This window comes from Sitophilus oryzae, unplaced genomic scaffold (assembly GCF_002938485.1).
Source record: "Sitophilus oryzae breed Bouriz unplaced genomic scaffold, Soryzae_2.0 scaffold_1063_pilon_pilon, whole genome shotgun sequence".
NCBI classification, from domain to species: domain Eukaryota; kingdom Metazoa; phylum Arthropoda; class Insecta; order Coleoptera; family Curculionidae; genus Sitophilus; species Sitophilus oryzae.
The window spans coordinates 1,747,957-2,265,794 of NW_022145686.1; the positions used below are offsets into that span (position 1 = coordinate 1,747,957).

Sequence of the window (517,838 nt, forward strand, 5' to 3'; positions counted from 1 at the left end):
CATTAACTACACATGTGTTTCAGAATTTACAACCCGAGATCTTGTTCCTATCATGGTTCAGCTTAATATCGAGGATTGCAGTAAAAACATCGTGATTGCCTCTGCTTACTTTCCGGGTGACGGGGAGGCACCGCCTCCGGAGGTACGGGAGCTCGTGCGATTCTGCAGCCAACGGCGACTACCTCTGCTAATGGGATGCGACTCCAATACACACAATGAGGTATGGGGAAGCACTAACACTAACACTAGAGGTGAGTGTTTACTTGAATTCCTCTTAGCATGCAATCTTGAAGTTCTCAATGGGAACAGCCCCACGTTTGTGACAAAACGCGGGCAGAAGTATTAGATTTAACAATCGGGAGTGCTAGTGTAATCAGTTACGTGAAACACTGGAGGGTCTCAACGGAACTCTCCCTATCAGATCACAGAATCATCGAGTTCAAATTAGGAGAAATCACACTCCAAACAGAAACTCGAAGGAATCCAAGAAAAACAGACTGGGACATATATAACACCAATCTCGTAGACAACCTAAACCGTATAGATGCAAGTAGGGCCAGAAACCATCTGCATCTAGAATGGTACGAAAGGGAAGTCAGCGGTGCAATATTGGATGCATACGAATCTAGTTGCCCCGCAAGTAAAGGCATACAAAAAAGTAACAACAAGCCCTGGTGGAACAAGAAGTTGGCCAATCTTAGATCGGAGGTCCGCCGACTCTTTAATAGAGCTAAATCCAGTGCCGAATGGCAGCTCTACAGCGAGAAATTAACTGAGTATAATGAGATAAGAAGAGCAAAGCGGTCTGACTTTAGATCCTTTTGCGAAAACATCACTTCTACTCCTGATGCAGCTAGATTACATAAAGCTATGGCCAAGAGTGGATCTATCCTCAACATGGCACTTAAGAAATCTGACGGAAGCTACACGGAGGGAGAGGAAGAGAGAGCAAATCTCCTACTTTATATACACTTTCCAGGTAGCATACCTATTGATACTCATGTAGCTCCCACTGAACCCCACAATCCTTGCAGGGAAGATTGGGAAGTGGCCAAGCTAGTAATAACAGAACAAAAACTGAAATGGGCGATCGACACCTTTCAGCCCTATAAAGCAGCAGGAGTAGATGGGACCTTTCCTGCCCTTCTAAAGGAAGGTCAGCAAATAGCTACTCACCATCTACTAAGCATTACAAGAAGCAGTCTAGCGATGGGATATATACCAACCACATGGAGAAGAGCAAAAGTAATCTTCATACCCAAAATAGACAAAACTGACTGGACAAATCCCAAGTCATTTAGGCCTATTAGTCTCACATCGTTCATACTAAAAACGCTGGAGAAAGTAGTTGACAACCAATTGGAGAAAATCATCTAAAGGTTAAACCACTGCATGATAGTCAGCATGCATATAGAACGGGCAGATCCACAGAAACTGCTCTGTACCAATTAACGGAGCTAATACAGACAAGTCTGGATAGCAAAGAAACAGCAATTTGTGCCTTCTTGGATATTGCGGGGGCGTTTGACAATATACCACATAAGGTGGTCAGGCGATCTCTAGAAACAAGAGGGGTGAACAGAACTATTATTCGCTGGTTTTGGGAAATGCTGTCAACACGAACAGCAGAGGCTCAGATGGGCACCAAAACTGTAGCTGTTAAAACAACGCAAGGAACTCCACAAGGTGGAGTAACCTCCCCTTTGCTGTGGAGCTTGGTGGTGGATGAACTACTAGATGAATTAACTCTAGCGGGAATACACTGCATTGGGTATGCAGATGACATAGTCATGATCGCTCGGGGGAAACATGAAGGCACCTTGTGTGATATTATCCAAAGAGGACTCCGTATCACTGAGAGATGGTGTAGGACTGTCGGGCTGAGTATCAACTCAGACAAAACCGCGATAGTGCCATTCACCAGAAGGCGAAGTCTGAAAAACTTGAAAAGAATCCAACTAGATGGAAAGGAAATACTGCCAACACAGGAAGTTAAATACCTGGGAATAACCCTGGACAGTAAACTCCTGTGGAACAGGCATATTAAGAACACTACCAGCAAAGCCATAAAGGCTCTCATGATATGCAGAAGACTGGCCGGAAATAGATGGGGCTGCTCCCCTAACATTTTGCGCTGGATGTATACCATGATAGTAAGACCCATGATTACTTATGGAGCAGTTGCCTGGTACACAAAACTGAGCAACGGACGGCAAGGCTAAACCTATGCAAAGTCCAGAGACTAGCATGTGTGTGCATCACAGGAGCCATGAGAACCTGTCCAACAGCAGCAATGGAGGTCATTCTAGATCTAACACCACTGCACATTGTCATTGGTAGATATGCCAATGCGACAATGATTAGAATGGTCACTAACGGAATTAGTACTGGGAGAATTGTCAGATCAGGGGCTTGGAACACCTCTCAAAAAGGAAATACCACTTCTGCAACTCCCAATGGACGATATGCCAAGAACGTACAACTTTGACAAACATGTCAATGTAGTATTGAGCAATAAGAAGGATTGGAAGAGCGAAACGCTTGCCCAGCAGTTAAAAGACCATACCATAACTTGGTATACTGATGCTTCCAAAACCAATACGGGAACAGGGATCGGAGTGTTTGCGCCGAGAGCTAATTACTCCGAACCAATGGGCACTTACCCTAGTATCCTACAGGCAGAAATCTACGCTATCGAGAGATGCGTACAACTTATCTTAGATAGGAACTATCGGAAACAAGAAATAGCCATCTTATCTGATAGTCAAGCAGCGTTAAAGGCGATCAACTCAGTATCAATCGATTTGAAATTGGTCAAAGAATGCATAGAGAAGCTGAATAAATTAGGCAAAGAAAACAAAGTCCTCCTACACTGGGTGCCTGCTCACCAAGGGATAGAAGGCAATGAAAAAGCAAATAATCTAGCTAGGAAAGGAGCGAACACTCCACTAACTGGACCAGAACCGTTCTGCTTTCCAGTGGTAACCAACTCAAGGCGGAACTCAAGAACTTGGAAGATTCCATCCGCAACCTGGAATGGAAATCTTGCAATGGTCTAGGACACTCGAAGAAGTTTCTGAGGGCTTATGATCAAGAAAAATCACAGATCTTTCTGAGTAAGAACAATCTTCGGATTGTCACGGGGTTTTTAACAGGACACTGTCTCCTCAATGGACACCTCAGTAGATTGAAACTAAGAAGAAACGGCGAATGCAGATTCTGTGGGAAAGATGGGGAAACACCAGTACACCTCATCACTGAGTGCGCCGAGACGACAACCATTCGTGCCATGAATTTTGGTACGACTGATATTGGAGATGGAGAACTACCCTCTATAAAACCGTCCCAGATACTGGCTTTTGTCAAAGCCCTGGGACTGTATGATGAGTTATGATTCAAGAAAGGGGGACACAATGGATCTGTAAGGTCGAAGTGATTAACCCCCCTCCCACTCATTCTAATTCTAATTCTACTTAAACTTGTCTTATTAAAGTTGTATTACGTTGTATGATAGAATGTTTTATTATGTTAAACTACGGTGCTGTATACAACACTAGTTATATAGCCTTATATGATAAAATTGTGATTAACAAAATAAATTCGCTGTAATATCTGCATTATAAAACTGGTAATGTATAATATAACCTCATTTTAAATTAAATGGTATACCTAGTTATTTATTTTGTTATTGTTGTTGCAAAAGTAATATCTACGTACGAGTATAATCAATCACAGCTATTATGAATTCTGGACAAAGTTGGAAAAAAGTTAACAAACGCAGTGGTAGTTATAAAGAGCATGAGAATTCCCTGGGTTCCCAAAAGCAAATCTCTCGGGTTGTCTGGCTTCTTCAAAGCATTGTTGCCACGTTGATGTAAAAGTTTTACTGTAGTAATGTTTGTATTGTTTTATTGTTGTTTTTCCAAGTCCTTAGGTTGCCGCTCACTCGTCGGGCATGCATGAAATGCGTTGCGTGCATGAACCAATGAAAACCTGATCATGCTTGTTAGTTTAAATACTAATCAAATGAGATTTGGTAACATCTATTTGTCACTAATCTCAATATGTCAAAAATAGTTCTATAGTGCCTGGAAATTCTGCGTAATGATAGATATTTATCCTATACCGTTTTATTTTACAACAAAGACTTATTTAAGGGATTCATTTATAATAAAACGGGTTTCTTTATAATTCGCCATGTTTAAGGCAGAATTTTTGTATGGCCTATGGCCGCCATTATATGAAGCAAAATTAAAAACATCAAAATAAATTGTAAAATGTTATTTTTGAGAACTATTTTGTGATAAGATTCCCACATAACAGTAATAAACTGTTTAATTAAATTAAAAACAAGAATTTTTGAAAATTTTATTTTATTTTATTGTTTAAATTTATACGTAAACCTTAATCGAAATTAAAGCGCTTTAATTTTTTGCCAAATACATACCTATAATCTACCAGTAAAATTTTCGGCGCAACAACAATTGTCCCTACTTTTCAAACCCTATTAATGATTTTTTATATTACATATTTGTTGTACCTTCTGGCTCTACCCGCCATTTTCACCGTCGAGTAAAGTCTCCTTTTTAACAACCCCCATCCTCTAGATTAATTTTACGACACGCTTAAAATATAATTTGCTCCTAATATTCTTCGGTAAAAAATAAAATACGCTTTTACCTCGCTAAATGATCAGATATTTTTATTGTTCTGTTTCTTAGATGTGACCACGTAATTACACAATAAAACTAGTTTTATAATAGTTATATAACTGTGTAAAGCTGTGTGTAAGTTGTATAAGCTGTGTAAAATAGTTGCATAAGAGTTGTATACCCTTTTTATAGCACTTCTATACTATTAAACGGTTGTATAAAAATGTGCCTTTTTTGGTTGTAAAGCTATCATATTACGGTCTTATAGCACGTTATATGAATTGAGGTATCCTATAAAAATGATCACTTAGCTGTTTATACAGCCTTTATAAAATAAAATTTGTTACTTGGGATTTAAATAAGAAACAATCAAATATACAGAGTGGTCTGAACTGTATTCCGGAAATTTCGGCAGCATATTCTGCAGTAAGTCCATATAAATGTATGTCCCCAAATGCTTAGTTTCGGGGATACAGGGTGTAGAAGTCTCATTTTTATTTCGATTTCAAAATAATTTATGAAATAACGTCAATATTTGGATGAAAACTCGTATCTGGGAGTTTTTTGGCATGAGAAATTTGATTTTGTTGTCAATATGACTCCTACTTGAAGGGGGCGCCACCTACATATTTTTTAACAGGATTGAAGGGTAATAACTTTTCGTCCGTACCTGTATAAAACTACTGAGTAAAAAAATATACATTTACGATGTTTTTTACGTAAAAAGGATCTCTTGGTAAAAATTGCTACCGTGTAATGGTTCTTGAGATATTTGGAATCGAAATTATCCATACCTGTAATTACTGATATAAATTAAACACATGTTGACTAAATAGTTATTAGACTGAAATCATAAATTTGAAATGTTTTTATGCCAAAAGTACAACAAAAACTGTTTTGTCATCATTTTTTTTGTAGAAAAATTTATGATTAATTTAAAAAAATAAAAACTTCTTAAATTTACTATTTCAGTCATATAACTATATCTACCCAACGTTTTTGTCAATAATGACATGTATTGACTATTTCCATTCTAAATATCTCGAAAACGGTTGCTCGTGGCGATTTTTACCAAGAAACATTTTTTACGTAAAAAGTCACGGAAATGTACATTTTTTCACTCGGTTGTTTTATACAGGTACGGACAAAAAGTTATTACTCTTCAAAATAGTTAAAACACATGTAGGTGGCGCCCCCTACAAATAGGAGTCATATTGACATCAAAATCAAATTTCTCATGTCAAAAAACTCCCAGACGCCAATTTTCATCTAAATGTCGACGTTTCTTCAAAAATTATTTGGAAAAAATCGAAATAAAAATGAAATTTCTACACCCTGTATCTCCGAAACTAAGCATTTTAGGACATATATATATATATACGAACTTTTTTACTTATTTCTATCTGCAGAATATGTTGCTGGTGTTTCCAGAATACAGTTCGGACCACCCTGTATACAGGGTGTCCCAGAAATAAGTGCAAGTATTTTAACTGGTAGTATAGTTCAACCCCAGAAACACGCCTATGAGGTTTTTTTCGCGACAAAAACAATTTTGAAAATTCGATTTGGGGATTTTTTTTACTTTTTGGTTAAAAAACATAATTTCTTGATAATATGGCAACATAATACCTATGTGATAAATTACTATGATTAAACTATGATTAAATTTACAAGAAAGAAAATCCAGAAATGGTTCTGAAAATTTTCAAAGTAAAATAGTTTCGTTATTTTGGACTTTTTGAAAAACGATAAAGAGAAAATATGTTTCTTTTGTCGAGATCTACCACCCCTTAAAATACTTGCACTTATTTCTGGGACACACTGTATAATAGAAAAGCAAATAGAAAAGTCTGTAAACTGAGAATAAATCAATAAAACAGCTGGAGGTGGAACCTTCGTTTTTACAACAGCAAAATAAAACACTTGTTCATCACAATACACCAGAACATCTTAAACACTGAACCAGCGTTTTGCTAACTATATTAGCATCATTAAAAGATGATTAAAACGCATCTTCTGTCTGCTGATGATATACAATAACGTATTAAATGCCGTTATTGTCAACTATAGTTTCCAAATTTATAGGTATGTTCTATATATATAATCCCTATTCTCTTCTCATTATTTTACTCCAAAGAATTTCATGACGATCCAAGCTTAAAGAAGTAAGAAATAACATTATTTGGAGCAGAATGAATATTGACAAAATGTTACAGGCTTGATTAATTATTATTAAAAATAAACAACTAATATAATCCGTAAAGACTGAATTTTAAAAACATCCCTCGTAGAAATTTGATGACTAATTTTATTTTCCTTTCGACTTTCACGGTCGACAATTTCATTCGGGATTTTAAGAATCGTTGGATGGACAGGAAATCGTCAAGGATTTGGAAGTGAAGATTCATGTATTTTGGTTGTCCACTTTTTGGTTAATTACCAAAGTTGTTTTCAAATTACCATTATCTTTTAAACAAGAAGAATACAATAAACATAAAGTTAAATATGTGTTGTCTTTAATTATTATTGATTTAATGGATTAATGTATCAATTAAATCTTTAGAACATGTAAATATTCTAATTTTACTTATTGATGCTTAAATAATTTAAATATTATACTTTCGAAAAGGTTCTCCGTTGATGACTGCGCTCTAGTTGCGAAAACGTTACTGAAACTACAAGAAATTCGTAACACGTGTCCGGGCATACGAGGCTTTGTGTCTTAGGCTGAACATCAATAAAACTAAAATCATGTGCACTCTCCCGGAAAATAACAACAATGCTATAAAAATCGGAGAAGAACTATTGGAATATGTAGCGGAATTCAGTTACCTAGAGAGTTTGATTTCGGAAAAGGCCAATATCGACTCTGCAATGCAGCACAGAATTAGAGCGCCTCAAGAGCATTCTGGAAATTAAAAGACAGGGTTTTCTACAATCACGACTTGAGCAGAAAAACGAAACTTGCAGTGTACCGAGCAATAATAACCCTCACCATGTTATATGGAAGCGAAACCTGGATGCCGTACACCCAGCGCATAAACGCATTAAACAAGTTGCAACAGAGACACCTTAAGACAACTGTTAAGAATCAAAAAAATCCTTCTTCCGGTGACCTTGTAGACGGTAAGAAGAAACCGAACAGACAACTCAAAAAAGGTACAAGAATATTTTCCATGAAAACTTAAGGGGGATAAGCATCCAGAATCACTAGGAGGAAGCAACGCACAATACGCAGTGGAGAAGAATTGTAAACTCAGTTAACAACAGATGTCAGAGTTTCTTTACAGTCACCCATATCCTTGTGGAATGTGGACACGGGAAAATTTTTATTTTTTCCTTGTGTTATTTGCCTTTTTGAAGAAAACTGCATATTACCACAAAATTGAACGGTAATAAAGAAGAATTAAATACTAACTAAAACAGGGAATATGCTTCCAAATAACTAGTGATGCAGATGCGACTTCAACCTAAAATTCTTCTTCTTCTAAATTTGTCACACCTCTATAAATGAGTCACTTTGTCTACGCCTAAGATCAATTTAAACATCTATATTCAAAAAATATTCTTCGGTTTTTCCACCCAGTTCAAAGACTAATCACCCATAAATTTGAATTTATTATTTCTTATTTTTGGCTTAGCTTTTGTCCTCGTATTCATTCTTTTCTTTCGAGGCCTTGTCTATTCCAAAATTAATTCTAGAAAATTTGTCTGAGACGAGACGGTATGTGTAGGAATCTAAGAATAAAGCCCATACGTTTGCCTATTATCATCAGAAATAGTAAAAAAAGGTTAATTAAAGATCTGTGATGGACCCAACACCGCCCATCAGTTTTTAACATTAGAAGAACTCAAATAATGGTGTTTGGTTTCCTGTTTTGGTCTAATTGACGAATCCATTTTCATAGACCAAAGAATCATTGTTGTTTTGTCACTGAACAATAGAAGGCCTGTCATATTTCTTTATTAGAGAAGGTTTTTTTTCTCTTAGAATAGTGGGTGGTATCTTGTATAGGTTTGAAATAAAATATTTAATGAGATAGACATGTATTTGTATAGGTATGTGCCTAAATGTTGTGGTATGATGGTCGTTAAAAGAGGCGTCAATGTTTATTATACTGATACACTATTATAATATACAGGGTATCCCAGATTGTGTACCCACATAATTTGAAAGGTTATTCCTTTCAGCGCCGTCTCATTTTTGGAGTTTTTGTCGCATTTGGTGGAACCAGCCTGAAAAATAAACTTTTCATAAATTGATGATGCTTTGATTTGGTTAATTGTACAATGTACAGGAATCGAAATGGGGTCTAAAATATGATATTTAGATGAAATCAACAAGATTTTGCTTAATGAATAATACACAAAAAGTAGTACCCTGCTTTGAAACAAATGTGACGATTTACTGTTCCGTAGATGAAAAATGTACATTCATCTGAAAAGCACATGTTGAAAAGAAGACGTGTACTAGCCAATAAGAAACAAAAATGTAAATAAGTTTTTGGTAGGTAAAAAATTGTTTTTATTAATATCTTATCTTCTTTTGAGGCAGTACTGCTAAATCTTTTTCATCTTGTCATTCAGTTTGGAAGTATTCTTAATATTTTGTACGGCTTACTGTTCTCAGCACTATCGTAAGAGTATTTATAGTATTAGTGTGACTGGACGTGATGGTTTATTCTTTATCTATGAAGGATGTGGCAATAGAACGGCACAGTTATTTAATGACCGATATCCAGATAAACATGTTAATAGAAAGTACGTGCTGGAATTAGTAGCTAAATTTAGAGAAACTGGAAGTGTTTTTACAAAGAAGCGAGGAGTTCCACTTGGTTTAGTTAACAATGAGGCGATGCAAATAGTAGTTCTGGGACAAATCCATGCGTACAAAAAAATGCTTAACGTTTCGGAAAGTTTGTCGTCGGAAGCAAAAAAATACAAAGAATAAAAAAAAACTATTTAAACTCAACTATTCGAGAACACTTTAGTTTTTTTTAAACAGATACGATAAATAATAATTATAGATAAACTTTCCGAATAATTTAAAGCTGCGTTCACACCGGATGCGCAGCTCCGCGCCGCGCAAATCATTTTTTTAACATATACTTTTCTGCGCGCTAAAAAAGTACAGAGGGCGCAGCCGGAGTAAACGCACCTTAACAGATAAACTTTCCGAAACGTTAAGCATTTTTTTGTTCGTTAGGCAATTTGTTCATCAGTAAACTTAACTGCTGACAAGTAGTTTCCCTTGCATTAACGCTGCAGTGTTTACAAAAAATAACTATTTTATTTTGTATATTTTCTTGCAGTGGCGAAATACCCGTATAGGATTTTTACTATAATAGCGCTTTCAGATGGAGCAGAGCGTCCGCGACGGACCGTCCGGCGTCCGCGAGTTCGAGCAAGTACCATGAGTTTATATGAACAATTTCACATGGGTCGCGTATGCTCCGTCCGAACGTGCTATGTTAAAAAATCATCCGCGCGGACGGTCCGCTCCATCTGAAAGCGCTGTAATATTGTAAAATCCTAAAATTAAGAAATTGGCGCTTATCAAGTTATTCCCTTGGACCCTTCAATTTCAAGGGCATTTTTACTCTCTTTGTAAGACTTAAAAACCGTTTTATATATTTTTAATCCCTGTGTATGACTTTATGACAAACTTGGTATATAATTTTTGATTGTACATTTTCTCACTCTGAAATTAATCAAAATCAAAGAATTTTAAATAAGTTCAATTTTCGCCCAACAATGTCTATGAATTATTTATTATGATTTATTCTATATTCTTCCATTGACTGAAACTACTGATGTATGGTTGGATAGAGTGGATGACATACCAAGAATTTACAACTTTGAGAAACACATCACTGTTGTACTGAGCAATAAAAAGGATTGGAAGAGAGAAACGTTTCCTCAGCATGTAAAAGACCATAATATAACTTGGTATACTGATGCATTCAAAACCAAAGCAGACGCAGAAGCAGACAAAGCAGAAACTAAACTCCAGCATCCTTTAGGCAAAAATCTACGCTATGGAAAGATGCATACAATGGATATCTTAGATAGGAACTATAGAAAACAGGAAATATCCATCTTATCCGAGAGTCAAGCAGCACTAAAAGCGATCAACTCAGTAACCATCAATTCGAAGTTGGTCAAAGAATGCCTAAAGAAGCTGAACAAATTAGGTAAAAAATAAGGTCCTCCTACTCTGCCCACTCACCAAGAGATAGAAAGCAATGAAAAAGCAAACAATCTAGCTAGAAAAGGAGCGAACACTCCACGAACTGGACCAGAACCGTTCTGCTTCCCAAGCGGAAGCCAACTTAAAGCGGAACTTAAGAACCTGGAAGACTTCATCCGTAACCTGGAATGGGAATCCTGCAACGGTCTAAGACACTCGAAAAAGATCCTTAGAACTTACGACCGAGAAAAATCACAGATTTTCCTTGATTTAAGTAAAAAACAATCTTCGGATTGTGACGGAGTTTCTATCAGGACACTGTCTACTCAACGAACACCTCAATAGGCTGAAGCTGAGAAACAACGGTGAGTGCAGATTCTGTGGGGAAAATGGAAAAATACCAAAACACCTTATCACTGAGTGCGCCAAGACGACAACCGTTCGTGCTATAAATTTTGGTACGGGTGATGTCGACGATGGAGAGCTGGCCTCTGTGGAGCCATCTTAAATACTGGCATTTGTCATTGTATCAAAGATTTAATAAAACTGATTTTTCTATGTATGGCTTCCGCAAAGCTAAATTTGAAATAAATGATAATACATTTAAAATAAGCCTTTAATATTGTCGTTCGCCATCCAAGATCTAAGGCACATAAGGCTCCTAACAGCATTGTCGCCTAATCGGTTTCGGGTATTTGTGACAGGCGGCTCTAGAAAACTGTCTTTCAACAGGAGCTAACGACGCTGGTGTGGCTAAAAAATCCCTGACCCTGGTAGCTAAATATGGAAAAACATTTTCGTCTCTTCGCCCACCACTTTAAAATATCCCCAGAACTGTCAGCTCTTAATACCATCAATGATTTTATGTTATAAGTACTTGATTTGACTGGCTTTATTATTTATACTTGGCTTATTAGACATATAAAGCTTAATTACTTTAGATGGATATGAAGAGTATAAATATGGCAAACCCGTGATGTCATGAGACTTAGACGTCATGACATACGTTGACATAGAAGACGGGGCCACGTCTCTATTCGTTTTGCCCGTGAATAAATTAAATTGTTATAGAGGCACACTAAAGTTCCCTAATTTATTGTTGGAAACTAGAAACTAAATTGAAACCTAACCTTGAATTTTGAAATGTTTTTTTTGTCTTTTGCCGGTGGCTTGCCACAGTATGAAATGGCAAAAAATTAGGGTATTTATATAGTTGAACCAATACAACTTTGGGAATACGTGATTTTTTAAAAGTGAAGTTTGACAAACGCCCATCAGTTTTAAATTCGCGTTTTAAAATAGTGGCGCCAAATTCAAATTTTTGTGCATTAAGCGTGTAAGCAAAAGCCTCATCCTGTAGTCACTTGTTCCCAAGGTTGTGTTGATTCAACTATAAAGGCAAAATTAAACCATTTTTGTATGCAAATAGTTTTGAGATTTCATATTAGTATCACTTAATTTACAAATATCACTTTGAATTTGCTGATACGTCGTTTTTTAAAAAGCAAGGAAACCGTATCAAAAGGTGGATTATGAGTCAAAGAGGAGGTCAAGTGCTTTATCTACATATAGTTAGGCCATATGATAGGGATTTTGGACACACTTCACAGTTGTAACTTTTACGCCGTTAAAGGGCCAATTATTTAATTTTTATTAGTGTCCATTGATGTTTTAAAACATCGATATTTTTCAACCGATGTTGTATCAGCATCCATAATATTAAGTGATATTATCATCGAAGGATTAGAAGAAGTAGAGGAAGAAGAAATAGAGGAAGAATGAATAGAAGAAGTAGAGGAAGACCCCAGATGAGATGGGCGGACGATCTGAGGAAACATGCAGGCACAAGATGGATGAGCATGGCGACAGAGAGGGAAGAGTGAAAGAGATTGGGGGAGGCCTATATTCAACGATGGACCGAAGAGGCTGAATAGATAGATAGATAGATCATCGATGTTAGATGACCGTTGTCCAATCACTATTATAGAATGCGCAGTGCGTCAAGATGCAATCAAGTAATATCAAGTAACCTGAAGCTGCTTGATGTCAAGTCAAGTAGTAACGATAAAAAATCAAGTCAAGTCAAGTAGTGAGATTCTAAAATACTTGTTTTTTTTTAAGTCAAGTCAAGTAGTTTCTAAAAACATCAACCTACTTAATGAATCCCTAAATAGCCCTCCTAAACATTCCACATTCTACTTTTTACATTTGCTAATCACTATTACTAACCGTGTTTGAAATTGTGTAACAATAATAGTAAATATATAATTAACTATACCTCTAATCATATCCAATCATCAACGCTTTATTAAAAAACGCTTTATCTTCGCGCAACTATAAGTTAAAGAATGTTGTTGAAGACTTTATTTGAACTAGAACAATTAGCAGAACACGGTACCCAACAGCGAAGAACATAAAAACTAATACGTTAGACCCCTAAGTTTTTTAATGACATCACCATATCCGGGTGCAAAAATTTATCCTAAGATAATACAGTCATTAGAGCATGATGTTTTATTTCTAATTTATTTGGCTTCAGGAAATTAGAATTAGATCATCATTATATTTCAGGTACTGATACAAAAAAGAGATAAATACAAACGCGAAGATTGACTTGTAATTATAGATATGTGTTGATAGACTTCTGCAATTACCCATCTTTTAAAAATATATATATACGAGTCTTATTTTTTTTCTATTAATTGCATTTCGCTGTTTAAATGACTGGGAGAACAATAAGTATAAATCAAAAGTGAAAAAATTAGATAATGGTCAAGAATAGTTGCTTGTAACATTGTTTTCCTTTCAATTCAAAACCACGCTTGAAGATGCATATTTAAACTAAATAATAGTGGTCAAAAAGAAGGCATCAGAGCTATAAATAACTCAAAAGAATGAGCAGTTTTAAACGAGGAAGAATTTCCTTTCGAAAATCTATAAGAAATATACCGTATAATCAAAACTACTAAATAAAAAATATAATATAATATAATTTGTTGGTATTCTATACTTTTTATTCGCCATATTTTCCTCAAACTGAAGAACACCTTTGTATAAGTTTTATATTTTTGCCCGTAATTTTTTATATTTATATTCTGATATACGTTATAATTTTAACATTATTAAGATAATTAAACATTTTTAAGATAATTATATTTTTCTATCTTTTTTTCTTAAAATCTGCTTACTGTAGAAATAGTTCAACACTAAAATGTAACATAATTTGAATCATTATTCGAGATACCTACGCCTATGTTTAATTAATAATTTATTAGCCTATGCTAATTTTTTCATCTACGGGTATGTTTTTATCTACGTATATTCCTTATTGGTGGAAAAGTTAGAAGTAAAATGTCAGATATCAAAATTAAATCAGTCTTACCACAAACTAATGTCTTACTTTATTCCCGTGCGTTAGGAAGACGTAATTCTCTTTCTTTGCAGACTATACGTATAACTCTGGGATTATATTTTTAACCAATTAAAAGTAGCTTTACAAATTTCCTTTTTTTTGGGTCATATTTCTTCTTTGTTTTTTTTTCTTATTTTTGTAAAAGTGTTTATTTGTAACTATCTAATGTACTTTTTAATTTATTATCAATCAAAAATGCCTAGTACCTAGACCTACAGGAAATCGTGATTTCGAAAGTAACTTAACGACTGTAATTGGAGCATCAACGCCAACAGCGACCGACCAAAGCGCGACAGACGAAAACTCGACCCTACGAGTGCTCCAGCAGTCGCGCGACTACTGACACTGGAGCGAAATACGTCGCGGTGTAGGTCGTTACCAGTTACATCTCTTCGCTACAAACGAAACCACGACTCTAGGAGCGCGAGGGCTGGAGCGAAATAAGTCGCGGTCGAGATCGCACGACGCTACGTACTTGCCAGGTCCAGTTACTACTCTTCGCGACCCTACGAGCGCGATGGCTGATGCGAAACACGGCGCTATGCAGTTACTGCGGTTCGCGCTAACTCCAAGAGCGATTATAAATAATTTATTTACAAATTATAAATAATATAGTTTTAGTTTCGTCGTTAATATGCTCGTCGTTCTTCAGTAACAGGTTCCTGATTTGTTGTGGAGCGCGACACGACGTTACAAAAAAATACCGCTCCAAAATCGCGTTACTGAAATACCGCACATCACTAGTACACGTTGCACTATACTTAACAGTAATCTTTAAAGGATACAAATAATTAATTAATATCTTAAAATATTGCTAATAAAAATATCAGTGGTAAAATATGTCTTTTTGCGGACGAGACTAGCTTCACTTGGAGCAACAAGAACGTCACGGCACTTCATAGGATTATATCAAATGACTTAATCACGATTAAATCTTGGTGCGATTCAAATCTCCTGAGTCTCAACATTTCTAAAACTAAAGCTTTGTCTTAAAAAAACTCGCTGCAGCCTTTTGTACTTAACAACACCACCATTGACGTCGTAAAATCTGTAAAATTCTTAGGGATTGTTGTAGACAATTCTCTAAAATTAGACATGCATATCGACGCTTTATCGAAAAAATTAAGCTCTGCCTGTTTTGCATTAAGATCTGTTTCTAAGAACCTTGTCAGTGGCTAGAACTGTTTATTATGCACTTTTTGAGTCGCACCTCAGGTATGCCCTTCCATTCTGGGGTACGTGTTGTGCGACTCAATTTGATCGTATTTTCAAGCTCCAGAAGAGAGCTGTTCGATATTCACTGGGACTAAACAGCAGAACTCATTGCCAGGACGACCATTTATGACTTTTTTAAAAAATCAAAAATATTAACTCTGCCTTCCTTATTATATTATATTTGAATTTGAAATATATATTATATTTGAATCCGCTTGCCTAATACGTAAGCATGTATCAGCTTCTCAAAAAAGACCATCTCACACTTATCCACTCAGGAACGCGGAGCAAGATCTTTATCTACCTACCCCACGCTCATAGTTAGTTAAAAGTTCAATATTATACAACTCGAAAAAAATGCACAATCACTTGCCATTTGAAATAAAATCCATAACATCATTTTCTTCGTTTCGCAAAGCATTGAAATCTTATTTACTAGAGAAGGCTTTCTACGACGTAAATGACTTATATTTTGATAATCGAATTTGATCTTGTAAACACTGGTCTAATATTTGCTATTACTATATTTACTATAAACTTACTAAATATTTTTGAATCCTATTTTTATTTTTTTATTCTTTGACATTGTAAACATTTATAAATGTTTATTTTAAACAATAAGACTGACAATGAAATTTGTATAATTGTTTTGTATTCTCTTTTGTTTGTTTACTTGTTTTGTTACTTTGTTTGTATTTTATGTAGGTACTTTACCTTTTATCTACAAATTGTAAAATTTTTTGACAATAAAAGCATTTATTTTTTTATCTTAAGAAATGTATTTTTTTTAATATTTGATGTCCTCTAACGGACAAACGAAACACTTTTGTATAGAAGTAAATTTTGTTCAATGAACTTATTTTGATTCCAAAAATAAGCGATAGTTCTATGCCCACGGAATATTGAGACACCCTGTATAAGAGTTACCTATTTAAATCAAGCTCAGTAATAATAGGTAGGTACCTACATTTTATATACAATGGGTTGTTATAAATTAATAATTAATTGCTGTATTGCCAATTAGCAAAGTTTTCAAACTGAAGGGCCAAAATCACTTAAGCAATTTTCATTTACCTAATGGTAAAAAACGTTGATTACGGATTGAACATTTTTATAGTTTTGCAATTTTAAATCAATTAATTATTTGTGGAATGGCGCCGCATAAAATATTTATATCAGAAGTTACTTGTTTACTGCCGGTAGGTTTATTGCCAATTAATTGGCCATAAGTAATTGCCGTTCTTAGATGTAGCCTGACTCGTTAATGGAATACAAGAATAAGCTTTACTAACAACTGTAATCAGTTACTGTATTAAAGGCAAGAGGATTTTAAGTTTTATTATCTGGATTCTTTCAGAAGATAAATCGAGTATTAACAAATTTTATTGAGAATATTTTTTAGTTAAAAAAAGTTTATGTTTTAGTTAAAAACAATAATTTTATAGCCGTTCGTCGTAGGCACAGTGGAAATAAGATTTGAGTAGATATTTCGAAAGAGGGATTTATAATCTACTGGCAGACCCAGCCACGGAGTTGCTGGGACTAGGGTCATTGATATTTATGTAAATTTGTAAATACTAAATACCCAAGTTTTTGCACCCGGTATATACCCAAAGGGTCAATAAATGGTATATTAAATTTATGTAAATACCATTATACCAGGTATATACCCAATCATACTCACGTTTTTAATTTAAGTTATTCTGACAATTTTTAAAACCAATTTGTTGTTAAATTAAAATTATTGAATTACTAATATCGCTATTAAAAAGTAGGGGTTAATGGTAGAAAGGTGTAAATTTGAGGTTGTATGTATTTTTTAATGCCACATCATAAAAAAATAATTTTGTCCAAAAAAGAAAAAAAAAATGGGGTGGACCACCCTTATCATTTAGCGGTATAAAATATACAGGGTGTTTCAAAATAAATTGGAAAAACTTCAGGGAACGATTCCTTGTTCAAAATAAAGGGTAGTTTGCTTCATAAACGTTGGGTCAAAAGTCAACCATTAGGGAGATATCGCGGTACAAAGCTGGCGGAAAAATAATGTTTTTTATTTTTTATCTTGAAAACGAAAAGAGATAGACTAATGAAATTTTATGGAAGTATTGGTGTTATGAAAACACACTTTCTGGTAATTTTTTCACTTTTTTAAAATGAGTGGAAGGGGTTGAAATAAACTACCCCTATCATTCTTGTTATCGAAATTTAAAGAAAAATCTTATCAAACACATGAAAAAAAATAAATTGGATAGCTTGGTTTGTTTAGAAACTTTTTTATCTCTTGTGTTTTTTTGATAAAACTCACCGATTTGAAATTAAAAAATAAAATGTAAAGCATTACATGTCAGGACAAAAGACATTTTTAGATAAAGAATCTAGTGGGCTCCTCTAATTTTTTTAGGAAAAAATCTAGTGGGCCGCTGTCACTTTTTAGAATAATTTTCTAATATTATTTTATTGACATTACTCTACTGCAATACGTTATTATCTAGATTCTTATTATTAGCGTTATTATCACTAGATTCTTTATCTAAAAATGTTTTTTATCCTAACATGTAATGCTTTACATTTTATTTTTTAATTTCAAATCGGCGAGTTTTATCAAAGAAATACAAGAGATAAAAAGGTATCTAAACAAACCAAGCTATCCAAATTAATTTTTTTGCATGTGTTTGATAAGATTTTTTTAAATTTTGTTAGCAAGAATGATAGGGGTAGTTTATTTCAACCCCTTCCACTCATTTTAAAAAAGTGAGAAAATTACCAGAAAGTATGTTTTCATAACAGTAATGCTTCCATAAAATTTCATTATTCAATAATTTTTCGTTTTCATGATAAAAAATAAAAACATTATTTTTCCGCCATCTTTGTACCGCGATATCTCCCTAATGGTTGACTTTTGACCCAACGTTTATAAAGCAAACTACCCTTTATTTTGAACAAGGAATCATCCCCTGAAATTTTTCGCATTTGTTTTGAAACACCCTAACTAAATATATATGTATATAAAATTTCATCAAAATCGGTCAAGCCATTGCGGAGGAGTATGGTAACTAAAACCTGTGCTAAAACATGGCTAAAACTGTGACACGAGAATTTTATACCGGGTGCGTCTCAAAAGTGGTTCACCCCCTATTATTTTTTTTTATTTTTTCAGATAAAAAAACGAGTTGGTATATGACATAAATTAGTTGGAGTTATTATATGACATAAATAATCGAATGACAGATAATTTGTCATCTTTTGACATTCTCACTTAAAAAAAAGTTGTATTTTAAATTTCAATCTAGAGTGCGATGGCTGTGTTAAAATCGCTAATTTTTAATCAAGTAGCCTTGGAAAAATAGAATTGATTGTCTAATGTTTTTAGTATCTTGTCCTGGCTAGTTAGAAGATATCCAAATCGTATTTTTAATCACATCTCAATTTGTCAAATGGAACGAGGGTGAAATATTAGCATATTTGGAAAAAAAAAAGAAAACTGCCATAAGACTGCCAATGACTGCCAAGAAAATGTACATGTAATTCCAATAGTGAGACACTCCTCAGGTAGGGGGATTAAGATCGGCAAAAAAAAAGTTTTTTTAATTTCACTCAAAATGAGTTATTTGGGTCATAAATGACCTAAATACAAAATATTTTCTGTCTGTCTATACAAGGTGTCCCAAAAATAAGTGCAAATATTTTAACTGGTAGTATATTTCGGCCTTAAAAACACGTCCATGGGGTATTTTTTGCAAAAATTTTTTTTGAAAATTTGGAATTTTTTGAAAAAAAAATTTGAATTTTTTTTAATTTTAAGTTAAAAAGCATAATTTCTTGATAATATGGCAACATAGGTAGTAGCTTAAATTTACATGAAAGAAAATCCAGAACAGATCCAGTGGTTCTCAAAACTTTAGCAAAAAATGATTTTATTTGGAAATTTTCAAAGTAAAATAACTCGGTTATTTTGGTCTTATTTGAAAAACGGTAAAGAGAAAAAATGTTTCTTTTGACCAGATCTACCATCCCTTAAAATATTTGCACATATTTCTGTGACACCCTGTATAGGGTGGTCCGAATTGTATTCCGGAAACTTCGACAGCATATTCTGCAGATAAAAATAAGTAGAAAAGTTCTTATAAATGTATGTTCTAAAATGCTTAGTTTCGGAGTTACAGGGTGTGGAAGTTTAATTTTTATTTCGATATTTTCCAAATAATTTCTGAAGTAACGTCAATATTTGGATGAAATTTGGTGTCTGGGTGTTTTTTGATATGAGAAATTTGATTTGATGTCAATATGACCCCTACTTATAGAGGGCGCCATCTACATATATTTAATTGGTTTGAAGAGTCATAACTTTTCGTCCGTACCTGTATAACACTACTAAGTAAAAAATTTACTTTTACGACGTTTTTAACGTAAAAAAGGTCTCTTAATAAAAGTCGCCACGAAATACTTTTCGAGATATTTGAAATCGCAATTATCAATACATGCCATCATTAGCATAAATTAAACATGTTGACTAAATAGTTAATAGACTGAAATCATAAATTTGAAATGTTTTTGTGCCAAATCATCATCAATCATCAAATTTTCGAATAAAATTTTATGATTAATTTAAAAAATAAAAATTTCCCAAAATTATCATTTCAGTGAAATAACTATCTACTAAAATATTGTTAATTTTTTGTCAATAATGACATGTATTGACTAGTTCCCTTGTAAATATCTCGAGAAGGGTTGCTCCTAACGATTTTTACCAAGAGACACTTTTTACGTAGAAAATTACGAAAATGTATATTTTATTATTTAGTAATTCTATACAGGTACGGACAAAAAGTTATTACTCCTTAAAACTAGAAATAGGAGTCATAATGACATCAAAATCAAATTTCTCATGTCAAAAAACTACCAGATACCAATTTTGATCCAAATATTGACGTTACTTTAGAAATTATTTGGAAAAAATCGAAATAAAAATTAAACTTCCACACCCTGTATCTCCAAAACTCAGCATTTTAGAACATACATTTATACGAACTTTTTTACTTATTTTTATCTACAGAATATGCCGCCGAAGTTTCCGGAATACAGTTCGGACCACCCTGTATATGTCTGTCTGTCTGTCTGTCCGTCTGTCTGTAACACGATAACTCGAAAACCGCTAAATTGATTTTAACCAAATTTCGCACAAAAATACAGTGGCACCTGAGAGTCTGGCCATTAGTTTTTGATGGGGGTGGGGGGGTTGGTAAGGGGGTATGGGAGGGGGTTAAAAATTTTAAAAAATCGTAACTCCAAAATTACAGTAGTTAGCGAAACGCGGTTTTCAATTTAAGATTAGGAATAATATTTGCAACAAATTTTGTAATAACATCAAAATCAGTCAAAGTCGCAGTTTTTGAGAAAAAAAAATTGAAAAAGTTTCTTTACTTTGAAACTGAAAGAACTGCCTCCCAACTTTTTATTAACATATTTTAGTATGGGCGGCTATACGTGCCTCCCGGCGCCAATTTCTTTCGATCGTATCGTATTTCAATAATTAATCTTTTATTGTAGCTTACATATTTCCAAATAATTTAGTATTAAAAATTGAAATTAATTTATATCCCACAACCTATAGCGTGTAGGTTTTAAATTTTCTATCCTTTAAAGGAAATTAAATAATTGCATTTTATCATATTTTTGTTGCGAAGCTTTAAAATTAAAACATTTAAAAAAATTACAGTCTTTTACACAGATGCAACTGGAGGACACTGATAATAATGAATTAGAATATAATAACAAAATGTGATTTGTGTTTGTACTGATGAAAACCAGATGTACTATACAGTGAATCAAAACGTGATATAATTTTCTCAATTATTTTATTGGATTGGCAGCTGATTTTTTATCTACCTACATGTTCAATGCAATACTGCATTTCTGTTTTACTACTATACCGAAGAATATTATTAATACCCCAACTAGGGGGGTTGGCAAATATAGTTCCCAGTCCTTTTTAAAATGTCACTGCCCCTAAAGTATAGTTCCTAGGCCCACTCTGTCACTTAAAATGTTACTCTATAAGTCACTTTGAAGTATATTTCGAGAGTGACCGGTTAGTCCCTACCTACCATAAAAGTGGAAAATAAACACCCCGATTGCAAGTCGCAAACATGTAATTTAAAAAAGTGGCTGGAACTACCCGAATCTTCGAATATGACACCATAAAAAAAACAAAAACTTTAGAGTAACTTTTTAAAGTAGGGGTTACCAACAAGTGCTACCATAATGCCTCCATTACGTTTTTGTTACTTTATAGTAACAATTTAAGTTACGGGGTAGTCGCGGCCACGACACCTAGTTACTTCTAATTTATAGTAACATTGAAAGTAGCAAAATGGTTATTGCTACCTTCCTAGGTCACTATAAAGTAGCCGTCGCTCATCCAGTTTGCTGCTCTGTTTTAGTGTTTTCTTTTGCTTGCTTTTAAGCTTTATTAAAATGTTGTAAAATCCCTAAGGTGAATAAAAAGAAATTTAGATATTCTAATACTTTCTACCGAAGAATTAAACAAAATGAATCACTGCGAGCCGATGCATCACCATCAGAAACAAAAACTACATCTTTCTATAATCCTACTGATGAACATCATAAATCAGGAAGAAGAGACATTTTTGAAGCTGTTTCTGTAGATGAATGTAGTGTTAGTTCATCTGAAACTGAGTCTTAGAGAACTAATTTGAGAACCAACAACAATATAAAACAAGAGCTAAAAGAGTGGACGTTAAAATACTCTATACCTCATGTAGCTCTGAATAATATAGAAACATTAATAATAGAAAATGCACAATAAGTAAAAAATAACTTCAAAGGACAAGGCGGAACGTTATAGTGGCACCAATGGAATGTATAGTCGCCACCACCGCGATCGGTTTAGCAACGCTCCAATTAAGTGGCAATTTGGAGGCGCAGGGAACTTTTTAGGAAAAATCACTTTATGGTTCCAAAGAATCGTTGACCATGTAGTTCCAAAAAAGTTATTGTTTCTATAAAGTCGCCTTTGGATAGCTAGAATTGTCACTTTATCAATCCGAAGATTTTAAAGGTCCAAACCGGTAGGGTTGGCCTAATATGTTATTGTTCCCGGTACTTTGTGGAAGCATATGGAACTATAAAGTATTTTTCGGATTAAACGGCCATATTCTTTTCATGAATTTGTAGACGAACGGCCAAATGGCTCAAACATTATGCGTTTTTAAGCTAAATATACCTAGATTAAAGCTTTTTTCCTTAGTTATTTTGTTATTTCTGACGGTGAACTAATATTTTGACTAAAGTTTGACCCCGGTTTCAAGCAAATTATTATTATTTTTTAATTACAAACATGAGTTTCTATTACAAATAATATAATAATTTCAAATATTTTGAGAGGCGCTCGAAAATTTTGTTATATAAACCCACTATTTTATTCAGTAAAGTTGATTGCGTTCTGGAATTTACCTAAAAAAGGCGTTAAAATCGCACGGTAAATAACAAATAACGAAAAAATAATAATGGATTCCATAATTATTTTCCATCATGACATTTATTTTTATGAAATGTGAAATTGCATGAAGAGGTCGCTGCGAATAAAGTTCAACAGTTTAACGAAAGTTCCACATGCCGGTGGCTAAAACTTGGCTGCCACGAACCCGCGACTAGGCAGCTTCGTAACGGATAAGTCGCATTCACCAGTAGGCTACTTTATAGTAACACATCATAATAACTCTTTTAGTGGCAAAAACTACCTAAGACGCTACCCGGCTACTCAAAATCTTTCCCCATTTTGGTCACAGTTACTTAGCAGCTACGAATATACGACGTAGCCACCGATGGTCACCGCTCACTTTGTAGTGGCTTTGATAGTAGCAGTTACGTATCTGCCACTATAAATGCTAGTTGGGACTACTAATACTCCCTAAAAGATACGTGGCAAATTTTGAAATTGTTATGATATTGGCGAGCAACCTCCATTTGTATCCTTATCTCCAAAACCATTAAAGCGTAAACATGTTATTATCTGCAATTCTGTTATAAACCATTTTTCTAATTATGTAGATAACGAAATTCAAACAATTATAACGTTGAAACCTACGTCCTTAAGAGTCCACTTCACTAGTTCGAAAAAGTAGCCAAATAAGCGTTTGGCATTTAACGTTATATGTAAAACTGGCTAGGTATTTTTACACAAATGAAGAAAGAAATTAAAGATAAATGATTATACTATATCCGTATTGTAGCACATTTTTAGACAACTTCTTTATCTTTAAGATTTTGATGGTCAAACATCATCAAAATATTTCTTATGTTTGGACTAAATTTTCTCGAAAATAAAGACATAATTTAAAATTCCGTTTCAATACGAAAATAAATTGAAGTTTTGTGATTACAGCGATATATAATTTATATGGTTTTGTAATAAATTGCTAGGTATTTTATGGCCAAATGCTGAAGCTCTGCAAACCTTAATCAAGCCTTAATCAAAGCACGTGTGTTTGGAATTTTGGATGTAGCTTAACACGGCAGGATCGGCGGATCCTTAGGCAGATTTCTGAAATATAACATACTAGTGTGTACCCGCGACTTCGTTCGCGTCGAATTAATCATTTGTAATGGTGATGATAAAGCAAAGCAAGAATTTCCATTAACATAAAAACTGGATAAAATTTTCTCACATTTATGTCAGCATGAGAAAAAACAATATGGCGATATTATTATATAACTTATTAATATTATTGGTAATATTTGAGGGGTAGTTTCATCTCGTTGGAATTTGACTTTTGACAAATCCCTTTGCCAAAAATAAAATTTTTACTATCAAGCGGTTTAAGCAGAATCGTGGTTAATCAATTACCTAACTTTTTGTAACACCATGTATGATTTTTTTAAAAATTTGAAAATATGTAAAAAAAAACAAAATAAATTATGCGTGTCCAAGCGTTTTCCCGAAAGACTAACAGTTTTTTAAATAACAAATATTGTAATATTTGATGGGCGTTTTCACCCTCTTGGAATTTGAGAATCGAGAAACCCCTCCTTATCGAACCTCTACACCCCACAGTCAATCCGTTTGCCAAAAATCACCTTTAAACGTCAAGCAATTTAAGCAGAATCGTTATTACTCAATTGTCATATTTTATGAAACACTCTGTATAAATGTAAATGTATGTAAAACAACAAAATAAAATATACGTGTTTAAGAGTTTTTCCGAAAAACTCACCGGTTTTTAAATAAAAAATATTCTAATATTTGAGGGCTGGTTGCACCCCCTTAGAATTCGAGTTTCGAAAAATCCCTTCTTATCGAATCTCTACACCCTAAAGTCAATCCGTTTTCCATAAATTAGCTTTTTACGTCAAGCGCTTTAAGCAGGATCGTGATTAATCAATGCCCACCTTTTTCGAAACACCCTGTATACATTTTTTAAAAATTTTAAAATATGTATAAAAACAAAATAAAATATTGATATATAATTTTTCAGAAACTTGACCGTTTATTAAATAAAAAAATATTGTAATATTTGAGGGGTGGTTTCACCCCCTGGGAACTGGAATTTCGAAAAATCCCTTCTCATCGAAGCTCTACACCCTAGAATCAACCTATATGCTAAAATTGAGCTTCTTACATTGAGTGGTTTGAGCAGGATCGTGATTAATCAGTGAGTCAGTAACTTAAGGATTTTATATATTAGTATCTATAGATTCTCCTTCGGCCACACATCCGCTTCTACCCGACCCCTGACAGCGACCCGAACAGTACAGCGTAATATACTCTTAAGAAAGAAGAAAATTGCTAAGACCACCATATAGCAGTAAAAAATATCTTTTCGGATTATTAGCATTAAAGGATGGATGATTCTATAACAATCTTGATTAATTTTTATGTTTTAATAAAGTAATAGTCGAAAAAAATTCTGTTGATTAGCGAACATGTTTACTGACTTCTTATCCTTTAGGATCTTCACGAATTACTTAATGAATCTGTCTTTTTACATCCGTGATGATCGACGAGTTTTTTCCAGTGTTTTTTTGTACTAAAATTTTTCTTGTATATCTATATAGGTACTCTCAGGTATACTTATTATTGTTTTGATAACAAAGTCGCATTGGGGCACAAAATTCAATAGAAATATTTTATTAAATATCAAAATTTTGAAACTAATTTCAGAATATTTTTTCAATTTTCATTATTTTAATTTTTCCATATTTTTTTTCTCTAAGATTAAAATATTAACATATAAAAGTAATATATACTTAATAAAAAAATACCTATTTTTTAGTAAACAGAGCAAGTTTCTGACTTATTTCAAATAAATTCATTAAATATTTTTTCCCGAAATTAAGAATGGACACGTCGATATACAGGGTGTCAAGAAAAAGGTGTGTCTAACTTTGTTCGGCCATTCTGCAGATAAAAATAAACCCAAACCAATCAACATATGCCTCAAAACGCTTTCTAAAGAAATTACATCCCTCGAACGGGTAAATAAAAGTAATATATTTTGTTTAATTTAAGAACATTTGTACTCTTACACACATTTTAATGCCAAAGCGAATGGCGAAGGCGAAAACAACTAAAATGGAAAAAATCGATGAATAAAATACGACGAACCAAATACCATTTTAAAGATACAAACATTTATTATTGCATGCGTTGTTATTTGGCCAACGTTTGTTATATTCAATTACAATTTAATATTTGTTTGGATTCCTTTCACTAATCCAAGTCGCTTGTCTCTGGCAGGCTTGCGTCAAAAAATGGATAGAAAATGTCTCGCTCTCGTCTCGCTCTTGTCTTGTTCTCGTCTCGCGCTCGGCTCTTCAGGTCTGGACGCACCATAAGAAAATTTAAGGAACGTTATCGACTAATTTTGATAGACGGGAACAATAGTTTACTTAAAAAAAGTTCTGCTTTTCAAACTTTTATTTCTGGTCAGTATTTCTTAAAGATTTTATCAAAATAAATCTATGGAAAAAACTAAACTTGCTAAATAACCATATAGAATGCTAAAGATACCATATATTTTACACTTCTTTATTTTACCTTCCGGTAATTATAATTTAACGCAATTACTTCACAGTTATTAAAAGATTTCACACACATTTAGATTACTCTTCATATTAACAAACAGATTTGTTTAAATACAAGGATAGAAAAAAAAGAAAAAAAAATCATTAGGTGTCTAGAAAAAAAAATACCTTTTTTAAGTTTGTAAACAAGATTTATATATCTACTTCGTGTTTTCACAGGAAATACTTTTTTTTGTTGGAGGGGAAAAAATCTTGCATAAGACACCACGACTGGTGTTTAGTTGTCGAGGTAGTGTCGGATTCTTACCGACTAAAAAAACCGTCTCCTTTAACTTTTCCAACTGCAACGGAACCGCTCGCGCATTACTTCACCGCAGTGGCTGTATAAAAACTACTTTAAATCATGTTGCTGGTCTCTTTCTCTCTCACTATATCCCTCATTATGTTTGTCACATCTTGATACTCTTGTTCAGTTCCTACCAGTCTTTCTACTACTTCATCAATATCAAATATTCTGCCTGTTGTTCTAAAGTATTCTCTTCTTCTTTCATTCCATCGGAGACACTTGAACAAAGAATGTTCTACATCCTCTTCTTCCTGGCATTGGATACATACAGGGGTGTTTGCTCTGCCTCTTATATGTAGATGCTTTCCAAAGCAACCATGCCCCGATAATGCCTGGGTGAGATAGTAGTTCACCTCACCATAGGGTCGATCCAACCACTTCTTCACATTTGGAATCAGTCTGAACGTCCATCTTCCATAGGTCCCCTGAGTCCATTTTTCCTGCCACCTGGTTATCAGTAAATCTCTGGCTATTCTCTTAGCTGTACCACTGTACACCTCTTCTCTCTGTTTTATTAGGAGATCTATAGGAGGAATTCCAAATATGACCCCAACTCCTTCTCCTGATGTGGTTCTATATGCACTGCTCACCCTTATACATAACACTCTTTGCACTCTAACAAGCTTCTGCAAAGGTTTGCGATTCGCAACTATTTTGTGCCATACCGGTGCGGCATATAGAATTTGTGAATGCACAACGCTTGTCAGGATCCGTCTTTTGGATGACCTAAGACCTCGGATATTTGGCATCAACGATGATAGCGCCGTAACCGTTCTTTCTGCTTTAGCAGCAATTTTACTTACATGCTCTTCAAAAGTTAGCTTGCTGTCTAGCCATACCCCCAGATATTTCAATGCCTTACTCGGTCTAACTTCAGACCCCACAATTTGAAAAGATATGGGAGTCCTTCGTGTTGTCAATATTACAACCTCAGTTCCAAGGTTTCTTCCTCACAGGGAATACTTTATCCTAAATATTATGTATTTAGATGATGCTTCCTGTAAAGTGGCTAGATTATATCGATTATAAGAATTCTGAGAATTGAAATGAATTCTGAGATTTACTGACGCAAAATCATAAAAGTGAAAATATAGGTAAGCAAACTTAATAGTATTTTGAAAATATATGAGTTCCCATTGAATATCGGAATAATATAATGGGAGTTCCATTTAAAATAAAGGTGTAACTTGCTTTTTAAAGTGACCAATATTCATTATATTATATCACGAGACCTATAAATTTAATCGATTAAACTATTCAAATATATTTTGCGCGTGATTTTGCTTGGAAAATAGTTGAATGCACAATAATTTAATAAAAAGCCGAGACCGCGAAGCAGTCGAGGGTTTTTATTCTAAAATTATTGCGCATGAAACTATTTTCTAAAAAGCAAAATCATGCAAAAAATTATTTGGGTAGTTTAATCAATTAAATTTATAGGTTGAGCGATATACGGCTAGATTATTTCCTGAATGACTTAGAAATGAAGCCAATGACTTAGGATGAAGCAAATAACTATAAGAGTTTTATTAACTATAAAATTTAACATTTTCGGACAACATTTTCAAAATGACGTCTCGTAAGTAATGTTTTCGCTTCTGCTAACTTGGTTACGCATCCCAACAATGCATCGAGGACCGTTTCGCATGTCAACAAATCAAATTCTGACGTATTTTTCTCCACTTATTTGTGCAAAATAATATCGAATAAGGGGTTTTCACCGATTAAAATCGTTATTAAGCCATACATATGAGTTATAAATCAATGTTTTTAAATGAACTGTTGCCAAAATATCTCAGAATTAGTGATAAACGACCAAAAGAAAGCCCAAAAGGAAGCCGAAAAAATAATCGCGGTTAAACTAGTCTTGGGATTTAATCACTTATCTAAACAAAATTTATTCGAAAAATTAGATTAGCTGATTTGTCCATTTCACGATGAGCGAAATAATCAAATTAATTTTGTAGAGAGATAGAGAGAAGTAGTGTAGAAGACCCTGAATAACTTTCCAATCAATGCAGTCAAATTTAAATTTGGTTTAACATGCAATGGTTATTTAATTTAGGTAGCTTTTATTGAAATTTAAAGTTAATTCTTCATTTTCACAAAATGTAAAATATGTCAAAAACTTTTATTACAGATGGGCGTTGGAAACAACAGCAAAATAAAAACACTAAATCATCAATTCACCAAAACACATTTACTTTTACACTGGACGCGTGTTTCGCTAACCTTGTTAGGATCATCAGCAGATGATTAAAACTGTTTTAATCATTGCTGATGATGCTAATAAGGTTAGCGAAACGCGCGTCCAGTGTAAAAGTAATGCTGCTGATGATGCTAAGGCACATAATCACTCTTAGTCAAAGGTCTAAGTGTTGTTCTAGGAGGATATTCTGAAGCTGACGGAATCTTGTTTCGGCCATGCCGATTCGATTTTTATTTTCTCATCGCAGTCCCATTTATTATTGACAACAGAGCTGAGGTATTTAAAACTAGTAATGGGATATTGTCCCACACTATTTATCTTATTTAATAGTTCTTGAAGATTTTACATTGTATTGTATTTTACTAAGAGTGGGTCCCAGGTGGGACCCTCCACTGCAGTCGCGAGGGCCTATTGTGGCTCAGTTTCTACAAGCTCTTTAATAGAAAAAGAGCATTAAAGTTCACCCTCAAGACCCAGCCTTTTAACATAGGCCCTTATGTCCGAGGGTGATATGTCTTCTAGGTCTGATAGGTCTAGCGTGGGTTTGCCAAACACCTCAAACCTGATCCTGCCCCTAGCGGGGCAGGTACACATAACGTACTTCACTGTTTCGTCATCTTCCATACAGAGTCGGCATTCGGCGTCTTCCACCAGTCCCATCCTCTGTAGGTGTGATCTCAGCCGGCAGGGGCCCGTGTATACTGCAGTAAGCGTACGCGCTCCGTTCCTACCAGCCTTTAGGAGTTCATCTATTCTACGTTTGGATGACCCTGCTAGGATTGTCTTGGCATGTTCAATTCCGGGACTGTCATACCAGTCCCGAAACGTCGCACCCCTAACCCATTCATAGAGCCTGTCTCTTGCGAGATTTTTTGGTACGCTAAGTGTCGGTTCTGGGCCCACGAATGGCGAGCCCGCACCAGTTTTGGCGAGGGAATCGAAACGTTCATTTTTCTCTAGGCCGACATGTCCCAGTATCCATACTAGCGACACTTTGTTTCCATCTCATAATATTTTGAGTAGTTTCTTACAATGAAGAATCGTCCTGGACGGGCACCGTTTCTCGGCTTATCCCATTCGTCCCTATTCGGAAACAGGACGTTGTAGGTGCGCGTCAAGAGTTGGATTGGTGTGAGATCCGAGACCATTCCCAGAATCTCATCCGATTGTAGTTCGTCTACTAGTCAGTTTGGTATGAACATGATTGTTCCTTGGCTCTCTCGTGTCATATTTAGAAACCTATATGTAGCCCATCTCGCCTCTCTCTCCAAAAGAATTTGAAGAGGAGGTAAGTCGAGTAAGGTTTCCATAGCTTTTGACGGCGTAGAATGAAAGGCACCAGTCACCGCTAAGAATGCTTGTCGTTGTAATTTTGACAGTTTATTCTTTGCCGTTGTTTGGTTGGCTTTCTGCCACCAGGCAACTGCGCCATACGTGATAATAGGTCTGATGGCTGTCACGTATAGCCAGTACATATTTTTGGGGTTTAATCCCCAGTTTCTACCACAAATTCAGCGGCATACCCATAGAGCATAGATCTTTTTTGATATTTTTTCCAGATGGAAGTTCCAGCTAAGTTGTTTGTCCAGGTTTAATCCTAGATACTTAACTTCCTCCGCAAACGGAATTGTCTCACCAAGGAGAGTGGGCGGTTTTAGTTTGTCTGTTTTCCTTCTTCTGGTGAATGGTATGATCACGGTTTTCTGTGGGTTTACATTTAATTGTTCCAGTGTGCACCAGCCGTGAATTGCATCTAAGACTTCCTGTATTTTTGGGGAGATGTCCTCCTCTTTGTGTCCTTTTACTAGGATTACCAGGTCGTCCGCGTATGCCTGTGCTTCAACCTCGTATGCATCGATGATGACCATCAGGTGATCCGCTAACAGGGTCCACAGATTTTACATAGTGGGGAGTGGGGGCCAATAAAACAGTATCGTCCGCATATCTGATATAGTTAATGGGTTTTCCATTGACCTTAATACCCTTGGACTCATTTTTGAGAGCAAGCTAGAATATTTTTTGATATAGATGTTAAAAAGCATCGGTGATAAAATGCATCTTTGTACTCCCTTTGGTTACTTCAAACGATTCGATCGAGACTGTGTCACTTATCTTCATTTCGGCTGTCTGGTTCTATTATAGTTGTTTTATGATTTGGATATGTCTCTCATCTACACCGATTTCCCGTAGTTTTGCCAAGTTTAGCAAGTATATTGCATCGGGTCGTTGGTCATAACATTTCTGCACCAAAAGCTTTACTCAAAACAGGGCTTCTCTAGTTCCTATAGTCCCTTGATAAATCCAAACTGCATCTCTCCGCTCATTTTTTCACATTTATCATAGATCCTCCGGTGAATTATTCTGAGGAACGCCTTCAGGCTAATAAGTCTAAAGTCTTCATATTTCTTGGGATTTTTTTAGAGATCAGAGAACCACAAAGGGTCTAAAAAGGTCGGAGGGAAATAAGCCAAAATCCACCTCAAAAAAATACCAAAACCGAATGGTACACCTAAATTAATTAAATTTCAAGGAATTTTTGCTTCTGATTAAAAACTTAACTAACAAATACGAGTTGTAGCGTTCTATGACCTCTACCACTCTGTATATTAAAAAATCACGGTTCATTACAAAGTTAATTAATTTAAATTTCGTGTTGTACAATAAAACCGACAAACCATTAATATCGTTTCACGCATCCCGTGTAGAATTAACGCCATTAAATTAAATGCTAAAGAATCGCGATTTTTTGTCTTGTCTTAATTGTTGCACTAAAAACGAGGCCAAAAGGATTTGATCATCATTTATTTTGGTAACGAATATGATAGGATTTATAAAAACAGGGGATATAAAACTATTTCTTATACTGTAAAATCTAGTGTTGTAAATGGAAATATTGGAAATTTCTAAACGTGTCTCGGAAATATTGGAAATATTGGGAATATTGGAATTTTTTTTAAAAATACTTAAATCTTGTCATTAACGATTCAAACCCGATGTTTATTAATATATCTTGTAACCTTCATCATACTTTGTAACCCTATAAACATTAAACTTACTATAAAACAGTTTTACAAAGATATAATATGGTGAATATATCGAGTTTGAGGATTCACCAACTTATTTGCAACCTCGCATTTCTACGGAGAAGTCCCAAGATCGTAGATATTAACATTTTTGAACCTATTAGCAAATGGTTAAAAATTGTAGAAGGAGATTATAGCACTATTCATTTTGCTGTAAAAGCATTTTGTGATATTAGAAGGGTAATTCAGAATAATCTTGCATTGTCCTCCTTTGACGACAAAGAAAAATCCGAATTGTTGGAGTTTGTTGACAAAAGAGAAAAATTTGCTATTAAACCCATTCATTTTGCTGTAGAATTACTAAATCCAAAATTACAAGGTTCTGAACTTGATGAAACCCAAATTCTTTCTGCCATAGAATGCATACTTAATATATCAAAAATAAACTCAATATAAAGAAGCAAGAAATAATAGATGAAATAGCAGATTACCGTTGTGGAAGTGGCAAGTTATTTGGAAATAACTTCGTATGGAAAAGTAGTTTTGATAACCCAGTCTCCTGGTGGAAAGGATTGTGTTCTTCATCTTCATTATCACAAGTAGCATCACTAATTTTGATGATGCCTGCATCTTCGGCTGCAACGGAACGCAGTTTTAGCGTTTATAGGCATTTTCATTTAAAAAAGAGAAACAGGCTTACTTATGATAGAGCCGCTAAGCTACTCTATGTATCCCACAATGAAAACTTGCTGAAGAAAATAAGAAACGGCAATAGATCAATTTTTATTTCCGATACTATTGAAGATTTTGAGGAAGTAGCCTGGCAAGAAGATGTTATTGAGTGTGATGTTGATGACAGCGATAAAGATATGCCTGATGCTGATGACACCGATGAAGATATGCCTTTTGCTCGACTAGTGTGTCAAAAATATTTTTTTTGTACAAATTTAACCTTAATTTATTTTTTAATTTGAAGAATAACTCTTTATTTGAGTTTATGTATAAGCATTTTGTGTATTGCAATGTTTTGTTATGGTTTTTATAAATAAATATTTCAGTTTTTCTTATTTTTTTAAATATTTCATATATTTCCAATATTTCCGTATATTTCCAATGTTTCAGGAAATATTTCCGAAAATATATTTCTGGAAATTTTACATCACTATTAAAATCTGTACAGAGTGTAGGCAGCCTGTCGTATGTGTGCTCAGATCTTTCCCAACTAGCATTTATAGTGGCAGATACGTAACTACTACTATCAAAGCCACTACAAAGTGGGCGGTGACCATCGGCGGCTACGTCGTATATTCGTAGCTGCTAAGTAACTGCAACCAAAATGGGGAAAGATTTTGAGTAGCCGGGTAGTGTCTTGGGTAGTTTTTGCCACTAAAAGAGTTACTATGATTTGTTACTATAAAGTAGCCTACTGGTAAATGCGACTTATCCGTTACTAAGCTGCCTAGTCGCGGGTTCGTGGCAGCCAAGTGTTAGCCACGGACATGGGGAACTCTCGTTAAACTATTGAACTTTATTCGCAGCGACCTCTTCATGCAATTTCACATTTCATAAAAACAAATGTCATGATGGAAAATAATTATGGAAGCCATGATTATTTTTTCGTTATTTGTTATTTACCGTTCGATTTTAACGCCTTTTTTAGGTAAATTCCAGAACGCAATCAACTTTACTGAATAAAATAGTGGGTTTATATAACAAAATTTTAGAGCGCCTCTCAAAATATTTTAAATTATTATAGTATTTGCAATAGAAACTCATGCTTGTAATTAAAAAAAATAATAATTTGCTTGAAACCGGGGTCAAACTTTAAAATATTAGTCCACCGTCAGAAATAACAAAATAACTAAGGAAAAAACTTTAATCTAGGTATATTTAGCTTAAAAACGCATAATGTTTGAACCATTTGGCTGTTCGTCTAAAAATTCATGAAAAAAATATGGCCGTTTAATCCGAAAAATACATTATAGTTCCATATGCTTCCACAAAGTACTGGGAACAATAACATATTAGGCCAACCCTACCCGTTTGGACCTTTAAAATCTTCGGATTGATAAAGTGACAATTGTAACTATCCAAAGGCAACTTTATAGAAACAATAATTTTTTTGGAACTAGATGGTCAACGATTCTTTGGAATCATAAAGTGATTTTTCCAAGAAAGTTCCCTGCGTCACCAAATTGCCGCTTAATTGGAGCGTTGCTACACCGATCGCGGTGGTGGCGACTATACATTCCATTGGTGCCACTATAAGGTTCCGCCTTGTCCTTTGAAGTTATTTTTTACTTATTGTGCATTTTCTATTATTAGTGTTTCTATATTATTCAGAGCTACATGAGGTATAGAGTATTTTAACGCCCACTCTTTTAGCTCTTGTTTTATATTGTTGGTTCTCAAATTAGTTCTCCTCTGAGATTCAGTTTCAAATGAACTAACACTATACTCATCTACAGAAACACCTTCAAAAATATCTCAGTCACTCCCTCATTTATGATGTTCATCAGTAGGATTATAGAAAGATGTAGTTTTTGTTTCTGATGTTGATGGCTCGCAGTGATTCCTTTTGTTTAATTCTTCGGTAGAAAGTACTAGAATATCTAAATATCTTTTTATTCACCTTAGGGATTTTACAAAATTTTAATAAAGCTTAAAAGAAAGTAAAAGAAAACACTAAAACAGGCACACGATGCAATCTGAGGCAATTACATTTATTAGGGTATATTAAGTTACGGTCACTATAAAGTAGCCGTTTTTGACCCCCGTGACTTTTTAGTAGCAATGGATGAGCGACGGCTACTTTATAGTTACCTAGAAAGGTAGCAGTAACCATTTTGCTACTTTCAATGCTACTATAATTATAGTATTTTGGCCATTTATGGTGTCATATTCGAAGATTCATGTAGTTCCAGCCACTTCTTTAAATTACATGTTTGCGACATGCAATCGGGGTGTTTATTTTCCACTTTTATGGTAGGTGGGGACTAACCGGTCACTCTCGAAATATACTTCAAAGTGACTATTTCTTATAAAGTAACATTTTAAGTGGCAGAGTGGGCCTAGGAACCATACTTTAGAGGCAGTGACATTTAAAAAGGACTGGAAACTATATTTGCTAGTTAGGTTACAAGTATACAGAATAAATACCGTATGATCGAAAAAAAAATGGCGTCGAGTTGGCTGGGAAATGACGATCGCTGACATTTCCCATATAATTTTACATATAAAATGACAGCGATCTTCATTTCATAGCCATCGCTGACGCCGTTTTTATTCGATCATATGGTATTTTATCACCGAATCCTAAAGGCACTACAGAGGCGCTATAGCAATCATATTTATTAATTCGCCAAGTAAAAAATGTATTGTAAACTTAATTTCTAAATTTGAGGATGTCTTAAGATGTTCAAATAATTCTAAATTTTTTTCAAGATATACTTATCTAGAACAAAAATTTAGAATTGGTTATTAAGAAAAAATACTTGGATATCCTGTATTATAACAATTATTGTACCTCCAAATTTCGTGGACTTTGATAACCTCCCCTCGTATAGAAATTTGGTAAGTAGCATGATTTTAATCGACTTCACGGTCAAAAACTTCACTGACGATTTTGTAAATTTCTTGTCGAATGGACGGGAAATCGTCAAGGATTTATAAGTGACGATTCATGTTTCTTTGTTACCTTTAACTTTTTGGTCAATTAACACAGTTGTTAGTTTGCAAATTACTATTATTTTTTTAGATTACTAATAGATGCATTTAGTATGCCGGTAGAAGAAATATATTTTTTTCTTTATTTATTTAAAAAATGAATTCGTGTGTTAATTAAATCTTTAGGAAATAGGTAGTTTTAATTAACATGTAAATGGTGTTCAATAAGAAGAGTACTGACTTTATTGATTGATGCTTAAACAATTTAGATATATTAGTTTAAAGATAAACATAATAATATGCTGTCAATTTGATTGATTAATTGTAAAAAGCAAACGACTTTCGGTTTTAGTTTGGTATCCCGGAATTCAACAACAATTATAAAAAAAGGTTTAATTATATATTTACTCTACAGAAGTTTTAGAATTTTAAAAGTTATTTTGTAATAAAAAAAAATATTTTAATCATACATAGTCCGGCAATAGTGCGTCGGTTTTGTTTAAGTGTAAACCTAAAATACGTACGAGGATGTATTTCAGTGTGAGTGAAAAAAGTGTGAGTGAAACGGGATATTTTATTTAAAATGGAACACCCTGTATAGTATTGCATTTTTGGCCTCGTTTCAGATCATTTTAGGTGATACTACTGATGGTCTCTACCATAGATTTAGTAAGAACAGATATCACATTAGACATTTTAACCCGATCAAACAATCGGAGGTTGACTACGTACTGTAAAAATCAACTGAGATAGAGAAGGCGACATTGCCGCATCTCAAATTTGCGCCTATCTCCTCAGTTTGATTTGCAGAAAAGGTGACTTTAAAACCTTCACCGGATATCAATAAATCTCAATTTCTTAATTAAATTAATAGTTTATTTTTTAAAGAAGCATGCGTAATAATATGTTATTAACCAGAAATATATGCGTTACTATTAAAGGACATGTTTACTGTTTAATGTGCTGAAACGTCTAGAACTATTGGCAACGTCGCTGCTAGTCTTCCAGAATGAAATGAGCCGTCCGTCCCACCACCCCTCGCGACGGCCCTTGGTCCGTTATAGCGTACTACGTTTAGCTTGCGGTGTGTTTGAAGTCGGAATCAAGACGAAAGTGAACTTTCAGTGTTTTTCGGTGGTTTTTGTTTTTGTTTAACGTACTTTTGAATCTGCGAATTCAGTATGGTACGACAGTGTCAAGTGTGTGGAAAAATAAGCTCAAATTACCCGAATTTGTCTTTTCACAGGTGGGTATTGTTTTCGTCATTGTACATAGGCGTCCCACAAGGGAGCCTCTCACAATCAAAATAATTTCTAATTATATTTGTAATAATTAATCTATTAAAACAAGAACGTAGTAGCCAGTAATTGAATTATAATTCGTCCCAATGACTGTTGTAGATCATAACAAATTTGAATATAAACGTTGCATTTGAAATTTTATTATAAGCCAGAAAGTGACATTTTTTTCTTAAAATTGCGTCATTTCTGGTCATTATATACGATATTCTAAAGGAATTTTGCTCAACAAATAAACAAAGGTGTTACCCGACCTTTTTTACATTTTATTGCTTTATTATATCTGCCCCTTCGGCCTTGTTTAGACAAGTCTGTTGAACTTAATGCAGAGAATAAGCATATATGTAGGGGTTAGGCCTTAATAATTTTTTGCTTCTTGTATTTTGTTTATTTATACATACCCTACCAAGCCTTGAGCTCCATCTACGGTAACGTAGATGAAGCAAACGTAATTCATTATTATGCGACAGAAATCCCATACTGTAGCACACATGTTTGATACTTTTAATGAATCAATTTTCAATTTTCTCATTAAATATTGATTTTAGGTATAGGAAGTTATTAATAATACAAGATTAAACAACTATTACACAGTACTTGGCAGGAAGCTATCGATTGCGAACTAAATCGTTACTAATTACTAATTTTGAAGTTCTTTTTAAGATCAAAAATGGTAAAACTAAAACCTAAACTGTCATTTCAGATTAAACGGGAAGTTCTAAATAATGTTGCCTATTCTAAACAAGAAAAATGTATTTATAAGTTTTATAACATCTCTAATTAAATTTGGACGCAAAGAATATTTCTGTTTGCTGTAGGTAATTTTCTCAGGGAAAATACGAAAATAAAAATGACTTTTTAAGTCAAAAAAAAGTCAAAAGGACAAGTTACTCCAAAAAAGGACTGTCCTTTTCAAAAAAGGACAGGTGGCAACCCTAGGTATTTCTGGAATAGAAATTTAATGGCAAATCTACAACTTTAGTTTGAAAATATGTTCCGGCCACCTATGTTTACAAAAATGTCTAAAATGTGCTTTACCATTCCCTCCATATTCTGAAAAAAAATTGAAAGAAATGTCACCAACCACAAACCTAATATAGAACTGTTTCGGAAGCCTGAGTCACCCTGTGAATATTCAAACGTAACTGAAAGTTTATATAGAAGTAACAGAAAGTTTAAATTGAAAATCGACGTTGGAGCGATTTTCGAAAACCACCTACTAACGTTTCAACATAGGTATATGTGGGATAGAAGAAAGATAAAATAATAGTAATAGAATAGACGAAAAAGTGTTAATATAGTATATCAATATGGAGTATAAATTTTACTAATTAATTTACTTTTACTTTACTAATTAAATGCTTTCCAAAAAACGATACGCCACTGGCCATTAGAACAATCGAAATGCTCCTAGTTGCCGGGGTCGGAAATTTTAGACTTCTCTGTCTCTTCTGTCCTTGTTTGATACATTGGAATGTTTGATACACTACCAACGAGTATTTATGAATGAGATGTTCGGTCTATCTTTATAATGTCTTTGGTCTCTACTTACTTTGCTATGAATATGGTAGTCGTAAATCACACAGCATATTCAAAATTCTACTACAAACTTTCTAAAATATTATCTGTTGTTATTGTCTTTTTTTTAATGTAACACCCCGTATATTATTGACCCTGTCGGTATGGTCGGCTATAGTATACCCTAATATATAGGGTATAGTATATAAATATTTTTTTACTAGATTGATAGTTAAAAAATGAACATTTTTTGTATTTAAAGTATTTCAAAATTTTTAATGGTTTCGTAATATTTCGTATGGCTCTTGCAACAATCAAATACGAGCGAAAAATCATTGGATGGCTTTGATAAAAACCGTTAAACATTTTTAAATACTGTACCATATTTATAGCAAAGTAAGACCATCTAAAGTAAATACCTACCTAATATAGTTTTGGTTTCAGGACAGTTCTTGTATTTTTAATAATTTTTTTAAGAAAGGCTAAAAAATATATATATTATTTATTTATTTAATAATATTTCTGAAACTATAGAAATATATTTACTCATATCTCAGTATTATGTAAAGTGATTTGAAAGGAAGCCAAAAGTGCAATAATATACAGGGTATTCCATATAAAAAATCATCCCGATTCACTCACACTTTTTAAGCGACATTATTACCGGACCCTGTATGTATTAAAGATTCTTTTGTGAAAAACACTTTAAAATACTATTCGAAGAAAATGATGAAATTACATGCTTTTCTATGCAATGAAAATTAGTTTTTTTATGTAGTTATTGAATCTCCATTGTATATTGATGCTTCCAAAACTAAACCAGGAACAAGGATAGGAGTATTTAGGCCGAAAACTAAATACTCCGAACCTACATATAGGCAGTAGGGTGAGCCAATAAACTAACCTATCAAATTTATGGGTTAAAATGAACCTAATAACCGAGAAAAATATATCTCCGGAAAGCAGGAGTTTTAGCTCAATTTTAAAAGGTGTCGGTGATTCAAAGTTTTCCAACACGTAAAAAAATATTTTTCCATTAAAAGTACCATAACTTTGAAACGGTTTACGATAAAAAAAATTTACATCGCGGATTCTTGTAGATCATAACATTTCCTAAAAAATCTATCTGAGAGTAATTTTTTTCAATTCAATAATTCGTATATTTGAAAGCTTTGAAAAGTGAAAAAAATCACTAAATGAACACTAAAACTGCATCACCGACACCTTTTAAAATTGAGCTAAAAATCCTACCTTACGGGGATATTTTTTTCTCAGTAATTAGGTTCATTTTAACCCATAAATTCCATAGGTTAGTTTTTTTTGCTCACCCTAATAGGCAGGTACGCTTAAGTTAGTTGTACGCTACAGATGCGTACAACTTATCATAGATAGAAACTATCGGAAACAAGAAATAACCCTCTTATCCGATAGTCAAGCAGCCTTAAGAGCGATCAACTCCAAGTAACCATCAATTCGAAGTTGGTGAAAGAATGCTTAGAGAAGCTCAACAAAATAGGTAAAGAAAGTAAAGTCCTCCTATTCTGGATGCCAGCCCATCAAAGAATAGAAGGTAATAAAAAGACAAGTGATCTAGCTAGGAAAGGAGCGAACACTCCCACTAATTGGTCCAGAACCGTTCTGCTTCTTTGGTTCAAACCCAAACTCCAACATAACCTGGAATGGAAATCCTCCAACCCCCGGTCTAAGGCATTCAAAGAAATTTCTCAGGACTTAACCTAGAAAAATCAAAGATTTTCCTTGATTAAGTAAGAAAAATCTTTGGATTATCACGGGATTTTTAACAGGATACTGTCTCCTCAGTAGATTTATGCTATAAGAAACAACGGCGAGTATCAGATTCTGTGGGAAAAATGAGGAAATACCAGAACACCTCAACACCATAAATTACCTATAACAGATGCGAAAGAAAGTGACTGCATCGGAAACCGCTCGGCAAACCCGACACGCCTATTGAGTGGTACCCTGTATGTATTAAATACACCAGTCGTTTAAATAAGTCTTGTAAATACACCAGTCGTTTAGTCCGGAAACCTATGCTGTGTCGTATTCGCTTGCTGGAATGACATAGTGCGTGGTTATATGTTTCTTTTTAAAAACGCGTGTAGGATTTTTGTTGAACTTTTGAACTGTTATTTCTAAGTTTTGGTAATTTGTATATCTTATTTAAAATGGGATGCAAATGTGTTTATTTATAAGGAAAAAAAAAGATATTTATAGTATAAAAAAATAATTTATTTAACAAAATTTAATTAAAAATGTGACAAAATAGTTACCTTTCTATTGGTTCTATCGGACTTTTTTCGACTATATAAATCTTTATTTGTAAACTTTAGTACATCAAATATTTTCAATCTAATAAATCATTTAATGATGTAAATAAGAGGAAATTTCTCACATGGGTGGTCAAATTTTATAGTTTTCATTATATCAAACAGCCTCTGAGAAATGTTTTCAACTCAAAATGCCTTTAATTATGTTTGACTACATCATTAAAAAGGGTGTTCAAATACATCAATGTGATATTTGTCTAAAATTTGCAAAAAAATCCGAATCTCTGGATAACTCGAAATTATTTACCCATTTAAAAGCCTTTGATCATGAAAGTGGAAAAATTTGTTCATTTTATTTACAGGCTGGAAAAATTATTTAAATTAAATTTTGATGAGTTTTGCACTGAAGAAAACGTTCAGAGGCTGTTTGATATAATGAAAACTATAGAATTTGACCACCCATGTGAGAAATTTCCTCTTATTTACATCATTAAATTATTTATTAGATTGAAAATATTTTATTCATTAAAGTTTACAAAAAATAAAGATTTATATAGTTGAAAAAAGTCCGATAGAACCAATAGAAATGTAACTATTTTGTCACATCTTTAATTAAATTTTGTTAAATAAATTAATTTTTTATACTATAAATATCTTTTTTTTCCTAATCACCTACGAGCTGATATAATATGACGAACAATCTATTAAATTACTGCGAGATTATACAGAAAAGTCCACAGACTTCGAGACATAGGAAAATCAAGTCCATTTAGCGTGTGTCCAAATTTTGACAAGTTTTCAAAAATTACAGTTTTGTTTAGACTGACGTTTAATTTCACCTGACTTCTCGGTGAATGATTTTTTATGGAGGTACATAAAATCTAAAATTTACGGCCATGAAGAAATTCAAAACTTGGAGCAGTTAAGGCAGAAAATATTTAATGCCTTTGACACTGTCACCCCTGATATGTTATCCAATGTGAGGAGGGGATTTTATGATCGTTTGGGTTATTGTTTAATGCAAGAGGGAGGCACTTTTGAACAATTTTTGTAATTTTTTAAATTTCATTATCCTGTTTTTTTACCGTTTACCCATTACCTACTTTGACGAACATGGGAAAACGAAGGTTCTTTTCAGGACCACAAATATTTTGATTGAGAAAATTGGTAACTTTTTTTTGGATTAAAAAACAAAAGTTGTTAATATAATACCAATTCAAAAGTGTTTTAGTAGTTTTAATACACACTATATTATAAAATTTATTATTATTATAATGTACATTATTAATACTATTGTTCATTCGAAATGGCATTAAGGCCCAATTGCAACAATGATTTAAATGTTTCTTAAAGATAAGTAGAGCTTAGAATGTGCTGTATTTATATTTACTTTAATATTCACCTCAAATGAGGGAATTTGACTGATACAATTTTTGAATTTGAATTGTTTTTAATGATACTAACAATTTTAGTTCAATTTTTAATAAAATTTATTTAATATTAATAGAAATCCAAGAGATTTGAAACCTCTTTTAGCGATTTATAACATTCTCAAATGAATTACAGGTGCCCTTATTTTCTATGAAAATCACACATTTTTTTTCATAGTCGCTGCAGTTGCTATAGCTATAAAAAACTAATTTTTTAAGGTGTGAAAATTGCGACACACGCTAAATGGACTTGATTTTTCGTATGTCTCGAAGTCTGTGGACCTTTTTGTATGCCTCGATAACATATTGGTGCAGATTATTTTCACCCAAACAAATAATAACCCAAACTAAACATTGATGCGGATTGTCTATGAACTCTTTCTGAAGGTCACAGAAACCTGAAAGCGTAATTCGGTGTTCTTTCGCATCTGTTGTAGTTAATTTGTGTCATCACTGAGTTCGTCGAGATGATAACCATTCGTGCCATACACTTGGTACGGCTAATATCTGAGATGGTAACCTTTGTGAAATCGTCTCAGATACTGGCTTTGTTCAAAGCCCTGAGACTGTATAATGAGCTATAACTTAAGAATGGTAACTTCCTCCTTCCCATACAATCTACAATCTACAAATTTCAGTCGATTTCTGCTGGTACTAATGCATGACCTGTGACTAGTACACTACACTGTATATGTGCAAAATACAATGAGCTAGATATACTACGATATTCTTATACATTTATGCATGACGGAAATAAAAAGGATTTATATCATAAAGCATTTTCATATAGCAAAATATTAGATTTATTCTCCATCTAGCCAAGTACACTGTCTAAAAAATAAAGCTATCCTATACATATTATGTGCTATCACAGTGCATTAAAGGCTATCTCTACAAACCGTACCGTAATACAAGAACATGTTAGATGTCTCCCATGCTTCACAGGACAAACCGCAAGAAAAGGACTTGGAATTTATCTATAAAAAAATAAACATTCAACAGTCACTATTTGATTTATTTAAGGCTACACGCATCGCTAAGCCACGTTTGTTTTTGAGAACAAATTTATATTTATGTCTGCAGTTTCTGACTTCTTTAAAAGATCTTATTATTTATATGGGATTATGTGTTAATCTGTTAATTTGAATTTGAATTTTAATACTGGTATTATTTGATTTTATTTATTGGAGAAAATCATGCACTGTGGTATGCACTACTTTTGTGCAGTACAGTAGCATATCTATTGTTGATATTTTGTATGGTCTTGGTAATATTTTGGATGTTTGTTGAATAATTCAAATTATAAATATTTATATGAACAATATATGTACAGGGTGTCACATTTTCGTTTCTTTTACAGTGCTTCTCGTTTATGAGTGGAGATACAAAGATATGCGGTTTTCACAACACCGCTACTTTTTTGTAAAACTAAAGATGCCATACAGATTCTGGCCCTTTTAGTTCAGGAAATACAGGACGAATTTTTGTTGCATTTTTTGACACTCTCGGTTATCTAATAATTTTTCGAAAAGTTAAATATCAACTAAGTGCCATAGCGATTGTCACGTAGGATCAAGTTTAGCGTTCAGTACGCGTAACTAGTTTTCCGCTGGGAGCTGTTCTTGAAAAATCATCCAAACTAATGTTTTTTTTAATGGGATTTTTTTTTAAATGCGAATTTTTTTTTAGATGGGATTTTCCACTCGGAAAAACGGGCAAACTAAAATGTTGATGTATTTTAAAGTTTTTTACATATATTGTGTTCTAGTGGACCGATTTTGATGATCTTTTAAGCAATTTGTAGCTAAATTATTTAACTTTTTTGTACTTCTTTCCATATTAAAAATGGAAGTTCCCATCTGTCAATTATGACATATGAGAGAACACAAAATGTTGAAATTTGAATAGTTTTAGTGAAAGTTTGGAACGCCCTGTGGAATATACTAAAAAACCAAGGAATTTGAAAATCATTTTATCATTTAGATGCGTGTTTTCTTGATAGTTTATTTTTAGTTTAACTCACTAGCTTTTTTTGAAGATATTCGCTTTTGAAGAAGACATTTGACACATGTCAAGTTCTTAAATTTGTACTAGCACTGTTAAAATTTTCCTGATATTTATTCATCTCTCCCCTCTTAATTAAATCTATTACCTTTTTCAAAAAATACAAATTTTTACAGTAAAACTTTCGTAATGATATAAATTGTACAAAATATAGTATGGAACTGATACGGAACGGAAGCTTACGCATAGTATCAATACAATAAAAATACAGAACGAACATGGAATAGATATGGAATAGAAACGGAAGGTATAGTGAGAATCAACCTTTATTCGAATTTTTTATCTTAAAACTATGCCTGTGCTTTTGGTTCTAGTCAACAGACCTATGAAATACTATTTATGATTTATGTAATGTCCCTGTTATTGAAAAATATTATTATTTTCTGTTGGCTCTTGGGCAGTTATTCTAGCAGAGATGGTTTTAAGGCCAGAAGTTGGATCCGGTAGTTGCTTTAACTGAAGACGATAGAGATCAAAATTATGTTGCTAACAGATTTAGGTGTACACGAAGTACAGTGCAGTCGCTTCCTCGGGACAAGTTTGTATACTAAACCCTCAGGAACTGTGATGACCAATAGACGATTGACTTATTGTAAGTTTATCTAAGAAACCGCCGTTTGTCAGCTTTTCAAATTTATAACGAATTGCACCTACATGTACCTAAGTGAACTATACACAAATCACTGTAAGAAGAAGATTAAACACAGCAAATTTCATGTCAAAAGAGTGAACCCAAGAGGGTCAAAACACGCGTAAGTGTGTTTTAATTGCTAGAGATCTGCCTTAGAAGCTAGACATCAACCTACAAAAAAGGTCCAATACTGATCTTTGCAAATAATGCGGCGCAGCGATGTGGTTTTTCTTTAGTCGATTATCTATACCACCGTTTTGGTAATTTAGTCAGTTTGTTTAAAATAATCTAACCAAAATTTGGCGCACTCTATGCAAATTACAGCTGATTGAAGAAAAAAAAGTTTTTCTTTATTTAACAATATTACAGTAAAACTTAATAATATAATCTGAAGATACCATGCACTTAATGAACTCATAATTTTTTCGTACCCTCCTCATCCTTGATTTTAATAGTTTCGACTTACCTACCAATTTACCTAATTCGTTTTATGAGCTGTCATTAAGGTTATTAATTAGCTAATAATATAAAAAAGAACCGATAATTCACTATACGCGTAGAAAACGTTTATAGGTTCAAAAAGGTGCGGATAAGCACAAATTATGATTGCTGATATCATCCGGCACAAGAACAAACAGAAGAAGGTTAAACGAAAAGAATTTAGGTACTACTTCAATGTCACGAATATTAGGAAAAATTGCTAAAAGCATATTTGCAAATAGGATTAGTACATTTATTTCATTCTTCTAGAGAATAAATAAAATCATTGATTCTTTATTTTTTCGAATCAATGTAATTAAAATTGACAATTGCAGAAGATTAGAAAGTGAGTTTGTGGATTATAAATTATGTAACTGTGATGACTAATTGGATAACCATTATTTAAAACATTGATTTTAGTTGTCGAAGAACGTGTTAAACATTAGGCAGCATCGCTATATAATGTGACGCTTTATAATGATTACGCGAGGCTTAAATATCTTAAATATCAGATATTCACAGAACAATCATCAATGAATTCCTTTCCTTGAACTATTTTTCATAATTTTTTTCTATTACGTATAATACTAGAAGAGTTTTTTTTATAATAATTATTGTGAATGCAGACATAGATCACCTTATATTAGGTTTGAATGAAAAGATTAAGATCATTCATTCGTTCTAATAATATCTAATCCAGTAAGGAACAGTATAACGAAAATTTACTGACGAATAAAAATTAACAAAATGTTAAGCTATATATCAGGATGCGGGCATTGTGGTATGTACCATCAATGGTACATCTATAAATCTCTCCTAGCAAAAATCATAAGTTAATCAATCATAAAAAATTATAAGTTCAATTTCAAATCATAATGAAACTACGAAAAAAATACCTACCTTCTGATGAGGAAACAAATGTTTACCACGATTAAAAACTACGTTTTCTTTTTTAAAACAGGTACCGCATAAGTGGAATAATTTGTAATAAGTAATTGAATGCCGTAGGTTTGGCAAAACTACTCATTACCCTTGTGATTTATATGCCGTTAATATACTAGGCTTCATATAACGTACTATACACAACGCGGAAAATTACAACTATTGGAAAAATTATCATACTGGTAAAGATCATTTTGTAATATAGCAGAAACTTGCAATATATTCAGACACTTGAAAAATTGATGATCTTATTAGGTTTCACTGAAATTGTTTAAAATACTTAACAGGCAAGCACTTGAAATATAATGAATAATAAACGAAATAGAACTAGAATGTATGAAGTGCTAATAAAAATTGCAAATGCTTGAAAAATAAGCATTTCGGTTCAAAATATTCTCAAACCGTTTTCATTAAACGTTTTCATTATATCAAAGAAATAAACAGAAATATAAAAAATCATACAACTGAAATTGCTAACAGAATCATGGCATGCAGTATCTGATACATGTACGGGTGGGTCAAATTCGACGCTTTTAAATGGAAACACCCTTTTCTATTATAGGAGATAGATAAAAACTAATGTCGGTGTCTGGAGCTCAATTTTTGGCAAAAACATGATGGTGAAAACCGCATATCGATATCTGTTACCGGTTCGGAGTTACGGGGTGTTTTTCAATATGTCTTATAAATATCGCTTACTTCCTACCACCAGCATCCTTTCTGCAGAACTTTTTGCTATTAAGGAGTCACTAAGAATAATCTCCAACCTACCTCCTTCCAAATGGATGATATGTTCAGATTCACTAAATGCATTACAATGCCTAAACGAATTATCACCAAAACATCCTCTAGCCGTTAAATAGCTCGACTTGCATCACTCTTCAATATCTAAAGGTTCAACCGTGGATCTAGTATAGATTCATAGCCATGTGGATATAAGAGGTAATGAAGATGCTGATAAGATTGCTAAGACTGCGGCAAATGATGCATTTTCTATCTCTGAACTTAAATTTCTACATATGTCCACAATAAAAAGTGGTATCCAGGCAGAGTGGGAAGTGACCGGAGATTCAAATAAGCTATAGGAATGTAAACCTCAATTCTTTCAAGTTTCTGTAGCTCGGTCACTGTCCAGAAGTGAGGAAGTCATTTGGAATCGGCTCAGGTTGGGTCACTGCTATTTCACCCATTCTTTCCTTTTAAAAGGCGACCCCCCGCCTAACTGCTCTCATTGTAGCAACCAATTAACAGTGTACCACTTCCTAATAGAATGTCCCTCCTTCAATAACTTAAGACAATCATTGGTCAGAATGGCGATCTGGCTTACGTTGTTGATGCTTATAACCTACATTCTTTGTTCCAATATATTAGGGCATCGGGTTTGGGTTCATTAATATAGTTTAATTTAAGTTTAATTTGATCAATGCCGCTAAGTGGCCCAGCAGCTGATGGATGGATAAAATCCTTCTTCTTCTTCTTTTTCTTCCTTTATTCTTCCGCAAATATATCCATAGGATTAGATCCATGGGCACTAAGTCAGGCGGCCTCGACGGCCAACGGCTGGGATCTTGGTTAACTATTTAATTATTTGTGAAATAGGCTGCAAAACTTTTGCTGATAACTTTAGCGTTCAGAAGCGGTGCATCGTCTTGCTGGAAAAATATGTTTTCGAGTTCCATTAAGGGCATATCATCAATAAGGGGTCCAAAACTTACTAGTTAGAAGTGGCGAACTTTTAAAAATTCTGTATTTCGAAGGGGATTATAACAAAATATCAAGTGTGCTATATTTTTGGAAAGGTAATTTTAAATTATTTTCAGTTAATTAAAAATATAGAGGGTGTCCCAAATAAAAAATCAATTTTTCTGTTGATAACTCTTAAATTAATGATAATTCGGATTGTCACAGGGTTTCTAACAGGACACTGTCTCCTCAACGAGCAGTAGATTGAAATTGAGAAACAAAAGCGAATGCAGATTCTATGGGGAAAACACCTTATTACCGAATGCACCGAGACGACAACCGTTCGTGGCATAAACTTTGGTACGGCTGATGTTGGAGATGGAAAGCTGGTCTCTGTAGAACCGTCTCAGATACTTGCTTTTGTCAAAGCCCTGAGAGTGTATGATGAGTTTAATGAGTTGAAAATGTTATAAAATTAATAAATGTTTTATGTTTATAAATCAAAAGACTCTATACAGGGTTGTTCACCACATACGACACGGTGTATTGTAGCTAAACGATTAGATTTTTAAAAATTGTAACATTTGGGTTCGTTGAAGGACTATTACAGCTACAATTTAAAAATATTTTTAAAAGATACAGAGTGTCCCAAATAAATAAAAAATATCAAAGTTATATTTTTTTAAATGGAACACCCTGTATATTATTACAATTTTAGTTTCTACGATTAAAATAAAGGTAAATTTGATTAAGGTTTATTACACTTAAACCTTACCGTTTATAAAATATTTTCAATTTTGTGAAATTGTAGTAAAATGTTAAGGCTTTATTTCGCCGAGGGTATCAAAGTTTTAAATACTAAATATTTACTGAAGTTTATTTATTGATCAGTTATTGTGTTACAATAATAAAAATTATACTACCTTATACAGAGCGTCTAAAAATTTATTTTAAATAATTACTAGCTTTAAACGGCACAGTTTCCGTGGAAAATGCATTTTCTTGCAAGTTAGAACTCATTTATCAATATATACTCATGGAATACTGACATTTTAGATAATTTTTAAAGATGTACCAAATTTTTGAAGAGTACAGATTCTAATATTGTCGATATAGTTCGTTTATCTCATTAAAAAATAAAAAAAACTGTTTAAATATTTGTTAAAGAGGACCAATTAATATCATTCCAGTATTCAAACTACATTAATTGATTGTTTGCGTTAATTAATATTAATTGTTTCAAATACTAAAAAACTAAATTTTGTATGTGCATTAGACAGTGTGGTAAAAAGTAACACCTCAAAAATAATATTTCATTTTTTAACAAATGCTTATTTATAACAACAGAAACGTTTATTTTCATAACTTATTATTATATTGATTTCTGATTCAAATCCACATCTATTTAGAATAACTTATTAACGAACACAATTAAGTATGTAATTAATTATTATTTGGGCGGAAATAATGGTGGCATATTTAATTAATGGTATATTTTTTTATAAAGATTTAAAAAATTTTCTTTTTACATACAAATGGAACAGGAATATTATCGTTTTGCTAAAAACATTAATATTACTAGCCTGTACATTTTGTTTATTTGTTGCTTTAAAAACAATCTAAAACGTCAACATTCCATGGGTATATTGATAAATGAGGTCTAAATTATAAGAAAATGCATTTTCTACGAAAACTTGAAGGAATAGGTAAAAAGTGGTATAATACAATTTGAAAGAAAATTAAATTGTGCATCTGATTCTCCTAAAATATATAGGGCGTTCCGTTTAAATTAAACAAATTATTGCCGTTTAAAGCTAGAAATTGTTTAAAATAAGCTTTTAGATACTCTGTGTGAGGTAGTATTATTTTTATTATTGCAACACAATAACTGATCAATAAATAGACTTCAGTAAATATTTAGTATTAAAAACTTTGATACCCTTGGAGAAATAAAGCCTTAAAATGTTTACTGCAATTTCACAAAATTGAAAATATTTCAAAAACGGCAAGGTTTAAGTATGATTTGATTAAAAGTACATTGATCAAATTTACCTTTATTTTAATCGTAGAAACTAAAAATGTAATAATATACAGGGTGTTCCATTTAAAAAAATACAATTTTGATATTTTGTATTTATTTGGGACACTCTGTATCTTGTAAAAATATTTTTAAATTGTAGCTCTAATAGTCCTTCAACGAACCCAAAACTTACAATTTTTAAAAATCTAATCGTTTAACTACAATACTCCGTGTCGTATGTGGTGAACAACCCTGTAGATACTGTTTGTTACTTAATAGAGAATTTGAATTTAGCGCCTAAAGCGCGCCATATTGGTGACGTAGAGAATGACATAGCAGCCACGTTCAAGAAAAGAATTGTACACACATTCTTGTAAAACACACATAGCAAATAAAGTTTCATAGAAGTTACAACTTCTTTCAATCCACAACATACACACAAAAATCAACAGTCCACTGCACAATCATATTCAAACAAAACATTGGTCCTTCGACGCAGAATAGCATCAAAACGGTTGAGAAATCAGCAAGAATACACGGAAAAGGAGTTGAACCTAACATTTTACAACAAACAAAAGAAGCCAAATCATAACAGAATTCATTCAGCAAGACACAGCAATTCATCAAGTAGGTCCATTCCTTTATATCCTAGCTCATACAATCATTTAAACCAAAGCTAATATTTGATTTTACAATAAAAGTCAATTTAATCTCATATATATCATAAAAAACACATTATAGTCGTTAAAATAGCATAGTATCAGGTAGGATAGTTGTACAATGAACATAATTTCAAGCATTTACAGTAGTTTTGACATACCAAGTGTGAATTATTTAAACAAAATCATAGCATTCAATTTAGCCGGTTATTTCTGGATATTATTCGTTTACATGTCGGTTTCAAAACGACTTCCGAACAATTTTTCACACTAACGTTTGCATGGGGGTCAAAATTTAAATTAATAGGTAAAATAATTAGAAACATAATTATTTAGACATAAATCAGTTACATACTTATTTAAACAATTATAATAAATAGTAACAATGTCGGACGAAGAATTCAAAACATTAAAAGTTCAATGCAATATGCTTAAAAATCGATTATTTCGGTTTGAACAATTTTTAAATGATGCAGCGAATCATAAGAAAATCGATGAAATTGATATTCGTTTACAAAGATTAGATGAAACATGGAACGAATTCCAAACTGTACAACTTTCTATAGAATTAATTGACAATTCTGACGAAATTTGTGCTGAGAGGAATGTCTTTGAAGACAAATATTTTTATTTAGTTTCAAGATTCAGATATTTAATTAACACTTATAAAACACACTCTAACAACAATCAAGTAGTTCCTAATAATTATCTAAATCCGTCAATGAACATAAAACTACCTCAAATCGACCTGCCGCATTTTAATGGAACATACGAGAACTGGTTACCCTTTTATGAGGGATTTAAAGCACTTGTTCTTGATAATCCGTCACTCAACAATATTCAACGCTTTTATTATTTACTTTCGGCTTTAAAGAATGACTCGATTCAGGTAGTTCGGTCACTAGAAATCAGCGATCACAATTTTGATATAGCATGGCAATTGCTGAAGGACAGATATGAGAACAAACGTGTAATTGTTCAAAATCATATAAAAGGCATATTTGAGCTCCCCGTTATGAGCAAAGAAAATCACGGTATCTTAAGAAAAATTATAGACGGTTTTTCTAAACATCAAAGAGCTTTAAAGTCATTAGGACAACCAGTCAATACCTGGGATACATTATTGATTTATATTTTAAGCAATAAATTAGATAATCATACAAGACGCGAATGGGAAGCATCTTTAAAGTCAGATCAGCTACCAGATATAACTATATTTTTAGATTTTCTTAAAAATAAAGCACAATTGCTCGAAACATTAGACACTCGTGAAACAAATAGGGTAGTAGGAGTTAAGTCAGATAAATCATTCATGCGTTCATCAAGTCATTTAGTCACCAAAGCCAATGATCAATTTAGAACTGATTGTAGGTTTTGCAGAGATAATCACATGATTTACAAATGTGATAAATTATTAGCTCTTTCTCCTAAGGCAAGATATACGGAATTAAACAAATTAAATATATGTTGTAATTGTTTAAAATTCGGACATTCAGTAAATACATGTCGAAGTAGTAGTGCTTGTAAGCAATGTCATAAACGACATAACACTGTACTGCATTTCAATAATTACATTGTCAAAGAAAAAAACGTTACAGAATCGCCTACATCAAATGGCACAGAATTATCTACAGTTCAACCAACACATCCCAGTGTTCACATATCACAAGAACGTCAGATTCTGTCAAATTCAGAAGATTCCATCGTGAACGTGACTTCTCTAGAACAAAATTTGTTACATTCCAAATCAGTAAACGAGCAGGTATTGTTATCCACCGCACATATACATGTTTTTGATATAAATAATAAGCCTGTCAAATGTAGAGCATTATTAGATTCAGGTTCTCAATCGAATTTTATGACTCATGAATTATTCAAAGTGCTTAAACTAGACGCTTTACCGATTCAAATACCGGTAACAGGAATTAATCAAACAAGTTAAATATTAATAAAAAAGTTTTTGCCAAAGTTAAGTCAACTGATAGCTCGTATAGTTCAAATCTGTCATTTTTAATTTTAAACAAAATAACAAGTGAGTTGCCACAGTATTATTTTAGTCCTTCCGAGTTGAACATTCCAGACAATATTGAAATATCAGATCCAGAATATAATAAACCAGGTAAGATAGACATGCTGTTAGGCAGCGGAGTTTTCTTTTCTTTACTATCATCAGGCAAAATCGAACTAAATAAATATGGTCTTATCTTACAACAAACTAAATTAGGTTGGATATTAGCCGGTCCATTACAAATTCCCGAGTCAAACTCTTCTGAAATAGTCTCTTGTTCTAATGTAGCTTCCAATTGTCTTTTTACGCAAAATGATAATCTTCTAAACGAACAACTCGAGCGTTTTTGGCAAATTGAAGATCTGTCATCTGATAATACAAAGTTATCAAATGAAGAACTTGATTGTGAAATACATTTTCGAAAACATTTTGAACAGGACACTACCGGTCGTTACACAGTACAACTTCCGTTGAAGAGCAATCATACTGAATTAGGTGAATCAGTAAGTACAGCAATCCAGCGTTTAAAGCACCTGGAAAGTAAGCTAGTACGCAATGATGACTTACGTAAACAATATCATGAATTTCTGCAAGAATATGAAGACTTAGGACATATGTCAAGAGTTAATATCGAATTGGATAAATCCAATGAAATACATAATTATTTACCACATCACGCGGTAGTAAAAGAAGATAGTAGTACTACACGTGTAAGAGTAGTTTTTGATGCATCATCTAAAACGGCATCAGGATTCTCTTTGAATGATGTGATGATGATAGGTCCTGTTGTTCAGAGAAACTTGTTTGATATTTTAGTACACTTACGCATATTTAATGTAGTCATTACAGCGGACGTTGCAAAAATGTACCGACAAATATTTGTCCATGAATCGCAGCGCAATCTACAAAAAATTGTATGGCGCAAAGAACCATCGGAAGAAATTAAACATTATCAGTTGAATACAATTACTTATGGAACAGCTAGCGCTTCCTTTCTAGCCACACGTACTCTACATCAAATTGGACTTAATTGCAAGGATACTGAGCCTATAGTTAGTGATGCAATTTTAAATAATTTTTATATGGACGACTTAATTTGCGGAGCATCCACCATTGAAGACGCTATAGAGCTAAAATCAGGGCTGGAAAGAGTTTTGTCGAATTCAGGCTTAACGCTGAGGAAATGGCGATCAAATAAACAAGAAGTTCTTAATACAAGTTTAAATAAAGAGTCAGAAAATGAAAGCCAATCTCAGTACGTGATATCATCAGATATGAAAGGAAAAACATTAGGTATATATTGGGATACAAAAACTGATATATTTCAGTATCTTATAACATATAAAGACTTAAAGAAACCAATTACAAAAAAGGTTATACTATCTACAATAGCCACTATTTTCGACCCACTGGGTCTCATATGCCCATGCATTATAAGAGGCAAATTATTCCTACAACGGCTCTGGCAATTAAAAATAGACTGGAATGAAGAAATTCCTGGCGATTTTCAAGACATTTGGAGAGATTTTATCGATACCCTGACAGACATAAATAAAATACAGATTCCGAGACATGTTATACTGACCAAACCGTCAAGGTTATATTTACATGGATTTTCTGATGGATCAGAAGTAGCGTACGGTGCTTGCATTTACATTGTGTCGACCGATGACAGTGGTCATAGTTTATCAAATTTAATATGTTCTAAATCACGTGTTTCACCGATTAAAACCATATCTTTACCGAGATTAGAACTATGTGCAGCGTTATTGTTAGCTCAATTAATGAACACGGTTCGACAAGCATTGAAACTTGATGTTACTTGTTACTTTTGGACAGATTCTAAAATCGTGTTGGCGTGGTTAAATGATCAACCTAACAGATGGAAGACATTTGTAGCCAACAGAGTGTCAGAGATTCAGTGCTTGAGTGAACATTCCGATTGGTATCATGTACCTTCCCCAGATAATCCTGCGGATATTGTATCTCGTGGCTTACAACCTTCAAAATTAATACATTCTAAATTGTGGTGGCATGGCCCTGAGTGGCTTACTCAATCCATAGATCATTGGCCATCAAAAGGTGAAATTAAAATAGATACAATTCCCGAAATGCGCAAGGAAAAGATTATTTTAACGTATCATACAATTACTGACAGTTCAATATTTTCTCGATATTCTAGTTTTTCTAAACTACAGCGCGTAGTAGCTTATATTTTAAGATTTAATCATAATTCTAGAAATAAGGATAAACTAGATAAGGGTCTTTCCCATAACGAGTTGGAAAGAGCTACTCTGGTATTGTGTAAAATGGTTCAGGCACTGGAGTTTCCAGTAGAACTAGCTCTTTTATGTCAGAGCAAGTCGATTCATAAAAATAGTAATATTTTATCATTAGATCCTTTTATAGATAAGGATGGTCTTATTAGAGTAGGAGGGCGACTTAAACATTCATCTCTAACATTCGAACAAAAACATCCTATTTTGTTGCCCGGAAAACACATATTAACAAAGCTTTTAATAAAACACGAGCATCATAAATGTTTACACGCCGGTAGTCAATTAATTCTTGCACGATTGCGTACTAAATTTTGGCCAATTAATGGTCGTAATGCTGTTCGCAGTGTATTAAAGAATTGCCTCACGTGCTTTAAAACCAATCCAAAAACAGCGGTTCAAAAAATGGGTGATCTACCTGAATCGCGAATCACACCTTCTAGGGCGTTTTATCATTGTGGCATTGATTACACTGGATTTTACAATTTAAAAGACGGAAAATCAAGAACACGGACTTTAGTTAAATGTTATTTATGTATATTCGTTTGTCTAGCTACTAAGGCCGTACATGTTGAGTTAGTTTCCGATCTTACTACTGAAACATTTATGAACGCGTTTAAGAGATTCGTATCTCGGAGAGGTCTATGTCGACATATTTATACTGACAACGGTACTAACTTTGTTGGTGCTCATAACAACATGCAAGACGTTTATAAGATATTAAAAAACTTAAACGATAATGAAAAGTATTATAACTATTTTAAAGATCATATTATCGAATGGCATTTCATACCTGCAAGATCTCCTCATTTTGGAGGCATGTGGGAAGCGGCAGTAAAATCGTTTAAACATCATTTAAAACGAGTTGTACAGATGCTAGTTTAACGTTTGAGGAATTTTACACGGTCTTGACTCAAATAGAGGCGATTTTAAACTCCAGACCTTTATCCCCTCTTTCAAATGACCCTTTAGACCTTTACCCATTAACCCCAGGACATTTCTTAATTGGCGATGCTCTGGTCTCAGTTCCTCAACAAGCAGTAGTTGATATACCATTGAACCGATTGTCCCACTACAAGAAACTACAACAAATGGTGCAGAGTTTTTGGAACCGCTGGTCAAATGAGTATCTGCATACCCTACAACAACGTTCTAAATGGAAGGAGGACAACAGCAACATTATCATCGGCTCGCTGGTTCTCCTCAAGGACGAAAATCTTCCCCCCATGAGTTGGCAACTGGGTAGAATCATGGAGGTGATTCCCGGCAAAGACGATAAGGTTCGGGTAGTCCTGGTGCGTGTCCGTGGCGGTATTGTTAGAAGAGCGATACATAAAATTTGTCCGCTGCCTCAGGCAGACTAGATATGTATTATTAAGCTAAGATATACTAATATAAGTTATGATATGTTAGTAATATGTGCCATTTTTGATATTGTATAAGTTAATATTGTTAATTCAAATTAATATTTTATTTTATATATTGAAATAGTTAAGTATTTCAAGGCCGGCGCCATGTTTCTTACTTAATAGAGAATTTGAATTTAGCGCCTAAAGCGCGCCATATTGGTGACGTAGAGAATGACATAGCAGCCATGTTCAAGAAAAGAATTGTACACACATTCTTGTAAAACACACATAGCAAATAAAGTTTCATAGAAGTTACAACTTCTTTCAATCCACAACATACACACAAAAATCAACAGTCCACTGCACAATCATATTCAAACAAAACAGATACTATGTAAACATTTTAGAATTATTAATAACAATCTCTGACTATAATGAGTAACAGAGTATCACTGATTTCTTAAAAAACTTCTAAAAGGCAACTCATCGACTACTGAAAAAAAAATCCGCTAGAGGTTCTATTAAGGATAATAGTCCTCGGTCGCCAAAAATGAACGTATAGTGAGATGTAGACTAAATTAATAAAAAGGGGAAAGTTGTTATTTCTATGCTTTTAGAAATTCTTGATAGAGGGAATAAAATAATTGATTGGCTGTAGCGTGTAGGAATGAATAATTTCTTAATTTTTGACTAGCCTGTTTTTTAGAGAAATCAATTTATTTGTAGTTGATTCAAAATCTAAATGTTAGTTCTTTTCATAAAAAAATATATACCTATCCTAATAAAATTATGCGAGTAAAAATAGATGAAATGCTATCAGCAATGAATAACGTCCAGCTGTTATTATATTTACTGCAAATAAAAGCGCAGGTCACTGGCATGGGTGGGTCGAAAATTATGTGGTTGTTGCCATTGTAGCACTTCGTTATAATTCGAAACTGGCCAGCCCGTTAAGTCGTAAACTATTTAAGCCAATATTTGCTTTTCATATATTTGTAGGATTTGCGTAAAAATAAAAGCTTTGGAAATGATGGGATTGGAGATATTAACATAACGCTAAATGAGCTATCGGAAAACAACACCCAATAACATTTTAATGGTTAGCGGAAAGATTTTAATAGGAAATATCTAAATATGATATGCTTAATAAAAAATTGCAATAATTATAAACAAAATGATTGTTGAAGCAACTGTGCGAAGAATATTTTTTGTTTATAAAAATATTATGTCATCGTATATCCTTTTCCGATTTAGGTTTAAAACTTGTTCCGCTTCACTATCTCTGTATAACGTCCAGTACTTCACCATTGCGGGGGTTGATATCGTAGCTTATGGAATTATAATATCATCTATTATTATTTTTATTGGTTCCTTCAATTTGTTTTTGTATACTTTTCTCTAAAAAACTCTCGGCAATATATACAAGAAGCCAAAGCAAGAGTAATTATATATAAAACAACCCCAGAGTTCCCAACTGCCAAAGGAGTACGACAAGGAAACGTGATATCCCCTAACCTGCTTACACAGCAGCACTAGAAGAAATTTAAAAATAGATGGAGAATATCTCAACTACCTAAGATTTGCTGATGACATAGTCATAATTGCCAATAGTCCTGAAGAACCACAAGCACATATTAACGAACTAAATATAGCCATCAATAAAGTGGGTCTCAAAATAAATTTAACAAAAACAAAAGTAATGCACAACAAAGTAGTGGATCGAAAAGACATAATAGTAGGAAAATATATATATTTGGAACAGCTCTCTACTACCAGAAATCAACATAAGAATTAAAATAGCATGCAGCACTTATGGAAGAAACTTAATCATATTCCAACCTAGAATGCCACTTTATATTAGAAGTAAACATTCGACCAATGTGTACTACCAGTCATTACTTATGCATGCGAAACATGGACTCTTAAAACGAACATTATAAGAAAACTGCAGGTCGCATAACGTTCAATAGAACGAAATATGCTGGAAATAACCAAGAACCTTGTAAAAAAAAGGGAGCGAATACGACAAAAGATCGAAAAGAAAAGAAAAATAGATGTCATCCACAGAATCAAATCTGTCAAGTGGCAATGGGCAGGACACCTGGCGAGAAGGACGGACAACAGATGGACAATAAAATTTACAGCATGGTACCCACGTGGCATTAAGAGACCTAGAGGAACACCAAACCTGAGATGGGACCGTGATATTAGGTTATTAGCGGGGATAACTTGAGCCTGCATAGCTAACAATAGACAATTATGAGCCCAACTACAAACAGAGTATCTAAACATGTGAGGGAGGCTATATCATAATTGGAAATGACTGATTAAGCCGAGAATGATGATGACACCGAAAGACTTTAATTTTAAACACTGGACACGCGTTTTGCTAACCATGTTAGCATTATCAGCTTTAAGGATTAAAACGGATCAAACAGTTTTAATTATCTGCTGATGACGCTAACATGGTCAGCGAAACGCGCGTTTAATGTTTAAAAGTAAAGTGTTTTAGTGTATTTTGGTGAATTAGTGTTTTATTTTGCTTTAATGATCTATAACACATAAAGCTGTCTGAATTAAACTATGTTACTCGTCACAACACGACAAGATGAAAAATAATATTCATTGGTGTACTCAACTTATTTTTTTGGTCTATTTTGAGTTACACCTTTTCGTTTGGACAGTGACGATATGACTAGTCCAAAACTAGCCTGGTATTACTATATTTCACTTGAGTTAACCTATTATTGATAATTTAAATTTTATTAATTGCTAAAGAATTCGATAAAATACGCATATCTGACTTTATAAACATACTGAAAGAGAAAAAAGAGCCTGATAATGTTGTGAAAATCATCAGAAAACTAAATATTGATATCATAACTCATGTAAAAGCAGGGGGCATCTAACACGAGATATACTAATACCAGGAGGCATTAGACAAGGAGACTCCTTATTCAATCTTATAATGGACATAATCATAGAAAAGAAAGAAGGAAAGACTTCGATGAATATCGGTTATCGAATGGGACACAACAGAGTTAGCATGGTGTTGATAGCACGCTAATGTTGTTAGCACTGATGTAGTGTTATTGTTAGCACGCTGATGATGCAGCCATTATCGCGGATACAGGGTACGATATGCAGAGACAGCTTCTTAAGTTCTATCTAGTAAGCCGAAAATTAAATATGATTATCTCTACAGAAAAAAAACTTTCTCTAGAGAGCCGGTAAGATGCAAACTGGTAATAGAAAACAAAATTATTGAAATAAGTCTCACAGTTTAGATACCTAGGAATAGATATGTCGAACTACCATGATCCGGAGTTAGATTTGAGAAGCCAAATAAACACAGTAACGGCCATGTCAGGATGTCTTAGGCAAATAGTGTGGACAAACCCCTTCACCCCATGCAAGCAGACAGCAAAATTAAAATTTGCAATATATAAATAATTAAAATTTACAAATATATTTCTCCATGTGTATCTGTTTGACTGAATTTTTAAAAACGAATAACGATTAATATCAGGCAGACTGTAAAACTAAATCGAATACAACTAGGAAGACTGTCAAAAATAAGGTTAAAATATAATAAACTAGCATGTACCAGCGACTTCGTTCGCGTCGAATTAATAATTTGTAAATATAAACCAAAGCAAGCATTTCCATTAACATACAAACTGGATAAAATTTTCTCGCATTTATGTCAGCATGAGAAAAAACAATATGGCGATATTATTATATAACTTGGTAATATTTGTGGGGTAGTTTCATCTCGTTGGAATTTGACTTTCGAAAAATCCGTTTGCCAAAAATAAGCATTTTACGTCAAGCAGTTTAAGCAGAATCGTGGTTAATCAATTACCCAACTTTTTGGAACACCCTGTATGATTTTTTAAAAAATTTCAAAATATGTAAAAAAAAACAAATAAATTATGCTTGTCCAAGCGTTTCCTCGAAAGACTAACCGTTTTTTAAATAACAAGTATTGTAATAAGGGGCGTTTTCACCCTCTTGGAATTTGAGATTCGAGAAGCCCCTCCTTATCAAACCTCTGCACCCCACAGTCAATCTGTTTGCCAAAAATCAGCTTTAAACGTCAAGCAGTTTAAGTAGAATCGTGATTACTCAATGGTCATATTTTATGAAAAACCCTGTATAAATTTATAAAAAAAAAACTTAAAATATGTAAAACAACAAAATAAAATATACGTGTTTAAGAGTTTTTCCAAAAAACTCACCGGTTTTTAAATAAAAAATATTTTAATATTTGAGGGATAATTTCATCCCCTTAGAATTCGAGTTTCGAAAAATCCCTTCTTATGGAACCTCTACATCCTAAAGTCAATCTGTTTTCCAAAAATCAGCTTTTTGCGTCAAGCGCTTTAAGCAGGATCGTGATTAATGAATGACCAGATTTTTCGAAACACTCTGTATACATTTTTAAAAAATCTTAAAATATTTAAAAAAACAAAATAAAATATAGTTGAGTCGCTGAAATGAACATCCTAAGACCCATAATGGCGAAGAATAGAAGAGACAGAATTAGAAACACAAATATCAGACAACAATATGAAACATAATGGTTCGCACACGTAAAACGTAGGTAAGAGACAGTCGGTAAGACCTCCAAAAAAATGGAAAGACAGTTGGCAGTCTATCCCCAAGAACTCCTACAGAGGCAACCCCTTAAAAATAACAGATCGATTAGATCTCAAATAAGTAGAAGAACAAGAAAATTTTATTAAAATGCTTTTTTGTTCTATAATAAATCCCCTAGGCCTCATGCAAATTCTTTCGGTTTTATTTTACTACTGTTGATCAAACTGAATACGTATCTCGATTTAGTTGTTTCAGTAATATTTAAATTCGCTTAATATATTCATTCATATTATGGTCATATAATTAATAGTCTTGTTTTTGAATAAAATGGGTGACGTAATTTTGCTTCAATCCCATTTATAGGTATGACTGTAATAAATGTCACTTATTACGTTTGTGTCAAGTTTATGCATATTGTTTTTATGATGGAAATGGTTCAGATATTTTCTTCAGAACACTCTACAAAAAGCTTTTCTACTCTTTATAAGTTTTACTACTATCCGATGTCCTCTACCTGAATACTAAAGTTATAAATTATTTAATTTTATTACTATCCTCATCTTTTTAATCTTGATATTTAAGCTTAAATTTATTACATTTTTTAATATGAATATATTAATCATGGGATTCGTTATGCTAATTCAAAATGGTTAGTCATCACTCAGAAGTCTAATTTTTCATTTTTTTATAAATTTACAACCAACACGAAATTATCAATTAACAACTGGAACATGATAGAGTTAGTTCTATAAATTGGAAATTTTCGGAAATAATTACCCAAGTGCATCAAAATTACCGATAATTTATCATGAAAGCATGTTGTCTAAAAACTGCATAAGTTTATATTCATATTTTGCCATAAGGCTCTTCCAAAATATGAATATAAACGAATGCTGTTTTTTATTGACAACATGCTTAAATGAAAAATTATCAGGATAATTTGGATGCACCAGTGTAATTCGGTAGAATATTTCTCGAATAAAAAACATGAAAATACAAGTGAAAATATATAGATTTTTTAAAAACATTTATTTGAACATATTAAAAAAATCTATTTAAAAATGAAGGAATAAAATGAAAGAGAACTTATAATATTTGAAATTAAAAATTACATGAAGAATTGCAGTGAAAAACACAGTTATAAAAATTATTATGCTTAGATTCCTTTGCGATATTTGAAGATGCTGAATTTGAATTGAAATTAAAAGAACCTATAGTAGGTACAAAAAACATTAGTATTATTAGAACTTGTAGCAATTTCATTGTCTCTCATTTTTTCGATCAAATTTGCATGATGTTCATCATCGATTTGAAGGTAAGGTTTAATTGATTTCGGGTTTGCGTGCCCAGTTATTTTGACCATTGTGTTCTCCTCAACCCCCTTCTTAGCTAGTGTCGACACAGCTGTTGCACATAGCGAATGATTAGTAATTTTTACTTTCTCCGTAGCCAAACCTGTTTTTTTCGCTTCGATAGACACCCATTCGTATTTGAGTGCCTTAGAGCTTTCTTTTCTTTTTAGAGGATCCATCTGCAATTCCTTCCTTTTGGCACTTTTTGCGTCCCGAGATATTTTAAATTCGGTGTCAGTAAAAGGATTAAATTTAATATTATATTTTTTTTGGTATTTTTCCATTAATAGCTTGGTTGTTACATTCCAAATAGTTTTTACCATAAAATCCTTATAGTCTTGGCCGTTTTTCATTTTCATATTAAATGCCCAATCGGTCAAAATATTGGCCAGTGCCGAGATTGAGATGTTCGCATCCAAAATGTAGTTTCTGTCTTTTATAAAGTCCATAAACTGTTTCCATACATACTGGTGATTAATTATAGTGTTTTTCGGCTTACTTTCAGCAACTTTTTCTTCAATTGCACTTAAAAAATCGTTTCCAAATGGAGACATTTTTAGAATACCTATTAAAAATAATTTACGTCTAAGTGACAAATGTGACATTGTCACTTAGACATTCTGGGGGAAATTTTCGCCGGGTAATTTTCGATTTTAGCGGGCAATTTTTGCCGAAAATTACCCGCTTCATATGGGATTTTTTGTACATGAGTGAAATATTCTATTAAAGAGTATATGGTTATTAAAAAATCGATGAGAGAATATTTTTGATACATTTGAAGTTGTCACCAGTTCTCACTACACGACGGCGACGTTATAGGTAGTGTGAATATGTTCATTGTTGGCCATTTAAGAATATTTTCTGTGGTGACCGACGCAAGCTGGTAGCTAGACGTGACGGTGGCGGTACGTCATAGTGAGAATCACGCTTTAATCTTCACTCAGAAGTGTAGATTTTTGAAGTAAAACTTCTTTACACGCGTTTGGAGTTAAAATTCAAGCCCGTGACACACGAGCTAGCGTCAGGACAAGTGGTAATGCCAGTGTTTCCACAGCTACCCAATTCGGGATAGATCCTTTGTAAAACAATTTAACTCGTTCTGGGTAACGATCTGTGCCATACATACGCGGCTAAGAAAATAAATTTGATACTGTACCTGTGTACCAATATTCTATAGCTGTGCGCTAAGAAGTAAATTTTCATGCATATTTTCATCTATAGGTTTGTAGCTTCTGAATAACGGTCTACGTAAAGCATCTAGCTGAGTTGCCAGCTTAGAATTAAAATTATTTAGATTAGAGTTAGTAACTCGCATTTTCATTGGAGAATGTAGAATGTTTAGGAGGGGAGTTAATCAACTCGACCTTACAGAGCTATTGTGTGTTCCTCTTTCTTGAGTTATGTTATAACTCATCATACAGTCTCATGGCTTTAACAAAAGCCAGTATCTGAGATGGCTCCACAGGGGCCAGCCCTCCATCCTCAACATCAGCCGTACCAAAATTCATGGCACGAACGGTCGTCGTCTCGGCGCACTCAGTGATAAGGTGTTCTGGTGTTTCCCCATTTTCCCCATAGAATCTGCATTCGACGTTGTTTCTCAGCTTCAGCCTACTGAGGTGTTCGTTGAGGAGACAATGCAGTATCCTGTTAGAAACCCCGTGACAATCCGAAGATTGTTTTTACTTAAATCAAGGAAAATCTTTGATTTTTCTTGGTCGTAAGTTTTGAGGAACTTTTTCGAGTGTCGTAGACCGTTAGAGGACACCCATTCCAGGTTACGGATGGAGTCTTCCAGTTTCTTCAGTTCTGCTTTAAGTTCGTTTCCACTTGGGAAGCAGAACGGTTCTGGTCCAGTTAGTGGAGTGTTCGCTCCTTTTCTAGCGTTCTCTAGTGTTCGTTCCTTCTCTTTCTTTTAATGCTAGATCATTTGCTTTTTCATTGCCTTTTATCCCTTGGTGAGCAGGCACCCAGAGCAGAAGGACTTTATTTTCTTTGCCTAATTTGTTGAGTTTCTCTAGGCATTCTTTGACCAACTTTGAATTGATGGTTACTGAGGCGATCGCGTTTAGTGGTGCTTGACTATCGGATAAGATGGCTATTTCTTATTTTCGATAGTTCCTATCTAAGATAAATTGTACCCATCTTTCGATAGCGTAGATTTCTGCCTGAAGGATGCTGGGGTAGGTACCCATTGATTCGGAGTATTTAGTTTTCGGTCTAAATACTCCGATCCCTGTCTCTGCTTTGGTTTTGGAAGCATCAGTATACCACGTTATGGTATGGTCTTTTACATGCTGAGCAAACGTTCCCATCCTTTTTTATTACACAATACTACAGTGTCATCCACTGGGAGTTGGAGAAGTGAAATTTTCTTTTTGATGGTGTTCCAAGCCCCTGAAGTGAAAATTCTCCAAGCACTGTCTCCGTCAATGACCATTCTAATCATTGTCGTATTGGCATGACTGCCGACGACAATATGCAGTGGTGTTAGGTCTAGGATGACCTCCATTGCTGGTGTTGGACATGTTCTCATGGCACCTGTGATGCAGATGCATGCCAGTCTCTGTACTTTGCACAGGTTTTGCCTTGCTGCATTCATTGGAGGACACTGTCATATTTATTTCAAACCAATAATCAACGACCACTATAAATGCGAATTGTTGGTTAGGTTCAAAATGTTTTCTCTTCTTAAATAAATTTAAGCGTTAAAATTATTAGGCATGCCACGCCCTTTCTAATTCGAAGTTCAATAAAACACAAGTTTACTTAATCGGTAATGAATTTCATAGAGGCCACTAGCTTTTAATTTTAACAGCCGGGTGGTCGGGGTTCAAAGATCTTAATAAAAGGGCGCCACGAGATTATACTCGATGAACTCGGCATAAAAGATGTTACTATTAAGTATACTTCAACACTAACCTCAAACTGTTGAGTGTAACTACCATGAACTTCAAATCTTACTATAATTATTTGAACTTAAGTGACTCTAACTTAACTATGAGACTAGACTGTAAATAATACTACCTGTAAATAATACTACTAAAGATGATTAAGTAATTTATTAAAATATTAAAAGTTTATAAAGAAATGAATGAAATGTGTTAAGAAATTTAAATCGATAAGAATTACTAAAAATACGAAAATGATCTAAGCTATATTAAATCTAAGACGTCATCCCCCTTAGCTAACTTATACTAGATACAGTCAGGATGGTTTATAAATAGCAAATCTAAATCTAAACAGTCTTACTCTAATCGATGTACAATCTTGAAACAACTCGGAAGTTCCTCCGGCTGAGCTACTTAAGTATAGCTATGAGGTGGCTACAGCAGGGTACAGCAGCTCGGTGTACTGTCACTAGAGCCCACGGATGTCAGCAGACGTATAAATGAAAGGCAAGTTGTTGAGGTTTCAAATGGTGACCATAAAAAAACCCTCAACGAGGGTTTATGATGTCCAACGGGTAACTCTACACACGGGCAACAGGAACGGATGGAATTCTAGACTGTTCTGTGCTGTACGGTCTGGATCGGTCTTCTTGCTCTTGGAACTATTCGGGACTTCTTGGGCACGTGGAATCGGAATATCGGTCGGAGAATTTGGCTATTTTAATCCCATTGCGGAAATTGGTCGGCGGTCCATACAAATCAACAAAATCTAACCACGTCTCTGACCAAAGGTGTTTCGGAAGCCTTAATCCTTCTTTACGAATACCTGCTATTCACCAACAGGGAATGCTTCACGAAACGGCAGCCAGTTCTTCATGACGACATTCGGACGGTGGGTACACAAGAAGTGATGCAAGGATTCGATTTCCTTCACAAAATCAGATTTCAACCGGAAATCTCCCTCCAGGATATAGATAGAGAACTATATATCTTGACTAGTCCAACTCACAAAAAGGCATAAATAAAAAATGATATTTTAGAATATTTTCTCCTCAGCCATATTTCATATCCGGTCAATGAACGAACTAAACTCAGAAATTCCACAATTAAATGAACAAATTGTACACTGCGATCCACATCAAAAATAACCAATTTAACTACGAAATTTTATCTGAAAATTATAAAGTTTGAATAACCAAAACAAAGGATAAATAAATCCAAAAACATCTGATTTGATCTGACAGTGACAAGTGACGGAGGTGATGATCAAAGATATAGAGAGATGGACAAAAAGCCTACTACTGCTGGTGTGCCTGGTCCAGTGACAATATTGTGTATCTATAGCTGTATATCGCGGTTTATATCGGGTTGCATAATTGTAAAATTTAAATAAAATAATATTTAACAATAAAATTATAGTAAACATGATGCAAAAGTAATAGTTATTTGCGATAATTTATGAGCTAGCACAGAGAGGTCGTTGCGAGGAAATTTGACGTTTACAGGCATTTGCATAAAAGTGCGTATTTTGGGGTGGTATTCCACAAAATTTGGAAGCACACAAGCTACTGAGGAAACAAAAATGTACAAATTACAGAAATAAATTGAAAATAATATTTATATTAAAACAGCATTATATTATCCAAAAAAATCCTTTATGGGTTTTTCGCCACTGCACTGCAAGAAAAATCTAAAAAAATGTAATATACCAAATACCCTGTGAATGCGATAAATTTTACATTGGTGAAACATCTAGACCCTTAAATGTTAGAATTGAAGAACATAAAGATTATTTAAGAAAGGGAGATTTTCACAAATCTAAGATTTGTCAGCATTCATGGGACACAGGGCACAGAATAAATTTTAATAACGCCAAAATTATAATGAAAGAAGCGATAGCCTCTGTAGAGAAAAATAAAAGAGGCTTTTTTAATTCAATCTAATAAAAATAAATGTATTGCTCATGCATTTGTAGATGTTAGTAATGTATGGCAATCGCTTCTTTGATTTTAAAGAACATAACATAAATAAACATAACATACGTAAAATTTAAAAATAATCATACAGAAAGTTTGGGCTTTTTGGTTTTACCTTATTAAGTAATTGTTATCAGGTAGTAATTGTTAATTTTGAAGTTTAACTTAATATAATGCCATTTTAACAGAACGTCAACGATTTCTTGTAGACGTATCTGTTTTAAAAAGTAAAGTATTCTCGAATAGTTCAATTTAAATATTTTAAATAGTTTTTTTCTTGATTCTTTATATTTTTTTTGCTTCCGACGACGGAAAGAGAAAACTTTTCGAAACGTTAAGCATTTTTTTCTTTGTTAGGCAACTGTAAACACAACTTCTGACAAGCAGCGTCCGTTTAGGTTTAATGCCCCAGAAGTGTTTACCAAAAATAACTATTTTATTTTGTAGATTTTTCTTGCAGTGCAGTGGCGAAAAACCCATAAAGGATTTTTTTGGATAGATGAATCCGCCACATAGGTATAGACATTTTTTAGCATTATATTATGTAATTTTTTCAAACATGTCCTTAAAATCCTTCAATTTAATAGCTGTTAGTAAGAAGTTTCACTTTAAATATGCGCACATAGTGCACACATGGTTTTTTTTTATTTTATAAAGCAACATGTAATTGTCATTTAACAACTGTCACATAGCAACATCTATAAATTAGAAACTTTTTATTAGAATGTGTGTAGTGACTGAAAAATTGGTGAGAAGTTATATTTAAACTGAAAGATTTAGAATTATTAGTCTCTTTGTTATTTTAAGATGTTGTTTACTGATTGTTTTTTTAATAAATTAATTTTGTATTCGTCATCAAAGGTGAACACACTAAAGATAATTACTACGAGTAGGTGCCTATATAATCGCTTCTTTTATAATCACCGTTTATATGATTTGTTAAATTTATCGATTTAATAGGTAATGACACACACAGCTTCTTAAATGACTTTCCATTGAAACTACCCACATGTTTTAGAAATGTTTGAATTTTTTTTTTATTTCAATTCAATTAGATTAATCTCTCTTTAGTAGATACTGATATTGGATTTTATAATTTCTTTTTAGAATTAATTTTAAATTCTCTATGCCTACTACGCGTAAGGGATGCGGTGATATCTGTCTTACATCTCAAATATGGTATTGGGCAGGACATGTGGCTAGGATAACAGAAGGTGGCCAAAGAGACTTGTAGAATGGAGACCGAGACACGAGGCCTATAGAGGCAGATGACAACCTCCTAGTCGATGGACAGATGCTATTAGGACAGTGGCTGGAAATTGGATTCAAGTGGAACAAAATAGAAGAAATGGCTAGAATTGAGGGAGGCTTTTGTTCAGAAGTGGAGGAAATAAACTAAACGATGATGATGCCTACTAAATGTCCTCAATAGGAGACACCATAAAAGAAATTAGGAGAGTCAATGCACACTCACCGGCACGAAAAACGGGCTTTGCTTATCCGAGCTAGGGTACAGCCCACATTAGCTCAAATAAGGTTAAATAAGGTTAAAGTTTAATATATTTTGTTCTAGTGGGCCGATTTTTATGATTTCTTAACAATATGTACCTAAATTATTTGACTTTTTAGTATCTCCTTCTAAACTAAAAATGAAAGCTTCTATATGTCCATTACACGAGGGAAACACCATGCACCATGTGGAATATGTTAAGACAGCAAGGAATTTAGATACATCCTTTCTCGATAGTTTGTTAGAAACTCTAACTCTTGTTAGAAATATTCGCTTTTGAAGACAACCTAACCTAACCATTTCATAGGTCGGGGACCAAAAGCAAATGCATGGTTTTAATGTAAAAATTCCTCCTTTAACGTATTCAGTCATCAACGGAGAACCTTTTCGAAAGTATAATATTTAAATTATTTAAGCATCAATGAGTAAAATTAATCTCATAGACATAAAATATGACTATATGCATTTCTTATTTATTAAAGTGCAGTTGCAATTGTAATGAATGGCTTTGTGCATATTAAGGTCACAAATTTTAAGCTTCAGAATTTACTACCGTAAATATTTTATAATGCAATTACAAAGCCATCAAATTAATGAAGGAATATGCAGTAGCATTATTAATTATGTCTATCTGAAATAACGTTTTTTTTCTTGAAAAGGTAATAAAGCATTTTATTAGCATCAAAACCTTTTTATGATTAGTTAATGGCATAATTCTTCAAGGCAGTATGACAGAGCAGCAGATAAATCTAAACGATTATAAAAATTAATCAAAATAGAAGACTGGTGAATTGAATTTAAAAAAAGTAACAAAGGCACCCACGATTGTACTTCAGTTTAATTAGGATGAAAAAAAAATGAATCTATCAAATCAAGTAGACATTGACCGTTACAAACAAATAAATAAAATATGTATATGTATAAAAGATGAATCATCGTAGAAGGTGAGCTAATATCAATGTTCCTTTTTCAATAGATTTAGTTTTTTTGGAACATAGCAATTTTTTATCATTGTTAAAATAATTTAAACTACCATAGGATCTAAGAAAATAAAAATCGTTGTCACTGATTGTGTAAAATTATATGGTGAATGTCATCGGTCATCAAGTCCAAGCTAACATAAAGGCGGTTTTTTAGCATTCAAGAGGAATTCCAATTTCAAAAGACTTGAAGCAAAGAGTTGTGAATGCATTCTTGGAAGGTAACATACAAGCCGATATTTCAAGACAGTTTGTGCTACTCCGGTACAGTGCATCTAAAATAATTTCATCGTATAATGACAGGAGATACTTAGAAAAGTTGCCAAAATCTGGAAGGCCAAAGAAAACAACAGTAATGACCAACAGACGCATCAAAAGAATTGCTCAAAATGATCTTAGAAGTCCGCACCTAGAATTATCGCCGAAATTTCAGAAATTACGGTTGGTATACTAACAGTACAAAGAAGATTAGTAGCTGCAAAGTTATTTAGTAGACGTCGAGCTAAAAAGCCTTTAGTTTCGGAAAGAAATAGAGCAGCAAGGTTGGCATTCTCACGTCGGCATTTAAACTGGGCCGTCAATGACTGGAAAAAAGTTCTGTTCAGTGATGAAACGCGCTACAAAATATTCAATTCTGATGGAATGGGACGTGTGAGGCGACCAATCAATACAAGGTTTAATCCTAAATACGTAACACCTACAATTAAACACGGTAAAGGCCAAAGATATTTGTAAAGGCAGTGTATTTTTATGGGGTTGTTTCTCATGGAATGGGATAGCCTCTATATACACTTTTTTAATGACACGATGGACCGATTTGTTTATAGGGATATCATGCAGAATGTTATGCTTCCTTATGCAGAATGGGAAATGCCACTGCGTTTTATTTTCCAACAGGACAACGATCCAAAACACTCTTCACAAGTTGTTCAACAGTGGTTTGGGGAAAATGACGTTCGAGTTTTGCAATGACCAGCACAATCCCCAGACCTTAACCCCATTGAAAATCTCTGGGAAGAAGTAGAACGTCGTATTCGTACCCAAATGTTTCCAAATAAACAATCCTTGATATATAAAATTAATGAAGTTTGGACAAATGTTCCCGAAAATATCATTAAGGAGTTGATTGCTTCAATGTCGCGCCGTTGTCAGCAGGTTATTAATAATAATGGATATTCTATCAATTACTAATGTATTACTTTCAATTATTATTGTTTTTAAATGTGTTAAATATTTTTTGTTGAAATAAGACATCTTTTTTAAGACAATCTGTTGAATACAATTTGTTGCTCTACTTTTGTCGCTCCCATTCTCATCAATTTTTATAATCATTATTATTTACCATTTTTAAACTGATTAAAAGTATACCAAAATTTTGTAAAATATTACTTTTAGTGTAAGGATAGTGTGTACACTAGGGCCTAAAACTTTCTTAATATTTAATCCTATTTCCCTCAAACAAACTCCATGTTAAGGAGGAAGAGAAGGTATTATTATAAGGAGGAAGGGAAGCTCTTTTATTTTTTTATAATTTTCTTTTATCACAATACTTTGGTCTCAATATTTTCCTCTATAAATTAAAAGTTCAACAAAAATAAACCTTCTAAACTTTAAAAAAAAAACTTTCTAAAAAGTTCAACCGCAATATCAGAATGTCAATCCCAAGATGTAGTCGTCTTCGTTAATGATACTGATGTAATTGTAATGTTACTTTCCTTAGCAAAAAAGTCTAACAACCAGGTATATGTTTGGGCACCCAGCACGAGTAAAGCTCTTGATAAATTTTTAAATATTTTCAAAATACAAAGCTTGATCTCGGAACAAATTCGCGAAAATCTTCTATGCATTCGTGCATTTACAGGATGCGACACTACTTCGTACCCATATAAAATGGGTAAAAAAAGAATATTTGACGTGCTAAAAACAGTCCTGAAAGGTTTGATTTCATAAAAAGTTTCAATGCACCGAATATGAATAAAGCTGCTTTAAGTGAAGTTGAGCAAAAACTTATATTAAAATTTTTTCCTGTGCAGAACTGTGAAAAACTGAATGATGCTAGTTGAAAGAATGAAAAACTTTATTGCTATCAAAAAATCACCTCCACACAAGGCGATTTGAAAACGGCCACCTTAAAGGATGGTTTTGCTTATCCAACTATCAGTAAAAATCGAAAAAATTGTGATTTTGTGCGTTCTCTTGCTCCCTTTAGTCAAAACTACTTTTTCTATAAATTCATCAATAATTATAAAAAAAAATATTCCCCTCTGTTCATCCATCCAAACAAAGCTAAGGATTTACAAAGCAATCGTAGAGCCAATTTTAACATACGGTACCGAATGCTGGCAATTTACAGCAAAAGAAAGAAGGATGGTTGAGTCAGTGGAGATGGATTTTCTCAGAAGAGCATGTCGAATATCAAGGATGGAGCACATTAGAAATGAGGAGATCAGGCAAAGAACAAGGCGAATATATACCAGCACCGACAACATCGGATCGAGACAGCTACTATGGTATGGGCACGTAAAAAGAATGGGAGGGAAAAGATGGCCAAAAAGGGCAATAGAGTATCGTCCCCAAAGCAGAAGGAAAAGAGGAAGATCTACAACTACGTGGTTAGATGGAGTAGACCAGTACATGAGAGACAGAGCTATGGAGGTCGAAATGCGGGATGCGGCAGAAGCTGTAGGACCCCCGCTTTATATATATATATATATATATATATATATATATATATATATATATATATATATATATATATATATATATATATATATATATATATATATATATATATATATATATATATATATATATATATATATATATAAAACAGGTGTCTTGGGGATGCAGTCTAATAAGAAGGCCGTTAATTCAAGGAAAAACCCTTTATTGTTTAGTCAAGCTTACGTGTTAACAATTTAGACCACAGGATAGACTGGGATGGTGCTGAGATTCTGGATAGAGCTGACTCATTTTGTAAAAGAACTTTTCTTGAAATGGTTCACATAAATTCACAAGCTAACATCATGAATAAAAGAAGTGACACCCAGAGTCTTAGTGTCATTTACGGTTACATTTTAGACTTGTACAGTGGCAAATATGGTTCATTGCGACAAGTGGCTACTCAAGGTTCTCAATAGTTATATTTTCATACTGTAGCTTGGGTGGGGTTTGATTGTTGAGTTTCTGAAAAGATTTTTATCGCTTTTTGTATTTCACCATCGCTTAATGTCATTTGAATGTTAAGATATTATTTTATACTAAAATTTGTATTACAATTCTCTCTTTTTTGAGATCTTGCTTTTCTTTTCAATTCTAAAGTAAATTCTAGTCTGGTTCTATGTAAAGAAAAACTTTTTCTTTTTACTTAAATTAATTTATCAAGTTGTCTAATGCCTGTTTTCTCAGTGTAGCATTGATGTTATATTGCGCATGGTCGATCTCGCTGATGAAACGAACCAATGTGTCAAAATATTTCTATGTAGTTGTTTCTCTCTCACTCTTTTTATTATATGCATAAGTTTATCCTTTTTTACTTATCAAGAGTAACATATTTTACCTTTTTTGAAACTATGGTGTTCGTTAGTGAACGATCGGCGGTGCTAACAGAAACGCACTTTACTGTAAAGAAAATCTTGAAAATTAATTCGGTTCTTTTGTCTTTTAAGTATTTACAATAAAATAATTAGATCGTTCATGAAGCAGAATTAATTGCTATTGTATTTTAAGATTTTTGACATGCAATTTTCGTGCTTTGACTTTGTACTCACATACACGTTGTATTGTTTTTTATAAAGTTTTTGTAGTTAGTTTTCACGTGTATTTTAAAAGTTGATTTTTACTACTGCATTTGAGAAATGAGGATTTTTTTGATTGAAACTTTACCATAATCCCACTTATTAATTGATAATTTACGACTTTGCAGCTATAAATATTGTTCAAAACATCGAAAATGCTGACAAACGTTTTTAAAATTTCCCTCGTATAATAAGAACAATGACATATCCGAGGACATATCCATAGAAAAATAGGTTGACATAACTCAACAATATTTAATAATTATGAAATTCACGAATCATTGACATTTTTCATTTTTTATCCACATTTGACTATTAGATACCTGAGAAATCACTATGCTGCCAATATATGCTAAACGCGTATCCAGAAAACGATTAGCACGGCAACGAGAATACCAAAATCAACTGCTTGGCGTTCCGCTAATCGAATACTTTCGCTTATCGCTTTGAACGATTAACGTTGTCGAATTTCCAGAATTCGGACCCAACCCTGAAAATATTTGCACTTATTGCAGACTCACCCTGTATATATATTCTAAGTAAAAATTCTGTAAAATGGAGATTCTTTTTTAAAAGCAAATACAAATGAAATAAAAAGTCACTTTAAAACCACAAACCATTTAGTTCCGCGTGGACGACGTGTGGGAATTAGTAATGACAGTGTTTGCAATATAACTACTGACCCACTGACTATTTTAAAACTTTTATTCATCATTAGCATGTACAGTTGTTTAATTATGCAACGGATCGTCGAGAGTTCTGATGTTATTTACCGACCTACAGTGGTTCGTGTATAGAGAAACGTATGTAATTGTGTTTATCCTGTATTACCTCTTTATATCTTAATGCGATAATATGTCTCCAAAGTTGAATAATAATTTTACTAAATGAGTTTTTATCGTCATATTCTAGCTAGAGATGTACTTGATCTAGTACTCTATCTTGCTACTAGATCTGATTTATCTAGTTCAAGTTCGTTTTTCTCTAGGCCTTTATGTTCCGGTATCCGTAAATCTATTCCTTTTCTCCATCTCCTAATATATTAAACAATTTCTTCCAACTTCAAGAGAATCGTCATGAATGTGAATTTTGTAGTTTCCAGTGATTTCAGATTGATTTGGTTTGTGTAGGTACTTATATTTTAGATTTAGAGTTTCAATATAGAAGTCGATAGTTTTGCTTAAATACACATTTTGTGGAAAAAGTGCACCAGCAAAGGAAACCAGCAGACTACCTTAAAGTGCTGGAGACCTTAAGGGAGTCTGCTGGTTTCTATTGAATATACAGGATGAGTCTTAAATAAGTGCAAATATTTTCAGGGCTGGTAGATCTCGATAAAAGAAACATATTTTCTCTTTAGCGTTTTTCAAATAAAACCAAAATAACCGAGTTAGGTATTTTACTTTGAAATATAACAAATTATTTTTTCGGACACATAAATTATGTTTTATAGATTGCTAGCGTACTTTAAAACTTATTTAAGTTAAGTAATTTCACAAACGCTCGTCTACAAGTTCTTTTGATTGTTTTAAACAAAATAATGTCTTACTTTAATAAAACATTGTGTTGAAACACAAACGGTATAAAATAAATTTGAGTCAAATAAAAAAGTTTTCTGTCAGGTCTACACAAAAAAGACAATAGTACTAAACAACACTTGTTTTAAAAGTCATTAGGTCCTATTTCGTTGAACTTTAATAAACATAAACAAACGATTTATGTGTTTTTAATAATTAGTACGTTGTATAATCTAATTCAAATAAAGTTTAATTTGAGGGAGAAAATATTGTGTTAGAAGAAAAAAAATGATTCTTGTGCATAATGTATCTAGTAAATTTGACTACTGCTTTATCTGAATACAAATAATATACATATAATTCAATAAATTACTCATCAGATAATAAATCTTATCTAATTACGCCAAGTTATTTTTTTCTGTGTAGGTAGAGTGGCAGTCTAGATTTAAATATGATCGAGTTTCTTCCATAAGTATCCCATGCTAACTTAATTCTTCTGTTTATTTCTGGTAGTAGAGATCCCGAGCTGTGTATTAGTTGTCCCAAATATATGTATTCTTCTACTATTTCCAGTGTTGGTGTTATTCATTGGAATGTCTTTTCTTTCCACTATTTGTTAAACATTACTTTAGTTTTTGCTAAATTCATTTTGAGACCCACTTTATTCCTGCCTGTGTTTAGTTTATTAATTTGTGCTAGCTACAAGCACAAATTAATGAACTAAATATAGGATTATCGTCAATTAGAACTATATCGTCAGAGAATCTTAGATAGTTAAGATATTCTTAAGAAAGTTATAATTTACGGATACTTTTAGGGATATAAGTTAGGGTTTGTTTCGTTGTAAAACTAGGGTAAACAAGTTGGTAAAATATGGTAAGTGACGATTCCTGAAAAATATCGGTAAAATAAGAACAGTTTGATAAAGTAGAACAAATGTTAAATATTAATTAAGTTATAAAATTTAAATATTCTTATTATAGTTTAACAGAAAACCAGCACAAAGAAAAGAAACGGAATACAGACTAATTTAAAACCAAATACACTCTAATTAACAACAATTAAAAATATTAATTTTGTGATAAAAATAGTCATATTTGCCATGGATACATTAATCAATTAATATCTAACTCATTATTTTATTGTTTTTGTAGATATTGGACCGCTGTGAAGTATTTTGAACGGTATTGGTATTGATACCAAGGTTGCACGCCAAATCAGGGAAACGATCAATTTGAATATCGAACACACCCTGTAGATGGTAAAAGTTAACCTGTTATTCTTAATCTGTTTTTATTTCTAAGTGGCGTGGGATAGAGAAACAGGTGCTTATCGATACAATTAACAACAAAGCGCAATTTGCAAATGATATAATTTTATATGGAATGTAACAAGGTAAACGAAAAAATATAAAACCAGACCTAGTACGAACTTTTTTAAGTTTAAATGGCTACTTTTTTATTAATATTTTTACGAATAATATTTTTAGTAGCAGTAAATACAGAGTGGCTTGGCTTCTACACCACGTGGGCTTGGAAAAGTCGAAAACCAGACAACAATATGAACAAAAATCAGTTGAGCATTGACTTAGGCAGAAGAATTATAGCATACCTTGGAACTATTCGGGGACTTCTTGGGCACGTGGAATCGGAATATCGGTCGGAGAATTTGGCTATTTTAATCCCATTGCGGAAATTGGTCGGCGGTCCATACAAATCAACAAAATCCAACCACGTCTCTGACCAAAGGTGTTTCGGAAGCCTTAATCCTTCTTTACAAAGACCTGCTATTCACCAACAGGGAATGCTTCATGAAACGGCAGCCAGTTCTTCATGACGACATTCGGACGGTGGGTACACAAGAAGTGATGCAAGGATTCGATTTCCTTCACAAAATCAGATTTCAACTGGAAATCTCCCTCCAGGATATAGATAGAGAACTATATATCTTGACTAGTCCAACTCACAAAAAGGCATAAATAAAAAATGATGTTTTCTCCTCAGCCATATTCCATATCCGGTCAATGAACGAACTAAACTCAGAAATTCCACAATTAAAAGAACGAATTGCACACTACGATCCACATCAAAAATAACCAATTTAACTACGAAATTTTATCTGATAATTATAAAATTTCAATAACCAAAACAAAGGATAAATAAATCCAAAAACATCTGATTTGATCTGACAGTGACAAGTGACGGACAAAAGTGATGATCAAAGATATAGAGAGATGGACACAAAGCCTACTACTGCTGGTGTGCCTGGTCCAGTAACAATATTGTGTATCTATAGCGCGGTGTATATCAGGTTGCATAATTGTAAAATTTAAATAAAATAATATTTAACAATAAAATTATAGTAAACATCATGCAAAAATAATAGCTATTTGCGATATTATATGAGCTAGTACACAGAGGTCGTTGCGAGGAAATTTGACTGTTACAAAAAATGATTCTTGTGCATAATGTATCTAGTAAATTTGACTACTGCTTTATCTGAATCCAAAAAAATATACATATAATTCAATAAATTACTCATCAGATAATAAATCTTATCTAATTACGCCAAGTTATTTTTTTCTGTGTAGGTAGAGTGGCAGTCTAGATTTAAATATGATCGAGTTTCTTCCATAAGTATCCCATGCTAACTTAATTCTTCTGTTTATTTCTGGTAATAGAGATCCCGAGCTGTGTATTAGTTGTCCCAAATATATGTATTCTTCTACTATTTCCAGTGTTGGTGTTATTCATTAGAATGTCTTTTCTTTCCACTATTTGTTAAACATTACTTTAGTTTTTGCTAAATTCATTTTGAGACCCACTTTATTCCTGGCTGTGTTTAGTTTATTAATTTGTGCTAGCTACAAGCACAAATTAATGAACTAAATATAGGACTATCGTCAATTAGAACTATATCGGCAGAGAATCTTAGATAGTTAAGGTATTCTTAAGAAAGTTATAATTTACGGATACTTTTAGGGATATAAGTTAGGGTTTGTTTCGTTGTAAAACTAGGGTAAACAAGTTGGTAAAATATGGTAAGTGACGATTCCTGAAAAATATCGGTAAAATAAGAACAGTTTGGTAAAGTAGAACAAATGTTAAATATTAATTAAGTTATAAAATTTAAATATTCTTATTATAGTTTAACAGAAAACCAGCACAAAGAAAAGAAACGGAATACAGACTAATTTAAAACCAAATACACTCTAATTAACAACAATTAAAAATATTAATTTTGTGATAAAAATAGTCATATTTGCCATGGATACATTAATCAATTAATATCTAACTCATTATTTTATTGTTTTTGTAGATATTGGACCGCTGTGAAGTATTTTGAACGGTATTGGTATTGATACCAAGGTTGCACGCCAAATCAGGGGAAACGATCAATTTGAATATCGAACACACCCTGTAGATGGTAAAAGTTAACCTGTTATTCTTAATCTGTTTTTATTTCTAAGTGGCGTGGGATAGAGAAACAGGTGCTTATCGATACAATTAACAACAAAGCGCAATTTGCAAATGATATAATTTTATATGGAATGTAACAAGGTAAACGAACAAATATAAAACCAGACCTAGCACGAACTTTTTTAAGTTTAAATGGCTACTTTTTTATTAATATTTTTACGAATAATATTTTTAGTAGCAATAAAAACAGAGTGGCTTGGCGTAAATGCAGGGAGTGCACCTAATTATAAAAACAACTAGTACTACTTTTTAAGGTAGGCAGATGGCTCCATAAATCTTGCAATACGTTTTATACGTGATGTCACTGAAAGCATGTAACGAGCTATTTATTCACTGTGTTATTTATGAAGATAAAATCTTCAAATCGTCACAAGTTATTTACTAGGTAATTGTATTCTTTTAGTGCATACAACATTATATAGTCTGAAACGTTTACTTTCATTATATTTTTTTTGTCTCGTCATTTTCATTTAACTATATTTGTTGGAACAATTTGTTATAGTTTTATTTTTCTTGCGAATGTGCCTACTCCCTTAAAATTTAAATTTAATTAATAATTTCTTAATTTGTAAATTCAGAATTAACACTTTTTGCGCCCCTGTCATTCTTTTCAACTTTACTTTAACTTTAAATGCTTTGTGTAAAAGTGGTAAATGCTTTTAAAAAAAGCATTTGCTTATACCGGGTATTGCATCGTCAAGCGGGGTATAGGAACTCCCATGTAAATTTTAACGGGGTCAATTATTGGCTTCCCTAATTATTTTAGAGAATAATTCTATTTAGGTTTATTGAAGAGCACTAAAACCCACATTCAAAAGAATAACTTTAGATATTTTTGATTAGCCCGTTTACGAGTTATCGCCGATTTCTTTTTAAATATTTCTCCTTTCTTATGGCCCTGTATTTACTTATGAGCACCAGTCAAGGTAAAAGATAACTGTCAAATGAAGTTGTCATTTCAGAAATTTACCTATTTAGTGCTTTATTATTATTACTAAAAACTCATACCTACATCGAAAATATTAGCCATGAATTACACTACCAAAGAAAAAGTATTGATGACTAAATCATGGAAATAGCTATCAAAAGAATTTTGAAACGATATAAATACTATTCCTTCAGATATGAAAAGCACGAAGAGCTACGAGATGGGGACGAAATACGGCGGCAGGCGTTTTATTTTGATATGATGGATAGAGCAAACACGGATAGGGAATTTTAAAAAAAAACATATATTTCACTGACAAATGCACGTTTACCTTAAATAATGAACCCAATGTTCAAAATTATCGATATTGGAACAAAGAAAACCAGCACAGGTTTGTCGAAACAAGGACGCAATATCCACAGAAAGTAAATGTTTGGGCAGGGATATTCGGACATAATATTATCGGGCCAGTATTTCTTATGCGAAATTTAAATGCAGAATATTATTTGGAACTACTCGAAAATCATATTTTACCTGCTTTACATGATGCCGCTAGGGAAAATCAGAAAGTTTGGTACCAAATGGATGGCTGCCCGGCACATAATACCCTGGCTGTTCGGGAATATTTAAACAATAGTTTTAACGGAAACGTTATTGGCCTAAATCATACAGTAAATTGGTCAGCAAGGTCTCCTGATATTTCGCCAAATGATTTCTTTCTCTGGGGCCATTTAAAAAGCAGGATATACAAGGATAAAAAATACCCAAATCTAGACAAGTAAAAAAATGCTATTTCTGCCGAATGCAATAAAATTTAAGTTTACCAACTAGCGAATGTAAGAAGAGAATTTTATGATCGCCGGGGTTATTGTCTAGCAGTCGATGGAGGAATATTTGAACATCTTCTTAAATCCTAAAGTTCTAACAATTTAATAGTACCTAAATTAATAAGTTATTGAATATTGTAATAATACTATAATTAACCTTGTAATTGATTACTTTATTTTAATTTAATTCATATTAATTTGTATTTATAAATACATCTTTAAGATTTTCGATGTAGGAATGAGTTTTCAATAATAATAAAGCACTAAATAGGTAAATTTCTGATATGACAACTTCATTTGACAGTTATCTTTTACCTTGACTGGTGCTCATAAGTAAATACAGGGCCATAAGAAAGGAGAAATGTTTAAAAAGAAATCGGGCGATAACTCGTAAACGAGCTAATCAAAAATATCTAAAGTTATTCTTTTGAATGTGGGTTTTAGTGCTCTTTAATAAACTTAAATAGAATTATTCTCTCAAATAATTAGGGAAGCCAATAATTGACCCCATTAAAATTTACATGGGAGTTCCTATGTCCCGTCCGACGATGCAACACCCGGTATGCTTAAATGAGCGCCAGTTGTACTTAGATATTGCCGTTTTTGCCAATATATCAAAATTTTCACTATCAAACAAACAAATCAGAACCAGGCTATTTGAATTCGAAAAAAAGATGCTAATGTGGATCACACATTTACATCACGGATTCTAGCTAGAAAAGGAGCGAACACTCCACTAACTGGACCAGAACCGTCCTGCTTCCAAAGTGGAAACCAACTAAATGCGGGCTTGAAGAACTTGGAAGACTCCATCTGGAATGGGAATCCTGCAATGGTCTAAGACACTCGAAGAAGTTTCTCAGGACTTACAACTGAGAAACATCAAAGATTTTCCTGGATTTAAGTAAAATCAATTTTTGGATTGTCTCCTCAATAAACACCTCAGTATATTGAAGCTAAAGATTTTGTAGGGAAAATTGAAAAACACCAGAACACCTCATCACTGAGCGCGCCGCACAGTGGGGTATTTGACACAGATAGTTGATAGTTGGAAATAATATGAACAAAATAAAGGATAATTCGTCGATTCTAAAAAAAGAAACAAAAATCAGTGTTTCCACGGACAATGCCAGTAGTAATATCGCAACTAATACTACTAATGCTACGACTGATCCACGAGCAATGCCCATACCACTAAAGTCGCTACTAATGCCAAATTGTGTTATACTGCTATTGGCACTAATGCGATCGCTTTGTACACAACAATTCCATCGCGGTTTACACCTCGCATTAGTATATCACTGATTGGCAAATTAGAGGAAACCAAGAATGTTTTTCTCATTTTATCAGTAAAATCGCAAAAAGTCACAGTATTTTATTTTACTGTATGAAAGCCCAATGTAAGTAAAACGTATATTGGGGTTCCTCAAGGATCTATTCTGGGGCCACTTTTATTTTCGTTATATGTAGCTGATATGGATAAGGAATTACAGTTTTCTAAATTGCAGCAATATGCGGATGATTCTCAAATTTATTGCAGAATAGATACTAATAATTTGGCACAATTTCAGTTAAATTTTAACGACGATCTTAATAAAATTAATAAATATGCTCTGATCATAATTTGAAATTAAATGCCGGTAAATCTTGTGTTATAGTATTTGGTAGTGATATAAACAAAATTACAAATACGGCTGGTAACATGAATATCCATATAGATAATGTTGCGATACCCATTGTTACAGAGACTAAAAATCTTGGAGTCTATTTTGATGCGAAGCTTTCTTTTCAGGCACATATAACTACTAAATTAAAGGCTGCTTATATACGGTTGAAGAATTTTTCGTCTCTTAAGAAATATATACCATCAAAGACTAAGTATCAATTATGTGACACACTTATTTTATCTTTATTTGATTATGGCGATGTTGTTTATGGTACATCCATAAACGCTAGATTCTCTAGAAAAATCCAAATACTTCAAAACTCGTGTCTACGGTTTTCTTTTAACATTCCTTTTAGAGATCATATAACGCCACATCTTAAAAATTTATCTATTTTATCCATGACTAACAGACGACAATTTCATTTAATGACATTCATTTATCGAATTTTAACTACAGAGCAGCCTCCCTATTTGTTCTCATTGTTTCACTACGTTGACCATGATCATTCGACTAAACAAGTGCATTATTTTAAAATTCCTCAACACCGAACAGCTAACTTCCAAAAATCTTTCAGTTTCATAGCGCCACATTTGTGGAATAATATTTCTAATAACTTTAAATTTCAATCCTTTACAGATTATAAAAAACAAATTAAAAATCATTTACTAAATTCGTAAATATTATAATTTCTTCAACTGATTTGTGAGATCTTGTTCTTCTGATATGCCCGTCGTTGGTTGCTGTTCCTGTTTTTACACTGTTTCATTATGCCTCTCTGCTTATCTCCGCTCATCCCTGATAAAATTATATTTTCACTTTTTTTATATAATTTTAATTTTTTTAATTCTGTTTATTTTTGTAATTTAATTTATTTCTATTTTGTATTTGGGGTCGCACCACTCTAGCACTTTGTGCCATTGTATCGGTTTTTTAATCGCGGTGCGATCCCTTTAGACACACATTTATTAATACTAATATTATTCTGTAAAACCTGCAGCTTGCTGAGCCATTTTCAATCAAGACAATAATATAAACGTAAAAAGAGCACAAGAACAAAAACAATTTATAATTTTAGACATAAAATTTAGCCATTTACCTCTTATCTGTGAGAAGTAACAACTTTGACGTTTCGTTGAACCAAATGAATGCAACTAAACACACCCATAGCAACGCCATTCATTGCAGACATGATTTAACTTATCATTTATCTTTTTTTGGGAAATCTTAAACACATTTGCTTTTTCGAATTTCGATCACCTTTTTCATGCAAATACCCCACCGTGCGCCGCGCCAACTATTCATGTCATAAACTTTGGTACGGCTGATTTCGGAGATGTAGAAATAACCTCTGTAAAACCGTCTCAGATACTGGATTTTGTCGAAGCCCTGAGACTGTGTGATGAGTTATAGCTCAAGAAGGAGAACAAAATAGATCTATAAGGTCATGTGATTAACTTACTCCCTCTCATACAATCTACAATCTTCAATCACGGATTTGAAATCTAAAAAATTCGATTATAGTATTCGGATTCTCACAAGTATTCAAATTAAAAACAAATTTAAATATATTCGATTCTCAAAAGTATTCGAGTTTGAAAAGATTCGAAATGGATTGCTTTCTTAAAAGTACTTGAATTCATTCGAAATGTAATCGATTCGAAAGCAAGATTCAATTCAATGCAAAGATTCGAAGTATACTCGATTCTCAATTGTTCGAAATCCAAATAATTCGAAATGTAATCGATTTTTAAAAGTATTCGATTCCAAAAATCATCTGATTCTTCCTTTACTAATAATTGTTAGTATTCTTTACATTTTATGTTTTTGGAGAGGTGTCATTTCCAAAAAGCTATTGACATGCCATTTTTTTTGGATTCTACTAGATATGAGCAACAAATTCGCAATCGCAGCCTGCGATTGGCTCTCATAGGAAACTGCGACTGCGATTTTTTTCTATTTGCGAGTTTCAATTTAGGCAATCAATACATACAAACTACTGCCATAACTCGCTGACGAATATTCGATACGCATCAAAAGATGGTCACGCAAGGCTTTTTCTTTCATGAGCTTTTCTGTGACTGAAAAGCTCGATACGTGATCAGTAAGTAGGCAATCGATATTACTATAGTTGCGATTTGCGATTTGCGATTTTGCTGCAATTTGCGATTTTGTGGTCTATTGAAGCATTTTATAGTAGGTAAACTGCAATTTAATTTTTTCTCTGATTTTATTTATAGAGAAGGTATTATTTTCTAGGGCCAAGATCAATTTATTTTTTCTGATAAAAAAAACAAGATTTGGTATGTAATCGTATGACACAAATTAGGATTGATTGACGTATTCAATTCCTTTCGATCACTTTCTGTTTCACCGGAAATGACTACAATTTTTGATTGCTAAATAGCACCCTCGGTGTTTTTTTACTTTATTCGTTAGAAAATGACACTCTGAATAGAATGCCTAGTCTTCTTATAGTACCATATTCTAATGAAGGTTGGCAACAATCGCGGCGAAACACTGTCTGTCCTGTGCAGCTCGAAACAGCTCGTGTGAATTCAGTCCAGTCCAGTCTCGTAAGTTTTTCAACCAAGAGTGCTTGCATCTTCCAAGTCCTCTTCTGCTCTGCCTTTCCTTCTATAATTAACTTCAGAAGCTGTGCTCTAGTATTCCGTTTGACATGTCCCAGGTATGCTGTCTTTCGTTGTTTTATATTTGTCAGTAATTTCCTTTCCTTGTTAAGCCGCCCAAGAACCTCTTCATTACGTACATAATATGTCTAGGGTATTTTCAAGAGTCTTTTGTAGATCCACATTTCAAAAGCTACCAACCGTAAACCGTCTCATAGTGCTCACTTTAAGCGTCCATTTCTCGCAGCCGTGTAAGAGGGTTGAGTATGAATGAACAAAATGCAAAACGTAATGATTGTAAGGCCGGCCGTAGCTCCAGCGGTAGTGTGTCGATCTGCGGAGCGGAAGGTACTGGGTTCGATCCCCAGCCAGTACGGTCGCTTTATTTATTTAAATAAAAATATTTATTTATCTAAACAGAGCGACCAATGAGCCGCCACCTCAAGGAAGGCAATGGCAAACCACCTTGAGTATATTTGCCTTGTACAGCCTCTCAAATAGTGCCGTTCGGATTCGGCGATAAACTCCTCCACAGGTCCCGTGTACTTGTGAAACACTGATGACACACATCACAGATACATGCGAGAGGTAGCCGACGCTCTGTAGCATTTTTTATTTCCTTTAATAAAATTGAATTTAAAAATCTATTTTTATTTAAATTTCTTAGTATTGGCGCCATCTATTTGCTAGATGCCAAAGATACCAAACTCCATTTGTTACAGCTCACTTGTCTCGATATTTAATTTTTATTAGCGCATCTATTCGCTAGATGTCAAACTTCATTTATTACAGTTCACTTGTCTTGTTTATTAGCGCCACCTATTCGCTATATGCCAAACTTCCTTAATTGCATTTCACTTGTCCAAATCTCACTTCGCTGGGGATAGCGATTTTCTGTTCTAATGATTTCGATCATATGATATCACTTTTGTCTCTGGTGAAAAGGTTTTTTTGGGTTTCGGTTCTGAAACTGAGAAGAAGGTCTTTTTTCGGAAAATTTGGATCTGAAGAAGACGCGTGTTTCGGCGTCCGACAAATTTTCCAGTGAAAAGCACTCTGAATCCACTTTTCGATTTCCATTGCATGGGTATCCGATTTGGGAATTTGAAAACCTTGTAAAGTATGCAATCCAGAGTATAGATCGTATTTATTTGGTTTCTTCTTGGAATGATCACCGTAAGTTTATCCGCCATTTTATATAGCCCTATCTAACTAAATTCTATTTCAGTTATTTCCGTTTTTTATTTCGTTTATTTGAGTATTTAATTACTGGTTTGGATTGGCATATGGTTTGAATATATTTATGTAAAGCTGATTTTCAGACCGTAAGTTGTTTTTTTTTATTGAGTATCTGTCCTGAGAACTATTTTTTATTTATAGAGTAACTACCACATGGTACTCAGTAACTACCACATGGTACTCAGTAACTACCACATGGTACTCAGTAACTACCACATGGTACTCAGTAACTACCACATGGTACTCAGTAATTACCACATGGTATGCAGTAATAATGCAGTAATTATTGTATGTTTCACCCACTTTCATTTTGTATGGACCTATGCAGACCTTAAGACAGTGTTCCTGACATTACAATCGTTCTTTTGGCTGATATCGAAGACTTCTCCTGCCATAGTCATCTGCATCCACTTCTGTTAGTCTGGAGAATACCTAACTACCTGTTTACATCATAAGAAACTATATACAGATAAGTCGCTTAAGTTTGATACACAAGATACGCTTTTATTTTATAATTTTTGAGACAACAGATTTAATAACCTGGTAAATTATCACTATTTATCCCACATATTGTAGTCAAAATTATTTTTTATTTAACGTTATAAGTTATAATTTGATTCGTACAGTACACTCTTACTTAGCTATGATATTTTATATGAAAATTATTAACACGTATTCATTTTAAAGGTTTTTGTACACGACATGTTTCAAAACATCATCGTATTGAGACATATATAAATTTCACCTGTTTTTATTAAGTAGCTTACTTAGTTCAAAGAATACAGTTACTAAATTCAAATCTATTTAAAATAACTTGCGGTTTTATTGGGATCACTGTGACTAATTGATGATACTTGTGTTCGTTTTCAATACATGTTTAATGTAGGATAGTTATTTCTGACTTTTATTCCTGATAAACATAATAGACCCTTAATGCTGTTGATTACTTTATTTTAGCTATGTTGTGATATCGTATTTTTCTTTTTGGGTTCTTACTTTACCACTCTCATAAACAAAGTAAGTGGCGCCCTTTTCACTGTCTTTGACCATACCTATTTGAATTCTTTCATTTTTTTTATTTTTTAACTTTTTAGAAAGTCACTGTGAGTCAGAAGCCTTACCTACGAACCCAGCTTTCCTCTAACCCTGAGCAACGGATTCTTTTTTCATTCTATTTGGGTAACGACAGAAAAGTCGTCACAGCTCTATATAGAGTATGGCACTGTAAGAAGAAGAATGATTGTAAACGCAAAACAAAATGCCTAGTACAATATTTAAATATTAAAATCGCAATCGCAGGTTACAGTCGCACCGATTTAAAAATCGCATCGCAGTTTTCCTTATCTCTAGATTCTACGCAGTGTTGTTTTGATCCCACGATCGATTATATCAACGAAAATACATTCATTAGAAAAGCCATTCATTCATCAATTTTTGTTTTCAAACTTATACTATAAACGACTAATTGTTTCTGAACATAATTAATGAACAATTATAAGAGGCTTAGAAGCTTTATGTATTTTATTAAAGATAATAATATACAATAAAACAGTATTTTTTAAAACCACAAGTAACTTTTTTACTAGTAATGGTATACTTATTAAGCTTTTTTCAACAATTGTCTCTGTTTCTCATCATTTGTAATTCGGATTTTCACCACTACCACACAACTATTTTTAGATCTGAGTCATGTACACAAGAACTGGTCCACGTCGCATCTTCGAGATGACCACGAAGGTCGTACGGCAGCATCACGAGATTGTTAGAGCTAATCGGGCGTTGTCGAAGACAGAGTACTATGAACTGTATGCCATTTTTAACAGGCATTTTTATCTGAAATAATAAAAACATTAGCCGAATTTTATGTGGTATAAAGTTTATATTAAAATAGTTGAATATTGATGGTAACTTGTTCACCAATTTTGCTATTTTGCGTTGTAAGCAAAAAATGAAAACTATTTAAATACTATTTTAATACTTTTTTTCAGAACGAAAGTTACAAATAATTGTTTGTTGGGTATTTCTTATCTGCTTATTTCATATATTTCGTTGGCAAGTGGAAAACTAAGTAGTCTATGAATTAAGAAATTTAACCTAGCCATCTTATGTTCAACACTATGATAAGATTCATTAAGAATATATCTGTGTGAAGTAGTATTTTGCTTCCAGACAATTATTGGTTTTATAATAACTAATAATATTTCCAACCCTCAACGGTTATGTCCATTACCAGGTTGCTTGTTTAAGTTTTTTACTCTTATCTTTTTTACAAAATATACAACGCATTTTAAGAATATTTTTATAGAAATACAATATAATTCAAATACATTTTAACGTCAATGTTGTAGTAAGTAATGGTTTGGTCAAGTAGGTCTTTGTCATATAGTATGGTTGTTCATTACAATTTTTATTTGCGGTTATGACACCTTAGAGAATGACTTGTGATAAATGCCGTACTGATTTCTCAAAAATGGCCGAAACGAAGATGCATGATTAATTAATCTTACAGAGAAAACAAGAAATTTAAAATAATAATTGGTTATTATTTCAGAAGGTACCTAAGGAAAATAATAACTCTAGTAATCATATAGATACCTAAACAAATAAATAAGTAAATAAACTATGTGCAAGTTAATTTATTTAGTACTTATTCTACGGGGTGGTTCGAACTGTATTCTGGAAACTTCGGCAGCATATTCTGTAGACAAAAATAAGTAAAAGAGTGCATATAAATGCATGTCCTAAAATGCCTAGTTTCGGAGATACAGCGTATAGAAGTTTATTATAGCCTATAGAAGAATTTTTATTTCGATTTTTCTCAAATAATTTCTGAAGTAACGTCAACATTTCAATGAAAATTGGTGCCTGGGAGTTTGTTGACATGAGAAATTTGATTTTGGCGTCAACATGACTCCTATTTGTAGGGGGCGCCACCTACATGTATTCTAACTGTTTTGAAGAGTAATAACTTTTCGCCCGTACCTGTATAAAACTACTGAGTGAAAAAATATACTTCTCCGTGACTTCTTACGTAAAACAAGTATCTTGGTAAAAATCGGTACGAGCAACCGTTCTTAAGATATTTTGAATGGAAATAGTCAATACATGCTATTATTGACAAAAAACTCAACAAAAAATAAACAAGTTGTAGATGGTTATTTGACTGAAAAAATTAATTTGAGAAATTTTTATTTTTTTAAATAAATCATAAATTTTTCTGCGAAAAAATGATGATAAAACAGTTTCTGTTGAACTTTTGACACAAAAACATTTCAAATTTATGATTTCAGTCTAATAACTATTTGGTCAACATGTTTAATTTACGTCAATGATGACGTATTGATAATTTCGATTCCAAATATCTCGAGAACCATTACCCGGAACGATTTTTACCAAGAGACCTTTTCTACGTAAAAAGCGTCGCAAATGTATATTCTTTAACCCAGTTGTTTTATACAGGTACGGACGAAAAGTTATTAATCTTTAAACCAGTTAAAACATATGTAGGTGGCGCCCTCTACAAGTAGGAGTCATATTGACATCAAAATCAAAGTTTTCATGTCAACAAACTCCCAGACACCAATTTTCATCCAAATATTGACGTTACTTTATTTTTTTTAGTATAAATTATTTGGAAAAAATCGCAATAAAAATGAAACTTCTACACCCTGTATCTCCGAAACTAAGCATTTTAGACTTACATTTTACGAACTTTGTTACTTAGTTTAATGTGCAGAATATGCTGCCGAAGTTTCCGAAATACAGTTCGGACCACCCTGTATAATAACCTAAGAGAAGCAAAAAAGAAATGACATAAGTATGTGTTCCACAATAATTAGTTTATTCAATACAAAGGACTTATTAAAATCCATGTAATTTATTAAATATTTTCTAATTATTATTTAATTGAAAATAAATGCCGAAGAAAGGATTACTCCTCCATTGTTTATGGGTGCCATAAAAACAAAAGTAATTTGCTCAATCTATACGAACGCCCATACTTATAATGACCATGTGGGCTGTTAAAACTAACAAGGTGCTAGCTAAGGGTACGATGCCAATTTTGTTCCCAGAATGCTGAATATTTTATTAGTCATGTGTCGTTTTATCTAGAAGAAAAATATTCTTTTACAGTGCGAAAATTTTTATAGATTAGACGAATAATTTTACATTCTTAATCTTTATGATATATACAGTATGTCCCTGGATTGTCTTTACAAGATGAAACACTTTTTTATTATTAATATTTTGAGAAAAATGCATTATTCATAAAAAAGTTTGCTTGTTCTAAAATGGTTAATCCCGTTTATGCTTTTCGAAATTTTCATAGCGTTTTAGAGAACATTAAAAACTTAGTTTTTTTCTAAGCCTTAAAAATCAAAACACTATGGTAATATAATTTCGTTTTTAATCTTTGATAGATCGTTATTGAGAGAATTTTAACGTCATATTTTTTTGCTGTTTCGACCCTTTATAGGTTGATGGTCGCTAAATCGACCACTTTAATTTAACCAACTAAGCAGTCGCCTGGAAGTGTATTATCGTCCAGTTGACAAGTCTTGTTAGATTCCAACAATATCTTGGGGGTTTTCTGGCTTATCCTGTGCAAAGCCAGTGGCGCTTAAAACCCACCCCATCTCTTCGGCAGTGCTAGGGCCTATTTGCACGCACACTCCACAATTTAATAAGACCTTGTTTTTTTTATTTATTTTTCTTTCGGTCCCCTATAAATTTTTAATTTCATAATTTTTGTCGTCAATTTAATAATTTTAAAATTTAACAATTTAACATTTTTTTTTAAATCAATTTCCTTCAAAGGAAACGCGTGGCAAATTTTGGCGCCCAACGTGGGGCCTGTAAAAAACTTGTTTTTTACTCTGACCGGTACCTTGAATTTTTTTTTTATATATCTGCTTTTCCCTGTATTGAAGTCAATTTATCTATGTCGGTGACCGAATTTGCACGAAAAGTTATCGTAAGCGGTTGATATTCGACCAAAATTTACGGCTCGGATGATTAACATATCCTGTATATTTTCGATCATTATTTCTCATAGGATGCGAGTTACTGGAAAAACAAAATTTGATTTATTTGCTATGGACATATTTTTGTTACACAGAGAGCTAACAGAGATAATCAAAATGAACTTACTCTTCTTTTATGATACATACAGTTTGTTCATTATATACATTAGATCATTACATATTATCTATTTGCTTTACAGACTCTAAATGAAAAATCGACCACCACCTCCTCCCCCCCACTCCAATAGTTTTTGAGAACTTTTTGAAAAATGTTATTAAGAAGATATGCTCCCTTTGTGGTAGTTTATAAATGAAGTTAATTTGGGTAGTATAAAGGGTCAAAATGTTAAAGAAGCACAAAATTTATTTAGTTCAATGCTACGGAAAGGGTGACAATAGTTATTGGAAAATATGATACTTTAACAACAGAAAAAAATATGACATTAATCAAAGTTAACAATAACCATCTATCAAAGAACGAAATCGAAATGATATTACCATATCTAGCTAGATCGTTTGATTTTTTATTGCCTTCTCTATCACTTGTGGGCTGGTACTCAAAGTAGGACTCTATTGTATTTGCCTAATTCTTGCATACCTTGATCAACTTCGAATTTATGGTTACTGATTTGATCGCCGTTAAGACTGCTTGAATATCGGATAAGATGGCTATTTCTTGTTTCCGATAGTTCCTACCTAAAATAAATAAGTTGTAAGCATTTTTGATAGCGTAGGTTTCTTCCTTAGGGTTGCTGGGATGGAGGTGTTCATTAGTTAGGTGTATTTAGTTTTCGAGCCAAATACTCCTCTCCCGGTTTCTGCTTTAGTTTTGGAAGTATGCAGATGTATAATACGTTATGGTTTGGTCTTTTAACTGCCGAGCAAACGCTTCTTTCTTCCAATTCTTTTTGTTGCTCATTACTACAGAGAGATGTTTCTCAAAGTTGTAAACTGTTGGTATGTTATTCACTGGCAGTTGGAGGAGTGGAATTTTCTTTTGAGAGTATTCCAAGCTCCTGAGCTGACACTTCTCCCAGTACTGCTTCCATCAATGGCCACTTTAAGCATTAATATAAGTCTAAAATTACCTCTATTGCTGCTGTTTATTTTTTATATATAATATATAAATATATATCATACAGCATATTCATATTTCCCCCGGGCGATGATTTTCTAAGCTTAGTATTTGCTGCATTGCGAGGGTGGATGATAAACTTTCTTATTTCCTTTACTCCTACAGTGTACAGAGTGTACTAGTTAACTAGTACTAGTAGTAACTTCTATACTGTTCTAGTCTTCTGAAGAGTCCAAACCAACACTTTGAACGATTAAGCATCAATATATCCATTTATAAGAAGAATAGAGGAAAATTAATTCTTGCAAATATAGTACGATAAACGATGTTCTATACCGAAAGCTCAACTCTTGCTATTCTCAACTTTTGCACAACTCTAAGGAATAATATTAAAGCGTTTGCGTGCCGCGTAGAATATCTCATGCGTCTGTACCCGAACGCCGGCCCTTCTGGGAACGAAGACAGAGATAAATAAAAAGTCTCTATTAATTATTTTGCTACGTGAAGAAAAAAGAGGAGGCGCAAGAAAAGCGAAATCATTTGCGCCCGTCACGGTGGGGACCGGCGCGGCGGCCGCGTGTGGGAAGTTACGATCCGCGGCTATTTTATGGGTGATTCACTAAATTTTACGATCATAACAAATACGGCGTACCGCGGCGCGAGACGGGTTTCTAGCCGCGCGACTGGCGGATTTTTTCGAGGGAAAACGATTTTCCCCGACGCGCCATACGAAATAGACGATAATATATTCAAGATATAGACGAGGCTTAAGGTGGAGCTTCGAGGGAAGTCGGTCGAGAGGGCGCCGTGTTAGATATTTCAGACACACTTAATATTTTCATTGCATTTTCGACATCATCATCATCATTTTCAGCTTATTCAACCATTTCCAATTATGGTGTAGCCTCCTTCACGTATTTAGATAATCTTTTTGTAGTTGGGCCCATTGGTTGTCTATTTTTGGCTATGCGGGCTCAAGTTATCCCTGCTAATTTCCTAATATCATTGTCGCATCTCAGTTTTTTTCTAGGTTTCTTAATTCATCCATGCTGTAATTTGTGTGGTCCATCTATTTTCCTGGTCCACTCCGTGGATTCTTAGCACCCTCTGCTCTTTGCCTTACTCGGCCGCTACCATAGTCGAGGGAGTTTGAGCTGCCGGAGACTGAGGGCCGTATCTTGGAAGATGTTTCCATAGTTAAGGGGGGAACTGGCTATACTCTACCACGCTAGCCCTGCGGGTTGGTAGAGGGTAGGGGGATAGGGTAGGATACTTGGTTGGAATAGGGTAGGATAAAGGGTTTGGGACATGATTCCCCCTAAAGTAAACGGAGGTAGAGGAAATCATGGCTTGCTTGGGCAGGGGCGCATTCCTGAAGTAAACCTATCCTCCACCGGGATCGTGAAGGAGTGCCTACCCGCTACCCAATGTGCTTAAAGAGGAAGGTGTTCCATCAGTGCGTTAAGTCAGTACTTACATATGGCGCAGAGACACTTACACTGACGAAAAAGTCCATAGAAAAAATCCGTGTAGCCCAACGAGCTATGGAAAGAGCAATGCTTGGTGTATCTCTAAGAGACAAGATATCCAGTACAGTTATAAACCAGCGTACACGAATAACGGATGCTATATATCTGCTTAAAAAACGCAAATGGAACTGGCCTGGGCATATTGCCAGAAGAACGGATGATAGATGGACCAAGCTAATACTAGAATGGCGGCCAAGACAAGATGCTCTCAGAAACAGAGGCAGACCTCCGACAAGATGGTCAGATGACTTGAAGAGATTTAGGTGAAACTGGATCCAAGTGGCACAGGATCGAGAAGAGTGGAAGGATTTGAGGGAGGCCTACGTCCAGCAGTGGACACTTCAGACTGGTTGATGATGATGATGATGATCTATTTTCCATCCTTCTTGCCAGGTGACCTACCCGTGGTTTTTGAGGGATTTGATTCTGTGGATGGCATCTATTACCTGGGTCTTTTGTCATATCCACTCTACTCTTTTGCGGTCATTCTTGGTTATTCCCAGGATTGTGCGACCTGCAGTTTTCTTACAAAGGTACTGCTTATAGTACGAGAGCTAGCAACGTCGGAAAAACAAGTATTTTAAGACGTCGGGCTCTTTGATATATCTTTTACTATGCTCTCTAGAACAGCATGCGGCTCGTTTGGCTGCCGGTAAACGTTGCGTTCCCTACTGCGCATTGAAAGAAGATCCTATATTTTTATTAGTCCTTTAAATTCTAGTATTGATTATAAATCGAATATGTCTCCATAGCGCAGGGGGTAGAGTTTCCGACTACGAACCGATGATTCAGAGTTCAAATCCGGGTCAGAGCAAAGACTTTTTTATTTTATTTTTGTTATATTTTATTTTATATTATTTCAAAATATTTGTTTTTTTTAATCACCAGAATTATTTAATATTTTACTATCAGAATATAAACGAAAATAAAATAAAAAAGTATTTGCCCTGACCCGGATTCGAACTCTACGCACTGCGCTATGGAGACATGTTCGATTTATATTCAATAATAGGATTTATAGGACTAAATTAATAAAAAATATAGGATCTTCTTCCGATGCGCAGTAGTTAACGCAACGGGTATCGGCAGCCAGACGGGTCGCATGCTGTTCCAGAGAGCATAGTAAAAGATACATCAAAGAGCCAGACGTCTTAAAATACCGTATGATCGAGAAAAAACGGCGTCAAAGGCGGCTGGGGAATGACTATCGATGCTATTTTTGACGAGGTCGAACTCTGCTCAAAGTTAATTAACTTTATTTTGATTTTTTTAGTTAATTAAAATTCTTCTTCTTTTCACTTTAAAGATCTTCAAAAAAATTAAATTTTAATTAAATTGAATACTAAATGTAGAAAATCTAGAAGACAATAGTAAGTTTCCGGATACAGAAATCTATATCCAAAAAATATTTTTTTCTGATAATTTGAACTATACCAGTTTTAATTAATAAAAAATCTATATTAGGTAAATCCAGTAAATCGTAATTAATACTAAATGCCTCTTTAAAAGTAAAGAAGAGAAAAATCAAAAAGGCTCTAACCTAACAATCGCCCGTCCCAGTTCCAGGCATTTCGATAACTCTTAGAGTTAACAAAAATCAGATTATTCTACTGTTAAAAATGTAAAAAATAAATTATATAAATAACATAAATAACATAAATGTATGGATTATCCTTTTGTAATTGTCTAATACAGACTAGACCCTTCAGATTTAGTAAAACTGTAACTGTAAACCAGTTATGTGTGTTCATTACTATACATGGAAGAAGTATCGTGTTTATCAACAAGGTTAATTGTAGGCCTATAAATTTTGCTTAATATGGTCATATTTTGTAATATTCAACTCATAATTGTTGATACTTCTGGTGGATGATGTTCAATTTTATACATGTATAAAATATAAACACACTAAATTGAAGTACTAGAAACGGTAAGGTGGGATATTTTTACGAATCTGTATTATTACTTTTTACTTATAGAATATCTACAGCTGTGTATAACCTCTAAGAAACAAATTAAATGAACAAAACTATGTCCAAGAAATAGTCTATTGTATAGAGGATTTAAGGAAAACCTTAAAATGTTTGTACAATTTGTTTTTGAATTTCTTCTAGGTTTCTGCATCTTCGGTCAGTGAAAGTAGAAATATCATCAGCAGTTTTTTCAGTCCATAAGATTCAACATTTAAAAATACAGGGATACTTAATCATTAATTACTCTTAATTATTCTTTTTTGAGATATAGGCACTATAGGCAGCAAAATATTAGCCTTATAATCCCGGAAGCTGTGGCCAATAAATTAAATGATAAATAATTGTAAATTGTTTATACATATATAAATCACTTGTTTTAAAATAAAAAATTGGCATTTTAAATTTTATATTGTATTTATTTATTAAATGATAAAATTAAAATATTTATATACTACATGATCTAACACTGTAAGTCTTAGTTTCTTTGGTTTGGTTTACTGTTTGCCGAGTACTATGGGTATAGTTCATTAAATTAATAGATTCTTTTCTTATGATTGACATATGCATATTAATTGTTTTCTTAAGTTATGTTACAATGAAACTCACTTTATAAACAGTATAATATAGGTATTTATTTTCTTTCGAATGGTATTACAAAATATGTTTTACTGTGAACCCTACTAATTAATATACTATGCCTGGTTCAAGAGTCTAAATCTGTACTTATTACATTATCATTTAATTTAATAACAAACCTAAAATATTTGTCTGCGACTTACTAAAAAAAACAATTATGATTTTCGAAAGTGATTAATACAGCTTTTTGTAAAATTATACATTACTTCTTGATGTATGTATTATATTAATTCATTTATTTACTTAAATTGTTCCAATGTGTATATTATTTCCTACAATCTACCAGTAGTTACGTTAAAAGTTAAGTATGTAAATAAATGACTTAGGAGCCTAAAATTATTGAGATTAAATAACGTAATATATAAGTAAATAAAATTGACAATACACCAATAAAATATTTTAGCAATAACCATTGATTCCTGCATGGAACTTTACTTGAACACAGCATCACCAATTTTGTTTTCATTAAATTCTCTATGCAATAGATTATTTCTTGGACACAGTTTTGTTCATTTAATTAATATGCTTCTTGGAAAACAGAAACTTAGGCATACACAGAAACAGATACTCTATAAGTAAAGAAGTAATAATAAAGGGATTCGTAAAAATAACTATCTCACCTTATTGCTTCTAGTACTTCAATTTGGTTTGTTTATATTTTATATATGTATAAATTGAACATCATCCACCAGAAGTATCAACAATTATGAGTTGAATATTGCAAAATATGACCATATTAGGCAAAATTTAAAAGCCTACAATTAATTTTGTCGATAAACACGATACTTCTTCCATCAACTAACGGATTATTTACTGGTATTAAATACACATTTTTATTTACAGCTATAATCAACGCAATATTAATAAATCTGAACGGTCTAGTGTGTATGAAACAATAATAAAAGGCTAATCCGTACATTTTAACAATACAATAATCAAAAATGTTGTCGAAATGTCTCGGTCGGAGGCTTGTCGGACGACGAGATTTAGTTAGGTTAGAGTCTTACTGGTCTTGCTATTCTTTATTTTTAAAGGCGTTTACTGCATTAAGGATGATTTAATATCGATTTTTATTGAGTAGAACTGGTGCAGATCGAAACATTTGAAAAACATTTTTTGGAAATAGATATGTGTATCTGGAAACTTTCTATTCTTTTCTGGTTTTCCTATATAAAGTATTAATTTTTGACAAATTTTATGTCAGTTCTCAGTAACTGACGTCTAGAGTTCTAACTCGTCAAAAATAGCATCGATAGTCATTCCCCAGCCGCCTTTGACGCCGTTTTTTCTCGATCATACGGTACTTTCTCGAAAACGTTGCTAGCTCTTAGACTATTAGTATAGGTCATGCTTGGTAGTACAGATTCTCTACAGATTGCATATTTTTTTATCCTTAATTCTACTTAACTGGCAAATACAATTTTTGTCAATCAAGTTTTCAATCTGTTTTCAGTCGCAGATGCACGATGTCTTATTGTCTTTGCCAATTTTTATAATTACATAATTACAATATAATTAGTAAAGTACACAATAAAGGTAGGTTCATATACACGCGAATTGCGAATACGTATTATTGTTATTGGTCTATTTAAAAAAATAGAAGTGGCAAAATTGACACAAAATTGTTTTTTTGACACAAAGTACAAAATTGACACAAAATTTGAAATTTGGGGCCGGGTATATTGACACTGATTTAATTTTTGCGAGTATTCGCTACGAATTTTGAGTTCTTAGATTATAACAAGGTTATAATATATATCAAGTTAAACTTCAAAATTAACAATTACTACCTGATAACAATTATTTAATTTAATAAGGTAAAACCAAAAAGCCCCAAACTTTATAAAATATTTAAGGATTTTATTGTACTAAAATACTATTATAAAATACTGAAGTATTATTGATGCTTAGTTGTTCAAAGTGTTGGTTTGGTGATACTCCTCAGAAGACTAGAACAGTATAGAAGTTACTACTAATACTAGTTAACTCGTACACTCTGTACACTATAGGAGTAAAGGAAATAAGAAAGTTTATCATCCACCCTCGCAATGCAGCAAATAGTAAGCCTAGAAAATCGTCGCTCGGGGGAAATGAATATGCTGTGTGATATTATCTAAAGAGGGCCCCGTATCACTGAGAGATTGTGCAGGACTGTTGGGCTGAGCATTAACTCAATGACAAAACCGCGGTAGTGCTATTCACCCGAAATTGAATTGCGAAAAACTTTAAAAAAAATCAACTAGATGGAAAAGATACTTCCATCAAAGCAAGTTAAATATTTCGGAATAACCCTGGACAGTAAACTTTTGTAGAACAGGCTCTTGCAAAGCCTCAAAGGCTGTCATGATATGCCTCTCAAGAGAGTCTTGCCAGATAGATGTCATGCATCTGCATCACAGGAACCATGAGAATCTGCCCAACAGCAGCAATAGGGGTAATTTTAGACTTATATTAATGCTTAGAGTGGCCATTGATGGAAGCAGTACTGGGAGAAATGTCAGCTCAGGAGCTTGGAATACTCTCAAAAAAGAAAATTCCACTCCTCCAACTGCAAGTGAATGACATACCAACAATTTACAACTTTGAGAAATCCATCCCAGCAACCCTCAGGAAGAAACCTACGCTATCAAAAATGCTTAAAACTTATTTTAGATGCTTTTAGATAGTTTTGCAATGTATTATATTTAATTCAATATTTAGCCTAAAAATCGTAATTTCAAAAACTCAGTACAGAATATGTCATTATAGTATTTTTGGACTGGAATTTTATAACAAATCTTCTTCTCGTCAATTATCAGAAGAGTATAGCGACACCATGTTTCAATTGCGCGAATAGTTGTTCTCTATCCCTTTCTACCTAGAGGGGCTAGAGAAGCTTCTTGTAGGCCAATAATTGTTTGGTTCACCCAGCGCGTTGGAGATCTTCCTCTTGGTCGTTTGCCATTAATCTTTCATTAGATGATGATTTTTTCAATCTACCTGTTCTTCTGAAAATATACCCAAAGTACTTAAGATACGTCTGCTCTATTTTGGTTGAAAGTCTTGTGGTAACATGCAACTATCTTAGAATTGAGACGTTCGAATTGTTCTGCATATAAAATTTGCAGCATTCTTCTCTAGGCATATATTTCCAAAGCATCTATTTTTCTTCTGTTTGGAATTTTCAGGGTCCAGGTCTCATAGACATCAGTGACGATATATAACAAATCTGATAGGCAGAAAACACAGAAATTTAGTACGTTTCATTCCATTTAAATATATCTATATATTTAATGTGAAAACATATTTGAAACGCCTTGTGTATCTATAAAATTATTTTTGTGTGCTCTAATACCGTATGATCGAATAAAAATGGCGTCAACGATGGCTATGAAATGACAATAGATGACATTTCCTATATAAATTTACATATAAAATGACAGCGATCTTCATTTCAATTAGGGCACACAAAAATAATTTTATAGATACGGTATTATCTGCAAATTTTATGAAAAATATTGGGATTAAAATCTCAAATATAAATCTAGTCAGTTAAAAGTGTGCATAACTAAGTGAGTATACATTATGGTTAAGTAAAAGGTGTATCATTTTTATACATTGAACTTTCGATATTTGATATTTTTTTTTACTTTATTTAATAGAAAATGATACTCTGAATAAAATGACATATCATATGCTAAATTGTCACATGCCGTTCATAACATCAATTTGACTCGAAATACCAAGTGTGTGGTACCAAATTATTCGTAAAAATATGTTTTTCCAAATATGCTAGTGAGCCACTCTCATTCCATTTAAAACCATTGAGGTATGATTAAAAATATAATTTGTCCGTCTTTTAACCGGTCAGAAAAAGACAGGAAAAACATTAAACAACCAAATCTATCTTTCCAAGGCTCCTTGATTAAAAATTAGTGTTGCCAGCCATGGCACTCTAGATTGAAACTTAAAATACGATTTTTCTTTAAGCGAAAATGCCAAAAGTTGACATGTCATATGTCATTCTATTCAGTGTCATTTTCTATCGAATAAAGTAAAAAATACGGAGGGTCATTTAAAAATCATTTCCGGTGAAACAGGAAGTCTCACCAAATCTTGTTTTTTATCTAAAAAAAAATAAAAAAGTTATAGAGCTGAGAAACACTAAATATAGCATTTTCTGTGAAAGATAAGTTGTAAATAAAATCCTGACATCCTGTATAATGAGTTATCAAAACAGCTATTTTTCTAGACATACATTTTTATGCCGTTAGTATAACAGAAACGGGATATTAAAATGATTTTTAATCTATTCTTTTATAGTACAGAGTTTATTATAACTACAAGGCGCCATCTCGAGATTGGTAATCATCATCTCTTAAAGCATCATATTAAACTTTGATCACACGTTGAATATATTATCGTCTATTATATTTCTAGAAGCGCGTGAAGCGAAATCGTTTTCCGTGGAAAAAATCGCTAGTTGCGCTGCTTGAAACTCATTTCACGCTGCTGTCAACGTTGTGTGATGGTAAATTAATAATTTTTGCATAGATTACAACTTGAATGGCTTTCCATTATGCCTTTAAATTTTTAATTTATTACATAATAGGGTATTTTTGAAAACATTTTGTATATCAACACAAGGGGGTGATTATTAATATTGTTCAATTTTTTCAAAATTAATTTACCCACCATTTCATATACAAATAAATAACAACCCGGTTTGATGTAGTAAAGCTTCATTCAGGACCTCGCAATTAATGGAATAAATTAGTGGTTTCAATTACACTTCATACTTTTTAGTTAACGGTCATTCACAATTCACGATGTCTAAAAACACAATTAAAGTTAATAGAATATCCTAGCAACAGCTTGCTAGTCAGTTGTATCCATAGAGAGCTTTGAATAAGAAGACTAAGGAAGGAGCATAGCAAAAATCTTAGGTCCACCGCGAAGGGACTCAAATATGGTCGACTTAAATTCCGGTTTATCAGTGCCGTTCTAATTTTATTTAAAAAATGTAAAACTATGATGTAGGGTAGACGTGGGGTAGACTCAATAATTTGTTTTTTTTTATTATCCGTTGTGAATAAATGTTGGTAGTTATTAAAATTGTTATAAAAATATAAAATTCTAATAAAAATAGATAAGTTAGAATAATTATTTATTAACACAAACATCCGATACGCCACTGAAGCACACTGAAAAAAAGGATCTCTCAGTCGAAATGAATATGATTTTGACCCAAAAGATTGGCGCTTTTCAATAGGACCAAGAACGACGTTTCTTTGCCCAAAGCATTAACTATCTTTTCATAAGCTTTAAAAAATTACTTTAGAGAATAGAAGAATCTATCTGTCCAAAGTATTTCACTCTTGACCCAAAATTAATATGCAAAGAAGTTCTTGCTACAAGAACAATAGTTTCTTTGATTCATGCAAACATTCTTGATTGAAAAGGGACATTTCTTGATTAAAGATACACTTTTCTTAAACCAATAGCGAATATTATTGACCCAACTAAAATTTATTTTGATCTAAGAGAAGTCCAGACATCATATACAGGCATATTACGAGGTATATTATTTTCTGATAAATTTAGGTTTTCCTGGTCTGTGGTAAGTAAAGGTGATATTATTTTTCTCGATAGTAGTTATCTGTTCTTTTTTGGGGTGGTTCATCACTCTACAAATTACAAAAAAATGTTACACGATTAATCAAAGTAAAGCAAATAAATTATTAAAATTATAAACTTTGGACACATTTTGAATTTTTTAATACGACGACTTGAAATTCTAAAATTTTTGTAAGTATTTGCATAAAAAAAATCGATACCTATATTCTAATTCTATCTATAGATAGAAGCAGTTATAGTAGCAGTTTATAATCATCTGCTGATAATGCTAACATAGTTAGCGAAACGCGCGTCCAGTGTAAAAGTAAAAGTGTTTTGGTGTATTGTGGTGATTTAGTGTTTTATTTTGCTGTGTAACACCAAAGGTTCCAACCCTCAACTGTAATCTATCTATAGTCACGCATGCATTATCTAAACAGGTGCATTAGGTAAATGTCTCTTACCTTCAAATATAGCAAATAAATGCTGTAATTTCCATTTATTCAGAAACTCCTTTAAACAATCCATATATCCTAAAATTTGTCCATAAAAAATGACAAATGCATGTTAATAACGATCACTAATTTGTTATACGATATGCGTTTAAAAAGCAAATTATGCAAAATTCCAAGCAACAAAACCCGTGCGTACTATGTAGCATGTGCGACCTATGAAATGCGACGTACGACTGATCGGACTGCCATGCCATGCCGACTGATTGTATATTGTATATACTTTTATTCGTCATCGTCTTTGCATGTCGTTATTATTTTTCATCAAAAGAGTATTTAGCTATTGGAAAAATGGCCATGTTTCTTGAATGAAGTACTTCCTAGCGTATTTTTCTTATTATCTTGAAACAAAGTAACTTGCTTTTGGTTAAATGAAAATAGATTCAAGAGAAATTTTCGAATTTTTCAAGAGAACCAGTTTTCTTGAGTTAAGAGAGTTTTTCTTCAGGCAAAATATTTTCTTTTACGCTAAAATAAATTCTCTTGCCACTAAATTTTTTTTTTCAAGAACGATGACGACTTTAGTTCAAGTCTATCTTTTTTATCAGTGCAGGTAAGTCAAACTGACGTATCTAAATTCTTTGACATCTAATCTTTGACAAGTAATAAATAAAAGCTAAAATGCAAGAAAAATATGTAATTTAGTTAATTTAAGTGAATTTCATAAATGGTCGGTTTACTACACGTATGTATATTATATAGTCACTTACTAGCGAAAAGTTGTTCCATTATTTCACTCGATTTTTGCCGAGATCTACCGCACGTTACACAACCAACTATTTTAGAGTATTTTTTCGATAAATCGCGATAGTGTCACTGTTAATTTAAGTTCTGCCACAGTTTCCATCAAGATTTACTACCGTTATACAACTATCAGTGGTAGAATAAATAATAAATAACATAAAATAAGCTCCGTAAAGACTGACAAATCCACAAAATTTCAAATCAACTTCAAATGTGTCAAATTAATCGTCAAAGTATAATTTTAGTGAAAAAGTTAAAAGTTTGATAACTTTTTATACTAATTGAAAATGTCTACCACTAATTTTGACGTTCTGAATGCTTACATTGAAATTAGAGGATAAAACTTTTACGCTAATTGAAACCAGTAATTTATTCCACTAATTGCGAGGTTCTGAATGAAGCTTAAAGATAGGTTCATGTACACGCGAATTGCGAACATATAACAACGAAATTCGCAATGATTCTAGGGATATTGATGTTGTTGTTATATAGATGTCACCTGATTAAAGAATTTTATTATAGGTTTATTTTTGTGTAATTTTTGGCGTAGAGGACGATCCATTGCTGTATATGAATTAATAAAAAAATAATAAAAGTAAAATACATAGTACAATGGAACATGTGAAAAAGAAATAAAAACAAAAGCAAGGAGCATATCACAATTTTGTGCAATAAATGTGAGTTAACGATGAAAAAACATTTAGAAACTACAATAGAATGTCTATAAACGATTTTGATTCTCGATGGTTTTAAAAGTTTTCCAACAACATTACCAGTTTGCAGTGAAACCATTGAACTTCCTACTACAAGTTAAGAAAAATGAAAAAATAACATTAAATTGTAACGTTTTTATTTCGTTACATGTCTTTTTCATATATAATATATGATGTCTGGCCTATCATCACCGGATTCCGTATCGTTCATGCCTGATAATTTATTTGGCACGATTGGCGTAATTTTTACGTTCCCTAGTCGCCAACCCTGCTATCGTTTCACTGTTCTGTGGAGGCGCGCGCTGTCAAGATCCTTGTTGTATGTCAAGGCGCCTCTCTGCGTTTTAACCTCACTTGGTTTTTGGCCAGTTTGCGGCATGGTTGCAAATCCTGCTTTTAGAAATGGCAATTTAAATCTTGCTGCAAAATCTGAATCAGCTGCCATTTCGAAGCTACAGGTAAAGATGAGTTATTATCTTTTATAGATTCGATATTATTATTGAATATTTTTAGGGTAGAGTTTTGGATTGACCCACCTTAACTCGTATTTGTATTTTGCTGACACATTGGTGTACTTTTGCTGTTTCCTCCAGAATGTTAAATGGAAGAAAGGACAGTACTTTTGTTTATTATTGAGCCCTCGGAAGTGTTTCGAGGTAGGTTTATTTTGTTTATTAGATCTTGTTTATGAAGTGCCCCAGCGTGGATGTAGCTTGAGCCCCATGCTGCTTCGTTCCCATCTATAACTTAGTTAGTAGTTACGGCTGTATCAATTCATGGTGTCCTCATTCTGGCCCCTTTTGTTGTATTGGATGGCCGAGTACAGAGATGCGAGACCACCTCACGCTGTTACTGTTTGAAGCAAGATTGCCTCAAGAACAGCTAAGTGTAGATTTAGGTTCTGCAAGTCGATTTTCAGTCTTAACTTAACGTACATTTTAAATAATATCGTACAGACTATATTTAATGGTTAGATTATTAAGAACATTTATGTCGATTTAGTATTTAAAATATGATTTAGATCTTAGGTTTCATTACATTATGTCTAGTAATGGTATTACTTTTATAGATATTTAGTACAACTCTTAACACCACTTTCTTTGCACATATAACCACTATATATTCACTAGAACTCTACAATGTCATGTATCAGCAAAGAACATCATGAATAAATATAGTCATTAGTTTTAAATAATATACATTTTTTTTGTCTGTACATGCTTTTTCTTTCTCTGTACATGCCTGGCGCCCAATATCTATATTTTTTGTTTATTGTTATTGATTAGTTTTCTCTCTAGTGAAATACCTTATCCACGACTGCTCTCCAATGAAAAGCTGCCGTTCGCAGTGGTAATGTTTTATAAAAAAGGCTATAGTAAGTATCTATTAATGATTATGTACAATTATTTCATACCTTTTCAGTTTATTCTATCTTAACCAAAATCTTATCGATGTTTATATTATTATAACAAAAGATTACCGCTATAATATCGTATTTTAGCCATGGATCATGGCTAATCTTAGTGTAGGTTTGCCCAATAATTTTGTTCTTCATTTTTATTATAGTCCCCACGATAACATCTTTTCTTTACGTATTTTAGCCATGTATCATGGCTAATCTTACTGTAGGTTTGCCCAATAATTTTGTTCTTCGTTTTTATTATAGTCCCCACGATAACATCTTTTGTTTACGTATTTTAGCCATGTATCATGGCTAATCTTACTGTAGGTTTGCCCAATAATTTTGTTCTTCGTTTTTATTATAATCCCCACGATAACATCTTTTGTTTACGTATTTTAGCCATGTATCATGGCTAATCTTACTGTAGGTTTGCCCAATAATTTTGTTCTTCGTTTTTATTATAGTCCCCACGATAACATATTTTGTTTACGTATTTTAGCCATGTATCATGGCTAATCCTACTGTAGGTTTGCCCAATAATTTTGTTCTTCGTTTTTATTATAGTCCCCAAGATAACATCTTTTGTTTATTGTTTTCTCTGGGCCAAGGTGATATGTTGAAGTACACTGTTAATTTAATTTAATTTTTTTGGTAGTAACGCTTGCGAATTGTGAGCTGCTTAACCAGGTTGTAAATGGTGCCTAGTGCCTCGTTTGCTTCCCCTTTTCTTTTTTCAGGATCGCTAGTTCATCGTTGCTGATTCCTCCCGTATTGATGAAGCCGGAAGGCAGAAACACAAAGTGTCTACGGGTAGTCGTATTTTAGCCATGTATCATGGCTAATCTTACTGTAGGTTTGCCCAATAATTTTGTTCTTCGTTATTATCATAACCATAAAAAGAAATAAAATGACAAGAGATGACATATAATGTCATTTTAACAGAACGTCAACGGTTTTTTTGTAGACGTATCTGTTTTAAAAAGCTAAAGTGTTCTTGAATAGTTGAATTTAAATATTTTAAATAGTTTTTTTCTTATTCTTAAAATTTTTCTTTGCTTCCGACGACTGAAAGTGATAAACTTTCCGAAACTTTAAGCATTTTTTTTTGGAGAGAAGAATCCACCACATAAGTATAGACATTTTTCACAAATTCTTTAATTAATAAATTTGAACACCATTGACAAAATAATATAATTATTGAGAAGCGCGCAATCTACAGTAACAGAAGAATGACAATGTTTTTTATTTCTTTTTATATTTGCAAAATATGACTAAGAAGATTAAGATAGATAATTATTAATATATGCAATCACTTTCAGAACTATTTTTTCGCTACTCAACGACCTCGCACATATATCAGAAGAAAAATATAACACCTACTCTAATAGTGAACCAATGCCATACATGATTTGACTGACATTAAATATTGCAATATTAAAATAAACATAATATTTATTGGATAAATAAATGTTAAAATAATACGATAATGTAACTAACTAAATATATGTAACTAATTAGATTTGTGAAAATATTAGCGTCTGTTTGAGCTTTGTCTTCATTGTGTTTAATTTTTAAAACTAATGAAAATGCCCATAATTAATTGTGTTTACGTGTTAAAATTCTAAGTACAATACAATTTAAAAATTTGTTTAGGTAACTATACAGGATGGGTTTTCTATGGATATCTCGAAAACTACTGAAGATAGAGAGTCGGTTAAATGGGGAAAGAATTGCAGTTTTGTAGAGTTTTTGAAAAAGTTCATGGTTTACTAAATATTTCGAAAAGAAAAACAAATTTTGGCTATTTTAAAAATTGTCCGTAATTACATTATCATCTATTTTAGACAAAAAGTTTTCAGATAAAAGTTGTAGATAATCACATCCTTAATGAGATTGTGTTCTCAGTTTTTTTTTTCTAAAGCCTGTCATATTTGACATATATGAGACAAACATATGTTCTTTTAAATGGAAACCACAGTTGGCCATGACTTCATAAAAACCTCCATTTTTTAAGCTTTTTAGCGATATATGCTATAATATGTTTTTTTCGAAAAATTACTGACTTATAGCCAATTCTTATCATTTTTAAACAATTTCACTTAGTTAGCCATGGAACAAGTTCAATCGTCTTTGCTCTTAGAGATGTCAAACTGTCACATCCAAACATTGTAAATTAAAATAAACACAAAAATTGCAAATATGAATTTTTAGTAAGATTTTTGATTCAACTTTTCTTCGCCATACATTTTCGAGAATACGTTGACCGGTGAACGTTACTCACGTGTTTTAGAAAACGGTTTTCAAGACATGATAGAAAAGTTAAATTTAGATACTCGCGCATCAATAGAGTGGTTCCAACATGACTTTCATTATGAAACACTCCTCCATAATGAAAGAAATTTTAAAAATTATTTAATGGTAAACTCAGGGATAGGAAGAGGTGGACCAATTGCATGGGCCTCTTTACTTGACCCATCCATTTTAGATTTTTTATGCGGTATGGTAACAACAAGGTTTACAAAAGAACGTTATTTACAAATTTTAGTTTCGATGTGACAGTTTCAAATTTCTGAAAGCAATGACGATTGAACTTGTTTCCGTGGCTAACTAAGTAAAATTGTTTAAAAATAATAAAAATTGGCTATAACAGAGTAATTTTTCGAAAAAAACGTATTATAGCTTATATCGCTGAAAAGCTTAAAATTGGCGCCTTTTATGACGTCATGGCCAACTATGGTTTCCATTTAAAAAAACATATATTTGTGTCATATGTCAAAAATGACAGGCTTTAGAAAAAATCGGAGAACACAAACTCATTAGAGATGTGATTATCTACAACTTTTATCTGAAAGTTTTTTGTCTAAAATAGATTAAAATGGAATTAGCTCGGGAATTAGGGACAATTTTTAAAACAGCCAATTTTTTTTTTAAATATCTAGTAAGCCATGAACTTTTTCAAAAATCTGAAAGACGCATATTTATGACCCCACAAAACTGCAATTCTTTCTCTATTTAACTCTCTATCTCCAGTAGTTTCCTAGATACCCATAGAGAACATCGTAGGAAACTCACCTTGTATGTAGCTTCTAGTATAAATTGATATGTAATAATAAAATCTTCTATTTTCTCACCTTTTATTTATTACAGATAGTTTTATTTGCATTTTTCACTATGTTGTAGAATGTAATACTAAATAATCGCATTAATCACTGCGACATTACAGATCTATTGTGTCCCTCTTTCTTGAGTTATAACACATCATACACTACAAGCAGGGCTTCGACAAAACCCAGTATCTGGGATGCTTTTATAGAGGGTAATTCTCCATCTCCAATATCAGTTGTAACTAAGTTTAAGGCACGAATGGTTGACGTCTCGGCGCACTCAGTAATGAGGTGTTCCGATGTTTCCCCATTTTCCCCCCAGAATTTGCATTCGCCGTTTTTCCTCTGCTTCAATCTGCTGAGGTGTCCATTCAGGAAACAGTGTCCCTTAAAAACCCCGTGACAATCCGAAGTTAGTTTTTATTTAAATTAAGGTAAGTCTTTGATTTTTCTTGGTCGTAAGTCCTTAGAAACTTCTTCGGGTATCTTAGACCGTTGGAGGATTCCCATTCCAGGATACGGATGGAGTCTTACAAGTTCTTGAGTTCCGCTTTTAGTTGGTTTCCGCTTGGAAAACAGAAACGGTTCTGGTCTAGTTAGTGGAGTATTCGCTCCCTTTCTTCTTTTTTCGATGAGGAGGGAAAAAATCTTCCATAAGACACCCATAGCTGGGTAGTGCCGGATTCCTACCGGCTAAAAAAAACCTCCTCGTTCAAGTAAGCACACCACGCCGGAACCGCTTACGCATTACTTCGACGTGGGGGGCTGCCTACGCCATGTGACGTTGTTCCTCTTCTTTTTTACTTAGTATATTATTTACAAATTTGTTTACTGTTTCCCATAAAATTCACCTCCCTCAAGGCTTCTCATCAAGTTAGTTTCGGTGAAATCCAGTCCACTCTCCTTCTTAAATTGATCTCTCTAATCCATCTGGGACAATAGAATACATGTTCAGCGTCGTCTATTTCACCACAAAATAAACATGATTCAGAGCTTGCCCGCCGTATCTTGTAGAGGTATTTTCGGAAGCACCCGTGTCCAGACAACATTTGTGTCAGGTGGTATCCCACTTCACCATATGGTCTGTCAATCCATTTTTCGATGTTGGGTATAAGTCTCCAGGTCCATCTTCCGTACTTTCCTTTATCCCACTGATCCTGCCATTTTTCCATCACAGTTTTCCTGGCTATTTGTTTCAGCTCTCCCTTGTATCTATCCGCTCGTTCATGAGCTAATAAGTGGATAGGAGGAATGCCCGCAATGACACCAACTGCCTCAGTAGATACAGTTCTGTAAGCGCTACAAACTCTAATACATAATTTGCGCTGCAGAGCTGTTATCTTTCGCTTAGTTTTTATTTTGTCCATTGCCTTATACCATACCGGAGCTGCATATAACAATTGTGAATGTGTTACGCTTACAAGAATTCTACACTTTGATGACGTAGGGCCCCCTATGTTCGGCATTAGTTTTGATAATGCAGCTAGAGTTTTTTCCGCTTTTAGTGATTGTTTGGGTAACATGTTCACAGAATGTTGTTTTACTATCTAACCAGACTCCGAGGTATTTTACAGCATTCTTAGGTACGATCAATGTTCCCTCAACATCGAAAAGAATTGGTGCCAGTTTTCGTTTGGTGGTTAGAATTGCCGCCTCAGTCTTTTGTGGTGCTAGCTGTAAATCCTTTTGTGCCATCCATTTAGAAATTCTCAAGAGGCCGGTGTTAGCTTTATTCATAAGTATTTCTTCGTTATCAGCAATCACTACCATGGCTACATCATCCGCGAAGCCAATAAGAGTAATACCGTCTGGCATATCCAACTTCAACAGTGGATTGTACAAAATATTCCACAAAGTGGGACCAAAATAGATCCCTACGGAACTCCAGAATTTATTTTTACTAATTTTGTTCTCTCTTCAGTTTCCACCAAGATTTTTCTCTTGGACAGATAAGAACATATTATATTTATTAGACTATTTTTGATGCCCCTCTCTCTCAATTCTTCCAAGATTAGCTGCCATGACGCGCTATTAAAAGCATTCCTAACATCCAGTGTTATCAGTGCACACAACCTGCGGTTTCGATGACAAATACTGCTGCTTTTTTAGTTATATTAATAACCTGGATCACTGCATCTACCGTTCGGCGTCCTTTTCTAAATCCGAATTGTCTATCGCACAGTCCACCAGTTCTCTCCACTTCGCTGTTTAACCTTCCCAGTATTAGGTGTTCAAATATCTTCCCTTCAACGTCCAGGTCGCTTCCTTTCTAGCTAGATCGTTTGCTTTCTCATTACCTTCTATCTCTTGGTGAGCTGACACCCAGAGTCGGAGGACTTTATTTGTCTCATTTGTTCAGCTTCTCTATAAATTCTTTAACCAACCTCGAATTGATTGATTCTGAGTTGATCGCTTTTAAGGCTAGCTGTTATTATTATTATTATTATCAGATAAAATGACTAATATTGATATTTCTGAAGTCAAGATAAGTTGTACGCATCTTTCGATATCGTAGATTTCTGCCTTTAGGATGCTAATATAGGTGTCCATTGGTTCGGAGTATTTAGTTCTCGACCCAAATACTCCGATCCCTGTCCCTGCATTGGTTTTGGAAGCATCAATATACCAAGTTACGGTATGTTCCTTTAACTGCTGAGGAAGCGTTTCCCTCTTCCAACTGTTTTTATTGCTCAATACTACATTGAGGTGCTTCTCAAAATTGTACATTGGTATGTCATCCACTGGGTGTTGGAGGAGGTGTATTTCCTTGAGGGTGTTCCAAGCCCCTGATCTAACTATTCTTCTAGTACTGACTCCGTTAGTGACCATTCTAATCATTGTCGCATTGGCATATCTACCGATGATGGCAATGTGCTTCAATATATTGTGCATATTTTAAGTAAAACTTTGCATACATTTTTATTTTATATTATTTTATGGATATTTGGATACCTATGGTGCAAACAACTTTGTAAGAAAATGCCAAGTAAAAAAAATGTAATTAAAACCCCTCTATGATTAAAATTATTATTTTAAAACAATTATTATATTTTTTTCTTGTACTTGAAAATAAGCCACCAGATATGTTGGTGAATCATGCAAATGTATGGCTATAAGATTCACTTTTAAAAAGCCTCCAAAATAAATGCGTACCGTATAGAAATCGAAAATCATTCTACCCACTTCAACAGTCGGCCAGTGTCATATAATCCTACAACCTGTCCGTTAACGTATCTTTTACAGCGGCAAAAGCTTAATCGAATTAATTTCTTTGAAATGTCTACCCACAATTTTCTAAAAGTTCCTGGCATATAATGACCATTCCCTATTTTCACTACAAATGTTAAAATTTTTATCGCTTCCTTATGATTATAGCTGAACTCACTTAAGAATATGTTTTCAGTTCCATTTAAAAAAAGTTTTGTATAAGAATTCCTAAGCAAAAGATGTTAATTTAAAAAATAATATCTTTAAATTGCTGACCTGGATATTATTTATTTGAATATTTTAATTGACTCGATTTTCCTTGATCAAGGTTAATTAGCGCTGATCAATATTGTTGCGATGAATATAATCAGATTAAATAATTTAAAAAACTAAAGTCGGACAACTTAAAACTATTTTAAATAATAATTAAATAGTTTTGTTGTTGTTAGGTATCCAAAACAAAAATAAGTATGTGTGGCATATCATTATACTTACGCGAACGAGTTTCAAAACCCGATATATAAAAAATGCAGGTCCGAATTTAAAAAAATTAAGTTGGTTTCTGTATCTCACAATTTATCAGCTAATTTTAAAATCTAAAAATACTATCAGATAGCCCAAATAAAGTGGCTATGAGATTGTGCAATTAGTTTTTTGATTTTCTAAAATGTAACGATAAGAAAAAATAAAACTGATTTTCAAAAAAATCCGTTTTTTTTAAACCCAGCAGTCCTTGAAATTCTTAAAACTTTTTTGATGGCATCTTGGTGAACATCCCAAAGAGGCATCCTTACCCCAATTTAACCATCTACGTGGTTAAATTGAGACAAAGTTGCGCTTGAGTTAATTTGAGGTACGAGCATTGGTATCTTGGAAACCGTAATAGATTATATCTATTACGGTTGTATAATAGGCCGTGCTCGTACCTCAAATTTGTAGCACCCTGTATAAGTAATCAGAAGTGCGTTAATCAGTATACAATAAAAAGGATAAGAAAACACTAATAAATACTGCCATAAAGTCTGGCATAATGCTCATTCGTTTTTTGTTTGTTTTTTGTTTCATTATGCCTTGTCCGTTGGTCTTCCCAACTGGTCGTATTCTTCTCCCACTGCCGTTTTAGTAACACTCGTTACTGATGTTCGTAACTAACAATTTTAGCATTGTAATAAACTACTGTAATCAACTGCTTTAATGGTGTAATCATTAGTAGGTACTCAGGTAATGTACTAAATATATTTCAGTCTCAGGTAATAAATTGTGAATCACAAAAAATGCTTTGCTTTAAAGATTATTAATAATTAATAATTAAATATTTAATTTCTGAAGAATTATAAAAAAATAAGAGAAAAAGAGTAATATACAAGGTGTCCTAATATTCCGTGGACATAGAACTACTACGTTTTTATGGAATCAAAATAAGATCATTGGACACAATCTACCTCTATACAAAAATGCTTCGTTTGTGCGTTAGAGGACATCAAACTTTACAAAAATAAAGATATTTTTTCAGATATTTTAAGAACCATTATTCTGATTTAAATGAAATTTTGAGTGTCTATGTTTTACTAAGTGCTTTAACATTTAAGTTTTATAAAAATCAAGAAAAAGCATGGGAAGGGTGAAAACTACCCCCACCCCTACATAAATTTTAGTATAAATATTTTCCATCTCCACCGACCACTTTTTTTTTCGTAAAATAATCTCTCTAGTATTTACTACATTTTTTGTGTCTTGTAAAAAAACGCCATATCGCATAGTTTCGGAGAATTTTTTTTTAAAAATGTATTTTTCCAAAGCAGACCTACAAAATATACAGGGACTTCCAATATTTCGTGGACTTATTGTGGAACAATTAAGTGTTTTTTGAATCAAAATATTCTAATTGAACATAATTTACCTTTATACAAAAGTGCTTCGTTTGTCCGTTAGAGGGCATCAATCAAAAATAAACCCGAATGTTAATTAATTTCAAATTTATCAATTTTTTTACTCTTTTTATGAAGCTTATCGTCAAATATTATTTGTGATACTAATATAAAAAAATATAATTTTGTATTTTCGCCAACTAGATTATTAGAGCATAATAGATTTTATGCGCAAGAAAGGGGAACACACAATAGATCTGTAAGGTCGCGGTGATTAACTCCCCTCCTAAACATTCTACATACTGAGCCACACGGACAAATTATTCACGAAAATCCTCACAAATCGTCTCTCCCTAAAACTAGAACAATATCAACCAAAAGAACAGGCTGGGTTTAGATCGAACTTACAAATAACCATCTGTAGGTAGTGAAGGCTCTAATAGAAAAATGTGTTGAGTATAATAATCCTCTCATTTTAATATTTGTCACTACGAAAAGGCATTCGACTCTATCAATTAACATAAATTATTCAATGCCCTAGCCGAATGTCGTATAGACACCCGTTATACTAACCTTTTAAAATATATATACGACCATGCAACAGCATCTGTATCGCTATATGAAAACACAAACAAATTCCGTATTAAATGAGGAGTACGACAAGGCGATACCATTTCCCCCAAATTGTTCATAGCGCTATTAGAATATAATATGTTCAAAAGACTAAACTGGGAGGAATTGGGTATTAATGTTAACGGGGAAATGCTCAATAACCTACGTTTTGCCGATGACTTCTTAGTGCTGATTACAGACAAAATACACGAAGCACAAAATATGCTAGAAAAACTTAAACGGGCGTCAGATGAAATTGGACTACGCATAAATTATTCATAAACAGAATTAATCACCAATCTTGTTATTAGTGAAAATGTTTTGGTGGACGGGGCAAATATAGAACAAGTATATTCATATGAATACCTGGAACATGAAATAACAATTGGTCGCGACAACCAGACACACGAGATACAAAGAAAAATAATAGGACTAACATGTACAAATGTGCTTAAAGAGGAAGGTCAATAGTGCGTTATGCCAGTACTTAAATATGGTGCAGAGACACTTAGGTACACTGACGAAAAAGTCCATAGAAAAAATCCGTGTAGCCCAACGAGCTATGGAAAGAGCAATGCTTGGTATATCATCTCTAAGAGACAAGATACCCAATACAGTTATAAAACAGCGTACACGAATAACATATTCTATATATCTGCTTAAAAAACTGAAATGGAACTGGGCTGGGCATATTGCCAGAGGAACGGACGATAGATAGACCAAGCTATATTAGAATGGCGGCATACTAGAATGGCGGCCAAGACAGGATGCTCTCAGAAGCAGAGGCAGACCCTCGACAAGATGACCAGATGACCTAAAGAGATTTAGAGGAAACTGGATCCAAGTGGCACAGGACCCAGAAGAATGGAAAGATTTGAGGGAGGTCTACGTCCAGCAGTGAACACTTCAAACTGGTTAATGATGATGAAAATGTCAAAAGTTGTCAAAATATGTCATTCTATTCAGAGTGTCATTTTCTATCGAATAAAGTATAAAAATACCGTGGGTGGCACTTAAAAAATCAAAAGTTGTATTAATTTCCGGTGAAACAGGAATCGAATGAAAATAAAAACTCCTGCATTAACCAGTTTATGAATGCTGCCATAGAATGCTTATGCCAACTTTACCAGTCAGTTTAAGATTTCTTATGTCTCGTAACGTCTTTCGCAAATGGTCATACGTTTTTTTAAATGCAGTTTCAGTAACACTCGATGCCGGTGTACTGAAACTTACCATTTTAACATTAAAATAAACTGCGGTAATCAACTACGTTAACCGGCTAATCATTATTAAGCGAACGGAACGACCAAGCGTCTTGTATAGGCAACGTGACCAAATAAGGCACTTTTTTATTTGTTTTTCTGCGATAATTGAGACTTACTACGATAAGCGTAGGGAGAGTACAAATTCATAGATTTCAAAACGCAGAAGGACAGATGACATCAAATAAAAATTTCTATCAGCAGTTATATGACAACCCGAACACTAATAACTTGTATACTACCATACCAACTGTGATGAATCAGGGCTCAGAAGAAATACCAGAGATTTTTATAGATGAAATATCGGCGTCATTAAACTTTATGAAAAACAATAGGTCTCCCGGTGACGACAGTATAGCTATTGAAGCCATTAAAGAAGAAGGAGAAAAGGCCTTGCAAATATTATTCAACAAATGTCTGGTCTAAGAAAGAACGACATCAGAATGGGATAATGCCAATATAATCCTATTACATAAAAAGGGGGACAAAACGAACCTCACCAACTATCAGCGTATTAGTTTACTGAGCCATACGTACACATTATTTAAGAAAATCCTCACAAATCTTCTCTGCCTAAAACTAAAACAATATCAACCAAAAGAACAGCCTCGATTTAGATCGAACTTCGGTACAAATAACTATCTGTTGGTATTGAAGGCCCTAATAGAAAAATGTGTTGAGTATAATAATCCCCTCATTTTAATATTTGTCGACTACGAAAAAGCATTCGACTCTATAAATCAACACAAATTATTCAAGGCCCTAGACGAATATCGTATAGACATTAGACACCCGTTATACTAACCTATTAAAATATATATACGACCATGCAGCAGCATCTGTATTGTTACATGAAAACACAAACAAATTCCGTATTAAAAGAGGAGTACGACAAGGCGATACCATTTCCCCCAAATTGTTCCTAGCACTATTAGAATATATGTTGAAAAGACTAAATTGGGAGGAAATGGGAATTAATGTCAACGAGGAAATGCTCAATAACCTACGTTTTGCCGATGACTGAGTGCTGATTACAGACAAAATACACGAAGCATAAAATATGCTAGAAACACATAAACGGGCGTCAGATCAAATTGGACTACGGATAAATTATTCAAAAATAAGATTAATGACCAATCTTGTTATTACTGGAGTTGTCTCGGTGGACGGGGCAAATATAGAACAAGTATATTTATATAAATACCTGGGGCATAAAATAACAATTGGTCGCGACAACCACACCCACGAAATACAAAGAAGAATAATAGGTCTAACATTCGGCAAACTAAGATATGTGTTAACATCTGATCTACCAATGTGCTTAAAGAAGAAGGTCAATAGTGCGTTATGCCAGTACTTACATATGGTGATAATAGTAATAAAAACATCACCGGTGAAGCTGTGGGGAAACCCCCTAGCGACACTGGGAACAGTAACAATGAAAGTTCCAAGGGGCCAAACCCAAAGAGAACTACAGGAGAGGTGGCTGACACTTCCGTGAGACCATCCTCTGGCATACAAGCTACCACCTCCTCCAAGGGTCGGGAGCCTACCTCCTACCTCTAAACCCAACAGGCGACACAAGCTACCGTTTCGTCTACCCGGCCTGGGTCGTAGCTCCTCGACTGTGAGGGACACGGGTCTCTGTAGGAAGTCCTGGGACTGTATGATGAGTTATAACTCAAGAAAGGGGGACACAATAGATCTCTAAGGTCGCAGAGATTAACCCCCCTCCCACTTATTCTAATTCTAATTCTACATATGGTGCAGAGACACTTACACTGATGAAAAAGTCCATAGAAAAAAATCGGTGTAGCCCAACAAGCTATGGAAAGAGCAGTGCGTGGTATATCTCTAGGAGACAAGATACCCAATACAGTTATAAAACAGTGTACACGAATAACAGATGCTATATATCTGCTTCAAAGACTCAAATGGAACTGGGCTGGGCATATTACCAGAGGAACGGACGATAGATGAGCCAAGCTAATACTAGAATGGCGGCCAAGACAGGATGCTCTCAGAAGCAGAGGCAGACCCCCGACAAAATGGCCAGAAAACCGATTTAGAGGAAACTGGATCCAAGTGGCACAGGACCAAGAAGAGTGGAAAGATTTGAGGAAGGTCTACGTCCAGCAGTGGACACTTGAGGCTGGTTGATGATGAAGATGATGACATGCGAAAATGTCAAAAGTTGACATATGATATATCTATTTATTCAGAATGTCTATCGAATACAGTAAGAAAATACCGAGGGTGTCATTTAAAAAATTAAAAGTTGTAGTCATTTCCAGTGAAACAGGAATCGAATGAATATAAAACTCCTGCATTAACCAGTTAATGAATACTGCAATAGAATGCTTATGCCAACTTTACCAGTCAGTTTAATTTTTCTTATGCCTCGTAACATCTTTCGCAAATGCTCATACGTTTTTCTAAATGCAGTTTCAGTAACACTCGATGCCGGTGTACTGAAACTTACAATTTTAACATTAAAATAAACTGCGGTAATCAACTACGTTAACCGGCTAATCATTATTACGCGAACGGAACGATCAAGCGTCTCGTATAGGCAACGTGACCAAATAAGGCACTTTTTTGATTTGTTTTTCTGCGATAATTGAGATTTCCTCTCGGCAAAATGATAGTTTAGGAGCCGAGTCTCCGTCATTTCGCTGACAAGGTCGTTACTTATCCTAATTATATTTGTTTCTCTGAGAGTGATTTTTCGCTACTCGCCATGCTGAAATGCGTTAGTGCGTTTTGTACGGAGTCATTAAAACAGTATCTCTTCGTTTTATTAACTGTATGTATATTATTTGTTAGTACGTTGACATTGCATGCTGTTTGATCGTACTGTTTTTAGTAATAAGATAAGGCAATTTCTTTCAGTCGTAACTGTAAGATGTATAATTGGATGACTGGATTAGTCAGGGTTTTGGTCGAAATAGTTAGAATAAGACGTGTTTGTTAAAGAGCAGTCAATATTTATTTAGACTAATTTTTGTCGTTTTTATTATTGCTATAAAAATATTTAACAGGGTACCGAGTTAAAAATATTTTGTTACCACGTAAGACAGATAAAGGATTCACTAAGACCCTAAAAGATATTTGAGCTAGATTTTGCATATATGAGATAAACTTAATACCAAGTACCAGTTATATTGGGTTGGTACTTAACATGTCTAATTTATCGAATGGAACTCCCTATATAGGGTGCATAAGTTAAGATTAACTGACGTATTCAATTGTTTTCTGTCACTTCCTGTTTCACCGGAAATGACTACAACTTTTGATTTTTAAATGGCAACCTTGGTATTTTTTTTACTTTATTTGATAAAAAATGACATTCTGAATATAATGCCATATCATTGCCTAACCTAATCTAACTTTAACTTAATATTCAATCTAGAGTGCCATAGAAAAAGAAGAAAATCAAGAAGCCTTGGAAAAATAGATTGGATCGTCTAATGTTTTTAGTGTTTTGTCCTAGCCGGTTAAAAGATGCCCAAATCGTATTTTTAATCATATCTTAATTTTTTCAAATGGAACAAGGGTGGCTCATTAGCATATTTGGAAAAAGCATTTTTTACGAATAATTTTATACCACACACTTGGTATTTTGACTCAAATTGTCGTTATGAACCACATTTTACAATTTTAAATAAACCATATTAGAAAATGTCAAAAGTTGACATATGATAGTCATTCTATTCAGTTTTTTTTTATCCTTTGAATAAGAAGACTAAGGAAGGAGCATATCAAAAATCTTAGGTGCACCGCGATGGACCTCAAATATGGCCGACTTAAATTCCGGTTTATGCCGTTCTAATTTTATTTAAAAAATGTAAAACTATGATGTACGGTAGACGTGGGGTAGACTCAATAATTATTTTTATTATTTTACGTTGTGAATAAATGTTGGTAGTTATTAAAATTGTTATAAAAATATAAAATTCAAATAAAAATAGATAAGTTATAATAATTATTTATAACCATAAACATCCGATACGCTACTGAAGCAGGTAAGTCAAATTGACGTATCTAAATTCTTCGACATCTAATCTTTGACAAGTAGTAAATAAAAGCAAAAATGCAAGAAAAATATATAATTAGTTAATTTAAGTGAATTTCATAAATGATCGGTTTACTACACGTATGTATATTATATAGTCACTTACTAGCGAAAAGTTGTTCCATTATTTTACTCGATTTTTGCCGAGATCTACCGCACGCTACACAACCAACTATTTTACAGTCTTTTTCGATAAATCGCGATAGTGTCACTGTTAATTTAAGTTCTGCCACAATTTCCATCTAGATTTACTACCTTTAAGAGTAAATAATAAATAACATAAAATAAGCTCCGTAAAGACTGACAAATCCACAAAATTTCAAATCAAATTCAAATGTGTCAAATGAATCGTCAAACAGGACTGTTAAGAATCCCCACCCTATAGTGCTTTTTCCGCCCACCATGCATGAATACATGGATAGCATTATGCTCCTTCCTTAGCCTTTTTATTCAAAGTTTTTATTGAATAAAGTAAAAAAATAGCGAGGGTGCCATTTAAAAATCAAAAGTTGTAGTCATTTCCGCTGAAACAGGAAGCGACCGAAAACAATTGAATACGTCAATCAATCCTAATTTATATCATATACTAACATACCAAATCTCATTTTTTTTACTGAAAAACTAAAAAAGTTATAGGGGTGAGCCACTTTCGAGACGCACCCGATATATTAATTGATTTTCGGATTCTAGGAAAAAAATAAAGGTGAGTTTTATTAAAGAAACATATACCTAAAATCTAATGGTGCGTTTAGACTTGAGCACGCACGAGCTGAGCGTGCGCGCACGGCATTCGTTCACGCTCTCAGCTCGAGCACGGACCAAAAACCGACACCAGACGTCTCACGTGCGCGGCTGCTCGCGCACATACAGATTCAGAGAGAGCGTGCGCGTACAGCCGTTTACACTTGAGCATTCGCGAAGGATCAGTGCATGCGTGCTCAAGTCTAAACGCACCATAAGGATTTTGACATATTTCACCTTTTGTGAAAATGGAGAGTAAATTTGAAATTTCGATCTACCTAAATTTTAGTTGACCTTGTATAGCCTGATATTTAATTACAGTAACCATTGTATGTTAAACCCATTTGAAATTTGACCCGAAAAGTTATACAGGGTGAGACAAAATTAATATGCAACATTAAGTCACTTTTAAAAGCAAGTTACTCCTTTATTTTAAATGGAACAGCCAGTATATTTTTTCCGGTGTTCAATGGGGAATTTATATATCTTCAAAATATTATTAAGGTTGCCTACCCCTCAGACAAAGATTCTCCTAGATATTTTAATTTTTATGATTTTGCGTCAGTAAATCTTTATTATTTGAAAAATCTAGGTGGCTGTGTGATTTACCTTTTTTTAATTTAACAAAAATTTAAGATTGTACAGTAAAATACTCCACGGTAATAAAAATATACACTTTTAAAACATATTTTAATTATTACAGAATTGCAACTAGATATAAACCTATAATTATGTGACAAAAATTACTGCTAGATGAAATCAAATGCTTAAAATGCTTCCGTTCCTGTTAACTGCATAAAATGATTGTCTTCAAAAGGATCTTTTCATTTTAAACGGCATTATATGGAGTTCTACCTCCAAAAGCAGCTACAATAATTTTTCTCATGTTGTCGACAATAGTTGGTCGTGTTTTGTAAATACTGTCTTTAACATATCCCCATAAAAAAAACAGACTAGATAAAATCAGGAGCATTTAAGTATTCTATTAATTGGTGCAACTAATAGAATCATATCAATTCTCTCTGATGTAGGATAAATTTGCATTTTCGGCAAATTTCTGAGAAATTTTTTTGCTTTAACTGACACAAATTGATAACTAGTTTATCACCAGCTACCTAGATTTTATCAAATAATAAAGATCTACTCAGATCAAATCATGTAAATGAAAATATCAAGGAAAATCTTTGTTTGAGGGGTAGGCAAGCTTAATAGTATTTTGAAAAGACATGAATTCTGCATTGAATATCGGAATAAAATACTGGGTGTTCCATTTAAAATAATAGAGTAACATTTTTAAAGGTGACCAATGTTCAATATTTAATAGACCAATGTTTAATTTCGTCTCACCCTGTATAAATTTTTGGATCAAGTTTTAATTTGATTTAAAGTACAATAGCTAATTTAACTACATATTAGTCTATACCGGCTAAATTCCAATTTAGGTGGCTCTTATTGTAATTTAAAAATTGTTCTGTATTTCTAGAAAATGTTAAATATGTCAAAAACCTTAAATTTTAGTCATATACTTCTCTTATAAAATTCACCTTTATTTTTCTTCCAGAATCCGAAAATCAATTAATATATGGGGTGTTCCGTTACAAAAAACACAACTTTGATATGTAATTTTTTTTAGAACACCCTGTAGAACTCTCTATATTTTTAAAAAGTGCTCTGAATTATCCTACGTATGCTCAGAACATTTCATTTCAATACAAACTGTCGTTCTCCTTGGGGCCTCCGTGCCGTATGAGAGGCGCCACCCTGTATACAGGGTCCGGCAATAGTGCGTCGGGCATCTGTAGCTCCTAGAATAAAAAACTTGAGAATCTGGTTTAAATGCAAACCTAAAGTATGTTCTAGTATGTATTTCAGGAAAATATTTTACCTTCTATAGGGTGGCTCAAAAAAGTATGAGTGGATTGGGATGATTTTTTTTAAACCGAACACCCTGTATATTATTGCATTTTTGGCTTCCTTTCAGATTACTTTACATTATCCTAAGATATGAGTAAATATATTTCGATAGTTTCAGATATATTAATAAATAAATAAAAAACATATATTTTGCAGCCTTTCTTAAAAAAATATATTAAAAATGCAAGAACTGTCCTGAAATCAAAACTATATCAGGTATTTACTTTAGATGGTCTGCACTTACTTTGCTATAAATATGGTAATCGTAAATCATAGAGGATGCTCAAAATTCTACGCCAAACTTTCTAAAATATAAAATAAATTTTCTTTGTTTTTTCAAATTGAACACCCTGTACATTATCAAATTTTACATAAGTTACATAATCAAAAGATTAAATAGACATAATATACTATGAGAGACTAAAATACAATTTACAATATTATTGGTATACTTTTTTTAATCAACTAGTGATTAAATGTTTTCTGGACATCTTCTAAAATTATAATTATGCACCTTTGAAAAAAATTTGGTTATAGCCGAAATAGCCCCAACTATGCCCCACTAGCAAAACCGGTGATTAAAACTATGCTCGCTATCGTAGGTGTAGTATAAAAGTTTATATATAGGTAGTATAAAAGTTTATATATAAAAGTTTATATAGTAGGTAAAAAGTTTATATATATATATATATATATATATATATATATATATATATATATATATATATATATATATATATATATATATATATATATATATATATATATATATATATATATATATATATATATATATATATATATATATATATATATATATATATATATATATATATATATATATATATATTTTTTTTGTTTCGTTTCTTTGACCTGTATACTATATATTTTTCTGTTTTCACTCTTGGCTTTAGGTCGTTGGGGTTGCAAAGATGTTTCTAGATTTTGTTCATTATTTTTTTATTTTGTGACGACGTTTCGACAGTATATGTATATGTCTTTTTCAAGCCTCTTGAACGTAGATTTTTACAGAGTTAAAATTTGTTAAACTGGACAACACAATAACACATATTAACTATTGTTTTTAATTGTTTTTGGACATTACACTTTACTACGAGCAAGTACGTATTTCCTTGCAGATCGCTCTGTATAAAACACATGTAGTAAAGTGTAATGTCCAAAAACAATTAAAAACAATAGTTAATATGTGTTATTGTGTTGTCCAGTTTAACAAATTTTAACTCTGTAAAAATCCACGTTCAAGAGGCTTGAAAAAGACATATACTGTCGAAACGTCGTCACAAAATAAAAAAATAATGAACAAAATCTAGAAACATCTTTGCAACCCCAACGACCTAAAGCCAAGAGTGAAAACAGAAATATATATATAACTGGAATAATAAATTATAATAGTTAAGTAATAAGTTAGACCTTCTGAAGATATCAAAATATTTTATTTTTTATATTTATTTTTAGAATTTTCACAATAGAGTAATTAAATAAATTTTTTTTCGTATACTCGCTATTTAAACCCGTGTATTTGTATATGCTAGTATTGCTAGTTTTTTACGATATTCTCCGATGGTGGCAGCACCGGCGGAGAATGCACCAAGCCTATACATAAATGATATAATCCATATTAAATCGAAGACCATACATAAATGAAACATTGTAAGGGAAAATGATAGTTACTAACTATAATATTTATTAATGTATGTAAATCTATGTAGGTACATCGACTAGGGTATTTAAAGAATTTGAACTCTTTAACGATTTTCACTCTTACTGACCCGATCGAAAGTATGCATAATCCAAACTAAACGATATTTATACAAGAAGTAACTACAATGTTGTCAAACTGGTGCTAATTCAATTAATTCGCAGTATATAAGAAGATTTTTCTAGCAAGTTTCCTATCGTCGAAGATTAGCGTAATGTGGCTTCCTTATTGCTCAACATAATTATTTCAGTAGATCTTTTTTAATTTATTTTCTTATTCTTCGGTCGGGTTCCTCATCTCTATGCAAATGATTTGTATCGTTGCCTGATTTAATTTTTCACTAGGATTAGTTTTATATTAAGTGCGTGATTGAAAACATCGTCGAATAGTTTAATGCACGAAGAGCTATTTTAGGATTTTATGCCTTTTTAATATAAATGTCTTGTTTATAAATAGTATGTGGTTATGCCGGTTTTATAACTTCCAAGATTTTTATTAATAATAATAATAATAATAAAGGACTTTATTCAGTAGAAAAGAACAAATACATAAGTAATAAAAAAAAATCGATAATATTTCCCAACAATTGCCGTTCGACAGCAGGCGAAGTCTAGCAGAGATGCTATTCCACTTAACCTGCAGGTCGACAACAACTGTCAGATTTGGCAGGATACAATTACATAAAAATAATTCTTAATAAAACTAAAGCACTCTCTTAAATAATATAAAACATAACGACAGTTAGAGGAAAAAAAATAAATAAATTTAACGTTACACAATATGCCAGATTAAAAGCTGAAAAAAAAACAAAAATAAAAAAATTAAAAATGAAAAAATGACACTCTTTGCCTAGTGGCTGACAAACCCCAACAATACAAATAAAAAAACGAATCGCAGACAGGATCAGTGGTTTTCACAAAAAAAAATTGTTTGACTTTAAATTTAAATTTATTAATATTAATTTATTACAGTTGAGGGTTGGAACCTTTGGTGTTACACAGCAAAATAAAAATCTAAATAAAGATTTTTATTTTGCCGATTAATTTATTAATATTAATTTTATTTTAGTTGTGAGTTTTCTTGTAATATACTTTTAACATCTAGAAGCCAAAAAATATGTTAAAAATAATATGACAAAACCACGATTTGAGTATTATTTCAATGCGATCAACATGAACGGTAACCAACACTGCGTGAAATACAGCGCCGGAAAGTTCTGATTTCTGCCATACCGAGCGCTTGTGTCGAAGTTGTAAAAATCAACTGAAATGCACCAAGCCTACAGCATATATTAGTGGTTTGAGGTATATATTGTAGCAAATATCCTTTGGAGGCAACTAATACATAGCTCGGGATCTCTACCACCAGAAATCAACAGAAGAATTAAGTTAACATGGGGTACTTATTAAAGAAACTCAGTCGTATTCAGATCTAGAATGCCACTTTACCTAAAGAAGAAAACATTCGACCAATGTGTACTACAATCATGACCTATGCATGCGAAACCTGGACACTTAAAATAAACATTATAAGGAAACTGCAGGGCGCACAATGCTCAATGGACGGATGGGAATAACCAAGAGAGATCGTAAAAGAATAGAGTGGATACGACAAAAAATACAGGTAGATATCATCCACAGAATCAAATCAGTTAGGTGGCAGTGGGTAGGCTACCTGGCAAGAAGGCAAGGACGAACCACAAAAATAACAGCATGCGTACCCACGAGGAACTAAGAGACCTAGAAGAAGACCCTGAACTTGAGATGGGACCATGATATTAGGAAATTAGCAGGGAGAACTTGGGCCCGCAGAGCCAACAATAGACAACAATGGGTCCAACTACAAAGTGATTATCTATAAATATGTGAGGGAGGCTAAACCATAATTGGAAATGGTTGAACAAGCTGAAAATGATGATGATGAAATATTATTTCACCCACGACAAAAGTGAGAAAATTAAACACAACACGGTCACATGCGTCCATTGTGATGACCAATAAATCAGCTATCGACTTTATATAAGTTATTTTAATTGGAGCTTGATTTAATTTATCGCTAGACTTAAGTCATTTATCGACCTGGAGAGCAGGTCTCTGATGTATAAATTTCCCCGTCTAATTCCTTGCAAACTGACAACCCGACTGATCCTCTTGAAAGTAGGTTTGGAAAATATAGACAGTTAGCTGGGAGTCAGTACAGTATTTGTGTTGGACATTTATATGAAGGCGAAAAGAAAATTAAGATTCAGTCATTAATGTCCCTAAAAATAATTTAACATTTTTAGACAATACTGATATTGAACAAAATTCGCTTATAAAAATCCTTACTAAAGGCAGTCTTGGGTTTCCAAAAGATGAAATAGCTAATATAGTTTTATTTGAATATATAATTTTTAACAAAGTTTTGCAAAGTCATGAGTTTCTCAAGTTTCTCAAAATTCACAATAAAAAAATATTTTTATCAAAAATATCTTTGGATTATATTAAAAGTAATAACACCATTATTTCCGCAATGTACTATTTATAATGCTAAAATATTATAAAAATTGTCATAAATTCTATTAGAAATACACGTCTGAAAAACTACTGTTGTTAAAAAATAATGATAGACTTGGAAAAGTAAATAAAAGAAACTTAGACACACTTACAGCATAAATAAATACAATGACGATGGATAATGTGAGATGGGATATCAATCTGATGTTTTTTAAATTTTATGTTTAATTATTATTTATTAAAAAATCGGTGCAATTAAAGTTTATATCCATTATACAGGGTCCGGCAGTAATGCGTCGGGCATCTGTAGCTCTTAGAATAAAAAACTTTAGAATTTGGTTTAAATGCAAACCTAAAGTATGTATCAGGATGTATATCAGGAAAATATTTTAACTTCTATAGGGTGGCTCAAAAAAGTGTGAGTGGACCTGGATGATTTTTTTTAAATGGAACACCCTGTATATTATTGCATTTTTGGCTTCCTTACAGATCACTTTACATAACCCTAAGATATGAATAAATATATTTCGATAGTTTCAGAGATATTAAAAAACAAATCAAAAATATATATTTTCCAGCCCTTCTTAAAAAAAATAAAAATACAAGAACTGTTGTGAAATCAAAACTATATTAGGTATTTACTTTAGATGGTCTGTACTTACTTTGCTATAAATATGAAAATCGTAAATCATACAGGATGTTCAAAATTCTACGCCAAACTTTCTAAAATATAAAATAATTTTTCTTCGTTTTTTTAAATGGAACACCCCGTATATTATTTTTTCAATAGACGAAGAATTAAAAATGAACATTTTTTGTATTTAGAGTATTTCAAAATTTTTAACGGTTTCGCAGATATTTGCGGTTTTATATTTCATATGGCATTTTCCACAGTATAATCAATGATTTTTCTCTCGTATTTTACCATTGAAAGCGCCATATGAAATAATATTGCGTGTATCTGCGAAACCGTTAAAAATTTTGAAATTCTCTAAATACAAAAAATTTTCATTTTTTAACTCTCCATCTAATAAAAAAATAATATACAGGGTGTTCCGTTAAAAAAAAAACAAAGAAAAAATATTTTATATTTTAGAAAGTTTGGCGTAGAATATTGAACAGCCTGTGTGATTTACGCTTACCATATTTATAGCAAAGTAAGAACAAACCATCTAAAATAAATACCTAATATAGTTTTGATTTCAGAACAGTTCCTGTGTTTTTAATAGTTTTTTTAAGAAGGGCTGAAAAAAATATATTTTTAATTTATTTTTTAATATCTCTGAAACTATTGAAATATATTTATTCATATCTTAGGGTTATGTAAAGTGACCTGAAAGGAAGCCAAAATTGCAATAATATAGAGGGTGTTCAAAAAATCATCCAGATCCACTCACACTTTTTTGAGCCACCTTATAGAAGTTAAAATATTATCCTGAAATACATCCTGGTACATACTTTAGGTTTGCACTTAAACAAAATTCTCAAGTTTTTTATTCTAGGAGCTACAGACGCCCGACGCACTATTGCTGGGCCCTGTATACGTATAAAGTGTATCAAATGCAATCAAAATTTTGGCCTCCAGTTGATGACATCACGAATAAGCTGTCCAGCTTTGTTATTACAGTGGTTACGGTTTAAGTCAGCTTCCGAAATATTACTTAAAATCAAATGACATAAGTCATTGCAATGATTTAATTCAAAAAGGACTTAAGTTTTCTGTGAGCCTGCAGCTCTGCTAGAGACACATATAATTAATACCTTCCAGACTCTTATTAAATGTTTATTACACCTTCGTTAACGCAGCATATAGTTAATTAATCCGAATGCTATATTTAAAAGAGATTGTTCTGTTCCATCTGACATAATTAAATTACCATCCCGCCATCTTTAAATTAATCGACTCCGCTCTAGTACATTATAAAAAGAGACCATTCTCTATCTAAATCAAATCTAGCCGTATATTGAGGTAATGTAGTTTCCTTATTGGCGAATGTAAATACTGGCGTATTTTTATTTTCTTTTGCTCGATGCTTTTCAATCAGACTCCTCATCTGTATGCAAATAACTCCAATGGTTCTTCGATTCGGTTTTCCAATTGGATTATACGCATTTTCTCTTGCGATCATTAAATCTGTCGATCCATCTAATTGCGTTTAAAACTCTTCTGTTTCTTGTTTTGTTATAGGCATGGGTTTAATGTAGCTCTTTGAAAAGTTAGTATTCTTAAATTGCAAAAAAAATCTGATTAATGGTTATGTAATGTTAGTAGTAACTGTAATATCCAGGGTTGTTCAACAAAGTTAAATTTTGTCCAACTCTATAACAAACAGTTTTAATTATATTTTTTATTAACTTACTTTGGATAAGTTAGAAGATCTAGAGTTTTAAAAACGTTAGGCCACGGCCACACAGACAGCGATTTTTTTGCGTTTTTGCGTGTGAAGCGATTTTGCAATTTTACCGTTTGAAGCTTTTATTTCGATTTGTGCCCATTAAAATCACGCAAAAGAAGCGGCAGGTCTGCAGTTTCTATCAAGATGTCCATTAGTAACGTCGCAAGCTCGTAAAAAGCTCGTGGATTTCCCGGTCCGTTCAACAATCAATCCTGTGACAAAGAGATAGGCGAATCGGCGCGGTTAGCGTTGGAAAGACGAAGATAAAAGATATACTCGGATCGATCGTTGAACAGGCTGGATATTCGACGACAAACACAATCTACTTCTAGTGCCAGTGGTGTGTGTAAAAATAATTATTATTAATTGCTATTTATTTTAGGAATTTTAGTTTATTTTTGTATAGATTTCTTATGTTGTAGTTTTGTGGTTACTTGTGTGTTATAATTATAATAATATAATTCATAAATAATTATAATTTTATAATAGATTAGTAAATATTACTAATTCCTAACGCAATTTTAGGACATGATTTATCAAACTTTTTCAAGTGAAACTTCTTTATGCGCGCTGGGAGTAAAGATGGATTTATAAACTCTGGAGTTGAGGTTCAGTTGAGGTTCAGTTGCCGTTCAAAATGTTCAACGCTATGAAATGAACGCGCGCATTTATAAAGTCAGTTGGTCGAAAAGTTGGCAGGTCGTTTTACGTTCAGCGGAGTTCAAAGATGGTCAATGTTTATGTCGGCAGTTGCGGGCAGTTGGCGACCGCTGGCGACGTTCGGCGACAGCCAATGAATAAGCGCCCGTCGATCACGTGAAGCACAGTACGCCGATGCATTGGAAAATGACCCTTATTGTTGTTTCATTATTTCTGTTAATGTGATGTTTATATTTTGCGTAATCGTGGATTACTGTGTTTGAACTTTGACAAATACCAGAAGTATTTTTAAATCGAAAGAAAAACATTCGAAATTTTCACAATTCCAAACCTAACCTACAACCGAAACTGACAGTTTATAAATGCAAAAATATTGAACCTCAACTGCCGTGAACATCCAACTGCAACTGAACCTCAACTGAACGCCAACTTTCGAGTTTATAAATCCAGCTTTAAGGCCGTGACATACGAGCTAGCGAGACGGCCCTGATACACGAGCTAGTTGTAACGAAACGTGGTTAAGGTTTAGAAGTACGTAGCGACGCGACGTGTATTTGTGAGCATATTCCAATACACTGATGACTGCGCTCTAGTTGCAAATACGTTACAGCAATTACAAGAAATGCTGAACACATATAGCTGGGCATACGAGACTTTGGGCCTTAAACTGAGCATCGATAAAACATAAATCATGTGCACTCCCCCGGAAAATCATAACAGCGCTATAAAAATCGGAGAAGAACTATTGGAATATGTATCGGAATTTAATAACCTCGGCAGTTTGATTTCGGAAAAGGCAAATATCGACTCTGAAATTCAGCACAGAATCAGCAGCGCCTCAAGAGCATTCTGGAAATTAAAAGACAGGGTTTTCTACAATCATGACTTGAGCACAAAAACGAAACTTGCAGTGTATCGAGCAGTATTAATCCCCACCGTGTTATATGGAAGCGAAACCTGGGTGCCGTACCGCCGGCACACGAGCGCATTAAACAAATTGCAACAGAGACACCTTAGACAACTTTTAAGAATCAAATGGATTTTAAGAATCAAGCTCTCGCGCTGAAGTCATGATTACTAAATCTTGCTTAAGATGGGCTAGCCACGTATGCTGGATGCAAGAAAACCGCCTACCGAAATTTCTTCTTTACGATGAACTTGTAGAGGGTAAGAGGAAACCGGGTGGACAACTCAAAAGATACAAGAATGTTGTTCATGAAAACTTAAAGGGGATAAGTATGCAGCATCAGTGGGAGGAAGCAGCGCACAATAGAACGCAATGGAGGAGAATTGTAAATTCAGTTAATAACGACAACCGAAAAGTAAAGAGGCAACAAAGTAATGAGATTTTTGAATGTCCGGAGTGCGGAAGAGAGATAACATCACGTATCGGGCTTTTCAGTCACAGAAAAGCTCATGACAGGAAACGTCTTGCGTAACCATCTTTTGATGCGTGTCAAATACTCATCAGCGAGTAATGGCAGTAGTAATATGTGAGCAGTCCACGTGTTTATAAAAAATATTGATATTTTAATAAAAATGTGAAGTTTTACAAGTAAATCAAATTATTATGTGTAAAAACCATTTGTTACACTTAAGAAACAATTTGTTACACCTTTTATCAATAGAATGAATTTCGCAATGCATATGGTTAATACAGTTCATAAAGATTGGGGCAATTAACTAAAATTTAATTTTCCGGTGAATCTACCTTTAAAAGCAATTGATTAAAATACAGGGTGTTTCATTTAAAATAAAGGAGAAAAATTATTATTATTTAATTTTGATTTACCCTGTATATATCAAACAAGATTGCAAATTTTGGTAAACTGAATTTTCAAGGAGAGGCTATTATACAGTTCATCCTGTTAAGAATTTCAAAATTTCTTCGAATTTAGCATTTTGAGAGGGCTTTAAATAAGCAATATATTTCAAAAACCTCTCGGCATATACAGTAGGCAGTTGCTCGGCAGTATATGAAATAATGGTACTTTTGGAATGGAAATTTAATGGCAAATCTATAGAGCTAAAACATATATAGTATTTCCCTTAGAAATATACGAGTTTACTTTGAAAATGTGTTTTTGAGAAAATAATTTGAGAAAAATGCATTCTTCATAAAAAATTTTGTTTGTTCTAAAAAGGTTAATCCCATTTATATCTCCAAAAAAATCCTTTAAGGGTATTTCGCCACTGCACTACAAGAAAATCTACAAAATAAAATAGGTATTTTTTGTAAACACTTCTGCGTTAAACCTAAACGGACGCTGCTTGTCAGAAGTTATGTTTACAGTAATACAAATTTGCATAACAAAAAAAATGCTTAACGTTTCGGAAAGTTATCTCTTTCCGTCGTCGGAAGCAAAAAAATACAAAGAATAAAGAAAAAAACTATTTAAAATATTTAAATTCAACTATTCGAGAACACTTTACTTTTTTAAAACAGATACGTCTACAAGAAACCGTTGACGTTCTGTTAAAATGACGTTATATGAAGTTAAACTTCAAAATTAACAATTACTACCTGATAACAATTACTTAATAAGGTAAAACCAAAAAGCCCCAAACTTTCTGTATGATTATTTTTAAATTTTACGTATGTTATGTTTATTTATGTTATGTTTTTTAAAATCAAAGAAGCGATTGCCATACGTTACTAACATCTACAGATGGATGAGCAATACATTTATTTTTATTAGATTGAATTAAAAAGGCCTCTTTTATTTTTCTTTTAGAGGCTATCGCTTCTTTCATTATAATTTTGGCGTTATTAAAATTTATTCTGTACCCTGTGTCCCACGAATGCTGACAAATCTTAGATTTATCTCCCATTTTTTTTATCCCGTTTATATTTTTCCAAATATCCATACCGTTTTAGAAATAATAAAAAAGAACATAAAAATGTCGTTGCATTTTTCCCATATCTTAAAAATTAAAAGGCCTTTCTGATGATAATGATTATAATGATAATATAAATTCGATTGCATTCTTTGATAGATCGTTCTCTAAAACGGTATAGTAATTTGGAAAAGTATAAACGGGAATTACCATTTTAGAACAAGCAATTTTTTTTTATGAGAAATGCATTTTTCCCAAAATGTAAATAATAAAAAAGTTTTTCCTCCTGTAAATATAATCCGGGGACATACTGTAGAGCTTTTTCGAAAGCCTGGGTCACCCTGCGTAACAAAATATCATAGAAAAATATCTATGGAAAAATCAAAAGTATATATATAAAAGTATATGGGGCAAAAACAAAATCCGCACAAAAAAAGGTTTAAGAAATAAACCGCTACAGCTAGCAAATGTCAGCACCTTTGTTTCTTTGAATGTGAGGTCATTAAATTGGTATTTTCAAAGATTACTAATACAAATTTATTAGCGGGGAAACAGGGAGTATCGTAAATCGATATTAATGAAATCGATATTAGTGACATTGACAATTTTTTAATTTACGTATATCTTATTACGCATTAATTTCCTGAAAATGCATACATTATATTACCGTTTTTTATCATTGGTATTAATTTAATAAAAAATTTTCCTGAAGATAAATAATGTAACCTTCCTGAAGATATATATACTTATTTTTCATATTCCTTTGGATTAATATTATAAAAAAATGAAATGATGAAATACATGTTCTAAAAAATCATTATTATACCCTCGTTTATAATATATCTACCATGTGGCCCAAATCATCAGATTTACATAATTTTGTTAGTTATTATTATTATTATCTATCATTAAAATGAGTGATTGTGATGGTTCGTTGCTGGTTCAGAATACCTACCACCTCAGACACCTGGACGTAGAAATTTAATTAGTGACTTTGACAGTAGTGACGGTGATAATACTACTACAGATAAAAACAGTCAAAACAACAATGATAAAAGCTACTCTACTTCAGTGGCGTACATTAAAATATATTATTTTTTTATTTTAAAAGTTTTACGTTAATTCAAAAAGTCTGTATGCAATTGAAGTAGACCCGCTTTGCAAAGTTTTTTTTTATTCTAATATGGTAGGCCATAACATATCCAAAAAATTATAAAAAAAAGAGCTCCAGAAGAGAGCTGTTCGATATTCACTGGGACAAAACAGCAGAACTCATTACCAGGACTTTTTTAAAAAATTAAAAATATTAACTCTTCCTTCCTTATTTATATTTGAATCCGTTTACCTAATACTTAAGCATGTATTAGCTTCTCAAAAAAGGCCATCTCACACTTATCCACTCAGAAACGCGGAGCAAGATCTTTATCTACCTACCCCAGGCTCAGAGTTAGTTAAAAGTTCAATATTATACAACTCGAAAAAAATGCACAATCACCTGCCATTTGAAATCAAATATATAACATCATTTTCTTCATTTCGCAAAGCATTGAACTCTTATTTACTAGACAAGGCTTTCTACGCCGTAAATTACTTATATTTTGATAATCGAATTTGATCTTGTAAACACTGGTCTAATGTTTGCTATTGCTATATTTACCAATGACATCGAAATAAATTTATTTAGAGGTCATTGATATTTACTATAAACTAACTAAATATTTTTGAATATTATTTTTATTTTTTTATTCTTTGACATTGTAAACATTTATAAATGCTTATTTTAAACCATAAGACTGACAATGTTATTTGTATAATGTTTTGTATTATCTTTTGTTTGTTTGTTTGTGTACCTTGTTTGTTTGTTTAGTTTACCTTTGTCCACAAATTGTAAAATTTTTTTGACAATAAAGGCATTTATTTATTTATTTATAAAAAACATTTAAAAATTAAAAAATTACTAAGTATTAAAAATGGTTCCAATTTAAGTTGGCCCACAGTATGCCAACTTTGGGCATCCGACTTTGGACGTACTTATGTCAATTTTGGACATTGGATATCCGACAAAGTGCCGCTTCGTACAAATATTTTTTGCTTAATAATTTTTATCCATCAATAAATGGCCGATATTCATATAATATACAAATACCTAAGTAAATGAGTATTTCTTTTTTATTTTATATTTTCAAGAAATTTTAAGATTTTCTTGATTTCTTGTCAAGAAATCTTGATCTTGAGAAGTAATTTCTTGTCTTGTCTTGAAAATCAAAAATCATTTCTTGTCTTAATATTGTCTTAAAATCAAGACAAGATCAAGACAAGCTCAAGACAAGCTCAAGACAAGATCAAGAAGTTGTCAAGAAAATGACGACCCCTGCACGGTCCTACCCTGCAAAGTGTGATACGACGCGACGAACAGTGCTTCGTCCCATGGACAAAAATCGAAAAAAAAAGTTAAAATTTACTATTATCTGAATATGTAATTTTATACTTACAGCATTGTTCAACCATCCTGTATATTATTTTTCATAAACAGCGTTTTTTGTTAGCAAATATTTTCACTAAAAATAAATTTTGCGATCATTATCTTATATCAGTGAAAAGAATAACATTCATAGTAGTTCTGTGTATGGAGTTAAACAGTACGTACTTAATTGAAAGCCATTATGGATATTGTTAAACAAGGTATGTACTTTAAATTTATTTCTAAACAAGTTCGTGATTGTTCAGTTTTTATTTATTTTTTAAGATGATTCTTAAATGGGTATAAAAATGTTACGTTTTCAAACTTCAAAAAGGCATTTAAAACAAACATATCAAAACATATCGTATTTATTGAATACCTATTTTTGTTGTCATATTCATACACTTTTAATTTTTGTATAGTTCACCTGCGTCTGCTTGCGACGAACTCTGGTTAATACTTGGCTAGATCATAAGGATAAGAACTCAAAATTATTTGTATTTCAGAAAATGTGTTTTTTATTAGATATTGATGAACCTTCCAGTCAAATGAGACACCACTTGTGCCTGAAAAAGCCCACTATGTTGGAGCGAAACGTCGCATAAAAAAAGTTTCCACGTTTCAATTTATTATAAAACCTTTTTTTTTTTGCTTATACCCAACAAAAGGAAAAAATAATATATGGATATGGTCTATTAAAGAGGTAACTATTAACATCCGAACCCCTCATACCAACAAAAAGAACAATAACAACGCGAAAAAGTAACATAATTAGAAAATGATGTACAGAAATATCTTATATGTGAGGATATTTCATCTACCTGTGATTTGGATACTATAAATTTGGAAGATTCTGTCAGCAGTTATTCTTCTGAATAAGAGTAGTTACGGTCTATGCATTTTATTGTCCTAAAGTAAATTTATAGTATCTTAAGTTTTTTTTTAATTAAATATAGCATTAATGTTTCTTTTTCATTTAAGAAAAACATTTTTATCTTATATTAGGCTTATATTGTAGGAATCATAATTAAATCACTTGAACGACGAGTGTTGTTTTAAAAAAAATTTTATTTAGTAAAATACAACGTGCACTTGGCAGAGACACATAGCAAAAGGCGGTGCTCTTACGAGACCTTACAGTTTTATATGAATGAAAGCGTTTATTAAGCATTCTCCGTATTTCTGGACTTAAGCAGCTGTTTTCTTGCATATAACTTCATGTTCTAATGTTATTTCAATTCTTTTTTATCACAGGGATTTATTTAATATTTACACCGTTTTCATACTATAAATTATTTATTTCCTTAGAAGGAACACATCTCCAACATTTTTATTATTTATAAGATTTTTTTTCGTAAACGTGGGACTAAGAACCATCATTTAGTACAATGAGAGTACTCATCATTTGTGTCAAATAAACCTAGTTTGAATAAATTACCTACAATAAAAGAGAAGTTTTGCATTTTTGTCCTCTAGAGACATATGTTCGAAGCACTGTGCGACGTTTCGTTTACATCTTCATCAGGGTGGGACTAAAGATTTGATATTGAAGAGAAATATGCGTCGATTTCGGCATAATTGGAGACGGGCTACAGGATGACGCCCTCGACATTTCGAACCAATGCCTCTAAATGGACGAAATCATCAGGATTTTTCTTAATTATGGGTCGATGGGAACCAAACTCAGCACGTGGATAGAGGTACCCGAATGGAGTCCTCAGGGCTCGGACGGACAGACAGATAGACGAAAGTAAGAAGAAGTTTTACTTCAAATATGCGCACATAGTGCTCACACAATTTTTTTTATTATTGACTTTTTGAGAAAAATGCATTCTTCATAAAGATTGTTGCTTGTTTTGGTTTGGGTTGGGTTAAAATTCTATCAACAACAAGCTATCAAAGAATGAAAATGAAATGATATTACCATACTTATTTATCGTATGGCTCACACACATGCAAGAAAACCAAACTCTTAAACATAGACATAAAATAAAGAAACGCGTTTTGATTTTGGGGAGAAAAAATTCAACTATAAATTTTCATGTTTTTTTAAATTTCTCTAAATCGGTATGGAAATTTGTAAAAGTATAAACAGGAATAACGATAACCATTTTAGAACAAGCAAAATATTTTATGAAGAATTCATTTTTCTCAAAATATTATTGATAGAAAAGGTTTTCCTTTTGTATCAAGACAATCCGGAGACATACTGTATACAGGGTGAGTCTTAAATAAGTACAAATATTTTGAAAGCTGGTAGAACTCGAAAACAAAAAAACATATTTTCTCTTCACCGTTTTTCAAATATGTCAAAAATAACCGAGCTGTTCTACTTTGAAAATAAAAAAAAAATATATTTTTTGCTTAAATTTTGGGAACCACTGGAATTTTTCTGTTTTTTTTTCTCTTGTAAATTAATATAACCTAGTGCCTATGTTGCCATAATATTAAGATACTATGTTTTTTAACGTTAAAAAAATCAATCTTTTTTTCGAAATATACCAAATTAAAAAAAAAAATATCACGTATCAAACGCCTTTTGATTTTTAGGACTTCAACCATATTTCCTTTAGTTTTTTTTAATTTTTTGAACTTTGGAAAAGTATAAATAGAATAGAATATTACATAAATTGCTACAGAATGCTATATTTTTCTCAAGATGTCAATAATAAAAATGTTTTTCAGCGTGTAAAGACAATTCCGGGACATACTGTATATTAGCATTAAAAAAACAAATAAAAAAACTTCCTTATATTACTTATACACTTTTAATATAAATCTAGCAATAACAGAAGCTATTATCATAATGCGCCAAATAATAAATCTTTGTCGAAATTTAATTAAAAGTTTTTTATTAATACCGTTAATTATTTTTTCCGGTCCGTTTTTAATTAATCTTACAATGCTAAGACATAGAGGAGAATTGAATCGGAGTTACTTATCTCACCGGGTAAATTAAAAAAAATACGCATGTGAAACCATTCCATTGTGAAAGGGATCTCTAAGAGATTTATTCGGATACAGCTTTGATGTAGACAGAAAGGCAGAACTTGCAAATTGTTCAACTATCAATCTCGGTCTGTAAGATCTTTTGTTAATACGTTTCTTTTGCGTTGACTTTTCTCGGCTTTGCTATTATTAACAGTACGTTATTACTGTTTCGAATTAAAGAATAGGTGTAATATTCGTGTGAATAGGTGTAAATTTCGTCCAATAAACGTGTAATAGTAATAATGCCAACAGCATAAACATTAAATGCCATTTTTCAATAATTTCTTTTGTAAAAAGTAAGATATTTATTTTTTCTTCTTTATCTAGCTACAAATTTAAATAAAATTTTTTTTTTCAAAATTCACGAAAAGTATTATTTTTTGCGAGGTGATTGACAATATAAAATTTTTTTTGTGTTACTAGTTGAAAAAGGACATATGGGTTTTGCAGTCCGAGACGAAGTCGAGAGCTGCAATCATGCTGGGTGCAACAAATATGCTTTTTGCACATGTTGCACACAACATTTTTTCTACGATCGAACTGAAATTCTTATTTAAATGTTTATTAAAAAGTTTTTACAGTAATTCACAGAATAATATTACCACTAAAATTACCACTTTTTTTTGAGTTTATTTTAATTTTAATGTCGCATTTTAATTTTACATTCTCAATTAGAAGAAAAAGTTAACAAATCTTTAACTTTTGCACTAATTTATAGTTCAAAATTTGCGTGGAATGCACCCTGTATAAATAATTATAGTATTTCTTAAATATGTTTTAATTTTTCATTGTACTAGTACCGAGGTCTAATTTCTTTGTTTTGTTCACAGAATTTAGTTTCAATGTTTTTTAAATTGTCGTTTTCTATATTAAGCCGCGTCCACACTTGTTGCTCAACATTGTTTTCAATGTTTCGCAACATGTTTACGAAAATTTCATTAAAAAGCAACAAGTTGCATGTTTTCTCAACAAGTTGTATGTTTTCCGTCAGGAGGGGTAAAGATCAAAGAATGTTGACAACATTGTGTTAGCTGGTGGACACCTGTTGCGACTACGTCCACACTGGCTTTTTGTATTCGTTTATTTGGGTTTCATCTTTAGTATTGTTTAGTCGGTTTACCGGTGTACATCACCATGTTTAGTGTGACACCGGTGTACATTATGGACCTCCGGATCTAGTTTGGAAATACTATGCTTCGATACTTTAAACAAATACATCAAACTGTGATATAAGTAGAGCGCGGATTTCTAGAAATTATGCCATAAGTAATATTTGATGGCAGATGTATTTTCTTCATATACATACACATAAATTACAAATATGATGCTGTGGGTAAGTTTTTTTTATGCCATTTTGCTTATTTTCCGATTTTAAATCATTTATTTTTTTTAATGCCAGTTTTACGCATATTTTCTTCATTGGTGGGATATTTGGTGCTTATTTTCCACTTAATTTTTGACTTCGATATTTTGACATGCAAAATTATGATTTCTTGCAATATTCCCCTTAAAAAACTTAATAGTGTGTTTAATACCTTCTTACAAAAATACACTGGAAGACATGTTCCCACCGAATCTACTACGCATAAACTATGTTGACTTAGTTTACAAGAACGTAATCGAAGAAATTAAGAAGAAAATTTGAAACAATTGTATATGGTTTTGCGTAGATCAAACTACGGATTCATGTGGTCGATACATAACTCACCTAATGATTGGAATATTGAACGAAGATTGCCGAACTAGTGTTTATTACAAAGAAATAATAATACCATTACGAGATTCATTCACGATAAGTTAACGATTTTTTTTTGCCGAACCCAGTTCCAAGTATGAAGATTTTGTTAATATTTTCCGACGCGGCTGCATATACATATGATAAAAGCATATACAAACTTGAAAGTTTTTGTTATGCATACTTAGTCCATTGCATTGTGCTTGTTTAGCACATGGAATTAATCGTGTGGCTGAAACTATTCGAGCACAGTTTCCTTTGGTTAATACTTTAATCAAAACTGGAAAGAAAGTTTTCGTAAAAGCTCCTTTGAGGGTTCAATTTTATTGAGAAAGATTGCCAGGTATACCACTTCCTCCTGAATCAGTGATTACCAGGTGGGGTACGTGGATGGATGCTGCCTATTTTTATGTCGATACTTTTGATTCCTTTAAAGAAATTATATTACAATTTCCTCAATCTGCTTCCCAAGCAGTTGAGAAGTGTCAAGAGATTGTGAAAAACGAATAGATAAAACAAAACTTAGCGTTTATCAACAAACTACAGCTTTGTGAGCGATGCTATCACAAAACTCGAAAACAAGGATCTTGCGCTAGTAAATGCAGTGGAAATCTAAGACGGACGTCTCAAAAGTGCGTGGCGCTTCAGGTTATAATTTTTAATAAATTGACTGACGTTTTAAATAAAAATACAGGGTATAAATTTTTAACTCAAATAGCAAATGTTATTCAAGGAAACATTGTTGAAGATCTCACTATTTATGCCAGTTTAATTCCGAAATTTAAATATGCCCCGATTACAAGTGTAGATGTTGACGAAGTTTTTCCCACTTAAAATATGTCCTTAGTGATAGGAGAATGGGATTTTCTGTAGAAAATTTAGAAAAACAGGTAGTTATTGGTTTATTTAAAAACGATGATTAGTTTATTTAGGTTAAGTCCTAATTTCATGTGTTTTTGTTATTTTAATATTTTATATTTATAGTTTTTGTTATTTAAATACCTTTTATTACAAAATATTAGCTATATAACTCATTATAGTTTAGTTTGTTCATATAAGTCTATAGTTTATGATGTTCTGCATGATTATTTTTAATGCTCGTTTATTAAAAAAATATTAAATTAATAAAAATTATTCATTTTTTTTCATGATTTTTTAAATTTACGTGCATATTTATGTGCTTATTTTTGAAGTATTTTGGGCTGTTTTAAGTGCTTATTTTAAGCTTTTTAATGCTTATAAATCCGCGCTCTAGATATGAGTCTCCTGTAGCTAAAAACCTAAGAGTTACAGCTAATCTCTCTTGAACAGATATCGCATCTCTAAACCAAGTGTTATTTTTAGCTATTCTGTGTCCTACTTTGTTTATTAAAATTTCAAAATCCGCACTTGGCATTCGCGCAAAATTTTTGGAACTCCCATCACATCTTAGTTCGTCGCTCAGCGAAAGAATAACGTCATCAGCTTGTAGCGTTTTTTTATAAACATTACCACTGCGAACGGCAGCTTTTCAGCAGTCGTGGGTAAAGTATTTCACTAGAGAGAAAACTAATCAATAACAATAAACAAAAAATATAGATATTGGGCGCCAGGCATGTACAGAGAAAGAAAACACAGTTGTATATTACTTAAAACTAAAGACTATATTTCATGATGTTCTTTGCTGGTACATGACATTGTAGAATTCTAATATATATATAGTGGTTATATGTAAAAAAAATGGTGTTAAGAGTTGTACTAAATATCTATGAAAGTAATACCATTACAAGACGTAATGTAATGAAACCTAAGATCTAAATCATATTTTAAATATTAAATCGACATGAATGTTCTTAACAATCTAACCACTAAACATAGTCTATACGATATTACTTAAGATGTACATTATTGTTTAAGACTGAAAATGTTTTAAATGTGAAATGTAAAACTAGAAGTTAAATCTACACTTAGCTGTTCTTTATGTAATCTTGCTTCAAACAGTAACAGCGTGAGGTGGGCTCGCATCTCTGTACTGTGTGTCGGCGATCCTGTTGGCCAAAACAACAAAAGGGGCCAGAATGAGGACACCATGAATCAATACAGCCGTAGCTACTGACTAGGCTTAGATATGGGAGCGAAGCAGCATGGGGCTTACGCTGTATCCATACTGTGGCAATATGGGGACACTACCAGTACCTTGGAACACTACTAGGACCTTGGATAATGCCCGAACCTTGGAATCAATACATAGATATGGGACACCTGCCCATACCTTGGACACAGTCCGTCCATAAGACAACGGTACAGGGGAACACTACCCGTACCTTGGATACTACTAGGACCTTGGATAATGCCTGTACCTTGTAAATAGTCCGTCCATAAGATAACGGTACAGGGGAACACTACCCGCACCTTGGATACTACTAGGACCTTGGATAATGCCCGTACCTTGTAAATAGTCCGTACCTTGGACACAGTCCGTCCATAAGACCCTAAAAATACGAAACTCTTGTTTAAAAAACCAAACAAGGTCTAATAAACAAAATAAACCTACCTCGAAACACTTCCGAGGGCTCAATAATAAACAAAAGAACTGTCCTTTCTTCCATTTAACATTCTGGAGGACAACAGCAAAAGTACACCAACGTGTCAGCAAAATACAAATACGAGTTAAGGTGGGTCATCCAAAACTCTACCCTAAAAATATTCAATAATAATATCGAATCTATAAAAGATAATAACTCATCTTTACCTGTAGCTTCGAAATGGCAGCTGATTCAGATTTTGCAGCAAGATTTAAATTGCCATTTTTAAGTACCAAATAAATTATCAGGCCTGAACGATACGGAATCCGGTGATGATACGCCAGACATCATATAAATCATATATAAAAAATACATGTAACGAACTAAAAACGTTACAAGCTTTCAAATCGTTTAACAAATCACTGCCACTATATTTTTTCTGTGAGCACAGAGTAGGGTGCACCCAAAATCTTCTTTTTTTCTTATTTCTTTCTCTGCATGCTAAAATTACGCAAGCTACAGTCGCGAGAAGAACATCCCTTTCGCCGGACATATTGGAATGGACTAAACAATAAAAATGTTGCATCGGGCTTCCAATTTCCAACTTTTTGAATATGGACGTCCTAAATGTTGTTAAGTGACGACGGGTCTTTATGTGTAGGTATTTCAGTATTATTTATTAGTAATACAAAAAGTTGTTTTGTATTACTTATAGAAATGGCAGCTAGATCAGCAATAATATTCCTTTATCATGCATTATAAAAAATTTGATACTATTTCAATAATAAAAATTGTTCAAATAAATTCGCTAAACATTAATTTATTTGATGATTATAAAATTATGAAAAAAATAAAATTTAGTATTTCCTTATTATCGTCCAGAAAATATGTTCTTGATATTTTCTAATTACATTTACAAATATTATTAACCCGTTATTTAAATTAAAAAATAGGTACGCCGTGGGTGACTTGATAATGCATGATGATCCCATATTACTCATAGGTCATGCATAAGCTGTACTTTCTATTGACAGCATTATTTAACACATTTATTTTTCTAATATTTCTAACGTTTTAAAAATAAGAACGCGCGAATAGCAAATACATAAGTAGGTATATTTTCTAAATATGCTTTACATATTAAGAAATTCTGTTAATTTGAAAATATATTAAACAATTTTCTAAATTTTGTCGGTTACTTTAATAGGTCTTTTTAACCCTGTTCTGCAGTTATACAAACAACGTGTAATATTTATATCAAGATTTACAATATTTGTATACTTTAGGGTCTGTCTCAAAGACCTTTATCTGTGAGTCAAGATAAAATTATTCTTGGTTAATAAAGAGCGACACAGTTCTTCAATATCGTTTGTGAAGTTTTTGGGTATAAGATAGGTGCGATATTTGATAAAAATTTAGAAATATACAGGTGCTAGTTATATTATGCACTTCTTCTTATTAGGGCCCTTCCAAATTAAAAAAATAATATTATTTATGACTAATAATAAAAAGACTATTAATTATTTGTTGAAAAATAACCTGGGTATTTCGCCACTGAAAGAGAAATCTTAAGGAATAACAAAGTGGCTTTTTACTCGTAAACTAAATTTGCCTAAAGGCAGACTCAGACGTCTCGTGTACTTGGTAAACATTTTTTGTTATTGGAAGACAGGGTCCGGCAATAATGCGTCGGGCATCTATACAACATTTCTAAGTTATTTATTATAGGAGCTACAACGCATTATCATCCAACCCTGTATACCAATAAAAAAAATTGTTTTTAAGTACACGGATCGTCAGAGTCCGCCTTCACTGACAAGAAACACTGAACAATTTAAGAGAAGATCTCTTCTCCTCATCAAAAGCAAAAAACAAAGATCAAAATGAAACAACTATTTAAGATGTCCAAATATAACTACAGGGTGGTCCGAACTGTATTCCGGAAACTTCAGCATATTCTGCAGATAAAAATAAGTAAAAAAGTTCGTTTAAGTGTATGTCCTAAAATGCTTAGTTTCGGAGATACAGGGTGGAGAAGTTTTATTCTTATTTCAATTTTTTCCAAATAATTTCTAAAGGAATGTCAATATTTAGATGAAAATTGCTGTCTGGGAGTTTTTTGACATGAGAAATTTGATTTTGACATCAATATGACTCCTACTTGTAGAGGGCGCCACCTACATGGGTTATAATTATTTTGAAGAGTAATAACTTTTCGTCCGTACCTGTATAAAACTTCTGGGTAAGAAAAAGTACATTTTCATGATTTTCTACGTAAAAAGCATCTCTTGGTAAAAATCGATACCAGTAACCGTTCTCAAGATATTTAGAATGGAAACAACCAATACATGCCATTATTGACAAAAAATTATTAACATATGTGGAGTAGATAGTTATTTGTCTAAAATGATAAATTTGAGAACATTCTTTTTTTTAAATAATCATATATTTTTATTCGAAAAATGGTGATAAAACAGTTTCTGTTGAACTTTTGGCACAAAAACATTTCAAATTTATGATTTCAATCTAATATCTATTTGGTCAACATATTTAATTTATGTCACTGACGACAGGTATTGATAAATTCGATTTCAAATATCTTGAGAACCATTACTTGTAGCGACATCGTAAATGTATGGACATCGTAAATGTATATTTTTTTACTCGGTAATTTTATACAGGTGTGGACGAAAAGTTATTGTAATTCAAACCAGTTAAAAAATATGTAGGTGGCGCCCTCTACAAGTAGGAGTCATATTGATATCAAAATCAAATATCTCACATCAAAAAACTCCCAGACACCAATTTTCATCCAAATAATGACGTTACTTCAGAAATTTTCTGGAAAAAATCGAAATAAAAATGAAACTTCTACACCCTGTATCTCCGTAACTAAGCATTTTAGAACATACATTTATAGGAACTTTTTGGCTTATTTTTATCTGCAGAATAAGCTGCCGAAGTTTCCGGAATACAGTTCGGACCACCCTGTATATAGAGAGCACTTGTTTTCAGCAATTTATTAAAAATCATTGACGTTCAGTTAAAGTGACATAAGATAAAATCAAATTAACAATTATTATTACCTGATTATAATTACATAATTTATCTCATTAGGACTCCATAAACCAAAAATAGTGTTCTATAAAAAATATACAGTATGGCGCACCTCATTCGCCTCGGTTGATTATACGAAAACGGAAATATGTAGAAACAAAATATTTTATGGATATATGTGGGGAGGTAATGTGCACCATTTAAAATTATTTTGAAATGTACAGGGTGTTTCAGAACTAAGATCCATACCAAAGTTATATTTTTTCTTATGGAACACACGCCCGATATTTTATTTGATTTTTGGATTCTTGGGCCCAAAAAAGGGTATTTATTAATAAGGGTTTAATATGTTTAAAATCTTTGGTTTTTGAGATATTTAAATTTGCATGCTACAATAAAAATAGATTATTAATACTCTGTACATTACTTTTCAGAATTAGCTCTTGTGCTGAGTTTAAAGGTGGACAAATAAACTTTACAGAAAAATGTTATTCCTTCCTTAAATGTATACAGGGGTATCAAAAATTGCTGGTATATTTTAAATATTTATTTTACATAAAAACTTCGTTATTTCAAATGTAACACTATGTATTTTTTAAATAAGTTGAAGCAAAGTTAAATGCTCTTTCAAACTATATTAGGGTTTCCTATACCTATCTGGCTCAGATTTTGAATAAAAAGCGATTTTTCAATAAAATTGTAATCAAGATGACTAGTGTTGTCATGGCAAGTTTCTAGTGACAGTTAGTAGCTATTTTCAAAATCGAAATTAGTTTATGGACTTATTTAAATTTATACCAGTTTACTTTTATTTAATTTACCTACAATAGTTTAATAAATAATACTTATTAAATATGTGTATATTATTCTATCAAGAAAAACGAAGTAGTTCTTTGAATTATTTTACGATGACTTGTAGATATATGGATTTTCTATAAAATAGCCAATTACGGCAAATTTATTTTATTCACTTCCAATGACAGGTTTCTGCCTAATAGGTTTTTTTATAAACCACACTACCAGCTCGGCGAAATAGTAAAATAAAAATTTAGTAAATATAAAAAAGTTTAGTACATTAAAATTGCTTTACTGTATTTTCACAAAACCGGAAATATTTAAAAAACGGTAAGATTAAAATGCGGTAAACCTTAATAAAAAACTTATTTTAAATTGTAGTTTTAGTAGTCCTCCAACAATCCAATCACTCACAATTTCTGAAAATCCAATCATTTGTCTACAATTTGCTTACTGCATTTGTCTACTATTCCGTGTCGAATGAGGTGAACAACCCTGTATATTTTCGTCTTTTTAATGTTTTTTGAATGTTGATAATTTCAGAGTATTAAAAAGGCCTGGTCCCTCACTTATATTCAGACTTTACATGATATTTTTTTAGAGATATCAATAGTCGATAAGGCCATAAACGTCTAATAAGCAAGTTTTTACTTTCCACGACTACTATTACACTATCAAATTTTCTTGTCAAAGATCTTATTTAAAATATTTTTTATGAATAATTTGACAGTGTAATATGGGTGATTTTTTGAAAATTTTATAGTAACACTGTCAAATTTTTCATAAAATATACAGGGTGGTCTGAACTGTATTCCGGAAACTTTGGCAGCATATTCTGCAGATAAAATAAGTAAAAAAGTTCGTATAAATGTATGTCCTAAAATGCTTAGTTTCGGAGATACAGGGTGTAGAAGTTTCATTTTTATTTCGATTTTTTTCTAATAATTTCTGAATTAGCGTCAATATTTGGATGAAAATTGGTGTATGGGAGTACTTCACATGAGAAATTTGATTTTGATGTCAATATAACTCCCATTTGTTGGTGGTGCCAACTACATGTGTTTTAACTGTTTTGAAGAGTAATAACTTTTCGTCCGTATCTGTATAAAAGTACTGAGTAAAAAATTATACATTTCTGTGACGTGTTACGTAAAAAATGTCTCTTGGTAAAAATCGTTACGAGTAACGGTTCTCAAGATATAGAGAATGGAAATAATCAATACATGTCATTATTGGATTATTATTACAAAAAATAAACAAGTTGAGTAGATTGGTTATTTAACTGAAATAATAAAATCGAGCAATTTTTATTTTTTTAAATTAATCCTAAATTTTTCTGCGAAAAAATGACAATAAAACACTTTTTGTTGAACTTTTGGCACAAAAACATTTCAAATTTATGATTTCAGTCTAATAACTATTTAGTCAACATGTTTAATTTATGTCAATTATGACAAGTATTGATAATTTCGATTCCAAATATCTTGAGAACCATTACCCGTAGCAATTTTTCCCAAAGGACCTTTTTACGTAAAAAATGTCGTAAATGTATATTTTTTACTCAGTAGTTTTATACAGGTACGGACGAAAAGTTATTACTCTTCAAACCAGTTAAAAATATGTAGGTGGCGCCCTCTACAAGTAGGAGTCATATTGACATTAAAATCAAATTTCTCATATCAAAAGACTCCCAGGCACCAATTTTCATCCAAATATTGACCTTACATCATAAATTATTTGGAGAAAATCGAAATAAAAATGAAATTTCTACACCCTGTATCTCCGAATGTAAGCATTTTAGGACATATTATATATTTATACAAACTTTTTTTCTTATTTTTATCTGCAGAATATGCTAACGAAGTTTCCGGAATACTGTTCGGACCACCCTGTATATCTTTTATAAAAGATCTTCGACAAAAAAATTTCATAATGTAACGCCACTATCAAATTTGACTGTCTTAATATACAATATTTTATAATATCACACATATTACACTGTCAATTTCTTTAATAAAATAAAATCTTTGACAAAGAACTGGATTCTTACTGGATTCAATTTTTCTTAGCCAAGAGTCGAAAAAATATAAACAATTTAAAATACAATCTAATTACATTTGAGGGTTGGAACCATTAGTGTTACGCATCAAAATAATACACTAAATCACCACAGTACACCAAAACACTTTTTAATTTTACACTGGACGCGCGTTTCGCTAACCATGTTAGCATCATCAGCAGATGATTCAAACGATTAAAACGATGTTTACTAAAACGATTTGATGAGAATCATTTGCTCTTAATATACAATATTTTATAATATCACACATATTACACTGTCAATTTCTTTAATAAAATAAAATCTTTGACAAAGAAATTTGATAGTGTAATAATGGCCTAATCGGTACCTGCCTATGATCAGATCGTATATTAAAATCTTCGAAGAAGCTTTTATACCGGGTGCGTCTCAAAAGTGGCTGGCCTTTATAACTTTTTTTTTCAGATAAAAAAACGAGATATGGTATCTTAGTATATAACATAAATTAGGATTAATTGACGATTCAATTGTTTTCGGGCACTTTCTGTTTCACCGGAAATGACTACAACTACAACTTTTAAATGACACTCTCGGTATTTTTTTTAAATTTATTTGATAGAAAATGACACTTTGAATAGAATGACATATCATGTATCAACTTTTGACAATTTCGCATATGATTCATTTGAAATTGTAACATGCGGTTCATAACGACAATTTGACTCGAAATAACAAGTGTGATGTACCAGATTATTCGTAAAATAATCGTACTTGTTCTAAATATGCTAATAATCCACCGTTGTTCCGTTTGAAAAAATTAAGATATTATTAAAAATACGATTTAGGCGTCTTTTAACCGGTCAGGAGAAGACACGAAAAATGTTAGACGATCAAATCTATTTTTTCCAAGGCTCCTTTATTAAAAATTAGTGTTTCTAACACATCCATGGCACTCTAGATTGAAATTTAAAATATGATTTTTTTAAGCGAAAATGTCAAATATTTGTCCTACATATGATATGTCATTCTACTCAGAGTGTCATTTTCTATTAAATAAAGTAAAAATATACATAGTTCCTTTTGAAAATCAAAAGTTGTAGTCATTTCCGGTGAAACAGGAAGTGACTAAAAACAATAGAATACGTCAATAAATCCTAATTTATGCCAAATATTAATATACCAAATCTCGTTTTTTTATCTGAAAAAATAAAAATGTTATAGAAGTGAGCTACTATTGAGACGCACCCGATATATGTGGTTGACAAACTTCATTAGAGGACATCATAAAAATAACAGGACACCAACAAAGCAAAAAACTCAAATTTTATAATGTATGTAATTTAAATTTATTTTAATAAAATTTAAATAACATACTAAACAAATGAATACAGAACAACAAACAAAAAATGTAATATACCAAATACCCTGTGAATGCGATAAATTTTACATTGGTGAAACATCTAGACCCTTAAATGTTAGAATTAAAGAACATAAAGATTATTTAAGAAAGGGAGATTTTCACAAATCTAAGATTTGTCAGCATTCATGGGACACAGGGCACAGAAAAATTTTAATAACGCCAAAATTATAATGAAAGAAGCGATAGCCTCTAAAAGAAAAATAAAAGAGGCTTTTTTAATTCAATCTAATAAAAATAAATGTATTGCTCATGCAACTGTAGATGTTAGTAATGTATGGCAATCGCTTCTTTGATTTTAAAGAACATAACATAAATAAACATAACATACGTAAAATTTAAAAATAATCATACAGAAATACAATTTGGGCTTTTTGGTTTTACCTTATTAAGTAATTGTTATCAGGTAGTAATTGTTAATTTTGAAGTTTAACTTAATATAATGTCATTTTAACAGAACGTCAACGATTTCTTGTAGACATATCTGTTTTAAAAAGTAAAGTGTTCTCGAATAGTTCAATTTAAATATTTTAAATAGTTTTTTTCTTGATTCTTTATATTTTTTTGCTTCCGACGACGGAAAGAAAAAACTTTCTGAAACGTTAAGCATTTTTTTCTTTGTTAGGCAAATTTTTATTACTGTAAACACAACTTCTGACAAGCAGCGTCCGTTTAGGTTTAACGCAGAAGTGTTTACAAAAAAATAACTATTTTATTTTGTAGATTTTTCTTGCAGTGCAGTGGCGAAAAACCCATAAGGATTTTTTTGGATATGATTAACTTTTTCTTGGTATTTGGTCTACTTGTAATAATACAATTCAATTAGAATTATAACATAATCTTTAATTATTTTCCAACGTTTCGATCACATTGTGATCTTTTTCAAGGAACTACTTTGAACGTAGATATATTTTGTATATTATCATAACATTTAATTACAACAATATTCTAGCTATAGGAGTACTGTATACTCAAAGTTAACAAAAAATAAATAGTTTATAATATTGCATTAAATGTAAACAAATCACTCCTAGCTAGCCCCCCTCAAACCTAAAATTAGCCTTTTCCAGTACCAAGCCTCGCCCGCAGCCCTAATACCCGTTCTCCGGTACTTCCCGCGCTCTCGCAGGCGCCGGCCGCCGCTCTCGCAGAAACCGCCAGGTCCGCATCTAGCGAGCGACGGACGTCGGTCGCGATCTCCGACGACGTCGACGGACGGCGACTCCCAGCAGGAACCAATCACGGCCCCGCTCTCAGGGCCGCCAGCTCGCTGGTACCCAAGACGTTCGCGCCGCGCCAGTCTGCCTCAAGACTTCTCGTGAGTAGCTAGTGTCTCAGTTTTGAAATCGTGGAGTGATAGGGCGCCTCAGCCCTGGCAAAATCGGCCATGGCGACTGGTAAGTCTTCTATAGCTCTAGTTTTTAGATCCTCCTTATTACCTACCCCCATGTCCTTTCCTGAAAAAATACCAAACTTTATTCTTTTCCCTGAAATATTTTGCTGCTGCTTCATAACACCAAAAACAGAAATCGGGTAGTGTTCGATGGACTAAAAAAACGTTGTAGTGTCTTAGTGCGTAAATAGTGTGGAGGAGAGAGGGGACTGCGGATTGTTTTGGATCGGAAAATTCGCACGAGAAGAGAAATCTGCAGGCGACCTAAATTCAGTGCGGGTTAAAGAAACAAACAGACGCTGGTTCGAGTTGGAGTGACTGAAATAGTGGAAGATCGGGTGTTTTGGTGCGGAGCAGCAAAATAGTTCCATGATCCAAATTACTATCTTTGTCCTTTTGAAGGTGAATTTTGAGTATTTTGAAATTATCTTCCATACAAAGAATTACATAAATTTAGGCTGTATTCCGTTGCAAAACCAGGCGAACCAGACTGGTAAACTACGGTAAAGATCGATTCCTGGAAAACATCGGTTTGGTAAAATACTGGAAACGTCAAATGTTGACGTTTTCTAAATTTCAATACCTCTCTTATAAAATTTATGTTTTATGCATTTTTAATGTACCTATTCTCTGCTTTTACGTTTCCTTATTCTTTTCAATGGAGTTTAATATTGAAAAGTACTTTATTAATAAACTGTTAAACTCGTTAGACAGCTCAAGTGAAGATTTGCAGGTCCAATATTAAAACAGATCAATAATAAATCAACAAACCTGATCAATATTTATATTTTTATAACTTACAAAACATTCACGATTAATAATTGTTGTCTCGTTTTTCATGTTTTCTTTAAATGTTCCTGACTTTAAGAAACAATGGCTGCATGATAAGTTTAAATGGTCCTAAAAAGTAATTCTATTTAGTTAATGAAATTTATTTACTTTTACTGCCTACCTCCATTGCTTTTGGATGTAAATACAAAATGTTTTTACAAATTTTAAAAATTAAATAAGAATTTCACTCGAACTTCCAATATTTGCTTGATTTCTGTCACATAAATGACATTGATTGACAAACAAAACAAGAAAAACCAGCCTTCTCGCGCTGGTTAGCTTGGTGACAGTTATAACCGAATTTTTCAAGAACCGTGTTCCGTAATAAGAAAACTTTCAGGAAACCGATAGAAACGGAACATAAAACCATCACCAAGGTAAGCAACGGAATACACCCTTAAACTTTCATAACATTCAACGTTTCTTTAAAAACGTTGTTTTTTAAAAATCAACCATTGAAACACACAAATATCAAAGTATCTTTGATTATAAGAATGTTACACTGTGTAGAATCCACACAGAAATACATATAACAATGACTCTTTACTGGATTCTTACTGGATTCAATTTTTCTTAGCCAAGAGTCGAAAAAATATAAACTATTTAAAATACAATCTAATTACATTTGAGGGTTGGAACCATTAGTGTTACACAGCAAAATAATACACTAAATCACCACAGTACACCAAAACACTTTTTAATTTTACACTGGACGCGCGTTTCGCTAACCATGTTAGCATCATCAGCAGATGATTCAAACGATTAAAACGATGTTTACTAAAACGATTTGATGAGAATCATTTGCTGATGATGCCAACATCGTTAGCGAAATGCGCGTCCAGTGTAAAAGTAAAAAGTGTTTTGCTGTATTGTGGTGATTTAGTATTTTATACAAGCTAATATTGAATATTTCAAGATATTCCAGTTTCATTTCATTATAAAATTCTTCAATATCTTGAAACAAAGAGTAATACAACTCTTAAAACTTTAAGAGATAACAAATTTGTGTTAAAGGAATACTTAGATATTCTTCTCTTCGGATTGCAAGACCTGTGGCTTTTTATATAAGTAAAATACTTTGATTTTTTAGATGTTTTTTAATTATCTAAGTAATAAAAATTGTTTCAATATTTTTACAGTATTTTCGTACAAATATTTTGTCTTTTTAATTTACATTTGAATGTTGATAATGTCAGAATACTAAGAAGACCTTGTCCCCCACTTATACTTAAACTTTGCATGATAGTTTTTAAGAGATATCAATAGTTGATAAGACCAGCAACGTTCAATAAGCAAGTTTTTACTTTCTATGATTCTAAATTTTCCCCATTTGCTGCATAAACTCGTCATGTCAAAACTTCAGTTAGAAAAAACTGTATATTAAAAATAAGTTATGATTTTGAAGTGATTTACCTATACATTTTTTTTCGTAGTTTTTGACTTCTGGGACTAAAATTTGCGTTCGTGAATGTTTTCGAAATGGTATTATAACGATAATTAATGATGTACAGCTAATATAATAAATCAATTACAAGAGAAAAACTATTGACTCAATTTTTTTTCCATACATATTACTTAAACAAAAAAAAATCTTAATTTTATTTTCCTATTTATTAAAAATTATTGAAATAGTTTTAATTTAATAATTGTACTAAATAATATTATAGCATTCTTGTGATTAGATATATAGCATTCATTTCAACATTAATATTTTTATGTATACAAAACAGGAGAGACACCAACAGGCGATTAGGGTAGCAACGCCCTTTTCAGTCGACTATTTTTATACTATAAACTATTCATTTATTTTTAAACAATATATTTTAAAATGAATTACAGTTTATTGATTTAAATCACTACTGAGTACTTATTTGTATATTTGTTTTCATATTTTACTTTAAAATATGCAGTATTATTTTTATTGTAGACGTAAAAAATGCAATTAAATTCTTGTTTCCTTTCTCAGCGTCTTATATGATAAACAGCCCGTCTTAATAACAGCTTAAGAAAGTGGTAGAAAATTGAAAAAATGCATAGAATTAAATTTACTGTTATTCAGGTATATTATTACTATAAAAGAAGATACATTTCTATAAAATTAGTATTTTAATATTAGTAACTTTTGTTAATGAGTTACTTTGGAGTTTTAAAAATTACCACGAGAATATTATTATTCATTTTTATATGGAGTTTATGTTTTTCGAATACATAATGACATATACAGGGTGATATTTTAAGAAAAGTATAACAGAAAATAGTTATTTTTATAGTTTAAATAACAGTGATTTTATTATTTACTTATTTTAAATAACTAAGTTTAAAATGTATTCCCTATTGACTAAAATATTCAACAACCATAAAAAATATGCTAATCCTTGTTAGGTATATTATATAACCAAACCATATGTATCTCCACACGTATAAAAAACCGAATACATCAAAGCAGTTAATTCAATTAACATAACTGTTAGATGTCTCATGAATTGAATAACTTGGAAAAAAAGTAAAACCTGTTTTGGTAGAAATATACAGATAGATATGACCTAACGTTGGTCTAAATACAACGGTAAACTATGACTATATAGATTTTTTAATACAAGCAAATTTTGAAGTCTGTAAAAATTTTAGTAGAGCTCTTTGATCTTATTTTAAAATTTACAAATTCCATGTTTTAGTAAACGTGTTGAAAATAGTATTAATTTTATAATCAATAAATATCGATAGTCGTTAAAAATGGTATTATCTAAACGTAAATCTTTATCGTAGGCTTTAGCAGTACTAAATTTCATCAGATTAAGCTAAATAAAAAATCAATTTTGAAATAATTTTTGCTAAACATCAATTTCGAATATTTACATCGATTCAAGCTACAAGTAGGTACGTAAAATTAATATATCTTGTAAAATTAAATATCTGTAATACGCAGTCTTATTTTTAGAGATAACTTAATATACCTTTCAATCAAATTGTAAACTGTATAACTAGGTTCGACCATATTTTTATATTAAAAAGTATTTTTGAATAATTAAAGTCTGGGAAATAAATAACTTTTGTCATTATTTGAATGATGTTGGTGATAAGAATGCAGGTTCAAAAGTTACACTATTTGCTGGGCACATTATAAATAAAACAATTAGATAGTCTAGACATTATTTTGGTTGGTAACAGTTTCTCATAAATTAATTACAGTAATAGTTTTTATATTAATAGGTATTTCGGCATTTTGATATGTAAATTTTTTTCTAGTTCAATTAAACCCTATTATTTAGTGATTCAGATTTTAGTGAATATTATTTTTGTAAGCATAAACATTTTTTAGAACTGCAATTTTATTAGGCAAGAGTTTTGAACATCAGTGGACTTAAAGGTGAGGTTTGGAACCTTTAGTATTACAACAGCTAAATAAAACACTAATTCACCACAATACACCAAAACATTTTACTTTTGCACTGTACGGGCATTGAGAACATAATAACGTCATGTTAACGCCTTTGGGTAACAGCACTTTTACGCCTAAGCATAAAAGTACGAAAGTATATTATTAAACGTAAAGTGTCAAAATCGACGAGCGTAACCATAGTTTTGCGATATACAGGGTTGTTCACCACATACGACACGGAGTATTGTAGCTAAACGATTAGATTTTTACAAATTCTAAGTTTTGGGTGCGTTGAGGGACTACTAGAGGTACAATTTAAAAATATTTTTACAAGATACAGAGTGTCCCAAATAAGTAAAAATTATTATAGTTGTATTTTTTTAAATGGAACACCCTGTATATTATTCTATTTTTAGATTCTACGGTTGAAATAAAGGTAAATTTGATTAAGGTTTATCACACTTAAACCTTACCGTTTTTGAAATAATTTCAATTTTGTGAAATTTCAGTAAAAAATTTAAGGCTTCATTTCTCGAAAGGTGTTAAAGGTTTTAATACTAAATATTTACTGAAGTTTATTTATTGATCAGATATTGTGTTGGAATAATAAAAATTATACTACCTTATACAGAGTTTCCAAAAATTTATATTAAATAAATATTAGCTTTAAACGGCAATAAGTTGCTTAATTTAAATGGAACACCCAGTATATTTTACGAGAATCAGATGCACAATTTAATTGTCTATCAAATTGTATTATACCATTTTTTACCTATCTCTTCAAATTTTCATAGAAAATGAATTTTCTTTTCATTTAGACCTGATTTATCACTATACCCATGGAATATTGACATTTTAGATTATTTTTAAAGATGTAACAAATTTACAAATAGTACAGATACTATTATTGTCGATATAATTCGCTTATTTCATTAAAAGATAAAAAAATGTTTAAATATTTTTTGTTAAAGGGGACAATTAATATGATCCCAGTATTCAAAGTACATTAATTGACCGTTTACGTTGATTAATAATAATTGCTCCAAATACTAAAAAACTGAATTTTGTATGTATATTATTATTATTGTATTAGACAGTGTGGTAAAAAGTAACACCAGTTTATATAGATTTTATTTCATTTTTTGACAAATGCTTATTTATAACAACAGAGACGTTCATTTTCATAACTTATTATTGTATTGATTTCTGAGTCAAATCATTTATTTATTAATTAAAACAATTAAGTATGTAATTAACTAATTTTTGAGCGGAAATAATGGTGGTATATTAATAATTAGTAATAATTGGTATACTCTTTTACAAAGATTTAAATAGTATTCTTTTTTGTAAATAAATGGGCTTGCAATATTATTATTTTTACTACTTGTATATTTTGTAAATATGTTGATTTAAAAGAATCTAAAATGTCAATATTCCATGGGTATAGTGATAAATGAGGTCTAAATTATAAGAAAATGCATTTTCTACGAAAACTTGAAGAGATAGGTAAAGAATGATATAATACATTTTGATAGACAATTAAATTCTGCATCTGATTCTCGTAAAATTTATAGGGTGTTCTATTTAAATTAAACAAGTTATTGCCGTTTAAAGCTATTAATTATTTGATATAAATTTTTGGACACTCCGTATAAGGTAGTATAATTTTTATTATTGCAACACAACATCTGATCAATAAATAATCTTCAGTAAATATTTAGTATTAAAACCTTTAATACCCTTGGAGAAATAAAGCCTTAAATTTTTTACTGAAATTTCACAAAATTGAAATTATTTCAAAAACGGTAAGGTTTAAGTATAATAAACCTTAATCAAATTTACCTTTATTTCAACCGTATAATCTAAAAATAGGAAAATATACAGGGTGTTCCATTTAAAAAAATTCAACTATAATATTTGTTACTTATTAGGGACACTCTGTATCTTGTAAAATAATTTTTAAATTGTACCTCTAATAGTCCTTCAACGAACCCAAAACATACAATTTGTAAAAATCTAATCGTTTAGCTACAGTACTCCGTGTCGTATGTGGGGAACAACCCTGTATAATTACATACAAGGTATGACTTAAATCTTTTTTTTTCATAGCAACTGTTAAAATTGCCTTATATCTATCAAAAATAGTAGATAAAATAGTACTTTGACCGCAAGGGTAGATTAAATGCAAAAAAAGCAGTGCAAAAAAATTTCACGACATTTTCTTGGTTGCAAAATTTTTGACATTGGTTTTTCAGTTGGTTCTTTAAGAAAGCTATGAGCTGGCTATATCTACAAAGTTAATATGTTACTATACTGCTACGGAAATTTAAACAGTATAGCTTATCCTTAACATTGAAATATCAATGTTTTCATTGACCAGTATTGTACTTTTTAGCATTGAATAGTACGACCATAAACTGGACGGCTGCATTTTCTTTGATTTTTCAGAAAAAAATATGCTAAAAGTATGTTTTCACTTGATCTTTGTTCTCGCACGTTTTTTAATTGCTTCCATTTTTGAAAATTTTTGTATTCCTTTTCATAAGTTATTCGGGATTTAAATGGAAGTAGTTTGGATATAGCGTTTGTCGCCTCAGCCTGAACATCTGTTTGTAATTTACTTATTTCGTTTTGAGCCATTTCTGGCTCCAATTCAATCAGCAATCGACACGAAAGATAACACAACTAAAGAGACAGCTTTATTTATTTGTCAAATTACATAGAAACCAACGCCAACCCAGCACAATATTTTTTTACTCGTAATAAATTCCTTGAAATAATAATTTCTGAATATTTTGTAAAACGTAACTCGCTATGGAAAAAAATATTGGTTTATACACGACGATAAAATTGCATTATCGTCACCCGAAATTAATTCACTAGCGATTTCATCTCTCGTGAATTAATCTTTCCGGTCGACGGTAAAATACCATTTTATCGTCTTGTATAAAAAATAACTATTATATTATTTGGAACGTTTAAAATTTTTTAAAAAATTATTTGTGGCGTTTTAAAAAAATAGCATGTTCTGTTCGCAGTAAAAATGTCCTTTTGTGTCTCGCCTGTAATGTCAGATGTACAGCCGTATGCAACAAAAAAGTCTCCTAAATTTTTACTCCTAATAAAACAATATACTATTTTTATTATTAAAGATGGAGTAAAAAGAATTTTTGTCATCGTCTGATCGATCTTGTTGATAACAATGCACGTCCAAAAGTCACACTATTACCTGGCTACATAATAATTTGAAGCCGTTCATTTAAAATAATTAGATAGTAACGATGCCAGTCAACCAGGACCGGTACCACTCATATTTATTCAGTTAGCCTTCTACTTGCTTCTTTCAGTTTGTTATGTAAATGTTCTATTGTAAAATAATAGACGAGAAAATATTGAACAAACCTTTTAAAACTCCGTTTGGCTTTGGAATTAACTCGAAAAAGCTAATAGTGTAACGGTATATGTTTTTTTCTCCTATTTTCATTTAGTTTTATTGCGGTAAGCAAATGAGTACAAAACTGGTATTTAGGATGATGTCATATTTTACATTTAAAGCTTCTTCAAACTCATTTCATTTAATTTGTACAAAGCATGTTTTTGCACCATGCATAGACTTTCATTAATCACGTAATTCTTACGTATCCTCAAACTTTATAATTTAGAGAGATATCAACAGGCGATCAGACAAGAAACACACTTAAATATACTATTTTTTTTTCTCTTGATACAGTACAAAATAAGATTATGTTAGTTTTTGCCAATATGTAATAAGTATAATAAGCTATAAAACAAATATATGAATTAATCACAAATATTAGTTATTAAATTAAAAATAAAAGGTAAAACTCTTTAAAAATGATATAATAAATATGTTGTTTGTCAAATTTAAATTAAGATACATCTCATAAATCCATCACAATCCGGCAGCGCTGTCGCCATCGCTTGTCACTCAAAGTTGCTCACCGAAATTGTTTTGCTATTACCATATGTTTGTTATTTTGGCATAATATTTGGGCTTTTATATTGGGGTGGTTTGCATGAAGGTAATTGGTTTAAAAAATCATAGTTCAAATCATTTAAAATTACTGCATATTGGTATCTTATTTTTGAAACTTGTAACTCACTCATCTGTTTATGTACTTATTGCACGCCACTGAAAAACGCTGTGTTTTAGTGGTACAAGTATTTTATAATGCCTAAATGTTTTATTGTTTCAAAAATAAATTTAAAAACGATTTTGCTATGCAGGGTGTCCGAATACTCCGTGGACATAGAAATACTGCGTATTTTTGAAACCAAAACAAGTTCATTGGACACAATTTACCTCTATACAAAAGTGCTTCGTTTGTCCGCTAGAGGGCACCAAACTTTAAGAAAATAAACACATTTTAGCAGATATTTTAAGAGCCGTTATTCCGATTTGAATGAGATTTTGGGTGTCTATGTTTTGCTAAATGCTTTAACATTAACTATCAGTAAAATTTGACCGTCTTGGAGATATTTTAGTAAACATTAAAATTTTTTAAATTATTTTGTAAATTATTTTAAAAATATTAAATTATTAATTATTTCTCAAAACGGTAGTTTTTTCTCTTTTCATTTAATTTTAAAGTAATAAACAAATGAATACAAAACTGGTATTTAAGATGATGTCATATTCTACATTTAAAGCTTCTTCGATTTAATGGCATTTGGTTTGTACCTGAATTAAGCAGAATATTATGCATTTATATAAAGACGTTTGTTAAACGTTTCATTCATAATATCTTAAATTTATTTTTAGGATTTTTCTTAGTAAGATATTAAAAAATAAAAAATATTAGAAATAATATTGCCTTTACCTCGAATTTATAGTAGAATTTGAATATGACACTAATAGTAAATATCACTATATAATCCTATACTATTAATAATAAATAAATTGCAATGTAAAAATAAATAAAATTGTATAGTAATCGCAAAACAATTTCCGATGCACGTGATGAACTTTGAGTGACAAGCGATGGCGACGGCGCTGCCAGATTGTGATGGATTTATGAGATGAATCTTAGTTTAAAATTGACAAAATTTTTATTATATAATTTTTTAAAGAGTTTTACGTTTATATTTTTAATTTAATAACTAATATTTTAGTAACTAATTGATTTATTTGTTTTATAACTTATTTTACTTATTACATATTGACAGAAACTACTCCATTATAAAGAATATTCTAAGCGTTATTATGGGTTATTTATTTATTTATTTATTGATGTACATCTCACAATGCCATAAGTGGTAATAACAAGTAAGAGGGTGCTATTAATGTACAAACTAATAATCACAGAATTTAATAAAACTAACTTTAAAAGTGATAAAATGAGCTTATCAATCAAACTTACTTCTCTGACTGCAGTCAAGGGTAATAAACAGGGTTGGCATGATTTAAATCATGATTTAAACAAGTGATTTTTTAAATTTTAATCATGTGATTTAAATCAAAAATAATATAAGTTATAAAAATCTATCCTAGAAAACTATAAAAACTATTTCTATAACAGATAATAAATCGAAAAATAATTGTTAATTTTATAAAACTATATAAAAATATCTTGTCATCAATTTAAATGTTGAAACGATTTTTGAAGTAATTTCGTGTGAATCCATAAGACCGCTAAACGCAGGAATTTATTTTAAAATTTATTTATAAGCGACAAAAATTCGCTTTTCGAATACATATCATTCGCCGACTAGTGCAGAACGAGGTTCTTCTGATATAGAGACTATATCTTCATTCCCGAAAATCAACACTTATCAAAATTTTTCTTTGGTCTTCCGCATGTACGAGTAGATGGTTTGTTAACTTGGGTTAATTTGGACACCTGTATGTTAACGAAGATATCATCGGTCTTTATTAACCAATCAGAATTTGTTTTTAGAAAAAAATCTTTGTTGCGCCTGGCTTTTGCCCAATTTTCTGCTATTTTTTTGCACAAATAAAAAATTTTCTTTTCCAAATTAGCACAATTCAAATTTTCAGCGTCAGGAACTGTTCTAATAAATTACCAAATATTTGTTTTGATTTTGTTGAAACAGACCCAGCCTTTGTCAACCATATCTCAAAAATACCCATTCTATCCAATGAACATCGATATGATGTACCTGAAAGGAACGGAATTTTTAAGCCTTATTTTGCAATACCTCAGTTACTTCAGATCTTAATTAAAAAGGGAGTAGCAAAAACTGCACACTAATATTTGTTCTATAATAGGTCAAGGCATGTATCTACTTGACACTATGGAAATTATTTCGGGAAAAGGCGGGAAACATATTTGAAACGCCTAATTTTTCGATAATTTTGTATTACTAATGTCAAAGTAATAATAAAGTAACTAATTCTAACACTCAGAATTAATAAACTTACCTTGTTTTTGGACATTCATAGCTAAAAATGTACAACCAACACCACTTTAATAACAAACTGTCAACAAATAATGTAAAGTGACGTCTGCGAAGCGCCAACTTGATTAGGTTGTAACTTTTTTATAGCGGAGTTATTTGACACGGTCACGGTTTAGGGTTAATTTTTTTTAATGAATACATAGTTTTAGAGTCCTCAATATTTTATTATTATGAATTTGAATTATATTGGTTATTTAAATATAATGGTTTTACAAAAAAATTATGTTATTGATTTTGACGAATTTTGTCCATTTGTGGAACCACAGTGCGTTGGTATGTTTCCAAATTCTTGCCGACGTTTTGATTTGCAGTAAGTACTTTACACTTTGACATTAGATAATACTAATTTTAAAATAAAAATTTTTAAAGTAGAAATTATACTTTTTTGACGATGCTGTACATTTGAAGGACCACCGTAAAGCTATTCCGACGTTACAGGGAGGCACAAAAAGTACATTTTTACTCCGAATAAAACACTATTTTTTTTAAAACATTACAAATAATTTTTTAATCAATTTCAAACATTGCAAATAATACAAACAGTAATCGAGAAACGATTCGTACACTCGTTGAATTTGACACCTAATATCAGTTTAATAATATATTTTTGTACTTTTGTCCTAAAGCGTAACAGTGCTTTACTTTTATGCCTATAGCCGTTAAAATGACAAAAATTAATACTTTTGAGACGTTTGAAAAAAAATCCTTTTGATCTGAAGCGAGCGACTTTTTTGCGGAATATATTGGTGACCGATGTGGAAAAATGACACGCCCGGTAGAATTGTTAACGTTATCGGTATCGCTCAGAGTTATTAATATTTAGCTATTTAGGATAGGACTTTGATTGGAAATAAGTCCTAGTCATTTGGAAATTCGATTTAAATATTGTTTTGAATTAAAAAAAATCTGATTTCAATAAAGAAAATCCGATTTAAATTAAAAAAATCCGATTTAAATCAAAAAAATCTTTTTTTTGTTTTTTTTAAATCATGATTTTTTCCAACCCTGGTAATAAACGACCTTTATTGTCACGTTCTCTTTTCTTTGCTTCGACTGTATAAATAGGCTTCGGCATATTTTCAACACAATTTCGAGAAATGCAATACAAAAACTCGAAAATTTAGTTCTTAAAATATAATAAAATTCGGTTTAAACTAATTTTTGCAGCTTTAATCTAAATAAAATATCTGATACAATCATTTGCTCTATAAAGTAAAATGAAGAGCTGCTCGGTATCTTATATTATACAACAAATTTAAACATGTTTGCCAAAATTTAATTTAGTCAGGTTTATAGACTTTAATGTCAATGAATCAAATTGAAGTATCTCTAAGAGATAACATCTATCGATTGCTGATTTTTTTATATTTTAATTGTTCTCACATCTTGTTACTTTTTTCGTCGATAGTTATGTAATTTTTCAACAAAGATGTTTCATCTCATCGGCCCATCAAAAGCAATAAATCCAACAGCACAATCGAAATAATATCTAAAAGAGAAACTCAAACAAAGCAGACGAAAAAAATCGGATAGATATAATCTTAGATTTATTCCCTAGGAGATGATTCATTAATGGTCATATTTTACGATAAAACAACACAAGAATAATTTTACATCACAGACATTATATCATGGGAAGAGTCTGCATAGTTAGTGTTGCGTAACTGATGATCTTGAACCATTAGCAGTGTATTAACTAATAGCAAGAACTGGTACTCTTGAGTATTATATAGAGCTTATTTACATATCTGTGTGGGTTGAATAATAAAATATTGTTATACTTTAATCAACTACCTACTTCAATGTTTATATGACCCGTATACAGGGTAACAATTTGAAAACGAATAGTATTTAATATTTCCTCTACCGATGATAGTATGAAAATTTGGCGAAACACGTCAATTTACATATCAAGGGGGACAATTTTTGAGGCATTTGTTGTCGTGTTACTTTCAACCCCTTGACCCCAGGGCACCTACCCCTAAAATTTTAAATAGCAACCCCTATTTCTTTTACTATTTTTGTGTTTCTTATAGAATTCTACATAAACTGCATTATTTTTTTGTCAAAATTGTGATGCTTAACCTCACAAATGAATGAAATGTATTTTATGTACAGGGTGGTCGAAATTAGTCTGTTTTAACAGAGAAAACCTATTTCCTGACTAGATAGAGCAAAACCTACATAGATGTCATGGGATCGATTTCTGAGAAACGTTTAATGGCGTAAACCGCTTGTTGATATTTTCACTGCCAACAGAGACACGGGGTCTTTTTGAATTTTTTACCATTTTTAAAATTGCTCATAACTTTTTTATTTCGCGGAATAATAAAATTCTGTAAAAACGTTGTTAAGGCACTTTTTTAAGCACAATCCAGTGGTGTAGTCATTTTTTTTCTATGCTTGTTTTTTTTGTCAGAAATAATAAAAAATATAGTTTTTTAAATGGAAATTGTAGTTGGCTATGAACCTAAAAAAATTCTGGCGTTTAACCCTTTCCAACGATTAGTTATTTATATTTATAGTATATTATTATTATAGTATCTATTTCTAAGAATGAGAGAAATATGAGGGTTTTTATCTTTATATCGAAGCGGGCTTTGATTTCGAGTTGACCTATTTGCTTAATTATCTTTTTTCACAATTTAGTATTCTATATTATTATTTATCGGCACAATTAAAGACTTTTGAAAAGGTAAATTAACATTCTATTATTATCAGTAATATAGTAATTATAAGTATTAGTAATTACAACTGAAATCGATTCAATAAACAAAGAACAAAACTAAAAAAACGTATTTTTTGAGTGACGAATATAGTTTTTTCTAAAAAAATCAAAGATGTTCAAATTGAGCACCTCCTTGTTGAATACACAATAAATATCTTTAGCGCACAGAGTTACAACGATTTATTAGGCGAACTGGTTTAATAAGTCCAAAAGATTGCCTAGTAGCCTTCTGCAATTTTTCTCTTGTCCCAATGGTTCTTCCCTTATACATAAGGTCTTTTAATGTCCCCCATAAAAAATTCCAAAGGAGTTAAATCACAGGACCTAGGAGGCCAAGATATGGGCCCCTTTTTCCAACCCAATTCAGTTGTAACCCTAGCGTTTTAATTGGAATTGGTAATACTAATATAGAATGTTGATTCACCTTTTCAAAAGTTTTCAATTATGCAGATAAATAATAATATAGAATATTAAATTGTGATAAAAAATAATTAGTCAACTACACAAAAAATCAAGGCCCGCTTCGATACAAAGATAACAAATCTAATATTTCTCTCATTCTTAGAAATAAATACACATAACTTTATATTGCTGGATAGGGTTAAACGCCAGCATTTTTTTAAGTACATAGCCAACTATGATTTCCATTTAAAAAATTATATTTTTTATTATTTCTTATAAAAAGAGCATGTATAGAAAAAAACTGACTCCGCCACTGGATTGTGCTTAAAAAATTGCCTTAAGAACGTTTTTACAGAATTTTATTATTCCACGAAATACAAAAGTTATGGGCAATTTTCCAAATGGTAAAACATTCAAAAAGTATCTCAATTGGCAGTATCTCAATTGGCAGTGAAAATATCAACAGGTGGTTTACGCCATTAAATTTGTCTCAGAAATCGAGCCCATGACATCTATGTCGGTTTTGCTCTATCTAGTCAGGAAATAGGTTTTCTCTGTTAAAACAGACCAATTTCGACCACCCTGTACATTAAAATTAATGCATCTGAATGAAAAATTATTATCATAATTTTTCATGGATAATGAAATACTGGAAGGCTTACCTTTACTACTTTATGAATTTTTCAAAATGGGTTCCATTCTTCTCCAAGCACAAGTACAACTGGTATTCAAACTGTGTTAGGACGTTTTGAAAAGTTTCAGGTCAAATAGCTCTACACTCCTGTACAATTCTTTGTTGTAATTGTTCAATGGAGTCTGGTTGAGTTTTATACAACGGATTTCAAGTGGCCCCATAAGAAAAAATCAAGCGGTGTCAGATCTAGTGACCTAGGTGGCCATTCTATGGGTCCCCTCCTACCAATCCACTGCTCTGGGTAATGATTATCCAGCCACTCTCTTACTGAGCGTACATAATGCGGAGGCGCTCTGTCCTGTTGGAAGTGCAGCAAATGCTCATCTAGAAAAAGATTTCCATTGGTGTCCCTTTGATTTTCCACCTCACGAATTATAAGAGGTTCTATAGCTGTATGTAATATTTCTGCATAAATTTGACCATTTAGATTTTCATTAATGAAGAGAGGACCGATGATACTATTGCCTAATATACCCGCCCAGATATTTATTTTTTGAGGGTATTGCGTATGCCCCTCTCTAATAATGTGAGGATTGATGTCGCTCCAATAACGACAGTTTTGTTTGTTGACCTTGCCATTTAAGTAAAATGTGCATTCGTCACTGAAACAGATATTCTTTATTAACCTGGGCTGAGTAATAATCTTGTCCGTCATAATTTTGCAAAACTCAATACGTCTGTCCGGGTCATCGTCCCGTAATTCTTGAGTAATTAAGAGTTTGTATAGATGAAATTTGTGAAGCTTTAATACTTTCCTGACTGACTGAAGCGACAGTCCAGTTTGATCTGCAACTTTACGAAGGGACGTAGTGGGAGCCATAGCAACTTCACCAAGAACCTCAATCTGAGCGGCTTCATTGAGCAGTCTAGGCTCATTCCTTTTCTTATTGCAAACAGATCCTGTTTCTTCAAATTTAGCTACTAACTCACGAATGTACTTGTGGCCAACATTTCTTTCACAATGGCTTTCGTTGAATGCGGTCGCCGTTCTTGCAAAGCAGCGATTTTCAGCTCCGTAAATGAAAATCATTTCTACGCGTTCAGCAATAGTGTAAACCATTTTAAGAAACAACAATAATAATTGAAAACTATTTAAAATTGTTTATAAAATTAACTTTCACAGCTTATTTCACTGATTCTGGAAGAACACGAAATAAATAATGAACACCAGGAGTCGGAAAATAAAGAACAACAGGAATAAGCAAAACGAGAATCTTGTTTTGTCGAAAACGACAAAAAAATTCAATTACTTTATGTTTTGTAGTGGTAGTGGCAATATCGAAGACGAAATGTAAATAAATAAAGGAATTTGGAATGTATAGTATTGGGAGGTACAAACATTTTTAAATGAAGTTCTATGAAGCGGTGAATGCGATCCGTTTTAAAATTAGATATTAAATACATTTCATTCATTTGTGAGGTTAAGTATCACAATTTTGACAAAATAATAATGCAGTTTATGTAGAATTTTATAAGGAACACAAAACTGGTAGGGGTAGGTGCCCTGAGGGTCAAGGGGTTGAAAGTAACACGACACCAAATGCCTCAAAAATTGTCCCCCTTGATATGTAAATTGGCGTATTTCTCTCTCGCCAAATTTTCATACTATCATCGGTAGAGGTAATATTAAATACTGTTCGATTTCAAATTGTCACCCTATATAAATATAACATTTATTCTTATTTATTCTTTAAGTAGTAATACAACTCTTACAATGAAGAACCGCATGCATGTATTCTCGAATTAAAAAAGGTTCTGTATTCTACCACAATAGAATGAATTAATCCATGAAAACTAAAAAAAGCAAATTTAGAAGAAGCGTTAAATCAAACATTTCTTCACGCAACTATTTTTTGTCTGTAATGCGTAAAATCACTCTTGGTCACGAAATATTTAATTGGTGGTTTGATGATTTTTATATCGATACTGAGTGGTTACGCGCAAAAAAAGGATTCATTTATTCCAGTATTTTATTCTTTACAGTACCGTTTATTTAGATTGGTAAATTCAGAAATTATAGTAACCAACTATAGTGTATGTAATTAGAATACTTAGTCTATATATTAGTTAGAATACTATTAATTAGAATACTTAATCTAAATAATAATGTCCATACACTAATGTCGATTTCGAAAATAGTTACTAACTGTCACTAGAACATTGCCATGGCGACACCAGCCCTCTTGATCGCCATTTTATTGAAAAATCGCTTTTTATACAAAATCTGAGCTGGATAGGTATAGGAAAACCTAATATAGTTAGAAAGAGCATTTGAATCTGCTTCGATTTATTTAAAAAACTACAGGGTGTTGCATTTGAAATAACAAAGTTTTTATATAACATAAATCCTGAAAATAGATCAGCAATTTTTGGTACCCCTGTATAAATTTAAGGAAGCTATAACATTTTTTAGTAAAGTTTGTTTCTCTACCTTAACCTCAGCACAAAAATTAATTCTGAAAAGTAATGTGTGTACGGGGATTAATACTATTCTATTGTACCATGCATATTTAAATATTTTGCAATATCTCAAAAACCAAATATTTTAAACATATTTAACTCGTATAATAAATGCCTTTTTTGGGCCCAAGAATCCAAAAATGAACTAAAATACCGGGTGTTCCATAAGAAAAACTATAACTTTGGTATGGAGCTTAGTACTGAAACATCCTGTATATTTTGAAATAATTTTAAATTGTACACATAAAACATTTTGTTTCTACATCTTTCCGTTTTCGTATAATCAACCGAGGCGAATGAGATGCGCCACCCTGTATATATTTTTTTCAGCATTTTTATTTTTTAATCCTATTTTTAGTTCGTGGGTCTAATTTTTATTATAAACTTATACGAAATTAATTCGTAACTTTTAATTCTAAAAATACTCTCTACTCAAAATATTTTAACAATTTGCGAAGATAAAATTATTTAACCCTGTTTACTTTCATGTGAGAAAAAAATACAAATATAATTGTCAAGGTAAACCATAATGGCGAAATGATACAGCTTAGCGACTCGTTGACATTTAAAATCGTTAACAACTAGTGAGAATTTGTTAAAAATAAACATTACGGTTACTAAAAACTCGTAAGCTCGTGATATGTATGTTAACAACAGATCATCTTCCTGATTCATCTTTCATTCTGCGTTTTCTCTAGAGGAAACGCAGAATCTTCAATTCTGGACCTACCTCTAACGATTTTTTGATAACCTATAGCCTAGGTCGTTATGACAAGAAAGCACTTCATGATAGATTACTTGGGAATATACTATCCACAGATTCAAATGGAATTATAATTGAGATATTGCGTTGAAAAACAACGAGTCTGCCTTTAGCTGATCATGAACTTGGAAAATTAATGAACTCGTAGAAAAGATTCCTTGGCGTGTTCGGAAAGAAAATATATGAATTTTATTGCTTCATAATCGTTGCATTTTTTAAAACTTTATTAAGAGAAATTAGCATTAGGAAAAGTAATAAAATTTAATGAGTGGAAACACAAATTAGATTAATATATAAGATTAATTTCTCAGTGTGCTGTTTAGTATTACATAATTACAAGTGTATATAAAGTTGTAGGTACATAAATTAAATTTTTGAAAAAAAATTGTATAGTAAAGTGTGCTTACTTACTTCCGTAAAACTGGCAACATACCTAGAACTGAAAATATTAATTTCAAATGAGGATTAGAAAATATAAGAGAAGTAGTTCAGACATTTATTAATTCTACAAAATGAAGGTATTAAAACAATATTAGTTTGTTACTGGAATGTTAATTATAGAAATTCTTAAAGTATCTGATGTAAACGGTGTTATATTTTCATCTATTTTCTGACTTTAGACTTTCAAACTGGTTGGCGCAATAGAAACTACATCACTAAATAAATGATATTAAATGATATATAATTATTAGTTATTAACAATAGTATGAAAGCATAAATTTATAAATAAAAGGTGTTTAGTAAAAAACTATTTTAATGACAGGGTTTAACTATTGAAAGTAAAAAATATATGAAACAATGAAACATAATATATAACATTTTAATTCGATTATTTAATTTTAAAAAGTTGATTTTTAGGCTTAAAAAATATTGATATGGCATTTTTGACCACCCTGAAAAATCAAATTATTTAATTTTAATAAAGGTAGGTTTCAAGTATAGCGTTCTTTTTTAATAATCATGAGCGAAACTGGTCTTGGTCTTGCGGTATTGGTCTTGGTCTTGCACAAATAGGTAGATTAAGCCCAAGACAAGCGTTAGATCTGCAAGACCAAGACCGACCAGTACAAGACCTACCAGTACACAAGACTTTTGTGGTCTTGCATGTTTTTTCGCGTTAATATGATATAAAAATTTCATTTTTTTCAAATTTAGTATTTATATTTATTACAAACAGTATTTTTCCCACTATTGCATACAATTTTAAAGGAAAAAATGCTCATTCGATATACCTAATGCATTAAAAAAAATTATTAGACAAATAATCAAATAATTTCTATCTTTAAAATTATATTTCCATTAAATTACATAAATGTTAGTTAAAAAAAAATATACATAATATACATAAAGTTTAAAAATTATTTTAGGTAAACAAAACACATGCCACTATTTATATATTTTCTATAACCAGCTACCTTACAGTAATAACTTAATTAAATAAAATACCTGACCAACTTGATTAAGCCACTACATATAAAAATGGCCGGAACTAATGGTCCCTTACTCGCCTACCAAAACCTTGTTCTCAAATAAACAAATGAATTAAAGTAATCCGAGACAACTTCACGCATTCTTATCATGCTTGCTATATGTGAAAGTAACAAACAGTAACCAACAATTCTCTCCTAAAGCAGTTACTTAAAAACCGGATATTAACCCTATTTTGACTAGATTAGATATTACTTTGAACGATGACATGACATTTTACAGAATGTATTTTTAAAAATCGTTCAACTATTTTAAATAAACTTGAAAAATCCTCAATAAAACACTTTTATAAAACCACACAACTGTAAACGTTTAATAGTTGAAATATGCAAAATACCTAAGTAGACACCACTTTTCTCTACAGTATCATGTGGGTTTTGTTCGAAAGCCCTTCTAGACAGTAGACTGTAGATTGCATGGGCATATATACCAAGAAGAAGACAGCATACCTGGGCCAAGTCATGCGCAATAGTAGAACAAAGCTCCTGAGGGTTATTATAGAAGGAAAGGTAGAAGGCAGAAGAGGACTTGGGAGACGCAAGCACTCTTGGTTGAAAAACTTACACACAGACTGGACTGGACTGAACTCACACGAATTGTTCGAACTGCACAGGACAGACAGTGTTTCGCCGCGATTGCTGTGAACCTTCATTAGAAGATGGTGCTATAGGAAGAAGAAGATTGTATGGCAGTTTTTTTCTCTTTCTTGAGTTACAACTCATCATACAATCTCAGAGCTTTGACAAAAGCCAGTATCTCAGACGGTTTTACAGAGTTTAGTTCTCCATCTCTGATATCAGTCGTATCAAAGATTATTGCACGAATGGTTGTGGCACAATCAATGGTGCACTCAGTGATGAGGTGTTCTGGTGTTTCCCCATTTCCCCCCAGAATCTGCATTCGCCGTTTTTTAGCTTCAATATATTTAGATTGATATATAGTTTAAATCAAGGAAAATCTTTAATTTTTCTCGGTCGTTCATGAGAATTTTTTTCGAGTGTTTTAGACCGTTTGAATATTCCCATTCCAGGTTCTTGAATTCTGCTTTAAGTTTATTAGATATTACATTGATGACAAGCCATTTTAAAGAATGTATTTTTAAAAATCGTTCAACTATTTTAAAGAAGCTTGAAAAATCTTCAAAAACACCTTTAAAACCACACAACTGTAAACGTTTAATAGTTGAAATATGCAAAATACCTAACTAGACACCTTTTTTCTCTACAGTATCATGTGGGTTTTGTTCGAAGGACCTTGAAATATTTATAAATAATTAATATAACCCTGTGTATAATGGAGCTAAAACAATACGACACGTTACTCGAAAATATAGTACAATTATAAGCGAATCAACCGTTTCTAACAATAAAATATGCAGAGACATGAGGCTCCTTAAATTTAGTAGTGGCCATTTGCATATTGGTCAATAAAATCCGCGCCTACTATTACGAAAGTGTATGAATATAGTTAGCTTAATAGTTTTTGTGTCACCTTTTAAACTGGCATTTACTTAATTCTATTCTGTATTATTCATTTTCCGATACCAGGATTTTTGTATATGTTTATGGATTTAAAAATAATAACTACCTAGTATTTCAAGGATAATTACATTATCTAGAAATTTTCAATAAATGTTGCATATTTAATAATAAATACTATAGAAATTTTTTAATAATATATTTTATATGTAACTACATACTTAATACAATGATTTATTTCAGTGTTTTATTAAACTATACAGGGTGGGCCACTGAAAACTTACAATGGCTATAATTTTTAAACCAAAAAAGATATAAAAAAAACCAAAAATACCGTTTCTATGATATCGAGGGGGAATACATATGACGTATTTTTTGAACCACCCCGACCTACCTCTTAGGCGGTACCACTACTCACTTGAAAATTTTAAATGGCAATACCCCACTTGTGGCGCCTTTTTGGAAAGCCCATGAAAAATGCTAAACGACGATCATAACGTTTTTAGGGTGAAATTGAAAAACTACTCCTTACACGAAAAATTAGTTCGACATTAATGAAAAAAGTAATGTTGTCAGCATAAGTTACAATTTGGGACCCAGCTAAATGAGGCAAATGAGGCATTTTTTCCCTCACTTCTAATCTCATCAATGCCATTTTTAAATGTAGATAATAAAAAAGGCAACACAAAGATGTTTTTACAGCCTAATTTTGCGATAACGCAAATTCTTCCTTATCATCTATTTTTTTTTACTTTCAACAAACAGGAATATTAAACCGGCATATCTTTGCGTTTTTGCACTGTCTTCTATCGATTTTCAATCGTTTGCAAATTTGGTGGTATTTTAAACGTTTATTTGATTCGCTTATTTGAAAGAAAAATGGTTTATACTGTGGAAGAAAGAATTCAAATAGTTTTTCTTTATGGTGCTGAAGGTATGTGTTATTTGAGAACGGCCCGTGGTTTCAATGAGAGAAATCCGGACAAAAACGTAAGTCACGTTTATGTTAGAGATTTGATTTTAAAGTTTTAAGAAACTGGGTCGGTCAAAAATAAAACAAGGAGAGGGCCCACGGTACTGAATGAAGAAATGCAGATGGAAGTTATTGGTCAGGTATCGGTCAATCCAGAAGCATCAACACGCCAGTTGGCATCAATCACAGGTATACCTCCAACATCTGTCAGGAGAGTATTGAAAATGCACAAATTCCATCCCTACAAAATGAAGATTCTGCAGGAACTTGGCGACGACGGTCCAGATAGACGGATTCAGTTCTGTGAACTAATGACGGAGGAAATTCGAAGGGAACCTTCACTTACTAAAAATATTTGTTTTAGTGATGAGTGCTCCTTTTTTTAAACGGAATTGTGAATAAGCAGAACTTCAGATACTGGAGCGATGAGAATCCGCATATTGTTGTTGAAGGACACACCCAATATCCCCAAAAGCTCAATGTTTGGTGCGGAATACTAGGCGATAAAATTATAAGTCCATTTTTCATCGACGGAAATTTGACTGGTGATGCTTATGTGGAAATGCTGAACAATTTGATAAAGCCAGCCATTGTAAATGAGGTTGAAAATCAAAGAGATTTGGAAGGAAATTTAACTCTTAATGAAGACCTCATTCACTTTCAGCAAGATGGAGCCCCTCCGCATTATTCTATTGTCACAAGGCGGTGGTTAGATAGATATTATCCAAGGCAATGGATTGGCAGAAGGGGTCCAATCGAGTGGCCGCCAAGGTCACCTGATCTCACTCCTTTAGATTTTTTCTTGTGGGGTTACACTAAATCCATAGTCTACAAGACAAAACCAGGTTCGTTGCAAGAATTGCGGCAGAGGATAACTGAAGCATGTCGAAATATTCCGAGAGAGACTTTCCAAAAAGTGAGAGAAGAATTTGAAAATCGTTTGTATTTTTGTGTGGAACAAAACGGCTGTCATTTTGAGCAATTGTTAAAATAAATTATTATTTTAAATTTCTTTCAAATTGTCAAACCTACATTTCTTATCACTACTTACCAGTAATTGTGGAAAGAAGACAGAAGTTTAAATCTGTATGACCATCGTTTAGCAATTTCAATTAGCTTTCCAAAGAAGTGTCACAAGTGGGGTATCGCTATCTTGAGATTAGAAGTGAGTGGGCGGCACCTAGGGGTGGGTCGGGATGGTTTGAAAAATACCTCATTTGCCTCATTAAGCTGGGTCCCAATTTGTAACTTATGCTGAAAAAATCACTTTTTTCATTAATGTCCACCTAATTTTTCGTGTAAGGGGTAGTTTTTCAATTTGACCCTAAAAACTTTATGCTCATCGTTTAGCATTTTTCATGGGCTTTCCAAAAAGACGCCACAAGTGGGGTGTTGCCATTTAAGATTCTCAAGTGATTAGGGTTGCCGCCTAAGGGGTAGGTCGGGGTGGTTCGAAAAATACGTCATATGTATTCCCCCTCGATATTATAGAAACGGTATTTTTTATTTTTTTGAAATCTTTTTTGGTTTAAGAATTATAACCATTGTAAGTTTTCAGTGGCCCACCCTGTATATGAAAGTAAACATTTCAGCAATCACCAGGAGTAATTATTGCACATTTTTATCGTTCAAATCGTATTATGTTTTCTTATAATCGTCATGTAACATAATTAATCTACAGAGTGGTCCGAAGTGTATTCCGGAAACGTTGGCAGTACATTCTGCAGATAAAAATAAGGAAAAAAGTTCGTATAAATGTATGTCCTAAAATGCTTAGTTTCGGAGTTCCAGTGTGTAGAAGTTTCATTTTTTCGATTTTTTCGAAATAATATCTGAAGTAACGTCAATATTTGGATAAAAATTGCTATCTGGGAGTTTTTTGATACGAGAAATTTGATTTTGATGTCAGTATGACTCCTACTTGTAGAGTGCGCCACCTACATATTTTTTTAACTGGTTTGAAGAGTAATAACTTTTCGTCCATACCTATATAAAACTACTGAGTGAAAAAATATATATTTCCGTAGTTTTCTACGTAAAAAATCTCTTGGTTTAAATTGCTATGAAAAACCGTTTTCAAGATACTTGGAATGGAAATAGTCAATACATGTCATTATTTACAAAAAAATTAGCATTTTGACTCTATAGTTATTTGACTGAAATGATAAATTTGGGAAATTTTTTTGAGCTAATTATAAATTTTTGTAGAAAAAATACGATAAAACAGTTTCTGTTGAATATTTGGCACAAAAACATTTCAAGTTTATTATTTCAGACTAATAACTATCCAGTTAAAATGTATAATTTTTGTCAAGTATGTCGTGTATTGACTGTTGTCAGTATTTTCCCTTAATTCTAGCATAGTCCGTATCATGCTGTACGTAGCCCAAAGAGTAGATGGCTTTTTCTGCCTTGCCATGTCGATAAAATATACCATCAAGTCTCCGAAGCATTATTCTTAGCATTTCTTTCGGCACACCATTTTTCGTATACTTTCAATGCTATTTCATATCGTCCCCTACTTTTCTCTGGAAGTAAACTGGCTTCTGCTCTTTTTGCAGCTTCTGTAAGTTCTGGTGGAGTACCAATATTAAAGTAGTCTTCATTATCAGAACTTTCTGACAATATTCTGGCGTTCTATGTTATATAAATTCAAAAAAACGAACGATACATTCAAAACTGTCACTTAGTTGTTTGTTTTGTTGTTGAAGGTTTGCGTCATAACAACCACTGGTACCGGTAACTATAGATATGGAAATGCCAAAACAGAAAACGACAAATTTTCGCATATATTTTTTTTCAAAATAAAATATTGTTCCTATTTTTTAATTAATGATGTGGTTGTAAATAAAATAGTATACAAACCTCGGAGGAAAGTTTTCATTATTGTCGCCAGATTTAGTTAATCTTTCGACAGTAATGAAACACTTCCCTCCTCGGTATGTAATACACTACAAAGACAGTTATAGTTAATTTTTGGAAATTAAATCAGTTTAAAGGAGTAGGAAAAATTTTAAAAATATGAAGTTGATCTTCAAGATTATCTACAAAGTAAAAATAAATGCACTATTTTTACTACTGTTTTGTAGGTTACAGATTAAATGATCTACTCTCCCTAATAATTCTCCTGAACCTTTACGTCGGCTAGTGTATAAGAGAAACAGTTACGCTGTGTGAAACGTAGAGGTGGGTTCATCACGGCATGTTTGCGGTCTAATATTCTATGTAAATAAACTCCAAGTTATTTAAGTACTTTAACCTAGCTATTTTAAGAAACGATCAAATAAGCGGTAGCTACGTTTTGTGGGCACGACTACAATAGAACAATAAATACAGTCATTGTTAGGTTTTTACCATTTAAATCAATTACTCCTAATTAAGTATCTAATGTATGATTATACTTTCTATTTCGATCGTTTTTTTTTTAATAAAAAAGAAAGATTTGTAAGGAATAGACAAGATTCCGTAGAAGAGTTTTTCAAAAATAGACGTCGTCATATAACAGACCAGTTTTTATAGTGTATCCTGAAATTATATCTATAAAAACCAAACCTGATTATGTTTGAAATCGATTTTATTCTTATATTTATCGATTTAATGAGAAAGAGAGCTACTGAGAAATTCATATTCGCAACTACTTGTACAGGGTGGCGCCTCTCATACGCCGCGGAAGCTTCAAGGAGAACGATAGTTTATATCGAAATAAAATTTTGGCAACGTATGTAGGTTAACTAAAAGCATTTTATAAAAATATATAAAATTATACAGGGTGTCTCCCAAAAAAAATACACATCAAAGTTGTGTTTTTTCTAATGGAATACCCTATACATTAATTGATTTTTGAATTCTAGGAAGAAAATCAAGGTGAGTTTTATTAAAGAAGCATATACTATTATTTGAAAAAATCTAGGTGGCTGGTGAAATACATTTTGTTAATTTAACAAAAATTGAAGATTGTAAAGTGAAATACTCAACTGTAATAAAAAGATACATGTTTAAAACTTATTTTAATTATTACAGAATTTAAACTAGATTAAACCTATAATTATGTGACAAAAATAATCTAGATGAAATCAAATTCTCAAAATTCTTTGTTTCCTGTTAACTGCATAAAATGATTGTCTTTTCAAAAGGATCCTTTCATTTTAAAAGGCATATGTGGAGTTCTACCTCGAAAAGCAGCTACAATAATTTCTCTCAGGTTGTCGACAATAGTTGGTCGAGTTTTATAAACGCTGTCTTTAACATATCCTTATAATAAAACCAGACTATAGTCTGTCCAACGACAAGATCCTTGACAGTGATAGATGTGTCTGTCATTTTAATTTCAAATTAGTTTATTTTATTTTACAAAGAAATAAGTTGGTACGATTGGAACGCATAGCAGGAAATTGATATATCTAAAATTTGACTGACAAACTTCAAAATATTGTCAAAAAAAACTGTAAAAAACTGAAAAAAATCTAATCGAGTTATTTTATTTAACAAAAAACGGTAGGTATGTGTTAATACAAAACAAACAAGAACAAGACACCACATACCAAAAAATATAAAAAAGAACTATTTCTTACTTGCAAGCTACATGAAACTTCCCACATTTATGATTATATTTATCAATATAACTTATAATATGTACAAATACAAATTTGTAATATTCCGCAGGAACAAATAAAACAACATAAATAAAACAAACTATTTTATTAATAATAACACTTACCAAGTTTTATACCTTAAAGGTTGATTAATCAACTTTAATCTTAATTTTTTCAAACCAGTACCTTTTGACATTATTTTTCTGCAGTACTAAAATCCATTATTTACCTATCGTGTGATGTCGATATTTTACAGCTACTCCAGTTTTTAGTATGTGTTTAGTATGGTCCTTCTACCATATACGAGATGCACTTATCTACGACGAGATGGTATACCAACTTTATTGATGGTAACTTTATTGGGGTGTATAAGACTTTATGCCTGGGCAGCGAGTATTAACCATAAACTGTGCTCTGGGTCTACAGTTAATTTGCACTCGATTTTTCCTCCACTTGACTTCAAAAGACACAAAACACACGTAATAACACGAATCAAAATGCATCATCTTCCAAAACGCAGGGTATTTGACAAAAGTTGACACAAAATTATAACCTCTTATTTGGCAAGACTTTCACAAGCGTCAAAAATCTAAAGGCGAGTTCATACGCATCGGCGTCCGTTTGTCGTTTATCGTTCCGTCAAACCAATAAAACTGAAATACGATCTGTCATTTATGAAATAAACCAATAAAACTGGTTAAAAACAACAAGAGACGACGCATGACGGATTTATATTTAAACCCATCCATAGTTAACTTAAAAATTATTAGAAACTTTTTTTAGTAAAATAAATAGATTGGTATGGGACGTCATCTGCTTTTTTCTGTCATCGTCTGTCGAAATCTTACCTGAGAAAAAAAAACAGAGTATAGATAAAATCAGGAGCATTTAAGTATTCTATTAGTTGGTGAATGTACTCTGCATTCACCAACTTATAGAATCATATCAATTCTCTCTGATGTCTGATGTAAGTTAAGTTTCCATTTTCAGCAAATTTCTCAGAATTTTTTTTTTTGTTTTAACTGACATAAAATGATAACTAGTTGTTATAGTTGGACTAATTAGACAGCTATGTTGAAGTAACGTCAGACATATCACAGCCACGTAGATTTTATCAAATAATAAAGATCTACTTAGATCAAATCATGTAAATGAAAATATCTAGGAAAATTTAATTGAGGGGTAGGCAACCTTAATAGTATTTTGAAGAGACATGAACTCTCCATTAAATATTGGAATAATATACTGGGTGTTCCGTTTAAAATAAAAGAGTCAAATACTTTTGAAAGTGACCAATGTTCAATATTAATTTTGTCTCACCCTGTATAACTTTTTGGATCAAGTTTTAATTTAATTTAAAGTACAATAGTTAATTTAATTACATATTAGGTTATACCGGGTAAATTCCAATTTAGGTAGCTTTTATTGTAATTTAAAAAATTGTTCTTTATTTCTAGAAAATATTAAATATGTCAAAAACCTTACATTTTAGTCATATCGTTATCTTATAAAACTCACCTTTATTTTTCTCCCAGAATCCGAAATTCAATTAATATATAGGGTGATACATTACAAAAAACACAACTTTGATAAGTAACTTTTTTTGGGGACACCCTGTAGAACTTTCTATATTTGTAAAAAGTGCTCTGAATCAACCTACATATGCAAACAAAATTTCATTTAAATACAAACTATCGTTCTTCCTGGAGCCTCCGCGGCGTATGAGGGGCGCCAGCCTGTATTTAACAGTAAATAAATATTTTATATTTTGATTTCTGTTTTAATGGAGAAATACGTCTTCAATAATAATCATGATACGAAGTTATAAAAAACAAAAAACAAACACAAAAACTACGTTATATATCAAATACCAAATGAATATGACAAATTTGATGTTAGCATGCACATACGTATCTGTAGATGTCATCACTGTATTGCCCCTATCGTTATTTTAATTGTAAAAAATACACATAACATAAATCACAATAAACAAGATAATATCTCATATTTATACACACACGATTTAAAGCTTGGTAGTTTTAGCTCGCTAAGTAACTGCCATTACATACAGGGTGATAATTTAAAAAGCTACAATCTGCAATTTTCACGATCTAATCGTGATTCCTACTTTTCCCATTGCCACCCTAGAGTTATATTCGTAATATTATGTATATGTACTGTCTTCTACCTCAGAGTATATATTATATTTTTTGTGTGGTAATTTGACGAATTTTAAGCAGATATGACTGACACGTTTTCGTTTTTACTGCTCTGAGTCATTTACTTTCGATAATCTTGTGTCCGCCATCTTTGTCGCCGGTTTAGTGAAATCACTTATACCAGTACCAACCCAAGTGGTATCGATTGTTCAATTGCAAACCGGTTTTATTTATTTAATACTTTCAAATAATTATTAAAAATAGGTTAATTTATTTTATACGACGGTCGGTTGAATAGTATTTTGCGTAAGTGTCCATTATCAACCATTGTATTTTAATTATTTTTGCTGAATGGAATAAGAATAGTTACCCAAAAAATGCATTACCTTCACTATTTATGACCTACAAAAACGTTTTAATTTAAAGATGAACCATTTGATGATGTATAACATTAATGCTTTCATTATCTTATGAAAACGAAGAAAGATATCTTGGAACGTCATTAAGTAGTCCATTTTTATGTGAAATTATGCTTTCAGTTAGGATACAGATATAAAAGGGTATTTTGAATTGTATAATATGTTTGAAACATCTATAATATACGAGTAGCTATTTAGCTACTATACGGGGTGCGTTTCAAAAGTGGATCACCCCTATAACTTTTTTATTTATTAAGATAAAACAACGAAATTTGGTATGTTGGTATAATACAGAAATTAGGATTGATTGATGTATTCAATTGTTTTCGGCCACTTCCTGTTTCGCCGGGAATGACTACAATTTTTAATTTTTAAATGACACATTCGGTATTTTTTACTTTATTCGATAGAAAATGACAGTCTGAATAGAATGACATAATATTCAACTTTTGACATTTTCGCTTAGAAAAAAATCGTATTTTAAATTTCAATCTAGAGTTGTTAGGCTGTGTTAAAAAAATTAATTTTTAATCAAGGAGCCTTGAAAAAATAGATTTGATAATCTGCTTTTTTTGTGTCTTCTCCTGGCCGGTTAAAAGATGCCTAAATCGTATTCTAAATAGAGTGACGTATCATATGTCAACTTTTGACATATTTGCTCAAAAACAAATTGTATTTTAAATATCAATCTAGAGTGCCATGGCTGTGTTAAAAACACTAATTTTTAATCAAGGAGCCTTGGAAAAATAGATTTAATCGTCTAATGTTTTTAGTTTCTTGTCCTGACCGATTAAAAGATGCCCAAATCGTATTTTTGATCATATCTCAATTCTTTCAAATGGAACGAGTGTGGCTCATTAGCATAATTGGAAAAATAATTTCTTTACAAATAGTTCAATACCACACAGGTATTTCGAGTCAAATTGTTGTTATGAACCGCATGTTACAATTTGAAATAAACCATATGCGAAAATGTCAAACGTTGACATATGATATGTCATTCTATTCAGCGTGCCATTTTCTATCGAATAAAGTAAAAAAATACCGAGGGTGTGATTTAAAAATCAATAGTTGTAGTCATTTTCGGTGAAACAGGAAATGACCGGAAACAATTGAATACGTCAATCAATCCTAATTTATATCATATACTAACGTACCAAATATTATTTTTTTACCTGAAAAAATAAAAAGGGTTTAGGGGTGAGCCACTTTTGAGACGCACCCGGTATAGTATACAGGGTGAATCTTAAATAAGTGCAAATATATATAGGGGTACTATATTTCGACCCCAAAAACACGTCTATGAGTTTTTTTTTATTTAAAAAAAAGGGGGGGGGGTTAATTTATCTTGGGTTTTATCTAGATTTTTTTTTTTCGTCAAAATGATTTTAGAAATGATTTTCAGACTCAATATTCTATATAGTTTATTTTGTTTTGGTTTAAGGTTTTTGAGTAAAATATGTTTCAAAAATTATTTCTAATAGCTGCAGTAAACAGCATTACGAATTATTATAAATATTGACTTATACGGTATCAGGAAAAATCGTACCACGTAGTATGTCCACTTTCATGTAGCAAGTACATACATATATAGATATGTATGTCGTAATATGTTTCAATAGCAACTCTGTTGGAAACAGACATACTTTTACAAACACCTTTAAATTCACATTCAATAAATGTTAGATGTTTATAGATTCTTCTGAAGTATCTATCGGAAACGTTAACAGAAATCCAAGTAGTGTTATGCGACGATTATATACATATTTAGAGCGCCATTACTGTAAAGGAGACAGTTAGACTCGTGTCAACGTCACAGCGATAGCATCGCCTTTAAAATTGATAAATTTCTCGCATTCATACATGTTGGGAGTGTCACGTACCTAAAAAAAAGATTTTATTTCAGTTGAAGAGAGAAAATGTTTAGAGAATGTCACACCATATCGTTTTTTAGTATCAGTTCCGAGTGGAAGGAACTTTTTAAGCTGTAAATTTGAAATGTTTGTTTAATTCTTATGTAGGTCAAATAATAATATGTTAAAAATATAAATTACGTATCTAAATGCCAAACTTAAATGCCGGTCTTGAAAAATTACAATGGTTTATGTAGTGATGGCATATATAAAGTTCAATATACCGTATAAAATTAGCTTTAATGAGATTTTTGGAATTACAACAGAGCATGTGTGTACTTATAATAGTACATAACAGGAGTATAAAGATAATGTCTAAACCTTTCTGGGTTTATTTCTTAAAGAAGTCTTTGTATTTCGCCACTGACAGAAAATACTACAAAATACAAAGTTTTTATATAAATACCACTGTTTAGCTGTGAGTTTAAATACCACAACTAAAATAAATTCCTAATCAACCAAAATCCTTAAAAATAAAGTTGTTGTTTTTTAAAAATCCTATGTTTTTACAGAGTTGTTTCAAGTATTGTTTCAAATGTGAAATGAACTAATCTAAATGCTAAAAACTACTGAGACTACTCTACTAACTAGTGACTACTCTACTGACTATAGCCGAGCATTCGCCCATGGAGAAGATAGGTGCAGCCAAGCATGAGGTTGTCAACTGAAAATACCTGCATTAGAGCGTTTTATGAATGGTTGCCATATTGCTGAAATTTTCATACTTGGATTGCTAAAGATTTTATTATCACTAGATATGAATACGGCCTCTTTAATTTTGCGCTTATTCCAATGGAGTTCTTTGTGGACAACCCGGGCTTTCGACCATTTTATGTTGTGGTGCTTGGACCACACATGATCTGCAATGCCCGACTTCATTGTTTCACTTCTTTGCGTATGTTTTTTATGTTCGCCAAGTCGTACATGTATAGGACGTGGAAGTACATGGAAGTAGTCGTACATGGAAGTCCGAAATTCTTTTAGTCTCAATACTGAATCGCTGTCTACCACATTCAAAGTAACATAGAAAACTCCATCGTTTAGAGTTAACTATAATAATTATATTTTTTTGCTTAATTTTCACAGACAGTACTTCTTATCCAAAATAATTATATAATAGCTCTAAAAGCCTAAAAGGCTCATGGCTTGATTGGTTATCTTTCGCCTTTATTCTCCACCCATCTACTCTTAACCTTCTCAAGTCCTCTTCTACATCCCTTTTCCATCTGATTCTCGGTCTACCCATCCTTCTCTTTCCATCTATTTCGCGTTTCATTATCATACTAGGAATTCTTGCTTCAGCCATTCTTTCAATGTGTCCCAGCCATCTCAGTCTTTGTGCTCTTGCTACTCCCGTTATACTCGGTGCCCGATATAGTTGCTTTAATTCTTCTAGTCCATATGTTGTCTATCTTCTTTCCTCCAAAAACCTTTTTCAGTATTTTTCTTTCCCAAATCTCTAGCCTCGAACTTTCCGTTGTATTGAACGTCCACGTTTCACATGCATACAGCACTATTGGTCTCATTATCATTGTTTGGTACATTCTAACATGATATTTAAACTTCTAGAAATGTTCTTACTCTTAATAATTTTCTGTAATGCGCTGACACATCTATTTCCCGCCATTACTCTTGCCTTAATTTCTTTTTCTTTCAAAAATAATTATGATAGTCAATTTTATAGATTTTACTACAGTTGTTTCAGTAGCGTATCAAATTAAAATGATTCTTATTAAAATTTGGGACAGAAAAATTTGTATCGGCACATTCGAATCCTCAATAATCGTTTGACTGGTCTAGAGCTTTATGTTTCGGCAAAACATGGCGAAATTTCCATATTTTACAGTAAGAAAACATTTGTATGCTCAATTACTCTAATAATTATAGCCCTTCTTAGAAACGTTAATGTCGCGTACGAAATTTCACTCAAAATAGCCGTTTATTATTTTTAATTGTACGTTTAATAAGCGACGATGCCGTTAATATCGTAAAAAACACGTGATTAAACGCACCATTAATATCGGTTCTGCTATGTTCTGCTATAAATTATATTCGGAGAAGCCACCAAACGCAGACCGCCGTCGAATAACTGTCTTTTCCATACCAAAGCAAATTTTAATTTGGTCATACGGCCGGCGAAAATATTTTTTAATATACCTACCATTTTATTTTTTGAGATACCTTCTTAAGTATGGTTTTGTGTTATGTATTATTCCTTTAAAAGGAAAGAGGAAAACAGTTATTAGTTTTGAACAGTCTGAATGGAACGTAAAAAATAGTGTATTAAAATGTAATTTTATTTTGAAGATTACAGTTTATGTTTTAATATGATTTTTTATATTGACTGTAATATCTATGTTCTAAGAAATCAAAATCATTATACATATAGTAAACAAATAATGAATTTAAAATCTTAACTTTGTATGAAATTAGAAATATAATCTAAAAAGTTTTTTATTTTTCTTATATTGTAAGAAGAATTTTGAATATTTCACGATCACTATCAACAAACAGTTCAGCTTATAGGCATAGTTAAGTTTATACGATGGTATTGGTCCTTTGGATACTGTGTAATTATACACTATATTAAGCATTACTTTTTTTGACAGGAAGATAATATCTTCCTATATATTATATAAATTCTGAAACGTTAGTGGTTTTTTTGTAGGTTATATACAATTTGTTACCACAAAACCACTCAGAAGTTTATGGTTTTCTGAACTATATAACATTTGTTTTTACAAAAAACCTATCTATTTTCACTGTCTTTCTTTTTCTGTCACTATGCAAAAATTCTAATCAGAATTAGGCATATTAAACAATGACAATATTTTCTGTACACTTCTGCAAAAAGACTGCCTGCTTTCAGTCGTTTTATAAATTGCCAAATCGAGGCCAGGCAGATTAAAAAAAATGATCAAAATTTACTCAGCTATGAGCATAAGTATTGTTACGGATTCCGTGGGTCCACTATTTAAACTCACGATAAAATACTTAACGAATTTATTTTCTCACTTTATACACAATTACTAACTTATAACACACAACAAACTAACTATTTATAAGATTCCTTCACCAAATTGTCCGATTTTCAATTTCCACGCGGTATATTCAAATTTCAAAAACTCCTCCGTTGTCGATGGCTCCGGCTTATATACTCTATTGACTGCTTCTCGAAATTTCCCCAATTCTCGGAAAGCGTACTTCTTCATACCAGACAATTCTATTGTCTGATTCCCTTACTTCTCGACTTGACTAAAAGATGGCGCCTGAACAAGTCTTTTAATTTCTGGCGGATACGTTGCGGTTGTGCAGGCAACCAGTAATACATTTTTAATTTCTGGCGGATAGGCCATTTTTCTTGACAGTATATTGAATAATTTACGTTTTTGTGAGTCTAACATCCTTTAGATCCGTCCTTCGAACGATTATGTGTTCCAATTGATGCCAGTGGCCTGATCTGGGATGTTTCCAGGTACCTTTAAACTTGTCCTTCAACTTGAACCACGTATTGGTGATGCAAATACTCTGTGCATGTTGTTTATAAGCGCTCGCCATTGCTATTTACATTACCTATTCCATGTTTTCCCAATACGTCAGGCTATATTTCCTGTTGTTTGCCGACACGGGCATTAAAGTCACCTAGCAAGATGATTCTTTCATGCTTTGGAATTCGTTGGAGAGCAGCTTGGTAAAATTTATGCTTATCCTCAATTTTAGCATCTAGGGTGGGAGCGTAGGCACTAATGATGTTGACGTAAGTTTTGTCTGATATGGGCTACCTTAGGGTCATAAGACGTTCGGAGACTCCAATAGACTAGCGATTTCATTTTTGACTGCAATGCCTACGCCATGAATTCTCCTGTGTGTTGTCGGGTTACCCTACCTAAAGAAGGTGTAATGCTCCTCAGTGAGACTACCTTCATCCGCAAAGCGGGTTTAGCTAAGAGCGGCAACATCTATATTTAGCCGGTGTAGTTCCTGCGAGACCAGTGCTGTTCTTCTCTCTGGTCGATTTGAATTTGTCTTGTCCAGTAGAGTGCGGACATTCCACGCCGCAAACGTGAAACATTGATGATTTTTGTTTCTCCGATGATACGCTCGGGTAGGCACCCCCCTCCCCGGAGATCAGAATGAGGGGCTATTTTACCTTCGGATGATTTTGTCCAACTTGAATGTTTCATATTTGATGTGTGTTAGCTGCGTGAAAAAGTTTAACTGTGACGGTTACGCTGCCGCACAGTTTTGGCTGCAATTGTAGCAAGGGATGGCTATGGCACAGTGAGGACTGAGACGATAGTTCCCTTGTGCTACGTTCTCGGCCGGCTAGGAGTAGTTTACTACTCCTCTTTCCCAGAAAGATGGTAGGTTTGAGGGTTGTATAGCGTTATACCGCTTATACTCGGTCGTCAGAGCCTCGTTTGTATAAACAGGGTGCACGACGTAAAGGTGAGGTTGACTTTTGGGTAAGCTAGGCTATATGTATCGCTTCAATACCCCTTACACCCCATAATATGCCTAGTCTTTTTGCAAAATACCGAGTTATTCAATACACCTGCGACATATACATTAAAATGACTATAAATTTGAGAACTGTTTCTTGTTTTATATGCAAATATATGTAGTTTAGATGGATACATATTTATTTATTCTGCAATAACATTAAAAAATACTAAAGCACTCTTAAATCAACCAGAAACAAGAGGATCCTAAATAATAAAAAATAAAAACATAAGCAGGGTTGTGTAAATAACACAGCAGCTGTGTTCTTTTAATGTCGACCTTGGAAGCGTCGAAGTACCAAGTCGCGTTCCGGCTTAAACTTGGACCAGTTCGCAATCGCCCGACCAGCCACGACTAGCGGCCGCGGCGCGCGGTACTTCTTTTGCACAATCACTTTCTCTCTTAGCGAGCGGGGGCGAAGTACCACTCGCGAACATATGGTGCGAAAAATCGTCGATTATCGCCCTAATCTCAGGCTAATTATCTTTATTTCTGTACCGAACAGTCGGAATAGCTTAATATTTTGTATTTTATTCCTGTCGAAAATCATAAATAGAGTTTTTCTAGAGAAAAATATGGTATTTCCGGATATTTTTTACTTCTTGGTAATAGCGTGAGGTCACTATGTAGGCGGAAAGCTTTGAAATAGAGGTGACAAAATGAAAAGCGATGTATATTTTGCAATAGACGTTGAGTTATTAGCATATTAATAGCGTGTTTGCCGAAAAGTTCGTAGCAAATAGATATAATAATAATTGTATTACAAAAAATGTTTATATGAATTAAAATTAGAATACAAAAGGACTATACAGGGTGAGTCTTAAATAAATGCAAATATTTTAGAGGTAGTATATTTCAACCCCAGAAACAAGATGATGAGTTTCTTTTCGCGAAAAAGAAATTAAAATTTGGAATTTTTTTGAAAAATTTTTGGATTTTTTTTAGTTTTTAGTTAAAAAACGTAATTTCTTGATAATATGGCAAAATAGGTAGTAGATTAAATTTACAAGAAAGAAAACCCAGGAAACCCCAGTGGTTTTCAAAATTTGAGCAAAAATATTGTTTTGGAAATTTTCAAAGAAAAATAACTCGGTTATTTTGGATTTATTTAAAAAACGGTATAGAGAAAATATGTTTCTTTTATCTACAAATCCTTCAAAATATTTGCACTTATTTAAGACTAAGCCTGTAGAGTGTAGAGGTATAAGTAAAGTCGTATCTTATGGAATTTTGGTTGAAAAAGTGGTCACACATAAACGGGAAAAATAAGGGTTCAAAATGACCACACTAAATGACCACACAGGCGCTAATAAGCAGTAAGGTATCGCACTGAACTTGGCGATTATAAATAAAGTGAAGTTGGTCAAGCAAGAGCGGCAACAATTAAATTTTTTGGCGCTTCTTTCACACGTAGAACTTTTGCTACAGCGGCAATTTACAAAAATCTCATATAAATATGTTCACATTGAGGTCAGAAAACAAAAATATCCAAAAAAATAGATATATAAATTGAGCATATCACTAAAACTGTCGCAAATGCTATGGAGTTTCAATATAACTGTCTATTCGTTATAGCGTTCTAATTTTATTTATTGAGTCAATACATATTATGTTATTATTTTCTCAATATAAATAAATAACAAATATACAGATAAGCTACTGAAATAGCTATGTCCAAGTGCATACGGTATGATTATTTATGAAGCTTCTAACAATTTAAGACTATAATTTTAATCGAATTCAATTCCTGACAATGTCTTCCCAAATCTGTTCCACTTTTCATAAAACCAACAATTATAAAATAAACAAGAATAACCCAACGAATCAATAACCCAATAACCAATTACCAATAACTTCTGAACTAATATACTCATTTCCATAATAATATCTTTGTTGAAATATTTAACGAAAGTTAATATCCAAATTATTATAAAGTTATATGTATAATATGTGCTCACCAAGGGATAGAAGGCAATGAAACAGCAAATGATCTAGCTAGAAAAGGAGCGAACACTCCACTAACTGAACCAGAACCGTTCTGTTTTCCAAACGAGAACCAAGTGAAACGGAACCGAAGAATCTGGAAAACTCCATCCGTAACTTGGAATGGGTGTCCTCCAACGGTCTAAGACACTCGAAAAAGTTCCTCAGGACTTACGACCGAGAAAAATCAAAGGTTTTCCCTGATTTAAGTAAATACAATCTTCGGATTGTCACGGGGTTTCTAACAGGAAACTGCCTCCTCAACGAACACCTCAGTAGGCTGAAGCTGAGAAACAACGGCGAATGCAGATTCTGTGGGGAAAATGGGGAAACACCAGAACATCTTATCACTGAGTGCGCCGAGACGACGACCATTCGTGCCATGAACTTTGGTACGGCTGATGTCGAGGATGGAGGGTTGGCCTCTGTGGAGCTGTCTGAGATACTGGCTTTTGTTAAAACCCTGAGACTGTATGATGAGTTATAACTCGTTAGAACTCAAGAAAGGGGAACACACAATAGATCTGTAAGGTCGCGGTGATTAACTCCCCTCCTAAACATTCTAAATTCTCCATGTATAATGTGAAGTATATACCTAGTGTCTCGCCTGGTATTTGCAATACAATCTTCAGCAGCCTTCCCGTTGCTCAATATTGTTGTCTACTTCATCTTACTTAATAAATCTTGGATAGAACTGACAAATTCGATGAATGTATGGTTATGTATCAGGCCTCTATAAAGAAAATTTCAGATACCTCCAATATATCTGTATAAATACATACTTGTAAACAAATGTCGACATTTTCATGTAAATCAGTTTTACGTAATCACTGACTCACACTGTGTGTTTAATAATGGTCCCGACGTGAATCTAAATTTATTTTATTTTTTTTTGGTTTTGCTTTCTCAACTAATGCTGGTTCGATTTACTATATGTGGTAGAGAAAAACTTCATTTTATTCTGCTACAAATTTAAAAATTTTCCCGTTATTGTACAGGTTTGGAGGAGTACACATTTTTGCATCAGACTGCTGAGTTCTTTACACAATCCGAGCCAATCTATATTTTTTCTTAAGTTAGTAGTCATTATTTTTTATTGTTATTTTATTATTATTGGGAAGTTGGCGTTGAAATTGGGAAGAACTGGAAATGATTTGTGCTAACTTCATGATTTCATTATTTCATATCATAATGTTATGGCACATATAAAAGGATACCAAAATATAAAAATAATATTCCACAATCGACAGGTACGAAATATATAACTTTATAATTCCTTTGCTTAAAACCTAAAAAAGTAGTGCATTTAAGAGAAGTGTTATGTAAAATACGGCCTAATAATGGTGTTAAATAATATAAAATTTACTCATTAAATTTACTATTTTTGTCTTAGTAATAAGTATCTGTATATAGTTAGTTATAATTAACGCTCTTTTCATTTTCAAGTAATTCGCATTCGCTCATAGCGCGGTTTTCTTAATTTCTAGGTAAATCATTATGTTTTCTTATATAACATTGCCTTGCGGCGAATAACAATTAAAATATAAATAAGTGCTTTTGTAAAGTAATGTAATTGCATTTCGGAATTGGTACTGAAGTAATGAAGCTAACAGAAAATTATTCTAAACTTAGCAAACATGAAAACATCATTATAGAATAATAAAACACTTTTATTAACACTATTAATTATTCTTGAAACCAAAAGTGCTTTATCGTTGGGTGTTTTGTTAGACAAATGTCTTTGCTAATAAGGAAAATATTATTTATATGTATACATCTAAAACTAATATGACTTAAGATGTTATTGTTCCTTTTTTTAATATATCCGGATATCCTGATCGAAAACTTTTCACTATTTAATTTACAACCACTTTCTAAGACATTTAAATACGCTGTCACCATTTTTTAGATAACAGAATGCGATTGCTTCTTGTAAATTTCTAGTGAAAATGAAGTATTTAGCATCAAATGTTTGCATAAATTAATTTTTTACATTTAAAATCTTAGTAAAATCTAGTAATAGGTTGTTTTAAAAAATTTGGGTGTTTGTCCACAATAATAAAATCTATTATACAAAATAAATTGCTATTCTTTTTATGCATCATCATCATTTATAATATAATATAATAAATATGTATGTTCGCCAAAGCAAGAGTAATGATATACAGGGTGGTCCGAACTGTATTCCGGAAACTTCGGCAGCATATTCTGCAGATTAAAATAAGTAAAAAATTTCGTATAAATGTATGTCCTAAAATGCTTAGTTTCGGAGATACAGGGTGTAAAATTTCATTTTTATTTCCATTTTTTTCAAATAATTTAAGAAGTAAAGTCAATATTTGAGTGAAAATTGGTGTCTGGGAGTTTTTGGCAATGAGAAAGTTGATTTTCATGTCAATATGACTCCTACTTGTAGAGGGCGCCACCTACATATGCTTTAACTGGTTTGAAGAGTAATAACTTTTCATCCATACCTGTATAAAACTACTGAGTAAAAAAAATACACATTTACAACTTTTTTTACATAAAAAAGGTCTCTTGGTAAAAATCGCTACGAGTAATGGTTCTCGAGATATTTGAAATTGAAATTATCAATACCTGTCATGATTGACAAATTAAACATGCTGACAATGTTGACCAAATCTTAGACTGAAATCTTAAATTTGAAATCTTTTTGTGCCAAAAGTTCAACAGAAACTGTTTAATCATCATTTTTTCGCAGAAAAATTTATGATTAATTTAAAAAAATAAAAACTTATTATTTCAGTCAAATAACTCTATTCAAGGTGTGCTTATTTTTTGTCAATAATGACATGTATTGACTATTTCCATTTTAAATATCTTGAGAACGGTTGCTCGTAGCGATTTTTACCAAGAGACATTTTTTACGTAAAAAGTCATGGAAATTTATATTTTTTTAGTCAGTAGTTTTATACAGGTACCGTCGAAAAGTTATTACTCTTCAAAACAGTCAAAACGCATGTAGGCCCAGGCCCCCTACAAATAGGAGTTATTTTGACATCAAAATCAAATTTATCGTATCACAAACCTCCAAGACATCAATTTTTATCCTGTTATTGAGGTTTCTTCAGAAATTATCTAGAAAAAATCGAAATAAAAATGAAAAAAATTCTACACCCTGTATCTCCGAAACTAAGTATTTTAGGACATACATTTATACGAACTTTTTTACTTATTTTTATGCGCAGAATATGCTGCCGAAGTTTCCGGAATACAATTCGGACCACCCTGTATAAAACAACCACAGAGTTTCCAACTGGCAAAGGAGTACGAAAGAGAGACGCGATATCCACAAAGCTGTTTACAGGAACACTAGAAGAAATCTTCTGTTAACTGAACTGCACCAAAGGATTGAAAATAGATAGTCCTAATTGCCAATAGTCCTGAAGAACTACACACAAATTGACGAACTAAACATAGCCAGCAATAAGGTATATCACAAAATAAATTTAGCAAAAACTAAAGTATAATGTATGTACATACAATGAACTAGTGGACAAAAAAGACATTCTAATAAATAACACTGTAAATAGTAAAAAATTGATATATTTGGGACACTGATACACAACTCGAGATCTCTACTACCAGAAATCAACAGAAGAATTAAGTCAGCAATACCACTTTATCTAAAGAAGAAAACATTCGACCGATGTGGACTACCAGTCATGACCTATGCATGTGAAACCTGGACACTTAAAGCGGACATTATATGAAAACTTCAGGTCGTACAAAGCTCAATGGAACGAAATAGTCTGGGAATAATCAAGATAGACCGTAAAATAATAGAATGGATACTACAAAAGACTGAGGGAATAGAGGTAATCCACAGAGTCAAATCCCTCAAGTGGCAATGCTCAGGACACCTGGCAAGTAGGACAAACAACAATGATCTACAAAAATTACACCATGGTACCCACCAGGAATTAAGAGACCTAGAAGGAGACCGAACCTGAGATGGGATATTAGGAAATTAGTAAGGATAACTTGGGCCCGCATAGCCAGCAATAGACAATAATTGTGATATCTGGGGGGAGGGATATAAGATAGTTATGTGTAAGATGCTAGGTTTCCCTCCTAAACCTCAACTTACAATGGACTTTACGGAAAAAGTGGTCAAATATCTATTCCCCACTCACCCTCCTGTAATATATGACTGTGATATTTACAATTTAGATAATAAAGTTTTAAATTTTACAATTAACGATTTGTGTGTGGCGTCCAACAAACTAAAAAATAATAAAGCTCCTGGTCCCAGTAATATACCATCAGAAGTACTAAAGGCTACTGCTCTAAACAAACCCGAACACGTTTTGTCGGTGTATAATTCTTTAGCCGAGAAAAGCCAATTCCCATCGGAATGGAAAATAGGCAAACTAGTACTACTGAAAAAGGGAAACCAATTATTGAATGAACCAGCATCTTTCAGACCACTCAGTCTCCTGGACGTGGAAAGAAAAATGTATGAACATCTCATACGAATTAAGCTGGAAGAAGAAATTGCTCGCAAAGGGGGATTCTCAGAAACGCAATATGGCTTTCGTGAAGGAAGGCAGACTGTAGATGCTATACTTAAAATAATGCACATAACGTAAGCATCGTAGGCTTTGTGCAATGATCACAATAGATGTCAAAAATGCCTTTAACAACGCCTCCTGGCAACTTATATTGAATAACCTACGAAAGAGAAAAATAGATCGATGTCTAATCGATATCATAGCATCGTACCTATCAGAGAGAAAAATTATAATCGAGGCCGAGGGGTTACAAAAAGCTGGTAAATGATGGTAAATAGCAGTGTACCACAGGGATCAATCTTGGGACCTATGCTCTGGAATGTACTTTATGATGATCTATTGAGGATAGAAATGCCAGATAAAACAACTCTAGTCGCTTTCGCAGACGACCTTGCTATGGTTGCATGTACAAGCGATGAAGCTGTACTGATGAACACCGTCAACTTGGCAACCCAGCGAGTTGTAAATTGGATGGAGAATAACAGACTCACCGTAGCTTCACATAAAACAGAAGCAGTATTATTGACCAAAAAAAGAAAAATATCTCCGGTGCATTTTTATATACAAGGAGCTGTAATTCATCCAAGTAATTCTTTGAAATACTTAGGAGTGTGGCTGGACACCAAACTTAATTTTTCTGACCATATTAATAAAACGATCACCAAGGCTGAAAAAACTGTCACCGCTTTAGCCTTACTCATGCCAAATGTGGGAGGAGCTAGAGCATCCAAAAGTATAGTGCTTGCTAGTGTGGTACACTCGCAGCTGTTATATGCTGCCCCGGTATGGCATAAAGTCATTAACAATCGAAAACTTACACAAAGACTACGCAGAATACAACGTATCATGGCTATTAGAGTATGCAGCACATACAAAACGGTATCTGAAGAGGCTATAGGGGTTTTATCTGAAACAGCACCTATTGAACTGCTCATACAGGAACGGTATGATAGATACAATGGGATGAATAAGGATCTAGCGAGAACAAAACTTCTTCAACAGTGGCAGGACAAATGGAATACCGGAACATATGGCAGATGGACATACAAGTTAATACCCGATATTCAATTATGGTTGAACAGATCATACGGAGAAGTGGATTACTTGATGAGTCAAGCATTGTCTGGCCATGGGTGTTTTAAAAAATATTTGTATGATCGTTGTAGGGTTGATAGTGCATCATGCACCTACTGCGGTCAGGTCGATGACGTCCAGCATACATTGTTTGCATGCGATCGATGGCAATGCTTTAGGGAACAATTCCGTATGGAAGCCGGTAAGGACTTCGACTTACCCACATTTATCATATACTTAGTTGAAGGGGAAGAACAATGGACGCTAATATATCGGATAGTCCGAAATATCATAAATTGTAAAGAGAGCGAAGAGAGACAAAGAGCATGATAAGATAAATCTCGACACCCTTTGCACTGAAGCAATGCGAGAGCGGATTCCAGTGTAAAGTGGTAGTTGGAGGAGGGTTTTTTTTAACCGTGTGGAAGCTAACCAAACCAAACCAAACCAACTTTAGGTGCCTTATGCAAGATTTCTTCCCTCCTCAACGCAAAAAAACAATAATGGGCCCAACTACAAAGAGAGTACCTAATATGTGAGGGAGGCTAAACCATAAGATAATAATTCTAGATAAGTAGAATTTTTTAGAGGAACTACTTTAAGTAAAATACATGCATTAATTGATAAAAATTATTTAAGATTACATATAAAAAATAATAATTAAATAAGTTTTTACATTTATTTAACAAAATAACTCAAATTTTATGTTAACCAAAACAATATATCCTTTGTGGATTTCTCTCATTGGAGAATAAAAAAATGATCCTAAAAAGAAAATATGATAATTCATTTATCTACTCACAATGTCTTAGGAGACTATTTTTCTCCAAAATTGCACTAATCAAAATATCATTATCCTCTTTTAAAATTTCCTAGTTTTTAGTATATTAACCCAAAATCTCAAAGCACACAACTCTCTTTAACCTACTTAAACTAAGTCAAAAATAAATAAATAAATATCAAAAAAATGAGACCAATTTTTTTAACACGTTACACTCATAACGTCGTTATAATTTAATTCGTACAAAATTATATCCTACTTTTACTTATACGGCGCATTCGAGTTTTTTCCAAATCATATTTAATAACCTTGCTTAAATGTTAAATGTCTACGCGATACCCACGTTAATGCAAATAAATTAGAGACGGATAGAAAGTCAGTAAATACACAAGATGTTGCTTATTTGTTAAATTTCAAATAAAAGTTGTTGCAGAATTATATGTCAACGTCAGGCAATGTTTCTTGATATTATTCTTGATGTAAATAAAGTATGACGAATATACATAAAAAAATTTCATCATTTTTGTTTAGTCGAGGGGTGTCTCACTATTGGAATTACCTGTACATTTTCTTGACAGTCGCTGGCAGTCATTGATAGTCTTACGGCAGTCGCCTATAATAATTACATGGCAGACATAGGCAGTCTTCTTCGCAGTCATTGGCAGTCGCTTGGTAGTAAAACTATATTTTGCCAGTACATGTACATTTTTTACCCTCAAAATTTTAATGTATTTTAAAGTTCAATATATTTTGTTCTAGTGGGCCGATTTTGATGATTTTTTAAGAAATTTATAGCTAAATTATTGGACTTTTTAGTATCTGTTTCTAAAATAAGAATGAAAGTTTCCATCTGTAAATTATACGAGGGGAAACAAAATGTTGATATTTTGGTGAAAGTTTGAAACAACCTGTGGAACATGTTAACAAAGCATGGAATTTAAAAATAATTTTATCATATGGTACGTCTTTTCTAGATAGTTTGTTTTTTGATTCATCTCAATAGCTTTATTTTTATTGGAGAGATTCGCTTTTGAATAGGACAGTAACGATTTACAGTTTTTTAGCTTGCGTTTTATTGATTTTGGGTCCTCATCAACACACTTTTAATAAAATAGTGTTTATTATTTTTGTAATATCACTGTCATCGAAAAGTCAAATTATTATCGGACTCCAACTTGGATGACTTGGATGACTTATGACACTCGCCTGCGGCTCGTGTCATAAACTTCATCCGCGTGAATAACAGCCACCACTATATGCTCGTTGAATAATATACTATTAAATTCCTTGCTTTGTTAATGTACCCCACAGGGTGTTTCAAAATATCAACATTTTCTTTTTCCTCGTATAATTGACAGATAGCAACTTTCATTTTTAATTTAGAAAGAGATGCTAAAACGTCAAAAAATTTAGCTACAAATTGCTTAAAAGATCATCAAAATCGGTCAGCTAGAACATAATATATAAAACTTTAAAATACATAAAATTTTTAGGGTTAGGCCTGTTTTTCGTGCCGATGGGTGTATATTCATAAAAAAATAATAATGATAAATTATCTGTTAAAAGTAAAAGTATTTTCTAACTACAATATCGTCCATATAAAATTGGATTTAAATATTTAAGATAGCACACATAGCGGGTGTTTTTCAAAAGTGGCTCACTCCTATAACTTTTTAATTTTTTAATTTTTCAATCTAGAGTGTCACGACAATAAAGATAACGACAATTTATCTGGAAATATCAAGTATGTGGCACCAAATTAATAATAAAAAAAGGCATTCCAAATATGCCAATGAGCCACTAGCGTTCCATTTGGAAAAATTGAGATATGATTATGATTAAAAATACGGCCAGGAAAAGATACGTAAAGTATTAGACAACCAAGTCTATTTTTTCAATGCTCCTTTATTAAAAATTATTGGCTTTAACACAGCCACACTCTACAGTATATCCCCGGATTGTCTTTACAAGAAGAAGAACTTTTTTATTATTGACATTTTGAGGAAAATGCATTCTTTATAAAAAAATTGCTTGTTCTAAAATGGTTAATCCTGTTAATACTTTTCCAAATTTCCATACTGTTTCAAAGAAAAATATGAAAATAGTATTGAACTTTTTCTAAGTTTTAAAAATGGAAACGCATTTCTATGGTAATATAACTTCGTTTTCATTCCTTAATAGATTGTTATTCATAGAATTTTAATTAACGTAATATTTCTTGTTGCTTTAGAATGTTAAAGAAGCACAAAATTTATTTAGTTTAATGCTACGGAAAGGGTGACGATAGTTATCGGAAAATGTGATACTTTAACAACAGCAAAGATCATGACATTAATCAAAATTAATAATAACTACCGTATGATCGAAAAAACCGGCGTCAGCCACGGCTATGATATGAAGATCGCAGTCATTTTATATGTAAATTTATATGGGAAATGTCATCGATCGTCAGTTCCCAGTCAACTTGACGCCGGTTTTTTTTTCGATCATACGGTATCTATCAAAGAATGAAATCGAATTGATTACTATAGAAACGCGTTTTGATTTTTTAGACTTTCAAAGGAGGAAAAATTCAACACTATTTTCATATTTTTCTTATTTTTTTCTAAAACGGTATGGGAATTTCGAAAATTATAAACGGGATTCACCATTTTAGGACAAGCAAATTTTTTTTATGAAGAACACATTTTTCTCTAAATGTCAATAATAAAAAAGTTTTTCCTCTTGTAAAGACAATCCGGACATACTAGATGATAATTTAAAATACAATTTTTTTAATTGAAAATGTCAAAATTTGACATATGTATCTATTAAAAATATATATTCTATTCAAAATGTAATTTACTATCAAATAAAGTAAAAAAATACCGAGGATACCATTAAAAATCAAAAGTTATTTCCGGTGAAACAAAAAGTTGACTAACATAACACATCTCGTTTTTACTAAAAAAAATAAAATAAAAATGTTATAGAGGTGAGCCACTATTGTCAAACACCTGGTGTAAGACTCTCTTCACTTTACAGAGAAACCTTTACGCAGTAGGTACCTAATCTGTACAAAAATCTACACACATCGTTAAATCCTTTGCATCGTAAACATATTTTCGTTGGCTCATGCATTTTGCATCAGAAAAATATTTCACCAGCGTCGACGTAATGTCAACTAGCAATTTGTAAGCAATCAAAACTAACGAGCCCGGAGCAATTCCGCGGGCTCTGCTGTATAAACGCATCTAAAAGATATTCGCCGGCATTCTCTTGGCTAACAGCGGAATTCTTTGATGTTGCTTTGTTCCATGTTTTACTTACATTATAAAATTGTATTCTCATAAATAAATTGTAAAGTTCTTATCGGACAATTTTGTTCTTTGTGCTTCGATTTCTTTGTTATTATTTATACCTACTTGGATATTTTTTTTCTAGCACTAAGGGGCCGTTCTGTGCCGGAAGTACTGCGACCTGTAAGGCCTATTTTGTGGTTATTCCCTTTCTATGTCTGAACCCACTCTCCTGTATCCTGCACCGATTTTTGCATCTTCTTGATAAGATGGGAGCATATTTCCTCATTGCTTTGGATTGCAAATAGAAAGTGTCGCTTCCATCGTTATCTAAAGCCTGGCAATGATTATGTGCTCCGCTGTTTTAGGATCTTTATCGCAAAATATGTAGCAAAGGCTTCCTTGATTCAGGTCCAGCTTGTTCAGGTACGACTTGACAGCCATATGTCCTCTCAAAAGACATGTTATAATCTGCACTTTATTCCTACTAAGCATTAGCATCTCCTTTATGATTTTAGAATTACATTCTTAGATGAAGGCCTCCCTATGCCTGAGCTCCTATCTGTTGGATATTCTGCTTTTCCTGATCTAGAGTTTTACTACTATACGGGTTAAGCTTGATTTTTATGCATCCGTTGTCCGACTATGCGATGATACGATATTAATTTTATTGGTTGAATTTAAACACTTCGATTGGTTAGAAACGGTTAACCAATCGAAGCCTTTAAATTCAACCAATAAAATTAATATCATATCATCGTATCGTCGGACAACGAATGCATAAAAATCAAGCTTTATACATCTAAGTATTCCCAGTACTGACTCTGAAGCAAGATTTGATTCCGATGATCCTTGCCTCGCCGATGATCCTTGCCCTGAATGCCTCTGTGGCCCGGCACCTAGAATAATTTAATTATGTTTCTTTCTACCCGAGCTCCCAGTTTACCTAGGTATTTCCAGACGTGTCTTGATGATACCTTTGGGGTCATAAGAGCCCTAAGTGCCGCCTGACTGTCTGAGCATATATTGATGAGCTTACCTGAATAAGCTCTTCTGAATTTTTTCTCGTGCGTTGTAGAATGGCGACAATTACTGGATCTACATTAGTCATTACTAACTGGTGGTGGTTGGACGCATATCAGCAAAAATATTTTTGCATACAGTAGTAAAACTGGGAGTATAAACTGGGATATCCTACAATAAAGGGACACATAAGAGGAGTAATAAAAACAAATTAAATAGACTAACACTAAATTAAATAAACTAACTGATTAGTTACATGATTTATATAAAGTCAAGAGATAAAGTAAATAAAGTATAAAATTGAGGATACAAGTGTTGGTATCTGGGAAACCGTAATAGATGGTTAAATTGAGGCAAAGCTAAATGCCATCAAAAAAGTTACAAAAATTTCGAGGGTTGCTGAGTTATTCGAAAAAAAACAATTTTTTTGAAAATCAGTTTTATTTTTTCCTATCGTTACTTTTCAGGAAATCTAAAAACTAATTCCACATTCACATAGCCACTTTATCAGGGCTATCTGTCAAATTGGCTAATAATTTGTGAGATACAGAGGCCAACTTATTTTTTTTAAATGCGGACCTGCATTTTTTATTTCACGTTTTGAAAAAAATCGGTTTCCTGAGTACAACGCTATTCCACACTTTTTTTTTGTTTTGGGCACTTAAATACAATTTATTTAAACTAATTTTAAGTCCAGGTTATATAAGCCATCAAATAATTTCTCTGGAAGATGGATTGGAAATAGTGGGGCAGTATAATGGCCAACGAGGTTCCTGGTCTGGTAGCCAAGGGATATTTTCCTTTGGGGGAGCATCACTTGAAGTAATTTGTAAAACTGAAATGAATACACCTCAGCATTTACAACAAAGAGTAGAAAATGCATTCGGAAGTACAAGAAGATCTCTTGAAATGTATATATATATATATATAAAATTGAACAAAAAATAAATTTATGCATTAGGGAGGATGGTCTTTCGAATATTTAGAACATTAGAAACTAGTTTGTAGAAGTTGATCTATTTATAATAAATACGATTAATATTATGCATATTATTAGATCGCATATGAAGATTTCAGATTCCTGATACAAAAAGTTAAATAGTTTTTCGATTTTCTAATAACGACAGGAAAAAATAAAATTTATTTTCAAAAAAATTGTTTTTCAAAAAATTCAGCAATGCTTGAAGTTTCTGTAACTTTTTTGACAGCATGTTGGCGACCATTCCAAGGCGCAACTTTGCCCCAATTTAACCATGTTCGTATCTATTATTGTTTCCGTGATACCAATGCTCGTAGTACCTCGAATTTGTATCACCCTGTATAGTACATCCAAATCTAGAAAAATTGAAAAATAAGAATAAAAAATACTTTAATTGAAATGTAGAAATATAAATAACAAAGGACAACTGTCAAATAGGATTGCCTTCTAAATCAGTCGTTCAACGAGCCATCCGTACCACAAGATGATCAATAAGAACTCACATTTCACATTTAGGCGGTAGTTGTAAATAAAACATTGTTCTTTTCTGCAAAACAACGTTTTCATAAAACACAAAACGTTTTTATCCCGTACAAAAACGTTTTTGGCTAAGACAATCTCTTTCTTTGTTCGTCCAATTTTAAATATTATTACTAGTTAGAAAAAAGTCTAAAATCTATCCACGTAACATTAAAGAGACAGGGCAATTAAAAATCAAATATCTAGAAGTTGCTCGTCTACGCGCCGGTACTCCGCAAGTAGCCATCGAGTACCGCGCCGGGGTTCTTCAGTCTGGTTTTCGCCCGGTTCCCATTTAACGAACCAGTCCTGCCGCTTGTCAGGGAGCGCGTAAACGCAAGGACGATAAACCGCACGGCAAAAATGCGCATAGACGGCATTGCTGTGCGCGCTACGTGCCTTTTTTCTCGCTTTTTGTCTATTCGGAGAAGAACGGGCGCGACCCTGAAACCTTTTCCGAAGCCTGGCTTCGTAAATTGTGTTATTAGGTGACTTTTTCTCAGTTTGATTCTCAGAATTATCGCCAAGACTCAAAAAGTCGTTTACATAATGTGCCATAATTTCTTTACACGGTTGAAATTAAATATTCTCTTTGACTGACATTTTTTTTAATTTTGAAATTTTACCGAACGTTTCGGTCAGATGTATTGCTGCCCCTTATCAAGTGTGAACTAATCAAAATCCTTAAACTCCTGAGCTTATTATATAAACTATAAATAAAAATGAATTCTTGCAACCAAAAAAACACGTTGAAACTAGTAAACACAACAATTTCAAAACATTCTTTCTAATAAGATATTAAATATTGAAGAGTTGTCAACTCAGTTAACAGCGACAACCAAAAAGTAAAGAGACAACAAAGCAATGAGATTTTTGAATGTCTGGAGTGCGGTAGTCAGATAACATCACGTATCGTGCTTTTCAGTCACAGAAAAGCTCATGAAAGAAAACGCCTTGCGTGACCATCTTCTGATGTGTGTCGAATACTCTAATACGTATGTATGTCTTTATTAAATATTGCGTCAAAACTGACACTTATTTGACAGTGATCGCTTGACAGGATAACAAAACAATGTCAACTTTAATTTTAAAATAAAGTAAAAATCGTTTTTAATTTTGTTAAGCTTATTATTTTCTTATTTGAAAAATTGCAACACATTGCGTGTAGAGTACACACAATACCACAAGGAGATGTATTGGTAGAAAATTTTGAATTCCAACCATATTATTTTAATAGACGCAAATTCTCAGAAAAATAAGCAGTGTATAGAGGTTGGCTTGTGCAGAGAAGGTAAGACACTCAAAATAGACGTTTTATGTGTTCGTTATTATAGTCTGTCCAACGAGAAGATCCTTGACAGTGATAGATGTGTCTGTCATTTTAATTTCAAAGTAGTTTATTTTATTTTACAAAGAAATAAGTTGGTACAACTGGAACGCATAGCAGGATATATTTAAAATTTGATTGACAAGATGACAAGTGATTACTTCAAAATATTGTGAAAAAAACTGTATAAAACTGAAAAAATGTAATCGAGTTATTTTATTTAATAAAAACGGTATGTGTTACTACAAAACAAACAAGAACAAGACACTGCATACCAAAAAAAATAAAAAATAACTATTATTTACTTTCAAGCTTTATGAAACTACCCGCATTTATGATTATATTTATCAATATAACTTATGTACAAATACAAATTTGTAATATGCCACAGGCATAAATAAAACAACATAGGTAAATAAAACAAACTATTTTAATAATAATAACACCTACCAAATTTTATACCTTACAGGTTGATTAATTAACTTTAATCTTAATTTTTTTAAACCAGTACCTTTTGACATTATTTTTCTGCAGTACTAAAATCCATTATTTACCTCTCGTGTGATGTCGATATTTTACAGCTACTCCAGTTTTTAGTATGTGTTTAGTTTGATCCTTCTACCATATACGAGATGCACTTATCTACGACGAAATGGTATACAAACTTTATCGATGGCAACTTCATTGGTGTATAAGACTTTCTGCCTGGGCAGCGAGTATTAACCATAAACTATGCTCTGGGTCTACAGTTAATTTTCACTCGATTTTTCCTCCACTTGACTTCAAAAGACACAAAACACACGTAATAATACGAATCAAAATGCATCATCTTCCAAAACGCAGGGTATTGCGTAAGGTATTAAACAAAAGTTGACAGAAAATTATAACCTATAATTTGGCAAGACTTTGACAAGCGCCAAAAATGACAAAAATCTAAAGGCGAGTTCATACGCATCGGTGTCCGTTTGTCGTTCATCGTTCCGTCAAACCAATAAAAATGAAATACGATCTGTCATTTTTTAAATAAACCAATAAAACTGGTTAAAAACAACAAGACACTACGCATGACGGATTTATATTTAAACCCATCCACAGATAACTTAAAAATTATTAGAAACTTTTTTTAGTAAAATAAATAGATTGGTATGGGACGTCATCTGCTTTTCTTCTGTCATCGTCTGTCGAAATCTTACCTGAGAAAAAAAACAGAGTATAGTTAGTTAAGTTATAATTAAACTTAAAACCGGTTAAATGGATGTGTTTTATTCTAGAGTTATTTATTATAATAGATAAATTAATCAGAATGGCACTAGTATTTATACACTTTATAATATAGGGTATTTTGTTCCTTTTTCCTGAATTTGGCACCCCTTTTCAGCAATTTTTACATGTTAATTGCATTTTCTCAGATGAATAATTAGAAATACAGATCATTTAGGAAGTGGCAATGTTGCATTCCTTTTAGTGTGTTAACTACCGTATGATCGAAAAAAAATGGCGTCCAGTTGGCTGGGAAATGTCGATCGATGACATTTCCCATATAAATTTACATATAAAATGACAGCGATCTTCATTTCCCAGCCAACTGGACGCCGTTTTTTCTCGATCATACGGTATAATGTGCTTTGCTTTTAGTAACGTAACCATGGTAATATCTGAGATTAAGAAATTATATTGTGGGAAAATTTGCGGTGAACAGGCAGTTCTAAAAAGTTTTCGAAAAATATACAGGGAAATTTAAAAGAAAATACACGATTTTCAACATCTTTTTTTGCGAAAAAAAAAACTCATAGGCGTGTTTCTGGGGTCGAAATATACCTACCATCCCTGATAATATTTGCACTTTTTTAAGACTCATCCTGTATAGACAATTATTGCAGCACTGCAAGAGAATATTTATCAATTTTGTAGTCGTCGTTAGTTATATCTATCTCACCAAGCCCCTGAAACTTCTTTTCTCTATTAAATCTTCCTTGCAATATAGATGGAAATTTTGGAAATTGTCTATTATATGTATAGGCGAGAAACTTCCCAAACTTTCCTCATGTTCGTGTGTCGTCTATATAACCAATAATCTGTAATCCGTTATTTCGTACCATTCTGTTAAACTAATCATTTTTTTATATTTAATTATAGAAATTTCAACATCTGCAACAGACAGAACAAGGCAAACCATTTTTGGTTGCTCTAGCTGCGGTTTTGTATTTTAAATAGTATTTTGTTTGTTTTGAGGTTATGAAATAAATGATTAGTCACTACAGACTCATCATCTCAACAAAAAATCAAATAATGATTCGTTTTTTTATAAATTTTAATCACAGTTTTCATTGTTTTTGCATTAACCACCAGATATAAATAGCTATCGGTATTTAGCAATTTATTTCTAAAATAATAATACAAATAGATTTCATTATCCTTGAAATATGGTATAATATTTTTAGACAAAGCCTAAATGTGTGCCTTAAAATAATATTTATTATTAGTCTTGGGAAAAATGAAAACATTGTAAAAATGAAAAAAGATTATTATTACTTAAATGTTCTCTTTACAAAAGTGTTATTCATTTATCTGTCACTGTATCTCACGTTCCAAAAAAGTTTTATTAAGGCTTTAATTATATACACACACTCTACTGAAAATCCGACCTATTCTATTCTTCGCTACCACCTAAACCTTTGTGTAAGGTTCATTACAGGCTTTATATTGCTGTCTATTCTATTCATATTCAATATATCACCTTTGAATATTTCTACCATGCGTAATCTGCTCTTAATAAACTCACAATGCTGACTTTTAAGACATCGTAAAAATGAATTGGATTCTTTACGCCTATATATCAAAGAAAAAAATAATTACATGCCATTGTAACTGTAAAAAAATAGTCTTGACAAGGTCAGAAATGCTTATTCTTAATAATTATTGGATGTGTTCTACTAATATATTGCAATTTTTATCCAATGTCAATGTTTTTAAATTAATAATTAATAATTGATATTATCGGTTACTTCCTTTGCCATTTTTGTGTAGTTTGTTTAATATTAGGGAATAAGAACAATTAAAAAACGTCTATACTTGTGTGGCGGATTCACCTCTCCAAAAAAATCTACAAAATATAATAGTTATTTTTTGTAAACACTGCTGCGCTAATCCTAGTTTTTTTAGGATTTTTTCTCTAAAACGGTATGAAAATTTGGATAAACGAAATTAACCATTTTAGAAGAAACAAATTTCTTTATAAAGAATGTAATTTTCATCCAAATATTGACGTTATTTCAGAAATTATTTGGAAAAAATCGAAATAAAAATGAAACTTCAACACCCTGTATCTCCGAAACTAAGCATTTTAGGAATACATTTGTACAAACTTTTTTACTTATTTTTATCTGCAGAATATGCTGCCGAAATTTCCGGAATACAGTTCAGACCACCCTGTATGACATACTTTGTTGTTTACTAAAATTGATATATGTATTATTTTAAACTAAGAAAAGAAGAAATAGAAGCACAGTGCAATGCACATAAAACATGTGAAATGAAATTAAAAAAAATTTTTTTTTTTACAAAAAATTATAAGTACAATTAAATCTAACTAAAAAAAGGATGTTGTAGTTTGGATAGGTCGAATTAAATTCCAGAAATCTAGAATTTTAAGCTTGTTTACTCTCGAAATTATTTTTCATACATTTTATATTAAAATTTATATTTCTTATGGTTTAATTAAAAATACTCACAATACGCTACGTTAAGTTGCAAAGCTAGGTTGAAAACTAACTGTTTTCAAGCCCATTTCTAAAACAATAAAGGAATCTCCCACGACCCGGTAGAAAAAACATTACTAAAAGTCTATTAACATACATAGCGTGCGTTTGTTCTCTAAAACTAGGTAGATAGAAGAGAACAAACACATAGAAAGAACCGCTAAAATTGAAAACAAATATGCTTTCGGCACTGCATTTAACCTTTCTAGCTTCTTGTATGCTTTGTTGACATAATATCACATTATACCTCTATGTGTATTTTATATCTACTATTTTTTTAAAATAATAGTTTTGAAGCTTACATAAAATATGACTGTAGTAAATATAGATTGTAGAAACCAGATGATTCGCAAAATTAACTGTATAAGAATGTATGTCTTAAATAAACCAGAATTAGCGGGGTTTTGTGAAATGTTAACAAGTTACATAATTTTAGTTGTGTTAAATAATTATGAAAGTACTTAGGTCTTCATTTAAGGATGTAACGCGCTTTGTTTGTGATTGATTTCAACATCAACGTTTTCATGTTGCAATCAAAAGATGTAAAATACAAATTATTCATTTATACATTTATTAAAATATACTAAATTTATCTTAACATTGAAATATCTAATTTCTTCTAAAGGAAAAAAAATAATTTATTCATTATTAATAACCATTATCTTAAGTGATGGATATATCTTTGTAACAGATTGATACTAGCGATGGGATAACTCGAGCGAAAATTCGCTAGAGTACTCGATTGTTTAAATAACCGACATCGCTCGATTATGAACGAGCGATGCAAGTGACGAGTACCAAGCGACGAACGCAAGCGATCCTAAAACAACTTTTGTTGCACGTCATCAATGACACCATGCGTCGTCTTATGGAGTTGGCTGGTGGTCGTATTATGATGTGCAACCAAAGTTATTTTAATTTTCCCTTACGACGTTATCCGTTGCGTATCTGAGTGACAAAATTTTACGACCTACATCGACAATGCTTTGAAATAAATTAAATCAAGCGAGTCGCTTATCGCTTGCTACTTGCCATTCATAACCGAAAGAATATGTGCTCTGCGCACGCAACTTACTGCTTGGCGTTACGAGTACAACAAGCGACGGGCGAAAAACCGTATTTTTAAATACGAGTGATTGCTCGATTATTGAAATCGCTTGAAACTCGAGTACTCGATTATTGAAATTAATCGGTTTTTCCAGAATCAGACTTATGAATAATAAAAAATTAATCTTATTTTAACGTGACGAATCTCTCCACGAGAGATACAGCAAATGATTTTTGAAACAACCTGTATGTAATAACTTTAATGTCCTTTAATTTGAACTGAATTCATACGCCACTGAATTTCGGCAACTTTGTCACACTAGTACCACATTTAGTATATATATATTTTATTGTTGTTCTGTATACGTGACAATATAAATCAAATCAGTAACATTGTATAAACAGCCTGTAAACGAAGAGATATGGTTATAATTTCTATTAGATACATAAATTTATAATTATTTCAAATTGTTATAAGATCAATCAATTTGTATAAACATTAGATATCCAATTTTTGTCAATAGTCATTATAAAATATATAAAATACATGATACAGTTGAATAAGAAACATATTAAATACCAAAGTTATATTTTTTATTAATTCTGTTATAGAGATCAAACAGTCGAATGAGCCACAAACTCACCAAAAGCATAATAATTTAAATTCTGCAATAGCTAAACTCATTTCATTGCTTGTAATTATAGACTTTCTATATGCGAAACGTAAATGTGATATTTTATGTATCAAATACTAATACCAAACTTGTTCGTAATAATTAACATAAAATTCTAATCGGTCAGCACTTGAAATATTATACAGGTTGCAACAAATTCGAGGTACGAGTATTGGTATCTCGGAAACCGTAATAGATACGATGGTTAAATTGGAGCAAAGTTGCGCTTTGGAATGTTTACCAAGATGCCATCAAAAAAGTTTTAAAAAATTCAAGGATTGCTGAGTTTTTTAGAAAAAACGGATTTTTTTGGAAATCAATTTTATTTTTTCCTCTCGTTAATTTTTAAAAAATCAAAGAACCAATTGCAAGTTTTCATAGCTCCTTTACTAGGGCTATCTGATAGTATTTTTAGATTTTCAAATTAGCTAATAATTTGTGAGATACAGAGGTCAATTTAATTTTTTTAAATACGGACCTGCATTTTTTATTTCAGTTTTTGAAGTACAATTATATGCCACACTTTATACTTTTTTTTTTGTTTTTGTTACCGTAACAGCAACAAAACTATTTAATTATTATTTAAAATAATTTCAAGTCCCAGTCTGTTTCTTTTTAATTATTTAGTCTGATTATATTCGTCGCAACAGTATTGATTAGCGCTAATTAACATTGAATAAGGAAAATCGAGCCAATTGAAAGATTCAAATAAATAATAACCGGGTCGGCAATTTAAAGATATTATTTTCAACTTTTTTTTATTATGAATTTAAAATCTCAAAGTACGATTTAATAATATGCATAATATTAATCGTTGTTATTATAAATAAATCAACTTCTACAAACTAGTTTGTAATGCTCTACATGTTCGAAAGTTACCACCCTGGCTAGTGTACAAATTTATTATTCGTTCAATTTTATTTAGAGCTCTATGAACATTATCATCTTCTTATACTTCCAAATGCATTTTGTACTCTTTATTGTAAATATTGAAAAATAATGATTTCACTTTTACAAATGACGTCAAGTAATGCAACACCCCCTCGCCCCTTGGCGACAGGTCCAGGAACCTCGATGGCCATTATACTGCTCTACCATTTCCAATCCATCTTCCTGGGAAATGATTTGATTGTTTGTATTATATTTATATTATTTATTTTATATTACTTTTTATTGCATTTGATTATCTGTATTCAATGTTTGTGGGGTAAAACAGTTAAGTTTGAAGACTTATCAATATTGTAACGATGAATAAAATAAATATTTAAGAAAAAACATAGCCGGACTTGAAATTAGTTTAAATAATTTGTGTTCAAATGTCCGAAACAAAAAAAAGTATCAAATGTGGCATACCATTGTACTCAGGAGACCGAGTTGTTTCAGAAACTGATATAAAAAATGCAGGTCCGTATTTAATTAAATTAAGTAGGCCTCTGTATCTCACAAATTATCAGCTAATTTGAAAATCTAAAAATACTATCAGATAGCCCTATTAAAGTGGCTATGAAAATGTGCAATTGGTTAGGTTTAGAATTTTTTTTTCGTCCCCCTTTCTTGAGTTATAACTCATCATACAGTCCCAGCACTTCCTACGGAGACCCGTGTCCCTCACAGTCGAGGAGCTACGACCCAGGCCGGGTAGACGAAATGGTAGCTTGTGTCGCCTGTTGGGTTTTGAGGTAGGAGGTAGGCTCCCGACCCTTGGAGGAGGTGGTAGCTTGTATGCCACTTGCGGAGGATGGTCTCACGCAAGTGTCAGCCACCTCTCCTGTAGTTCTCTTTGGTTTGGCCCCTTGGAACTTTTATTGTTACTGTTCCCAGTGTCGCTAGGGGGTTTCCCCACAGATTCACCGGTGATGTTTTTATTACTATTATTACCAGATCTCATAGTGTTCCTATGAGTCGCTAGGGACAATCGGTCCACTTCTACAGAGCCCCGCATGTAGAAGTAAGGGGTAAAATACAATGGGGTGCCCCAAGGTTGAGGCTGTCCGTAGCCCCGCCCGCTATCGTTATATGTCTTGGTGCAATTCCCTGGCCACGACACTACAGTCAGGGACAAGACCATCGTGTGGTCTAAAAAGCGTCGCACTCATCAGTGCGACGCCAAGCCAAGTGCTCACGACGCCAGACCAAGCCAAGTGCTAGAGGGGATTCCCCCCAGCACCTGACCAGGAGCTTCCCCACCAACGACAAGGTCTTGCATCTCCTAGGGGAAGAATTGGTTAGGTTAGGAATTAGCTGTAACGACAGGAAAAAATAAAATTTAGTTTCAAAAAAAAATCCGTTTTTTTCCAAAAAACTCAGCAATCCTTGACATTTTTAAAAGTTTTTTGATGGCATCTTGGTGAACATCCTAAAGCGCAACTTTGCCTACCAACCTTGCCCAAACCAATGCTCGTACCTTGAATGTATAGCACACTGTATAGCATAATTTTAATATAAATAAGATTTTATTTCAGCACAATCAAACTCTAGTAAATACTTTCTGTGTAGATTCATTTACTTTTCTGGTAAAATTTTAGCACATAAGTACTGAAAATATAATCATTAATAAATAAATATATTTCGATCGATATTTCTAAATAATATTCTAAACTAATTCAACTATTCATAATTACAACTTTCCTATATAAATGCAAAAGTAGTATTTAATATTTTTGCTGTTAATTGCAAACTTGCGCCGCAACAATTAACATAGAATTTAAATCAGTCAGCATTAAGAAAATTTATAATGTGGAAGGAAATTTTAGCATAACTCGCTCCAAAGATAAATATGTTTTCCTCTAAGCGTAATCAAATGTTGTTGAATATAAATTACATATTAATTTGAGACGGTGAATTTGAGTTTTGTTCAGCTTAAAAAAGAGTTGATAAATGATAAAATTATTCCGGCGGTATTAATAAAAATTACTTTAAATAACAATAAATATTTTCGTTTTTGTTGCTAGTAGAGATCGGCAAAAAATCACTCAATCACAATGACTGAAATAGTTGGCAATACTGTGTTAGAGGATTTTATCATTAGTGGTTGGTACTGATGCGAAATCAAATTATCCATCGAAAATTTTTAGAAAAATTATGTCGATTTATTGGCGCAATTTTTTTTAGCTTTTCTTTATCTTCTTGAAATTTTACTTTTTTTTATTAAGATTTGATTTTGCTGTAAAATCGACATACTTTTCAATCTAAAAAATTACTTTTTTCAGTAAAACTATAGTGTTCAACTTGGAAAAAGAAAAGTTGTCAGAAATTGAACGTAATTGGCGAAGTAACTTTTAATCAATACAGAATCGCATTGTTGGACTATTTCAAATTAATATGATTAGTCCTTATATTATTATGAAAAACGAATTTAAATATCATCAAAAACTTATTCATATTTAATCTTTCGTTTGCTTTGATGCCTAGTGTTAACAACCAATAAATATATTCCAATTTCACAGATTTATTTAATTTAAAGATAAAAATCAGAATATCCAATTATTTAATTCATTGTTGATTGCTCCGTACAACGAGAAAAAAAAATAAAAAAGTTATTTCAATGTAACGTTTTCTAAACGTCTAGTACCAAAGCCGTCTAGTTCTTCTAGGCTGAATAATCCAGTAGTAGGCGCCAGAATGTAGGAGTCCCAATGCGATTTGAAATGTCTTTCGACCGGTTTAACGGTGGCATGATGACCTCGCCAATTTCGAAATCTGACTCATACGTTATATTGTCACTGGGAGGAATTCGTGTGGAGAGAAATCGATAAGCTCTGCTCTCTTTCTTTCGATTTCTTAATCGGTTTACGTCGAACAAACGAAAAGGAAACGTAAAAGAAAACGAAACTTATTTTAGTTTTTTTTGTTCTGATTTGTATATGGTTTAAAATTACAGATTTTACATAATTTTGATGATACAGATTTTGATGCAAATTCAAAATTAAAGTTGAAATTTGCTATTTCTACGAAGATAGTGGGGAGACATCAACAGTAGATTGAGCCACAAACTTAGCTAAAACATTTCAAGATCTGCATCAGCTAAATGGTTTCCTTCAATAAAAATTACTGTATGATCGAAAAAAAAAACGACATTAAAGACGTTTGGGGAATGACAATTGATGATAATTTTAGCAAGGTCAATCTCTAGTTGTTCATTTCATATAATTTATCATATACTGAAAAAAATAATTTGTAAATTTAATAACAATACTAGCTTTTTCCCGCGACTACGTTCGCGTTACACCTCGAATCGTTCATGTATTAAATGATTGTTTTCTTCTTTATAGATAGAGCTAGTGAGCCTTACAAATGCAATATTTAAACTATGTTTTTAAGGGTTTAAGAGCTACTCGTATTTCATATGAAAGTTAGCAATTCTCGATTTTCTGGGTATTTTACAGGGCGAGTCCTGAATAAGTGCAAATATTTTCAGGGCTGGTAGATCTCGATAAAAGAAACATATTTTCTCTTTACCGGTTTTCAAATAACTCCAAAATAACCTAACCTATGTTGCCATATTATCAAGAAATTATGGTTTTTAATTAAAAAAATCTAAAAAGTTAAATAATCTTAATAATTCTAGAAGTTATCGAAATCAAAGTATTTCAAAGAAGTTCAATTTTGGCCCCAAAATGATTTTGAAATCTTGCTTTTAACACTTTTTTCAAATTTTTCTAACGACTTCCATTGACTGAAACTAATTATTATGTATGGTTGGATAGAGGGTGGATGTGGTTTTTTATTTCTTAATTATGTATAGGGTGTTTTAGAAATCGAACCAAAGTCGAAATTTTGCAAAATCTCAAAAAAGAAAATCTCTCGAAAATAATAAATAGTGAAATGACTATTTACCCTCTATAGATAGAACCCTACCTATGTATGGTCCCATATAAACTGTATTACTAAAATAAATAGCATTGACATATAAAGTTTTCTATTGGATATTTGAAGTATCCAATTGTCGCTTTTCTTGATGACTCCTCTGATTTATTTTTATTTTTCAAGAGCATTAATACTCTCTTTATACGTTATTTTTTATTCCTAGAAGGATGGTTTGAAGAATAAATATTTTGTTCATATTATTGGTGTCACAAAATAAACCCTTGTATAAAAGTTTATACTTCTAGATGTTATAATAATGCATTTTCGTACAGCAAACTTTCATTTCCTATTCTACTCCCTAAGGGTATGAATTTCATAAATTCGCTATGTCTAAATAATTAACTCAAGTCTTTTAAATATTTCTTTGTGCAAATTTTTATGTGTATAATCCAGAAGTCACGAAGGTTAATATAAATTTTCACTAACTTTAGCCATTTGGTTGATGAATTTCAAATATTTCTTCAAATTATTTCTAGAATTTCATTCTTCTAGACCAGATAGTAAGGAATTTTCATACAACAAATTGTTCGACATAATTTTACACTCTAAGAGGATGATCACTAATGTCATTTAAACGAATCTTTATTTATGTGTAGTAGGTGTATTTCATAGTAAATTTACTTATTCATTGTAAATGTATCTTTTAAAATCGCCAATTTTTTGTACCTGTTACTATATAGTCTTAACAAATATAAACATTTTATTATAGTGAATTTGCAAACTATTTGTAATAGTCTACCTATTACAATTACTTTTGTAAATTCACAAATCGTTGTAAATATTAAAGTGTTATATTTTTATTATTTTTAACCCTATTTTCATATTTTTTTAGCAAACTACATATATATAATTATATCAACTTTAATTCGTAAACTCAGTTTTTTACTAAACTTTAGTATTTACCATATTACAGAGGCTTAATCGAGGGGTTGCTTTTTTACCTTAAATTTAAAACACTCAATAATTGTGTAATAATTTTGTCTGTAAATTTTCCTAAAATATAATTTCACGGTGAGAACCATGATTCCTGAGCAATTTATTTTTTGATTGATATCAATACATGCTTTGGTTAATTTTTAATTAAAGAGCGAAATGAATTGATCAAGATTAATTTGCAATTTTTTCAATTATGATTACTTTTTGATATAATTTTTTAACATGACGAGATGGTTTTGGTGACTATTGTCTTAACGTCATATATTATGCTGCACTGGATACTCTATACTAAATTAAAAAAAAACTTAAACACTAACGATACACAGTCCTGGTTTTAATAAACATTAATAACGATAACAGAACTAACGATATTAAAGAAAACATTTGTAATACTTTAGTATACAAACAGAAAAAAAATTGTAAAAAATATCCTAATACTTTGTATTGCCTCCCTTGGCTGCCTATAACTGCATGTATACATCCGTTCATACTGTCATTGAGGCTGCATATATCATATTGCGTTATGCTTTCCCATTCTTCTTAAGAACCAAGCGAAGTTCATTTAATGAAGCTGGTACCGCTTCGCGACCTCTAACCCTCCTACCAAGCATTTCCCAAACGTCGAACATGATGGGCAGTTCATAGTAGTATATAGTTCACAATAATCACCAAAGCCGCCTTGTCATATTGAAAAATAACTTCAAAAATAAATGATAATTGAAAAAATTACAAATTGTTGGTGGAAAGTTGATTTCGCTATTAAAAATTAACCGAGGCATGTATCCACAAATCAAAATTCCCTGGAGACATGGTTCTAGCCGTAAAATAATATTTTAGGAAAATTTACACACAAAATTACTGCACAGGGTGTTTAAAATTTAAGGTAAAAAAACAAACCCTCGATAACCCTGTATAAGATGCCAAATAGGGCTGAACATAACAAAAATATAACACTTTAAATTTGATCAAAAATTTTTCAGTTGCGTTTTTTTGCATCTGAGTGTATAATCAATATTAATTTTTCTTCAAGTAACCTATGCCTATAATTTAGGTAGCATAGGCAGCGTTTTTTAAAAAATCACATTTTATATTCGAAAAATAAACGAACGTGTAGTTTTAAATTACACAAACCCCATCATTTAGCGACCGGCCGCTGTACTATTACTATTTTTACTAAAGTCGCGCCTAGCCAACGTATACAGAAACCTGTACGGTAATTAAGTGGCATATTAATTAAATACTTTTAAATTAATATATACGACGTTACGCTTAATTACGGCAAACGCGAACAATTCCATAATATGTCGAAAGAAAGTTAATTTAAACAACACGATTAAAATGCGGGACGCGGCGATGTAACGGCCATTGCAAATTTATAGCAAACAGCATCATCAGGTCTCTCAGCTCTACGGGGTTGTAAAATCGTTTAGATTTAACATGCAGACATTGCTTTTTATTTTTGCCTTCTTTTTTTCAACAGAAAAAAGAAAATAAGTAAAGATACACAGAACCGTGTATTGGTGGTTATTTAATTAAATTATTAATAGGATTAAATTACTCAAATTGAAGTACATGCACCTGTGAAGAGGAGTGAGATTTCACTGTATGTTATCGTCTCAAGCTTTGCTTTAATGAAAAATAAATGAAAACATTTATATAAGTCTTTAATATTAATATTAATGATTGAAATTAACGACTACTTTTTTATTGCACTTTATATTAGACTTTGAATTCTGAGTCATAATTTGCTGTTCTATATTATAAATTAAACTTTATTGGTGATATATTAATATTACTAAATTAGAATCATTTTTGTTCAAAGTAATATATTTTAATAGTAATTTATATTAAAAAGTATATAAAGTTGGGGGTAGTTTTCACCCTTCCCGTATTTTTTCTTAATTTTTGTGAAACTCAAATGTTAAAGCACTTAGCAAAACATAGACACCCAAAATCTCATTCAAATCGGAATAACGGTTTGAAAAATATCTGAAAAAATGTTTTTATTTTTTAAATTTTGATGCCCTCTAGCGGTCAAACGAAGCACTTTTGTATAGAGGTAAATTGTCTCCAATGAACCTATTTTGATTCCAAACATATGTAGTACTTCTATGTCCACGGAATATTAGGACATCCTGTATAATAAATTTACAGGAGAATGTTTTCATCGACATCCCCTGCTACAATATTTTTTGCCCCAGTTACTGAAGGTATTTTTTACATTCTTTTTGATAAATGGCTTCCCCTAAAGGTGCTCGCGCACTTAGCCGAAGCGCCGCGAGACGAAGCGTCATTTAGCTGATGTCCGCGCACTGGGGCGAAGCGTGGCTTCTCGAACGACGCTACGCGAATTTTATTAATTTCATGATTTGAACGCAGTACGTTGTCTAGTGTAGTAGATGAGCAGTTCGTCAGAAGAGGACCTTTTTGTACTAAGTTTAATTTCCACTATGGAAGAGGAATTAGATAAAAACAAGAAAAAATGCTGGGTTCATAATATAAATCAAAAGAGAGACACCGACGGTGAATTTCATCATTTGTTTAATGATCTTAGACAATATAAAAAGGAGTTTTTCAAATATTTCCTTATGTCAGAGGACATACTGCCCCAACTTTAGCACCTCTTCCTACCAAATAACGCAAAAACTGGGATATGAGACAAGAATCAAGAAATATTTGAATCTTCTCGCCGCCTATCGCCGCGCATTGAGATACGACTCCTAGTTGGTCCCCCTGGTAGAATTCCGCGCGCGAATTCTCTTCGCTCCGTGACGCGGCGGCGCGCCATGCCGGCGCCGTAGTGCGCGGGCTGCCATTAACTTAAATGTAAATTTGTAGGGCGAAAAATCTACGATTTTCTTCGCGCCGCTTCCGTTCGCGACGCTTTGCGACGCTTCGCCTCAGTGCGCGAGCACCTTTAGGTGGAAGTAACGGGTCATCAGCTTTTTTTAATATTTCCTCCATTTTAATGGTAACGTACTCGAACGTGTGCCAAGTTCATGCAAAAAAATTTTTTGACAAAATAAACTGAACTCGATTGACAACAACCGTCAATCTATAAACAGGTCAATTAATACAATAGTAACCTGGCAACCAAACTTCAACCAACAAAGTCCCTACTAGCAGCGTTAATACAAATGTACCGGAAGATTAATAAATGCAACATTTGTGTCGTTTTAAACTGGAACAAAATATACCAAATTCAGTAAGAAATAAAATTATCTATGTACCACGGAAATTATAAAGTGTTAATCCAGCAGTTATTGTACTCTGAGTACACTAATTTACGCTGGGTAATTCATCATCATCATTTTCAGCTCATTCAACCATTTTCAATTATGGTGTAGCCTCCCTCAATATTTAGTGCTCTCTTTGTAGTTGGGCCCATTATTGTCTATTCTTGGCTATTCAAGCTGTTGTTGGCTAAGTTATGCCTGCTAATTTCCTAATATCATGGTTCCATCTCAGGTTTGGTCTTCCTCTGGGTCTCTTGATTCCTCGTCGGTACCATTTTGTAATTTTTGTGGTCCATCTGTGGTCCGTTCTTCTTGCCAGGTGTCCTGCCCATTGCTATTTGAGAGATTTGAATCTGTGGATGACATCTATTACCTGGGTCTTTTGTCGAATCCACTCTATTCTTTTACGGTCTCTCTTGGTTATTCCCAGTATATGTCGTTCCACTGACGTATGCAACTAGCCTACCAATAGGTATGGTAGGCTATTAAGATCGGCAAAAAAAAAAGTTTTTTTAATTTCACTCAAAATGAGTTATTTGGGTCATAAATGACCTGAATACAAAATATTTTCATGGTGTCTGTCTGTCTGTATGTCTGTCTGCCGTCTGTAACACGATAACTCAAAAACCGCTAAACCGATTTTAACCAAATTTGGCACAAAAATACTGTGGCACCCGAGAATCTGGCCGTTAGTTTTTGGCGGGGGTCCGGGTGGGGGGTTGGTAAGGGGGTATGGGAGAGGGTTAAAAATTTAAAAAAATCGTAACTCAAAAATTACAGTAGCTAGCGAAACGCGGTTTTCAAATTAAGATTAGGAATAATATTTGCCACAAAATTTGTAATAACATCAAAATCAGTCAAAGTTGCAATTTTCGAGATATTAACATATTTTAGTATGGGCGGCTATACGTGCCTCCCGGCGCCAATTTTTTTTTAACTCATCTGAACAGCTTTATTTTTATTGGAGATATTCGCTTTCGAATAAGACAGCAACGATTTACAGCAATTTTAGCATTGCATATCATGCCTTTGCGTTTGTGTCTTCATCAACACACTTATAAAGTAGTATTTAATATTTATGCGAGATCACTGACGATATCTGAAAAAATTGAAATAAAACTGTTGAGTGTCCTTTCGACATGAAATTTCTCTTTATTTTTTTGTTATCACGGTCCGTATTCCCTACTACATGGTCCCCAGTCTTAGTTCCATTCGTTATTTTAAGTAGTATAATTTAAAAAATAGATAAGTTGTAGTACAAAAACACTTGTTATTTAGCAATGGCAAACACACAGCAATATGTCCACAGGACAAAAGGACATACTTCTGTTTGTTTGTCTACCGCCAATAGAAAGTTTAAGGTATTTTCGCAATTGAATTCAAATGGGATAAAATATATAATATAAATGAATATAAAGACATAGCAATAGAAGAACAGGCGGGTTTTAGAGCGGGAAGGTCTACTGTGGATCATCTGTTTACCACAACATAGGTCTTAGAGAAAAAAACGGCAAAAGATCAAGAGGTACACTTACTATATATAGACCTCCAAAAGGCTTATGACAGCATACCGTTAAATAAATTGTGGGAAACGTTGGAAATAACTAATATAAATGTCAACCTACTTAAAGCAGTTAAGAACTTATATCAGAACACCACAGCTAGAATAAAAATAGGAGACTCATTGTCAGAAAGCATAAAAATTACAAAAGGCCTCAAGCAGGGATGTTGCATATCTCCTATACTATTCAAAATATACCTGCAACAAGCACTAAAAAAATGGATGCTTAAGTGTAGAGGAATGGGAATTCCCCTAATAAATGAGGACACCCTATACACCCTATTTTTTGCGGACGACCAGATAGTCCTAGCCCAAGATCACGACGACCTTGAATATATGGCAAGGAAGCTGATAGATGAGTATAAGAAATGGGGGTTGGAGGTAAATATCACCAAAACTGAATGTATGACTGTAGGGGGGCCACAAGAGAACATAGTCTTAGAGGATGGAAGCGTGATAAAAAACTGTGACAAATATAAATATCTTGGATTGAAAATAACTAACGATGGAAAACTCGATGAGGGTATAAAAGATCGAATAATGCAAGGCAGGAGGGCAATATCTATGTTGAATGGTGTACTGTGGGATCAAGGAATCTCTAAAGCTAATAAGAAGAATATATATAATACGGTAGTGAAAAGCATAGTAACTGTCGGAAGCGAAGTATGGCAGTTGAAAAGCAGAACAGAAAACATGCTATTAGCGACCGAAATGGATTACTGGAGGAGATCTGCTGGAAAATCGAAAAGAGAACAAATAACCAACAACAGAGTAAGGGAGATTATGGGAGCAGAACACACAATTGTGGATGACATAAGAACAAAACAACTCATATCGTTTGGTCATGTGCAACGAATGCCCGATCACAGAATACCAAAACAAATTTTACTGTGGACACCTCGGGCAGAAATAAAAGAGGAAGGCCGCGACGAAGCTGGAGGGAGGGTGGGATATATATATATATATATATATATATATATATATATATAATATATATAGAGTGGAGGTATATATATATATATATATATATATATATATATATATATATATATATATATATATATATATATATATATATATATATATATATATATATATATATATAAGTCGGTTCAGAACGTTCTGCGACGTTTTCCGACACCCAACCTCCACTCTTCTCTATTTAGCCAGAGATCATCACGTATTTCTCTATTTTCTAGTATAGCTATATATATATATATATATATATATATAAAATGAACTAGAATGTCGTTTCTGACATAATATTGTAACTCTGTGTATGCAATGCCACCTTTGTTTAAAAGTTTGTTTAAAAGTTTGCAAAGCCACCTTTGATTAAAAATGTTCAAAATTGGACAAAATGCATTTAGTCAGTCTCCTGCTCACATAAATCATAAACACTATTTTGTAGGTCTGTTGGCTAGGACCAAAAGCAAAGGTATTGTTTTAATGCAAAAAATACGAAAAATTGTTAGTGTCTTTTTCAAAAGCGAATATCTCCAAAAAATAATAAAGCTATTGAAACGAACGAAAAAAACAAACCATCGAGAAAAGATACACCTAGATAATAAAATTACTTTTAAATTCCTTGCTATGTTAACGTACTTGACAGGATATTTCAAACCTTTACCAGAAAATTAACATTTTGTTTTCTCTGGTATAATTGACAGATGCAACTTTCATTTTTAATTTAGAGAGAGATACTAAAAAGTCAAATAATTTAGCTCCAAATTATTTAAAAAATTATTAAAATTGGTCCACTGAACAAAATATATAAAACTTTAAAATACATGAAAATTTTAAGAAGCCCGTTTTTCGTGCCTGTGAGTGTATAACGCTTTCTGATTTATAATATTCATTAGATAGATTCAAAAAAATGATAAGCATCATTTATTCAATTACTCCAAAGCCCCTTTCACAAAAGATGTATGAGCAATTTAGATACACATTCCTCTGGTTCATGGAACCCTTGTATAGACTAAGGTTGTAGAAATCTAATATTCTTCGTTAACTACTGTATAAAAACGTTAACTCCCTCTCATTTATAATAGTCATAAAGTCTCTAGCGTAATTTCGAGACGACCGACGCACACCGGCGATCTTCCTCACGAAATTTATGGTTATTCGCGCCGGACGGTGTTGCCGCGGCGGGCAAGGTCGTCGCTATAAATAAGAACACAGATACATAATTATAAGCTAAAATAAAATTTAACGACGCAAGATAATTGCGGTTCATTTGCCGTAATTAGCAAAGCCGGGACGCGGCGACGCATCTTTTCCGAAACGCCAATAACATACCGGCGGCACGGCGGCAAAATTTATTTTAAAATCGTTTATCGGGCAGCGAAAATCTAAAGGTGGCTGTTAGGCGAGGCATGAGGGTATATTTAGTACGAATAATAACGAAATTTGCATGTTCTTTGTTGCGATTGATGGGCGATTTATACGGATGTTTATTATGCGTTTTTAATATTGGAATACTATTATAGATTTATCTGTAACTCTATCTGGCTTTAAGCACTGTCCATATTATTACAGAAAACCAAGAACTGAAATGCATTATGGTGTGGAAAAAATATTAAAGTTACTTTTTTGATCCCAATTTTGCAATTTGATACAGATTAGGAGTAAGACAGGGAGATCCGATATCCCTAAGCTATTTACAGCAACACCAGAAGAATTCTTCCGTCAGCTGGACTGGACCAACAAAGGATTAAAAATAGATAGAGAATATCTTAACCATCTAAGATTCGCTAATGACATAGTTCTAATTGTCAATAGACCTGAAGAACTACAAGCACAAATTAGCGAACTACATACAGCCAGCAATAACATATAGGTCTCAAAATGAATTTAGCAAAAACGAAAGTAATGTACAATAAATTAGTAGACAGAAAGGACATTCTAATAAATGACACAACGCTGGAAATAGTAGAAGAATATATTATATTTAGGACAATTAATACACATCTCGGGATCTCTACTCAACAGAATAATGAAGTTAGCATGGAGTACTTACGGAAGAAACTCAAACATGTTCAAATCTAGAATGTCAATTTATATCAAGAAGAAAACATGTGTACTACCAGTCATCACAGACAGTGGATACGACAAAAGACCCAGGTAATAGATGTCATCTGCAGAATCACATCCCGCAAGGGGCAATGGACAGAACACCTGGCAAGGACGGACAACAGATGGACCACAAAAGTTGCATGGTACCTACGAGGAATTAAGAGACCTAGAAGAAGACTAAACCTGAGATGAGCCCATGATATTAAGAAATTAGCAGGGATAACTTGGGCCCGCATAGCCAACGATAGACAACAATGGGCCCAACTACAAAGAGAGTATCTAAATACATAAAGGCTACACCATATTTAGAAATGGTTGAATAAGCTGAAGATGATGATGATAATGATTGCTCAGATTTATTATCGGATGATATTCGATCTACTCTAAGATATATCTAGATGTATTTCCTAGAATTCGCAAAAAATGTTTCAATTTCCATTCAGCATGTTCGAAAAATAAAAAAGTTCAATCGCCATAATAAACACAAAATAAAACGAAGTAATAATTTGAAATAGCATTGCGTAAAATAATAGATATATTTTCATTGAGAACAAACTTTTTTTGGTCTATTCTTCATTGAAAATTATGGTTTTGAGTCGCATGTTTTTAATGACCAAAAAACAAATAGTTTAAGAATTTGACAAATCATTTACTTTTATTTCAGAATAAACCTTTTATTTTTTTATAAGTAATATTTTTCACTGATAAAGCATATTTATTAGTGGTTTAAATATAAGACCTAAAAATGAAAATAAAATTAAGAACATAAAACTTTTTAAATTTGTGTCTTGAAAATAATAAGTTGATTATCAAAAACATCCTATAGAGAAAACTATTGATTAATCATATATACCATCAGCTTTTTCAAATTCTATGAATATTTAGTTATTTTTACAACCTATCGAATATCATTCTCTAGCTCTTTGACCTTTTGATTTACTGCTTAGTTTAAATTCCGCGATTACAGATTCAACATATTCGCAAATATGGAAAGGACAAGAATTTTAGTACCTGAGAAACAAACATATTTGTTTAGTTTTAGCACTTTAAATGCTTTCGACGATTTCTTAAAAATGTCGCGATAAGATTTTCGTTGTCCAGGTTAAAATTTATGCCGCTAAAGAAGTTAAATAAAACGAATTAAAATATAAATATTTTAGAGTATGTTCTAATGTACTGGAAATTACAAAAAATGCTGTTTAATTTATAAATAATTGATATAAAAACTATTGTCAATTTATTTATCAATGACAATGGTAAAAATTTGCAAATAACTATTTTTAGAACATTATTTACTGTCTAGATAGTCTGGGAAGGCTATTAAGATAAGTATGTTTATAAATCGTTAAAGTTTAAAAATAGACATACTAATTAAACGAAAATAATAAAATATATTGGTTATACAAGATAATCAAATAAGAGACACTAGATTTATTAGCAATGTGAAATATTTTTACCTAGGGTCAAGTGGTGTAAAAATCAGACATATTTCAAAACTTTTAGTGTTTTTCTTAGTTATAACCATTTAAATACAAAAGTATTTTTTCCATAAAAAAAACATTTGGTGGAACTATTGCAAAAGTAAAAATATACCAAAAGGACTCCTAAAAGAGTCAGTATGCAGAAAAGTGTACCTCAAATTTAACCCATAAAAAGCCTTAAAATTAGACGTGCGGGGTTAAATATGAGACAGTCAAAAAACGTGCGTTTACAGGCCCTGCTATCGTTTATATTAAATGCTAAAGCAAAGATAAGACTAGTAGAATAAGAATTAGACGTAGAAACTTACCTTTTTTATTAGTAGAACTCAAACAAATCTAAACTAATAAAGACACCTACATATAATTCAAATAAAAATATAGTAAAATGGTAGCGATCATCAACCACGTTAATTTAACCAACTAATCAGTCGCGTGGAAGTGTATTATCGCCCAGTTTGTTTGCTATGCTTACTTATATGCGCGCTTTAGCCATTTAGTCAACCACATCTATGCGTTGGCCGAATTGGCGCGAAAAGTTAACGCAAGCGGTTGAATATTCGACCAGTGAGCATTGGTGACACTGAGCATTAAGTTCATATAGTAGGTAATAATTCTCGTCTAAGCATTTTCTGTGCAAATTTCGTGTCATAAAAATTTAAATATATAGAAACAAATGTATCTGTGGTGTTTATTTCTTTTTATTTAGTGCACCAAATTTACGGCTCGGATGATATTTTCTAAAATCGTTAACACATCCTGTATATTTTCGATCATTTCTCATAGGATATCAGTTTCTCGAAAACTATTTGATTGACTTGATATGGGCATATTTTTGGATGATTGGATGATACCATTCACTGGATGATACAATACATACAGTTTATACATTTGATCATTACATATTATCTATTTGCTTTAACAGTCTCTGGTTGAAAAATCGACTACCACCCTCCACTCCCTTATTTGTTAACTTTTTGAAAACTATGCTCCCTTTGTGCTACCGTATGATCGAATAAAAACGGCGTCGAGGTGGCTGGGAAATGACGATTTCCCATATAAATTTACATATAAAATGACAGCGATCTTCATTTCATAGCCATCGCTGTCGCCGTTTTTATTTGATCATACGGTAGTTTATATATTTTTAAAATCAATTTGATCAGACTAGAAAATAATTAGTACTGCCCTCTAAAGGGTTTAAAACATAAACCGAACCTAGACATAGGCGTATTAAAATCTAAACTTTGAATTCATGAAATCGTCTTCCGTTCACTCTGTTAAACGAAAAAATAAAGGAATTCTGAAAACAGTTCCCGCTAACAAAACATTTGTTAGACAGTTAGACAGACATACGAAAAGGCTATGTTGGTACAGCATGTAGCTCTTATCTTTAAAAGCAGGTAGAGGTGTCATCTTTATGCCGCGCCTTGAGTGTACAAACACATATCGAGTTTATCAAGATCGTTCACCCACAAAGTTTCGGAGATTTTTGTTAGATTTTATGTGTCGGTTTACAGTGATTTTAATAGGAAGGCGGATCGAAGTGTGTATTTTTGAAACGTTTAGACTTTCAAAAGTAGCCTATAAGATCAATGTAATATTAAGAATAAGTAGATAATGTATACAGAATGTCCCAGGCTGAGCGTGCATTAGAAGTTCCCTATTTTTTATTACATACTTAAATTCTCTGTAAAATTTTATGAATTTTGATATTAAACACTCTATACCTAACATTAACCGTTCTTGAAAAAAAAATGATATTTAAAAATTTTGGACGAAAAAAACTACCTGTCAAAAAAAATTGTATACCACAGCCACTGTGGTAATCTACGCTTTAAAACTAAATATTAAATAACTTAAAAATGATTAATTTTAAGTATAAGAACATGTATAATAAAAAAGTAATGAATTGCAAAACTTTTTACTAGTGAAATAAAAAAGTGGGGTTCCATTTGAAATTTTTTTTGTGTTTTTAATCGCTCAATTTCTTGACAGCTACGGCGAAGACTAATGACATTCGAACAATTTAATTTTTGAAATTATTTTAGATAGCTACATGCCTTCTCTTTATGTCACAGTGACTGTGGTAATCACTAAGTTTGACGTTTAGGTTATACAAATTTGGCTAAAAAACAATAGTGTATTGTGTAATAAGTTTTGAAAAAGGCTCTTTGCACGGGTGTGACGGTTTATTGTATAAGGCACACGAGTGTGCAAAGAGCCATTTTCAAACGTGTTGTACACTATACTTTTTCTACGACTGCAGATCACAAAATAACAAATATTCTTTGTAAATTTATTTAAATTTTCAACAATATTATTTAATGAGAATAACAGGTGAACAAGTTTTTTATTTTTTACATTTTTAAAATAGCAATAAAAGTGTATTACTTATTAAAGTTATAATTAATGGTAACTTTGGAAGAGTTTTTATAATTAACTAGCGTGTACCAGCGACTTCGTTCGCATCGAATTAATCATTTGTAATGGTGATGATTAGTAGTGGGAACTATCGAATGAATACTATCGAAACATTCGATAGTTGCAATTCATTCGAATAATTCGATAGTTAGTAAGAAAACATTCGTTGAAAACTATTCGAATAAAAATTATCGAATAGATCCGTCATCTGCCTTGAAATATTGTATTCTAGTAATTCGGCAGCAAAAACCATTCATTTATAAAATTCATTCATTTATGAAATTCATTCATTCGTCAGGATCGATTATAATAAAATATTAACTGAATTTTACTTGTCGCCCGGCGACGTAGGTTTCTTTCCGAGAAACCCGACAGCGGTCGGTGGCAATGCTATGAAAGAAGCCGGCATCTTTGATTTTTTGCGGAGGCATATAAAGATAAGGACACACTATTTTTTTTATTGAGGTGCTAGTATTTACACAGAAAATACATTATGAAAGGCGCTGTTGCCATATTTTGGTATTAGTTGATATTAGCAAAGAATATTATTGTTTGGCTTTAGTTAATTAGGGATAGAATGTCTATATTATTATATTCTGCATTTTTTTTATTAATATTCTGTTGTTACACTGCAATAATACTTGTTATTTTGGATGTAGGAAAATTATTTTTAATGTTTTTTAGCAAAGAGTGGTTTAATAAATAATAATAACAGTAATAATTTGTTATACCTATTAACAACAAAATTTAAAATCATTTAATATAAATATTTTCTTTTAAGTAGTAGCAAAATATAAACAACAAATTAGATGTCAAAATTATTTATATTAGATCCTGTTTAAAAATAATATAGTCTCTAAATTTTTTGGCAACGTTGGTTTATTAAATAATAATAATTACAGAACTAATTTGTTATATTAACAACAAATTTTAAAAACATGAAATATAAACATTTATTAATTTTCTAAGCATGCAGTGTAATGGAAGGAAAATATAAATAAAAAATTAGAAATCAAAATTATTTATATTAGGTGCTTTATATTACTATTTAAAAATTATATTTACTTTTACTGGCATTTACTTTAAAAAATAAATGAAATATTTTTTCTTCGCAAAAAACTACATGTAAGAGAATTAGCATAAACGAAATACAAACATCGTTAACTTTTTTTTTTAAATTGACACGTATAAAACTTTCATTTTAATTTTCTCACCCCATAGTTTGAGTTCGATAACCATTTACTTAAATGTGATTATACAACCACATTACTTAAATATGTTTATTAAGTTCAACTAATTCATATTATTAAAACATCTGAAATACAAATATGTATTTTTAAAATTAATTGTAAGTTCATCTTATCTCTCTTAAAAATTGCTACTTCTCAAAATTTCCCATTAAAAAATAGACCATATACCATATAAAATTAAATAATTGAAAGATCGGACTACGGAAAACCACACAAATTTTCGGAAAAATTTTGACCACCTGCACATGCACACAATCGTCAATAAATAAAATTAAAAAATAACTACCATTTTAGTATTTTAACTATTTTAATAAACGCAAAAATAGCACAGTATTTATACGGCGAAGTTATAAAAATTTGGAAGAACTAATAATGCACTGACGCATACAAAAATCAAACGAATACTAAATTTCATTTATCAAAAGCATTCGATAGTCGTGGCTCAACGATAACCATTTAGTCGCACGGCGAGGTTGTCACATATGCTTTAGTATACAAATGAATGAATGATTTTATTCGAATAAAACCATTCGATAGTTGAAATCATTCATTCATTAACCATTCGATAGTCTAATTCATTCGATAGTTCCCATCGCTAGTGATGATAAAGCAAAGCAAGAATTTCCATTAAAATACAAACTGGATAAAATTTTCTCACATTTATGTCAGCATGAGAAAAAACAATATGGCGATATTATTATATAACTTAATAATTAAATAAATTAATAATATTTAAGGGGTAGTTTCATCTCGTTGGAATTTGACTTTCGAAAAATCCATTTGCCAAAAATAAGCTTTTTACGTCAAGCAGTTTCAGCAGAATCGTGGTTAAGAAATTACCCAACTTTTTGGAACACCCTGTATGTTTTTTTAAAAAAATTCAAAATATGTAAAAAAACCAAATAAATTATGCTTGTCCAAGCGTTTTCCCGAAAGACTAACCGTTTTTGAAATAACAAATATTGTAATATTTGAGGGGCGTTTTCACCCTCTTGGAATTTGAGATTCGAGAAACCCCTCCTTATCGAACCTCTACACCCCACAGTCAATCTGTTTGCCAAAAATCAGCTTTAAACGTCAAGCAGTTTAAGCAGAATCGTGATTACTCAATGGTCGTATTTTATGAAACACACTGTATAAATTTATAAAAAATCTTAAAATATGTAAAACAACAAAATAAAACATACGCGTTTAAGAATTTTTCGGAAAAACTCAACCGGTTTTTAAATAAAGAATATTTTAATATTTGAGGGATAGTTTCACCCCCTTAGAATTCGAGTTGCGAAAAATCCCTTCTTATCGAACCTCTACACCCTAAAGTCAATCTGTTTTCCAAAAATCAGCTTTTTACGTCAAGCGCTTTAAGCACGATCGTGATTAATCAATGACCAGATTTTTCGAAACACCCTGTATAGATTTTTAAAAAATCTTAAAATATGTAAAAAAACAAAATAAAATATACGTGTTTAAGCGTTTTTTCGAAAACTTGACCGTTTTTTAAATAAAATATATTGTAATATTTGAGGGGTGGTTTCACCCTCTTGGAACTGGAATTTCGAAAAATGCCTTCTTATCGAACCTCTCCACCCTAGAATCAACCTGCATGCCAAAATTGAGCTTCTTACGTTGAGTGGTTTGAGCAGGATCCTGATTAATCAGTATGTCAGTCACTTAAGGATTTTATATATTAGTATAGATTATTGGAATCTTATATTTTCATAATTTTCTGTAATATTCAGAAAATATTCGGACGAATATGATTGGGTCGCTGGGTCATTCCTTGACAAAGGCTGCAAAGGGATTTTTGAGGGAATGTTGGACGATGATGGCTCCACAGACTTCATTATTTTATTAGATACTTGTATTTTGTTTTCAATGGACTCTCCAATATATCCTTCGGCAACGGCACTGGAATGCCAGCCCTCATGGCGCTTCAATGTTAGTAAGTCACCCCCTGCATTGACTAATATTGTGGCTGATGATCGCCGAAAGCAATGCCCGGCAAATTCGGCGATTTTTCTTTCCATATTTCCTATTTTGTTGATACCAACAACCTGTTTTGTGCCTTTACCATTGCGATAATTAAGAAAAAAACTTTTTTCTGTTATATTTTGGGGACGAAGACTAAGATATTTCTTCCAAACTTCATAAAAAGTACCTGTAATGGTAAAGGATCTGGGTACTTTTATTTTTGTGTGTTTTATTTTCACCAGTATTGCTGAATCAAGGTTTTTGATATCCTCAGTTGTTAATCTGCAGAGCTCGTTCCGCCTGCAAGCTCCTGTTAATCCAATTGACACGACAGTCTAAGAAGTTAAGATATTCTATATCATTTTCTAATTTATTAATATTATTATCTGAGTAAAGTACCCTTAACAAGCAAATATTTATTGTCTGGAGCAGTAGATAAGAACCGATAAAAATCCTTTTCAGTGTGAATGTTGGACTTTTTTGGAACATAATTTTCTGATTTTCGCTTTAGGAAAGCAACCAATTTCATATAATTACCCAAATCGACGTTGTGTTTTATCTTCAGCGTACTTTTCAACATTGAGTATTCGGACCAGAGAGTGGACGACTTATATTTCTTCGAAATTTCTTCAAAATAGACTGGGACCACATTTTCAGAAAGGGATTTAATATTTTTGTTGTCTCTCCAAACCATAAACTTGTTATATGCAGTTTCATAACGTTCCCGAGGTTTTCAGGTAATAGACTCAACGATATATTTGCGGCTTGCTGCGTCAATTCGAAAGAATTGTTTGCTCCATTGCCCGAAGATTAAGGGAAAAAATTAAGGGTAATCTGATATTTAAGTTGAATTACTTTTCAAACAATATGAAACTGACAAATACGTTACGCCGCCAGAGACAATGATGGCAATGTTGTTGTCTCTGGTTATATAGGGTTTTCTACAACCTTTAAGGTAAGCGTGCGCAAAGATTGCACACTACAAAATTTGCGCACGGTGTGTGAAAAACGTTACTTTCAGATTGACTTTGGCGTGCGTCTTTTAACGTTTTACATAGCAGTCATAGAAAAAAAAACAGTTTTTTTTCGTCCAAAAGTTTTAATTTTTTTTTCGAAAACGGTTAATGTTAGGTATAGAGTGTTTGATATCAAAATCCATAAAATTTTACAGAGAATTTAAAAATCTAATAAAAAATAGGGGTACCTATTTAAAATAAGAAAGTTGCTGTTTAAATAACTTCCGCTACTTCCGGAACTGCGGCCATATTGACAATATTTTTAATCCATAGATTTTGTTGTGAAACCATGATGTGCAAAAAATCTCCAATCTAGATATTATAGTTCTCTAGAAACTTCTAATGCACGCTCAGTCTAAGACACCCTGTATATCTTTGTGGCGAGTTCATTTCTTGAAAATTAAAGGAAACAAATTTTTTTTAATATAAAATAAATTTCATAAAATTTGACAACCATGGCAAAAGTGCCTAAAATATTTTTTCTTTGTGGTATTTAAAAACGGATTTCTAAAACACATAAAAATAGAATATACAAATAAAGTAACCTTGTAATACATAGAATTAAATGATCTGTCTATGTACACATACGTATAATAAGGAAAACCTGAAACCTTCGTTATATTTACTGAATAGAAAGATAGTTTGCATTAAAGGCTGCAAATTGTTAAGTAAATAATATAAAAGTATTATTTTAACTTTTTATAATCTTTTGTCATTAATGTATTAAAATATTTGTACTATATGCTTTTACCCAGACGGATTAATTAAAAATTTTATATTACACTCAAAATATAGAAATAAAAGGAATAAACATTATAATCTCAGGGTTATTGATTACCAAATTATAAATATTTAATTCAAAATTTATAAATTCTGATAAACAGGAAATTAATATTAATTTGAAATTAGGCAAATACAAATTTTTATGGTAATTAAATCATTGCGCATTGTACTGCTATTCTAAACTTATTTAATTTATAAATATGTAACGTTAATAGCAATCTAAAAGATAAAATCAAACTACTAAAATAAAAACAAGAAGAAAAATTTTAGCGGTTGATTTTCCTTCCATTAGAAATGCGTAAAGAGAAAATATATCATTAGATTTTAAAATGGAAATTATTTACGAGCTTTAACGTCAGGTGTTGCAGGAAGCAAAATGTGACATCTTTCTCAGTTAACTAATTCAATTACCGGGTAGATTTCATATAAAGAATAACTAGGGTAATCTGTCTTAACTAACTAGATGATAACAAATTATTATTTATATAGTAGTACCAATTAATTAGTTATTAATTAATAAGAAGGTAAAACAGTTGTAGTCATTGCATATACAGTATACGTACAGTGAAATTACGTAATTATACATATTGAAATTTGGCCCAAAAAGTTATACAAGGTGAGACAAAATTAATATGGGACATTAGTCCCTTTTAAAAGCAAGTTATTCCTTTATTTTAATAAATTGAACACACAGTATATTATTGCGGTGTTCTATGGGGGAATTTATATATCTTCAAAATATTATTAAGGTTGCCTACCCCTCAGACAAAGATTTTCCTAGATATTTTATTTTTTATCATTTTGTGTCAGTAGATCTTTATTATTTGAAAAAAATAGGGTGGCTGTGATATACCTTTTGTTAATTTAACAAAAATTATGGTAAACGGTAATAAAAAAAGATGTTTTTTTATTACCGTTAAAGAAACACGTTTAAAACATATTTTAATTATTACATGGTATAAAACTAGATATAAACCCATAATTATGTGACAAAAATGAGCTAGATGAAATGAAATGCTCAAAAAACTCAGACCAGGTAAAATCAGGAGCATTTAAGTATTCTATTAATTCTCCCTGAAGTAAGATAAGTTTGCATTTTCGGCAAATTTCTGAGAAATTTTTTTGTTAACTGACACAAAGTGATAACTGGTTGTTAAAGTTGGACTAATTAGACAGCTATGTTGAAGTAACGTCAGACATATCACAGCCACCTAGATTTTATCAAATAATAAAAATCTACCCAGATAAAATCATATAAATGAAAATATCGAAGAAAATCTTTGTTTGAGGGGTAGGCAACCTTAATAGTATTTTGAAGAGACATTTAATATCGGAATAATATACTAGGTGTTCCATTTAAAATAAAATAGTAACATGCTTTTCAAGGTGACCAATGTTCAATATTAATTCTGTCACCCTGTATAACTTTTTGGATCAAGTTTTAATTTGATTTAAAATACAATAGTTAATTTAACTACATATTAGGCTATACCGGGTAAATTCCAATTTAGGTAGCTTTTATTGTAATTTAAAAAATTGTTCTTTACTTCTAGAAAATGTTAAATATGTCAAAAATCTTACATTTCAGTCATATACTTCTCTTATAAAACTCACCTTTATTTTTCTCCCAGAATCTGAAAATCAATTAATATATAGGGTGTTCCATTATAAAAAACACAACTTTGATATGTAACTTTTTTGGAGACACCCTGTAGAAGTCTCTATATTTTTAAAAAATGATCTGAATTAACCTACATATATGCTCACAAAATTTAATTTCAATACAAACTGTCGTTCTCCTTGGAGCCGCCGCGGTGTATGAGAGGCGCCACCCTGTATACAGTATGTACGTATTGTCTTTACAAGAGGAAAAACTTTTTTTATTGTTGACATTTTGAGAAAAATGCATTCTAAGTGGTGGCCCATGGTAAAAAACTTAATGTTAAATAACAAGGTCCAAACTACAGTCAATTTGACAGTGGTTTAGACTTTGTTTTTGATTTTAACATTAAGTTTTTTGCAATGATAATTAGTTCTTAAAATTAGATCTAGTAGCTTTAAAATAAATTAGAAAGTATTTCTGATAATCAAAATCTATACAAATACAAGTACAGCAGGATGGAAACAAGTTTAAAGATCGAAACAAATTCCAGTTTAATCACCACATTCACTATAATTCCACCGCAATACTAAAAAAAGCAAAAAAAGTAAATTTAAAACGTATTTAAGGCCCTCCGATAAAATAAATGACTTTTTACCAGAAAATAGACGTATGTGTAGCTGAAAATGTCTTATTTAGATGCCTTCTTTTGTTGAGACGTCAGAGATTGTCTTGCTTTAGGCCAGGGTCGGATTCAGGCAATGTCTATGAGATTCAGCAGTCTCAAAAATTCTAAAACAAATTACAGAATTTGAAGAGATAAAATATTTTAAGTATTTAATAGACCGATAAAAAAGTTATAGGTAAAATTCTCCATCATTTTTTAACACAGATAAAAATCAGTTTTATTGAAATTAGGATTTGATGAATGCATAATAACATCATATTATAAAGCAGTAAGATCTGCTAAGAACATAATAATCTAAAAGTATACTAAATATTATTAATTTTAAACTTTAGTACAATTTAACCCAATCACTGATTTCAATCTTTTATAAATTAAAATTTAGAATACAAATAAAAGAATATTTAAAGATGTCATTAATATATAAGTCCCTGCAATACAAGAAAATTTTGATGAAACCTCATCTGGCATTACAAAGGTTTCATCAAATTAAGATTTATACTAATATATAAAAACCTTAAGTGACTGCATACTGATTAATCACGATCCTGCTGAAACCACTCAACGTAAGAAGATCAATTTTGGCATACAGGTTGATTCTAGGGTGTAGAGGTTCGATAAGAAGGGATTTTTCGAAATTCCAGTTCCAAGAGGGTGAAACTACCCCTCAAATATTACAATATTTCTTATTTAAAAACGGTCAAGTTTCCGAAAAAACGCATAAACACGTATATTTTATTTTGTTTTTTTACATATTTTAAGATTTTTTAAAAATGTATACAGGGTGTTTCAAAAAATCTGGTCATTGATTAATCACGATCCTGCTTAAAGCGCTTGACGTAAAAAGCTGATTTTTGGAAAACAGATTGACCTTAGGGTGTAGAGGTTCGATAAGAAGGGATTTTTCGAAACTCGAATTCTAAGGGGGTGAAACTATCCCTCAAATATTAAAATATTTTTTATTTAAAAAACGGTGAGTTTTTCGGAAAAAACTTTTAAACACGTATATTTTATTTTGTTGTTTTAGCTGTTGGTTCTTTCATCACTATTATTATTTTGACAACACACAAGTTTCAATTTACAGGGTGGTCCGAACTGTATTCTGAAAACTTTGGCAGCATATTCTGCAGATAAGTAAAAAAGTTCGTATAAATGTATGTCCTAAAATGCTTAGTTTCGGAGATACAGGGTGTGGAGTTTCATTTTTATTTCGATTTTTTCCAAATAATTTCTGAAATAACGTCAATATTTGGATGAAAATTGGTGTCTGAGAGTTTCTTCACGTGTGAAATTTGATTTTGATGTCAATATGACTCCTACTTGTAAGGAGCGCCACCTACGTATTTTTTAAGTGGTTTGAAGAGTAATAACTTTTCGTCCGTACCTGTATAAAACTACTTAGTAAAAAATGTACATTTACGATGTTTTTTGCGTAAAAAAGGCGTCTAGGTTTGAAGAATTGCTACGAGCAATGGTTCTCCAGATATTGGAATCTAAAGTATCAATTAAATTTGTAAGTTTTTATGCGAAAAGTTCAACAGAAACTCATTTTATCAAAAAAAAAATTATGGTTTGGATTAAAAAAAAGTTCCCAAATTTATCATTTCAGCCAAATAACTATCTACTCAACACATGTTTATTATTCTTGTCAATAATGACATGTATTGACTCTTTCTGTTCTAAATGTCTTGAAAATGGTTGCTCATAGCGATATTTACCGAGAGACATTTTTTACGTAAAAAAAAACACGGAAATGTATATTTTTTCACTCAGTAGTTTTATACAGGTATGGACGAAAATATATTACTCTTCAAAACAGTTAAAACATATGTAGGTGGCGCCCCCTACAAATAGGAGTTATATTTACATCAAAATAATATTTCTCATGTCACAAAACTCCCAGATACCAATTTTCATCCAAATATTGACGTTACTTCAGAAATTATTTGGAAAAAATCGAAATAAAAATGAAACTTCTACACTCTGTATCTCCGAAACTAAAGATTTTAGGACATACGAGCTTTTTTCCTTATTTTTATCTGCAGAATATGCTGCCGAATTTTCCGGAATACAGTTCGGACCACCCTGTATACGAAAAAGCGGTCAAATCACGGTTTGTGCTATAATTTTGATATCAGCAGGTTGTGTTGCTATGTTTAAATACTGAAAAATTTCAGATACGACCCTGCCTCCGACAATTTGGTATTAGAGACCTATTATACGAGAAATCTAACGGACACCGACTCCTTAACTGTTTTTTTGATGCGAGCTGGCCACAACACTAACAGCCTCAACTGCTAAATCATTATATATTTAAGGCATTCGAGAAAATGTATTAACAGTTACTGCGCAGATTCAAATAAAACAAAGACAATGGTACGAATACCGTTTTAGGCGGTCGCTTTATCTTCGCCTAATCTCGATCCGACGTGTTTCAGATGCAATTTAGAAGTTTTCTTTGGTTTCTTTGTTTCATAAATAAGCTATTAAGTGCCTTTAATAAATATGTTTACTAAAATACAGGGTGATCCATTGTAACGAAATTAATATACACTATGTCCCCGGATTGTCTTTACAAGAAGAAAAACTTGTTTATTATTGATATTTTGAGAAAAATGCATTCTTCGTAAAAATTTTGCTTGTTCTAAAATCGTTAATCCCGTTTTAGAGAAAATTAAGAAATCTTGAAAGTGTAGTTGATTTTTTTCCTAATTTGTTTCCTAAAAGTTTGGTATAGAATTTTGAACACCCTGTATGGTTTATTACGTATTACGATATTTTTGGCAAATTAAGTACAGCCAACTAAAGTAATTACCTAGTATAATTTTCATTTGAGGACATTTCTTATATTTTTAGTATTTTTTTAAGAGGCTGAAAAATAGTACTATTTTGTTTTATTAGGAGTAAAAATTACACTTTTTGTGGCAAGGCTGTACGTTTGATATGCAGCCGAGGCACAAAAAGTCATTTTTACTCCGAATAGAACATGCTATTTTTTTAAACGCCACAAATAACTTAGTCATACCTTGTATGTAATTTTATATCGAGAAACTATAGTTACGCTCGTTGAATTTGTCACTTTATGTCAGTTTAATAATATATTTCCGTAAGCTTCATTCAGAACCTCGGAATTATTGGAATAAATTAGTGGTTTCAGTTACACTTTATACCGTATGATCGAGAAAAAACGGCGTCAAACGTGGCTGGGGAATGACTATCGATGCTATTTTTGACGAGTTAGAACTCTAGAAGTCAGTTACTGAGAACTGACATAAAATTTGTCAAAAATTAATACCTTATATAGGAAAACCAGAAAAGAATAGAAAGTTTCCAGATACACATATCTATTTCCAAAAAAATGTTTTTTCAAATGTTTCGATCTGCACCAGTTCTACTCAATAAAAAATCGATATTAAATCATCCTTAATGCAGTAAACGCCTTTAAAAATAAAGAAGAGCAAGACCAGTAAGACTCTAACCTAACTAAATCTCGTCGTCCGACAAGCCTCCGACCCCTCCGACCGAGACATTTCGACAAAATTTTTGATTATTGTGCTGTTAAAATGTACGGATTAGCCTTTTATTATTGTTTCCTACACACTAGACCGTTCAGATTTACTAATATTGCATTGATTATAGCTGTAAATAAAAATGTGTGTTTAATACCAGTAAATAATCCGTTAGTTGATGAAAAAAGTATCGTGTTTATCGACAAAATTAATTGTAGGCTTTTAAATTTTGCTTAATATGGTCATATTTTACAATATTCAACTCATAATTGTTGATACTTCTGGTGGATGATGTTCAATTTATACATATGTAAATTATAAACAAACCAAATTGAAGTACTAGAAACAATAAGGTGAGATAGTAATTTTTACGAAATCCCTGTATTATTAATTCTTTACTTATAGAGTATCTGTTGTTCCTGTGTATGCCCAAGTTTCTGTTTTCCAAGAAAAATGAACAAAACTGTGTCTGTTTTAAATGAACAAAACTGTGTCCAAGAAATACTCTATTGCATAGAGGATTTAATGAAAACAAAATTGGTGATGCTGTAATCACAAAGTTCCATGCAGGAATCAATGGTTACTGCTAAAATATGTTAAAATATGTGTATTGTCAATTTTATTTACTTATATATTACATTATTTAATCTCAATAATTTTAGGCTGGTAAGTCATTTATTTACATACTTAACTTTTAACGTAACTACTGGTAGATTGTAGGAAATAATATACACATTGGAACAATTTAAGTAAATAAATGAATTAATATAATACATACATCAAGAAGTAATGTATAATTTTACAAAAAGCTGTATTAATCACTTTCGAAAATCATAATTGTTTTTTTTAGTAAGTCGCAGACAAATATTTTAGGTTTGTTATTAAATTAAATGATAATGTAATAAGTACAGATTTAGACTCTTGAACCAGGCATAGTATATTAATTAGTAGGGTTCACAGTAAAACATATTTTGTAATACCATTCGAAAGAAAATAAATACCTATATTATACTGTTTATAAAGTGAGTTTCATTGTAACATAACTTAAGAAAACAATTAATATGCATATGTCAATCATAAGAAAAGAATCTATTAATTTAATGAACTATACCCATAGTACTCGGCAAACAGTAAACCAAACCAAAGAAACTAAGACTTACAGTGTTAGATCATGTAGTATATAAATATTTTAATTTTATCATTTAATAAATAAATACAATATAAAATTTAAAATGCCAATTTTTTATTTTAAAACAAGTGATTTATATATGTATAAACAATTTACAATTATTTATCATTTAATTTATTGGCCACAGCTTCCGGGATTATAAGGCTAATATTTTGCTGCCTATAGTGCCTATATCTCAACAAAGAATAATTAAGAGTAATTAATGATTAAGTATCCCTGTATTTTTAAATGTTGAATCTTATGGACTGAAAAAACTGCTTTCAATATTTCTACTTTCACTGACCGAAGATGCAGAAACCTAGAAGAAATTCAAAAACAAATTGTACAAACATTTTAAGGTTTTCCTTAAATCCTCTATACAATAGACTATTTCTGGGACATAGTTTTGTTCATTTAATTTGTTTCTTAGAGGTTATACACAGCTGTAGATATTCTATAAGTAAAAAGTAATAATACAGATTCGAAAAATATCCCACCTTACCGTTTCTAGTACTTCAATTTAGTGTGTTTATATTTTATACATGTATAAAATTGAACATCATCCACCAGAAGTATCAACAATTATGAGTTGAATATTACAAAATATGACCATATTAAGCAAAATTTAAAGGCCTACAATTAACCTTGTTGATAAACACAATACTTCTTCCATGTATAGTAATGAACACACATAACTGGTTTACAGCTACAGTTTTACTAAATCTGAAGGGTCTAGTGTGTATTAGACAATTACAAAAGGATAATCCATACATTTTAACAGTAGAATAATCTGATTTTTGTTAACGAGTTATCGAAATGCCTGGAACTGGGACGGGCGATTGTTAGGTTAGAGCCTTTTTGATTTTTCTCTTCTTTACTTTTAAAGACGCATTTAGTATTAATTACGATTTACTGGATTTACCTAATATAGATTTTTTATTAATTAAAACTGGTATAGTTCAAATTATCAGAAAAAAATATTTTTTGGATATAGATTTCTGTATCCGGAAACTTACTATTGTCTTCTAGATTTTCTACATTTAGTATTCATTTTAATTAAAATTTAATTTTTTTGAAGATCTTTAAAGTGAAAAGAAGAAGAATTTTAATTAACTAAAAAAATCAAAATAAAGTTAATTAACTTTGAGCAGAGTTCGACCTCGTCAAAAATAGCATCGATAGTCATTCCCCAGCCGCCTTTGACGCCGTTTTTTCTCGATAATACGGTACTTTTTAGTTTACGATCATTCACAATGTCTAAAAAACACAATTAAAATTAATAGAATATCCTAGCAACAGCTTGCGTTAGTCAGTTGCAAATAAATGCCTTTATTGTCAAAATTTTTTTTCAATTTGTAGATAAAGGTAAACTAAACAAACAAAGTAAACAAACAAGGTACACAAACAAACAAACAAAAGATAATACAAAACATTATACAAATAATATTGTCAGTCTTATTGTTTAAAATAAACATTTATAAATGTTTACAATGTCAAAGAACAAAAAAAATAAAAACAACATTCAAAAATATTTAGTTAGTTTATAGCTCGGTTTTAGTAAATATTAATGATCTCTAAATAAATTTATTTCGATGTCATTAGTAAATATAGCAAACATTAGACCAGTGTTTAAAAGATCAAATTCGTTTTTCAAAATATAATTCATTTGCATATTTTTAAATAAGAGTCCAATGCTTTGCGGAATGAAGAAAATGATGTTATGGATTTGATTTCAAATGTCAGGTGATTGTGCATTTTGTTCGAGTTGTATAATATTGAACTTTTAACTAACTCTGAGCGTGGGGTAGCTAGATAAAGATCTTGCTCCGCGTTCCTGAGTTGGTGGATAAGTGTGAGATGGCCTTTCTTGAGAAGCTTACGTTTTAGGCAAACGGATTCAAATATAAATAAGGAAGGAAGAGTCAATATTATAATTTTTTAAAAAAGTCCTGGCAATGAGTTCTGCTGTTTAGTCCCAGTGAATATCGAACAGCTCTCTTCTGGAGCTAGAAAATGCGTTCAAATTGAGTCGCGCAACACAAAGAAATATCTATATCTGTATTCACAAAGAAAGCCTAATATTTAGCTTATAAAACAATCAACTTGTGATTTCTAACCACAATTTATCTTGACGGAAGATAACCAAAAGCCAACATTTGACATATCTCTCAAATTTTGAAGTATAATTAGTGGAAAAAAGTTAAAAGTTATATATAACTATATTATATATATATATATATATATATATATATATATATATATATATATATATATATATATATATATATATATATATATATATATATATATATATATATATATATATATATATATATTATAGGATAACTTTTTCTACTAATTGAAAATACCTACCAATAATTTTGGCATTCTGAATGCTTACATTGAAATTAAAAGAACAAACTTCTACGCTAATTGAAACAACTAATTGCAAGGTTCTGAATGAAGCTCTTCTTTTATCACGAACTTTTATTACGCCTAGACGTTAAAATGACTTTTTTATATTGTTAATCACGTCGCAAATGTTAATACTTTTGTGACGTTTGAAAAAAAAATATTTTGTTTATTAATACCTCTGAAACTATCAAAACATATTGTATTATACATTTAATAATATCTTAGAATTATGTAAAGTAATCAGAAAGGAATACAAAAATGCAATAATATACAGGATATTCCATTTAAAAAAAATATCCCGATCCACTTACACATTTTTGAGCCACCTTGTAGAAGTTGAGATATTTTTCAAAAATACATCCTAATACAAATTTTAGGTTTGCATTTACACAAAATTTCTCGGATGCCTGAAGCACTATTGCAAGACCCTGTATAAGAATACAAATAAATATATTGTCTGAAATGTATTGTCTTATGTACTTTTATTATTTTTGTAAATTTTCCCTTAGTTATGAAAAAGTCGATAAAATAATTCCTCGCTTTTATTTCGAAATGTTTAATTTAAAAAGGTATATTTAAAAAAATACAAAGAAAATATATTCCAAAGTGAAGAATACAATCTACATAACTAACTGTTTGTTGTAATTACTTAATTACACCACTTGAATGATTTTGTGATGGGCGTCCGTAAATTGCCCCGCAGATAAATTATTATTCTCTGAAATACATAAGAATCTTAATAACGTATTTTAATTTAAGCATTTTTAATTGGAATCTATTAGATCGGATTTTGAGTTAAAAAGTTATACGCGGTCTAGGAAAATATTACTGTTAGGAATTCCTTCAGATTGGATTCGAGATTATGGTAAGAAGACGCGTTAAAAATGTACGATAGTTGTTTTAGATGTCTTAATATATTTTTACTGAACGCGTTGGAATGTTGAGGAAAATATAATTAAATGAGGATGATTTTATTACGAATTAATTTTTAAATTCTACACATCTAATTATTTAGTAGTTAATTATTAAGAAACAATGTGTTTCACTCTCAGAGACGAAAATTCTGCAATACAATCATAATAAATCTTATATGAATGACCGTCTTGAACCTAAAACTAGTTTTGTTTCTCCTGAAAGTCAATAAAATTTACAAAACATGAAGATATACAATGTATGTAACTGCTCATTGTTAATATACCTACATCAAAATAAAAAAAAACAAAGTCTTACTAAAATAAGTGAGCATATTTGAAGTGAAATTTTTCTTATTTCCATCTGTCTGTCTGTCCGTCTGCCCGTCTGAGGACTCCATTCGGCTACCTCTATTCACGTGACGAGTTTGGTTCTCGACCCATAATTAAGAAATCATCGGCATCGGTTCGAAACGTCGAGGACGTCGTTTCCCTTCAAAATTATGCCAAAATCGACATTTTTCTTCAATATCAAATCCTTAGTTCCACCTTGACGAAGATGTAAATCTTCGCTCACATAGCCGACCCACCAAATTTGGTCGCGATCGGACGACAACAACTTTTGACGTTTCTTACGTCAAAACTAACTGTCAAAGTGACACGTATCGTACACGGTCAAGTTGGCCTCCGTCCAGTCTATCGACATACCAAACATACCAAACATTTGGTATGTATACCAAATTTTAATTTAAATCGAATAATTTTTTTTATCGATTTTGATTCATTAATGACAGGGTTTCGTAGTGCACGATAGATTGTAGATTATTGGGAGGGGAAAAATCAGAGGTGAGTTCTCAATTTCCGATATCAGCCGTACCAGAGTTTATAGCACCAATGGTAGTCGTATTAGCGCACTTAGTGATAAGGTGTTCTAGCGTTTCCCCATTTTCCCCACAAAATCTGTATTAGACGTTGTTTAAATTTAATAATCCAATTAAAATCGAAAGAAAAACGTTGGAAATTCCAAACCTAACCTAACAACTCAAACTTACAGTTAAATAAATGCAAATATACTGCACTTCAGCTACTGTGAGCTCCGAACTGAACTGAGCCTCAGCTGGGCTTCAACTTCCTAGTTTATAAATCCATATATACAAATCATTCATAACGTTCTTCGCCGACTTTTGATCTCCAGTCTCCATTGGTCTCTGACTGTCCAGAGATTTTCGTCTATTCCACTTGTTCTTATGTCCCCGTCGATTCCTTGTCTCCAACTCCGTCTAGGTCTTCCTCTCTTTCTTTTGCCTTGTGGTGTCCAATTGAGTACTTTCTTTGGGATTCTGCTCTCTTCTTTGTACATGCCCGTACTATCATAAATCCAGCTTTAAAGTAGTCTTTTCAAAATTCTGTTCTATTTCGAAATGAACATCTCACTTCTACTGTAAAAGGGGATTTACCGGAGTTAAAGTAAATATCTGTTACTTAGTTCTAATTGGCTAGTTTTTTTTGTAGAATGTTGAATGTTGAAGTTTAGGAGGGGAATTAATCACCGCGATCTTACAGATCTATTGTGTTCTTCTTTCTTAAGCTATAACATGTTATATCTCATCAACGGTCGTCGTCTCGGCGCACTCAGTGATAAGGTGTTCTGGTGTTTACCCATTTTCCCCACAGAATCTGCATTCGCCGCTGTTCTTACTAGTTAGAGGTTGTCTTAGACAGTTAGAGGACATCCATTCCAGGTTACGGATAGAGTCTTCCAGGTTCTTCAGTTCCGCTCTCAGTTGGTTCCGGCTTGGAAAACAGAACGGTTCTGATCCAATTAATTGGAGTGTTAGTAAGCTTTTCTAGCTAGATCATTTGCTTTTTCATTTTCTTCTGTCTCTTGGTGAGCAGGCACCCAGAGTAGGACTTTATTTTCTTTGCCTTTTAGTTTCTCTAGGCATTCTTTGACCAACTTCGAATTGATGGTTACTGAGTTGATCGCGTTTAGTGCTGCTTTACTATCAGATAAGATTTTTTTAGTAAAACAAATGTTAGCTGCGGTGTGACAATTTGATAACAATCAAATTAAAATATTTTACAACTGGCACACAAAGATGTTAAACAGAGAGTAAATACAAAGCTATACATAACTGTATAAACATTTATAAAAATACTACAAGTTTTATTGACTTTATTATAGATTCTAATAAACGATAGCGGGGATTCCTCGATAAAACCAGTCGAGATTGAAATTGAATAATAATAACATACAACGGTTTTTATGTTAATAACCGACCATTATAAAATAAATGGTCGTTGTCATTGAGTCTACGAAACGCCTTGGACAAAATTCACTGTTTATTTTAAGAAAATTACATACTTACGCAAGGATTCGCCTTATAATACTGTTTTCATGCCTAGACGTTTAATTTAAAGCCATTTAAGCAAGAGCGTGGACAATTTTGAGCAGTATTTTTCGCCAATTTTGAAATAGACATGAATTTCAATTAGGGATCTTTCGCAATTTCACGGTAATAAAAGTAAATGAAAATTATTGCAATTTCCAGAGATATCACTAGTTGAGTAATTGGTAGCTGGAGCATAGTCTCTTTAAAATGCGAATTTTATACAGATGCTATATTCCAAATTGCCCAGGGCGTTCGTGATGTAAAACATTTCTGCTGATATAAGAAATTATTTTGAAAAAGATAATTGATAATAAAAAAAAAGACTTGATGAAGCTTGAAGAAAAAAATATGTTTTAAAACCAAATCATACCGGGTGGTGCATCATCGTTGGAAACATAGGAAATCCCATGCAAATATTGAACTGTTCAAATATTGGTTTCCCTATTAATTTTACAGCTAAGTTGTAGTTTTTTTACTACTTTGCAGGGGAAATGGGGTTAATTACCCTCCCAAGACCAATCAAACTTCAAAAAATAATTTAGTACATTTTTTTAATTTTGATGAATGATTTATCTCAATAGCTTTATTTTTTTGGAGATATTCGCTTGTGAAGAAGACACTAACATTTTTTTATATTTTTTACATAAAAATCATGCCTTTGCTTTTGGTCCTAGTCTTACAGACCTATAAAATAGAGTTCATGATTTATGTAATGTCACTGTCTGAAAAATCATATTATTGTCTGTTAAATTAAAGCAGCAATAACCGATACTTCAGAACTTAAAACCATCTCTACCAGAGTGAACGACAATAAACAATAATAATATGACTTTTTAATGACAGTGATATTACAAAAATATTAAACACTAGCTGAGTTCGGCATTGTGTTCTGATAAATCTAGATAAACAAAGAACAATAAAAATGAAGTATTCCAGGGGAAAAGGAGGAAAAACCTGTATCGTCTCTGATATCTGTCAGGGTATTGTTGAAAATGTCATCTTTTTGCTTGAAGTTTTCAGGTCGATCAAAAAGATGACATTTACAACAATACTTTGCCGTAACTTTGACAAATATCAGAGAGTGTACAGGTTTTTCCTCTCTTTTCCTCTAGGATGCTTTATATCTGTTTAACATTTTGTTTTCCTTCGTATAATTGACAGACGAAAACACAAAAATATTTGTTATTGATGTTTTTTTTCACGATTAACTAAATTGGTTTGGTTTCTTGGCCAGAACTGCTCTAGTTCAGGGTCTTTTAACTTTTTGGACAATTCTCACTGTTCCCAATACGGCTGCTTTCAAGCACTCGTTGATAAGCTTTGGGTTTAATTTCAATAATCCCGTATTTTTTGTAAAATCTTTACGAATAAGTCCATTGGCAGAGATGACAAAAGGTAAAACCATGGCTTTATTGAGCTATTTCGTATCGTCAGTGAAACGTGATAACCTGCTAACTCCATTTTTGATTTTAAGTATATAATACGTTTAATACCTCATTTTTATGTAAAATTGTTAGCAAAATAAAAACACTAAATCACCACAATACACCAAAACACTTTTACTTTTACACTGGACGCGCGTTTCGCTAACCATGTTAGCATCATCAGCAGATGATTATAAACTAACAGTTTATAATTATATTTATATTATAAACTAACTACATTATAAACTAACAGTTTATAATCATCTGCTGATGATGCTAACATGGTTAGCGAAACGCGCGTCCAGTGTAAAAGTAAAAGTGTTTTGGTGTATTGTGGTGATTTAGTGTTTTTATTTTGCTGTGTAACACCAAAGGTTCCAACCCTCAACTGTAAAATTGTTAACCAAATGTTGAGTTTGGTTTGTTTCCCTACAAATATTATTGTTGTCTCTTTATCATATAAACGCATGAATATACTTGCTACATGTGTACATATCTTTTTGTATCGTTTCTTTTTTCTCCTTTACAATTATATTATTTCTGTATTTTTTTTTTGTTCTGGCTTTTTGAAGATTCTGATCTAATGGTACGGCTACATCAGTTATGAAGCATTCTTTCTTGTCCTTGTTTATCCAGAGTATATCGGGTTTATTATGTAATTCTGTTTTATCTTTAAAATAAGTGCATCTCAATATAAATTTCAAAACCTCTAAGGAGGGATAGGGAACTTAAAGGGGTTTTGCAGTTGAGATGTACTCACACTGGGTTGGAGAACGTTTAGTTATCTCAATATAATTTATAGCTGATGTTTTCCATTGCAGGTTCAGGGGTATAATTTAAATACTTTGTCTGCACAGATTGTAACCAAGTATTATTGATATTATTATTATTTCTATATTAATGTTTTATTCTTAATAGAAATAGTATATTGGCATGCACATTTCCCTGTTTATTGAAGTGAAACTTCTTTACGCGCGGTGGGCGTAAAAATTCAAGGCCGTGACACACGAGCTAGAGTCACGCGAAGCGTCACGCCATGGTCGCGAAGCGTCACAAAAATGGTAACGATCTTTGAGCGTCGTAACTCTGGTCCTATGTGAGCTAGGGGGCTAAAACTCGGAATATACTTTTCGAGCCCCATCTTTTTATTACTTTTTGATGACGTTTCGTGCACTACGAAACCCCGTCATCAATGAATCAAATCAAAAAATCGTTCGATTCAAATGTAATTTGGTTTGTCGTTGGATTGGACCAAGGCCAGCTTGATCGTGTACGACGCGTGTCACTGTGACAGTTAGTTTTTATTAGCGATGGGAACTATCGAATGAATTAGACTATCGAATGGTTAATGAATGAATGATTTCAACTATCGAATGGTTTTATTCGAATAAAATCATTCATTCATTTGTATACTAAAGCATATGTGGTTTTTATGTAAAAAAACGTCAGAAGCTGATGTCGTCCGATCGCGCCCAATTTTGTTGGGTGAGCTATGCGAGCGACGGTGCACATGGTCCCACCCTGCAAAGTTGGATACGACGTTTTGTTTACATCTTCATCAGGATCCCTTAAGCTGCCTGGAGGACACTACCCACTAAACGTCACCCTCTCGCTCCTGCCACGTCTACCTGGACCCGCTGGACGCATCTCCTCAAGTAGACGCCGGACTGTTCCTTTTTTGTCATTACCCCTGCTCTTCGCTGTATTTTGCCTCTAGTATAATTTGGGCCAGTTTTGAGATGACTTCAAAGTTTTCTCTTCTTTCTGTTACCGATTTTAAGAAGGTATCTGCGGAGATGTTGTCACCAATCGTCATGCGTGCCTCACATCTTTCCTGTTCCCATCTTGGACAAGCAAACATTGTGTGTTCTGGAGTATCATTGGGTTCAGCACAGTATCGACATTCCGCGACTTCCCTCTCTCCAATTTTACACAGGTAACTCCCAAAATTTCCGTGGCCACTCAATATTTGAGTAAGATAGAAGTTTACCTCTCCATGCTTTCTTTTAATCCACATATTTATATTTGGGATGAGCTTATATGTCCATCTTCCTTTTTGTGATACTTCCCATTCTGCCTGCCACTGCTGCACTGTGCGGTTTCTCTCCATCTCTCTGCTTGTCCTGATTTGTACTTCACCCTTGAGAAAGAGTCGTTCTCTTTCTCTTGACAGAAGATGCAAGGGCACCAGACCCGATCTCATCAGGATCAGATCTTCATCAGGATGGGGCTAAGGATTTGATATTGAAGAAAAATGTGGGTCGATTTCGGCATAATTGGGGACGGGCTACAAGATGACGCCCTCGACGTTTCGAACCGATGCCTCTAAATGGATGAAATCATCAGCATTTTTCTTAATTATGGGTCAATTGGAACCAAACTCGAGACGTGGATAGAGGTACACTAATGGAGTCCTAAGAAGCACAGAAGGGCAGGCAGACAGACAGACGGAAGTAAGAAGAAATTTCACTTCAAATATGCCCACATAGTGCCACGCACAGTTTTTTTTATTTAAAATCACTCCCCTAGATTTTTTTTCTAAAACCCTCTTGCACTAGAGAGAGTATTTAAAGAAAATGCCGCGTTCTGCTGTATTGCCTGCTGTTGTGACAGTACGCCCTGTATATTATTCGGCAGCGTATAAACATGAGACGGTTTAATTTTAATGACGCCGGGCCTCATTTTAAAACTCTTCTTCTTCGGCATTCCTTCGCCAAAGTGAAAGAGAAAGTGGCGGCCAGCGATCCTTATTCGGACCAGCAGCCACAATTTCTCTCTCTTAAAATGACTCTCGCGCCAACGTAATACTTCCCGCCGCAAACTTATATGGATGTCGAAATTTGATATTTGGTTCTTTTTGTCTGCAAAATAGTGGATACGTTGAAACGAATATGACCGTTGTTGTGTCATTGAAAATGATATTAGCTGCAAATTAGGCCAACTGGTTTGTATTGTTGTAAATACGGGATGATTGTAAAAAAAACGATGTATGAGAATACTCTATACTCACTACGTCATATTAATTAATAATTGATAAATTAAATACACTAACCGGCACGAAAAACGGGCATCTTAATATTTTCATGTATTTTAAAGTTTTATATATTGTGTTATTATAGTGGACCGATTTTGATGATTTTATAAGCAATTTGTAGCTAAATTTCTTGACCTTTTAATATCCTTTTCTAAGTTAAAAATGAAAGATGCCAACTATCAATTATACGAGGGAAAATAAAATGTTGATATTCTGTGAAAGTTTGAAACACCCCGAAGAGTAGGTATGTTAACAAAGCAAGGAATTTAAAAATAATTTTATCATCTACGATAATTTGTTTTTTGGTTCATCTCAATAGTTCTATTTTTCAGAGATATTGGCTTTTGAAGAAGACACTAACATTTTTTCGTATTTTTTAGTTAAGGCCATACCTTTGCTTTTGGTCCTACTAATAAGTCCTAGTAATAGTCTTCTGTAATGTCTGTCCTTGAAAAATCATAGTCTAAATCATAGTTTTAAAACCGAAAGAAAGAAATCTACCATGACGAGTTAAAGCAGCAATAGCTGTTATTTCAGAACTTAAAAACATCTCCACCAAAGTAAACCTCAATAAACAAAAATAATATGATTTTTCAAAGACAGACATTGCATAAATCATAAACACTATTTTATAGTTTTTTTGACTAAAAGCAAAGGTATAGCTTAAATATCAAGATACGAAAATATGTTAGTGTTTTCTTGAAAAGTCAATATCTCTAAAAGAAATAAAGCTATTGAAATGAACCAAAAAACAAACTATCAAAAAAGTATTCACCTAGATGATACAATTATTTTTAAATTCCTTACTTTATTAACATACTCCACAGGGTGTTTCGAATGTTCACCAAAATATCAACATTTTGTATAATTGACAGATTGGCAAATTTCATTTTTTATTTAGAAAGAGATATTAAAAAGTCAAATAATTTAGCTATAAATTGCTTAAAAAATGAGTGTAGTAACAAATGGAGTCCAACTAAAGATTTCCACAATTTCGATTTTTTCCTTTCTTCAAGTTGAAGAGAATCCCCACCAGTACTAATATTAGTACTAACATCAGTGGGACGAAAACCAACATTCTTTTAATAGTTATTTTGTATTCAGAAAGTGATTTGATTAAAAAGCTTATATGAAAAAGAATATCTTCAGTACTGCAAGTTTTTATCAGAAAAAGTAATGTTCAAGTCAAGAATAGTGTACTATAATATTAGGCTTCTTTTAAAGTTGTCGGACTTACCATGTCCAATACAGTTGCTACACATAGCGATAACGTGTACTAAACTTAAAAATTTGCTATATTGTTTACATTTTTTTTATTTTGTCTTCCTGAAAAACATTTACTATAGGGCAGAGCTTGTTATGATCTTGGACCATAGTTTCCGGTTCCATTTGTCAGCTGATTAAATACCTGTATAATTTTATTCGTATTTTGCTGTTTTTTTTACTTATTTATTGATTGTCTAATTTATACATATCAGTCAAATTAATTTGAATGGTTAATTTCTGCAATATCTTAGTTCCAAAACTTAGTTATATGCAGTAACTTCAGCAATTCTATAACACTGGAAATTGGAATTAACTAATATAATATTATCCCCAAAACTACAACAAACCCCATAAAGAATATCTTTACCTACCTTTTTAAGTTGTTTTATTCTAATCTGTATCTATATATAACATCAGACCATATGCAATATATACAGAGTAATATAATAGAGACGTTTGGTTACAAACATGCCATGAGAAATAATTGAGACATACCTATAATTTATTTTTACACTCAACATATAATTTAATATCAAATATGGCCTGCCTGAAAAACACTTTTTTTCTATTTAAGTTCAGTAATGAGTTCATTATGGTCTATTACAAGTTAGTGGCAACACAGTATAATAATTAGGACCATTATAGTTGTTCTTGTACTTATTTATGTTCGTTACTACTGAAATAAAAACATAATAAGAAAGAAATATTTTTTGAACTTGTATTTGTCCAGATCATTAAACTCCTATGTTATTAAATATATTTTAAAATAGTTGAATTTTTCTATACTAAGAATTAAAATTTAACTTTTTCATATGTGGCTTGTATTAATAAATTTAAAAAAATACGCGACGCATACGAAATACAATAAATAGTAAAAGCATATAATATACCTATAGTTCATATCAAATAAACTTTTAGTCACGTGATTAAGCTTGACCGGCACAGCGTTGTCCACTTTTATATTTTTTTTTTAATTAAAATATTTCAGGGAACAAAAATAAATTAATTACAAATATATAAACAGTTATTATTTACATCAACAAAATCCACTTTCTTAACAGCACTTAAGGGACATAAAGGGCCATTACTACCGCTTTCCCGTTCAAAATATTCTAATAAAGTTGCAATGAGTTTTTAAGGCTATTAAGCTATCTTGTACTCTTCGCACTAAAAGAGGAACTAAAAAGAACAACGTTCGACTGCGAGGACTGCTAGTAAACATTTTTAAAGTTAAAGTATCACAATACAATTAATTTAATCCAAATTGTAATACAAAATTAAAGTGTCAAAACGAATCACAATGTCAGGAAATAAATAAATAAGGCTGTATTCCGTTGCAAAACCAGGCGAACAGGATCGGTAAACTACGGTAAAGAGCGGTTCCTGAAAAACATCGGTTTGATACGGAACAGTTTGGTAAAATACTGGAAATGTCAAATGTTGACGTTTTCTAAATTTCAATACCTTTATTATAAAATTTATCTTTTATGCATTTTTAATGTACCTGTTCTCTGCTTTTACGTTTGCTTCTTCTTTTCAGTGGAGTTTAATATTGAAAAGTACTTTATTAATAAACTGTTAAACTCGTTAGACAGCTCAAGTGAAGATTTGCAGGTCCAATATTAAAACAGATCAATAAAAAATAAACAAATCTAATCAATATTTATATTTTTATAGCTTACAAAACATTCACGATTACTTTTTGTCTTGTTTTTCATGTTTTCTTTAAATGTTCCTGACTTTAAGAAACAATGGCTCCATGATAAGTTTAAATGGTCCTAGAAAGTCATTCTATTTAGTTAATGAAATTTATTTAACTTTACTGCCTACCTCCATTGCTTTTGGATATAAATACAAAATATTATAACAAATTTTAGAAATTAAATGAGAATTTCACTCGAACTTCCAATATTTGCTTGATTTCTCTCACATAAATGACATTGATTGACTAACAAAACCACAAAAACCAGCCTTCTCGCGCTGGTTAGTTTGGTGACAGTCATGTGACAGTTATAACCGAATTTTTCAGGAACCGTGTTCTGTAATAAGAAAACTTTCAGGAAACTGATAGAAACGGAACATAAAACATAAAACCATAACCAAGGTAAGCAACGGAATACTAATACGGTTGCCTAAATGTGACAACTTGACATTTTTCACAACAGGACTACCACCTGAATTCCCAGCGGGAAATTTAAAATCCTGTTAGTCAGCCCGGCAACGAATACGTCCATGGTTGGCAACAATGGACAATGGACAAAAATCGCGCTCTCAATTACGTAACTAAAAGTTTAATTGGTATAAAACATATATATAAAGTACCTACGAATAATATTATAACAATAAACAGATCACAATAACAATAATAAAACAAGGAGACATCAACGTCCAGTTAAACCACAAACCTCAAGAAAAATCTAATCTGTTTAAATTCCTTGCATTATTACTGCATACCTATTTACATTTGTTTATATAATAATCTTTCCACTGCTTCTACCGAAAAAATGTCTAAGAACTACGGCACGACAAATAAGTGCAACCTTGTACGCCGTATGGTTCTTAGATACCAGACTCATGATTTAGACCACCTTTCACATTTCATTGGCAATAGGCAACCAACTTTGTTGTTGGCTTAATTGTGACTAGTTGATATTTTCAAAGATAATACATTTTGCTTTATTGGTTTTCAATGAATTGCCTTCAGTTTCGTAATCACTTTATTTATAACGTTTAAGAACAACAATGATATTTTGTGTTATTTAGGTATCGATTTACAGTTGCTTGATTTATTATTATTTTAAATTAAATATAATGTTTTAATAGCATCTAAACAATATGAGTTGTTAAATAAATACCGGGTGTTTTTCAAAAGTGGTTCACTCTTACTAATTGTTTATTTTTTCAGATAAAAAAGGGAGATTTAGTATATGGCATAAATTAGAATTGGTTGACATATTAATTTGTTTTCGATCACTTCCTGTTTCACCGGAAATGACTAAACTTTTGTTTTTTAAATGACACCCTCAGTGTTTTCTTATTTTATTTGATAGAAAATGACATTCTGAATAAAATGACATATCGTATGCCAACTTTTGACACTTTCAATTAAAAAAAAATTGAATTTTATATTTAAATTTAGAGTGCCGTGGCCATAAATGTAACGACAATTTGACTCGAAATATCAGGTGTGTGGTGCCAAACTATTCGAAAAAAAATGATTTTTCAAATATGCTAATGAGCCGTTTCATTTGAAAAAATTGAGTTATGTTTAAAGATACGATTTGGACACCTTTCAAGCAGCCATGATAAGACACGAAAAACATTAGACGATCAAATTTATTTTTCTAAAGCCCCTAGATTAAAAATTATTATTTTTAACACAGCCATGGCATTCTAGATTGAAATTTAAAATACAATTTTTTTAAGCCAGAATGTTAAAGTTGACATACGATTTATCATTTTATTCAGAGTGCCATTTTCTATCGAATAAAGTAAAAAATACCAAGGATGTTATTTAAAAATCAAAAGTTGTAGTCATTTCCGGTGAAACAGGAAGTGACCGAAAATAATTGAATACGTCAATCAATCCTAATTTATGTCATATACTAACGTACCAAATCTCGTTTGTTTATCTGAAATAATAAAAAAAGTTTTAGGGGTGAGCCCCTTTTGAGAAACATATTATATTAGCATGCTGTATTACTTAATATAATCTAGAGAGTGACTCGTGGATTGCTGAAAACGGATTTCTATCTTTTTTGAGTTTGAAGGATTTATAAGGTGCAAAATATACATACCTACATAATCTAAGACTTTACATGCTATTTATCTGTTTATAATAGGTACCAATTTAATTTAAAAAAAGGAATTATAACTTTCTTATATCTGTGAAGTAAAATATATTTACTTCTTTGTTGCTGGTCTTTCTTCTTTTAATATTGCGTCTATTTTGAAAATATATCAATTAATATATTTTATTTTTTTTAGCGAAAATGAAGATGCTTCTTCCGCTAGTCGTTTGGATATGGCTTCACTTCATAAATTCGACGGTAAGTCTCAATCAATCTTTATTAATATAACTTAACTTCACAATCTAGTGCCTAAATTACAATATAATCAAAAAGTCTTACAATCAAGAGTACTTTGACCTATGACAGATTAACAACTCTTACTAGGAAAATTAGATTTTATTTAACTGTCAAAATTTAAGCCCGCTTGATTGAAAATCTTTTTGATCATAAGGTAAATATTAAATATTTTGTATCTGGAGATACAATGGCCGGTTTAAATTAACAATGGTATAACATTTTTGCTATTACCGATTATACAGGGTGAGTCTTAAATAAGTGCAAATATTTTAGGAGTAGTACCTATATTTTAACCCCAGAAACACGTCTACAAGGTTTTTTTCGCGATTTTTTTTTAAATTTGGATTTTTTAATATTTACTTAAAAAAATAATCTCTTCATAATATGGCAACATAGGTAGTAGATTAAGTTTACAAGAAAGAATACCCAGAAAAGATCCAGTGGTTCACAAAATTTAAGCGAAAATTCATTTTTTTTAATTTTCAAAGTTAAATATCTCCGTTATTTTGGACTTACTTGGTAAACGGTGAAAATACGTTTTTTTTATCGAGATCTACCAGCCCTAAAAATATTTGCACTTATTTAAGACTCGCCTTATATAAATATGTATCATTTTATATGTAAATATAAAATGACAGCGATATAAAAAATAATATATAAGCATAAAAATCCGATACGGGGTATACTGTAGACACTTTCGACTTGATGCAACATTGTAAATTTAACTCTCCTGCTTACAACTTGGATCATTATTATAATGGACCTTATCGCAGGATCACTTTATATAAGAGCATTTAAATTGCCGGGATATCTGGAAACGGAATCGATGATTTACATTTTAAAACGAATAATGATGCGTGACATATTTTTTGGAGTAACTTTTACAAGATTACTTAAAACTTGAACGATTAAGAAAAATGTACTTTTTGTCATTATAGATAAGTGATATCTTTAACAAATTGCACTAGTAAACTTAACATGTAACAACATTATGTACATTTTTTAATGTAGAATTTAATTGGGACCACTTCATTCTTGTTTTTATTTTTAAAAGTATAGGGAGAGAGTTGTATACCGGGTGTTACATCGTCAGACGGGACATAGGAAATCCCATGTAAATTTTAATGGGGTCAATTATTGGCTTCCCTAATTATTTTAGAGAATAATTCTATTTAGGTTTATTGAAGAGCACTAAAACCCACATTCAAAAGAATAACTTTAGATATTTTTGATTAGCTCGTTTACGAGTTGTCGCCGATTTCTTTTTAAATATTTCTCCTTTCTTATGGCCCTGTATTTACTTATGAGCACCAGTCAAGGTAAAAGATAACTGTCAAATGAAGTTGTCATTTCAGAAATTTACCTATTTCGTGCTTTATTATTATTGAAAACTCATTCCTACATCGGAAATCTTAAAGTGGTATTTATAAATACAAATTCATATGAATTAAAGTATGCAATTCCATCGTTCTCTTCCACGCACAATAAAACTTTCAAGTCGGTATCATTTCTTGCATCTTCTCTTTGTTCTTGCCTTGCTTCACATCTGCAGATATTTATTAGGGTACCTTTGGTCTTAAATCTCTGGATATTCTTTGCGATTGTAGATTTTCCAGGTATCGGTCTATTCGGATACAGAGCAGCAAACATGTCCTACACCTTTTGATAACTATTTCCTTGATAATACCATTTAATCATCAATACTTTTTCTTCGGTAGTGTAATTCATGGCTAATATTTTCGATGTAGGTATGAGTTTTTAATAATAATAATAAAGCACTAAATAGATAAGTTTCTGAAATGACAACTTCATTTGACAGTTATCTGTTACCTTGACTGATGCTTATAAGTAAATACAGGGCCATAAGAAAGGAGAAATATTTAAAAAGAAATCGGCGATAACTCGTAAACGGGCTAATCAAATATATCTAAAGTTATTTTTTTGAATGTGGTTTTTAGTGCTCTTCAATAAACCTAAATAGAATTATTCTCTAAAATAATTAGGGAAGCCAATAAGTGACCCCATTAAAACTTACATGGGATTTCCTATGTCCCGCTCGACGATGCAACACCCGGTAGATGATATGTTGTACAGATGAATACTAAATAATTTGTTAAAACATCTCTTCTTGTGTTTCATATCCACGACAAACTGCTGCCTGGGCCTTGCTTGCCTTCAATTTTACCTTTGATGATAAGGGTCTCATTCTTTGTTCATGCAATGTAATACGGAGACATTTTCTGTCGTCGGTAGTTAAAAGGCGGCAAGTGACAAAACCATAGTTTTGAGAAAAATGGCAAAAACTTTGTGATGTTGTCCTTCACTAATAAGAATATATACATTCGATTTTATTGTTCAACACTAATTGCATATACTATATTTAGTTATTTAGAGGTATTTTTTTTGGACAATAGAGCAAGTTTCGTTTAAAAAAAATGTTGGTTAATTCTTTCTTGCTTCGTTTTCTGTATTGAATACAGTAAGAAGTTGAAGTTAAAAGGCGGTAAGCGACAAAAAACTGTTCAAATGCCGCCTTTTAACTGCAAAACCTTTGACGTGCCGCTATTTAGAATCAAGTAAAATATGTTAAGGTTTTAACTTAAAAAAGATAAGTTTTAAGTAACATCTATTTATTAAACACAGTTTATTTTTTAAATTAATAGTCAGCTTGCAAATTTTAAGTAGTTTTATGATAACAGTTTTATAGTAAAAGAAATAATTTTAGGTATAACAGGGTAGTCCATAATGGATTGTTCTGTATATATTCTCATGCTTTTTTTTGTTTGCCTGCGGTCATTTTATAAAGAAAGTTGTTTTTGTTGTTTTACTTAGAGATATAACAAAAATGGTTAATGAGAAGTGCCACCTCAAAAATCTTTGCATCCGGCGCTAGTTTGGTGTCTGCTTTTTGTTGTTTTAAGCAAGAGGATACGCCGATGCCCCCTCTTTTAAAACCCAAAACAAATTTACACTTCTGATCAATATACTTTAGTATCCAAGCTAAAAAAATAATAGCAAGGTTTTCATTTTTATAATATATATATTTTCCTGGCTCTAAATTATGCTTAAAATAAAAAAAATTGAATGGATGAGTGAAAAATCTTTTCTTCAATAAATACAATAAATAATTTATTTATTGCCAATTAATTCGAAATATGAATATGAAACAATTAAACATTAAGATAACATAAATATATTTGTAAATTTACTGATGTACCATTTAAAAGAAAAACTTATGGAGGCACTAAAATAGTACGTATTTAATTAATGATACTTAATTTAATTAATAATACTTAATTATTGATAAATTTTACTAATTCGAATTATTTTTTTTTTAATTTCAGGGGTGAAATTTATATTTTGTTAACACATGACACAAATTTAGCTACAAATTCATCATATAAATATGTATTGAATAATAAATAATATATAATAATCTAAAATACCTATAAAAATAGTTTAAAAGCTTACCTTTCCACAGAAGCCAATCACTATTATTATAATAAATTATTATTAATCACTTTACATAAGCCGAAAAACGCGATGCGTGCCTGGATTCGCAATCGACTAATTCATCTGTCGCGAAATATATACCGCCTTCTTACTACCAAATTTACGTCCGCGTCAAAGTCCGCGTGGTGATTTTGACCGTTAAAAAAGGGCGCAATAGTCACATACCGTTTTTTTACTACAAGTTTCGTGACGTATTTCACGATCTTATTTAACGAATAGGGTGGTATTAAACAATGCGGCCTTATAACTTCAAGTTTTATGATGTATTTGATATCCATCTTTTAGGAATAGAGCAATTACTGTCTAATGCCGCCTTTTTACTACATAATACACATCATTACGTCATCTTTTTTTAAATATAAATGGCATATTTGCAAGAATGCCGCCTTTTAACTTAAATATTTACACTTGCCGCCTTTTTACTTCCAAAATGGTGACGTTATGTCACTTGCCGCTTTTTTCAAATTTCAAATATCGTAGAAAAAAAATATTTTTCAAAAATATTTTTGAATATTTAGATAGAGTAGGGTCACATTAGTCTAAAAATGCAAAAATCTCAAAATTAAAAAATATTCACTTGCCGCCTTTTAACTGCCGACGGCAGTTTTGATGTGCTCCGCCGAAGACATCTTCAGCATCCGACGAAATAACGACATTCAGAGGCTTTGATCTTCCTCATTATAGTCACTTTCAGGGTCTATAATTCCATCGAACTCACTGATTGCATCGTGATGCTTCTTAAAGCGCAGGTGTTCAATGTTAGACCTTTATTAAAAAAGAATTGTTTCATTTCGAGGAAAATGCTACGAGCCTGCTCTATCCTGGCCTTAACCTTTACATCCTGATCCAAATTCAGGAAATCAGTGATCCAAGATCCAAAATACCGGAATTTCTAATCACGTATTCTTATTAGATCTCTCGATTATTTGAGCATATATCAGAAATATGTATTAACCATACAAGTAAGCACAAAACGATTTCTTCTACCAATATTCTTTTTTTATTTAAAGCGACGCCTTCTTTTCACTTTTGATTTCGCTGACCGCAGCACCGGCATACACATGCTCGTTTATCTGCAATCTGTAAATGTCAAGTAGGCCACTAAGCCGAATCGATGACTTTCTTTTATTACACCGCGCGCCGTGTGTCGACTTTAAGGTTGCGTCGACTTAAAAGGTCCGTTCACACGCGAGTGGGCGTGGCCCCCGTCTCTTCACTGTCATCACCGTCATTGTTCTGTCCGACATAAATGCCGTACCAATAGTATAAATGCGGATGGTGCGGGTGTGTATAAGTCTTTTAAGATTCTATGGTGTTTATCAGGTAGAAACGCCTTTGATCAAATATTTGAAGTTGAATAAATATGTCGGAAGGCTTTGTATTGTGAACCGGGCATTAGATATACATTTACATTTCATTTAGATGTTATAACTTTAAATGACGTTAAACTCAATGGCACCAGGAATTTGTGGCTAATACCTATAATTTTATTTTGAAAACATTTATTTAGGTCATTGAATAATCTGTTTTTTTTTTCAATGTCACAAAAGTAGGTATTAATTTTTGCGACGTGATTGATAATACAAAAAGTGATTTTAATGCCTAGGCCGAAAAGTAAAGCACTTTTACACATAAGTACAAAAGTTCAAAAGTACGAAAATATATTATTAAATTGACATAAAGTGTCGAATTCAACGAGTGTAACCATAGCTTCTCGATATACAGGGTCGCTGATTTGTATGGGAACGGTCGATTATTAGATAAAATATAAGAGGTACCGCAAAAAGTTAAATATAAAAGTTATAGGGTTTTTATATATCTATTAGCGGGTAATAAATTTAAGTATACAGGGTCGGTCATAATGTCGTGGCACATCAAAGTTTATTTTTTTTTAAATGGAACCCCCTGTATTTTATTGCATATTTCGGTTCTTTTTTCTATTAATAATTATTTTTACAATAATTCTTTAATTTAAAACCAAACATACGAAGTATCAAAAAAATAACTACAATTACTATTTATTAATTATTTATTTTACTACAAAATGTACTAAAGATTAATTAAAAAAATTAAATGAAATAAAAAAATAATATAAAAAAATTCTATATTGCTGTTAACTAATTTCATACTAATTTACTTTTTGTTACTAACTTAAATTTACTTTTGTAACACAATTCGTTACAAAATATAAATTGCATAGTAGTGAATTTAATGCTTTATAAATTTGATTGACTGCACAATAAGTTTTCATGCATTCCCAGCGTGGAGTAAATTGGATTGATTTCATACTCTTCAACGGATGAAATGAATAATGTGATAATCATATTTGTTTCACTACAATTTTAATTAAAGCCAACGAGCTGTTTATTCTGTAGCCATCATTACTTAAAGGTTTTTAACTTCACAGCTCAGTATAGGCACTTAAAATCATCATCTGAATTGTTACTTTCTATAAAAATCGGCATTAAATAAGCTGCTCACTTTGTAAAGTATATAATGTTACTCTGCAACTTTAAATTAACTCTTTCTTACTATAAATTATTTATAACAAAACTATTATTAATGTAAAATGCGTTCTGTATCTAATTTAAACAACAAAAAGTATTAATTTAATCTTAAAAATCATTAAGGATGCAATGAAATGCATACTTAAGGCACAACATATATTCAAGGGAGAAAGATATGTATCAAACCAAAGAATATTACAATCTAACTACAGTACTCTAGGATGAAGCTTATTATAGTATACCAATTATATACTATATCCCAAATTTAACCCTTAACTGCTACAATTATTTGGAAAAAATCGAAATAAAAATTAAACTTCTACACCCTGTATCTCGGAAACTAAGCATTTTAGGACAACCAAACCAAACAAAATAGAAAGAAACATGGAGTATCTCTATATATTTTATTTTATTTTTTTATTGTAAAATACCAATTTGTCTACAGGGCTCAAGAAAAATGTGTTTAAATTGCTGCCAGTATAAAAATATGTGGAAATACAACTTTTTTGTGCTTTCCACGTATTTTTTTAAATAATGTTTGATTGCTCATTCGTAATTGATTCTATTATGTGTCTACAGGGTGTTTCAGAACAAATGCGAAAAACTTCAGAAGGTGATTCCTTGTTCAAAATAAAGGGTAGTTTGCTTTATAAACGTTGGGTCAAAAGTCAACCATTAGGGAGATATCGCGGTACAAAGATGGCGGAAAAATAATGTTTTTTTTTTTATCTTGAAAACGAAAAACGATAGACTAATGAAATTGTATGGAAGCATTGCTGTTATGAAAACATACTTTCTGGTAATTTTCTCACTTTTTTAAAATGAGTGGAGGGGGTTGAAATAAACTACCCCTATCATTCTTGTTAACGAAATTTAAAAAAAAACTTATCAAACACATGCAAAAAAATTAATTTGGATAGTTTAGTTTGTTTGGAAACTTTTTTATCTCTTGTGTTTTTTTGATAAAACTCACCTATTTTAAATTAAAAAATAAAACGTAAAGTATTACCCATGTCAGGACAAAAGACATTTTTAGATAATGAATCTAGTGGGCTGCTCTAATTTTTTTAGGAAAAAATCTAGTCGACCGCTGTCACTTTTTAGGAGATGTTTCTAATATTATTTTATTGACATTACTCTACTGCAATACATTATTATCTAGATTCTTATTATTATCGTTATTATCACTAGATTCTTTATCTAAAAATGTTTTTTATCCTGACATGTAATGCTTTACATTTTATTTTTTAATTTCAAATCGGCGAGTTTTATCAAAAAAACACAAGAGATAAAAAAGTTTCTAAACAAACCAAGCTATCCAAATTATTTTTTTTGCATATGTTTGATAAGATTTTTCTTTAAATTTCGTTAACAAGAATGATAGGAGTAGTGTATTTCAACCCCTTCCACTCGTTTTAAAAAAGTCAAAAAATTACCAGAAAGTGTGTTTTCATAACAGTAATGCTCCCATAACATTTCATTAGTCTATCTCTTTTCGTTTTCAAGATAAAACATAAAAACATTATTTTTCCGCCATCTTTGTACCGCGATATCTCCCTAATGGTTGACTTTTGACCCAACGTTTATGAAGCAAACTACCCTTTATTTTGAACAAGGAATCGCCCCCTGAAGTTTTTCGCATTTGTTTTGAAACACCCTGTATACTATTATTAACTAACTCATGTAAACTCAAAAACATTTTTTTTATTTATTAATTCTTTATCGATTATAGGAAAATTATTCAGTGTAGCCGTTAAGGGTTAAGCGTTTCAAATTTTTAATACTAACCTTGTGACAGCACTTAAGCTACAATGTAACACACACTTAGGATACAACAAGTAAGATAATTAGTATTCAAGGAAGGATGTCTCAATATTCCGCTTCAATGGTCAATCCACTGTTCGTAACAGCATAGACTTTGTTCAAATCATAGTTAATTTAAAAGTTTAAAATCTTCTGTTTGGTTTGGTTGCGTCTCTTTATTTCTCTGTTTTTCAAATAACTCTGTAGTTGGTACTTTTGTAATAATAGACTACAAGAGTGACAATATAATTTACATGTAATAATAAACACTCTTACTTCACGGTAAAACGCATTTGCTAAATAAGAAAACAAACAAAATGAGATGCAGAAGTGCATTCTAAGTGTTTTGTTGACTACTTAGAGTAGTTGTATAACTCTTTACAACTCCATGTACTTCCGCATTCGTAATTTTATATTTTTATTTATTACTTACAATGCAAAACTTTATTGAAACCTGACAACTTGATGAATAATTTAAAAGAAAACCAATTTAAGGAAGCAAAGTTGATGTTGCAATCCTAAAGAGAAATAAATGATTTGTACACTAGAAAAAATATGCAAGGTGCTGCAAATGAAATGGGATAAACACAACTTTTTTGTACCGACACAATGTAACAAATTTTATAAAAAAGATACTCCTTAAATATGGTAATCATCAAGTTCTTCAAATCTTTCTTAGGGTCATTATCACTTCCTGAGTTGGATTATTACTTACTATCCTGTTTTCTTCTTTCTTCTTCTAAACTACTTATAAACTACTTATACAGGGTGGCGCCTCTCATACGCCGCGGAGACTCCAAGGAGAACGACAGTTTGTATTAAAATGAAATTTTGTGAGCATATGTAGGTTAATTCAGAGCACTTTTTAAAAATATAGAGAGTTCTACAGGGTGTCCCCAAAATAAGTTACATATCAAAGTTGTGTTTTTTATAATGGAATACCCTATATATTAATTGATTTTCGGATTCTGGAAGAAAAATGAAGGTGAGTTTTACAAGAGAAGTATATGACTAAAATGTAGGGTTTTTAACATATTTAACATTTTCTAGAAATAAAGAACAATTTTTAAATTACAATAAAAGCAACCTACATTGAAATTTACCCGGTATAGCCTAATATGTAGTTAAATTAACTATTGTATTTTAAATCAAACTAAAACTTGATCCAAAAAGTTATACAGGGTGAGACAAAATTAATATTGAACATCGGTCACCTTTAAAAGCATGCTACTCTCTTATTTATATGGAACACCCATTATATTATTCCGATATTCAATGGAGAATTCGCGTCTCTTCAAAATAATATTAGGTTGCCTACCCCTCAAACAAATAAATCCCTAGCTATTTTTATCTGATTTAATCTGGGTAAATCTTTATTATTTGATAAAATCTAGGTGGCTGTGATATGTCTAACGTTACTTCAACATAACTGTCTAATTAGTCCAACTTTAACAACTAGTTATCATTTTGTGTCAGTTAAAATAAAAAAAATTCTCAGAAATTTGCCGAAAATGCAAGCTTATCCTACATCGGAGAAAACTGATATGATTCTATTAGTTGGTGAATGCAGTGTGCATTCACCAATTAATAAAATACTGAATGCTCCTGATTTTATCTAGTCTGTTTTTTTATGGGGTTATGTAAAGACAATGTTTACAAAACTCGATCAACTAGTGCCGACAAGATGAGAAAAATTATTGTAGCTGCTTTTCGAGGTAAAACTCCACATAATGCCTTTTAAAATGAAAATATCCGTTTGAAAAGACAATCATTTTATGCAGTTAATAGGAAAGGAAGCATTTTGAGCATTTGCTTTCATCTAGCTAATTTTTGTCGCATAATTATAGGTTTATATCTAGTTTTAATTCTGTAATAATTAAAATATGTTTTAAACGTGTATTTTTTTTTTACCCTTGAGTATTTTACTCTACAATCTTTAATTTTTGTTAAATTAACAAAAGGTATATCACACAGCCACCTGGATTTTTTCAAATAATATATATTTACTGACGCAAAATCATAAAAATTAAAATATCTGGGAAAATCTTTGTCTGAGAGGTAGGCAAAATAATATTTTAAAGATTTATAAATTCCGCATTGGACACCGGAAAAATATACTGGGTGTTCCATTTAAAATAAAGGAGTAACTTGCTTTTAAATGTGACTAATGTTCCATATTAATTTTGTCTCACCCTGTATAATTTTTTGGATCAAATTTTAATTTGGTTTAACATACAATGGTTACTGTAATTAAATATCCGGCTACACAAGGTTAACTAAAATTTAGGTAGCTGTTTTTTTTTCATTTTCACAAAATGTGAAATATGTCAAAATTCTTAGATTTTAGGTATATGCTTCTTTAATAAAACTTACATATATTTTTTTCCAAGAATTCGAAAATCAATTAATATATAGGGTGTTCCATTAGAAAAAACACAACTTTGATGTGTATGTATATGTGACATGTAATGCTTTACATTTTATTTTTTAATTTCAAATCGGTGAGTTTTATCAAAAAAACACAAGAGATAAAAAAGTTTCTAAATAAATTAAACTATCAAAATTAATTTTTTTTGCATGTGTTTGATAAGATTTTTCTTTAAATTTCATTAACAAAAATGATAGGGGTAGTTTATTTCAACCCCTTCCACTCATTTTAAAAAAATGAAAAAATTACCAGAAAGTGTGTTTTCATAACAGTAATGCTTCCGTAAAATTTCATTAGTCTATCTCTTTTCGTTTTCAAGATAAAAAATAAAAACATTATTTTTCCCCCATCTTTGTACCGCGATATCTCCCTAATGGTTGACTTTTGACCCAACGTTTATAAAGCAAACTACCCTTTATTTTGAACAAGGAATCACCCCCTGAAGTTTTTCGCATTTGTTTTAAAGCACCCTATATATTCTTCTACTGTTTCCAGTGTTGTGTTATTTATTAGAATGCCTTTTCTTTCCACTAATTTGTTGTACATTACTTTAGTTTTTGCTAAATTCATTTTGAGATCCACTTTATTGCTGGCTGTATTTAGTTCATTAATTTGTAGTTCTGTGCTTGTAGTTCTTCAGGACTATTGACGAGACCAGTTGACGAAAGATTTGTTATAATGTTGCTGTAAACAGCTTTGGAGATATCGTGTCTCCCTTTCGTACTCCTTTGCCAGTTGGGAACTCCAGGGTTGTTTTATATGTCATTACTCTTGCTTTGGCTTCTTTGTATATATTGGCGAGAGTTTCTAAATAAGGTCTGTGAATACCTTGTTTCGCTAGGGCTTCTAGCCTTAGGATATATCGAGTCAAAAGCCTTCTCAAAGACTATAAAGGCTGTGGCTAATGGAAGTTCCTAATTCTTTTATTCGGAAGGAAGGAAGGAAGGCAGGGTTTTATATAAGCCGTATCAGCTGCAGGGCCATTTAGCGGCATTGAAGAATCAAAGTTAAATTAAACTATATTAATGAACCAAAACCCGATGCCCTAATAAATTGGACCAAAGAATGTAGGTTATTAGCTTTATAAAAACGGAAGACAGATCGCCATTCAGACCAAATGATTGTCTTAAGTTAATGAAGGAGGGACATTCTATTAGGAGGTGGTGCACTGTTAATTAGTTGCCGCAAAGAGAGCAGTTAGGCGGGGGTCGCCTTTTAAAAGGAAAGAATGAGAGAAATAGCAGTGACCCAACCTGAGCCGATTCCAAATGACTTCTTCATTTCTGGATAGTGACCGAGCTACAAAAACTTGGAAGAATTGAGGTTTATATTCATAGAGTTTATTTGAATCTCCTGTTACTTCCCACTCTGCCTGAATACCACTTTTTATTGTGGACATATGTAGAAATTTAAGTTCAGAGATAGAAAATGCAAGTGGTATAAAATCTCCATCATTTGCCGCAGTCTTAGCAATCTTATCAGCATCTTCATTACCTCTTATGCCCACATGGCTAGGAATCCATACTAGATCTACAGTTGAACCTTTAGATATAGAAGAGTGATGCAAGTTGAGCGATTTAACGGCTAGAGGATGTTTTGGTGATAATTCGTTTAGGCATTGTAATGCATTTAGAGAATCCACAATGAAAGGAGGTAGGTTGGAGATTATTCTTAGTGATTCCTTAATAACAAAAAGTTCGGCAGAAGAGATGCTGGTGGTAGGAAGTAAGCGAATTTATAAGACATATTGTTATGTAATACAGCGCATCCTGCTGCCTGGAAGAATTATTTTATTCGGCTGATAGTTTCTCTCAGTGTATGTACATATGTGATCTATCATGGAACCGCTTCTAAAGCCTGCTTGTTCTCGTGGTTGTGCAGCGGTTAGCGTGTTTTGTTGTTTATTATTTTTGTAAATATCTTCTATTTTAATGGTACTCTCTTGTATTTCGTTCAATATATTTAAAAAAAAACAGAACAAGAAAGGACAGTAAATACGTTCAGTCAATCGCTGACGTATTTATTTACAGAGTAAATAAAATACGTGGTCACGAGAAATCGTGTTAGAGCGAACATCGTCCAGCTACAGCAAAAATAATTTAAAACAAACTGCCTCATCGAATTCCCAGACCGTTCGACTTAAAAACAAGTAGAAAATGATTCGAGTACCGATTCAATTCACAGTCTGCCTCCGTAAAGTTTACTTTAAAAGATCGATTTCTCGTATTTTTACTCGTAAAATAGCCCTCCAGTCCCAGACAGTACCACTGTTCCATTAGTTTGAAGTACTACTTGAACTGTTTCCTATCTAACTGAGCGAAAAACACGTTTTTCTCATAGAGAAGTGAAACGCACTGGGTTAAGAAGTATATGGAACATGGTGTTAGTTACCGAGTTACTTCAAGAAAAAAATACAAATAGAATATTCATCCTAAAATTTAAAAATTCCTGGATTTTTTATTTTTCAACACTATTTCTGTGCAATGTTAGCATTTTACTTATCCTATATTTAATTGGCTTGAACTTTTTATTTTACGTTTTTTAATTTAGAAAAATTATGGGGTTATTAGTTTCACAAAATCTAATACATACACTTTCAAATGTTACGGTTATTGATATAAATTATAGTATGTTCAACGAGAAGATCCTTGACAGTGATAAATGTGTCTGTCATTTTAATTTCAAAGTAGTTTATTTTATTTTACAAAGAAATAAGTTGGTACAACTGGAACGCATAGCAGGAAATTAATATATGTATTTAAAATTTGACTGACAACTTCAAAATATTGTGAAAAAAACTGTATAAAACTGAAAAAATGTAATCGAGTTATTTTATTAAATAAAAAACGGTATGTGTTAATACAAAACAAACAAAAACAAGACACCACATACCAAAAAAATATAAAAAAGAACTATTTCTTACTTTCAAGCTTTATGAAACTTCCCGCATTTATGATTATATTTATCAATATAACTTATGTACAAATACAAATTTGTAATATTCCGCAGGAATAAATAAAACAACATAAATAAAACAAACTATTTTATTAATAATAACACTTACCAAATTTTATACCTCACAGGTTGATTAATTAACTTTAATCTTAATTTCTTTAAACCAGTACCTTTGACATTATTTTTCTGCAGTACTAAAATCCATTATTTATCTATCGTGTGATGTCGATATTTTACAGCTACTCCAGTTTTTAGTATGTGTATAGTATGGCCCTTCTATCATATTCGAGATGCACTTATCTACGACGACATGGTATACGAACTTTATTGATAGTAACTTCATTGGTGTATCTGTATAAGACCACAGTATAAGACTTTCTGCCTGGGCAGCGAGTATTAACCATAAACTGTGCTCCGGGTTCTACAGTTAATTTTCACTCGATTTTTCCTCCACTTGACTTCAAAAGACACAAAACACACGTAATAACACGAATCAAAATGCATCATCTTCCAAAACGTAGGGTATTTGACAAAAGTTGTCACAAAATTATAACCTATAATTTGGCAAGACTTTGACAAACGTCAAAAATCTAAAGGCGAGTTCATACGCATCGGCGTCCGTTTGTCGTTCATCGTTCCGTCAAACCAATAAAATTGAAATACGATCTGTCATTTTTGAAATAAACCAATAAAACAGGTTAGAAACAACAAGTGACGACGCATGGCGAATTTATATTTAAACCCATCCATAGTTAACTTAAAAATTATTAGAAACTTTTTTTAGTAAAATAAATAGATTGGTATGGGACGTCATCTGCTTTTCTTCTGTCATCGTCTGTCGAAATCTTACCTGAGAAAAAAAATATATATTATTTTAAGAAGTGTATTAAAATAGGACTTTTTTTTCTGATTTAGAAAATAATATTTTTTAATAGTTTTCTTTAAATTTGGTAAAAATGTGTAAAAATAGCTAGACCACTATTTTTACATATTTTTAAAATTTCAACGAAACTAGCTATTAAAAAGAAAGGTTTTGTGAAATAGATTTCTGCAATTTGAAAAAATACGGCGTCAGCGATGGTTTTGAAATGAAGATTGATGTCATTTTATATGTAAAATTATATGGGGAATATCATCGACCAACTGTCCGCCGTTTTTTTCGTCATACGGTAGAATATCTTATTTAAAATAATATATAGTTTATATATGAAATTTATGTCGGAAAATATAAATAAACTTAAACTAATACCAATACTGAGAATGTTGTATATACAGGATGATTCTTAAATAAGTGCAAATATTTTTAGGGGTGGTATATTTCGAGACCAGGAATGTCAGGTCTATGAAGTTTTTTTTTGCAAATAAATGAAAGATGTTGAAAAGCGTACATTTTGTTTTAAATTTTCCTGTATATTTTAGAAAACTTTTTAGAATTGCCTGTTCACCGCAAATTTTTCTACGGTAATTTTTTAAAAATTCTTAAACATTAATAACTCAGTTATTTTGGACCAATTTGAGAGAGAGAAAAACGGTAATGAGAAAATCTATTTTTTTTATGGAGATATTTGCACTTATTTAAGACTCACCCTGTATATAATACAATCGAAAACCCGTATTTTACCCATAAAAGTGTATGGGTAGTGTCGTTCCTATATAAGTAACATTTTATGTGTCCACCTTCCTCTTTTGAAGCCGAATTTAAATAATCTACTAACGCAGCAGAGCTTATTTATAAAGCATATAAAAGCTTTAGTAATATATTTAGAGATTAAGATATTATGTCACCTCGAAAAATAGGGCAGTTATTCATACTTTACATCTCTAAAAAAATGTTTGAAACAACTGAAATCTTATTAATGTAATAAATAAGAAAATCTTTAAAAACTATCAATTTATTCAATATTCAATCAATTTATTCTATAAATCTACCAGCCCTGAAAATATTTGCACTTATTTAAATAATCTGCTGATGGTGCAGCTAATGATGCTAAAATGTTTAATAATGCCTATCCAGTGTTCAAAGTGTGGTGTGACTAGTGTTTTATTTTGATTTTTTATGAAATTTAATTTCCATTTTAACCGAAAAGTAGACAACATACAAACTAACAATTTGCAAAAACGTTTTTCCCAGAAATCCTCTATAAAATTTCATAAATCTTTGAAATTCGATGATAACTTTGCCCTGTATGAAGACGTATGTTGACTACTAAACATGACATTCGTCGCTTTCCACAAAAAGTGTCGTAACTAAAATTTCGAAAATTGTACATTAGAGCTAAAAAACATCTATCTGTTAGTGTGATCTAAAAATTAACTCTTATTCATTTTATCTTTTACAGTATAAGAGCCTTTACAGTTGAGGGTAGGAACCTGTGGTTTTACAACAGCAAAATAAAACACTAATTGACCGCAATACACCAAAACACTTTACTTTTGCACTGGATATGCCATGTAACCATGTTAGCTTCATCATCAGGTGACTAAAACTAACAAAAATAAAGTGTTTTGGTGTATTGTCGTGAATTACTGTTTTATTGTGCCATAAGAGTCTTTGCTGTTACAGTTACCACACTGCGGGGACTGTCAAATCACACTAAAAGACGTTTTTTTTATCTACTGTAAAATTTTCAAAATGTTAGTTACGAAAGTCTTTAAAGTAAAAAGATATATTGAAATAATTACACTTTCCAGACAAAAACACTTTTTTAAATAATATAACTTCTAAAGACTCGAAACAATATCAGGATTCGAGTCTATAGAGAGCAGTTCTCAGTGATTGTTTCACTACTTAGTACAAAGTTAATTAACCAACCAAAATCCAAAAATAGCTTAAGCAAAACAGACTGAATAGTAATAAAATCAAATCCAAACGTACCTTTAGCTACATATTAATTACGGTTTAAAATATTATTAGACCTTGTGTTTAGGTTCGAATGCGAACTTAAAAAGGTATATCTACCGGAGAAATTATAAAGAAAATTACATGGTTTCCTCGGAGGCCACTGTATCGAGAAATAAGCCATATTATATTTATACTCTCTATCCGCATCTATTTATAGCGGCATTCAACGTTCTCTTATGGTAAATTGAGGCTTATCGACGAATAAAATCGAGCAAACCTACACAATATACAAGTTGGAAATGTACAATTTGAGCAGTCAATGGTTCTTCAAACAACGTTTAATTGGCATTATTACGGAACGATTCGAACGCATCCCTGCTGAAATGTATGGGATCGGGCAAAACGGTTTAATATGTGGAATTAAGTAAGTCAAGTATTTATGAAAAAGGCTGCTTACAGGGCGTCGCGTTTAAAAGTTAATTTCAGTACTGTACTACCTTATTATAAGCAAAGGTTGCGTTTTTTAGAGAAGAATTTCATTGCCATACGGTAAAAAGAAGAAATATTGCATTAAGAATTATTTTTATTACATTTTCGTTATTTTTTTTTGAAAAAATATATACTATGTCTAAATCAACCTTTAGTCACGAGATCTCATCTAGGCTCGAACAGGCGTAAATAGCAGTATGGGTCAATAGATTTTACACTCTTACCATGGAACAACGCATGACAGAGTTCCTAGTTCACCCGTCCATCCTCTTGCATCGTTTTACGTAGCTTTACTCGATGATCTATCGGGAACCAGTGTTTCGACGTTTGGGCCGTTGCGTTGCAAAATAAAGTATTTTGATGTATTGTGAACTAGTTTTTATTTTGATTTTGAAAAAGAACCAAAATATTTAAATTTACCTAATATTTTCTTGGAAGTCCCTGTATACTTTTAAAAATTGGCATATAGGCATATAATCGCATTCTGAACAATTTTTCCCTAAACATTTTTTGATATTTTGTCTTAAAGCCCGAGTTTTTGCTTATACCGGGTGTTTCTAAAAAGTGGCTCACCCCCTATACCTATTTTATTTTTTCAGATAAAAAAACGAGATTTGGTACGTTAGTATACGACATAAATGAGAATTGATTGACGTATTTAATTGTTTTCGGTCACTTCCTGTTTCACCGGAAATGACGACAACTTTTGATTTTTAAATGACACCCTCGGCATTTTTTTACTTTATTAGACTTTATAGAAAATGACACTCTGAATAGAATGACATATCATATGTCAACTGACATTTTGCATATGGTTTATTTTAAATTGTAATAGGTATACAGTTTATATCGACAATTTGACTCGAAATACCAAGTGAGCGGTACCAAATTACTCGTAAAAAATTCCTTTTCCAAGGTACTAATGAGCCACTCTCGTTCCTTATGAAAAAATTGTGATATTATTAAAAATACGATTTGGGCATCTTTTAACCGGCCAGCAAAAGACACGAATAATATTAAAAGATCAAATCTATTTCTCCAAGGCTCCTATTAAATATTAGTGTTTTTAACACAGCCCTGACACTCTAGACTGACAAATAGGATATATAATAGGATTTTTTTAAGCGAATATGTCAAAAACTAATATGTTATATGTCATTCGATTTAAAGTGTCATTTTCTATTGAATAAAGTAAAAAAAAATACCGAGGGTGCCATTTAAAAATCAAAAGTTGTAGTCATTTCCGATGAAACAGGAAGTGACCGAAAACAATTGAATGCGTCAATCAATCCTATTTTATGTCATATACTAAAATACCAAATTTCGTTGTTTTATCTGAAAAAATAAAAAAGTTATAGGGGATGAGCCCCTTTTGGGAAACACCCGTTATAAAGAAGTAAGATTTTTTTTAAATTTTCCGTCATAATTGTTGATAACTGACATGTCAAAACCAAACCACACCGAACTATTTGTTGCAGACGTTTTGGTACACACTATGTAATAGATATTGTCTTCAGATATTTTATTTCTTATGATGTATTTTCTGAACTTTTTAAATAATAGTACCCTGTCCTGTATTTTATAACATAGGTAAATTAATATAATTTTTGTCCAAAATGTTATGTTTTGTTAACAAAAAATTAAATTAAGTTAAGGTTTTTATAAATAATTATTATATTGAAAATCGATGTGTATAAACAAAGTCTGTTTTATAACGATTATTTTCAATTTTTAATTCAAAAAATAAAAAATTAATAATGAGATTAAAATTAGGACCATTTCAACTAATATTTTTCATTATACAAAAAAAATTCTGTAATAAATATCGATTATAGGGATAGAAAGTGCTTAACAAAATAGAAAAATCAATAAAACATGTCATGATTTCTGAAATAAAATACAGAATACAGGATAGTCCATTTGAAATAGCATAGCGCAGCAAAAACATATAGTATCAAATTTTGACTCACCTCGTATGTACCAAGCAATTTAGCCTATTACTAGCAAACAAGAGAATATCCTAAGTTACCTCCAGTTAAAAAGCATCAATAATTTGCGATTTTTCAATTTTGGAATATCTCTAAATGTGTAGAAAATTTAAGATATAAATGTCATTTTTTGGAAAAAATATGTCATAAATTATGACATATTTTTGATATGAAAATGTTATTCCACATCTGTTGAAAAAGACAAATGCTGTAACATTGAAATGGAACGAAAAACATGAAATAAGGTCTTCAAGATGTGTTTTTTGACAGCATGGTATACAGCATTTAATTTAAAACATACTGTTTTAACGTTAAATGATTTTTAAATCACCCTATTTACGTATCAAAATATTTGTAAGGCGTTTACCATAGTTATCCGCATTTCGTTCAAAAAATATTGATATTAACATCTCATATGCAGATTTTTCGTGGCCATATAATTTCTATTACAATTAATTAATAACTGATACAAAATCAATTAATCCTGTTAATACTTTTCCAAATTTCCATACCGTTTCAGAGAAAATAAAAAAAAACACGAAAATATGATTTAAATTTTTCAAAGTTCTATAAACAAAAACGCGTTTCTGTGGTAATACAGTTTCGTTTTTATTCTTTGATAGAATGTTATTGATAGAATTTCAATTAACCACATATTTTTTGTTGTTTTAAAATGTTAGGGAATCTCAAAATTTATTTAGTTCAATGCTATGAAAATGATGATAATAGTTATAGGAAAATGTGATACTTTAACAACAGTAAAAAGTATGACGTTAATCAAAATTAATAATAACCATCTATCAAAGAATTAAAATCGAAATTATATTACCATAGAAACGCTTTTTGATTTTTAGGACTTAAAAATAGGGACTAAAAATTCAATCATATATTTTCATGATTTTTTTAAATTTTCCTCTAAAACGGTATGGACAAGCGAACATTTTTATGAAAAATGCATTTTTTTGATAACGTCAATAAAAAAAAAGATTTTCCTTTTGTAAAAACAATCTGGGGACATACTGTATATTAAATTACAATTAATTATTAGCGGATACAAAATTAATTCAATGTCAGATATACAACACCCTGTAGATGAGATAGGATTGCGAGACGGTGCGCTTCATCATCCTTGAACTTTCGCTAAGGTTTCGCACTATAAATCATGAGGTGCGCGCGAGAGAGAGAGACAGAGCATCTGAATCGTCAAAGCAACGCGGACGAGGTATTGTTCTTGCAGGCGCCTGCAGCCGACAAAAACTGAAAATAACATGCCCGGTGCCCGGCATGCACTCGCGCACTTTTCACGGAACGCATACCAGCTGTAAACTTGGCGATCCTGCATAGTTTCCACTTCTTAGGGCTGTCAAAATGACGGACGCGAATAAATTGATACCGGCAAAACGATGTTCGTTCGAAGCTTCTATCATTTACAATACGAATTTTTGTTGCAATCTCAATGCCGTTGCAAAACCTACCTTTCAAATATGTTCTTATTTTCTTGTTCATAAAAGAATGCCAAATTTTTATTTGAACTTTGTAAAAAGTATTATAAACTAACGTCTTCATTTTGGTGCCAAAGCAAGTCTAGATTGTAGATGTATATTGTATGAGGAGGGGGGGAGTCAACCTTTCTTGAGTTATAACTCATCATACCGTCTCAGGCCTTTTACAAAAGCCAGTATCTGAGACGGTTTTACAAAGGTTAGTTCTCCATCTCCGATATCAGTCTTACAAAAGTTTATGGCACGAATGGTTGTCATTAGGGAATGCAATCGCGCAAATGCTGGATCCCGCAAATGCGGGATCCCGCTGAGATTCCGCGAGATCAAAGTTGCGGGATTTACCGTGCGGGATCTGCGGGATTGGCACATTACTACTGGGTAACCGAATACTTAAATCCCATTACGCCTTGGCCATTAAAAAAAAGTGAAACAAACACGTTAGTTGTTAGATTTCTTTCTGGCGTATGTGCGTAAGCAGCGTAAGTGAAGAAAAGTGTTTAACTAGTATTTGTGGACAATTTCGTCAAATAAACTGCCGGACATAATTTAAGGTAAATTTACTTGAACTAAAAAAGATTTTGGGATGTGGTTGGGACCAGGTTTTAAATGCATCTATTGTGACTAAGATGCTATGTGGTTTTCGAAAATATATTTAGCGAATTATCGTATACAGGGTGTTTTACAAGAGTGTGAAAATTTGGTCAAGAATCTTTTATACCGCAAATTTACAATTCTTAAAAAATCGAAATTTTTACCAAGTACGACAGTACGACTAATCTGTATTGAAATTAGAAAAAACAATTTGATCGGTTTTTTAATTTTTTTTTGTTTTAAGGAAAATATGACGTTTTTTAAAAAAATATGCATTTTTAGTCATACGTATGGTCCTAAATGGTACAAAAAGCTTTGTACATTCCGCATATGCCAAAAAATTATTGATATAGAATGTATCTAAAAGCAGATAACTAACACAAGTTAAAAAAAACTTGAACATCAGAATAATATTTTTATTTATAAAATAAGTAGATAAATTATAATAAATAAGTTTATTTAATATTAAATATATTCTTTGAACACCTTGTATACATCAGTCCAAATTTCTGTAGAGCTAGTTTAAGATACACGCTATATCAATATATTGTGGGCCTATGCAAAATGTACAATGCCTTTTGTACCATTTAGGACCAAATATATGACTATAAATGAAATATATGACTATAAATTTTTCGAAATATATGACTATAAATTTTTCGAAAAACCCTCGTATTTTCCTTAAAACAAAACATTTTAAAAAACCCACCAAATTGTTTTTTTTTCCAATTTCAATACAGATTAGTCGTATATAGTTAAAATTTCGATTAATTGCATAAAACCATTATATTAGCAAGTTTAATAGGTTAAGTACAAAGAGGAGCATTTATTGTTTACAATCCCGCAATTTTGCGGATCCCGCGGGATTGATTGCTTTAATCCCGCGGGTTTGCGGGATTGAGATTTTGGTGCGGGATTGCATTCCCTAGTTGTCATCTCACCGCACTCAGTGATGAGATTTTCTGGCGTTTCCTCATTTTCCCTACAGAATCTGCATTCGCCGTTTTTTCTTAGTTTCACTCTACTGAGTTGGTCGTTGAGGAGACAGTTTCCTGTTAAAAATCACGTGACAGTTCGAAGATTGTTCTTACTTAAATCAAGGAAAACCTACCTTTCAAATATGTTCTTATTTTCTTGTTCATAAAAGAATGCCAAATTTTTATTTCAACTTTGTAAAAAGTATTATAAACTAACGTCTTCATTTTGGTGCCAAAGCAAGTCTAGATTGTAGATGTAAATTGTATGAGGAAGGGGGGGGGGGTCAACCTTTCTTGAGTTATAACTCATCATACCGTCTCAGGGCTTTTACAAAAGCCAGTATCTGAGACGGTTTTACAAAGGTTAGTTCTCCATCTCCGATATCAGTCTTACAAAAGTTTATGGCACGAATGGTTGTCATTAGGGAATGCAATCGCGCAAATGCTGGATCCCGCAAATGCGGGATCCCGCTGAGATTCCGCGGGATCAAAATTGCGGGATTTACCGTGCGGGATCTGCGGAATTGGCACTTTACTACTGGGTAACCGAATACTTAAATCCCCTTACGCCTTGGCCATTAAAAATAAGTGAAACAAACACGTTAGTTGTTAGATTTCTGTCTGGCGTATGTGCGTAAGCAGCGTAAGTGAAGAAAAGTGTTTAACTAGTACTTGTGGACAATTTCGTCAAATAAACTGCCGGACATAATTTAAGGTAAATTTACTTGAACTAAAAAAGATTTTGGGATGTGGTTGGGACCAGGTTTTAAATGCATCTATTGTGACTAAGATGCTATGTGGTTTTCGAAAATATATTTAGCGAATTATCGTATACAGGGTGTTTTGCCTGAGTTGCTAAGAGTGTGAAAATTTGGTCAAGAATCTTTTTACCGCAAATTTTAAATTCTTAAAAAATCGAAATTTTTACCAAGTACGACAGTACGACTAATCTGTATTGAAATTAGAAAAAACAATTTGATCGGTTTTTTTAATTTTTTTTTGTTTTAAGAAAAATACGACGTTTTTTAGAAAAATATGCATTTTTAGTCACACGTATGGTCCTAAATGGTACAAAAAGCTTTGTACATTCTGCATATGCCAAAAAATTATTCATATAGAATGTATCTAAAAGCAGATAACTAACACAAGTTAAAAAAAATTCACAGATTTTGCAACATGCGCAACCATCATAGGCGTATTGAAAATACCAGACACAAGTTGGCGGTTGTCGAAGAAAAAACTTTTTTTTTACACACCCCTTAATTTTAAATGAACTTATTCGATACTTTACGGTCACCCTTATAATGTTTACTACTGAACTGTGATATTTATTTCTTGGTTACAGAAACCATGCAATGTAAGGTCGTGGCGGTAAGCAGCAAAAATAAATTACATTAATAAAATTTAATGTAAAAAAGAAAATTTGGTCACAAAAAGTTTTTATTATTTTTCTTGTTATTATTTTTCTTTTTATTATTGAATCTTGACACTTAGTGATGGTGCTTTCACTATGTTGTTTCTTGTATTGGACTTTATTAATTAAATATAAATCTGAAACAAAATTTCTGATTTTAAGGGTAGGTACCTATAATTTTTTAATATTAATTCTGAAAAATAAGAAAGTAAACGTAATAATAATTAATATCAGTTTAAAGGTCGAAACTATCAGTTTGATTAGATTATCGATGTATACATGTATACTCTGTTTTTTTTTTTTCTCAGGTAAGACAGACGATGACAAGAAAAGCAAATGACATCCCATACCAATCTATTTATTTTACTAAAAAAAAGTTTCCAATATTTTTTAAGTTAGCTATGGATGGGTTTAAATATAAATCCGTCATACGTAGTCTCTTGTTGTTTTTAACCAGTTTTATTGGTTTATTTCAAAAATGATAGATAATATTTCAATTTTACTGGTTTGTCGGAACGATGAACGACAAACGGACGCCGGATTAGGATTCTAAGCCCCTCAATTTTAATATCTTTTACATGTGTGCCTGTCCAGAGGCCTGTCATAAAATATTTTTGAAATGCTGCGAATAAGAAACTTCTTATTTCTTATGAAAATCATTTTTATTATCTTGGCTCTCCGAGACGTTTTCCATATCCGTATATACTGGTAAGTCACGGTAATATTTATTAACCATATTCATCTTAGGTATTATTACTTACCTTCCTGATTTATATTTCCTGTTGTCTCTGATGGTCCTTCAAAATCTTCCAAGGTCGAAAAAGAAGTACCGATTGTAGTTACTGATAAAACTTTAGCAATTTTCTTGCGATTTCTATAGGCTCGACAACGTTCGACGTTTAAGGTTTCTAGCTTTTTTTCATCTTCTGTAGTATTAAGATTTTTTTTAATGAAGATTCAGTTAATGTACGATGAACCGTTTCGCTTATCCGCCATTTTTTAAAAGGTACCACAGACCACTTGATTCGAGTCATCACGTGAACTATTGGATTTTATATTTATATATTATATTTGCATTTTATATCCGATTCAACTTATGACTTCCGATCTGATTACTCCTACACTGATATAATATAAATATTTTTTAAGTTAGCTATGGATGGGTTTAAATATAAATCCGTCATGCGTAGTCTCTTGTTGTTTTTTTTTCTGTATTACGACTTATTCTAGGTTAATTAAGGAAATTTGCGACCAATTTTGAATTAAGTTATACTGCAAAGACTAGCATAGCCTATGATTTGTCGTTGTCAATTATAATTTAAAAGTAAAAATACTTAAAAATATTATTTTTATAAAGCCTTTATTTTTAAAGCTTTTTTATGTTTATAAGTTTTTACTGTCATAATTTACTAGGAAAAAGCAGTTCTAGCATAATTCAATAGGTTCAAAATTTACACGACCATTAGTTTTTACCTTTTCGATAAGTTATGAGATCGTTGGGATACGAGAGGTGCTTAGACATTTTCATTTTCAAAAACGTCTTGTATTTCGAAAATGAATTTTACTTCGAAGTGCAAGTAAATTAGTGGATATACCTAAATAAGCCAAATAGGTATCTTTTTTTCAAGTAATGATGTTTATAAAATAGGCGAGTATTGTTTTAACAAATACTTATACGTATATTACGTCAAAGTGCAGAGACAACATTATTTTTGATGTCGACTGTAAAATAATGTGAAAATTTCGGGAGTTATAAAAAATGATATACAAATACATAAAACATGATAGAAAGTTTAGCAAATATTATATTACAATCAAAAATAACATACATGCATACATATAAATTTAAAATGTGGTAAATACAAATATGAGGTATGGGTGCAAAATATGACATGTGCATTGGTGGCTTACACACTGGATAAAATCAAAAAAATTGCTAATCAATTAAAAAATGCAATAAGGAAGTTAGCGTCTTTTTAACTTATATTGATAACAACTAAAGTATACTAAAATCAATAAATTTTACAACTAGACAATTCCATAATTTCGGAGAAAAAAGAATATTATCATATGTATCGATTTAAAGTCTAAAGCACTTCGCTATTAAACTCTTAAGAAAATCAAGAAATCAAATTTAATTAACTAACCCAATCCCGTAAGGACGCAACTGAAATAAAAATTACAAAACTGTTTTTATATGAAAAAATACATCTTGATACATGGAAGACGTGTACTAAATTTTATAAAGATATTTAAAATAGTATTAGTGTTATTATAAAAAAAAATGATTTTCCTGAAAACTTTACCGCCCTGTATAAAAATGGGAGGCAACATTACTTTTGATACTGTTAAATAATATGATAATTAAGAAATATATAAAAAAAATTGTGTACAAATACATTAAACAGAGAATACAAAATTATATACATACATATAAAATTAAGCGTAAGTACCATAATAAGGATAATACCTTATTGTTTACGAATACAGTGTGAGCTTACAAGACTCACAGTTACGAACAAAATTAAATGAAATATTCATGAAATATAACACACACCCTATTAGCTTCACGGCTTATACAATCGAATAAATCACATAATATTTCTCTCATCTACATACTTGACTTAAAACTCAAAAAGAACTCACCAATATCTGAAACCTAACAGATTTTAATCAATTTTCAACACTTTTAACACTTCGAAGCGTATTTTAACATTATGGATCATTTTATTTACGACCTCTACCTCATTTCGGCCTTTGAACGACCTTGCCCTATTCCATATTTCTGTAACGCCCGCTAAACTATCGACGTGTTGACAGGCAGGTTATCGAACCCATGCGGCTCTAGCATGTCGTTTTTTCAAAGATGGGTCCCATATAAACGCGGCCAGAAGTATTTTCAATACTAAAACTTGAACATCAGAATAATATTTTTATTTATAAAATAAGTAGATAAATTATAATAAATAAGTGGTTTATTTAATATTAAATATATTCTTTGAACACCTTGTATACATCAGTCCAAATTTCTGTAGAGCTAGTTTAAGATACACGCTATATCAATATATTGTGGGCCTATGCAAAATGTACAATGCTTTTTGTACCATTTAGGACCAAATGTATGACTATAAATGCATATTTTTCGATATTTTTTAGACAACAGTCATCTCATCATTTCTCGCTGTTTACTGATAATATATTTTAGAAATAAAAGGCAACAATGTTTTATTTAAAACTAAACCATTTTCATGCTAATGTGCTTTGTACTTTGTTTATTGCTTTTTTCAAACTGTTTTCAAATGAACTCCGCAGCTAGTTTGAAGCTCCTTTCACATATTTCCATAGTATTAGTACTTCCTTTTACTGGATCGATACAAAGTTATTTATTAACACAGCACTCTAAATTATGCCTTTTGAATAACAAGTAGACAGTGTAAAAGGGCCATAAATTAGAGGAAAAAAAGAAGAGACGGCAACAGCTCCTGCCCGATGTTTAGGCCCGCCGTTTTCCCGCCTTTAGTTTAAACACCGACAAGATCAATTGGTTTCCTCATTGCCGCGGCCACCTTAATGGTTCCTTTCGCGCCCCTTTTTTTTCTGGACTAAATATATAGTGAGTTAGAAACAGCATCCTGTTGTTCGCAGCGAGGTGCGCACATTCTTGATGAAAACGGCAGTTTGCCAGTGACGTTAATAAAGATTTAGTCACTTCCTTACGTTGCTTTCACTAAAATACGACTATGAGGAATATCATATATTTTTAGTATAACTGTTGCCGATAAAATAAATAACTAGTCTTAATAATAATCTGCTAATTAGGTTTTCAGTTGAGCAACAATATCCATAACATTACCGTTGACAACGTTATTATTGAAAACGTAGACCATTATATACATATATTTAAGTCATAAAATCAAGCTGGGCAAGGAAAACCAAAATACGGAGATCAAACGCAGGATCCATTTGGCATGGGTAGCATTTGGAAATATGAGCAATATTTTCAAGGATAAAAAGGTGCCCATGAACCTAAAGAAAAAGGCTTACGACAGCTGCATTCTACCTGTGTTTACGTATGGCTTAGAGACTATGGCAATTACCCGAAAAACAGCAGAACAACTACGAGTAGCAAAAAGAGCCATGGAAAGAATCATGTTGGGAGTCACCATTAGGGAAAAAATATGGAATACCCACATACGTCAAAAAACAAAATTAATAGATGTCGTTAAAAGAGTGGCAATGGATAGGACATGTGGCAAGACAGGATCCAGACCGATGGCCCCAAAAAGTAATCCTATGGAGACCTAGGGGAACAACAAGAAGTGTGGGCCGACCAAAAAAGAGATGGGTCGATGACGTCAGGGCAGTGGCGGGAAGACAATGGATAAGATTGGCTAGAGATCGCGAAGCATGGAAAAACCTAGAAGAGGCCTATATCCAACACTGGATGGAACCAGGCTGAGAAAGAAGAAGAAGAAGAATTAGGTTTTCCGGAGCAGAAGCTATTTTTGGAATGGGGAATTGCAGTATCTAAAGGACCGGGATTTCCCGGTTTTCTCAGTACTTTCGGTACTAGCTAATTTTTGTTCAGTGATAGTGCAGGCCGCCAAGCAGCACGCAACGGAAGCTTTTCCAAAGTAAAATCAGTAAAAAATTAAGTGTTTCAATGAAAAATGTCATTTGAAAATTTACATGATTACATATTTTAATTAAAAATGCAACTTTCTATAAAAACTTAACATAAAATATAATAAATGCATTAAACAACGTTATACTAAATAAAAAATAACATCTTTAAACTTCAATGATTGCTAATGAACATTTACGAGTACCTATACAGGGTGCTACAAATTCGAGGTATGAGCATTGGTATCTCGATAACCGTAATAAATACGAACATGGTTAAATTGGGGCAAAGTTGCGCTTTGGGATGTTCACCAAGATGCCATCAAAAAAGTTTTAAAAATTTCAAGGATTGCTGAGTTTTTGGGAAAAAACTGATTTTTTTGAAAATCAATTTTATTTTTTCCTGTCGTTACTCTTTAGAAAATCAAAAAACTATTTGCACATTCTCATAGCCACTTTATTAGGGCTATCTGATAGTATTTCTAGATTTTCAAATTAGCTCATAATTTTTGAGATACAGAGGCGAACTTAATTTTTTTAAATACGGACCTGCATTTTTTATTTCAGATTTTGAAAGAACTCGGCCTCGTGAGTACAATGAATATGCCACACTTAATATTTTTTTTGTTTGGCATTTGAACACAATTTATTTAAACTAATTTCAAGTCCGGCTCTGTTTTTTTAAGTATTTAATCTATTCATCGTTACAATATTGATAAGCTTTCAAACTTAACAATGACGTGGGATAAAACATTGAATACGGATTCAAATGCAATGGATTGGAAATGGTAGAACAGTATAATGTCCAGCGAGGTTCCTGGACCTATCGCCAAGGGGTTACATTATTTGATGTCATTTGTAAAAGTGAAATCAATTCATCTCAACATTTACAATAAAGAGTACAAAATGCATTCGGAAGTATAAGAGCTATACAAAGAAAGTTCAGAGAGCTATAAATAAAATTGAGCGAAAAATAAATTTGTGCAATAGGGACGGTGGCAACCCTTTCGAACATACAGAACCTTAGAAATTAGTTTGTAGAAGTTGATTTATTTATAATAACTACGATTAATATTATGCATATTATTAGATCGCACACTGAGATTTCAAATTCTCAATAAAAAACTTAAAAATAATATCTTTAAATTTCTGACCTGGATATTGATTATTTGAATCTTCCAATTGGCTCGATTTTCCTTTTTCAATGTTAATTAGCGCTGATCAATATTGTTGCGATGAATATAATCAAATTAAATAATTTAAGAAACCAGAGTCGAACTTGAAATTATTTTAAATAAGAATTAAATAGTTTTGTTGCTGTTAAGGTATCCAAAACAACAAAAAGTATAAAGTGTGGCATATCATTGTTTTCAGGAAACCGAGTTCTTTCAAAATATGATATAAAAAATGCAGGTCCGTATTTAAAAAAAAATAAGTTGGCCTCTGTATCTCACAAATTATCAGCTAATTTGAAAATCTAAAAGTATTATCAGATTGCCCTAATAAAGTGGCTATGAGAATGTGCAATTAGTTTTTTGATTTTCTAAAAAGTAACGACAGGAAAAAATAAAATTGATTTTCAAAAAAATCAGTTTTTTCCAAAAAAATCAGCAATCCTTGAAATTTTTATAACTTTTTTGATAGCATCTTGGTGAACATCCCAATACGCAACTTTGCCCCAATTTAACCATGTTCGTATCTATTACGGTTACCGAGATACCAATGCTCGTACCTCGAATTTGTAGCACCCTGTATAAGCACCTCAAAAGAGAAAAAAGTAAGTACATTAAGAAATATAACCACTACCTATTTAGAAGAGTTTGATTTCGACCGCTAGAAAGAATCCAGGTATCGCACATAACAAAAAATATTCTTTTAATTATTTTTACTCAGTTCCGAATGTATCTAAAGTACCGGGAATTAATTTCTAGTCCCGGTTCGTTGATAGCTCAAAAGAACCTGGAATACCTAGTACTTTTGAGCTATCCCGGTCGAGACGTGGATCTCCCCGTTCTAAACCATACTGCTAACACATATATATTCACTTATTTTTAATATAGTGCTTAAAAAAGATTATTAACCAAACAGAGTTATCATTAATCCAGTACATAATTATTCTGCTTGTTATTTAAGTTTCATTTTTCTTAAAAATCAACATGCAAGTCAAATATCTCTGAATTTAATACATATAGGTATATGTTGCAGTATTGTTCCCCTTCCAAACAATGCTGGAATTTGTGAAGACCAGCATTGTTTGGAACCAGATTTAGAAATAACAGGTCTGCAATAGATGCCATATTTATATTCTCCAGCCTTTATTTGCTTTATTGATCTTACCCGGGCATTCGATAGAGTCCAACTAACTGATGTTATTACGCTTTTGTAAAAACTGAGAATTCACTCAAATATAACAATAATATAAACATATAATCAAAGAGCTGAATACTGAGAACTAGTAAGAGCGACTAATAAACTAAACAAAAAAATACCTGTGACAACAGGAATCAGACAAGAAAGAAGCTTAAGCCCAATCCTATTTAACATCATAATGGATGAAATCAAATGACGCAAAGCAAGCTGGGAGAGGATACCGACTGGGGGAAAAAGACCGACGATACAGTAATCATATCTGAAAACAAAGATAACTTACAAAGGCGTCTATACCTGTATATCTGTGTACAAATCTGCATGTATATATCTAACAGACAGCAAAATTGTACAACAGAAAGGCGAACACTTAGATCAATTACAGGATATACCTTATACCACCGGAAGAGAAGTGATAAACTAAGAAAAATATGTGAAATACAGGACATAGTTATATCGACAAGAAACAGGAGAAGGAAGTGGAGAGAATACCCAATGACCGGTTAATGAAAATAGCTAAAAAGAAACGACCAAACACACCTCAACCGCCTGGACGACCACCCATAAGATCGTATGAAAGCTGGTCTTCATCATGCTAACTGTTCCTAAGGAACCCTTGCAGAAAACATAGGACATAGTCCTAATATACAAAGGAAGAGAGGAAGAGGTTGCAGTAAGGCAGAGGTGTAGATGTTGCAATGAATTGTTTAGGAGCCATTATCATCTGGATTTGCCAAAATATCTTGCAAAAGTCGGTTTATAAATGTTCCAGTAACCTAAATGTTTCAGTAACCTAACTCTTCCAGCAGGAAATTCAAGACCATGAGTCAATCTTATTTAAGAAACTATGACCTAATACATAAGTTAAATAACTATATTTTGGGTTGCTCAGGACCCTTTGCGTTCTCAATTCAGCTGAGGTAAAGACATATGACATGAATAGATTTAAAGAATTGGACATGTTCGATCGGAGTCGAGATATTTACAAAATACCGATTTTGGGCGCCATCTTGGCAAGATGGCGGCGCCGGCCGGGGTTGGCGGAAATGTGCATTTTATGGATTTTAGTTAGGGACTCCAAAACCTATAAACCTGCAAAGTTTCAAAACTTCCGGACTTTTCTCCAAGCAAAAATCCCCAATGACTAAACTAATAACTCCGCATGCTTTTTTACTTACTTTTTACTAAGTTTATTAGAATACCCAAACAGTTTATACTAGAGTTGATTATTATGCGAATACGGTTAGCCAAACACATATCAACAATGAAAAAAAAATGGTTTTGGTCTGGTGTGGGAAAAGTTGGTTAATGTGGCGAATAGAACTTCAAATCAGTGGAACTTAAATTAGCAGAATTTCTGTTTTGATATCACTCACTCTGAGGGATGTAAGGGATGTCAGCGTTGCTAGGGATGGCACGTTGGTTTGTTAAGTGTAGTTTACAACCATATGGTAGCATTGAGGAACCGGATAACTTCCGTTATGCTCTTCTATCTTCTATGCGATATATTTAAGATCAATGAAGCTGTAGCCACCTAGAATTTTATATCAGTAAGGAGTTAATGCAAAACCAAGACCAAGGAAGTCATGGTCTTTTGATATTTGAGTCTTGCATTTGCTCCTTACTGATATAAATTGCAACATTATCAAACTCACCATGTTTTATGGAAGTAAAGTGGCAATATAGAATTCTGTTTACGGGATGTTAAAAATTTAGCTTAGGCTTGCAAAAACCGCTGATATTTCCTGGATCCATCTTTACTAATAAGCGGAACTAGTCTCATTCGCAACCAAAATGGGATAATCAGTACCACCTTCCCTACCAATCACCACCAACCAACCTGAGCCACTTTTGAGACTCATCCGGTATAGTATGATAATTTTAAATTAGGTATACGCTTAAAAGAGATTTATAGTAAAACTAGAGGAAGAATTAAAAACCATTTCCTTGTCAAAAGGTTTTCTTTTATGTCGTACACAAATTACACCAATCGAGAGACATTATTACGGTTATTTGATTGTGGGCAACCGCGTCTCTTCTCTCTTTTCTTTTCTCGGCTTCCAGCGTCGGTCGGGGTATAAATTCTTGGGCATTTTTCCGCAAAGCTGCGCAATTTTATGCTTCCCGTCCCCTCGTTAACCGTCTATTACCGGCCAATAGCTCTAAGCCTCTCTCTTGTCCATTTCTCAAGTTCGAACGTGCCCATTATATAATCACCGTAACACCTCTCTGCCTTTACCATCGTCATTTCGCAGAGAGAATTCGCCCGGCTAATGATAATTTTGCCATTCTTAAGCGAGGAAACGCGCAGGACTTGAGATAATTCCTAGGAAAATGTACGTTTCTGTTTTCTTAGTCTTATTTTTCGAGTTGTAGAGCCGGTTTGATTAATTTTGTATCGCAAATTCTTTGAAATGATTTGTTTTATTCGTTTCTTTACTTTTTAATTCCTGGTTGAATAAAATATGAAGGTGAGGCAGCCTTGGGTGTAGATGCGTCGATTTTTATCTTTGACTTTGTTGACACCGACAGGTGGACTATACGTCGACTATGAAGTCAAACTCGACAATGAGTGGCAAACCAATCCGGTGCGATCTGGCGCGGATTTGGAAAAGCGTCCGAGAAACCTGACCCCAAAAATAGTTTAACTTATTAAAATATTTTACAGTTATAGAAAAAAAAAATTCTCAGTTACTCTGGAGAATATTTTATTCCCTATGATGCTACAGCTCTACTTAACCAAAGCATGTTCGAAAGTACCCATTTCAATACTTTGGCGATCAAATTTTTCGCTTTTGATTCACACCTGGAAAGTGAATGTTTTGTTAGTTTATATTTTGTTGATTCCGGGGCTAGCATTTGCGTCCTATAACAGTTTATAAATAAATTTATAGTTTCTTTTTCGCGACGTCCGGATTTCAGAGTTCATTTGTCCGGATTTTATCCGGATTTCTAAGTTCACTTGTACGGAATTTCCAAAAGCCTTTATGGAAGCCCTATCAAAAATGTCACTGTTATCATGAATGCGATATTTGTGATTCTGATTTAGCATTCAATTCACTCAGAGGAATAGAATGTTAAATATTTTATTATCTTATACTTGGTTGAGGCGGTTTATTCTATATTTTTGATAAATGTTTATTCTGTAGTTTTAAGTTTTTAAAAATACAACTTTTATTTTAACTGTATCATCTATAATAATGCACATAATCCCATAAACTTTGTTTCTTCACTATGCTATAAAATTGTAACATTTTTAAAACACACTGTATCAGGGGAGATAGAGTGGTCATGAGGATTATGTTCACTCAAAAAAAAAACAGATTTGGTATGTTAGTATATATGATATAAATTAGGATTAATTGACGTATTCAATTGTTTTTGGTCACTTCCTGTTTCACCGGAAATGGCTACAACTTCTGCTTTTTAAATGGAACCCTCAATATATTTTTACGTTATTCGATAGAAAATGACACTATGGATAGAATGATAATATATCATATGTCAACTTTTGACATTTTCGCTTAAAACAAAATCATATTTTAAATGTCAATCTAGAGTGCCATGACTGTATTAAAAACACATATTTTTAATCAAAGAGCCTTGGAAAAATAGTGTCTTGTCCTAGCGGGTTAAAAGATACCCAAATCGTATTTTTAGTCATATCTCAATTTTTTCAAATGGAACAGCTCAATTTTCATATCTCAATTATTCAAATAGCCCATTAGCATATTTTGAAAAATATTTTTTTGCAAAAAATTTGGTACCACACACTTAGTATTTCGAGTCAAATTGTCATTATGAACCGCATATTACAATTTCAAATAAACCATATGCGAAAATGTCATAAGCTGACATATGATATGTCATTCTATTCAGAGTGTCATTTTCTATCAAATAAAGTAAAAAAATACCGAGGGTGCCATTTAAAAATCAAAAGTTGTAGTCATTTCCGGTGAAACAGGAAGTGGCCAAAAACAATCGAATACGTCATCAATCCTAATTTATGTCATTCACTAACATACCAAATCCCGTTTTTTATCTGAAAAAATAAAAAAGTTATAGGGGGTGAACTGCTTATGAGACGCACCCGGTATAGTGTATAGTTACTAAACCTCTAACGAGGGGTAGGTAACTCAAAACCTCAAATCTTTTCAGATGTTTATTTCAGAAAATAATTTTGTTTTAAAATGGGGCAACATTTGTCGGGAAGCAGTCGGGAAATTCGGGAAACAGTCGAAATATGTTGCCCCATTTAAAATTTTTTGAAATAAGCATTTGAAAAGATTGTGAGGTTTTGAGTCCCCTACCCCTCGTTAGAGGTTTTGCAATTGAGATGTACTCACACTGGGTTAGAGAACGTTTAGATAGTGTATACTTAATGAGGGTTTTGTGACTATATAACAATAGCTGATAAAAACTGCTTTCAATAAAGTCACTTCAATGCGCCTAAATAATAGGCGAATTGGGAGTATTATTCATTTAGGCGAAATATGATTAAAATGACTTGCATTAGTGGTTTCTAATCTTAAGCATGTTTTTATTAGCATAAATCTAGTCCTCAACGGGAGTATTGATCCGTTTTAACTTTGAGGGAAAACATTAACATCTTTATAAATTTTTATAAACTATTAACACCTGATTTATTTCCATAACAACTTAATAACAAATAATAAAACTGTCAAACTAAAGTATACAACCGTGTCATTAAAAAGGCCTTTTAAACAGGTGTTATGAAACATCAACATAAATAAATACACCTTTCTGCAACATTCCAATAATTGCCGTAATTTGTTTTTATTTTATATCAAGTTTAATTACGTGGCGTTTTTGCAACCAGCTAAAGATGTCACTAGTTCAATGCTTAGTTTTATTATCTATTACTGATCTACATAATTGCGTTAACTAGACACAGAAAAGGTATTAGCTATATTAACACATTACGGTTTGATAAAGTAGGTTATGGACTAGGAGATAAAATCACTTAATTAAATCTATTTATTATCTGTTGTAAGACAGGAATAAGGATATTTTCATTTGATTTAAACTTTACTGATAAAGTAGTATGAATCACTGACCTGCATCATATATTGAAGTTTCACAATAATTAATGTTATGGTTGTTTTACGTTGGCAGATTCATCGTCAAACATAACGAAAAATTATCTAAAACTTTATGCACAAAAAAAAAATTAAGAATCAAATCTCCTTAATTTCCTTAATTTGTATACAGGGTGGTCCGAACTGTATTCCGGAAACTTCTGCAGGTAAAAATAAGTAGAAAAGTTCGTATAAATGTATGTCCCAAATTGCTTAGTTTCGGAGATACAGGGTGTAGAAGTTTCATTTTTATTTTGATTTTTTCCAAATAATTTCTGAAGTAACTTAACTATTTGGATGAAAATTGGTGTCTGGAAGTTTTTTTACATGAGAAATTTGATTTTGGTGTCAATATGACTCCTACTTGTAGAGGGCGCCATCTACATATGTTTAAAACGGCCCACACATTATACGATTTATCGTACTGCAGGTTGTACAACACAAATTTGATTCGACCGTTTGAACGACATATCGGACGCGCTGTTGTCCACAAACTTAAACTACAACGGGCCACACATTAATACAATTCGTCGTACTACATGTCGTACGACAAGTTGATACAACCGCTGGAACGACAGATCGGATCCGCGTTTATTCACTAACTAAAACTACCATTTGATGTTAATCACCAACAAGTAGTAGTTTTATTTTCCATTAATTTTGAATTCTATTGTAGCATCTGCTTTTATTTCTTTTAATTTTTCCAGTAGGATATCATAACTGGTATTTCTTTTTTGTTTATTTAGGTATTCCTTACTTTTCACATCCCATAAACAAGGTTGATTATGATAAATTTCTATAAATTCCGCCCAAAACTTCTCGTTGGTATCCATTTTTAAGAGATTGTTTAACCATGTGCAACGAAAAATGTAAACGATCTGTCTGCGACACATAGGGTTTGCACACAAACCATCAAATCTATCGTATATACTACTGCGTTGTACTACAGATTTTCTGCATGCCATACTTCCGTACGATACGACTTTGTCTTACTACAAGTAGTTTCAATCAAGTAGAACTACAAAGCCACTAACTATCCAACCATTGATCCAACGGTCGAAACGATTTGATGTTGTACAGTTTGTAGTACTATAAATCGTATAATCTGTGGCCCGTTTAACTGTTTTGAAGAGTAATAACTTTTCGTCCGTACCTGTATAAAATTATTCAGTGAAAAAATATACATTTTCGTGATTTTTTACGTAAAAAATGTCTCTTTGTAAAAATCGCTACAAGCAACCGTCCTCAAGATATTTATAATGGAAATAGTTAATACATGCCATTATTGAAAAAAAATAAAGGTGTTGAGTAGATAGTTATTTGACTGAAATAATAAATTTTTATTTTTTTAAATTAATTATAAATTTTTCTTCAAAAAATGAGGATAGAACAGTTTCTGTTGAACTTTTGACACAAAAACATTTCCAGTTTTTTATTTCAGTCTGATAACTATTTAGTCAACATGTTTAATTTATGTCAACGATGATGGGTATTGATAATTTCGATTCCAAATATCTCGAGAACCATTACTCGTAGCGATTTTTACCAAGAGATTTTTTTACGTAGAAAATGTCGCAAATGCATATTTTTTTACACAGATGTTTTATACAGGTACGGACGAGAAAAGTTATTACTCTTCAAAACAGTTAAAACATATGTAGGTGGCGCCCTCTGCAAGTAGGAGTCATATTGACATCAAAATCAAATTTCTCGTGTCAATAAATTCCCAGACACCAATTTTCATCCAAATATTGACGTTACTTCAGGAATTATTTGGAAAAAATCGAAATAAAAATGAAACTTCTACACCCTGTATCTCCGAAACTCAGCATTTTAGGACATACATTTATATGAACTTTTTTATTTATTTTTATCTGCAGAATATGCTGCCGAAGTTTCCGGAATACAGTTCGAACCACCCTGTATATAAAAATCGCGGCATATAAAACTATAGTAGTTGTTTTATATGCCGTGATAAAATAATTATGCCACACGTTTTGCAGTATTGTAATAAAGTTGATAGTCAGCAACAATATAGAAATATAGATAAAAAAACTTGATAGAGATTTAAGAAAGCTCTGTAACAACAATATCATATATTTTTCTTTGCATAATGATTCTTTTCTTTATTTAGTTTCTCTATAAAATTATTATAAATTTTCTTTAATTTGGGTGAATGTGAATATATCTGTTGGTATTAAATGGTATGATTAGTCAAAGTACATATACCATCTAGAAAAACGGCATCAGATTTGGCTTGGAAAAAAAGATTGCGATCTTTTACATGTAAAAATATACAAGTAATGTCATCGATCGTCATTTCCAAGCTATCTTGACACCTTTTATTTTCGGTCATACAGTGCTTATTTCTCGGCATCATAGAAAATGGTTAAATATATTTATATATACTTAACCATTTTCTAATAAAAATAAAAGTAGTATTAGTATAAAAAAATGTAATAAAAAATTTACACATAAATATGTTAAACATGTTTTACTACATAGTAAAAATGATATGAAAACGTTTTACTACGATTTAAACAACTCACACCTCATTAAAAAATACTCGAAATGTTTCTCAATATCTGGCTTTAAATACTTGTTTAATAGTTTTCTAAGCTCCTTAAATCTTATAGAGCTTTCAGATGGAGCCGAGCGTCCGCGACGGACCGTCCATCGTGTTTTTTTCAAGATAGCCGTCGGACGAACTCCGTCGGACGGAGCAAACGCGCCCATGTGAAATTGTTCATATAAACTCATGGTACTTGCTCGAAGTTGCGGACGCTCCTTCGCGGACGGTCCGCTCCATCTGAAAGCACTGTTACAGCTGAGATGGAATCATGATATTAGGAAATTAGCAGGGATAACTTGAACCCGCATCGCCAACAATAGACTACAATGAGAGTAGATGAGGGAGGCTACGCCATAATTGGAATTGGTTGAATAAGCTGAAAATGATGATGATGAGGCTTTTTCTACCTACTATTAATTATTAAGTGCAGTAACTATCGTACAATTTCCCTCATCTCACATGCCAGTAAAGTAATGTTGCAAATTATAAATGAAAGACTGAAAGCTTTTCTAGAAAGAGAAATTCCAGCAGAACAAGCAGGTTTCACCAAGGGCAGAGGCACTGGGGAACATCTTCTGAATATGCGCCAAATCATAGAGAAAGCAAGGGTTGTTGTTATATTTGTTTCGTAGACTAAAAAAAGCTTTCTATAAAGTCAGATGGCATCACCTGTGGAAAATCTTAAAGGAAGTGGGGGTACGGCAACACCTTATTTCACTTATCATCCAGTTGTATCAGCACACTACAAGATCAGTTAGAATACTGGATTCAGCTTCAAAGGAATTTTCCCTCGAACAAGAAGTCAGACAGGGGTGTATATTGTCTCCTCAACTATTTAACATATACGGAGATGACATAATGAGAAGGTCGCTAGAAACATGGGAAGGAGGCATTTCAATAAATGGCCAAAAAATAAATAATCTACGCTTTGCAGATAATACAGCACTACTCGCTAGCAGTCAAGAAGAGTTAATCAATTTAGTAAATAGGGTAGAAAACGAAAGCAATCGGCTCGGTCTGGAACTAAATACACAAAAAAAACAAAATCATGATAGTTGATAGGCAACATAACAACCATCCAAATATAAGTCATATCGATCGCTTTGAAGTCGTTAAGTCATACGTATACCTGGGATCACTATTGACAAATACAGGCACATCGGAAGAAGAGGTGAAGCGTAGGTGCAACATGGCAAAGGTAGCTGACCAAGATCTGGAAAGACCGCGAGATTTCAAGAGCCATCAAAAACCGGCTAGTCAATTGTTTGGTACTCCCAATATTGACGTATGGCTGCGAATCGTGGACTCTCAGGCAGGCGGAACGTAAGAAGATCAATGCTACCGAGATGTATTGTTATAGATTTATGCTCCGTATCCCATGGACTGAACACTGTACAAACGTTTCTATTATAAATGAACTTAATATTACCAACAGGCTTTCCTGTAAAATCCGACTAAAACAACTAAAATATTTTGGACATATAATGAGGAAAGTCCGGACAATATGGAAAGACTCATAATTCAAGGCAAGGAGGGACGTAGACCAGGTGGCCGCTCTCCAACTCGTTGGATAGACCAGATCACGACTAACTGTAGCAAGCCAATACACGATGTCATCGAGATGACAAATGACAGAGGCCCATGGAGAAAAATTATCCATGATGTTACGCTGACCACTACACTCCCTAATGGGGGTCAGGACTAGGGCATTCAATCCCGGGATCCCGGAATCCCGGACATTTTTTCAATCCCGAAATCCCGGGATTGTATTTTTTTTAATCCCGGGATTTTCGGAATTCATCATTACACTTTTTCCTTAATTTAAATCGTACACAAGTCTTTCATGATAGTACAATATGCGCTTATAAACAACCCTGAATGTTTGATCAAGTTTGAAGATGATGAAGATCTAGTTTGAGTGATAATACTCTTGATCGGCTTGTTTTTTTTAAGAAATTTTTTCAAAAACCAAAAAAACCAAGTTTAGATCCTCATCTTTGTTACTGCTTAAGTTGTTATTTTAGTATCTCTTAGTAATCCTGTGTTATGCTGTATTCGATTGGTTATGTAAATTAAATAAAAAATTTATATTTTAGTTCCTTTTATGTTTTTTTTTGTTAAATTAACTTATATGTTATGTTGTTTTGTAATAGGGATGACATTTAATTTATGTTAATGTTTTTTTTGTTTAATAAAATTTTGTAAAGAAAGAAAATATAATATAATTCCAACGTAATTAATTTTTTCGTGAATCCCGGGACCAATCCCGGGATCCCGGGATCGAAAAATTATAATCCCGAAATCCCGGGATTGAAAATTTCTTTCGGGATTGAATGCCCTAGTCAGGACTGAAGAGAGATTAATTATAATTTCTTATCTTCAATTCAAAATTAGATTATATGGACTTATTATAACAATGTAAGTGTCAAAGATTTAATTTAAGCCCTATAAATACATCAAGATTACCTACCAGAGATACTGTGTCCCCAGCAAATGAGATAAAATAATATGTAGCTCATCTCTTATAAATAAGTATATAATACTAAATAAATATCCCAAATCAAATATAGTTTTCTACAGTTAACCTATACTTTAAATAACATTCAATTCCACAGCTCACAATGCGGATTTTTTATTTATTTTCGCTGGCAGATGCTCACCCAACACCATTATTTAAACTTCTCCGGTCAACAAACTTGTCGTCATAGGAACGTGGTCCGTAGTAAACATTACTGTTAGAAGATGATGCTCCATCGTCTGTGGCTGGGCGGCAAACCAACCGCGATTAAACGGAAAGGTACCCAGAACCCGAGCTATTTGTTGTGCACTAGGCCGAGAAGGTCGAGTTTTGACTTTTTAATACCGTTTTTTATTTGGAATTAATGCAAATCCTATTGTCAAATATAATATCTTAAAAAGAAAACGTTAGACGAGGAGGGTTTAAGAATTTTATATTTATTTTTATATATCACTACCGTGCTTTTAATCCTGAATTTTATTCCAATCGTGGAAATCCGATACTCAACAGTACATAAAAAATAAAATTTAACTGACGATTTTAATAATGCTATTTCGCCCACTAGAAGAAAATCTACAAAATAAAATAGTATTTTTTGTCAACATCACCGCGTTGATCCAACGGAGACCACTATATCTGTGATATTTTAATAATAAAATAAATTTGCCTAACGGACAAAAAATCCTTAACGTTAATCCTTAAGGTATATCTCCTCCCGTCGTTAGAAGCAAACAATAACACAAAGAACACAGAAAAATATGTATGAATTATCTAAATACAAGTATTCAAGAACACTTTACGCACACCTAAGAACACTTAGTTTTTTAACAGATACTAATAAATTAGAGTAGATATACCGATCTGGTCGGCAAAACTGCATGGTCTGGATTTTAACGTGTAAGAGAGTGATGTAGACAGCTTAATAACAAATCAAATGTATTAAAAGGAGATAAAAGTTGAGTTGATACATTTCTTCTAGGCGGTATTGCCGAATTTTGCATCAAAATTTCAAACCGCACAAGTAGGCGTTTTCGAAAATTGTTGCATCTAGGGTTGGGGGGGGGGGGAACTTTTTTTACAATTAGTTGCTCATTTTACTACAGTTGTAGTAATAGATTATTTAGCTTAGATATATTATCTTCTTTTCAGTAGTATGCATGAAAGTTTTTAAAATAGTTTATTTTTTCTACCACATTTTCCTACACACTTAAAAACTAGCAACACTGTGGGACGGTTTTTATTTTTTCTCTCCGTCTGTCAACCGGTCATTTATATTTATTTCTGTCGCATGCATTAAAATACAGACTGCGCAGATGAACCTCCTGAAACGTTAAGTATTTTTTGTCCGTTAAGCAAATTTGTTTTATTGGTAAAATATCACTGACAATTTTGTATGATGATTTTGAATTGAGGTTGTATAATTATCAAACTGAAAAATTATTTTTATGACCATTCGTATATTCCTTAATATTTATTTTCTTAACTTATTCTAAACGGGTTATTCAACAAAATTGGTAATTTTAATAGCTCCATTATTGTTAATTACCATTCTATTAACATTTATAGTTAATAAATTCTGGTGTTTTTATTATTGGAAGCTAGTGGCGGCTGGTTCTAAAAGGCACTGAGACACATGATCACACAACTGTCAATATAAAAGAAAAGTAAATGAGTAAATGTGATGCTATTTTTTAACATAATGAATGATGCCATTCTTAATGAATGAACCAGATGGACCATCTTAATGAAATTCAAAATTAAATAGATTTAGAATTAAAAAATGAACATTTTTTGTGTTAGTTTGGTTTGGTTTAGTTTGAAAATACATCCTAGTACATACTTTAGGTTTGCACGTAAACAAGTTTTTTATTGTAGGAGCAACAGATGCCCAACGCAATATTGCAGGACCCTGTATAAATATGATATAGGAAAAAATACTGATAAACTAGTTTCTATTTGGATCCTATACAGTTTATTTTGTTGTTTGGTATCTATATGTCGCAGACACATAGAATAATCCGGAATTTTTCAAAAAGACTAGGCATATTATAAAACGACCTATTTTTAAACAAATAAAGCAATTTTTACAAAAAGTCTATCTATTTTCAGTCACTTTGCAAAAAGCCTAATCAGAATTAGGCATATTAAACAATTACGATATTTTCAGTACACTTCTGCAAAAAGACTGCCTGTTTTCAGTCGTTTCACAAATGCCAAATCGAGGCTAGGCAGTGTAAAAAATGATCAAAATTTATGCAGCTTTGAGCATAAGCATGTTGAATAATTTACGCTTTAATAAAAATACACCATATTTTCCTATACAAAAACAAATAATTTATGTCAAAATTTGATTTTGTTTAGGCGAAAACAACTTGAACCGTATTTCCGTAAATTATAACTATAAGTAACATAATTTTAAATACAAAGCATATTAAAACCTTAATATTAATATCTCGTTTAAGTATTTTACTCTGTAATTTGATTCTGTGTACAGGACTGCCCCTTTGTGGAACTTTGCTTTCTTTTTTGGAACTTTTATTCTTTTAGAATAAAATTAATTTAGATCTTTATAATAATTGTCGTTAACCATACTCCATTTAACAGAATTATCACTTTTTGTGTCATTATTTCCTAATTTTGAAAGAGAAGTTCAAGAAATCTCATTAGATAAATTTAGGTTAGTTTTACTAATCCCGCGTAAAATGTTTTGTGCAATCTGATTAGTCTTCATTAGGCATTTTGCAAAAAAATCGATAGGCACTTTGCAAAATAACCTTCTATTGTTAAAAACGCCGGGGTTTATACTATGCCTAGTCTTTTTGCAAAATGCCGAGTTATTCGATACGCCTGCGACATGTATATAGATTTATCTTTCAGTTTCGATATACCCACCCAGGCTTCTTTCAAAAAATTAAGCTTAATGTTGCTTTAAAAATGCTTTCAAGTTATATAATTTTATACAATTTTCCATCCAAGCGATCTCCTCCTACAAGGAAAGCCCTACGATTATTATCGATCGCTCGTGTCACTTTAAGTCAACTTCACCTGTTCAACTCTATCGAGTCGTTTCCTATCGTAAAAACGTGCTGCGACATTCTAAGATGACGGCACCTCACGTACTTCCTGTTGCCGTCCCATTGTGTGTGTCATGGTGTCATTGACGTCTCCGTTCGTTCGTTCGGTTAGAACCGTCGTCGCCGCAACGCTCGGCGCGCTTTAATCAACGATTCATAGGTAGTACTACGACACCGGCGCATATCTATAATGGTGTCTCTAAATAAGGTACTAATTCGAGACGGGGGTACCAATTTATTTGAGAGTAACAGTACATGTCCGATAAGGAACCGAGTGGTATATAATGACGTTTGGGCGGCCTGTCATGACAAAATTTAAATTGCCTTCGGGCCAAACGATATTAGGCTGTTTGCTCGTTACGAGTAACGGTTTGCTGATTTACCGTCGATGTGCCGTCGCTATAAATATCAATATTATTTTATTGAATTGTTTACTTTTTTATTTATTTATATTCAAAATTACATGTTTTATGAACTTGCAAAACTAAAATATGACTTGAGCAAAATTATGAAAATGTGAAAAAACTTGTGAAAAATCCTCAATTTTTTACACACATAAACAGAGAGATTGTTTATTTCTACATAAATTTGCCTGACGAATAAAAAAATCTTGATATACATATATCACGTATAAATACTTACATCCCCATTAACCAGTGTAAAATTATAGTCCTAAATTAAATAGAAAATGACATGAAAGACAATACTATCTCAAAATAAAATACTAGTTCACCACAATACAACAAAACCGTTTAGCATCATCAACAAATAAAACTACTACTATTGCAACAGGTTCTAACCCCAACTGTATTCTGCAATATTATATGTAGTATTTATGAATTAAATATTACCTTAGTATCACTAAAGCTACTTCTCAAAAACTAGTCACAAATACTGAACGTTATATAAACTGGCACATGACAAAATCAATTAAGTGCCTCTTCAAGCTGCTATCAAGGGTCTTCCAAATGTCAATTATGTGCTGAAAGACTAAAGATGTCCACTTGTATATTGTATTGTATATAGAAAAACAAAAATCAAAATAAAATAGTACAACGTACACAAAAATATTATACTCGTACATACAAGATATTCAAAAAAATAATAAGCAACAGAATACAAAACACGCTAGACGCTGCACAACCACGAGAACAAGCAGGCAATCCTAAGGCAATAACAGAAGCCCTAGCGAAACATGGTATTGACAGGCCTTATATCTATAGAAACTCTCGCCAATATATACAAAGAAGCCAAAGCAACAGTAATGATAGTATATAAAACAACCCCCGAGTTGCCAACTGGCAAAGGAGTACGGCAGAGAGATACGATATTCCCAAAGCTCTTTACAGTAACATTAGAAGAAATCTTTCGTCAATTGAACTAGACCAACAAAGGATTAAAAATAGATTGAGAATATCTTAACCATTCGCTGATGACATAGTCCTGATTGCCAATGGTCCAGCCAACAATAAAGTGGGTCTTAAAATTAATTTAACAAAAACTAAAGTAATGTACAACGAACTAGTGGAAAGAAAAGACATTCTAATAAATAACAAAACACTGGAAATAGTAGAAGAAAATGTATATCTGGGACAACTAATACAGAGCTCGGGATCTCGACTACCACAAATCAACAGAAGAGAAATTCAATCATATTCAAATCTAGCATGCCACTCTATCTAAAGAAGAAAGCATTCGACCAGTATGTAGTACCAGTCATGACCTATGCATCCGAAACTTGAACACTTAAAACGGACATCATAAGGAAACTGAAAGTCGCACAACGCAAAGAGACCGTAAAATAATAGTGGATACGACAAAAGGCCCAGGTAACAGATGTCATCCACAGAATCAAATCCCTCAAGTGACTGACAAGAAGGACGGACACCAGATGGACCACAAAAATTACAGCATGGTCGACGAGGAATTAAGCGACCTAGAAGAAGACCAAACCTGAGATGGGACCATGATATTAGGAAATTAGCAATGATAACTAGGGCCCGCATAGACAACAATAGACGACAATGGACCCAACTACAAAGAAAGTATGTGAGCGAGGCTACACCATAATTTGAAATGGTTGAATAACTGAAATTGATGATGATGATGATACAAAAATATTACAAATACGTTTGTTAGAAGAGACATTAAAAGTAAAAAAATATATATAATCTTTCTTTAAAAATTCACTATGCTTTTATGTGGAATATATGTAAAAACATTTATTGAGAACAATAAATAAGTTACTAGAATCTGGCACTCTCAACATCTTCAACTAGAAAATATTATCTAGATGTCTAACGTAAATTTTATTTCTACACCTAATATGACTGTCTTTTTTCAATTATTATAGGGTACAGTATTTTTATGACTATTACGCTTTTAGAATTTCAAATGTAATGAATGTAATAAAAACAGAATGACTCTACGTATATGTATAATTCTTTAGTCCCTTCTAGCTACTCATTATCAATTTATAAATAGCATGTTTTCGTTCTCTTATTCGTACGAATAAATTCACACTGGGTGTTCTCTCGGGCGATTTAATAATTTATTTTAACAAAAAGCAAATCGGTTCTATTTGAGCGTCCGAATGAAAAAAGAAGTTAACGATGTTTCTTTCATTCGAGCCACACTATTTGCCCCTTTAATACACCGTTCGCGTATGCAAAACAATCCGGCTCGTTTCTTATTATACCACTTTATAATCATTATTAATGAGGCATCGTTCAAATGCAGATATTCGCCACAACCATTCTTCGAACTTCGCATTCCTACGGCCGCACATAAGGCTTAAATAACGAGATTCTTATTCGTGCTTCGACAAACTTCGTCATAGAGCTTCCCTCAAAAAAAATGTATTTTGTTTTTTAAATAGGTGCATTAATATACAGGGTTGTCCGAATTATATTCGGGAAACTTATTCCGCAGCATATTCTGCAGATGAAAATAAGTAAAATAGTTCGTATACATTTATGTCCTAAAATTTCGGAGATACAGGGTTTAGAAGTTTTATTTTTATTTCGATTTTTTCCAAATAATTTCAGAACTAACATCTATATTTCGATGAAAATTGACGTGTGGGTGTTTTTTGACATGAGAAATGTCAAAATCTCAGTATGACTCCTACTTGTAGGGGGTGCCATCTACATGTTTGATGCGTACACTTTTCATGCGTACCTGTACTATACTACCGAGTAAAAAATATACATTTTCGTCATTTTTTACGTACAAAAGGTCTCTTTTACGACCAACCATTCTCAAGATATTTGGAATGGAAATTATGAATACATGTCAAAATTGACAAAAAATAAACCTGTTTATTAGGTAGGTATTTGACTGAAATAATAAATTTGTAATTTGTTTTATTTTCTTTAGATTAATCATCAGTTTTTCTAGATAAAAAACTACGATAAAACAGTTTCTGTTGAACTTTTGACACAAAAACATTTTCAAAATTACTTCAGTTTATGCCTATCTAGTCAACAGGTTTTGTCAATAATGACATGTATTCATTATTTCGATTCCTAATATCCCGAGAACCATTACTCGTAGTGCTTTTTACCAAGAGACCTTTTTTTACAAATCAAACGGCGGAGATTAATCTTCAAAAAAGTTAATAAACATGTAGGTGGCGCTCCCTACGAATAGGAGTCATACAGACTTCGAAATCGAATTTCCCTCTTTCGTTATTAGGAGTAAAAATGACACTTTTTGAGGCGAGGCCGGCGAGGCTGTACGTTTGACGTGACACGAGGACAAAAAGAGTTGAGCCGAGGCACAAAAAGTCATTTGTACTCGGAATAGAACATGCTATTTTTTTTTCAAAGGCCGCAAATAATTTTTTAAACAATTTCAAACGTTCTAAATAATATGAAAATATTTAAAAGTCATACCTTGTATCTAATTATATACCGAAAAAATATGGTTACGCTCGTTTAATTTGACACTTTATGTTAGTTTAATAATATATTTTCGTTTCTTTTATGCTTATACAGGGTTGTTCACCACATACGACACGGAGTATTGTAGCTAAACGATGAGATTTTTACAAATTGTAAGTTTGGGGTTCGTTAAAGGACTATTAGAGCTACAATTTAAAAATATTTTTACAAGATACAGAGTGTCCCAAATAAATAAAAAATATCAAAGTTGTATTTTTTTAAATGGAAAATAAAGGTAAATTTGATTAAGGTTTATTATACTTAAACCTTACCGTTTTTGAAATATTTTCAATTTTGTGAAATTGCAGTAAGGGTATCAATGTTTTTAATACTAAATATTTAATGAAGTTTATTTATTGATCAGTTATTGTGCTGCAATAATAAAAATAATACTACCTTATACAGAGTGTCTAAAAATTTATTTTAAATAATTATTAGTTTCAAACGGCAATAACTTCTTTAATTTAAATGGAATGCCCTGTATATTTTAGGAGAATCAGATGCACAATTAAATTGTCTATCAAATTGCATTATACCATTTTTTACCTATCCCTTCAAGTTTTTGTAGAAAATGCATTTTCTTATAATTTAGACCTCATTTATCAATATATCCATGGAATATTGACATTTTAGATTGTTTTTAAAGCAACAAATGTACAAAATGTACAGACTAGTAATATTATCGTTTTTAGCAAAACGATAATATTTAACATTTGTATGCAAAAAGAAAACTATTTAAATCTTTATAAAAGAGTATACCATTAATTAAATATAACACCATTATTTCCGCCCATATAGTAATTAATTACATACTTTGTGTTCGTTAATAAATTATTATAAATAAATGTGTTTTTGAGTCAGAAATCAATATAATAATAAGTTATCAAATTAAAGTCTCTGTTGTTATAAATAAGCATTTATTAAAAAATGAAAAATCATTTTTAAGGTGTTACTTTTTATCACACTGTCTAATGCCCATACAAAATTCAGTTTTTTAGTATTTGTAGCAATTATTATTAATCAACGCAAACAGTCAGTTAATGTAGTTTGAATACTGGAATCATATTAATTGATCCTCTTTAACAAATATTTAAACAGTTTTTTTTTATTTTTTAATGAAATAAACGAATTATATCGACAATATTAGTATCTGTACTCTTTTGGTACATCTTTAAAAATAATCTAAAATGTCAATAGTCCATGGGTATATTGATAAATAAGTTCTAAATTACAAGAAAATGCATTTTCTACGGAAACTTAAAGAGATAGGTAAAAAATGGTATTACATAATTTGATAGACAATTAAATTGTGCATCTGATTCTTGTAAAATATACAGGGTGCTCCATTTAAATTAAACAAGTTATTGCCGTTTGAAGCTAATAATTATTTAAAATAAATTTTTAGTCACTCTGTATAAGGTAGTATTATTTTTATTATTGCAACACAATAACTGATCAGTAAATAAACTTCAGTAAATATTTAGTATTAAAAACTTTGATACCCTTGGAGAAATGAAGCCTTAAAATTTTTACTGCAATTTCACAAAATTGAAAATATTTCAAAAACGGTAAGGTTTAGGTATAATAAACCTTAATCAAATTTACCTCTATTTCAATCGTAGAATCCAAAAATAGAATAATATACAGGGTTTTCTATTTAAAAAAATACAACTATGATATTTTTTACTTATTTGGGACACTCTGTATCTTGTAAAAATATTTTTAACTTGTAGCTCTAACAGTCCTTCAACGAACCCAAAACTTACAATTTGTAAAAATCTAATCGTTTAGCTACAATACTCCGTGTCGTATGTGGTGAACAACCCTGTATAGTAAAAGTACCGTATGATCGAAAAAAAACGGCGTCCAGTTGGCTGGGAAATGAACATCGATGACATTTCCTAAATAAATTTACATATAAAATGACAGCGATCTTCATTCCATAGCCATCGCTGACGCCGTTTTTTCTCGATCATACGGTATTTTACTTTTATGCCTAGGCGTTAAAATAACTTTTTTATATCGTCAATCAGGTGGCAAAAACTAATACTTTTGTGACGTTTGAAAAAAAAATTATTAGCAATCTCATCAACAAAATCAATTGAAATTTCAATACTTCTGGACACTGGTAAAAAATGAAAATTGCAAAATAACCATTATAAAACCTCAGTACAGACCAAAAAAAGTGTAATACATTATACGTTTCTTGAAATGTACAATTGAAAATTATGCGGTGGTTATATTATTTCCTTGGCATAACTTAGACGAAGAAGGCATATTATTTTTCATCTGTTCTGCATTCTTCTCATCTTTCCCGCTACTCTTTTTATTGGTATTCGCCTTTCTTGATTGTTGTTTGAAAATGGTAGCTGGTAGCAAGAGAAATAAATGACTTTGAGAGATTCCTTGAAGAGATTCGTTCAAAACGATATTAGCGATATACATCAGTATAATAGTCCGACAGAAAATAGCATATTTCTTATTGTAATTTTCTGGAAAATTAAAAAGGATCTATGTTTACATGTTTAAGTAGTAACATCCGTGTCGTTAGTAAAGAAACGTTAAACTAATCTACATGTTGTAGTAGTGAGAATATTATCATGGTCAATTAGTTTTGATGTTTTAACGTCATAAACAGAAACGTTATATTTGTTAGCACATACACCTGCATTCAGCAGCGGGAATTTATTCACGTTGGTGTTTAATGAATAATGAGAAGTTGTTGGTTATGCAATCTAAATATTTTAATTATGCAACCAATACACTGCTTGCTGCATTTAATATCAATGAATGCACATTCATAAATACAAATACTTATATTAAAGAAGCTACACTTTAATGTTAGTGTTATGCCTAATATTAATTTAACTACATTTAGGTCTTAATTAAAAGATTAAAAGGCTTATTGTTTAAAATATTAAAAGATTAGTGTTAATTCTTGTGGACTTTTATAATATATGACAGTTTTTTTAAATAAATCGTCAACGGTAGGATTGCAAAATAATATAAGTTTATCTGTTACTTTATTAGGTTACCATAATCAGGCAGAAATTGTTAATTTGAAGTTTGAGGATATGTAAAGTCAGTTTATCTGAACGTCCACGCTTTTAATATACGTGTCTGCTAAAAAGCTAAAGTGCTCTCTAAGTAGTTAGTTACATTTGGACATTTCCAATAAGTTTTCTTTCTACTCTTTTTTTGCTACTGACAACGGGGGTGTATACAAGGATTTTGTATTGGTTAGGCAATTTTTTTCAAAAGTCACAAAAGTGTTAATTTTTGCGACGTGATTAACAATATAAAAAAGTCATTTTAACGCCTAGGCATAAAAGTAAAGCACCTTTACGCCTAAGCAAAAAAGTAAAACAAATATATTAAACGAACATAAAGTGTCAAATTCAAAGAGCGTAACCATAGTTAATTACTTACAAGATATTCCTGAAGAACTACAAACACAAATTAACGAACTCAATACAGCCAGCAACAAAATGAATTTAGCAAAAACTAAAGTAATGTATAACGAACTAGTGGTCAGAAGAGACATTCTGATAAATGACACAAAACTGGAAATAGTAGAAAAATATATATTTTTGGGACAACTAATACACAGCTCGGGATCTCTACTACCAGAAATCAACAGAAGAAACCCAATCGTATTGAAATCTAGAATGCCACTTTATCTAAAGAATAAAACATACGACCAATGTGTAATATCAGTCATGACCTATGCATGCGAAATCTGGAAACTTAAAACGGACATTATAAAAATACTGCAGCTCGCACAGCGAATGGATCGAAAAATGCTGGGAATAACCATCAGAAACCGTAAAAGAATAGAGTGGATACGACTAAAGACCCAGATTATAGATGTCATCCACAGAGTCAAATCCCTCAAATGGCAATGGACAGGAGACCTGACAAGAAGAACAGTCAACAGATGGACCACAAAAATTACAGTATGGTACCCACGAGGAATCAAGAAACCTAGAGGAATATCGAACCTGAGATGGGACCATGATATTAGGAAATTAGCAGGGATATCTTGGGCCCGCTTAGCTAACAATAGATAACGAGGGGCCCAACTACAAAGAGAGTATGTATAAGAGGCTACACCATAATTGGATATGGCTGAATAATCTGAAAATGATAATGATATGGAGGCTGTTTTGAATATATTTCTAGAACCACTATAACTATCTTTCTACAATTAAAGTACAGACTGTGCAGCACAAAACTAGATGTACATTAATATATGTTAAGGTATTTTGGTAGATTGGTTTGTGATTAAACTTAGACTGATTAAATTAATTATTTAGCTCCCCTTGACCACAAATACCTTTGGAGAAATATTTGGTATTATCTAAGCTATTACCCAAGTAAATTTTGGTATTATGTACTTAGTTTGTCTAATAGTTCTAAAAAATTTCAACAGCTCGAACTACACATAACACTGTGGCATTAATACCAGTCCAATAAAGTTATACATTTAGGGAGAAACTTCTTGCAAACGTATTCTGCAAAAAAATTAATCAATGAGAACTTTAATAACGTATATAGTTTTATGCAAATTAGTTGGTCCATTTCACTCTGAATATATACATCAGCATTTTCACTTAACAAGACAATAAAGCAACGTTAACAAAACGACCCATTAATCAAAACCCCAACAAAATCCCGCATAATATCTCGTCAAGCTATCGCCCGATGATAAATCCGATCCGTTGCGAATAAATCTCTTCCTGGAACCTTTCACGGGCGGCCGTTTTTCTCGCGGCCCGATACCCGGCTACCGTCGCTCTTTCCAACCGCCAGCAATCACCGGCAGAAGAAGAAGAAAAACAAAGACGAGGCGGGCGCATGCAGGAGGACGCGAATAAGAAGAAGAACGCCCGTCCGCGGCCTACGCGATCGCTAGAAAACGCAGTATAATGACCTACGACTACTTGATCTGCACCGTGGTGCATATATTTTGATATCGGACATGCAGAGAGATAGTTTCGGATTAATATTCTTCTGAGGATCTTTGGAATCGAGAGTATGGTTGGTGGTTTGGGCTCGCCTGCCTAGGCGCTCCGGTGACGCAGGCGAATGGGTTTACGGTCGGAAAGCAGCGACCGGGAAGTTTGTTATTTAGCGTGGGTTCGAGAAAGGATGAATGTCTCGTGAATGTCTTGATTGGAAAAATAACAAAAATGAATAGCATGTAGAATGTTTAGGAGGGGAGTTAATCACCGCGACCTTACAGATCTATAGTGTAACGAGTTGGTCTCAATATTTTAACAAAAGCCAGTATCTGAGACGGCTTCACAGAGACCAGCTCTCCATCCTCGACATCAGCCGTACCAAAGTTCATGGCACGAACGGTTATCGTCTCGGCGCACTCAGTGATAAAGTGTTCTGGTGTTTCCCAATTTTCCCCACAGAATCTGCATTCGCCGTTCTTTCTCAGCTTCAGCCTACTGCGGTGTTCGTTGAGGAGACAGTGTCCTGTTAGAAACCCCGTGAAAATCAGAAGTTTGTTTTTACTTAAATCAATGAAAATCTTTGATTTTTCTCGGTAGTAAGTTCTGAGGAACTTTTTCGAGTGTCTTAGACCGTTGGAGGACACCTATCTTAGGTTACGGATGGAGCCTTCCAGGTTCTTGAAGAACCTTTCTTCATGTTCTTCAGTTCCGCTTTCAGTTGGTTCCCGCTTGGAAAGCAGAACGGTTCTGGTCCAGTTAGTGGAGTGTTCGCTCTTTTCCTAACTAGATCATTGCCTTCTATCCCTTGGTGAGCTGGGACCCATAGTAGGAGGACTTTAGTTCCTTTGCCTAATTTGTTGAATTTTTCTAGTCATTTTTTGACCAATTTCGAATTGATGGTTACGGAGTTGATCCCGTTTAGTGCTGCTTGACTATCGATCCCGTTTAGTTCTGCCTGAAGGATGCTGGATAGGTGACGATTGATTTGGAGTATTTAGTTTTCGGCCTAAATACTCCTATCCCTGTCCACAAAAATATTCTAGGTTAATGATCGCAATGAGTATCTTCTAGGATTATTAATGTTGACGAATACGTAACAAGTTTAGTTTGTACCTAACCAAACCAAACCAAACCTAACCTAACCATACCATAAGTTGGAGGTACGGAGACTACACTATAAACGAATTAAAAACAGAATTTTTTGGATCCAATATAAATAAGAAATAAAAAATTGTGTTTGCACTATGTGCGTATATTTGAAGTGGAACTTTTTCTTACTTCCGTCTGTTGTCTAACCGTCTGCCCGTCTGTCCGCATCAGTCTGTCCATCTCTCCATCCGTCCGTCTGAGGACTCTATTCGGATACATCTATCCACGTGCCGAGTTTTGTTTCAATCGACCAATAATTAAGAAATATCCTGGTGATTTTGTCCATTTAGAGGCAGCGGTTCGAAATGTCGAGGCCGTCATCCTGTAGCCCGTCCCCAATTATGCCGAAATTGACGCACATTTTTCTTCGTCCCACCCTGGGGGGCAATTTTTGGCCATTCGTTTCCTTGCAAATTGTTCGCAACTTTTCGATCAACACTAAAATCCAATTTTTAAGTATTGGCATTTTTGCGTATTAGCAAATTTTCCCGCGTTGTCTTGCGAGCGGATCGACAGCATCGTAAAGATATGTTTTCTAAGTGCGCTTATTAGATTTGATAGTTCCAAGTTTGTAGTTGGGTTTAGGTGTAACAATAATAGTAATGGATGACTTAATGAACGTTTTGGCCATTCGAAACTAGAAAATGCAGAACTGCAATACCGCCGTAATGTTTTGCGCAATCCGGGGAATGCGTTCATAGTACTGAGTGAAAGGCAATTTATTAAAATATTTCGGCTATCCAAAGACTTGTGCCGATTTTTAATTCAGTTACTTGAGCCTTAAATGCGACCACAAAGAAGAGAACTGATTTGGATGTGCAAAGCCGCGTAACATTTTTCTCTATTATTGTATATCTATGAAGTAACTAATTAAATTTCAGATTTTAGCTGTTTTGAAATTTTACGGAAGTGGTTGTTACCAATGTAATGCCGATGTAATGCCGGATGTTGCTTTAAATAAATACATCGATATGTGCCAAGCCTCGGTTTCTCATTCAATTGATAAAGTTACCAATGTTCTAAACCATCCAGAGGTATCCAATCAATGGGTCGAATTTCCAAACAATTTTGAAAAACTCAACAGAATTAGAGAACAGTATTGTTTTGCAATACGGGTATTTATTGCATTGCCTCTTCTTTACAAATTCTATTAACGCTGCTTTTTGCTTTTCTGTAACATTAGTTCCACGTTTTTTTCCCATTATTAACCCACTTGACCAACAACACAACAAACCTCGATTATCGACACCAAGTAATGAAAAGTAAATAAAGAGTAAAAAATACGGTTAAACTGGGGAGAATTTAGTTTTTCACTGTGATTTGTCGACGCTTTTTTTTTGTGTACGCTCACGACGATCGCAAATTAAGATTCGAAGATAGCTGAAAAATTGAATTTTTAAAACGCATTTGTTTTCTAACACTCCCAAAGTTGCGCGGTCGCATGTAAACTATCAATTCCAAAAATTGCCCCCCTGATGAAGATGTAAACGAAACGTCGCATCCAACTTTGCAGGATGGGGCCATCGCCCCATCCCATGGTGTGCATCCTATGGGTGTGCATCGTCGCTCATATAACCTGCCCACCAAATATAGTCGCGATCAAACGACCTCAACTTTCGACGTTTCTGTTAGAAACCCCGTTCAACCCCGTTTCTTACTTCGAAAACTAACTGTCACAGTGACACAGTCAAGTTGGTCCAATCTACCGACATACCAAATTTCATTTACATCGGACAATTTTGATGATGGGCTTTCGTAGTGCACGAAACATCGTCAAAATGTCATGAATGGGTGGAGCTCTTCGAGCCTCATATACATTCCGAGTTTCAGCTTCCTAGCTCACATAGAGTCCGAGTTGCGACGCTCTAAAAACCCATCTTGACTTAACACTTTTTTTCTCGCCTGTCAATGCCATATCGTGTCAAGGCCGTGCTGTGTCACGGCTTTGAATTTTTATTCCCATCGCGCGTATAGAAGTTTCACTTCAAAAATAAGAACTAAAACTTTATATGAACGGTGATGCCAGTTTCCATATATACCGTTGGTTAGTAGAACTACGTAGAAACTACAGGAGAGATACGAAATATGAAATACGAAATGGTTGTGGAATGTAATATGTATGGGAGGGGGGTTAATCACCGCGACCTTACAGATCTATTGTGTCCCCCTTTCTTGAGGTATAACTCATCATACACTCTCAAGGCTTTGACAAAAGCCAGTATATGAGACGATTTCGCAGAGGTTAGATTTCCATCTCCGTTATCAGCTATACCAAAGTTTATGGCACGAATGGTTGTCGTCTCGGTGAACTCAGTGATGAGGTATTCTGGTGTTTCCCCATTTTCCCCACAGAATCTGCATTCGCCGTTGTTTCTTAGCTTCAATCTATTAAGGTTTTCGTTGAGGAGACAAGTGTTCGTTATCAGGAAAATCTTCGATTTTTCTTGGTCGGAGGATTCTCATTCCAGGTTACGGATGGAGTTCCAGGTTCTTTAGTTCAGCCTTAAGTTGGTTTCCACTTGGAAAGCAAGTGCACTTGGGAACGGTTCTGCTACAGTTAGTGGAATGTTCGTTCCTTTTCTAGCTAGATTGTTTGCTTTTTCATTGCTTCTATTCATTGATGGATTGGCACCCAAAATAGCAGGATTTTTTTTGCCTAATGTGCTTTAGTTGGAAAAAAATTTGCTTCTCTAGGCATTCTTTGACCAACTTCGAATTAATCCTTATTTTATCGCAATCCAAATTATCGCTTTTATTACTGCTTGACTATCGGATAAAATGTCGTATCGCAAAAACGCATTCTTCGATAGTATAGATTTCTGCCTGAAGGATGCTGGAGTAGGTGCCCATTGGTTCGAAGTATTTAATTTTCGGCCCAAATACTCATATCCCTGTCCCTGCATTATACCAGGTTATGTTATTAGATAGTTTATAAATATGTTTCAAGAAAACCTGGTATCTTAATTCATAGGTAATAATAAGCAGAAAATGCATTTATATTTAAAGAAGAAATCTTCAAACTTTTAAACCACAATTAATTGCCTTTGAAATAAAAAGTCTTTTAGCTTTCAAAAACTAAGTTTTGTAGAAAATCAAACAAAAAAAATATGACAACAGCAACTGACAAGAAAAACTATATAAAACATATTTTTTAGCAGACTCGTCTACTAATACCACTGATGTGCTGTTAAACTAAGATTACTTAAAATCAAAGTTCAAGCTTACAAAAACCACCTGATGGCAGTTACTTAATATGATAAGACAAAAAGGCTAAAATTACTATAATAAACCATAAACTATATAAATACCATAAACTATCCAACAAAAAAGGTGGCAGAGATTGCTTCGAAATGAAAGTCGCTGACATTTTGTATGAAAAATTATATGGAGAATGCCATCGATCGTAAATTCCAAGCCAACTGGGCGCCATTTTTTTCGGTTCCTTCGGTATTTTGTTTTTACTTTTACTAATATTTATGTTCTGTAGTATTGCTTGAAAACTGATAGAAGCGAGCAGTACAATCATTTATATTCAATTCACATTATTTAAAAAATATGTTCTTTACTTCGAACATTTAAAGGCCTAGATGTTTCCTAAATATAAAATTTATCACATTTACGTGGTACTTTGTATATTTGCTATTTGTTGTTCAGTGTTCATTGGTCTTGTTTGGGTCAAAATCGGTCTAAGTGTAATTTGTGTTTTAAACGCTGTTTCCACTTTATATTGATTTCTCATCCTTCTTATTTCTGCTGATAGGTCTCGTATGTATGGTATTGTTAGATGTGTCTACTTATTGTGTATTATTTCCTCATTGTGTGAATAAATATAGAATGTAAAAGAATGTGAGAAATTTTATATCGAAGTAAACTTTTAAGTGTTCGAATTAAAGAACATAAAGTTTTGTCATCATTCATGGTACAGAGGCCACAAACTAGATTAAACAAAAAATTCACAGATTTTGCAACATGCGCAACCATCATAGGCGTATTGAAAATACCAGACACAAAAGTCGGCGGTGGTCGGCAATCATCTGTTTTTTACATTTTATATTAACCTGTGACGTCATTTGGAAGAGCTCAATAGAAATATGAAAGAACTAAACCTTGTTTGGAAAGCAATTTGACATTCGTGACGTCAGCATTCTGGCAGTCTAACGTATCGCTAATTGCCATTCGCAAATACTGGGGTCGGCATTACTGGTCTTGGGTGCCGATTTTCGTGTGTACGAAACGTAAAATAAGATGTACTGAATAAAGACAGAAGGCAAGTATTTTCCCAAGCGCATGGATCTAGCGTCAGATTAAAGTGATTATATTACAAATATTTCGTATTTTGGCTCTCTCCGACTTAGTAGATTAGCGATTCACTCCTATACATGTAAACGCCGACCTAAGGTTTTGTTTGCTAGTAGGGTATATTCGAGATACGTATAGTGAACAAGTGAACCGTTCACAACGTTAAATAATTTTGATATTTGATTTTTATCGTGATGGCTTTTTATAAAAGTGAAGAATTTTGTAAGAAAAATATTAATGATGAAGATGAACGTGTACGGATTCATGAATGGTCACGATCACGGTCACGACACTATAGAAATGTGAGGTATGTATGTATATATATATATACATAGAATTAATGGCATTAATTTGCAATAGCACCTCGAACCCACAGTTTCATTATGGAGCCAGATTAAACCAATCAGAATGAGTATTATGTTACCGTAAAAGCCCGAATATTGGTTAAACGTAGGGTTACCCACGTAGGAGCCCAAAATATGCAAAAAAAGTCACTTTAGGTTAAGTTTAGATTAGGCCTATATTTTTATTAATGCAAAACCAACTAAAACCTAATTCTAATCTAACCTAAACTCACTCTCTTTTTTGCATATTTCGGGCTATTACCTGGGTATTTCTAGGTTTAACCAATATTCGAACTTACGGTGTAAATTCGCCGTACAAAAAATAAGCAATAGTTACTGTAGATAAAAATAAATTAAAATATAGTTCCACGATAATTTAGTTTGCAACTTCTTTTCATCATACCTAATAAAAAACCGTCACAACCACTACTCATAGTATGTATACCTATGTATTTTTAAACATCATTATGAGATTTAAGTATACATAGGTGCCCATAATATGAGTAGCGGTATTGACGGTTTTTTGTTATGATGAAAATTTTGTGTAATATGAAAAAGCAACAAAATATATTATCGATTGCAGCAACTATACCTAGTTTACCTTCAGTATGTCCAATTAATATAGAACATTATACCTATGCATGATTTTAAAAATTTGCTACCATTATGTTTTGATAGTTGAGTTTTTGAAATTATTATTTTATAATTATTATTTCTTAAACAAAACAGACCCATAATAATTCAAATCTTTATGATCCAAGACTTCCAAGAATTATAAAGTAATCTCACGTCAATTTTTTTTAATTATTGCATGCTTTAAATGTTTGCAAAGTTAACAAAAATATTTCTTTGAATACCTTGCAATTAATATATTTGCTATTTAATATTATCAGTTTCCCCATTAAGCCTATTTAATATTATCAGCTCTGCATCATATCCGAAATTCAGATTGTGTGTGACACAACGAAGAGTCAACGTGCAACGTGAACGACAAGAAAAATGGCAAGTAAAAAAACTTGTAAAGTCGTAATTACTAATTACACAGTCCTTCCCTTGAGTTCTCCTGCCTAAAATCTATATTGCCTTTCCTAAGATTTTAAATATAAATGATTGAAACTCATACAAGTTTACCACAATTTAAACTTAAGATAATTATTTAATTATTAAATCCATAATTATATTAAAATATAACACTTACGAAGTTTCAAATATTAACTATTTCTACTTAATCCAGTAGCGTAGCGTAGGCCCCGCAGCACCCGCAATGGGGCCTCGTGATTTTGTTTACTAAATACATATATATGTGAACAGCGTCCCCTACAATTTCCAAAAATATTGTGTTGATTTATTTTTTAATGTTTTATTTTAACATTGAAAATGTTTCTGTTATCCTATATAAGGGAGCCCAAATCGAATTAAAATGCTACATTTGCCACACCATGACGTCATAATATACAAGGGTATAGGAAATCTCGGCGCAGCGGCGGCAGTCGGCCAGCGCGCGCAAAAACCATTACATCGCTAATTGTTTATTGATATATCTTTATTAGTTTAAAAGCAAAAAATATGGGGTTTGCTTTGATACCTTGTCAAGACATAAGCGAAACTTTTAAATTGTTTCTTTTTTTTATTTAGGCCTTCGTTTTTCGTTAAATGAAAGTTATATTAAAAAAAAAACTATTTTTAAACCAAATTTTCGCATGATTGAAATGATTATTCATGCTTTAAGTTTTTTTTTGGTCATAAGCGCTAATGGAAATGTTTTTTTGTAAATAATTATAAAAAATTACTCCCTACGAAGACTTTATTGTGTACTGGATCAAAAAATAAGTATTTGTTTTCTCTATACGGTGGTATTAATATATCAATTTTTGATGATAGTGCCTTTTTACCCTGTTTAATTTTGTACTACTTTCGGAATAAGGGTCCCCATATCATGTACTGTGATGTACTGTACTTCCATCCCTGAAAAATTCAGCTTGTGACACCGAAGTGAGAGGTAACGTCAAAATAAGCTTTAATCTACCTACATCATCATAGGTAGGTGTAGGTACTCTAGGTAAATTCTACCTAGACAGTAGCTGAACTAGCTGACAGTAGTAATTAATTTGTTATCCGATAAGTAGTTGTCATTATATAAGTTTAATCGTCTTATACCTCCTATAACGGTAGGTTTTGGATTTTTCCTGATTGGTTTGTTAAACAAAAATATACTGGGCATATAAATGTCTGTTACAGGTTAATTCGTTAAAGAAATATGTTACACACATATTATTTTAATAATAATAGTATAATAGTAATGGCTATATTATGTTATAACACATTATTGAATTAACAATTGAAAACAGTATTGAATGTACTTATTTTAACCAATGCATTGTTTTGTTTTTTTAATCTCACAAATAAGAAATATTTTATAGTTTTTATTATAAAAAACAGTGATTATACAATTTATTTACACCCCTTACACTGTTTTCTGTAAGGGGTGTAACCAGGAGTATATTTCGTAACCTTTTACGATATAAGAGGGCACAAAGTGTTTTATTACTTAATGCTTAAAATTTAATAATATATTTGTACATAAAATAAAATAGACTAGAAAGTCAATTAATTAATATTGACGTAATTACTAAATAAGTACAAGATTTTTTTTCTAATTATTTTAGTGTATTTTTAGTCACCGAATTATAAAGGAGAGATATCCAACCATTGCATTATTTTACTCACAAATAAATGTTTTATGGTTTTTATTATAAAACAACGATTAATTTATTATACACCCCTTAACCCAAACACTCCAAGGAGGATATTTCGTGACCCCGTATTTAAAGTGGACAAGGTTTATTAGTCAATGTTTTAATTACCCAGCGTCTTTAATAAAAATCTAATGTAATTTTTCATAGAAATGATCTGACATGAAAAGCAAATTTTATCAAAAAACTTTTTGATTATCTACAAGGAGTAAACCGCTGACAAATGTCTGTATACTAATGCCAAAGTAATGCCAAAAATACAAATTAAATACCAAATTTCTCATATAATGCCCCACTAATGCCAAGCTGATTCCAATATAATACCACTAATACCACGAATAATATGTAACACATTTGTTTCACGAATTAACCTGTAACAATACTGGTAGGTACGTGCACAGATTTTTTCCTAGGTAACTTAAAAGTCGTTAAAAAGTCTAATTATATTTAAAGAAGATATAATTCCAACAAATTACATTATAAGGCCAATAATGCACAAGTAATACCATTAAAATTTTAGCGTTTTTAACTTGTGTAACATATTTCTTTAACGAATTAACCTGTAACAATAGTGGTAGGTACGCGCACAGATTTTTTCGCTAGGTAACTTATTAAGTCGTTAAACAGGCCTATAAAAGCTATAACAACATAGGTAACTAATATTTATAATTTAATTCGAGTTTTAATCTCAAATAATAAATGTTTTTACTGGTGTATTTCTGAAGTGTTCATTATTAAAAGTAGATATTCTTCAAGTTATGCGAAGTAATAAGTAATGTTTCCGGTGAGACCGCGTATATGTCACCGGATTCTGGTTAGTATAAAGACTTTTTCTATAGAAAGAGTTTTTTCTATATTTTCCTTTCAAAATAAGACTAATTTCTTCTTATTCTTTTAAATATTACAGTGTTTCTTTTTCCTAAAATGTTATACTTAATTTTCGCTTAAAATTAAAAAATCACAAATGGAGGAAAATATACGTTATTGAATAAAGTTTATACAAATCACTTTACCATAACAAAAAAGTAAAAACATGTCATGGCGGAAGATATTCAGGTGGCATTTCACACATTTATCTATTAAAATCGAGATTAAAATAATAAACTTGCGTAACATGTTATACACGAGATAGAAAGTTTCAGAATCGATTAATACGCAATACGCTACGCAGTCAACTTATTCCTATGCGCGGATGAGCGTCTTCAAGACTCTTCCTTCGGCCAGGGTCACGACGCCGCCGAAGAGGAATCGGCCTACGTTTGGCTAAACAGGCTGGACACGGTGGAGTACGATATTGGCGAGTCTGAATATTTATAAAAATTTGCAAAGTAAAATATGTTGGAAAAATAATTAGTCCATACATATATAAAAGCTCAAAGGGTTTTTTTGTTGCATCCATCCCGCCGAAAGCGCTTTACCAATCTTGATGATTCTTTTTTTAAATGAAAGGTATATATGTGTAGATTTGTTATGAAGTATTTTTATAGTGCTTAATGGCTATTTCTTTGTGTAAAACGACTAAATACTAAAACATACCTGAAAACACCTACACACAATACCTCCAGAAATAAATTAGTTGTCATTGTCAGTGGTGTGTCAGTTAGATTATATATTACGTTTTTAGATATTTTAGAGTGAGTTGATGCCGCCAGCTTTAGATACATAAATATTAGCACAAAGGTTCGTTTAAACGACATTAGTGAATTAGCTACACAAAGCGATTTTAGGAAATTCATCCTCTTAGAGAGTAAAATTATCTCGGAACAGTTTGTTGTATGAAAATTCCTTACTATTTCGTCTAGAAGAATGAAATCCTACAAAAAGAATTAGAAGAAATTTTTGAAATTCATCAACCAAATGGGTAAAGTTAGTAAAAATTTATATAAAACTTGGTGACGTCTGGATTATACACATAAAAATTGGCACAAAGGTAAAGCGAATTTATGAAATTTATACCCTTAGGGAGTAAAATAGGGAATGAAAGTTTGCTGTACGAAAATGCAATACTATAACATTATAAACCAGACAGTATAAAATTTTATACAAGGGTTTATTTAGTGACATCATAAGGAAATATATCTTCCTCAATTATCCTTCAAAGAATAAAAAATAACCTATAAAGAGAGTATTAGTGCTCTTAATAAATAAAAAAAAGATGAAAAATAAAAAACATCTATATGTTCACTAGCTCTCTATAAAGAAGTAAAAAATCATTTAAATCAATGCATAAACGATTCGAGGTGTAACGCGAACGTAGTTGCGAGAAAAAGCTAGTAATTTATTAAATTATTTTATTTAACTCATTAATTTTCATTGAAAAGGAATTTTTGTAATTCGCCACTATATTAGTTAAAAACTAAGGAACTCATATCAAATTTAAGTTTTGCGATTTTAACTTATACTTTTTACAAAATCTGAACACATTTTAAAAGAAAAAAAATTTTTGATAATATTTGTGTAGATTGACTACAAGTTGTATAACATAAATTTCTACGACCGGTCTACCTAGTGGTCTGCAGCATCGCCTTGTGGTGCAAACGTGGGCCTGTTAATCTTTGACGTGACACACAACAGCCGAGAAAAACAGAAGCGTGGCTAAGAATTTAGTAATTTAAAAAAAGTCTTTTAGATACAGTAGTAGGTATTAAAAAATTTTGTGTTTAAATGGGGTTTGCCTTTAACAGTTAAAAAATTATATCGTAAAGTGTAACTTTCCGTAAGAATTCTTTATCTGTCATTGATCATGATCTGTCATCATGTTAACCTGATGTTTTGTATGTTATTTTGTTTTTTTTTCGAGGTTTTTTGCTTGCTTGTTTTACGGATAAGGTGCGATCGCATAATTATTATTGATAATATTTTATTTAATGTTAACACTACTACTTTTTCAGTGAATCTTTAAATCTGTTGTTTTTTGTTAAGTTCGTTATTTAAACATATGAATGTAATACACTCATATTAACACTAATCATATTTTTACGTTTTTATTCATCATTTTCAATGCCCCTCCGGTTGCATCTTTGTAAAGAACTGTGAATTTTTTATGTTCTTTTATTATTTTTTTTTCTAGTTCTAGTTATTATTTTTTCTAGTCTATAAGTTTTTTTTTGTTTTTATATTTTAAATGACTTGATATACGTACATAAAGCTATATTATGTTTTTAGTGTGTTTTTTTATTTTAATATAAGGGCACCAAAAAAATTTTGCGGGGGGGCCTCACATTTGAAGTTACGCTACTGACTTAATCATTTAATAATTCTGATAAAAACGCTCTTGATTATTTATTTTGAAAATCATACGGGCTATAATCATTAATATGACTATATTAACAATACTTAAATCAAAATTTATTTGAAGGAATGCCATAACCATCATTACAATAAATTGTAAAACAATAAGTATGTAATCATAACTCGGAATAATTATTAAAAACTGCTCATCGCGTTATAGATGTCGGCGTCTTGTCTCTATTATTTTATTAGCCGTTTAGCTATAGTTTGATTTTAGATAATGCAGATTTTAATGTGCCATTTATGTTTTTTATTGGAACTATTATTTTTAGCATATTTTGTAGACTCTATGAAGTGATTTTAAGAAGTGTCTCCTGTTCATTTTTCAATTATGAAAGTGCCTATTTAGATACATTTAAAATTAATTAATTAATTGGTGTATAGTATTTGTATTATGGGTTTGTTTATATTTTATGAAATGTATTTTTTTCCTATTAAAATAAACATAGCTAAATCACTAGCTAACCATTTTTAAATACAGGGTGTTAATTACGTATCTGGCCAAACTTCAGGAGGTTATTTTTTGAGTGTTTTTAAGGTAAAAAGTTTATATAAACATGTGTCCGGAAATGTATAATTTTAAAGATATAGGGGTGTCAATGTGTTTTCTAATAGACCTTTTTTATTAATATCTCAAAGATCCGTTGGCCGATTTTGTTGAAATTTCGCCGTGTTGTGAACTTTGATAAGTTAGCACTAATTAAATGGTAAATATTTACAACTATATTCAAACGATAAAAACTTATCCCAATAAAAAATATTTGGCACCGCCTTGGATTCGTTTGTTTTTACGCCTGTTGGAGGTGGAAACCATGCAAGCTTTTTCTTTGTCCTAAGTTGTTAGTTAAAAAAGTAATAATCATATAAAAAAATATAGGTCCTAATAGCCTAAATTTTATCCTTGTTTATAATAATATACAAGAATTTTATCAAAATGTATCAGCAGATCCGATGAGACCCGAGTTATTATATGTTTTGGAACTTAATGATTTAATTAATTATTCCCTTTAATGCATCGATTGTGCGCATTATCCTACGCGCCAAGAAAAAATATTGCATTAGTCTAAATTTATTATTTATGTTATTCCGCTCTTTCACGTATAATTTGCCTCTTGATTCTCATACGGAAAGAGTTAGATTTTAATAGCCCAACTTTACCTAACAACCCATGCCTTGACGCATATTCTTCTTTATAATAATATCGGCTTCCCAGACTAAACATCCATATCCATAAAATAGTTGGCCCACACACACTAATAAGACCTCATTTCGGCCCTCGAACGGCCTTGCGATCGACTTACGTGTTGACAAGTTGATTAGGCAGGTTATTGAACTCATGTTGCCTCTAGCATGTCGTTTTTTCAAAGATGGGTCCCATATAAACGCGGCCAGAAGTATTTTCAATACTAAAATAAAAAGAGTTATTTTAAACCAGTCAAATATAAATAAATGTATTGCTCAGGAATGTGTAGATTCACATTCCTGAGTTTGACACTCTTGGATATCACTTCTTTTTCTTCTTATCTTTAATGCAATTATCATATAATAATTAATTTTTGACCTTAAAAAATATAAAACAAAGATCATTTTATTAGTCTCTCATTTTTTGATGGCTATAAATTATAGCATAATGAAAAAGATATACCTATTAAATCAAACCTGGAAGGTATATTTCTTAGAAACAATTTTAAGTCCATTTATTTTTTTAATAGCGGGTATTTATAAAAGTATCAATTATTAACCGTCCAAAATTGAAAATAAGTGAATTAATAATTAAACAACTTCGCGGAAGCTTTATAATAAAATTTTAATAACGGAACCTTCAAATTGCTACTTATTTATAATGACACATAACGATATGCTTCTGAACAGACGACCAGAACTAACAGATGGTAAATAAATATGGCACACGGGAGAAAAAATTCAATCGCAAATGACAGAAGTTCGACGATCCAATCAACTATACGTAAATACACAAGGTGCATATATGTATAACACAATAAACAGTTAAAAACTGTACACAGATCTATAGCCTATTACTCTATGCCCTGGAGTTACACGCGTCAACTTTTGACCTATGCAGTTGTTTCAAACTAAATTTGGTAGAACCTGCTTTTGGTATAAACATAGGTACGAGAAAAAAGTGTTTTTACTGATTCAATTTAAAGAGGTTCCTTTTACGGCCATACCGTTAACCGTATAAATAAGAAGACGTGGCAATAAGGTATTTAAATTAAATAATAATACCCACAGGAAATTCGCAATATCAGGCTAAATATATTTAAAATTATCAAATTATAGAAGTACAGTTTTAGCAATTACAGTGAAAATTTAGCTTTCATCACTTTAATTTATATCATTATATAGTACCAGGGGTGACACAAGTATCAGAAAAACGTTTTTGAAATATAAAAATATTGATTGAATGATATATTGATGTTGCCATATTATCAAGATAATATGTTTTTTAACTAAAAATTTAAAAATATCCAAAAAGGTTCAATTTTTTTGGAGAAAAAACTCATAGACCTCTTTTTGCACAGGCACTGTGTACTGTGTATAGCGTTTAAACGCCCTGCGAGAAACAATATACAGTTTGCTCTACCGTGTGGTGCATCAGAACACGGGACATAGGAAAGCCCATGTAAATTTTAAAAAGGTCAAAAATATTATCTCACCAGATGATTTTATGCAGAAGTTGTATTATACTTTTTTGAAGAGGCATTAATTACTTTTGTCTAGAATTTTGTTTCATTTGAAATTGCCAGTTATTTGCAAAAATCTACCTTCAAATTAGTAAAATTTATAATACGACCCAGAGAAATCTACAATTAAAATACCAGCAAAAATGTGATTGTGTCATTGTCAAATTCAATGTCACATTTTGATTACAAAAAATTGAAGGTACCTATCAAATAGAGTAATTCTGTATAAATAATTCAGGTTTTCCCAACTTCTTTTCTTCTTTCCTTCTTCGATTCTATCCCGGGATTTCAGTAATAATGTTACCAATGTTACTTTCAAAGAATTTTAACAAAATTGAAAGAAACCAATGTTACTTTCAATTTTATTAAAATTAACGTTAATTAGTTAAAACATAAACAAAGTCTTTGGAACACAAAAATACACTATGAAAATATGAACCCTTCCTGGAGACAAACGGTACATTGTGAGACAGGAAATTGTAGAGAAACAAGCCCTATAACATAGGATACAACATTTTAATGAACAGTGCTTTCCATAAAATCAATAAAATGAAAAATATACGAAATAAAATAAATGTACCGATGTCTTTCGAAAATCGACATCTATGAAAATATGAACCCTTCCTGGACATAAACGGTACATTGTGAGACAGGAAATTGTAGAGAGAAACAAGCCCTATAACACAGGATACAACATTTTAATGAACAGTGCTTTCCATAAAATCAATAAAATGAAAAATATACGAAATAATATACATGTTCTGATTTCTTTCGAAAATCGACATCTATGAACCCTTCCTGGACACAAACGGTACATTGTGAGACAGGAAATTTTAGAGAGAAACAAGCCCTATAACACAGGATACAACATTTTAATGAACAGTGCTTTCCATAAAATCAATAAAATGAAAAATATACGAAATAAAATAAATGTACCGATTTCTTTCGAAAATCGACATCTATGAAAATATGAACCCTTCCTGGACACAAACGGTACATTGTGAGACAGGAAATTGTAAAGAGAAACAAGCCCTATAACATAGGATACAACATTTTAATGAACAGCGTTTTCCATAAAATCAATAAAACGAAAAGTATACGAAATAAAATAAATGTACCGATTTCTTTCGAAAATCGACATCTATGAAAATATGAACCCTTCCTGGACACAAACGGTACATTGTGAGACAGGAAATTGTAGAGAGAAACAAGCCCTATAACATAGGATAAAACATTTTAATGAACAGTGCTTTCCATAAAATCAATAAAATGAAAAATATACGAAATAATATACATGTTCTGATTTCGTTCGAAAATCGACATCTATGAAACTATGAACCCTTCCTGGACACAAACTTCCTGGACACACCTTTAGATTTGTTCGCAGCTCGGTCTCCGGAGCGCCTATACCGAATAAGTCAATAGTTTAAAGAATAAACTAGGCAGAGCTTTGAAACTAAAGGCACACACAAAATAATTTAACAGGAAGAAAACAACAATAAATTGAATATTCTTCATGTTGAAGAAAAGAAAAACATTGATTTCCATCTACTGGAGTTATAGCAGGAAAAGACCACAGAATCTTTCGCCAAACGACTTCTTCCTGTGTAGAGCACTTAAAACCCGACTTTATGGGCATATTAAATACAGAAATTTAGATAAACTAAAAATGATATGACTGTGTATGGAAACTAAAGATTCTCCCCTTAACAGCTTGTATTGTTTGGTTGTGAATGGGGGATGTAAACATTTTATTAATTAGTATATACATAGTTTAATAAAGTTCATTTAGTTACTTGTATGTGGTATGAGCCAGGCCTGGAGTGATCAGGTACTGAATAGCAAGTAATTCTTGTGTAGATGATTTTTCCAATTCAGAAAAAAATGAACCATTCTTTACAAACCACATAAATTCTTGTAAACAAAAAAAATATGACATCGAATTTGACAATTACGAAATCATATTTTTGCTGGTATTTTAATTGCAGCTTTCTCTGAGCCGTATTATACATTTTTAGTAATTTGAAGGTGATGTCTATTCCAAATAAAACGGAATTCTAGATGAAAGCACAACTTTAACACCTCTTCAAAAAAGTTTTATACAATTTTTGCATAAAATTATCTGGGGAGATAATATTTTACCTTTTCAAAATTTAAATGGGATTAACCTAACCTAACCTTCCGATGCGTCACACGGTATAATAGATCTTTTCTATACTACACTAGATTTTAATTACTATAATAAATAATTTATTTCAATTAAATAATGGTAGATTGATGGAAAAGGATAGTTTTTATCTTATTTAAATCTTGTAACTATTATATTGCGTGATGGGAGCAGAATCAAAATACATACAGCAAGCGGTGAGAATAGTAATGTCAACTTTTTTTCACCTTTTATTTATTTTTTTACATTATCAATTAAAGCACTCAAAAGAATTGGTATTTAGCTTATTATTCATCATTTATTAGATATTAAATATCTATTTTCACATAGGTAACTGTATTTTTAATAGTTTAATGAACTTCACTGAAACTCCAACATCAAATATATCATCAATTTCAAATCTTCATAACATACTACATACTAAGTACTTTCTTAATAATATTTTGTAATCTTTGTACCGTATGATCATAAGCAGTATTTAATTAAATCAGCTAGAATCTTATAAAATGTTATTTTCCCAACATTAGTTACATATCGTACTAATATGTATTAAAGTAATTATTAAGCGAATTAAAATAGGTATTTACAGTACAAGTGTGTTTATGAACATGATAACAACGAGTGTGAACAATTAGAACGACGAGGTCGTAGACCGAGTCGTTCTAATCACACGAGTGTTGTAATCATGTTTAAACGTGTCATGTACAACGTTTTATCTACAACCGAAAAATAAGAAAATGCTGTTTTAATTTTCGTTTATTAGTCGCCCACCTTTAAATACCTTTGACTATGACATTTGTCACATTTTTTAATTATAATTGGGATAGACAGACCTTAGACCTTTCAGTTAGACCTTCACTATTATCATCGTCGTCATCATCAGCAGCAGGAATTGTTTTGAAGAAGTGTAAAAAATGTGTTATTAATATTTATAATAATTAGTAGTAGGAATTTGTATCAAAAATTAATGTATTTAGATATTCGTAGTTGTTTTTCATTATTATAAAAACTAGTTGTGTTATAGATTATTAACACCACTAGTTGTGTTATGAATCTCATAACGTAACTGAAGTTATGTTATTATTTTATTAAATATTAAGAAAACATATTTTTTTTTAATTATACGATATAGCTAACGTCTGTTAATAATGATAAATCAGATCTTGATAAATCAAAAACTTGGTTCTTAAAAAAATCTAAAAACTAAGACACATTAAAACACATTCTATGTGTGGATTCTTAACTCATCTTATAATAAAGACACCTTCATTGAGGCAGTTTTAAAGACATTGATAACTGGACATAAAACAAAAAATCCCATGTCATAACTAATTACTAAATATAAACCAAAATTTACAGAATTAATTTAATTCTATAAACAGTAGTATAGTATAAACCTACTTTACTGTTTATTATAGAAATGAATACCAAACACCGAAATATTTATCATTATCACTGTCTGTGATTTGGTGCAATTTGAAGCATGCAACATTTTATTATTTGCCATTATTTGTGAATAAATTGGATCAGTCCGTTTTCTGTTAGATAGGGTCCTGTTACAGTAGCCCCCCGGTTCTCCAAACTCTTTAATATTTTAGCACTGTATTGCACCCACCTAGCACTACCTAGCACCCTACTTACAGAGCTAGCACCACAACCCCCTAGTGAATTACAGGACATTTTTACTGGGGCTATAATAACGCTAGCCCCCCGGTTGAATTTTTTTCCCTTATAAATTTAGCACTTCTATTGCACCCACCTAGCACTACCTAGAACCCAATTTACAGAGCTAGCACTACACTCCCAGAAGAGTTATAGCATATTTTCACCTGGCGCACAGTGGGGCGATGGCAATTCTAGTGGACAAAACATCGGGTCCGTTACAATAGCCCCCCGGTTCTCCAAACACTTTAATATTTTAGCACTGTATTGCACCCACCTAGCACTACCTAGCACCCTACTTACACAGAGCTAGCACTACAACCACTAGCGAGTTACAGGACATTTTTTACCAGGGAGGGGCTAATGTAACGCTAGCCCACCCCTGTTGAATATTTCCCCTAAAACTTTTAGCACTGTATTGCACCCACCTAGCACTACCTAGCACCCAATTTACAGAGCTAGCACTACACTCCCAGAAGAGTTATAGCATATTTTCACCTGGCGGCACAGTGGGGCGGTGGATGGCAATTCGTAATGGGACAAAACATCGGATCCGTTATGCAGTAGCCCCCCCCGGTTCTCCAAACTCTTTAATATTTTAGCACTGTATTGCACCCACCTAGCACTACCTAGCACCCTACTTACAGAGCTATCACCGCAACCCCTAGCGAGTTACAGGACATTTTACCGAGAGGGGCTAATGTAATGCTAGCCCACCCCCCTGTTGAATATTTCCTTTAAAACTTAGCACTGTATTGCACCCATCTAGCACTACCTAGCACCCAATTTTACAGAGCTCGCACTACACTCCCAGAAGAGTTATGGCATATTTTCACCCAAGGGCCACAGTGGGGCGGATGGCAATTCTAGTGGGACAAAACATCGGGTCCGTTACAGAAGCCCTCCCCGGTTCTCCAAACTCTTTAATATTTTAGCATTTTATTGCACCCACCTAGCACTACCTAGCACCCTACTTACAGAGCTAGCACCACAACCCCTAGCGAGTTACAGGACATTTTTACCGAGAGGGGCTAATGTAATGCTAGCCCACCCCCTGTTGAATATTTCCCTTAAAACTTTAGCACTGTATTGCACCCACCTAGTACTACCTAGCACCTAATTTACAGAGCTAGCACTACACTCCCAGAAGAGTTATAGCATATTTTCACCTGGCTCACAGGTGGGGCGGATGACAATTCTAGTGGGACAAAACATCGGGTCCGTTACAGACAGTAGCCCCCGGTTGTCCAAACTCTTTAATATCATTTAGCACCCTGCTGCACCCACCTAGCACTACCTAGCACCCTACTCTACAGAGCTAGCACCACAACCCCTAGTGAATTACAGAACATTTTAACTTGGGGTAAGTCTAATGAGTCCGTTGCCATATAGCTCCTCAAGGCCCCCCCCGGTTGTCAAAACTCTTTAATATTTTAGCACTCTATTGCACCCACTCTGCACTACCTAGCACTCCAATTTACAGAGCTAGCACTACACTCCCAGCAGAGTTAAAGCATATTTTCACCTGGCGCACAGTGGGGCGGATGGCAATTTAGTGACAAAACATCGGGTCCGTTACAGCCCCCCCGGTTCTCAAAACTTTAATATTTTAGCACTGTATTGCACCCACCTAGCACTACCTAGCACCATATTTACAGAGCTAGCACCACAACCCCTAGCGAGTTACAGGACATTTTTACCGGGACGGACTAATGTAACCTAGCCCTCCCCCGGTTGAATATTTCCCTTAAAACTTTAGCACTGTATTGCACCCACCTAGCACTATCTAGCACCTAACTTACAGAGCTAGCACCACACCCCCAGAAGAGTTATAGGTGGTTATAGCCAATGAACCGTCTAAAATTTTTTAATTAGAATATTATAAGACGGTGGCCATAGTTAAGTCTGTGGTTATAGCATATTTTCACCTTGCGCACAATGTGGCGGACGGTAATTCTAGCGGGACAAAACCGTTTTGTTAGAAATAAGCCAAATAATGTGTACTGATGAATTAATTGTAGGCATTCCAATAGATATAAAAATGCATCAATTATTTTTTGGTTATATATATTCTTTGTATGTCTTTCGATACATTTTTATCAACTAAAGGTCGTTTTCTGCTCAGCAAGGCAGAAGTTATACGAAAACAAAATATTTACAAGTGCTTATACATTCTATTCCAAAACCAAATTATGTTATTTACTTTTATACAAACAAATAATATACGTGTATTATTTGTTAAAATATTTCGTGCTTTTGTTCTGCAGATATCAAACTTTCACTTTTTTTATCAAATATCGATATATTGAATGATGTAGAATCTTTTGAGTTACCAAAAGTAGTAAGCAATTTTGATGCTAGAATATTTTTGTAGTTTCCATGCCGATACTTATTTGTACCGGGCGTTGCCAAATTGTTGAAAAAAAAACATAATTTTTAGGAGTCTCTCACCGATTCACCGGTTAGGTTAGGTTGAAGTTAGCTGCCAAGAATTTTTTGAAGCCCTCAAAAAAAAAGGCGTTTTAAAATCAACATCTAAGACCAGTTTGACCGTTTTGTGGGATGTCGTTATCCAATATTTGGATCCCAACTTTCTTAGTTACAATAAAACGAAAGGTGTTGAGGCCCATTTGCAATCATTTTCCATTGTTTTATATCGAAAATAGAAAAAAAGTTGCTTTTCCTTAAGCAATTTTCGCAAATAGAATAAATCGTGGCTAGAAGGCATTTTATTACTTACAGGGAATTTAAGCCGAACTGGTGAACCCTTAAAAGTTTAATTTCAATCGGCTAGTATAAACACGAAACAAAGACTGGTTAAAGGGTTAATAGAGGACCTTTCAAAAGAAGATTTGGTTTTGCAAGTACTGCGATCAGCTTTAGATCTAGTGGGAGTAGGGATGCTGCTGTAATAATTGTTGAAAACTCTGAAACTTTATCGAAAGGCACTGATTTCAAAAAATCAATGAATGACACCTATAGTCAGTTCGGCAATTTTCCTCAAGACAAAAACACCCACATGATGTTCTAGTTAAATAAAACATGATGATATGCAAAAGCCTTTTTTAAATTTCTTATAACTTCTAATAAAATTAAATGATTTATTACTAAGACAATATTTTAAACTTTTATTAATTCATCAGTACACATTATTTGGCGTATTTCTAAAACGGTTTTGTCCCGTTAGAATTACCGTCCGCAACACTGTGCGCAAGGTGAAAATATGCTATAACCACAGACTTAACTATGGCCACCGTCTTAAAATATTCTAATTAAAAAATTTTAGACGGTGCATTGGCTATAACCACCTATAACTCTTCTGGGGGTGTGGTGCTAGCTCTGTAAGTTAGGTGCTAGATAGTGCTAGGTGGGTGCAATACAGTGCTAAAGTTTTAAGGGAAATATTCAACCGGGGAGGGCCTAGGTTACATTAGTCCCTCCCGGTAAAATGTCCTGTAACTCGCTAGGGGTTGTGGTGCAGCTCTGTAAATATGGTGCTAGGTAGTGCTGGGTGGGTGCAATACAGTGCTAAAATATTAAAGAGTTTGGAGAACCGGGGGGGGGGGCTACTGTAACGGACCCGATGTTTTGTCCCACTAGAATTGCCATCCGCCCCACTGTGAGCCAGGTTAAAATATGCTATAACTCTTCTGGGAGTGTAGTGCTGCTCTGCAAATTGGGTGCTAGGTAGTGCTAGGTGGGTGCAATACAGTGCTAAAATATTAGAGGGTTTGGAGAACCGGGGGGGGGCTACTGTAACGAACCCGATGTTTTGTCCTACTAGAATTGCCATCCGCCCCACTGTGCGCCAGGTGAAAATATGCTATACCTCTTCTGGGAGTGTAGTGCTAGCTCTGTAAATTGGGTGCTAGGTAGTGCTAGGTGGGTGCAATAGAGTGCTAAAGTTTTAAGGAAAAAATTCAACTGGGGGCTAGCGTTACATTAGCCCCCCAGTAAAAATAAAATGTCCTGTAACTCGCTAGGGGTTGTGGTGCTAGCTCTGTAAATAGGGTGCTAGGTAGTGCTAGGTGGGTGCAATACAGTGCTAAAGTTTTAAGGAAAATATTCAACTGGGCTAGCGTTACATTAGCCCCCGGTAAAAATGTCCTGTAACTCGCTAGGGGTTGTGGTGCTAGCTCTGTAAATAGGGTGCTAGGTAGTGCTAGGTGGGTGCAATACAGTGCTAAAATATTAAAGAGTTTGGAGAACTGGGGCTACTGTAACGGGACCCGTTAGATAGCCAGGTAGTAAAGCTCAACCAGTGGGAGAAAAAGCCGATCCACTACCAAGAGCAAGAAGAAGAAAGCGATGTTAGACAAAAACGTTAAAGAAACAAGAAAATAGAGAGCAAAATAATATAATTAGCGAGTTTTTTTGCTTTCTAGCAGTTTCCTTCCTGTTTATTCTTGTTTGTTAGCGGTGTTTCATGTACTTTTAATGTTTTTTACTCGAAGTCAATTTATGCTTCTTGCTTCTGATGGTGAATTGTTCTTCTCCTTTCTCCGCTATAGTTGCTTTAATTGAAGATGACATAGATCAAAATTATGTCGTTAATAGATGTATGTGTCCACGAAGTACAGTGCTGTCGCTTTCTCGAGTCAAGTTCATATGCTAGACTTCCAGAAGCCTTCATATGAGAACTTAGAATCAAGACGATCGACTTATTTTTAGTTTATCGCTAAGAAACCGCCGTTTGCAAGCTTCTTAAATTTATCATGCATTACACCACGAAAAGACGAAGTAAACGGACAGTAAGAAGAATATTAAACCAAGCAAATCTTATGTCAAGAAGGTCTGCTTCGGGACCACAATTTACTAGGTCTGTTGACCAGTCCAAAAGCAAAGGTATGGTTTGTAAAAATTACGATAAAAATATTAGTGTCTTCTTCAAAAGCGAAAATATTATCTCCAACAAATATAAAGCTAATGAGATGAACCAAAAACAAGCTATTGAGAAAGGATACCGAGTATTTTTAAATTTCTTGCTGTCTTAACATATTCCACAGGGTGTTTCAAGCTTTCACCAAAATATCAACATTTTGTTTTCCCTCGTATAATTGATATATGAGAACTTTCATTTTAATTTAGAAAGAGGTACTAGAAAGTCAAATAACTTCGCTACATATTGCTTAAAAAAATTATCAAAATCGGTCCACTAGAACAAAATTTATTAAACTTTAAAATATATACAAATTTTAAGGTGCCCGTTTTCGTGCTGCTATGAATTCATTTATTTTTTTACATGTGCCATCAAAAGAAAACTACAAAATAATAATTGCTCTAAAATAATAATACTCACTTCGGACTCAACACAAAGAAAATAAATCTGAGGATAAAGATGATAGATAACCAGTTCTCATGAAGATAATGCACTGAGAAAAGCATTAAAATCCAATAACACCAGCATCTTTCACCTATTATTCACTGCCTTCAAATTACCTGTGAAAGCACTTAGAAGAAAATATTCGGTCCCATCATTTTACACCTCTTAATTTAATTACTTCATCGTCCGACTGCATCTGTGATGTTTTATTAGAATCATAAATCGAGCCTCTTGAATTGCGGTGATCAAAATTAATGATCGCTTATGGAACCGAATCAAAAATTACAGTTACGAGCGGTTTGTTCTACGGTCGTCGATTTGAGAATCAAGCGGTGAACGTAATAGATATTTTATTGCTTAATAAGTTTATAGTTATGCCGATATTCCCTTTGAAAACGAATCTAATGAATGTGGATACTAATGAAGAAATTTCGAAAGTATAAGATGGTTCGAGTTTATCTCCTGGGATTTAATACAATCTTGAAACAGGATAAGGACAATTTTAAAGCAATAATTAATTTTAATCGCCGTATTAAATAAGATATGTGAAAGAAATCAAAATATTAAAACTATTTAAAACTAACGGTGCATATAAGTAATCGCATATATGTAGATAAATATTATTATAAAAGTCTCCCTACAAGGGAAGGAACCATTGTATTTCTGAACCAATAACAGTATATAAATACATATACAGGGTTGTTCACCACATAATGAACGGAGTATTGTAGCTAAACGATTAGATTTTACAAATTTTAAGTTGTGTTGTTGTTTTACAAATTTTAAGTTGAATTTTAAGAGTGTTCTGAATAAATAAATAAAAAAATCATAGTTGTATTTTTTTTTTTAATGGAAGACCTTGTATATTATTACATTGTTAATCTCTACGATTAAAATAAAGGTAAATTTGATTAAGGTTTATCACACTTAAACCTTACTGTTTTTGCAATATTTTCAATTTTGTGAAATTGCAGTAAAATTTTAAGGCTTCTTTTCTCCAAGGGTATCAAAGTTTTTAATACTAAATATTTACTGAAGTTTATTTATTTATTAGTTATTATGTTGTTGCAATAAAAATAATACTACTACCTCATACAGAGTGTCTAAAAATTTATTTTAAATAATTTCTGGCTTTAAACGGTAATAACTTGTTTAATTTAAATGGAACACCCTGTATATTTTAGGAGAATGAGATGCACAATTTAATTATCTATCATATTGTAATATACCATTTTTACCCATCCCTGCAAGTTTTCGGTCAAAATGCATTTTCCTATAATTTAGAAGCTCATTTATCAATATACCGGTGGAATATTGACAATTTAGATTGTTTTTAAACCAACAAAAGTACAAAATGTACAGGTGCTAAAACAATAATATTACTACTTTATATTTTATACAAAAAGAAAACTATTTAAATCTTTATAAAAGACTATACCATTAATTAAATATACCACCATTATATCCGTCCAAATATTAATTAATTACATACTTAATTTTAATTACTATAATAAATAATTTATTTCAATTAAATAATGGTAGATTGATGGAAAAGGATAGTTTTTATCTTATTTAAATCTTGTAACTATTATATTGCGTGATGGGAGCAGAATCAAAATACATACAGCAAGCGGTGAGAATAGTAATGTCAACTTTTTTTCACCTTTTATTTATTTTTTACATTATCAATTAAAGCACTCAAAAGATAATTTTCTAGCTTATTATTTTTCATTTTATTAGATATTAAATATCTATTTTCACATAGGTAACTGTATTTTTAATAGTTTAATGAACTTCATTGAAACTCCAACATCAAATATATCATCAATTTCAAATCTTCATAACATACTACATACTAAGTACTTTCTTAATAATATTTTGCAATCTTTGTACCGTATGATCATAAGCAGTATTTAATTAAATCAGCTAGAATCTTATAAAATGTTATTTTCCCAACATTAGTTACATATCGTACTAATATGTATTAAAGTAATTATTAAGCGAATTAAAATAGTTATTTACAGTACAAGTGTGTTTATGAACATGATTACAACGAGTGTGAACGATTAGAACGACGAGGTCGTAGACCAAGTCGTTCTAATCACACGAGTGTTGTAATCATGTTTAAACGTGTCATGTACAACGTTTTATCTACAACCGAAAAATAAGAAAATGCTGTTTTAATTTTCGTTTATTAGTCGCCCACCTTTAACACCTTTGACTATGACATTTGTCACATTTTTTAATTATAATTGTGACAGACAGACCTTTCAGTTAGACCTTCACTATTATCATCGTCGTCATCATAAGCAGCAGGAATTGTTTTGAAGAAGTGTAAAAAATGGTGTTATTAATATTTATAATAATTAGTAGTAGGAATTTGTATCAAAAATTAATGTATTTAGATATTCGTAGTTGTTTTTCATTATTATAAAAACTAGTTGTGTTATAGATTCATAACACCACTAGTTGTGTTATGAATCTCAAAACGTAACTGAAAATATATTATTATTTTATTAAATATTAAGAAAACATATTTTTTTTAATTATACAATATAGCTAAGGTCTGTTAATAATGATAAATCAGATTGTAACGAACAACTTAAAACACGAGTTCTATATGACCTACATTTTTGGGGAAAACTTGGTTCTTAAAAAAATCTAAAAACTAAGACACATTAAAACACATTCAATGTGTGAATTCTTAACTCAAAACATCTTATAATAAACACACCTTCATTGAGGCAGTTTTAAAGACATTGATAACTGGACATAAAACAAAAAATCCCATGTCATAACTAATTACTAAATATAAACCAAAATTTACAGAATTAATTTAATTCTATAAACAGTAGTATAGTATAAACCTACTTTACTGTTTAATATAGAAATGCCTACCAAACACCGAAATATTTATCATTATCACTGTCTGTGATTTGGTGCAATTTGAAGCATGTAACATTTTATTATTTTCCATTAATTGTGAATAAAATTGGATCAGTCCGTTTTCTGTTAGATAGCCAGGTAGTAGCCAACCAGTGGGAGAAAAAGCCGATCCACTACCAAGAGCAAGAAGAAGAAAGTGATGTTAGACAAAAAAACGTTAAAGAAACAAAAAAATAGAGCAAAATAATATAATTAGCGAGTTTTTTGCTTTTAGCAGTTTCCTTCCTGTTTATTCTTGTTTGTTAGCGGTGTTTCATGTACTTTTAATGTTTTTTACTCGAAGTCAATTTATGCTTCTTGCTTCTGATGGTGAATTGTTCTTCTCCTTTCTCCGCTATAGTTGATTTAATTGAAGATGATATAGATCAAAATTATGTCGTTAACAGATGTATGCCTCCACGAAGTACAGTGCTGTCGCTTTCTCGAGTCAAGTTCGTATACTAGACTTCCAGATGAAAACTTAGAATCAAGACGATCGACTTATTTTTAGTTTATCGCTAAGAAACCGCCGTTTGCAAGCTTCTCAAATTTATCATGCATTACACCACGAAGGGACGAAGTAAACGGACAGTAAGAAGAACATTAAACCAAGCAAATCTTATGTCAAGAAGGTCTGCTTCGGGACCACAATTTACTAGGTCTGTTGACCAGTCCAAAAGCAAAGGTATGCTTTGTAAAAATTACGATAAAAATATTAGTGTCTTTTTCAAAAGCGGAAATATTATCTCCAACAAATATAAAGCTAATGAGAGAACCAAAAACAAACTATTGAGAAAGGATACTTTCGAGTATTTTTAAATTTCTTGCTGTCTTAACATATTCCACAGGGTGTTTCAAGCTTTCACCAAAATATCAACATTTTGTTTTCCCTCGTATAATTGATATATGAGAACTTTCATTTTAATTTAGAAAGAGATACTAGAAAGTCAAATAACTTCGCTACATATTGCTTAAAAAAATTATCAAATTCGGTCCACTAGAACAAAATTTATTAAACTTTAAAATATATACAAATTTTAAGGTGCCCGTTTTTCGTGCTGCTATGAATTCATTTATTTTTTTTACATGTGCCATCAAAAGAAAACTACAAATAATAATTGCTCTAAAATAATAATGCTCACTTCGGACTCAACACAAAGAAAATAAATCTGAGGATAAAGATGATAGATAACCAGTTCTCATGAAGATAATGCACTGAGAAAAGCATTAAAATCCAATAACACCAGCATCTTTCACTTCCTTCAAATTACCTGTGAAAGCACTTAGAAGAAAATATTCGGTCCCATCATTTTACACCTCTTAATTTAATTACATCATTCAACATCTGTGATGTTTTATTAGAATCATAAATCGAGCCGCTTGAATTGCGGTGATCAAAATTAATGATCGCTTATGGAACCGAATCAAAAATTACAGTTACGCGCGGTTTGTTCTACGGTCGTCGATTTGAGAATCAAGCAGTGAACGTAATAGATATTTTATTGCTTAATAAGTTTATAGTTATGCCGATATTCCCTTTGAAAACGAATCTAATGAATGTGGATACTAATGAAGAAATTTCGAAAGTATAAGATAGTTCGAGTTTATCTCCTGGGATTTAATACATTCTTGAAACAGGATAAGGACAATTTTAAAGCAATAATTAATTTTAATCGCAGTATTAAATAAAATATGTGAAAGAAATAGAAATATTAAAACTATTTAAAACTAACGGTGCATATAAGTAATCGCATATATGTAGATAAATAATATTATAAAAGTCTCCCTACAAGGGAAGGAACCATTGTATTTCTGGACCAATAACAGTATATAAATACATATACAGGGTTGTTCACCACATACGAACGGAGTATTGTAGCTAAACGATTAGATTTTTACAAATTTTAAGTTGTGTTAAGTTGTTTTACAAATTTTAAGTTGAAGTTTAAGAGTGCCCCAAATAAATAAAAAAATATCATAGTTGTATTTTTTTTTAATGGAAGACCTTGTATATTATTACATTGTTAATCTCTACGATTAAAATAAAGGTAAATTTGATTAAGATTTATCACACTTAAACCTTACCGTTTTTGCAATATTTTCAATTTTGTGAAATTGCAGTAAAAATTTTAAGGCTTCTATTCTCCAAGGGTATCAAAGTTTTTAATACTAAACATTTACTGAAGTTTATTTATTTATCAGTTATTATGTTGCAATAATAAAAATAATACTACCTCATACAGAGTGTCTAAAAATTTATTTTAAATAATTTCTGGCTTTAAACGGTAATAACTTGTTTAATTTAAATGGAACACCCTGTATATTTTAGGAGAATGAGATGCACAATTTAATTATCTATCATATTGTAATATACCATTTTTACCCATCCCTGCAAGTTTTCGTCAAAAATGCATTTTCCTATAATTTAGAAGCTCATTTATCAATATACCGATGGAATATTGACAATTTAGATTGTTTTTAAACCAACAAAAGTACAAAATGTACAGGTGCTAAAATGATAATATTACTAGCCTATTTTTATACAAAAAGAAAACTATTTAAATCTTTATATATATATAGATATATATATATCATTAATTAAATATACCACCATTATATCCGTCCAAATATTAATTAATTACATACTTAATTGTGTTAGTTAATAAATTATTCTAATGTAATAATGTAATAATAAATTAGGAAAATGAACATCTTTGTTATAAATAAGCATTCGTCAAAAAATGAAATAAAATGTTTAAGGTGTTACTCTTTACCACACTGTTTAATACGCATACAAAATTCAGTTTTTTAGTATTTGGAGCAAGTATTATTAATAAACGCGAACAGTCAATTAATGTAGTTTGAATACTGGAATCTTATTAATTGGTCCCCTTTAACAAATATTAAAACAGTTTTTTTTTCATTTTTTAATGAAATAAACAAACTGTATCGACAATATTAGTATCTGTACTTCTTAAAAATTTGTTACATCTTAAAAAATTATCTAAAATGTCAATATTCCATAGGTATATTGATAAATGAGGACTAAGTTATAAGAAGCATTTTCTTCGAAAACTTGAAGAGATAGACAAAAAATAGTGTAAAGCAATTTGATAGACAATTAAATTGTGCATCTAATAAAATATACAGGGTGTTCCATTTAAATTAAACAAGTTATTGCCGTTTAAAGCTAGTAATTATTTAAAATAAATTTTTAGACACTCTGTATAAGGTAACATGCCTGCATAATACACTAAATTCTTGATTACTATTTTCTTTTAACTATATTCTTATTATTTTCCGGTCTTTCTCAATATTTCCTTTCCTAACAGAGTTATGAGGATGTTACCCTTATACCGATCCAATAAATTCAGATCGTATCATTTCCGATAAAGGATCCTCCGTAGAAGACATTCCGACGATATGCGGTAATATTGCAAGCGATCTCATTTGGTTGCGGATCAAGAACAATAATACTTGGATGTGTGGGAAACGGCGTCCTTCACCAGATGTCGCCATATATGGACCCGCGTCGGGGACTGGTTGCCGATTTACGTAACAACCGACAATAATTATGAAAACTTATGTTTTTCGATCGAAAACGGGGGGTATTTTAGCATAAGACCGAACCGCGAGTGATTGCTTACAAATATAGACGGGTTTGGCCCGTTTGAATCCGTATGGGATTTGGCCGTATATGGCCGTACAACAATAATCCATTAAAAGTTAGAAGGAAATTAAAATTGGTTTGCAAATGTTGGTTACATATGTTTAATGAAGCATTCGTACAGGGTGATCTATTAGTGTTGGGAGTGAGGAACTCGAATACCGTCGTTAACAAAGTTATGAAAAAAAGTTTAATATAAATATTATATATTCCTATATTTTAACATCAAGGATAACAGAATAAATCATTCAATTTTCCAAAAACCAAAAATATATATGAATCATCCTGTAATCATCCGTATATTAAAAATATTATTGAAAATGCACTACTATTGTATAACAACTATTGCTCGCATATTTTACACAAAAAATTGGAGAATATCTTGAAGGATGTGAATGATAGAATAGAATTTGTTCCTCTAATATCAATGTAAGCATTCACAACGTCAAAATTAGTGACAGTAATCTTTATTTAGTGGAAAAAGTTAACAAATTTTTAACTTTTCCACTAATTATACTTCAAAAGTTGAGAGGAATGTCATTGTTGCCCATTGTGGCCTTTGATTATCATCCGTCAAGAGAAATTATGGTTATAAATCAAAAGTTTATTGTTTTATAGGCTACATATTAGGCTTTCTCTATGGATCTTTGAATAAGAAGACTAAGGAAGGAGCATATCAAAAATCTTAGGTACACCGCGATGGGCCTCAAATATGGCCGATTTAAATTCCGGTTTATCAGTGTCGTTCTAATTTTATTTAAAAAATGTAAAACTATGATGTAGGGTAGACGTGGGGTAGACTCAATAATTTGTTGTATTATTTTACGTTGTGAATAAATGTTGGTAGTTATTAAAATTGTTATAAAAATATATAATTCTAATAAAAATAGATAAGTTATAATAAGTATTTATTACCACAAACATCCGATACGCTACTGAAGCAGGTAAGTCAAATTAACGTATCTAAATTCTTTGACATCTACTCTTTGACAAGTAATAAATAAAAGCTAAAATGCAAGAAAAATATATAATTTAGTTAATTTAAGTGAATTTCATAAATGATCGGTTTACTACACGTATGTATATTATATAGTCACTTACTAGCGAAAAGTTGTTCCATTATTTCACTCAATTTTTGCCGAGATCTGCCGCACGCTACACAACCAACTATTTTAGAGTCTTTTCGATAAATCGCGATAGTGTCACTGTTAATTTAAGTGCTGCCACAATTTCCATCTAGATTTACTACCTTTATACAACTATCAGTAGTAGAATAAATAATAAATAACATAAAATAAGCTCCGTAAAGACTGACAAATCCACAAAATTTCAAATCAAATTCAAATGTGTCAAATGAATCGTCAAACAGAACTGTCAAGGATCCCCACCCTAGAGTGCTTTTATGGCTTTTATGGCGCTTTTTCCGCCCACCATGCATGAATACATGGATAGCATTATGCTCCTTCCTTAGTCTTCTTATTCAAAGCTATGGATACAACTGATTACCGCAAGCTGTTGCTAGGATATTCTACTAATTTTAATTGTGTTTTTTAGACATTGTGAATGATTGCAAACTAAAAAGTGTAAAATGTAATTGAAACCACTAATTTATTTCACTAATTGCGATGTTTTGAACGAACCTTAAGCACAAAAGTACAAAAATAAATTATTAAACTGACATAAAGTGTCAAATTCAACGAACGTAACCATAATTAAATACAAGGTATTACTTTTAAATCTTTTTATATTATTTGGAACGTTTGAAATTGTTTAAAAAATTATTTGGTGGCGTTTGAAAAAAATAACATGTTCTATTCGGAGAAAAAATGACTTTTTGTGGCTCGCCTGTACCTATCGCAAACGTACAGCTTTGCCACAAAAAGTGTCATTTTTACTCCTAATTAAACAATATACCATTGTATGATAAAATATTTACACTAATTAAAAAAGTCAGTATTATGGAACCGAGCATAATAATTGACTTTAAGTACTCTTGAAATTAAAATAAATAGTAACATTGTAATAATAAACACAATAAGTGAAAAAAAAGCGGCTTTTGTAGAATGCTTCCCTTGTAACACTAATAAAAGTAAACTTTCTTAGAACGCTATCTTTATTACGAATTCTTCATAACTCTGTGCCTTCTTTCTGCGCTTACTTTTGTTGCCTTCTTGCTTGTTAACTGATTTTTTCCGCCTCTTACTACGCTCGCTGTTTTTAGTCGCGCTACGCTGCGCCTCTATAACCCCACTTTTAATGGTACTATGTATTTTGTGCATTTTGTTGTTGTTGCTTTACTTTGTGTCATGCTCAACTTCACCACAGCTATTTTCTCTACGATATATTTAAGTCGGTCTCGTTTTCTTTTCGATTCGCTCGTCCCTAGCGAAATCGAGAACAATAAATAATTCAGAGATTCCTATCTTGGGAGGTTTGTTTAGAAAAAGTTCTAATAAAATTAAAACAAAACATAAAATAAGATAATAAACGGAATTAAATAAACATAACGTTAATTACAAAACAAATAAAAAATAACTATATACAAAAAGTTTGAGGCTTTTTGGTTTTACCTCATTAAGTAATTGTTATTAAGTAGTAATTGTAATGTAATTTTAACAAAACTTCGATATTATACAGGGTGTTCCAAACTGTATTCCGGAAACGTTGACAGCATATTCTGAGGAACAGGAAGTAACATCAATATTTGGATGAAAATTGGTATAGGGGATTTTTTTACATGAGAAATTTGATTTTGATGTAAATATGACTCCTACTTGTAGAGGGCGCCACCTGCATATTTTTTAGCTGGTTTGAAGAGTAATAACTTTTTGTCCGTACCTATATAAAACTACTGAGTAAAAAAATATACATTTACTATATTTTTTACGTAAAAAAGGTCTCTTGGTAAAAACCTCTACAAGCAACTCCAGGGGTGTTCCCAAGATATTTAGAATAAAAATAGTCAATACATGTCATTATTGGCAAAAAATAAACGTGTTCAGTAGATAGCTATTTGACTGAAATGATAAATTTGGGAACTTTTTATTTTTTAAATTAATCAAAAATATTTCTTGGAAAAAATGATGATAAAACAGTTTCTGTTGAATTTTTAGCATAAAACCATTGCAAATTGATGATTTCAATCTAATATCTATTTAGTCAACATGTTTAATTTACGTCAATGATGACAGATATTGATAATTTAGATTCCAAATCAAGAACCATTACTCATAGCGATTTTTACCAAGAAAACTTTTTAAAACGTCGCAAATGTATATTTTTTTACTTTGTAGTTTTATACAGGTATGGACGAAAAGTTATTAGACTTCAAACCAGTAAAAAAATATGTAGGTGGCGCCCCTTACAAGTAGGCGGCATATTGACATCAAATTTTTCATGTCAAAAAACTCTCAGATACCAATTTTCACCCAAATATTGACGTTACTTCAGAAATTATTTGGAAAAAATCTAAATAAAAATGAATTTTAATACGAACTTCTTTCCTTATTTGTATCTGCAGAATATGCTGACGAAGTTTCCGGAATACAGTTCGGACCACCCTGTACACGGTTTTTAATAATAGACATATTTGTCATTTGTTAAAAAAAAATCTAAGGTATTCTTGAATAGTTGTAGTTAGATATTTAAAATAGTTTCTTTTGTCCATTAGGCAAATTTAGGCAAATCATATCATATGGATAATTTCTATGCTTCTCCAGAGTACCTTCTGTATATTAAATTGTTATTAGAATTTTTATATTATTGGCCTATTCTAATGGGACTTTAACAGATCTATTGTGGTTCTCTTCTGATCTCTAGATTACATTTTCTAGTCGTAGAAAGCTTAATAACTTAAAAACTGAACCATCCATATAGCCCTTCATTGCCTAATAAAAAAGGATCACACATTTGCGAGGCTTTGAAATTGACAAAAAATGTATTCTGCAACTTCTTCTGGTAGATGAAATCTGCACATAACTTTATTCGTCAATTCTATCAGATTTAGGTGCCTATTGAACTTGCAGTAGACAGCTTTGACAGTTTTCTTATCTTTCCTAGAACATATTGTTCTAATAATTATTTTTCTTGTTTCAGGTAAGTTCTCATTACACAACACGGAAGATGAAAATCAATTTAGTAAGTACAATCGACCAATTACTAGTTTTGATTTTTTGAATAACAATATGCCGGGTGCGTCTCAAAAGTGGCTCACCCCTCTAACTTTTTTATTTTTTCACTTTAAAAAACGAGATTTGGTATGTTGGTATTTGGTATTGATTTTAGTCACTTCCTTTTTCACCGGAAATTACTACAACTGATTGATTTTTAAATAGCACCCTCGGTTTATTTTTGCTTTATTCGATAGAAAATGACACTCGCCATATAAATGACATATCATATGTCAACTTTTGATATTTTTGCTTAAAAAAATCGTATTTTAAATGTCAGTCTAGAGTACAATGGCTGTGTTAAAAATACTAATTATTAATCAAGGAGCCTTGGAAAAATATATTTGATCGTTTAATGTTTTCCGTATCTTGTCATGACCGGTTAAAAGATGCCCAAATCGTATTTTTAATCATATCCCATTTTTTCAAATGGAGCAAGGGTGGCTCGTTAGCATATTTGGAAAAAGCATTTTTTACGAATAATTTGGTACCGCACACTTGATATTTTGAGTCAAATTGTCGTTACGAACCGCATGTTACACTTTCAAATAAACCGTATGCGAAAATGTCAAAAGTTGGCAAATTATATGTCATTCTATTCAGAGTGTCATTTTCTATGGAATAAAGTAAAAAAAATGGCGAGGGTGTCATTTAAAAACCAAAAGTTGTAATCATTTCTGGTGAAACAGGAAGTGACCAAAAACAATTGAATACGTCAAGCAATCCTAATTTATGTCATATACTAACATGCCAACTCTGTTTTGTTTATTTGAAAAAATAAAATTATTATAGGGGTGAGCCACTTTTGAGGCGCACCCGGTATACCATGTGGCGCATCGGCATTGGAAACATAAAAATCACATGCATGATATTTGCTCCCCTGTTGATTCTACAGCGAATTCAGTAAATAGATTTTTTAAAGCTTTATCTGTGATAGTAAATGCACATGTCAATAGATTATATCATAGCACATGTCAGATTTGAACCCAATAATGGATAAGCCATTTTAACCTATTTAAGAAAAAATTATATTACAATCTATTGCAGGTATGTTGGCCTTTGCCTGGTTCTGTACTGTTACCTGTAAAAATAGATTCATTTTTTTAACCTAGGTAAAATGAGCTTGTCCAAAATTGTTCAAATTTGGCATGTGCATTTTCCATACCCAGACCTTAAAAAAAATAGATGATCTTTGACTTACATTTATATTGTATCACATACACACACAGGTATACCTATTTATAAGTTATAAAAAACAAAATTTAAAAACATTGTAGTTTTGGTTTCAATAACAAATAAATATCAGATACGTACGTCATAAACTCACTTTCCAATCAACCTGCTACACATAGTTCAACCTGTTGGATCTAGAGGGCGTAGTTTATTTTATAGAGCGGGCTCATTGTTCGCGACCGGCCCCTGAAACACGCCGCCTCTATTGTAACAAACCGTAATAAAATAAATTGTTAATCGCCTTAACTGAACATGTCATTTTCCACGAAATCCTTTGTTAAGCTTCCAATTAAAGCTTCCTTTACTTTATAACCTAACTCGAAAGAAGATAGAGTAAGTTATCCGTCGATACAGCCGTATATTTCATATTTATCGACTTCCTCATCGGCGAAAACGTCGGTACTGTTGCTGAATTGAGTTCTAAAATCAGATTTGGTTTTATTGGATTTTCTGCGGATATAGACGCTGAGTTGATTATTGGCTATGAATAGTTCTACTGCTTATAACTAAACTTATCCATTTTACAATACCTATTTTAAATAAAATTAGAATAACCGAAGATAACAATAATAATAAACATATCTTAAATATTGTCTATAATTTTCTGGCTGGTATATTTTTGAAAAAAAGTTTGAGTTTTGAGTTTTTTGCTATAGAAATAGAAACCTAAAAAAAGTTTGTAAAATGCTACTGACGCACACAGGGCTAGAATTGAAATCTAAGCGGTAAAAAGTAACCTTTAGAAATGTTATTTCTGATAATATTATCTCATTTAGAACACTCCAACTTGATAAAAAATAATAATCAATTAGAGTTATATCTCGTAGTTTTTCTTTTGCAAATAAATATAAACTCGTACTTTAATTTAAATTTGATGGTTATGCTTAATTTCCATAATAAAATCGTTTTACTAATCTATCATAGAAGGCTGTGGAAAACAAAACTTTAGTTTGCGTCAGTTGACAACTTGGTATTTAAATTTCCAGGTTGAAAAATGCAATTAAAAGTGCTGAGTTTTGCGCTGGAAAGTGATTGTTTGGAGTAAGCACTGTTTTATAAATATTTTAACTTTGGTAGAAGAAAATTATCAAAGGGACAAAAAGTGATATCAATTCAACTAGATTTTTGAATACCTAATGGTTTTGAGGAATTAAAAATGACAGTTTCTTTTTGCGATTTTTTCCGATAGTACTCTTTTTAATGTTAGTTACTTCAAATGTACAAGTTAACGTGAGAAACATTTTTTTAAATATAGCGCTCTACGGCCAAAGAAAATCGTCAAATTAATTATTAAGGTTAATTATGCAGGATTTTGATGTAAATAATATACTGTGTGATATAAAAATTGCAACACCCAGTATACGGGCGCGTCTCAAAAGTGGCTCACTCTAATAATTTCGTTATTTTTTCAGATAAAAAAATGAGGTTTGGTATGTTAGTATATGACATAAATTAGGATTAACTGGACGTATTCAATTTTTTTGGTCACTTCCTGTTTTACCGGAAATGACTACAACTGCTGATTTTTAAATGGCACCTTCGGTATATTTTTACTTTATTCGATAGAAAATGACATTCTGAATAAAATGACATATCATATACCAACTTTTGACATTTTTGCTTAAAACAAAATCGTATTTTAAATTTCTATCTAGAGAGCCATGGCCGTGTTAAAAACACTAATTTTTAATCAAGAAGCCTTGGAAAGAATATCTTGTTGAAATATCTCATTTTTTTAATGAAACAAGGGCGGCTCATATATGAAAATGTCAGACATATGATATGTCATTCTATTCGGAATGTCATTTTCTATCAAATAAATTTAAAAAATCCAGAATACCATTTACGAATCAAAAGTTGTAGACATTTCCGGTGAAACAGGAAGTAACCAAAACTAATTGAATATGTCAATCAATCTTGATTTATGTCATGTACTAACATACCAAATCTCGTTTTTTTATCTGGAAAACTAAAAAAGTTATAATGGTGAGCCACTTTCGAAAAACACCCGGTATACCATAAATGTACTAAAAAGTTTTAATAGGTACCCACTATTCTTGCTTCGTCTAATAAGGATTAATAGAAAATAATCACATTTTTTAAGATTGGAAGCTAAAAAAAATTTAAAACCAGTAATATGATTACCACTTTTCTCTTTTTTATAATTATTACAACTTTCCCACATTAGCCCATAGTGTGACGTATCCAAACTAAACCTAAGTTGTCAGTAACCTGGTTAAATCTTTGAATAAGAAGACTAAGGAAGGAGCATAATGCTATCCATGTATTCATGCATGGTGGGCGGAAAAAGCTCTCTAGGGTGGGGATCCTCGACAGTTCTGTTTGAATTCATTTGACACATTTGAATTTGATTTAAAATTTTGTGGATTTGTCAGTCTTTACGGAGCTTATTTTATGTTATTTATTATTTATTCTACTACTGATAGTTGTATAAAGGTAGTAAATCTAGATGGAAATTGTGGCAGAACTTAAATTAACAGTGACACTATCGCGATTTATCAAAAATGACTCTAAAATAGTTGGTTGTGTAGCGTGCGGTAGATCTCGGCAAAAATCGAGTGAAATAATGGAACGACTTTTCGCTAGTAAGTGACTATATAATATACATACGTATAGTAAACCGATCATTTTTGAAATTCACTTAAATTAACTAATTATATATTTTTTCTTGCATTTTTGCTTTTATTTACTACTTGTCAAAGATTAGATGTCAAAGAATTTAGATACGTCAACTTGATTTACCTGTTTCAGTAGCGTATCGGATGTTTATAGTTATAAATAATTATTATAACTTATCTATTTTTATTAGAATTTTATATTTTATAAGAATTTTAATAACTACCAACATTTATTCACAACGTAAAATAAAAACAAAATTATTGAATCTACCACGTCTACCCTACATCATAGTTTTACATTTTTTTAATAAAATTAGAACGGCACTGATAAACCGGAAATTAAGTCGGCCATATTTGAGGCCCATCGCGGTGGACCTAAGATTTTTGATATGCTTTCTTAGTCTTCTTATTCAAAGGGTTAAATAAATTTGCCTAACCTAAAAAATGTTTCAGGGTTAGGTTTGGTTTGTAGTATAGTATATCTCACGTTGTTATTAAACAAACTATCAGAATAAAAAAAATTAAATGGCTAAAACTATATTTAGAACTTAGAACACATTAGTTATTTAGCAGACACACGTTTGCAAAACCGTTGAGATTCTGATAGAAAGATGTTCTCAAAAACAGAAATAATGAATATTACACATTTTATTTTGTATGTCTGTTTTAGTGGCGAAAAAACTAACCTTTTTGATTTTGTATCAATACTTCTTTATTCCGGTTGGTAGGTTTTTCTCTACATATTATAAAGGCATCTTCTAGTGGGTAAAGTTTATTGGACCTAATGTGAAATGTTTAGAAGGGGATTTAATCACCGCGACCTTACAGATCTATTATGTGTTATCTTTCTTGAGTTATAACGAGTTATAACTCATCGTACAGTCTCAGGGCTTTAACAAAAGCTAGTATCTGAGACGGCTTCACAGAGGCCACCTTTCTATCTGCGACATCAGCCGTACCAAAGTTTATGGCACAAATGGTTGTCGTCTCGGTGCACTCAGTGATGATGTGTTCTGGTATTTTCCCGTTTCCTCCACAGAATCTGCATTCGCCGTTCGTTTCTTAGCTTCAATTTACTGAGGTATTCGTTGAGGAGAAAGTGTCCTGTTAAAAACAAAGATTGTTTGAAAAAATACCATGATGTTAATCCAAAGATTGTTCGTATTGTGCTTTCCTGAGACTTGTGTTTTCTGAGATCAACAAAAAACTTTGATTTTTCTCGGTCGCATGTTCTGAGAACTTTCTTCAAGTATCTTAAACCGTTGGAGGATTCCCATTCCAGGTTACGAATGGAGACTTCCAGGCTCTTGAGTTCCCCTTTAAGTTAGTTTCCACTTTTGAAAGCAGAACGGTTCTGGTCCTGTTAGTGGAATGTCCACAACTTTTCTAGCTAGATCATTTGCTTTTTCATTACCTTCTATCCCTTGATCAGCTGGTACCCAAAGTAGGAGGACTTTATTTTATTTGCCTAACTTGTTCAGCGTCTATGCGTTCTTTGGCCAATTTCGAATTGATGGTTACTGAATTGATCGCTTTTAGGGCTGTTTGACTATCGGAAAAGATGGCTATTTCTTGTTTTCGATAGTTCCTATCTAAGATAAATTTTTCATAAGACCTAAACTTTGCACCTCATTTTCATGCACAAAATGTTTGATTCTAAAACTATAGTAATTCTGAGAAGGTTTCAAACCACTGACTGGTCCTCAGACAATCAATTCAATATTATTTCTAATTCACAGTCCTGCGTTTTGTAAAACTTTAGAAGTTGATTTAAAAATGTTAACAGATTTCTAGTGATTGGGTAGCTCTAATTTCAAGTAAGCAGTGAAGTAACTAGTTCTATAATATATTAAAGGAAAAAATAGTAAAATATTGAAATTATCCACACCGCACACTGTAACTATTACAAATAGTCATTTAAGCTTTAGCTTCTTAAAAAAGGTTTTAGAAAGAAATATATTCCAGTGATAACCCATATGCACGTCACTGGTGAATATCTCGACACTTTTTTAGCACTAAAACATGTCGCACTTATATAGTAACTTTTCCCTCAAAATTTCATTGGAATCGCTAAAAACACTTTGAAGATAATTATAATAAATTGAAAAAAGATGAAAACTTTAACCCCCTCTAGCTACGAAACAAAGCAGAATCATACCTATATTAATATGAAAAATAAATCTTATTTTTACGTGAGGAATGTCCCCATGAGAGATGGCACACGTTTTTTGAAACACCCTGTATAATTCCATTTCATTATAATATACTTGCTTTGAAATAATACTCACACCTAAAACTAATATAAAATAAACTTTTCCCAGCGACTCTGGCTCAATAGGTAAAGAAGCGTTTTATTTCTAACCACTATCCTCTATGGTTCTAACTATTTATAGCCTCATTTCCTCAGAGAAGAAAATACCCCCATCGTTAGATCGACGCCAGTAAACGAACTTGGCTCTGGTTCAAAGACATATTAATTGCAAGAAGAAGCTCCCGCTTCAAACCAGTTCGATAAAATTCTCCCACACGCCAACCTTCACAAGGTTCTTCCTGGTACTATCTGCATCCGAGATCTCAATAAATTAAGTCGCGCGGTCGACATTTTGCGTTTAGAATTTATCAGATTCCTCCCGACTTTAGTACGATCTCTCCATTAATTAGAGTTATGTTTATAGCTTCCTTCGAATTTTTCGAATGGCATTAGAAGTAAATACGTAAAACCGCATTGCCGATATCAATAATTTAGAATGAAGAATCTCTAATAGTTGATGAAGAGAGCATAATATAATTCTAAATCACTCAATTTTAAATTTCAATCTATAGTGACGACAATCCACGACAATAAATATCCTTAACTCGAAATACAAATATGTGGTAACAAATTATACTTTAAAAAATGTTTTTCCAAATATGCTAATGAGCTACCCTCGTTCCATTTCAAAAAAATTACGATTAGGGCATCTTTTATCATCAAAATCAGTACAATCGATCCTCTTAAAAAAGTGTCTCAGGCAATTAGAGTACTAAAGAATACTAGCTCGACAAACAGAGATATCCTTATGTTGATTACCTTGGATGTAAAAAATGCTTTCAACTCGGCTAACTGGGAAAATATAATCAATGAGCTTACATATCATTGGAAAATAAGTTTATATTTAGTGGAAAATATAATAGCTTATCTAAGCGAAAGATGCGTTATTGTAGAGGATACAGAAGTTAAAGTATCTAGGTGTACCTCAGAGATCTATACTGGGTCCTTTACTATGGAATGTACTGTATGATGGACTCCTTCGTATGGAATACCCAGCAGAAGTAGAACTCATAGCATATGCAGATGATGTTGCGCTGATGGTAAAGGCTAAATGTACCGAATACCTCGTTAGAACTGCGGAAAGAGCATCGGAGCAGGTGTGCTCATGGATGGATGAGGTGGGACTAGAAATAGCGCCGCACAAAACGGAGGCAGTTATTTTGGTTGGTAACCGAATTTCACGCAGTGTACGTTTTCATGTGAAACAAAATATAATTGTACCAAAGAAAACAATAAAATGTTTGGGGATTGTTTTCCAAGAGGGAGGAGGCTTTTCTGAGCATATCCGCCATACAGTTTTGAAAGCAGAAAAACAGGGGGCCATGTTATCCAGAATTATGCCAAACTGGTCTATCTTGGGTCAAACGAAACGCCGAGTGCTAGCTGCTGTACAAGCATCTACAATTTTGTATGGATCCGAAATTTGGGGAGAAACCTGCAAAGGAGTTCGGAGTCATAGAGAGAAACTTCTTGCAGTGCAACGAAGATTGGCCATAAGAGTATGTCGTGGATACAGGACAATATCTGCGGAGGCTGCACAAGTTCTGAGCTCAATGGCCCCGATAGACATAGTAATTGAAGAAAGAATAGAAAGGGCAAGAACATTCAGGAAGAACAGCGGAAGAAAGTTGAAATAGAGTTCTGGAAATATGGTGTAAAAGATGGAGTGAAAACAGAAATGGGAAAGGTAAATGGACTAGAACACTTATAAAGAACCTAGAGTGTTGGATAAATAGAGAATATGAAGAAATGAGCTATGACATAAATCAATTCCTTTCTGGCCACGGTTGTTTCAGGTATTACCTACATAAAATAAAGTTAGCTGATAGCCCGAGATGTCTCTATGGCGACTCCGATGCTGATACGGTGGAGCATACCCTTTTGGAATGTAACCGATGGACAGCTGAACGAAGAGTTCTATACGAAAAACTAAGAGTCCCAAAAATTAAGATTTCCGATCTAGTTCCAGAGATGATTTGATCCCCAGAAAATTGGAATAGTGTTCACACTTTTATGGAGACACTAATGGATGCAAAAGAGAAAGAAGCTAGACGAAGTAACTAAGACATCGCAGTAAAACCGCCTCCTCGAGAAGTAATGCCGAAGGGTAGTTCCTCGGGGAGATATTCAAAGCGGCTTGTGGAGGTTTTTTAGTCGGTAAGGTACCTCAACCACCCCGACAGTACCATATACGGTCTCTGGTTTGCAGATTTTTCCCCACAGAAAAAAAAATCTTTTAACCGGCCAGGAAAAGAAACGAAAAACATTAGACGGTGAAATATATTTTCAAAGGCTCCTTGATTAAAAATTAGTGGTTTAGACACACCCATGGTACTCTTGATTTGAATTTAAATACAATTCTCTCTTAATTAAAAATGCGAAAAGTTGACATATTATTAATGAAATTTTTGACAGTTTGATGACATTCTATTTATTCTATTTTCTATCAAATAAAGCAAAAAAAAATACCGAGGGTACCATTTAAAAATCAAAAGTTGTAGTAATTTCTTGTGAAATAGGAAGTGACCGAAACTAATTGAATACATCGATCAATCCCCGATTTATGTCATATATGGGAAAATTAAAATAACTTTGGTTGCACATCATAATACGACTACCAGCAAACTCCATAAGACGACGCATGGTGTCATTGATGACGTGCAACAAAAGTTGTTTTAATTTCCCAAATATTGTTTTTATATCCGAAAAAATAAAAAAGTTATAGGTGTGAACCACTTTTGAAATACAACCGGTATATACTTTTTTAAATCTTTCCAACCTCTATGAAGCAACTAGATTTATAAATTTATTTTTATAAATGAACTTTAATATTTTTAACAAAATATAAAGTTCATTGAAGTATAAGTCATAGGTATAAAATACAGAGTTAATTCAGCAATATATAATATATATACTTCTAATCGAATTATTGAATCAAAATAGTAAATAATTGTGTTGATCAACAAAATATTTATTAATGATTTAATAAAGGAAAAAAAGAAGCTACATAAGTTAACCAAAAACACGGGGAGATGGATATTATGAAGAAGGTATTGGACCATTCTACTCCGATCTTTACAGATCTGTTATTGTCCTCTCCTTATATCTAGATTAAACGTTGCGGTCCTATCTATTCATTTCAAAAGTATAATAACTTGGAGACTAAAGCGGAACTCAAGACTCCACCCGTAACCTGGAATGAGAATCCTCCAATGGTCCAAGACACTCGAAGAAGTTTTTCAGGACTTACAACCGAGAAAAATCAAAGATTTTCCTTGATTTAAGTAAGAACATCTTCCAATTTTCACGGGGTTTTTACCAGGACACTATCTCCTCAATGAACACCTCAGTAGATTGAATCTAAGAAACAACAACGATTGTAGATTCCGTGTGGAAAATGAAGAAACCTCATCTTTGAGTGCGCCAATACAACAACCATTCATCCCATAAACTTTGGTACGACTGATATCGGAGATGAAGAACTAACCTCTGTAAAACCGTCTCAGTTACTAGATTTTTTTTGTCAAGGCCCTTAGACTGTATGATTAGATGTTATAACTCTAGAAAGGGAGACACGATAGATCTATAAGATCGCGATGCGAACTTATACCCCCCCCCCCCATACAATTTACAATCTACAACTAACACAGAAATAGTCTTCAGGTATGACTGTAATAAATGTGGAATATTTGGAATGTATATAACTATCAACCTTAGGATGGTAGGGGGGACAGATATATTATTAATTGCCTCGAAATTTGCCCCGCAAAAAACAGGGGCCGTGTTTTTAACTCGGAAGATGAAAATGTTGGCGGTACAATTCAATATCCAGAGAACAATAGTGACTACACGCAAGGCTATTAAATACCTTGGCGTGTGGCTTGACACCAAGATTACCGTTGCAGAGCACATAACCAGAAAAATTGTGAAAGCTGAAAAAAACGTTTCAGCGGTTATAGTAACCCTATGCCAAACGTGGGATCCCGAGAGGCTAAACGGAAAGTTCTAGCAGGTGTAGTGCACTCGCAATTGCTTTATGCGGCCCCCGTCGCGTCGTCAAAAAGCTTTTAAGAATAGAAAGAATAATGGTAATACGAGTTTGTAGTGCTTACCGAACGATTTCTGCTCAAGCCGTTGGAGTTTTGGCAGTTTTACTACCCATTGAGCTGCAAATACTGGTTAAGATTCGAAGTGTACAATGGCGTAGAACGGCAAACTACTCGAGCAAACGTTGAAGCTAAGTAGCAAACTATCTGGACAAACGCAAAACAGGAAAGATGGACTTATTAATTCCTAACCTAGGTAAATGGTTGCACGGCGAGGTGGATTATTTCCTTACCCAAACTCATTCGGGGCATGGATGTTTTAAAAAATATATGTTTGAGAGGCACAGGGCGACGTCTGGTGTGTGCAACTATTGTAGGAGGAAAATGAAACTCTCTGTTTGAAGATGAAACTCTCTGAGAAGTACACTCTATTTGTCTGTCCGAGATGGACGACCCAGAGAAATATATTAAGAGTTTTATTGGAAAGCCTTTTAACCCGGCCAACATGATGGATGGACTTACTGGAGAACTAAAGCAGTAGACAAAGACCAATAGTACAATTCGGAATATTATTTCTGAGAAAGAAAAAGATCTTAGACCTGAAGTAATGCGAAAGCGGTTCCAGAGTAGAATCGTGAAGAAAGGGAGGGGTTTTAGTGAGTAGGAATCTCACACTGTTCACAACAACCAACATTGATGGCCGTCTATACAAGATTTCCCCTCTACAGAAAGAAATATATTAATTAATTATTACATCGACCTCTGATGGGTACTACAACTATTAGACGTATACGAATTACAACTTTTTGCTCTCTACATCTACAAATAACAGCTAGATGTCATAGACCCGGCGCGCTAAAACTCCTCGCCGGTTACTTAACCCGAGAAGAAGATTCACTTTTTCCGCGTAGGCGCTGAAGAGGCAAAAGTTAACCGCTCGCGGACGGAAACCTAGCCGAAGGATCGTCCGTTATGTTTGTTATTAAGTCAAGTCCGTCGACGTTTCGCCAGCCGATTCCTTATATAGACCCTAACGAAATTAATCGGTTACAGTAAAAGTTTCGTAGCACATCCGTTTATTACTAATTGGGAAATACGGCCGAAAGTTGTATTAGTGACGCCTTGAAAACGTAACGAGTTTTTGGAATTATTTTCCTTCCACGAAAATAGTTCTTTATTTGATGAAATGGAATAAGTTCTTAGACATACACCTCCAAATTTAAGGCCTCTGCTTGAATTAAATACTAATATTAATTTTATCGTTCTTTCATTAAACATATCAGATAATCTATACAGGGTCCGGCAGTAGTGCGTCGGGCATCTGTATCTCCTAGAATAAAAAACTTGAGAATTTTGTTTAAGTGCAAACCTAAAGTATGTACCAGGAAAATATTTTAACTTCTATAGGGTGGCCCACCCAAAAAAAGTGTGAGTGGATCTAGATGATTTTTTTTAAATGGAACACCCTGTATATTATTGCATTTTTGGCTTCCTTTTAGATCACTTTACATAATCCTAAGATATGAGTAAATATATTTCGATAGTTTCAGAGATATTAAAAATTAAATCAAAAATATATATTTTTCAGCCCTTCTTAAAAAAATTATTAAAAATACAAGAACTGTTCTGAAATTAAAACTATATTAGGTATTTACTTTAGATGGTCTGTTCTTACTTTGCTACAAATATGGTAATCGTAAATCATACAGGATGTTCAAAATTCTACGCCAAACTTTCTAAATTATAAAATAACTTTTCTTCGTTTTTTTCAAATGGAACATGGTTATACAATGTCAGTTTCAATATACATGGTTATTATTTTTTTATTAGATGGAGAGTTAAAAATGAACTTTTTTTTATATTTAAAGTATTTCAATATTTTTAATAGTATTGCAGATACATGCTGTATTATTTCATGTGGCGCTTTCAATGGTAAAATTCGAGAGAAAAATCATTGGGTGGCTTTGATAAAAATTTACTGTGGAAAATGCCATATGAAATATAAAAAAGGGAATATCTGCGAAACCGTCAAAATTTTTGAAATACTCTATATACAAAAAATGTTAATTTTTTAATTCTCCATCTACTGAAAAAATAATATACAGGGTGTTCTATTTAAAAAAACGAAGAAAAATTATTTTATATTTAGAAAGTTTGACGTAGAATTTTGAACATCCTGTATGATTTACGATTGCCATATTTAAAGCAAAGTAAATACCTAACATAGTTTTGATTTCAGGACAGTTCTTGTTTTTTTAATAATTTTTGTTAAGAAAGGCTAAAAAATATAATTTGTTTATTTATTTATTAATATCTCTGAAATTTACTCATGTCTTAGGATTATGTAAAGTAATCTAAAAGGAAACCAAAAATGCCATAATATACAGGGAGTTCTATTTTTAAAAAATCATCCAGATCCACTCACACTTCTTTGAGCCATCCTATAGAAGTTAAAATATTTTCCTGAAATACATCCTTGTACTTACTTTAAGTTTGCATTTAAACAAAATTCCTAAGTTTTTTATTCTAGGAGCTACAGATGCCCGACGCACTATTGCCGGACCCTGTAGATGTTGAGATACATGCACAATGGTAAATCACCTTGAGTATATTTGCCTCTCAAATAGTGCCGTTCAGATTCGGCGATTAAATGTAGGTCCCGTGAACTTGTCAAACACTTATGACCCATATGAAAAAAAGAGAAGAATACTATGAAAAAAATCTTTCCAACTTCAAAATAAAAGCAAATCGTTAAGTGTGGTTGAGATGTGAGTAAAACTTGAAGAAAAAATATTTTTTCACTAAAAAAAGAAAAATTTGAATATAAAAAATGTGTTATATAAGAAAATTAATTTATTCTAATTGACAATAATTTTAATATTTAATATTTTATTATTTCTCATAAGCCTCATTTGTTTTATTTCTTTTCTAATATACCTCTTAATGGAAATATTTATCCAATATCCAACACTTTGACATCAAAACTTTGACAAAACTACACTCACCGGCACGAAAAACGGGCAACTTAAAATTTTGATGTATTTTAAAGTTTTATAAATCGTGTTCTTGTGGACCGATTTTTTTGTGGCTAAATTATGTGACTTTTTAGTACCTACCTCTTTCTAAATTAAAAATGAAAGTTCCAATTGGTTAATTATACCAGGGAATTCAATCGAGGAACACGAGGAAATAAGATTGGAACACCCTGAGGAATATATTAAAAAGTAAGGAAATTGAAAATAATTTTTTGTTGGAGACGTTCGCTTTTGAAGAAGACACTAACATATTTTTTCGTAATTCTTACATTAAAAACTTAAAACCTTAATTTGCTTTTAATGTAAAAATTACGAAAAAATGTTAGTATCTTTTTCAAAAGCGAATATCTCCAACAAAAATAAATCTATTGAGATGAACCAAAAAACAATCCATCTAGACAGGATGTACCTAGATGATAAATTGAATTTTGAATTCCTATTCCTTTGAATAAAAGAAACATATGTTCTCTTTATCGTTTTTCAAATAAATCCAAAAAAACCGAGTTATTTTACCTAAGGTACTAAAGATTTTTTGCCAAAATCTTGAGAACCACTGGATCTTTCCTGGATTTTCTTTCTTGTGAATTTAATCTACTACCTATATAGCCATAAGTTTGCCATATTATCAGCAAATTATGTTTTTCAACTGAAAAACATAATTAGAAAACTAAAAAAATTTTAAAATTTTTTTCCAAAAACAATGTTAGCGAAAAAACCTCAAATCGTGTTTCAGGGGTCGAAGTATACTACCCCTAAAAATATTTGCACTTATTTAAGGCTCACCCTGTATATTTCACAGGGTGTCTCAAACTTTCACCAAAATACCAACATTTTGTTTTCCCTCGTATAAATGACAGATTGAAACTTTCATTTTTAATTTAGAAAGAGCTACTAAAAAATCAAATAATTTAGCTACACAGTGCTTAAAAAATCATCAAAATTGGCCAACGAGAACAAAATATATTAAACTTTAAAATACATCAATATTTTAAGGTGCTCATTTTTCGTACCGGTGAGTGTATTTAAAATTCACTATTTCATACAAAATGTTAAATTATCTATTAGACATTATTTAGTTTAAATTTTGACGATATTATAGTAAACAAAAACATAAAAAGTCGTCAGCCGTTCTCCATAGCTCGTCTATACTCGTATATGGATGTATATCATTGGGCGGCAAAGATCACAAAGGTATTCGGAGATAATTTCATAAACTGGAAAAGAAGCTTGACGTCCGTTAGCGCAGATACCTCCGAGAAATTTTGCCATTAATAGACAGAACCTCTACGACTGGTTCTAACTCTTACATAACGACCATCGCAATCTTAATGTAGGAAGTCTGAAATGAGCCAGTACCATTTTGGAAACCAAGGAAAAAATGAGTAGATGTAGATTCTTAAACAGAATTGTTTCGATGCAAATATTTTTATAACGTGTGGTGCATCGAAACACGGGACATAAGAAATCCCATGTAAATTTTGAAAAAGTCAGATATTATCTCCCCAGATAATTTTATGTAAAAGTTATATTAGACTTTTTTGAAGAGGCGTTAAAGTTGTACTTTTGTCTAGAATTTCTGTTTTATTTGGTATCGGCACTTAAAAGTTATTGGCCAAAAAAACAACCTCCAAATTTGTAAAATTTATAATACGGCCCAAAGAAAACTACAATTAAAATACCAGCAAAAATGTGATTTTGTCATTGTCAAATTCGATGTCACATTTTGTTTATATTCCAAATAGAGTAATCTATATATATAAATCTTTAAGTCCTGATTCATTCATCACTGACTCATCAACGCCCAGACCAAACCCTTGACCCTAGAAAGCTGAAATTTTCTACAGGGGTTCCTTTTATGATGTTTACGTGAGATGTTTTAGAGGATTTTTTAAAATTCATCCCCTAAGGGGGTAAAAAGGGGGGTGGAATATTACAATATTTTTTATTTAAAAAATGGTCAAGTTTCCGAAAAAACGCTTAAACACGTATATTTTATTTTCTTTTTTTACATATTTTAAGATTTTTTAAAAATGTATACAGGGTGTTTCGAAAAACCTGGTCGTTGATTAATCACGATTCTGCTTAAAGCGCTTGACGTAAAAAGCTGATTTTTGGAAAACGGATTGACTTTAGGGTGTTGAGGTTCGATAAGAAGGGATTTTTCGAAATTCCAGTTCCAAGGGGGTGAAACCACCCCTCAAATACTACAGTATTTTTTATTTAAAAAACGGTCAAGTTTCCGAAAAAACGCTTAAACACGTATATTTTATTTAGTTTTTTACATATTTTAAGATTTTTTAAAAATGTATATAGGGTGTTTCCAAAAATCTGGTCATTGATTAATCACGATCCTGCTTAAAGCGCTTGACGTAAAAAGCTGATTTTTGGAAAACGGATTGACTCTAGGGTGCAGAGGTTCGATAAGAGGGGATTTTTCGAAATTCCAGTTCCAAAGGGGCGAAATTACCCCTCAAATACTACAATATTTTTTTATTTAAAAAGCGGTCAAGTTTCCGAAAAAACGCTTAAATACATATATTTTATTTTGTTTTTTACATATTTTAAGATTTTTTAAAAATGTATACAGGGTGTTTCGAAAAATCTGGTCGATGATTAATCACGATTCTGCTTAAAGCGCTTGACGTAAAAAGCTGATTTTTGGAAAACGGATTGACTTTAGGGTGTTGAGGTTCGATAAGAAGGGATTTTTCGAAATTCCAGTTCCAAGGGGGTGAAACCACCCCTCAAATACTACAGTATTTTTTATTTAAAAAACGGTCAAGTTTCCGAAAAAACGCTTAAACACGTATATTTTATTTAGTTTTTTACATATTTTAAGATTTTTTAAAAATGTATATAGGGTGTTTCCAAAAATCTGGTCATTGATTAATCACGATCCTGCTTAAAGCGCTTGACGTAAAAAGCTGATTTTTGGAAAACGGATTGACTCTAGGGTGCAGAGGTTCGATAAGAGGGGATTTTTCGAAATTCCAGTTCCAAAGGGGCGAAATTACCCCTCAAATACTACAATATTTTTTTTATTTAAAAAGCGGTCAAGTTTCCGAAAAAACGCTTAAATACATATATTTTATTTTGTTTTTTACATATTTTAAGATTTTTTAAAAATGTATACAGGGTGTTTCGAAAAATCTGGTCGTTGATTAATCACGATTCTGCTTAAAGCGCTTGACGTAAAAAGCTGATTTTTGGAAAACGGATTGACTTTAGGGTGTTGAGGTTCGATAAGAAGGGATTTTCGAAATTCCAGTTCCAAGGGGTGAAACCACCCCTCAAATACTACAGTATTTTTATTTAAAAAACGGTCAAGTTTCCGAAAAAACGCTTAAACACGTATATTTTATTTAGTTTTTTACATATTTTCAGATTTTTTAAAAATGTATATAGGGTGTTTCCAAAAATCTGGTCATTGATTAATCACGATCCTGCTTAAAGCGCTTGATGTAAAAAGCTGATTTTTGGAAAACGGATTGACTCTAGGGTGCAGAGGTTCGATAAGAGGGGATTTTTCGAAATTCCAGTTCCAAGTGTTTCGGAAAAACTCTTAAACACGTATATTTTATTTTGTTTTTTTACACATTTTAAGATTCTTTAAAAATGTATACAGGGTGTTTCAAAAAATCTGGTCATTGATTAATCACGATCCTGCTGAAAGCGCTTGACGTAAAAAGCTGATTTTTGGAAAACGGATTGTCTTTAGGGTGAATTCTAAGGGGGTGAAACCGCCCCTCAAATATTAGAATATTTTTTATTTAAAAACCGGTGAATTTTTCGGAAAAACTCTTAAACACGTATATTTTATTTTGTTGTTTTACATATTTTAAGATTTTTTATAAATTTATACAGGGTGTTTCATAAAATATGACCATTGAGTAATCACGATTCTGCTTAAACTGCTTGACCTTTAAAGCTGATTTTTGGCAAACGGATTGACTGTGGGGTGTAGAGGTTCGATAAGGAGGGATTTCTCGAATCTCAAATTCCAAGAGGGTGAAAACGCCCCTCAAATATTATAATATTTGTTATTAAAAAACGGCTACACTTTCGGGAAAACGCTTAATTTATTAAAAAAAAGCATAATTTATTTGGTTTTTTACATATTTTGAAATTTTTTAAAAAGGGCTTAAAAAACGGCTACACTTTCGGGAAAACGCTTAATTTATTAAAAAAAAGCATAATTTATTTGGTTTTTTACATATTTTGAAATTTTTTAAAAAATCATACAGGGTGTTCCAAAAAGTTGGGTAATTTCTTAATCACGATTCCGCTTAAACTGCTTGAGTAAAAAGCTTATTTTTGGCAAACGGATTTTTCGAAAGTCAAATTCCAACGAGATGAAACTACCCCTCTAATATTACCAAGTTATATAAAAATATTGCCATATTTTTTTTTCGCATGCTGATATAAATGTGAGAAAATTTTGTCCAGTTTGTATGTTAATGGAAATTCTTGCATTGCTTTATCATCACCATTACAAATGATTAATTCGACGTGAACGAAGTCGCTGGTACACGCTAGTTTTGTATAAAATAATTAATTATGATTTTTGGAACTTCTGAAAAAGTTAAGTTGGTTAAACGGCATTTTCCTGGAAATACTATTCCCGCTCTGTTAGAGCAGCTCAGCTATGTTTGCAGCTCAGCTATGTTTGCAGCTCAGCTCCAAACAGTTCTATACTGAATAAGTCATCAGTTTAAAGAATAAACCAGAGGAATAAACTAAAGGCACGGTATTAAGCATAATATGGAAGTGTGAAGACAAAAATAATAAAGAGGAAGAAACAACAATAACTTCAGTGATATTCTTCATGTTGAAAAAAAAAACATTGACTCCCATCTGTTGGGGATACAGTAGAAACAGACCACAGGATCTTTCGCCGAACGACTTGTACCTGTAAAGCACATTCAAAAACCGTCTTATGGGCATATTAAATGCAGAAATTTAGATGAATTGGAACATCTCTGTGGAATGCTAAACATGATTCCCCCCTTAACAGCTTTGAATCCAAAAAATATGATCCAAAAAACAAACTGCTCAGGAGACATGGTTGTTCTTGCCAAAAAGTAATGTTTTAAAAATAGATATATGAAATAGAAATTATGGCACAGGGTGTTTTAAAGATACGGTAAAAACAACCCTTCTATTAACTTGGTATAATATGCCAAAATTTGACGAAAACATTTTCCTTTGCTAGTTTTTTTGCATCTAAGTGTATTATCACTCATTTCATTATAAATTAGGGATTATCAAAGTCGATTTTATGACTTGTATCCCATAAATCTGGATAAATATCACTGATTTTCTATAGACGTAATTACTATTATCTATTCTAGAAAAAAATATCTGAACCATAACAAAAAATGTTATCAATGGTATTTGTTAACTCACCTTTTTAATAAATATAAATGTACTATTAAAATTAATCATACATCCTTACAACATATAACTGAACAAGCTATTCTGATGCATTATCAACGAACCTTTGAAATTGCTATGTAGAACGTGTATGCAATTTGTATCTAGAAAAGGAAATAATGAAGTTTGATGCAATTTGCTCGGTGTGTTATCATTTGCGAATCGTGTCCGCATTAAATAAAACAAACCGAATAAGTTAATAAATGATCTATATCTCTAGATGTCGCTGACTTGCAAAAACCCACCGTACAGAAACGGGCATGTTCAAATTAGGCTCGGTATGATGAGGAAAAATATTAACTACTTGCTTAATCTAAATCTATCAGTTCTAATAAGAAGTTATTTAATGATAAACATGGAATAACTGAAAATACTTATGATTTAAGTCATACATGGTGAGTCTTCATCAGTTTTTTTTTCGCGAAAAATTATTTTTTTAAAAATCTGAAATTTTTGAATTTTTTTGGATTTTCTTTTAATTTTTAGTTAATAAACATATAACATCTTCATAATATGGCAACATAGGGAGTTGATTAAATTTACAAGAAAGAAATTACAGAAATGATCCACTGATTCAGTTTTCAAAATTTAAGCTAAAAATCATTATTTTTTTAAATTTTCAGACTAAAATATCTCAGTTATTTTGGACTTATTTGAAAAACGGTAAAGAGAAAATATGTTTCTTCTCTCGACATCTACCAGCTCTGAAAATATTTGCACTTATTTAATAATTAAACTATCTTTAGTGTATAAATGCTTCTATTACATACATACTGCCATTACTCGCTGGCGAGTATTTGACAAGCATCAGAAGATGGTTACCCAAGGTGTTTTCTTTCATGAGCTTTTCTGTGACTGAAAAGCCCGGTAGGTAATGTTATCTCTCTACCGCAATCCGGACATTCAAAAATCTAATTTATTTGTTGCCTCTTTACTTTTTGATTGTCGCTGTTAACTGAGTTTACAATTCTTCTCCATTGCGTTCTATTGTGCGTTGCTTCTTCCCACTCATTCTGCATGTTAATACTCTTTATGTTTTCGTGGAAAATATCTTTGTACCCTTTGAGTTGTCCACCCGGTTTCCTCTTACCGTCTACAAGCTCATCGTAAAGCAGAGATTTTGGTAGGCAGTTTTCTTGCATTCTGCATACGTTCCAAACCAGCCCATCTTAAGCGGGTTTTTGTAACCATGACTTCAACGCTCTCGCAGCTAGCTTTTTCAAGGATAGATACATTTGAGACATGGTGGAACCGTTTGATTCTTAAGAGTTGTCAAAGGTGTCTCTGTTGCAACTTGTTTAATGCGTTCATGTGTCGGCGGTACGGCACCCAGGTTTCGTTTCCATTTTGTCTATTAACCGGTTATAAAAAAGGAATTCGGGTATTTTCAATTCTGTTCTTTGTAATAAAAAAACTAAAAAACTGAGTAGAGCTTGTCCCAAATTTAGGGGAGAAATTGCGTCATGTACATTTTTTTATATTGTAACCATATTTTTAAAAATATTTTTAAAGGATACATTAAGTTAGATAAGAGAGATTCAAATTTTTAATCATGTAAAATTTGAAGCAAATATTGAGGAGTTCAAGGGACGAAAGAGATAGAAGTGTAGTTTAATTTCCGCCAAAGTAATTAGAAATGTTCAATACGAGTTTTAGTTCCGTTTAGGGTATTATCGGTTAGTAAATGAACAATATTTTAAAAATTATTGGAAGAAAGACGGTCGGTTGATTGAAATCTAGCACGCATGTGTAACTTTATATACTCTTTGCAGAAATAGTTATAAAGATAACTAGAATTTTTAATATCACATTTTAAATATGTTATTAATATCAGTAGGAATTCTGGATAATTACAAAATACAAATAAATATTTTCGTGTGAAATAGCATTTTGTGTGTGTGTATGTGTATGTATGTTAGGATTGTTTGACTTATTCAATTGTTTTTGGTCACTTCCTGTTTCACCGGAAATGACTACAACTTTTGATTTTTAAATGACACCCTCGGTATTTTTTACTTTATTCAACTTTATTCGATAGAAAATGACATTTTGAATAGAATGACATATCATATGTCAACTTTTGATATTCTCGCTAAATAAAAAATCGTATTTTATATTTCAATCTAGCCATGACTGTGTTAAAAACACGTCTGATGTCGAGGATGGAGAGCTGGCCTCTGTGGAGCCGTCTCAGATACTGGCTTTTCTTAAAGCCCTGAGACTGTATGATGAGTTATAACTCGTTATAACTCAAGAAAGGGGAACACACAATATACCTATAAGGTCGCGGTGATTAACTCCCCTCCTAAACATTCTACATTCTACATGTTAAAAACACTAATTCTTAATCAAGGAGCCTTGGAAAAGTGGATATGACCGTCTAATGCTTTTAGTGTCTTTTCCTGGCCGATTAAAAATACCCAAATCGTATTTTTAATCATTCTCAATTTTTTCATGGAACGATGGTGGCTCATTAGCATATTTGGAAATCCCATTTTTTTACGAATAATTTAGTACCACACACTTGGTATTTCGAGTCAAATTATCGTTATGAACCGAATGCTACAATTTGAAATAAACCATATGCGAAAATGCCAAAAGTTGACATATGATGTGTTTTTCTACTCAGTGTGTATATTCTATCGAATAAAGTAGAAATATACCAAGGGTGGTACTTAAAAATCAAAACTTGTAGTCATTTCCGGCGAAACAGAAAGTGACCAAAAACAATTGAATATGTCAATCAATCCTAATTTATGTCATATACTAACATACCAAATCTCGTTTTTTTATCTGAAAAAGTAAAAAAGTTATAGGGGTGAGCCACTTTTAAGACACACCCAGTATTTGGTGTCTAAAGATCTCTTATATTTTGAAGACTCCGACTTTTTTTCAAAACTGCACATATTTATTCTTGATTTTATGAACCAAACTCAAATTTAAAAGAAAAGAGAATCGCACACACACAAATTATGTCAAAAACAGACTGTATATGTTATTTATAGGTTTGCTAGTGACAGGTTGCCAATTTATGAAGCTAGATATATTTCCTACTAAATAAAATTTTACAAGCTATCCTGTGTAAAGTACCATACAATCGAGAAAAAAAAACGACGTTAGAGACGGCTGGGGAATGACAATCGATGCTAATTTTGGCGAGGTCAACCCTAGACATCATTTACTTGGCACGTACTATTTTTTATTTATTAATGGCGCTTACTGCCAGTTGGCCTTAAAGAGGTTGTAATTTATTTTTATTATTAAAATTCGAGAAAAAATATTTTTTTGGAAATAGGTTTGTGTATCTGGAAACATTCCATCGTTTTTTAATCTTTCTATAATTAATGATAATTTTTAACAAGTTTTATGTCAATTTTTAGTAAATAACATCTGGAGATGAACCTGGCCAAAATTATTATCGATTGTCATTCCCCAACCGTCTTTGACGCCGTTTTTTTATCATACGCTAGAATGTAACTGAACTTCATATAATAAATACAAAAAAGCTCATTCAAACGTTATTTCTTACCTTACGCTTCTTATTAATTCTCATCGTAGGAGTATGATGGACGAAATATCCCAGCTCTGCAACGGATACTAATAAGACTATTCAAACGAGTTTATAATCGTCCGATTAATTAGAACTATCGAAAAACAAACGAATCGACGAAGGAAAGTTATGCAACCTAACTGTACATTTACCTGCATGCTTAATTAGTGCACAAACGTTTACGTTTTATGTCGATTGTTGCAGAACTACAAAAACAAAATAGAAAGCAAACAAGAAGAAGAAATATAAGATATATATATAAAATTAGTTTTTAGTATTAATTAAAATTACATTTAATTTTTAAGAACTAAATACATACAGCCGGTAAATTATAGGTTTGTTTAAAGTTTAATAGTTTTACAGCTCTTTTTGTAAAAGTGATAGAGGCAGGTGAACACGTAAGTATACTTGGACCAAGTACACTTGGATGCTGCCATATAACTGTACTAAAATAATGCTACGCCCGTCTCCCTTGTACGCTGCTTGTATCGTATGAACTGTTTTATCCAATTCAAGTTGGAAGGCTTCGTCCATCCAAAGTAAGTAGGCTGGCTGCCAACTTACTTGGATGTTACGAAGCCTTCCAAATCGACTTGGATAAAACAATTGATACGGTAGAAGCAGCTTACAAGTGAGACGCGCACAGCATTGATGTACGTATATGTACGTATGATGTACGTATATGGCAGCATGGAAGTGTACTTGGTCCAAGTAAAGTAAAGTAAAGTAAAGTAAAGATTTCAGTTAACGTCTCCTTTTTGCTGCCAGGGCTAATCTGGACGGATATATCATGATCAATGGCCTACCGACTTGGCAAGTGTCTAAATCAACTCTTACTCACGAGATATCCGGCCTCGAACCGGCGTGAACGAGCAGTGTGTGTCAATAGATTTTATACTTATGCCTTTATTGGACAACAGCACCCGTCCATCCACTAGTATCGCCTTACGTCGCTTAACTTCGGTGTTCTAATGGGAACCGGTGTCTCGACGTAGCTAGCCCGTTGCCTTGGTCCAAGTACACTTGGACCGTGTCAACCGGGCTTATGTTTGAGATAGATATGTTAATATTAGAATAGATGATCCGAGAATTGGGATCGAAAATATTCTTTGGATTCAATTTTGAGTGGCAAACGGCTGTTTGCAATTCAAAATGAATTTTCAAGATTTTGAATTAAAAATATTATTTCTTTGTAAAATAAACATGATGTTGATCACCATAATCTCTAAAAAATATGTTAAATAGTCAATAAATAAATGTACTGTTCATCTTCTATCTTCACCAACCAAATTTGATCAGAATATGCTGTAAGTTTTGAATTTGAAACTCTTATTAATACGCTGTCTGAATAGTTTACGTTTTGTATGTTTGACAGACGAAATACTGTGTGGTAATCTATGGTAATCTTGAGAATCAAATACCGCATTTTCGTTCAAAACCATACCTCTCAATTGATGTAGGATATCCTGTTGGATATCCAAGACTTGTAGAAAAATGCTTAAAACAGTTGATACTATAAGTCATCATTATACTGTTGTGAAACTTCGACATTAAAACAAGAATTCATAAAGAAATGAGGATATATGCTTAAAATAACAGAGTGGCACCAGAAGAGGATAAAGTGGATAAGACTGAAAACCCAGACAGCATAATATGCGATTTGCAAAATTAAATCCATTAAATCGAAACAGCTGACATAAGCTGGACCATCAAAATTGGACAGTGGTATCTAAAAGGCGTAAAAAGCCAATTTGTTCATTTATCAAAATGTTAATTTATTCAGTACAGGTAATAGTAAATAAGTAAACTTTTTAATCAGCAAATTTTCAAAATTCTACTATCATATACAGGATGAGTTTTCTACGATGTTCTCTATGGGTGATCAAAGATCACTGGAGCTAGAGTCGGTCAAATGGGGAAAGAATTACAATTCTTTGAGGTCAAATATATGCACCTGTTTGTCATATGTATGTCAAAAATGACAGACTTTAGAAAAAGGATGTGATTATCTACAACTTCTATCTGAAAACTTTTTGTCTAAAATAGATTATAATGGAATTAAGGAGAATTTTTAAAATAACCGAGAAATTTGCTTTTTTTAAATATCTAATAAGTCATAAACTTTTTCAAAAGTCCCAAAAGCGGGATGTTTGTCCTCACAAAACTGCAATTCTTTCCCCATTTTAACCGACTCTCTAGCTCCAGTAGTTTCCAAGATACCCATAGAGAATATCGGAGAAAACTAGCCCTGTATAAGTAAGGAAGCTTCCAAAAATAGTTAGAATTAAGTACCCACTATGTTAGCTCTATACATCCATAAAAACGTTATAGCTGATACAAAATAAACCTACACAGATGCCCAATTTAGAATCAAGCCACAACATGCGTTTTATTTGTTGACCACTAAACTTTATGCTTATGTGTGGGTCATTCGGTTGTTTTGCAAAACATTTTACTACAGCACAAACAAGATAAAACGAGATCTTGCAAAAATAACTGAGACCAGCGCCTATTAAAAAAGTTGCTTGACCTGACAAGTTCAAAAAACCTATTCGTATATTCTGCATGCACTTAACAGCTTATAAAAGATAATTTATGGGAATGTAAAGCGTCTTAATTTTAGCGTTTTATAAAACTTTAATACCGAAGGTTGTGTCCGGAGTAAATAATCAATTTATTATTTCATTTATTACTCTATTTACTACACCTTAAAACAATCAGTTAACTGTACAGAGTTTTCAGAAATATATGTGCAATAGCTACAGGCTATTGGCGGTAGTAAAAAAGTTTAAACGTAAATACTATATACCGTGCTGGCAACTGTTACTTTTGGGTATGTATTTACATGTGTGGAAGTAAATCGCATAGAGATCTTATTAAGTCGGAGTGAGACAAATGCGACGGTGTGTTGTTGCGGCGTTGCCGGTACGCCTTTCTCTATCAAGTAAAGTTCCCTATCAAACTAGATATAATCATTAGATATGCCTCTAAACATCTGAAATGGAATTATAAGAATATCGTTAAGGAGTCCATTTTTCTCACAACGAGAAAACGTCAGTAATAGCGATAATTTAAAAACTAAACTTTTTTTTACACATAACAAGCCATAACTTAAGAACCACTTTAGATATTGAATTTTTTTTATTGTACAGATCGGATCTTTTACAATATGTATAAATAAGAAAAATTCGATAGTTGTTTTTTTTTCATTCAAAAAATTTAAACAACCCATCCATTTACTTTTAGTGCATAGCAATTTTCAGCAATCGTGTAACTTTTTTATTTATAAAGATTTTCACATACTGTCTGCGAAGAAAATATAGCAGAATTGTTAAGAAAGTTTTTGAAAAAAACTACAATCAATTATTTCTAATACATTTCGAGATATCGATTTTTGAATCCGGAGTTCTAATAGCGCGACCACTGTCGAACACCAACTCAATTCCACTTATTTTTACCAAAAATGCAAGTGTTTCTAACTTGCACTTAAAAATTTTCAAGCTATAGGGAGAATTACCACGATTCGGTAATAAATAAACAAATAAAGTATCACGAGACGTAATTAAATCGTGAAGCTGAACGCATGACGTACACTTTCCCTAAAACTTTAAGTACTAGGTACTGATTGGGTTGACCGGTCGACTGTGACAAATCTGATATATCCCCTTCCACGTCTCTTAGCAATGTCACAGGCAATGTGCAGAGTTTCTCGGTTTATTTCATATGTTTGGCAACGTGTTTACTGTTCTCTCTTTGTTCAGTACATTATAAACGCATTGTACTCCTCTTACATACGGAAATCTCGACCCAAGACTAACCTTTGCCAGCCCTTAGTATAAAAATAACTCAAATTTGAGTTGCAAAAAATAAACGATGCAAAAATGTTACAGGTAGTCAAATAAAATTATGAAATTTGATATTTAATGAATATGTTTCATTGACAAATTAATAAGAATAATTTAATATCAAAAATATATTTTTTATATATTAATTTAAACCGTGTAAACCTCTTTTTTAAGTAGTAAAAGTGTGATTAAATAAAATATATGACATATATTCGTCTCTGCTTAAAATGAAGACATTAATTTAACGATTCGTAAATTTCAACCAATAAAAATCTATATTAATAAAAAAAAGCAGAATCATTATTAATGGCTGTGAAAATTATACTCACACATTTTAATTCGCGAAAAACTAATAAAACTGAGTCGTTGTTGGCACCAATAACCTTACTGTATAGTAGCGATAAAATATGAGAAGTCGTAAAGGTTTAATTTACAGCTATTGTAAGCTTATTGGGGAGTTTATATTTTTCTTTTAATACCTCTACTGGCTTATGCAATTTTATTATGTTATTATACAGCTTCACTAGAGGCAGTGATTTAAGTCTTTTTGTTCTGTTTCCCATAATATGCACTTTGGAAAATTGTCTTAATCAGAAATTGAAAATTGTATTTTTATAAAAACAGTGTGTGCAGTATGTGTTCATATTTGGAGTGAAACTTTTTACTAACAGCAATTAAATTGAAGAGTTTGAAGGACATGTTTGAAAAAGTGACATATATGATGCTGTTTTAATATAAATATTATTTTCAATTTATTTCTCTAATCTGTACATTTTCTGTTTCCTCAATAGCCTGCAATTTTGTGGAATACCCCCCAAAATACACACTTTTATGCAAATTCCTAATAATGTTAATGATTATATTTCTTTAAGAAGAGAAAAAACTATGAACATAACCAACAATTTGTATTTATAGTAGTTTGCAGCTCTATACGAATATTCTCGTTGATTTATTGGTTTGAAATAAATATGAGGATGTCCTCCAATGAAAATGCGAGTTCCTTAACTCTAATAATTCTAATTCTGAGCTAGCAAATGAGCTAGATGCTTTACCCTTTGGCTTTACCTAGACCGTTATTCATAAGCTACAAGTTAGAAAAAATAAGTTTATTATAATGATTTTCTTAGCTTTAAATCAAAAATGTTTTTTGGTGTTGCGCGATCCTTGCCACTTTTTTTCTCCCTAGTTCGTGCGTCAAGTTGCCAAGGTCGCGTTGCGTGTCAAGACCGTCCGTGTCGGGGCTTTGAATTTTTACTCCTATCGCGCGTAAAGAAGTTTGAATTGAATAAATATAAAATATTTGAATTAATTAATTAACTTAAATAATAATGAATTAACTTAGAAATACGTATCTATGTTTATTAAGTGGCTCACCCCTATAAATTTTTATTTTTTAAAACAAAAAAAACAGATTTGGTATGTTCGTATATGACATAAATTAGGATTGATTGACGTATTTAATTTTTTTCTGTCTCTTCCTGTTTCACCGGAATACATCTTTTGATTTTTAAATGGTACCCTCTGTATTTTTTTACTTTATTCTATAGAAAATAACTTTCTGAATAAAATGACTTCTCATATTTCAACTTTTGACATTTTTGGTTAAAAAATTGTATTTTAATTTTCAGTATAAAGCTCTCTTCAAAACAAAAATTTGACTCAAAACACCAAATTTATGATACCAAATCATTGTAATTTGTCACCCTCGTTCCATTTGAAAAAAAATGAGTTATGATTAAAAATACGATTTGAGCATCTTTTAACCGACCAGGAAAAGACACGAAAAACATTAGATGATCAAATCTAATTTTCCAAGGCTCCCTGATAAAAAATTAGCGGTTTTAACACAGTCTAAAAGTGAAATAAGTGAAATTTAAATATAAATTTTTCTAAGCGAAAATGTCAAAAGTGACGTATATGAAAGTGACGATATGTACATTTTATATGGAATAAAGTAAAAAAATACCGAGAATACAAGCCACCTTCGTCTGAGCCACTTTTGACAAACACCCGTCTAATACATTATAATTAAGGTAAGTAAAAATGCGAATAAAATAATACAAATAAAAAAGGCAATAATAATGGTACTTTTGTATCTTGTTTAAGACCTCTTTGACGCTGCTTTTTTTCTATCATATGATATTTTAAAATAAGTAAATTACTTTAATCTACGACAATGTCATTATGACACATTTAACATTGTCATTTGGATGTCATTATGGCTTTCATAATAACACAAGTGCTATTTTAAAATAAGAAACAAGCAAAAAAATGTACCTAAATACGTTTATTTATTGTAAACATTAATTATAATATCAGTACAATTGGTTAAATTAATTCCAGACGATGACAGGTGAGTTGAATTTTTAGAAAGTAAATTTATTTCCTGAGTGCTTGAACTTGTTGAAGACCCATCATTGCCAGAAATGTTACCCAAAATATTACATGACACTTTTTTCTTATTTTCTTTGGAATTTTCTATATGTATAGCTCTTTGCCACTGTGTTAGAGCGCCAACCACCATGTCTTTTAACAGTTAATAAATCCACTCCTGAATCTGCAAGCAACGACGCAGACGATCTACGGAAACAATGTCCAGTGTATTGTTGTGGATTTGGAAGACTTCAAACCATTTCCACCATATTTATTCCTTCAACATTCTCTTTCGTTATAAAAAAATCTTGTGATATCTTTGTTTTCGTAAATGGAATAATGACATGAATGCCTTGTCCTTCATCTTTAACATTTGGCAGCTGCATATTTGTCAACTCGATACGCCGCGCCGCGCCGGCAGGCTCCCGCAAGTCCCATCAAGTCCCGCAAGTCTATCAATGAAACTTTTGTCAGGAAATAAGTTTTATCATCGGCTTCCAACAAAAAACGAGTTATGTCTTCTTTTTTAAAATTCTCGATTTTTTTGACCGAAATCCTTCCGATTTTCTTTTTAGAAATGCAATTAAATGGACGTACTTACTAATATCTGTATTTTTCTTCACTGATATAACTGAACGTAGCATGGAGTAATATACCCAAAGTGATGAAGCTTTCCTATGTTTTGAAAGATGTTCAAAATATGCCAGGAGAACCTTTTCCTTACTATTATTCTTGATTCCTTTCCCTTGACACCAATCTTCAAGTTTTACATACTTGCTCGTACGTTTGTCTTGATTTTTCGGGAAGTAGGGAATCGACAACATTTTGCGCAATGCCTTCAATATCCGAAGGGACACTTTCAGAATCAGAATCACACATATTAATATTATTTTTTGCTTTATGCTAAAACTGAAGGTTTAACATAAAATTGAACATCAATAATTGAGTTGTCAAAGTCAAAATGGAAACAATCAACAAGCACGGTTACCACGGCGTCGACTAATATGGGCACCTGATAATTTTGAATTTTAATTTTTATGAGGATATCTCTGATATTTTAAATTAAATCAAATCTCTTTGGATCGTCCCTCGTGTCGCGTCGTACATTAAATTTTGAATGATACACGTTCGATACGAACTTTTTAATGAAACTTATGTAAATGTAAATGTAAAAAAAACGTTACACGCGTTTCATTATGATGTTCGTATCGAACTTGTATTATTAATAACTATAATAGCACTGACTTCTAAATGCCTTCACTTTGACTTAAGTATAATTAGAACAGTTGCATTGCGTTGATATCCCAAAGCATTTTGCATCAAATTCAAATTTTATGTCAGTACTGACAGTTTAAAATATTAAAATCTAAACATCTATTTTATATCCCCTAACGTGATACGAGCCAATAGTTTTTACTATAAATACACACCATATGTATATTACGCCTATACACTCTATAAAGTATATACAAAGTCCACATAATGCAATATACATAATACTTTCTATAAAATTACTGTCGGCTGTTAATCTAAGCAAACCGGTAACACGTTTTATATTTCCTGAGATGAAGTGATCGTGTTACAGTTGAGAATGAAAGATGAAGTGCATATAAACATTAAACGGGCTTTCAGTTATGATCGTTGGACACGCACATTTAATAACAGATTACATAAATACATAGAAAAAATGTTTGATATTGATAGTGAAAATGATGCGCGTGTTACAAGTAATATGCAGTTAAATTTTTAATATCAATTTAATGGAAACCTTGACCTTTTTTCCACTTCACTAATATCACATTTTCAACAAACCATACTACGCGTTCTCGGTCGAAAAACGTCATTGTGATAAAATATGAAAGATAAGTACAAATACACCAGTAATTAATGAGAAAATTGCCAAAATCACACACCTGGAATTACAAACAAAACACAACGAAATAAAAATATTGACATAATTGACATAATTAACTTTTTAATGACTAGTAGCGCCTCTAGTGTTTGTTCATACAGTATAGCTTTTACTTCTAGCCTTGTTTATATATTCTTAAAGTTGGTCAACCTCTCAACAAAATGTGCTGCCTCTGGTGAAGAAATGGTAAAGCTTTAAAAGAATGAAGCATGTGATTAGGGGCGGAGTCAAAAATATCGATTATTTGCGGTATTTCCCTCAGAGTAATGTAATAATATAGCTCGGATTTTTGCGAACTATAATAGGGCTCAGCTGATTAAGAAATTTAAACAAAACTATTATTTCATTGTTGATTTTCGATTATTTTTGCTGTTATTTTAAGGATTCTAAACCGTATTTAACAAAGAAATAACAATTTTGAATATGTTGGTACATTAATGCTAATTACTGGTAATTATTAATATTTAAAAAAAGTTACATACACTTACTTTATTTCGATTTGACCAGGGCTATAAAATTTTATTTCATTCTTCGATCATTTTATTCTAAATTAGGGTTTTACTAATTTAAGATAATTTTTTTTTGAAAACAAAACGTTTATACAATTTTTTACTTAATTAAAAATAAAACTTGGCACTTGTTTCAATAATATTATTTGACATTTAAATAAATATTATGTACTTTACCATTTAAATCTTTATTACACGAAATAAATCTTTCTTGACGTAAAACATGGTCAGAGTCAAGTTTGCTTTAACTTTGTACCATATGAAAAAAAAACGGCGTCCAGTTGGCAGGGAAATGACGACCGACGACATTTCCCACATAAATTTACATATAAAATGACAGCGATCTTCATTTCATAGCCATCGCTGACGCCGTTTATTTTCGATCAAGAATTATAAAAACTGAAAATATCATTATGTTTTAACTCACAAAACCCGTTAAACCATAAAACTTTCTAGTATATTGTTTTATTAGGAGTAAAAATGACACTTTTCGTGGCGAGACTGTAGGTTTGACATACAGCCGAAGCACAAAAAGTCATTTTACTCCGAATAGAACATGCTATTTTTTTCAAACGCCACAAATAATGTTTTAAACAATTTCAAACGTTCCAAATAATATAAAAATATTTAAAACTCATACCTTGTAAGTAATTATCATGATACAAAAAAAACAAGGTATGATATTGCGCAGGTTGGTCACCACGTTACAGGTGATAAACGGCAATATTGTTCGGCAAGCTCCACGCGCCAATTTCAAATTTTCAAACAGATGACACATAATAAATGTGTATAATGTGTCATAACTTTTCAAATGTCCAGATGATTTTACATAACTTCAGGGGTTATTTAATTCTTCCCTATTTTATGTCTTTTTTTATTAGTGGCAATTGAACAATACGGATATTTTGTTATATGACATATGACGTCACAGGCGATATGCGCAAACTGAACGAAATTGGAGACGCTATCGACCATACCTTGTTTTCAAGTTTTCTTTGTACCATGAGTAATTATATATCGAGAAACTATGGATACGGCTCGTTGAATTTGAGACTTATGTTATTTTAATAATATATTTTCATACTTTTATGCTTAGGCGTAAAGTGCTTTACTTTTATGCCTAGGCGTTAAAATGACTTTATATTGTCAATCACGTCGCAAAAATTAATACTTTTGTGACGTTTGAAAAAAAAATAATATTTTGAAACTAACTGGTATATTTTTCTGCCACAACAAAGTTATTATACAGTGATAAATGATAAGATCATATTGAAATACGCTACCGGGTAAAAAAAATTGGCTAAATTTTATCAATAATACTCCATTTCAAAAGTTATTTTCCAAAGGTGCTTCTACTCTATCTATCCTTGTGGAGGACTTATCGTCCACGCGCCAAATTTGAACATTAATTTTAAAAATTTAATTTGTAAAATGCTTATATTTGAACAATAAATTGAACATTTACTGTCACAAAAATTAAATTATATAAAAAATACATTTAGCCACTCCGTACGAATATTAGGAAATCTAACCAGAAAGTATGCATGTGGCTAAATATAAATAAAAGAACAAGTAAATACTTTACTTGCCTATGAAAAGATAATTCGGAAACCTTTATATTAGAACTTTCACACACTAAACACTTTCTAGTTATTTTTACGAGTATTTAGAAAGTCCAACGAAAAAAATTGAAATATAACTGCGCAAACTTAAAATTAACTTCTCACTGAACACACTAAACTTGCATCTTTGGCTTTATAAAAGCGGTCGATAAAAGGGTAACTAATAATTTTTAAGGTCCTATTTAAAGTCTTTTTAAGGTCCTCGAATAAAGAAGGTTTGAAAATGGCATGTCGTGATGTTGGAGACATATTGTTGGTATATTACGTTGAATTATCCACGTAAGTATATATGATCTAGGTTGCCATTACAGAAAATGTAATGGCAATGGCTAAAGGGGGATGTTTTGTGGTGGAATGGTGGAAATTAGGAGAATTACTATGACAGAAGCAGGCAAAACTTTTCTTTGTAGAATATAGTCAAAAATTACAGCACACATAATAAGCAATAACAGGAAATATGTTAAAACTTTAATGGATCAACTAACAGCACAGCAAGTTCAATAGACTTTTAAAGCCAATGGGATTAACAGACAAAATCATGTGCTTCTCTTATCAAAAGAAGAAATGATAGAAAACTGATCAGTTTTCAATGTGGTATATAGTCTTATAAATGTGCTGTTTTTGGTATTACATAATGATAAGCCATTGGTAAAAACATTCAATTTCAATCTCCCAAGTTATTAGACTTTGTGAAAAGATTACGATTATAATCTAGAGATCGGAAGATCACAACAGATCTGAAAAAGTTCCATCAAAATAATCTAAAAGTCTACCGCATAACTAATAACTAATCTAATAACTGAGACTCTAAAATTATACCAAATTATAAGTTCTTATGGTTCACCATTTTAATTTTAATTAGTGTTAATTAGTTTGTTTATTCACTTACATTTTCTCAAACGGATTTCTGTGTTTGAACAAAAACATGCCATTAAAATACTTTAGGTGTAAATATAAAAACAAATCGGAGGATGTAAATATAAAGTACCTTGAATGATTGATGAAAGTTTCAATTATCGTGACATTTATTTAAATTCCTTCTGCTTTTTTTCCTTATCTATCTTAATGATGCTCTAAGTAGAAATTAAGCTCTAATAATTAAGTTAATTTTCTGGTTTTTATGTGTAGTAAACAAAAAATAGTAATGTTATATCTTTAAATATATGTACCTACGGTATTCCTGTTCATCTAAATCCGTTATAGATATTTTGGTATTCGGTTTTAACACTTTTTTGTGCTTTTTTCATTCAAAACGGGAAACTAGCTAATAAAATGTGAGAAGAAGTTTGCAATAGATATTTAGAAGGTAGGAACTTATAAGATAGAACGACTTACAGTATACTGAATGTCTTAGTAGTTATATTATTTTGTAATCCGAATTGTGTTAATATTGGATGGATTTATTGGGTGGATTTATTTTTATTGGGTATTAATAATGGATATTCTAGTCATTTATTTTTAAATATCTTACAAGTATAAGTATGTAACAAAAATTAATCAAAATCTTCAGCAGCTTTTTATTATTCTTTTTTCGTCAATAGTATGTAAAACTATTTTTCTAAATTCTGAAAATGAATTACTATAATAAATTACCAAATAACAACAATAAATATTCCTGCGTCCCCTGTAAGTTTATGATTTTAATTGGGGTAACACTATACAATTATGAGAAGAAATGATGAATCACGACGAATTTTTTCGCACTGGTAGCAGTTAACAGTTAAATAACATTTCTACGCAGTATAAAAATGTATAACAAATTATAATAGCGTATAATTATCGCAGCGGGACAATATACACCGCCAATAAATATTAGATACTGAATCATTTATAGTTATTTTTTATACACGACGATAAAATGGTATTTTATCGACAACCGAAAAGATCAATTCACGAGCGATAAAATCGTGAATGAATTAATTTCGGGATACGATAATGCAATTTTATTGTCGTGTATAAAACAATATTTTCTTCCATAGTGACTTTCTAAAAAATATTCAGAAATTATTATTTCAAGGAATTTTTTACGAGTAGAAAAAATATTGTGCTGGGTTAGCGTTGGTTTCTATGAAATTTAACAAATAAATAAAGCTATCTCTTTAGTTGTCAGTTTTGAGTCAATATTTTTTAATTCTCTTTCGTGTCGATTGCTGATTGAATAGGAGCCAGAAATGGCTCAAAACGAATTAGGTAAATTATCAACAGATATTCAGGCTGAGGCGACAAATTACTGATAATAATATCCAAACTACTTCCATTTAAATCCCGAATAACTTATGAAAAGAAATAGGTACAAAAATTTTCAAAAATGGAAGCAATTAAAAAACGTACGAGAAGAAATAAAGTTTTTAACCGATCCTCGCTGTTAAAGTATTATTTAATCTACCCTTAAGGGTTAAGGTACTATTTTATCAACTATTTTTGATAAATATAAGTCAATTTTAGTTGCTATGGAAAAAAAATCTTTTTCCTTTCATTCTGTGAAAATTGTAAGAAAAATTTTTAAGACTATTTTGAACCTTTTTTTTCCTAGAAGTACTCCCGTAATAACTACTAGATGTTATAGTGAAAGTCAAATTCAGTAAATGTTGACTTTTACTAGGAAATGAAATAACAATTCTTAGCAGTTGCTAAAGACAGTAACATTTACTAAAACTTGTCAGCAAATAAAACTTTTAAGACATTGACTCACCTTTATATTTAAGTTGATTCACTGATCTTGAAATTGCAAAAAACGATAACAAAACATAACTAAAAAAAAATACTTATCTTTATACTTAATCTCAAAAATCGTTAAGCGTCTAGCCTCTACTGGGTAACTGACTATACATCGGCACGAAGTTGCACCAATGAGTTTTGATTGCTTTGGTTTGAACCTTTTTTTCGTAATTCTTTAGTTTCTTCTTAATTCTAATACGCATATGGTTGCTTTGAATTTTGTCATTATTTTAAAATTAAAGGTCTCACGTCAAAATTTCAAAGTATGTCAGTTGCTGTATCGATATGCCCTGATCGTAATTTCCGGATATTGAGTTACCGTCAGCCGCTAGAAAGTAGTCAAAAAGATAATCGAATTTAAACTCTAGCACTTACTAATAAGCTAAATGCACTTGCTAATAAAAATTTGTTTCAAAATTAATTTATTGAACTTTTACTGGCGTAATGTTAGCGAATAAGTGAATGTGAACTTTTAATAGTAATTTTTATCATTCGGTGACTTCCGAATTATAATGTAACATATATATTTTGTTTCGATTAGCGAAACAAGGTATTATTGACAGATCTTATTTAGAAACTCTCGCCAATATATATAAAAAAAAAGCCAAAGCAAGAGTAATAATATATAAAACAACCCCAGAGTTCCCAACTGGCAAAGGAGTAGGTACGACAGGGAGACGCGATATCCCCAAAGCTGTTTACAGCAACACTAGAAGAAATCTTCCGTCAACTGGACTGGACCAATAAAGGATTAAAAATAGATGGAAAATATCTTAACCATCTAAGATTTGCTGATGACCTAGTTGCCAATAGTCCTGAAGAACTACAAACACAAATTAACGAACAAAATAAAGCCAGCAATAAGGTAGGCCTCAAAATGAATTTAGCAAAAACTAAAGAACTAGTAAAGAGAAGAAAAAAAACATTCTAATAAATATCACAACACTGGAAACAGTAGGAGAATATATTTATTTGGGACAACTAATACACAGCTGGGGATCTCTACTACCAGAAATGCACAGAAGAATTAAGTTAGCATAGAGTACTTATTGAAGTAACTCAATCATATTCATATCTAGAATGCCACTTTATCTAAAGAAGAAAACATTCGACCAATGTGTACTACCAGTCATGATTAACTAACTTAACGTAACCTATACATGCAAAACCTGGACACGAATGAAATATGCTGGGAATAACGAATGAAATATGCTGGGAATAACCAAGAAATATAATAAAAAATAGAGCGGATACGATAAAAGACCAAGATAATAGATGTCATCCACAAAATCAAATCCCTCAAGTAGCAATGAACAGAACACCTGACAAGAACGATGGACCACAAAAATTATAGCATGGTACCCACGAGAAACTAAGAGACGTAGAAGAAGATGAAACCTGAGATCGGACCATGATATAGGAAATTAGCAGGGATAACTTGGGCCCGCATAACCAACAATGACTATAGACCCAACTACAAAGAAAGTATCTAAATATGTGAGGGTGGCTACGCCGTAATTGGAAATGGTTGAACAAGCTGAAAATGATGATGGATGATATATTTTATGTATTACTTTTTTATTGCTTTAATATAATATGGAAATTGATTTTATATCAATACATCTGATTTCCAGGTGTCTTGATTTTTGTATTAATATATTGTATATTAATTTTTTATTATTAAAAGTTTCTACATACAATTTTTTTTCTTTGAAAAGATTGACCAAACTTTATTTGATCATTATTCTCCCAATTTTTATCCATTTTTTAAAGTTAGTTACAAACAAAATAGAACAATACAATACATATACCCTTCTAATCGTAAATTATCTTGGATTGGAAGAACTCGAATTTTCCAAATTTGGGGGTGACAACTAATATTATTAATTCTTATTAGTAACTTAGTTCGAATATTTATACATACTTCCGGATACTTAAGTATTAAACTGATAGTGTATCATATCAAGCGAAAGGAGCATGGCATTAATGATTACACATTGCTGTTATATTAAAACTTCGTTGGTAATTAATACTCCTAGATAATTAATATTAAATTAATTCTCATGCGCATTACTTTTTTATGATACTTATTTCTACTTTTCAGTTGATCACGTATATATCTTGTTTTTTTTTCTACCGGAGAAAGATAAATAACATAGATAATTTTACTTTACAGAGTCATCATTTTAAATGACTTAACTATTTCCGCCGTTGATGAGTGATACCGTTAGAGCAAGGTCGTTTAATTTTACTTTGCACTTTGATTTTATTATTGTCGCTGGTGAGAAATTTATACAGTGAAACTGCATTAAAAATGAATGGAAATTAAAATTAATTTTTAGGATTTTCCAGTAATAATTTTTTAATAAAGAGTTTATCACGCTATTCAAGAGATATTGAAATTAAAGAGGTTAGTTTGAATTTATTTATACTATATTTATTCATGGTATAGTTTAAATTTATAATATTCTGTATCGTACAATAAGTTTACTAACCTAATTTACTAATGGAGATCATTAACTACGACCGAAAGGATCTATTGTTGATCAATAATACCAATTAGAATTTAAAACATAAATACCCAACCTTCCTAACTTCTTCTTAAGTCACCGTCTCATCAGAGAGATTGGCGATTCAAATGGATAAAACATAGTTCTAGATATTGCAGCTCCTAAAGATGTTTGTTGATGAGCATCCAAACAATCTTCTGATGTTCCTTAAACAAGAGTTTTGGCGCCTGTCGATAGGTCTTATTCTTGGATTCTCTCTTCTTGGTTTTTTTCTACCCATGATAAGCGAAAGATTATTTTGTACAAATACATTTCTAAGGCTTTCAAATTTCTTTTTAGAGCAGGGTTAAGGGTCCACTTGCACAACCAATATAACATCTAATCATACGTATACTAAGTTCGAGGCTACGTCCTAATCCTGTAAACAAGGTTGTAGTTTGGGTGAACACTTTTCTATTCTGTTCTTATTTCTGATCAGTCTCACAGTTTATCAGTGTACAAGTTGCCTGCTTTATTATAACACACTTCACAATCAGTAGGTTTTTCTTTCTCATATAAATTGATAATAATGTATCTGATGCACTCGGGATATGCACCATTCTTTGCAATAATTGTGATCTCAGCCTGCAGTCATGTATAGTCAGCCTGCAGTCATGTATACTGCAACCAACGGATGCACGTTCTTATTATTTTTAAAAGTTCGCTGGTTCTGATGTACGTGTTGCCAGTATATTAATTTGTTATCTTTCAGATCTATTGTGCTCCTGACCTAGTGATTTTTTTCATCAATCTAGGAACTAGATAGCCAATCACTATTTTGCGACCATTTTTGTTATTGCTTTTACTATATTTCTAAACCAACGAACCACATTGATGAGCCTTGTTAAACTATTTCGTCTGTATTTTCCATGCCCTTTTGACTGTGGTATTCTCTAGTACCCAGACTATAATGTAAATTCGCTATATTTTCTCAATGTAATTAGGGCGCGCACACGTATGGAATTAAGTACCTTTAGAGCGAGAGCTGCTTGACTGCCTGTGAAGAGGACAGCACGGCGAATAATTAACAGATATAATATCAATGTTCCTTGAAGTTCTAAATACTAAATTTGGTAATTTTTAGAAACAATTATATACAAAAATATAAAATTTTGTAGCCTATCGTAAATTAACGGTAGATATGTCTGACCGCTGACCCTAGAGTACCGCTTTATTCATTTAAATTAATTTATCAAAATAGAGGGATTATCGAGCCGCCATCACAAAGAAGGCAGTAGCAAATTACCTTGAGTATATGTGGTAAAGTAACCCTCAAACAGTACCTTTTAATAAGTAAATTTAAACAAATTTTTATTTGAACCAAAACGCAAAACGCTTTATAAAACATCTTATAAATTGTGCTTATTGTATCTACTTCTATTCAATTTGGGACTAAGGGGTAATACCTTTAAAATTTTCTATAACTATCTAGATGATAGAAAACAGAGCGTCTTAGTAGAAAATATAGTTAGCCAAGAACGAACCATCACGTGCGGAGTTCCACAAGGAACGATTTTGGGTCCTATTCTATTCAATGTATATAAATGATTTTTTTAAGTTAAAGTCAAAAGGTTCTATGATTGCGTTTGCTGATGATACCGTTATTTTATATGAGGGTAAAACATGGAATGAGTTGAGAACTAAAGTAAAGAAGGACTTGGAGATGGTTCTTTCATGGTTTGCTAAAAATTTGTTGACAGTAAATTATGAGAAGACTAAATATATACCATTCACTTCATATCAAAATAATCTACCTGAGTACAATGCGATAGAAATTATTTGCAATAATACACAAAAACGAATATTTTCGACAAACTCTATAAAATACTTAGGAATATTCAAATTGATTGTTTTCTTCGATGGGATTTCCATATTCAGGACCTCTCTTGTAAGATCAGAGATTTAATCTACAAGTTTAAACAGCTCAGAGAAATTCTCTCAATTTTTCATTTAAAAACAGTTTATTATGCGCTGGTAGGATCGTTGATTAACTATGGCATTCTGGGTTGGGGTGGTTGTAGCAAGTTTTATATGAAGAGGTTAGAAATTGCACAAAAAAGTATTTTAAAAATTATTTTTAAAAAACCAAGATTTTATTCAACGGAAGATTTGTTCCAAGAAACGCAATTACTTGACGTTAGACAGACATACGCCAAAAAAATATTATTGTATTATATTCTTATGAAACCAGATCATCAGAAATGAGATGTGTAAAGGAGAATCGAGTAAATAAAACGATAGGACAAAGATGCTTATATTTTATAGGACCAAAACTATATAACTCAGTATCGGCTGAAATTAGAAAAACAATCTCCCTTTTTAGATTTAAAAAAGCAATTGTAAAATGGATCCTAGAAAATAGATTGTTGGTGCATGCTCTAATAAACGATTAATATTGGAATACAGAGCAATGGTTTTATCTACATGTATATCCTTTTCATGTTTATTTACTTGTATGTCCTGGTATATTGTTAGCATATTTCTATGATATTTGGTTTGGTTTGTATGATATTTTATTAAATACATATATTAGCTTATGCTGTATTAACAAAAAAGGGTATGTTAAATTAAAATTCTTTATATTTATAAATTTCTAGACATTTTTCAGATGTATACTCTTTTTTTTTGTTTTTTTTTTTGTATTATTTTTTTATTTATATATTTTTTCCTTCGGATCAAACGGTGCTTTATTCAAGACTCCGGATATTATCTGAGAGTCTTTCAAAGCAAGTTCCGAGGGGAAGCGTAAATATTAATGTTACTGTATTATATCATGTTTGTTTAAATAAATTATTATTATTATATTATTATTATTACTTACTATACTACCCATTACTTACTATACTACCTATAAGATAACCCAGTTACTACTTACTACAACATTTCGCATCTTAAATTACCCGCATTAAATACTTACATAAAAATGTCAACAAATGTGAAATTAATATTTAATTTGAATTGAATTGATTGATTTGAATTAAATGGTTTTTAAAAATATTAATCGATTTCTATCTGCATACATACTTATCGATTTTGCTGCCTCAACAGCCTTCTCTTTTACTCGTCGTTTTCTTCTAACCAGTAAATACTTTTTGATACAGATTTTACAGCATTGCTAAATTTAATTTTCAACACAACATTGTTATCGTCTGTTTCACTTAAGTTGTCATTTGTTTCCTTTATTTTTTGTCTTTGCCTTATTATACTCTTCAGTCAACCCAGAGACAAATTCTTTTTCTTCTTAAATTAATTTCCATTTTTTTTGTACATGGTTTGATTTTTTTATTTGTTCTTGGTAGATATGATTTTTTTGTTCCTGGTATGTCTGATATTTATATCTAAAGTATTAAATTTCGAAACAGCAAATAATGGAATGTTACGTATCCTTCCTCCCTTCTCAATGTAATCCAATTTGAGAAGACTAAGTGCATTGTTGCACTAATCTTGCATTTTTTTAGCAAGAGTCGTTTAATAGCTCTCTAGTTTTAATCGTTTTAGCTGGCTCTATTTTTTAGCAATACTCCTAACTCCTATACTACAAAGAAAATACCACATACTTACTGCAAATAACCGTCCACCGTCTAAGAAAAATACGGCCTTTCATTCATTTGTCTTTGAATTTTGTTGGCATCCGGAATAAAGAGGTAAAAATATCAAAATTGGCCAATTGATAAGAAACGCCGAACTAAGTTCTACTGTATATGAGACTATTGATGTGTCATAGATGCAGCCTCTTGTTTCCTTTTTTATATTATTACATATTTCGTCGGTCGCTCAGGTTTTCATACCACACAAAAGCAGATCAACAACAAAAAATGTGCGATTTAAAATTAGACGGCCTTGTTCTAACGGTACCAACCTTGAAGAACGGAAAGGGTTCCAGTGCACTGGTCCTATTTCCGGCTGCATAACTGCGACCATTGCGATTACGTCACGTGGCCGACGATCAATTAAGGCAATTACACGTGTCGGCCGTAGTACTTGTTTTGTTCGAAAACGATTCTGTTTTATTGGAAAATAATCAATGGGTACAGTACCGAGAGTTAACGCGGTGTGGAAAATATTACATTGAATAGAAGCAGTAATAGATTAAGTGTAATTACTAGAAAAGTAGAGGCGATTTAATATTAGAGACTGCGGTAGTTGATGTACTTGGTCTTGGCGGTACTGAACGCTTGGTAGTTTTGTTTTATTATTATAATTTGATTATTCAATTAAAGTAATTAAAAAACATTTAAATTTTAAGTTTATGTTGCCTTCTATGGATAATTAAAAGGTAATGCTACAGCTCATGGCATAATTATCACAGAAAGGGAAAGAGTTTGTTAAAAATAAAGTGTAAGTGTAAAAAGTGTAGTAAAAATTAGTATTTACTTCATATACTACTGGTGCCGAAATATTCTCTTTTTTTTCAATTACTTTAGCATATTTCTAAAAAAGTTTTAAAAATAAAAATTTCGATGGTTGCTGAGTTTTTTGGAAAAAACGTATTTTTTTGAAAATCAGTTTTATTTTTTCTTGTCCTTACTTTTTAGAAAATCAAAAAACTAATTGCACATTCTCATAGCCACTTTATTAGGGCTATCTGATAGTATTTTTAGAATCTCAAATTAGCTGAGTAATTTGTGAGATACAGAGGCCAACTTAATTTTTTTAAATACTTCTTATTTCAGGTTTTGAAAGAACTCGGTCTTCTGAATACAATGATATGGCACACTTAATATTTTTTTTTTGTTTCGGACATTTGAACACAATATATTTAAACTAATTTCAAATTTGGCTCTGTTTTTTTTTAATATTTAATCTATTTATCGTTACAGTTACAATATTGAGATTAGCTTTCAAACTTAACAATGACGTGGGGTAAATTATTGAATTTTCCGTATTCAAATGCAATAAAATAATAAAAAATAATATAAATATAATATAATATAAACAATCAAATAATTTCCTCGGAAGATGAATTGAAAATGGTAGAGCCAGCGAGGTTCCTGGACCTGTCGTCAAGAAGGAGCGAGGGCATTACTTGACGTCATTTGTAAAAGTCAAATCAATATATCTCAACATTTACAATAAAGAGTACAAAATGCATTCGGAAGTATAAGAAGAAGATCTGTACAAAGAGCCATAAATAAAATTGAACAAAAAATAAATTAGTGCAATAGGGAGCGTCGTAACCCTTTAGAACATGTAGAGCATTAGAAACTAGTTTGTAGAAATTGAATTATTTTATTAGAAACTAGTTTGTAGAAATTGAATTATTTTATTATTTATAATAACTACGATTAATATTATGCATATTATTTTCGATTAGATTTCAAATTCACAATAAAAAAAATAATATCTTTAAATTGCTGACCTGGATAATATTTATTTCAATTTTTCAATTGGCTCGATTTTCCTTATTCAATGTTAATTGGCGCTCATCAATATTGTTGCGATGAATATATGTAATATATTCATCGTATATAATGATTTTGTTATGTTAGCTATCAAGCCCCATTCTCCAATAGGGTATTATCGCAGATAATTCTGCTATTTGTATTCTAACTTGTTCGTATCCACAGGGAGAGTGTAGCATTTTATTTAAAATTCACACAATTTAAATAAATGTACAGAATTATTTTATTTAAACAATTCAAGTTTGAGTCCTCGCACCGAGATGGCATTCTAAGTATTGTTATTATCTTTTATTTTTTTACAAGTTTATTTCTGGATAGTTATTTCAGTCCGGTCGAAGTTGTTCGTCACTTTATTTCTGACGGTATAGGTATATACCTCGTGCCTACCTTTATCGCTATATTGGTGGTTGAAGCTGAACCCGATAGAATTATCGGCGTTTTTGGGCATTTTGAAATTTGTGTGGGAAAACCCTCTGAGCGAGGTAAGACCTTTATTTTTTTCATAACGTTTCCTAATACCTTTTTTCTATTTGTACAGGGTTTTATTTTATGGTACGCATTTCTGGTGCCATTTTGTTTATTGTATCTGACATTTGGGCCACGTTTGTCCCTACAATATACACGTTGAATAACGGAAGAATCTCCTGAATATACAGCATTTTCCGATCCTGTCTGTGTGGAGACGTTATAATAACGATCCAGTTCCAGCAGTTCACCACAACCAGCTTGTGACCAGAACGGATATAAAAGGCCAGATCATTTCTTATTATATAATTTAAGTTCACTTTAATGCTTTAAGCCCTTCAGGCATATTAGATATTTTATTACTTTAGAGTCACTTGAAATATTTTATTCATGTTATGCATATTTCTGATATCTACATAGTACGGTTTTTTTTAATATAAAGAGTCCCTATATTTTGGTACCAAGATCGCCAGACTTTTTGCGGAATAATTAATAAAATATTAATATTCAGAAGCGTGCAGATTTAACTACCATCTTGAGTGATCTATTTTAATACATACTATTTACCAACCAACATTTTCAAACATCAAATTATTCATAGTCTTATTTTATTCTAATTAACATTTAATTTTTAATTATACTTAGTTGTTAGTTTATCTCAGCGTTTCATTTGTGTAATTCCTAAAATAAGTAATACCTATATTCTGAGTTGATTTCTCAGTTCTCAACTTAGAAGTTTTTGAAAGTAAATGGAAAACTGAGTGGCGCCCAGTATATTATAAAGACGTAATTATCACAATTTAATTTTCACTAGCTTACGACCCATTGCTCACCGGCGAACAGCTCCGTCGCATAGTATTAGTTGTTTTAATATTTTTTCTAAAAGAAAATTCTTATAAAAAAAACATTCCATCATTTTTTCATAACTTCTAATGCTACAAGAGACAGATCACAGAGGTTTCAGATCTGCCTAATTTTTATTTAAGCAACATGTTCTACCTTTAGATAATTAAGGAGTATATTGATGGAAACTTCTTTTGACACTTCGAGACTAATCCCCATATCTGATGATTTGGAAATCGACTTCCTCCTAATAGTTTTTCTAAGAATTTCTAACGTTTTACTTTGACTTATTCTGCCTTTTTAAAGAAATGATGTTTGCTGACAGCTCATTTCCATATTTTTAAATTTCAAGGCTCATTTATATGGATAACTACCTCTACCCAAAATTCGTTTGTCTGGATTATTTTAGAAAATCAGTATTGATTAGATTCAATAAATCTCAACATCTAATGCATCTACTAATTTTAAGGATTTTAATATTATGCAATGAGTTCGTTGACATGATCGTGAATATATAACAGTAACGTGATATATAAATAGCAATTAAATTATTTGTTTTCCTTTGTGACAAGCAGAATTGCATACTGCTAGTCAAGATGTTTAGTGTTCACTACATTTTTTTATTTAGGTCACATTTGACTATGAACTCTGTATTGTGTTTGGTTTTATTTGCTTTGTTTGTCAGCGCAAGTTACCTTACCATTAACGACAAAAGCAAATGATCTAGCTACAAAAACTTGCTCCTTTTGTACTGGATCCTCCAGCTAGACCAGAACCGTTCTGCTTTCCAAGTGGAAACCAACTTAAAACGGAACTCAAGAACCTGGAAGACTCCATCCGTAATCTAGAATGGGAATCCTCCAACGGCCTAAATCACTCGAAGAAATTTCTCAGAATTTACCAGAGAAAAATCAAGGATTTTCCTTGAAATAAGTAAGAACAATCTTCGAACTGTCACTAGGTTTTTAACAGGACGATGTCTCCTCAATGAGCACCACAGTAGAATGCATCTAAGAAACAAGGGCGAATGCAGATTCTGTGCCGAAAATGGGGAAACACCAGAACATCATCACTGAATACACCAAGATGGTACAGAACTTTGGTACAGATATCGGAGAACTAACGTCTATAAAACCGTCTCAGATACTGGCTTTTATCAAAGCCCTGAGACTGTATGATGAGTTATAACTCAAGGAAGGGGGACACAACAGATCTACAAGGTCGCAGTGATTAACTTTCCCCTCCCATAGACTCTACAATCTACCATTAAAGACTGAAGCGTATGGAGAAAGAGAAAAACTAAAAACAGCAATTCATAAAGAAAACTTAGGTAGCACAGAAGTATGTTGGACGATCTTCCCCTAGGAGATGCAAGACCTTGTCGTTGGTGGGGAAGCTCCTGGTCAGGTGCTGGGGGGAATCCCCCCTAGCACTTGGCTTGGACTTGGCTGCATCTCACTCATCGTCTTGTCCCTGACTGTAGTGTCGTGGCCAGGGAATTGCACCAAGACATATAACGATACCGGGCGGGGCTACGGACAGCCTCAACCTTGGGGCATCGGGGGCACCCCATTGTATTTTACCCCTTACTTCTACATGCGGGGCTCTGTAGAAGTGGACCGACTGTCCCTAGCGACTCATGGGAACACTATGAGATCTGGTAATAATAGTAATAAAAACATCACCGGTGAAGCTGTGGGGAAACCCCCTAGCAACACTGGGAACAGTAACAATGAAAGTTCCAAGGGGCCAAACCCAAAGAGAACTACAGGAGAGGTGGCTGACACTTGCGTGAGACCATCCTCCGCAAGTGGCATACAAGTTACCACCTCCTCCAAGGGTCGGGAGCCTACCTCCTACCTCTAAACCTGACAGGCGATACAAGCTACCGTTTCGTCTACCCGGCCTGGGTCGTAGCTCCTCGACTGTGAAGGACACGGGTCTTCGTAGGAAGTCCTGGGACTGTATGATGAGTTATAACTCAAGAAAGAGGGACACAATAGATTTCTAAGGTCGAAGAGATTAACCCCCCTCCCACTTATTCTAAATTCTAAAAAATGTTGGACGATTGATGTTTGAATAACAAAAATTCTAAGGAAAAGAACTAATGAAAGATGAAATAATAAAATTTAATAAAAATAAAATTAAAAGCATATAACCTCTTACAGTAATATCGAATTAAGTAAAAAACATTAATATATAAACACTATCAATATATGTTTAGCAAAAAAGTACTAATTAAACAGGGGCTTACACATACTCATCTCCAACATCCTACACGGTGAGAGTATGTATGCCAATTCAATTAAGAACACTGAGGCTTATGAATATATAAACATGTTAATTTGACGGAGAAAAATAATCGTATTAATATATCTGAATAGTTGTGTGCATTCACGTAGCAATCGTATGCTCTCTTCGTCATCATTTAAATGTGTCCTTAATGATATAAGTACTGTTAAGAAATAAAACCGCATGGTAATTTGTAATGTTAAAGGATGAAAAGATCACACGTGAAAGGAGCGCCGATAGATGGTGTATTTAAATTATATAATAAGATATTAGTGGAAACATGTGAATGACTGTTATTTCAAAATTAATTGAAATATTTTTCAAGAAGGTATTAATTGTTTGCCATCATGTGTTGTTCTACATAGTATATAAAATTAATAATGAAGGTTTTGTTCTTTTGTCCAGTGTATATATAGATGTCTATTGAAAAAATGCTATTTGACTCTTTTATTAATTATTAATTTTCAGTCAATGGTACCATTGTCGTTATTATTTAGTATCGACTTTTTAGTTTATAGAAAATTACACAATATTTAACAAATTTTTAAAGAGTATAGATACTAATTTTAATTATATTAATTTAATATTTTTGATTTGGTTCGTTTATTTCATTAAAAAATATAAAAACTGTTTAAATATTTGTTAAAGAGGACCAATAATTATCATGATTCCAGTATTCAAACTACATTAATTGACTGTTTGCGTTGATTAATAATTATTATTAAAAATATTAATAATTATTAATCCAAACTCTAAAAAACTGAATTTTGTTGTATTAGACAGTGTGGTAAAAAGTAACACCTTAAAAATGTTATTTCATTTTTTGACGAATGCTTATTTATAAGTACAAAGACGTTCATTTTCATAACTTATTATTATATTTAATTAATGGTACACTCTTTATTAAGATTTAAATATTTTTTTTTGTATACAAATGGGCTAGTAATATTATCGTTTCTTACACTTGCACATTTGTTGCTTTAAAATCAATCTAAAATATCAATATGCCATGAGTATATTGATAAATGAGGTCTAAATTATAAGAAAATGCATTTTCTACGAAAAGTTGAAGGGATAGGTTGGTATAATACAATTTGATAGACAATTAAATTGTGCATCTGATTCTTTTAAAATATACGGGGTGTTCGATTTAAATTTAAGAAGTTATTACCGTTTAAAGCTAGAAATTATTTAAAATAAATTTTTAGACACTCTGTATGAGGTAGTATTATTTTTATTAGTGCAACACAATAACTGATCAATAAATAAACTTCAGTAAATATTTAGTCAAAAACTTTGATACCCTTGGAGAAAAAAAGCCTTAAAAGTTTTACTGCAATTTCACAAAATTGAAAATATTTCAAAAACGGTAAGGTTTAAGTGTGATAACCTTAATATGTGTGATAATATTAATAAACCTTAATCAAATTTACCATTATTTTAATCGTAGAATCTGAAAATGTAATAATGTACAGGGTGTTCCATTTAAAAATAAAAACTTTGATATTTTTTATATATTTGGGACAATCGATGTCTCGTAAAAATATTGTAAAATTGTAGCTCTAATAGTCCTTCAACGAATCTAAAAAAATCTAATCGTTTAGCTACAATACTTCATATCATATATGGCGAACAACCCTGTATATTTTATAAATTCTTACATTTAAGTTGTAATCATATGCTAACTAAATGATAATGTTAACGTGGTTAGCGAAACGCGCGTCCAGTGTTAAAAATAAAGTGTTTTAGAGTATTGTAATAAATTAGTGGTTTTGAGAGAGTAACGTCAAATTGTAAACTTTCAAATGAATGACGGCCTTATTTATAAAAAATCTCCTGAATGTTTACTACCGATTAAAGCATAATTAAAACTATTTCTTTAAATTGAAAATAAACTTTATATCATACTACTGAATGATCAATAGGCCCATTTAAAAAAGTGTCTCAGAAATGGACTACTGCATATATCTTATAGATTAAACATTAATAATTATTATGACTATACTTATTATACTAAAAATATAATAAATAAATACTTCTAATAATTTAATTGTTTTTCAATCATTTATTAATATTTGCCGTATTTATACACGCTTGACGAATCCCGATCAGATTTGCAGCACCAAAATGTAGTTTTTGATATAATATTCCTTTTGGTATAGATTGTATGGGATGGGGGAAGTTGATGTGATGATGAAGAGATGTTCTGGTGTTTCCCCATTTTCCCCGCAGAATCTGCATTCACCGTTGGTTGTTAAATTCAATATACTCGCTGTTCATTGAGGAGACACTGTTCTGGTAAACACCCCGTGGAAATCCGAAGATTGTTCTTACGTAATTCCTAGGAAATTTCTTCGAGAGTCTTAGATCGTTGGAGGATTTCCATTCAAGATTACGGATGGACTCTTCCAGGTTCTTGAGCTCCGCTTTAAGTTGGTTTCCACTTGGGAAGCAGTAGAGTTCTGGTGCAGTTAATGGAGTATTCTCCCCTTTTCTAGCTAGATCCTTTACTTTTTCATTATCTTCTATCCCTTGGTAGGCTGGTACCCAAAAGAGGAAGACTTTTTATTCAGCTTCTCTAGGTATTCTTTGACCAACGTCGAATGTATGGTTACTGAGTTGATCGCTTTTAATGCAGCATGCTATCGGATTAGATGGCTATTCTTGTTTCCAATAGTTCCTATTTAATAACGCTCAATCTAATTTGTTTATATGCACTTTCCTTAATTTTTGTATTTAAAGATTCTTAGTATAGGCTACAAAAATATTAACTTTGAGTTAAACCGCAGTTTTTGGCCAAACATCAAAAATCTTTTTACCGCAACAAGCCATCGTAAGCCCGTCTCCCCTACCGCTTTGATATATCATCTCCGTCCTCCGGTAAAAAGCACCAACAATACCCGAGATACACACCAACAACAACAATAATTGGTCACGAATGGCTCGCTCGGCCGACGCAAAGACTAACAGTCTCACCGTTAACCGACGTTTACTTATGAAAATTACTGTAAATATGACTCGTCGGAATGTCGACGAGGTGTTGTCGAACATCTTCAAACGTCAAAAATCGTTTTAATGACATGCACGAGCGACCGATACCTGGAGAATCCATCCGCCACCGCTGCTATCATTAAGAGCGCGACATATTGTTTACATGTGGCGATAACGGACCCTGTCTTGTCTTGTTACGTTAAAGTATTACACGGTTTGTTCTATACGGAATGTGTTCTGATAGTGTTTGCGGTATAGGTTAAAGAGCTCCGCGATTGTCTGAAAATAGGTATTTCAGTCAAGTATTTCGCTTACTGAGACATAATTACGATATGAAATAATAATTAAATGAACAAAACATTTCTTCTTCTTCTAATGCTACATCTTTGTCCACATCTTTTTTCAACGTTGTTTTTTATTAATTATTTTTCCAATCTTTCTAGAAATTACTGTCCCAGGGAAAAGAGAATGTGCAAGCCGTGTTTAACTACATTTCTCATAAAAATGGAATAAGCTGAAAACCACTAAATCACTAAAGCTTTAATGGTAGTCAAGCAATGCAGTATTTTTTGCATAATCATTTTATTGCAATGGTTTAAAATTTTTTAGATGTTTTCTTTTTCTTGTAGTGCAATGCTATATAATATATCTGTGATGTATCTTCTTGTGTATCTTTCCAGACAAATTAGGCAAAATTGGTTGGCTGGGTCAGCCAACCAAGGGATAGAAGGCAATGAAAAAGTAAACGATCTAGCTAGAAAAGGAACATACACCACTAACTGGACCAGAACCGTTCTGCTTCCCTAGTGGAAACCAACTTAAAGCGGAACTCAGAAGCCCCCATCCGTAACATGGAATGGGAATCATCCAACGGTCTAAGACACTCGAAGAAATTTCTCAGAACTTACGACCGAGAAAAATTATAGATTTTCCTTGATTTAATGGAGAACTAACCTCTTTCAAACCGTCCCAGATACTGGCTTTTGGAAGGAGGACTCAAGGAAGAGGGACACAATAGATCTTTAAGCCATGACACTCTATGATGAGTTATAACTCAAGAAAGGGGGACGCAATAGATCTGTAAGCTCGCAGTGATTAACCATCCTCCCATTCATTCTACATATCTTCAGATCTGATAAGCACAAAGACTCTCAAAATTGTAGTGGGTATACTATCAGCAAGCTCAATAGGCATCTTAAACTGGTGTAATATTTGGACAATCAGCAAGTTCATGTCAGTCCTGATAAATGTACGGTTGTGTGTATTAGGAAATGACAAGCCATTGACAATAAACTATATGGAGGATACAGTCTCCAATTTATTAGGTTTTTTGAAAAGGATAGAACTGGAAAATGTAACCCAGAGGTCAGAAAAGGACCATAACAGATATCTAAAGGTTGCAGTGGAAGAGGTCAATATCTATCTTAAAATCTAATCGATCATCAGTTTTTAACAAGTATATGGGACCTACATTTTATCGCCGAGTCCGAACAGCAGTAAATGAGACGCAATACGAGACAAATATATTCATATATACTGTCATTATCTTGTACTAACTTCATGACGATAACTCCATTTAACTAAATAGTACTATTATTTCAAGAAATAATAAAGTGACCATACTGGCTAGGCGTCAAACCCAGTACTCACGGGTACCAAGCAGATATTCTTGCCGCTGAGTTACAGCAAATCTGTATATTCACCTATTAAACTGTTTGTTAAACTTAAAATTTTGGATCAAATGAACTTGTGTTAGTTGAAGTATTGTTATACCAGGTGCATCTGAGATTTGTTATGTTAGTATATGACATAAATTAAAATTGATTGACATATTCAATTGTTTTCTGTCACTTCCTATTTCACCGGAAATTACTAAAACTTTTGATTTTTAAAAGGCACACTCGGTATTTTGTTACTTTATTCGATAAAAAATGACACTCTGAATAGAATGACATATCATATGTCAACTTTTGACATTTTCGAATATGGTTTATTTGAAATTGCAACATGCGATTCATAAGGACAATTTGACTCGAAATACCAAGTGTGTGGTACTAAATTATTCGTAAAAAATGCTTTTTCCAAATATGCCAATGAGCCACCCTCGTTCCATTTGAAAAAATTGAAGTATGATTAAAAATACGATTTGGGCATCTTTTAACCAGCGAAGACAAGATACTAAAGACATTAGACGATCAAATTTATTTTTTCAAGGTTCTTTGATTAAAAATTAGTCTTTTTAACAAAGCCTCTAACCTAAAACCTTTAACAAAAACTCTAGATTGAAATTTAAAATACAATTTTGTTTTTAAGTGAAAATGCCAAAAGTTGACATATGATATGTTAGTGTGTATTCCGTTGCTTACCTAGGTTATGGTTTTATGTTCCGTTTCTATCGGTTTCCTGAAAGTTTTCTTATTACAGAACTACGGAAATACGGTGAATGAAATTCTCATTTAATTTCTAAAATTTGTAATAATATTTTATATTTACATCCAAAAGCAATGGAGGTACGCAGTAAAGGTAAATAAATTTCATTAACTAAATGAATGGCTTTTTAGGATCATTTAAACTTATCATGCAGCCATTGTTTCATAAAGTCAGGAACATATAAAGAATTCATGAAAAACTAGACAACAAATAATCGTGAATGTTTTGTAAGCTATAAAAATATAAATATTGATTAGATTTGTTTATTTATTATTGATCTGTTTTAATATTAATACGAAACCAAACCTGCAAATCTTCACTTCAGCTGTCTAACGAGTTTAACAGTTTATTAATAAAGTACATTTCAATATTAAACTCCATTGAAAAGAAGAAGCAAACGTAAAAGCAGAGAATATGTATATTAAAAATGCATAAAAGATAAATTTTATAATAGATGTACTGAAATTTAGAAAACGTCAACATTTGACGTTTCCAGTATTTTACCAAACCGTTCCGTATCAAACCGATGTTTTTCAGGAAGCCGCTCTTTATCGGTGTAGTTTACCGGTTTGGTTCGCCTGGTTTTGCAATGGAATACAGCCTTAATTTATTCAGAGTGTCATTTTCTATCGAATAAAGTAACAAAAAGTTGTAGTCATTTCCGGTGAAACAGGAAATGACTAAAAACAATTGAATACGTCAATCAATCCTAATTTATGTCATACTAACATACCAAATCTCGTTTTTTTTATCTAAAAAAAAAATAAAAAAGTTATAGGGGTGAGCCACTTTTGAGATGCACCCGGTATATTAAATTTGGTGACTAACATAAACATTAGTTTACTGTGTGCTACATTCTGGACAGTGTTTTGCTCTATCCATATGGTCTACTATGAACAACAGATAGACCACATGGAAATGCGTAAATGTGTTATGGTTAAAACATATTTTTTAAAAATAATTTTATATTTACCTACTGATTAATTATACTAATATTTACTATTTTTGTTTCAGACTTCCCAATCCTTCGGTGGGATTGGATTCGGTATAAAACGCGAAGTATTTTTTCTGAACCTCGAGGACGGATATTTCGGTTGTCAAGTGAATGAATCGACGGACGTTCTGCAGCTGTTCGAACTGTCAAAACTGTGCGACGGCACGCCAAACTGTTACCTCGGCTCGGACGAACTCGCCAAAGAACTCAAGTGTACAGGTAAGTCGCTAAAATTAATATCTTCTTCCTAAAAATCTAATTTTCCGAGAAAATGTTCGTCGAGAAGACGAGTGCGTCAAGATAATATGTTTATTCATAAAACAAATGCGGAACCAATACTTAAATGTGTGAAACTGATACAACTCTTTAATTGACTGGCTAAATATGGCTAAATCACTCGATCTTACTGAGATAACTGAGATGTTTTCTCGTCAGGTTTTCTTAACAGTGCTGATAAATTTGCGAGTTTCAGTTTCTCGGAGAAAATTATTGTATAAAAGTATCATCTTCATACTTCAATTCTTAGTTCGTTATGCCGGGTCCAGACCAAGCGGACAAAACAGTGACAAGACTTCAAAACAGTGACAGTGACATTCATGTTTTACAACAACGTTGTGACAAATCCAATACGTTTCTGCGGCATTTTTGTCTCATTTTTATTTTGTTTCAAAATTCGGAGACTTTTCAATGTCCCGTCTCGAGTCGGTAAAGATCAAAGTGTCATGTTTTGTTCGTATATTTTGCGACAAGTTATCGATGCAGTGTGGAGGGCGTGTGCTGCCAACAGTAGGAAACCAGTGAAATCATACATGGTTATGGTTAATAAAGTTCATTCGCAACAACTAAACTTTTAACTTTGTTGTACTTTTGTCATTGCGGTGTGAACAATTTGTCTCAAGATTGTCTTGTCAAAGTCCCCATTTTTTGTGACAAGTTTGTGACTTGTTTTTGTCTCAAAATCGTGTTTACTTTTTGTCACCTTGGTCTGGACACGGCATTAGAATAGTAAGTATTACAGCCTGGTTGACACGGACCAAGTGACTCTTAACAAAGTATCTCCGTTATTAGTGAAGATAGAGGGCTGCGGTTACAAACCTGTCCCGCTTTTTTGTCAAACGGAAGATGCAGTAAACAAAATTTTCATAGCCTTCTTCGTTTTTGAGCTACAGGATCTTTTTGAAATTTTTGCAATTTGGGACACCCCTGTATCTCTTTTATTGTTAAAGGTATCGAGAAGGTGAAAACTGTTTATTGTAGACAGTGGCGTTTTTACGTGGAATACAGTGGCGTGGTCTGTTCTGCATGAACTAAAGTTATGTTTTCTTAACTGGAACACCCTATATATTTATAAATTATATGATCTGGCTTGCCATACGCTTCTCAAAAATATATATTACTCTATATTGATTTTCAGTTTTTACTGCAATATTTAAAAGTTTATATTAAAAGATCATATTTATTAGTACGCCATGATTGATAATACAAAGAAAACTAAAGAATTATTAAAAGTACACTGCTATCTGTCTCTTGTTTTATTTCGGGAGCCACTACCGCAATTCACTACCACTCTATACCGCTATTTGTAAATCTGAGAAGCTATCGTACCGGAACTTTTAGATATTCCTTTAGCTAATTTACGTGAAATATAGGTACAAGATGGGGCTCCCCCTCATAACTTTGAAAATATTAGAAATTTGTTAAATGATTATTTCTCAAATCAATGAATTAGAACTAATGGACCCATATGATGGCTTCCCTGATTCCTCATTTAAGGTACTCATTTAAGGCTGAGTCGACCTAGGTGCCCAAACTATTTTTATTTTAATAAAAATAGTCGGCTGATGAATTGCCGGGTGTGGGATTCAAACCCACTACCTTCGGATTGGTAGACGAGAGCCTGTACCTCTACGCCACCGGGCACCTTTCTGATTTTGTTGACTTTTGAAATATGAAATATATCGTGGCAACTAGAACAATGTCGAACACCTGAAAAATGCTTTATAATGCAAGCTTTTAGAGATTTGCATACCCATTCCGTTATAAAAGAAGAAAAATATATTCAGAGATTCAGTGGTAAAAGTTCAAAGGTAAAATATATCAATCCCAAATAAAATTTTAATGTGTGTATGTCTATTTTAGTAAATACAATTTTGATTTCTTTGTTATTTATCACAGTCTACTAATAAGAAAATGATATATTTTAAATATTGCAGTGAAAATAAATATAGAGTAATATATATTTTTGAGAAGCTGATAGCAAAACGGAACATATGATTTATAAATATACAGGGTGTTTCATTTGAAGACACATAACTTTAGTTCATATTTTCAAAAATAATTTTTTCATAGAAAAACAGACTACGCCACTGTATTTTAGGTAAAGAGTTCGACAAGAATCAGTTTTCACCTTCTGAATATCATCCACAATAACGGAGATACGGGGGCTGTCTCAAACTGCAAAATTTTTGAAAAGACCTTGTAACTCAGAAACAAAGAACGCTATAAAAATTTTGTTTACAAGATCTTCCGTTTGATAAAAAAGTGGGACAGGTTTGTGCAAACTGCATCCTCCTATCTTTACTAATAACGGAGATACCGTATGATTTCAACGAAAATGGGATACCCTGTACATATAAATATGTTTATATGGATGTAGCGCGCGTCTCACTTTTACGCTGTTTGTATGATATCAACTGTTTTATCCAAGTCAAGTTAGAAGGCATCGTAGCATCCAAGTAAGTTGGCAAGCACCCTACTTTTACTGTATGTTCTTTTGTGAACGCAATTCTCTTCCCACAAAGCTAGGATTTGTACAAAATTTTAAACATGTAATATTAAATTGACATCTTGACTAATTCAGTAGTTAGAGTAACGTAGATAACTAAGTAATACTACCATCATTAATATTATATTTATCTAGTACTTTCTACTGTCAACCTCAATAGATGAAATCAATGAAATTCAAATGTAATAAGATTCGCAAATTAGTTTAATCAGATGGTCGTTGAAGAAATATTCTAAATACTACAATTTTGTGATAATGTACCGGTTCTTTGTCAATATTAATTGACAGGAAAGTTACGATAAACCTTGGACTCCTGTACCAACCATTTAAGATTATGAGCAGAGCACAGAGTTGAGAAAGTCTATGGACTTTGCTAATAGTTTATTCAAAAACTAAGTTTAGTTTAGTTACTTGATTATGATGTTGACTTGTGATTAATGAAACGTGCGTCCATAGTTTAAAATAAAATGTTATAGTGTGTTTTGGCAAAATTCTATGTTTTTAAATTATAAAGCCAAAGTGAAATAATTTATATGCTGCTTCATTTATACATCAAGAGTAAGTCTCCTAATGAAGCTAAATGCTTTCTCGATTTAATCAATTTAATAAATGCCTAGTTAGTCTAAACGTAAAGCTTACACCATTTGCTCCGTTGTGTATTTTTTTGATACTCTAGTGAAACAGTGACTAAAAACTTCTACTAATTATTGACAATATTAACATTAACAACAAAATGTTATGAAGGGCATCGTTGTAAAATGTAGAAATATGTCTGGAAGAGCTTGAAGGGATCTAGAAATTATATAATCTAATCAGTCACCTAGTGATTCAAAGTAGTTGATTTTACTATGCACCCAACTAAACAAAATCCATGTTGTAGGATTGATGTCTTTGCTTCCTTAATGTGGAGAGTAATGCCGGATGATCCGCATCTTCCTCAAGATAAAAGTAGTTTACAGTAAAATATCATCATCATTTTCAGCTTATTCAACCATTTCCAATTATGGTGTAGGCCACCTCACATATTTTGGTACTCTCTTTGTAGTTGGACCCATTGTTGTCTATTGTTGGCTATGCGGCACAATCCCTGCTAATTCCTGTTCGTGCCTCTTGCCAGGTATCCTGCCCATTGCCACTTGAGGGATTTGACCATCTATTACCTGGGTCTTTTGTCGTATCCACTCTATTACTTTATTATTTTACGGTCTCTCTTGCTTATTCCAAGCATTTTTCGTTCCATTGAATGTTGTGCGACTCGCAGTTTGCTTTTTATGTCCGTTTTAAGTGTCCAGGTTTTGCATGCATTGTTCGTCACTGGTAGTACACATTGGTCAAACACACATTATAATAATTTATGCATCTAACTGTGGCAGACTTCGAACCATTAAAATTAAAATATTAAATATTATAATTTTCTACAGCTAGGCAAAAACTATCGCCGCACGGTATGCCATAATAATAATTATCGCAATTTCTAATGGACTATAAACATAGCGGATGCAGAGGTCATCGATGATGAATCACATTTTAATTGCGGCTACCGGAAAATGCTCTTCAATTATGCGATTGGCATTTTTCTCGTCACATGGTGCCTGCCGATAGGAAGCGCAGCATCTAATATCTTATTTACAACGGTCGTAGCGTCATTTTACGATGGCGAAATTGCCGGCAGATGGCGCTGGTGCCATTAGAGCATATCGAAATTCACCGTTATTTTTTATACGAAATCCGTGGAGAAGAAAATGATTCCGGTTTTTCTTTCGGTATGGAAATAGGACTAGGGTTATTTATAGTACCTTCCTACAAAACGGTACTGTACGTTTAAATTGGTTCTGAAACGGTATAAAATTTATGCTGTTAAATTGGGTTATATGTATCTAAAATAGCTATAAAATTATTTTAAAATAAAATATTTTCTTAAACTGACTGAAGTTTCTAGTGTTTTTTTTGTCTCCCATGCATTTTAGTAGGTTGTGTAACGATAAGGCAGTGACATTTCGATTTTTTAGAGAACTTTAGGGTACTCCTCCTAGTTGTATATCCCCGGACTGTCTTTACAAGAGGAAACACTTTTTTATTATTGACATTTTGAGAAAAATGCATTCTTCATAAAAAAATTGCTTGTTCTAAAATGATTAATCCCGTGTGACGTTAAATAAAATTCTATCAATAACAATTTCTCAAAGAACGCAAACGAAATTATATTACTATAAAAACGCATTTTGATTTTTAGGGCTTAAAAAATTCGACTATATTTTCATGTTTTTTTTAATTTCCTCTAAAACGGAAATTTGGAAAAGTATAAACGGGATTAACCATTTTAGAACAAGCAAAACTTTTTATAGAGAATGGATTTTTCCCAAAATGTGAAAAATAAAAACGTTTTTCCTCTTATAAAGACAATCCGGGGACTGTAGATTCTCTAGTACAATAATTAGTTCTGTTATGAGAGTTTGGTTTGGTTTGGTTTGGTTAGATACTTTTTTATTTATAATAAGTTGAGCAATTCCTTTTCTAGATAATATTTATTAAATATTCGAGTTTTCAACCATTAATAACAGGGTTGTAAACAGGGTTTAAAACAAATATTTAAATCAAGTTTAAAACAAGTAAGGATGTTTTAAAGTCTTTAAACAAAATGTTTAAGACATACCAACCCTAATTTGTAATGCAATCAATGCAAAATAGTAATACAGGAATGAATTTCCATTATATTTTCTGTAGCTAAAGGCAGTAATGAATATCCAATGATAGGTTTGTAAAAAGAATTTTAATGTTCAGATTTACGGGGCCGAATGACTACTAGATACATACTCACGCATAAGTTCTGAAGCTTCGTATATTTTTTGACAAGTTGCAGAGGATTCCTTGAGTAAATAGGATGATTTATAAAATAGTATTTCGATTAAAGGTGGTATCGTTAAAAAATAAACAGATTAGGTTACTACTTTTAGCAAAACTTTAGTAAAACTAAGCAGGAACAAGGATAGGAGTATCTAGGGCAAAAACTAAATACTCCGAATCAATCAATATCCTACAGGAAGAATTCTACGCTATCGAAAGTTGCGTAGAATTCTGCCTTAAGGCGCATTCTCACAACTCGTGTACTTGACAAACATTTGTTATTGGAATATACTCGCCATGTCGTGAGAACGGTTTCCTTGGTCACTCGTCGCGTCCCCACTCTCTGTCGGTAAATATAGCCCGAGTCAAAGGACCACAATAATTATTCGTACACTTGCCAAGTGTACTTGGCCAGCCTTGTCTATACTTGCCGAGACGCTAAAAAACGACGACGCAAATAATTGTACTGTTATAGCGTATGCCCTGTTTATTTCCGGATCGTAGTGTTTTTGGAGTTTCGAGAGTGATTATATAATATCAAATTTAGATCAATAACTTCAATATTGGCTACATACCTAAATCGTTCCCACAGCAATAAATGGAGTGGCCAAATGAAGACTACACGGGAAAAACCAGATATGTCACATTTTCATAAAAATTAAGATAGCGATACAACTTTATAGACGAACGTTACCGTCATTCGAGAAAAAAGAAATCAATAATACGCTTAGTCCCAGAGATATTGCAGCTTGGTTATATTGCTAGACAAGGAAAAAAACAGAGTAGTCCACTCGGAAATGACAAAAACCAGAGATGTCCTTACGCATGGGCGACAAGCATGCATCTTGCAATTAGTATTACATGTAGTAAATTTATGTATTCTAATAAAAACCTACTTAAATATTAATGTTCTTCCTATAACAAAAAAATAATAGTTTAGGTTTAGGTTTTATACAATCTTTCATTGGACATCCCTGGTTTTTCCCCTGTTTTGTTTTGCATTTTGACATTTTTATTTCGGTATTTCATAATATGGCGATAATTAACAATATTAATAATTCAGAATTGGTAGTAATATATATTTTTCTAATTATTCTACCGAAAATAGCACATTTCTTTAAAAGCACTAAATTGCATTTTTCTCGGCTCCAAGTACTTGCCAAGTACACGAGTCGTGAGAGTGCTACTTTAAAAAAAAAACAGAAAACAGAAAGAAGAAATTACAGAATAACCATCTTATCCGAGAGTCAAGCAGCCTTAAGAGCGATCAACTCAGTAACCATCAATTCGAAGTTGGTCAAAGAATGCTAGAGAAACTAGACAAAAAAAAAGAAAACTCCTCCTACTCTGGGTACCAGGCCTTCAAGGGCTAGAAGATATTGAAAAAGCAAATGATCTGACTAGAAAAAGAGCAAACGCTCCACTATCTGGCCCAAAACCGTTCTGCTTCCCCAGTAGAAACCATCTTAAAGCAAAACCAAGGGTCTGAAACACTAAGAAATTGCTCAAGCCTTACGACCGGGAAAAATCAAAGATTTTCCTTGACTTAAGCAAAAACAATATTTCCATTGTCACGGGGTTTTTAACAGGACACTGTCTCCTCAAGAAACACATCAGTAGATTGAAGCTAAGAAACAACGGCGTTTGCTGATTCTGCGGTAAGGAAAAACAACAGAAGACCTCATCACTGAGTGCCATAAAGTTCGGTACGACTGATATAGGAGATGTAGAACTAACCTCTGTAAAACCGTCTCAGATAGATTTTCTCAAAGCCCTGAAACTGTATTATGAGTTATAACTCAAGAAAGGGGACACAATAAATCTATAAGGTCGCGGTGATTAATTCATCCCTCCCATGCCATCTACAATACAATCTACAAACTACTTTACCTATCTTAATCTGTACTAAACTTAAAATTAATGAATGCATTGCAATTAAAAAAGAAACATTTCCTCCATACTTTCTGCAACTAAGACGAGACGATGTTGGTGTGAGAGATGCTTCGCTTTTCGCATTATCTTCAATACAAAGTATCTTAATCTATTTTTAAACGTCGCGATTAAAAGCGGTTTTAATCCGATTAGTACTTATCTACGCAGAACGTAATTGCACAACGTAAAGGGAAACTTTTTCTCCGATATTCAATTAATGGTCGGCAACTACGAGACATAAATATTTATCGGTTAAATTTGACATCGCGTACTTTTCGCTTCGAAAATAGCATGCGTGGAATGCAATTTCCCTTCGCTGGAAGAATTAAAATACATTATAGGATTATTTACATCATTACAGGTTTTATAGAAATTCTTAGTTAATGAAGTCTGGCGTAGAACTGAGTAAAATAGTTGCATAAAACCAAAAGTAATAGATATTAAACAATATAGGTATGTAGTTGACTTTTTCAAACAACTTTACTCACAACATGGTCTCGTTTTCAACATTGTTAGCTTGAAATACATCTAGACCGTATTGTTAGATGATTTAAAAAACGCTCTTTTAAAAAATTGTTAAAAGAGCGTTTTTTTGTATTGACATAGGCCTCCACTCAATACTCACTCCAAAAATTATCTGCTCTCTCTTTTTTAATTGAAATTATCTCTCTCTTTATTGGTAGAACCCCTAATAGTTGGTTTATATGCGAAAATAGGTTTTTTTTCTAGAGAACTTTAATTGATTAATCATGACCTTTTTGAGTTTGAGAAAAAAAAAGTTTGAAGAACGTCTCTTACGCATTTCAAAATAAAAAATTGAGTGTGCACTACGTGCGCATATTTGAAGTGAAACTTCGTCTTACTTCCGTTTGTCTGTCTGTCCCGTCTGAGGACTTCATTCGGGTACGTTATCCACGTACCTAGTTTGGTTCCAATCGACCCATAATTAAAAAATCCTGATGATTTCGTCCATTTAGAGGCATCATCGGTTCGAAACTTGAAGGGCGTCATCCTGTAGCCTGTCCCCAATTATGCGGAAATCGACCCACATTTTTCTTCAATGTCAAATCGTTAGGCCCACCCTAATGAAGATGTAAACGAAAAGTCGTATCGAACTTGTAACCAACCAAAATCTGAAATGGATAGGTCAGGTGATCAAGGCAGCCCCATGCAATTTGTCCACCACTTCCTATCCCCGAGTTTGCATAATTATGATATAAATAATTTTTAACATTTCTTTCATTATGGGGGGAGTGTCACAATGAAAGTCATGTTGGAAGAACCACTCTATTGATACGCGGGTCTCTAAATTTAACTTTTCTAACATGTCTTGAAAACCGTTCCCTAAAAAGCGTAAATAACGTTCATCGGTCAACGGTTCAAAAGTTGAACCAATAATCCTACACGCTTTTCTTCATTTGAAAAATTCATATTTACAATTTTTATTTATCTTAATTGATAAAGTTTGGATGTGACACTTTAACATTTCTGAGAGCAATGACGATTGAACTTGTTTCCATGGCTAACTATGTGAAATTGTTTAAAAATGATAAGAATTGGCTATATCTTAGTAATTTTTCGAAAAAAAAACATATTACAGCTTATACCACTGAAAAGCTTTAGAAATGGCGCTTTTTATGAAGTCATGGCCAACTATGGTTTCCATTTAAAAAATATATGTTAAAAAAAATGACAGGCTTTAGAAAAAAAAACGGAGAACACAATGTCATTAAAGATGTGATTATCTACAACTTTTATCTGATTTTTTTTTGTCTAAAATAGATTATAACGGAATTAGGGACAATTTTTAAAATAGCCGAAATTTGTTTTTTTCGAAATACCTAGTAAGCCATGAACTTTTTCAAAAATCTGAAAGGCGCATATTTATGTCATATTCATGACCCCACAAAACTGCAATTCTTTCCCCATTTAACCGACTCCCTATCTCCAGTAGTTTCCAAGATACCCATAGAGAACATCGTAAAAAAATGACCCTGTATATTAATTTAGCCACTTTATATAGCGACATAATAATATGCCTATGCAGTATGTACATTCACTTACTGAAAAATATAGCATTATTGGTATAATAGCTTCGTGCATTTCGTTTCTTTTTTTAATTTTAGTGTGAAACAAGATATTTCTAATCTACTATATTTTTTTGCAATAAAATAATATTTATTACTACTTGAGATTACCCAGAGAGAACTATACTTTCGGTCAATTTTCTTTTCGGTGAATTGTTTTCGAATAATTCTCCTTCGGTCAATTGTTTTCGGGCAATTTTCCAAGACCTTCCCAATTCGTCTGCAATATTACTGTGATTTCTGACGACAAATATGAAAATGTGTTCACAGACGCAGAAAGTACACTAATCAACGTCATTCTTCATTAGTAGATTTCTCATTAATAGATGCCCTTCCCAATAATAAATTGTTCCAAAAGAACAACAGTAGATTTTTTATGTTTTCCTAAATTTAAAGCAAGAGATAAAACCAAAAATTTAGTCCCATGCATCTCTAACTAATATTTTAGTTAATATTCTACTAGTAATGCTAGTGAACGTTATGATAATTCAAATTTTATATATTACAGCGTTGAAATATATTAATTAGTTAAGATTCTAAAAAAGTAACCTTATTAAATGAACTTATAAACGCCCCCTTTTCTTCAGCTTTCACCTTTCTGTTAACACCTCAACTACTATCCCCAAATCTGCTGATTCATCCCTCACTCGTTTATTGATAGATAATTTTAATATGCTTTGTGTGCCTAATATCTAACAGACAGCCCTAAACAGGTTATGATCAAACATAATACACTCTAAGAGAAAAATAGTTGCGTGACTCGGCATAAGGAACATGACTAGTTATTGGGAAACCCTTTCTGAAAACAGTTTATATTTGTTTTTTGTGTCCGTGTCTTTTGTTAGGTTTATTCACTCAACGAGGTTCTTTATTACTTACTTTATTATTGTCATAATATTTATTAATTGTTCTTTTCAATTAGTTTTATTTAAAAATCAATAACTTTATATATTTGTAGTTTTTTAGTTGTTTTAGCCTAAAATTTGTTTCTTCAAATTCACTGATCTTAAATATTAGAAATAATTCAAGTTGTGAGTACTTCAATTCTTGGCTGATAAAAGAAAATATTATTATCATTGTTTTGAATGAAAAAGCGGTTTTCTGTGAACGACACTAGTCTCTAACCACTGATTGTTGTTTGATTTCACCGAACGTGGTTTGCTTTTAAAATCTGTATTGGGTGGTTTTGTGGTGTCTCTCTTTATTGTATTAGTATAATGATCCTACATTCTAATTTCATATAGTCTCTTTGTCTTCTCTATGTATAACTTTCCTTATTCACATGGATGGTACTTAGATAAATTCTTTCTTCTAATCAAAATCTTTTAGTTCCATCTTTGTTAAGAAAAACGTATTGTTATTTTAACTATAGTTCTGATATTATAGTTTCCCTACGAACTGTCTTAGAAATACCTTTATGTGTATATACATTTGTGTTTTGGTTTAGCCAATAATAGACAATAATGGGCCCAACTGCAAAGAAAGTGTCTAAATATGTGAGGTATGATACACCATAATTGAAAATGGTTGAATAACGTGATAATGATGATGATATTACATTTTATAGAATTATTAAATTCAGTTATCAGAAGAACCGAGAGGACTATAGAGCACTATAGTTAAATATTTTATTAAAGGGGAATTCTCTTTAATTCGAAACTTCCTGAATTAAAATATTTAAAAAAAGTGAGAAAACTAGCAAAAAATATGGATAAGAATAGAAAAATAAGATATTCTACTGTTATTTTCTAATCAAAAAATCTATTTTTTTAATTAAAACGATGAGTGTCTAGTCCATTTCTAGCTGTCAAAAACTCAATATATTTTTTATTTCAAATTTTTATCGGTGGTAAATTCTGTAACTTGACGAATCTAAATCAAAATTACTTTGGCGTAGCTCATTATGCAAATATACCGTTAAGTTAAACTCACCTTGTTATTTTAATTAATTTTACACGATGTAAAAGCAAATGTTAACTATCTTTTTAACGAAGCACGAATGTTTTAAACATACGCAAAAACATTATGTTGTTGTAAAAAACTTTGTTGTTCTCATTTAAAAGTTAGTCAGTTAGTGGTTACTCTAACGTTTAAAACATAAATATTCTCTTCCAACCAAATCAAATCAAAAACTAAATGAATAATTAAATGTGTATAGTGTATACGAATCAATTAATAGTATCTGACGAGTCGAGTTGTATTCATCATGATGTTTAAATTACAAAAAAATTTCAAGCTTTCGGTATGTGGCTCTACAGAAGGATATTTAGAATACCAAGGGTAGTTGGAGGAACCATCAATTTAAAATATTTAGAAGGGGAGTTAATCACCGCGACCTTACAGATCTATTGTATGTTCTCCTTTCTTAAGTTATAACGAGTTATAACCCATCATACAGTCTCAAGGCTTTAACAAAAACCAGTATCTGAGACGGCTTCATAGAGGCCAGCTCTCCATCCTCGACATCAGCCGTACCAAAGTTCCGAAAGATTGTTTTTACTTAAATCAAGAAAAATCTTTGATTTTTCTCGGTCGTAAGTTCTTACCATCAACACAGTAACAGAAAAATAAGAAAGGAAAAAAGGGTGACAAACACGATTAAGAGAAGGAAAATTGAATATTTTAGAGACTTAATAAGATATGACAACAAATGACAACTTTAAAAGCAATTTTGTAATGATAAGTGCTTGAAAAGAGAGAACTGGATGAAAGAAGAATAGCATAACTTATGATAACCTGAAGACATGATATTCAAAAACAACCACCAAATAACAGACAGTTACTGAGTTAACACACCTAACAAACCCTTTTATTATTTGCAAATTAAAAAGTAAAATTAATACAGCCTGAATCGTTCGAAATAATTTCACACCCAACATTAGCATTTCAAAATCAGAAATGATCCGTATACCTCGAACCCGTTAAACGAGACCGCTTAATAAAAGCCGAAGAGACACGAGCTTCGAGCGCCTTTACTATATTCAGCGCGATTCCACCGCAGCGATAGCGAAGCCCTAACCCGTAACATTTAACGAGGTCCGATTTTTCAACCTCCAAACGACCTCCATTTTCCACTACCACCTATGCATATCTGCACGAGCGACTCCCCGCCGATTCTTTGTTTAGCTGTTGACCACAGCCGCCACAGATAGGATCGCCTCTCGAGCCCGAGCTTTACTTCAGAAGATATCTAAGCAGCGACCGCTGATAATTAATGGCTATGCCCTCGATAGGTTAACCGGCTACTTATCCGACGCTGAAAAATGCACCCTTATCTTAATGCAATCGGAGGAGCGGGGCGCTTGGTTTTCGTTCTCCAGTAGTTGGAAGACTGGATTTATCTGTTCGAGTCTAAATATGGGTTAGTATGTATCGCTTGCCGGCTTTGGTGTTTTATATCTCTTTGGTTGATGTTCATATTTACCGGGCGTATACTATATTTAAATTAATAACAGTAACTTGTTACTGTATGGTTGAGATAATCGAGATTTACATACTCTAACCACGTACTTGGTGTTTGTAAAGAGGTTCGAACAAATCAAATCAGATCCAAATTAATAAGCAGATACAGTGGTGAAGTATACAATCAAAATTGATAAGAATGCAGGAACATGAGTGCTGAAGCGCCTTGAAGATTTGTATTGCTGTTTTCGTTGCAAATTTTCAATGCAACGTCTGTTTCGACTTTTTTTTTATTTTTAAACTAATATTGCAGAAAATAGTGGTAAATAAAAAATAAAATTCTGTTGGACACTAATTACCAAGATATCATCTAAAAAAATGGAGCTATAGTGAAGACAGATATTGTTGAAGTAAGAATGCAATGCAATGAGAGATAGAAATTTGCAAGGAGCTTCAGCACTCATATATTTTCTTCCTTTTCGGTGTTTATTTGTAGTTCACTGTAGACTGTAGAATGAGTGAGAGGGGGGGGGGTGTTAATCACTGCGACCTTAAAGATCTATTGTGCCCCCCTTCCTTGAGTTTCATCGCACAGGTTATAACACATCATACATTTTTCTGTTTAAGGGGGGCAGGGTATTTCCCGTCCTCCTCTATCAACAGATATTCTTCCTCCGAGGGTACACACCCTTCCACGGTTGGAGTTTGGCCCTACATCCCCTTGACCGTCGAGAATCTTGCCTCTGGCTGAGATACCCGTTAGGTGGAGGCTGGAGGATCTGTCTCCATTTTCTCCACCACTTTAACTTGGTCTCTTCTTAGACCTGATACCGGTATTGTCCCGTATCTATAATAGAGAATATATCCTTGTTTCTATATTACCTGTTTGGATTTGAGGCCAATTCCTGTTGTGAAGACCTGACCATAACCCTCCTCCCTCGAGTTGATGACTCGCCAACTCGATGTCCTTACATTGGAGTCCTAAGCCTGGATAAGGCTCAGCAGGGAGGTGCTGTCTTTCCCCTTGCTCCTCGGCAGAAAGACAGTAATGGCCGCCCCTTTTGAGATGTTTTCTCCCTTCACTGCAACCAGTCTCGGCCCTTACCAATTTTTAAGCTTAGGTGCGATTTCCACCAACCAATCCGCCGATTCTTGAGAAACACAATCTATGGGGATCGTGCCCACCCGAAAGTGTATCCCCGCACCTATAACTTCCCCTATAAAGTTATAACCCTGCTCGTTATTTTAAATCTAATTTCTTTTATTTATTATTTAAAAGTCTTTACAAACATTAAAGCGTCTGGTTTGGAGATACTAATCTGGCCTATTTTTCAACAAACATTCGAAACGAACAGAAAGTGAAGCAGAAGTAGAAAATGTAAAAATTAACTTCAGAAACAATTCTATTGCATAACCTTACTGAAACAACAAGTTGGCAAAGACAAATTCAATCAAAAAATATAAAAAACCTTCAACATAAGGGCTAACAAGCCCTCAATATAGATAGAAATGAGTTAAGACGCCTAACAGCCACCGTTACCGGGCACTATTTTCTGCATATTATCTTGAAAATAAAAAAAACGGATGGAAACACACGTTTCTATTGAAAAATTGTAGCGAAAACAGCAATACAAATCTTCAAGGCGCTTCAGCACTCATGTTCCTGCATTTTTATCAATTTTGATTGTATACTTCACCGCTGTAACTGCTTATTAATTGGGATCTGATTTGATTTGTTTGAAAACCTTAACAAACACCAAGTACATGGTTAGAGTATGAAACTCTCGTTTATCTCAACCATACAGTAACAAGTTACAGTTATTAATTTAAATATAGTACACGCCCGGTAAATCTGAACATCAACCAAAGAGATATAAAACCCAAAGCCGACAAGCGATACATACTAACCCATATTTAGACTCGAACAGATAAATCCAGTCTTCCAACTACTGGAGAACGAAAACCAAGCGCCCCGCTCGCTCCTAATTGCATTAAGATAAGGGCGCATTTTTCAGCCGTCGGATAAGTAGCCGGTTAACTTGTCGAGGGTTCGATCTGTTTCATTTTTTCGTGTTGTTTTGTTTACTGTTAGTTAATTAGAACAAAAAAAAACAAAAAAAGATTTAAAATTTTAAGTAAGATTAGATATTTCTAATAAGACTTCTGGATTTTTCATCCACTAAAAGAAGATCTACAAAATAAAATAGATATTTTTTGTAAACGCAGCGGTGTTTACAACAGAGACCTGATCCAACATACATGGTTGATCCAACAGAGACCAATTTGTCAGTGGTATTTTACTATTACAGTTGAGGGTTGGAACCTTTGGTGTTACACAGCAAAATAAAATTACACTAAATCACCACAATACACCAAAACACTTTTACTTTTACACTGGACGCGCGTTTCGCTAACCATGTTAGCATCATCAGCAGATGATTATAAACTAAAATCTTTTTTTTAAAAAAAAATATTTTAAAATGTTTTTTAAAAAAAAAATATTTTAGTATAAATATTATTTAGTACAAATAATCATCTGCTGATGATGCTAACATGGTTAGCGAAACGCGCGTCCAGTGTAAAAGTAAAAGTGTTTTGGTGTATTGTGGTGATTTAGTGTAATTTTATTTTGCGGTATTTTACTAATAAATCAAATTTGCCTAGCGGACTTTGCTTCCGAAGATGGGAGGTCAACGACAGGAGAATATACCTCCTGTAATGTTAAGTATTTTTGTCCTTTAGGCAAATTTACTTTATTAATGAAATAGCTCTGACAAATTGGTGTCCTCCGTTTTTGTTTATAAAATAACTATTTGATTTTGTAGATTTTCTTCTAGTGGGTGAAGAATCTAAAAGCCTTTTGCAGAAATTAATTCTTCATAAGAATTGCAAATCAAGAGAGTATGCACAGAGAGTATGACTCAAATGATCACTTATGAAAATCATAATAAATTTTTATCAAAGAAAGCAAACTCTCCTATAAACTTTATTGTAAACTTTCATGTTTTCATTGTAAAGGTTGAGTATCAATTTCAAGTGCAAGCGTATAAAAAATAAAGTATTTCAAAATTTTTAATGGTTTCTCAGATACACGCTGCATGATTTCATATGGTAAGCGGTAAAATACGAGAGAAAAATCACTGGGTGGCTTTAATAAAATTTACTGTGTAAAATGCCATATGAAATATAAACCGCGAATATCTGCGAAACCGTTAAAAAAATTTGAGACTCTAAATATAAAAAAATGTTCATTTTAAATTCTCCATCTATTGGAAAAATGATATACAAGGTGTTCCATTTAAAAAAAAAACAAGAAAAATTATTTTATATTTTAGAAAGTTTGGCGTAGAATTCTCAACATCCTATATGATTTACGATTACCACATTTATAGCAAAGTAAGTATAGATGATCTTAAGTAAATACCTAAATATAGTTTTGATTTTAAGACAGTTCTTGTATTTTTAATATTTTTTAAGAAAGGCTGAAAAATATATATTTTTCATATTTTATTAATATCTCTAAAACTATCGACATTTATTTACCCATATCTTAGGATTATGTGTAAAATGATCTAAAAGGAATCCAAAAATGCATGTATACAGGGTATTTCATTTAAAAAAAAAATTACCCCTGATCAACTCACATATTTTTAAGCCTTCCTATAGGAGTTAAAATATTTTCCTGAAATACATCCTAGAACATACTTTAAGTTTTCACTTAAACAAAATTCCCAACGTTTTTATCCATGGAGCTACAGATGCCCGACGCGCTATTGTCGGACCCTGTATGTATAAAATACTACTTACTGTTGTAAAATAATTTGCTTTACTTATTAAATCTTCGCGGTTCTGTAAATTTTCAAACAACATTTGTAAAATATAGGCATAAGGCTATTACAGGCAAAGAATATGTGTAGTTAATTCTATGCTGTAAAACAATGAAATAGTGCGCTGTAACGTGTGAAATATGATCTTTATACAAAGTGTCGGGCAGTTAAACGTACAAAGTACGTACTTATATTTCTGTGTTTAAAGACCAGTTAAGATTTATGTGTAATTTGGTTATAAAACTAAAATGTATTTGTTCGACTTACCCCTTCGGTGAATTTATGATTATCAGTTATTTTTAGTTATTATCTGATTCGAAAACAGACATTTATTACATGCAGTTTGAATGAATCCTGAATGTTAATTATAGCTCCTGGATATAATATAGTTGTCCAAATTTACGATATATTACTTTTTTTATGGATTAATAATTAATGTATCTTAAATGTTTATTAGCATTTGCTGGACTTCGTCCGCGTTACACCTAGAATCATTAAAATGAAATAATTAAAATTTTCGTTTATGGCTTGGTTTGGTTTGGTTTTGTTTTTCACTTGGAATGTCGAATGAAAAGGCGTCAGTATAAGATATTCAGGAGCATTTTTACCTTCTTTCTAACGTAAATAATTTAAATCACCCTTTAACCTCTATGAATAGAGCTAATAGAGTCCTACAATGGTATATAAGCTGTGTTTCTAAAATAAATAGTTTTTTCTTACATGTTTCAGATGGAAGTTTTCAATTATCGACTTTCTTGATACCTTGATACCTTCATGGAAAAAATGTGTTTTCTTTAGTTTTCAATTTTTCGCCCGAAATGTATAAAAGATGTCAATATATTTTAAAAGCATTATTTTTTACCCCTTAGAGGGATGTTTTGAAAAAAAATGTTAACCCTTGTACAACATTTTATATTTCTATATACATGAATTTTCGTACAGCAAACGTTCATACCACATTCTACTCCCATTGGCAATGAATTTTCTAAATTCGCTTTCTCTGATTAATTAATTTTTTATTTTCCCCGTCAACTAAGCTATTTGCTACAATTCCTATGTTGAACACTTTTTCTGTATCTTGCAAATATTGACTTCTAATTTGATCCCATCTAGGGCATTTTTTTCCATAACAAGGGGCCGTCCTCTGCCACAAAAAAGGGGCCGTACACTGCGACCTGTGAGGCCTATTGTGTTTGTCCCCCATATCTGCACCCATTCTCCTATCCCTCTGCCCTGCACTAGCTTATGCAGGTCCTTGATAGGATGGGAGCATAGTTCCTCCGGTTCTAGCCTAGCTTTCCCAAATAAAAAGTGTCGCTTGCGATCCAGAGTCTCGCAATGACATATTATGTGCACCGCTGTTTCAGCATCTTTATCGCAGAGTCTGCAGCAAGACTAACTTGAGATTTCCAAGACTTCCTTGATACAGGTTGAGCTTGTTCCGGTAACACTTGACATCCATGTGACCTGTCAAGAGGCCTATTGTAATCCTGCTAAGCATTAGCAGTTCTTTTGCGGTTTTAGAGCTAGGTCCTTGGATAAAAGCCTTGCTGTGCCTGTACCCCTGTCTGTTTCTCCAATGGACATTGTGCTATTCCCTGATCCAGAGTTTTAGTGCACTACGGGTCATACATTTGGGTATTCCCAGTACTGACTCTGGACCAAGATAGGATGCCGATGATCCCTGCCTAGCTAGCTCATCGGCTTTTTCGTTGCCTTGGATGCCGCTGTGGCCCGGCACCAAGAATAATTTAATTCTGTTCCTTCGTACCAGAGCTCCCAGTTCACCCAGGCATTCCCAGACGAGTCTCGACGATACCTTTGAGTTCATAAGCGCCCCAAGTGCCGCCTGAATGTCTGAGCATCCATCTAGGGCCTTCAAATATAGTATGTTCTGCGTCATCTTTGACATGACAATACAATACAGAAAGGTGTGTCTCTTCGAACAAAGAGATATTTACCAAAGCACCCATGATGCAACAACGCTTCCGTCGTTACGTAGTAGTCCACTTCTCCGTATAGCCCCTAGAAATCCATTTTTCAATGTTCGGGATAAGTTTATGTGTTCATCTGCCATGTTTACCATTTTCCCAATTAGTTTACTTCGGGCCTCTTGCCTTGACAACCCACAGTAACTTGCATATCTTTCTTTTATTAAAATCTCTATTGCAGGATATTCCAGCTATAACGCAAGCACCTTCACCACATATTATATCTTCACCAAATATCCATATCTGTATGCACAGCAAACTCTGATACATATTGTTCTCTGCACTCTTATGAGTTTTTGCAGTTGTTTTTTATTCTGGCCTATATTTTGCCATGCCGGCGCTGCATACAATAATTGCGAATGTACCACCTAGCCAGAATACGCCTTTTGGAAGGTTTAGGACACTTGATATTCGGCCTGAGATTAGTCAATGCCCATATCCTCTTCTGCGATTAGTAACAGTTTTGTCAAGTGGTACTCCGAACGTCAGTTTTGAGTCCAGCCACTAAACTATCGTTTGCTCTACGTTTAACTATAGTCTAGCTACTTTTCTCGTCGTTAGTAGAACTGCTTCAATTTTATGAGGTGCATGTTGAAGGTTTTGCCTCCTCTACCACTTTGTTACTCGTATTAGTCCGTTTTCGGCCAAATTTATCAAGGAGTCCTCATTACTAGTTGTTACGACCATGGCGATGTCGTACATATCCAGCCAGAAATAAGTCTAGATTTGAATTGTTAATAATATTATGAGAAAAGTTTGTAATATTATATTACCATCAGATATGTCAACGAAATATAACTAGATTTGTATTACTATGCACATAAAATATAGTAGATAGTTCAGTGACCAGATAGTATCATGGGACGAACACTCTTAGTTAAATACAAAACTAAACACATAAGGTGTTTACTTCCGCCTGGCTTTCAAGAATTCATTAAATCATAAAAAACATCTAATCCTACTCAGGCCACATACGCGTCGTCCGGCCCGGTCCAGGACGCTGACCACATCCTCCGTCCGCTATTGTTCCGCGGGCGGACATCGCGTCGCGGAATATTAAAAAGCCCGCTCGGCCAAGCCATCGCGGCCGATTCAAAAACTCCACATCGATGTCCACTTCTCCTCTCGCCGCTCGTAACCGAAAGCGAAAGCCGGACCGGCTCGATGAATGATTCATGTGCACGATCTCGCGGCGCATACAATGCAATTTTGAGTCCGATAGACGATAAATTTTCGAACGGCGCGGCGTGGCTACGGGCCCGTCTCGCTATGGCAAAAATGTCCCCTCGCCAAAGAAAACGTTCGGAATTATTTAATTTTTCAGTTGGGGACACAAACATAGCGGAGGTGGACGTGCTGGGAATATAGAAATGCCAAATTGAGAATATTTTTCGGATTGTCGCGAGGTTTTTAACATGGTACTGTCTCCTCAAAGAAGTACTGTCTCCTACAAGAACCCGCTAGCACGAGTTAAAATTGGAGCCGAACTCACAACATCATTTAATTGGGTAATTTAAGTAAGGGCCTCCGACAAGGATGTGGTCTATCTCCAATTTTATTCAATATTTACTTAGATGCAGCATTGGAACAATGGAGACGAAAATGTAGTGGAATGGGCATACCACTCGAAAATAAAACAATATATACCATTCACTACGCCGACGATCAAGTAATGCTGGCCCGAGATGTAGATGACATTGAGTACATCTTTAGAAAATTGAATGAGGAGTATGATAGAATGGAGTTTACAAATACATTTTAAAAAGACAGAATATCTATGCGTGGGCAACAAAGGACAAGACCTAGAAATGGAAAACGGAAGCAAAATAAAATCATGTACAGAATTCACATACCTATGTACTAACATACATAATAATGGAAAAAGCGACAATACCATCAATAATAGAATCAACAAAGCCAGAAACATTACAGGGGCACTAAATTCTATTCTTTGGCAAAAAAAATATAAATACCACAACTAAAACCCGCATATATGACACTATAGTTAAGAGCACGCTTTATAGCGCTGAAGTATGGCAGATGAGCAAGTCCATGGACGGAAAGATTTTAGCAACTGAAATGGACTTCCTCAGAAGATCAGCAAGAAAATCAAAATTGGAAAAAGTGCGAAATGAAAAAATAAGAAGAATAACGAAGAAAGAGATAACCATCATAGAAGAAATCCAAAAAAAAAACAATTGATCTGGTATGGGCATGTAAACAGAATGGGAGAAAAAAGGCTACCAAAGAATATAATGAAATGGATCCCAACTGGAAAAAGAAAAGGAGGAAAACCCAGAGAGACATGGTTAAAGGGGTTTTTACGGATCACGCTGTAGAACCGGACTTATATCCGATATATATATATATATATATATATATATATATATATATATATATATATATATATATATATATATATATATAGATTTGCATTTTGACTTATACGCCTCCAAAATATAAACCTTGTAAACTCATAGGCCTCCAAAACCGGGAGGCGAATTCGAAAAAATCGGAGTCCAATACGTATCGCCATGTATAACAGTCGCAAGTTGTTTCAATGGTCCTAAGGTGTATTGTCACCAATTTTACCCTGGAGGCGTTTTGGTAGTCTACACACGCACAGTTACACAACGTAGTTCCGCATAATTCCACCACGTGGCGCTACAATCTTATACACATATACGCTAGGACAGTGTGTTGTACGGACTGGTCTCCATACAAAAATTGCAATATTATGCCTCCGGAAAACTGGCAACATAGCTGGGAGGTAAATACGTATGTATATAATACCAATTTTAGATATACCTACTCAATTCGATATTTACCTATTTGCTTATTTGTGTAATACTGCATTTTCAAATTTTATATAAAGAAACTTTAGTATAATAATTTGAAAAAAAACTAATACACTCATATGCAGAGAAGATTATACTATGTAATAATGGAACTTAAATGTTTAAAGACTTAAGGGTCTATCAACATTATTCATAATTATTATACTTAACTTGCTACTCAGAGGCGACATATTTTTGTGTCCAACAATTTACAGATGCATATTAATAGAATGTGGTAGGCAATTATTCAGTATTGAAAACTTAAAAAAACTTGTTTTTTATTTATTTTAACCTACAGTTATTAAGTATAAACTTTCTATTCTCTGGGCAATTTTGAATTATATAGTAAAATACTGTACAGCGTGATTCAAAATTGGTGCCTTGATCCAATATCAGAAATATGGTAAATGAATATGCAACATTGGTTGGCCTAAATATACCTTAACCAGTTTCCTTAGGATCTCAGGGACCTATTATATTTTTATTTTTTTTCCTGATATTATTCTAAGTATAAGTTAAGTAAATCTAATTCTAGTCACTCTGTACATATTATTTAATACAAATGATACATTTATCTTTCTTTTAATTAAATTATCTCTAACTAATAATAACATAGCAGTAGTATAATTCTATTACCATTATAAATCTACTCCGGAACATTCTAAAATAGATTACATCATGATATTAAGTTTTGGTTTTTGTAAGAACCAAAGCGAGAAAAAATATATTAAACCGATAATATTATTAAAAACAATAAGCACTATATTTTCTTAAAAGTTTGTTTTTGATAGAACGTAGAGGATTTACATAAATTTTAACAGTGACGTAACTACCAGTGTTCAATGGTAGAGAATTGCATACCTAAAAATTCAGATTGACCGATTTGTGTACTGTAAAATACAAACTATAACCAAAAAGTAGAGATTTGCTACAACTACATATAGTACAGATATATTTATTTTCTCGTTATTCTACTCTTCAACATTACCAATTGGATTATGACACTTTATTATTGTTCATTTCCTTACTTCTTACCACATAAAATATTTGTGCTGCTCAGAAGCTCAATTTAGTAGCATAGCGTCTCTGAAATCATCAACATTTTTTTTATTTTGTGGAACAAATTAATGTAAATTTTGTTCAGAGCACAAGTACAAGGGGGATAATTGCAAAGAGATGTTCAAAACTTAGATCAAGAACATTATAAGGTTTAAACCCTACGCGTTCGTCATCCAGACACGTTGTTATGTTAGCTTTAAGATCTAGCTAGGTACGTACGCGTTGACAAATATCATATTAACATCCAATGAAAACAAAATACTGAAGTCGATGAAAATATATTTATTAAAACAACGTTAAAATACGTACGAGAAGTAATGATTTTAATATTTTTGGAAGTGCTATTTTAAATCTTCAGAAGTAGTTTCAAACGTCTGAGAAACTATTTGAAACCGTCTTGAACTCCAACCCTAGAAATTCGATCAACTGAAAAATGAAACTTATAATCTTGCACCTGAATGAAACAATACAGCACGATTTAGTAGTAAAATAATAGAACGATCAACTATATTTTAATGAAAAAATAATCTAAATGTCCTCGAATCAAACAAAGAGTTTTTCGAATTAATGAATTTTAAACATTTTTTTGTTATTAAATAAGTCAAATTAACAGATTTTCCGGTTTGTAGAAAATGAAAACTTTAAAATTTTAAAGAAATCTGTACTTTGCAACTATTGCGATGCAGCATTGTGACAGGAAGCAATAATGGTTCAGAACAAATATCTAGAAGACATAATATCAAAAATATTTCCAAAATATGTTTGTTTTTTAATGTGTATGTAATTTTTTGCCTTTTGCTTTTTGCTTTTCTTTCAGAAAAATTATATATCAGGTATAATATAAAGAAGTGAAGACTTGAAGTAAGTAGTGTCCTAAGTGCCAAAATAATTATTTAATTTAATTAATCTATCATAGCAATAATTGCTTTTCTTTCAGAAAAATTATATATACTCTGTTTTTTTTTCTCAGGTAAGATTTCGACAGACGATGACAGAAGAAAAGCAGATGACGTCCCATACCAATCTATTTATTTTACTAAAAAAAGTTTCTAATAATTTTTAAGTTAACTATGGATGGGTTTAAATATAAATACGTCATGCGTCGTCACTTGTTGTTTTAACCAGTTTTATTGGTTTATTTCAAAATGACAGATCGTATTTCAATTTTATTGGTTTGACGGAACGATGAACGACAAACGGACGCCGATGCGTATGAACTCGCCTTTAGATTTTTGACGTTTGTCAAAGTCTTGCCAAATTATAGGTTATAATTTTGTGACAACTTTTGTCAAATACTCTGCGTTTTGGAAGATGATGCATTTTGATTCGTGTTATTACATGTGTTTTGTGTCTTTTGAAGTCAAGTGGAGGAAAAATCGAGTGAAAATTAACTGTAGAACCCAGAGCACAGTTTATGGTTAATACTCGCTGCCCAGGCAGAAAGTCTTATAGAGATACACCACTAAAGTTACTATCAAGTTCGTATACCATCTCGTCGTAGATAAGTGCATCTCCGAATATGGTAGAAGGACCATACTTTCTAAACTCATACTAAAAACTGGAGTAGCTGTAAAATATCGACATCACACGATAGGTAAATAATGGATTTTAGTACTGCAGAAAAATAATGTCAAAAGGTACTGGTTTAAAAAAATTAAGATTAAAGTTAATTAATCAACCTGTGAGGTATAAAATTTGGTAAGTGTTATTATTAATAAAATAGTTTGTTTTATTTATGTTGTTATATTTATTCCTGCGGAATATTACAAATTTGTATTTGTACATAAGTTATATTGATAAATATAATCATAAATGCGGGAAGTTTCATAAAGCTTGAAAGTAAGAAATAGTTCTTTTTATATTTTTGGTATGTGTTGTCTTGTTTTTGTTTGTTTTGTATTAACACATACCGTTTTTTATTAAATAAAATAACTCGATTACATTTTTTCAGTTTTATACAGTTTTTTTCACAATATTTTGAAGTTACTTGTCAGTCAAATTTTAAATACATATATTAATTTTCTGCTATGCGTTCCAGTTGTACCAACTTATTTCTTTGTAAAATAAAATAAACTACTTTGAAATTAAAATGACAGACACATCTATCACTGTCAAGGATCCTCTCGTTGGACAGACTATACTAGGTATAATAATATAAAGTGAAGACTTGAAGAAAATAGGTTAAAAAAATTGAAGAAATTTTGTTAATTGATATAAAATATGCATCAAAAAAAAAGTTTTTAAAATTATAATGCAATAGTATTGCTATAAAAAGACCAAAAGGGCAATGAAACGTGTAAGAAAAATTGCTGCAAATTTTATCATCCTCTTTCGTTCTAACAATCTAAACTAATCATAAGCATAATAGCCACAGGTACCACCCTTCAGACATTTTATAAAGGTACTTACTGAGGACCGATTCTGTATACATATTTCCTGTCTAGTGACTCATCAATCGTATAGGGAAATTGGAACAACTTTCGTTGTACGTAATCAATGACACCATTCGTCGTCTTATGGAGTTTGCTGGTGGTCGTATTATGATGTGCAACGAAAGTTATTTTAATTTCCCTATATACAAATAGCATAGGCTAGACAGAAAATTTCTTGCTACGAAGCTTACAGAATCCCACTGCTGTTTTTTTTATAATATCTGTGTTATAGTAAACAATCAAGAAGTAAAGTATTCAAAATATTTTTCTTCACAAATGCATTTACCGACGCATTTACAATGCTTTTTCAATACATTTTTATCAAAGCCACATAATGATTTATTGTTTTGTATTTGACTGTTGGAAGAAACATAAGTAATATAATATCCAGAATATTTGCGAAGAATTGTAATTAGTGTAAGAAAACGCAAACGATGCAGCGCTCCGCTTACGTCAACGCCAACGTGCATGGGACCTTGTCGTAGACCCATTAAGATTATTTTGTTTATGTTAGGATTTCGGAGAGAGACTGGCTGAGGAATAAGGAGGGCAGTCTATAGACCGACATTGATTGTACCATACGAATATTTCTGTATTCTGTTACGTTCAATTATTATATTAAAATACTGTCATTTAAAAGGTATTTCAATAATAAATAACCCATAAGTCTTGCATTAGAAAAGACGTTTATTATTATTAGGATCCTTAACTAACTAATCATCTCAGTCACTTTTATTGAATCCAGATCTGTATCCGGAAAAGAACCATGCGCGACACTACTTGTTTCACTTGTGTAGCTAGAGTCTACAAGGAAATTAAATAATTATATAACTTGATTATTTTTATGAATCTTATGTAAAAGGAATTAATGTAAAATTTCATACCTATTCATGATCAATTTAACAAAACAAACTCTAATACAAAATATTTAATCATGTAAATAATCAGAGCCCAGAGCATCACATCAAAATATATAAAAATGTCGTGAAAAGACGGGTGGAGTTGATTTCGAGGAATCGCCTAGTAAAGATTTAAAAATAGCTGAAGGTCGCCAAATCGGTCTTTTTGCATTGCATCTGCGAGCGTTAGAAGCGGCAACACTGTCGGAGGCAAATACGAGCGAAGCCCTTATAATCTTATACAAGTAGGTGGCTAGTTAGACACTTTATATTCGGAGACGTATTGCATTTAAAAGTTTAGCGAAAACTGTATATATAATTTCTATAAATTTGTTACCCCTCATGGGGAATTTAGAAAGCTTATCAATTATCGTCCCTATATATACCAAATATGAATAAAAAAACGTAATGGATATGGTGGAGGCTTGGGTGCCTGTATTTCATATGGAGGCCAATAAGATACGTATGCACGTATATATATATATATATATATATATATATATATATATATATATATATATATATATATATATATATATATATATATATATATATATATATATATATATATATATATATATATATATATATATATATATATATACTATACTGTCTCCTCAATGAACGTCTCAGTAGACTGAAGCTAAGAAACCACGGCGATTGCAGAATCTGTAGGGAAAATGCCATAAACTTTGGTACGACTGATATCGGAGATGGAGGACTAACCTCTGCAAAATTATCTTTTTTGCAGAGGACTGTATAATGAGTTATAACTCGAGAAAAGGCGACTAAATATATAAGGTCGCGGTGATTAACTTTCCACCTCCCATACATTTTATAACCTACCATATATTTCTCTTAAAAAGTCAGTTTCTATGGAGCTATGGAGTTCGATCGATGGGACATTATATGTGTACTGTAATTTCTTCGTTTGGTTTCTTTTTTTTCCTTCATCACTCAATCCTTTACACGTCTATCTATCCAACTTTACACGTCTATTAAGCTTGTAATGCCCCGTTAATAAACCCGCTACAGTTTTGACAGTATTCCTGTCGTTGATAAGAAAATGCGTCTCATATCTCTAAAAATTATGAATTTTTGGTTTAAAATATATTAAAATCAAACTCACATTGTCTTATGGCAGTCGCCTATAATAATTACATGGCAGTCATAGACAGTTTTCTTCGTAGTCATTGGCAGTCGTTTGGCAGTAAAATTATATTTTGGCAGTAAAATTATATTTTGGCAGTACATGTACATTTTTTACCTAAGTGAGACACCCCTCGATTAAAATATAGTCTTCCTGTCAAAACTGTACTGGGTCTACTACTATTTACTTTACAACGAATGAATTCGATCATACTTATGAGAACTATTTTTATCGCCTAGCCTTTGCAGACGATTTAGCTATCTTAGCAAGAGATCGGATAGAGCTGAACCAAAAGACTTGAAGATCAAGCACCAAAATTACGCTTAGTGTTTAATGAGAAGGAAACTAAGTTTATGGAGTCGTCAGATAGGGATTTTGAGAAGGGAAGATGTCAAAGTTTACAAATAAATTCTGAGAAAGGGAAACGATACAATTTGAGGAAGTAAGTGTATTTAGGTATTTAGGAACCGTATTTATAAGAAAACCAAATGTAACCCAGGAAATTGTGTTAAGAATAATGACAGGAAATAGATGTGTAAACGCACTACAGAGAATTATTAAGAGCAAGAATATCTCTAGAAATTTAAAAGTCCAAGTAAACAATAATAAAGAATGTATCAAACAATGATGTAAAATGTATAGAAGGAGGGTTAATCACTGCTACCTTACAGATCTATTGTGCCCTCCTTTTTTTAGTTATAACTCATCATAGAGTATCGGAGGAGCTTTGAGAAAAGCCAGTATCTAAGACGGTTTTACAGAGGTTACCATCTCCAATATCCGTCGTACCAAAGTTCATGGCACGAATAGTTGTCATCACGGCGCACTCAGTGATAAGATCGTGTTTCCCCATTTTTCCCAAAGAATCTGCATTCGTCGTTGTTTTTTACCTGCAATTTAATGGGATGTTCGCTGAGGAGACAGTGTCCTGTTAAAAACCCCGTGACAATCCAAAGATTGTTCTTACTTAAATCAAAAAAAAATATTTGATTTTCCTCGGACGTAAGTTTTGAAAAATTTGTTCGAGTGTCTTAGACCCTTGGAGGGATGAAGTCTTCCACGATCTTCATTTCCGCTTTAAATTTGTTTCCACTTAGTAGAACGGTTCGAATACAGTTAGTGGAGTGCCCGCTCTTTTTTTAGCTAGATCGTTTGCTTTTTCAATACCTTCTATCCCTTGGTGGGCTGGAATACAGAGTAATAGTACTAGCTCTTTGATATATATTTTACTATGCTCTCTAGAACAGCATGCGGCCCGTCTGGCTGCCGGTAAACGTTGCGTTCTCTACTGCGCATTGAAAGAAGATCCTATATTTTTATTAGTCCTTTAAATTCTAGTATTGAATATTAATCGAACATGTCTCCATAGCGCAGTGCGTAGAGTTTCCGACCACGACCCAATGATTCAGAGTTCGAATCCGGGTCAGGTCAAAGACTTTTTTATTTAATTTTTTTTTATATTCTGATAGTAAAGTATTAAATATTTGTTTTTTTTTAATTACCAGAATTATTCAATACTTTACTATCGGAATATAAACGAAAATAAAATAAAAAAGTCTTTGACCTGACCCGGATTCGAACTCTGAATCAACGGTTCATGAGTAAATTAATAAAAAATATAGGATCTTCTTTCGGCAGCCAAACGGGTCGCATGCTGTTCCAGAGAGCATAGTAAAAGATATATCAAAGAGCCAGACATCTTAAAATACTTTCTCGAAAACGTTGCTACCTCTTAGACTATAAGAGGATTTTACCCAACTTCGAATTGATGGTTATTAATTTGACTGCTTTTAATGCTGTTTGATTATCGGATAAGATGGCTATTTCTTGTTTCCGATAGTTTTTATCTAAGGTAAGTTGAACGCATCTTTCGATGGCGTTGATTTCTGATTGAAGGATGCTCAGGTAAGTGGCCATTGCATTGGTTCAAAGTATTCGACGAATAGTCAAGCAGTATTAAAAGCAATCAACTCAATCAATTCGAAGGTGGGCAAAGAGCGCTTAGAGATGTTGAACAAATTAGGCAAAGATAATAAAATCTAATAAAATACTCTGTATCACACCCGCAACTCGCGCCATTTGTGCTACACATTATCCGACGGCATTTAATCCCATAACTCCCAAATTAATTCCGAGGCTAGTTTCGACGAAGCGGCCTCGTTTGCCCATTCGAATAGGCGTCGTAATTTACGAGGACAATAGACTGTCACACCCGCCGCCAACATCTGCGAGTTCCTTCTGATGGTGCGAATTCCGTGGAAGCGGCGGCGCCTCTGGGCCGCCCACACGCCCCCAAAGCCGGGCGGCAGCGCTATCGAGAACTTATGCCGCCGCTGTCGTTGTCGGCTGGGACATTGACAAAAAATCGCCTACCAGCCGCCTTGTTCCCCATATGGAAATTCGAAAGGCTGGGAAGAGAGAAGGAAACCTTAATAATCCGATGGAATTTTCTACAAATTTTTACAATTGAAGAGCAGACTTGCCAAATGCATTTGTCCATTTTTTAGATTTTCAGCCAAAGTACATACACAGAGTTACAATATGATGCCAGAAACGACTTGTTAAATATATTTTATCCCATTCGAATTAAGTGACGAAAATATCTTAGAGTTTCTACGTGCTATATGTCCATTGACGGTAGACAAACAAACAGAAGTATATACTTTGTTTGTCATTGCCAGATGAAGAGTTTTTTTGTACTACAACTTCTCTATTTTTTGAATAATATTATAGTCTAAGAGCTAGCAACGTTTTCGAGAAAGTATTTTAAGACGTCTGGCTCTTTGACATATCTTTTATTATGCTCTCTGGAACAGCGTGCACGCCGTCTGGCTGCTGATACACGTTGCGTTCACTACTGCGCATCCAAAGAAGATTCTCTATTTTTTTATTTAGCGCTTTAAATTCTAGTATTGAACAAAAATCCAGCAAGTCTTCATTAGCTCGGCGCGTAGAGCTTTCGCCTATGAAGCGAAGGTCAGTGGTTCGATACCGGCTGGGGGTACAACTTTTTTATTTTTTTTTCGTTTATATTCTGATAGTAAAGTATTAAATATTTGCTTTTTTATCACCAGAACGAATAGCGTTTATGGGTTTATGATCCGTAGTGTATATAAGTAAAATTTGATGCTTTCATTTGTTTTAAAGGATTATTGTGGCAATTAATTATTAGATAGGTTTAAGATGGTCTGGCTGCCGCGCCGGTAGGTTGCGTTCACTACTGTGCATCACATAGGTACAGGGTGTCTCATTTTCGTGCGTTTTTTTGGGATTTGGGATGGTTTGGCGGCTTTTTTTTCACATTACTTTGCTAGTTTTTTATGTAACTAAATATTCTACCCCTAGATTTGCGCATTTTCTACACATTAACATTAATCAATCTTGTTTAAAATATACTATTATTTTATTTAATTTAATTTAACCAGATAATTTTGTTCTCCATCGTTATCTTAACAAACTGAACTGAAAATAAACTTGTGTAGCTTTTAGATAACAATCTGTTAAAAAAAGTATTATTAAAAATGATTATTAAAATAATAAACAACAGCTGAAAAAAATATTTTGAAGAAAGACAGGCAGAAATTATCTTAATAAAGCATTAAAATGTTAATTTTTATATATTATGTTTAAATCTTTAAAATGAAATTATAAACGAGAAATCCCAAAAAACGCACAAAAATGGGACACCCTGTACACGTGTGATGCGCAGTAGTGAACGCAACCTACCGGCGCAGCAGCCAGACCATCCTAAACCTGTCTAATAATTAATTACCACAATAATCCTTCAAAACAAATGAAAGTATCAAATTCTACTATATACACTACGGCTCATAAACATAGCTATATAATTCTACTTATATACACTACGGCTCATAAACCCATAAGCGCCATCTGTTTTGGTGATAAAAAAGCAAATATTTAATAGTTTGGTTTGGTTATGTTCTTGGTTGTGTACTATCAGAATATAAACGAAAAAAAAAATAAAAAAGTTGCACCCCCCGGCGGTATCGAACCACTGACCTTCACTTCATAAGCGAAAGCTCTACGCGCCGAGCTAATGGAGACCTGCTCGGTTTTTATGCAATACTAGAATTTAAAGCGCTAAGTAAAAAATAGAGGATCTTCTTTGGGCGCAGTAGTGAACGCAACGTGTATCAGCAGCCAGACGGCGTGTACGCTGTTCCAGAGAGCATAATAAAAGATATATCAAAGAGCCAGACGTCTTAAAATACTTGTTTTCCCGACGTTGCTAGCTCTCGTACTATTACATAAAATAACAAATGGAACTACGACTGGGGACTATGTAGTTGGGGATACGGACCGTAGCTGAAAAATAAAGAGAAATTTCACGTTTTCAGTCAACAGTTTTTTTCAATTTTATCAGATATTATCAAAACTAGATTTTTCACATATAGGTGTACTGTTTTTATGATATTTTATCCATTTTTCAAGTATACTAGTTTTTCGGTAAGTTTCTTGCAAAATGCGTGGCTGTTTTTCTTTGTTTGCCAAAATTCGAAAAATGGACAAAATGTATCTAGAAAGTCTGCTCCTCAAATATGCTAGTTTTACAGATACATATATTGTTTCTCCAAAATTCATACCATCGCAGGTATTTTACAATTATTATTACAATAACGTATGGTCCTAAAGTTTTGGGAAAAAAGTCAGAAACTGACAACTCTTATAAAAATAGTTTTATATTTTTATCATATTTTTAAACAACCTATGTTTACTATCCTAATTATAAAATAAAATTCAAACAGTGGACAAGGGACCGTTATTTTCGATTTGCCTAAGAATTCCCCTGACGCGTTGCATCATCCTTTGGACATTCTGAATATACGGCGTCGCAATTGTTCTTCGTTTTGTGTTTCCCACCCGTTATTGCAGACTTTCTGACTCAATACTGCCCAGAACTCTTCGATTGGGCGAGCCTGTGGTAGGTTAAGGGGATTGTCTACTTAAATCTCCTGGCCAGTTTTCGCTGTGAGATCCCAATTTTGTGTTTTGCTGCTTCAATTAGTCTTCCTTCTCTTATTTGGTTCAAAACCCGCGGCCGACCGGATTTAGGCAAATTTACACATGGTATCCCTTCTTGACGTTCTTTGATTGTGCGATAAATTGTCGATTTGCTAATGTTTTGATCCCGATAAATGACGACAATATCTCGTTTCGCCATTCGCCCAACAAGATTATTAACTCCTCGACGAAGATTAATTTTATAAGACATTTTAAGAAGCAGAACCCAAAATCTTTTGCTTTCTTTATTGAAGTGACATGACTGATGACATTTCATTACCATGATTACTTCATTAAATGCATTTTATTACTTAACCAAACCAGACGAAAATTTTCCCAAAACTTTAGGACCATACATTATTATTATAGCAACGCTGGATTCATGATATCAAAGAAAGGTATAAAAAAAAGTTAAAAAAAACTTTTTAGATGAGTTTAAATACTGTAGCGAGCATAGTTTCACCGGTTTTGCTAGTGGGGCATAATTGGGGCTATTTTAGCTATAACGAAATTTTTCAAAGGTACATGATTATAATTTTAGAGAGATTTATGTTCATAAAACATTTAATTACTAGTTGATTAAAAAAAGTATACCATTAATATTGCAAATTATATTTTACCCTCTCATAGTATATGTCTATTTAATAATTAATACGTCTGTATAATTTTTTATACGCTTGTTTCGCCGAACTGCTTGAATCCATTTTTGCTTTTGATCAAATCGGTGTAAGAAACTATGAAGCTATAAAATGTTGTTTCGGGAGAGTTGAATATCCGGGAAAGTTGAGTTATTGAATGTTATTGCACCCAACAACGCCCTAATTACGCTGTCTCTTATTTTTTCGGCAATTTTATTAACATTTGAAATTGTCACGACACAACACGACGCCTGATTCGAATTCTTTTTCACTTATTTTTTACTACCAACCGAAACAGTGTTAAATCACACAAACCTCCGTATCTGAGTATTTTATAGTCTCAATAACTGCACTAGCAAAAAACTAAAATACATAAATTAGGACAAAACCACGATTTCAATATTATTTTAATGTGATCAATATGAAGGGGCGTGAAATACATACTGATAATTTCTGATTTCTGCCGTTGAAGCGCTGCGATCGGAATTTGTTGAAATCAACTGAAATGCACCAAGCCTAAATGCTTCAATCAAGTATTAGAATACAACATGATGGCGCAACCCTGTTATTGTTAAGCCCCCTAGTCTCACGTTTACAATAACTGCAAAATATATTTGGACACAAATATTTAATTTCAAAATAAATGTATTTTATTATTTTATGGATTTGACGGGACTAAAGTTTACACGGAACTTCTTCTAGTCTGAATGACACTGCACAAACCGGTATATTCTTCTAATACTTGATCTCGGTAAAGAACCGACGAGATATCGCCTACCAGTGACATTGTTCCCAATATGGAAATTGGAGACTCGCCGCGCAGTGTGGCAGAAAAGGAAAGGAACAGACTGGGACAGAAACGGTCTTTATATATCGACGATAAGCGTCGATGCTCGCGACCGATTAGGCAAAAACGGACGGTAAAAGGCAGGCCAGCGCTAATGGGTCATTTAAGCTGTATACGTTGGAACGAGCAAGCTATTTTTTTCGCGAAAACTAGATGGGAAGATTATCTTAGAGAATTATGTAACTTGACCTTAATACGGATCGAATACCGAGAATCTAGAGTATTTATAGATGAAGATAAGATGTAGATTGTCCTATCAACTATTTCGTATTTCGTGAGTCGTTCTGTCCGAATCATTCAGCTGTATTTAATGTATAACATTTTTATCAATTCCGAATTTCCAGTACCTACAGTTCTTTTTAATTGATATCTTTGATTTCAATATCCATTTGGAGAACCTCATTTAAGCAGTACACGTTGCAAGTCTTTTTTTGAAAAATCGATGGAAAGATTATCTTATATAGGGTGATTCACGGCGATGGCACGTTAGACGTTTATGGTTAACTGGTGATAGAATTTTTTATGAAAATTTGGATTTTTACATAAAGGCACCTGCTCCAACTTTCTAAAATATTTTCAGTATTACAGTGTTGCCGCATCATTTGAAAAGTGGTAGCATCTTTCTTATTTTAAATAGAACACCCGGTATATTGTTACATATTTGGAAACTTTTCCTTTTTAACGATATATCATGTTCGTATACCTAATCTTCTTAAGGTTTCTTAAGTAGAAACTAACCTAATCTAACCAGAATGTTTAGCTATAGGATGATATATCGTTGAAAAGCAATTTTATTTGGGTTTTGATTTTTTAAATAATATTCATAGGGTATAGGGCAGTAACAGAGATTTGAGTTACAACAAACGGAAATAATTATTTTTTCTGACCTCCCTGTTTGATATCCAGTCAGTTGATTTAGATAGATTGGATATGCCGACTTTCCTTAACCAAATTTCAGCTTCTAGTATGCCGAATTTATGAATTAACCAATGTTTTTCAAGATCATGTTTTTGTCAATTTTTAACGTTTTATTTTTTATCTCGAAAACTGCCATTATGTATAGATTAGTATAGTATAAAAATTATGAGATATCAAAGTAGTTTCCAAAATGTGATAATATACCGAGTGTTCCATTTCAAATAACGTAGATGCTACCACTTATCAAATGATCTGGCAATATTGTAACGCTGAAAATATTTTAGACAGATGGAGCAGGTGCCTTTATGCAAAAATCCCAATTTTCACAAAAATCCTATCACTACCGATTCTCCATAAACGCCTAACGTGTCATGGTCGTGAATCACCCTGTATGAGCTAATATATGTCAAGAAATAACATTGGATTGTATATATTTATATAAAATATATTAACTCTAAAAATTAGAGTATATAACCAAAAATTTTGATAATTATATTAATAAATATTTGATATTTAGTAATATTTCTTAAGGATCTTACATTTATTTACTGTTTATGTTGATAGTTTATTGTATACTTAAGTAACACTATGTATATAATTTGAACACCTTATTTTGAACTTTTATTTATATAAAACATTTAGCATAGTGATAACTGCTAAAAATGAACTAATATAAATTAAACAAGATATGATCACGATGAAAAATTAAACCTATCCTTAATTAATCAAACTTTATTCTTAAATTAACTAATTAAATTTCAAACGAGTTAAAAAAAATGTTGATATTTCACTGAGCAGGAATAATTTAATTTATAGCTAAATCAAATATAATATATCAGGAAGAAAGTAACTCGATACTGTGCCACATTTTTCTAGCAAAGAGGCTTATCTCTATAACATTATAAAGTACTATAATTAAGAATTAGAATATCTGATCATATCATTTTTTGTGTTTATTTAGATACTAGTGATTATATTAAGGTCTTTTAACTGGAATTCTAACTGCCTATATCGTTAACCTTACTTATTTTTTAGCCGACCATACCAACAGGTATGGTAGGCAAAAAAAAAGTTTTTAAGATCGGCAAAAAAAAAGTTTTTTTTAATTTCACTCAAAATGAGTTATTTGGGTCATAAATGACCTAAATACAAAATATTTTCTCATGGTGTCTGTCTGTCTGTCCGTCTGTAACATGATAACTCAAAAACCGCTAAACCGACTTTAACCAAATTTGGCACAAAAATATTGTGGCACCCGAGAATCTGGCCATTATTTTTTGGTGGGGGTGGGGGTTGGTGAGGGTTTATGGGAGGGGGTTAAAAATTTAAAAAAATCGTAATTCCAAAATTACAGTAGCTAGCGAAACGCGGTTTTCAATTTAAGATTAGGAATAATATTTGCAACAAAATTTGTAATAACATCAAAATCAATCAAAGTCGCAGTTTTTGAGATATTCCTTGTTTCCGTAGTCCATTTTTGAGAAAATCCGTGAAACTCCAAACTCCCATCGGACGCGACCCCAGGTGGCGGATAGGGGAAATAAACGCGGACCAAAATTGGAAAAATTCCTTTACTTTGAAACTAAAAGAACTGCCTACTAGAGGTGGGAATTCTAGTTCCTTGGGAGGAACTAGTTCCTTAGTTCTAGTTCCTCCAGGGGAATAGTTCCTTGAACTAGGTCTTTAGTTCACAATAGTTTCCGACTAACATTCACATCCCCTTGCTAATGCTTTTTGTTGTCAGACAGAACTATTCACAGTATGATCTGTATAATTTTTATAATGTACGGAGATATAACGAGACGTGTCATTGTGTATGTTAAAAACATATAGGTAAGTTTTATTGCAGATAAAAAAAAATAAAAAAAACTCAAATCAGAATTTAAAAATCTATATCATAAATCAATTGGAGCAAATATTACAAAAATTTTACGAAAAATTGCATTTTTCCTTCAAGCTTTTTGTTTTTGTCTAAAAATTCAGAATATCTACTTCGCTTTATAAGATATTTCTTAATTTTAGGGACCTAAATTGAAACATTCCCGTAAAATATTTAAAAAACAAACTAAAAATCAAAAACAGTATCCACGACAATTTTCTGTAGTAATTACGCCGCGCCGGCTGTGGCAATAGACAAGGTCGAATCCATCGTCGTCACCTTGTATTATATCTCGGATCTGCCGACTGAATAGATTCCCGTGAACTAGTCTTTTAATAGTTCCTCTATGTCCGGATCCGATAACATACGGCTGGCAGTCCCCACGCCTGCCTAGCATCAATCGCGCTGGCTGATCCATACGTAAACTAGTCTTTTATTTAGTTCCTCTAGTTCCTTTAGGTCCGGATCCGATAACATACGGCATACGGCTGGCACTCCCCACTCCTGCCTAGCATCGATCGATAGCTCTGGCCCGATCTGTTCGTACGTAAACTAGTCTATTTAGTTTAGTTCCTCTCGGTCCGGATCCATTAATGTACGGCTGGCACTCCCCACTCCTGCCTACCATTGGGCTACGCGCGCTAGCCGATCCGTCGCCGTCGCATATTATTCTATATCGGTCACAGTCTCGATCCCCGAATAGGTCCTGAGGAACTAGTTCTTTGAGAAACCAGGAACTAGTTCCTTTCATTCCGGGGTCGGAATAGTTCATTGGAACTAGTTCGTTCACGAACTACACACCTCTACTGCCTACCAACTTTTTATTAACATATTTTAGTATAGGCGGCTATACGTGCCTCCCGGCGCCATTTTTTTTTTATTAGTTATACATATTTATATTTGTTTCTCTTTTAAATAATATTACTTATTAATATTGAGTTTGACGTAACATAAAATCTACTAGGCATCATTAAAATGCATTATTTCTATACACGTGCTGTGTGCTATCTTCTATGAATAGATCTTCAAGTTTTTCTTTAAATTTGAGAAAGAAATATGGAAGAAACCAGTCGTAGTCATTACTGAGAAGAAGAAATGAAGAGGACAGTACTGTAAAAACTCGGCATTCCCATTTTGGTGCCAAAATGACCGTAGAATGCGGCTGTAATACACAATTAAATGTATCCAAGTTGAGGCTGGTTTTAATTAGAATCTAATTTTGAAACTTATTTTTCGCCGAAACGTGGTATATGCTGGAACTGTATTTATGGATAGAGATAAATACGAAAGAACAAAAAATATGGTGAACCAGGAGACAGGAAATGTAGAAATAAAAAGAAGAAATCGAAAATTATCGAAATACACTCACCGGTACGAAAAACGGGCACCTTAAAATTTTGATGTATATTAAAGTCTAATATACAGGGTGGCCCATCGAAAACGTTCCGCAAGGCATAACGGCCAGGGTAATTTTTTTTTTCAGAAAATTCAAAAACACGTCAATTTTGCTTGTGAGGGGGACAACTTTTGCCCCAAAAATGATTGCAAAATCTTCAACCCTCTAAGCGGGGGTGTCATCCCCTAATTTTTTTCAAATGGGAAGGGAGGTCAAGTGGTACCGCAATGGAAAGGGCTTTCTATTCTCTATACTTTCCGGCTTCGTTTTTGAAAATCGGTCGAGTCATGGAGAAAATAAGAAGGATTGAAATTTGAAAAGTTTATTTAAACATTTATCAGAGTAAATGATAAGGATAAATTCCTTCGACCAATTTGCTCTTTTTTCTTATTATTTCTAGATGTTTAGGCATTTTTTCACTTGCCACAAGGTTGAACGATCAGGTGCGGTAGTTGCTAGATAGCTGTTCTGTGACTTATGCGTTGAAGTTCTTCTCAATATCAGAAAAAGTGGAAATAATCGAACTTTTTTCTAAAAATATTGATGTGGCAATCGGGTTGCGCAGATATTCAATGAACGCCATCCTGGCAAACACCATTATGGCAAGATTGTTCGCGAGTTAGTAGCAAAATTTCGCGAAACTGGTTCCGTTATGAATAAAAAGAGGCAGAGGGAAAATCCTGTAGTAACTGAAGCTATGGAGGTATTCGTATTGGGCCAAGATGCCATGGATAATACGCTGAGTACAAGAAACTTAGCCAATGACACCGGCGTGAATCGTACAAGTGTCCAAAGGATATTAAAAAAATATAAGTTCCACCCGTACAAAATTCAGTAGGTACAAGGACTCAACGAAGACGATTTTGATAGAAGCCTGCAATTTTGTGAAACTATGAGTGAACAAGTGGCGAATGATAATAATTTCCTATTTAATGTATGTTTTTCGGATGACTTTCTTTTTGAAATGTGTAGTTAATCGGCACAACTTTCGGCACTGGGCTGAGGACAACCCCAGGGTTTTTTATGAGGTGCACACACAAAACCCTCAGAAATTGGACGTGTGGGCTGGTATTTTTGGAAATTCTGTTGTGGGTGAGTTTAACGATATTGAGAAGAACTTCAACGCACAAGTCACAGAACAGCTATCTAGCAACTATCGCACCTGATCGTTCAACCTTGTGGTTAGTGAAAAAATCCGTAAACATCTAGAAATAATAAGAAAAAACAGCAAATTGGTCGAAGGAATTTATCCTTATCATTTACTCTGAAAAATGTTTAAATAAACTTTTCAAATTTCAATCCTGCATATTTTCTCAATGACTCGACCGATCTTCAAAAACGAGGCAAGGAAATATCGAGAATAGAAAGCTCTTTTCATTGCGGCACCACTTGACCCCCCTTCCCATTTGAAAAAAGGTTAGGGGATGACTCCCCCGCTTAGAGGGTTAAAGATTTTGCAATCATTTTTGGAGCAAATGTTTCCTCCTCACAAACAAAATTGACGTGTGTTTGGATTTTTTGAAAAAAAGAATAACCTGGCCGTTATGCCTTGCTGAACGTTTTCGATGGGCCACCCTGTATTTTGTTCTAGTTGGCCGACTTTGATGATTTTTTATGCAATTTGTAGCTAAATTATTTGACTCTTCAGTATCTCTTTCTAAATTAAAAATGAAAATTTCCATCTGTCAATTATACGAGGTAAAAGAAAATGTTGATATTTTGGTGAAAGTTTGAAAACCCTTGTGGAATATGTTAACAAAGCAAGGAATTTAAAAATCATTGCATCATCAAGATACGTTTTTTCTTGGTAGTTTGTTTTTTGATTCATCTATATTTATTGAAGATATTCGCGTTTAAATAAGACAGTAACGATTTAAAGCATTAATGTTGGGTTCTCATCAACACACTGTCATTGAAAAGTCATATTAATATTGTTTATTAAAGTTTACTCTATAGAGCTGTTGCTTTAATTGATCATGGTAGAGATCAACTTTTGGACTTAAAACCATGTCTGCTAGAGTAACTGCCCAACAGAGAATAATAATATGATTTTTCAAAGACAGTGACATTACATAAATTATAAACACTATTTTATAGGTCTTTTGACTAGGACCAAAAACAAAGGCATGGTTTTAACATAAAAAATACGAAAAAATGTGTGTGTGTGTGTGTGTGTATTCTTCTCTCATACAACTAGCTCATAAAAGAATGGAGATAATAGCATAATCAAAAAAATACATCTCAGATTTAGAATGTTTAGGAGGGGAGTTAATCACAGCGACGTTATAGATCTATTGTGTGTAAGATTACAGGAAAGTGGTTTTTATCCAAAATGCCCGTCCCATTTTTTCCACAGGGTGTTTTGAATTTATTGCAAAAAATGAAGAATGAATTTTGATTTAGCTCGGTATAAACCCACCTAACGGAAATATATAAACCATTAAAATAATAAAAAATAATGCTAACAAATCGTATCTACAAACTAATACCATAATCATAAAAATCGGATTAAAAATTAAAAAGTTATGAAACATCAAACTTAGTCAAAATTTTAGGCTGGCGGAATTTTGTGCCGGGGAGTTTATAAAAAAACAATTTTTTTCAAACTTTCCTTGAACAAGTATTATAATTTTGAGATATAAAAGAGAGAAAATAAAGAATAAAAAAATAAAAATAAAAGAAAAAAAATATATAAAAAAATAAAATAATGAATAAAAATATAAAAAAGAAAAAGAAAAAGAAAAAGAAAAAAAATATATAAAAGAGATAAAATAAAGAAAAAAAAATAAAATAAAAGAAGTACGATCGCAAAACGTACACCTTTAAACAAACCGCCTTGTATATGCGATAAATACGATTAACATATTTACGTTCGATTTATTATTTATATAGGTATAAAATTTAAAGTATATCACGAGATCCAACTGTTCCAGCCATAATCGTGACTAACAATATTTTTTCCTCTTGCATAATTCAACGATCCCATGCCCTGAACTTGCCTTTGATTTAATAACTCGCCTAACGCTAACCGTAATGCTGTAGAGATATACAAATGTATTCGCAGCCTTATTAATCGCTATACGAAATACGTGTACAATATTAATTGCTTTCTGCTCTAAGGTCGGTGAATAATTATTGTTATCGTTTGAACTTTCCTTTGAAATCTAAAAGTTGATATTATTACGACTACTAATAGAAGCATACTTTGTATATATTTATTATTACTTCTTCTTAAGTCGCTGTCTCCCCAGGCAGGTTTATAGTTCAAAATTGCTAACATGAATCTGGATACTGCAGTTCGACAGATGTTCTATTGATGAGTATCCAAAACTATTCGAAGTTGGTTAAAGAATACCTAGAGAAGCTTAACAAATTAGGCAAAGACAATAAAGTCCTCCTCATTAGAGGATTGTGAATCCTCTAATGGTCTAAGACACTCGATGAAATTTCTCAGGACTTACAATCGAGACAAAATCAAAGATTTTCCTTGATTTAAGTAAGAATATCTTCGGATTGTCACGATATAATAATAGGACACTGTCTCCTTAATGAACACCTCTGTAGATGGAAGCTAAGAAATAACGGCAAATGCAGATTTTGTGAGGAAAATTTATAAAATAAGATAAAGAAAGATAAGACAATATATAAAATAGGCTCAGTAAAGACTGACAAATACACAAAATTTCAAATCAAATTCAATTGTGTCAAATGAATCTAAAACTATACACTGAGGTAGTTAACCAAGAGTTTTGGCGTCTGCCTATAAATATTTTACCTTAAATTTTACCCTCGATTACCAGTCTCAGGAGTTCGTATTTATCGCTTCTCATAACATAGCCTCTATATACCGTGCTGGCAACTCTTACTTTTGGGTCGGTATTATGTGTGGAAGTAAATCGCAGAGGGATCTTATTAAGTGAGAGAAATACGACGGTATGCTGTTGCGGCGTTGCCACATTTCTCCGGTACGCCTTTCCCTATCAAGTAAAGTAAAATCACGATCGCAAACCGCTTATTTTTAAGACTTTTTTTTGAAATCATTAGATATGTTTCTGAGTATCTGAAATGGGATTATAAGGATATCGTTAGGGTGTCCATGCTATATTAGGATAGGCTTTTTTGTTTTCCATTCAAAAATTTAAAAAAAAAACATCCATTTACTTTTAGTGCATAGCAATTTTCAGCAATCATGTAACTTTTTTATTTATAAAGATTTCCACATCACTGTATGTAAAGAAAATATAGCAGAAATATTAAGAAACTTTTTGAAAAAACTACAATCAATTGTTTCTATTTGATTTCTTGATATCGATTTTTTAATTCAGAGCTCTAATAGCGCGACCACTGTCGAGCAACAACTCTATTCCACTTATTTTTACCAAAAGTGCACTAACTTGCACTTAAAATTTACAAGCTACAGGGAAAATTACAACTCGTTAATGAATAAACAAATAAAGTATCACGAGACGTAATTGTTATCGTTTGAACTTTCGTTTTCATATTTTTCCTAGAATTTTAAGTACTGTTCTCTGTACTGATTGTACTGATTCCACGTCTCTTAGCAATGTGCACAGTTTCTCGGTTTACTTCATACGTTTGGCAACGTTTTTACTGTTCTCTCTTTATCCCACTTTAATAACTCGATTGGACTTATTTGAAACACGATAAAGAAAATATATTATGTTTATTTTATTGATATCTACCAGCCCTGAAAATATTTGCACTTATACACTCACCTTGTATAATACAAATTTTCAAACCGAACAAACAACAGATGATTATTAAAATTATAAATGTCCCAGAGAAATTTTACAATAGTTATTTTATAGTTGAGGGTTTTACAAATAGTTATTTTACAAATTGGTGTTTATGTTTAAAAGCAACTGAAGTCATTACTGATGAAAATTGATTAGTTAGTTATGGAGTCACTAAGGATCTTACGTCACTTTAGTTAGAAGATTAACCATTTAATTTTTGCTAATCCAATCTTTTTTGAGCTCTGATCGGAACCGGCCCACCGGCCCATTTTTTCACCGGCCCACCGGGAATTTTCCCGTTTTCCCATATGGCCCATCCACCCCTGCCATAAAGGCATTTATTTGTTTATTTATTTATTTTTGGGGTGAACACTTATCTAACTTATTCTATTCTACAAATGAAATAAAATTCTATAAATGTTTATTAAGAAACATTTTCTTATTGGGATACGGATCATTATATTTTTCACTAATTATTTTGCTAATTTCTATTGCATTCCATTTACTAGAGATCATAGGCAGGTTCAAAAGGCTCGGGTTTTGCATTTCTTTTACTTTATTTGATGGTATAAAATATAATATAAAGGTCTCTAAAATTTAGAAGACCTAAAAAATTTCTGACACTACAATAATATCACTCGCGATGGTCAAAAATTACACTTCGATAATTAGAATACTATGAAGTTTTCTTGAAAGAAATAAATTGTTTTTATTTGCATATAAATATATATCAAAAAGCATTCAAGACACCAGTCACCAGATTGTATATTGTATATGCATTTGAGATAAAAAAAATATCTCTCAGATCTTATTCCATATATCAGTTTAATCCAGCTTTAATATGATACAAGCTTACGTTTATGTTGTTTTTTTTTGTTGTTAAGGATCTATGGTTACCCTTCTTCTGTTGAATATATCTGCCTTTACGAGAGTTTCAGACGCCAACTATTCGAAATAGATAAACTAAGATTAATGGGTCTCTACTACCAAGGCATTCAATGCAAACTCTATCAATTTTTCAAAGCGTTGTTGACTTGGCTTATATGTACATATTAAGGTCGTAAAAGAGCCATGCATAGATTCATTTTTTATAGCTCATGAATACATCAAATTACATAAATTATTTGCTTAAGCATCATGATTCTGAAAATAGTTTTTTATAGATTGATATTCACTGTTCTATAATAATATTTCACTTTAAAAAATTAAGCCAAACTTCTAATTACTTAATATTCTATTAATATGTTTCTGTTAAATAATTTTATCATTACAATAAACCATTAAATAACACTTTTTTATTCGATGTAAAACCAAGTGTTGTAAAATGTAGAATGTTTGCAAGGAGGGTTGATCAAGCGACCTTACAGATCATTGTGTTTCCTACGTTCTTGAGTTATAACTCATCATACAGCCTCAGAGCTTTGACAAAAGCCAATATATGAGACTGTTTTACGGAGATTAGTTGTTCATCTCCGATAATAGTCGTACCAAAATTTATGAATAAGAAGAAGAAGGATTTTATATAAACCACATCAGCTGCTGGGCCATTTAGTGGTATTGATCAAATTAAAGTTAAATTAAACTATATTAATGAACCCAAACCCGATGCCCTAATAAATTGGAACAAAGGATGTAGGTTATCAAGAACGGAAGCCAGATCGCCATTCAGACCAAATGATTGTCTTAAGTTATTGAAGGAGGGACATTCTATTAGGAAGTGGTACACTGTTAATTGGTTGCTACAATTAGAGCAGTTAGGCGGGGGGTCGCCTTTTAAAAGGAAAGAATGGGTGAAATAGCAGTGACCCAACCTGAGCCGATTCCAAATGACTTCCTCACTTCTGGACAGTGACCGAGCTACAGAAACTTGAAAGAATTGAGGTTTACGTTTATATAGCTTATTTGAATCTCCTGTTACTTCCCACTCTGCCTGGATATCACTTTTTATTGTAGACATTTATTGTAGACTACATTCACAGTGTAGAAATTTAAGTTCAGAGATAGAAAATGCAAGTGGTATAAAATCTCCATCATTTGCCGCAGTCTTAGCAATCTTATCAGCATCTTCATTACCTCTTATACCCACATGGCTAGGAATCCATACTAGGTCCACTCCAAAGTTTATGGCACGAATGGTTGTCGTCTCGGCGCATTCAGTGATGAGGTGTTCTAGTGTCCATTTTTCCCACAGAATCTGCATTCGCCGGTATTTCTTAGCTTCAATCTACTGAGGCGTTTGTGGAGAAGACAGTGTCCGTGCAAATCCGAAGATTGTTATCAAGGAAAATCTTTGATTTTTCTCGGTCGTAAGTTCTGAGATATTTATCTAGTATAGTCTTAGACTCTCGGAGGATTCTCTTTCCAGTTTAGGGATGGAGTCTTCCAGGTTCTTGAGTTCCGCTTTAAGTTGGTTTCCATTTGGATAACAGAACGGTTGTGGTCCAGTGAGTGGAGTTTGCTCCTTTTCTAGCTAGATCGTTTGCTTTTTCATTGCCTTCTATCCCTTGGTGAGCCGGCATCCAGAGTAGGAGGACTTTATTTTCTTTGCCTAATTTGTTCAGCTTCTCTAGACATTCTTTGACCAATTTTGAATTGATGGTTACTGAGTTGATCGCTTTTAATGCTGCTTCAGTATCAGATAAGATGGATATTTCCTGTTTTCGATAGTTCCTATCTAAGATATATTGAACACATCTTTGTTCTTGATATATTGAACACATCTTGTGTCAGTATACCACGATCTTTGACATGGTGAGCAAACGTTTATCTCTTCCAATCCTTTTTATTTTTTTTTAACCAAGTTTTATTAAACTAAGAAGTTTGAACCTGTCAAAGTACTATAAAGATGTTGAAAATGACATACACTGTGTCAATTTTTAAACTTCCTACCCTTAATATCTTTATTGTAGTTAAAAATATGAAAAATCGGAAAGACACGTCAATTTTATTTGTAAAGAGGGCTTTAAATGAATATTTGAGGACTTTAAATGAATATTTTTAGCCTTTTTTTTTCAACCCCCTAGGAGGGGTAGATGCCACCCTTACAATCTTAAATCGGAATGGGGGTCAATTGACACATCGTTTTAAAAGGCGTTTAATTCTCTTTTCAGTGGTACTTACATTGTTGCTTTTTTTCCAGTGGTTTCCGAATAATCGCGTTTCAAAGTTGCAGAAACAATAATTATTAAACATGCCTGCATTGAGATTTTGGTTTTCAAGCTAGTCTTTACACAAAAATCTTTGCAATGGATCTCCTTGTTGCGCAAATGATTAGAAGACTAGGTTACACCAATTACGCCCTATCTTATAAGTTGTTCAAAATGTTATCAATTTTGGTGTAAACAATAATTAGTTAATGTTTATGATGTTTTCTGTTTATTAGTATTTCCACTCTCCTAGAAAAATGTAATGGCTACGTCCACGTTACCACCTAATCTTCTAATCATTTGTACTACAAGGAGACACTAGACTAGAAACACTATAGCCTGAACACCACAATCTCAATGCAGGCATGTGTAATTATTTCTGCAAATTTGAAACGCAATTATTCGGAAACCCCTGGACAAAAAACAACAGAGTAGGATACCACTGAAAAGAGCATTAAACGCCCTTTAAAAAAATGTGCCACTTGACACCCATTCCCATTTAAGATTGTGAGGGTGACATCTACCCCTCCTAGTGGTTTGAGAGAAAAGGGCTAAAAATATTAATTTAAAGTGTCACCCTTACAAATAAAAGTGTCGTGTCTTTCCGATTTTTCATATTGATCTTGCCAAAATTATAATCGACTGTCATTCCTCAGGCTTCTTCGACGTCATTCTTTTCGATCATACGGTACTTTTTTTTAAAGTACTTTCTAATTTTCAAAATAATTTACCTACATCATATATTATTTAAGGTATACATTGTGTCAATTTTAAAACTTCCCACCCTTAATATCTTTCTTGCAGCTAAAAATATGAAAAAGACGTCATTTACTAAAAATTGACATAAAACTTGTCAAAAATTAACACTAATTTCGAAACGACAGGCGAATCATGACGGACGCGTATAAACTTACCTTAAGTCTCTACCAAATGTACAAAAATCTACGTATGCGTTGCTCATTTTCCCTGCAGAAAATTACAATTGTTTAGATCCATCGCAATTGAGCCTCTAAACCGTTAGGAGAATAAATCTTTTTAAAAAGACGCAAACCATACATGATACAGAAATAATAGGGTTCGGATATAGACGGTAATTTATATATTTGATTCTTTTTAGCCCTGTGTTTGTTCACGGAATTAACTTAATTGCGTAAAATCATAGAGAAAATAACAACCTCCGCGGAAAGTATCCTGCTAACAAGCGGGCAAATTGTTCCGCATGCATTCAAATATGCACCTAGACGTACTCATTATCTGTTTTTTTCCACAGATGTCAACGACAGTTAACTTAATGATACCTTATTTTTATCGTAGATTGCCATAACAAATCTGCATGGAGTTTGATGCGTGCGGTTTCAGATAAATTTATAATTCGAGAATTCTCAACCTTTTTAGAAATAACTCTATTATTATTTACATACGGAGTGTCCCAATATTCTGTGGATATTACAATTCTGCACAGTAAGGAGATTAAGGGATAGGATACTTTTTAAAGAGATATGTGAATAAGAAAAATTGTGAAGGCCTAAGCGAAGTCTATTCCAGATTATTGAGAATTTTCTATTAGTTAAACATATAGGGATGTTGGTGAAAAAAACCCTTTTAATAGCCTAGAGTTTATTAGTACCCCCATAATCTATCCCAATCAGACTTTGTGACAGTTTTAAAAATATAGAAGATTTTGCTATATAAATCAGCAGGTGATGGTAAAAAATAGAGGTACACCCAAAGTAATAAATATCGACAAGCTCTGATAACAAAGTGTGATCAAGTAGATCCAGAAATTTTATCGATAGGAGAAAGTTTACTCGAAAGTTTGATATGCATTTAAGTGCATTATGTGAGTCTAAGAAGCAGATTAACCAATGACAAGAGTCTAAGGAAGAGATATAATTTAGCAATTCTGTGATGACTTTAAGTTCCGCCCCAATATACTAGAATCAGGATTCATTCCGAATTTACCAATAATGTTAGTTAAAAGCACTTATCTTAACTTATAAAATATAGTAGAACGTATGTTTAACACTTAATTGATACTGATCTTACTTTTACAGTTGGGGTTGGAATCTTTTGTATTACAACAGCAAAATAAAACAATTCACCACAGTACAACAAATTACCCATTTGTGACAGTACACCAGAACACTTGACTTTCGCACTAGAAGCACGTTTGGCTAAGCATGTTAGCATCAGCACACAGATGTATCATCAGCAGATGATTAAAATTGAAAACTAAATAATGTTTTTAATTTAGAAGATTATTTTACTGATCTCACTGTTGCAACCATACATTTTACAAATTATATAAAATACTTATTTTACTCTTATACTACGGTGTTTGTCTTATACTCTGCCCAAGCTGTATTATTCATACTAGCATGAAGGGTCAGGTTAGACAAACACCACCATAGACTTACAAAGAACAGTTTAAAATCTACGGTCGCAGAGGCGACAGTAGCCATTCCTATTTTTTATTGCTATAACTTTGTCAAATTTTTGTTAGTTTCTATGTACTTGTTATAAAAACATAACACACTTCAAATAAGAAAAATCATGATCATCATCAACCAACCACTAAAGTTTACTGTTGAACATAGGCCTACCTCATTTGCTTCCATTTTGATCAATTTGCATCCAGTTACCACAGTAACTGGATGTAAATTGATACAGATACATCACACATTCCACAGATACGTTTTAGGTCATCATACCATCTGGTTATAGGACGGCCTCTGCTCCTGAATGCCTTGATGATGTCTTGGTCTCCATTCTATTATTTTCTTCGTCCATCGGTCATCGTTTAGCCTTGCAATGTGCCCTGCCCAATTCCATTTTAAATTTGTTATTTTTTCTATGGCATCCATGACTTTTGTTCCGTCCCCCCGTACTTCTATATACGGTACTTTGTCTCTCAGAGACAGTCCCAATATTAATCTGTTCATTGCTCTTTGTGTGATTGTGATCTAAATTGGACTCAAACGAATTGTACAGTTTGAGTCGTATTTATAAGATTACATTGATTACAAAGCAAGTACATTTTTATGTGTACTAAACCTAATGTACAGGATGTAACTGCTGTTATTCCTAACGTCAAAACAAACCAAAAATTAAATAATATGATAAGTTTTTTAACGATATTTAAATTAGATTTCCATAATAATGTGAGATAATCAAAACGACATGAGAAATAAATGGGTTTAATCGGAAGGTTTTCTAATTCAGTTATTGAATAAGTGTATTAAACAATATGGGTTACGTGCTTGTAAGAATTTTTTATAAAAAAACGCATATTAAGTATGATATGGTCTCGTACACTTTCGATCAATAATTCATCGGAAATGTTTAATGTAAAACCACTCCACTAAAAACAGTCGCTCGGCGTAGACTATTCGTCCCCCTCCCATGCATTCTCTGATTTCGCCTGATGGCGCCGATAGCTCGAAGCGCACCGATCTAATGCGGTGCGCGGGCTTACATTTATTTCAACGTAAACTGAAAATTACTTGCCGCTCGCTCGCGCCGATGCCCATCAGTGCGCGCCCTCCTTAAAGCTCCGCACGCACTGAATAGGTATCGGCGAGAGCGAGCGGCGCGAGCGGCACGACCGGTCGGAAAGTCGATTGTAGCCGCGCACTGGAGTCGCACGATCGACGGTCGAGAGTACGTCACCAGCAGAAATTTGAGCATAGACGAGGAGAAGTTTATTCAAATTTAGTCAAATTCATTCGGCATTTCAAAAAATTATAAAGTATTATTACTATTTATATTTTTATGCAACTTTTTATATTTTATGCTTTATGATGGAAATTGATATTATGTAGATCTTAACCAAACACACATTAATATATTTAGATCTTAAGAAACCACATAAAATTAGTGAAATAGAGTGGAAGATGGGGATAAAATATACTACATGACTCTTAGCTTGACCGATTTTAACAAATTTGGTATAATTCAAAAGGGTTTAATTTGTTCTTGAAAAACAAAGCTAGATATGAAAAATAGTCAAATAAAACTTCTATTTTTAGTTTTTTAATCTAAATAAGTGTCATTACAAACATTTATATATAGCTTTTATTTTAGGTTTTTAAAATCTTTGTTTTAAGTCAGTAGTAAATAAAACGAAACTTGTGTTTACATTTTGTTTAACGATTGACGTTTCGAACAATTTTAATTCGGTCTTCTTCAGAATCTATAATATACGTATAAATAATTTTCTACGTTTGTGGTAAGAAAAAAATATATATTAAACACATTCTAGTGATAAAATTGTATTGTATATTATAGATTCTAAAGAAGACCGAATTAAAATTAGTCGAAACGTCAATCATTAAACAAAATGTAAACACAAGTTTCGTTTTATTCACTACTGACTTAAAACCAAGATTTTAATAACTTAAAATATAATAAAAAAGTCAAAGAAAATTGAAAAAATAAAAAATATAAATAGTTTTTATAGTACCGTATTATCGAAAAGGAACGGCATCAGCGATGACCATGAAATGAAGGTCGGTGCCATTTTATATGTAAATTTATATAGGAAATGTCATCAATCGTCATTTCTCATCCAACTGGACGCCGTTTTTTTCTATCATACGGTAGATATATGTACAAATATTTTATTCAAACATAAATATTATTTTCTCTATTTGTACCTTTTACGGAGCGATCAACATAGGATGACTATTTATCAGCTGTTATTACTAAGTCAAAACAAACCAAAATTTAAATAACATGATAAGTTTTTTGACGATATTTAAATTCGATTTTCAAAATAATGTGAGATAATCAAAACGAGATGAGAAATAAATGGGTTTAATCGGAAGGTTTTCTAAGTCAGTTATTGAATAAGTATAGTAAACAATATAGGTTACGTGCTTGTAAGAAATTTTTATAAAAAACCGCATATTAAGTATGATAATATGGTCTCGTACACTTTCGATTAATATTTCATCGGACATGTTTAATGTAAAACCGCTCCACTAAAAACAGTCGCTCGGCGTAGACTATTCGCCCCCTCCCATGCATTCTCTGATTTCGCCTGATGGCGCGAGACCCGCCGATAGCTCGAAGCGCACCAAGCGCACCGAGCGCACCGATCTAATGCGGTGCGCGGGTTTACATTTATTTCAACGTAAACTGAAAATTACGTGTCGCTCGATCTCGCCGATACCTATTCAGTGCGCGCGGAGCTTAAGGCTTAGCCCGATCCTGTCGTGTTAAACCAAACCCAAAATTCTAAACACACGTGCTTTGATTAAGGCTTGATTAAGGTTTGCAGAGCTTCAGCATTTGCCATAAAATAGCGAGCAATTTGTTACAAAACCATATAAATTATATATCACTGTAATCACAAAACTTCAATCTACTTCACTGAATTCTATCATTCAATCTATTTCTATTTAATTGTAACGGAATTTTAAATTATGTCTGTATTTTCGAGTAAATTTAGTCCAAACATAAGGAATATTTTGTTGATGTTTGACCATCGAAAATCTTAAAAATAAAGAAGTTGTCTAAAAATGTGCTACAATACGGATTTACTATAATCCTTTATCTTAAATTTCCTTCTTGATTTGTGTAGAAATACCTAGCCAGTTTTACATAAATTATTAAATGCCGAACGCTTATTTTGCTACTTTTTCGGACTAGTGAAATGGACTCTTAGAAGTGTTAACTATTTCTATATTTTAATAACAAAATTGCAAGATAGCAAAAATATTGAATGTACCAGAGCACAAACTGTTCCGCGTACGTCAGATCACGAACTCCGGTATAGTTATTATGTTGTATTATTATTTTTTTTCTATCTCGCTTGTCGCCATACAGTTACCTTAATGATCTCTAATTTCTGTTGCAGATGACTGTCGAAAGGACGACGGCACCGAGTGTCAGAATGGTGCATGCCTAGACAATCAATGTTACTGTAATGACGGTTACGGTGGTTGCAGCTGCGAAGTTCCCGGTAAGTACTGACTTATTACGGTTTTTATTACGGCAAATGATATTTATTTATTTACTTAACGGTGATACACTGTCAATAAAATTTACATAAGTCAATATTGACCATATCTGGTGTTATATTGATTCGCACCAATAGTCTGTCTCTTATTGTACTTCCTAATATAAAGCGGAACCTTCAACATATTTATATACAGGGTGTTTCAAAAAACATGTATTATCTCTCGTAGGGAGATTCCTCACATAAAAATAAGATTTATTTTTCATATCAACATAGGTTCGATTCTACTTTGTTTCGTAGCTACAGGGTGTTAAAATCTTAATATTTTTTCGATTTATTATATTTTTTCCAAGTACTTTTAGCGTTTCGAATAAAATTTTGAGGGTAGTAAGTTACTATTAATGCGACATATTATAAAGCTAAAAAATTCTCGACATATTCACCAGGACGTGGGTTATCACTTTTCTAAAAAAAAGCATGCACGCCACTGACTTTTTTTCTATTTAGCGAAACAGTCTAAGCAGTTTAATGCCGATTAAAATTTGTCTCTTCATATTTTCTCGAATTGGGCCTCCTTGATGACATAAACGCAATTTTATTAATTTTCCTTGATCCAAGTCTAATTGCAACCTTTAAAAAAAATAATATCATTAACTTGCGAAAGTTTTAAATAAGTACTCAAAACTTTTTAAAATTAGGGTTTTTTTAATTATCTTAAATACCGTTATTTTTTTATTTGAAATTGTTGTAGGTTTGACTAACAATAATAATAACTAATAGTAATAATATTTAATAATGAATTAGGTAAAATATTTAATTTATTAATTTTATTAATTATGATTAATAAAATTGTGTTCATCTCATCAAAATCAAATTTATAAAATTGTGTTTATCTCACCAAATTTGACAAAATATGAAGAGATAACTTTTAACTGGCATTAAACGGCCTACATAATTTTGACATCAAAAGAAAAAAGTCAGTGGCGCACATGTTTTTTTAAATATTCCAGTGTTAACCCATATGCACGTCCCTGTTGAATTTATCGACACTTTTTTAGCATTAAAATATGTAGCACTTATAGTAACTTTTAGCCTCAAAATTTCATTCGAATCACTAAAAGTACTTTAGGAAGAAAATTATCATAAATTGAAAAATTATTAAGACTTTAACATCCTGTAACTACGAAACAAAGCAGAATCGGACCTATGTTGATATGAAAAATAAATCTTATTTTTACGTGAGGAATCGCCCCACAAGAGATGGCACATGTTTTTTAAAACGGCCTGTAGGTGATAAAGTAATTCATTACTTTAAGACATCCTAAAGGCAGGCGGCCACTGCGAGCGAAACTAAACTAAGTTAAGAATGTAGAAAGAAACGGTAACTAAACGAAAATAAGTTTCATCGGCCACTGGGAACCATTTTTTCTTAGTTGTCAGCTAAGTTAGCGTTTTCGTATTGTGTCTGTGCTATCATAGAACTAATCGCTGCCAAAAATTTGCTGGAACCTGTACGAACTAAAACGCGCGAAACTAAACTACGATTTGAATCTTCGTTCATATATTTTCGTTAGGTTTCGCTCAAGTAGCCGCTGATGCATTTAAAAGTATGGGAGCTGATTTTTATAAATCTTATCTTCGCTTGGCTTAGTTTAGTTTCGCTTGCAGTGGCCGCCTGCCTTAAAAGGAGGATTTTACTCATTCTTTTAACATTAAATCAGTAAAAATTTAACGACTATCATATATGATAATCTCGAATTCAGCCTTCAATGCGGTTTCAGATTTTATTCTTTGGCATACCTAAGGCTGATTGTATACGATATATTTTTAATCTAACTATCTTTCTCCGTTCTCTAATTATCTATTTTACCAAACCAAACTCAAAATAATCTTATTTTATTACATCAGTTATGATTACTTGCAGCTATAATTCTTTTAACGTTACTTAATGAGATTTTTGGAGATTTATTCGTCTAAGAGATAAGTTCTCTGTGCTTCCGGATATAAAGCTAGATTTTTAGAATATACAACGATATTATATTTCGGCTATAAGCTTGGTGCATTCTTCGCCGGTGCTGCCACCATCGGAGAATATCGTAAAAAACTAGCATATACACATGTTTAAATAGCGAGTATACGAAAAATGTATTATTTAGTTATTCTAAAAGTAAACTCGTTTTGTCCCCTTACCCGCCTTCAGAGGTTTTACCTTCATATTCTAAAAGTGTTATGAAGTATAATTTGTGAAAATTCTAAAAATAAAAAAGTAAATATTTTGATATCTTCAGAAGGTCTAACTTGTATTATAATTTATTATTCCAGTTAAATAAACGTTTTAGATGAGTTCAACTAGGGTAGCGAGCATAGTTTTAATCACCGGTTTTGCTAGTGGGGCATAATTGGGGCTATTTCGGCTATAACGAAATTTTCAAAGGTACATAATCACTTTGTTTACTCACTTGTTTCGTCGAACCGCTTGAATCCATTGTTGCTTTTGATCAAATCGGTTTGAGAAGCTATGAAGCTATAAAATGTTGATTCGGGAGAGTTGAATATTCGGGAAAGTTGAGATATTGAACGTTATTGCACCCAACAACCACGTAATTATGCTCTCCTTTACACGTTAACATTTTTTCGGCAATTTTATTAACATTTGAAATTGTTAGAACACTAGGCGACAACCAGTTCGAGTTCTTTTACACTACCTACCCAAGATAGCGTTACATCACACAAACCTCGTACCTCGAGTGTTTTATAGTTTTAATAACTGCACTAGCAAAAAACTAAAATACTTAAATATTATCTCAAGGCCACGATTTCAATAATATTTCAATGCGATCAACAGGAACTGTAACCGGCATGGCGTGAAATAGATAGCGAAAATTTCTGATTTCTGCCGTGTAGAGCGCTGCGGTCGGAATTTTTTGAAATCAACTGAAATGCACCAAGCCTATGTAGAATGTAGAATGAGTAAGAGGGAGGGGCGTTAATCACTGCGACCTTAAAGATCTATTGTGCCCCCTTCCTTGAGTCATCACACAGTCTATAACCCATCATACCCCTGTTGTAGAGGGAACAGGGTATTTCCCATCCTCCTCTGACAACAGTTCTTCCTCCGAGGGTACACACCCTTCCGCGATTTTACTAAATATATACTATTACAGCACAAGACACGCCCCCAAATACGTCATTGGAAAATATAATCTAGCTCAGCACATTCCTCCAAAATCTAAACGTTTGCAGCACAACAACGTGGCTGAGTCATACAAATCGGTTGAAATGGAATAAATTGAATTTTAATAGATACTCTTTTAATTGGAACTATATCTAATATCTGCAAAATAAAACAGCACAAAGCAACACATATATTCTAATGAATTTTGGAATTAGGAAGATTAGACATGATATTAAGGGACAGGTTGTGTTTTCTTTTTCTGGAAGGGCGCCCACTTTGAATTCTCTGTAACCCCATTTTAGCATTTTGTATCTTTCTTCTACTACGTGCTGTAGGCTGGACTTTTATTAATTTTGTTTTTCGTTTGATACACTGCTTGCTAGCTAGGAATAAATCCAACTGACTACCTGTGTTAATTGCTCTTAGGCTTCCAACAAACTTTTATTAACTCTGTATTACAACTCACATGTTTTGCTAAATCTGCAATACGGCTAAACTCCCTTTTCAGACTTTCCACTACATTTTTATGTTCTTCGCTACCTAAAACAAAAAATATTAAGCAAGTAACAATATTATAACTTTTAGATTATCTTACAAGGTTTACTTCCAATATTTTCAACATCAGTTATAGAATCCGATTGGGTTTGATTACTTGCGTTTAAAGTGGTATTGCATTCCCCAAATGCAACCGAATCGTCGTTTTTGATCATGTTTTTAAAAAATGAACATTTTTTTTTACCAGTGGCTAGATAAACAATTATTTGTCGGTCATTTTCCGTTAACTGGGGACTCGATAAAATATTGATGCTAAACGAATTTTCTACAGCACATAAATGTTTGCAAAAGGCCCCTCCTGTTCCACTAGCGCAATTGCATTAGGCGGAATTTGTTAGAACAGTATAATGCATATTTTTGTCTTCAGCTGAAGAAACTAAAAAAGTTTCATTATCTATTTTCTTAACTGTTAGATTTCTAATTTTATCTTTAAATTTAGTTAAAAGTAGTTTAAATTAATTTTCGTTTTTCTGTTGCGAGCAAATGATATCAGACGTCTTTTATGGTAACATTCCAGAATATTGGTTATAAAATCTAATACCACAGCATTAAAGGATTTACATCTTTCCAGTATAATATCTTTCAGTACTCTGGTAGATGCTTCAACAAAGTTGTTTGTATTGTGTCCTTTAGTACACAATGATTTTCTATAAAAGTGACACCACTCGTTCCTTCTTTCCCACAAATTTTTAAGATAGTTGATAAAATTTGGGTATTTGCATTTTTCACATAAGGTACCAAATAATTCCTCTGCTTCTTCTTCACTTTGTGCATAAAGTATATAACGGAATTCCATCATAAGTTTTTTTTTCTTTCTTTAATATCTATGTGATTTTTTGCATCTCACAACCATCTCCACACAGCCTGACACACGTGAAATGAACATAAAATTAAATTTTCCAACGACGTATTGTTGTGCTGCAAACGTTTAGATTTTGGAGGAATGTGCTGAGATAGATTATATTTTCCAATGACGTATTTGGGGGTGTGTCTTGTGCTGTAATAGTATATATTTAGTAAAATCGCCACCCTTCCACCGTTGGAGTTTGACCCTCCGTGCCGCCCTTCACAGTCGAGGAGCTTGCCTCCGGCTGAGGAACCCGTGAGGTGGAGACTGGAGGATCTGTTTCCATTTTCTCCACCTCTTTAACTTGGTCTTTCCTTAGACCTGATACCGGTGTTGTCCCGTATCTATAATAGAGGATATGTCCCTCTTTCTCTATTGCCTCCTTGGATTTTAGGTCAATTCCTATTGTGAGGACCTGACCATGACCCTCCTCCCTCGAAGACCGTGATGGTTTGGGATGTTTTCTCCTATCACTGCAACCAGTCCCAGCCCTTGCCAATTTATAAACTTAGGTGCGATTTCCACCAACCAATCCGCCAATTCTTGAGAAACACAATCTATGAGGATCATACCCACCAAGCCTATACACTACATTTTTTTTTCGAATTAACGATACTGTAGTTGATTTCAAAGAAATAAAATATTAGAATTTTACTACTTCCAGTAAATTATAGTTCTGTTTATTTCTTATGCACGACTAATACATATCGAAACGCCAATAGTAACATCTAAATATAACAGTTCAGTAATGGTAATGTACAAATCGGAAATGTAATTTCATAAATGAAATATCGAATAGATATAAAATGGAAGTTGGCGAAAGATAACGGTCGGATCCCGTTAAGCGCTTATGAAATATGTTTATCTTAAAGCGTTAAAGTTGATTTATCCGAAGGCTTACAGCTGTTAGATCATCGATTTAATTCCGAATTAAATGTAAATTTCAGCTGGAATATGTTTACGAGCGCAATCTTTCCATTTACATCTGAAACTGTAGAATCCGTAGATATATTGGAAAAAATGCTAGATGATTCTGTCTCCTACAACACAATAATTTAAAATTATTAATGAATTATTTATGTAAATACAAAATTAATTTCAAACTATACATTCGATACCTTACGGCTTATACAATACGATAACGGAATCCAGTTATCTCATACATATGAAAATTATTAGTAATGGTAATTTTTAGTTAATATTTAAGACATGTGAATGGAATCAATTTTCAATCTAAGAATACGTAATTATTGAGGTAATAATTAATTTTTTACTAAAAATAATTACCAATATTGTTTTCATTCAGTTACCTGAAAATATTATAATCAAAGAAAATTTTCTAAATCGACTAATAGGTAATTATTGAAGATATAGGCAAATTTTACTCAAAATAATTTTTGGTATCGTATTCTTTTTCATTCGGTTAGTTGAAAAAATTGATTTTCTGTCAAAAATATAAAAAATTTGGATCAGCCATTTTAGAACAAGCAAAAATTTTTATGAAGAATGCATTTTACTTAAAATGTTAAAAGCTTGTAAAGACAATCCCGGAACATACTGCATGATAATACAGTATTAAAATTTAAGTTTTTAGCATTAGAAGTCAAAAGACACTCAAAAATGAGTACTTACAATAAATAACACAAATTTATCTAAAGATGTTTTTTTTTTCTTAAACTTACATTATGTGTTTACTTGGTAAGTCCTATTCTAAGACTTACACCAAAAGTAACATTCTATAGAATTACGCTTCAAGCAATGTGTTCTTTACACATACAATTATGACAGATGTATGTGCCCTAACCAATATTCCTGAAATAGTAATATATCTGAAAAAGTCACTCTATCTCTACCGGATGCGTCTCAAAAGTGGCTCACCCCTATAATTTTTTTATTTTTTTATATAAAAAAACGACATTTAGTATGTTAGTATATGTCATGAGATAAATTAGGATTGATTGACATATTCAATTCTTTTCGGCCACTGTTTCACCGGAAATGACATATCATATGTTAACTTTTGACATTTTTGTTTAAAACATAATCATATTTTAAATTTTAATCTACAGTGTTAAAACATTAATTTTTAATCAAATTAGCCTTGGAACAACCAAATTTGATTATCTATATTTTTCGTGTCTTGTCCTGGCCGGTTAAAAGATGCCCAAATCGTATTTTTAATCATATCTCAATTTTTTAAAATGGAAAGAGGGTGGCGCATTAGCATCATAGCGTTTTTTAAACCACTACCACTGCGAACGGCAGTTTTTCATCGAAGAGCAGTCGTGGATAAGGTATTTCACTGGAAAGAAAACTAATAATAACAATAAACAAAAAAATTGATATTTGGCGCCAGGCATGTACAGAGAAAGAAAACACACTTGTATATTACTTAAAACTAATGACTATATTTATTCACGATGGACTGTGATGGTAAATAACATTGTAAAATTTTAATAATCATAGTTGTTATATGTCAAAAAAAGTTACGTTAGAAATAATATTAAATATGTTCAATGAAACTCGATGGAAAAGTACAATATACAGGGTTGTTCACCACATACGACACGGAGTATTGTAGCTAAATGATTAGATTTTTACAAATTGTAAGTTTTGAGTTCGTTGAAGGACTATTAGAGCTACAATTTAAAAATATTTTTACAAGATTCAGAGTGTTCCAAATAAATAAAAAATATCAAAGTTATATTTTTTTAAATGGAACACCCTGTATATTATTACATTTTTAGTTTCTAAGATTAAAATAAAGGTAAATTTTATTAAGGTTTATTACACTTAAACCTTACCGTTTTTGAAATATTTTCAATTTTGTGAAATTGCAGTAAAACTTTTAAGGCTTCATTTCTCCAAGGGTATCAAAGTTTTTACTACTAAATATTTACTGAGGTCTATTTATTGATCAATTATTGTGTTGCAATAATAAAAATAATACTACCTTATACAGAGTGTCTAAAAATTTATTTTAAATAATTATTAGCTTTAAACGGCAATAACTTGTTTAATTTAAATGGAACACCCTGTATATTTCAGGAGAATCAGATGCACAATTTAATTGTCTATCAAATTGTATTATACCACTTTTTCCCTATCCCTTCAAGTTTTCGTAGAAAATGCATTTTCTTATAATATAGACCTCATTTATCCCATGGAATATTGACATTTTAGATTGTTTTTAAAGTAACAAATGTACAAAATGTACAGGCTAGTAATATTATCGTTTTTAGCAAAATGATAATATTACTAGCCCATTTGTATGCCACAAAAAAACTATTTAAATCTTTATAAAAGAGTATACCTACCATTAATTAAATATAGCACCATTATTTCCGCCCAAATACTAATTAATTACATACTTAATTATGTTCGTCAATAAATTATTCTAAATAAATGTAGATTTGAATCAGAAATCAATATAATAATAAGTTATGAAAATGAAATGAATGTCTCTCTTGTAATAAATAAGCATTTGTCAAAAAATGAAATATCATTTTCAACGTGTTACTTTTTACCATACTGCCTAATACACATACAAAATTCAGTTTTTTAGTATTTGGAGCAATTATTATTAATCAACGCAAACAGTCAATTAATGTAGTTTGAATACTGGAATCATATTAATTGGTCCTCTTTAACAAATATTTAAACAGTTTTTTTTTATTTCTTAATGAAATAAACAAACTATATCGACAATATTAGTATCTGTACTCTTTAAAAATTTGGTGTATCTTTAAAAATAATCTAAAATGTCAGTATTCCATGGGTATATTGATAAATGAGTTCTAAATTACAAGAAAATGCATTTTCTACGGAAACTTGAAGAGATAGGTAAAAAATCGTATAATACAATTTGATAGACAATTAAATTGTGCATCTGATTCTCATAAAATATATAGGGTGTTCCATTTAAATTAAACAAGTTATTGCCGTTTAAAGCTAGTAATTATTTAAAATAAAATTTTAGACACTCTGTATAAGGTAGTATAATTTTTATTATTGCAACACAATAACTGGTCAATAAATAAACTTCAGTAAATATTTAGTGTTAAAAACTTTGATACTCTTGGAGAAATTAAGCTTTAAAATTTTGACTGCAATTTCACAAAATTGAAAATATTTCAAAAACTGTAAGGTTTAAGTGTAAAAAACCTTTATCAAATTTACCTTCATTTTAATCGTAGAAACTAAAAATGTAATAATATACGGGGTGTGCCATTTAAAAAAAATAACTTTCATATTTTTTATTTATTTGGGAAGCTCTGTATCTTGTAAAAATATTTTTAGAATGTAGCTCTAATAGTCCTTCAACGAACTCAAAACTTACAATTTGTAAAAATCTAATCGTTTAGCTACAATACTCCGTGTCGTATGTGGTGAACAACCCTGTAGATAAAGCTATACAAAATATATAAAAAGTAGCATTACTTTATTTAAATTGTTATATTTTATACGATATTAAATCTGACATGTTGCAACCCGTAGATTCTAGAATCGGTTCGGTTATTCATCTGTCAAAATGACACAATAATAATATATATAGAAAATAATACTATTACAAAACGTAATATTCGCAAAGAAACTAAGATCTAAATTATATTTTAAATACTAATCAGACATAAGTAATTTAACCACTAGTACGATATTAATTATTCAAGACTGAAAATGTAGAAAATCTAAAACATAAAAACTAGAACTTAAATCTACACTTAGCTGTTTGTTCTTGAGGCAATCCTGCTTCAAACAGTAACAGCGTGAGATGGGACTCGTATCTCTGTACTGTCTCTCGGCCAATGCAACAAAAGGGGCCAGGATGAGGACACCATGAACTAATACAGCCGTAACTACTGACTAGGCTTAAAAACAGGAACGAAGCAGCATGGGGCTTACTCTACATCCACGCTGGGGCACCCTATACATGAGATAAACCATCCCTACATGGGACACTCGTCCACAGGACATCTGTACATGGGAACACTACCCGTACCTTGGAACACTACTAGGACCTAGGATAATGCCTGTACCTTGGATACTGCCCGTACCTTGGAATCAATACATATATATGGGACACCTGCCCATACCTTGGAAATAGTCCGTACCTTGGACCCTAAAAATACGAAACTCTTGTTTAAAACCAAACAAGGTCTAATAAGCAAAATAAACCTACCTCGAATTACTTCCAAGGGCTCAATAATAAACAAAGAAACTGTCCTTTCTTCCATGTAACATTCTGGAGGACAAAAGCAAAAGAACACCGATGGCCAGCAAAATACAAATACGAGTTAAGGTGGGTCAATCCAAAACTCTACCCTAAAAATATTCAATAATAGTAACGAATCTAATAAAGATAATAACTCATCTTTACCTGTAGCTTCCAAATGGCAGCTGATTCAGATTTTGCAGCAAGATTTAAATTACCATTTCTAAAAGCTGGGATACAACAGTGCGGCAAAACAAAGTGAGGTTAAGCACGGAGACCTTAGAGTGATGTTGACAGCGCCTCCACAGCAGTCAAACGATAACAAGGTTGCTGACTAGAGAACGTAAAAATTACGCCAGGCGCGTCAAGTAAATTATCAGGCCTGAGCGATACGGACTCCGGTGACGATACGCCAGACATCATATATCATATATAAAAAAGACATGTAACGAACTAAAAACGTTACAGCGTATTTGGAAAAAGCATTTTTTTACGAATAATTTGGTACCACAGTATTTCAAGTCAAATTGTCGTTATGAATCGCATGTTACAATTTTAAATAAACCATATTGGAAAATATCGAAAGTTGACATATAATATGTCATTCTATTCAGCGTGTTACTTTCTATACGTAACAAAATACCGAGGGTGCCATCAATCCTAAATTATGTCATATACTAACATACCAAATCTCGACATTTTATTAAAATAAAAAGTTATAGGGGTTAGCCCTCGGATGAGCCACATTTAAGATGCACCCGATATAAAATCTTTCTCTGAAAAATATTTATGTATATCTTGAAAACCATTCACCGTTTCTAACTAAACGAAGAGCATCTTTTTTACGTAAAAAAGACCTAGTTTTTTATGTCATTTGTTGATATTACTGTATCTATACTATATATAAAAGAAGTACCACCTCCCTCTACACTAATGGAACATACCTACCCTTTCAGGACTGTTACGGAACTTTGCACTATCGCAATTCGTTTTGGCATAAAAATGTGCGTAAGAGAGCTAAGTTTCAAGAAAAACGGTTTACCAATATTCTTAGAAATAGTTAATTTTTAATACAAGACGATAAAATGGTAAAGTAAACGCCACGAATATTTGGGAGTGATTCATCGGTCGCTACCATGTGAACTAATCTGTTCAAGGTCACATAAAACTTAATTCCAGTGCCGTGGTATTTCAAGTCATATAATAATCAATATATAATCTGTTGTAATTTGTTGTTTTATCTGTCAAAGTATTGTCAAAACATATATTTGGTTATAAATATAAAATGGAATGCCCCATTGGTCGCACAGCAAGCACACCCATGGACTGACGCACAAAAACGAATCAATCAAAGAAACGCGATATAGTATCGTCTTTGTCAATCACGCTAACATTTTAGAATAAGTAGGAGGAGCGCAGGCAGATGATTAGACCGGGCCTTTAAAAACCTACGTCTGCGGTAAAAATTTACGTTTTTAATGTAAAAATGATAGCGCGCGTGTCGATTCTAACTTCATCAAGCGATGAATCACTCCCAAACATTCGTGGCGTTTACTAGATTTTATCGTCGACCGAAAAGATTAATTCACGAGCGATGAAATCGCGAGTGAATTAATTTCGGGTGACGATAATGCAATTTTATCGTCGTGTATAAAACAATATTTTTTTCCATAGCGAGTTACGTTTTAAAAAATATTCAGAAATTATTATTTCAAGGAATTTATTCCGGGTAGAAAAAATATTGTGCTGAGTTGGGCGTTGGTTTCTATGTAATTTGACAAATAAATAAAGCTGTCTCTTCAGTTGTCAGTTTTGAGTCAATATTTTTTAATTCTCTTTCGTGTCGATTGCTGATTGAATTGGGCTCAAAACGAAATAATTAAATTACCAACAGATATTCAGGCTAAGGCAACAAACGCCATATCCAAACTACGGAAGCAATTAAAAAACGTGCGAGAAGAAATAAAGTTTTTAACCTATCCTCGCTGTTATAGTATCATTTAATCTGCCCTTGCGGTTAAAGTACTATTTTTGATAGATATAAGGCAATTTTAACAGTTGCTATGAAAAAAACAAAATATATTATTTTTATTTACCCTTTCAAGGGCTGTAACTTCCTCGGGAAGCATTTTAGGGCATATGTTTATAGGAACTTTTTGTCTTATTTTTATCTGTAGGATCATCCTACAGATTTTGGCATCCTGTACAGTAATTAAGAAAATACGACAACTAAATCCATGAAGCAAATCAACTAAGTCGTCAATCTTTGAAACTGTAGCAAATTTAATAATTTTCATTATTATTCCATCATGGCTATTGTCGAAATCTCAAACAATGAGAGTAAAACTTAATTATCACTATTCACTTACGTGTGGACATCAATCGTTACTATCCAAATAAAACACATATACAATATCATATTTCGTCCGAAAAAAATAGACAAGGATCAAGAAACAATGCTTATTTTTTCCTTCCGGCATAATTTGATGCAAGAATTCTTCCTGCCAGCGAATAACTCAACTTGTGTTGCGCTTCGCGCCGGGGCCGATCGTCCTACTTTTGAACCTGACTTATCGCCCAATAAATTTGCCTAGTCCGCTGCGAAACCATCGTATATCACGCGCAAGATTTTGAAATAATTCGTACTTTATCCGTATCTTACCGTACTGAATGCTGAACAATAACAAATCACTTGAGACGATGTTTCCTTCTTATCATAATATATTACATGGCACCCTGTGGTGTCACTGCTATTTACCACAAATGCTTGTCAGTCCAGCATCGAAATATGTTGAAGTAAACTCGAAATGAAAAATCGAGTATGAGATCGTGTTCTAGGGATACTGTTTCAAACGTGATTTGTATGTAACAGCAGTTACCTAAACGACAGTGTAAATGACTTTACACTGTCATTTGACATTCTTACTAGAACTAAATGCTGAACAATAATCAATCACTGGAGAAAATGTTTCCTACTTGTCAAAAAATGCTACATATGTTGCGTCAAATGTATCTACCTATTAAGTAGCACTTATTAGGGTTCAGAACCGGGAAATACCGGTACATTCCCGGTTCTTTTGAGACAACAAAGAACCGGGACCCGAAATTATTAGGTAATTCCCGGTTCTTTTGGTACTTTCGAGACTCGATAATAATAATTAAAAACAAATTTTTTGTTACGTGCGAAAGACTTTTGATTTCTTTCTAGCGATCGAAATCAAACTCTTCTACATAAGTAGTGATCTCTCACTGTTCTTACTTCTGAAATTATTTAGAATGTTTATTAGCAATTATTGAAGATTAAATATGTTATTTTATTATTTAGTATAATATTGCTGAATGTATTAGTTATATTTTTTTGTGTTATGTTTTTATAGGCATTTGCATCTTTAATTGAAAATGTTAATTTTTTTCACATTTATTTAAGTTGGTTTCGAGGTTGGTTGATGTTGTTTGATGTAATTTTTAAGCTACCTATGTGTTTTCTTTTTTTCGCTTGTGTTCATGTTTACTTTCTCATGACATAATATTTTGATATTATTTTCATTTGATACTCAATTTTTTTATCGGTTTTACTTTTGAGAACCATCCCTTGCTTGCGAATTGACGAACGCCACAATCATTGAACGATAATATTTTAGTACGGTTCCGGAATCTCTAATTAATACTACCAATTACGGTTCTGATCTTTTTGGCCATCACAGAACCGAGCCTCGGTAACAATAATTAAAAAATTATTTTTTTATTACGTGAGAAAGTCCTTCGATACTTTCTAGCGGTCGAAATCAAACTCTTCTAAATAGGTAATGATGCTATTTCTTATTGTTCTTGCTTCTTTTCTCTTTTGAAGTTCCTATAATATTTATTATTTTATGTTTTAATAGATATTTGCATTTTTAACTCAATATTTTGGAGCTTTTGTCTCAAATTCAGTTAAGTTGGTTTATGTTGTTTGATGTGAAATTTAAGTTACCTATATTTTTCTCTTTACTTGTGTTCATATTAATTTTTTCATAACTGATTAATTTAATAACTTGATATTATTTTAATTAAAAATTTCAATTTTTTATCCATTTTACTTTGAAAAACCATCCCTTGCTTTCTCGTTGATGAACTGTATCACCATTGAACAAAAATTAGTCGCTACGGAAAAAAAAGGGAAATCCCGATTCCTAAGAGGCGCGGTACCGAAATTTCCGGTTCCGAAAAACAGCTCCGGTTCCGCAAACCCTAGTGCTTACCAGTTCAGCCTGTAAACCAGGCATTCCGTAACATTTTTGCTCTAGTCATGAAGCCAAAGGTTGTTCGGAATTCTTCCAATAATACTTGCGAGCTAAATTAAAACCACTGACTTTTGACTGGGCTCAAGTTTGTTATACTTTCATATCTTATGGTGCCATGAAGCATACAAAGTACCATAATATAACAAAGTTGATGATGTTCTCTTAAATTCTATTGAAAATTAACGTTACTATTTTGTAAATGGAGAAAAGTACCAATGGACCATAGAAATTATTTTCGTATCTCATGTCAATTAACTAAAATTACTTACTTAATTCTAAAATTTTTATAATAATAATAATAGCTCCAGTATATAGCGTTTAACGCCTTGGGAGTAGCAAAGTACAGCTTGCTATACTAGAGCCGTTCGGTATACAAGAAAGGTCATGTGGCTAGCACTACGCTTCAACCGCCTATTATTACCTCAGGATTGTGAATCCCAAGTACTCATTTAAGGCTGAGTCGACCTAGGTACCCAAACTATTTTTATTTTAATAAAAATAGTCGGCTGATGAAATGCAGGGTTGTGGATCTAAAATTTTTAAAAATCAAAAAAAACATAAAAAAGAGAGATTTCACGTAGTAGTATTGTAGCATTTTTTGTGAAACCTAACTACAAGCCCATCTCTCTAAGCCCATCGAAGTCGAACCAAAAAAGGAAGTATCTACAAGTCGACAGATTTTGTAATTATGTAAAGAAACGGCCCCAAATAAAAAAAATTAAAAAACAAAGTTTTTGAACAACTATGTTTTGCAAACTGTTTTCAGTTGGAATATATGAGTTATATAGTATCTTTGTTTTCGAGGGATATAACATAGAATTCTACAATAGAAATTTTAAAATGTACACAATCCCGTTGCTAGATTTAATAAAAAAAATATTACACCAACTTATCGGCCAATAAATTTCAGTAATCGACTCCGGAACACTCGTGTTTCGCCAGAGAGCGGGGGAAGTTTTCCGGTCAGATGGACTTACGGCAAATCGACGGTTCGCCTCCACAACTAGGGATGGCAAATTTAAAAATATATCGATATTCTCATATTACTTGATATATTGCATCTTTATTTGTTATATTGAAAAAAAAGTAAAAGTATTTTAAGTTAACGTCTACTCTTTGCTGCTAAGGCTAATCTAGACAGGACCTACTTTGCTTACACGAAATCCGATCCGCGGTCTTCGGTCATATCATTGTCAATGGCCTACCGACTTGATGAGTGTCTAAATCGGATCTTACTCACGAGATATACCATCTTATCCGGCCTGAAACCAGCGTGAATGAGTAGTGAGTGTCTATAGAATGTACAGTCTTGCCATGGAACAACAGAACGACAGACGACGAGTTTCCAAACGGTCACCCGTCCATTCCCTCACATAGTCTAACGTCGATAAATATTAATAATAATAATAACGTTAGATAAATATTCAAATATAAGAGTATGTGTGCAATGGTAGTGCACGTTTGAAAAATATTTACCGTTTTAAAAGTACTCGTTTAAAAAAAATGAGTATACAGATTGATTCAAATATATTTTTGCGTTGAAGTTGTATTTGTTAAATGAATGCTGCCTATAATGCTTTAGTAACACGGTACTACTCTTTGTAATTATAAAAATATTAAAATTTAAAAAACGTCAATATTTGACATTTCTACTATTTTTAACAACTGTTCCGTATTTTACCGATATGTTTCACTAACCGATCCTTACCATAGTTTACCAGCCTGGTAACCTGGTTTTACAAAACTAAATTTCAATAATGTCAATAGCAAACCAAACCAAACCAAGTCAACTGGTAAGATACTTAGTTTTTGATTTTAAACACGCAAAAACTAACAGCGTTGCCCATGTTTTCCTGTCTGTAATAGTAAAAAAAGTCCCAGTTGATGACGAATTTTTGCTAAAGAAAAATTTCGATATATCAACAGTCTCTTTCAATGTATTTACTTATATATCAAAACAGCGCAATTGTTGGGACACCTAATACACAGTTCGGGATCTCTACTAGCAACAATTAACAGAAAAATTAAGTTAACATGCAGTCCTTATAGAAGAAACTCAGTCATATTCAAATCTAGAATGCCACTTTATCTAAAGAAGAAGACATTCTACCAATGTGTACTACCAAACACAACCTATGCATGCGAAACCCGGACACTTAAAACGGACATTATAAAGAAACTGCAGATCGCACAACGCTCAATGTAGCGAAATATGCTGGTAATAACCAAGAAAGACGGTAAAACTATAGAGTGGATACGGCAAAAGACTCAGGTAATAGATGTCATCCACCGAACCAAATCCCTCAAGTGACATTGGGCAGGACACCTGGCAAGAAGAACGGACAACAGATGGACCATAAAAATGACAGCATCCCTGCCCCCCAGCAACCCACGAGAAATTAAGAGACGTAGAAAAAGACCAAACCTGAGATGGGACATGATATTAGGAAGTTAGCAGGGATAAATAGAGCCCGCATAGTCAACTACAAAGAGATTATCTAAATATGTGATGGAGGTTACATCCAGGGTGCAACTGGTGCAACCTTTTTTCTTACATGTAAAATTTTATGTGCCCATCGTATTTTGAAAAACTATTCGAAATTTATAAATAATTATGTAAAAATTAAAATGAAAACAAAATTAGTAAACAATCAATTAAATCTAAAACGACCAGAACAAAACCTAAATCAAAAGTTTCAGCTGTATAATCTGTATATAATTATTGGCTTTATTAGTTTATTTAATTATTTTTAAATGATTTTTTTTGGCAGAATAAAACAGTAATTCATCACAATACACCAAGACGCTTCAAAATAAAACATACTTACTATACACAAGCATAAAAAGGCCTTAATCGTCGAGCTTCGTTAACTAGCTTAGCATCATCAGCAGATTATGAAAACTGATGGTTAGCTTCAAATTTATGGTTAGCGAAACGAGCGTCCAGTGTTAAAAGAAAAGTGTTTTGGTGTATTGCGGTGAATTAGTGTTTTATTTAGCTGTTGTAGCACCAAAGGTTCCAACCTCCAACTGTAATGAATATTTGTTATTTATTTTGTTGCAGTAATAATAAGAGCCTTGTCATTTTTAATTAAATCCAAAAATTCTTAACTGAACATCTATTTCTAGCGTCTGTCTACTTCAACATCATACGTGAAAATATATAAATAACAACCTTAAACAATGAAGGCATATAATTTACTTTAGTTTTAAAAAGTCTTTATTATTTTATCTGTAATTTTTATATCCTTTTTGGCAAATTTCGTTTTGTTATCGAATATTCATTAAACAGAGTATCAATATCTACTTTTTTTAATTCTAAAATTTCTAAGATTTTAATTAATTCATGGAAAAGATCTGTTTTTAAATTAAAGAAATTAATAAACATGTATTTTTAATAATAAATTTTACAATTTTATTTTTAATAAAAATATGGCTATTAAATAAATAAAAATCGGGATATTAGGGCTTTGCGTGGGGACGCGGGACTTTTGGATCAAAATCGGGAGTGTCCCGACAAAATCGGGACGGGTTACATCATAATTGGAAATGGTTGAATAAGCTGAAAATAATGATGTTGATAATGTCAAAATAGTAGGTATTTTATTATTATTATATTGGTATGGATACATCGATATAATGTCGATATATAGTTGCCATTCCTAGTCCACAACAAAGCGGTTCACATACTCCCGACGGCCTTTATCTACGTTAAAAGTCTTTACGGTATATGACGGCAACAAAATAGACTCCGCTTATCGGCTCCCCCGATCGCCATGAAGGAGATCTATAAAGTCTATTGTGTTCTCTGTGCTAAATGGTACCGGCGGTATTTTCGAACGGGGAAGATCGACTAAAACGCTCATAATTTTCGATAAAACGATAATCGTTATTTGAACAATTGCCGGTCTATTAGTCTAATTATGCTAATAATGAAGATTTAAAGTTTTGTGTCATTTTAATTTTAAGATCACATTGTTCTTTTGAAATACGGTATTCCTTTTAAGAAATTACTGTCAAAAATACTCAACTTCACAACTACATCAACTAACGAGTGGGTATTCGAATACCATGAAAAGGATCTTAAAATATATTGACTTGACGAGTAACTATCATGATTTAAGAGGAATCGTTCTTTGAACAGTTATTGTCTATTACACTAAGCATAAATCATATTTTCCTGTCTTTTATTTTTAAGATAATAATATATACGCAGTTGCTTTTAAAACTACCCAAAAATTGATCTTAATTTTAAGTAACCTTTAAATGCGTATAACATATTGTCTATTCTTTAACTACCAGTGGTTTTCACACTGAGGCAGAGAATAACCTCAGTTTTCAAATCTGATTGCACACTCAATACCAAACCTCCTCATATAAATAATATTTATTTTTTATACAAGACGATAAAATGGTATTTTATCGTAGACCAAAAAGATTAAAATGAATTAATAATGAATTAAATGAAATAAAAATTAAACGAAATGAATTAATTTCGGGAGCTGATAATGCAAATTTATCGTCTTGTATAAAACAATATTTTCTCCATAGCGAGTTACGTTTTAAAAAATATTCAGAAATTATTATTTCAAGGAATTTATTATGAGTAGAAAAAATATTGTGCTGGGTTGGCGTTGGTTTCTATGTAATTTGACAAATAAATAAAGCTGTCTCCTTAGTTGTCAGTTTTGAGTCAGTTATTTTCATAGATAAATGCAACAAGTTTAGATTGGTAAGCCCGTAAAAATTTTAGGTCGGGAAATTATTTTGGGTCGCGACCGTTATACGCGATCTGGCGCTGCTATAGCGGTCGCTAAGAACAACGGCCAAACAAAAACAGAAATAATTTTCTCTTGTCAAAATCAGAATCTTCAAAAATCATAATAATCTTTCAAAATCCAAACCGCTCTCATTAAAGAAATTCCGAAAAATGTTTATAGCGTCCATTTTCAAAGTAATAATTCCTATCTTGTGAGTTTAATTCAAGTTTTATTTACTCCAACCGGTGATAATTGTGACAAAGTGGCATTAAAAACTTAAAAATCTGTGCTGTGAACTGTGAACTGCAAAAACCATCGTGTATCGTGGCATAACGTCAGTTTCCAATGTTTCATAGGTATTTCATACATGCGTCCTTATATAAAATAATGTTTCTTGTATGCAACACACTGTCATTTATTTATAAAATTAAACGAATATAATAATAAATTTGAATAAACAATATTTGGCGATATAATTCCGGAAAAAGCCGAACCGCACCGAAATTTTCAAAAGTTTTGGGTCGCGACCGTTGCAAGAATAGCGCCAAATAGTGTTTACATTGCCCTTATGGGCACTTTCCAATCTAAACTTGTTTCATTTATCTATGGTTATTTTTTAATTCTCTTTCGTGTCGATTGCTGATTGAATTGGAGCCAAAAATGGCTGAGGCGAAAAACGCCATATCCAAACTACTTCCATTTAATCCCGAATAACTTATGAAAAGGAATACAAAAATTTTCAAAAATGAAAGCAATTAAAAAACGTGCGAGAAGCAATAAAGTTTTAACATATCCTCGCTGTTAAAGTATCATTTAATCTACCCTTGCGGTTAATGTACTATTTTATCTACTATTTTTGATAGATATAAGGCAATTTTAACAGTTGCTATGGAAAAAACAAATAAATCATTAATTACTTTTTTAAATTAATCAATAAGTGAAAATAAATTAATAATTAGAGAAAATAAATGAATAATAAGAGATTAAGATTAATAATAGTTAATAATAATAATAATAATAATAAGAGATTAAGGTCAGGCCAGACAGAGGAAAGTAACCGGGATAGGGTTCTTTACTGTGTCCGCTACGGTACCCAGGGCAAGCCGTACAGCCTGTGCCATACCCCGACGGGAGCGGGCTCCACTAATACAGACTATCTTCCCATACACCTATCCCCATACAGACACATAACACAAAACTTGACCCTAGACGGTCACAACTACTCCTTTGGCGGGCTAACCACCCTTCAAGGGAAGATAAAATAATCGGTTCTACAAACTAGAAAACAAGCCTCGGATGCGACAGGTGGAGGATCGGCGCCTGTTCGCCAGACTGAACCGACCTTAGCGGAGGTAGGCGAAGCAAGTGGCGCCCCAACGCGAAATCGTACCACAAGGTCACGCGACGGAAACGGACAAAGCACCGATAATGGAGGGTTAGAAAACTTGGGTCGTACTCAAAATGACCCCGTTCCTAACCCGCAGCCCCGCACGAGACGTGTGCGCTGGACCAGGAATGATAACCTAGATTTGATACGCGCATACTACAGGGCAACTAATGGCGAACAGAACAAGACAGGATATAGAATACGGCTTTATGAACAGTGGATCAGTCTTAGACCCGATTTCCCTAGAGAATCGCAACAACTTGCAGACCAATTACGCTCAGTATTACGTAGAAAAGTCATATCAAACGCAGAACTGGATCATCTAAAGCAAGCAGTACTAGCAGAAACACAAGACCCGGAACAGGAACAGAATGACAACCTAAATGAAATTTCAGAGACCACCCACAACACACCTCAATCCCGTGAACACGCGTCTTCAATTCGCAGACAATCACGGCACTCGGTCATACCACACCCTGAAGAAAATATAGTAACCGAAGAAATTGGACGGATATTTGAAGAGTACCGTATGAAATATAGTGGTGTTGACTTCTTAAGTCGTCCAAGGCTTCCTAAAATTAAATATAATAATCAAACAAAGTCAACTGTCGCCATCATGAATAGAGCATTAAGCCAATACTTACCGCAAAGTTTATCTCTTCAGGACACATGTGATTTAATCTACTGCGCCGCTGCTGCTGTCTGTCATGTTACCGGATTGAGGATAGGAGAGATGGCGCAATCATCAAATCATAAACCTCAAATACCACCTTGGAAGAGGAGACTGGAAAATAAAATAAAAGATATTAGGGTAACTATTGGAGTACTACATACATACCTAACAAATGATAACCCGTCGAACAGAACCAAACGAATAGTAAATGATATCATCCGACAAAATAACTTGGAAGCTGGTTCCGTTCGTATCCTAAGGGAATTTATGGACAACCTGAAACAAAAAATAGCTGCATTAGGGTGTCGTTTGCGACGATACAATGAGAGTGAAAAACGGCGCAAACAAAATAAACAATTTATTACCAACCAGAAGTTGTTTCTTAGAGCACTGAGCACCCAAAAAGAAGAACCTGATAGGGCGCTTGTTAAAGCTGATGAAATGTATAACTTCTGGAATAACATCTGGGGAAATGAGCAAGAACATCAAGATGCTTACTGGATTAAAGAAGAAATACACCGCACGCAAGATTTACCGAAAATGAGGGAAATCCAGATAACAGAGAACGATATTAAACAGGCCGTTAGCTCACTAGGAAACTGGAAAGCACCCGGAATTGATAAAATCCAGGCATACTGGTGGAAGCACCTCACACATGTCCATGCAGTCTTGGCAATACAATTGACCCAAGCAATAAAAAATCCCGCTGAAACAATACCTGCTTTTTTCACCATGGGCATCACGCATATGATACCTAAAAATAAATTTATTGATGATCCTAAAAACTTCAGGCCAATAACTTGCCTACCAGTCATATATAAAATTTTCACGTCTGTATTCGAAAAATCAATATCAAAACACCTAACAAATCACCATATACTGGCAAGAGAACAAAACGGCAGCCGAAAAGGGTCTAGAGGAAGTACAGAGTGGCTTATAATTGATAATGTAATCGGAAAGCAAGCATATAAAAACCAAAGAAACATATCTATCGCTTGGATCGATTACAAGAAAGCGTTCGACTCTGTACCACATTCATGGCTACTTAAAATTCTGGAGATCTACAAGATAGATACCTCAATAGTCAGAACTCTTCAATATTTAATGCAGCAATGGCAAACATCTCTTCTCGTTACTTCCTCAAGGGACAGCTATCAAACCAAACCATTAAAAGTCCGAAGAGGGATATTCCAGGGGGATAGCTTGAGCCCACTAATGTTTTGCATGGCCATAAACCCACTAAGTTTTATGCTTAAGTCTAGCAAATATGGCTATGCTGTGAAGAACAATCCCCAAGTAAAGATTTCCCATTTGCTTTACATGGATGATTTAAAATGTTACGCGAGCAACCCAGAACAACTTAAAGGGCAAATGGAACTTGTAGCATCCTTTAGCCAAGCTGTTCGTATGGAATTTGGTATGGAAAAATGTGCATTCTTGCACTGTAAAAAAGGGAAAATCCAAGAATCTAACGAGATTATTTTAACTAACGAAATAACATTCTCACCGTTACATCTGGGTGAAACCTACAAATATCTTGGTATCCATCAAGCTCTAAAAATTGATGATGGAGTAATAAAGAAGACTGCGGAGGATGCATTTATGAAGAGGGTTTGTAAAGTCTTGGGAACAGAGCTTCATGCGAAGAATAAAATAGCTGCGATCAATGTGTGGGCAGCACCTGTAATTCTTAATACATTCGGAGTTCTAAAATGGTCACAAACCGACCTGGAGTCTCTCGATAGGAAAGTCAGAACATCAATGACAAGGCACCGAATGCACCACCCTCATGCTTCAACCATTAGACTCTACATGCCAAGGGACAAAGGTGGAAGGGGAATTATTAGTCTCATTGCTATGCATGAAAAGCACATCAGAAGTCTGCAGCATTACTTTGACCAATCAAATGACCCTCTCCTTTCAGCTATTAAGACCGCCGACAGGAATTTCACACCTTTAAACTTAGCAGGTCAAAGATTACCTGCAGGTACTGGGGGTGCTGAGGAACTAATCGAAGAGTGGAAAGGGAAAGCCTTGCACGGAAGATATCCATCCAACTTATATAACCCAGACGTTGACCGAAATCTGTCATTACGTTTTCTCAGAGATGGAGAGCTCAGAGCTGAGACCGAAGGATTTATTATAGCTATACAAGACCAGCAAATACCAACTAAAAATTTTCTAAAAATAATAGCCAAAAAGGACTTACCTAATGACAGATGCCGACTATGCAATGCCTTTCCGGAAACAATTCAACACATCTGCTCTGGATGTACCTATCTTGCACCGCGGCATTATTTGGACAGGCACAACCGGGTGGCTGGTATTCTACACCAAGAAATCTGCAAAAAAGAAAATCTTTTAAATGAAATTACACCGTACTACCGATACTTACCTGAAAAAATAGTAGAAAACGAAAACGTAAAAGTATACTGGGATACTGACATCATCACAGATCGTACTGTGCAGCATAATAGACCTGATATAGTAGTCTTCTATAAAAAACAGAAACATGCTTACCTGCTGGATATCACAATACCACTAGACGAAAATATTAAAAATGCAAGAAAAGAGAAAATCACAAAATATGAAGCACTGGCACAAGAACTAAAAGCGATATACGATTTGAGCAAGACTTTTATATTACCAATAATACTTACCTGTAACGGCCTAGTAGACGTAAACCTTGTTCAAAGCCTTAAAAACTCCAACTTCACAACCCGGAAAGAATCATCTCTACCATGCAGAAGTCCACAATTCTTTCTACCTGTTCTATCGTTCGCACTGTGTTGAACCGCGATTAGGTCGTTGATAAGAATTATCCCGACTTAGTCGCTAAAACCGGCTTTAAGCTGTGAAAAAAAAAAAAAAAAAAGAGATTAAGATAAATAAGAGATTAATAATAATAAGTGAAAATATTTTCAAATTCTTTACTATAAGACTATGGAGAACGTTCGTCTATGACGTATTTAAAGATGTCATCCAATTCTTTCTTGAAAGTTGTTAATGAGTACTAAAACAGTTCCAGTGAGTAATGAATGGCACCTTTAAAGTTTGACGGCAATGACAGAATAAAATACTAATTCCTAATTCCCCACAGTACACCAAAGCAACTTGCTTACCATGTTAGCAACATCAGTAGATGATTAAAAGTAAATCATGCTATTGGCGAATCGCACGTCCAATGTTTAAGAGTAAAATGTTTTGGTGTATTTTAACACCAAAGGTTTTAGAGTTCTTATGGAGTCGCGCTCACATGCGATCAAATAATAGTCGGCCGATCAGCTCCAGTATGTATTGTTTTCACTTCTACAACTAAATAATCGGTCGACTAAAAATTGCATGTCACCCGCAGACTTATTTTCGAATGTTTCCCTTTCAGTATCCAAACTATATATTTAAAAACGTAAGTCAGAGAATTCAAGGTGTCTTGTTTTTCAAAGTAATAGGTATTTTTTTTAGAAAATATGCGATAATTGTTTTGAGTAGTTTATATGCAATAAATTAATTTACTTTAATAATTACACAAGTTTACAAATTCGGGTCAACTTTTGGACCCGAGCAGATGAGAACGATTCTTAACGTTATTTGATGCCCTGAACTCAGATCTTCAATCCGTTTGTCAAGATTGGCTCTAGTTTTCGGTGTGGCCGAGTCGTACCCACTATAAGCCAGGACAACAAAATGTGTCCTCTGTACCACTTGTAAACCCACAGGGCGTTTTACTGCCACCTCTTCACATTAAACTTGGCTTTATTAAGAACTTTGTCAAAGCGCTCAATCGCGAAGGACCGGCTTTCCAGTACTTAACCAAGTTGTTTCCAAAACTGTCATACGCAAAAATCAAAGAAGGAATATTTGTCGGACCTGATATTCGAAAACTAATGGTTGACGCAACGTTTACAAAATGTTTAACGCTTGATGAGGCAGCAGCATGGACATCGTTTTAAAGTATTGTTTCTCGGTAATCATAAATCACCGAATTACAAGCAAGTAATCGACAATTTGTTGCAAAATTACCACAAGATTGGAGCTGGAATGTCTCTCAAGATACATTTTCTGCATTCACATCTTGATTTTTTTCCACAAAACTTAGGCGACACGAGCGACGAGCAAGGAGAGCGGCTACACCAATATATAGCGAAAATCGAAAGGCGATACGAAGGATTTTGGGACGAAGGCATGATGATCGATTACTGTTGGACCCTAATCCGTGAAACAGATCCCAAGCAGTATAAAAGACTCAATTGCTTTTAGTATACTTGTGTTATTAATTACTACTTTATGAGGGCACTACTGAGAACCTAAGGTTTCATCCTTGTGAAAATAAGTTATGTCAGATCGCTCTATCTTGGACTATATTGCTTGCAGTGTCTCACAGGATATCGCAGATACATATATTATGTGCTCTGCTGTTTCGAACGAGTATCAAAGACTTCCTTGATATAGCACTTGCTTTGTGATTTTAGAATTACCTACGTCCTTTAATGAAGGCCTAGCTAAATATAAATCTATAGACACCCTTTGTACTGAAGCAATGCGAGAGCGGATTCCAATGTAAAGTGGTAGTTGGAGGAGAGTTTTTTTAGCCGATAAGAATCCGGCACTACTCGACTGTAGGTGACTTATGCAAGAGTGTTTCCCTCCTCACCGAAAAAGAAAGTTATCAGGTTCTTGCCGTGTATTCTATATTTTTACTAGGCATATATAATAGGATTTATCAACTTATTGCCTTGCAGAGTTTATACATTGTGTAGGGACCAGTTAGACCTACTATAATATTATAAGATCCTAAAATTAAGAAATTGGCGCTTATCAAGTTTTTCCCCTTAACCCTTTATATTCTATACAACTTCTATTTTCTTATCATCACTGATCATTGTTCGAAATGATCGCTGACAGCAAGCCTTCTGTGAATATTAAGGAACTATAGTCGTCAACTTTACCGTCAATGCGTGTAAATGCTATAAATCGCAGTCTATTATTTTGAGTCCATTAATTAAAATCTTATTCGTTCGTTAAATTTTGAGTAACGGAACTTGACTTATTTAGACCGCATAGAATCCAAACAAAAACAATAACAAAGGCCGATAAAGCATATTAATTAAATTAATAGTCGTTGCATCTTAATACTGTCCGACATCAGGCCCTGTCAGACTGGTAACCGTAACCTATCTCCCCTGCTGTTTCAGTTTACTGTTAACCGGTATATACGCGCTTGGTGGGTACCGAGAATTTGGAAAAATACTTGTTATTCTGACATAGTTCGGCTTATTCTTATAGATTACTTCACTGGCGCCTTAAAAAATGCCTTGGGATGGCAAATGGTTCCCGAAGAGTAACTGTTTTTACGAAAATTTGTACCGTAACGGCCAGAAGTAATAATATAGTAGTTTTTCTGCTCGATAATAAAGTAAATATAATTGGTTTCGTGGAGTGTAACGTTATTATAACAGCAATGTGTTGAATATAATGGCAATTTTGGTGCTTATGGAATATCGTAGTGTGAGACGTGTTACTGTGTCATGGGAAATTGAAATAAAATAGTTGACAAGTACATACCTAATTTTATTTTTATTTTAAATTATAAAGAAAATTATTTTATATTATATTAAAAAACCTTTTTCAACAAACTATAGTCCCTTTTGAGTAGTTCATTTCGTCGATTTTTTAATATATTTTTTTCATCAACAGCTTTTTTTTCATTCATGTGATACATTTATGAAAACTTTGAATGTGGTAGACAACGATTCAGTATTGAAACAAAAAGAACTTCGGGACTTAAAAACAGTTTTAATTTTATACTGCTTGGCTATTCACCTGATTTTTTCCGATGTTCCATCACTTATGAAATCGTCAAGAGAGAGAGAGAGAGCATCCTCCTCAGGCTGGCACACCAATAAGTCAGTATTGCAATTGGATATAATATTGTCTAGGGATTTTGTAGAGTAACCATTCTAAAGCAAATCGGTTTTAATTAGGTCCTTAATTCAAAATTCAAAGATTCTCGGTCACTGCATATAATGGTTGCTCGATGACATAATGTTTTAACTATGCCTCTTTTGGTTCCTTCAAAATGGTTAGACCAAGAATTTAAGTAGTGTCCCTTATGTGTGGTTTTTCTATAAATAGCAGTGCTAATTGATCCATCGCTTCTACTGACAAGTACATCCAGAAACGGTAGACAGAAGTATCTCTCTTTCTCAATCGGGAATCTGATTGAGTTACTTCGTGAATTAAGATGATTGAGAAAGGAATCCAACTATCTATAGGTTCCATTCCAGCTTATAAAGGTATCGTCAACATATCGATGCCAGATTTTCGGTTTGACTACTGCGTGACTAATGGCATTGGTCTCGAACCATTTGATATATATTTGCTATCACTGGAGAGAGTGAGGAACTTATAGGTAAACCATAATTTTGAAAATAAAACTTTTCTTTAACTTGAAAATAAGAATTATGCAGACAGCACCTCAAGAGCTCCATCACTCCTCTAAGAGGCAACGAAGTTCTTTCGGAAAACGTTACGTCATCCCTCAATCTAGTCTCGACGATGTATAACAATTCCTTTAAAGGGACGTTGGTGTACAAATTTTCTCCGTTAAAACTGACAAATTTGTCTGATGGGCCTTATTCTACGTTCTTAAGTATATCTACAAGTGTTTAGAGTTCTTAACAAATGAAGATGTTTTTCCTATCAATGGATGGACAATTTGAAGGAGAAATCGGCTTAAGCTGCTAGTTGGCGAATCTCTTGAACTAGTGATAGGTCTAGTGAATGGTTCAGAAAGCTTCAGAACATTACATTGTTAGGAGTTCCCATTTTTTCAAATACAATAGGTCATAAAGAGAGAATATAACCAGTTTTATATTTCACAGATTAACTTATTTTTCGAGAATTACTTATATATCGATGGGATATATCTGTATTACTTTGAAAAATTACTGAAAAACTCAAGAAATAAGATAATTTTCAAAATGTTCTGAAAAGTATTTCAAACATTTCATAGAATCAAGTTACATTATTTCTACTGTATTGTATTGATTTTATAATATATAAACTTTAATTTCCCAAGATTTTTTTTCTTTAAGAATAAAATACTATTTTTTATTCATTATTTATATCGTATCACAGCAGTTTACCAGAATTTACATACAGAAATACCTGCTGTTAATAGATTTATTACAAATACTGCCCATCGATATATACCGGCATATACAAACTATTAATTATATTATATCCTATTCACAGCTTGTACTTGTCAGAAACAAATGAATATGTGCATTAAATTGTCTAATAAATCATTCATTTGCAGAAAACACACCAAACAATTGCTAATTATCCGCTAAATGCCGTATTTTAAAATTCATTTGAAAATCTGTTTTTCTGAATCTTTAGTTGCATTTTGTATTTCTAAAAACCATAGTATAATTATGCTAATAAATTAGGCATGAAACAATAGTAATAACAATAGTCGATTCTAATTATAGAAAAAAGAAGTTATTACTATGTATTTTTTTCAACCTTAATTACATTTATTATCAAAAGCCACAAATATAGAAAAGTTACGGTCTATGACAAAATCATAATATAAAAAATTATTCACTATAGTTAGAATGGAAAGCATATTAACAGCTTTGATAGGTACCTACATAGATTCACAAGAAAGACCTACATACAAGGCATTTATCATATATTATTATTATTATAGGAGTGAATTCAAGCAGGTACAATTTTCGAGATGTACCGCCAAGATCCATACTAATGTGGTGCAGATATTTCAAAATAGAGTGAAGTCTCGTTTTTGCTCATGTAGAATGAATGTAGAATGTTTAGGAAGGGAGTTAATTACCGCGACCTTAAAGATCTATTGTGTGTTCCCCCCTCTTTAGTTACAACGAGTTATAACTCATCATACAGACTCAGGGTTTCAACAAAAGCTAGTATCTGAGACGGCTCCACAGAGGCCAGCTCTCCATCCTCGACATCAGCCGTACCAAAGTTCATGGCACGAACGGTCGTCATCTCGCCGCACCGAAAAGGTGTTCTGGTGTTTTCCCATTTTGCCCACAGGATCTACATTCGCCGTTGTTTCTCAACTTCAGCCTACTGAGGTGTTTTGGTTGCGATTGAGGAGACAGTGTCCTGTTAGAAACCCCGTGACAATCCGAAGATTGTTTTTACTTAAATCAAGGAAAACCTTTGATTTTTCATGGTCATAAGTTCTGAGGAACTTTTTCGAGTGTCTTAGACCGTTGGAGGACACCTATTCCAAGTTACGGATGGAGTCTTCAAGATTCTTCAGTTCCATTTTCAGTTGGTTCCCGTTTGGAAAACAGAACTGTTCTGGTCCAGTTAGTGGAGTGTTCCTTTTCTAGCTAGATCATTTGCTTTTTCATTGCCTTCTATCCCTTGGTGAGCAGGCACCCAGAGTAGGAGGACTTTATTTTCTTTGCCTTTCAAAATGTGTTGAGCTTCTCTAGGCATTCTTTGACCAACTTCGAATTGATGGTTACTGAGTTGATCGCTGTAAAATTCTCTGTTGGTTGTAAATGCTGCTTGACTATCGGATAGAATGGCAATTTCCTGTTTTCGATAGTTCCTATAAGATAAATTGTACGCATCTTTCGATAGCGTAAATTTCTGCCTGAAGGATACTGAGGTAGGTGCCCATTGGTTCGGAGTATTTATATTACTTATAGTTCGGAGTATTCTCGTTTTTGCTCATTGGTACTTTATAAGAGAGAAACTCTAATGAGGATTTAGGCATCGAACTAGTCTCAACGGAGATCCAGAAGAGTGCTCTTAATCATGAACGCAAACTTCAGCAAACTTCGCCAAAACATCTCACTTCTCGTTAACATTTCTGCTAATAGAAGACTGAAAAGAACGAAACCTAGTAATCTAGTATGGTGTACAATTAATATGAACAAAAAGCATAGGCATTGCTGATCAAGTGCACGCCAACAACGTACTTTAGAAGTTCTATTCCAATCTGTAGAACCAGGCCTACTACGGGCACTCGAGGTTATTGCCAATGATAGGGAGAATCATGGCGAGCACACATCTGCTAGACCAGAAAACGGACTATATGCTTACCAAACATGAGTTTAGAGAAAAGATAAGGATTCGCATCACGACAAGAGAAGAATCGGAAAGCAACAGAGTAATAAACACTCTGTGTAGACTGCTAAGACTGCGTAGACTGCTAAGATCTGTGTAGACTGCTAAATCTACACAGATGCTACCGTAACTTTAGGAGGCACATGTATAGGCATCTTCTCAGAGGAACTAGACATCCGACGATCTTTAAGGCAATCGGATGGTTGTAATATTCTACAAGCAGAGGTTTACCTTATAAAGGAAGCGGCCAGTTGTATACGAAAGAAAATCGCTGATAGACCAATAGGAGATATCGTGATAATCTCTGACAGATTGGACAATTTAAGAAGCATCACCATGGAATCAGCGAGATCGAAAACTGTGATGGATTGCCGAGAAGCACTGTCCTGGCTGCGCCAAGGCGGGGCCACTCAATGCTGTGTACCAGGCCACAGCAATGTGATGGGCAATCAAGAAGCTGAAGAAAACGCAGATGACCCACCACTTGTGATGATCAACACACTGAAGGAAGCTATAGAAACTACCATCAAGGCCAAGCAGCAAAAGACGTGGCAACAACACCGTGAGGACTGCGCTACAGCTCGAAGACTGTAGCCAGTGGTAGATACCAAAATAACAAAACAGCTACTAGAGCACAAAAAGAACCTAGTACGCATAATTGTAAGTGTCGTCACTGGATAAACTTCGTGAGATGGAAGATTTCCAACGACGACTACTGCAGAGAATGCGGACAGGAAGAAGAAACCATAGAGCATCTGCTGTGCCACTGTCCGGCACTGCAATACCGATTTAAAACTTTAAGGCAAGGTTTTTGGAGGGACTAGAGGAAACAGCAGAAGCCAACATTAGCGATATCGGGAACTTTGCAAAGGGCTGGAAGTAATTTAATACAAAGAAAGAATGACAGGAAAGTTTGGTACAATAATACAGGGGAATCGCAATGGGCCCAAGGCCTCCGAGTGAAGGATCAAACAGGATCCCAAACCCCAGCAACCTAACCTAAAGTTATATTAAGATTACTTATTGGATATTTCTATCCAGATAATAGTCATTGCTGGATATTCTTTTTAGCTCACCTCACACATACAATAAAAATAACACCAAAATCCGTAAGCAGAACCACAGATTTAGAATCGATTTCCTGAGAGTGTTTTATGTTTTGTTGGGTTTCATTATGTTAATAGGCTATCAAACCCAAGTTAAACTCACGTTAAAGGTCTGGTCTTCCTGTATAAAAACAAAACATCAGTTCAATCAGGCCAACCCGTAAAAATAATACGCCCTGTCGATCAGCCGGAGCCGCGATAAATTAAATTATACCGCCGCGCGTCACTCTTTTTCTTTCCTTTTATTTAGTCCCGCATTACGACGATTGTTTATTGATCTTTGACTCGCGAATAACGTTTTGATTTATGATATGTGTCAGCTTATTACTATCACGCCGGGACGTCCCGCGCATTTAAAATTGAATGTTTTGTATCGTTTATAGGTATTTAACCCCTATATAGAATAAAAGACTTATTCCAACTGTATATTGAAGGATTGTGAATAATAGAAAAAAAATCTTTGCACTTGAAAATTTAAAATGCAGACAAATAATATATAATAAATCAAGTCGTATTGTTCACTATGCTCGACTTTATCCGGCGCGAAGGACCAATCAGTGTTTTAGAAATGAAAGGTAATATAAAAAATATGTGTGCACTATGTGCGCAATTGCGCATATTTGAAGTGAAACTTCTTCTTTCTTCTGTCTGTCTGTCTGTCTGTCTGTCCGTTTGTCAGTCTGTCCGTCTGTCTGTCTGTCCGTCCGTCTGTCTCTCTGTCTGTTCGTCTGTCTGAGGGCACCATTCGGGTACCTCTAGCCACGTGCCGAGTTTGGTTCCAATCGACCCATAATTAAGAAAAATCCTGATGATTTCGTTCATTTAAAGCCATCGCTTCGAAACCTCCCGGCGTCATCCTGTAGCCCGTCCCCAATTATGCCGAAATCAACCCATATTTTTCATCAACAGTCCTTAGTCCCACCCTGATGAAGATGTAAACTAAACGTCGTACCCAAATTTGCAGGGTGGGACCGTGTGCACCGCACCAAATTTGGTCGCGATCGGACAACATCAACTTTTGACGTTTCTGACGTCAAAACTAACTGTCACAGTGACACGTGTTGTACGGGTCAAGTTGGCCTTGGTCCAATCTATCTACATACCAAATTTCATTTAAATCGGACGATTTTTTGGTTTGATTCATTGAATATGGGGTTTCGTAGTACACGAAACGTCGTCAAAACCTATCTACTTTCCAAGCCCCCTAGCACACATAAGGCCAGAGTTACGACGCTCCAAGATCGTTACCATGATTGTGACGCTTGGCGACCTTGGCGTGACGCTAGCTCGTGTGTCGCGGCGTTGAGATTTTACTCCCATCGCGAGTAAAGAAGTTTCACTTCAGTAAATATTCTAGCATATAGGAATTTCTATTTGCTGATATAAAAAACATGGTATTTGCTGATATAAAAAACAAGACTTACCTGGGAGGGTTGTAGTTTTCTCCTGGGTGGCCACCCTGTGTCTGGAATAGGAACACTACTGGCACGAGTAAAATGGTACCTACCGAATTTCTAGGAACCGTTTCACAGTAAAATAGTAAGTTAATTAGCGACGGCGCGGCGTTTAGCATGTTTTCACTCAATGTGCCGAATACGAATTCTCTCGATAAAGTCCTTGTAAGTACTCTTTAGTACTCTCTAGTACCACATACGCGTATATGATAAATAAATTTACTACCAGAAATCAACAGCAGAATTAAGTTGGTATGGAGTTCTTATGGAAGAAACTCAATCATATTCAAATCTATAATGCCACTCTATCTAAAGAAGAAAACATTCGACCAATGTGTACCTACTACCAGTCATAAACTATGCATACGAAACCTGGACACTTAAAACGAATATCATAAGGAAACTGCATGTCGCACAACGCTCAATGGATCGAAATATGCTGGGAATAACCAAGAGAGACCATAAAAGAATAGAGTGGATACGACAAAAGACACAGATAATATATGTCGTCCACAGAATCAAATCCCTCAAATGGCAATGGGCAGGACACCTGGCAAGAAGAACGGACAGATGGACAACAAAAATTACAGCATGGTACCCACAATGAATTAAGAGACCTAGACGAAGACCGAACCTATATTTATAATTATCTACTAGTAAAAAGCTCTTCTATTATTTTTCCGATGTTTGTTTGGGAACGATCGCACACTGGAAACGTAACTATTTTTGAAGCATCTTTCTAAGATTGACAGTAAAATTACTGTAATTCAACGTCTGTCCAATGTCTCTACAGATTTATACACTTTTTATATAAAACCAGTTATAAAATTAACAAAAAATAAACCCGCAAAAATTCAAATCTGTCAAGGAACATGTCAAACTAAAAACAACACTGACAAAAAATGATATTTCGTTGCATCCACATGAATTTAAAAGTCTTAGACTCTTAGTCTTTTTATCCAATGCATCTTCATTAATATCTCTGAGTAAAGTAACGCTGTATTACTACAACATTCCTAGTTTTATAAAGAAAAACTATGATTAATGACATATGTCAGTATATTACTCTCGCGCCGGGACATCCGATCGGATCGAAACGAATGTTTTGTTCGTTTAATCGTTTATTGATACTTATTCCGAGGAACAAAACTGTATGAAAGCAACTCGTTCCAAGTGCGGCTCGAAGATGCGCGGTAATAACAAGAACAAGACGAGCATTCGAAACAACCGCAATAGCATAATTAGAAATAATACCCGGATTGCAGCAGACACGGTGTGGCAAGTTTGCGGCAACCCGCTGATCTAATAAGATTTGATTCTAGCTTGTCATAGCAGAGGCAGAGGAGAACAAGGAAGAAAAATTGTAATAGACGTTCGGCCAGCAACAGTACCTTTAATAGTGGTAGGCGCAGTACCTACGGTATGCTTATAGTTACCATATGGAACGTTGCGTTCTTAAATAATTGAACCTGAAAGGTCAGTGACGATCTTTTGATACTTAGTTTCAATAATATCCAATTGTTTTTTATTATTCTTTACGTAAAGAAAATAATGTTTTAAAAAAATATATTCTCTACTGAATAACATCCTTCCTGAACATCAATTTGGATTCAGAAAAAAGCATGGATCCATTGACCAGGTTCATTAGATTGATAGATACTATCGGCTCTAACCTAAAACATAATAAATATTGCTCAGCTGTGTTTCTAGATATAAAATGATATCTGTTTTAATATCAACAGCGTACCTCATTCCTTCTTCTTCTTCCTGAAAAGCTACTTAGAGGAAAGATGTTATGAGGTTAAATTAAACAGGACTGGACCAACAGAGGATTAAAAATAGATGGAGAATATCTTAACCATCTAAGATTTGCTGATGACATAGTCCTAATTGCCAATAGTCTGAAGAACTACGAGCACAAATTAATGAACTAAATACAGTCAGCAGTGGCTCTCAAAATGAATTTACCAAAAACTAAAGTAATGTACAACGAACTAGTGGAAAGAAAAGACATTCTAATAAATAACACAACACTGGAAACAGTAGAAGAACATATATATTTGGGACAACAAACACACAGCTCGGGATCTCTACTACCAGAAACCAACAGAAGAATTAAGTTGGCATTGTGTACTTATGGAAGAAACTCAATCATATTTAAATCCAGAATGCCACTTAATATAAAGAAGAAAACATTCGACCAATGTGTCGACACTTAAAACGGACATCATAAGTAACCTGCAGGACGCACAACGTTCAATGGAACGAAGTATGATGTGAATTTATTATTTATTTATTTATTTATTTATCGTGTGGCATATTAAGACACAAAGTACGTATATGACAAAAAGAAAAAAAAATACAAACGAACATGTAACAAATTAATATAATCTATTGATTCTGGAGTTGCCAACAGGAAATCTTCTGGTCTGCCGTTATAAGCCGTTTCAGGACATCCCTCCACGATATGTTTGACGGTTTGATTTTTGCCGCACTCGCAGTAGGGGCTTGGACTCTTGCCCCATTTGTGTAAATTATAGGCGCATCTGCCATGCTGCCTGCGTTCTAATTCTGTTTAGCGTGCACCAGGTTTTCCTTGGTAAGTCGAAACCTGGTGGTGAGTTGGTGATGCATGGCATATCACTGTTTTGTTTCGACGTCCATTCCTGATACCAAGCGTCGCGTCGGTGGTGCTCCATTCGTCTTCAATTGCATTTAGTGCGGTCTTGGTTTGGTTTGGATCGGATCGGAGGCGATTGTGGTTAGCAACCTCGATGTCTGTATGGATCGGTAGTTCTCTGTTGTCCAATATCTTGTTAAATTCTCTGTACAGAGCGTTTATGCGACGCAGACTTGGGGGTGGGATGTGATGGGAAGCCATTCTATACGTGTGGATTTAATAACACCAGCGATCATTCTCATTACATTGTATTATTGAGCTGTGCGTCTATTTTGTGGACATGTGGGCTATTGAGCTATACCGGAACACAGTATTCAGCAGCTTAGTAGACGAGATCCAGAACTGACTGAGTAGATGCTGAAGCGCCCCAAGATGTTCCGCAAAATTTTTGTATTATGTTGTTTCTTGTTTTCAGCTTCTCTGCGGTTTTTGATAAGTGCTCTTTAAGCGAAAGTGTTCTATCGAGTGTAACACCTAGCTACTTTGGGTTTTTATTGGTGGGAATAACCAAGAGAGACGGTAAAAGAATAGAGTGGATACGACAAAAGGCCAAGGTAATTGATGTCATCAACAGAGTCAAATCTCTCAAATGACAATGGACAGGACACCTGTCAACAAGAACAGATAACAAATGGACCACAAAAATTACAGCATGGTACCCACGAGGAATTAAGGGACCTAGAGGAAGGCCGAACCTGAGGTTGAAGACCAGGAACCTGAGGTTCCAGGGCCATAATATTAGGAAATTAGCAGGGATAACTTGGGCCCGCATAGCCGACAATAGACAACAATGGGCCCAACTATAAAGATAGTATGTAAGGGAGACTACACTATAATTGGAAATAGTTGAATAAGCTAAAAATGATGATGATCGGTTATACAATCAAAGGAAAAAGGTTTATATTGTTAGAAACACAAACATTACTTAATTTACACACATTAAAACAAAAAAACGCCAAGTAAACGAGATTTAAATTAAGCAAAGAATTAGGTTACCACTCATCACTCTTGTTATCTGTAGATTTCTATTTATATTGAAAATTTCACACCTCTACTTTTCAACCAATAACATGCTTTAATGTTGACTAGTTACCATGGCAACTGAAAAAATTTCCGGAAATTTTTTCGAGGCGCCACGAAACTTTAGTGGAAATTTTTTGACAGTTGAAAAGGTAAACATAAGATCTACAATCATAATGTGAATGAACTACAATGTCTATATATTGAAATATTACCCATTTGAGTTTTAGCATTTGATGTAACTAAGGTTGGTAATATTTTTTATTTAAGGAAATATGTTAGATATACCTACATATGAATTTCTTCAAATTTCTTGTCAAAAACATCAATACCTTGGCCAACTTAACAAATTGAAATTATTTTAAAATGTCATGTTGGATTAATATTTTTTTTTTCAAATTTAGGTGTGAAATTTTCTTACCGAATATTTACGCAAGCTTAAATTATTCCTGGAAATTTTCTTTCGGGCACAGAATATTTTAGAAAAATTATCCCTCGTCTTCGACTCGATAATTTTCCAAAATATTCGTGCCCTCAAAAAAATTTCCGAAAATAATTTAAGCTCTTGTGATATTATAAGTGAAAATTGTAGAACTAATTACTATAAATACTAACATAGATCTCTGAAGAAACTTACTTTTACTTTCGGAACCGTCTGCAAAGAAGAATTTTATTATTTATAGTTTTTTCTTCGTTCTCGCCGTAACTAAAGAGATATTAAATGTGCGTAGAGCACATGATATATAATCCTCCTAAGAACAATTTCTTCAGCATGTCGATGCTTTCCGTATGAATTGTTGCGTTGCTAGATAATTGATCCGATGGGGACCAACTAGTTACGTTGCTGAGATAATATTACAGATATTTAATACAAGGGAAGATCATTAATTGAAAAAAAATTATAAAAATGTTAAGAATCGAGACACAAACAAAGGAAATTATTTGCTCGGACATTTAGTATTGAATTAAAAAACAAATTTTTAAGATTTGTTCATGTAAAAATTATAGTTTTTTTATACGAATTGTAGTTTTATCCAAAAGTTTTAGTTGTTTACTGTTTTTCCTTTTAATATTTACATATTTTTTCTAGTGCTAAAATCAACATTTGGAAACAATATTTTTAAACAGGTTACTACAAATTCGAGGTACGAGCATTGGTATATCGGTAAGCGTAATAGATATGAACATGGTTAAATTGGGACAAAGTTGCGCCTTGGGATGTTCACCAAGTTGCCATCAAAAAAGTTTCAAAAATTTAAAGGATTGCTGAGTTATTGAGGAAATGGATTTTTTTGATAATCAATTTTATTTTTTCCGGTTGTTACTTTTTAGAAAATCAAAAAAACTTATTGCACATTCTCATAACGACTTTACCACAGGCTATCTGAGTATTTTTAGATTTTCACATTATCTGATAATATGTGAGGTACATAGGCTAACTTATTTTTTTTTAAATACGGACCTGCATTTTTTATTTCAGATTTTGAAAGAATTCGGTCTCCTGGGTTCAATGATATACCACACTAAATATTTTTTTTTGTTTTGGGCATTTAAACACAATTTATTTAAACTAATTTCAAGTCCGGCTCTGTTTTTTTTTAATATTCAATCTATTCATCGTTACAATATTGTGTGATGAGCTTTAAAACTTAACAATGACGTGGGGTAAAACATCGAATACGGAAAATTAAATACAATAAATTAAGAAAAAATAATATGAAATATAATATAAACAATCAAATCGTTTCCTCGGAAGATGCATTGGAAATGGTGGAACAGTCGAACAGTGTAATGGCCAGCGAGATTCCTAGACCTGTCGCCAAGGGGCGGGGGCATTACTTGACGTCATTTGTAAAAGTGAAATCAATACATCTCAACATTTACAATAAAGAGTACAAAATGCATTCGGAAGTATAAGAAGAAGATCTGTTCAATGAACTATAAATAAAATTGAACGAAAAATAAATTTGTGCAATAGGGGGAGGGCGGTAACCCTTTCGAACATGTAAAGCATTAGAAACTAGTTTGTAAAAGTTGATTTATTTATAATAACTACGATATTAATCATAATAATTATGCATATTATTAGATCGTACATTGAGATTTCAAATTAACAATAAAAAAAGTTAAAAATATTATCTTTAAATTGCTGACCTGGATATTGTCTATATACATACTTTATTTGGCTCGATTTTCCTTATTCAATGTTAATTAGCGGTCATCAATATTGTTGCGATGAATTTAATCAGTTTAAATAATTTAAAAAAGCACAATTCGATACTTCGACGTTTTTTTTTCCTTGGAAGGTTCTCCAGAACGATTAACTAGAAAGATGGAGTACATAAAAGAATTTCCCTAAATATTCTATTCGGACTATTTGTTATGAATTCTAAATTAATTGGGTTACTTAAATTTGTATTTATACAAATTAAACATTATTATTGAAGGTATTGCATAATATAATGCATAGTATAAAATGTACTAAAACAATAAAAATCCCGAAGCATGTCGACCTTGAACTAAGGATTAATTTTATTACAGCTTATAAACTTCACAGAAATTTTATTTAGACAGTACAATTAAAACTACTACTTTTACTTGTTAGTAAATAATGTTCACGAGATCGTAGGCTATAATGATCGCGTGCTGTATGAACAATTAATTGTTTTATTTATAAAAGCACGTTAATACTAAGAGAAATACATATTTATATAGATTTTTTTATCGTTCCAGACGAAAACGAGTGCAAATACAGACCCTGCGACGTATTTGCTCATTGTACTAACACCCTAGGGAGCTTTTCGTGTACCTGCTTTCCTGGATACCATGGAGACGGATTTCACTGCGAGGGTAAGTCTTTCATAAAATATATTAAATATATTTAAAACTCTAATTATTAACGAAAGGGATAAGAAAGAAACGTATGACGATGATAAGTTCACTAAATAAGCATCTCTTATTTTAATGAGAAAAGTGCTTATTTTAATGAGAAAAGTCTTTTTACAATACTTTGAAAAAAACTGGAAAAAATATCATCTAACTTTGTTTGATCCAAGAATTTGGTCCATTTAAAGATTGATGTCAATAATTTTTTTATAAATTTTAATATATTTGAGGAATCCTTTTCTTTCTTGAATTGGAGAATTGCGATAAAAAGTAGTTCCTAAATGTATCAATGTGTTTTCAATAAATATTTTAGAAAATTTCAAAAACATTGAAATTAAAGAAAAAATATCAAAATTTTACATTATTAAGTAATCTCTGGAATCCTTACCTTAGTCAATGATCATTTTTATAAGTAATTTTATGTAAAAAATAGTTCAAGTTTATTGTCACTATTCTGAAATTTAACCAAGTATTATTAATTACATAAATTAGAAATTTGCTAAAAAAGGGTGCCGCTTGTTTTGAGAATATCTAAATCACATCATCAGGTCACGACACCTTGAGTCAAGTAATGAGGAAAGAGTATCATATATCTATAATTTCCCCCCTTTTAGTAACTTTTAAAGGTTGTGACTTGTGAGCGTCTTTAACTCCTCAATTTAAAATAGTTATTTACAGTACAAGTGTGTTTATGAACATGATTACAACAACGAGTGTGAACGATTAGAACGACGAGGTCGTAGACCGAGTCGTTCTAATCACACGAGTGTTGTAATCATGTTTAAACGCACGTGTCATGTACAACGTTTAATCTACAACCGCAAAATAAGAAAATGCTGTTTTAATTTTCGTTTATTAGTCGCCCACCTTTAACACCTTTAACTATGACATTTGTCACATTTTTTTAATTATAATTTTTTTCTGAAAAGTCAGTTTGCCCGGTCAAGTAACGCGGGCACTTTTTGCCCAGAAAAATAATTTTAAAAATTAGAATTGTTTTGGAGAAGTGTAAAAAATGTGTTATTAATATTTATAATAATTAGTAGTAGGAATTTGTATGAAAAATTAATATATTTAGATGTTCGTAGTTGTTTTTCATTATTATAAAAACTAGTTGTGTTATAGAGTCATAACACCACTAGTTGTGTTATGAATCTCATAACGTAACTGAAATATTAAAAATATAGTGATGTAAAAACGTTATAACTAAACGGTTGTAGATAAAATATTTAACATGATTGCCATTATTCGTTCAACAAACGTTTTTTGTATAATTATTAGAATTATATGTGGATGCCATAATTTGAGTTTATGGCAAATTCGATATTTTTATATTTAAGTTGTTTCTTTGTGAATATTTTCAAAGATATTGTTCCGCTCTTCTATAATACTAAAAATAATCTATTTAGCACCGTTATAATTCGGATTCGGATAATGTTTAAAATTACTTTACGCAAGTACAGTATTACTGCTACAAGTATTTTTCTCTTCCAGTAAAAATTAGTCTCTTACTCAGTTTAAAAATTACACTTATTTTTATACGAAAATTATTATACACTATATGTTATTTTGTTATTGTAGATGGTTATGGCCTTATTGAAAAATTATGCCGCTTTTTGCATTTCTTAACTCCCCTGTATATATTTATATGCAAGTCACTTAATTTTGATTATTTAATTTATTTGTAGATTTCTCGGATATAGAGACTTTTATTACAATAATTTAAAAAAATAAATAACTTTTTTTGACTTTTGTAAGTATTCATAATTCTTGGACACATTGTATAAAATTTACTCGTAATACATTGAAGTAATATATTGCCAGTACTGGCTTTTCTGGTCAGATATAACAAGCAAATGTACCAAAGTGTTAGTTCTCTCTGCAGACATATAGACATTACCGTTAATCGACACTTCGTTACACCTGATATAATATGCATGCCCGTTGTGTATATACTATAAACATCGCATTTAATCAAGCATTAATGACATGTGACACACATCGGAATTGCGAATTAAGTAGCCATGTTTCTGTAAATCAAATTGAAAAATAAATATTGGGAAGCAGGAAAGCTTAATTCAGAACCTTGACAGTAGGTAGTTTAATAAATTAGTAGTTTCAATCAGCGTAGAAGTTTGTTCCTCTAATTTCAATGTAAGCATTCAAAACGTCAAAATTAGCGGTAATACTTTCCAATTAGTAGAAAAAGTTAACAAATTTTTAACATTTTCCACTAATTATACTTCAAAATTTGCAAGTAATGTTATTTTGGCCATTGATCATTCGTCAAGAGAAATTGTGGTTAGAAAAAAAAGTTGATTGTTTCATAAGCTGGGGTTTGAACCCCATTATGGCAAATAAAAAATGGGTTTGTGTTCATACTATAATATTTCTGGGAACGTTAACAATTCTTATAAAAGAAGAATAACAAGTTACATTAATTATCTAATAATTTGCACATCGAATTGAGCACATAAATCTGAAAGTAGATATATTGAATTGATTCTATACAAATGCCAATAGGTTAATGCCCCTGCAACGGTATTAAAATTTAAAAGATTTGTTTTCAATAAAAGTAAATAAATTTGTATAGTGAATAGAGTGATTAATTTACAATTTAAATTAATGATCTGTATAAATTAAATTGTTTTAAATAAAATTACTGAAAAACCAACATGAGGTTGTAAGGAGACCTCTTTGACTCTTAGGTATTAGTGTTAGTTAGGATTAGTCTAGGAATACTGTTAGTCGCCCCAAGTTTTTGTTAATTCAAAATTGGGCTGTATGGCACTTATCAATGATTACTTATTATAAAAATGTGTATCAATTTTGAATGATTTTTTTTCTCTTGTGGCCGACCGTAGCTACAGCAGTAGTGGGGAGCAAAAGAGCGGAGCGAGAGGTACTGGGTTCGATCCCCAGCCAAGTACTGTCGCTTTATTTATTTAAATAAATATATTAAATATATTTATTTATCTAAATAGAGCGACCAGCGAACTGCCACCTCAAGGAAGGCAACCCAACCTTCAAATAGTGCCGTTCGGATTCGGCGATAAACTGTAGGTCTCGTGTACTTGTGAAACACTGATGACACACACCACAAGTACATGCGAGAGTATAGACGCTCTGTATAGAGTATGGCTCTGTATAGAGTATGGCACTGTAAAATCCATTTTCTTGAAATCATGGAAATGAAATATAAAATTTTTAATAATTTAATTTACAACTTAAATTTACTGCATTTCAGAGTTGAGTGATGAGGACAACCACTTCAAAGTACATATTATTATATTAGGTATTAATAAATAATTATTAACTTTTTGGAGAATCTTGTGTGTGTGTGGGGGCAGATCAAGAGTTGTTTTATATATTAGCTTCGAAGTTAAATCTATTTTAGGATATAACCTATAAGGCATATTTTTCAACTATAACTTGATTATATTAACTATATTAAATATTATTCTGTTCTATTATAATAATAATAAATGGCTTTATTGGACGTATTAAACAAAATAAATAGTTATCAATTTTGAACCTGAATAGTTATTCCTCGCGTTATCCTTATATCAATTCTGCAGTATCTATATACTATCAATAAGAGAATTTCCATAACAAAAGTATTTTATTTTTTCTGTTTTATAAACAGTTCCTAATGCATTGCTTCATCATCCTTAGCCTACTCAACCACTTCCAATTATGGTGTAGCATCCCTCACATATTTAGATGCTCTGTAGGCTGTACTACTTTGATGATTGTTGTTTACTCGTTGTTGTCTATTGTTGGCTATGCGGGGCCCAAGTTATCCCTACTAATTTCCTAATGTCATGGTCCCATCTCAGGTTTGGTCTCCTTCTAGGTCTCTTGACTAGTTTGGTCTTCTTCTAGGTACCCTCGTGGGTACTATGCTGCTGTAATTTTTGTGGTCCATCTGTTGTCCGTCCTTCTTGCCAGGTGTCCTGCCCTTTGCCATTTGAAGGATTTGATTCTGTGGATGACATCTATTACCTGGATCTTTTGTCCTATCCACTCTATTCTTTTACGGTCTCTCTTGTCTTCATACTAATGCTATTAAAATCCTTTAAATTGAGGAATATTTCTTCGTCCTAGCAAAAATGTGTCAGTGAATCAAAAATGCGTTTCAGAGTATTTCTCGAACAACGAGTTTTCATCTTACATTCCAAAAATGGGGATTACAGCTGGAGATTGAAGCCTTTCGTGTTACAACAGTAAAATACAACACTAATTCACGACAATACACCAAAACACTTTATTTTTGCACTTGATGAATGGAAAATTGTTGTATGGTGTTTTATTTTGCAAAAATTGGGATATTTCTAGAACCAGAATTTTCTCCTGAACCATGAATTTCTACTGAATATTAAATAAAATTAGGCGTTATATATCGGCAACACTGCCTAACCTTGTGATAATTTGTCCATATCACTTGTCAAAATAAGCATGTTCTGTGGTCAAAATTCATCCGCAACGTCAAATAATACCAAAATTTTAATTTCATATTTTATAAAATACCTTGATAATCCGCAAATTTTATTATTAAAAACTACTTATTGAAACTGGTCTATTTTCTCGGTATTTTTCTTTTCTTTTGCTTTCGATGCGTAGTTTTCGTCAAAGGATCCGAATTTTGTTTCGAAATAAGTATATACTGAAGAGGTTTTTAATCAGATCCCAATCTAATGGCATTTTAAAAATAATAACTGTTTTCTTTTTTCGTTTTCTGTATCATGCTTAGTGAAATAACAATCCATTTTCAGAAATGAATCCATCACCAAGATTATTTGCAAAGACAGATATTTTTTTCTTAATCTGTTAAAATGTTGAAGAATCTAACCTAACAGAACTGTGCTGTGTCGCTGGAAACACCCTAACGAACGGACGAAAGCTGCATTTAATTCAAACAGCTGCCAATTATCAATTTTGTACAACTCTCGTTGGTTCTTTTGGGTGTAGCCATCGACACAACATATATCTTAAACGAAGCTTTCTTTATTTCCTGTACTTTTTGGACGTAGCTATGACCAAAGATAATTTCCTGCTAATCTGTTGACATGTCGAACATTACACCGACACCACGGGTCGCCTTGCGCCGGTCTGGCTAGAGGAAGTTTTGTGAACTTGACAGCGCGAAGGCAATCTGCAGGAATCTCAGTCACGACCTTTCGCTCTCGGTCTGGCCGCCCTCGAACCTCTAGCAGGAACGCGCCATGTAGAGTGTCGACCCGGGGCAAAAATTCGAATTTACAGGATTTCACGAATTCAATTACTGTGTCCGCGAGCGGCGGCCGGCTGTATAAATTTCGGACGTAAGTTGTAGGGAAATGAGAGAGGTGCAGACGCAATTCAAAGTCGGGTGGACGGCTAGAAATTAGTTTTATTTCTTCGAAATCAGAAGGTAGACCGGATATTTTGGCGTTTAATTTAATTGGAGTACATGAAGGAAAATTAATAAGATACACGATATGATCCTGAGAGCTTGTTCCTGAGAACTTGGGTCCAGCGGCATTTTTCCCGAAGAGCGGATACCGAGTATCGGAAAAAGCTTGCTGTCTCTCTTTCATGCTGGAAACTTGTCCCCTTTTGTGGGGCGAAGCTATCCGCTAAGGAGGTATAACCATCCTTAGCCTACTCATCCACTCCCAATTATGATGTACCTAGCATCCCTCACATATTTAGATACTCTGTAGGTTGTATACTCTACTAGGTTGTACTGCTAATTTCGTAATGTCATGGTCCTATCTGAAGTTTGGTCTTCTTCTAGGTCTCTTTATTCCTCGTGGGTACTATGCTGTAATTTTTGTGGTCCATTTGTTGTCCGTCCTTCTTGCCAGGTGTCTTGCCCATTGCCACTTGACGGATTTGATTCTGTGGATGTCATCTATTACCTGAGTCTTTTGTCGTATCCACTCTATCATTTTACGGTCTTTCTTGTCTTCATACTAATGCTATTAAAATCCTTTAAATTGAGGCATATTTCCTCGTCCTAGCAAAAATGTGTTAAGACAGCGTTTCAGAGTATTTCTCGTACGAGTTTTCATCTTACATGGTCTATTTTGTCGGTATTTTTCTTTTCTTTTGTTTTCGATGTGCAGTTTTTATCAGGGATCCCAAATTTTGTTTCGAAATAAGTATATACTGAAGAGGTTTCTAATCAGATTCCATTCATAAAACCTTCATAAAAGTTTAAGTCCAAAAACAAAGACGATTATCGAGGTTGGAAACTTTCGAATTACAACAGCAAAATACCTAAATTATATCGCAAATACTGTATTTTGAATTCTGGATAGGGAATTTGGTAACCATTAGAGAACTCATCAGTACATGATTAAAACTAAGTAATTATTCCATATTTTAGCATTTAAAATAAGACCTTCCATTGGCATTGTTACCAAACTCAAAACCCAAATCAAACATCAATGAAGCGGGAAAAAATAATCCAATGCACCAATAAATTAGGAAACTAGAAGATTAAAAACAGAGATATATTGTCTTTACATTTATTTGTTTTAATAAAAATATCAAAGAGTAAAAGAATGTGACCCTTAGGTCAGTTCATATTGGCTTTCCATTTATTTCTTTTAATACCCTCATAAATAGAAATATCAAAGAGTATACGACTTGACGCTTCATTAAAGGCTGAACCCAGAACTAAAATAGATAGTACTGTAGCAAAATCATTGTGAAGAGTGTATACTAAGTACGGGGTCAAAAAACTAATTACTTTAAGCATTGAAAGGCTCAATATAATTACAGATTCTTTTACTGGTAATTCTATAATAATGAGGCATTTGTGTTAAATAGGCTTTGCAAAATGAATTAACTATTTTATAAATAAACTACGTATAAAAAAGTTGCTTAATTTGTGTGAGCTTAAACTCCTAGAGGGAAGAACGAACTCACGCTAAGCAAAACACCGACCTGAGGCAAAAAAATCAAATTTACCGAGTTTCATGAATTCAATTACGTTTTCTGTATAGCCGGCAGTATTAATTTCCCAGGTCGGTGTAACGTATAGGAAGAGAAGGAGCATATCAAGACAATAGAGAGAGCGAGAGAGAGAGAGAGAGAGAGAGAAGTAGAGATGCAGATCACTGTCATATGGACGTGTGAAATGATTTAATATATTTTCAGCACCAAGTGTTTACACCGGAAATAATGGAATTTAATTTGAGTCAGGTGAACGAATAAAACAATTTGATGACGTGTATAGCATTAATTGCGACAAATCATAAATATTCTTCTTCTTCCGGCCCCATATGCAATCTTTCACGTTGGAGATCATTTGTACACTCTCTTGAATTCACCCTTTATAGGTTTATGGTCGCTAAATCGGCCACTTTAATTTAACCAACGGTGTGTATTATCACCCAGTTTGTTTACTATGCTATGTGCGCTTTGGCTATTTAACGTTGGCCCAAATGGCGCAAAAAGTTAACGTAAGCGGTTGAATATTCGACCAGTGAGATTGGTGACACTGAGTTCGATGTGTATCCTATAGGTATAATAATTGCCGTCTAAGCATTTTCTATGCAACTTTCGTGTGATAAAAATTTTATTTCTTCTTATTTAGTGCACCAAATTTACGGCTCGGATGATATTTTCCAAAATCGTTAACATATCCTGTATATTTTCTATCATTTCTCATAGGATGCAAGTTTCTCGAAAAACAAAATTTGATTTACTTGATATGGGCATATTTTTAGTAGATATCTAACAGAGATAATCAAAATGAACTTACTCTTTTTTCTTACATTGGGTGATACATACAGTTTATACATTAGATGTGGCTACATATTATCTATTTGCTTTAACACTTTAACAGTCTCTAAATCGACCACCACCATCCCACTACCTTATTTGTTAACTTTTTTCAAAAATGTTATTAAGAAGATATCCTCCCTTTTTGCTAGTTTATATATTTTTGAAGTTTTGATCAAACAAGAAATCAATTTGATCAAACTAATAAATAATTAGTACTGCCCTATAAAGGGTTAAAAATTTATAAGGGTATTGTCTTCTGCCCAACGGAATATGGTTACCGCGTCCGGTATCCCGCTCCAATTCCTGATGTTACGAAGCCATGAGAGCTGTTTTCTTCCTGGCCCTCTTCGACTCTCAATTTTGCCCTGTAGGACCTGTTTCGAAATGGCGTAGCGAGTTCCTCTCAAAATGTGTCCCAAATATGGCATTTTCCCGGTCTTTACTTTTCTTAAGCAGCTGTTTTTCGACAGCAGCTTTCCGCAGGACTTCTTCGTTTAAAATAATCTTAAATAGTCTGCGGAGAGTCCACATCTCAAACCTTTTGATGCGATTTGATGTCGACTTTACTTTGATTGGCCATGTTTCCGCACCATACAATAGAATGAGCCATAGATAGCACATAATCACTCTTAGTCGGAGGTTTAATGGTAAGGGTTGTTGTAGGGGGATATTCTGAAGCCTTCGAAACGTTGTTTTGGCCATGCCGATTCGAATTTTTATTTCCTCGTCGCAGTCCCAATTGTTGTTGACAACATAGCCGAGATACTTAAACCTATCCACTTGATCAATGATCTCGCCGCTTACAGTGAGGTTAACATTTTGGAAACTGCCTATCCTAATCGCCATGGTCTTTGTTTTTGAAGTACTAATAAGCAGCCCGTACTGTTCTCCCACACTATTTATTTTATTTAATAGTTCTTGAAGATCTTCCATAGTGGAGGCCAATAAAACAGTATCGTCCGCATATCTGATATTATTAATGGGCAATCTGGAATATTTTTTCGGCACAAATGTTAAAAAGCATCGGTGACACAATGCATCCTTGTCATGCTCCTTTGATTACTTCACAGGCTTCGATCGAGACTGTGTCATTTCTCTGCACTTCGGCTGTCTGGTTCCAATATAGTTGTTTTATGATTTGGATGTCCTTCTCAGATACCCCGATTTCCCGTAGTCTTGCCAGAAGTAAATCATGATTGGAATTATTGAATGTTTTTTGGTGATCAATAAAACAAATAAAGATATCCTGTCGTTGGTCATCACATTTCTGCATCAAAAGCTTTAGCAAAAAAAGACTAGGGACTAGTTCCTAGTCTCTTAATAAATCCAAACTGCATCTCTCCGCTCATTTCTTCACATTTATTATAGATGCTCCGGTGAATTATATAAATATTAACGGAGTATTATGATAGAAGCTTGTGCATGACGGCTGATTTTCTATGAAAAATAATATTGATATTTTTGTTATGAAGAATAATTAGTAATTACCATATTTATTATCAGTTTATGACAATTAAATCGATTGAAAAACGATGTACCTTTTTGCTTATTCTTCTCAAATAATGAATTTATTATCCTTAAAAATATCCATTTTCTGTTACATAGGGAGCAAAATTTATGAATTAACTCAAATAACTAACCTAAAAGAAGTAAGAAAACTTACCTAATAAAAAAATAGTTACCTAATGCTGCTAAATACTTCACTGAAACTGAAGTTTTGACAGGTATGCAGAATTGTGGACCTTAGTGTATCCAAAACTCTAGGTACACTTAAAGACTTTATTCACTGAACCTAACTGATTTGCTGATTCTCCTCCCCTAAAAAATAGATACAGAAATTATACCTAAAACGCTTTGATAATTATTTTGAAATGAATAAAATGAAGGATATCTTTAATAAAAATATAATTCAGTCCTAATGTTAATATTTTTGAATGTGAATTTACGGTATTAATACTTTCAAGAAAACTTTACTAACAGCGTTAAAACAAACAGATAAAATTATACTAAATATAAAGTAAATATTCTATCTAATAAAACTGTTATAAAGCAAATATAGGAAGCGAATAATGAGGGAATCCTGAGAAAGCCATATTACAAAACACTTTCTGTTACATTAAGAAGTGCGAAGAACTCATCAACGAAAGTGCTTCAATACCATAAATGCCTAAATATGGTAGAATACATATTTTATCTTTTAATTAAGCAAATAAGAGTCAAATACCAGATGGCTTAAATATTGATTATTGTATCTGATAAAGCTATGAGAAAGCCAGAACATGGAAATATTTAAACTAGAAAAAATGTAATTGGAATTCACTTAATTCATTTTGCTACCATTGTCAATATATTTAGTTTTTTTGTAGTCAAAATCTCGCGTATAATATTAAAATATTAGTATTGCTTTAGTAATACAGACGATTCACGGTATATAATAGGATTTTAGAATTTTGTTCTATGTAAGAAACTTAATCTAAGTATCTTTCTCGCTATAACTCAGTAGTCAATACAATTATTCACTCACAGGCTAATGACCACAAGTGCAATATATTAATTTTAAACAACAATTTTCAACTACAAACAAATCCAAATGGTTTCCTGCATCGTTAGCTGAACGACTTAACTTGTGGCACATGAAAACTAATTGAGATAGTTCCAATTCATCGCGAAGATGCAAAAAACTTAATGTTCTACATCATCACTGTCTCATACATTCCTTCGTTTGTGCTCTTCTTCGATGTTCTACGCGAATTACAGGTGCGAGAGCGGTTAATTCCTTTTAATTATAATCGGCCTCTAGTGTTTGCAATCCAAGAGATCAGTGGCGTGGCAAGATTTTTTTCTCAGACACAGTATTGCCTACTTTTGCATATTTTTTTTAATCGAAATATTTAAGAAAACAAAAATGAAATAATTATCTATACTAATATATAAAATCCTTAAGTGACTGACATACTGATTAATCACGATCCTGCTCAAACCACTCAAACGTAAGAAGCTCAATTTTGAGATACAAATTGATTCTAAGGTGTAGAGGTTCGATAAGAAGGGATTTTTCGAAATTCCAGTTCCAAGAGGGTGAAACCACCCCTCAAATAATACAATATTTTTTATTTAAAAAACGGTCAAGTTTCTGAAAAAACGCTTAAAAACATATATTTTATTTTGTTTTTTACATATTTTAAGATTTTTTAAAAATGTATACAGGGTGTAAAAATCTGGTAATCAATGACCAGAATCGCGATCCTGCTTAAAGCGCTTGACGTAAAAAGCTGATTTTTGGAAAACAGATTGACTTTAGGGTGTACAGGTTCGATAAGAAGGAACTTTTCGAAACTCGAATTCTAAGGGGGTGAAACTATCCCTCAAATATCAAAATATTTTTTATTTAAAAACCGGTGAGTTTTTCGGAAAAAACTCTTCAACACGTATATTTTATTTTTGTTGTTTTACATATTTTAAGATTTTTTATAAATTTATACAGGGTGTTTCATAAAATATGACCATTGAGTAATCACGATTTTGCTTAAACTGCTTGACGTTTAAAGCTGATTTTTGGCTAACGGATTGACTGTGGGGTGTAGAGGTTCGATAAGAAGGGGTTTCTCGAATCTCAAATTCCAAGAGGGTGAAAACGCCCCTCAAATATTACAATATTTGTTATTTAAAAAACGGTTTGTCTTTCTCGAAAACGATTGGACAAACATAATTTATTTGGTTTTTTTTACATATTTTGAAATTTTTTTAAAAATCATACAAGGTGTTCCAAAAAGTTGGGTAATATCTTAACCACGATTCTGCTTAAACTGCTTGACGTAAAAAGCGTATTTTTGGCAAACGGATTTTTCGAAAGTCAAATTCCAACGAGATGAAACTACCCCTCAAATATTACCAAGTTATATAATAATATCGCCATATTGTTTTTTTTCTCATGCTGACATAAATGTGAGAAAATTTTATCCAGTTTGTATGTTAATGGAAATTCTTGCTTTGCTTTATCATCACCATTACAAATGATTAATTCGACGCGAACGAAGTCGCTGGTACACGGTAGTAAATATATAAACAGTTAATAATTACATCAACAAAACTCACCTCCCTAACAAAAGGTCTGCCTAAAGGTCATAAAAAGTCATTATTCCGCTCTCCCGTTCGAAATATTCTAACAAGGTTGCGATGAGTTTTTGCAGCGGCTATTAAGCTGCTTCGGCATGTTGTACACTTTGCACTACAAGCGGTTCTAAAAAGGACAATTTTCGACTGCAAGGTCTGCTAGTAAAACATTTTAAGCTTAAAGCATTCCAACACTATTCACTTAAGCCAAAAACTCGTAATACAAAACTAATGCGTCAAAACGAATCAAAATGGCAGGAAATAAATAAATAAATTTGCTACATTTACATTACTTGACATTTTTTACAGCAGAGCTACCACCTGAATCGTCAGCGGAAAATTTAAATTACAATTAGTCAGCCCCAGCACCGAAGATATAATAATCGCGCCCTCAATTTTGTAATTAAAATTTTATTTGGTATCGATTATACAGGGTCCTATAAATTCGAGGTACGAGCATTGGTATCTCGGTAACCGTAATAGATACGAACACGGTTAAATTGGGGCAAAATTGCGCTTTGGGATGTTCACCAAGAAGCCATCAAAAAGGTTTTAAGAATTTCAAGGATTACTGAGTTTTTTTTGAAAAAAAAACGGATTTTTTTGAAAATCAATTTTATTTTTTCCTCTCGTTACTTTTTAGAAAATCAAAAAACTAATTACATATTCTCATAGTCAGTTTATTAGTCAGTGATAGTAATTTTAGATTTTCAAAATAGCTGTTAATTTATGAAATACAAAGGCCAACTTATTTTTTTTAAAATACGGACCTGCATTTTTTATTTCATGTTTTGAAAGAAATCGATCTCCTGAGTACAATGATATGCCATACTTTATACTTTTTTGTTTATTTTGGGTACCTTAACAACAAAACTATTTAATTATTATTTAAAATAATTTCAAGTCCGACTCTGGTCTTTCAAATTATTTAATCTGATTATATTCATCGCAACAATATTGATCAGCGTTAATTAACATTAAATAAGGAAAATCACACATAGTTTTTAAAATCGCAATTATAAATAAATTAACTTCTGCAAACTGGTTTCTAATGCTCTACATGTTTGAAAGGGTTACCACCCTTCCTATTGGGCAAATTTATTTTTCGTGCAATTTTACTTATAGCTCTTTGAACTTTCTTCTTATACTTCCGAATGCATTTTATACTCTTTATTGTAAATATTGAGATGTATTGAGTTCACTTTTACAAATGATGTCAAATAATGTCCCTTCCTTTGTCGACAGGTCTAGGAATCTCGTTTGTCTTTATACTGCTTTACCATTTCCAATCCATCTTTTGGGGAAATGATTTGATTGTTCATATTATATTATATTTATATTATTTTATTGTATTTGATTTTCCGTTTTACCCCACGTCATTGTTAAGTTTGAAAGCTTATCAATATTGTAATTATGAATAGATTAAATATTAAAAAAAAAACAGGAGCGGACTTGAAATAAGTTTAAATAAATTGTGTTCAAATATCCGAAACAAAAAATTATTAAGTGTGGCATATCATTATACCCAGGAGACCGAGTTCTTTCAAAACCTGAAATAAAAAATGCAGGTCCGTATTTAAAAAAAATAAGTTGGCCTCTGTATCTCACAAATTATCAGCTAATTTGAAAATCTAAAAATACTCTCAGATAGCCCTAATAAAGTGGCTATGAGAATGTGCAATTAGTTTTTTCATTTTCTAAAAAGTAACGACAGGAATAAATAAAATTGATTTTTAAAAAAATCCGTTTTTTCCAAAAAACTCAGCAATCCTTGAAATTTTTAAAACTTGCATCTTGGTGAACATCAAAAAGCGCAACTTTAACCCAATTTAACCATGTTCGTATCTATTGCGGTTACCGAGATACCAATGATCGTACCTGGAGTTTGTAGCACCCTGTATTATGCCGTTTGCCATTTTGAAAAATAATACCATTTTGTTACAGATGGAGGAAAAGAGAATTTTAAGCTAGATGTGAATATGCCAAAACATATACAGGATGTTTTTTAAAATTCTTCATTTAAGCTTACTTACCGTTGAACAGGAAATAATAATAAATTATTGTTTAAAGGAAAGTGTGAGTTTGTTGTGTGAACTATTATATTTAACATCCAAGTTTGAAATTACATCTATAAAAAAATGTGAATTGGCAGTTCGTAAAACAATTTTGCTGGCACCTACTATTTTTGATCTAGCGTTATATTCTCTAAACCCCTTGGTTGCGCCATTGATCTACACATACATCTACCGGTCCCGCTTCTAACAACTAAAGCGGAAATTCGCAAATTAAGCCACTCGTTCATCTTTTAATTATCGAATTGATTGATGAGCTCGACATTGCGCTAATGGTTGGCGCGATAATCGATCTCAGCGGCTCGCCGAGTGCGAACGTTACGAGACCTTTTGTTCTGCTTCTTTGGGATGAAACGGTCATATAATTAATCTCGTGTAATTGTGGATATTTAAAGCGAATCTATAAAATCTCTAGTACCGTTGAGAACCCATAAAATGGTTTAGATTTGCGTAGAATGTTTATTCACAGTATTCGTTTCATTTGAACACTGGAGAATAAGGCGGTGTTTTTTCAATAATAAAAGGTAGTACCACAGAATATCTAGCTACGCAACAGAAGCCTCGTTACATCATTGAGTTATAATAAAGGAGGAGATGCTATTCCCATATACGACTAGCCAAGAAAAACGGTTTCACTGGGCGGAGGTTAAAGTAGCATCAATATGGCGGCGATATCAGTGTTGGACTCAGCAAATTTGCATTTTTTTAAAATATTCCTTTAAAATTTAAAATAAAATTAATGTTTTTATTTTTAGTTATTAGTTTTTTTTTTATTTTTGAAAATTAATTATTTATTTATAGTAGTGAAAAAAAATATTAAAAAAAAAAAAAATTGTTAAATAAAATACCTACCTAAATAAAATATAATATTTTATTTAATGTTATTATTTTTTCTGGTATGTATTTTAAGATAAAATGTATCATATTATGGTTTAAAAATAAAATAAAAATAACTTACCTTAATTGACTTTTGTTGAAGTTGATGATATATACCTGTAAGAAAAATGAAACTAAAATAAAATTACGAAAAATGCAACTTTATTTATTACAAATAGTTATTAATAATTATGATACGCATTAGAAAAATATGAAAGTTATTGCCCTTTAAATGGAAATAAGTTTATTGCTTTGATGTCTTTCACTTAAAGATTGTTTAATATATTTTTTACTGGTATATCATTCAAATATTTAAATATCTTTCTATTATACTTTTTATTAATAATGTTCTGTGATTATCTAGAAATGATTGATCAAAACTGTGTGATACTAATTTAAAACTTTAAACATATAAATAATAATAACATATAAATAAAAAAATAATAAAAATTTAAACCAATTTATTATTTTTAACAAAAATAACCCTGTTCTAAAAACATTCAACGTCTACTTACCAGTTTTAGGAGCAAGATTTTAACAAATCACACCAGAGATTTTTTTAGTCCAAATTTGGTATAAATTAAGCCCTTTAAAGTTATGCTGAATCGAGTGGTTTGGTTTGGATTATATACACAGATTAAAAAAAGCCCTAATGCACTTTAACTACTTACCCACGAAAACTGGAAAGTATGCCTAGAATATTTTTTAGAACAAGGAATATTTTGCTAAGTAGATAAAGTTTTTCATGTAAAAACAACCCGAGACATATTGCACAATTAATAAACTTTTTTTCAGAGTGAACCTAAAATAAATGGGTCACACTGTATGTCTTACTATAGGTATATTAACACACACAACACTGCATAAACATTGCCTTTTTAATTCATATGATTATGATTTATTTGTTTTATTAACCATTTTCTATGTAATGTGTATTTTATAATTTATTGTCAAATTGAAACGTAATTTTAATTACAAATCCGGTACCGCAAATCCTCCTAGAAAGACATATATATTAATAAAAATTGGGATTTAATTTATAAAATGGTATATTAAAGATAATAAAATGCTCAGGTTCGTACCATCTTGTTTACCATTACCTGTGAAATGTAATTCCTGACGATTTCTTTCTATCGATGGCGTTTCTGCTACTACAACTTCGAACAGCACATGACACCATGATTGTTTATAGTCACACAACACACATAAGTCCAAATAAAACACAAAATAACTCAAAATAAACGCAAAAATCAAGAACAGGATTACGCTAGACGGCAATAGCACGAATTGACAAGAGAGTCGCATCAATATGGCCGACCTGGTACCGCTTTGGTCACGTGATAGCATCTCCTCTTTTATTATAACTCAATGCGTTACATGTATAAAATCGTAGGTCTCAAAAGGAGACAGGCTTTAAAAGCCTGTCTCCAAATCAGATATTTTGATGCGGTAGTTTCACTACTACATAACAGAGGGCGATAAATTTAAAAGAAAACAGTTTTCTACAAACGAAATTTAAAAGAATTTTATGCAGTGTTGCCATTGTGTGTAATTTGTGTAATATTTCCTGATAAAGCCTAGCTTCAAATTTGCTGAAAATAGAAATCATTTAAACATGTTAAAATGCATTAGGATCTTTTTCAAACGTTTAAGTATTTAACTTGCCATGTTAGTTGGAGTTAAATCTTACGAGCTGAATTAAAATCACTTCCTGACGTTTGATTCGAACTGAATCCTGAATTTTGATTGTAATTCAGCGACAATATAATAAGTATTGTTCTACTATTATGACACCACTTCTTGACGTTCGATTGTGTTCATACCGTATGATCGAGAAAAAAAAAAAAACAGCGTTAGCGATGCCTATGAAATGAAAATCGCTGTCATTTTATGTAATAAGAATTTATATAAAGATTAATCATCGATCGTCTTTCCCAGCTAACTGGACGCCGTTTTTTCGGTATCATACGGTATTTGTGATATATACTTGCGTATTTTTCATGACATTGCAATATTATGGTACCATGAGGCATATCAAGTGATACCGTAATATATTACCATATTACGATACATGGCGTTCGATTGGGCTTAAACTTGGTATATTACGTATCTTCATTGACATTTAATATTATGGTACCATGAAACATATCAAGAGGTACCATATACGATAGAGGTACCATATACGATAGAGGTACCATATACGATACCATTTTCTGGCGTGCGATTGGACTTATACTTGGTATAGTAAGTATCTTCGGTGACATTGTAATATGATGGTACTATGATGCATATAAAGTGGTACCTTAATATAGTACCATATTACGATACCACTTTCTGACGTTCGATTAGGCTCATATTTGGTTATGTTTGGTTTACTTGCATATTTTTGATGACATTACAATATTATGGTACCATGAAGCATATCAAGGGCTACCATAATGTAGTACCATATGACGATACCATTTCCTGGCGTTCGATTGAGCTTAAACTTTGTATACTACGTATTTTCGGTAACATCGTAATATCATGGCACGATGGAGCATAAAAATTGGTACCTTCTATGGTACCATATTAGCAATGTACCACTTTCTGACGTTCATTTGGGCTCATATTTGATATATACTTGCATATTTTTATGACATTGCAATATTATGGTACCATGAAGCATATCAAGAGTTACCATAATAGTGCCATATACGATACCATTTCCTGGCGTTCGATTGGTCTTAACTTGGTATAGTAAGTATCTTCGGTGACATTGTAATATGATGGTACTATGATGCATCTACTATAATGCATATATAAAGTGGTACCTTAATGTAGTACCATATTACGATACCACTTCCTGATGACGTTCGATTGGGCTCATATTTGATTATGCTTGCGTATTTTTGATGACATTGCAATATTATGGTACCATGAAGCATATCAGGGGGTACCATAATGTAATACCATATTACGATACCACCACTTCTGGCGTTCGATTGGGCCCAAATTGATATACTTGTGTTACTTTATAAAGATTTGTATAATTAATAATTTTAATTTATTTTATGAATTTTAATTTTATTACGATGTCGTGACAGCAACATTTATGCCGAACTAATATATTAATAACTGTACCTGTGTCACTTTTAAAAATCTACCTAGGTCTAAATAAATAACGTGGCAAACAGAAAAAATTGTTATTATAAGTATTTTTTTGATCAATTAACATTTTGTACTGCATTTTAATAAAATCATTTCCATTATTATTAAACGTATATATTTCATTAATAACGTTTCAGCATTAATAAATATCACTATCAATCGCCCTGTATATTATTAATTTCAAGGTAGTTAAAGTTATTTTCTTAGTTAACATAATAAGTAGTGTATATTAAAATGTATTTTTGAGAATATGCTTTCTAATAATATACATAAAATTAAAACTATTTTAGAAACCAAACGAATAATTCTGGATAGTCAGAAAAGAAAAAAGTCGGGAGACAAAAAAAATTGTATCTGACGAGAAACGAAGAATAGATTGTTATACCGTTCAGTTTACATGTTGCTAATCTTACAGGCTGATTAAAATCCACTTCCTGATGTTTGATTCTAACTGAATCCTGATTTTGATTGTAATTCGACTATTATGACACCACTTCTGACGTTCGATGGTGTTCATACCGTGTGATCGGGAAAACGCAGCGTGCTTGATGGCTATGAAATGAAAGATCGCTGTCATTTTAGTATGTATAAAATTTATGCGGAATATCATCGATCGTCTTTTCCAATAGCTGGACGCCGTTTTTTTCGTTATCAGACGGTATTTGATATATACTTGCGTATTTTTCCAAACGGTACAGTATTATGGGTACCATGAAACTGTATCAAATTGATACCTGTATAGTACCATATTACGATACATGGCGTTCGATTGGGCTTAAACTTGGTATACTACATGTCTTCGGTGGTGTTGTAATATTATGGTACCATGGAGCATATAAAGTGGTACCTTCTATGGTACCATATTATGATACCAATTCCTAACGTTCATTTGGGCTCATATTTGATTATACTTGCATATTTTTAATGACATTGCAAAATTATGATACCATGAACCATATCAACTGGTACCATAAAATAGTACCATATACGATACCATTTCCTGGCGATTGGACTTATACTTGATATAGTAAGTATCTTCGGTGACATTGTAATATGATGGGACTATGGTGTATATAAAGTGGTACCTTAATATAGTACCATATTACGGTACCACTTCCTGACGTTCGATGGGGCTCATATTTGATTATACTTGCGTATTTTTGATGACATTGCAATATTATGGTACCATGAAGCATATCAAGGGTACCATAATGTAGTACCATATTACGATACCACTTCCTGACGTTTGATTGGGCTCATATTTGATTATACTTGCGTATTTTTGATGACATTGCAATATTATGCAATACCATGAAGCATATCAAGGGGTACCATAATGTAGTGCCATATTACGATACCATTTCCTGGCGTTCGATTGGGCCCAAATTTGATATACTTGCGATTCTTTATAAAGATTTGTTTAATTAATAATTTTAATTTATTTTACGAATTTTAATTTATTGTACGATGTCGTGACAGCAATTTTTATGCCGAACTAATATATTATTAATTGTACCTGTGTCACTTTTTAAAATCTACCTAGGTCTATATAAATAACGTGGCAAACAGAAAAAATTTGTTATTATAGTATTTTTTTAGTCAATTAACATTTTTTGTACTGCATTTTAATAAATAATTTTCATTATTATTAAACGTATATTTCATTACTAACGTTTCAGCAGTAATAAATATCACTATCAATCGCCCTGTATATTATTAATTTTAAAGGTAATTGAAGTTATTTTCTTAGTTAACATAATAAAGTAGTGTATATTAAAAATGTATTTTGAGAGCATATGTTATCTAATAATATACTTAAAATTAAAACTATTTTAAAAGCCAAACGAGTAATTAATATAAGTGTATCTGACAAGAAACGAAGAATAGAAACAAATTATTATACACCAGAAAAAGAATGGGATGCCAATTAAAGTCTGTTTGAATCTAGCAACTGTGCATATTTAACCGAGCTTCAAGGCCGTCGACGTGCCGTCGATCTACGTCGATCCAAAACCGAAAATTGAAAATTTCCAATTATATTCTGATTATGATATTGTCGCGCCATCTAGTATTTTATTTGTGCAATTTTAGCTCTTTCATTTCGAGTATTTTTCTGTTGCGTAGCTGGATATTCTGTGCTAATAATATTACCAGATTCTAAGTAAATCAAATTAAAACAGAAAGGAGACAGATAAATTTGTATTCGTTTCATCTTAGCTATAACTTTTAGTGTATAGTTTGAAATTTTCTATTATTGGTTTTTATCTAACATTTCTCGGATATACACTTACCGCACCGGTACGAAAAACGGATACCTTAAAATTTTAGTATTTTAAATTTTAATATATTTTGTTCCAGTGGGCGCGGACCCATTTTGATGATTTTTTTTAAGCAATATTTAGCTAAATTATTTGACCTTTTTAGTATCTCTTTCTAAATTAAAAATAAATGAGACCATCTGTCAATTATACCATGGAAAATTTATATTTTGGTGAAAGTTTGAAATAGGTACCCTATGGAATATGTTAAGACAGCAATTTTTATCAGCTCGGTACATCCCTTTCCGATAAATTCGATTTGTGATTCATCTCAATAGCTTTATTTTTTTGAGATATTCGCTTTTGAAGAAGACATCACTAACATTTTTTTCGTAATTTTTACATTAAAACCATACATTTTCTTTTCTTGTTAAATCTCTCGAAGTCTCGTTAAATCTGTCTCATCTGAAATTGCCAGATGTTCGGTATTTCTGGGAAATTCCCGAATTTAAGTATGTTGTCTAGGATCCCAGATTTTCATTATATAATTACTATCCTGGAGAAAGTCCACAAAGTGTTGGTATAAAGTTCACATACTTATGCTTAATATTCCATCACATTTTTCGATTTAGCTTCTTCTTCCTTCGTTTATATCTAATTTTTTCCCTTCATTTGATGTTATTTTGGTATTTATAATGCCTTTGTTTATGTTATTTATGCTTGTGTCAAGTCAGTAAATGTGCTTGTGTCAAGTCAGAGTTTTGACCATGATTCGTATTAAGTTAGTTTCCACACACTATCCTCGCAAATGTGAAATAAGAGGAGGGAGGTGATGTGTGTTGTTCATTTTTGCTCGTACTTTTTTTGCCGTCCTGGAATTTAGCTAAACAATTTGGCATCACGTGATGAAAGCCTTATTAAAAGGTTCAAAAATAGACGACACGGAAAAACTTAATTTTCAATATCGGCCCTAACGGTTTCTAGCGGTTTTTAAATACGAATTTAGCGGGTATGCAACTTCGAGCGTTGGCAACCCTGCCTATATCAATGTTTTTGACCAACACAAATTAATAAATAAATTGCAGGTATTAATAATACGTATAATAATTGCGATTATTAAATAAGTTATGGAGAATAGTCTTGGAAATATTGTTTGTTTTGATTGTTACTACACCATTTAGATATAATTAGTTGGGTTGAGAGACATTTTTCGTGTTTGAAATGCATTTAAAATTACAGTGGAAATTTAATGAAAAATAAACGTTTATCGTCACTTGGCCTTTATTTCAATCTAAAAAGATCTTTTCACAGCCCTTCAGCTATCTGATGATTTTACCGATATAATAATAAATAACTTTTCTTTATTAAGAGACCGACTCATTAATTTAGTATATAAAACATAAATTATTCTTTTCTTTTTTTATTAGTCTCGATATATATGTACCTATATGAATAGGAGAATCTGTTTTTCTTCGTAAATTTAATTGTCTATATACTTACAGTTGGTATATAAGTAAGTTAGTATACCGTACTGGCAACTGTTACTTTTGGATCGGTATTTACATGTGTGGAAGTAAATCGCATAAGGATCTTATTAAGTCGGAGTGAGAGAAATGCGACAGTGTGCTGTTGCGGCGTTGCTGGTACGCCTTTCCCTATCAAGTAAAGTAAAATCACGATCGCAAACCGCTTATTTTTAAGACTTTTTTTTCGAAAAGGTAAATAGATAGTAGGTAGATAAAATAATTAGATATGTTTCTGAGCATCTGAAATGGAATTATAATGATATTGTTAGGGTGTCTATTTTTTTATGACGAGAAAACGTCAGTAATCGCGATAATTTAAAAACTCAACTTTTTTACACAAAACACGCCATAACTTTAGAACCACTTTATACATTGAAGCTTTTTTTTTGAAGATCGGATCATTTACAATATGTTTACATAGAAAAATTCGATAAGGTTGTTTTTTTCCGTTCTAAAATTTAAAAAACCCATCCATTTACTTTTAGTTAAACTGCTACGCGTTTTCAGCAATCGTGTAACTTTTTTATTTAAAAAGATTTTAGCATACTGTCTGCGAAGAAAGTTTTTGAAAAACTACAATCAATTATTCCTAATGGATTTCGAGATATCGATTTTTGAATTCAGAGTTCTAATAGCGCGACCAACTCAATTCCACCTACTTTTACCAAAAATGCAAGAGTTTCTAACTTGCACTTCAAAAATGTTCAAGCTAAGGAAAATTACAACGACTCGTTAATAAATAAATAAATGAAGTGTCACGAGACGCAATTAAATCGTGAAGCTGAACGCATGATGTACACCTTTCCCTAGAACTTTAAGTACTGACAGAAGTACTGATTGGGTCAACCGGTCGACTGCAACAAATCTGCTATATCCCCTTCCACGCCTCTTAGCAATGTGCACAGTTTCTCGGTTTATTTCATACGTTTGGCAACGTGTTTACTGTTCCCTCTTTGTTCAGTACATTATAATAGTACGTATACATTGGTGCACTGCGCCAGGAACGCGCAGCGCGCGCGCAGATCGTTGGCCATGCGTTACTTTAATTGTTTTAACGAACATCCCGCAATCCATAGAAATCCCGCGAACATTCGTTTCATCGTTAATCATGTCTCTATCGTCCGATAAGAACTACGCAATTTTAGTGATGAGTAGTGCGACTCTTTAAACACTCCATTAATAAACAATATTCCAAAGAAAAACACAAAAAAAGGAATTTATTCAAAGAAAAATACACATACTCACTGATGAAATGCAGTGAGCGGAATGCGTGCGCTGTCTTCACCGGCCGGCCGCACGGTGGTGTGAAACTGATAATATAACGAAAGAAAAACCCTATATTTCCTAAACCGTTAATCAACTGCATTGGGACGGATTTTATTCGATTCAGCTTAATAAAATACATCAAATAACATAGTTTAATAAATTTATTTATAAGTGGAAACTGAGCACCAATTGAAACGTAAGTGAAAATTTTTGCATCAAAGTCCTTTGTATTTTCTGAACTATTGAAGGCGTTTTTGAATTGCTAGCCAGATTCCCTGAAGCAACTTTTTATGTCGACTGTCAGCGGGTACGTTTCTGCAGGGTTTATTTAATTATTTGCCTTACCCATAATACAGGATAAAAACAAAAATGCGTGCATTTTTTACAAAATTTAAAGTGACCTCCATTTTGTGGGGGATGAAAATTTCCAATATTTAATGGGTATTTTAAAGAGAGCTGTTTTATACCCAGGAAGTTTTTGAGTTTTTCAGGGTATCTTGCTCCATTGCAATGTTTTCCTTTTTATATGATTTTCGTAAGGTTTTAATTCTAATAAATTTATCTCATTATGAAATTAATATATTGTATTTTTGAGTATTATGCGTATTAACTAATGATTATACTAAGTGATTATACTGTATCGTTAATGAAAAAGTGTTAAATGCTTCTTTTGTTATGCCAAGATACATAACAAAACCTGTCATATAATTTAAATATACCAGCTAGATAAATTTTTAACGCCCTGTATAATGACAATGTAACACTTTTTAGTTTTATAAAATTATTTGTTTGCTTTATTTAATTATACATTAAAATGCATTATGCTTAAAAATACGATATCTTCATTTCACAATGAGATAAAATTATTAGTATTAAAACTCCACCGACAATCATAAGAATATCGAAAACATCGCAATGGAGAGCGATAGCCAAAAAAACTCATAAACGTCCCGAGGTATAAAACACCTCCTTCAAACTATCCACAAAAAATGGATCTCCTCCATCCCTCCACAAAATGAGGCTCACTTAAAATTTTTTTAAAAATGCGCGCATTTTTGTTTTACCCTGTATTATGGGTTCTGACCAATAATTGAAAAAAACTGAAAAGAACGGTTCGATAGTCGATAAAACAATGTTTTAGAATTTGGCTGGCAAATTCAAAATTCCTTCAAAAGTTTAAAAAATACAAGAAGTTAAACTTAATGCAAAAATTTGCACTTTCCGCTTCAATTGATGCTCAGTTTAGTTACACACTGTGGTTCAAATTATTATAATTTATAACATTTAAATCTTATACAATATAATGATATTTATATAATTTTAAGTAGCAAAAAAAGTAAATTATATTAAATGAATTCAAAAATGAAGAATGTAGTTTTCATTTTTTTCCACACTGTTTATCTTTTATTTTAAATTTTTAACAAACGTGGCCGAATGTGGCGATAAAATTTATAGAATCACTACTTTAACAGTTGCTTTCTTTAATCAAATTAATCCGAGACCAAAGCTCGGTAAAGCTTTTTTGTTCTAATCTAATTAAAGTAAGAAGTAAAGTAATTTTATTAGAAATAGATTCAAACTAAACTTCATCAAAGGCACGGTATATTTTAGCAAAATGATTTTTACTTTTAATGCCCATGGATAAACGAAACAGTTCCTGGGTAATACCGATTTTTAGGAATTAAAAGAAGGGCTGTAAAATATTACTTGTTTTCGCTTTATTTTTGCGCGTTTCTTATATTAAGAAAATTGTCAAAAAGGAGGTGTTGTAAATTCAAAACTAGTAATTAAATTAAAAAAGTAATATTATTATATTCTCTTTGAAATAACTCGATGTAAGATAGGATAATTTAAACCCGATTTAACACCCTCTTTTTTGTTTTTTTTCCATTGCCGAAACCACTGTGGGCCGTCTCAATTGAACGAACATAGAAAGCGTTTATAAAGCGGCCAGTGCGCGCGCAACTTGAAAGCTCGTACCAATAAAGGGGAATCGGTACGCGTGTGCCGCGCGTTCGCGGCGCAGCGCGCCAATGTATACGTACCATAACCTTGTACCTTTTGCAACTTTTTTAATGCGTTCATGTGTCGACGGTAAGGCACCCAAGTTTTGCTTCCATATAACATGGTCGGGTTTATTATTGCTCGGTACACTGCAAGTTTCGTTTTTGTGCTCAAGTCATGATTTGTGCTCAAGTCATGAACCCTGTCTTTTAATTTCTAGAATTTCTTTTGAAGCGCTGCCAATTCTGTGCTGAATTTCAGAATAAATATTGGCCTTTTCCTAATTCCAAACTGCCGCATCCCGAAGTAAATGAATTCCGCTGGATATTCCAATAGCTCTTCTCCGATTTTATAGTATTGTTATAATTTTTCAGAGAAGTGCTCATGATTTTAGTTTTATCGATGTTCAGTATCGTTGTTCATAAGGCCCCAAGCCTCTTATGCCCAGGTATAATGTGTTCAGCAATTCTTGTGATTGTAGTAACTTTTTTCTTAAACGTTTTAAGTAGAGCGCAGTCAGAGTCAAAAAACCACTTTTATAAGATTATTTAAACAAACACATATATTTCACTTCGCACCTTCTTACTTATTATAAATAATTTATAAATGTAATTCTCGATTAAAGCTATTTTAATCGCTGTATAATTGTTAAGTTTTGTATTTATAAAATTATTTTACCTCTATATTTATTTAATTAAACACAGACGTATCTGTATGAAACTATACAATGTATTTTCAACATAATACCTTTTGTTATGACTAAGCTCCTTAACAAAATGGAGACCTTTTCGAGCTAATAATAAAGAGAGAAAATGCCAATGATTAAATTATTTCTCTTTTGTTCAATGGTTTTAACGTCCAAAGCTTAATATTTTAATGTTCAATTATATCTTTGAGGGATTGGGTTACTTGGGAACCATTAATTTCCGTTAAATAATAGTGATATTACAACAATCGCTTTGATGTGAAATATACAGTGTGATAAAATAAAAATTATGTGGATTTTTCATTTCAAAATTATAAACAATGTTTCGATTATTTGTTTCACATATAAGGTTAAGTTGGCCCCTATTTACTATGCATTATACAGGGTCGCTGTTATGTATGGAAACGGTCGATTATTAGGTAAAATATAGGAGGTACCGCAAAAAGTTAAATATAAAAGGTGTATACGATTTTTAAATATCTATTAGCGAGTAATAAATTCATGTATACAGAGTCGGTCATAAAGTCGTGGCAGATCAAAGTTTTATTTTTTTAAATAGAACCACCTGTATATTAATGCATATTTCAATTCTAATCAAAAATCGAAATAACACTATGTACCTCAAACCAACCGTTTCCGAGTTATTGACTTTTGAAAATGTGACCTAAACAATTTGATTTAATTAATTTAGATATGTTCAATTTTATTTAACGATGCCATTCTGCTGAAACTGTGATACTTAATAATATTTGGCATTAGTTCTCAAGTTAGCATTTATAGTTAAATGTATATGTATAAAATGAGATTATACCAAGTCTGGAAATTAAAAAAAATAAGTTTAACATTTCAATTCTTCAATTTATGTACATTGTGTAATACGATTATTGTTTAAAATTGAAGGAAGAATTGAAATATGCAATAATATACAGAGGGTTTCATTTAAAAAAAAAGTTTAATGTGACACAACTTTATGACCGACCCTGAATACTTAAATTTACTAGTAGGTAATAGGAATTTAAAAACCCATTACAACAGTATCACAGTTTCGGCAGAATGGCGTCATTAAATGAAACTGAACATATCGATATTAATTAAATCAAATTTGTTTAAGTGATACGTTCAAAAGTCAATAACTCGGCAACGAACGAACTGTATTTCGATTTTTGCTTAAAATTGAAAGAAGAATTGAAATATGCAATAATATACAAGGAGTTCTATTTAAAAAAAAATGAAACTTTGATGTGCCACGACTTTATGACCGACCCTGTATACATAAATTTGCTACTCGCCAATAGACATTTAAAAACGCTATAATTTTGGTATTTAACTTTTTGCGGTACCTTGTATATTTTATCTAATAATCGACCATTTCCATACATAAAAGCGACCCTGTATTGTTTTTATATAGGCTTGGTTCATTTCAATTGATTCTAAAAATTCCAACCGCAGCGCTCGATACGGCAAAAATCAGAAGTTTTTTCGCTTCGTGAAATAATCGCATTGAAATAATATTAAAATCGTGGCTTTGTCATGATATTTAGGTATTTTAGTTTTTAATAGTGAAGTTATTAAAACTATAAAACACTCAGGTACGAGGTTTGTGTAATGTAATGTTGTGTCGGGTAGTAAAATTTAAGTGAAAAAGAAACCGAACTGGGCGTCGTCGCGTCGCTTTGTGTTACAATCGTCTTAACGCCTCTCCTATTCAACATATTCACGGCAGCGCTCTCCATTATAGTGGACAGCAAACTGCAGGAGAGAGGATTGGGCATTAGATACAGATATGACGGCGGTCTGTTCGACATAAAAAGACTCAGGGCAAAAACACGTACAAAATTCATCACAGAACTTCAATACGCTGATGACTGCGCTCTAGTTGCAAACACGTTACACCAATTATATGAAATGTTAAACACATACCTGGGCATACGAGACTTTGGGTCTTAAGCTAAACATCGACAAAACCAAAATCATGTGCACTCCCCCGCAAGATCATAACAATGCTATAAAAATCGGAGAAGAACTACTGGAATATGTAGCGGAATTTAATTACCTCGGCAGTTTGATTTCGGAAAAGGTTTATAAACAACAAATCGTAAAAATAATATAGTTTAGTAATAACCATTAAATATCATTAACAATTTTGTAAAATTAGATTATTTTTGGAAATTATACAAAAATATTAGAAAAAAAATGGGATTTCATACTTTCACTGATAAAAAAGATAGACTTGAACTAAAGTCGTCATCGTTCTTGAAAAAAAAATTTAGTGGCAAGAGAATTTATTTTAGCGTAAAAGAAAATATTTTGCCTGAAGAAAAACTCTCTTAACTCAAGAAAACTGGTTTTCTTGAAAAATTCGAAAATTTCTCTTGAATCTATTTTCATTCAACCAAGTGCAAGTTACTTTGTTTTAAGATAATAAGAAAAATACGCTAGGAAGTACTTCATTCAAGAAACATGGCCATTTTTCCAATAGCTAAATACTCTTCTGATGAAAAATAATAACGACACGCAAAGACGATGACGAAGGACGGTATACAATCAGTCGGCACTCCGATCAGTCTTATGTCTCATTTCATAGGTCGCACATCATAGTACGCACGCGTTTTGTTGCTTGGAATTTTCCACTAGGATTGCTAATTTGCTTTTTAAACGCATGTCGTATAACAAATTAGTGATCGTTATTAACATGCATTCGTTTTTTTTATGGACAAATTTTAGGATATGGATTCTTTAAGGAGTTTCTCAAAAATGGAAATTAGAGCATTTATTGCTATACATATTTGAAGGTAAGAACATTTACGATGTCATCTGTTTAGAGAATGCATGCGTGACTATAGATAGAATAAGAATATAGGAATCAATTTTTTTATGCAAATAATTACAACTAATTTTAAATTTCAAGAATAAATGGTTGAAATAAGCACCATTTTAATAAATATTGCTTTGCTGATTAATCCTGATGTAACATTTTTTTTGTAATTTGTAGAATGATGAACCACCCCAAAATACCAAAGAGTGAAGAAGCAGAAATAACTACTATCGAGAAAAATAATATCACTTTACTTACTACTCTGTAGTAAAGTAAAGACCAGGAAAACCTAAATTTATCAGAAAATAATATACCTCGTAATATGCCTGTATATGATGTATAGACTTCTCTTAGATCAAAATAAATTTTAGTTGAGTCAATATTATTGCTATTGGTTTAGAAAAATATATATTTAATCATAAATATCCCTTTTCAATCAAAAATTTTTTGCATGAATCAAAGAAATTACTGTTCTTGTAACAAGAACTTCTTTGCATATTCATTTTTGGGTCAAGAGTGAAATGCTTTGGACAGATAGATTATTCTATTCTCTAAAGTAATTTTTTAAAGCTTATGAAAAGATAGTTAATGCTTTGGGTAAAGAAACGTCGTTCTTGGCCCTATTGAAAAGCGCCAATCTTTTGGGTCAAAGTCATATTCATTTCGACTGAGAGATCCTTTTTTTCAGTGTTCACATAGACAAATATTATTATATTATGATACAAATAAAATGAATTATATCTTTGAACCTCTAAAAAACAATTTATTGTATTATTAGGCCAAATTTTCAAAAAAACAAATTTTATAGAGATAAATAATTATTGTACTCACCGAACTGAAAAGAGGACCATGAAAATGATTTACCCTGCGCCAAACCATTTGGTTACACTAATCACATTCAAAATACAGTTTTATTTTATTTTTATATCGCAGTTAATGGTAAAACATGAAAATATTTTGCCTTTAATTAAATTTTAGGAACTTATATATAAACGTATATTTTTTGTTTATAACTTAAACTTATCTACTCGTGTATTCTTTTATACCTAGCAGAGTTCGAAATAAAAATCAATCGCACTAAACAATAGTCCAAGATTTAGCATGGAGATGAAGTATTAACCAACCGAAGCATGGTTTCAATTACCTTGGCGCAACTTAATCAGAAAAGATCAAAGCGCGGTTTGACAGTGCTATACATTTGAAGAGAAGACAAAACGTAAATTCCGCTAGTTAATCGACGATTAAAAAGAAAAACAAACTGAACATTGGGGGAAAGTTTGTTTCATCGGAAATTATTATAAAGTGTCTACTTATACTTTCAAAAACTATTAGGTTAAGAATAGACAATTTTATTTTTTATTAGTTAGACTATTTTTCCCGATAATTCGAAAATCTGGAAACATCAGATGCTGCTCCTCTTAGTATCTTCCTGTCTTTGCATAGTTTATGAGAAGTGTACGTTTGCACATCGTTTAGGGTAGTTAGTATCGTTTAATACAGTATACAAATAATTTTATAATGTCGAACAAGGTAAGTTATTTTACTGATTTGTTTTAATTAAAAATGAACAGATTTTAAGGATAAAAATATATCTGATACTGAAAAATAAATTTCAGATTCTGAAGCACTAAATACAGTATTACCAGAGGATCGGCACTACTATACAGAATGGTGATATAGGCGGAAAAACAGACCAACTCTTTACTCTTTATACAGTGTCACCATTTCGTATGTTTTGAGCACACACAAATATTCTGTAATCACTGTTATACGGATTGATTTTTTCATTATTGTTAATTTGTTTTTTAATAATATTTATTAATTTATTTTTTGCGTGTTTTATGTTATATATTTTATGTTAATGTTGCTATTTGTAATGAAGCAAGTCAATAAATAATTGTTATTTTAATTATCATATTATTTCATGTCTTTACACCACTAACAACGATTAATACCTGTTGAATTTAGCATGCGGACTCAGAGTCCGCGCGCGACCTTTCATGTAACAAATAAAGCGCGACCTCGGAAAGGTTAAGACAAAAGTGTGAAATATTATTCAAAACACTCGACTTTTCATTTTTATACAACAGTTGCAGTATATAACAGTTCCATTTGTAATGTATACAACTCTTATAAAAATCTTTTATACATTTATTTTCCGTTGATGCAGTTGATCCCTTCAAAATATTGTAATGCGTTTTTATTTTAAAAAGTCACTGAGATCTATAGCAAATTAAAATTCTCAGTAAATTTATTCAAATAATTGAATTAAATTCAACTTCAATTATTTAATGTGTTTATTTTTTTAACATATTTTATATTTTAAATTTATTTTTTTTATAACTACTGGTCGAGCTTTATAGATAACGCTAAGACCTACTAGTCTAGCAACGTTTTCGAGAAAGTATTTTAAGACTCTGGCTCTTTAATATATCTTTTACTATACTCTCTGGAACAACATGCGGCCTTACCTGGCTGCCGATACCCGTTGCGTTTACTACTGCGCATCGGAAGAAGATCCTATATTTTTTTATTAATTTAGTCCTATAAATTCCAGTATTGAATATAAATCGAACATCTCTCCATAGCGCAGTGCGTAGAGTTTCCGACCACGAACCGATGATTCAGAGTTCAAATCCGGGTCAGGTCAAAAACTTTTTTGTTTTATTTTCGTTTATATTCTGATAGTAAAGTTTTAAATAATTATGGTAATTAAAAAAACAAATAATTAATACTTTACTATCAAAATATGAACGAAAATAAAATAAAAAAGTCTTTGCCCTGACCCGGATTCGAACTCTGAATCATCGGTTCGTGGTCGGAAACTCTTGAAGTACATGTTTGATTTATATTCAATACTAGAATTTAAAGGACTAATAAAAATATAGTATCTTCTTTCAATGCGCAGTAGAGAACGCAACGTTTACCGGCAGCCAGACGGGCCGTATGCTGTTCTAGAGAGCATAGTAAAAGATATATCAAAGAGCCAAACGTCTTAAAATATTTGTTTTTCCGACGGTGCTAACTCTCGTACTATACGCTAAACGCTAAAAATAAAAATATCTTGACAGCGGAAAGATGCGGCTCTCCTTGTCATCTTCAATGCTGACGAACCAATTAATTATCAATAATTAATTATCTAAGCCACCAAATAATTTTTCTCTCGTATTTTACCGTTGAAAGAGCCATATTAAATAATATCTCGGGTATCTGCATGCAAAATCGTCAGAAATTTTTAAATACTCTAAATACAAACAATGTTCTAACCTAACCTAACCTAACAGTGACACACGGCCTGAATGGCGGCCGTGAGGCGGCAGTGACGCGAGAGCTAGCAAGAGGAAATGTAATAGCGGCAGTGTTGCGACAGCTATCCTATTCGGGGTAGATCTACCCCTTTGTAAAACAATTTAACCCCGTTATCTCGTGATAATCTACCCCGATGAAAAATAAGCTTGTGGCTACACTGGGTTCCTGTGCCAACGCGGCTAAAAAAATCACTATAATAAACTTGAAACTGTACCAACCTTGATTTCATGCATATTTTTATCAATAGGTTTGTAGCTTCTGAATAACGATCTAGGTAAAGCATCTAGCTCATTTGCCAGCTCAGAATTAGAATTTAGAGTTAGTAACTCGCATTTTCATTGGAGGACCCTGTCATATTTATTTCCAGCCAATAATAATCAACGACAACATTCTTATAATTTATTAAAATTACTGTAAATCACTATAAATAATGAATTGTTTGTAACTGAACTGTAATTTCTGTACTATAAATCGGGTAAATGATGGAGATAAAAAATTGTGATTGTTTAAAATTTTATTTTAATATATGAAACTTTTGTTTGGACATCTGTCTAGAAAAGAGAGTGATTTAGAGTGACAATTTCCTTATGTAACATTTAAAGTGACAATTTTGATTACGCAAAAGAAATACCGGTTGAATAACGATTAACATTAATTTAAAAATAAATTTAAGTAATAGAGTTATCGTTTTTTTTTAATAAAAATTAAAAAAACATTATAAAATTATAAAGCTAGAATAGTATACGGTTTTATATTAATTCTAATATTTTTTAAGTTTATAAAAAGCATTCATAAACAAATATATGTCCTTCAAATCCTTCAATTTAATAGTTGTTAGTAAGAAGTCTCACTTCAAATCTAAATAATAATGTTCATGTTGATTTTGAAAAGAGTTACTAACTGTAACTAGAAAATTGCCATGCCGACACCAGCCATCTTGATTGCCATTTTATTGAAAAATCGCTTTTTATTCAAAATCTAAGCTAGATACAGTGGTGGCCAAAAGTATGGAAACTTTTTACTTTTTAAAATATCACAGAAAATATTGCTATGCTTAAACTCTCAGGAATATAAATGAACAGCTTATCAGCAAATTAAAGTGTTTCAAAAATTACACAGCGAAAAAGATCTGTTTAGCAGTTTTTGTAGGAGAACAATAGATATCTTGTGGCCAAAAGTATGGAAACCATAAATAAATACATTAAAATTATTTAGCTTACGCTGATAAACGGTACGATTTGCTTCAGATAAATATAAACATCATTCCCAAGTCTAAATCAAAAGTACAATCATAACATTTAGACCAGTCGACTGCCGTTCGTGTTTCCTTTGTGCAAATCTCCTCGATCTCCATTCAGTAGGCGTCGTTTTTGAATAGAAATTAAGACGACTCCACTGTTTCGATGCTCGGTTGTTTGTCTCTTCTCGCAGATTCATACTTCCCCCCACCCCTCGCCAATTCCGTTCTTACTTTATCTCACTCTCTCCTCGCACCCTTCTCTTTCTTTTCTCCATCCACGGCCTACCGCGACATCTTTATTCTTAGAGCCAGACAATATACATAGAGACACATTCACCTTTATAGAGGGATAGACAATTTGCGGCTCTATAGGGACGTTGTTGTTAGATCCGGCTCGTGGTAGGAAAGTTGGGATTAAGAAAATATATCGGGAAGTGAATTTGAAATAGTTTTCTTTATTTGTATTTGGTTTACTTGTTTTGATTAGTTTATCTTAGAGCTATTCGTAGCGCACAAGAATGAGCGAGAGTATCAAATAGTTTATTTAACTAAGTCTGTTTGCCACGGTCGAAGAGTACTTGGACCAAGTTGAGCGGATGCTGCCATATCATCATCATCATCATCCATCCATTGCTGAACAAAAGCGTCCCTAACCTAACTAACCACTTCTTTCTATTCTATGCCACTTCTTGATCCAGTTTCCAGCCACTCTCTTAATGTCATCTGTCTATCGACTAGGAGGTCGTCCGCTGCTTATATAAGCCTCCTGTCTTGGTCTCCATTCCACAAGTTTCTTTGTGGAATTAATCATTAATCAGTAGGTCATTTAAGATGTAAGACAGATTCCATATTCTTTACTCCTGTTCGATTTCGTATGGTATGATTGGGTATTTTATCCCTAAAGCTTCATTCAGAACCTCAATCGCAATTAGTGGAATAAATTAGTGGTTTCAATTACACTTTATACTTTTTAGTTAAAACAATCAACTTTTGATTTCTAACCACAATTTCTCTTGAACGAAGTTAATCAAAGGCCAAACTGACATTTGTCGCAAATTTTGAAGTATAATTAGTGGAAAAGTTAAAAGTTTGATAACTTTTTCTACTAATTGAAAATGTCTACCACTAATTTTAACATTCTGATGCTAATGCTTACATTGAAATTAAAGGAACAAACTTCTATGCTAATTGAAACCACTAATTAATTCCACTAATTGCGAGATTCTGAATGAAGTGTAACTCCCAACAATGGACTTTTCCATTTTCCGTTGCATCACCTGTATTTTTTGCATGTTCTGTTTTTGTCAAAGTAAGTGTTTCAGCTCCTTACGTGAGGGCAGGCAAGACACACTGGTTAAAGACCTTTCTTTTTAAATATATTGGAATATCAGATCTCAGTATATGTTTTAGTTTACCGAACGCCGCCCACGATAAACGTATTCTTCGTAGAATTTTGCGTGTCTCATTATCTCTTCTAATACCGATCTTATATCCTAAGTATTTATATATATGCACTTGTTCCAAAAGTATGTTAATAATGTGTAAATTACCACTCAGTACTAGGTTTTTCGTTGATAAGTTAATTTTAAAAGATAGATCGTTAATAGTTTTAATTTTCACTTTTTCCGAAGCATCATTTAGCATATCCAGCATATTCTGTGCTTCCTGTATGTTGTCTGTTAGTAAAACAATATCATCTGCAAAACAGAAATGATTTATCAATTTGCCATAGATGTTAATTCTTTAGTAATAATTATAACATTGTATCTTGCTGTAGCAAAACCCGTCTTATCCGAAATATGTTTGTGTTTTTCTCTTTAGAAATTAAGTATTAATTTTTTGAATTTTAGAAAATGAGATACAAAAAGATTCCACTCAATGGACACGTCCAACCACATTTGTTGGGTTCATACATGTAATGCCATTGCATTGACCACATGCCATAGTGCAGGTGAGTCCCATTCGCTTGTAAAAAGCATGTACATGCTTTTTACAAAGAGCACTGGTAATTTTTTCTCTAAAACCCATGTAGGAGCAATAGACTGGTCTGAATGTATTGGATTCATATCTCGATTTTTCAGATTCCAACCCCAATCTTGCGGTGGTAAATTGTTATTTAACCAAGCCTGTACCATGCGATATTTTCAGATCTGTTTTCTCAATACTATAATTATATAACATATCACTATGGTAAAAATGTCACTGTTGTTTTTGATGGCTATGAAGAGATACAGACCAAAATTGTGGAGCAGAATCGCAGATCTGCAGGTAAAAAAATGATACCAATTGTATCTTTCTCGAATTTATCTGCAGTGAAGGTACCAAAGGCAGATTTTTTGTCAAATAACACCAACAAAA

The 517,838-nt window shown here is 32.5% G+C and overlaps 3 protein-coding genes across 3 annotated transcripts; all 3 read left to right on the forward strand.

Moving 5' to 3' along the window:
• Positions 1-51,160: 51,160 nt before the first annotated feature.
• On the forward strand, positions 51,161-52,717 carry LOC115879033. The gene has a single exon (XM_030895669.1). It carries the CDS (start codon positions 51,161-51,163, stop codon positions 52,715-52,717), a length of 1,557 nt encoding a protein of 518 aa, XP_030751529.1.
• Positions 52,718-52,905: 188 nt separating this feature from the next.
• On the forward strand, positions 52,906-56,423 carry LOC115879042. The gene is made up of 2 exons (XM_030895681.1): positions 52,906-55,876; positions 55,933-56,423. Exons 1-2 carry the CDS (start codon positions 52,906-52,908, stop codon positions 56,421-56,423), a joined length of 3,462 nt encoding a protein of 1,153 aa, XP_030751541.1.
• A 93,760-nt stretch (positions 56,424-150,183) lies between these two features.
• On the forward strand, positions 150,184-486,730 carry LOC115879058 (delta-like protein D). Its single transcript, XM_030895697.1, has 6 exons — positions 150,184-150,290; positions 251,476-251,537; positions 391,413-391,611; positions 443,101-443,205; positions 482,214-482,330; positions 486,705-486,730. Exons 1-6 carry the CDS (start codon positions 150,281-150,283, stop codon positions 486,728-486,730), a joined length of 519 nt encoding a protein of 172 aa, XP_030751557.1. The 5' UTR covers positions 150,184-150,280.
• The last annotated feature ends 31,108 nt before the right edge of the window (positions 486,731-517,838 follow it).

Coding starts and splice junctions, on each gene's coding strand:
- LOC115879033 (XM_030895669.1), top strand. CDS start 51,161: ATGTCGGACGAAGAATTCAAAACATTAAAAGTTCAATGCAATATGCTT.
- LOC115879042 (XM_030895681.1), top strand. CDS start 52,906: ATGCTGTTAGGCAGCGGAGTTTTCTTTTCTTTACTATCATCAGGCAAA. Junction 55,877..55,932: donor AAGATCTCCTCATTTTGGAG/GCATGTGGGAAG, acceptor CGAGTTGTACAG/ATGCTAGTTTAACGTTTGAG.
- LOC115879058 (XM_030895697.1), top strand. Junction 391,612..443,100: donor CAAAGAACTCAAGTGTACAG/GTAAGTCGCTAA, acceptor TTTCTGTTGCAG/ATGACTGTCGAAAGGACGAC. Junction 443,206..482,213: donor TTGCAGCTGCGAAGTTCCCG/GTAAGTACTGAC, acceptor TTATCGTTCCAG/ACGAAAACGAGTGCAAATAC.